The sequence below is a fragment of the Myxocyprinus asiaticus genome, chromosome 28 (genome assembly GCF_019703515.2).
Source record: "Myxocyprinus asiaticus isolate MX2 ecotype Aquarium Trade chromosome 28, UBuf_Myxa_2, whole genome shotgun sequence".
Classification (NCBI taxonomy): domain Eukaryota; kingdom Metazoa; phylum Chordata; class Actinopteri; order Cypriniformes; family Catostomidae; genus Myxocyprinus; species Myxocyprinus asiaticus.
This window is the reverse complement of record NC_059371.1, coordinates 27,503,386-28,036,656: the sequence shown is the minus strand read 5'-3', so window position 1 is coordinate 28,036,656 and position 533,271 is coordinate 27,503,386. Positions and strand designations below refer to the sequence as shown.

At 38.1% G+C, this 533,271-nt stretch overlaps 9 protein-coding genes, 1 long non-coding RNA gene and 1 pseudogene across 27 annotated transcripts; 9 read left to right on the top strand and 2 right to left on the bottom strand.

Moving 5' to 3' along the window:
• Window positions 1-2,973: 2,973 nt before the first annotated feature.
• Window positions 2,974-52,423, top strand: ctnnbip1 (catenin, beta interacting protein 1). Its single transcript, XM_051660969.1, has 4 exons — window positions 2,974-3,170; window positions 30,464-30,581; window positions 32,463-32,553; window positions 50,420-52,423. The coding sequence occupies exons 2-4, from the start codon at window positions 30,486-30,488 to the stop codon at window positions 50,476-50,478; spliced, it is 246 nt and encodes an 81-aa protein (XP_051516929.1). The 5' UTR covers window positions 2,974-3,170; window positions 30,464-30,485; the 3' UTR covers window positions 50,479-52,423.
• A 28,307-nt stretch (window positions 52,424-80,730) lies between these two features.
• On the top strand, window positions 80,731-141,268 carry LOC127419195 (calsyntenin-1-like). Of its 4 annotated transcripts, XM_051660393.1 has the most exons (19): window positions 80,731-81,023; window positions 106,342-106,464; window positions 111,292-111,321; window positions 114,282-114,477; window positions 115,428-115,636; window positions 117,485-117,634; window positions 118,029-118,214; window positions 118,673-118,921; window positions 121,186-121,307; window positions 123,703-123,865; window positions 125,186-125,230; window positions 127,312-127,469; window positions 128,016-128,164; window positions 130,905-131,143; window positions 131,674-131,844; window positions 132,356-132,501; window positions 132,793-132,928; window positions 133,382-133,566; window positions 136,214-141,268. In XM_051660393.1, exons 1-19 carry the CDS (start codon window positions 80,942-80,944, stop codon window positions 136,406-136,408), a joined length of 2,934 nt encoding a protein of 977 aa, XP_051516353.1. In that variant the 5' UTR covers window positions 80,731-80,941; the 3' UTR covers window positions 136,409-141,268. The 4 variants fall into 4 exon arrangements, with proteins under 4 accessions (XP_051516353.1, XP_051516354.1, XP_051516355.1 ...); XM_051660394.1 differs by lacking the exon at window positions 111,292-111,321; XM_051660395.1 differs by lacking the exon at window positions 125,186-125,230.
• A 9,143-nt stretch (window positions 141,269-150,411) lies between these two features.
• LOC127419320 (protein LZIC-like) lies at window positions 150,412-151,843 on the bottom strand. Its single transcript, XM_051660640.1, has 6 exons — window positions 151,743-151,843; window positions 151,240-151,375; window positions 151,023-151,121; window positions 150,808-150,903; window positions 150,556-150,641; window positions 150,412-150,469 (listed from the first exon to the last, which is right to left on the bottom strand). Exons 1-6 carry the CDS (start codon window positions 151,841-151,843, stop codon window positions 150,412-150,414), a joined length of 576 nt encoding a protein of 191 aa, XP_051516600.1.
• Window positions 151,844-153,728: 1,885 nt separating this feature from the next.
• Window positions 153,729-157,401, top strand: LOC127418514 (nicotinamide/nicotinic acid mononucleotide adenylyltransferase 1-like; annotated as a pseudogene).
• Window positions 157,402-160,068: 2,667 nt separating this feature from the next.
• LOC127419148 (retinoid-binding protein 7-like) lies at window positions 160,069-162,038 on the top strand. Its single transcript, XM_051660310.1, has 4 exons — window positions 160,069-160,224; window positions 160,459-160,637; window positions 161,284-161,385; window positions 161,498-162,038. The coding sequence occupies exons 1-4, from the start codon at window positions 160,152-160,154 to the stop codon at window positions 161,549-161,551; spliced, it is 408 nt and encodes a 135-aa protein (XP_051516270.1). The 5' UTR covers window positions 160,069-160,151; the 3' UTR covers window positions 161,552-162,038.
• A 508-nt stretch (window positions 162,039-162,546) lies between these two features.
• LOC127419134 (ubiquitin conjugation factor E4 B-like) lies at window positions 162,547-202,790 on the top strand. Of its 2 annotated transcripts, XM_051660287.1 has the most exons (29): window positions 162,547-162,821; window positions 164,418-164,625; window positions 173,471-173,606; window positions 177,339-177,426; window positions 177,728-177,872; window positions 177,973-178,198; window positions 178,856-179,257; window positions 179,887-179,991; window positions 183,234-183,375; window positions 183,666-183,766; window positions 184,472-184,586; window positions 185,878-185,961; window positions 186,117-186,173; window positions 186,271-186,387; window positions 186,500-186,598; window positions 187,934-188,047; window positions 188,885-189,083; window positions 190,210-190,348; window positions 191,553-191,652; window positions 191,858-191,985; window positions 192,071-192,169; window positions 195,910-196,145; window positions 196,265-196,391; window positions 196,543-196,687; window positions 199,195-199,329; window positions 200,693-200,884; window positions 201,039-201,213; window positions 202,256-202,402; window positions 202,540-202,790. In XM_051660287.1, the coding sequence occupies exons 1-29, from the start codon at window positions 162,798-162,800 to the stop codon at window positions 202,605-202,607; spliced, it is 4,053 nt and encodes a 1,350-aa protein (XP_051516247.1). In that variant the 5' UTR covers window positions 162,547-162,797; the 3' UTR covers window positions 202,608-202,790. The 2 variants fall into 2 exon arrangements, with proteins under 2 accessions (XP_051516247.1, XP_051516249.1); XM_051660289.1 differs by lacking the exons at window positions 178,856-179,257; window positions 179,887-179,991.
• Window positions 202,791-205,241: 2,451 nt separating this feature from the next.
• On the top strand, window positions 205,242-321,587 carry LOC127418722 (kinesin-like protein KIF1B). 5 transcript variants are annotated; one of them, XM_051659451.1, is made up of 48 exons: window positions 205,375-205,676; window positions 213,594-213,738; window positions 246,928-247,004; window positions 247,159-247,338; window positions 247,572-247,637; window positions 249,916-250,094; window positions 250,892-251,003; window positions 251,957-252,034; window positions 252,971-253,036; window positions 253,146-253,163; window positions 253,392-253,467; window positions 255,582-255,660; window positions 255,863-256,005; window positions 261,046-261,179; window positions 264,443-264,522; window positions 264,768-264,843; window positions 267,129-267,208; window positions 269,250-269,356; window positions 269,888-269,971; window positions 270,156-270,336; window positions 271,065-271,137; window positions 281,545-281,647; window positions 281,979-282,127; window positions 282,719-282,897; window positions 284,233-284,370; window positions 285,463-285,714; window positions 295,211-295,329; window positions 295,473-295,558; window positions 298,912-299,041; window positions 299,939-300,083; window positions 300,224-300,314; window positions 300,857-300,975; window positions 301,786-301,841; window positions 305,792-305,900; window positions 306,092-306,158; window positions 306,767-306,851; window positions 307,313-307,418; window positions 312,933-313,047; window positions 313,165-313,298; window positions 313,478-313,539; window positions 313,723-313,868; window positions 314,159-314,404; window positions 314,592-314,663; window positions 314,787-314,887; window positions 315,727-315,879; window positions 317,656-317,848; window positions 317,965-318,083; window positions 318,484-321,587. In XM_051659451.1, the coding sequence occupies exons 2-48, from the start codon at window positions 213,633-213,635 to the stop codon at window positions 318,524-318,526; spliced, it is 5,313 nt and encodes a 1,770-aa protein (XP_051515411.1). In that variant the 5' UTR covers window positions 205,375-205,676; window positions 213,594-213,632; the 3' UTR covers window positions 318,527-321,587. The 5 variants fall into 5 exon arrangements, with proteins under 5 accessions (XP_051515415.1, XP_051515411.1, XP_051515412.1 ...); XM_051659452.1 differs by lacking the exon at window positions 253,146-253,163; XM_051659453.1 differs by lacking the exon at window positions 285,463-285,714.
• A 4,345-nt stretch (window positions 321,588-325,932) lies between these two features.
• Window positions 325,933-337,132, top strand: LOC127419161 (6-phosphogluconate dehydrogenase, decarboxylating). The gene is made up of 13 exons (XM_051660335.1): window positions 325,933-326,078; window positions 326,486-326,561; window positions 326,675-326,854; window positions 326,936-327,001; window positions 327,102-327,220; window positions 327,375-327,444; window positions 328,070-328,204; window positions 328,431-328,620; window positions 331,854-331,984; window positions 333,854-333,987; window positions 334,309-334,408; window positions 336,007-336,129; window positions 336,666-337,132. Exons 1-13 carry the CDS (start codon window positions 325,984-325,986, stop codon window positions 336,783-336,785), a joined length of 1,539 nt encoding a protein of 512 aa, XP_051516295.1. The 5' UTR covers window positions 325,933-325,983; the 3' UTR covers window positions 336,786-337,132.
• Window positions 337,133-340,994: 3,862 nt separating this feature from the next.
• LOC127418513 (somatostatin-2-like) lies at window positions 340,995-342,233 on the top strand. The gene is made up of 2 exons (XM_051659103.1): window positions 340,995-341,147; window positions 342,030-342,233. The coding sequence occupies exons 1-2, from the start codon at window positions 340,995-340,997 to the stop codon at window positions 342,231-342,233; spliced, it is 357 nt and encodes a 118-aa protein (XP_051515063.1).
• A 3,527-nt stretch (window positions 342,234-345,760) lies between these two features.
• On the bottom strand, window positions 345,761-351,885 carry LOC127419168 (TAR DNA-binding protein 43-like). 10 transcript variants are annotated; one of them, XR_007893615.1, is made up of 7 exons: window positions 351,210-351,885; window positions 349,996-350,171; window positions 349,772-349,912; window positions 348,405-348,590; window positions 347,924-348,008; window positions 346,978-347,124; window positions 345,761-346,240 (listed from the first exon to the last, which is right to left on the bottom strand). XR_007893615.1 is itself a non-coding variant. In XM_051660347.1 (6 exons), the coding sequence occupies exons 1-5, from the start codon at window positions 351,448-351,450 to the stop codon at window positions 347,532-347,534; spliced, it is 1,221 nt and encodes a 406-aa protein (XP_051516307.1). In that variant the 5' UTR covers window positions 351,451-351,885; the 3' UTR covers window positions 346,312-347,124; window positions 347,485-347,531. The 10 variants fall into 10 exon arrangements, 6 of the variants coding, with proteins under 6 accessions (XP_051516307.1, XP_051516311.1, XP_051516306.1 ...); XR_007893617.1 differs by having other exon boundaries at window positions 348,405-348,575; XR_007893616.1 differs by having other exon boundaries at window positions 349,996-350,159.
• Window positions 351,886-353,786: 1,901 nt separating this feature from the next.
• On the top strand, window positions 353,787-358,443 carry LOC127419186 (uncharacterized). The gene is made up of 7 exons (XR_007893621.1): window positions 353,787-353,863; window positions 354,317-354,446; window positions 354,560-354,703; window positions 354,831-354,869; window positions 354,953-355,076; window positions 355,274-355,541; window positions 357,948-358,443. It is a non-coding gene; the product is annotated as an uncharacterized LOC127419186 (long non-coding RNA).
• Window positions 358,444-533,271: the final 174,828 nt, after the last annotated feature.

The window sequence follows — 533,271 nt, the reverse complement described above, 5'->3', positions numbered from 1 at the left end:
TCAAGTAATACAGTAATACCTTTTAACCCTAAGAAACATGAACTATCTGGCTTGCACTCTTGAATGGTTTATTCTAAAAGATGCCTATGTTAAATATATTTTATTACAGTTTCTGTGCACTGTGGACAAAAAGGGTTCAATAGTGCCTGATACGTTCACACTGCCTAAACGTTAAACAACAAGCTATTGAATAGTTGTACATTATTATTATGCCTTTTGCAAGGAGGTGATGCGTGTACGTTTTTTTTTTTTTTTTCAGTCAGGAATATATCATTAACTTTCAATGAGCCATTGAATGTCTCCTTTGCTATACTGTATATATAGAGAAAAAGATTCAATTGATAAGATCATGTAAATGAACAAGGCTGATGAATATGATCAAGAGAACTTAGAGGGATAGTTTACTCAAAAACTATAACTATTACTCCCCCACATGATGTTCCAAACACATTTGACTTTCTTTCTGCTGTGACACAAAATAGATTTTAGGCAGAATGTTTACCATAGTCACCATTCACTTTTATTGCACCTTTTTTTTATATATATACAAAGAAAGTGAATGGTGACTGAGGCTAACATTCGTCTTAATATCTCCTGTTACAAGGAGGAAAGAAATTCATACAGGTTTGAGTTCATACATGAGTGTGAGTAAATTATGACAGAATTTTTGGGTGAACTATCCCTTTAATACTGAAGACTTACTTTAAACTTTAATACTTTAAAACTCGCTAATTTTACTTCAACCTTGCAGACAACCCAGTTTCATATCCCTTGAAATGTGCACAAATGAGATGATCACAAAAATGCTGTTCTAATACAGACTTCTGCAGATGTCTCACCTTGGATAAAGTAATCATTATCATATTATGAAAAACAGTATGACCTGTTACGGTGGCTTATTTGGTTTTTGTATAGCCTAAGTGGTACCACTAAAATAGTACAGTTAGAGCTAGGACAAAAGCAATGTGGTGAGTATGAAAAAAATGCATATGTGGAACAGCCTGTTTACTATATTTTTAAATGAACAAGATCAGTATTAGATCAGTGTTCCAAAAATGCTTATAGACTAGTCAAAGGTCAGAAATCTGAAATATGACATTTTCAGTTATTTATTAATTTATTTGCACTTGTTGTTATTAATCTGTCAGCTACTGCTTAGCTACTGAATATTTCAGCAGTCTTTGTTTTTATTTTTATATGAAAATATGTTTTATATTTTATTATTTTGCTTCCTTTCTGAGTGTGTTGGGCACGTGGGTGTTTGGCCTGGGTTTCCCTCATTGATTCTCTCAGGATTTTTTTGGTTTTTTTGTTTGTACATCTAGTGCAAGAATTCTCCCCAACTTCAGATGTGACAGATGTTACTAAGTATTTCCATCAGTTTTAATTTAGATTTTTGTACATTTTGGTTAGGTCTCTCGAATGCACTGTTGGAATCCTGGCTCTGCCTCATGCTCTTCTGACATTATGAACAGATCTACAGTGTATCTGTTTTAGCCAACATGTCAGGGTCAGTGGCTTGAAACAGTGTGTGTTCAAGAGTCAACTATCTCTTAATCCATTCATACCAGTGCACTGTGGTAATTTACATCTGGTTTGCTTCTTTTCAGTCATCATAATTTTTGATCAGGTGTGTACTGAAAAGGATCACCTGGGCATATTTTTGGTTTCTCTCACAATCTGATGTCTGTTCTGCAAAGACCTACTTGGTCCAACTTTTCCAATCCATCAATGGCTGCATCTATGAATAACTTTGGGATTTTTGTGTGTGTGTGTGTGTGTGTGTGTGTGTGTGTGAATATTTATTTATTTATATTACTTCTGAATAATCTAATACATCAACCACCTTCTTTCCAACATCACCATATATAGAAATCCACAATCTTTATATATATATATATATCTACATTCAGCTCCTCTTCTTATTTTAATTGTATTATATTGTATTTTATTATATATCATATCATATTATATTATAAAATATAATACAATTAAGTTATGTTATATTAAGATAAAATCTTAAAATAAATGATGCACAGTGGTTTCTTATTTATTTTTATTTTTTTAATGCACCAAATATTATATTGATGGGAAAATGATCTAAAAGCCGAAACATATTTTGCTGGCTCTTAAAGGAATATTCCTGGTTCAATACAAGTTAAGCTCAATCGACAGCATTTGTGGCATAATATTGATTTCCATAAAAATGTATTTTGGCTCATCCCTCCATTTCTTAAAAAAAGCAAAAATCTGTTTTACAGTGAGGCACTTACAATGAAAGTGAATGTGGCCAATTTTTGGAGGGTTTAAACACAGAAATGTTAAAACATGTTAAAAATTGTCACTTTAACAGTCATTTTAAGGTTTGTTGACATTACATAATCATGGTAATGAAGTTGTTAAAATTGGCTACAACTTTACACAGAAAAGGTTTGTAAGTGATTTTATCACACTAAAATAATGTTTACATGCTAATCCTTTATGTCTTGTGGCTATACTTTTGAAACAGTGAATATTTTAACGTTTGCGGATTGGCCCCCATTCACTTCCATTTTAAGCGCCTCACTTTAAAACAGACTTTTGCGATGTTAAAAAAAATGGAGGGATGAGTCAAAATACATTTTTATGGTAAACAATATTATGCCACAAATGCTGTCGATTGATCTTAACTTGTATTGACCCCGGAACGTTCCTTTAACGTCTTGTGGCTATACTGAAACTGAGTATTTTTCATATTTACCAGTTGGCCCCATTCACTTTAATCGCAAGTGCCTCACTGTAACCCAGATTTTTGCTTCTTTTTTTTAAGAAAAGGAAGGACGAATCGAAATTTATTTGTGTGGTAATCCAAATTATGTCACAAATAAGGTCGATTAATCAACTTGTATTGAACCACGTATATTCCTTTCAGGAGATAGGACCTTGAACCTACTTGACACTGGCGCCCTCCCCTGTCGAAATAAACTCAGTGCCCTGTACGACAGTATCACAGCGCCCTCTGGCGGTGACAGTCATGTGACGCTGCGGCAGGAACTGAATCAGCAGAGTGTTTACGCTCTTGAGTCACTCCAGTGCTACCGACTGTCGGGATGTGACCCCGGAACAGGACGCCTTATACACAACACAGCTCTCAAATACAACAAAAACGACAGAATCCTGGACCAGGAGAGGTAAGACATGAAACGAAACGTGACTGAGGCAACATATGAAAATTACGCCCCAAAACGAGGCGAGAAATAAAGCGGTGTGTGTTTGTCTGTTGCTAGCTGAGCTAGTGTGTGTGTGTGTGTGTGTGTGTGTGTGTGTGTGTGTGTGTGTGAGAGAGAGAGAGAGAGAGAGAGAGAGAGAGAGAGAGAGAGAGAGAGAGAGAGAGAGAGAGAGAGAGTGAGTGAGTGAGTGTGAGAGTGTGAGAGTGTGAATGGGAATTGTGGGAACTTCATTCAGGTCTTTGTTACAGCCAGACTGTCCAGTTTGCCTATTAAAGCACCCCCTGTGTCTTACACGGACTAACTTTACACTCTTAAATTGCATATTCATGGATAAAGGGGCCTGTTTTACTGACAAGGTTGCATTTTCAAGAGATATGAGAGATATGTGTATGCTGGAAGAGAGAGGAGGACTGGAATGATATTAGTGTACTAACAGACTTCTGGAGTTCAGAGTTAAACAGATACTTTATTATCTTATTGATTACATTTTAATCTCTTTGCACATTGATTTTGTTGTTCATGATCTACAGACCCTTTACTGTTTACCTTTATTGTTTTTAGTCCTCTTTCAGTGCACAAATCTGCTTCAGTGAATGCACAGATATGTTTTCAAATGCTTTTAAACCTCATTATGGTTGCAGGTTAAGGTTTATTTCATTGATTTAAACTAGTAAGGGATAGTCATCGTTTACGGACCCTCATGTTGTTCCAAAACTTATGAGCAAACTATATGGAAGACAAAAGGTGAAATGTTATGGACACTCAGCCTTACTCACCATTCACTTACATAGCATATTTATTCCGTACAATGAAAGTGAATGGTGACCATGGCCGGGTCTTAGGGGGGCCCCTCCAGAAACATCTGATGCCCCGCTCTGACTAACAGCGAAATGATCAAGGTGCACTCTGCCCCTCGGACTGATTGCAAAATGATAAATATGCAAGTGCCCTGATAGTGATTGAGGCTGTCAGTCCCTAACATTCTGCCTAACATCTTCTTTTGTGTTCTATGAAAGAAAGTCATACAGATTTGAACAACATGAGAGTGTGTAAATACTGACTGAATATATTTTTTTTTTTTTGCTTACATCTATTTAATATGTACTTGTTTATATGATCATCTCAAACTTTCACAATATGTTCAGTCCAATATGAATCTGTCACTAGTGCACCATTATTATGCCTCAGTGCTGATGATCATCTATTCGTGTTCTATCCACAACTCATTGCGAATAAAGAATGCCTCTGCACTTACATCTGTCAGCTAACGGTGTAGCTCAAATTCTGCTATGAAGCTGGCAGTTTGCCTGCTGTGGGCACTTGAACTGTGCCAGGGTTTTGAGTGCTGACAGAGCAGGGTCAGCTACTTGTGAACTTGGAAATGAAGCAGTCTCCACATTCTATTGAGGGTTTCTGGCCCTTTGAATCAGAGATCGTTCCCTCCTCTATGGCGGGGGGGCAGGTGCGGCTCAAGGACTGCTCAACCTCTGCGTCCCAAAGGGAGATCATCAGCTGCCTTTGAGCTACAAGCCTAGGCATGGGCTGAGACCTCCTGCCAAGCAAATTTTTTGTTGGGAAGCCCAGCCCCCCTATGTCGCTTGGCATCCCCCCACCCCCTTCTGTTTTCTGTCTGTCAGACACTACACAGGCTGGGTTTATGCCTTAAAGGGCTGCTTCTGCATGATCAAGGCTGTGACGCATGCTTAAATCAGGCTCACTTGCCACATATGTGGTATCTTTCTGTGGCAATTAGTGAAATCCTCCTCTGTTGCTTAAATTTCCATTGGTCTCCATTAACTTTGAAGATGAGACCTTACATTGGATCTGACTTGTCAGTTTATTTTTTTATTTGTTTTATTAACATTTTTATTGATTCATAAATTAACTCACCAGGGCATGATCTGAGACTAAGATATTTCCAATTGAGCAATCAACAACAGATGAAATGAGGGATTTGGATATAAAAAAAAAATCTATTCTAGAATAAATCTTATGGACTGATGAAAAAAAATTTATAGTCCCTACCAGATGGGTTCAAAAGTCTCCAAATATCCGTAAGAACAAGATTTTTACAAATCCTGTGAAGCATCAATGTTGCTCTATGGGGTTTACACACTTTTGCTTCACTGAGATCAAGCACTGAGTCCATCAAAAGATTAAAGTCTCCTCCCAATATTATATCATGAGGGGTGCCAGCGGCTTGCAGAATCCCTTCAAGATCTATAAAAAAGCCCTGATCATCAGCGTTAGGTGCATAAATATTAGCCAAAATCAACCTTTGCCCTTGAATTTCAGCTAAAACAATAATGACTCTTCCTAATTGATCTTTAGTCTGTTTGAGACATTTGAATTGTAGATGTTTATTAATCAATATAATGACTCCCTTGCTCTTACTTGAGCCAGCACTAAAAAAAAACATGTCCACCCCATATCTTCCCAATTTTTTCAGCTTCCTGCGGGGAGAGATGTGTTTCTTGAAGAAAAATGATATTATATTTCTTACGTTTAAGAAAATAATAACCTTCCTTCTTTTTATGGGGTGCCCCAACCCATTTACATTCCATGTGGAGAGAGATAGTACACTCATATTAACATTTGACATTTTGATATAGTAGAAAAGTTGGTCTCCATATAAACATTGATTTCAGTCTTTAACATTTGTTGGAAATCAGGATTTTGCAAAAGGGATACATTAAGGTGCCTACTATATGATTTATTTTTCCCTGTATATGGCAACACCTCTAAACTCACCAGGGCATGATCCGAGACTAAGCTATTTCCAATTGAGCAATCAACAACAGATGAAATGTGGGATTTGGATATAAAAAAAAAAAATCTATTCTAGAATAAATCTTACGGACTGATGAAAAAAAAATTATAGTCCCTACCAGATGGGTTCAGAAGTCTCCAAATATCCATAAGACCAAGATTTTTACTAATCCTGTGAAGCGTCAGTGTTGCTCTAGGGGGTTTTCACACTTTTGCTTCACTGTGATCAAGGACTGAGTCCATCAAAAGATTAAAGTCTCCTCCCAATATTATATCATGAGGGGTGCCAGCGGCTTGCAGAATCCCTCCAAGATCTATAAAAAAGCCCTGGTCATCAGCGTTAGGTGCGTAAATATTAGCCAAAATCAACCTTTGCCCTTGAATTTCAGCTAAAACAATAATGACTCTTCCTAATTGATCTTTAGTCTGTTTTGTTACAGCCTTATTCCAAAATAGATTAAATTCATTATTTTCCTCAAAATTCTACAAATGATACCCCATAATGACAATGTGAAAGAAGTTTGTTTGAAATCTTTGCAAATTTATTAAAAATAAAAAACGAAAAAAATTACATGTACATAAGTATTCGCAGCCTTTGCCATGACACTCAAAATTGAGCTCAGGTGCATCCTGTTTCCACTGATTTACCTGTGGTAAATTCAGTTGATTGGACATGATTTGGAAAGGCACACACCTGTCTATATAAGGTCCCACAGTAAACAGTGCATGTCAGAGCACAAACCAAGCCATGAAGTCCAAGGAATTGTCTGTAGACCTCCAAGACAGGATTGTATCGAGGCACAGATCTGGGGAAGGGTACAGAAAAATTTCTGCAGCATTGGAGGTCCCAATGAGCACAGTGGCCTCCATCATCCATAAATGGAAAAAGTTTGGAACCACTAGGACTCTTCCTAGAGCTGGCTGCCTGGCCAAACTGAGCGATCGGGGGAGAAGGGCCTTAGTCAGGGAGGTGACAAAGAACCTGATGGTCACTCTGACAGAGCTCCAGCATTTCTCTGTGGAGAGAGGAGAACCTTCCAGAAGAACAACCATCTCTGCAGCACTCCACCAATCAGGGCTGTATGGTAGAGTGGCCTGATGGAAGCCACTCCTCAGTAAAAGGCACATGACAGCCCGCCTGGAGTTTGCCAAAAGGCACCTGAAGGACTCTCAGACCATGAGAAACAAAGATTGAACTCTTTGGCCTGAATGGCAAGCGTCATGTCTGGAGGAAACCAGGCACCGCTCATCACCTGGCCAATACCATCCCTACAGTGAAGCATGGTGGTGGCAGCATCATGCTGTGGGGATGTTTTTCATCGGTAGGAACTGGGAGACTAGTCAGGATCGAGGGAAAGATGAATGCAGCAATGTACAGAGACATCCTTGATGAAAACCTGCTCCAGAGCACTCTGGACCTCAGACTGGGGCAAAGGTTTATCTTCCAACAGGACAACGACCCTAAGCACACAGCCAAGATAGCAAAGGAGTGGCTACGGGACAACTCTGTGAATGTCCATGAGTGGCCCAGCCAGAGCCCAGACTTGAACCCGATTGAACATCTCTGGAGAGATCTGAAAATGGCTGTGCACCAACGCTCCCCATCCAACCTGATGGCACTTGAGAGGTCCTGCAAGGAATAATGGGAGAAACTGCCCAAAAATAGGTGTGCCAAGCTTGTAGCATCATACTCAAAAAGACTTGAGGCTGTAATTGGTGCCAAAGGTGCATCAACAAAGTATTAAGCAAAGGCTGTGAATACTTATGTACATGTGTTTTTTTATTTATTTTTTTATTTATTAATTTTTTTATAAATTTGCAAAGATTTCAAACAAACTTCTTTCACATTGTCATTATGGGGTATTGTTTGTAGAATTGAGGGAAATAATGAATTTAATCCATTTTGGAATAAGGCTGTAACATAAAATGTGGAGAAAGTGAAGCGCTGTGAATACTGTCTGGATACACTGTGTGTGTGTGTGTGTGTGTGTGTGTGTATAATAAATATATATATATATATATATAAGCAAAAAATCACAGTTGTTAAAAGTTAAAGCTTGTTATTTTTAACTTGCATAATTTACGAGTAATACATTATTCGTATTTTGAGTACCTAACTACAAAAATTACTCAAATGCCCATCCCTAGTTTATATGCACAATTATAATCAAGCTACAGCCTGTTAGTCCGACTTCGTAGAAATCGGAAAGGTAGGATTTTAGCCAAACTGAAGTTTTTACATGACATTTTGAGAAGAAGAAATATTTAGTGCAGCTGAAATCAAACTTTTAAAGTGTAATGTAAACGTACTGACTGAGAAAATGGTCTTATTATTGTATCTAGCTGTATGCAGTAGCAGTGACCCCAAAGGGACCTACCCACTGCAGTGGGTTTTGAATTGTGATTCATGACAAGCACTCTGTTGCATGACAGCCATCTTGAGAAACGCTTATTCAAGACTTAGTGCATTGTGCATTGACAAAATAACCTTCGAAATGTTTCAGGACTGACTTTGTTTGACTGCACACCTATTTATAAACTGGGTTGGAGTTAATTCCAATTGTGATTTGGCTTGTTTACATGATGAATTAAATTCAAGCGATTGGGGGCCTGGGTAGCTCAGTGGTAAAAGACACTGGCTACCACCCCTGGAGTTCACTAGTTCGAATCCCAGGGCGTGCTGAGTGACTCCAGCCAGGTCTCCTAAGCAACCAAATTGGCCCAGTTGCTAGGGAGGGTAGAGTCACATGGGGTAACCTCCTCGTGGTCTCTAAAATGTGGCTCTTTCTCAGTGGGGTGCGTGGTGAGTTGAGCGCGGATGCCGCGGTGGATGGCATGAAGCCTCCACACGTGCTATGTCTCTGTGGCAACGTGCTCAACAAGGTGATAAGATGCGCAGGTTGATGGTCTCAGATGCGGAGGCAGCTGGGATTCATCCTCCGCCACCCAGATTGAGGCGAATCACTACGTGACCACGAGGACTTAAAAGCGCACTGGGAATTGGACATTCCAAATTGGGTGAAAAAGGGGAAAACTCCAAAAAAAAAAACAAAATAAACATTCAAGCGATTGGTTTACTGTAGTAACCGGTAATGCATGCGTGGATGTTTTAGCTTAAATTCTGAAGCTTTACACTTATTAACTTTTGAGCATTTTAGAAAGCCAAATCCTGGCAAGACTCATTGATATTAATTCCTTGGAGACTTCTTTATGAAGTCTGTCTGCTTTAAGTGTAACCTATTTTCTGTATTGAAAACAGTGAATTTGCAATCGCACTGCTGGCTCATGCTTCATTCGTTGCTAGCATGTCATGACCTAGTTATCAGGCTCTGGCTGCTTCATTTCTATTGTTGTCAAATACAGTGACTATTGTTTCCACACTGTATATTTGAAAGGGTCGTTTACTGTAAAATCTACAGACAAACCTGGCGCAGAAACAACTAAAACAGGACTTGCGTTCTTGCTGATATAAGCACTTGGGCTAGGCTACATAGTGGCAAAACATTTTAATTAGTGCTGCTTGCTAAGTTAACATGTTGTAGTTCTGTCAGCTTCCTAAAACACAATTTGCGTGTTTATATCCATTCGAATTCCTCAGATCTTCCGCCAAAACCAGTGCTGAGATGTGAAAACACTCAACTGATTCCGTCTGGTGATCAGGCTTGCGTTTTTATTGTTGTTTTTTTTTCACCCAACAGATGATAAAACGGACTAAACAAATCTTTGAAACTAACATTAATGGAGGGACACTAGTGGATGTTATGAGCAGATGCACTACACACTGTGCCACGGATCCAACCTTGTAGTTATTATTTGCTAATGTCTGTCTGGCTAATACAAAGTTTCAGTAGAACAGTGCCCTCTGCTGCCCATCAATTCCCTTTAGATGAAAAGAGCCTCTTTTTATCCCTTTAGTGTCTGTAAATTCATTACTCATTCTGTCCAGCTGCTCAAGAAGGCATAATGCTGCTGGTGAGGTTGGCATGCTCACTGATAGATTTACACTGACTGACAGGGATGATTTGTTTTGGAGTTTGGTAGTTAGTCCCATCCTACAATTTTTCAGTGATTTATCTGCCCACACAAGACAGCATCCTTTATTTCCACTGGCAGGAAAAAGTTAAGGGACTTCTTGCCCTCCAAAGCAAAATCCACCGTTGTCTGTCTGGGTCTTCTCACCAATATGTCAACCATTGTGTTGCTTCAGTACATTTGCTTGTCTAATTGTTTAATCTAATTGAATCTGGAGAGGAGACACAAGATGATGCAGGTTTTTTCCCCATTCTGGAACCCATAAATTATAATCACTGAGTGAGAATCAAACTTCTGCCATATGAACACAGTGCTTGCACCCAGATTGCCCCTGTGGGACAAAATATTTAAAAGTGTTTGACTCACTGTAGTAAAAGACTGTGATGGTAACCAGGATAAAATAAGCTGTTTTGAGCTCAGATAGATGAGATTAGTTGTGGTCAAGAGTAGGATTTTGATTGCTTGTCAAAAATAAACCCAACAGTCAATACACTCTTGTATGTCTCATGCTAGGCAGCATTAAAGGGTTAGTTCATCCAAAAACAAAAATTCTCTCATTTACTGACCCTCATTCCATCCCAGATGTGCATGACTTTCTTTCTTCTGCTGAACACAATTGAATATTTTTACAAGAATTTCTCAGCTCTGTAGGTCCATACAATGTAAGTGAATGGGTGCCAACATTTTTAAGCTCCAAAATCCATATAAGGGCAAAATAAAAGTACTCCAGACGACTCTGGTGGTTAAATCCATATATTCTAGGAATGTGCTGAACGACTAATTTTACTGACGTTTAAATGGAAATTTTGAAGTCGACTAATCTAACCAACCTTCAGAAAATATGTTTATGCAACCCATTTAAAATACTTAATCTATTCCAAATTCGAAGCTAAAAAAAGGGGGGGGGGGGGGGATTTATCTGCGACGTGCTTGCAAAATTAACACGTCGACATGGTCCGGTTGAAGACGGGACTTGACTCACCTGAGGCTGCTATCCTGCACTTGAAAAAGCCTGCACAGTGAAAAAATAATGTACAAGTACGCACAGATGTAAAGAAGACTCAAATGTGAAAACATCCTTAGGGACTTTCAAACATTTGGAAATCCGATTCCCGCACCACCACTGAAGTGATTTCGTACCTACTTTGCTGAGTTTGCTTGTCTAGCGAGAGGACATTTTCCTGCGTGCACCGCGAGTGAGAAAGGGAAGCACACGCAGCCTGAGGTGAAGTGAAACTTTTTATCTGCTCCAGATATCCTTTTTTTTTTTTTTTTTTATAATATTTGTATTATTAATTATATTTAAAATATGTAACCTTAATATGACAGTAATTTAAGTGCAGCCTCTGTAAAAATATAAAGCCAAACTTAAATGTGTAAAAATTATGATCAGTTTAATGGGGGGAAATATTAACCGACTAGTAATTCCAGTGTAGACTAACAGCATCAGAACTGTTTAGTCAACTAGTCTCGCACATCCCTAGTGTTGTCACAGTAACAAAATTTCAGTAGTCGGTACCGATACCAGTGAAATTTCACGGTTCTCGATACCAATTTCGATACCACAGCATAAATATGCTAATATGACAATGTGCTGTTGAACACACCTGTTTAGCCTATTTAAAAAGTGACTTTTCAATGTAAATAATACATTTTAATTAAATCCATGTTTCCTTCAAGTGTTTCTCAATCAAGGATGCATTGCTTAAATGTTTTTAAGTAGCACCCTACTGAAATCTGTTTTATTTATTACCAAATCATGGTTTCCTTTTTGTTATTATTATTATTTTCCAGAACTCCATGTTTTAGTTTAATTTCATCATCAAAATGGTGTCTAATCAATTCATTCTTAAATCTTTTAAGAAGTATAAATAGAACTTTTCAACATGTCATCACTGCATTTTTTTTCAACTTTTGTTCAACAGCAGTCTTGCTTGTGATATATTGTTTTATTATTATTATTATTATTATCATTACAGTGAATATTAAATTTTACCATATATTTGTAATATATTTCTGTCACAATTTCTGCAATTTCAGGGCTCTATCTTATATTTGAAACATGCTTTTATTATAACGTGTATTTTTTGCCTGAATCTTCACTTTCCGGATAAACCGTTTGCGACACTTAAGTCACATCTGAAATCTCATCTCTTTACACTGGCCTTTGAGTCTGACAAATGAAATGTAGGACACAACTTTGGAGTGTTTGTATTTTGTATTTTAGATTACTGGTGTTTGTGTATGTGGTAATTTTTAAATGTTATGTTTTAAATTGTATTACTGTGAAGCACTTTGGTCAACTCTGTTGTTTTAATGCAATATAAATAAAGTTGAGCTAAGATTAAAGCGCAAATGCTGTGATTTAATTATATAAATATATAGTTTACATGTGCTGCGTGGTTCACAGTAGATTAGTGCTCTGCTCTGTCATCTGATTCAACGTGAATGACTCTCAATATGTATGAGCGGTCGGATTTATACATTCAAAGTACGCAGCTCTTCCACACGAAGATTGCAGCCTTTAGCGGATTAATAAATCACACCAGGACATGTCACGATTTTAATTTGATTAATTGTCCATTTCAGTGTAAAGAGTAACAGAGCACATGCTCAAAATGAGCATTTTAAAGCAGTCACGTGTCAGTCATATCACGAGCTGGTACCGGATTGAGTCGGTGCTCTGTACTACCAGTAATGAAGAAACACTGGTATAGTTACATCTTTTTTATTTTAGTATCGTCTTGGTACCAAAGTACCGCTACTTTTGACAACACTAATTCTGAAGCAATTTGATAGGTGTGGGTGAGAAGCAGATCAATATTTATGTCCTTTTTTTTACTATAAATTCTCCTCCCTGCTCAGTCAATTTCCACTTTACTTTCTCATTCTCCTCCTGTTTTTGGTGATTCACATCATTCATGCATGTCACCCCCTAATGGGCAGGGAGGAGAATTTATGACCAAAAATAACTTAAATATTGATCTGTTTCTCACCCACACCTATCATATCATGTCTGAACACATTGATTTAACCACTGGAGTCATATGGATTACTTTTATGCTTCCCTTATGTGGGTTTTGGAGTTTCAAAATTTTGGCACCCTTTCACTTGCATTATGACGACCTACAGAGCTGAAATATTCTTTCGAAAATCTTAATTTCTGTTCTGCAGTAAATGAAGAACTTTCATTTTTGGGTGAACTATCCCTTTAAAGTAATCCATAAGACTCCAGTTAATCAATGCCATCTGAAGCAATCCAATCGGATTTGGGTGAGAACAGACCAAACCTTTTTCACTATAAATCTTGACAGCAGTCTGACCATGGCGATCATGATTTCATGCTCGATTACACTTTCTATTGCACCATCTAGTGCTCTGTGCATGTGACAAGCACTAGGTGTTGTAATCAAGCTTGAAATCAAGATCGTGATCATGACCAGTTTTCTTATTGACTAGTCGGTGGGCTGTCTGAACAACTAGTTGACTAGTCGGTTTGAAGGAACCCATGTATAATTGGGCTCTGTCATGTTCACGTTACCCCGATCAGACACGTTTCAGAGCGTTATTGCCTACCTACACTAAGTGCAGCAGTTCAACATGGTAACTAAAAGATATTCAATAAATAAATACACTAAATAACTATAACCTCTTATCAAACAAAATTATAAAAGTAAGAAAAGTACGAAATAAGCAAGTCTCCAATACAGAGCAGTACAAAAGGTTGGTGGAATGTGAGTTGCGAGGCGCGGGGCGAGCGCGAGGTGATAGTCTGTGTTCCGCGACTGCTACTGGGTCCTACGGTAATAATGTATAACGTGCGAGTAATGGCAGTGGAGTTTCTCTCCCCCCAGGGTAATATGGTGCCCCCCTAGGGAGTTGGTGCCCTATGCAGACTGCGTAATATGCATATAGGGAGCGGCGGCACTGCATCCTACAGTGATTCTTCTTGAAATGTATTGTTGATATGCTGCTTTGCTGTAACAACAGTGCATAAGACTAAACCTAAAACATTAAAGAGACGAAACTTCTTGCAGCACAGTGAACTATAACAATTTGAGAATTGCACCACTAAAAATATTAATGTTAGTCAACCTTACGTTTGTTGAACGACTAGTCGATTAATCAACTACCCTGGCACATCCCTAGTTCGGGGCAGTTTCAGACACAATCCAATTATGATATTGTGATTTGTCGCGATGTATTGAATTGTGACAAAGGTATCGCAATAAGTATTTTGAAGTTGTTGCCGATGCCCAGCCCTAGTGAATGATGAGTCTGATGTTATATTGAACCTATGCGGAAGCTGATTTCTAAGCTCAAGATGTTGAATTTAGGATACATAATTTTTCTTTTTAAGTATTCAAACAATTGAGCAATCTGCATCTGCAGGTTGCTTATGAAGATCTGCATGACTTGATGAGTCTATAAATAGAAGCGCTGTATTTGTGTATCTCCTTCCAGGGCTCTTGCAGCTTCCCTACATGGATAGTGGCAGCAGTCACTTTCTTTGCTTGGCTCAATATTGTGACCTTGCACCAAAACACAGGTTCATTTCAGTGAAAACGCCCTGACTAAAACACTTTGGGTTTAGCCACTTTTAAAAAATGCACTTTACGGTGCACAGACCATTCAAATGAATCTTCAATTTAACCATGTACAATCAATAGAGGCTAACTTTAGCCCCACATTGCAGCCCATGTCATGACTGAAACAGAGGATAGGTGTTCTATATTTAGCTGTCTGCCCAAAGGACTGTACATAGTCATATGATTTGACATCTTCCACCATGGAATCGAACAAGTCTAACATGACATCTGATGGCATAAAACAGAGTAGACTCATGTTCTTGTTTATGATGTGTAATTTAGATCAGGCCACAACATTAGGTAAAACTGTAGCTTGTTCAAAAGTTATATTTAATTGTAAATTTGTATAGGTCTATTTATATTATGAATATACATATAAAACTACTTTTAACATTTCACTCATGGTGCGAGACAGTTAACACCTCCAAATGTAAAAAACAAACAAACAAATAAAAAAATTAAATGCTGACTTAACCAAAACACCTGCTCCTGAACTGGAGTAAGCTACAGATCGAAGCTTGTGAAAGCACTAAAAGATTATAGGGTATTTTTTTAATACTAATTAAGAAATGCATACCCTCAGCCTTGGATTGATGAAGAAATATAGCCAAGCGTTGTTGTGCATTGGCTTTTCTTGTGTGTGAGACTGTGGCGAGCTGTAGTGATTACGGTTGCAGTCTGGCCTGTCTCGTCTCCAGCACTGAGGACAGTCATGATCAAAAGCGAGAGAGAGATAGTGTCATCTTCCCGCTGAAGGTATGCCTGGTGTCACAGAGCTGCCGAGCTGCCACTCTAGTCCCTTTCTGTCTTTCATCTCTGTCCTGCCTCTCTAAGCGAGCGCTCCTCATCCCCCACGGCTACCAGTTAGATTCAACAGAATAAAGTGCATGCTTTATTGAATATGAAGCCTTTTTGATGCCATGGGCCTTTGGTAACTGATGAGTCCATGACTGTAAAAGAAATCTGGGTTAGATATTTTGCCATTGTCACCCGTTTCTAGGCTATGTCGTCTCCGTCTTAAAGGGATAATTCACACAAAAATTAACGTTCTTTCATGTTGTTTTTCCTAAACTGTATGACTTTGTTCTGTGGAACATCCTGGCCACTCTCTTCCATGTAATGAAGGTGAATGGGGACTAGGAATGTCAAGCTCTAAAATTACAAAAAAGCACTATAAAATTATCATTAAAGTGGTCCAAATTATTTGTGTGTGTAAGGGGGTTCAGTGGAAAAGCGAGAACCGGCTTGACAACTTAATAATTTAATGAACAACTTAAACAAAAACACACAACCATAAACACACACAGTACAGCTGCCTGTAATTCTCTCTCTCTCGAACTGTCGTCCCCGGCCGCCTTTATCCCTCTCGCGCCCCATCAGGCTGATTGGGGACCGGGTGTGCGTCATTCCAGCCCAGCCCCGCCCTCCTTGGCTCTACACTCCTCCCGGCGTTGCTTCAGGCCGGGGAGCCCTTGACCTGGGAGGAGACAGGAGGGGAAAAACAACAACAAAACAAAATAGGCGAGGGAAAGGCCAGCACGGAGCGACAGAGAGAGAGAGAGAGGAGAGAGAGAAAAAGAAACTCACTGGTTCTCTGATGCGCCGCCGCGTGGTCCTCGATCACTCCTCCACCCTCTCAGGCGGACGGCAGCCGCTCCTCCCCGGGCGGACCGGAGTCAGACCTCCGACCCCCAGTGGACAGAACGCCCCTCCGCGTTCCCGGCGTCCCATGGGGACGCTCCTCCGCCCCTGGCAGTGGCCCTACCACTCCAGGTGGTCATGGTGTCGCTTCCCTCCTCCCCCCGTGGACGGCGGTCTTCTCTCGACCCCTCCGCGTTCCCGGGGGACGGCAGGGCACTCCTCCACCCCCGGCAGCGGCTCCCTAGCTCCAGGCGGTCGGGGAGTCCCGTCCCCACTCGCCTCGCGGACGGCGGCCGTTCCCCGCTTCCGGGTGGTCGGGCTACTCCGTCCCCCGTCGGATGGCAGCGGCGCTCCCCTGGGTGGACGGCAGTGTCGAGGACTCTGCGACGGGAATCCCTCCTCCTTCCCGGGTTTCGGCACCAGTGTAAGGGGGTTCAGTGGAAAGGAGGAGGTGAGAACCAGCTTGACAACTTAAATAATAATTTAATGAACAACTTAATCAAAAACACACAACCATAAACACATACAGTACAGCTGCCTGTAATTCTCTCTCGAACTGTCGTCCCCGGCCGCCTTTATCCCTCGCGCGCCCCATCAGGCTGATTGGGGACCGGGCGTGCGTCATTCCAGCCCGGCCCCGCCCTCCTCGGCTCTACAGTATGCTGTATTCCAAGTCTTCTGAAGTACTACGATAGCTTTGTTTGAGGAACAGACTAAACATTTTTAATAATTGTTCACTGATAACTTTTCCCTTCAGTTGGCAGTTCACTATTTACACTTAGGCACATAAATGCATCTCCTGTGACCACTTGTGATCGGATTTGGAGGGGAGGGGACTCTGTTGTATGGCTGCAACTAACGATTATTTTGATAATCTATTAATCTAACGATTATTTTGATAATCTATTAATCTAACGATTATTAGAATGATTATTCGACTATTCTGCGATTATTGCAACGATTAATCATTAGCTCTTAACAGATTATTCAGCTTGTGCCCCGACTTAAAAGGTTGTATTAAAAGTGCTTACTAACAATAAAGAGGACAAAATCATCTTTTAAAAATACCTCTAAATGACATTCACTGAATTAAAGGGGGAAAAAAAACTTTTTATTAAGTTTAATTCAATAAAGAAATTAACTGGAAAAAATCCTATTGTTATCAAGTGTTTTTGTTTTGTTTTCCATTTAAAATTGTCTAAAAATCCTTAAAACAAGATACATTTACTTGAGAAGCAACAAAATATTTAGACTTGTTTTAAGAGAATGTATCTTAAATATAAGTGTTTTGTATATAAGTGTATTTTTTTCACTTGGTTATACTTCTGCGAGTGCAGTAAAGACAAAATATACTTATATTCAAGATCTATTCTCTAAAAGTAAGTCTGAATTTCTTATAGGCTGCTTCTCAGGTGAATCTCTTTTTTAAAGGATTTTTAGATATTTTAAAATATTTGTATTTTTAATATTATATTCAACATTCTTCTGCAGTATAGCTGCTAAAGAAAATGTACGTTGTTTTAAAGGAGTTTTAGATATTTATATTGGAAAACAAGCCAAAATAAAAACGAATCAAAAATGTATTGTTGCAGTGTGTAATGTGTCGAAGACTACACTCTCTCACCTTTTTTGTTCACTTCAATCCATTTTTTACTCTCTCTTATTAATAAAGCTGCATATTGCCAATTTTCTTCATGATAGGAAATGCACAGTGACATATATTATGATTCAATAAGTCACGAGCCATCACGTTATAATCTAGCTGCAATAAGCGTACGTGCTTGAGGGATGAGCGTCCCCGTGAAAGAGTGTGACTCAGCCGGGTGCAGTTTCAATCTCTCCCCCTTAGATCAGAACATTCGCGCAACTCATAGAAGAGGTGCTGACCGCACAGAGAAATGCCAGTTTCGGAGTTTGTAGTTATTTACATGATCTGCTTCCGTATTATTTGAACTTTAATAAAACTATAACGCATTAAATATAACTGCATTAAAGATGTAAGATGTCGGGGGTGTTTCCTTTAAAGAGCTCTGGCTTCGCTTATTTCACAACGAGAAATGTATTGCTTATTTGGTATTTTTGTATAATTCCCTCATACTTTGCGATCTACATCACCTGAAGCTGTTTGGAAAGTTTCGAGTGCATCTGGACTGTGAGCTGTGTAATTCTTCCTCTTCTCAGTCAGGCGCGAGCTGCAGTGCTGCTCTCGCGTATCATCGAGTTTAATGTGATCTCATGTTATGATAAATGACATCAAACGACTATTCGACAACTAAAATTTTTGTTGACAATTAATTATTGGCGACGTTTCAGTCCTACACGGTTTATGACGACATACATCAATCACTCTCTCAGTATGTTACTGCATGACATTAAAGCGCAACAAAGTCAGAAAAGTAAAAAAAGCTGCGCTATTTCTCCCAGATGCAGCTGAAATTTAATCACAAACGCAACATTTCAAGCAGAGTTTTCCATTATTTTAGTCGATTACCTGTGTTAACCTGAGCTGCAGATGTTCGTGCATGTTGATTTCAGACACACTGAAAAGATCTGTGAATTTCTCATGCTCGTGTATATATAATCTTTTTTAAATTTTCCGATCAGATAGTTTTTTCCTTTTAAAGCTGCTCATAACTGCCAAAGTTTAAACTCTTATTTTAGCATAGTGATTGATTGACAGGTGAGGGGTGGCACTTCACTGCTGCCCGTTTACACCTCAAATGTGATGCGTTCTAGACTTGCCACAATGTCATAATTTTCACACCAGTGCGGTGTTCACGTTCAAACCGACTAACACCGGTATTACCACTGGTTGGACACTAAGTGGTATTATAGGGTAATTTTCGTTTAGCAATAGTCTACACAATAATGCAAGGCAGCTTGATTTCAAACTTTGAACTTAATTTTTTATTTTAACAAAAAATTCAAATAAAACTGAAAAGAATTAAGTGCAATTAAAACGTGTTGTTTAACTTTTTGAAAGATGGCTTTTCAACAGTTGTGAAGGGCAACATCTCTTTGGCAGTGAACATATTTCATGCATTCATGGGCTACCGGTCGGGTATTTCGTTGTCTGGGCAAATACATCACTTATTGTGGGTTGTTGGGGGTTTAATGTTGGTGTTTTATTACCTTTCATCCCAGGACCCAGTTTAGCTGCTATGGAAGGGTAATGACTTTAAATGTGTGTGAATAAATTCATTTTGTTCCCTCCTGGGCTGGGCGATATGCAAGAAATATGTTCACGATATTTTTTATAAATAAAATAAATAAAACATAAAAAATCACAATATCCAATTACATCATATATATATATATACACACACATACACACACACACACACACACACACACACACACACACACACACACACACTACCGGTCAAAAGTTTTGAAACACTTGACTGAAATGTTTCTCATGATCTGAAGGCGTATGCTTAAATGTTTGAAATTAGTTTTGTAGACAAAAATATAATTGTGCCACCATATTAATTTATTTCATTATAAAACTAAAATTTAATAAAATAAAATAAAAGTTTTTGAAATTGATGACTTGGACCAAATAATAAAGGAAAGCAGCCAATAAGTGCCCAACATAGATGGGAACTCCTTCAATACTGTTTAAAAAGCATCCCAGGGTGATACCTCAAGAAGTTGGTTGAGAAAATGTCAAGAGTACATGTCTGCAAATTCTAGGCAAAGGGTGACTACTTTGAAGATGCTAAAATATAACACAGTTTTGATTTATTCTGGATTTTGTTTTGTCACAACATAATTCCCATATTTCCATTTGTTATTCCATAGTTTTGATGACTTTACTATTATTCTAAAATGTGAAGAAAAAAATTATAATAGAAAATGAGTAAGTGTTTCAAAACTTTTGACCGGTAGAGTCATCTGTTCTTAAAAATATATTAAAGTGTGTTTCTTCAAGCACACGTCTGTGTGTCTAACAGCATTTCTTGTGTCATTCCGAATCCGAGACGTCTTACAGTTACCCACCATGCACATTATATTCCCTACCTGCAATTAAACGTCTTCTGTCAGTGCGCGTACTTTGCTGCCTGTGTAATTTGTTAGTGGGTAAAGAGCATCTGGCTTTCAATGCGTTATTTAAGTTAATTTCTCATGGGTCATAAACTCTTCATTAGGCAACTGTTCTTTATTTAAGGCTATTCTATTCGTTAGTCTATTGTATTGATATTGGAAGTTCCGTAATGTTTCTCCCTTTTACCCGGTTTAAAATTTCACACCGGTGTTGTCCCTTGTAGAGAGTAAAACCATACACCGTGGCAACCCTAATGTATTCACATGCGTTTTTGACCATATTCGTTTGTGGTTTTTGTGATCCGTTCAAAAAACGTTTTAGACCCTGTTAAGACCTGTATTTTCTGCTGACCAAGTGTGATCGGATCACCAAAAATACATCTTAATACCAGGTGTAAACGGGGTCAGTGAGTTGAACTTGGGAACTGATTTGGTCCGATTTGTTAACAAATCATTAAGATATATATATATATATATTTTTTTTTTAATCTGGATAAACTTGATTCATTGAAAACATCTAACTCAAAAGAAAGATTCTTTCATGTTTTAGACATTACAATTTGTATCTTTCATAAATGACTAAAATCTTGGTCTGTTTCTCAGAATTGTTTTTTTTTTTTTTTTTTTGGTACTCAATAATAGCCCCAGTCCTCATTCAGTGTCATCATATGGAAAAGAGTGGCCTGGATGAGCTGTTGACTCCATGCACCCAAGTTCAGATCTGGTCTGGGTCATGTCCTGAATCCTGATCCTGTGCCCTACTATCCTATAAATTAAAAAAAGGCCCAAATTAAAAATAAAAAACACCTGTGTTCCATGGAAGAAATTCATTCATTCTTCCCAGCTTTAAAGAAAACTGCAGTGGCATTTCAAAGGGCAGGTTACATGAAGTGCCTGCTGAAATTTATGCTGTTAACACTCAAGATTGGCAATTGGTCGTGTGAGGTGCTGTCTTTCTTAAAATCAAGGCCAGACAAATATGTCTGAGCAGTCTATTGCTGGCTGTCTTGAAATGGAACGTTGAGCCAGCTTTTCAATTAAATATAACACCACATCAAAAAAGCTGTCAACATGTGTTAGAGGCTCTTTGTGCAGATAAGAGGGTGTGAAACATCACAGGATGGATGTCGCCTCTGACAGATTCACAAAACCACAGAATGTATTTGATGTCATTCATTTTCCTCCATTGTCCTTCTCTCTTCATTCTGTGGGTGATGTAGGATACTTTTTTTCCCCACTTGGCATTAATTGAGATACATTATTGCATTGATTTGGATTAGATGCAATTACTGCAGACTGCTTCTTTGTTTGCCTTGTTGTGATGCTGTTTTCTGGAAAATAAATTTTGCTGCACCAGATGGAGAGAATCATTTTGCAAATGTACTGTGTTGCATGGGAGCTCATCCCTTTTTCTGTGAATAAATTATTTTCCGCTACTCTCGGAGTACTTCAAAATGTCTCACCCTGAGTGCGAGTTTGAAAATAGGTCATTAGGAAGTGAGGAAGATGGGAAAGCAGGGAGCATGGTTAGATCTATCATTAAATATGCATGAGGGCCATGTATGGTGCTGTCAACCTGCGCCATGATCTGAAGTGTGTTCAGACTTCAGACATTAGGTGGGGTTCCATCCAACAATTTTTATGCACATTTTGAAATTGTGCATAAGAAATCCTGAATGGAAACGCTTGATATGCAAATAAACTTTCTAAATTCGCTAAAAATTGAATGCGCTGGGAGGAGGTGGATTTTCTATAATTTCACATTAGCTAAAATGTGCATTAAGGTGATGGAAACAGTTTATTCACAAAACGATGACGTGTTTTTTTTAATTGATTTATTTATTATTATTATTTTGAATTTTATCCCCTTTTCTTCCAATTGGGAATGCCCAATTCCAACTATTTAGTAGGTCCTCGTGGTGGCGCGGTTACTCACCTCAATCCGGGTGGTGGAGGACAAGTCTCAGTTGCCTCTGCTTCTGAGACAGTCAATCCGCGCATCTTATCACGTGGCTCTCTGTGCACGACATCGAAGAGACTCACAGCATGTGGAGGCTCATGCTATTCTCCGCGATCCACGCACAAATTACCATGCGCCCCTTTGAGAGCGAGAACCTCTAATCCAGACCACGAGGAGGTTACCCCATGTGACTCTACCCTCCCTAGCAACCGGGCCAATTTGGTTGCTCAGGAGACCTGGCTGGAGTCACTCAGCACACCCTGGATTCGAACTCGCTACTTCAGGGGTGGTAGTCAGTGTCAATACTCGCTGAGCTACCCAGGCTCCCACACGTTGACATGTTTTGACCATTCGTGCATGTGTTATGAGTGTGCGATAGCTTGATGTGACTAGCCCACTGAAAGGTCCGACCTTGGCACACAATTCTTTGAACACAGCGCTTGTCATTTGGAAGTGTTTAACCCACAGCTGGTAAATAAAATGGGTCCTCACAATCCGCCAGAACAGTTTTGAGAGTGGGCACTCGCAGGTATGCAGAGACTGGCGGTGTGTGGGCATCACAGCTATTTCAGCCCACATGATATCAGATCTTACACTTATTCTGTGGTGTCTTGTGGATTCATTTAATAAAATGAGATACTTGCTCCAATCTTGCAAATAAAACTGTCCCCAAATCAGGGAGAGGTCATTCAGCTGCTCCATCATGACGAGGCATCTCCCTCATGATTATGTGCTTCAGAAACACTCCAATCAGTGTAGTCAAAGCAGACTTGTAGTTTCAGCTATGCTTCATTAGTCCACCTCTTTACAGTCCTTACTACAGGCTTAGCTGATTTTAGTTTCTGCTTGTAGGTCGGGACAAGATGAACCAGACAGTGATCAGAGAGTCCTAAAGCTGCACGTAGGACAGAGTGATATGCATCCTTTACAGTGGTGTAGCAGTGGTCCAGTATATATTTTTCTCTGGTGGGGCATGTGATGTGTTGTTTGTATTTTGGCAGTTCACGGGTGAGGTTAGCTTTATTAAAATCTCCCAGAATAATGATAAGAGAGTCTGGGTGTTGTTGCTCCATGTCTGTGATGTGATCAGCCAGATGTTGCAACACTGAATTCACGCATGCTTGTGGCAGGATGTACACACTCACCAGAATAAACGAGGAAAACTCCTGCTTACAGTTGATGAAGAGCATTTCTAAATTAGGACAGCACTTCATCTTCGATGCTGTTACATCTGTACACCAACTTTCGTTGATGTAAAAGCATGTTCCAGAGCCTTTCGTTTTCCCCGATGATTCCGCAACGCCATACGCTCTGAACAGCCGTAAGCCCGGCAGATGTAGCGCTGTCTGGGATGGCTTCATTCAGCCAGGTTTCTGTGAAACACAGAGCAGCGGAGTTAGAAAAGTCCTTATTTATTTGAGCAGAAGCAGTTTGTCCATTTTGTTGGCGAGGGAGTGGACAATTGGCAGATAAATACTCGGCAGCGGAGTGCTAAAGCCGTGTTGACGAAGCTTCACAAGTGTGCCAGCGCGCTTCCCTTGCTTGCATCTCTTGGAGTACTTGTAGAACACTGCTGCACCTCCAACTAAGATGTCTAATAAAATGTCTGAATAATCAAACACCGTCAAAAAATTATTAGGTATGCTCTGCCGAATATTCAGCAGTTCATTCCTGGTGAAACTGATTGGGAAAGAGTGACAACAAACATTACAAACAAGCAAAAGTAACAAACACGCTAGAGAGCTCCACACCGAAGCAGCCATCAATGGCATCTTGTTATTACTGCAAAGGTTATGATGGGTTTGAGTTACACCCAAATATATTGTTTTTGGCATGTGTAAAGCTAGTTTGCTGTAATTTGTAATTTTATAATTTCCTTCTTTAATTTAAATAAACATAACCGGAGTCATGTAACGCCATGCGAGGTTCGGACGTGTGAATGGCGAGCTCTGCACACTTTGCTAGTTTTAACACTATTAATGACATAAACTGGTGAGATTTGATACACTCTGTTCCATAACTGTTCTAGGAGGACAATATGTCAAAGAATTCAAAATCCTCAGGCTCTGGAGACATTAAAAGACACTTACGTGCTCAAGCTGAAATTGAAATTCGGCGAGAGATGTGAACATGTTGGCAATGCTGACGAAGGTCATTGCTGACTTGGAGGATCTTGCTGTAATATGTCGATCAATCACTGCCATGGAGATGAAATTCTCTTAGGTGGTTACAAGAGTGTGGGATGTCGAGAAACGGATTGTTATCAGGAGTCATCAATTATCTGCTAATCCACTAGCAACTAAGGTGGATTTGGAGCGTGTCTGGGAGACTTTGGAGGACATGGAGAACTGTAGCCTGCGGAATAACGTCCGAATCATCGGAATTCCTGAGGCCAAAGAGGGTCAGGATGTGGTGAAATTCCTGGACAGCTCTTTCCGAATTTGCTTGACATAACAGGCCATAAGCTGAAACTGGAAATCGAGCGAGCTCACAGGGTTCCGGCTCAGCGATCCGCTGAGGGAGACAGGCTCCGATCAATTCTGGCCAAATTTTGGAGATTATCCGATAAAGATCTTGTGTTACATGAGGTGAGGAGTAAAGGAAGGCTTTTTTGGAAGAACCACTGCATTTTCTTGTTCCCAGACTTTGCGAATTCGACGAGAGAAACGTGATCAATTCAAGGAATGCAAGAAACTCTTTCATCAACGGAAGGTCGCTTTTGCACTGATGTTCCTGGCTAAACTGAGAATAGATGCTAAGGATGGCCGTAAAACATTCACGTGCCCACAGCAAGTGATGTCCTTCATAAATTCATTGGAGTAAGTTATTTTGTGGTACTCGCGTTACATCCGAGTGGACCGACTCACTGAACATTCACTTCTTTTTGTGCTGGTTCTGTCTAGCGGCTGGAGTTTGTTTTGTGGAGTAACACTCCTTTGGGACAATTTTGTGGATGAATCTGCACGTTCTTTGTGCTTATGCCTCCTATTGGCTGGAGTTTGTTTTGTGGAGTATGTCTTGCAAGACATTGGAGTGATTAGGTCATTTGTTGCACTCATGTAGCAGCCGAGTGGGCCGGCAAACTGAACATTCGTTTGACTGTTCGAGGAAACTGAGCGCCTTTTTTTTTGTTTTTTGTTTTTGGAGGAACACACCTTCAAGACAGTTTTGTGGATGAATCCTCATGTTCTTTGTGTTTATTCCACCTATTGGGCTCTCGTAGTCGTACATGGACTGTTTGAGTTTAGAGGGATGGATGCCAGTTGGCGCTGTCGTGCACAGGGTTAATGTGCACGTTTTTCTTTTTTCTGTTTTTTTTTTGGTTCTGGGGGAATTTCAGGGTTTGATTGTTGCAGTAATGTTGGAATGTGGTCTTTATAATTTTGTTTTTTCTCATATGTCAAAATGTCAAATGTTAATATGAGTGGATTGTCTCTCTCTACGTGGAGTGTGAATGGGTTGGGGCACCCCATAAATAGAAGAACGGTTATTTCTCTTAAACATTAGAAATATGATATAGTGTTTCTTCAAGAAACGCATCTTTCCCCGCAGGAAGATGAAAAATTTGGGAAGATATGGGGTGGACATGTTTTCTTTAGTGCTGGCTCAAGTAAGAGCAGGGGAGTCATTTCACTGGTAAGTACATATCTAAAATTCAAATGTCTCAAACATAGTAAAGATAAATTAGGAAGAGTCATTATTGTTTTAGCAGAAATTCAGGGGCATAGGTTGATTTTGGCTAATATTTACGCACCTAATGTTGATAATCGGGGCTTTTTTATAGATCTTGAAGGGATGTTGCAAGCCGCTGGCACCCCTCATGATATAATATTGGGAGGAGACTTTAATCTTTTGATGGACTCAGTCCTTGATCATGGTGAAGCAAACTCAACCTGCACTTAAGATCTGTGAAGATGATGTGAGCCGCGTCTGTTGGAAACAAAAGACGAGGAAGGCTTCAGGACCAGGTGGCGTCTCACCAGCGTGTCTTCAATCCTGTCGAGCAAACAGGTCTGTGGATGATGCAGTCAACATAGGATTGCATCATATCCTGCAACATCTGGACAGACCAGGGACATATGCGAGGATCCTTTTTGTGGACTTCAGTTCAGCTTTCAACACCATCATCCCAGCTATACTCCAGAATAAATTACACCAACTCTCTGTTCCCATGTCTATCTGTCAGTGGATTACCAGCTTTCTGACGGACAGGCAGCAGCTTGTGAGACAGGGGAAACTCACTTCTGGCACCTGTACAATCAGCACTGGTGCAACCCAGGGATGTGTGCTCTCCCCACTACTCTTCTCCCTCTACACCAATGCCTGCATCGCCAAGGACCCCTCTGTCAAGCACCTGAAGTTTGCAGACGACATCACTGTCATCAGCCTCATCCGAGATGACGATGAGTCTACATACAGAAGGGAGGTTGAACAGCTGGCTATCTGGTGTAGTCAAAACAACCTTGAGCTGAACACGTGGAGATCACTGTGGACTTTAGGAGAAACACCCCAACACTGACCCCCCTCACCTTTCTAAACAGCACTGTGGCACTACCATCTCACAGGACCTGAAGTGGGAGACACACATTGACTCCATTGTGAAAAAGGCCCAGCAGAGTTTGTACTTCCTTCGCCAGCTGAGGAAATTCAACCTGCCACAGACGCTGCTGATACAGTTTTACTCAGCAATCATTGAGTCTGTCCTCTGCACTTCAATAACTGTCTGGTTTGGTTCAGCTACGAAATCAGACATCAGAAGACTACAAAGGACAGTTCAGACTGCTGAGAGGATTATTGGTTGCCCCCTGCCCCACTTCAAGAACTATACACTTCCAGAGTGAGGAAAAAGGCCTCTTCTGCCATTTCATTCCTCTGGGGAAAAAAAAAAAAACATTTGCACTGTACCTAACAGATTTGTATTTGCACTGTACATAACAGATTGTATTAGATTTGCACTACCCATGTGTATGTGTGTATATATGTATGTGTGTGTCTGTACGTATGTGTATAATTAGTTTTATTTTTAATTTTTTACAATTATCTATGTCTTGCTGCTGTTTTTGTATTGTTTTTGTATTGTTGTACACTGGAAGCTCCTGTCACCAAGACAAATTCCTTGTATGTGTAAGCATACTTGGCAATAAAGCTGATTCTGATATGTAGAAAAGGAAATCATATAGTTGGCACTTTAATGTATCCCTTTTGCAAAATCCTGAATTCCAACAAATGTTAAAGGCTGAAATCAATGTTTATATGGAGACCAATTGGTCCTCAGTATCCTCTGTGGGTGTGGCTTGGGAGGCACTTAAGGCGGTTCTTAGGGGTCGGATCATACAGTATGCCTCATTCACCAAAAAATCCAAAGCACGAGAACTCGTGGAGTTGGAAGGGAATATTAAAAGAGCCGAGGCAGAGTTGAAGCGCCGAATGTTGTCTGATGGCCTCAGAGAATTGACCCGACTGAAATACAGATATAATACTATTTTATCGCGGAAGGTGGAGTTTTGGCTATTCAGGGCAAGACTTGGGGGACAAGGCAGGAAAACTTCTGGCTAGATATATAAAACAGAGAGAGTCTTTTTCTACCATTCCCTCAGTGAAATCTGCTGGTGGTGAAATATTTACCTCAGCCATTGATATTAATTAGACATTAGGCGTTTCATCAATATCACGTGGTCAGTGGCGAATGATCAGACTCTGGTCGCTGCCATCTCACTTGACGCTGAAAAGGCATTTTATATGGTAGAATGGGATTATCTTTTTAAGATTTTGGAAATGTATGGGTTCGGGAATACTTTTATTGGTTGGATTAAGTTACTTTATAGACACACGGTAGCGGCGGTACAAACAATGGATTAATTTCAGATTATTTTACTTTGGATAGGGGCACCCGGCAGGGTTGCCCTCTTTCCCCATTATTGTTCTGTCTTGCCCTGGAACCATTAGCAGCCGCGATAAGAAAGGAGGCTAATTTTCCAGGGGTGGTGGCGGGAGGTGTGGTGCATAAGCTTTTGCTTTACGTGGATGATATTTTATTATTCGTCTCTGACCTTACTAGATCTCTGCCTTGCCTCCACAGAATTATTAATTTATTTTCTAAATTCTTGGGATACATTTACATTTATTAATTTGGCAGGCGCTTTTATCCAAAGCGACTTACAAAAGAGGAACATATAAGCGAATCATCTTAAGGAGACAGTGCTATGAAAAGTGCCATATTACAAAGTTTCACTAGCATCAGAATAGCATTCAAAACAGATTATAGTGCAACAAAGAATTTTTTTTAAGGATACAGAGTCAATTGGTCTAAATCCGAAGCTTTGGTTCTGACAGCATACTGCCCGGTAATGGCTTTTCAGCCGGGTACCTTCCGGTGGCCCAAACGGCATTAAGTATTTGAGTATTTTATTCCCAGCAAATTTGTGTGATTTAGTTAGTTAATTTTGACAAGATTTAGTTTTATTATTATGCATTCGGTCTCAGACATTTGGCTCATTGGTCGCTTCCACCTGAGAGAGCCCCTCCCTGGTTTTGTATTGAACAGAAAGTTCTTGCCCCTACTTCGCCATTGCAAAGCCTTTCTAATCAAACTAATCGGAGAAGTTCAATTACACCCCGCATGTTATCTCGCATTTGCACTCGGTATGGAAAAAAGTGTCCAGAGTGTTTAATTCGGACATTTATTTAAATGTTGCCTCAAGCATATGGCTGAATCCAAAATTATGTATTAATAAGTCCCCTTGCTGCTGGTCAGAGTGGATTGTGAGGGAGGTTAATACACTCGGTGACCTATATGAGAGTGGAGTGTTGAGATCTTTTGAAAATTTGGTTCAACATTTTGAGATTCCCAGATCTCAGTTCTTTAGGTATTTACAGCTGCGCCACCTGATCTGTACTATTTTTGGGGTAGGATACACCCCCCTAAAGCAGCAGATACTCTGGGAGTGGTGATTACTGCTTTTGGAAAAGGTCATGAGGCATCAGTGTATTACTCCCTGTTAATTCATATTCTGGGGCATGGAACTTTAACCTCTATCAAGAGATTATGGGAGAAAGATTTAAACTTGGTATTGGAGGAGGGTGTGTGGGCTAGGATTCTAAAAAATGTCAAGTCTGCATCTAGAGATGCAAGGGTTCACCTTATGCAATTCAAGATTTTACATCAATTCTATTGGACCCCCTCTAGAGGTCTTAAAGACACACCCACCTGCTGGCGATGCCAATCAGAAGATGGAGACACAACCCATTTTTTTTGGTGGTGTGTTAAGATCCAAGAGTTTTGGTTGAAGGATCAGAATTTTATGTGTGACGTATTGGGCTCTCAAATTTCATTTTGCCCCAGACTCTGTATTTTAGGCGATGGGGAGGTCATCAATATAGGGGATAAACACATAAAAAATTGGGTCCTAACCAGTGTTATGATTGGCAGACAGATTGTTTTAAGGGGATGGAAGTCGGCTGAAGTGCCCTTATTTCAAGAGTGGTGCACGGAGATTGGGAGGGTGGTGGCTTTCGAGGAAGTGTCATTTAGAAGGCTGGAGAACTTGGATTTGTTTGATGGGAAATGGGGCAGCTATTTGGCATTCTTGGAGGGCTAGTGGAGAGAGAAGTGTAGTTTTAAATGTGTGTGATTATTATATATTTGTATTTATTTATTTATTTATTTATTTATTTATTTGTGTGTGTGTGTGTGTGTATACTCGTGTGTGACCACAGGGATGTTTGTTGAGGGTCAGGGTGGGGTTGGAGATTGGGAGGGGGAGGTGTAATAGTGGGGGTTAAATATTGATTCTGTGAATGTTTTGCTTTTCTTTGTTAACTGTATGAATCAATAAAAACTGTTAATCAGAAATAAATATAACCAAAATGTGTTAATATGCAGTTTAGTCAATTCACAGTTCAGCAGTCATCATACAAAATATCTAACCACAGAATGCTGAGATGGACCAATCAGAATCAAGTATTCCAGAGAGCTGTGTAATAAAATGTTTGTAATTGTCCACTTGCACTAATCAAGAGGACAATTCATAATTAAGTAACTTTTATTTAAATAAACTGAATGTAAATCTAAAGCTGTTAAACTTAGACTAGTCCTGACTCACATGTCTAGATCCTGATGCGTGATAGTTTTTGGAATGTATTCAACTAGAGTTCTAAAATTACATTTTGGGATATGAATAATTGAATAATCTCTTGCTGTGTATGTGGTTGTTCAGCAGTGCATCAGGAGCAGGGGGGATGAACCGTGAGGAAGCCCCTGGCAAGTCTCCTGAGGAGATGTACATCCAGCAGAAGGTGCGGGTGCTGCTCATGCTCAAGAAAATGGGATCAAATGTGAGTATCAGGCAATGGTAAGATGTTTTAATGAAATGGTTCACCCAAAAATGATAATACTTTTGTCACTTAATCACCTTTGTGCCATCTCAATCTGGTATGTCTTTCTTTCTTCTGCGGTACACAAATATATTTTCATAGATGTATGATGTGTTTATATCTATACCAAAATCAATGGGGTCTGGAATTTTCAAGCTCCAAAAAGGACATAAATATAAATTACACTTCCTTATGCTTGACACATGCACAGAGCTCTGCCTATGTGTCAAGCACGAGAAATGATGATTGATCAAGATTTATAGTGAAAAAGATGAAGATGAAAAGATGAAACCATGTCGTATGGACTTATGCTGTCTTTGTATGCTTTTTAGAGCTTGAAAGTTTTGGACCCTATTGACTTGCATTGTATGGAAATAAACGCATCATATATCCTTGAAAATATCTTTGTGTTCCGCAAAAGAAAAAATGTGATATGAGTTTAAAATGGCAGAAGGGTGAGGAAATGATGAGAGAATTGATCCTTTGCTAAGCCACACCTTAAGTGTTTCTGACCAATCCTGTTTTAGCAACAGTTGCTGTCCACCATTTCTCTCACAAGTGTTAGCTTTTTTCCAATGAGAGTCTATGGGAATAATCTGTGTTTGAGCAGTTTTAAGAAGATTATGAAAATTATCAAAAAAAAAATAAAAATAAAAATGTTGTTGCTGGGTCACTTGTAATGGTGACCCAAGGTACTCAGCGAGGATACACGCAGTGTTTTGTCTTTGTTTTTTGTTTTTTTATCTTTAAGGAAATCTCGAGAAGAGCATGCTATGGATTAAACTGGCTCAGCCCACATTCCTAAATGAACATTTATAATATCAACAATGACACCTACATTTGCTCCAAGGTAAATTAAAGCTAAAAACCTAACGTTAATACATTTATGTATAGATTCAGGTCTTTGTAAAGGCGATAGTAAATAAAGAGGTCACAGCATCAAAGTGGGTGTGTTATGAGACGTTATGAGAAGTTCTGTTCACCTACACTAATATATCAGGTATGTAATCGCCATCAAATTACGCTTTTCTTGCTTCAGGTGACTGTAATAATCATTTGCCTCAATTCTGATTCACAGTCTCCACAGTTTAAGCAAATTACTGTGTAATTTAACAATTTGTTTTACAAAAATGTTTGATAAATATGCCTCGCAGTGTCACTCTTCATTCCAGTCGACGTAAGAATATTTTACCAAAAAACACACTGTTCAAGGCAATCTCCCATTCATATCTATGGGAAGTTTGGCAAAGCTTGTCAGAGCATGCAGCGGTAAGTGAGGGGGTGGAGCTTAGCGAAGAGTCAATTGTCATTTTTTGGTTGAACTATTTCTTTAAGCTAAGAAGACAACATGAAACCTCATCTGCAATGCAGCCAACTTCTATATTTATACATATTTTTGCAAAACATTACAATATTCGGCAAGAAATAATGTAGAGCAGGACTTGATTGCATCCATCAGGATTTTAATGGTTTGTTACACTGTGATATTATCAATAAATACTGGTTATTGGTTAAAAATGTATTTTAAAAAAATCCCCAGCCACACTGCCTTGGATACATCAGCAGAAAAGTCATTTCAGCCTATAGCCCTAACCCTAACCCTAACCCTAACTAGCCCTAACTCCTGAAGAACCATGCACTGAAGAATCATGCACAATAAGACCAAGGGCACTTATACTGAACATAAATGGGTTCAATTTTGACATCATGATGACTTATATGATGCATTATAGAAACCAGATCTACCATCATATCATTCGTGACCATTTCCCTTCACTTTGGGATAGAGTGTTACTTGAACCTTGACACTGGCATGAATTGTGACCCCCACCCCCTTTGCAGCTGACGCCAAACGAAGAAGCATTTCTGCGAAATTATGCAGGCGTGGTGCACAGCCAGATGAGTCAGTTGCCACAGCACCCCATTGACCAGGGTAAGTCAACATTCACCACAGCCTGAACGCCACAGGCCAAAGCTATGACATCACACCTCCACCCTCTCACCACCGACACTCATATTTAAAGTTGTGCTGATTCAGTTCTTATCACACCAGCCAATAAAAAAGTAGAAGAATAATTTTCTTTTTGACATTCGCAATGTGCCATAGATGGTGTTGGTAAAGTGTCACGCATACTGGCGTGCGGGGATTCTACCCTTTGAGTTGTTACTATTTTATTATGTGAGAAAAAGAGAGCAGACAGTGATACAAGAGACATAGAATTAGCACAGTTATGTTGGAAGTTGGTTGGCTTTGACAATGGTTATAGTTTAGTGGCATTAAACAAAATTATTTGGCCACTGAAGGTTTTGAATGTCCAATCAAAATCAAGTATTCCATTTAATTGGCTTCTTGCAAAAATTACTAAATGAAATGAGCACAAGCTTAATAATTGGTTTACACAAGTGTGTACATCGTTATTAATATAGATTTATAACAAAATATTATCAATTTAAAAATTAGACTTCAGAAAACTTTTAGCCATATGTAATACAATGGATAGAATGTTGAACCAACAGAAGGGGGCGCTAGTACTCTATAAATATTTCTTGATGTCAGTCAGGTAGGCGTCTGAATACTCAATTTGTTGTAGGAAATATTTCTTCTGTATTGAACCAAAGTGATCAGTTGATCTAGAGTTTCAAAGTGAATTAACTTAATTGCATTATTGAGGATGAGACTAAATTGCTCAGTTTTACTGATGCATTACCATCTTCAAACAAAAGCTCTGTGAAATGTGTGTTTTTTTAACAAGAAAAAAAAGGTGTTGATGTTGAGAATAACACTAGGTGTATGGAAGAACAGAGCACACATTTTTTGCTCATTAAAAATGCATACCAGCCTAGTTGTTAAGCAAGCTTATCAATACGCTGTGCTCTTTTTGGAAGGATCTTTATAAATAATGCAGTAGCAGAAGAGAGTTGGATATAGATGTGTTTTGGACTTTTGGGAATTTTTCCTCTACAAAATGCTCTTGTCTTTGCATCACATCTGCTTTATGTTGTTGTTTCAACATTATGAAATCGTTGATTAGCCAATATTTTGATGTGTGAGACTTTAATAAGATGTAGAAATGTTTCTAGGATAAGAAATGAAATTGGCAGCTCTTAGATAAAAGCAATCTTTATCTATTAAATGCAGTAGAGGCTTGGCTGTGGTCTACTGCCGTCTAATGAGGCCAAGATGAAAGGGAGAATGAAAAGGAGAGTGCATTTAATGAACACAACAAGGGACAATAGTCTTCTGAAAACCTTCCACAGAGTGAGAATAAACTCTTTTATTTTGCCATTTCTGAGGTTAATAACCAGGGGTTAAATAAGATTCTTGCACTCATCCCTTTTTGTGGTATTATTTTCAACATATATTTGAAAGAAAATAATATATATATAAAAAACAATTAAAATGAGTGATCAGTAATAAATGCTCAGAGATACAGATATATGTATGCAGTTTTTTCACTAGTTCAGAATGTGGCAGTTCAGTGGCATGAGTACTGTTGCGAATGTGAGCAGTCCCAGGTTTGAACCTGTCCGTGCTTGCAACTTGTATGTATTATGTATACAGTTGTGCTCAAAAGTTTGCATACCCTGGCAGAAATTGTGAAATTTTGGCATTGATTTTGAAAATAGGACTGATCATGCAAAAAAACTGTCTTTTATTTAAGGGCAGTGATCATATGAAGCCATTTATTATCACATAGTTGTTTGGCTCCTTTTTAAATCATAAGGATAACAGAGATCACCCAAATGGCCCTGATTAAAAGTTTACATACCCTTGAATGTTTGGCCTTGTTACAGACACACAAGGTGACACACACAGGTTTAAATGGCAATTAAAGTTTAATTTTTTAAATTGCAATTAGTGTCTGTGTATAAATAGTCAATGAGTTTGTTAGCTCTCATGTGGATGCACTGAGCAGGCTAGATACTGAGCCATGGGGAGCAGAAAAGAACTGTCAAAAGACCTGTGTAACAAGGTAATGGAACTTTATAAAGATGGAAAAGGATATAAAAATATATCTAAAGCCTTGAAAATGCCAGTCAGTACTGTTCAATCACTTATTAAGAAGTGGAAAATTCTGGGATCTCTTGATACCAAGCCAAGGTCAGGTAGACCAAGAAAGATTTCAGCCACAACTGCCAGAAGAATTGTTCAGGATACTAAGAAAAACCCACAGATAACCTCAGGAGAAATACAGGCTGCTCTGGAAAAAGACGGTGTGGTTGTTTCAAGGAGCACAATACTTGTTTTGATTTAAAAAGGAGCCAAACAACTATGTGATAATAAATGGCTTCATGTGATCACTATCCTTAAATAAAACACATATTTCAAAATCAATGCCAAAATTTTACAATTTCTGCCAGGGTATGCAAACTTTTGAGCACAACTGTTTATTAAAATGGCAACTGTATGGCAGAGGGTGTATACCACGACTGGCGCATTTGGTTGCATTTTATAGTGGGATTGATAAACAAACTGGCAAAAAAATAAATAATTTAAAGATGGTGAAACATTGTTCCGGATCGTTCCAGACAAATTTTATTATTTGTTTGATGTGCAGAGAAGAGCCATGCCCATTAGGAATATGCTTAACTGGTGTTCTTGTCAAGGGAGCCACTCCAAGATTAGTCAGGGACCATTAAAAGCAACTGTGACTCACTCTCTGGCTTTTGATATGTTATCTGACTGTGTGCACCCTGAAATAAAGCCTGTACTAAAAATGTTATATGGCTACTGAGGTCAATAGGAATGTGTTTAGTAGAGACACTAATTTTAGGCAAATGAAATGCATGATGTAGGATCATAGCACAACTATCAGTAGATTTTACAGTAATGTAATATTGTCAGCATGATCATATGGGAACTCGAAATGTTGCTACCGAATGTTCCGTTTCACTGACATCGACCCCATTTTGCTGAGTTACTGAGAAGTGCCGTCTCCCATCAGACATTTCTCCATCAATTCAATTCAAAATGTAATTGACTGATAGCATGTTGCACAAGCAGCCTCAGTGTTACTTGTGTTCACCCACTTTCACATATTAAAACCCATTAAATTGCAGTAAAATTGTTGGATTGCCTTTACTGGTAAATATAGCACATCTGCTAGTCACACATGCAATGGCTTTTCCCCTTTTTTCCATTTTATTACCGTTCACACATCAGCACCAAAATTATGATAAACTGTTATTTTATCAGTCAATAAATTTCTTTATCTGCTTGGATGAAGAGAAGTGCTTTGAGGTTGGATTACACTACACAACATCTAAAATCAGTGCAGAATCTAAAAAAAAAAACTAGGAATCATACACTTACCAGCTATGTAAATGGCTATAGACAAAAACTGGGCATCACATACCATCCGGCTGTCAGGTCGATTCGATCACAAACTCACGTGGAAACTCACCCTCCCATTCTAGGGAATGCATGATGGATGTAAACAGGCATGGATGTATGGGATCTGGCGGCCAAGAAATAGGCCAAGCTCATTTGGGTGCTGTCTTTGCTGGAAAGACAGAGAAAGCAGTGCAAGTTTGCTTCACTTTAAGTGCTTGTTCGCCATCTCCATTTCCTTGGCCTTGTGCACTCGATTTCCATTGGCTGTTCACCATATGACTTCATATTTGAGTCGTGGAGCATCATACACTATGAGATTTCCTCTATAATCAGCCCTGAAATGTAAAACATTTTTCTACTCCTGAGTAATTGCATCATCTTTGTCAGAACTTTGTGAATGGCCCAAAGCAGTAAGCGTGTCCTGACCATGTTCTATACGTGCTCAAACCGTTAATCTAATGGCCAATAGTGTTCAAACATAGCATCAAAACCGAACATTTCAGGTAATGTTATAGCTTCTCATTCAGGAAAATTGCCACACATGATTTACCAGTATTTTCTAAAAACAAATCTAGCAACTATTGATGAGTGTAATTCGGAGGTTACATTTGCCCTCTAAAATTGCACTTTTACTCCACTGACGGTTATGTTTAGGGTTGTGGTTTGGGTTAGGGGTTAATTAAGGCATTAATTAAATATGCATTCCTGTTGACTGTATTACATTTCAAACTAAAAAAAAAACCTGGGGGCAGTAGTTCAAATTTTGTTAAGTACAGACTGATTTTAGCGGAAGACTTTTTGACCTACTGCCACCGAATTCACAGTAGGATCATTTTAAACTTGTTAAACCCTGCAGTTTTAACAAAACTTTGGCACATAACTCGTCTTGCACCGTTTGTGCTATGAACATGAATGATACCTCAAATCATGTTTCTTCAGAAAATTAAAAAATCTAATAAGATGCTCAATGCCTAGTACTTCTGCTGTTTAATACCTGCCACGTTGCCTGTTTACCAGTCTACGGATTAAACATATTTGCATTTGCGACCATCTAATTGGCTCATTATCATAGACTTGCATATTCTACATTTTGTAATGCATTTTTAATCTATTCAAAGGCCTTGAAGTTTTGGGGGATGAAACTGGATGGTGGTGTCAGGGGGGAGGACAGTGAGTGTTGGAAAACGTCATGCTCTGTAAAGCTTTAAGTTGACTGAACTTTTACAACAGACTTATTAACAGGCCTGAGAAAATAGCTGCAGCTAAAATGGAGTGATCAGCCAGTATTTTATTCACAATTAATAGACAGGACAATTGCTATGTGATTACTAAGGTGGACTGCTAGCTGGTTTCTGTTTATTCTACATATCAATTGAGCATATATATTTTCATTCATGTATTGGCCACAGTGACACTTCATTTCCCTTTGGTTTGACTTGACTTCTCTGGAAGCCTGATTAAATTGATCAGGGAGAATTCTAAGTGACAGGCTAAGCTCTGAGCCTCGCCATTGGTCATTAGCCCACAATGAGGCTAGGAGAAAACCTGCCGCCCCTTTGTGTCGGGAGCCTTGAAGACTGAGCCAGTACTGTACACAGTTTCCATGGCAACTGAATGGGTGGATAAGAACTCTGTGTTGGTGTTTGAATGAGAGAGAGGAACAGGCCTCATTAGTGGACCCTCAGGCAAGCCGGATTGTTAATTACAGACGGATGGTGTGAGAGCATCACACTTAGTCATTTGAGTCCTGTATGTGTGATACACAATGTTTGAAAGGATACTGCCCTTTTACATTGCCCTTACGACCTTTTATTGTCATTGAACTGCAAAAAACTGTATTGACTAGATGGCAACATTGTCTAAGTGGTTGGCCTGTAAAAAAGAGTTCAAGCTATGCAACATTTAAGTTGTGTATTGTTAATCTTTTAGACTTTTATGCAGCAGAATCAACACTATTTTGTCTTGTGTCTGCGTTTATAATCCTCAAACAGTGTAATCCCAGACAGCACTACATCAGTGCACTGATGAGACAGAGAGTGCTCTTAAGAGCCTTCATTACTAAGCCAATGAGTCAGTAATTTCCAAAAACACACAGAAAAATCAGTTTTCCCATAATGTGTACGCCAAGTGCACACTCCGTGACATTTATTACTTCTAAAAATGGTAGTGGATTCATTTTTAGAATCCATGATGGCTTGAATGAATTACTTCTGCCTTGGGCTAAAATAAAAGAGGGAAAAATAGCATATCATGGTTTACATGAAAAATTCCCTCTCAGGCTGTTCAACTTTAAGCCCAGCCTAAATATATACATTTTATTTTTTTGTTATTATTTTTTAAATAATGCATTAAATATTTGATGTTACCCAGCTCTGTCGCAGTCCTGCTGTTTCTATCATTATCCACTTCTAGCAGATTGTGACCTGTTTCTAAGTGGAGTAATAATGTTTAAAGTCTACTTCCCTTAAAAAGAAAATCTGAACATTAGAAGCCATTTTAGAGAGTTTTACATGTGGAAAGGGGAAATTAAGTGTCAGAGTATCATGAAGAAACTAAAGTTGTTTGCTATTGTTGTACAAATTCTTGAAATATTGTTTTCTTTTTAGTCTTTTTATATTTCATTTAATGCATGCAAGGCAGGAAAAAATAATCATTAACAAATACATTTGCAATCAGCCTGCAGAATTCCATCATGGGCTTTTACATTTACAGTGTGTTTTTCCATAGGTGACTTGTTGAGCTTTGATAATTAAATAAAAATTCGCCAAACAAAGACTGCAGATCACTTAACTTTTGTTCAAAGTACCATCTGGGTCCATTCTTGTTCATTTACTGATATACTTGAGCCTTGCTATGGGATTATTGTGTCATGAGTGTTAAACACAGACACCTGTGCTACTGCGCAGGACACAACAGAAAGAAGGAGTTGTAATGTCAAAAAAGGTAAATGCGTTAACTTAATGTGTAAATTAATACATCTAACGATGTATTTTATTTAATTAAAGCTAACGTGTTTACTTTAGCAGCCCTGATTAGGTATACATTCCATTCCATTAACCTATTTATGCAACACGAGCTGAACAAATTTCTGTGACCGATAGATAAAACCATTCTTGTCACATTCAATTTATGTAAGAATGGATTTATGAATGATTTAAACAAATTCATTCTGCTTGTGTATTACATAAATAATGCCCCGTGGATCTGTGATGAGCGTCATCATGGTTACTAAGGCTAATATGTCTAAGTAAAGATGCCCGTAATTTTATTTTATACGGATAAATCTCTGGCGCTGGAATGGAAATGAAACTTAGAGCAAGAGTCGGGAATTGTGAGTCATATATTGGCTGGCTTGACTCTTTGTTGATCTATAAGTGTCATGCGTGATCCACACAGAAGGGTGTGGGGGTGTATGTGTGGTCATGTGACAGTCCTACACACTCACTGCTCATGATCTATCATTGCTGTCCATGTTCCATCACACTTCCTGAAATCCCCCTTTTAATACCATCTCTACTATCTTTCAGCTTCTCAAACATTCTCAGACAGATCCACCCTGCCTTTATCACTCCATCAGAAATATGGGCCCTTTCTAGTGTTACTTTCATTGCATTAGCACTATTTAGGTATTGTAAGCCAGAGGATTCATAGGTGTGGTTTAAACAGACTTGCTATCTTTAAAATTGGAAAATTCGTAGAGATTCTTAGAGAAATTTGACTTCAAGGACATGCATTTAAAGCATTTTCATTAAGGTTTTCAATTTAACAAGTTCATTTAATGCAATTACATTTTTTTTTTTAAATACAGCGACAAATTTAATGCAGTTAATCATGCCAAACCACACCTAGGCTACTGAAAGCAGCAGGAACAGATTGCACAGGTCTTATTCTAGAGACACGCTATTTAAAGTTTAGCTACTTTTGACTTGGCACAAAGTTTGAAAAGTTTTGCGTTTATGGTGAGAGACAGTAAAAACAGTGACATGCAATGGCCAAAGACATCAGTCTGCATGTTTTCATAGATCAATAATTTCAAAATAGCGCAGAATGAAAACAAGAACACCTTCTGTGTGAATGTCCCTAAATCTACCTATGTTGATAACAAAATTATTTGTAATATGCAATTGATTGCATTTACTTTGATAATTAATCAACATATGTATTTAATTTGATTAAAGATATAACCGATTGATAACCCCAATTTTCATTAAAATAAGATGAGAAATGTGTTTTATAGGGAATCACTTAATCTAATGAAGACATAGATTTGTGTCACAGATTTGCCTACACTTTAGTGTCATAAACCACAAGTGCTTAGTGATATATTTATGGATTAGTGTGTGTATTCATACATGGCTGTGGTTTGAGTGTAAACAGGAAAGTGTGGGTAAGAGAGACACAGTGATACAGGGAGGCAGACAGCTGCTGTTTGTTCATAGGTGTTTGCAGCCTGCTGGATTGTGATGCAATCTGATTCCGAGCTGTTGCTAGGCAACGGCTCAGAAGGGCTCTGACGTCTGTAGTGTGTTGGCTGGTGCTCCTGTGACACAGCGTGCATCGAGGGAGCGTTATGGTATATTCACCCTTTGCTATATTGAAAGCACTACAGCTAAACATTATATGATATATTTTTCCTTGTTCCAATTTCCTTGTTTTTTATAAAGATGTACAGTAATTTCAAATCAGATGATTTGCAACACGCTCCAAAAAAGATGAAACGGGCAATTTAAGATTAAAAGCAATTTGACGAGTTGAAATAACAAGGCAATGTGAAACAGGAGATTTACATTTACATTTATTCATTTGGCAGACGCTTTTATCCAAAGCGACTTACAAAAGAGGAAAACAAAAGCGCATCATCTTAAGGAGACAGTGGTATGAAAAGTGCCATACTACAAAGTTTCACTAGCATCAGAATAGTATTCAAAACAAGTGCAACAAGAATTTGTATTTTATTTTTATTTTTTATTTTTTTTATTAATGACTGGTTAAGTGCTCATGGAAAAGATGTGTTTTTAGTCGTTTTTTGAAGACAGAGAGTGAGTCAGCTTCACGGATGGAGTTGGGAAGGCCATTCCACCATCTTGGTGTGATGAAGCTGAAAGTCCGGGAAAGTGTTTTGGTGCCTCTTTGTGTTGGTACAACAAGGTGATGTTCCTTGGCCGACCGCAGGCTTCTAGTGGGCGCATATCTCTGCATAAATGATTTTAGGTATGCTGGAGCAGACCCAGTGACTGTTCTATATGCCAGCATCAGAGCCTTGAATTTGATACGTGCATCAACTGGCAGCCAGTGGAGAGAGACAAGGAGTGGTGTAACATGCACTTTCTTTGGTTCATTAAAGACCAGACATGCTGCTGCATTCTGGATCATTTGCAGGGGTCTAATTGCACATGCAGGGAGGCCTGCAATGAGAGTGTTACAGTAGTCCAGTCTAGTTATGACAAGTGACTGGACAAGCAGTTATGTGGCATGTTCAGAGAGGAAGGGTCTTCTCCTGATATTGTAGAGTCTAAATCTACATGATCTTGTGGTCTTTGAGATGTGGTCTGAGAAATTTAGTCTGTTGTCGATGGTTAGATTTCTGACCATTTTGGAAGACGTTACTGTAGTTGCACCCAGCTGCACAGTGATGTTGTGTTCAACAGCAGGGTTGGCTGGAAAGACAAGGAGTTCAGTCTTGGCTGGGTTGAGTTGCAGGTGGTGTTCCTTCATCCAGGCCGAGATGTCTGCCAGGCAGGCTGAAATTCGATCAGTCACTGTGGTGTCGTTGGGCTGGAAAGACAAGTAGAGTTGCGTGTCATCAGCGTAGCAGTGGTAAGAGAAACCATGTGCCTGAATGATGAGTCCCAGTGATGTTGTGTATATATAGAAGAGAAGTGGCCCAAGCACTGATCCCTGAGGTACCCCAGTAATTAGCTGATGTGGCTTGGATACCTCACCTCTCCAGGCTACCTTGAAGGACCTACCTGAGAGATAGGAATTAAACCAGTCAAGCACAGTTCCTGTGATGCCCAGCGAGGAGAGGGTAGAGAGTAAGATCTGATGGTTGACTGTGTCAAAGGCTGCAGAAAGGTCCAGTAGAATCAGGACGAATGATCTCGATTCAGCTTTCGCCTGTCTCAGCGACTCAGTGACAGACAGCAGAGCAGTCTTGGTGGAGTGTCCACTTTTGAAGCCTGACTGATTGTCATCCAGCAGCTTGTTCTGTGAGAGATAAGCAGAGATTTGATTGAAAACTGCCCTTTCAAGTGTTTTTGCCATGAATGGGATGAGAGAGACTGGTCTGTAGTGTTCTGTTTGTGTGGGGTTAAGTGCGGGTTTCTTCAGCAGCGGGGTTACTCGAGCCTGCTTAAATGTAGTGGGAAAAGTGCCTGTAGATGTTAAACAGGTGAGGCAATCATGTCATAGTATATAGGGAGCCTCCAAAAACAGCCTAGTCCTTCAAGGATCATTTGAGACATGTCAATTTGCCAAAAGATGCTTTAGCAAATAGTCCAGCACTTTGAGAACAATGTTCCCCAAAGACAAATTGGAAGGATTTTGGCCATTTCACTGTCTTCAGCGCACAATATATTTAAAGGTTTCAAGGAATCTGGTCAAATCTCTGTGCGTAAAGGGCAAGACAAAAACCACTTCTGAATGGAGGTGATCTCTGATCCCTCAGACATCACTGTCTAAAAAAACATAATCTGTAATGGATATCATGAACATGGGTTTAGGATTATTTTAGTAAGCTTTGTTAGTCAACACCACTCGCTGCTGCATCCACAGATTACTATGCAAAGCAGAAGCCCTACATCAACACTGTCTCATCTTAGATGGAAAGTAGAACATCTTAGATGGAAAGTAGAACAGTGGAACTGTGTTTTTTTGGTCCGATGAGTCCACATTTCAAATAGTTTTTGAAAAACTCAGCCGTTGTGTTCTCTGCGCCAAAGAGGAAAAGGACCATCCACACTGTTATCAGCGTCAGGTCCAAAAGCCAGTGTCTGTATGGGCCAGGGGTGTGTCAATGCCCATAGCATGGGTAACTCGCACATCTGTGAGGGCACCATTAATGCTGACAGATACAGTACTGTACAAAAGTTTTAGGCACTTGTGAAAAACATTCAAAGTGAGGATTTCTTAAAAAATTATGACATAAATAGTTTTCATTAATCAGTTAACGTCATACAAAGTCCAGTAAACAGAAAAAATCTAAATCAGTATTTGGTGTGAACAGCACTAATTCTCCTACTTACGCCTGGACACAGTTTTTCTTGGTTGTTGGCAGATAGGATGTCCCAAGCTTCTTGGAGAATTCACCACATTTCTTCTATCTGTTTAGGCTGTCTCTATTACTTCTGTCTTTTCTTGTAATCTCAGACTGACCCGATGTTCAGTGGGGGGGCTCTGTGAGGGCCATGCCATCTGCTGCAGAGCACCCTGTTCTTCTATTCTATTCTATTTGCAAAAGGAATGTTTGGGAGTATGTATATTTCCTATTGACACTAAAGTAGCAGATATAAATAACCATCTTAAGACAAATGTTTTTGTGAAACATCTTATGTGCCTAAGATTTTGCACAGTAATGTATGTACAAATTTTGGAGTAACATATACTGCCACCCAGCACAGTCTTTTCCAGGGACGTCCCTGCATTTTCCTGCAGGACAACTTCAAACCACATACTGGCTGAATAAGCAGAGAGTGCAGGTGCTAGACTGACCTGCCTGGTAACCATGGATTTAATTTCAGATATTTTACTCTGGATAGGGCACCCGGCAGGGTTGCCCTCTTTCCCCATTATTGTTCTGTCTTGCCCTGGAATCATTAGCAGCCGCGATAAGGAAGGAGGATGATTTTCCAGGGGTGGTGGCGGGAGGTATGGCGCATAAGCTTTTGGTTTACACAGATGATATATTATTATTCATCTCTGACCCCACTAGATCTGTGCCTTGCCTCCACAGAATTATTCATTCCTTTTCTAAGTGCTCTGGGTACAGACTGGTCTAAATCTGAAGCTTTGGCTCTGACAGCGTACTGCCCAGCGATGGCTTTTCAGCCGGGCGTCTTCCAGTGGCCCAAACAGGGCATTAAGTACTTGGGCATTTTATTCCCAAAAAATGTGTGTGATTTAGTTAGAGTTAATTTTGACCCCTTAATAAAAAGGTTTTCAAGCAATGTGAGCAGGTGGGCTTCATTACATTTATCTATGATTGGGAAGGTTAATGTCATTAAAATGAGTTGTATTCCAAAATTCAACTACCTGCTACAATCTCTCCCTGTAGATGTCCCCCTCTCTTTTTTCAAGCAATTTGATAGCATAGCAAAGTCCTTCATTTAGAATGGTAAGTGTCCCAGATTACATTTCAAGAAGTTACATAGGCTGATTGACAAAGGTGGGCTAGGCCTACCCAAGATTTTGTTTTATTATTATGCATTCGGTCTCAGACATTTGGCTCATTGGTCGCTTCCACCTGAAAGAGCCCCTCCCTGGTTTTGTATTAAACAGGAAGTTCTTGCCCCTATTTCGCCATTGCAAATCCTTTCTATCAAACTAATCGGAGAAGTTAAATTATACCGTTATCTCGCATTTGCCCTCGGTATGGACAAAAGTGTCCAGAGTGTTTAATTCAGTCATTTATTTAAATGTTGCCTCGAGCATATGGCTGAACCCAAAATTATGTATTAATAAGTCCTCTTTCTGCTGGTCAGAGTGGATTGTGAGGGAGGTTAATACACTCGGTGACCTATATGAGAGTGGAGTGTTGCGATCCTTTGAAAATTCGGTTCAACATTTTGGGATTCCCAGATCTCAGTTCTTTAGGTATTTACAGCTGCGCCACCTGTTCTGTACTATTTTTGGGAGTAGCATACACCCCCCTAAAGTGGCAGATACTCTGGGAGTGGTGATAACTGCTTTTGGAAAAGGTCATGAGGCATCAGTGTATTACTCCCTGTTAATTCGTAGTCTGGGGGACGGAGCTTTAACTTCTATCAAGAGATTATGGGAGAAAGATTTAAACTTGGTATTGGAGGAGGGTGTGTGGGCTAGGATTCTAAAAAACATCAAGTCTGCATTTAGAGATGCAAGGGTTCACCTTATGCAATTCAAGATTTTACATCAATTCTATTGGACCCCCTCTAGATTGTATAGGCTTGGTCTTAAAGACACACCCACCTGCCGGCGATGCCAGTCAGAAGATGGAGACACAACCCATGTTTTTTGGTGGTGTGTTAAGATCCAAGAATTTTGGTTGAAGGTTCAGAGTTTTATGTGTGACGTATTGGGCACTCAAATTTCATTTTGCCCCAGACTCTATATTTTGGGCGATGGGGCGGTCATCAATATGGTGGATAAACACATAAAAAATTGGGTTCTGACCAGTGTTATGATCGGCAGACAGCTTATCTTAAGGGGATGGAATTCAGCTGGAGCACCCTCATTTTGGGAGTGGTGTGCGGAGATGGGGAGGGTGGCAGCTTTCGAGGAGGTGTCATGTAGAAGGCTGGGGATTTGGGATTTGTTTGAAAGGAAATGGGGCAGTTATTTAGCATTTTTTGGGGGACTCTCGGGGAGGGGATGTGGAGAGAGAGGTATAGTGTTGAATGTGTATGATTATAATAATTTTTAATTTTTTTGTGTATGTGTGTATTCTTATGTGTGACCACAGGGGTGTTCATTGAGGGTCAGGGTGGGGTTGGTGATTGGGGAGGGATAATAGTGGGGGTTAAATGTTGATTCAGTGTATATATGTTGTGTTTTTCTGTGTTATATCTACGAATCAATAAAAAATGTTAATCGGGAAAAAAGATACATTCTCTTAAAGCAAGTCTAAATATCTTATATGTTGCTTCTCAAGTAAATGTATTTTTAGACAATTTTAAATGGAAAACAAGACAAAAACACTTGATAGCAATCAGATTTTTTGGCTGTGATTTTTTTTTTTTTTATTGAATTAAACTTAATAAAAAGTATTTTTTTTTCCTTTAATTCAGTGAATGTCATTTAGAGGTATTTTTAAAAGATTATTTTGTCCTCTTTATTGTTAGTAAGCACGTTTAATACAACCTTTTAAGTCAGGGCACAAGCTGAATAGTTGATTAAGAGCTAATGATTAATCATTGCAATAATCACAGAATAGTCGAATAATCATTAGATTAGTCGTTTATCAAAATAATCGTTAGTTGCAGCCCTATTTATGTGTGTTAGATAGGGATGGGAATTGTATAAGGAATTTAACAATTCAGGTTCTGAATCCTCTTTACGATTCCAATTCCTTAGTGGTTCCATTAATGATACTTACTTTTGAGGAAGAAGTATTTGGAAAAAAGAAATGAGTTTTTTATTGCATTTACTGCCCTCAGCAATCAGTTGCCAAATTATGGGATCATTTCAGATTTAAACAGAGCAGATATATCAAATCAGAAATTAATTTAATACAATTCTTGGAAAAGACATGTTTACAGACCTTTTAATGACTTTTTAATAACTTTTTAGATGCACAGATGCAGTCCAATAATTGGTCCTACTCTAACTTTATAAGAAAAAAACTAATCTAAACAAAAAATAGTGCTAACATCTTTTTTATAAATGTGTATATATATATATATATATATATATATATATAAAATTCCACTGATTACGACAAAAACGTTTAGGTCTATATTTAACTACACATTGTCATATGAACAACCAGTCATTAACTGCACAGACTAACACAAGTCTTAAACACTGTAACACTGTAATCGTTCTTGTTTCATTTCAAGCTGGGCATGATGGAGGTCAGCCACACTAAAAAGAACTGGCTCAAAAGAGTAATTTGTTCTGGAATGGTATTATACTGGTCGTGCTGTGTTTCGTGCTGTAGATTTAGCAGAGGGGTAGCAATACTGCTCATTCGTGCTGCAAGGAACACTGTCAAGTATTTTAATCCTGTGCTCCCTCCACATTGACGGAAAAATGCATGTCCAAGAACAGTTAACTGAACAAATATTTATTGGTTCACTTATGTTTTTAAAAATGGAACTGGTTCAGAATATGATCCGGTTCATGGTTCCTACCCGTATTCTTAGATATCTAAAAAATATTCCCTACTAATATTGCAAACCAATATTAGAAACTTAATGTTAGGAGTTGAATCACCAAAATATACTGTCTATTAATGTGGTACAAATAGCAACTTTGATGTTAAATCTGTCTATTGTATTTTTAGTTTAGTTAGTTTTAGTTAGACAGTGTCATAAAGTCCTGGAGGAAAAAAATGGGTCATTTTATCTCAAGAGGAGGTGTCTGATTTTGTTGGGGTAGGGAACATGAAAGGCAGAGGAAATTAACATGAAAAGAACCTGCCCTCGTTCTACTTTCTGCTTATTAAGCTTTGGCAAGGTAAGTAAAAACACAGTGCACATGGTACTAATGAGGACTTCTGAAGTGTGGCATAAAAAACCCAAACCATAACTCAACGTGCCAGCCACTGTGCCATTTAAACCCCAAACCTAAACTAGAGAGGGAGACAGAAAAACACAAAAACACAGGAGGGTATTTGAGTTTTAAATATACACACTTTTATCTTTCCTCATAACTATATCCCTCAAACCAGAAGTTGTTATGGGCTGCTTCAAAATGGTTTTTAGCTCAAAGTATTTACTACTGATACAAGCTATTTCACATCAGATAAACAGCCTTTTGGAGATATTGCCCATGTCCTCTTGATAGAAAATGGCATTTTATCTTTCATACCACTTCAGTTATATAACCCATTCTAAAGTGTCAGTATGCCATAAAATCAAAACACAAGACTAAATACATTACATAAATAAGAAATACGAAATACAGTGTATTTAGAGAATTAGTCTCCTTGGCTTCTGTAAACAGTATGTGATTAGTTTGCAGTATTAGCACATTTTGTCGGCTCTTATGTGTATTGTTTGTGTGGCTAGAACAGTTGGACACCATTTCTAATAGAGAAAAATAAACAGAGATGGTTTAAGTCATTTTCGTATGATTCAGATTTGGTTTTGATCGCTTATTTAGCTTCTAACAAAGACAAATTTGCATTGCCAAACAGGCTTGATGTTGGGCATCATCACTGGGTAACAAGCCCCCTTTGACCTTCAGACATCGTCCTGCCCTAAAATAATCAGCTCAAAGCTCATATTTTTGCTATTTATTTACTGTTTACACATTTGTAGTATTGTTATTAATCCATGTTCATCTCAGTACAGCTGTCCCTACAAATCCTGTTTACCTGGTTTGCAGGGGTTTGTTTTCCCACCCTGGGCGGAATCGTTATGTCAGGATTGGAATTGATTAGTGCCTCCCCCCGCTGTAATCTAGTCTGAACCTGACTGAAATCACAAACGATCCCAATTCCTCCTTTAAACCACCCCTGCAGACTTCCTGCAATCCGCTGGTGACATTGTCATGTCTTTTAAAGGACATCTCTTGCGGTGTATGTTTTGCTTTTTTTTTCTTAGATATCTAAAAAATATTCCCTACTAATATTGCAAACCAATGTTAGAAACTTAATGTTAGGAGTTGAATCACCAAAATATACTGTCTATTAATGTGGTACAAATGTGGTGACATTGTCATGTCTTTTAAAGGACATCTCTTGCGGTGTATGTTTCGCTTTTCAGTCAGGTGGCTTTACTCCCAGTGTCCGTTTGTCAGATATGGATGGTAGTAGATATGGTTTATGGGGGCTTTTAGTTGCATCTCTTATCTGTGCGGTGCAGAACGTCCCATGGAGCAGATACTGTACTGCGGGTGACATATATCGTTTGGTGTGACTTAGTTTACCTGACTGCCATCTCATGCCATATGCTACAAATGTAGATGCTGATTTCAACCTTACGTTAAAGGGATAGTTCAGCCAAAAATTCTGTCATAATTTACTCAGCCTCCTGTTTTTCCGAACCCATATAACACAGATGATTTCAAGGAGAATGCCTCCGGTACCATTCACTTTCATGTACAAGTATAATCTAGATTGAATGTTGGAGATGAATGAATGAATGTTACATTATATAGTGCTTTTCTGACACTACAATCAAAGTGCTTTACATAGTGAATAGGGGACTCTCCTCAACCACCACCAGTGTGCAGCATCCACCTGGATGATGCGACGGCAGCCATAGTGCGCCAGTACGCTCACCAGGCACCAGCTATTGGTGGAGAGGAGAGAGTAGAGTGATAGAGCCAGTTCATGGATTGGGCTTATTAGGAGGCCATGACTGATAAGGGCCAATCGGGGGAATATGGCCAGGACACCAGGGTTACACCCCTACTCTTTTCGAGAAGTGTCCTGAGATTTTTAGAGTCAGGTTTAACGTCTTATCTGTAGGACGGTGCCTTTTTACAGTACAGTGTCCCCGTCACTATACTGGAGCATTAGGACCCACACAGACCGTAGACTCTTCCAGAGGTATTAGGGAGATGGATTTATTATCATGGGTTGTAAAAATCCATACTGGCCATCATCCAGGTCAAAGGTCAAAACAGCTGGAGTATGACTGTGAATTATTGATTGGAGGTCAGTGGGTTTAGTGCTCCTGAAGGCATATCATTACAGTAGTGTTCAGCATACCTGCCAACACTCTCTCGATTTTACCGGGTTTCTCCCGTTTTTCCACCCCTCCTCCCGCTGAACTCCTGATTTAAAATTTCTCCCGATAAACTCATGATTTTCTGCATCCACACTTTGCCCAACAGAATTTATTATTAGACCTCCAGGTAGGGTTGCCACCTATCCCGTAAAATACGCGATCGTCCCGTATTTAAAAATGAAACGATGCGTCCCGTATCGAATCAGTACGGGACGCGATTTGTCCCATAAGCTGGACAGATAATAATAATATAAACTGTTATAATATACTGTTTAAACAGTTAACAGTTTATTTCTGAGATGATATCTGGACACCACTGGCGGAATTAATCATGCACGTAATGAGGTCATGTGACAGCAATGTAACACACTACTGTTTGTTACTGTTTGTATACAACTAAAAATAGGCCTGCAAATCCATTTTTGTACCACTCAGTGGACATCTTACCTGCAACTAATGTGCCCAAACGTTCAACAACACTTACAGCTTTGACCACTTGGGGGGCAGTGATTTGAATTTCATTATGTTCAGACTGTTTCAGCAGCCAAACTTTTGACCTACTCTTGCCGAATTCACAGTGTGATCAGTCTGATTTTTCAGTGGCGGATGCCAATAACAATATCTAAAGAACACTGTGGCCCTTGGCCGATATAATGCTGAATCATAATATCTGTAATAATCATAATTTAATGACAACACATGAGATGTTCACAGAATTCCTTAAATTAACTCTTATACAATATTCACTCAAAAATCACAAAAATTTGAAAACGGAAATTGTTTATTATCCATTGAAGGAAACTGTTCTCTCAAATTGGCCAAATATTGGCAGATATTTATCTGTTTTGACAGTTTTGTCCTTTTTCCAGGAGCTGAGGATGTGGTGATGGCCTTCTCAAGATCAGAGACTGAGGACAGGAGACAGTGACCTCTCGCCATGCCAAGTCACTACAGCTGAATACCACACAACACTGTTGACTGATGGAGAGGGCGGAGCCCGAGATAGGAGAGGGGCGGGGCTTTGCTGCATGTCAATTGCCCCACTGCCCTTCTCTTCCCCATTTCCCTCCTCTTCCTCACACTAACTGTTACACTATCGAGGATGCGGCTTCACTACCTGATGAATTACAGCAAATGAGTCCCGAAAGAGTCTCCGCTGGGATATATTTGATTTTGTTTTATAGGATTTGTTTTGTTTTTGGTTCCCATGAGAGACTGAATGGACCAAGAGCTTCATTTGTCTGGTCAAACCAAGAAAGAATATAAAGAGCCTTATGGGTTATGTCATTAGAAACAACCTTGGTTTAATCTTGTTCCATTTTTTTTATTTTTATTTTTTTGTAGTTTCTTTTTTTTTTTTTTATTATTGTCCAATGGGTCATGGAGGTAGGCTTTTTTTATTTTTATTTTTTAAGGATTTTTGTTTGGTTATCAGTTGTTTAGCAGTTGTTTGCATGATAATGTCATTGAAATATTAATCTTGTTGCGGAGGCTTGGGAATTGCGTCAAAACGGATGAGGCCCGTATGCGAGCACACACTCGCAGAATGATTTACACAAATTACCTGATGTATCATTATCTCTTTTTTCAATGTTTGAATTAATGTGAAATTTCATAGCCTTTTTTTTTTTTTTTTTTTGTACAGAACATGAGAAAAAAGTAGAAAAGTGAACGAGCTGTGCCAATTGTGTTTTATGTAAAATATTTCTAAAGGTATCTAATGAATGTCTTAGGTCCTTATTTATTTTTCCAATGTCTTAAATTTAGTAATAAACATGATCCCACCCCCAATAAACTTTTTAAATTCTGATTTGTAACATCATGTTTTGATACAAATGACCTTACAAACCATAATATACAGAAATTCTTGAGCACATCAACGGAAATAGCCACAGCCTTAATAATAATTGTGATAACAGAATGTGCCATACTCAGACATGAGTTACCATATATTTGACTGTCTAATACAGTGATTTAGTGGTGCTAGTGAAAGACACATTTTCTAATTATTCTAATTAAAGTCAATGGGGAATACAAGCTTGTGGTAATTAAACAGCCCTCTTACTTGAAGGGATATTTCACCCAATCTAGGGATAGTTACTTACCCTAATGTTGTTCCAACATTCATTTTTTTACTTTTAACAGTTCAATTAAATAGATTTTTTGGCCTCTGACCTTTTTGGTAACATTATGTTCATTATTTAATGTGTATTCTTGTTTTGTTAACTTGCTTACATAATTATTGTATCTTTAGTGTTTTGAAATGACGCATGCCTGCTTTGTTGTTTATACGGTGTATGTTCAAGTAGCTCTGTAATGGTTATGAGAGCCTTGCTGCATTAAACATCAATGTACATCTCTTTTTAATCCATGCATTTAAGTCCTTTTGAAAGTTCTCGCTAATATCCTAATATTCCAGCAATAAGAATTTGATTGAATGTCTTCATTCACGGAGACTACATGGCCAGCAGCCACATTATCTCTCAACAATGACAGTAAAGGGCATCTGATTACTTTTAACTGTTGTTTTAAAATCATGTTTAAATCCTTAATTTGTCTATGCATTGTTTCTTAACATTCAGAAGCATATGAACGTGTCTTACTGCAATCATGTCAGGCTGAGTATGCGGCCTTTTAGCCTTTGAATCATGAATGTCATTGTTTTTGAATTCTTGTTTAATTCATTGACATCATGGCATGTTGTCCTTACTCCCTTGAGCTGTAAAACTATTTAATGTGAATTGCTTTTTTTTTTTATTGTTTTAAAATTCAATTGAATAGTTGTTTTATGCCATATGGCTGTTGACTACATCCCTTGACTTAAATGCATCCAAAATCTATACCAACTGAAACATTAAATGAGTTTAAAACTGCCTGTTGTGTTGGTTTCCAGTGGAATTTATTCTGAAATCATAAACTAGCAAGATTACAGTGTTCCAACCCTTCTATCTTTGTGATAAGAACTAAGCTGGAGAAAGATTGCATTGTGCCACGATCAAAATAAGGGCATATTTTGCCCATCTTTCTGGAATGCTCTTTAATTTACTCTAGGACCTGATAAGATGCCACTGCAAGAAAATAAAAGATAAAAATAAGTGTGTAAACATAAGAAAGGAAGAGAAAACTTCAAATAGGTTGTAGGTGAGCAAAAATGTTTTGAATGTAAACAGAATTTTTTACCATTTGTGATTTAAAAATTCATGCACCAAAGGGTTAATTGTTGATCCAACCCAATCTCATATCAAGTAAAAATAAATGAACCAACAAACAATGTTATGATTTTTCCGAAGTTGAAGCACTAAACCTAAACATAACCATAAAGTCTAAACCCTTACCCAAACCTTAAACCTAACCAGGATTAATAGGAAAATCCCTATTGTGTACCACGGGAGAAAGAGCAACATTGGGGTTTTGAACGAGCGTTATTAAGATTTTTTTTCCCAAACCTAACCTTAAAATCTAACCCCTTACCCAAACCCTAAACCTAAACCTAAACTGTTGGATTGGAGGCAAGATAAAATGTAATGCCTGTATTGTATTGGTTTGTTGATATGCTGGTCTCTGAGGTAATAAAAGACTATAGATCCTATAGTTGCATAGATCCCTCCATTATATTTTGTCTCTGCCTCTAGTCTTTTTAATCACACTATTATTCGCAATAACATCAACAAACCGTTAACTTTGTCCTTAAAAATATTAAATTCTTTAGTGTTTAATAGCCTACCCACCTAAAGCAACCATAGTTCAGTACAGTACAGGCTGCTGCTAACTGCAGATTACAGTCTGTTTCCCCATCCTGATTACATGAATTCCCAATATAATAGTCAACATCTGTTCACCGTTTCTCCCGCCATCTTACACAGATGGTCAAATCCTGTGGTTTAGAAGAGGCTGGCTGCGGGAATGAGACTCCAGCTGCTGCAGAATTTAAATGGGTATGAATCATCCTCAATTGGAACACCATTTTCAAATCATGACACTGAGAGACAACTCTGTCACCTGACTAAGCTAAATGTGCACCCATACCATATCAGTTGGACATAAAGTGGGTGAAAACTGAAAAAACAAACAAACAAAAAAACACTTTAATATTCTGAAGCCTCTTGCCTCAAGATGAAACTTAAATATTCATGTTGTCTGTTTAGAGAAGTTGCCTAATGGTTTGTTATGAGATGCATACTGTATAATTGGACTGGTTTCTAGCCTTTTGGCTGACTTGAAAAGCTGTCCCGAGACTGTCTGGGAAGTGCAAAATTAAGGCCATGTTCAGCCCGCAAGCCAAAGCGCCCAATTCTGATTTATTTTTAAGCGTGGCCCATACCAAACATTAGTTTAAACAGGCAACACTAATAAACTGACCCACGTTCGTAAAGCATGTTCATCAGAACATCAGTGACAAATGTTAGATCATTAAATGTGATATCTTCTATGCAATAGTATTAACATTTTAAAGGAATATTGTGGGTTCAATACAAGTTTAGCTCAATCGACAGCAATTGTGGCATAATGGTAATTACCACAAAAAGTGTTTTCGACTCATCCCTCCTTTCCTTTAAAAAGAAAAGCAAATATCAATGAATGTTACAATACTGGCCAGCTTTTAAAAGACCTTGAAAATCAACAGAGGAAACCAAGTTTTCTATTGGTGCTGCACAGTGATATACACAGAAGTTATGTGAACAGGTGTTTTCACGTCATGGTTGTTATCATGTATTTTACAGTAGTACAACTGGAATGCTGTACTGACCATACAGCATTCAGGCCTGGGACTATACATTTATAAATTCTACAATTCTCAAAGCACAAGAAAAGTACTTAAACCAGAGGTCTTTCAGTTTATTATTTGAAAAGCATGCTTCACACTGAAAACGTATATATCATTGCTAAATGTAATTTTAATGAGCAAGGTGAAACTCTTTATGGAGAGCACGACTCAGCAAATAAGCAGAGCTGTCACCCTCTGGCAATAATAACACCACTTAATTCAAAGACACTTTCAAAGGATTTCAAATATCTGAAAACACCAACATGCACAGACTTCTCCAACCCTCCGCTCCCCAGTTAACACTGATATCCTGCAATGATATTACATTATACACATCATAATGATTTAAAGAGTGTTACTCTGGGTCACACTGTGTTGACATTTTCTTTGTGGAATTAGCTGATATTAACACTTAAGTAGGTATAGTACATCAAACATTTTGAGATGAATGCATTTGAAATCGAAAATAATGCATTTAATTTAAACATGGAAATAAACAAACAAAAAAAAATTGTAATAAAGAAAATTATGATGAAATGAATAAGGATTTTTAAAGATTCAATTATGCAGATTTGTGACATTGATCATGTTAACTCCTTTCTTCCACTGAAGCACACAAGATGCTTTTTGGAACATTCTCAAATCATGCTGGGATAACATGGATCATAAGGTTTTGCACAAACTTTTGGAGTCTTGAGTACATGCTGTCATTAAAGCAAAATGAGCACATGCCAAATACTAAGAAATTCTCAAGTTCACAAAGTTTTCAGTTAAACTTTTTATGGCAGTTGTTACGCTGACAGTACAATTTCTTCTGAATTAGACCCCCTTTATGAATAAGTACAAATATAACATTCAAAACCCTCTGTAATTATTTTCATGATCAAATGACATCTACACAAAGAAAAAGGCTGATCTTCAAGTAGGACATTGATGATAAATAGAGGTAAATCAAATCCAAATTTTCTGTGATGAGTTCAACATTGACTTTCAATGTATCTTCTTCCTACATGCCTCTTCATTGTTTACAACTCTATACCTTTACAGAATTCATTGAACTGAATGACACAGATGTGGGTGGAGGGCCACTGTTTTTTCACTCTAGTCCTCAACTGCTCTCTGTTTAAATGAGAACTTAATCCACACTGATTAATCCTGGATACTTCATCTCACTAACCAGAGACATCTACTGTACATCCGTTTGTGCTGGATCATAAAGAGGACATTAGCCTGACCATCTGCTGCACAAGTTAATTCCTTGAAGAATAAAAAGATAACTTGACAGTTTTACATAATCATTGCATTTAGTTTCGTTTCAGGTTACCATGCAGTTTTCTCTTGTCATTCAAGTTTTTTTTATTTTTTTATTTACTAATCATTATGAAGGCTGAAATGGTAACATTTCATAAAATTAAAGTGGCGACATAGGGTCTGCTATTTCAGGAATCGCTGTTGTTGACGCAAGTCAGCATGTCTGTAGCAGGATCAAATAAATCCTGCTTTACTATCCAAAGGTGAATTTTAGTGTTTTGTGCATTTGAAAGAAAATAAGGTTTACTCTATATGTTTAAATTTACATTTACTATATTTTTCTGAAGAGTCAAGGCTTTTTTTAACATAGCTATCATAGTTGTTTACTGCACAGTTTAAAACAAAATTAAAATCATGTATCTTTATCATTACCAGGTTTTTTTTCACTGGCCCCTGGTCACCCTTCATTTTGTAAAAGTGGCCCCCAAGCAATGTCATTAGAGTATCCCTGGTGTACATGTTATAGATAGATGCTTTGAGAGAGTTTTCCCATTATTTTTTGAAAGTGGGCAATTCTGAAGCTGTCAAATTAGCGAGGCACACTTGAGCTGACAAGCCGATTCCAGTTCATTTTAACAACATCCCATTTATAAGTGTATTATAAGCAATTATATGTAGCATTCAGGGTTATAGGGCTGTCCATCATGCCTGGTGCTTTCATAATGAGTCCTGACCACCTATGGATTTGTCATACACTCTGTCTGTCTGCTGCTTTAGCCATCAGGATGTCCTCCCACCTCCAGTGGAGGTTTGACATGTGTGTGGAAAAATAAGGATTCCAGACAAAATAAGAAAAACAGGAGATAAGTTATTACGCATATAGGGAACATAAAGTAAAGCTTCCTTTGAAACCTTTTCTCTCATATGCACTGCAAAACCATTCTTAATCAGTATTTTTTCTAAACATCCTTGAAACAAATTACATTTTCTTTAGAAATTTTAAAACTTGTTTTCAGAAAATATATTTTGAATTCAGTTATTTTTCTTTCTCCATCTGCAATAATTTTGTTTTATTTTTTTGTAGCCAAGTGGAGACATTTCATGTAATTTAACTCATCATAAACTGGACGTGGCGCCTTCAAGACCGGAGTTTTGTGACACCTGCTTTCCGGCACTCTCTTGTGTTAGGCTGCATTCCACTTCACTTTTACATCCACTCGCTAACTCTCATAAGCACTTCCCCTCGTGGTAATCCCCGTCGCCATTTTGGAAGTCTGTTCCACTTCGTTAAGTGAGTGAGGGAAGTTTCTGTTGACAGACCCTCAACCCCTCGATTTTGACAGAGGGAGCGAGTCTACTCTGATGTACGCTTCAGACAGCTCAATATCCCACAATGCAACTCGATAGTGATGTGACAGCAGACTGCACTTCATAAAACCCACCCCCACACAGCTCTAATGTATGGTGGAAGTGAAGTTAGGTCAGTTAAGCAGTATAGAAAAGCTATATTGAGATTTAACAGCATAATACTTGTAACTACCTTAAACTGTTTATCACACAGTTATAGCCTATGTGCTCATTGTTATGTTAACATTTTCGTTTGTGTAAATCTTGTTTAATCCTTTCTAACAATTCATTCTAATGAAAAAAAAAAATTAAACATATGAGATTTATACATAAGCCTCTGAAATCAATTTCCGAAAACACTGTTTTCTCAGGTGCAAAAATCACTAAATAATTCCACAAATTGACATCAGCCTTCAACATGCTCCAAGTGATCAAGGGTTAAGGGTGTTCCAGTTAAACACACTGCACATCTTCCACCAGTAGTGGACACTCGTGCAACGTAAGCAGCGACGTACATCCGAGTCCATGAGACGGAGAGATGTTTGCGAGGGAAGGGGATACACATTTTAAATGGAACACAGCCTTAGACACGACAGAACATATGTTGTGCAAGAGAGCTCCCAGTTTTGTTCATCAGTTGAGAATTCAAATCAAATTTTACACAAAATACTGATAACTTGCATAAAATATGTGTTCACAAGAGTCATATGTTAAATTTGAGTGTTTGTTATGGATCATTTTTGAAGGATGCATATGGACTGCATGTGTGGAGTTTGACCACGTTTTACACCCTGAGATGAAGGGAACGAGACATTGCGTTCTGCTAACACAGATGGGGAGTGTCCTTCCACACGACCTAGTTGAAACCTTTCTACGATAACACCAATATTCTAATGTTGGATATGGTGTTTGAGCCCCGCCCTTTTAGGCGCGAAGCTGTCCGCTATAAAAGTAGGTGCGCAAACACCATTCCTCAGAAATTTCTGACCGAGGGACAAAGAGAGCATCACTCGCACCTCAAAGAACTCTGAGTCTAGTAGTGCAGCCAGCATTCACAATGTCTCGTTCCCTTCATCTCAGGGAACCGAGGTTACGTACGTAACCGAGATGTTCCCTTACAACACAGTACACTTGACATTGCATTCTGCTAATGCATATGGGGAACAGAGTCTCATCACGGCACACTACACTACATAACCTTCCCAGAGAGGAAACATGACGCCGCAGTCTCGCGGGATGGCGACCGACATGAGTACCGACATGGGCTTCCCTTTGGCGCGGGCTTGCGCTGAGACGTGTCATAGCTTGCATGGCTTTACCAGTTGCCGGCGCTAAGGCAGCAGGCGTCGGGTTTTTAGCCGGCCGCTGGCTCGAGACAGAACGGGAGCGATCCGGTTGTGCATAAAATGTCTCATAGCCTGTGAGTGTTGTTGAGTCGTGACGTAGCGCTCAGCAAATCTATCCACAGAGCCTCCAAAAAGGCCGGCTGGAGAAACCAGGGCATCAAATAGAGTGGCTTTTCTCATGTCACGCATTTCCATGAGGGTCAGCCAGATGTGACGATCCAAAACCACCAGATCCAAAACCACCAGGTTGCTCATTGACTTACCAATGGCCTGTGCTGTGATTTTCGTGGCTCGCAGCGCTAAGTCTGTAGCGGTGCGGAGCTCTTTGAACGTCTCTGGATCATAGCCTTGCTCGTCCATTTGTTTGAGGAGCTTAGCTTGGAAAACTTGGTGCACCGTCATCGCGTGGAGTGCTGAACCAGTTTGGCCCGCTGCTGAGTATGCTTTTCCAGCCAGTGCAGATGTTAGTCGACACGACTTAGAAAGATGAACGGGGCGTGATTTCCACGCCCTGCTACTCGCTGGGCAGAGATGTGCCGCTACCGCCTCTTTCAGGGGGGTAGTTGGGCATAACTTTGTCTTCCCCGTGGTCCAGTTTAGTGAGGAGAGTGGAATCGCTGTGCGAGCGAGCTGAATAGGGCGCACGCCAGGATTTTGTCAGTTCGTTATGATCTTCACTGAACAAACCATTCATCAAGGCAAGATTTTTCAAGTTTCTCTGAAAATTAATCAAGACCGCCCTTGAAAGGACGCGAAGCATCTCCTTTTCAGTGGCATGTGTACGCTTCTCGCCCTTGCTGGGGGAAGGGGTGGCAACGTCATCCACTCACCACTCGCCAGATGCAGCGAGAGACATAACAACATCCCCAGCGTCAGAACTGGCGAATGTGACGAGGCGGCACCCCTACATAGGGCTCGTCATGTACATACTGTATCAACATAGACGCAGTACATGGAGATTTAGGGGCTCGCGGGCGTGTGCCAGCACGAGGTCCACCTCAAATTCATCCTACTCGACCTCACGGCCCAGCCGTGCCTCCTCGTGTGATCCCTCGGGTGTCACAGAAGAGGCAGGTGGGAGGACGCGTGAGGCTGAATCGTCCCTCAGAATGAGAGCGATTCACGAGCAGTAATGGTAACTCCCCATATGCGTTAACAGAACACGATGTCAAGTGTACCGAGTCATAAGGGAACTGGGTATGTAAATTTTGAATTAATCATATCCTTTTTAATGATTTATAGCCCAGAGTGTTTTCCAGTTTAGAGAATAAATTTAATATGTGTTATATGTGAAAACATGTGTAATAAGAGTTCTAGTGTTTTGAACTGTTATACATGTCCTTAAAGCCTGGTTAGCAATGCATAAAATGCTGTGAATGTTATAAGCATGTTTTAAGATGATGTATGCTGAAGCATATGGGTAGGCTAATGCCCTGTTTGTGTTTTCTTTTGACATTAGCCTCTAATTTCCATATTTCATTTTTTTGTATTTCATTTTCACATTTCATTGTACCATTTTTTTCCTACTGAGTTTCATTGTGCTGAAATTCACGCTCTCATTTTGGGACATTTTTCTTTTTGAGTCACATTTGCAAATTGTCAGAAAACTCCTGGATTGTAATCCAATTTTTTATTAATCAAATAAGTACAAAATCACAGTTTATATATATATATATTTTATTCCCCTTTTTCAATATGCTGCCCTATCAGTCAATGACTCAACAGTAGGCGGATCGATCCTTAAGTATCGATACTTTCGATACTGATGTTGTATCAAAAATATCGATCCTCACACAAAAATATTGATTCTAACATTTTTTAAACCAGGGATATTATTATTTGGTTACCATGAACATGAAAAATAATCATAAGCTTCAAAGTGAAATAAAATGGATTAGGCTAGGAACTATTTCTTCTTCCACCCATCTTAACGTGCATGCTGAAAGACACAAGCAGACAAGAGCTCGTGCCGTCACAAGGCTCGTTCAAACAAGAGGGATCAGTGCCTTGTAGAAGTAATGATAGAAAATCAGAGAAACAGCTTCTGGGGTAAATTCACACTAAATAACAACATATTTAAAAGTGAAATTTCTTATAATGAGTTTGTGTGTAATTGTTGTTAATAAGTAATTTAAAAAAATTGTTAACCATGGTTTTACTAGTAATATTGTAGTAACCATGTTTGTTTGTTTTTTGTTTTGTTTTGTTTTGTTTTGTTTTTTGCCTGAAATCATGGTTTTACTATAGTAATAATAACCATGGTTAATTGTGTGGTAACTATGGTTTAACTAAATACCATGGTTAAACTATAGTTACTGTAGTGAAAACATGGTTAATTTTTGTAAGGGTAAACAAAACAGAAGTCTAATAATTTTCTGTTCAGGCTCACAAATGTAAAAAAGTATCAGTATTGGTATTGACGATATTGGACTTGAAATATATATATATATAAGTATCGGTATTGGTATTAACGATATTGGACTTAAATATATATATATATAATTATCGGTATTGGTATTGACGATATTGGACATATATATATAAGTATCGGTATTGGTATTGACGATATTGGAATGAAATATATATATATATATATATATATATATATATATATATATATATAAGTATTGGTATTGGTATTGACGATATTGGACTTGAAATATATATATATATATATATATATATATATATATATATATATATATATATATATATATATAAGTATCGGTATTGGTATTGACGATATTGGACTTGAAATTACTGGGATCGGATTGAAAAGAAAATAAGTGGTATCGCCCATCCCTACTCAACACACAGCGTTCCTGTACAAAGGTACCTCCAGAAACTGGTTTTGGACAGGCTACCTAGGCAGCATGCATCACATCGTTGCTAGGATACCAGCAACTGATTATCGCCATCTGGTGTCCACTAAAGGTAACGTGTCTGCTTTATTGTGGTCTAATAATCTAGAACAAAATCAGGAGAGTTTTGGCGATAACTAAGTGTATATTTAATAACTAAAATACTACTTTCTTGCTAGAAATGGAATCAAAAGTTTGAAAAAGTGAATAAAAGCATACATTTATACACAAATTGGCTATCAATTGCCTCTTCGACTGCCATTTTTTTCTTCAGCTCAACCACTGTGGATCCGTGCACACAGGATTGTGGGATTTCATAGGCAGCGAAGGATGCATCTAAGCTGCCTTCAAAAATTGATCAGATGGAGGTATCTCATTAGACAGAATGTGATATGAAAACTGGATTCGGACATGCCTTGGTCCCTTCCTACCTCCGTATACAGCCTCCGTAGGCAGCATTTTCCTGGTTTCGGACGCAGCCCACATTTAGCTTGTCTCTGTGGTTACCATAGATACAGCACACCGCATGCTAATTATGCACCAGGTCAGACTGCAACCAAAGATCTGACTGTTTCATTAACCCAGGAATTCCACAGAGGCACAGTTCTGGATGACCAGTTCTGACAATGCTTGCTGACAAAGCATAAGATGAGATCTCCTCATTAAAGGTGCAATATGTAACAATTTTCATGTAATATTCGTTTTTTTTTTTTTTTTTTTTTTTTTTTTTTGCCAATGTGTGAACGGCTTGTAACGCAACTTAAAAATGAGCCCTTTCCAGACTTCCTAGGTTGCCTATTAAAGCCTGTAGACTGATTTTCATGCAAAGGCAGCGGGTCGCTTTTGCCGGGAAAATCCAAAGGATGTGACGTTTATGCGCGCTCCCAAGAGCCTTGCCTCAGTAATAGCTTCTCTTCCGCTATTCAACAGCGTCAACAAACTGCAACAATAGATAACTGTTATCTTAGAGATGGAATCCAGCAAACATCCGGCTCCCAGCACAACACCGACTCCTACACAAACTCCGAGTAAGCCAAAAACATTTATCTACTGAATCCCATCTGGCTAAGCGGGAACATGATCGTGGTCAAGCAAAAACTAGAGTGAACATCGGCAGGGCATTTGATTCCTGGAGGGACCTTCATTCGGTTTTGGGGATCAAAACTGACCCTGAATTGGCATTCTTCTTATTGGACAGGTAAGCTTACATAACTGCAAAGCATGTGAAATATAGTGCCATAAGGATTGATCTGTGTAATTTTAGCTAACTTGATCTTGCCTGCTAACGCTGACGAATTGCAAGCTACCTTGCTCGTAACTTTCAAATAATTTCAACGATCTTCTCTTTATACTAAAAGTCAGGTATGCTGATTCACAGTAATTGACATAATGTTAATCTGTAATTATTCAGCAAGGTAAACTACAATAACACATTAAATGAATGCTAGACAATGTTCAAGATAATTCAAAAAGCTCCATTCATTAGTGGAACGTAACTTGGTTATACAGAGAATATATACATTCTATTATTATAAAACAATAGCGCATCGATATATCAGAATGACAGTTGTGATGGAATCACATCAATACTGAACTGTGTCAATATATTTATAATGTACAGTCTATTTTATAAACAGCTATTGTCATCATCCACCAAATTTAGCTAACAGCTATTGATAAAGCTAACTAGCTAGCTAATGCCGACATAGGCTATCGTATAAATGCAGTCAATGTATCATGCAAAGAAAAGTGATTACTTCAAACTACAGTCTCTCATAGTCAGACCTATATCCACGCTTTGTTTTAGCCCTCTTCCAGCTCTGGAGAGTCAAATATAATATGCAGTCTCAAAGTTTGTAGTAAAACAATCATAACAGTGTAATTTTAATTATGCTACCTCATCTGCCAGCGAATCAGGTTCAGTCTCTTTGTACGTTACGCCATTGTTTTTGTCGATGCTCGCTCGCTTGTGTCCCGATGGAGTGTGTGCACCAGCACAAGCAACAGGTAGCTGGCTACAGTTCACTTAACGGCCACAGGTGTCATTAATAACAAGGGTTTCTGAATCTTACATACTGCACCTTTAAAGTGAGCTGATAGGATAACAATTCACAAATATTTACTGCTATTCTAAGATGATATTCTAAGTGTGTGCATTACTAGGCAATCTTTATTTAACTTTGAACATTTTGATTCAGAGATGTTTCAATCAAGCTATAATAATAATAGCTTCAGACTGAAGAAGATTGTGTTATGCCATAAGTGTCTGTCAGAATGACTCACTGAAGCCTGAAATCTGTCATCTTGCAATAAGAATTAAAATTCCCAGACAAGTGCAAATGTATCAGGCATGATGACCATATGTGATGCCACTCCTGATAACATGCAAAAAATACAAAAGAAGTCCTGCACCAATTCATAAAGTCACAAATATTAAGTGGGTGTGTTGATTCAATTCAAACAGATCAAAGAAGGCAAAAAGGAATCCGCACACCAGGCCATAAAAGTTGCACACACACACACAAAAATATAATTAAAAAAAAGATGGAAAAATTTAGGTTCAAAGTCCAAGATCCATTGAGAAAAATTTTTACTGAAGATTTACCATGTATAATAATAAAAGTGTACAAAGCATGCACAACCAAAAAAGTTCAAAATAAAATAAAAATAAAAATAAAAAATAGAAAAGAAAATGTAGCAAACGTTTCAGTCCATTATGGACCATCTTCAGTGCTTAACATCTTCAATGTAGATAGCATATATATACACATACAAATAAAGTGCAACATTGATTGCAGACACTGATTGGAGACACTGGATAAAGATCAGGGATAACAAGAGACTAGTTAATCACTTAACCAAAAAAATGAATGATACACAAGTACCACCCACATAGGTGGAGTAATCCATTCTATACACAACAGCAAAAACAACAGGTGGATGGGAATAACACCTACAGAAAACAGGAAAGATTTAAGGTCTCATTAAGGACAAGAGGTTGTTCTGTTTTAACTAGAAAAATCCATCAACTTTCACACTGCAATAATCTTTGTTCCAGATTTGAGTACCTGCAGGACAAGGTAACTCTATCAATGCCACAAACAGAGAGAGTGTGGACAGGGTGATTGGCTTCCTTAAAATGTCTGGCAACCGGAGATTTTGGGTCACCTCTGTAGATGGAACTACAATGTTCATTAATGCAGGTGGGGAGTTGTCTATTGGTTTTGCCAATGTACTGCAAGCCACACGGACAAGTCAAAAGGTAAACAACGTTAGTAGAAATACAAGTAATAAACCGAGTAATTCTATATTTCTTTTTGGTAACAAAACTAACAAAAGTGTTAATCTTTTTGGAGTTGTGTGACAAGAATAACAAAGTCTGCAAGGAAAAAAACATTTGGACCTTCCAGAGTCTTATCTCATCCAACTGTTGTTGTTTTACAATCAGCATGAACCAATCTGTCCCTGATGGTTCATCCTCTAGACTGAACAAAAAGAGCCAAGTTAGTAAATAGATCCTTGCCTACGTTATCAACTGTTAACATATGCCAATATTTTTTAGTTATATCCTTAACTTTAGCACTAATAGGACTGTATGTTGTGGAATGAATAATGTGTGAAGAATGACTGTTCTTTGGTACCCTCTTAGCAGAAGGGTCAGCAGTACAAGCTCTCTCCAAGGCTGTATCTAACCACTTTCTTGGATATTGTCTTTGAATATATTGATTGTATAAAACTTTGCTTGGCACTCAAAATTCTCAAAATTGCTGCAAATTCTGCGCAGTAGAAAAAACTGGATATACGGTATACTGCGTTTCAAAGATCTTGTGTGGTTTTTGTCAGTAGGTTTTACATAGATTGAAGGGACAGATTGGTTGGACGCAGGGTTGGGAGGGTTACTTTTTAAATGTATTCCACTACAGATTACAGAATACATGCTGTAAAATGTAATTTGTAATGTATTCCATTAGATTACTCAAGGTCAGTAACATACTCTAAATACTTTGGATTACTTCTTCTGCACTGGTAGATTTTTTCACTTGTTTTGACTATAAAACTCTGCCAGTACAGTAAGACAAAATACACATGTTGAAAATACATTCTCTGAAAAACCTAAATATCTTATGCAGTGTTGTTTCTAAAACAAGATAAATCTAACTGATCTTGTTTTAAGGATTTTTAGATATTTTTACAGGAAAACAATACAAAAATTATTATCAAGAATATGATTTTTGCCCTAATATCAAAGGTCTTACTAGAAAAAAAGAAATTATGATCCAACGTGAATTTTCTTGATAAAAAATATGATCGTGCCTGGTAACGTGCATGTAAAATGGCTAGAAATAGCATTTTAGCTTAGCGTAAAGCTAACAATTTACACAAGGTTTATTTCTATTTCTTCTACTCCAAACTTACTTCAGACATACTTCTCTGTCTGCTCGTATGAATGTAACAGATCAGTGTTTCACCGCTGTTCAAATGCTCTTTGGATCGCATCATTTATATGTATAAATGTTTTCCATCTGAAAGGACTAAATATTAAATGAAACGAATGACAATAAAATGCAAAGTAATCTCTTCAGTAATCAAAATACTTTTTGAATGTAACTGTATTCTAAATACCAATGATTTAAATTGTAACCGTAGTGGAATACATTAACTTATATCTTATATTTTAAATACGTAATCCTGTTACATGTATTCCGTTACTCCCCAACCCTGGTTGGATGGGATATGACTGTGGAAGGTCCAAATGTTTATTTTCCTTGCAGACTTTGTCATTCTTGTCCCAACTCCAAAAAGATTTTTGTTAATTTTGTTACCAAAAAGCAATATAGAATTACTCGGTTTATTACTTGAAGTTCTACTAACATTGTGTAGCTTTTGCCTTGTCCGTGTGGCTTGCAGTACATTGGCAAAACCAATAGACAACTCCGCACCCGCATTTTTTGTGTGCAAATATTCACTTTTTTGGTTGTGCACGCTTTGCACACTTTTGTTATTATACATGGTAAATCTTCAGTAAAACATTTTTCTCAATGTACCTTGGACTTTGAATCTCATTTATTCCTTTTTTTTTTTTCTTGTGCAACTTTTATGGTCTGGTGTGCGGATTCCTTTTTGACTCCTGATAACATCACATTTCAGAAATATTTATTTATTTCAAAATATATTTGATTATATTGCTGATTTTACAGTTGAGTTTGGAGGCGGAATATGACATATAAGCAGATTAAACCTATATATGTTCTTTAAGAAATAATTTCTCTGCTGTCTGGCTCCTTGAGGGAAGAGTCTGGAAACTTTTTAAGAGAAACTACTGCCTGATAAAATTGCTTCCTTGGGATGCAAGAAAGGAAAATAAATTCCGAATAGGAAGTTTCCACACCAGTGTATCATAAAATTGACTGAAAGTCGAAAGACACATTTATTGCATCAATTTATTAGCTTTAGACAATTGCCAAATGCTAAAAAAAAAAAGAAAAGAAAAAAAAAACACACATGGCTCTTTGCTATCTGAATAAGACTGAATAGATTTAAGAACCTTTCTTGGTTGAAAATCAACTTTACAGAACACACAAGAAGAATTAATATTTTGGTTCATACTTGAGTGTCATTGACTTCTTTTTGGGAAGATGAAATGGGTTGAGGTCACAGTGGTAGATAAGACAACTTTGAAAAGACACCTTAACAAAAGCCACAAAGGACAATGCATCTACGCATATTTCCTCAGTTTATTTGGGATTACTTCAATGACTTTAACACTAAAACTTATAGTTAATAAAAAAAAAATCATTTTGTTTAACCATTGACCCAGACCAGTTACTTACTTTACTAATTATAACCACCAATAGTTCTAAACATAAATAACTAATATTGGCATTATATTAATTCATTTTCTGTTATAGCATAATTTCATGTACAGCTGCTTTAAAACAACGCCTGTTGTGAAAAGTGCTATACAAATAAATTTGACTTTATAAAATTGCTAGTTTAGGGTATAAAATCTGATTGGATGAGCCACGTCTGAAGCCGTTGAAAAGGAGTCGATATACGTAAACCTGTGACTGCACATCAGTTGAATTACATAATAACGTGCCAAGTTGCTATCCCATGTTGTCAAACAAACAGTTAACCATCATAAAATCATTGTAACACACAGCTTTGAATGACTTATTTCGTAAAAACAGCTGAACTAAGACCAGCATACTATATTTGCAATCCAGCACACATCGCTTTTGTTTCACAGGTAGAACTGACTTTACATCAGCTGTGGTTGTTACTTTAGAGCAGTGCTGGTGAGGGCAAAGAAGGCATACAGTGACTCAGCAGACTCAGCATAGGCTGGCACAGCATCCAGCTCTATTTGCTGGGGAACCTGCTGTTCTTTGACTCCTGGCTGATGATCTCTTGTTGGGCACAGCCACAGAGCTGCTGAATTAAATCTGACAGCTTCCTCTACTTAAATGCTGACTTGTTGCATTCTTGTGTCATAGATGTTTTTGGCATGGAATGTGCGCTGCCTCTTCAACAAGATCAAAAACATACAGTATAACCCCCCACGCAAACTCAACCCACATGGGAAAAATAGAACAGTTAGAATAAAACTACATCGTCAATGTCAAATATACCGCAAGGCTGCTGCTGGCAATGCAGGCACTGGAATACGATGAAATAAATGAGTATGCAAATAATAAGTACATGGAATATAAAAAATAAAAAAAACAGATACATATTACATTACAAAATGAAAAGATAAAAAATTTTAGTTTAAATATATGTTGTAATTTTAGTTAATTTAAAAAATAGGATGATATTTCTGTCACACTTAACCCAATTCATTCCAATAAAAGGTATATTATACTGTATGATATATGATATCTTATGAGGAGGTTTTCAACATCGAACAGCATTTTTCAAACTCTTGAAGGATACTCAGTGACATCACATTCAGGTTTTGGGTGGTACACTAAACTGTAAAGTTTTAATATGTAGTCTGCTCTTTTCTCTGGCATTGAGGTAAATAGGTACAACATCTCTCCAGGGGTTCTTTGTTTCCTTTTTTACCACAACTGTCCTTCCTGGTTCTAAAAATAAAGACCATGCTCTTGTTCTCTTTGTAGATGGCAACAACAACATAAAATACTTCTAATACTTTTTTATGGGGTACCAGCCCAAATGTATAAGGAATAGTTCCCCCCAAATATAACAATTCTGTCATCCTGTAGTAACCCCCATGGCATTTCAAAGCCATATGACTTTTTTTTCTTCGTTGAATACAAAAGGAGAAATTTTGAAGAATGCACTGGCCATTCTTTTCCATATAATAAAAGTACATTTCAAACAAAACTTCATTATGCCCTACTGGCACTGTTTTACTTATATTTGTCATTTCAATTAAATGAAATCTAATGATGTAAACAGCATCTGCATAGTTTTACAATACTTCCTATAGGTAAAACCCCTTCTAGGGATGCTACCGCATAACTTAAGGGATAATTTTGTACCTGGTATGTTATGCTTAGCTATCTATACCCCCACTGGCATGTGAATAGTTTTCATAGTACATAGATCCACAAATACAACACTTAAAATTAGACAACAGCTGTTCTCATATTATCTCATCTTACGACAGATTCCCAAAATACCGCTGTGCTTGGTAAAAGAGTGCAATGGAGACTTTGAGACAGGACTGTTCTGCACAGGTTTGTTTCCAGCAATGTGAGTGTCTGAGTGACTGTGGGTCTAAGGGAAAAGGAAATTATGACATTTTTAATGGAGCAGACTATTTATGGTGAACGGTCAGATTGGAAATTCTCTAATAGTTTCCTTTGGGTGTGGGAATGACATCAGAACTCAATACTGTCTACATTAGAACAGGTTAGGTTCTCAACTGGTGGACTGCAACCCAAAAATGGGTGACAGATCTCTTCTAATGGATTTGCGAGCAAATGCAAATGCAAAGAACAAAACTGGCAAGGTTAAAAAAGAAAATATGACCCAGACTAAATTAAATACAGATTCAATTGCATTGAAGATAAAAATGGTTTATGCTGACCACAATGTGCTTTGTGCGGTGAATTTGGGGCTGTTAACACCATTAAACCATTGAAATTCAATAAACATCAGTAGAAATCAATTAAAAAATTTATGCATTTACAAATTTGTCAATTTTCCTTTTGAGCCTATGTCATGTCAATTTTGCATATTGTTAGTCTTAAATGTGGAAATTTAATATATTTAATTGTTTTACTTCAAGGATTTTTTTTTTTTTTTTTTCCTTTTGGACCATAAACAGTTTTGGTACTGCGTTGGGCTGCCACTTGATGTCCAATGTAAAATCTGGGTCCTGATGCAAAACCAGTTGAAAACCTGGATCAGAAGGCTAAATACATCTGAATCTGCAGATGAGGTGATTCTAGTGATTATGGAGATTACTATATCATTTGTGCATAACAAAATAATTAGTGGCACAGGTTGACTAATGAATTGTCGGTAACACTTTACAATAAGGATCCATTCGTTAATGTAAGTGAATGCATTAGGTATCATGAACAAACTATGAAGATTATATTTTTTACAACATGTATTAATCTTTGTTAATGTAAGTAAATAAAAATACAGTTGTTCTTTGTAAGTTCAGTGCATTCACTAATGTTATCAAATACAACTTTTGATTTTAAAAATGTATTGAAATCAACATGAACTAAGATCAATTAATGCTGTAAAATATTTGTTCATTGCTAGTTCATTTTAACTAATGTTGTTAGCTAATGTTAACAAATGGAACCTTAATGTAAAGAGTTACTGAAATGTCTTTAAGGTATATAAAATGAGCAGGCAAAACATTTAAAGCTGTCTGGATGCGATTTAAAGACGACAATGATGTATGAGCCCATCTCTGCTGCTCTTCCATGTGAGCTCATGTTTCTCTTTGTTTCGGGTAGGGAGATATCCTCTCACCCCGCACTGTGCTGACAGCCTGAATATGAATCACCCTCGTTTATTCTGCTGACACTGCAGGTATACAAGAGCCAGGAATTTAATATGCAGCCAGTGGGAGAGAAAAGCTACGGGTGCTGGAGAGGATCAATAATTGAAAGGTCACAGAGAGTGGCTGAACTGCTGTTTGTGAGCTACTTGAGGAGCTCATAGTATGTGTTTGCGTCTGTGAAAGACTGGAATATTGGTGCAGAAGTGTAACAGATAAGATGTGATTGGTGGGTTGTGTAATGTAAATGCAGACACTTGGAACACAATTTTCTTTGTCTATAGTCTCTCCCGGAGGATACTTTTGTTTCAGAGGATGCTCTTTTTATAACTGTGGGCAATATTTCTCATTTGATGAGAAATGTTTGAGTTCATATTGAAATCTATGACTTTTGATTGCAAACTTTGGTATCTTGGCAAAGCTGTGCACACTCACAGTTTGTGACATTGTTGAGATCTCTTCTGAAACTATTGAGGAGACATTTGAGATTACTGGGGTCTTTTCTCAGTAGAAAAATCTTTCATTCAGGAGACTTCCAAAAAAGTCTCCATTTGATCAGCATTTAATCTGACTGCTGTCTAGTTAGAGCTTCTTACCTGACTATACAGTTGCCATCTTTAGTGATAAAATCATATTTAGTAAATAAATCATACTTCGGGCATATTATGATCTGGCCCCCTGTGCCTTCTACAGGAAACTAGTACAAATCCAACCCTCTTCCACATCTCAAACCCACCATAAGTTCACCCACGCTGTGGCTGCAAGATGATAGAAGTCATATCCACATTTTCCTGTGTCTGGGCAGCAGGTTTTCTCGTATATTTCCTATAAATATTATAACAGAGGAAATCTGGTCACTCTCCTACATTTTACGTTTCTCTATCCAATTAGACTACAGATGATAGAGCAATTTAATAGAGAGCTTTCTGTTTTATGTATCTGTGTGCAGTTCTGTGCATATGTCCTTATATGGCTTTAAAGGATGTTCTGGATTCAATACAAGTTAAGTTCTATCAACAGCATTTGTGGCATAATTTTGATTACCACAGAAAATTATTTCGCCTTACCTCGAAAACAAAAATTGTGGTTGTTACGTGGCAAGGCACTTATGGAAGTGAATGAGGCCAGTCCAAAATGTTAAAAAACACTTGTTTCAAAAGTATAGCCACAAGACATAAACAGTATGCATGATTTTAGTACTTACTACTTTACTACTTAATATTAGTGTGATAAAAACGCTTACAGGGTTTATGGCATTGTGTCGTCATGGCAGCGAAATGATTAGTAAGAGATTTTATCACACTTAAATCATGCTGACGTGTATAATGTTTACATCTTATGGCTAAACTTTTGAAACAATGTGTATTTTAAGAATAATGGACAGGCTACATTCACTACCATTATGTGCTTTACTGTAACCAAGGTTTTTTGTTTGTTTTGTTTTGTTTTTTTGTGGCCCGAAACATTCCTTTGACCACACTGTAAAATGTGTTTTGTAAAAATTTGGTTTGTGCGCAGGCCCAGACAAAATCTGAAGACTTTTTTTTCACATTTTCAGTGCAAATTTTGAGAGAAAATCTGTAGAATTATGCAGAAGGAATTTTAACTGTAAAATAAGTTAAATGGAGCTGAGAGAATTACATTCTTTTTGGTGGCTGATAGAATCATCAGAGAAATATTTTATCAGCAAAAATATATATTAAGAAATATGTATGGTTGTGTAGAGCTTTTGTAAATGACAGAAGTTGCTATTTTGTGAAATTCTGCAGAGTTTTCTGTTGAATTCTGTCGTGCAGCTTCTGTCTAGGCCTGTTCATGTGGTGACATCTACAATACATTAAATTGTTTCATTCAAGTCAAAATTAGTATTAAAATAGAAATAGCACCTCAAGGTAAAAACCCCATGAACCATTTTTTACACCATAGACATTAAGGGGAGCACATCCCCTCGTGTTATTAAAATGAGTGGTGGAGCGACATGCATTTTCAGTGTTTGATTATTAAATAATATCAATGGATCCCCCCAATCCTGCAATATGAGGTTACATCTGATACCCTTCATACGTGTTTCTGTTTTGTGCTGGTCTCACCCCAGAGTTGCAGTGAACCTTTCTTTAGTACTGCCCAAGTGCCCATATAGAGTTGAAATGAGCTGTAACCCGTAAAGTGCCTTTAAGGTCGTAAAGAGGGTCTCAGTATCAATGTCTCTTGGGACAGTTGTCTCCAGGTGAGTTATGGGGTCAGTGTGTGTGTATGTGAGTATGTACTGGCAGAGGCCTTGCCCCTGACTGTTCTGTGTTGTGAGGCAGAAAAGCATCAAGGGTGCTTTACTCCAAGGGGGTGATCTGGCATGTCAGCGGTGGGCTTTTGTGGGGGGTCATAGACTCTTTATAAGCACACAGCCCTCGTCAAAGGCATGCTTCCCATATATTCACTTTCACTTTCAGAATGTGAAAGAATGTGAAAGTGAAAGATTTATAGTTAAAAAGGACTTAAATATTGATCTGTTTCTCACCCACACCTATCATATTGCTTCTGAAGACATAGATTTAACCACTTGAGTCTTATGGATTACTTTTATGTAGCCTTTATATCCTTTTTGGTCCTTCTAAATTCTGGTCACCATTCACTTGCATTGTAAGGACCTACAGAGCTAGATTTCCTTCTACAAATCTTTGTTTATGTTCTGCAGAAGAAAGAAAGTCATACACATCTGGGATGGCTCGAGGGTGAGTAAATGATGAGAGAATTTTCATTTGTGGGTGAACTATCCCTTTAACAAAAAACAAGCTGCTTTTAAACCCTTCATAAGCACAATTCTGTAAACAGGATTTTCATTTGTATTACAAACTGAAAGAAGAGTCAAAATTATTTCCTGTAGTAATCAACAGCATGCCACAGATGGCATATCACCTATATAATGTAAATTTCAACCTAAATGTTGGGGCAAGTTGTCACATGTGTCTCATATTTTCTAATTTTATAAAATTTCTAAATTACAATTTCTGTCAGCCAAAACAGTGGTTTGATATTTTTGAATGTTACCTTTCATCATAGGAGCTATCAATAGAGCTTTAGTTATATTAAAATGGAAACATTTCTTTAAGGCAAACTACTAGCTGCTGATGTTGATATCTTTGGGTATTTCATTGGATAAATTTACTGTGAGTTTTCATCTGGAGTTGTGTTAACCATTTACTTTTTCTTGTCAGTCATTAATAAACAAGTCATGTTGCATTAAAAGATACTAGGGCAGGTCTAATGAAGGTCATATTCCAGTTAGTATTTTCTTCCAGATTTAAATAGCAGCATTTTTAAGCACCAGACACTAGTGTCTTCCTAATAAGACCTTGTGACTTATAGAGAATACAGCTCTTGTCTTCAGCTCTGTTTGACTCTGACGCACTCTATCTTGTCTCTGTGGACACCTCTGCCAGGCAACTGATGAAAATGTTCTCCACTGCAGAGCAGCAACACCTCACAAGAGAATAGCTCAATAATTGACAGGCCTCTGACAGCTTTGTCTCTCAAAGTTAGTGAGTCTGTGACATGTTTACACAGGATAATTTCTTCAGGTGCAACAAAACCTTTGAAATACGAAGCTAAATAATACTGTATAATTTGAACATGAGGATTTAAATCGACAAGTCATATTTATACAAGAGATCAATAATATTATTTGTTCTATCCAACAGATAGATACAGTAGATAGATATAATGGATGGATGGATGGATGGATGTCTCCTTTCTCAATGCCAGAGGTTAGTGCTGTCTCTTAAGGAGACAGAGGCTTAATAGGTAAATGACCTTGTGCGGTTATACAGAAAACTGATTTGAATTTGGTGTGAAGATTGGAATGCATGAATCACAATACTGATGCTTTAAACACTCTGTATTGAATATGCATGAAACAGACTGGAGGCAAAGCTAATGTTGGAAGATGATCCACCACAATTTATAAGATTAATTTCTAAGCACCCACAGCTTACCATGCACAAATTACTTTTGCATTTGGCTGTTACTGAAACTAACTATATAGAATAGAATAGAATAGAATAGAATCAACCTATTCATCCATGCAAAGGCAAAATGCAGTAACTACATTCCATACAGTCTTATGGGGCAAGAACAATGACTAAAGTATTTGAATCTGAATTTTGTTCATATGAATTCTAGACATGTGACAATTAAAAAAATATATGGATTTTTGAGGTGTATTTTATAAATATGTATTGTTAAACAGAAGATTTTCTGTTTTGATTCTTTTTAGAGGTGGAATTAGCTGTAAATATCCAGGTTCAAATCTTTATTTTAAGAAGAAATTCAGAACTCCAACTCCAAATCACTCTAATTCAGATTGTAAACTAACTAGGCCAAAGGTCAAGCTTTAGTGTAAGCAAAGTAGAGGTTATTAGAATAGTCGAATTTAGCATTTTGGCCAATCACAGAGCTACCAGAATTCTTTGTCGTGGTCTGAACATTTGAACCTGTAATTTTATAATCTGAGTATTTACAGCTAATTCCACCTCTAAAAAAAAATCATTTTAAAAATCATTTTAATCTGCTGTTTAAAGAAAAACATTTATATATTAAAAAAAAAAAAAAAAAAAAAAAAAAGAAAACTTTTTGTTAATTGTCACATGTAGAATTCAAATTAACAGCATTCTGATTCAAATAGTTTAGTCATTTTTCTAGTACCATAGTGTCTGTTTTTCTCATGTCCTATATGTAAACAACAAGGGGGAATAACTCTACATTTATACAGATGGAACTTTTTAATGATGACAAGTTATGTACCGGTGACAACTTGGTTGAAAACTAGAAAACTAGAAGTACACCTTGCTTTCAAAAGTCCAGCAATTACATCAGCCTTTAGTCTTTACATCGGTTTTATTAGCATTAATGAAGTAGAAGAGAGATCTATGCCGAATGAAAACCTTGAATGTAAGTTGCTGTGGATGTAAATGGCTTGTAGGTAACAGAAGTCAAGAACAAAAACAATTACATTCTGAATGCAGACAGCTATGAAATGCCAATGGAATGATAGAAAGATCTGATGAATGACAATTTCTGGGGAACAAGTCTGGCAATAGACAAGAAGGAGGTGCAAAAATGTAGTGGACAGATGGTAAAGTATGAACTAGGAGCTGGGTATAGAAGGTAGAAGAAAAGGCCAGATTTTCTTATATGGAGTCTGAAGTGGTAAGACAGGGAAGCTGCCACAATGAGATGACTGGAGGTCAGTTTGTGTTGTTGGACTGTCTCCAGGCCTTTCATGCACTGGGAGGCAGCGACTGCATGGCCTCTCATAAAGACTGAAAGAGACTGACTGTGTGAGGACTTGGCTGGAAGTACAAGGACTTAAATCCTGTCAAGGTTGAACTTGAGGTGATAAGTAGCCATTGCAGTTGAAATGTGGCAGACTTTAGATTTTCTCTGTGGTTAGAGAAGTGAGGCAGAAAGTCTGAATAAGTTTATTCAGCATAGCCATGTTGCATACCAGCATGGTCCTTCTGAGGAAGCTGGTTAAAAGAAGCCTTGCTGGCTCAGCTAGTTGAGAAGTCTCGCTGGGATACCAGCATACCTGCATCCCATGGGGACCAGCATCCAAAACACAATTGTGGTGACCAGCAATGCTGTGCAACAAGGTATAATTCAACTGTCATCCTGGTGTAAAGGTCAACTGCAAGCAACTCTTTTATTCAATGTTATTATCTCACAAGAGTACAACTGTACAAAATCCAAAGGTCACTTCAAATAAGACAACTGCTCTCTTTTTTTCTACTAGTCACTTAACATCCAGACTGCTCTTACTTTGCAAATTGATTGTGTTTACATAAAACTGCATATTCCTGCATTCCATCTATCTGACACACTACTTATAAATACCAAGCTTACATGCTTTTTTATACATGTTCCTCCATCACATACCAGCCCAGATTACAATAATTGCCTACTTGAAAAAGAAACTTGGTGTGAAAGAAGAGCACTTGAGCTTTAGCATAACATTTCATCGCTCTGTTGAAGTGATAACACTAAATCTCTAAATCCCATTGTCTATGAGAGAAATGATGAGATGGAGATGTCAAATGGTCATTTGCTTTGAATCTGGGATGCTGAATCAGGTTTGGAGAATTGAGTGATTTCAGTCTGACTACCATGTATTTGATGTTTTTTGATGTCTTGAAATATTGCCTGAGAAGTGCTGTTTTTCCAGAATTTTTTATTTATAAGACGACTGACTCACTGATGAAAAAACAGAGAAAGATGAAAAATGTAAGAAAAGAAGAGATCACCCTGTACACACAGAGCCACAGGTGGGCTCAGCAGGCAGACACAGTGAATATCTTGTTAATCTTAAAAAAAGGGTTCTTCAATGGTTCTATGGATTGGAAGGGTTCTTGATTGACTTTTATGGTTATTTGGAGATAAAAGTTCTTAATTCATTATAGGTTCTTCAGATCAGCGTATTAGTTTCTGGTGTCTTTAAAAATTTGGCACAAAGATGGTTTTCTAAAAAACAAAAACTAATACAAAGTTATTTGTGGAACTTAAAAAGGTTCTCCTATGTCCTCAAGCTATAAATCCTCTTTTGGTTCTAAGTGGCACCTTTTTTCTTCAAATAAAATGAATTTTCTGGTCTACTTATTGTAAAGTAGAGAGCTCAGAGATTTGTATTGGATTCTTATGGCTAAAAAGGCTTCTTTCCCCTCCTAATTTGCTTCATAGGCCTGTTATTTTGTGTGTATGTCTGTCTCTTTGTATTTCATGACTTCTTCCACTTTCTCTTTATGACTTCATTTTCAGTTTCATTGTCTTCATCAGAATGTGTGCCAGGAAGTCACTACAATAACTTTTCAAGTCCTGTGCCCTTTGTACCTTGTCTTATTGTGTATTGGTATATATGTGGAAATCATAAATTACCTTGCACATTTTATTCAACATGTTGATAATGCAGAAGTGTTAAATACAGAAACATTTTATATGACACATTGTTAAATGTTCTTCTAACCTTCATAAATGCATTGGGTTTGGACACTTCAACAACTGACAAAACTTCCCCAGGGGAGTTTGCGTACTCCCTTGCTCACAACACAATTTATTTTCTTTAAATATTTCAGATAAGGGATGGTTGGATTTATTTACCGAGAATATTATGTGTTCATTGTGGGGAAGATCTCTGCAGAATATGTGATGAAACTGGCATATAACATTTGCAAACGTTAACCTAAGGGTGGCGAGATTATTATTTTGCTGTACCATCTGTCCAGATACTGATCTGAAAGAGTGTATGAATTAAGAAAATCTTTTAATTTAAGAAAACAGTATCTTATGTGTTGAGGAAATTACTATCTAATTATTAGATTCGACTTTGTACAAATATGAAATAGGGGGATGGTAGTGTGTTCAAATGAAATGTTCTTAAATCAAGACATGAAAATATTAACTGAAGACTGATGTGCCACTGCTTTTTCAAAAACTGACCTAAATAATATCAGTAATAAGATTGGTTGTTATCAAATGTAAAATTCACTGAGTGTTCATTGTCAGACACAGATAAAACTAAATTACCACGCATAGCTTCTGAAAGCAACCATCAATTACTATAACTTATCCCTCAAAGATATCTGACTTTGACTCCCACCTCTCATTTGAGAAAATCCATCGCCATCCCCATCCATCCTCCATCCTCCTCCCTCTGCCATCCTTGTCCACTCTATAATTTTCTCTCTGTGCATAGACTATGTTGAAATGTCCTTCAACTCTAAAGAAATCAAAAAGCAAATCATAACTTCTAACCCTAAAAACAATTCTGTCAAATTAACGGCAAAATACTAGCAGCTGTGGTTGCCAAAAACTCTCTGTAAAAAATAATCCAGTGACCATGTTACAGGCATTACAGGATGTCATTTTTCTGCCTGTATATTTTACGGTTCACTACCATATTTATTATTAAATTATATAAACATAATATATTAACCTTCTGGGACTATTCAAATCTTCTTTTCACTTTAAAATGTATTGTTTAACACCAGTTACTACATAAGATCACATGATGACATACAGTTGATTAACTTGATCAAGAGTGGCTCTTCCAGGAGCAATGACCAATAAACATGTACCCTGCATTTCGAATGGGATAAATCACCTTCCGAAGGTCACTTTGAAGGGAGAACAATCATGACAGTCATGCTGTAAGATCACTTCAAACAGAATGTCCAGTAAAATTACTTAAAAATGAGTTCCGAATGACCCTAATTTTTGAGCGCCACACCTTTTAGCCCTCCAAAGCTCTCACAGTGGATTGTAAAATCTTTGAAGGGAATAGGGCATAGGGATGATGACCTCTGAATGGAATGCACACACAGCGTTACCCACACAAACACAAAACACCATCAGGGTAACACATATGACACTAACATAATGCAATAAACAATAACTAAACTACATAAAATATAATATTGAACACCCTGATGTACATAACTGATTTAAAAAATAAGAAGGAACATAACTAATTCCATAAAACATAATTAAATGTGATAGGTCACGCAAGGACTTCTTGGATTGCTCGATTATTGCTTATCACGATCATTTTAACAATAGCTTACCTTAAAGTACACGTATTCGGGGCCTGGGTAGCTCAGCGAGTATTGACGCCTACTACCACCCCTGGAGTCACGAGTTTGAATCCAGGGTGTGCTGAGTGACTCCAGCCAGGTCTCCTAAGCAACCAAATTGTCCTGGTTGCTAGGGAGGGTAGAGTCACATGGGGTAACCTCCTCGTGGTCATGATTAGTAGTTCTCGCTCTCAATGGGGCATGTGGTAAATTGTGCGTGTATCGCAGAGAGTAGCATGAGCCTCCTCATGCAGAGTCTCCGCGGTGTCATGCACAACGAGCCACGTGATAAGATGCACGGATTGACGGTCCTTATCCGTGAGTAATCATGCTAAATTGCTAATTTGGTACTAGAAAATCACTTGCCATTATATCAAACACTGCTGAAAGCTATTTGGTTCATTATATTAAGCTTAACATTGTCTTTGTGTTTGTTTTTGAGTTGCTACAGTATGCAATAGACTGGCAGGTCTTATATTAGGTCAATATCAGGTCAAAAATGGCAAAAAAGAAACGGATTTCTTTAGAAACTCGTCATTCACTCATTGTTTTGAGGAATGAAGGCTATAAAATGCTTGAAGTTGCCAAAAAATTTAAGATTTCATACAAAGGTGTACACTACAGTCTTCAAGACAAAGGACAACTGGCTCTAACAAGGACAGAAAGAGATGTGGAAGGCCAGATGTACAACTAAACAAGAGGATAAGTACATCAGAGTCTCTAGTTTGAGAAATAGATGCCTCACATGTCCTCAGCTGCCAGTTTCATTGAATTCTACCTGCTCAACACCAGTTCCATGTACAACAGTAAAGAGAAGACTCAGGGGTGCAGGCCTTATGGGAAGAATTGCAAAGAAAAAGCCACTTTTGAAACAGAAAAACAAAAAGAAAAGGTTAGAGTGGGCAAAAAATCACAGACATTGGACAACAGATAATTGGAGAAGAGTGTTATGGATCTTAACCCCATTGAGCTTTTGTGGGATCAGCTAGACTGTAAGGTGCGTGAGAAGTGCCCGACAAGACAGCCACATCTATGGCAAGTGCTACAGGAAGTGTGTGGTGAAATGTCACCTGAGTATCTGGATAAACTGACAGCTAGAATGACAAGGATCTGCAAAGCTGTCATTGCTGCACGTGGAGGATTTTTTGATGAGAACTCTTTGAAGTAGTTTAAGAAGTTCTGAAAATAATAATAATAATATTGTAATAGTAATTTTTCACGTTATTAATGTCCTGACTATACATTGTGATCAGTTGAATGCCACTTTGGTTAATAAAAGTACCAATTTCTTTCCATAAGAGCAAAATCTGTACATTATTCCAAACTTTTGGCCGCCAGTGTGTGTATATTTACCGTAAATGTTAAGGTACCAAGTTAATCATTTAAATATTTTTTTTTTTTTTTTTTTTTTTTTACTGTAAATTATGGAAATTTTTACTGTGTATGCTGTTGGCCTAAAAGGTTAGCAAAATGCAAAAAAACAAACAAAAAATAGATAAATAAATAAAAAATAAATGTACTACAGAAACTGTATTACAAAATAATAAAAAATTAAAACAAATAATAATACAGAAACTGTGAATGTTATCCAATCACAAAGAAAGCAGGCTACTTTGGCCTTTTGTATGTGTTTACAGTATGTGTGTAATACAGCAAAGTCAGCACAAACTGGATGAAAATTAACATTAGCTGTTGTAATTTGTAGTAACTACCTTCGTCTGACTGCTCAAATACCTTCTGCAAAACAACTAATTCAGCTAAATAATGTTGATTCTGACGATGCTGCTTCTCTAAAATTGCCATTATCCTCTCAAAATGCTGGATTAAGAAGTAAATGATTAAAGAACACTGTTGTACACATACAAACAGACCGCATCTCTTCCATCCACCACACCCTCTCTCTCTCGCACTGAGATTGACTGTGTGCAAAGGGCAAAGCGGGCGGCCCGCACTCCCACAATAACAGTCCTGACGTCAGCCAGTCACCGCTCCCGTTGGATGCAGCTTGCGGAACGGCGAGAGAGACTGAACGGTGATTGAAAGAGGCGAGCTGAACGGCGGTGGCGGCAGCCATCTTAGAACTACCGCACTAATCCGAGATATACATCTCCTGGATATTTTTAAATACCAAGCAAAAATTGATTTTTACCGGTCGAGAGGAGACAGAGTTACGTTGTTTAAACCGTTCGGTGTTTTTATAACGAAGACGAGATGCGGATCGGCGGGGTGAATCCTTTCGCTTCTGCAGTCGGTCTGCTTTTAGGACTATTATGCGTGGTGGAGGCATCTAAAGGTAAGATTTATGACTTCTATTAAATATGTTACGTTAAAAAAAATACATAAAACGTTATATAATTTTTTTTTTTTTTTTTTTACATTAAAGATTAAAAGGTTAAATTCTCCTCTCTAATAGCCTACCAAACGAAAAAAAAAAAAAAAAAAAAATCTGGAAATGTAAAATAATTGTAAATATAATAAAAAAGGTAATTAATGTTCCAGTAATGACGGCCGGTCTGTTTCTTGCTCAATCTCACGTATGGATGTTGCGTCCTGCGCTGTCGCGCGGTACATTACGCCTTATTAATATCAATTTCTGTTGTAATGTCCCGTCTCATACCGAAAAGATGTCATTAAATAAGAGCTTTGCCCTGTCAGCTGTAAAGTGTCCGCTTTTCCCTCACGGTTCCGCTTCACTTGACATCTATTTTTGAGTGTCAGTCCTTCACAGCAACTGTGCCAACACCCCGTGCGGCCAAGATTTGTACAAAAGAGCATATTGCTTTCAAATAAAACCTGTCTTTTGTATCTACTTTATTCCAGCTACTCCATTCCCACGGACTGGTTGTGTAATTTTATCCGATAACTAGTCTAACTTGTTTGTTTTTAATAGTCGTGATTTCTCTTAATAAATAGGCTATACTGATAAAGTGATGTCGAGTATAGAGATTAAAAGGGCCGTACGCATTGCAGATCCCGTGTGGAATAGTTTTAAAAATTAATCTCTATCACGGCAGACGCAGTCAAATATGAGTGAAGTACATCGCTGCAGGTGCACGCGCAGACATTACAGCAATGTCACACACACACACACACACACACACACACACACACACACACACACACACACACACACGCTGCCTTCTTGAAATATTTTACCTATTAGTTACCTTCTGACTGTGTCTTTAATTTGCAGTTTAATGTAGAGCTAATGAAGGAAATGTCACAATATGTTGGCTATAATAATCATATTGTTTGCTTGCGAATACAAATCAAATCCAATATAAAATCTTTCAGTAATGGGGGTGGTGGTAATTGTCATTCAAACTATAATTTCCATGTGAAGCAGCAGGGAATGCATGCAATTAATGGGAGGATAAAATGTAATTTACAGGCCTATGTGCATCTGTAGTAATTTATTGACTAACTAATAATATGTAGGTTTCCTTGTTTAGCAGTGGAGTATTTATGCTGGTGAGTTGTATTAAGTATGTTTTGCACTTCATATGTAGATATTTTGTATTAAACTTAAAGGTGCACAGTGCACTCAGTAATTTTGTGAATATGTCATATTGGATTGCACTGACACAACTAAGGGTGTGGATCCAGCATCATTCAAATGCAATAGTTTTTAGTTACTGGTGCCTTAGTAGAAATTCACTATTCTCAATTATTCAGGGTTAATTTAATCCCTGAGCGAACGTGTCCAGTAACAAGGAAGTTACTGCGATCAAGCCAGTAGTATTCGGCTGGTCATGTGATCTAACATGGCAGCCCCATGAGGGGACCCTCTCCATAAAACTGCTTTTATTAGGTTACTGATCTGACTGGAGTCTTCATCTCATATGAGCGCTCATGACTGTATACACATTTTTAAAAATGACAAAAAATTTCCTTCATTAACTTTTTAAATGAGGAAAAAAATTCTGAGTGCACCTTTAATAGAAGCAATGTAAGCTGAATACACATATGATTAATATGCTAAATGACTCGCTCTGAATGTGGCTGGGTTTTCAGCATTTGGAAAATTGATTGCAGACTTACACTTGTGAATTCTGGCAAGGCCCTCTATTTTTTTTTCTTCACAGAGTCTCTCTGTTCTGGTTTGGAGAATTACAAAGTGCATTCACCTTGGATAATTTTACTACCATTGATAGATTTGACAGGGTTTCTTTTGAGTTTCTCTAGCTTTCTTTAAACACACCTGCTAACTTCCCTGCTGTTATCAGATGATTTGATCGAAAATTGGCTTTGTTGTGCGTTTCTTTTCTATTTTCACATGGCTAGTATGTTCTAAGGTGATATTTTGATGTTTCTGTTCATATTTTAACAATTCAATGATAAAACTGCTGCTAGAGAAGGGTGCCATGTTTTATGTCCCTGAAGGATGCCTCAAGCTTGCTATAGAGCATCAATTCAAACTCTGCTTGCAGAGTGTGTGCCCAATCTTGCCCTGTGAAAAGCACATTTTAAAAGGATGTTGGGGAAATGCAAGTTTCCAAATGTTGAGCATTCAATAAAGGATGTTGCAGAAGATGTTATATTCAGGGTTTGTTGCCAGTGGAATTTTATCACAGTTTCGTTTCAGACTACAGTATCTTTCCAAAAATACAGCTCTTAAAGCTGTACATGCACCTGCCATAAGTTGGTATACATCTGTGTGGTTGAATGTGATTAGTAATGTTGAGGAACTATTGTTTTATTTCCTTAATGGAAAAATAAAGATTGACTAATCAGATGAGATATTTGGAAAGTTTAGAATACATTTGCAAAGGACTGTTTCTACAATATAACAAAGAAGCTCACTATGGCTGCAAGTGACAGATAATGTAGTTGTTAGATTGTTAGTTTTAATGGGCTAACTTTGAAAAAATCCAAACGTGCTTTTTTTCTTATAAAACCAAAAGCATCAGACATACTTACAGAAGTGCTAAGGTGGAACTCTGTCTGATTAGACTTGCTCGTAGCTACTTTTGTTTGGGCAAAAATCTTTAAGCCTGAGAAGATCTTTTCATAGCTACTTGTAGAGCCCTTAAGCAGTGCAGAACATTTCAAATTGGAAATTTCGTATATACAGCTGCTTGTTCAGCACCCTTGCCCCCTGGTCAAATGTTTTGCCTGCATCAGCAGATGGCTTGATGGATAATCCCAAAGGATTCTTCACATTGAAACTAGAACACTTTTGAAGTGTTGGTTTTGCAGATAGCTAGACATCCATTAGCAGTTCTCCCTTCAATGTAGCCTGTGGAGGGCCCATTAATTCTGGGAACAGTGGTAAGTGAATACACTGCATAGAGGTTGGATAAAATAAGATGAGAAGACTCTCTCTTAGGAGGAGGTACTGGAGTCATTGTTCCTCATGGTGAAGTATAGAAAATGCAGTAACTGGTGGTAATGCATGCTGTAACTTGATTACTATTATGGTTTAATGGTTTATTTAAAATGTTTTGAAAGCACAGAGCAGATTAATTTATCATAGAATACGTCTAATGGTGCATTTATGGATCATTTTGTGGATCCAAAATTGTCATATTTTGTGCTATTTGTTTGTGGAATTTGAACTCTGGAGAAAAAAAAGGTCTCTTGGCTGAGAGTTTAGAGCTGTGTGCCGCAGTGAGATTCTCACAATGTGCCCGCTGTTAGGAACAGCTCAGACATTCGAATTATGTAGCAAATCTTAAATTCCAAGGACTTTGCGTAACAAATACCAAAACATTTCTCATCTATTTTATTTTATTTATTTTCATTGCTTCAGTTTTTCAATTTTGGTGCAGATGGTGTGGCACAAATTCCTTTAGACAATCAGCTTAGTCATAGTGGCAGCTGGGCAGCCAGTTGTAATTTCAGTGGCCCCTTTGCAGGTTGTATTGAGTCAGTGATCTTTTAAGAATAGGTCACTCCAGATATTATGTCTGTCAATTTGACTCACATGCATAGTCAGTTGACTGCTTTTGTTGATCTTCCTAAAACAATAAGCTGCAATTGAACTAAAGCATGAAGCATACTTTTGTTTGTCTTGATTGTGTAAAGGGAGCTTTGCTTACTGTGATCTTCATGGGAACTTGCCCGAAAACAACTGTTATTTATGCTGAATATGACCAGAAGAATGCTTGATACAGACTTTCCTCTTTGTATCATGCAGCTTTCAATGTGGCTTTATCGATAAATTCCAGAGATATGGGGCTCACAGTGTGGCAATTTATTGAAACCTATTTGACTTGTGACCTTATTATAACTTTATTATAATTACCTGATTCCATTACAGGGTCAAGCTAGTTCACATGTTGAGGGCTGTGGAGAGCCCATCCATTCAGTGTCTGTCTGCATTTCTTACTCTTTGTTGGTTTGATAAATACATCCCTCTGCTATTCTGTGCATCATCGCCTCAGCACCATGGGCTCCATGGGAACAGGTAACCAGAGAGTAGGTATTACCTGTACATAGAGGTCTGTTCCACTGCCTCAAGAGATATGAAAAGCAGCTCTGTGTTTCAAGGCTACAGCTCACTTTCACTCTCACTGGGCCTTTGTGTGCCCCACACTGAGCTGTGATTGAGCACCATTCACACCACCCTGCCCCCACCCAGTCTGAAAACAGCATTGCCTTGTTGTTCTGTTGTGATTCCTCCAGTGGACAAACAGACACTTCCTTGAGTACACATTGACCCCTGCTTTGGTGTGGCTAGAGCCCCACTTGTGTGACAGTTTATCTACAGGGTCTTAAACCTCAGCAGACAGTCAGTTCACTGTGACTGATAAGGCCCACTTTTACAAGCAGCGACATTTTATAATTCCTGTGCAAACATTTAAGTGTGGCTGTCAAGTTGAACCGCTGACTAATTGAAGCTTGCTTGATAATCAGCATGCCAGTATTTATTACATTAAAATACTTTTTAATTGTCTGTTTGTCTTTGCAATAAAAACTTTGAGAGGTTCAGGCAATTAGGTGCCTTTTCTCTCCTCAGAAAATCACAGTTTTGATCTGTATGAATGTTTGCTGGCTGAATAATAATGATAGACAATCTGAATGGTTATGTCTGCACCATTTAGCAGATTATTTGCCTTTCAAAGTATACTCTTTTGACCACGTGAGTACAAGCACGTTCGACGCATGCACACTGCGACTTTGTGATTCTCTTTTAGTACAGTGAGTGGCAGGTGCATGCACGACGAAGCGCACAGGTGAGGCCTGTCCGCATGTCAAGAAAATTTGTGCCGCACGTGGATAGTCCGCTCAGACTGTCCTGATAACGAAATTTGTGTCACGCATACTCTGCAAGTTCCAATAAGCAACACAGACAACCAAAGTATTCTTTGGGCTTTCTGGGTTGACCTACAAATTGACATAATGACTGAACATCTCTATTACAAAAAGGGCGATAAGAAAAAATAAATGAAAACAGCAACATTCAGCACTCAAAACCAGACAACTTTCGCATTTCGCATTCTATCTTCATGAGATGTGTATTCATTTTGTATTTATGCTAAAAAGGCTTCTTGGTTTTGTTCTGGAGGTTGGATATCAATTGTTGGGTGATTTGTATACAAGGAGGCCATTGCCTTGCACTTATTCACATGGGAATGGTATCTACTCAGTGAAGACGTCAAACCATTACAGCGGATTTTTGATGATGCTTCAAAAAGAGGGTTGTTAAAAGTCCCTTTGACAATAAACTGCACATCCATGTAGTATGAAAGCCAATCCATTTCCAAGTCTGCTGAGGTTAAGATAAGAAGTTATCTTTTACTACCACTGATAGACCTTGAATTGTGAAGCAGCTGTATGCTCTGTGAGAAATCACAGCTCTCTTGCACCAGAAGTGACAACGGAGGCGTCAGTGGTGTTAATTGACAATGGCTGCAGTAGATCACACTCTGGGTGTGATTGCTGTTGTGAAAAGTGTTCTGGTCCATACTGACTGGAAATTGCCGCCCCTCCCCAAACCGTTTAAATGTGACTTATGCATATAAGTCACAGGAGAAAGCCCAGATTGTTTATTCCAAGTTTATTATGGATCGGTCACGATGGACTTGTTGTGGACTAACTGACTAGTTGATTAATGAAGTTGAATATCTAGATTTTTTTTATTTTTTTTGTTTCACAAACTGACATGAATGTTGCAGTTTAGAATGATATGTCAAGTTAGAAATCATCAAACTTTTAAAAACACGTCTTGAGACACTTTTGTTTTGTCCCATTCCATTAAAAAACGTTTTGCCCTCTTTAGAAACGTGTTTGATAAGGGAACCCAAAACCAGACTAATTATACAAGGCTTTTAGAAGATAGATTACTCGACTAGTCACTCAGGCAACCCACCGACTAGTTGATTTAGAAAAGATCTAGTTTCTTACATCCCTAGGCTGTATATTTGAAATGAAAAAAATATATATTTTAAACAAACTGTATAAAATGGCATTTTGAAAATTGCATGGCTACAAGCACATTGGGCTTTATCTCTGCTGATATGTGGTTTTGTTGCCCAGGACAACAGTACACATGAACATCCAAGCTGTTCTGTCTTTATGGTATTTCTTAAGGGATTCTAGCAGATGGACCAGGTCATGTGGTCTTATCTTACACTTTTTCAGTGAAGCCTTTATCTGGTCTTTATACTGTTTCTTCTGCCCACCTGCTGAGTGACAGCCATGCTGCAATTCACCGTAGAGCACTCTGTGAGGTTGTCAGTTTTGTGGCGTCCTGAATACATGACCAAGCCACCATAACTGATATTGGGTATACTTCTGCAGTTGGTCTTTGCAAGTATGTCAGTGTGAGGTACACAATCATGCCAGGTGAGGCCCAGAATATGCTGCAGGCATCCTATGTGGAACCGTTCAAGAGACTTCATATGGTGACTATAGGTGACCCAAGCTTCACAACTGTAGAGCAGGCTGGATATGCACACTGCTTGATATACAGCAACCTTTGTATGGAGGTAGAGGTTCTTGTTTTGGAAAACCCCATGCCTGAGTCTCCCAAAGGAGGCTGATGCAAGTTTAATCTGGTTACGTATTTCATGGTCAATTCTGCAATCCTCTGGGAGGATACTGCCCAGGTATTTGAAAGATGGAACTATTGCAAGCTGATCATTGTTGATTGTGAAGACCAGAAGTGTCTGCGGTGTTCCAGAGCTCCACTGGCAGACCACCTTTATTTTAGTGGTGTTAATAGGCAGTCCAAACTTGCTATAGGCCTTAACAACAATGGCAAGGACAGACTGAAGGTCTTGTGGAGCGTGAGCCACAAGAGCACAATCATCAGCATACTGAAGCTCTGGGACCTGTTCTCTAGGCATCTTGGTGACTTCCTGGAACCTCCAGATATTAAACAGGTTCCCATCCAGTCTGAAGTTCACTGCAACACCACTGCTGTCCTCCAGCTCTTTATGGAGAAGATGGGTGACGCATAAGAGAAAGATGTTGAAGAGGACAGGAGCCATCACACAACCCTGTTTCACACCTGTATGGACAGGGAATGGATCAGACTGTTGTCCTCCAATGGTCACACGAGCCATCATCCCATCGTGGAACGATGGAATGATGCTAACAAATTTGGTTGGACAACCAAATTTAACTAGTACATTCCAAAGGAGCTCCCTGTTCACAGTGTCAGATGATTTGGAGAGGTCAATGAAGGCCATAAAGAGGTCCTGATGTTGTTTGCGGCACTTTTCTTGAAGCTGCCGTGCGGTGAAGATCATGTCAACCGTACATCTGTTCCTTCGAAAACCACACTGTGACTCAGGGAGCACCGATTCAGTGATATTCTCAATCAGCCTTTGTAGCAGAACCTTGGATAGGATTTTTCCCGCAACAGCAAGAAGATATATATTCCCCTACTGTTGCTGCAGATGGCTTTATCACCCTTGTTCTTGTAGATGGTGATGATGTTGGCGTCCTTCCATTCCTGGGGAATGTCTTCACTTTCCCATGCCTATGTGATAAGTTGGTGGAGAGTTCTTGTACAAAGGTAGCCACCCTGCATCAGCAATTCAGCTGGGATGTTGTTAGCACAGCTGCCAGAACTTCAAAGAACTACTTGTGTTTCAGGCAGTCTTGGGAGGAGAGAGTTTTTGATTGCCAGCCCAACTCCATGGAGCTGTTGACCACTGGCAGGGTACCCCTTCCAGAAGAAGGTGTAACCCATTCCTTGATGCCTGGTCATACTCAGGGCAGCAATGTCAATATTGTACCGTTTCTGCTCGGCAGCAATCAGAGCTGTTCTTCGATGAGGTATATCAGATTTGCAATATGAGTCCAGGAGGGTTCTCACATTTTAGGTTGCTAGTTTTAGTTTTAGTTTTATTGTTTTCTTATTTCGACCGCAGGGAGGAATGTCCCGATTGGTGCGGTAACCTATCCAGGATTGGGTTGAGTGGGCAATTTTTAGACCAACTTTTCTAGAGTCATTTCCATTAGGGGTTGAGCAGTGCAGTTCCTTAATAGGGCTGCTCAGACACACAGGGGTCTGCCGGAAACAACCGTCACTTAGTCCCGGCTGTTAGCGACCAAATACCCTGTGCCGCTTGCGTGCAGGGGACTGAATAGAGGCTTCCCCCGTCACCAGACACCCCATTGGCCCCAGACTTTGCGGGTTGGCTCCAGGTGTTTCACCAGGTTAGAAGTGGATAGTTGCACAATGACAGTTTTTAAGTGCAACAGGGGGTGTGCAGTCCCCAGTAGCACCACTTGACAAGGAAAGGGTGGGCTTCAGTGGCAAGGGATTGGCCCAAGACAACTGGCATCCTCTCCTAGCTGCAGGAAGCTGCCGGTTCCTCAGTTATTCAAGGTCCACCTTCGTGTGCTGCCCCCACATTCCTTTTCTCTCAGGGTGTGCTCCTCAAGCCTTTTAACTTCCCAGTTTAACTTGTCAGGCAGTGGGGCAGCGGTTGGCTGATGCCAGGTCGTATCCATAATTGTTGGCCTGCACATCACCTCTGGGGACCACTGCAACTCTGAGATCCCCTGCCATGTTTGCCTGGGGCCACAAAGCACCCAGTTACCGTGTGTGGCCACGAGGAGGCCTGGCAGGAGCCTTGGTGATGGAGAGGTTGTATACTGGCAAGGGAAGGCTTACACACATGGCTGCTCCCCAGTTCACCACAGGGGCTAGCCAGCAGCAGTAAGCTATAAGCGAGAGGGTAGCAAACTAATGGGAAGTAACCATGCATCTTCCCTTTAATTACTGCTCTAGTGTACTAGACACATCACAACACCCTGTGGACTGGTCCACACACACGCACACGCACACGCACACGCACACGCACACACACACACACACACACTGTGTAAAGCTGTCCATTCATCAGAAAACCCCCAGTCCCCCTTGTCAAATAATGGTCAAAATTAGGTTGAACACAGTATGTAGCTTAATTGCTTTATGCTTGGCTGCAATACTTAGAATTTCTCATGGGTTACTGAGCCAAAAGCAAATTAACTGCTTTCGTTTACAATTACTAAAGACTGTTGTTAGCCCTATAGAGTAATTTATGCCCAAATGATTACACTAAAAAGTATTGTTCATTTCCTTCGTAGTACCACCATCCAACATGCAGTACTTTTAGGTCTGCTACAACTTCTAAAACAATTTAAGCATAGTTAAAACCAATTTTATAAAATAACAGTAACCACCTTTTAATAATTTTGGCCAAGTTTTTTTTTTCATCCAGAATATTTTTTGAAATTCTCTAGTGATATTCAAGTATAAAATGGCAATTATATTTAAAATTCTCAATATACATTTTTATAATATAAAATGGTATATTCCAAACATGTAATATTATCAAGTCTTGGTTGTAAGTTTAGTTAAATCCTATTTTAAGTAAAAAAATAAAAAATAAAAAAAAATAGGCTTTTAATATGTTTGATTAATTCATTTTTATGTTGTATGGATATTATATCAGGAAATATTCCACAAAATGCCTATATATATATATATATATATATATATATATATATATATATATATATATATATATATGTCTTAATACATTTTACAGGTTTTTCTTTTAATAGCTGTGTCTTGTTTCAAATGTTGTGTGTTAATGTTTCAAAACAAAACAAGCTAACTTCTATCCAAATTCTATTGTTACCTGAATTGTATCCATTTATCGTGAGAGTAACCCAGAACTTGTAGCCATTTTGCTGCAAAGTTATGACTCTTTTCAAACCATATGTTACACAAACATGCCACAACACTTTGTAAAGTCTCACAAGTCTGTGACCTTGTAAGTGAATGAAACAGGAGCATCTCATTATAGGATTAGGTGTCAGTGGGTTTACATGATGGCTAAAAGGATTGCATGCCATACAAAGCACAACACTCCATGACCCAGACCCCCCTTTCTGGGCTTGGCACATGCCATCTGCCCAAAGTCCCTACAATAATATTTTTTATCCATTATAAGCCAGTGATAGCTGCACATGGTTGGCATCCTTGCCGTTAGAGTGACAAGATCTGAATGGATGGGTTTGTTGAATAAAGCATGTGAAAGACTGTGACTAGGTGATTCTCTGCTTGCCAGCTCCAATATGTGGGTTGGAATGCTGAGATTAGCAGTCAGCGTTTAGATATATGGCTGCTGGCTTGTTCCGGACGCCTCCACTTTACTGTGACAGACAGGGCAACCCTACATACATACACAAAACTCAGACGAGAAGTTCTTTAGTCTTGGTCTTAGATCCCCTAATCATGAGTGCAACATAGCTGCATCATTAGCCACTTATTTTGGTCTGCATGCATTCAGTAGATTTGATTTGATTAGGGCTAAATGGCTTAATTTGTAGATATGAGCCAAATTACTGTAATTTAGAGAATGGATGGTGGTGAACCTGTTACGCTTTTTAAAATGAAAACATTGCTTTCTACAGTTGTGTAAAGTAGATATTCTTGCTCTAATGACCATGTTTTGTAAACTGTTAACTGACATGGCATTTTAAATCTCAGATGTCAAGCTTCCTTTCCATTGTAGACTATGACCTTCAGACTTCTCCTAATTTTGTAAATCCCATTAAAATTGTTAAGTCATAAAAATAAATTTATTTTTATGGGTTATTAAATTTTCTTTACATTGTGACCAGGGGCGGACTGGGAGCAAAATCGGCCATGGAGAAAAGTTGTTGATCGGCCCTGGATAGAAGTTTTTGAGTGGGTGGGACGTGATGGGGGGTAATGTTGTGGCAATGTGTGTTTCTGTTTCCTTCTGCATATTGCAGCCCCCTTCAGCTTATCGTTTCCCCCTTTGGCATATCGCTGCCCACTTTGGCATATCGAGGCCCCGTTTTGTGGCCGGCCCACTGGGAAAAGTCCCAGTTCTCCCAATGGCCGGTCCGCCTCTGATTGTGACTCCCAATTATCAGTGGGCTTCTGTGGAAAAAAATCACATTTTATGAAAAAAATACTCATTTTTATTAATGTAATGCAAAAAATAAATAAAATAAAAAATAAAAATAAAATTTTGATTAATGTGAAAAAATTATATAATTTGAATTTTAAAGAATTTGTAAAGTTCTGTTGTAAATAGACATCATTTGTTGCACTGAAGTGAATCATTGGGTCTGGGCAGAATGATTTTCATTACTATATTACAGTGATACACTGTATTATAGGGCTGCACGATTGTCCAATATCTCTTGATATTGAAGTTGCAACACAAACAAAACTGTTATTTTAATTTTGAATAAAGCGAGTAATAGACTTATGGAAGCTGGTTTCCACCACATAAAAAATATGATTCTTTAAGTCATAATAATGTGATACTAAGTCAATATTATGAGATTGTATCTCATAATATTGAGAAAATGTATCATAATAATGAGTTAGTATCTCATAATTATGAGTATCTCATAATAATGAGAAACCTTCTCATAATAAAGACTTATTATAGAATATAGACTTAGTATCTCATAATAATCTCAGGGTGTGCTCCTCAAGCCTTTTAAATTCCCCTTTCAGGGCGGTCGAAGAGCTCGATATCGAGTGGTCTCCTCCAGAGGAACTTACACAATCTCGCCTTGATGAATGGTTCCTGCAGTCCCGACGCCTTCAATCGATCTGGGACCTAACTTCGGTCCTAAATGCGCTTGTAGGGCCCCCCTTTGAGCCTTTGGACTCTGTTGATTTGCGCGTGCTCTCCATTAAGACCGCACTACTGCTGGCTCTGGCCTCAGTAAAATGGGTTGGTGACTTACATGCACTATCAATTGACAATTCATGTCTGGAGTTTGGCCCCAGTGTTTCAAAAATCACTGTCAAACCCAGAAATGGCTATGTGCCTAAGGTTCTAACCATGCCCTTCAGAGCACAGGTGGTTCACCTTCAAGCTTTCTTCCCTCCTCCTTTTATTTCAGATGAGGAACAATCCTTGCATTTGCAACTAGAGGCATGGCCTCCGCATGGGCATGGATGAATGGTGTGTCTTTAAAAAACATATGTTTTGCAGCAGGATGGTCTCCTCAGAACGCATTCGCAAGGTTTTACAACCTAGATGTAACGTTACTCTCTTCACAGGTCCTCTCTGTTTAGAGCGCTTGCTATTTCGTTTGCCAAACATATACTTATGTCCCTCCCCTTAAGTACAGGCTCCCCATCATTTTACACAACAGTCTGCATGTAATTTACCATAAAGTCACAAGTACTTTCATTATAAATAAACTCCCTTCCCTACTGGGTTCATGAAGTTAATTCATACTATATGACTATAGTTCATATATATATTCTGAGTGTTCCCCTCCTGGCCCAACATTAGGGTCACTCACTTGTGGCAAACTCATGTCGGTCGTCGTCCCGGCATCATGTTTCCTCTCTGGAAGGTTATGTTGTGTAGTGCGGCGTGATGGGATTCTGTTCCCCATATGCATTAGCACACAATGTCAAGTGAACTGAGTCATAAGGGATCGTCTCGGTTACGAATGTAACCTTGGTTCTCTGAGATGAAGGGAACGAGACATTGTGAATGCTGGCCGCACTACAAGACTCAGAGTTCTTCTGAGGTGCGAGCGAAGTGCTCCTTATCCCTCAATCAGAAAATTCTGAGGAATGGTGTTTGTGCACCTACTTTTATAGCAGAAAGCTTCACACCTAAAAGGGCAGGGCTCAAAAACCATAGCCAATATTAGAATATTGGCATTGTTGTAGAGAGGTTTCAACTAAGTCCTGTGGAAGGACAGCTCCCCATATGCGTTAACACACAATGTCTCGTTCCCTTCATCTCAGGGAACTGAGGTTACACATGTAACCGAGATGTTCTATGGTATGGACACTGCAGTTTAATATACAACATACCAAAAATTACCGTAATTAATTTTACAGTACAGCTAATATACTGCATTTTAATATACGTCATACAAACAACTAACGTAATTAATTTGACAGTACAGCACGTACTGTAAATCATTAAACATTCTACTGTAAACTACTGTAGATAGTTTAACAGTAATTTTACTGTGGTATGGAATACAGCAGCTTGCTGGCTAGTTTTTGCCAGTATGTTACTGTTGATTTTATGTCAGATTTTTACAGTGTAATAATTATGATTTAGTATCTCATAATAATGAGACATTTTCTTAAAATAATGATTTAGTATCTCATAATAATGAGAAAGTTTCTCATAATAATGACTTGGTGTATGATCATTATGAATTAGTATATCATAATAATAAGAACATTTCTCATAATTATGACTTAGTATCTCATAATAATAAGAACATTTCTAATGTATCTCATAATAATGAATTAAGTTCTAAGCATACTTTTAGCAGAAGCTTGTTCATCTAGTTCTGTCATATTAAGTATAATAAGTGGCTTCTTCCCTCACTTCTGTGACAATTCTTCCAGCATCCCTCCACCTCCCCATCTCCATCTTTATATTTCATAATGCCTGTATCAATTATTATTTTAATAATTATTTCGATTCCTTGCTTTAGTCAGATTGTCCAGAGGGGGGATCTTAGAGCTTAAGCCCAGTCCAGTGTTTGAGCCCCTTTGTTATGAACAACATGGCAAATATGTTTACCTTAATAAACTTCAGGACTATATAAACCAGTGAACTTATGGTATGCATGTGTAATACGCATATGTGACTTAAGGGGTTATTGACAGCTGTCAGAGAGTTGAAGGGTTGGCCTAAAGGCAAATAGAATCTTGTTCTTTCAACACTTTTTCTATAGTTTTCTGGAACAATCTACATTTAATTTGCTCAGAGACTGAAAATTACATGGCTTTATAGACAGATTTCTATTTAGATAACCCACATGATAGATTCCATGATTTTGTTAATCTCAGATCGAGTTCACAATCATAGTAAACTGACAGATCTAAAACACAACATCATGGGTCAGGCTAATAAAAGTGGTTCTTTTGAGAGTTGGACTATGCTTAGAACTTAATTCATTGTTATGAGATATATGAGACATTTTCTTATTATTATGAGATACTTAGTCATTATTATGTGAAACCTTCTGATAATTATGATACTAAATCATTATTATGAGACATTAAATAAGGGTGGATTAAGGATTAAATTAAGCAGAGTTTAGAGCCAAGTTTTATTTTTGTGTTGCACCACTTAATTTTAAATACTGTTTAACAAATCAGAGATTAAACTTTTAACCCGTGATTAAAACGGTCACCTGTGATTAATTTTGTCCACCATGATGGATTCTGAACTTAGCTGTAGATCGTTAGTACACAGGGCCAATCAAGGAGGTTAAGGAAATGTCGCAGCAGTGTGTATAATGTCACAAGCTTTAAAATATGGCATCATAATTTAAGAAAAAAGGACCACACGGGTCTCGGATCGACCACCTCCGTCAGGGCACTATTGTGGCCAGAAATGAACAGCCCAGTCTGCCGACTGAAACGAGTATAAGAGAGGAGGGGAGCAAAAATGTTCACCTGTTGCTTGTAACCGTTCTCGTTAAATGCTCTACTCTTGCTTCTCCTGGAGAGACCCGTCTTTGTCCGGTATCTCCGCATGTAAAGGATTGGGAAGCGGGTAAACGCGCCGTCAACGAGACGAGCCTCCACACTCGCACACAGAATTTAAAAGCACACATTGCGGCCAACGGGCCAACCATAATAAACATAAATAATGTCTCTCAGAGGGCTGACAGCACATCCACTGTTCGTTTACCTAGTCGTTCATATTTAATTGTAGGTCTGTTTTTTATTTAATCCACCTCAATTGTTGAACTTGCGACTCCAGGTATTGTAGTCAGCATCTTTACTTGTTGAGCTACCTAGGCCCCACTTCAGTCTTGTTTTTATATCAACATGACATTTAAGCTACAAGGAAGAGAATACACTCTCAACAACCAAATTTGTGCATCATTCAAAAAGGACTGAGATAGAAGAAACTTACATACATATTGAATAAAATTCAGAACAAAACATTTACACATGTTATATTTGTACATAACATTATTTTAGATGGAAGGGTCAAAATAATGTGGCCTGTATAACTTTATTTAACTTTAAATAAAAAAACGAGGCGTCGAACACCTTTATACTTAACTTTATAAAGTTAAATAAAGTTATACAGGCCACAACATTTTTTCACAAGACAAGGTCATTTGGTTACTTATAGTATTTCAAAACTTGTAAGTGCTTACTTCAGTACTAAACAGAATGGCCGTTATAACTAATTCTAGTATCTTTTTGAGAACATAAACTTTGTCTTTACAAAGCTACTTATTATAAATGTTTGAAAAAAGTATTCTAAACTGCTAAAAGATGTTTTGTGCCATTTTTGATGCTCACCTGGTTCAGTCCAAAAGAGACTGCTTTGCTTTTGCTCCTCTCAAGGCTGAAGTTACGAGGAGTCAAATTCAGGCTCAACATTCATAGGTTGCCAGGTGCATTCCCTTACAGTTCTTATTTTTATGCAATTGTATGAGTAAATCCAGTGCATAGAAGACTTCTCCAGGGTTTCGTCTTTTTGATAATAGATCACTGAATAATACCACGTATTTCCAGTCTAAATTGTGTATGTAGGTTTGAGATTGGCCCAGATCTCATGCAATTTAACAGTAAATTACTGTAATTATTTTTATTAAATTTTTTCAGAAAGAATACAGCTCAGTTTGACAGTAACATACTGTAAACAGTTTCTACAGTAAGGCACGGGGGAAATACAGCCATAATACTGTAAAAACAACAAAATTGACAGCAACATACTGTAAACAGTATCTACAGTAAGTTGCAGTTGGAAATACAGTAATAATACTGTCAAAACAACAATAATCATTTACAGTGTACATGCTAAGTCATTATTATGAGATACTAAGTCATTATTATAAGATACTAACTCATTATTATGAGATACTAATTTATTATTATGAGAAATATTCTCAATATTATGACATACCATCTCATAATAATGACTTAGTATCTCATTATTATGACTTACAGAATCACATTATTTATTTAACTGTGGTGGAAACCGGCTTCCATATATACTCGTAATAGACTCGTAATAGTAATAGTGATTGGTTACAATGCAGAACCACTGCAAAAAAACATGTCATAAATACAAATTTTTCATGCAACAAGAGTAAACTAAAATGGAATGCTGTAAATGACACTTTTTTTTTTTTTTTTTACGATAAGGTAATTTTGGCCGCTGTAATTGCAATCTTGATTATTTATTTGATTAATTGTGCAGCCCTATACCATTTTACATTTAAAAAAAAAAAATAATAATAATAATATATATATATATATATATATATATATATATATATATATATATATATATATATATTAATTATTATTATACTAATGAGAATTTGGGGTAGAAATAATGGGTTGAACTATTGAACTAGGGATTGAATGATCTTTGCATACATATTTACTCCACTGTGCAAAGGTTTTTAACATTGCTCTAATGCACCAGTTACATAACATTGATTTATGTCAATGTTCATGTATAAAATACTATGCTGTAATAACCTCTTCAGACATTGACAAAACTGAGTGTGTTTCTCTATAGTGATCTGTATTACTGCAGCATTTAGCCACTTGTCTCTTCTGTCTAATTTTGAATGGGTGTTGTCATTATGAGATTAATAGTGTGCCGTCATAATTTGCAGTCTGTTTATCGAATGAGTTTCAGTGCATCTCTGTGAGCCAGTATATGAGATTTGTCACCACAGTTGCATCGGTTTTTTCTCTGCAATTAGCTAAAGTGTCTCTATGTGAAATGGATGAAAAAAACAACCAGCTGGCTGCATGCCAGTCCAAATGTTTGCCATGTGCCGGAACTGTAGAGCACTCTAAATCAACCACATCAGAATTGCTTTGGTAATCTGATTTATACACACTAGCCTGGTAACCAGCCCTTCCTCTTTGATGCCCGACCATTCTGTTGATAATAATGCAAACCAGACATTATGTCAGGTTTTTCAAGCATTTACTGTTTTAATGGTTCATTAAGGGGTCTAAAGAAGTTTAGAGTAGAAAATAATTGCAGTTTGACTGGTAAATTTGTTTCTGGTAAGAGAGGGAGTTGTATATGTTGTATGAGTGTTCACACATGCCTCAGTGTGTGTATATGTTGTGTTGCCAGTGTTTAGCAGGTGTTTGGCTGGTATGTTTAGTGGTGTTCTCTAGCTGGGATCGCTGCCATTGTTGCATGCTCTCCAAGAGGTTACAAGGACCCTTTTTGAGATGTTCCAAAACATCACAAATAAAGACTCATTCACTAAATTGTCCATTTGTATATAGAGCATCTTTAGACATAATATTGTTCATGTTGAGGTGCTGAGATGGAGTGCCTGTCGGTTAACAGATTCTTAGTGATAAGTCTTTCTTTTTTGTGTTAATGTGATGAAAAACATTGTTATCAATGAGTGCGTTTACATGCACACCAATAGACCATATTCACATTTGTGCCATCTTTGATTTTAACGGGAATGAAAATGAGGCTGTGAGGGAAAGACTTACCATCTCTTCAGTGGCACGCAACGATATAAAGCTGTATAAAGCTCCTAGATCACATTTGATTTTCTTCAGCTCATGTTGTCTGGAGTTTTTTAGTCTACTGAAATTTCTTGGAAATATTTTTTTTCATTCTTTTGACTGTGGAACGATCCAAAAATACTTTAAACTGCAGCGCAGTCCATTGAAGAGACTGTATGTCTATCCCTCACAGCCTCATTGTAATTCCCATCAACAATCAGAGATTTTTGTGAATAAGGTCAATACGCTGATAACTTCCAAAAATCAGCTTATTCAAAAAATCCAACAAACCAAGAAAACCTTGTGTACATTATTAGGGCTGAAACGATTAGTCGACGTTATCAACGATAGTCGTTTGATCACATTTAACCTAACATGAGATCACATTAAACTGTATGATGACACGTGAGAGCAGCACTGCAGTTCGTGCCTGACTGAGGAGAGGAAGAATGACACAGCTCACAGTCCAAAAATACCAAATAAGTAAATACAGAAGCACTCTCGTTGTGGAAAAAGCAGAACCAGAGCTGCCGCTCCGCTGAAGCAAAACTTGCGTGTTGAACATTTTTAAAGGAAACACCCCGGTGTTACATCTTTAATGCAGTTATATTTAATGCGTTATAGCTTTATTAAAGTTCAAATAATAAGGAAGCTGGTGATGTAAATAACTACAAACTCTGAAACTGCCATTTCTCTGTGCGGTCAGCACCTCTTCTATGAGTTTCATGAATGTCCCGATCAAAGGGGGAGAGATTGAAACTGCACCCAGCTGAGTCACGAATTGTCGCGGGAACGCTCATCCCTCATGCACGCATGCTTAATGCAGCTAGATTATAACGTGATGGCTCGTGACTTATTGAATCATAATATGTGTCACTGTGAATTTCTTATCATGAAGAAAATTGGCAATACGCAGCTTTATTAATAAGAGAGAGTTTTTTTGTATGTGTGTGTGTGTGTGTGTGTGAGTTAAAAATGGATTGAAGTGAACAAAAAAGGTGAGAGAGGGTAGTCTTCGCCCCATTATACACTGCAACAAAATACGTTTTTGATTTGTTTTCCAATATAAATATCTAAAACTCCTTTAAAACAATGTACATTTTCTTTAGCAGCTATACTGCAGAAGAATGTTGAATATAATATTAAAAATACAAATATTTTAAAATATCTAAAAATCCTTTAAAAAATATGCATTCACCTGAGAAGCAGCATTTAAGATATTTAGACTTGCTTTTAGAGAATTGTTAGATTAATCGATTATCAAAATAATCATTAGTTGCAGCCCTAGTGTACATGTGATTATTCCAATAACAGTCATGCGCACAACACTGTCAGAATGCCGGTAAAGATGTTTACATGGAATGCTAAATCAAGGAAATGGGCAAAGAGTCGATTGTTTTTTCTTAAACTGTTTATGATCCCAATAAAAGAAAACTGTTTAAGGTGTTTCCATGACCACATGCGTTGTCAGATTATTAAGAATAATTGGTGCAAGATCGTGCATGTAAACGCACCCAGCATGTTTGTATTTTGGCAGAATATTTGTGTGTTTGGCTGAATGGCAAGGGGAAACAGTTAGTAAGAATAAGCATAGCTTAACCTCAAGTGTTTGACCACATAGCTGCAAGCCTCCCACGTTGTTGTGTTCATTTACTTTATATTACTCAAAGGAGGTGCTTGTTGTGGCATGCATCACTATTTCAATTGCTCATAATTGGGGTGAGTGGTTTTTCTAAACCCCTAAGCTTAAGCATTAAACTTCAGCACGTAACTTAAGCCCAAAGTATACTTTGGTCAGATGCGAATGCTCAGCAAAATCTTGTCATCAGCAGATTGCACTAGCACTAAACACACATACAGCCTGATTGTTTTTTAACCGTGCAACATCTACAACAGTAGATTTGCAGGTCAAGAGCATGTGTGTGAGGAGGTCAGGAGATACCTGCATTTGTATAACTCGAGTCTGAAGGACTATAAAGACATCTTTATGGGTATAAGCTCCTGAAGAGAAATTGTCTGGCATCTCATAGTGGTCATAGTGCACATACACCAAACGCCTGTGGATGCACACACCGTCAAATGGAGTATACTTTAGACAGGAATAACTTGGGGTTGGGCTAGTGTTGTAGTGATGTAGCGGTGAATTTTGCATAGGCAAGTACTACTCTCGTTTTATTCTGAAAATGTACACATTTATTTATTTAATTGTGAATCAACATTTTTTTATGAGCAGTATCCTTGCTTAAAAAATATTACAGTGTTCATATAAAGCAGGTTTCTAAGTAAACATGAAACAATTTATTTATACAATTAACAAAGTCCAATGAGGTAAACAACATACAGTATGTTATGTTCTTGGCCTATTCTGATTACAAGTAACTTTCTATCCCAACCTGCCCTTTGAGCATGTGACTGACTTTAGCTCAAAAGGTTTTATAAACCTGGTACTTTAAAGCAGATTATCAGAGTAGTCTGGTTTGACAATCTGTCCAGGGCACCCAGCATTCCTAATATCACGTGAGCCCACCTGCTAAGAAGATTTATGAGCCAGATCACAAATTTCACAGACAACACCAAGTCCTGGCTGTCCTCCTAACTTCCCAACTTTACTGAAAGCAGTGTTAAAGGGACAGTTCACCCAAAAATGAAAGTTCAGTCACCATTCACTTATACATTGTATGAAGAAAGACGTAATGAAAGTGAATGGTGACTGAGTCTATCATTCTACCTAACATATCCTTGTGATCCATGGAGGAAAGAAAATCCTATGGGTTTGGAACAACATGAGAGTGAGTAAATAATGACAGAATGTTCATTTTTGGGTGAACTAGAATTTACATTTTTGGGTGAACTATCTATTTAAAAGTCTGGCTTCATGTGTTTGTAGTGTTGATAGACAGGTACAATAGTTGGTTCAACATTTCACGGTTTTAAATCACATGTATTGCAGCTGAAAATTAACAGAGTAAGAAGCATGAAAATGAAACGATAGCTCTGTCATGCTCACTGTTCTCCTAAAGGTGTGAAATTGGATATGCCGTGTAATATGAATGGAGGTGAGCGTTATGGTGTTATTATTGCAGTGGAAGCTATATCCTTCAATTAGTGCCAGTGATCAGGCCTCTGCCTGAGTGTGTTGGGAGACATCGGTGGGGAGAAATCACAGTCAAGCCAATAAATTAATCTGAATCAGCTGCACGAGGTGCAGATATTTTCAGACAGCAATTTAGCGAGGAATATAAGAGATACTGGCCATTTGCACAGTGGATATTGAAAATTTGTCATTTGTCGTAAGCAAAAATGTATTTCAATGCAAAAATGCAATTAAAAATAAGATGTCATAAAAGCTAATAGAAGAGATTATTTCATTACATAAGAAAAGACAATAGCTAAAAGTACATTTCCAAGGCACTTCAATTTCCAACAGGCAAAGTTGGCAGCACCATTTATACATTTTTACAATATGGTACAACAGCAGCCTTCTTGGGTGTGGAAGAAAGCAAAACTTCACCATGGGAAATGTTGACTTGAATAATGAAGAAAGAATTTGGAAAGACCTGTGGAGTCCTGGAAGAAGGTTTTATAGACGTATGACACTAAACTGAAAATGAGTTTTAGACGCATGAGTCAGCAGATCATCTGGAGTAAGAAAGGCAAGGTGATGACCAGAACAACACCATCCCCACAGTCAAGCATGGAGGTGGGTCAGTTCTGTTATGTATTTTTTTTTTTTTTTTTTTGCCGCTGCAGGAAATGGCTATCCTGACTGTGATTGACGCCATGGATTCTTTCAGGTATCAGGCCATTTTGGCATGAAAAATGGCCTGATAATCTGGTTCAGGGAAAGGTCATGGAATGTCCTTAAATGGCCCTTTCAGTTCATCATTAAAATCCCATTGCAAACCTTTGTTGGGATTTCAAGGAAGCAGTGGCAGCACAGAAACCAAAGAATGTCAATGAACTGGAAGCTTTTGCTCATGAGAAATGTGTAAAAATTCTAATAAAGAGGTGTCCAAAGCCTGAGAACACTTACCTGAAACATTTATTTGCTGTTATTAAGGATAAAGGATGCTCCACAAATGATTGACTTTGGGGGTTGAATATTTTTGACATGACATTTGTGGAGAGAATTAGTTATTTTTTATTAAAAAATTTGAGTAAACTGAACTCTTTATTCTCAAAATCACTCAAATGTGTATTAAAAACTTACTGTGACTGTATACTGAGGTTTTAGTTGATGTGTTTTATTTTGATTGCAACTGTATATATAAATATGATTGTTTAAATGATGATATAAAAGGCTTTTTACAATGGATATTTTTATGACATTTACATTTTTACATTCGTTTAGCTGACACTTTTTCATAAAGTGATTTACAAAGTAAGGACAAACATTTTCATAACATTATTTTATTAAGTAAATTATTAAGTTTCACATCATCAATGTTTCTGTATTGTGTATTTTAGCAAAGTAACATTGCGTTGCTACAATGCGTAATACGGCAGTTCTAAAGTGAAATGTCCACTGTGTGGCGCTAAAAGCGAATTAAATGTTCTCCCAAACAGATGAGGTTTTTAAAGTTAATGCTTTGTAGAGATTTCAGTCAACAAAACCTACCTTCCTACACTAAATCTTAAACCTAAACCTAACCGATAGTGTCATAAAAAGCTAATGTGACATGAAAAGCACAATACATTTTGTGGTACTGTTATGATACTTTTAGCTTATGTGTCGACTTCTATGCTCTTTTGTACTCGTACCCCCTTTACTCCCATACTGCAAGTGCAACACTTTATCAGTTGATCAGCCAAGCAATTTGATCGCACCCAAACAAGCTTGTAAATGTAGTTGGTTATGTAATGCAAACTTTAAAATGTATCATCTTACAAGTTATGTGCTAAAGTACAAAATGTGAGAAACAAGGCAAAACGTAAGTTTTTATGAAGTGATTATCTGCCGTTTTACCTGTGATTTCTGTGAAAGTGAATGAAAGTCATTGTTGTTGTAGTGCCTCTAGTGTTCATTTCAACAGGAAACTGCTGCGATATGTACACCGAGCCACGTAAAAATAATTTTGCAAAATGAAGACAAAGTAACATGATACTATTAGTCCAGGTTGTTTAATACGGTTTCACTTGCAACGAAAATAAAAATTGTTTGTTCCAAACACTTGTGTGTTGTGTAGTGTTTTGAATTACTGGTTGCTGATAGAATAAAACTGTTGAAATTAAATTTGAATTGTAACTAAAAACATATTTTTCAATTGTTTATGCATTTACAAAGTTATCAATTTGCCACTATGTCATGTTAAGGATTTTGCTTATTGGGCCTGTGCAGTTCATCATAGTATCAATTTCAAAGATTAATTTAGGACATTCTTTATTTTTGTATGATGAACTAAATAAATTAATACTGTGTTAGGTCGCCACTTGTCCAATGTAATACCTGGTTCCTGAAGCAAAACCAGTTGAGAGCCACTCAACTAGGGGACACATTATGTTTCTTAAATTATTCAGTTTGCCTCAAGTTCTGATTCAGTTAGACTCTGGAGTGTGATGGACTCTGCTGATTACAACATCAGTCTACTGAGCTCATTCTGTTTCCCAGCGGTCTCCTACTTCTTGCCTCTGCCTCGCTGTCAGCTCCGCACACAATGAGATCAGCACTGCAGGAGTATCCCCTTTCCCCCAGCAACTGCTGATGTGCATTATGGGTGTAGGCACTGATAAGCTGTTGAGGAGAGCAATCTGCCCTTCTCTTCAACCTCTGAAGCCAGACAGATCTGCGGTAGTCTTTCTGCAGTCTAAAGCTAAAGCACACTGCATCTGTCCTCTCTGCTTTCAGCCCCAGCAAAGCTCAATGCCTTCAGTCAACACTAATGAGCGACTGAGGTTCTGCACACTCTCCGCCTGAACAAACAGAATCAGCAAATGCCACTGCTCACTACTGCTGCGTAATGTCACACACTGAAGGGCTGTTAGTGTGTAGTGTCAGGGGAAGCTACTTTAAAATATGAGTAGCTTAGCTCGGGAAGCTATGGCTCTGAAGTTGATGTGTGTAATTTTTTTGATGTTTAAATATTTTTTCCTATCCCAGCTTAATATGCAGACACAACTATTAGTAAATTATTCATAAGTTGAGTTCCCGAAATATGTAAACTTTTTAGCTTTGTGGTGCTATCAAAACATTGTTCTGTTTGTTTGATCAACCCGAACAGCCCAAGACAGCAACACTGGCTAAACCAATCAACCAATGGCGTGAGATTGGGGTGGGGGTGGGACTGTCTGTTTGACCAGTGAGAGATGGGGGAGTATTCAGGAACTGTTTGAAAATGATCATAATTTTTTAATTTCATTTGGTGATGCTAGCGAAACAGAAATTACACACTGGTGTAGAGGTCTGTATGGGCCTTAAACTGAAACCCGACCCGTACCCGAGACTGTATGGCCCGACTCTACCCAGCCCGAATGGTACCGTCAGATTTAAAGCCCAAACCTGAAATCATTACTTTCTTTATAATTTCTTCTCCTAGCAAGTATTTTTGCAACAGGCTATATTTAATGTTAAAGCGCCAAAAAATTGCTGGGTGCAGATCAGTTTGGAATAATTTGAAACAATGTAACAGTCACATTCTGTAAAGTCCTCTTTGCAGCCTGAACTTGTTCAGAACGTTAAGTCTTTGTGTCATTTGCATTAAAAACAAGCTAGAAGCAGCACAACGAAACATCCAGCACATGTTTACATAGGAAAACAATGGAAAAACCAACATAGTCTCTTGAGAATTGATCACAGTACTACAAGGTGATGAATTCGGGATCGAATCTGACGAAAACGTTTGACTTGTATGTCATACAATCACATATGCTTTCCGAACATGCATTCATAACCAGGAAGTATTGCTTGGAAAAACAGAGCAGACGCATGCAAAAATACGTTGAACGGCCCTTAACATGTCCATTTGTGGTTGTCTGTGAGAGTGTGTGCATGAAAAATTTTACAAACTCGACCCCGAACCCCGAAGTTATACTTGCAAAACTGACCTGATGTCGGGTTGCAGACCTCTACACTAGTGTCACGAGATGTAGGAGGCAGGACCCAAAAGCAATGTTTGAAAAATAAAAGGGAATTTGGGGCAAAATCACAAACCAAAACTCCCACAAGGGGGAAAAACAAACATAAACTACCCGAAGGGGAAAAAGGGTAATCCAGGCTGGTCCCATCTGTATCAAGTTCCATGCAAGCATACTGGGAACTACAAACTCCCTTCCTAAATCCCCTTGTCCCTGTTGCTGAACACACTTGATTGGTTCACATTCACCCCACATAATGTAATCTAGTAATCTAATCTACATTAATTGAAAGCAAAGAAAACAAGAAGAGAAACACAATTTTATTGTGTAGATCACAAATAATATGATTTAATAAATCAGACAACCTGCATTTTCCCTTTTTTTCCCAGTGAAGCATGACTACTTTTACTCCTTTTACTTGTTTACTTTTACCTGTTACTCCTCAAACTCAACTCCTCAAAGTGAATCCTCGCAGAAAAACCAAATAATTGCAGTCCTTCACATTTGCCAGTTACCTGCAGTTGGTTTTATTCAGCAAAAAAAAGAAAAAAAAAAGTTTTACTTTTGTCTTTTGTTTTTTCTACAGTAAATAAGCACAAGCCATGGATTGAGACCACATATCATGGTATCGTGACAGAAAACGATGACAAAGTTCTCCTGGATCCTCCTCTGATAGCTTTGGATAAAGATGCTCCATTGCGCTACGCAGGTAAGACCCTCCATTTTCTGGCCTTAAACTAAAATGACATTTTAGTAATTTAGACATTTTTAAAACAACATTTAGTCATGAGCTGATTTGCAATGATGACCATTCAGGATATGCAACTAATGTGTCTTCAGTTATCATTTAAAGCTTTACAATGAGACTGCATTATGCTCAGTTAAATTGATTATGAAGTCTGTAAGATTTTTGTAACTTTTGATTATCAGTTGGTTTTAATTCAGTCAGGAACCTGTAGTTAATGACCCCATGAAATGGCTTGGTGACCACAGTTTTCTTCCCTGTGTTGATGTATTTCTTATTGAAACAGGAAGTTGGGGTGGGGCATATCGAAGGGCTTGTCGCTTTTGTTTTGCAGTAGCCAAAAGCCTTTAGTTTACATTACAGCTATGATTTACTACTTGTTTTGCTAGTCAGAGGCAGGTGGTCTTACAGAGAGGGACATTCTCACTCTACACAGCATTTTATTGGACAATAATTTGGATATAACCCTGAGTGCAAGATGAGCCAACAATGTTTTGGGGTCCGTTGTAAACAAAGAGGATGCATATATCTGCTACACTGCAAAACATTATTTTCAAGTATTTTTGTCTTGTTTTCCAATTAGAATATCTAAACATCCTTAAAACAAGATGAATTTACTTGAGAAGCAAAACTGCATAAGATATTAACACACTTGTTTTCAGAAAATACACTATATTGCCAAAAGTATTCGCTCACCCATCCAGATAATTGAATTCAGGTGTTCCAATCACTTCCATGGTCACAGGTGTATAAAATGAAGCACCTAGGCATGCAGACTGCTTCTACAAACATTTGTGAAAGAATGGGCCGCTCTCAGGAGCTCAGTGAATTCCAGCGTGGTACTGTGATAGGATGCCACCTGTGCAACAAGTCCAGTCGTGAAATTTCCTCACTACTAAATATTCCACAGTCAACTGTCAGTGGTATTATAACAAAGTGGAAGCGATTGGGAATGACAGCAACTCAGCCACGAAGTGGTAGGCCACGTAAAATGAGAGAGCGGGGTCAGCGGATGCTGAGGCGCATAGTGCGCAGAGGTCGCCAACTTTCTGCAGAGTCAATCGCTACAGACCTCCAAAGTTCATGTGGCCTTCAGATTAGCTCAAGAACAGTGCGTAGAGAGCTTCATGGAATGGGTTTCCATGGCCGAGCAGCTGCATCCAAGCCATACATCACCAAGTGCAATGCAAAGCGTCAGATGCAGTGGTGTAAAGCATGCCGCCACTGGACTTTAGAGCAGTGGAGACGCGTTCTCTGGAGTGACGAATCACGCTTCTCCATCTGGCAATCTGATGGACGAGTCTGGGTTTGGCGGTTGCCAGGAGAACGGTACTTGTCTGACTGCATTGTGCCAACTGTGAAGTTTGGTGGAGGGGGGATTATGGTGTGGGGTTGTTTTTCAGGAGCTGGGCTTGGCCCCTTAGTTCCAGTGAAAGGAACTCTGAATGCTTCAGCATACCAAGAGATTTTGGACAATTCCATGCTCCCAACTTTGTGGGAAAGTTTGGGGATGGCCCCTTCCTGTTCCAACATGACTGCGCACCAGTGCACAAAGCAAGGTCCATAAAGACATGGATGAGCGAGTTTGGCGTGGAAGAACTTGACTGGCCTGCACAGAGTCCTGACCTCAACCCGATAGAGCACCTTTGGGATGAATTAGTGCGAAGACTGCGAGCCAGGCCTTCTCGTCCAACATCAGTGTCTGACCTCACAAATGCACTTCTGGAAGAATGGTCAAAAATTCCCATAAACACACTCCTAAACCTTGTGGAAATCCTTCCCAGAAGAGTTGAATCTGTTATAGCTGCAAAGGGTGGGCCGACGTCATATTAAACCCTATGGATTAAGAATGGGATGTCACCTAAGTTCATATGCGTCTAAAGGCAGATGAGTGAATACTTTTGGCAATATAGTGTATATCTTGAATTAAGCTTATACATGCTTGAAAAAAGAACAACTTGTTTGCCAATGGGGTAAGAAATGCTTACACCAATCTTGAATTGAGCATATTTTTCTTACCACATTGTCAAACAGTTTTTTTCTTGTTTCAAGTAAGATTACTTCAAGGTTATTATCATTTATATTATCAGATTGCCATTTAACCATTCTAATGTACTGGTGAATCCAGCTCTTGTTTGTTATTAGGTTTGTAGAAATTATTGTAGGCTCTTATGCCTTGGTTATTGGAACTATTTTTTCGGCATGTGCTGGTTTATGCTTCTTGGGTTAGTGGGGGTTCATATCTCTATATATTAACCCTTTCATATACCATCACATATATGTGATGGTTAATAACTGGGCCCCGCAGAGTAGCGTCACACATATGTGTTTCTGCAATAGCCAGTTACGTTACAAACTGCAAGATTCAAGTTGGCTTTCGCGCTGGTCAAGCGTCTGTTATTTATATTCGCTCAAACAGTTACTCATACAGTCTTTTAAACCAAAGAATACATTTATTTTATATACATACATCCAACTCGTCACCAAAGTACCATGATAAAAAGTTTACAGCTCTTATATGCACAGTCAATACATCAAACGCAATCTTCTTCTGATGCGTGCTGCCATTTGTTTACATTAGTAGTGGTTGTCATTCATCAAACAAACAGCTACGCACATTTATATTTCAAACTGCTTGATTTTTGAGACGTAGATCCAGCAGCAAGTGTGTAAATGCTCTGCACACTGATTATATTAACAAACTCTCCTAAATTCAGTTAAGCCGTAACGTGGCTGTGTGGGTAAATGCTACTTTCTTAGCATCTCTGCTATCTCTTGAAGGGTTGACAAAAGCCGTTCAGAATTGTTGCGTCATTTAGTTACATTCAAACTAGACCTCATGTTACAGTGTGTTAATGTACCTATGAAGGACTGTTGAGGTACAAACATCTGATAGCTTTTAATCAATGTTGGAAATTAACTTTTTTTATTAAGGACAGTATTTGAATACAGATTCCTGACAGCTGTAGGTCACTACAGAGTCTGCAGATGCACTACCCACTAGAGATTAAATTAAATATTATGGAATGTAATATGTTAGAGGAATTCATAGCAAAGGCATTTTGACAACATTTAAAATATCTGATGCATTTTTGTCTCTTTCAGTGTCATTTTTGCTGTAGGCCCTTGTTAATTTATATCCTAACTGAATTTTGCATTTTGTGTATTTGAAAACTTCCTTAGAAGGGTACCACTTCCTATTAGGGCCAGGCATGCACCATCACGACTGATATTCTGCTGGCTTTTTATAAACCCACTCCAAGCATTGATTTCCACTACAGACGTGATATACTTTATCTGGAGCTCTTCCAATCCTATCAGCGGAGGGCACTTTGGTACCAGCTAGCTGTCAATTTCAATATTTCTCCTGACTCATCGTGACAGATTCCTTAATAACCTTTTCAGGTCACTAAGACTTAAATCCTGTGAAAGTCATAAAGCAAATCAAATAATAATAATAAAAAAATCCCTCCACTAGGATGCTTTGTTTCTCACGTCTCAGCTGTTGTTACATCTTAATCAATTGCTGTATAGCAGTCTTAGGAAGGAATCAATACTCATTGTGTTTTACCTGATAGGAAATAGAGGACTATTGGAGTTGACACTTGGCATGAAGCACCAGCCTGGGTTTGGATGTACAGTCATTACAGCTTCAAAATGCACTGATGAGGCACAAAGCCTCCACCGCATGACTTGCTCTGAACAGCAGATACTAATGCAAAATCCATCTCTAATTGTAGAGGTGAAAACAGGGTGGACAGGTCCACCAGTAAAGGCCACATCAAGGGTCACAATGGTCAGCCAAACAGAACTAGCCCAAAGGAACAACACTTTAGAGACTATCTTGAGTCAATTTAGCTAATTTTATTGATGTAAGGATATTTTGGCTAAGCCTTGTTATGCCATATGGCTGCAACAATGTTTCAATGTTTTAACCCTAACAGGGACTCTGGAACTGCTATTTTCTCCATACTTTGTTCTGTATCAGTGATACAAATGTCAACTCATTAAACTCTATGCTGTATATTGTTATATTAAGGCTCAAAATAACCTCAGAATTAGCATGGTGCAGATTGTTACAAACTAGGGATGCATTGATCATTTGATATATGAAAATTTATACTGATAATTAATTAATTAACTGACTAACTTTCCAAATGTTGTCTTAAACATCAGTAGCAACTTAATAGAATGGTTGTATAAAAGCAATATCACACTCGCAATGGTGCTGTTGTACTGAAGTTCAGCATGTCTGTGTTTACCTGCTTATTACACAGATGCTGATTTAGAACAACAGCACTCTTCCTTGTGTGTTATTGCTTAAATGTTTTGTTTGTTTAAAAAAAAAAAACAGACAATGGAATATCCAATGTAGAATTTGTAATGCTTGAAGTAACATCGGATATTAAAAAAATGTCATTTACTACAGACAAAATTGTACTATGTACTACTTTCATTACCTGACATACAAAGTGTATATTGTTTACATTGGGAAAAATAAGCCCTTATACATTATCATCGGCTTCCAAAATCGGCCAATTCAGACAGATACAATTCTTAAAAAATATATATTCATCAATATACTGTATTGTGTATCCCTAGTTCAAATATAACTAAAACTATACTGGTCGATCTGTACTGGTGCTATCAGATCAATTGAGGTACAGTATTTTGAGCCCTCGACTCGTTCTGTAACATCTGTCTTTTCTTCTTTCTGTCTGTGTTTCTGTGATCTGTCAATCTCATTCTACTCTGACTGACCAGGGTTTATTTTTTTCTCCCTTCTTGTAGAGAGTTTTGAGGTGACCTTCACCAAAGAAGGTGATGACAGGCTCTTTCTACCGCCTTGTAACTTATATTATTAACCCACTAATGCAAATAAAAGAAATCGGCACTTCACATGGAAACATCCGTCATGCTCTTTAATCTCTTCCCAGTTCTTTTGTTTTTCTGTTTTTCTCTCACCTTTGAATTCTTTGGAAAAATATTTGCAACTGGATGACAAGTGTGATGTGGGGCTATAACAGAATCTAGAAATATCTATGCATGAGACATCCATTGAAGTTTGCAGATCCTAACAGTACTTCAGCTACAAAACAGAACAAATAAAGGGAAATAATGCATGGACTCTAGATTCTTACGGAGAATGCCAATCCTAACATCTTAAAAATATGTCAGATATTCTGGATTTTTCATTCAACCCTTAATGGAATGTTCCGGGTTCAGTAAAAGTTATGCTCAATCGACAACATTTGTGGCATATTGTTGATTACCACAAAAATACATTTTGACTTGTTCCTCCTTTTCTTTAAAAAAAAGCAAAAATGGAGGTTACAGTGAGGCACTTACAATGAAAGTGAATGTTGCCTATTTTTGGAGGGTTTAAAAGCAGAAATTTGAAGCTTATAATTTTATAAAAGCACTTACATTAATTCTTCTGTTAAAAATCATGTATTATTTGAGCTGTAAAGTTGTTTAAATTGTCACTTTTACAGTCGTTTTAGGGTTTGTTGACATTACATCATCATAGTAACGAAGTTGTAATTGGCTATAACTTTACACAGAAAAGGTTTGTAAGTGATTTTATCACACAAAAATAATGTTTACACGCTTATCCTTTATGTTTTGTGGCTATACTTTTGAAACAGTGAGTATTTTAAGGTTCAAGAATTGGCCCCCATTCATTATAAGTGCCTCACTGTAACCTAAATTTGTGCTTTTTTTAAGAAATGGAGGGACGAGTCGAAATTAATTTTTGTGGTAATCAACATTATGCCACAAATGCTGTCGATTGAGCTTAACTTGTATTGAACCCGGAACATTCATTTAAGGAAAAAGTTTTTTTTTTCTCTCTATATAAAGTCCCCTCCTCTATTTTGGAACCCAAATGAATAAACATTGTATTTATTACATGTTTAATTGCATAATTATGACTAATTTATTACATAGTTACTACATGTTAAATGACAGTTGTGACATAAATCAAGCTCTGATGCAAACAACTTTTAGAGAGTTCAGTTTTCACTCAATTTGTGAAGAAAATCGACGTTGCTGAGATTGTTAAATGATGCAAACTCTCTGCTCTACAGTGTGTGATGTGGTCTGATCTGTATTTTAAGCCTCTCTTCACCCTCTCCTCCACTAATCTGTGACACAGCATGGCAACTAGTGCTGTTTGATGTGGATGTCAAGCAAATGGATATTTCTAACTCCTGCTCTCATCCAGTATTTTAATTTCACTGCTTCTGTTCCTCTTATTTTTTTATTGTTTCATTCTTTAAGTTTTTCTTTAAAGGGTTTGAGAGAGACAACATTGCACAGGAAGACTTTCTTCACTCCAAAATGTAGTTTAAAGGGAAATTTAGGCTTCTGTTGAGGGTTTGTTCCTTGTTTGTTTGTATACCTCCTTTGATTTGTGTTTAAAAGTGGCATTGACTGAATTTCTGATAGGATGCTGGATCTTTGTCATAAGTTTCCTTATCTCCCCATGATTAACTGAACATTTTAACCTTGCTTTCTTTTTAACATGTTACTTTTAACCAAAATCAGCAAAGACATGTGTTTAAGACCTTTCTTTTAAACATGTAGCATTTCTAAGTAGGGCTGGGCGATAACCTAACAAGTTGTAGCTCAATAATTGTATGCCTTTCTCTATATTCATGTACTTGCCTATAGAAATGTCTAAAAAGGGCAATATTTCATCATTTAAACAGCTAACAAAGAAGCCATTGTTGCTAAGTAGATTCAAAATGTTTAATGTAGGAACTAAACCCCAGTAAAAATCTAGTTTAAAACAAATCATGACATTTGCATGACCAGCCACTTGCTTAATATCAGTAACCGTCCTGTTATTGGACACTTTCACACATGGATTAGTAATCATGGCTGTAACTGTGAATAGTGAAGTTTTACAATGGTGTCGTTAGCTGAAATCTTTTGCCTTTGTATGCTGCATCCATTCTTTTCGGGGTCAGTGTAAATCCAAAAATAAATATTAGAAAAATTACTAAGTGAACCTCCAAATACATATGGTTTTACTAAAACATTTTAATGCCACATGGAGACTTCCGTGAACATTTTTAAGTTAACCAAATCTCTAAAAGCATTTTGGCTAATGAAGTTTAAATCAGAGGCACTATTAACACTCTCATTCTTGCAAGTTGCAAGAAAAGGAATGTTCGCGAAACTAGTCTAATGACACAGTCTTTAGAAAACTTAACGGCCAAATAAAAATAGCATTAAATTCATAGATATTTACGATGTTTCTGAATTTTTTATAGCAAGCAAAATCATTGTGAATGTATTGAACATCCGATATATCACCCAGCCCTGATTCTAAGTGTACAGATAAAATCAAGATATTGGCACAGAACTGTTCAGTGGTCCATTTCATTTCCTTCCTGTCCTTGTACATTAAGTATTCCTGTGAAATGCCTGTCCACACATGGGTTTTTCACTGCATGAATGGATGCAATGTGATCAAATGGCTTGGACCAGGCACTCAGTACCCCCTCTATTAACTCTCGACCCCTCACTTCTCCCCACTTCCTCAATACTCACCCATCCCACAGTGCTTCTGGCTTCCTTCACAGACATCCCCACCCCAATCCCCTCAGTGTTCTAATCCCTTTGGCTGCCAAACCAACTTTGGCTGTTCTTATTTGAGTGTGGCGTGTTATTAGTTTGTTGTGGGTTTCTTTTATCTCACGAACAGCAGCTGGTGTTTGGGCTCTAGAGTGGGCTTGACTAAATGTGCATGTGCTGTTTCTTGCCATGTTCAGGGGAGATCTGCGGCTTCAGGATTCATGGGCAGAATGTGCCTTTTGAAGCGGTGGTGCTGGATAAGTCCACTGGAGAGGGGGTGATCCGAGCCAAGGACAAGCTGGACTGTGAGCTGCAGAAGGAGCACACCTTCACCATTCAGGCCTATGACTGCGGAGAGGGACCTGAAGAAGGCAACACGAAGAAATCTCACAAGTGCGTATCTTAGTTCAGGTCCATCTAGCCTGAATACATCCAAATTAATAAAAGGCCAGATGTGTTAAGTGTTTCTTTGGAGCTACGCTGCTTATTTTATGTTCATTGTGGCATTTAGTAGCAAGAGATTTTTAATGAAACATCACATCTTATGAAATGGTATCAGATATTAGATATTATAAAGCCCAAGAACAAAAGTCAAGAACATGTCCAACACATATGAACCATATTTCACCTGAAAAAAATAAAAAATAAAAAAATAAAAAAATTATTTTATTATTAAATGACAATTAAATGTCATTTTCATGACAATTACAGCAAATTAAGCACCCCACCCCATTACTCATGCTAAAACAAATAAAGATTCATTTAAACTGTAATTTATAAAATTTTTTATACATGATAGTTGCATTTCACTGCCTTTATGCTGATTTTTTAAAAAATATGAGGATACCAATTTGGAATAATTGGAATTAAAAATAAATAAATAAAGAACTCTTAAACATACAGACATGTTATGATAATTAGAATGTATGGGAAACATGTGGTTAATTGTCATGAAAATAGTGTCAAAACATTGTAAATAACATTTAAATAAAACATTAATTAACATTATTTAATGTTAATTAGACATTAACATTATTTAAACATAAATTATATGTTAATAAAAACTCAAAACATTTTAATGGTCCTAAAGTAGGCTTGATTTCCATCCTACAAAAATATAAGTTCTTAATTATTATTATTATTATTATTTTTTGTGTGACCTGAACATGTTAAGAGACATGCTAAGAGAACAAGTTTGAAGTACCTTTCAAGGCCCTGTGAATGATAGTGTATCAGCCGTTCATACCCAGATAAACCGACCATCTGCTAACAAACAAGTCCTGTGTCACTGGTGTGTCACTTGTTCCATTCTAGTTTTATAATTACTCTTTGATGTTCCCCAGGGCTACCATCCACATCCAAGTGAATGACGTGAACGAGTACTCGCCAGTGTTCAAAGAGAAGTCCTACAAAGCCACAGTGATTGAGGGCAAAAAGTACGACAGCATCCTGAAGGTGGAAGCCGTGGATGCTGACTGCTCTTTCCAGTTCAGTCAGATCTGCAGCTATGAGATTGTCACCCCTGATGTGCCCTTTGCTATTGACAAGGATGGTAAGTGAAGGGAGGTGTTAGAACACTGCCTCCAGTCCAAGGCTCCTGCCAAAAATCCAGCTTATGTACCTCATAGTCATATCGACTTATTGGTCATTATTATTCATAGAACTATAGATGTCCCTACAAAAATTGATTTGTGCAAGCAAGCAGCCATTTCAGAATTCTTTGCTCACCTATCTTGATGTTGGCCAGCTGTCACCTTGAGGTGTGGCCTGAATTTAAGCATGATCAACGATCTTTTCAGCTATGATCTTTTCATACATATACTCATGGAGATGGACCTAGGGGTAGACTTCCAGGATTTAAAGGGATAGTTCACCCAAATATGAAAATGTTCCAAACCCTTGTTTTTCTTCAGTAGAACACAAAAAAGATGCAGAATGTTATTAAAAAAATTTTTTGTTCCCATTCAAATAATGTCAATTGCTCATATGGTTTGAAACAGTGAGTAAATGATGACAGAATTTTCATCTTGGGAGAACTATTCCTTTGAGCCCTCAATGTTTTTAGTTAAGCCCTGAATTATTTTTATCACTTGTCTTTTATTGCTTGGTACATTTTGTCACAAATAACATCTTTTAGCACTGCAGTTCTGCTTTGTAAATTGGACGTACTATTGCAAGCCACATTTTTGCATAAAGTCTGGGGTTGCATATTGTTGTTTATTCTGCCACAACATGAAAGCTTTTTTCTTTAATTTATGGCACCTGAGTTCTGTTCTCCAGACAACCCTGAAGAAATCTGGAGAAGCCTGTGTTGACTATGGTCCTTTCGAATGTTATAAGTATTGAATATTTCAGAGGTAACTCTTAAAACAAAGAAAAATATACCGTTGCACTTGAGAAATTTGCAAAAAGATGTGAGCTACACTCTTTGATTGAGACACGATGCCATGAACTTTGCAAACTTTGGGAAATCCAGTTACTATTTTATGCTCATTTTAACAGTATGCTAACAACATGTCTGTATGTACAGTATCCACCTCTATACTGAATGCGGAAGTGTTTCACGATTCACAATGGAAGCCTCTTTTCGTTTTCCGGTTTCCAGTGTTGTGATGACCAAAATGTTTTTTCACAGTGCCTAACCCTTCAAAGTTTAAAGAGTCTTGGTTGATGAGAAGTTATAGACTATGGTTAGTTATGTTGACCTCTTAAACTACTTCGAGATGTTATGACAGTCAGCAACTGCACAAGTTAAGCCTGTTCTCATTTTACTCCAACTAACACTTAAAATGGTTGTTGTTCTCAGTCTTGAACACTCACATAGTTTTTACATAGTTTTTTTTTTAATGGAGTTTGGAAACAGAAAACAGTCAAGCTGCGATTGCAATCATCATGGCGGTGCCCAATGATTAGTCAGGAAAACTGTGAATATAATGTGGCATATGGAAAGCCAAAAGGGACAAAAACCCTTTTTTAAAACCATGTTTTAAAGTACATGCAGTGTTAAAAACATGCACTTTTGATCTGTGGGTGTGTCTGAGACTGATAGTAAGGCTATTGGGACCCTTTTCGTTTTAGTTCCAATAATAAATAATGATAAAGAATAAAAAAAAAAAGATTTACTTCATATAAATGTCATCTTGCAGATATCTAGCATTTCAAAATAAAAAAAGAATAAAAAAGTGTATTTTATTCCAATATTTCATCAAATGATCTCTCCTTATGCGCTCATCTGTGTTAAGCACTAAATATCCTCTGACCCTAGAACTGCTCTGATAAATACTGTTTACTTTCGCATGGATATGCTGGTTTACCAAGCTGCATGTTTGCTTATTTTTTGCTTTGTTCCAATAATTAAATGAGTGTGAGGCCATTGACTTTCACTTCTCCATATAAACAGGCAACATCAAGAACACGGAGAAGCTGAACTACAGCAAGGAACGCATGTACAAACTCACCGTGACCGCGTATGACTGCGGTAAAAACCGCGCCTCTGAGGACGTCCTGGTCAAAATCAACATCAAGCCCACCTGCAAACCAAGCTGGCAAGGTATCAAAGACTTCCGTATCTTTTGTCCTTCACAAGGGCAGCACAGCTGTATTATTATGTTGACTAAAGCTGGATTGCTCAACTGTGCAGGACAGTTGTGTGTAATTTCATACATCAACTTTTTGAAGGAGTTGCCAGCAGCACAACTGAGCAACTGTTTGTGCTTGAATAAGTTGGTTGACTACAAACTAAAGTTAACCTGCACAACCATATTGTGAAGTGTTATTGTGTAAATCTTTTTACTTTTAATGTTAAAAATGTTTTATTATATGTAGAAATTTACATTAAGATGACTAAATGTTGTAAAAAGTTAATTTTTCATTGTTCATTCTTTTTAACTAGTGTATTTACTCTCTATTGTGAGATGCATTTTCTCTCTTTCTGATGTTGATAGGATTCAATAAAAGGATTGAGTATGAGCCTGGCACAGGAAGTCTAGCCCTTTTTCCCAGCATGCACCTGGAGACCTGCGATGAGCCAATCACCTCCATTCAGGCCAGCATCTTGCTGGAGACCAATCACATCGGCAAAGGCTGCGATAGAGACACATACTCCGAAAAATCCCTGCACAAGTTATGTGGTGAGTCATGACAAGGTTATTAAAATAGAGTAGTAACCATTAACATCAATGATCTGCTGCCTTTTCACAAATTCGCCGCTGATTTTAGAGGTAATCTCTGGCATTCTGCAGAATGGATTTAAACAGTAAAATGTGTTGAAACAGCTGAGAGTACTACATTCCTATTGGTAGCTGAAAGCATAATCAATCTTGCAAAAATATTTAATAAAGAAACACACAAGAGGTGAGTTCTGTGTGTGCATATTACTTGTTGGCCTGACAAACATTAAAATGTATTTATTATTTTGTTTTCTTGTTATTTTCAGTTAAGCAGATCTAGTATTGCAGATATTTTTTAAGACTTTTTAAGAGTAATTTACATAATTGCAAGCATTGCAGAATGCTGTAGGCACATTCTAAACCATAATGCAAACAAAATGTGGATACTCATGGGAATAACTGTTTGTGTGCTCGTTCAGGTGCCAGCGCTGGCACTGTTGAGCTGCTGCCTGCTCCCAGCAATGCTGCCAACTGGACTGTCGGCTTGCCCACTGACAACGGGCATGACAGCGACCAGGTGTTTGAGTTCAATGGCACTCAGGCCATTAAGGTCCCTGAGGGTGTGGTGAGCACCAGCCTAAAGGATCCCTTCACCATCTCAGTGTGGATGAGACATGGACCTGGAAGCAGGGAGAAGGAAACCATCCTCTGCAACTCTGACAAGACCGGTAATGACATTCTGGCATTTTTTTTTATTTATTTGTATTTAATTTGACATTTAATAAAATTCTGTCCATTCTATGTAATACTGTTTCAATCACACACCCTCTCTCCAAAACTCTGCCATCCAAAGACATGTCAGCCTTTTTCAAGAGGAGTTTTGATAAATTGGTGTGTTTTACTTACTGTTTTTTTGGCTAACTTAGAGGTCCTCTGATAAATCAAATCCCATCTGGACTGGTATGTCTGTGATTTGTGGATTTTGAGCTTGCACAGCACTTCTCCTCACTTATTTTAAGCTTTGTTGAATACCGTAACTAACGCTATCTGTGTCATTGCACTGCCTGGTGCAGCTTCATTATGGATTTAAACATTTTTGCCAACATTCTGGGTATAATAACAGTTGTTTATTCAAGTACTACCTGCTGGCATCTCATCCGACATATAAAAGCTAATTAAATCAGTAAAGTTCATATAAAATTGCAATAGATTTTTTTATATATAAATCACAGAGAGTCCAATTACAGACTGCACAGAATGGCCACTAGCATCAGGTATGATCCTCAACTTAACAAAGGAAAATCTCTTTATTATATAAATAATGTTATAAATATATACAATTCATATATGTCTTGTTCTTAATAGGTTTGTGATGTACACATCCAGAGCCCATGAACTTCTGTAATGCCCACACATCCAGAAAATAAACTCTCTCTTCTAAGTAATAATTAAAGAGATTCCAATCCTGTAAAAATCAGTACATGAAATTACTGTCGACATGATTGTAACCCATACGTCATTTAGAATGCTAATCCTGTCCAAATAGTTCTAAAATTACAATACTGAGAGGGTGATGATGTCTTAAAGGTGCACTCAGTAATTATTTTTTTTTTAACTAAAAACAAAACAGTTTACTCCTAAAGGAATTAATTGTAATTTTGAAACATATGTATAAAATCATGACCACTCACATGAGATGAAGAATCATGTCATCATCAGTAACCTTATAAAGCTGTTAAATTCTACATGGAGAGGGTCCACTCATGGAGGCTGCCATGTTAGGATCACATGACTAGCAGAAAACTACTTACTTATGCTGCCTACATGTGCTATCTGAATTATCCTACTTCCCACTTCTGAAGTGGTAACTATGAGTACGTCGCATTCAAGTGTTTTGTTGTCAGAAAGAACAGGAAACATGGATGATGCCAGGTTCGTTCATACATATTTCTTGAGTAACTTTTATTTTGACACCATAATACATATTCTCAGTTAGCTTGCTGACGATAATGGAATTTTGGTCACATACAAGCTATTTTGCCTGTGTAAAAATGTACAGCATGCATAGAATGGTTGCTGATATACATAAATGAATATGACCAAAACAGCAAGTGCTAACAATTAGCTGTATTTAGAAAAAATTAACAAAATCTGACCTTTACTACAGAAACTGTACTCTCCTCTGCCATGTTGAAAGTTTAGGACTCCTCCCATCTCGGAAACTCAGGTATCAAAATTATCTTAGAGTTTCCCAGTCGTAATTACGGCTTATGGGGTTGTTCGTGTGCAATTTCCGAGTGGGAAACCATATTTATGATAATTCTGATTGCACATTAAAGCAGCACAAATCTCAGTAACAACCCTGTTATTGGAAACTTTCATTCAGGGATTAAATTAATCATGGCTGACTGTGAATATTGAATTTCTGCAATGTCATCTGTAACTGAAAACTATTGATTTTGAATGGTGCTGGATCCATGGCACTAGATGTCACTAAGTCCAAGATGACAGAGTCAAAAAGTTACTGAGTGCACCTTTAAATATTTGTGTTCACTTCATTATACATGTAACATGGCTAGTTTCTTGGAATTGGGTCGCTGGAAAAATATCACAGGGATAGTGTGTCTTATAGCAGGATTTTTGAGGGTTATGATAGGACTCCTTGTAGTTTTGTGAATTGGAATTGTCACCCTATGATCTCACACTCTGGCCATTAAAGCAAAATGCTCTGCCTTGCAAAAATCTCATCAGCTGGGCCTATGTAAGGACTCGTTATGTTATGTTTATGAGAAGTTGCTTAATTGTTTTCGAAGAGAGTGGGGCTGTAGCAATCCATGCAGACATGGACATGTGTTCTGTTGTGCTTACTACAGCAGTACATATTAAATTATTTTCACTTGACTGAAAAAACTCACATGTGGTAAACAAGTGTATTAATGTGAATTGCAATTGACAGAATTGTGATTTATCCCTGTGTTCGTGTCCTCTGCAGAGATGAACAGGCACCACTATTCCCTGTACGTACACAACTGTCGTCTTGTGCTACTGCTGCGTCAGGACCCCACAGAATCTGAGAACTACAAACCTGCTGAATTCCACTGGAAACTTGACCAAGTGAGTCAACTAGGGCCCCTTCAGAGCCACTTAAATTTGAAAGACACTCCTGTGTGTTAGACTTAAAATGCTTAGTTTAAGTCCGCTAGCAACGAATAGGTCACCTCTTGTGTTGAACAAGGCATTAAACATACTGAAATAAGACTATCTCAGGCAGGGTCAGAAAATAAATGGGGACAAAGGGCAAAAATGGTACCAAAAGTGACCAAAACAACCCAAAATTCAAAATAGGCAAAAAATGCCCTTATAATGAATTCCTTTTTTTTTTTTTTATGGTTACTGTTTATGGTTACATAGCATGGAAATGCCTTGTTGATGAGAGTGGTCAATAGAGAATGGCCAGACTAGTTCGAACTGACAAAGTCTACGATAACTAAGATAATCGCTCTGTACAATTGTGGTGAGAAGAATAGCATCTCAGAATGCTATTATGAGATGCGGGTTGGTGATGTTTTGGCGGCACGAGGGGGACCTACACAATATTAGGCAGGGTTTTAATGTTTTGGCTGATCAGTATACACTGGCGGCCAAAAGTTTGGAATAATGTACAGATTTTGCTGTTTTGGAAAGAATTTAATTCACCAAAGTGGCATTCAACTGATCACAAAGTATAGTCAGGACATTACTGACGTAAAAACAGCACCATCACTATTTAAAAAAAGTCATTTTTGATCAAATCTAGACAGACCCCATTTCCAGCAGCCATCATTCCTTATCCGTGAGTAATCATGCTAAATTGCTAATTTGGTACTAGAAAATCACTTGCCATTATATCAAACACTGCTGAAAGCTATTTGGTTCATTAAATGAAGCTTAACATTGTCTTTGTGTTTGTTTTGAGTTGCCACAGTATGCAATAGACTGGCATGTCTTAAGATCAATATTAGGTCAAAAATGGCAAAAAAGAAACAGCTTTCTCTAGAAACTCATTAGTCAATCATTGTTTTGTGGAATGAAGGCTATACAACACTTCAAATTGCCAAAAAAACTGAAGATTTCATATAAAGGTGTACATTACAGTCTTCAAAGACAAAGGATAACTGGCTCTAACAAGGACAGAAAGAGATGTGGAAGGCCAGATGTACAACTAAACAAGAGGATAAGTACATCAGAGTCTCTAGTTTGAGAAATAGATGCCTCACATGTCCTCAGCTGACAGCTTCATTGAATTCTACCCGCTCAACACCAGTTTCATGTACAACAGTAAACAGAAGACTCAAGGGTGCAGGCCTTATGGGAAGAATTGCAAAGAAAAAGCCACTTTTGAAACAGAAAAACAAAAAGAAATGGTTAGAGTGGGCAGAGAAACACAGACATTGGACAACAGATAATTGGAAAAGAGTGATATGGATCTTAACCCCATTGAGCTTTTGTGGGATCAGCTAGACTGTAAGGTGTGTGAGAAGTGCCCGACAAGACAGCCACATCTATGGCAAGTGCTACAGGAAGCGTGGGGTGAAATGTCACCTGAGTATCTGGACAAACTGACAGCTAGAATGTCAAGGATCTGCAAAGCTGTCAAATTGTAATAGTAATTTTTCACGTTATTAATGTCCTGACTATACATTGTGATCAGTTGAATGCCACTTTGGTGAATAAAAGTACCAATTTCTGGGGGCCTGGGTAGCTCAGTAAGTGAAGACGCTGACTACCACCCCTGGAGTCGCAAGTTTGAATCCATGGCGTGCTGAGTGACTCCAGCCAGGTCTCCTAAGCAACTAAATTGGCCCGTTTGCTAGGGAGGGTAGTGTCACATGGGGTAACCTCCTCGTGGTCACTATAATGTGGTTCTCGCTCTCGGTGGGGCGTGTGGTGAGTTGTGTGTGAATGCCGCAGAGAATAGCATGAAGCCTCCACGTGCGCTATGTCTCCACGGTAACGCGCTCAACAAGCTACATGATAAGATGCGCGGATTGACGGTCTCAGACACCTGGATTGAGGTGAGTCACTATGCCACCACCAGGACCTAGAGCTTATTGGGAATTGGGCATTCCAAATTGGGGAGAAAAGGGGAGAAAATCACAAAATAAAAAAAGTACCAATTCCTTTCCATAAGAGCAAAATCTGTACATAATTCCAAACTTTTGGCCGCCAATATATATATATATATATATATATATATATATATATATACATATATATGAATACAATAGTTGTGTACCATTAGCATAGTACCATGTCAAAAAACATGGTAATACCATGGTACTTTTTGTCCTTTTTTAGTTCAGATAACTATGAAATGTTTAAACCAAATCTGTTATTTGATCCTTTATGGAAAACACAAATTAAAGTTTAAATTCTGCAAAATGATTTTTTTATAAATAAGAAGGAATAACTTTGATGATGTGCAATTTGTCCTGGAAGCAAGGCACTGATCCAGTATGTCTCCTCCCAGGTGTGTGATAAAGAATGGCACCACTATGTGCTGAACATTGAGTTCCCAGCAGTGACTCTGTTTGTGGATGGTACCACCTTTGAGCCCTTCCTGGTCACGGAGGATTACCCTCTGCATGCCTCCAAGATCGAAACCCAGCTCACCATCGGTGCCTGCTGGCAAGGTACCCTCACTAATGATTCTTCCCCACACACAATGATGCAACCTCAGTTTTAGACTTGAAACCTCCTTATCACCAGCTGCAGTTAAAATTGAAGCATGCACTGTATTAGTAAGTAGTTTGTGTTGGCAATTTGTACAGTAGCCTATTTCAAAACCCCTGTCATAAATGTAGTTTCAGATTGCCAAGATCTTTTGACACATGTCATATATCAGATCTTCTGATCTGAAAGACCCCATGAAATCAAAATGTTTAGCTTTTAGGCCATGTCTGTCAGCTTTGAAGCCATCTATGTGCTAGTACTACTTGTAAAAGTCAATAAACAGAGGGGTGATTCTCGCGAAAGGTGTCAAGAAAATGCCCTGGTTATATTTAACCCCAAAACAATACAAAAAATGTATTATGTTTAGTGTAAAGAAAATGAAGCCTTCATTTAGGACCATTAAGATTTTTTTTATTTTGCATTGTGACATCTTCAGGACACTTACGCACATTTTACCCCCCAATTCTCGTTTCCGTAATGTGTCCGGATGTTTTAATTTTACTATTCCCATTGTTTTCAATGGTGATTCTCATTACTGTCACAGTCATTTTTTTACTGTATTACATTAAAAACAGATGCTGTGAATTTTTTTTTTTCTGCTAAAATTTGAAGCCTTTACTAAGGGAGTACTACTATGATTTATAAATACTTTATTTAAAAAAAAATAACAAAAAATCACATTGTGGTAATGAGAATTGGTAAAATGTGCATAACTATAATGAAAATAATGTCACAATGTAAAACAAACAAAAAAAGCCTTCATTTTCGATATGCGAAATATAACTTCTGATGTGTTTCTTTTGATTTTGGCATAAAATAGGACCTGGAGATTTTCTTTTTCTCAAGTTTCTTGAGCATCACCCAGATGAAGGCATTTAAAATTTGTGGAAAACAACCTTAAAAGGTTACTGACTCATTTTGTATGCAGAGGCATATCCAGATTTTTGTCCAATAAAATGCTCTCTAGAATGAGAATATATCCGTCCTCTAAATTATAAATGCCACCCGCCACCCACTAGCAAGTAAATCATAGTTTTGCCAGGCTGTGATGTAAACTAAAGCCTATTACCGATTTAAATAAAAAGGTCATTCAATACTCTATGTCCTGCCCCAACTTTGTGTCAATAGAAAAAAACGTCAACACAGGAAAGAAAATTGTGTCAGATCAAAAATCCTCATTTCATGATGTCTTTAAAGCCTGATAAAGTATCAGATGACTTTCTTTTCCTTGACTATATTGAGCCCTGGTCTTTCCCTGATCTTCTGTCTTACCTCCACAGACCTCTCAGGACATGACAATGATACTGAGACACTCTCAGAGCCAGGTTGCCCATGTCTTTCCTCATAATCCAATATGTCAATACGCACGTCTGTTAAAGCCCTGCACACGTACGTTTCTTCTGCAGTTGAAAGCAGCATAGCATATGGCTGCAGAAGGACTGTTCGTGCACGGAGCTTCAGTCTGCACCAGCATAACATTTGTAGCATGATGCAATTCAGACGAGAGACGCCATATCATAAACCCTGCCTGTTCCCTATTCCACATTCATTTTTGTTTGTTGTTTTAATTCATCAAACCAGCTCCATCTAATTTCAGTTTGCCTCCTAATCTGGAGATGTACACAGTAATGTGTGAAGGGGGGATTTTAACCACTATATATATTTAAAGGGATCCCCCCATTTTCATAATGGTTAAAAGTGGTTATAGTTTTGACACATTACACCAAAACAAGCCCAACTGACCTTAACTGACCTGAAGCATTTTCTTTGGTAAATCAGAGTGTTTGGCTGCAGTCCTTGCTGCGGTTTGCAGAATTATTTATGGCAGTGGTATCAGTGCAGTTGTGTCTGCAGCAGTTCTCTCATATCTCACTGAGTGACCTTGCTGCCGCAGGGAGCGGATATAAAGCATCACTCAGTGTCATATTACAACTTGAGGTCATTCAGACTGCTCCCGTGTCACTCTGTGTCCTTCAGATACAGTCACAGCATATAGGACATTAAATTCAGCTAGAATATCACTCGGCTTCCATTTCTCTTAATGTCGATAATAACAAGACATACAGTAGCCCTAAAAAGTATTTGGACACTTAAGCCCCACTTAAAGGGATAGTTCACCCAAAAATGAAAATTCTCTCATCATTTACTCACCCTCATGCCTTCTCAGATGTGTATGACTTTCTTTCTTCTGCTGAACACAAATTAAGATTTCTAGAAGAATATCTCAGCTCGAAAATGACATGGAGACATAAACGTAATCCATCCGTACCCGGTGGTTAATTCCATATCTTCTGAAGCAATATGATATGTGTGGGTAAGAAACGGATTAATATTTAAGTCCTTTTATACTATAAATCTCCACCTTTGTCCAGCCCCAACCAGTAGGTGGCTGAATGTGAAAGTGTAGATTTACAGTTAAAAAAGGACTTAAATATTTATTTGTTTCTCACCCATACCTATCATATTGCTTCAGAAGATATGGATTTAACCACTGGAGTCTTATGGATTACTTTTATACTGTCTTTATGTGTTTTTTTGGTCTGGTCACCATTCACTTGCATTGCAAGGACCAACAGAGCTGAAATATTCGTTTGTGTATTGAAGAAGAAAGAAAGTCGTACACATCTGGAATGGCATGAGGGTGAGTAAATGATGAGAGACTTTTCATTTTTGGGTGAACTATTCCTTTAAAAATGTATGAATGTCATTGCATTTTATTACAGTAGATCAAACCAAGTGGCATTTTATGTTAAAGAAAGATAGCACAAGCACGCTTTTCAAGCCTTACATTTCAGAATAAGAAATTTGGTTTAAAATGATAAAACAATAGATATATTGTTAAAAATTAGAATTTGGACACTTCTGGTTGTCAAAGTGGAACGTGTCCATAGTTCATGTGATGAACTACACGTGATTTTTCTACTTGGATATCTGTGGTTAGTTAGTTTAGTTAGTTTTGAGAAAAGTTCTAGCATCATTTGTTTGCAGATGCCACTTGCTTTGATATTTTGTTATCTAATTAAATTTACGTGAAGCTTAAGTGTCCCAATACATTTTGGAGCCACTGGAGTTTAAAAATACATTGTTGTTGTCTGTCGAACCATTCAGATATTTGTTAATTCATGCTGAATTATTCATTTAGCTTTAATTCATTTGTTTGCTTGCCTTGTGTTCATTTCCATTCATTTGCTATGACTTATGTTTTCCACCAAGAGCTGCATGAGGCCAGGGGCCTGTATTAGGTCATCCACTGTGCTGTGTGACTGCAAGGTCTCATATGCGTCGGACTAAGCCAGTACAGCAAAATTAACATGCATGAGCATCATTGCCACTGAGATACAGAGCATTCTTGAGGTCAACGCATGTTTGGCATCTGACGGTTTCAGTCTTCTCTGGGTTTGTCTAGGTGGCAGCACCCGCATGACTCAGTTCTTTAGAGGCAACCTGGCTGGACTCATGATCCGCTCCGGCAAACTGGAGAACAAGAAGGTTATTGATTGTCTGTACACCTGTAAGGAAGGTCTTGACGTGCAGCTTCCAGAGGAGGTGGCTTCTGCTGTGAAGGTGAGTGACCCTGGGTTTGAACTTCTAAAGACCCCATGAATTCAAATTTGGAGTTTTCTGCATTTTGGTACATGCCTGTCTGCTTTGAGGCCTTTTTTTTTTATAGTATATCCTAAAATTTCAAATGAACCTTTAGCAGATATATACCTGTTTAAAATGGACATGCTCTTTTCTTTGAGAAAATGGATCTAAAATCTTGATGACTCATCTTGCACTACACCAAATTTTGTCCAGTCAAATGCTCTCTAGAATGAGAATATCCCTCCACCTAATACCACATGCAGTTGAATAGCAAATAGCAAATCATGGTTAATGGGTGTGATGTAGCTAAGTGATTTTATGGGGTCTTCAATGCAATTCAAACAGTAGAAATAACCAGTTAAAAAGACCAGCTAAACTAAAAATTATTTGTTTGAAACTATTTAGAACCAAAATACCTGATTATAGAGAGTGAAACTGACATCAGCTCTCAGAAATGAGCAAAATCTATCCAATGAGTCCAGTGTGTCCCATGGTGTCATGCTAGGTGTTTGTGTCTCTGTACAGGTGGAGTTTAACCCCAACCAGTCTTCTCTGAGCGTGGAAGGAGATGACATTGAGAGCTTTGAGAAGGTCATGCAACACATCTCCTACCTGAACTCCCGGCAGTTCCCCACCCCAGGAATCCGCCACCTGCGAGTCACCACCACCGTCAAGTTAGTTTCCATAACAAAAATAATTCAGTTCAGCCAGGGACGTGCATGGGGGGTGGCTACAGTGGCCCAAGCCACTGTTCCTTTGCTCTCCTGGGCTGAGGTGCCCCTCTGGAGAAAGTAATTTAAAATGCATATATTCATTTTGCGGACGCTTTTTCTCGACAGTGTCAAAGCGATTCATATATATGATAAATAGTACAACACTGTCTGTGTTATTTAAAAAAATTTATTGCATTGTTGGTTTATGTAAACATGTACTAGATGGCTGTCTTCGGCAGTGTCTCGTTCCTCATTTATTAAAACAAAAAGTAAAAATCGCAGTTGCAGTAAGTCACTTTCAATGGAAGTGAGTGAGGCCAGTCCATAAACATTAAAATTCACACTGATTCGGGGGCCTGGGTAGCTCAGTGGTAAAAGACGCTGGCTACCACCCCTGGAGTTCGCTACAGCCAGGTCTCCTAAGCAACCAAATTGGCCCGGTTGCTAGGGAGGGTAGAGTCACATGGGGTAACCTCCTCGTGGTCGCTATAATGTGGTTAGTTCTCGGTGGGGCGCGCGGTGAGTTGAGCGTGGATGCCGTGGTGGATGGTGTGAAGCCTCTACACGCAAAATGTCTCCGTGGCAACGCGCTCAACAAGCTACGTGATAAGACGCGGAGGCAGCTGGGCTTCGTCCCTTGCCACCCGAATTGAGGCGAATCACTACGCAACAATGAGGACTTAAAAGCGCATTGGGAATTGGGCATTCCAAATTGGGTGAAAAAGGGGAAAAAATAAATAAAAATAAAATAAATTCACACTGATTCAAAATTATAGCCACACGACATTACCATTACACATGTTAACATGATTTTAGTTTAATAAATCTCTGTTCTACACTATTGTGATAAAATCGGTTGCATGGTTTGCGACATTGCGTCATCATGGCAACATAGCTATGATATTGCTTAATTGAAACAATTTTATCACACTAAAATCATGTTAACATGTGTAATGTTTATGTCTATACTTTTGAAACAATGTGTATTTTAACATTTATGGACTGGCCCCACTAGTAACCATGATATATATATATATATATATATATATATATATATATATATATATATATATATATATATATATATAATTATTATTATTATTATTTTTTTTATTTTTTTTGTGGCAATCAACATTATGCCACAAATGCTGTTGATTGATCTGTATTGAATCCAGAACATTCCTAAATCTTAGTCTAAAGCCACATTCACACATGCAGCAACTTCTAGCGACAAAGTGACATGATTTCATTCATTTTCAATGAGAGTTACCAACTTCCAGTGACACGAGCGACAGCGACCTCTGCCAACTAGATGTGGGCATGTCCAGCGACATCAGAAAGTTAAGAAAAATGTAACTTTATGCAAATGAGGAGCAACTTGTCATCTGTTTCCTGTGAGATAATGGCGTCGAGTGTGGACAAGACAGAGGCGAAGTTAAAGTTTCTGTGAGCTGTTTCACTGTTCTAAATTATTTGTCTGTGACCACAGACAAAGTATGCATGGAAAGGAAATTTACAGTAGTCTGAGTGAGTTTGATTTGTGTATTGATATATCATTCATCTTGTTAATGATATGATGCAATGAGCACTGCTGCAATTCATATAAAAACACTCTCCTCTGTAAAATGTTCCTTTTTAGGGACTCTGATTCCTTGTCAGATTAGAATGATATCTTATTTTTACCGGCAATCTGTCATCATATTTTCAAAAGACCTGTAGTCCACCAATAACGTTATAGCAACAACAGTTGCGACCTCAAGTGATAAGTTGCTGCAAGTGTGAACGGGGCTTTAGTTTTACACATTTCCTAACCAGACGCGACGTGATAAAACAACATATATTCTCTTCCATGTTAACCTGATTTTTTGTCCTGACCAGTTGTGACCTTGACAAGTAATGAATGACGCTAAATTTCTGTTTTTGTAGCATGCCTCTATATAGCCCTGCCTACATTGAAATCTCATTGGTTCTCTCTTGAATTTTTATTTTATTGTAGACAAACAAATTACTTGTTGCTGAGAAGTTGTCACGTCACGCCTAGTTAAGATGCAGTGTAAGGGCCCGTTCAGACCAAACCCGTTATTGCACTATAAAAAGCTAGATGCAGTGCAAAAAAAACAAAAAACAGAACGTATGTCTCGAGATGCGTTGAAGTTCTTTTTAACCTGAGACTGCATCTAAAAAATGCATCAAGACACTAAAAAAAGCAGCGGAACGTGGATCAGCAGACAAAGACTTCCATGTAACGCATGTTCACCTAGAAAAACAATTGAGAAACAGTGCAGATGGAGGCAAAAACACATTTGGTGTGAACACCCTGTCTACACCGGATGCGAGCGGTGCATCACATCACGTCAAAAGCAATAGAACCCCATTATAATTAATGATGCTGTCTACACTGGAAGCGTCCGTTGCGGCGCATCCGTCGTGACGACAATAAAGGGTGTCGCGTTCCATTTTACACTGCACGTGCTGGCGCTACTACACAAATTAAACGGTTTAGAATGTTTGTGTCCAGTGTAGACAGCCTCAAGCCGTTGCGTTGCGTCAAAGACAGGGTGTTAGTCTTAGTCTTTGTCTTAGCTTAGTATATACTAGGAGGCAGAAACAATGTTTATCTTTTCATACTCATCATATCATCTTTTCAAATGAAAATAATGAGTGGCTAATGATAACCCCTCATGTTACTGTGATTCTTTAGATGTTTCAATGAGGAGACATGCATCTCCGTGCCTGACTCTGAAGGCTATGTGATGGTTCTCCAGCCAGAGGAGCCAAAGATCAGCCTCAGTGGAATTGACCATTTTGCCCGTGGAGCGGCTGAATTTGAGAGTGCTGAGGGTGTGACGCTCTTCCCTGAGCTGCGCATCGTCAGCACCATCACCCGTGAGGTTGAGGTTGAAGCCGAGACAGAGGCTGAAGGAGAGGACGACCCCACAGGTATGCTGGGAATGTGAGATTCTCAGATTTTGCTGCGAAAGGAAAGGAGGAAAAGGATAATGAAAGAAATTGATAGCGTATGCCTCAAAAATCTGGCCAAATAGACCAAGAGTAAATGGTTTTTAGTAGTTTCCTTATTGACTGCATGAAGAACAACTCAAACTTTGTTGAAGATAAAGTAATATTTTAGAAGTTTATGCTTGAGCAGGCACTGCAAATGCTGATGTAATCATCCGTATAAGTCTATACTATAATGGATTCTGAGATGAAACATATAGCTATATGCATGAGGAAAGAGAAAGTCTTAAGAGGTTTCCTCTTGGCTCATGATTTTTTAGATGCATTATAAGAATTTCTCAAAGATTACTTTTCCCCTTTAAACCAGTATTTGCAATAAAATTGCTTTGTAGACTGTTTCTGAACCGTTTTTTTTTTTTTTTTTTTTTAGATTAAATTAAGTCTGAACAATCAGAATCAGATGGAGGGGTCTGATCTGACTTACTGACTTGATGAGTTTTGTGTTTGGGCAGTGCAAGAGACGGTTGTATCTGAGGAGATCATGCATAACTTGGACAGCTGTGAGGTGACAGTGGTGGGAGATGATCTGAATGGAGATCATGAGAGTCTGGAGGTAGATCTGGCCCAGATCCAGCAGAGAGGTCTGGAGATGAGCTCTTCTAACATGGGCATGGTCATTACAGGTATGCATCAGAGGTTGTCAACCTTTTCCAGCCCAGGGACACCCTCCCCCACATAGACTCTCAACCAACCCAGGGACCACCTAAAAAAAGTCTGGATTTTCACAGAAACTCTGTACAATATCTTGTATTAATAACATTATTACATCATGCTAAACTAGTGTTGACCAGTTTTCTCAATTAACTACCTTCACATCCTAAATTTTGAAATCTATTTTAATATTTTTAGATTTTGTATACTTTATATATCAGTCCACGAACCCCCAGTTGAAAACCCTGGATCAAAATCAACAAACAACTGCTACTAGATAGATACAGAATAGTTGGACCCATGTGCTGGATAATATTTGTGAGTTTTGTTCACAGTAGTTTATATGCAGCATCTGGCAAAGGTTGCCTTATCTACTGCTATTAAAAGCTTCAATCCTGTAATCCTGATTAGGACTAGAAAAGAGAACAACAATTGTCTGCTGCCTTTATAGTAAAGTAAATGTTTTCTTCTCTCTGTCCTCAGGTGTTAACACCATGGTGAACTATGAGCAGGTCCTGCATCTGATCCGCTACAGGAACTGGCACACAGAGGCTCTGTTTGACAGGAAATTAAAACTGGTCTGTTCTGAACTCAATGGCCGCTACATCAGCAATGAATTCAAAGTAGAGGTATGGATAGCATTAATTGTGTTATGATATCTTGTGCATTATTTACAGATACTTATGAATTTATGTTCAATTGGTTTTAGAGCTAATAGCCATAAATATATATATAGTTTTATAGTAGTAAGAATAATTGATATAATTTTAATAATTAATATGGTATTTTAGCAGAAACTGTGGTTAACATGTTACATTTTTGAAAGGGGACTGTGAACATGAAAAGGCTTATTGGTAGTATCTTTAGTTTCAAGATCAAGTTACATTTGCATGATGGTCTTTTATTTTTTACATAATTAGGTCAACGTGATCCATACAGCCAATCCAATGGATCATGCCAACAATGCCATGGTGCAACCTCAATTCATCAACCAAGTCCAGCACGCCTCAGTGGACCTGTCTGGACACAACTTGGTCAACACACATCAGGCCTCAGGTATCCTTTGTTTTGTTTTTTAATCCCTCCTGTTTGCTCTCCTCCTCTGACCCATCTGTTCAGTTTCTTTCGTATGGAAAAGACATTTCATTGGATGCTTCATTCCTCACACTATCTCTCCTAGATTATTACACTAATCTCTCATTAAATATAATCCAGACATTGTACTCAAACAAATAATCTGTCTAATGTTGAGTTAAAATTGAATTCAGTTTCTTTATCATTAGTTTTTTCCGCAGCTTAAAGTCAATTTATAAAAGTGGGGCAGTTATGGAGTGCCATGTACTTAGCCTGTTTTAATGGTGCAGTTTTAGGGATTATGTACCTACTACAATATCTGGATAGATCGCCAGGGACACCTCACACAACCTCTTTAAAACATTACTTCTTTTTTTCTACCCTAAATACTAAAAGCTAAAGTGTCTGAATGTCATATCCATCCTCTCTTCATAGTTGTTCCTAGTGCCGCCACCATTGTTATCGTGGTGTGTGTTAGCTTCCTGGTGTTTATGATCGTCCTGGGTGTATTCCGTATCCGTGCTGCTCACCAGAGTACCATGAGGGACCAGGAAAACGGCAAAGAGAATGAGATGGACTGGGATGATTCGGCCCTCACCATCACTGTCAACCCTATGGAGGTGCTTTCTTTAAACAGCTCACACACTCAAAGCTTTCAGAACATTCGCTTAATGCATACATAGTAAATGAGGGCTAAACCTGCAAACCTAAGATTACCAAACAAACAAAAATACAGTTGCAATCAAAATTATTCAACCCCCCTGACCAGCAATACATTCTGGTGATGTGAATTAAAACATACCAACTAAAACCTCAGTAAACAGTCAAAGTAAGTTTTTAATACACATTTGAGTGATTTTGAGAACAAAGAGTTCAGTTTACCCAAATTTTAAAATAAAAAATAACTAATTGTCTCCATAAATGTCATGTCAAAAATATTCAACCCCCAAAGTCAATCATTTGTGGAGCATCCTTTATCCTTAATAACAGAAAATAAATGTTTCAGGTAAGTGTTCTCAGGCTTTGGACACCTCTCTGTTAGAATTTTTAAACATTTCTCATGAGCAAAAGCTTCCAGTTCATTGACATTCTTTGGTTTCTGTGCTGCCACTGCTTCCTTGAAATCCCACCAAAGGTTTGCAATGGGATTTTAATGATGAACTGAAAGGGCCATTTAAGGACATTCCACGACCTATCCCTGAACCAGATTTTGGACAAATTGGATGTATCCTTCGTTTTATTGTCTTGCTGGAAAGTCCAGTGATCACCAAGATTCAATTTACACACTGAAGGCATCACATTTTTCATGCCAAAATGGCCTGATACCTGAAAGAATCCATGGTGTCAGTCACATAGTCAGGATAGCCGTTTCCTGCAGCCGCAAAACACCCCCATAACAGGACTGACCCACCTCCATGCTTGACTGTGGGGATGGTGTCGTCCTTGTCATCACCTTGTCATCTTACTCCAGATGTACTGCTGACCCATGGGTCTAAAACTCATTTTCAGTTTAGTGTCATACATCTATAAAACCTTCTTCCAGGACTCCACAGGTCTTTCCTAATTACTTCTTGAATATTCAGTCAAATGGAGTCAACATTTCCCTTGGTGAAGTTTTGCTTTCTTCCACACCCTAAGAAGGTTGCTGTTGTACCATATTTTAAAAATGTATGAATGGTGCTGCCAACTTTGTCTATTGGATATTGAAGTGCCTTGGAAATGTACTTTTAGCCATGACCTTTCTTGTGTAATGAAATAATCTCCTCTATTCGCTTTTGAGACAGCTTATTTTTAATTGCATTTTTTGCATAGAAATACATTTTTGCTTACGACACTAAACTTACATTTTAAAACTTAAATAAGTGCCATTGCAGATTGATGACTTAATTTTGTTTTAAAACAATTACTTGTGTAGCATTACATATTTAAGAAACAGCTACATGCAATAGGGGTTGAATAATTATGACATGGCTGTATTTTTAAAAAATCCTGTTATTTAGAAATATTAGGTTATATAGTCACACTGTGACTTTGAATGTGTCACTCAACTGATATAGATGTAAAGTTTAAAAATTCTGGGTCATCAGAAAAGCTTACTTTTGTAAATCCTTACTGTCTTGGGGGGGTTGAATAATTTTGATTGCAACTATACATAACCATTGATGTAAGGTGAATAAATTAGTTTGCACAATAAAATAGTACCTTGGAATGTACCTTGGAAGCATGGTTCCATGGTAATACCATGGTACCATGGAGTACCATGTAAATTCCATGCTACATGAATCATTTAGTACCATGGTGTTACCATTTGACCTAATCACTGTACCATGGTACTTTACTACTGCCACAGTACTGTAAGAGAGGAGGGATACTTGCAAGGGTGAACCAAACTCATGATTGGGCGGACCAGACATATTATTACCATATAATCATATGACCATATTTTCGTCTTAATTTGTTTTCCTGCATGGATTTTCTATGAAATGCACAGATTTGTATGGTTATATGGTTTATGGTTAGTTATAATCAGTGTTGGGTGTAATCTGTGTACAAAGTAATTAGTTACTGTAATAATTACTTTTAAAGAATGTAAAACTTTACAGTTCAAATTAGTGCAATCAGATTACCGTTCCTGGCTTTCAAACAAGTTCATTACTTTTAAGTATATTACTTGGGTTACACATTTCTGAAATAATATTTATGTAGAATACATTTAAAACATGAATTATGTTCATTCGTATGTCTGTTTGCTTTTAATGTGTCATTGTAAGGAGCAACAAAGAAATATGGATATCATTTTTAATTTGTTGACCGGAAAAACAATCTTTTTTGTATTAAAAAGTAAATCAGGGCCTGTACTAAGGTGCAGTCTTTGGGGGGCATTTTGATCTTTAGAGTGGATAAGTGGTTGTCTCTTCATTGGACTGGGAGTGGGGAGTCAGAAGTTTCTGGGAGGGAACAAGGAAAGACTAGAGGGGCAGTACCCCCCCAGCCCACCTTAGACCCAGCCATGAGTTACTCGAGTAACTTATCCAACACTGGTTATAATACAGGGACAACAAAACCAAAAAAATTATGACAGCTGCAGGTTAGAAGAAAAGCAGTGTGAAATGTTTTTTTTTTTTTTTTTGGCAAATTCTACTGCAGTCCCGTTGTTCCCAAGTTCCATAAGAACTGCAGAAAAGTCTTAAATAAATCCACAGAGCCAGACATCTTTATGCAGTATGCAGCCTATCTCCAGCTCTTTCTCTTACTTTCATATCTTAGACTTATGAGGACCAGCACAGCAGTGAGGAGGATGGAGAAGAGGAAGAGGAGGAGAGTGAGGATGGAGAGGAGGAAGATGACATAACCAGTGCGGAGTCAGAAAGCAGTGAGGATGAAGGCGGAGAACAGGAGGACCAACAGGGTTCGAGCAGACAGCAGCAGCTAGAGTGGGACGACTCCACCCTCACCTACTGATACCCCTGAGCACACAATACACATTAATAACACAGATATTCACACACAAATCCACCCACGCTCACACCCCTCTGCCAATGGGGACGCCCATGTTTCCCTTACAGTCCCTACCTAAGGAGCCATGTGTAAAAACAACGTACACGCGGAAAACTAAATAATTATACAATGTATGTACAATGTAGATGCGATATATCTGGTGTCTGTCGTGACAGGTGTTGCAGTCTGCTTAATTTCCATTGGCCGAGGCTTCCCTAATGACATCTTATTGTGGTTGTATTCAGTGTAGTATAGTTATCACAAGGTATCTCAATCCAAGTTTCTAATTTATTGAATCTTTTCCTGTCATATCCAAGGGAAACCTGGCCTACAGTCGCATTTCTTTTGAAGCTGCATAAGGACACATTCCTGCACTTTTACTTCTCACATTCAGCTCCGTCAAATCGAGAATGATTTAATGTATATTCCTTGCACATGAATTTTAGATTGATTTTGCTACAGAGTTTAGAAGAAAGGCTTTCAAAAAGGATAGTTCACCCAGAAATGTAAATTTGGTCATTTGCTTACCTTCATGTCGTTTCAAATTTCTATGACTTATTCTTCCATGGAACACAAAAGGAGATGTTTGGCAGAATGTCACCAAGTGCTTTCATTGCAATGGAAGTGAATGGTCACCAAGTGCTTTCATTGCAATGGAAGTGAATGGTAACTGAGACTAACATTCTGCCTAACCTCCATCTTTTGTGTTCCATGGAAAAAAAGTAAGTCCATATGGGGTTGGAACAACGTGAGGTTGAGTAAATGATGACAGGATTTTCATTTTTGGGTGTACCATCCCTTTAACTATTTGCTTTTTCCGGGTACTGATGTTGTGCTCTGTAAAGAGGAAGGAGATGATGATTTATTTTCACTATTTTTCCTCCTGTCTTTATATTGCATGGCAAGGTTTGCAATCATGTGTATGGAAGAATACAATTGCTTTTTGATATTTTGTAAATATGATGAAACCATGTAATTAGTCAGTGTGTTAGTAAAAACCTAACCAAACTGTTTCCGGTATCTGAAGGACACAGTACCTGCTGTAAAATATTTATGTCAAGAGATGCTCTTAGCATGTTTCAAAACATTCTGTGAAACTCTTCCATCATGCTTGTATGGGATGCCCGCTTCACAGAAAAAAACCCATGACAGAGGCAGAGGTTTCTGTGGAGGTGGGTGTGCATCTTTGTTGTTTGGTTTTAAATTTACTGTAGTAGTGTGGGTGGGCGTGGAATTCTGTGCTTTGGCATATATATGCATATGCTAATTCTAGCTAGCTTGCAATGGCACAAATGCTACACCAAGGCGTCAATGATGGCGTATTGTGGCACAGACGTTCGTTTTGGGGACTATTAATGACATTCAGGAGATGAATATACAGTACAGTTGTTTTTTACATGTTCCTGTATGTTGTACAGTTTAGGCACACTGCAGTTATTTAAGCCATTCTTAAGTGATAGTTTGTGTATTTTGTGTAATACATAGAGACCAGTTGAAATCACAATATGCACTCTTATATGCCAGTTTAGTTTAAGGCCAAAGTATTCTTCGGTTTTCCGCATGCTAGTGTGCATAACGCAAATTTCATTCAGTTTCCTAGACACGCGGACAGGATGGCAGGGGAAGAGTTATTAATATTCATGAGGAAAGCGATACCTGAGTGAACGATTGAGTAAATATCTGGAAAGCACTACCTGATTGGATGGAGAAATTATAAACTAACCCTACCCCTAAAGCAAACCCTAACCAATTGGGTAGAGCTTTCCTCATAAATATAAATGAGGCTGAGTTTGTAATCGCATACTACCATACTATCACTATTCCTGCCATATACAGATATGTGTGAGTTGTATTTGTAGTGCGCCAGTTCGAACTCAGCCTGAGCTCAAGACAGTCAGTTACATTCAACCAAACTGAATCGGAATTAATGAGGGGGGTTTTATTATTTTTTTTACTAATTTTGTGAGCTTTAGAATTTTTTTTTTTCTTGCAAATTTAGAATAACCCAATGTCATTCAGTTAATTGGAATTCTTGTCATTTCAAGGCCCCTAAAAACACTGCATTAACAAGGGCTAACCCTTTCCAGAAATTAATTTCAAGTTACTGGTTGAACAGTACTCTTAAAACAAAAAAAAATATTTTTGCAGGATGGCCGCTAGATTTTATTGTACATGGAACTGTACTGTAGAGTTGTGTAAAGATATTTGTTTACATTTGGTAAACTTTATTCCTTTTTGGTGATGGTATCAATATACTCCATATTTGCAGGTCATTTCTCCATGTAGTTGCTCAGAAACATTTCATATTTCATTTTTGTAACGGGGTTCACAAGATGGCTAAGGAGGATGTGGGAACTGGCAGAACAGTCAACATAACTTTAATGACATAAATGAACTTAAAGAACCATAAACACACACACAGAGGCTGCGTGTGTCTCTCTCTCTTGAACTGGCACTTCAGGCTTGTCTATATCCCCCTCCCGGCTGATTAGGACAATTCAGCGCCAGGCATACGTCCTCACAGTCTGGCCACGCCCTCCTCTTCATCACACTCCTCCACCGCCTGATTCAGGCTGGGGAAACCTCCGGCTTGATGTACTCCCCTCCCTTCCTGGAAGGGAGATGTTGCCCTTCCGACCGTCCTTCTGCCGGCAGGTCTTCCCCGCCTCTCTGGAGCCCTGGGAGAAACGAGGGGAGGGAGAGGGAAAGAGAGAGGGAGAGAGACAGAGAAAAACTCACTCGCTGGTCCCCGGACACACCGTTGCCTGGTCCTCAGCCACTCCTCTGCCCTCTGGTGGACAACAGCTGCTCCTCCCCTGGTGGACGGCAGCGAGTCCTCCGACCCCTGGCGGACGGTAACAGCTCCTCCCCTTCCTGGTGGACGGCAGCGGTTCCTCCGACTCCCGGTGGCCGGCAGCGACTCCTCCATCCCCTGGCGGACGGCAGCGGCAAGGACTCCACGACAACGCATCCCTCCTCCTTCTCGGGTTTCGGCACCAGTGTAACAGGGTTCACAGGACGGGCAAGGAGGCGGGAACCGGCAGAACAATCAACATACTTTTAATTACATAAATGAACTTAAAAAACATAAACACACAGACACACATGCAGCGGCCGTGTGTGTGTCTCTTTCTCTTGAACTGGCACCTCCGGCTCCTCTTGATCTTCCCCTTCCTGGCTGATTAGGACAATTCAGTGCCGGGCGTGCGTCCTCACGGCCCGGCCATGCCCTCCTCCTCATCACAATTTTCTTACTGTGATTGGGCATTTTGGGATGCACCCCCCAGAAAATGGCCAGATGGATATAGCCAGTTATTGGGAAAACTCTGAATTCTCAGTTCCCTATTGGCTTGAAAAGAATGTTAATTATTTAGGAGAAATATGATTGTTAAGTAAAGAGAGACGTGTAGCTTTAGGGTACTTCATTCAGAATACCATTTTTTGTTTACATGCATGAATATTCTCGGTTTGAGGCCTAAACTAAAATGCTTTGTTGTGATTGGTGATATGAATATAATTTTATGCTTGTCAGAAAAGGTGTAATGTGGGACGTTGTTGAGGAGGTCTATTTTTTGGACCCATGGAACGGCAATCGGAGATTTTTTTTTTAGAAATGCCATTTATTACTTTTTATTTTCCTCTACGTATTACTTTTTGTTATACATTTTGGTGAACAGGTCCCCCCTCAAAATTAATCGGACCTTAAACGGAGGTCCAAATTTCAGCTTGTGGAGTTGGGAGTGCCTTTACCTATCACAGCTCATTAACTCAACTAACTAAACACTCATCCATGCCATTATAGTTGTTGCAATTTTCTCATTTGTTAATTATTTAATATTAGATTTCTTACAGGTACGGGGACATGATTTTATTTTGTTTTATTTAATTTTATGTTATAACAGGGGTCAACAGCTATAGTTTTATCAAGAATGGACGTTTTAATTGTCCTGCATAGATGTCTTGTGTTCATGTTGATGTGTAGAGAATATAGGTACTAAATCATGTTTGAGGAAATTCACATCTAAAAAGATGTACATTTATTGAAATTCTTTAGGCAGCATATGTGGGTATAAGTTTTAACAATTTGTGTATAGTGTAAGGTGATTTTGAAGTGTATTTCCTGATAAAGGCATAGAGGGCAGCATGAAAATCACTTGAATCTGATACATAATTTGCTCCTGATGGGATCCTCACACAAATGTAATAGTATCACACTTTCCATACTGTATTTTTATTCTCAACTTGCAATCATTTTATTTAAAATATGTTTGATTGATGCAGACATTTCCATGAGATTGGTATATTCAATGTTTGTATTGAAAATCACACAATTGTTAAATCTTTGCTCCTTTTCCCCTCAAATGCATATATTTATCTGCAGGTGTAATGTATTTTAAATAATGCGTTTTTGTCATCTGGTTTGACAATTTTAAGATGCTGATGCAGAAACGTTCCAAAATAAACAATCTGTAGTCAGTCTGAACAGCTGTAGAAGGTGGATATTTAAAGGGGCATTGTCTTTGCATGTATAACACAGATATAAATATTTCCTGTAAATGGCACATGGAACAGTGGGTTTGGAATGTTTCAGATTGGTCAGGAGACTGATTATACTACTGAATCAAAGATTAGCTGTCACAGATTTGCAACAGTCATTTGCTCACTTTCTTTTTTTTTTTTTTTTAGAAATGAAAACTGGGGATGGTGTAGAACTGTTGAATGCTGCCCTCAAGCTCATTCACTTTTCTATTATTCAGAGGAAAATTATAGTGAAGTTGATGTTTGCTCATGAACAAAATAAAGGATTATGAGATGGAAATCAAATGTTTTTGAGTGGTTCTTTCATTATTTGGTATAGTGAATGGGTAGCTGACATAAAATTTCAAGCAGCAAGTGCAGTGTGACAAGTTAAAACTAAAACACTTCATATTAAACTATGTTAAAAATATTTTTCTCTGTTTTGTTTTTTTATTACGCAAAAAGGTTTTTTTTATAGCTATATGGAATACTGTACATTGAGTGACAATCAGTGACAAGAAAAAAATATTTTACACTTAATAGCACCATTAAAGAAGGATAATTAATCCTTCACAGTAGCTATATATATATATATATATTATTTATTTATTTATTTAAAGGAAAGTAAAATGTTTTGTTATGCACCAGTGAAGGGTTTTTAATCATTCATTCACTTTGATCTTTCATGAGGCCTCTTAAGATTGATAGTGGATTACATATCACAGCAAATGTTTCTATTACCAGAGCGCCACCTACTGCTTAAGAACTAAACATTCATATTTGCAATTTATCAACAATGAAGTCAAAGGCCATATTCATGCTAGCGCCATCTTTAATTTTTAATGGGAATGACAATGAGGTACAGACTTACCATCTCTTCAATGGCATGAACGGTATAAAGCTGTATAAAGATCCTCGATCACATCTGATTTTCCACAACTCATGTTGTCTGGAGTTCTTTGTATACTGAATGTTCTTGGACAGATATTTAATCAATGTTTTGTCCGTGGAACGATCCAAAAACACTTTAAACAGCAGTGCAGCCCATTGAAGAGACTGTGAGTCTTTCCCTCACAGCCTCGTTTTCATTCCCATAAAAAATTAAAGATGGGGCTAGCGTGCAAAATGTCTATTAGCAACATTTTAAATGCAGCTTATATATATCGAGACGAAACAATGATCAGCAATGCAGAGATTGGTTGGGGACAGGACATACCAATGTGATGACATCATAAACTTTAGTAAAAGTATGAACATGATATAAATCATTACATATGTGTATTTGTTTATATACACTTAATGGATTTGTAATTTGTGTACAGTATATGCATGTAACATTGGGAAATTCTTCATGAAAATAGGCCTATACAGTAGTTACATTTATCCTACTAGATATTTCTGTATAAATTAATTTATGGAGAGACGTCAACATTAATGTTAACTCTGGCTAAACAGAAAGTAATTTTTTTTAAAAGAGAACATAGCCAAATTAGCCAAAATAAAAAGAAAAGGTTGAAGAGTTCTGAATAAATGTAATGTGTAACTGTAATGTCTCGGTTACGTAGGTAACCTCGGTTCCCAGACACAAAAGAAATGAGACATTGTATTTATTAACATCATCCGAATTAAATGGAGGAGGGAAGAAGGCCTGAAGGTGAACCACCTACGCTCTGAAGGGTGTGGTTAGGACCTTAGGCACATAGCCTTTTCTGGGTTTGACAGTGGCTCTTGAAAGTCCGGGGCCAAACTCCAGACATGAATTGTCGATTGATAGTGCATGTAAGTCACCGAGCCGTTTTACTGAGGCCAAAGCCAGCAGTAGTGCGGTCTTAACAGAGAGCATGCGCAAATCAACAGAGCCCAAAGGCTCGAAGGGGGGGCCCTGCGAGAGCTTTTAGGACTAAAGTTAAGTCCCAAGTCGAGACTGTAGCCAGCCGAGGTGGGTTTAACCGTCTTGCTCCTTTAAGGAACTTTATGATTAAATCATGCTTGCCTATAGAGGTGCCGGCTTCATATAGCTGCCACATATACTTTGAGAGTTGATGGAGTGAGTCCTGCGTCTAATCGCTCTTGAAGAAATATGAGAATTTCATGTATGGGGCAGTCTACTGGGTCTTTGCCATGTGAGAGACACCAATCAGTGAACTCCTTCCATTTTAGCGTGTAGAGGCGTCTCGTGGACGGCACTCTGGCCTGTGAAATGGTGTTCATGACTGAACATGTCAGTTCTGGCACATTTAGCTCGTTCCGTTCAGGGGCCACACATGCAGGTTCCACAGCTGAGGCTGGGGATGCCAGATTGTGCCTTGCGCCTGAGAGAGGAAATCCCTCCTCAGCAGTATATCCCATGGTGAGCTGTACAGCATCTCTATCATTTACAGAAACCGTGGCTGGTTAGGCCATTAGGCCAACTAATAGAATCGTTTCCTTGTCCTCTCAGACTTTGCATATGACAGAGTGAATCAGGCATACCAGGGGAAACGCATATTTGCCTTTCACCGGCCATTTGTGTGCCATTGCATCAACTCCCAGCGGGGCTTGTGACTTCGAGTACCAGAGGAGACAGTGGGTATTCCCCACTGAGGCAAATAGATCGATTTCTGCTGTGCCGAATATTTCCCAAATCCTCAGTACAGTTTGAGGATGAAGTCTCCATCCCAGTATCACCCCTTTGCATGACAGTAGGTCCGCACCGTAATTCAGGCGGCCTGGGACATATGTCGCTCTCAGGGAGATGAGATGATGCTCGTTCTATAAGAGGAGGCAACGCTTCAGTCTCAACAGTGGCTGTGAATTAATTCTGCCTTGGCGGTTTATATATGCCACAACTCTCATGTTGTCTGAGCGAACCAGAACATGACAGTTCACTATTTCTGACTGAAAAGCCTTTAAGGCTAGAAATACAGCCGATAGCTCTAGGCAGCTGATGTGCCACGCTTTCTTTGCCCCGTCCAGGTGCCGAAAGTCGGGCGTTCATCGCACACTGCCCCCCAACCTGTGTTGGAAGCATCCGTAGTCACCACTTACCACCTGACAACTTTCCCCAGTGCAACACCTCGCTGGTAAAACGCAGGAGCTGTCCATAGTGCTAAAGCAGCTATACAGCAGTGGGATATAGTGATGTGCATGCGCCCTTGGCGCCAAGTGTAAAAAGAGGATAATTTTCTATCTGTTCCGGAGTGGAACTTCAATAAATTGCCCTTGAAGGTCTCTGCGTTGTTCTGTCTTTTCTGAGCGCTGAAGTAAAGCAATTATTGTTAATTCACACATTTGATTCCGTTATTCACTTTATCTGACTCCAATTTTATATTAATCTGACTCCAATTTTAAGCTGACCTCTAATGTATATTTAAGCTCTAATTAATTTCTGATCATTCTTTTAATTTAAAATTTTTAGGTTATTGATTACTCTAAATCCTCTTCTATTCATTGTCCTTTCGATATTTGGAGACTTACGCCGGCCTTTATTAAATTACGTAAACCTCCCGAAAATGGATAGCCAGTTCCAATATCGTCTGGTTTGGCTTGTCTCATAACCAGACGATATTGCCGCTTAGTCACGTACATACAACTTGCTAAGACGGGCAGTGAGCAGTGACTGAGAGTCTTTAAATGGCTTTCTCCTACCCGGTTGTCCTGAGTGGTTTCTCTTATATTAAAGCTCCAGTATGGTCTACTGTGGTCTAATGAAATTCAAATCCTACCCGACTGTCCTAGGTGGTTGTCCTACCTGGTTGTCCTGAGTGGTTTAAATTCAAACTGAGAGTCTTTAAATGGCTTCCTCCTATATTAAAACTCCAGTAATAATTTCAGAGGAATTCAGAATAAATCAAATAATAAAAATGTATTTGTCAGGTAGGATATAAAACATTGTTGCAGAAATTCAAATCAAAGCCAATTTCACATGATCAGAATAAACAAGCATTACTAAAAATAAAAGACAAGTCAAAGAAACATACCTGACAAAACTACATGCAGCAGTACAGCATGGGAGATCTGCTTACAGATCCCCAGAGCTTCCTGCCAACTTTCCTTAAATATCTAGACAGAATAAACATTGTGTACCAAATGGTATTATCCTTTGAACAATGAGAATTTGGGGGTGAATGGGTTCTTGACTTCCTGGGGTTTAACCTTGTTAACATATAGGAGATCATTTCAATTGTAGGTCAAGGAGGGGGATAGACCTCCAGAATTATGCAGTATTTGACAAAGACCTTATAACTTTGTTACCATTAGTTTTATCAACATGGGAAAGAGACCACTATACCAGTCGCACAGAGACCTCTTAAATGATATCAAACACATACAGTTGCATTCTTTGTTTTCATGGTATTTGTTATATTTTTACATATAAATCTTGTGTCTTTGTGTTGGTCCAGAGCTGCTGAAGGGGAGAAGAGGGAGAGAGAAGGGGGGGCAGCAAGGTGATTTGCAATTTATCACACTGTGGTGATATTCAGGTGTAGATTTCAGCTTTTGTGAGAGAGTTCTATGACGTTGATTCTCGCAGAGTTCTTTGACTTTTACCAGAAATGGCGCCTTTTGGTTGTAGACATTCTGGTGCCAGCCTTACACAAGCATGTCGTGGCACACGGCGCTTCAGCCAGCACTGAAGAGGTCTCATGTGTAAGAGACCTAATGGAATGGCGGATGCCGCTGCCGCCATAAATCCCAATGCTTTTTTGAAACAGCTTCATTGGAAGTGTTCTCCCCAGTTTGAACTGAGACAGACACTGTAGAATGGCCTGAACGTGCTCGCTCGTGAGGTGCACGTGCCCCCTCATGGAGTCGAGGTGGACTCCCAAAAAGGAGATTTGAGATTTGCTCTTCACCCAGTTCACATTGAGGCCCAAGCTGTTTAGATGCTGAAGCAGCATAACAGAGACTCTGATTGCACCATTAACAGCCAATTGTCGAGGTAGTTCAAGATGTGCACACCGCTCAGTCTCAGAGGGGCGAGAACCGAATCAGTGCACTCTGTGAATGTGCGAGGAGCCAGAGACATTCCGAAGGGCAGGACTTTGAATTGATCCGCTGTTCTCTCGAACGTGAATCTGAATTACATCCTGTGATTTCATACAATTTGGATATGAAAGTACACATCCTTCAGATCTATTGACGCAAATCAATCCTGTGGGTGTACATGCGATAAGATTCGTTTCTGAGTAATAATTTTGAACGGGCGCTTTGTGAGTGCGCAATTGAAATGTCTCAGATCCAGGATCGGCCGAAGTCCGCCGTCTTTCTTTGGGACAACAAAATAACGGCTGTAAAACCCTTTTTTGGCTTGACAATTTGGCAAAATCTCTATCGCGCTTTTCACGAGGAGATTGTGTATTTCGGCTCGTAACACTGGCACATCTTCGGACGAAACCGTGGAAGACAGAAGGCCGTTGAAACGGGGTGGTCGGCATGCAAATTGGATCATATAACCATGTTCGATCGTTTTTTGCACCCATTATGAAATACCCAATAGGGCTCGCCACGCGTCCATGTAACGGGACAGAGGGCAATTTGGTTTGTTTACCTTATGATATAATGTGTCACTCAGTATAGGGAAGCGGTTGCACATAATGTGTGTGCTTTGAAGAGGAAAAGGACTGTTTATTAAGAATGTGTGAGCATCTTGTGCATTTGCAACTAATGCTGTATTCATTTTTGCACTTATTGCGTTTTTTGTTGCATTTATTTGAGTGCAAGACACAGAAACAACATTTTGAACAATATTGAGAACAACAATATTCCTTTCCCGATAAACAGTAGTGGGGAGATGGGAAACAGTGTTTTGTGTCTCCAATCAAGCCTTTTTAGGAGCAGACCCGGAGGGAACCGTGGGCTCTGCTTTCGCTTTAAAGGGTTGTGCCCGTCAGGAGCGCGTTTGCTGCATGTGCTGATATGCAGGTGCCGGTGAGGCAGCAGGTATGGGGCTTTTAGTTGGGCATTGGCTCGAAACAGAGTGAAGGCGAACTGGCTATGATGTACTCCGTTTGGGCAAAAAGTGTCTCATAGACTTTGAATGCTGCTGAGTATACATAACGCTCAGCAAACTTATTCACATAGCCAAAGAGGCCGGCTGGAGACACTGGAGTGGCTTTTTCCTTATCACTAATTTCTGTGAGGGTCAGCCATATATGTCAATCCAGAACTGCCAGGTTGCCGATGGCCTGCGCAGTGACTTTCGTGGAATGCAGCACTAAGTCTGTAGCGGTGAGGAGCTCTCTGAATGTTTCTGGATCAAAGCCGTGCTCGTCCATTTGCTTGAGGAGCTTGGCTTGAAATACATGGAGCACCGCCATTGTGTGGAGTGCTGATCCAGCTTGTCCTGCTGCTGAGTAAGCTTTTCCCGCCAGTGCGGACGTTTGTCGACACGGTTAGTAAGGATGTATGGGGCTTGATTTCTACGGCCTATTCATCGAGGCGAGACTGTTCAGGTTCCTCTGGGGGAGACCACTCGAGGTAAAGCTCTTCGACTGCCCTTGTAAGGATGCAGAGCATCTCCCTGTCAGTAGCACATGCACGTTCCTCGCCCTTGCTGGGGGGAGGGGCGGCAGCATCATCCACTGACAACTTGCCTGATGCAGCGAGAGACATGACATCTTATTATTATTATCCCCAGCATCAGAACCGCTGAACGAGACGAGGCCGCCCACTCTTTCAGAAGGCCGATGCTCGTCTCGGACATAGCGTATCAGAAAACATGCGCTTCTTAGAGATTGAGGGGCTCGCGGGCCGTGTGCCGCCACGAGGACCACCTCAAAGTCATCTTACTCGAACTCGCGGCCCCGCCGTGCCTCCTCGTGTTAAGCCTCGGGTATTACAGAAGAGGCGGGTGGGAGGGCGCGTGAGGCTGAATCATCCCTCAGAACGAGAGTGATTCACGAGTGAAGCGTCTTGAGACTCATGCCCTCACAGTGAGGACAGTCTGACAGTCTGTCTCCATGTGAGCTGTCTCTGTGTGAGCGTGGCCCAGACAGTAAACGCAGCTCTCATGCTGATCTGATGGTGGGATGTTACTCTCGCACAAGGAACACTTATGGAATGACATCTTTAAAAAGACGTGAACGCTGTATTGACGCTGACTACCACCCCTGGAGTCGCGAGTTCGGTCTCCTAAGCAACCAAATTGGCCCGGTTGCTAGGGAGGGCAGAGTCACATGGGGTAACCTCCTCGTGGTCGCGATTAGTGGTTCTTGCTCTGAATGGGGCACGTGGTAAGTTGTGCGTGGATTGCGGAGAGTAGCATGAGCCTCCACATACGGGGTCTCTGCGGTGTCATTCACAGATTGACGGTCTCAGAAGCGGAAGCAACTGAGACTTGTTCTCTGCCACCCGGATTGAGGTGAGTAACAGCGCCACCACGAGGACCTACTAAGTAGTGGGAATTGGGCATTCCAAACTGGGAGAAAAAAAGAATAAAAAAGAATAAAAAAAAAAGTTAACAAAAAAAAAGTCACGAACACTTAAGTGACTCTTTTAGATATATAAATATATAAATAAATATATATTTATATTTATATCACACAATATACATACAATTGCTTTGTAAGGATACACAAACCCTAATGAAGCGCTGCAGGGAATCAAAATGCTGAGGCCCGTTCACCAGCAAAGCGCCAAGCGGCGAGGTGGTATGATGTTCGCCAGATCACTGCAGGGGAGCGGAAAGTCTTCCCACAAAGGTTCCGCCAGCTGACTCGTGTATATCGACGGCAAAGGTAGAGGGCTTCTAGACAAGGGGTGATCACGGTCTTGAAGGAAACAATTCTGAGGATATGGTGTTTGTGCACCTGCATTTATAGCAGACAGCTTCGTGCCAAAATGGTGGGGCTCAAACACTATAGCCAATATTAGAATATTGATGTTATTGTAGAGAGGTTTCAACTAGGTCATGTGGAAGGCACTCCCCATATGCATTAATAAAGGCAATGTCAAGTGTACTGAGCCGTAAGGGAACATTATTTTCCAGTTACACTTACTTTTGAGTTGCTAGTTTTTTACAATTATTATTTCAATGTCACAGATGTTAAATTATTTTTAATTGCATTATATCCTAACTTTATTTGCAACATTTTTCTTTTTAATTCAATGTATTTACCTACATGAACTTCTGTTGAGCTGTAGAGGGTGCTAATAACCAAGGTCAATGCAGACACATTACATTAAAATGAATGCATTAAAATTTGTGAAAAAAAAAAAACTTTGAAAAATGTATGAAGTAAATTACTCCCTTATGATTAAAGCAGTACCTCTAAATAAGCAAAATGGGCTTTTCCTATTATCTACAAAATAGTTTTTGTTGAATTTATTTGAAATTATTCATAAAATTAAAAGTATAAAAAAAAAATTGTCACTTCTGCTTCAAAAGTGTGCCCAAGTAAGAATAATGCAGTGCCTGGGACAGACTTCCAGTATCACATCTTATGAAGCATCAATCTAATCCTGTTAATGTGAAATAAGCCTTCTCCCTAGCAGGTTTGAGCTTAAAGACCTGTTGCTTTGACAGCAACTCCAGGATGAGCTTCGAAGGACCAAACAATCCTGGATCACATCAAATCATCAATAGTGAAATCCAGATAACTCGAGTAATCCATGTACGAAGAACGGGCCCCAGGTGTAGAGGCTTAATAGCTGTAGTTAAATGACTAGGTCGACAACCTACTTGTTTACGTTATAGTGAACTGGCACTGTGGTATTTCTTAAAATGTTATTTCCATATTTCCTGTTTTCCAAAGATCACAGTCATCTTAAATTGAGTTTGATCACAGATTCAGAGCCGTGCTTTTGAGGCTTTACCAACCAAATACAATCAATACCATTGTGTAAGACATTAAAATAAGAGTACACAGACAACTTTTCAGATGCAATCATCTGGATCATCAAATATATTCTAATACAAAATATTTACAAACATCACTGGTTAGAAAAACAAATGGAAAACAAAATTAAAATGCATAGTAATCACAGCCTGTTTAAACTATCAAATACTTGTACCAAAAGAGGTATTGGCAGCTGACAATTTGATAATAAGGTTAATAAATTACATTACAACCAGAGGGTTAAAAAATGAATCGAGACCACTTTAAATAAAGGCAAGATATCCTTTTTTACATAAACAAAATAAGAACTAAAATTCTAAAGCATTTTGAAAAATATTTCATGTGTAAATGTTCAAGATATTTCACCAAAAATTGTAAACATTACATTTTTCATTGTACCCAAATCAGAATGTATAATAAAGCATAAAACATATTGGATACGTACAGTACAAATAACTGTATGATTATTCCCAAAGTATACACTTTGGGATGAGTGTGTGTGTGTTTTAAATTGATGACCAGATGGATGGATGGCATCTGACAATGTGTTCAGAAAAAAACAAAAACCCTGTAAAACTCACAGACAGCATTTAGGCCACACTCACAACAAATGTCAATCAAATTAAACCTTTACGTCTGGGTATTCTCAACTCCAGAACTGGCCAATGCCATTATCTTATCTTCAGATCTTGGAAAGGTTAGATGAATTTGATTATCAAAGCAGGTAATTGCACAAGTTCATTCAATGGTAGTGCAGTAGTATTTATTCTCAGCTTACCCAGGCTTGCAGTCACCTTCTCAAACTGGCTCAGAGTTGCACTGGCATTTGTAGCAAGAAACGCTTCATCCTCTGTTGTAAGCTACACATAGACAGCAAGTTGTAGATATGAGGAACGGTTTAACATATGGGTCTACAATATAGATATGTCAGTTGAGTGATAATAGAAATATTTAAAGAACAAAACAAAAGGATGCACTGTAACATAGATCAAAATGAAAGGCTGCAGTCAATAATAACCTTCTCACCTTCTCGCCAAGTTTTCTCAGAGCTGTGAGGATCTCCACTTTCTGCTGAGTGTACAAGTCTTGAGGCAACTTTCCAACTATCACATCACGGTCCATCTGATGCATCACATTCATTCAGTGTGATGTGAATAATCAAAATGAACACAAATGTTTTTGTTCGTAGCCTGTGTAATAAATGTAGATGGACAAAATGTAAAAGGAAATTATTGAGTTACCTCAGCCAGTCTTGTCCGCAGTTGCCCTGGCTGCTTTTTAGCAAACAGACGAATAACTTCAGGTGTCTTAAAGGCCTGACTGATGGCAGCTTGTATTGCCTGATGGAGAAAAATTTGCACAGTTGTAAATTAGATCAGCATATGGCAGTTATGCTCTTTACAGCACTAAAAAAAATATTACAGAAAAACTTTAATGGAATAAAATCGAATTTCTTACCAGCTGCATTCCTCCAAGTTCATCAACTAGTGTCATGTTCCCTGACATTAACTTCTTCAGTGACTCATTGAACTCGCTCAACTGTTCTAGAGTCTCTTTTTTAGTTTCTTCGTATTCCTCATCTTCAAGCTCTTCTCTGAAATGGAAAATGAATTTGAAATTTATGAATTAAAGGGATAGTTCACAATAATAATAATAATAATAATAATAATAATAAAATACACATTTTGTAATTATTTACCCTTGTGTCATTTATTTTTCTATGGAACACAAAAGTGGACATTTCACATACTGTCCAAGCTGCTCTTTTTCATACAATATTAGTGAATGGTGACAATGGCATTCCCTGGTCCCACACCACTTTCATTGTATGGAAAAGTGCAGCTTGGACACTCTGCTAAACTTCTCCTTTAGTGTTGCACGGAAATAATTAAGTCATGAGTTGATAAATGATGACAGAATATTCATTTCTGGATGAACTATTCTCTTAGGGTTGTCATTACCTGCATTCCTCTAAATCCTGAAGCTGTTGCATTAACCGGTCCAGCTGTTCTTCCATGTTTTGTCTCAGTTTACTTGTTTCTGATTTACCCCGAGAAGCCATTCTGTATTTTTTTATTATAATATTTAATATTATTTCAATGAGAAGGCAGAAATCACATTTTCAGTACCACCTCTCCATACAGAACATGACATTTACTGTTCCAACATATGTTGCTGTCAATGTCACACCTCTTTGCTCAGACGTCAGACAAGTTATTTCTGGTCAGAATGAGTACACAGTGTTTAGCAATATCAAGATAATTATTGTTATATAGGCTTGGTTTACCATCTAAAACATGTATCTATGAAATATGATAACATCAATGAAATATATCGCATCATTTTGTCAATCGGCGCAGTTAGCTTAGCTGCACTTAACCTGCTAACAATAAACATGCCCGCCGTAGTCTGCAAGAATGCATGGTTTTACAGTAGTAAAGTTGTAATTCCTACCCATACTTGTTTATCCAATATAACTCTTCTTGTGAACAATAAAGTAAAATAGGTTTGTTTATGTCCAGTTGCTAAGGTGTGGTTTGCTAGCATTAGTTGTCTTCAATAGCCTATGTTTTCTGAGTAAATGTTGTGTATAGTAAACGCTCATGAAGACTCCATTCACATGAAAGCAAGAAATACGCAGATCTCCCACTCCCACTGAACATATATTCCCACAGTGCATTTACAGCTGTCATAACTAGGACAATATACAAATATTAACTGTACATTGTATGTCGTATTATCCCAGAGCCATATTTCACGGCGTCTATTGGTTAAGTCAGTGAGCTCCAATTAGAGGCAGCTTTACTGAACCACAACCACACCAACTATCCTAAACGGGGCACGAGACAAGTGTGTTGATTTAGTAAGGAGTAAACAAACATCTTGTCTTGTTGTCTTACAACAGTTATCTGGCAAATTAAAATTACACTAATATACGAACATATATTAAATTGTTTGCAAGGAAACGACAGTATATGATTCGAGTGTACTTAGGTGTCTTTCTGTAAATCACGTGTTTTAAAATTATTGATGTGTGTATGTGTGCATTACATCTAGTTTGATTACCTCTGTTATGCATAGGGTTTTATTGTATTATATATGATCCCTAAATCCTTTATACTGTCTTTATCACCTGAATTAGTACCTTTGGGTACTTATCAGGGGAAACACACTGTGTAATATATAGTATTGTGGACAGCCCCTCTTAATGTTTCCTTGTTCCCTGTTGCCCAAATGTTGTCATGGAAAAGTGCAGGAATGCTACATCTCCCTACCTACACATTTTGAGGTGGGAAAGGCCAGATTCTTACAGTGTGATTTGCCCTTAAGCAAAAATGTGTTGTTCTGTCATGCAATCTTGGATAGTTCACCCAAAAATTTAAATTCTCTTATCACTTACTCACCCTCATACCATCACAGGTGTATGACTTTCTTTCTTCTGCAGAACACAAATTAAGATTTTTAGAATAACATTTCAGGTCTGTCGGTTCATACAGTGCAAGTTAATGGTGACCAGTACTCCGAAGGTCCAAATATCACATAAAGGCATCATAAAAGTAATCCATTCTCACCCAAAACCAATTGGATTGCTTCAGAAGACATTGATTAAACCACTGGAGTCGGATGGATTACTTTTATGATGTCTGTATGTGATATTTAGACCTTCAGACTTCTGGACCCCATTCACTTGCATTGAATGGACCTACAGAGCTGAAATATTCTTCTAAAAATCTTTGTTTGTGTTCTGCAGAAGAAAGTCATACACCTCTGGGATGGCATGTAAGGTGAGTAAATAATGAGAGAATTTTCATTTTTGGGTGAACTATCCCTTTAACTGCACCCATTGACAAACCGTGTTCTATTTTTTATTAGAATTTTGGAATGTTTCATAATAGATTTCTACCTTGATTTATTTTTTCCCTCAGACAGCATCTTTTATTTGATCAATGACATCACAAGAGAAAATCAAAGTGGTGCTGCTGGCATGCGGCTCATTCAACCCCATCACAAACATGCACCTTTGCATGTTTGAACTGGCCCGGGATCACCTTGAAGACACGGGTACATACATGAAAATAAAATTACGTTTTTAAGATCTCTCCTTTATTAATGTGTTATTTAATTTTTGTGATTTATTGTCTACATATTAAAGGGACAGTTTACCCAAAAATGAAACTTTTCAAAGCAAACTTTTCAAAGCATCACTGTCTTGCCTGCACTGTGTTCCAACTGGGTCATATGTCAAGATTAATAGTGAATAAGGATTTTGATTTTGATCTGTTTCTCACTCAAAGTGATCATATCGCTTTAGAAGTCATGGATTAAACCGCTCAAGTCATATAGATTACTTTTATGCTGCCTTTATGTCCTTTTTGAAGCTTGAAAGTTTTAGACCCCATTAACTTACATTGTATTGACAAAACACATCATACAATTAATGAAAATATCTTTGTGTTCCACAGAAGAAAGTTAATCATATGAGTTTGGAACAACACGAATTCAACATTTTGGGTAAACTATCCCTTTAAATGTAATAATTTTAAATGTCATACTTTAATGTATATTTTTGTAATTCTTTATTGACACATGGCAGGAAGATACATAGTGGTGAAAGGCATAATCTCGCCAGTTGGCGATAGCTACAACAAGAAAGGTCTGATTGATGCCTATCATCGGTTGAAGATGGCTAGACTTGCCGCAGAGAACTCTGGTTGAATCACAGTGGATGACTGGGAGAGTCAGCAGCCTGAATGGGTGGAGACAGCCAAAGAAGTTCAGTGAGAACATCTTAAGATCATGTGCTTGTGGAGAAGAGGTGTGAATTCATTTTGGTTGAAGTAAAAGATAAATATCTGACACACCCCTTTTCCCTTTGCTGCTATTTTAGTGCTATCCATGACGAATTTTCCGTTGTAAACTAAAATGTCATATTGTTTGGGTGGACGTCAGTCTAGATTAGTCAGCATTTTTGCTCTTCAAGCTTTATTGATTCTATTGAACAGATCACCTGTCAGCTTGACATTTAGCTGGAATTAAAAGGATAGTTCACCCAACAATACAAACATTCTGTCATCCTTTACTCACCCTCATGTGTTTTCAAACCTGTTTGACTGACTTTCTTCTGTGGAGCACAAATAGAGATGTTAGGCAGAATGACAGCCTCAGTCACCATTCAATTTCACTGCATCTTTTTTTCCATATAATAAAAGTGAAAGGTGACTGAGGCTATCATTCTGCCTAACTTGTTTTGCGTTCCACGGAAAAAGTCATGCTTGAAACAACATGAGTGTGAGTAAACAGTTATGGATTTTTTTTTTTTTTTTTTAAAGGTATTAAAAATACCTTTAATGCATAAAGAACTAAAAATGAACAGTAGTATCAAATTAACATTTACTATGATTAATTAATACTATAAAAAATTATTATTCATTGTTAATTCATGACAACTTATGCATGTTTATGCTTATACAAATATATTGCAAAGTTTTAAGCAACATTCTACTTAATTTGTTTGATTTCTACAACATATCATTAGTTCTGATCTTTAAAAGGCACCATCATATAGAACTCTTTTCCACTGCGAATGACATTGATGATGTGGATGCTGTGAAGTGTGGGAAGAGAAGAAAGCAGGAGCAACGTGCAAGCAAATGTCAGAGCTGTATTAACACAAAAGCAGACATTGCAAATAATCATCTGCACTCCTTCTTGTGATAAATGTTCCTACAGCTCAGCATCTTTGAACAAACAGACGCTTAAGTGTGTTTACTCTGTTACTTTATGACAGGTAATAAAATGTAGGTGGGAGGGAATCAGGGTACAGCAGGTTATTTTAACGAGGGCTGAATTTATTCAACACATTCTGCATCTCTCAGCACTCTCTGACAGCATTCCTCTCAAATGGAAAATGTTTAACTCTGAACAAATGTAAAGGTTTTCAAGCGAGAGTTTAAGGCAACCAGTGAAAAGAAACAGAACAAATGCTTATTGAGAGCAGATATGTGTTTCCTACACAGTTGTTTTTTTTTTTTTTTTTTTTTCAGAATGCATCAACCCCTAAATCTATAACAAACTATATTCTAAACAAAAGTGTCCAACAAGAGTGTCCAACAAGAGTGTCCAACAATTTTAACAATTGTTAAAGATGACAAAGTAATGAATTACAGTTCATTTAGTGAATCAGATGTTAATTCAGCAACCCAACCGATTCAGTCATCACTCATGAATCCGAGACTGCTTCGGCCGATTCTTTATTAAGAACGCATTCATACAAGTCATTCATTTGCAAATCAAACTACACTGGTCACGCTGTTTGTTGTTGCATGCAACCAGCAAGGATAAAGCATAAGAAAGGTGCGTTGTTGAATTATTTACTTTGTATTATTTTGTAGCGCCAAGTCTTTCTCTCTTATAACATTTAATTCTAACTGCAAGCTCACAACTCTGTTAAATATAATTTATTTTGCTGTTGAACTTTAGATTCAGCAGCATTGCGGGAAACACCATAACAGACATTCTTTCACTATATTCTGTATAGTTTATACACATGTTTAACCAAATAAAAAATGTCTGTATTCCAGTTTGCTAAAGTCATCATTTTCAAGTATCATTTTCGAGCCTTTTCAAAACACTGTATTTGGTGGAGAAAAACTTCTTTCCAGTGTGGATTAGAGGCATAAACGTAGCTAAATCAATGTGTTTTTAACGGAAATGTATTACTGTGGATGTGGTCTTAGTTGCAGTAGAACAGTCTAACCAGACCTTAATTAAAATGTATTCCTGCTTGCCAGTATGGCTTTGGAGCACATTCTTCAAATAAATCATGGACTTTATAATGTGTTCCTGAGCTTGACTTGTAAGGCATGTTTCTAGAAACGCCAAGGTTATGGGTTTGATTCCCAGGGAACACACACGCTGACAAAAATGCACCTTAAAGGGATAAAAGTGCCTCTCAAAAGCATAAATGATAAAAGTTCAGTCATGCAACTCTATGTGGCCCAAGCTTTTTGGTTCTCTGACTTGTTGTCTGTTAGCCAGTTTGCTTAATCACACACGTGACATGTTAAGCCAGTCAACATCACTATTCAGGTAGCCAATCAACTTGCGTCTCTCTCGTTGTGTAACATTTAAATTGCTCAGTTTTTCAGATAAGCTGGTTTCACTGCAGCACGTTGTGTATGTATGTATGTATATATGTATGTATATATTTTAGATACCACCCATCTGAATCTGCTGTGTGGTGCTGATGTACTGGAGTCCTTTGGTGTCCCCAAACTTTGGAAACCAGAAGAAATTGAGGAAATTGTGGGGCGCTATGGTGTGGCGTGCATAACCAGATGTGGCAGCCACACTGAGAAGTTTATCAACCAGTCTGATGTGCTGTACAGACACCGTAAGAACATCCATGTGATTCGAGAATGGGTGACCAATGAGATTTCAGCCACCCATGTGCGCTGGGCCCTACGCAGAGGACAGAGTGTACGCTACCTGCTGCCTGACTCCGTGGTTCAGTATATTCAGGAGCACAGCCTGTACAGCACAGAGAGTGAGCAGAATAATGCTGGTTTCATCCTTGCTCCCTCCAGAGATACACTACAACTAATTAGGATGATAGTCTAATACTTTTGGACTAGCATCTAGTTCTGTTTAGAGTTTTTAATGGAGTGCTGGCCTGTTACACACAAATCGTGTTTGACATTTGATTCATAATCCATCCTTCACCCTCTAGTGATTTCTTTTAACATTTTATCATAAATGAATGAACAGTCATCCCAAAAACTGTTTGGACACTTTTGGACACCTTAGTCACAGTTAAAAATGTCTGAATGCTTATTGCGTTCGATACGAAATGTCAAAGCAAGAGCATCTGCAAAAAAAATTATAATAGATTTTTCTGAGAATTAACTTTACTTTTCTAAGCCTTTTTTCCCCCCACTTTTAACCAGCTGTTCTCAAGTTGATTTGTAGTGGATGTATGATGTCAGTTCACATAGGTGCCCTAGCAGAGAATCTGTAGGTGTAGTTCATCACATTAACTTTGTAATATTTAACAATATAACTTATTTTTAATGATTTTTTTTATTATTATTATTTGAAAGTGTCCTTTTTTTGTTGCTATATTTCTTTGAAATAAATGCTACGTAGTATATTTTGTTACCAAATTAAAATAGATCCATACATTTTTAAGTGTGATTTTAAGTGTCCAAATCCTTTTTTGGGGCTGCTGTATAATAAATACAGTATACAGTATAATTAATTTTGTGCCATATCATTAATGATTTGAAAGTTTAAAGACAGATTAATAAAATATTTTCAACAACAAAATATTTGTTTTACTGTTGTACTAAGATAAAAGAATATTTTTACTTAAATGTTGAATTGTGTGGGTTTTGTTGAAATATTTTTTAATTTTAAACCTAATGTGTACCTCAAGGGTATACAAAAAGTTGTTTCAGTATCTAGAAACAATACATGCTTAGCGATTTGTGTGCTAATAAATGGAAGACCTGTTCATAGTGTGTAAGAATTTTAGAAAAATGCTTGCATAACAGTTATGGTGGTTGACCAGAGCACGTTGCTCCAGAATTCAGTCTATGGTGAATTAGAGTTAAGGGCAAACCTCAGTTTATGCCACATTTGTTCACTGACATTTGTTTGACATGAGAACATTTGCTCTGAGCATTGAAGCATCAGATAATTTACTGTGAGTTCAGTACAACGTGTTCAAAACAGCCATCTTAACCGATTGGCTTTGTATTTAAAAGCTTTTACAAAGCACAAATATTACAAATATGACAATCATGCATAGCTATAAAAGTTCATGCCTGATCTTTGAGTTTTTAGAGTTCTGGAAATCCCAGAACTTCAGTGATTAATATTAATTAAAATAAATAAATAAATAAATAAATAAAAAATATCCAGTGCTGCTTTCTGTTGGATTGCTGCCACACATAGTGAAGTCGTTTATTTTCTGCAGAGGTCACACTTAAGACAAACTGTCTGTCATATCTCTACATCTTCTTCCAGGCATTGCCTGTGGCTAAATGAGGAATTGTGCATGTGACCTGGAAGGACGTTTCTTTTTCATTTGACCTGAAAGATGTAAACATTAAACAATGTCTCAGAAGCCCCTAACGTCCCTAGGTTTTAATTCCCCCCACTAAACCCATTAAAATGGAAAGAATTTTGTATTCATGTATTCATACAATAATGAATATGCCTTTCAATGCTTGTGTTTGTCACCTTGACTGATTGCATTTGCATATACTGAGGCCATCTTAGCAGGTGTAATAGTCATCTCCAAGTCACCTTTGACACCTTCATATAGTTTTTTTTGTGTGTGAGCAGATTTGTCATCGCTCATGTGATTTATAAAAGAGATCTTAAAGTGACTATATTGCATTCATTTCATTATAATAATAAAAAAATAAAACAATGGATTATAATAAAATACATTTATGTAGCCAATAAATAAAATTAATTAATATTAATTAATATTAGCTAATAAATAAATATTATGTTGCTAAAAAAATAAAATAAATAAAAATCATTTAAATATAAAATAGCTGCAATAAGAATTTGACCTTTTCAACGTTGCATGCCTGAGAAACTTACTTTCAGTCTCTTTATTTCTCATCTTCCTTGACGGAAATTCACAGCAATTTGATTTGCGTAATTAATGTTTTGACTTCTCTGGAAGAGGCATGTGCTCATGTGATGATGTTGTGATGATGCGGACTCATTTGACTGCAGTGGAAATATTTCTTTTTTTACTTTTGGTATGCCATTTTTAAACAAGATAGCATGAAGACACAAAAACGTTATGTAAAGAAAATAAACTAGCAAAGCCGACTGTGGATGTCTATAATAAATTCAACATTAAAAAATTTTCAATGATTGATTCCATTGTAATTGGCCAATACTGGCAAATTCGAGCATTTTTACATTCACAACAATAATTTAAATTATACAATCGTCTTTTTAACCATCGTTCATTATACATATGTTATACATATGTTATACATATGTTATACATGTGTTAAACATGCGAAATGCATCTTTACAATACTCGTTTTAAACATCTGCTAAGATAATTAACTCTAAAAGGTAGTGTTGTGCTCGTGGGTGTGTTTTGACAAACACTTTCCACACAAATACCTGCCAGACACGTTTTACTTTACGTAAGACATCAGATAAAGAGCCACGCTTTGCAGCACTGTTGACAGTTGAAAGGTAAAGGATGAAACTCCACCCACTTAACTCAATACACATATAAACTTTGGGAAACTTTCTGTCTTTCATACCTTGCACCTTGCTTTCTTCACATCACAACAGGATTTTAATTTTAATTTTTTCAGACAGTTTATAAAATGCCTGTCAGCCTCTGTGGTACATGGGATATGGTCAGCAATGTCAACTTTGAGGGATACATGATTGCTTTAGGTGAGATTGCATTTTTTACATTTTGGTCATAATTCTGTGTACTTATGCATTTTCTGTATTACTGCATGTTTTATTACTCATGCTTTTTCATCTCCCTCAAACTATATTGTTTTTATGGTATTTTTTTTATTTTATTTGTAAGCTTGACAGGACATAAAGTGTCCCTGGCTGTCCTACTGTGTTGTTTTCAGTGTGCACCCTAAAGTGGAAGTCCTAAACTCTGTTATCTCTTAGGGATCAGCCTGTACACCCGTAAAATCGCCCTGAAGTTAAAACATCGTAAAGTGATGGAACAGGTGGGAGATCGCTTTGTGATCAAGACACTCAGTACGGTCAGAAACTACACTCTTTCCTTTAGAGTGAATGAAGAGTTTCAAGAGTTCACCAAGGGACTGGATGACAGACACTGCAAGGTATTACTAAATACTCATTATTGTATTGTATTATCGTTGTAGTATTACATTACATTTCTTAGGTTCATGACATTTCATAGAATATATCAGGCGACTAAAGATAAATTATATTTATTTACACATTGTCCAATAACCGATATGCATAGCTGATGTTTTAATTATCATTTTATTCTGCTTTTTTAACACAATAATAAATATATAAATAATCATTAGATTACAACAATAACAAGCATTAGGATTATTGCTATTTATGCAAAGTTGTTTTGCATTAAAAGTTTAAGTAATTTGAGCAAAAATAGATTAGATAAGCAAGTTACATTACAGTCGAGGGCATGTCAGTTATCGGTTATCGGTTTGGTTATTGGTTCTTTAACACCCACTTTAAGATAAATGGTATACCCGATATTAAAGAACCAATAACCGTTTAATTAGAAAAATGTGAATATCGGTCAAGTCAATTATCAGTCTGTCTATACGTATTACACATTCTTATACAGCACCAGGACAGTGGCAGCTTTCCTTCAGTATTATATTTAGGCTATTTAAATACAAATATTTGCTCAATTCAATACATATTATGACAAATAATCAAGTCTGTATTGTAATGGTGTAGGACAAAATTATACAGAATTCTATTTGTCAACAGTCCCTGGTGAATTGGGAGGCGAACAGGATGGTGTGCGTTCAAAAGGGTGAGAAAAAGAACAGAGGATGGGCGCACTGGATTGAGGATGATAAACTTAATTTGGTAAGTTTGGACATTTTTTATAGCATTTTACGGCATAAACATCTGTATGGAACATTTATGAGTTTATTTCAGTAATCACGCCTTAATGATCATACCTTTCAACCTTTTACAGGAGTTGTACTGTGAAGATCAAGTCTGCAAGCAAGTTTTCAAACGGGTTGTCTGAGGCCCTGTGGTGGAGTTTACAACTTGAAAAGACACACTGATGTAAACAAAGTAGTTTACACTTCTAATTCAGAGGAACATGGGGCGAGAGGAAGGACCAAGTGTTCCAGCCTATGTCCCAAAACCCAGATTTAACAATTACAACCAGCGAGGCACAGATGCTTGCAGACGGAACCTGGATTGTTGAAAGTCTAGGACAGGAGTTAAGGTGCCACTAGAGGGCGACATAAGACCATTTACAAACAAACACTGTTCAGACTGGTCAACAGTTCGTTGGAAAACATTTTGTCAATAGTTGTGTTCCATTACCTGATCACAAGACAAGAGCCACATTCACAAAGATGGAGCAATGTGCCAAGTATAACCTAATGGCCCTTAGCCATAGGCCTACTGTTGTTACACTTTATTTCTGATGTAAATAAATCCACAGTTATTTTTTCACCAGAATATGACGCATTCCAAACAAATTTTATTTAGACTATTTTGTAAGGCTGTGTTTATATATATATATATATATATATATATATATATATATATATATATATATATATATATATATATATATAAATTTCTGCATGTTTAGTCACATCTAAACTTGGTTTGTTAATGTAGTCTTCAATTCAAACAATTAAAAGTGTATTGTGCAATACAGCAAAAACATGTTGTACATTGATTGCATTTCCCTGCAATAAAGACTGACAAAAGCAATCAACAAATTAAAGTAAAAAGGAACTCTACTGAAGAATAAAAAAAAAACTTTGTCATCAATTAAATCATTTGAAAGTCCTTTACTGTGCAATAAAACATTTTTGCTATCGTACAATGATTAATGACCATAAAGCTATATAATAGCTCTATAACGTATACGGTGTGCCATTCATTTAGCCTAAATAGACCTGGTCAAGAAGTAAACAAGTCTCGCGAGGTCGCATTGGCAGTGAAATCAGTTTCCTGAACTGCCGCAGCCTGGAATGTGTCGAGCTCACGTCACGTGACTCCAGATCCAAAATGGCCGCGTCGGCGTTTTGACGAATAATACTTTTGTGCTTCATAGAAATCGAAGATTTCGCGTCGCGATCGGCAGAAATCATCTTCGGGTGTTTGATGTTTTAATATAAAGACTTGACTTAGACAATCTCGACTCGTTGATATTTCTTTTATGGTTCAGACTATGCAATTTTGGTGTTCATAAGGTGGCTAGCTGACTGGCTAGCAATATAATTAAGCTGAAAATTAAAAGAAAAGCGATGGAGCAGCTCAGTCCTGAAGAGGTAAGACTATTGTCACACAGTTTTGTGTGTTAACCAGTCGAAACAGATCATTTAATGGTATGACTGTTGTGTTTCTGCGTTTTATGATAAGCTTTATGGCTTGTCATTGTCACCTTTTTCAATCGCAGTAATGATTGGATAAGCTAACATGACACAGGCTAAACAACAGCCCAATACATTCAGATTAAATTAATTTCACATAGAAATATAAGATTGTTTTTTTGACCATCAATGAGTCTATTTATTGTTGATATAGAAGCGAAATTAATGGCAAAACGGACGCTATTTCCAGTCAGCCCGTTAGCAAGTGATATATTTACCAACATGGATCTGACACAAGCCTCGACCATTTGTTTTTTTCCTCGTTTAATTTGAAAGTTCAAATATAATCTTAATCTATCGTTTTCAGACGGCTGGTTAATGTGTAAACAGTTTATAAATAAAAAAAATTGTGAAGCTTTTCTTCACTGGTAATCCAAAATGGCTGAAAGGCTGTCGTGTGAAGAACTAAAATCGTTTTTGGATGTGAAATGTAATAAATTAAACGTATGTTCTTGGTAAAATGTACAGTTATTGAGATTAAACATGGTAATCTGTGTGTTTTGTTGAGTTGTCTCTGGTTTACAAACTGAAATCATGCGCAACAAGCTTTTGTCAGGCGTCAAGTTATTTGCTCAAAATCTTTGGTTTTAACTTAAAAAAAACTTTTGGGTAATTTGCTGTTGTTTTAAGATAGTAATCATTTTTAACAGTTATTTAGTTCTGTTTGTTTTCAGTGTTAGGCAGTTTTTAATTTGACACTTATAGGTGTTTATTGTTATCACTGGTTGGTGTGTGTAGTAAGGGCTTTGTGTTTTTACTGTTGTAGGTTAAGAATAAACTCTGGCCTAAATTCATGAAAATAATAGCAAATAGGCTAATTCATTAAAATGTTTGATTTTAATTGTTGATTTTTATGTAATATACAATAACAGTCCCATAATCTTTCTGTCCGTGTTAAAAATAATCATAAAACCATTGTGAGTGCCAAATAATGTATTTAATCCACTTGACCTTGTCTTCTAAAATGATCTGGCAGGGATGCCATACACTTTCAAAATAAGTGGCCATTGTGATCATGTCCATTTTAAGGAATCATAGTTGCATTTGGGCCAGTGTACATATGCATATCATTCAGCTCACATAAATCTAAAAGCTGCCTATATACACAATGGGACTAGCATAGCAGACTAGACTCGATTGCTTAATAATCAGGCAGAAATGCATTTATGTCCATGGCATTTCACTGCCAGTATTTGCCGTAGAGACTGAAGCCCTCTGTCAATGTGCTTCAGCTAAAATGATTCACTGGGCTGTGTAGTGAATTTCCATCACAGCAGACAATAATAATGCTGCTTTATGACTTTGAAAGCATTCTACTGTTTGCATGAAATCATATGCATCCTGATTCCCTAATTTAAATTACAAGTGTTTTGGAGAATGGGATATACTGTAGCATACAGGAATTCCCTCGCTGCTTTTTAAGACATGTCCTTGTTTTTACTATTGCTCAGTATTGATCTGTAATTAATCATTAGATTAATCTGTCTTTTTCAGATCCGAAGAAGGCGACTGGCCCGGTTAGCTGGAGGGCAGACGTCCCAGCCCAGCACCCCTTTGACCTCCCCACAGAGAGAGACCCCACCAGGACCTTTGCCAGGTCCCTCTGGGGCCTCATCGCAGCCTGTCCCACCAGCTCCATCCCACACTCTGGGCCTTAATGCCCAAAATGTCACCCCTGCCACCTCTCCAATGGGAGCCTCCGGTAAGTTTTACTGCATCTGTCATACAGAAAGGGCCATGAATACAAGTCCATCTTTTCTAATACTCATTACTCATCTAATACTCAAAAGTATCAGCTTGAGAGGATTAAGTCTGTTTTTTTTTATATTGAGAGAAACTTGTTTACAACTGAAAGTGCTGATAAAATCAGGTTATAGATGGGGATTTCCTTTGTCTTTTTTGTTTTCGGTTTAAACGCTACAAAGCAGAATATTTACTTTAACACACTCCTTCTCAGTTTTGGGAAATTGTCATGGTATAAAACCTTATTATTATATTGTATAAAGACAGGATCAATTTAGATGTAATGCTATGCATATTTATGAGCTACAGCTCAACAATATTCATGAAAGGGTTATTCTCTACGAGCCTATTTTAGACGTATGTTTGGAGTCTGCAATATTTGTGATGATAGATGTAAGATATTTATGGATTCACAAAGCTTCTGAGCTGACAAATGTGAGTTGTACTGGTAGACTATTCTAGATTCATTGTAATTTAATTAGACTGTAATCCTTTCTCAGTGTAAAATTGTGTGACCAAGGATCTAAGTTACTTTAATCCTGTGTGAATGAAGCTAACCTCACTGTAAGGCATTAGCTGTTCGTATTCTAGTGATTTGAGCTGTTTTAATCAAAAGCCTTACTTTTGTATCAAGGTAAGTGGTTTCTGCCTGCTGTGCAGAAAAGTGCACAGTCACACTGGAGATAGCCTAGCTCAACCTTGGCCAGGGTTTAACCCAGGGCACATAGGCAGACAAGGCTGATCGTTTTACTTCAGTCTCTCAGATTTGCCACATGTTATAATCTCCTGAGTTTTATAGATAGCACTCTTTCTTTGTTGGATTTTTCTTTTGTTAGGTCAGTGTGCCATGTTAGCTATGGTTTAGTTACTTCTTAGTTGTATTTTTTTTTAATGTCTGAGGGCCTACGCTCTTGGCCTAGTATTTCCTGAATCGGCTATAGAACTCCTAGAAATAGAATTTCAGTGCAAATTGAGTTTTACCAGGTTTGGATGACGCTAGTTTGATTCTTGTTTTTCCCTAGATTCACTTTTTGTGTTATAAAGGTTTAGGTGTGGGCGATATACCGGTAGAAATTTGCCAACCGGTATACATTTTGGATTATCGTATCCATCGCGGTAATGCAAAATTGCCACACGAGAAATGTGTACTGCACATAACACGTACGCATTACACACTGTGTCGGATAAATGGAGGAAGGCGGAGCGACTGCTCATTTCTCATTCATTTGAATGAGAAGATGAGAGGAGATTATGAAGGAAAAAGTGCGGTGGTTCTTGGTTTGGCTTTAGAAAACGTGATACCGAGCAGAAAACAGGGATTTGCAAGGTTTGTACATTGCGTATGTCGATATATGTAAATATCAGTGTGCGCGTGTCTATTAGTGGTCAGGGCTTCTCATGAGACTGAGAGAAATTATGAAACACATGGTTTTTCATTGAGAGATTTGATTTTGATTTGATTGATTTGATTTTGATTTGACAGCTGCACTTGTATTAGATGAAAAGCATGTCTAGAACGCAAGAAAATGTCACTGAATCCGCTTCTGAGGCACGAAATTTCGCTTGAGCGACCGTCTAAGCAAATTCAATGAGATTCATCCTGCGCTCCAAACATGCCTTCCATCCAAACACGCGCAGCTGTGTTTTGTGCAAGTGTTGCACGGATGCACAATCTGAAACACGCAAGCGCGAGCGAGTGTTGAGGCATCACATTCCCTTCATTTGTGCTCCAGTGACAAAAAAAAAGCTCAGATCACACCCACTACTCATTCTGGTTTCTCTCACTGTCATGTGGGTTTTTAAAATGCACATCAAAACCCTTTCTAAATTCAGTTTGAATAATGTTTGATATCAGGAAACAAACCACCCATACCGTATTTTCCTTCAGATATTTTATATTTTCTTAATATAGATTACTAAAAACACTAAGAGCCTAATTAAGTGTTTATTTATGGATAATTGTTTTATTTATATGTTATTTTCTTTGTTGTATTGCTTTAAGAAGATGTTAAGTTAATGATGATGATGGTTAATAACAATAATAATAAAAAGAAGATTAGTGCACATCAACAGACTGAAATGTGCCATTTTTATTTTACTTTAACTATGTTTGTCAATTTGCAAATAAAGAGAAAATTATATAAGATGAAGTAGTTTTCATTTATAAAGTATTTAATTCACTGACTGGATTACTCAAAATTACACATTGTAACTATATCGTGATATATCGTTATCGTGATATAAGATTTTGGTCATATCGCCCACTTCTATAAAGCTTATTTGATCAAAACCTGTATTGCTTGTTTTCTGTACTGATCACTGTCCTAGTATTCAGATGAAGCATTTCTGTTTTCGTGTTTAAAATAATGTGGAACAGACTTGCTGAGCAGAATTACGGAAAGAGTAATTTGTCTGTGTTGTCATTGGAAACAACGGTGTCTTGTTGTGTCTATTTACCACACCTTATTCAGAGTTGCATAAAGAAAGAGCATTTCCAGCAAAAGTGTAAGCTCTCTTTTGTAGTTTCTTTCTGGAACTTGCAGCATTGGGATCTGATCCAATCATCAGACAGAAACCAGGTCCATTACATTCGTTCCTTTATTATGTTAGTACTTTCTTCAAACATTCTGACCCAAAAGTATTTAACTTCTGCGATGAATTCATCCTGTACAGACTCCATTCAAACTTTGTTTTGTATATGATTTCAGCCTAGGGCTGCTTGATTAAAGCACAAATCATAATTGTTGATTATTGCCCTTGATATTGTAATTGCGATTATTAATGTTGATTAAAATATTAAATTACCGTGACGTCACAAAGCAAGCAACTGTGCGGTTCTTCAGAGTAGCAGATTTTAATGGTGGATATGAGCTGCGCTCCAGTTTCTTTTAAGCATCTTTTAAGCTTTAAATATTGTAATAATGTTTGTTAATGTTAGGCCAAATAAAAATTATTTTAAATGGATATCTATGGTATAGAATAAATTACTGTACCACGTACAGTAAATAATGATATATTCAAACTTATTAACAGCCGATTTAAATTGACCAAGTTATTTACTGCGTTCAGTCATCCCTTTGGTGGCGAGACAGGGGACCATTCGTCCTGTTAGATCTTCAATTGTGATCTTGTTCATGTAAGATCATTTTTGGCCTCAGTGGTTGTCATTTGCGATCAGAGTTTGTGCGATTCGTGAAAATTTTAAATCTACTAATACCAGCTGCTTGGCAAATGGGTCTTATTAGAGCAGACGTGATAACAATGACGGTGATTCCTGAAATATGCTTGTGATGAGGAGGAGCCGTGGCCGGGCTGTGATGGAGCACGGTCGGCGCTGAATCAGCTGATCAGCGGGAGAGCAGATAAGGGGCAGCTGGAGACGCTGGTTCGAGAGAGAGAGAGAGAGCACACGCAGCCGCGTTGCATGTGTGTCTGTGTCCTTATGTTTTATGTTGTAAGTTCATTTAAATCATTAAAGTTTATGTTTACTGTTCAGCTGGTTCCTGCCTGCTCCTTGCCCGTCTGTATACTGTTACAATGCCGTATTCTTTATGTTGGCTACACCTCCAAAATACATTTAGAACAGTTAAGCTGAATTACTTTATTGCTATTTTGTACAAATCAAATTTACATTGGCCTACTTACATGACAAAACAATTTTTTTTTAGATAAATTGTACACAGAAATCGAGCAACGCGACAAACTCTCCCATTACGATGACTGCTGTCACTCACTGCAGGTTTACACTGTTTGAGACCTGCATTTCGACGCAAGCTCAATGACGCTCCGCACAAAGTTCTGCACTCTCGCAAATGCTCTCATTAAAAACAAAGCTGTCTAATCAGCATAATAAATCAATTATTTACACCGCGTCTGTGCCTTCATTAGAATGGGAGCGTTTTAGTTTTGTCCTGTTGCTCATTTGCATTCTATTTAACATCTACGTTCAAAGCGAGCTGTGCAATATGCAATGAATCCAAAATAATTCCAAAGTGCTTTTTGCTCTTGTTCTACAGTTTCTTTTAGAGTGTCAGGTGATGTTTCTTCAGTATTAATTTTCGTGTGCCATCGCGAACAGAGGTGGAACATACAGCAACTGGGCATTCAGACAGTTTAAAACTTGCGCATTAGGATCAGTTGTCATTGCTGATAGGACTAATTTAAGCGGCTCTGATTGGCCATTGCTGTTTCATTGCTCAACGGACATGTTAGTTATTGGTTAGAATACTCAACCGCTGCAAAAACACGTTGTAAATAGAAACAATTGACGCAACAGGAGCAGACTTAAATTGAACGCTGTAATCGTCCATTTTCACGATTACATAATAATCTAAAAAAATGCGATTTAAGAATAAGGTTTGTTAATCTCCCAGTGACTTGCATTCTTGCAAAGATTTACACTATTTGCATTCTTTATTGTGATTAATTTTAACATGTACAGTATTTGCATTCTGAATCGTGATTGAGGTGTCTTTCTTGCATCAGTTTACCTATTTATTAGGGGTCGACCAATAGTGAATTTTGCCGGAAATGGCTGATAAACTAACAAATAAATGCAATATAGTTTTAGAAATCAATTTATATTATGATAAAAAAAGTCTTTCCTTACTTTGATGGACACAGACACAAAGGCTACAAGAGTCCAAAATGCATAAAATTCCAGATGCAGTTTATTTTTCAACCAGAATCCCAATAATAACAAGAATAAAATGAAGATTTGGTGAATAATGTGGGACTTTTAACTTGAAACAAATCCAAAACAAACCGGGGACTCTTAATTTGAAATGAGGGAGACTTGGCTTAGTTACAGTACTCTATATTTAAGTATTTACCAAATTAAGCTTTTTATAGCATAAAAAACAGTTTTGTTTATAAATATATTTCATAGGGGTGTAATGATTTTCTGAATTCACGATTCGGTTCAGTTCACGATACTTTAAACAAAGCCTGAATCAGAAATGTTAAGATTGAAATTTTTTTTTAATTATTTTTTTTTTTAATTACTTTTAAGACATTTGCAAAACAGTTTCTTCCTTCACTAGTAAAATGTAACTAAAAGAACTGTTCATTCAAGTGTTGAATGATCCATCAGAGATGTACTGTGACTAAAACCAGCACAGGGCAATGGTGACATAAAATGAACATATTAACAATTCTGCTCATCTGAAAATGCAGAATTATGTTAGATATACCATATGCTTTCACATGATTACATGCATATTCATTTTGAATATTTTATATTTTATTTTTCTAAATTTGTGTTGTCACTGATTACATACAAAATATATAGGCAAGGGCTGCTCGATTATGGTAAAAATCATAATCACAATTATTTTGGTCAATATTGAGATTACGATTATTTAACATGATTACTCATTTACTTTGGAAACATCATGCATTTACTGAACTTTAAAAAAAAGTTTTTTTTTTTCTTTTTAACAGTGGATTTCCTTGAACTTGAAATGTAAACTGCACTGGGTAGGGGAGGAGGCTATTATCATATGAAAATTATTTTATGTTACATATGGTGGTCAAATAAAGGAAAGCCTCCGTCGCCATCATGTACAGCAGGGGTGCTCACACTTCTATGGAATGAGATCTACTTTTTCATCATGTTATTGCAACAAGATCTACCATGTACAATAAAGGTTATACATTATCACAATACCAAAATTTCAGTAGTCGGTAGTGAAATCTGACGATTCTCAATACCAGCTTTAATACCACAACAAATAATAACACAAACTAATATGTTAATTATGGAAGAATGTTTTCAAGTTCTTAATTATTCAAGACTAGTAAACAGTCAGTAATAAAATAACAATAAAAACAGCAATAAATAGAAATAGATTAAAAATAATAGAACAAAAAATTAAAATAAAGAAAATTCAGTGCTTTTTTTAACAGCTTTAAAAGTTTTTAACAGCAGTTTCAAGTATTCAATTAAACATTCAGAATTAAATGCAACATAAAACTACTACTGGTTTTCACTGTATGGTTAGAAGACATTAATACTTTTTAAAGCTACTAAAGTTCCCCAGTCAAGAGCAGTGAATGTTTTCTCGTTTTCTTGTTATGGTTGGTTGATTATTATAATGACACACTAGATGGCAGCAGGTCTATTAGATTATTTTTATACTTAGATGTCTGACATTTTAATACAAATCCACTTTTTTTCTCCACTGTTTACATTCACTTTAGACATCGCTCTCTGTGTTTACATGAATACCTCACAAAGACATTTTGGTGGAATTTTGAAATGTATTTGACCGTTCAGGTGCGCATTAGCATGAGCATTTTCGGAACACAAGCACGTTCAACACACATACGCCACATGTCAATCTAACAGGGCGCGGCTGTTACTAGATCACTAACAAATTATAAAATTACGTGCTCTGGATTACTTTCAGCAGCAGAATAAGAATATGAACTTTCTAATAAGTGACACAGGCCTAGGCTATCACAAATATAGCCGGTTATTTTTTTTCGTTATTGACGTTTTAATCGGTCTACTTGTCCGGTTGGGTAAGTCAAATTCTCTTTCACTTGCCCCTTCAAAAATCCATTTGTCCTGGACAAGCAGACAAGCATTAATGTCGAGCCCTGATTAAATATTGTATTCAACATTCTCCAATAACAATTTTCCTCTGCTGCATTATAGCTCCTGATGTAAATGTACGTTGTTTTAAAGAAGTTTTAGATATTGTTTTGGAAAAAAATCCAAAAAAGACTAATCAAAAGCGTATTTTGTTCAGTGTATAATGGGCTAAGTGTCGACTACACTCTCTCACCTTTATGTTCACTTCGATCCATCTTTAACTCACAAAAAACAAACTTTCTTAGTAGAGCTGTGTATCGCTGATTTTCTTCATGATAAGATACACACAGTGAACATGACACATATATTATGATCACTACATCATGAGCCATCACGTTATAATCTAGCTGCAGCAAACGCGCACGAGTGACAAGTGTCCCCGCGCTAGAGTATGCATCAGCCGGGAGAAAATTCAATCTCTTCCCCGGTCACTTCATGCAACTCATAGACACGGCGCTGACCACACAGAGAAATGCCAGTTTCTGAGTTTATTTTCATAACCCGCTTCCTTATTATTTGAACTTTAATAAAGGATACTTTAAAGATATAACGCTATGGTGTTTCATTGTGAAACGGAATGCGGCATAATAATTGTTTTATCTCGATTGTCTTGGTTTCATAATCATTGGAAGCCAGAATCGTAATTGAAAATAAAATTTGATAAATGTAAAATTTCAGCCCTAATGTAGGCTCAATAAATTCAGACATCACATTTGACATTAGGATTATATTCCCCCACAGCATTATTATACATTATATTAAAAATTATACATAGGAGGTTAATATAGCACTTTAATTAGACCTCTGTAAACTGTAATTTTCTCTTGCAGTGCATATTCACTCTCGTGCTTAAAATGGACATTCGATCCCTTGTGTTAAACCGCATAATTATAGTGTGCTATAATAAATGTAAATCATATAGGTGTTAATTGAAGAAGCGTGAACATCCGTCGCACGTTTATTTTGAGAATTCAGATCGCTGACTGTTAAGTGCTTCTGAAGTGCATGTTAGCCAGAGAAGTGGATAATATGAGATGATGATCAATGTTTATTACCACTCGTTCTCCACATTCGTTTCAGCTGAACTCATCAACACCTGCAGCTAGTGTGCAATGAAGCGATTTCCATTTGCATGCCCCTGTGAAGTAGGCATAGGATGTTGCGCGTATTGGATAGGACAGACGTGAAAATAAGTAAAAGTCCAATCGCCACGCTGCACATCGTCACATTTTTTAACCGTGATATATTGTCCCACAATAAACCGTTAAATCCTAATATTTCACCAGATGAGGTTCACTGAAGAAGAATTTGTATTATTATTCACAAGATATGAAGTTGATGACACGATGTATGTGCTAACTTGGCACGTTTCCATAGTCACATTTCTTTGCATACCCTCTCTTCAATTTACAACACTTGATTATCTACTCAAAATAACAATTTATGCATTAAATGAGCATATGGATTGTCAATGATGAAGGATGTAGATATAGCAAAAAAAAAAATTTCACCTCTAGAGGCCGCTTTTATACTTTAGCACCAATCCGTTCAGTAGAATCCTCTAGCACCGCAGGAATAAAAAAAGAAAAATTATCGGCATACATTTTTGACGATAAGTGATCTAAAGCAACTATCGGCACTGATTAATCAGTAAAACCTATAAATCGGCCTTGCATTAAACGGAGACAGAGCGTGAATGAATTTAACAGAAAGCAGATTGGTCTATTGTTTTCAAACTGACATTAATCGGCTTCGCTGCACTGCATTGTCCTTCAGGAAATCGTAATCTAGTTGTTGTATGTGACTGTGTGCCTTGCTGCTGGGTATACGAAGAGGTCCAGAATTCCTGTTTTGTATTACTGTTTTGTATATTAAATATTTTTCATATTTTTAATTTTATGATTTAGTGAGTCACTTCTGGTTTTGAAGAGGGCTGTGGGTAGAGTTGTGATTTAAGGAAACTCGACCATTTTTGTTGCATAAGATCAAGTGTTTCTTTGCTCAGAATTCATGTGCTTTGACCAAACTTCTAATACGTGGTTTGTTTACCTTACATGAAACATTAAGAAGGTTTTTTTCTTAAGTTTGATTGCAGCTTACCTATTTTTTTTTATTTTTTTTTTTACATGATACAAAAAAAATCAGAAGGTTGATACTGATCACGTGGTGCTTATTTGTTCCCTTTTGTATTTTTCTATTACCGTAGGGGTTACTTACCGCAGCCAGAGCAGCGAAGGGGTCAGCTCTCTCTCCAGCTCTCCATCTAACAGCCTGGAGACACAATCCCAGTCCCTGTCCCGCTCCCAGAGCATGGACATTGACACAGCATCCTGCGAGAAGAGGTGAGACACAGTGAACCTTTGTCCTCTCTGAACTCCTACTCAAAGATAAAGAGCATGACGTGAGGGCTTGTGACACATGACATGGTACTGGAGATGAAGTATTTTGTCTCACTCACTGAATACCAGATATTTCTTTATAAATAGTCTCTTAAAACTGCTCTCTCTGGCACCATTTTTCTACTGCTCTGGTGCTCTTTTCACCACATAAGCCCTAAAGTAAGCATAAAGAGAAATGTTCAGCAGAACTCTAGTCGCTGAATTGTCTAAACAATTAATTGCTCCTGTTTAAAGGCTAGTTTTGCAAAAATGAAAATGGTGTCATCTACTCACTCTCATGTTGCTCGAATATTCAAACTGCTCTTTTTCCATACAATGGACTACAGCAATCCTGCTCCAAAAAGGCCAAAATATTACCATATGTATATGGCTTGTTTGCTATATTCCATATTATCTGAAGCTATATGATAGGAACAGACAGAAATTTAAATCATAATTCCTAAACTTCCGGCCTAGCTCTCAAATCTGTTTCATGCTTATTCAAATTTCAAATCTGGTGTTTATTATGCTTGCAAGAAATGTATTTACATACACAGGGCCCCAGACTGCAATTTCTCCAGCCGGTGCGACAAAATGTAGTTGTAGGTCGTGCTGGTGTGACTACAGAAATGGCCAAATATCTCTCTTCTATTATGCACCACCGTTTTCTGTTCAGCAACATCAAACGACAAACACATCAAAAGCAGAACAAAACAGCACTTTTTGCTACATGGACCAATTATCAGCATGCTTCTATGGACAGAGCAGCCCCCCTTCAATTTGCTGTTGTAACACTAACTGCATTAACTATAGTATTTTAGGCAGAAATATATTCATGATAAGTATTATATTACAACTATAGCTGTTATTATATTTATACTAGGCAACATTAGTGGAGTGAGGGAATATCAGTCATTTTTGTTACAACTATGGCAGTTACTAAATGTTTATAGTTTTTATCCATCATTTTTAAAAGGAAACTGTTTTTCATGACAAAAATGCCATAGGTTGTTTTATAGAAATCATGTAAGGCCTACATCTAGCCATTGTAGTGAAGATCCATTTATTATATTACAATAGTAATATATTGTAATAACCATGTGTAACAGGTAAAGGACAGGCAAGGAGGAGACAGGAACCAGCTGAACAGTAAATATAATGTTTAATGATAAAACTCTGCATAAAACAAACATAAACACACACACATGCAGCGTGGCAGTGTGCGTCTCTCTCTCTCCCGAACTGGCGTCTCCGGCTGCCCTTTATCTTGCTCTCCCGCTGATCAACTGATTCAGCGCCGGCCGTGCTTCATCACGGCCCGGCCATGCCCTCCTCCTCATCACACTCTTCCCTCACCCAATTCAGGCCGGGACACCACCGGTCTGATTAGAGGGAAAGGGCGAGCGGAGACTCACAGTGAGAGAGAGAGAGGAGAGAAACTTGCTCGCTGTCGCCCGGTCCTCAACCGCTCCTCTGCCCTCTGGCGGATGCCAACTCGCTCTTCCCCTGGCAGACAGCAGCGAATCCTTTGGCCCCTGGCGGACGGAACCGCTCCTCCCCCTCTCGGCAGCGACCCCTCCGTCCCCAGGCAAACGGCCGCGGCTGCACCCCTGGCTGATGCCGTGACAGCACATTTCTCCTCCCTCCCGGGTTTCAGCACCACTGTAACAGGTAAAGGTTGGGCAAGGAGGAGGCGGGAACCGGCTGAACAGTAAACATAACGTTAATAAGTTAATAAAACTCAACATAAAACAAACATGAACAAACACAGACACACATGCAGCGCGGCCGCGTGCATCTCTCTCTCTCTCTCTCTCTCTCTCCTGAACCGGCATCTCTGGCTGCCCTTTATCTCGCTGTCCCGCTGATCAGCTGATTCAGCGCCAGTTGTGCTCCATCATGGCCCAGCCACGGCCGCTTCCTCGTCACACCATAACTGCAGTCACCATGCTTTCTTAGCAGAAATCATGTTTTGATACAAATAGCTAGGGATTTATGCAGTAATACTGTAGTAACCATATAGGAACCATGGTTTTACTATAGTAATATTGTAGTAGCAATGACTGAATTTACAGTCACTGCTGTCACCATGGTTTTCTTGGTGGAAATCATGGTTTAATACAATTTACCATGGTTTTAGAACAGTAATACTGTAGTATCCATATAGTAACCATGATTTTACTATAGTAATATTGTAGTAACCATGTTAATTTTGTGTTTACTGTGATTTTACTACAGATACCATGGTCAAACCTGTTGAAGTGTTTGAAGTGTTACCAAATAGAGTATTTTTTACTTGGGATTTGGCAATAATATATATTTTTTCCTGAACATAGCAAATTCCATTGTGAACCTAAAACCGTTATACAAACCGAACCCATGAGAAATTTGAACCGTTACACCCCTAGTACATTTTCAAAAGGGCAAATGCAAAATAAAATGAATGGCTTTTAAGCCTGGACCTTTGTGGACAAAGCTAGTTTTCCTTCTGTGGAAAATTAGTTCTCTTCTAATGCTCTCTAAATGTAGAAAAATAAAACTGACATCTGACGATCGCAGAACTCTGTGTAGGGCATCAATTTGGCCAGCGTGTTAAAGAGTGCCAACTCAGTCGCATTTACAGAATAATATAGCCCTATATAAATAAGGTGTTAAGATAACCTTAATTTTGTTATGTAAGGTAATGTAGGCAGCCAATTGTTATCCCACAATAAACCCTGAGAGGGTGATCAAGACCCTGACGCAAAGCGGAGAGGTCTTGTATACACCTAAAGAGGTTTATTTTGCTATTACAACCGGCTGACTGTACATTCTCCCACTTATTACATGGCTACTAACCAAATAAATAAATACATGGACATAAAATATTGATTTGCATTGAAATTATGTAATTTGAGAAGAAAGAAATCATTGAACAGCTGAAATCAACCTCTTGTTTGCATCAGAGTTCTGTTGGTGTTTACTTTGTAAAATGGACCGTCTGACTCCTCATTATTTAGCCTATTAAAAGACTACTTACCAAATAAATAAATGCACATGAAACATTGATTTGAGTTTAAATTATTTTATTAGCTTACTTGTAGAGATCGCACAGTGACCCGAGAAGCAGGAGAGACGGCTTGCAGAACTTGGATGAGTGGTCTGATACATCTTAATCCCCGGATGTGCAGTTGTCACAGAGCAATATCTTACCGCTGGATGGTGCCATTGACCAATCAGAATTGAGTATTCCAGAGAGCTGTGTAATAATACCAGTTAATTTACATCTGAAAATCACTGCCTTATTGTTGAGTGAGACAAAATATGCACTATTATTGGTAATTGCACTTATATTTGTAATATAATTATAATATCACTTTTATTATTAGTTTCTGTTTTTACACTTTATTGGCCCCATACTGCCACCCCCCACCAGTGCTCCCAAATGAGGTGCTGGTGCCACCAACTGAAGAACTTGATTGCACCTGTGCCACTGCTCTCAAATGTTAGTCAGGAGCCCTGATGCAGTTAGATGTATTGTTTACCATTTGTTTACCCATTGTGATAATTATATTTGTATCATTAGCTGGACAGAGCTTTCACAAAACAAAAACCTTTTTTTTTTTTTTTACCATTTTAACACGCAGTGCTAAAATTGCATAACAGTTAAAGATTTAAACTGCTACTTGAACTAGATCTCATCTTTGTGGTTTTCAGCATGTCCCAAGTAGACGTTGACTCAGGAATTGAGAATATGGAGGTGGAAGACAGTGACCGCAGAGAGAAAAGGAACCTGTCTGAAAAGGTAACCAGTTCTCCCACTCTACTGAACCAGGAAAATCTAGTGATACACCAAAGGAACTATCTGTCCATTGATAAAGATAAAAATATATTGGGCTACACGCAGTGCCACAGACACTTCAAAATGAAATGATAATAATGCCATAAAAGGAGTTGATAAAAATACCTCTAACACCTCCTTACATTTTCATCACAATAATTAGAAAATGTGTGTGAATAATAATGCTGTGATCTTGGCATTAAAGTGCACAGATCTAAAGTCTTTGTAAATTACATTTTGTGCTGATTCATATGTTGATTTGCAGGACTCCTCATCTAATCCTGATGTCTCTGAAGAGCAGGCTTTGCAGCTCATCTGTAAGATCTTGCGTGTTTCTTGGAAGGAGCAGGACCGTGATGTCATCTTCCTCCCTTCACTTGCAGTGGAGTTCCAGAAGAACCCTCAGGATGGTATGGACATAAAGTGACAGAGGGACGAAGGGGGAAATAGTAGAGAATTCCTCTTTCTGCTGTCAGCCCTGTAATTGATCTGCATTTTGCTGTCTTTTAGTTTACTCTGACTTCAAAGACCTGATTGGCCAGATTTTAATGGAGGCTCTTATGATATCCACACATTCTCGTGACTGTAACCCATTCGCAAGCTTGACTGCCACATCTCAGCCAATTTCTGCTGCCAGATCACCTGACCGCCACCTGACTCTCGTCCCACCCACCAACCAGAGCGGCAGTCCCATGATGCCCTGCGCTGGTTCATTTGGTGCCAGCTCTCTGTCCAGGCAAGTGCAATTTCTGGCATACTTACTAGAGATTTACCGATATTGTTGATATAGATTATTTTTATGTGTAAATGTCTGATAATAACTGATATAGATTATGATGAATTTAAAGTATTTTATTTCTGCTTTTTTGGCACATTATTAAGTGAACCATTTCACAAATATCTGAAGGTTAGTGAGGCTAATAATTGCACATAGTCTGTATGGAAATGCTTGTTTTACAAGAAAAGGCCTATTTTATAGACAACATACACTTGTCCAAGGATTTTTACTTGATCTAACTTAAAATTTTAAGTCTTTTGGAATTTAAGACTTTGTGCAATATGTCCTTCACTATATAAGTTCTTCTTTTTTTGGATACATGTCAAATATCTATCTGTGAACCTGATAAAAGAACCAATAATCTATTAACTGGAAAAGTATAAATATTGATCAAACCAATTATCCATATATCATTAATATTTAGATTAAGATCTCCTTTAAAGTAATTGTGTACAGGATGCACTGTGGGACCACTTACACCCCTGGGACATACATCCTTGAATTCATTTCTGTTTAAATTTCCTACTGTTTTATTTGTTTCAATGTTTCCACTATCATTCTCCGTGTCTCTTTTTTTCTGTGTCTTATATTGTGTGTAATCTATTATTTTTTTAGTCTGTATGGTTGTAGCCCAAACCCGCTAGCTCTCAGCTCTGCCAGAATGAGCGCTCCATCTGTCCCACCACCCTCTGCTGCCCCCTCTGCAGCCACCCTTCAAGTTCCCCCCAGTCCTCCAGTTTCTCGCCCTCCCACCAGCATCCCGTCTCTCTCTCCATCTGCCCCTCTGCCCATCTCCCAGAGATACAGGCCCTATTCCCTCAGCTCCTCCATCCCCATCAGCTCAAGCCCCAGATCTGCCCCATCTGCTACACTTACACCCCCTACAACCTCAGGTATGCCCTCCAGCCCCTCCCCTAGACAGCGTACCACCCATTCCTCCATGCCAATCCCCTTCTTACCCGGCTCCCCCAGCACTATTGCGAGACGGACTGCGCTAGCTGCACGGATGCCCTCTAGGTAAATTTTCCAGCTGTTAGATGTGAAGTTGTATTGACTAACACAAGCCATCTTTATGTGCTTGTTAAAGAAAGATCAAGTCAGTCTAGGAATTACATTGAACTTGCATGCCTCATGTTACACAATTTAAAGCTATTGCATGTGAGTGAAAATTGAATATGGTGTCATTTAGAAACCATTTTTTGTTTTTTTTTGTAATTCCCATTAATCTCATTAGTCACATTACTGTAATACAAATCATATTTTTATTCAAATCAGAATAAAGGTTAATTAAAAATAAGGTTGTGAAAATAATGTGACTGCAAAAAATATTTTTGAGCTTAAAATAAACTTCATTTACTAATTTAGGAAAATATATTATCTAATTCATATACATTTGAGTGAAATATGACAGACCTGTTTTTGACAAGTTTTGTAAGATTTACCCACTCACTACATGTCATTCAACGGGAACTAAATATCAATTAAATGTTAATAAAGCTAAATTTAATTAGTTTAATTTGAAATGTTCTCGTTGTTTCCTCTTTACTGTGTGTCCTCATTTCCTTCTAGTCTTCATGTTACCTCCCCATCTTTATCTGCTTTCATTCACACACTCCCTTCCTTTCATTACACTGCAACCACACCAGCCCGTTCTCCCTCCTCTTCTTCGGCCTGTCCAACATGTCTCAGGACAGCAGTGATGAAGAACTAGAGGAAGAGGAGGATTTTTCTGGGGTTCAGTTTGGGTCCAGGTACCAGTGCCAACATATGTTGCATGCTTCAGCGTGCTTCAGTGCTCTGCCTGGCCACTAACAGCAGCCTGCCGTGCCCAGTATTGGCACACAACGGGCATTGAATAAGACCACTGTATTTGATGGGTGGAGTTTGATGATCATTTGAACGATGTTTATGTATTGACATCAGTGACTGCGTTTACATGCACAGGAATTAGTCTGATTGCCATAACCAGATTAAGCCAGTATTCTGATTTCTAGATATCTCTGAACAAGACTGCTTTCATATACCTTTTTCATCAGAATTTTGGGTCATGCAAACACCTATTCAGAATATTCCCGTTCTTACGATTAAATGTTCAACAAATAGAACAGAATGCAGGTGTCTCAAAATGCGTTTTTAAAAGTTCTTTGTAAAATTTTAAGTGTCTAAAAATTCGGTGCTGCTGGGAAAGATGCAGAAAAAACAGCGAGACATGGTGCAACGTTCAAAGACGTCCAAAGAGCATGTTTGTAAAAAAAAAAAACTTAAAACAAAAATGGATGAACACAAAAATATGTTCAGTGTTTTTTCAGAATATTCTGATTATTTTTGTATTGGAATATTCCATGCTTTGGAGCATGTGAACATCATTTCCAGAATAAAGGCTTAACCAGTATATGGGTGATTATCAGAAAATGATGTGCATTTTATCATAGTCGTTGAATCAAGAGGGAGACTAAATCTGTGTTTCTCTTCCTTTTCTTGCGACAGAGTTTTGCTGTCAGCTCAAATCTCGTCATTTTCATCAGGATTTTTTGAGACTCATTCAGCTTGCAGCAAAAATGCTTTGTTTGAATACTGTGTGTCAAGCGTTTAGATAATGCTGGTATTGAAGGTTTGCTAGCTGATTGTATAACTGAACTAATGAGAGAGCCAGAGGCCTGCTGTGGAGTGTTTGCTCACCCTAGAGTCCACTAATGCACGCTGTGTCTCATGACCAAAGACCTAAGGGGGAAAAAGGTATTAAATCTGTGATATGTTTTGTAGTGACTTTGTGGTTCCTGTTGACCTCAAAGAGAGGGTTTACGTCAGTTTGGTTTGAGAGATATCGAAAACTTCTGCTTTTTTTTTTAGATATGATAACATGGCAAAAATACAACTGGTCAGTTTGTTAGATCAAGCAGCAGTGTTTCAGGCACTTCACTGCTTTAAAATATACTCAACGAGCACTTTATTAGGAACACTATGGTCCTAATACATTGCCCAATGTGTTCTACTGTTGTAGCCCATCCGCCTCAAATTTCGACGTGTTGTGCATTCTGAGATGCTATTCTGCTCACTACAATTGTACAGTTATTATCTAAGTTACCATAGCCTTTCTATCAGTTCGAACCAGTCTGTGCTGCATTTCCCAAAAGCATCGCAAGCTTAAGTTGATCGTAGAGACCACTGGTGCCAAAGGCTTCTACGATCAACTTGGCTTACGAAGCTTTTGGGAAATACAGCCCTGGCCATTCTCTGTTGAACTCTCTCATCAACAAGGTGTTTTGGTCCACAGAACTGCCACTCAATGGATGTGTTTTTGTTTTTGGCACCATTCTGAGTAATCTCTAGAGACTGTTGTGCGTGAAAATCCCAGGAGATCAGCAGTTACAGAAATACTCAAACCAGCCCGTCTGGCACCAACAATCATGCCATGGTCGAAATCATTGAGATCACATTTTTTTCCCATTCTGATGGTTGATGTGAACATTAACTGAAGCTCCTGACCTGTGTGAATCTGTGTGATTTTATGCATTGCACTGCTGCCACATGATTGACTGATGAGATAAATGCATGAATAAGTAGGTGTACAGGTGTTCCTAATAAAGTGCTCAGTGAGTGTATTTAATTGACTGGAAATTGCTTTTTGTGGGTACAAGCTCTATAAATTGCTGTTTAAAAATCCTTTTTCAGAAATTCTAAAAGATTGGAATATTTTGGAAAAGTCGTGGAATTCTATTAAACAAAAGGTGCAAAATAATAAAAAAATGTTTGTCTATTGCTTTGTCTTCGCCGGCTGCACGCAGCAATGAACATGCAGTGCTTAAAGGGATAGTTCACCCAAAAATGAAAATTCTCTCATCATTTATTCACCCTTATGCCATCCCAGATGTGTATGACTTTCATCTGCTGAACTCAAGCAAAGATTTTTTCAAAGAATTTCTCAGCTCTTTTGATCCATACAATGTAAATGGGTGCCAAAATTTTGACTCAGCATAAAAGTAAGCCATAAGACTGCAGTTGTTAAATCAGTGTCTTCAGATGTGATATGATGGGTGTGGGTGAGAAACAGATCAATATTTAATAAATTCTCCACCCTGCTCAGTCAATCTCCACTTTAACTTTCACTTTCACATTCTTACTTTGTTCTTGGTGATTCATATGTTTCGTGTATATGTACTGGGCAGGGAGAAGAATTTCTAGCAAAAAAGGACTTAAATATTGATTTGTTTCTCACCCACACCTGTCATATCGCTTATCAAGTGCATCGTCAGTTCAGGCAGGTCATGTGAGTCACGCTTGCAATCAGCTGATGCTCAGCTGATTATGATGTCTACCAATACATTTCAGATGCTGCACTCCCTGCTCTGTGGGTGGAGAGTTTGCCCAGAACAGAACCATAACATTTAATCCATGATGGCATGGATTAAAACACTGGAGTCGTATGGATTATTTTTATGATCCTTTGTGGTTTTTGGAGCGTCAAAATTTTGGCACCCATTCAATTGCATTTTGAGGACCTACAGAGCTGAGATATTTTTCTAAAAATCATAATTGGTGTTCTGCAGAAGAAAGTCATACACATCTGAGATGGCTTGAAGGTGAGTAAATGATGAGAGAATTTTCATTTTTGGGTGAACTATTCTTTTAACAGCGTTTCTTACACAATTCTGTTTTTTCACTGTTTGTTTTAATGGGACAAGCATGTTCCAACAGCTCAATCAACAAATCTGAATATCAGTATGTATTCTGCATTGTCACAGCCCCAATTCTGATTGCCTAAATGCTCCTAAAGTGTGTTTGATGAATGCATAGTGGCTAAAGAAGAAGGGAAACATTTAATAGTGAAACTGGTTGGGTAAAGCCACAAGGATTTTTTTTTTTGTTTTGTTCTTTAGAAGCGTGATCCAAGTCACTTATTAAAGGGGGTGTTTATTTGATGCACTCACTCACACTCTCTCTCTCTATCTCTCTCTCTGTCTCTCTCTTTCTCTCTCTGTCTGCGTATCTATAGCCTAGGAGCATCTGGAGGGGGTATGGCTGGTGACTCGGGTAGTGACCGCTTTACCATAGAGTCATGTAAAGAGACTGAGATGCTCAACTACCTCATCGAGCGCTTTGACAGTGTGGGCATGGAGGAGAGGAAGGCCCCAAAGGTAGCTGCTGATAGCCCTGCATTTTGCACTTATTTCTTATCTCCAATTTGAATCCCAAAGTTTCATGTACAACAGCATTTTCTGTAAAGCACTTACAATCATATTCCTGCATAACCAGAATTACAAGGACTTAATGCATTCTAAAAGAGTTTACACGGACACGATTTTCAGTAGGTCAGCGAAGGGTGTGGGTATCGAACCTGTGAAAATGAAAGAAAAAAATCTCATCAAGCCTAGGGGGCTTCCCTCTTCAGCATGGCTTTCTTCTAAATCTCTCCGTACTGTTTCAGATGTGCAGCCAACCAGTTGTCAGTCACCTGCTCAGCAACATGCGTTCCCAGTGTATTTCCCATGCTGCACTAGTGCTCCAAGGGGCCCTCACACAGCCCAGGTCAGTAACAGCAGTATGTAACAGTAACTTCAATGCAGTCTTTAGGGCATTTTCACACTAGAGCTCTTGGTGTGGATCTGAATTCATTTGAGTTTGATTTAATTTGCTTGGTGTGAAAGCTCGGAAAACCCCCCCACACCCGAGTCCATTTGAAAAAAGGGAGGTCATGTGGACTGGTTTACATGGTTTGCAATTGGTGTAAAAGCAATCTGACCGAATTTGTGGAAGTGAACTGCAATTGATGATGTTTAATTTGGCTCACAAAGTATAATCCATTTCTCATTGCTATTTGTCTTCACAGGAGTCGCCTTTAGCAAGCAGATTGCACTCTTTGTATCTCGTGCATCTGCAGCAGATGCGAGCACTGTTTAGTTTTATTAGTAAAAAGGAGACAAAAACATGAAGTAAAAAGTGAAGTGAAAATTGCTTTGCATTGTGGTGCCTTTTCCTGAGTCATTACCTAGCTACAGTGCTGAACAGTTGCTGGTAGTACTCTGCCGATAGTACTGCGTTGATCATGGAAACATACCATGGTTTTCAGCCAAATAATAATACAGGCGAGGGGAGTGGGGAGTGTAATCGAGCTTGGGTTCAGATCAAGCAATCAAACCAAGTGTGAAAAAAGCAAGTCTTATGATTCTAAATGCACTAGCATTCAACATTTAAATGAGATTTCCGCCCCCTTCTCTCTTTGGCCTAAAAAAGGGCCCCTCTGCAGCCTTCCCTGCTTGTTCCCTACATGCTGTGCCGGAACCTACCGTATGGCTTCATCCAGGAGCTGGTGCGCATGACTCACCAGGAGGATGAGGTGTTCAAACAGGTGGGAGTTGCAGCAGATTATGGAGACAGGCAGCATGCTGCAACACTTTATATTGGAACTCAAGAGGGCTCTATTATTGATGCATGTCACACTCGCAGTGATATTGTATTTTTGAATGTTTAATGTTTTGTTGTTGGTAAAGACAGCTCTGTTTTTAAAAAGAAATCTTTATTTAACCCACATCAGGTATAGTGACTCCAGAAAGTGGATTTAGATACTACCATTCTTTAAAATGTAAGAAAGTCATTGCATTAGAGAACAGTAAAAAGATAGCACAAGCACTTTTAAAACAAAACCTTTCACAATAAGAAGTTTGGTTTTAAATACTTAATATGTTTTTTTCATTTTAAAATGAAGTATTTGGACACTCCCTGGTTATCAAAGTGGAACATGTCCATAACTCTGCTAGGACACCAGTGTGAACTTGAGGGGAACTGACTTCCACTACAAATCACCTTGGGACAAGTTGGTTAAATTTATTCACAAAAATGGCTAAGAAAAGTCAGAAAGTTAGTTCTGAGAAAAGTGAAGTTGGTTCTGCCTGATTATACTGGGAATTAGCTAGATTTAGACCTGGTAAAGGGGTCATGACATGAGAAATCAAATCTTGATCTTTTAACAAATAAGAGGTCATTGCACCATAAAAACATACTGTAAGTTTCAGAGCTCAAAATTTCCTCACTACAAAAATAGCATTTGTTGAAACCAAGCTGCCAAAATGACTCGTTCTCCACTTCCTCCACATTGTGATGTCACACTGTAGTAGAAATTTGAATCTGACCACCTCCACAACAACACACCAATGCCTACTTAACCTTATTACTTCTGTAGTCCCGCCCAGTAGTGGTGAGAGTGGGTGTTTATTATCAGGTCTTAAAGGAGAAGCAGCACCAAAACAGAGTGTTTCTGACATAAGGGTTAGAATGAGGGTGGAAATGATTGTTTTACAAATTTATGACTGTTTTTACAATATATATTTTTTTCTTCAGTCACATTTTTTATAAAACTACAGAATGAAGACTTTAAGACATAACAGACATTATAGCTTCATTTTCTGTTAAAGCATAATTTTCTGTAAAGCTGCTTTTAAATGATGTGTTGTGAAAAGTGCTATACAACTGAAAAATGACGACTTTTTTGTGCAAACAACTTGACTAATATTATAAGGTGACCTCAAAGAACATATTAAAATGATTAAAAAAAGGCATGTCATGACCCCTTTATGGAATTGTCTGGTTTGTTAGATGCACAGTGACGGGTCCCACTATAATCAGTATTGTTGTTGTTTCAGATCTTCATACCCATTCTTCAAGGGCTCACTTTAGCTGTAAAAGAATGTTCCTTTGAAAGCGATAACTTCAAGTTCCCCCTAATGGTAAGAGACTTCATGCTCTTCTATTAAAAGTCTTAGCAGGCATTTTAGGACAAAACACAGGCCCTTAATTTATGTCTAAATGCTTTTAGGCATCTTTGACTTGCCAGGGAACGTCTGATCTTCTTGTCTATGACCAATTTTTCATTGTTTTCCAGGCTTTAGCTGAACTTTGTGAAATTAAGTTTGGGAAGACTCACCCTGTTTGTAGTTTGGTAGGTTTTTTTCCCCTTTTCTTTAGAAAGTCAGTTCACATTTTATATTCTTTAATTACACTTCCATTCATCTGTGCCTGTCTGCATGTATTTTTAGATCACCTCTCTGCCATTGTGGTGTCCTGACCCTCTTAGTCCCGGGACAGGAAGAGAAATTCAAAGACTCTCCTTCCTTGGAGCCTTCTTCAGTCTGTCTGTGTTTGCAGAGGATGACGTACGTCATTTCACTCTGTGTATAGAATAAATAAGACAGACTAACACAAGGTATGTCCTTAATGAACAATGACGGGAAGAAAATGATTTATGTTTGTACTGCTGTTCTATAGACTAAAGTGGGTGACAAGCACTTCTCAGGCCCTGCCATTACTACGGAGAACACTCGTGTGGTCAGCCAGTCACTGCAGCACTATCTGGAGTCTGCGAGGGTAAGGCCTCCATCATGTCACATGATCATAGATTTTTAATGAACTGCTGAAATTAGTTGGGGAAAATTACTTTTTTTGATCAGAAGTGGAGATTCTTTGATATTTTAGTGGTAATTGCTAAGGCAAGAATCAGGGTTAGGTTTTTGTTGAAATCCCTAAACTTAATGTAATAAACTTTGCCCGTAACCCCTCCTGCACAGTTGCTTAGGATGTAGACCTTATTCACTCTAGCGTCATCTTTGATTTTTAATGGGAATGAAAACGAGGGTGTAAGGTATAGATGTACAGTCTCTTCAATGAGCTGTACTGCAGTTTAAAGTGTTTTTGGACCGTTCCACGGACAAAATATTGATAAAATATCTGTCCCAAGAACATTCAGTATACAAAGAACTCCAGACAACATGAGTTGTGGAAAATCAGATGTGATCGAGGATCTTTATACAGCTTTATACTGTTTGTGCCATTTAAGAGACAGGAAGTCTGTACCTCACAGCCTCATTGTCGTTTCCATTAAAATTCAAAGATGGGGGGCTTGGGTAGCTCAGTGGTAAAAGACGCTGGCTACCACCCCTGGAGTTCGCTAGTTTGAATCCCAGGGTGTGCTGAGTGACTCCAGCCAGGTCTCCTAAGCAACCAAATTGGCCCGGTTGCTAGGGAGGGTAGAGTCACATGGGGTAACCTCCTCGTGGTTGCTATAATGTGGTTCGTTCTCGGTGGGGCGCGTGGTGAGTTGAGCGCAGATGCAACCAGAAGGCGTGAAGCCTCCACATGCGCTGTCTCCGTGGCAACGCGCTCAACAAGCCATGTGATAAGATGCGCGGGTTGATGGTCTCAGACGCGGAGGCAACTGGGATTTGTCCTCCGCCACCTGCACTGAGGCGAATCACTACGTGACCACGAGGACTTAAAAAGCGCACTGGGAATTGGGCATTCCAAATTGGGTGAAAAAGGAAAAAAATAAAAATATTTCAAAGATGGCGCTAGCGTGAAAAAGGTCAATGACATGAATGCTACCTCAAATTGTATGGCTTTTTAAGGAGAGGTGTGCTATTATTTTTCTAAGCAATCTGGTCCCTAGCCATATCTAGGGACCAGAATATCATATAGACAAGGGGGTGGGCTCGTTTGACTTTGACCAGTAAGCAACCACTTCACAGTGCCCTAGCAACTGCGGAGCAACGTGCTTAAAAACCCTTAGAGCTCATTAGCAATAACACATAAAAAAATGCATGCTCATTTAATTGTGCTCCCAGTCATTTAATATCTAAACTGTTCAAATACTGTATATGATGTAATTTGTAATGCTTGCTTTGTGAATTGTTGTTTGTTTGTCAGGGAGATTTATTTAAAATCCTGCACAACATCTTGCTAAATGGAGAGACAAGGGAATCGGCTCTGAGCTACATGGCTGCTCTGGTGAATCGTAATGTGAAGAAGGCTCAGATGCAGGTAAGTCTGGGCTATAGTGTTTATTAAAGAGTGCTTAACTGCAAAGTGCAGTTGAAAAAACAGCTGATATTTAGTCGAATAAAAAAGGGTTGCAAACTCTCCAGCAGGTGTTCTTTAAGGGACAGTTCACCCTAAAATAAAAATTCTCTCAGAACACAAAGATTTTTAGAACAATATCTCAGCTCTATTGGTCTGGACAGTGCAACTGAATGGTGATCAGACCTTTGTAGCTTCAAAAAATCACATAAAGGAAATATAGAAGTAATCCAGAAGAAGCGATATAATAGGTGTGGGTGAGAAAAAGATCAAAATTTAAGTCCTGTTTTTACTCTAAATTTAAACTTTTACTTTCACTTTTACATCTAAATGTCACATGTGGAGCCTGTTTCACTTTCACACCTGTCATATGGATTACTTTCATGTCTCCTTTATGTGTTTTTTGGAGCTACGAAGGTCTGATCACCATTCATTTGAATTGTATGGACCTGCAGAACTTATAAAAATCTTTGTGTTCTGCTGAAGACAGAAAATCATACACATCTGAGATGGCATGGGGGTGAGTAAATGATGAGAGAATTTTAATTTTTGGGTGAACTATCCCTTTAAAGGATCTGCTGTTGTTTTTTTTTATGTGATTATGGAGTACAATTTCCTTCTGTTTTGTATTATTTTGGGTAAGTGTCAGCATAACATAGTGTGCTGATGTTCTTTTAATTGCAAAAAGCTTCTTTTTGTGATAAAAAGGCATAAACACTTGTCAGTTACTGTTAGAGATTTTTCTGTTTGTTGGACATAACGATAATTGTTCTTTTTTTCTTCTTTCTCTTCTGGCTGTAGACTGATGATAAGCTGGTGTCCACAGATGGCTTCATGATGAATTTCCTGTGGGTGCTGCAGCAGCTGAGTATGAAGATCAAGCTGGAAACTGTGGATCCTCTCTACATCTTCCACCCCAAATGTCGACTGAATGTCAGCCCGGAAGAGACCCGACTCAATGCCACGATGGAGGAGCTGAAGAGCTGGCTCGCAGAGCTGCGTGAGTGTGGGCTCAATTTAGGAACAGATGAATCATGCTGGAATTTGGGAAGCAGTGTAGCGTAGCGTAATGTTTAAATGTGATGTGTGTAATTTCAGTGTCACCAAATGGAATTGCGAAAATAATAACTTTTCAGACGGCTTACCCAATCACCTCCCCCATCTTTCATTGGTTGGACAAATGGGTAGTTCAGCCCCAAACTCAGCCATTGGTTGAGCCATTGTTGCTGTGTTTTTTGGTCGAGATGCAAACAGAGCAACAGAGCTTACCGGCTGCTAAACACCTTCTTACTGCCATTTGTCCACATCATTGGTAGGTGTGATCAGGAGCTTAGTCAACATCAACACACCGGCGTGCAGAGTTATTAGTGAGCCGGTGCAAATTTACCTACCTCTGTACAATTGTTCATGTAGAGACATTTTACTCATGTGCCATCTGCAACCGAAAGCCATTCACACATCTGCCCAAAGTAAGATATGCCCATGATCATTCTATTGTCTGTATTCTGCCCATCAACACTCTTATACACCCATCTCTGCAGTAGCATCAGTGTCATCATAAATTACAATAACTGCTCATATTATGGCTGCATATAGCACATTAGCACCATGATTGCAAAAGGTAAACATGACAAATTACACATCTGCTGCATGTATATTACTTTAAATCATCATCAAGTAGTAAATACAGCTTCTTTACTGATCTCATGTAAATTCTACTCAGAATGAGGCATGAAGTCATTGATAACACATTTCAATGTCCTATTAGTTGATATTTTACATGTAGTCTTGATCTTACTCGTATTTAAATGTACGTCTAAATGCCTCCAACAGCAACGTGGCAGATGTCTGAAGGTTAGCAAACAGTATGTCATTGCTCAGCTGTTTCAAACTACATTTGGCTCTGAGCCAAGAACGAAGAAGCACTTCGTCATGAGTGTGCTGGGTCATTTAACCCCAGGTTGCTCCAGTTTTTTTTTTGTAGTAAGCGCAGTGTAATTCACCTTTCCCAGGCAATCGGTTTGTTTGAAACAGACAACTATCCGGGTCCACCTTTGCGCTTGTTCTTGAAAAAAACCCCCCCAAAAAAAACCGCTCAATCTAACATTCTTTCCCTTCCTCTGCAGAGGAAGAGCCATCCAGGTTCTCAGAGCCCAAGTTTCCTACAGAGTGCTTCTTCCTGACGCTTCATGCACATCACCTGTCCATCCTCCCATGCTGTCGACGCTACATACGCAGACTGAGGGCGATCCGGGATCTTAACAGGTGTGTCACAGCGATCCACAGTTTCAACTTGTTACCATTATTGATAATGTTGAATATTGTAATGTAATTGTAGATTGTTTAAACTTTCTGCAAAATTCAGACTAAAAACGACATACTTAAAGTTGACTGCACATTTAAGTTGGCATAGGAGAAAGTATAAATACGTAGAAAAAATATTCACTTCACCCTATATGAATACACAACACACTGTATGAATGTTATAAAAGGAGAGGTGATTCCACAAAGAAACTGGATTACATCTTGCATTCCTTACCATTGATGTCAGCTAGCCTATGATAGATATGTCACACTTTCTGAAAAAGCCCTTAATCTCTGTCTGATGAGGCTTGTTAATCCTGTCCTGTCCTAGTGCCTCTTGTACAAGGTGTTTCTAGGTTGCGGCCCCAAGTCATGTCTTTGTTTGGCTTAATGTCTCACCGCTTATACACTCACCGAGCATTTTATTAGGAACGTTATGGTCGTAATGAAGTGCCCAACGTGGCCTTCTGCTGTTGTAGCCGATCCCCTTCAAGGTTCGATATGCTGTGCATTCTGAGATGCTGTTCTGCTCACTACAATTGTACAGAGTGGTTATCTGAGTTACCGTAGCCTTTCTGTCAGTCTGGCTATTCTCCGTTGAACTCTCTCATCAACAAGGCATTTTGGTCCACAGAACTGCCACTCACTGGATGTTATTTGTTTTTGGCACCATTCTGAGTAATCTCTAGAGACTGTTGTGTGTGAAAATCCCAGGAGATCAGCAGTTACAGAAATACTCAAACTAGCCCGTCTGGCACCAACAATCATGCCACGGTCCAAATCACTGAGATCACATTTTCTTTCCCCATTCTGATGGTTGATGTGAACATTAACTGAAGCTCCTGACCCTTATCTGCATGATTTTATGCATTGCACTGCAACCACATGATTGGCTGATTAGATAATCACATGAATAAGTAGTTGTACAGTGTTCCTAATAAAGTGCTCAGTGACTATGTTAGTGATAGTGCTGAAACATTGGCAGGAATTCAAGTCTCTGGAGAAGACTGCTCACATTTGTTTACTGGTTTCATGAAGCCTGGATGATACACATCATTAGTGAATCCTGCTGTCAGCAGGATTTAAAACACCTAGATGGGCCAAAAATATTATCTGTGGAGTATTTTTTAAGGTGTTAGAAGAGGTGAATGTGTGTGTTTTACAGAACTGTTGAAGAGCTGAAGAACAGTGAAAACCAGTGGAAGGACTCCCCTTTGGCTAGTCGTCATCGGGAGATGCTGAAGAGATGTAAAACCCAGCTGAAGGTGATTTCTCTCATTTGCCTGTCTTTACAGAGAAGTTGTGATAGTTTTAATAAACAACTGTTATGTTGAGAAATGCTGTTGACTGTGTTAGCAAAAATGCTATATATAAGAAATGCTTTTGCCCATCATATTACGAAGTAATAAAAATACATTGTTTTGAGTGTTGGTAAATGCTTGAATTCATTGTATGCTGTTGTGTTGACAGAAACTGGTGCGCTCTAAAGCCTGCGCTGATGCAGGGTTGCTGGACGAGAACCTGCTGCGCAGATGTCTACAGTTCTTCAGTATGGTCATCCAGCTCATCTTGTGCATGGTGGTGCCCACTTTCCCACAGTCAGTCCATTTCACTTCTCCTCCTCAGATACTCTAGTTCTAGACAAGAGGATGTCCTGTTCTGATTGTCTGTGTCTCCTTACAGTGTAACCCTGCCTCTGAACCCAGAGATCCCCAAAAGCTTTGCAGCACTGCCTGAGTTTTACATTGAAGATGTGGCCGAGTTCCTACTTTTTATTGTGCAGTAAGTTTATGAGTACATAATGAAGTAATTCTTCCCTACAAAGCCAAAACGCAGTAACTACGCAAACACTGAAACAAACAAAAATGTCTTCAGAGCTTTTTGATTTTCCTGCAAATGTGGATTATAAAATGGCTCACTTTGTTTTCTGAATCTGGGCAGAGTTGGGCCAAAACCATATGTCACAGGACAGATCATTGTCTGAGACAGTGTTTCCCACTGTCAAAACCTTTTTTCTGCCACGGCACACTTTTTACGATTAAATAATCCCATGGCACACCACTATCCCACATAACCATCGTCGATAGTTTTCCTTTTCAAGAACTTGTCCATGTTTTCTGACTGTCTTCGTAGCATGTTTACTCATAATGTTTGAAATTCGGCTTTGCAAAAAACACAATTAACACACAGTAGGTATGCTGTATAATGAGGTCACATGTGAGTGAAGTGACAAGAGCACTAATTGGGTAATGAAAAACCAACAAATTTGCGTCTTTTCCAATTTGTAGATTTGTTCTTGCAAATTAATTCTTGCAACGCCACAGCAAATAAATGTTTTATTTTTTATTTATGTATTTATTTACCATATTTTCCGGAAATAAAGTTTCACCTGAAGTTGCACCTGGTCAAAATCACGTTGTTGAGAGAAAAACAAAACAAAACTCACATGTAAGTTGCATCGACAGAGGTTGGATACTGCAGGCATTAGGACCCGGGAGCAGCCGCCAGTCTTCCCTTGAGCGGTTCAGATGTCAAACACATTCCGTGAAGATTACAGTCCCTCAGAATCTACACATCGTATCACAGTTTTTTGGGCTTTTTTAAAATGGGAGAATTTTCTTTTGGTAATCGTGTGTAACAGTTTCTCATATTCTGTTTATGTTTCATGAGAGAAACATGACAAGCCACATCTGTTCATTTCATCTGTAACTCTATGCTGTGCACAAGTAAACAACTTTTAGTCTGTGAGTAAAACAATACACCTGTTGTTTTCTATTCGTTCATTAACACTAGTGTGCCGCGACACTGTGGTTGAGAAATACTGGTCTAAGAGACACGATTTCAGTCATAACTCTGTTGTTAGTTACTGCATTTTGCCTTTGCAAGGTAGAATTAAGTGTTACTGAGCAGGTGTGTAATATTTACTGTATAAACTACTGTATATTTGTGACACATGCTGCAAACTGCAAGATGTCATTTATGTGTAAATATATAAACTCACTTTCAACTGCTTTTATTTTCAGCAAACTTAACATGTGTAAATATTTGTATGAACATAAAAAGATTCAACAACTAAGACATAAACTGAACAAGTTTGACAGACATGTGACTAACAGAAATGGAATAATTTGTCCCTGAACAAAGAGGGGGTCAAAATCAAAAGTAACAGTCAGTATCTGGTGTGGCCACCAGCTGCATTAAGTACTGCAGTGCATCTCCTCCTCATGGTCTGCACCAGATTTGCCAGTTCTTGCTGTGAGATGTTACCCCACTCTTCCACCAAGGCACTTGCAAGTTCCTGGACATTTCTGGGGGGAATGGCCCTAGCCCTCACCCTCCGATCCAACAGGTCCCAAATATGCTCAATGGGATTGAGATCCGGGCTCTTCGCTGGCCATGGCAGAACACTGACATTCCTGTCTTGCAGGAAATCATGCACAGAATGAGCAGTATGGCTGGTGACATTGTCATGCTGGAGGGTCATGTCAGGAAGAGCCTGCAGGAAGGGTACCACATGAGGGAGGAGGATGTCTTCCCTGTAACGCACAGCGTTGAGATTGCCAGCAATGACAACAAGCTCAGTCTGATGATGCTGTGACACACTGCCCCAGACCATGACGAACCCTCCACCTCCAAATCGATCCCGCTCCAGAGTACAGGCCTCGGTGTAACGCTCATTCCTACGACAATAAACGCGAGTCCGACCATCACCCCTGGTGAGACAAAACCACGACTCGTCAGTGAAGAGCACTTTTTGCCAGTCCTGTCTGGTCCAGTGAAGGTGGGTTTGTGCCCATAGGCGACGTTGTTGCCGGTGATCAGCCTATTGCGGACGGTTTGAGCACTGATAGAGGGATTGTGTGTTCCTGGTGTAACTCGGGCAGTTGTTGTTGCCATCCTGTACCTGTCCCGCAGGTGTGATATTCGGATGTACCGATCCTGTGCAGGTGTTGTTACACGTGGTCTGCCACTGCGAGGATGATCAGCTGTCCTTCCTGTCTCCCTGTAGCGCTGTCTTAGGCGTCTCACAGTATGAACATTGCAATTTATTGTCCTGGCCACATCTGCAGTCCTCATGCCTCCATGCAGCATGCCTAAGGCATGTTCAAGCAGATGAGCAGGGACCCTGGGCATCTTTCATTTGGTGTTTGTCAGAGTCAGTAGAAAGGTCTCTTTAGTGTCCTTTGTTTTTATAACTGTGACCTGAATTGCCTACTGTCTGTAAGCTGTTAGTGTCTTAACGACCGTTCCACAGGTGCATGTTCATTAATTGTTTATGGTTCATTGAACAAGCATGGAAAACATTGTTTAAACCTTTACAGTAAAGATCTGTAAAGTTATTTGTTTTTTTTTTTACAAAATTATCTTTAAAAAACAGTGTCCTGAAAAAGGGATGTTTTTTTTTTGTTTTTTTTTGCTGAGTTTAGTATGTTTACTAAGAAAGGCCCCCAAATAAAGTCAATTTATTAAGTAATAATGATAATTGGGGCCTGGGTAGCTCAGTGGTAAAATACGCTGGCTACCACCCTTGGAGTTCGCTAGTTCGAATCCCAGGGCGTGCTGAGTGACTCCAGCCAGGTCTCCTAAGCAACCAAATTGGCCCGGTTGCTAGGGAGGGTAGAGTCACATGGGGTAACCTCCTCGTGGTCGCTATAATGTGGTTTGTTCTCGGTGGGGCGCATGGTGAATTGAGCGTGGATGGCGTGAAGCCTCCACACGCGCTATGTCTCCGTGGCAAAGCGCTCAACAAGCCATGTGATAAGATGCGCGGGTTGACTGTCTCAGACACGGAGGCAACTGGGATTCATCCTGCGCCACCCGGACTGAGGCGAATCACTATGCGACCACGAGGACTTACAGCGCATTGGGAATTGGGCATTCCAAATTGGGAGAAAAAGGGGAAAAATCCCCCAAACAAAAACAAAAATTAATAATGATAATTTTAATATTATAATTCAGATAATTTCAATACATTACTTAATTTACATTTAGACAAGGCAAGGCAAGTTTATTTATATAGCACATTTTATACAATGTGGTAATTCAAAGTGCTTTACATGTAAATGATAAAGAAAATAAAAGATACATAAAAGTTCATCTTAAAATCACTTAATGATACAGTGCAATCAGTGAGTGCACAGCTAAACCAAATTATTGTGGCAGATTATTGTGGCAGATTCTACTTTACAAAAAGTGTCTTAAAAGTCTAAATATTTTTTATTTCCATATCATTGCACATAACCCTATTAATTTCCTACTTTAATCTGAGCTATTTTCAGTTGTTGGTGTATGTACTCGTGGGTCATACAGATGCTTTTAGAGTATCTCATTTTGGATACGTTATGTTTAACTAGTTTTCAGCGCTGTGTTTTTAGGGTGCTAAATCAACAAAATATTGACAGGCCTATTTAAAATAATATTTAGTCCTTAAAAGGTAAATTATCATTATCTGATATTGAGAGGGAAGTGTTTGATACTGCATACTCACAGATTTTTCACTTTTTTGCTCTTTCTTTGCTTAGGTACTCTCCACAGGTTCTTTATGAGCCGTGCACTGGGGACATTGTGACCTTCCTGGTGGTCTTCATTTGCAGTCAGAACTACATAAAGAACCCATACCTGATCGCCAAGCTGGTGGAGGTGCTGTTCGTCACCAACCCCGCAGTACAGCCACGCACTCAGCGTTTCTTTGAGATGATGGAGAACCACCCACAGGCTGTCAATCAGCTTGTGCCCGCCCTCATGAAGTTCTATACAGGTGAAAAGGGGTGGTTTCTGTTACCCATCAGTGGGAGGGACATTATAATGCCTTAAATAAATGACATCATTCTGCATTGTATTGTATGTACATGCTAATTGCTTTAACTTCTTCCCTAGATGTGGAGCACACTGGAGCCACAAGTGAGTTCTATGACAAGTTCACCATTCGCTACCACATCAGCACCATATTTAAAAGTCTGTGGCAAAATGTCAGCCACCAAGGCACCTTCCTTGAGGAGTTCAAGTGAGTTCAGTACTAGTTTAATTTTTGAAAACATTTTGAAATATTTAAGTGTATGTAGTGTTAAACCATCATTTGTACAGCGGATACTTTGTAAATGTCATTGGTAACTCAAATCAAAATAGATCTTTCTTCTCTCTCTTTCATTCTGTAGCTCTGGAAAGCAGTTTGTACGCTACATCAACATGCTCATTAACGATACAACTTTTCTGCTGGATGAGAGTTTGGAGTCTCTGAAACGCATCCATGAGATCCAGGAGGAGATGAAGAACAAAGAGCAATGGGATCAGCTGCCCAGGGTCAGCAGATATCACAACTTGACCAATAATTCATTTGCCACCCCTAAATGCATTAGAGGTCAACCGATTTATTGGTTTTACCGAATAATCAGGGCCGATAGTTGCTTTTTGGAACTATTGGTTATCGGCAAAAATCTATGCCGATAGTTGTTGGTAGATTATTTATTTATTTATTTATTTATTTATTTATTTATTTATTTTTAAAAAATTTTTATCAATAAACCTCATCTGGTGATATACACAGGCTATTAAAAAACTTAATTTGGCAAATATTTGCATATAGTGCATTGTAACAGAGCCAAATCTCTGTCATTTTAAAATAAGAGTCCCCATGTGTTTCAGGCTTGTTTATGGTTAAAAGTCCCACATTATGTGCCAGATCTTAATTTTTCTGGTTATTATTGGGATTTTGGTTGCACAATAAACTGCTTTTGGGATTTTATTCATTTTGGAGTCTTGTAGCCTCAATGTCTGTGCACTTCATGGTAATTATAGACTAAGAACTTTTTTATTATTATATAACTACATTTTAAAATCTATCGGCCGATTAATCGGTTATCGGCCTTGTCCAACACCTTAGTTATCATATCGGCAAAATCCACTATTGGTCAACCTCTAAAATGCGTACTCTGTAATGTAAGAAGTGACTGTATTGTGTCTATGTTTTTCTTTTTTTATTGAATAGGAGTCAGTATTAAAGTGGGTGTCCTAAAGCATCTACACTATATTGCCAAAAGTATTCGCTCACCCATCCAAATAATTGAATTCAGGTGTTCCAATCACTTCCATGGCCACAGGTGTATAAAATGAAGCACCTAGGCATGCAGACTGCTTCTACAAACATTTATGAAAGAATGGGCCGCTCTCAGGAGCTCAGTGAATTCCAGCGTGGTACTGTGATAGGATGCCACCTGTGCAACAAGTCCAGTCGTGAAATTTCCTCGCTACTAAATATTCCACAGTCAACTGTCAGTGGTATTATAACAAAGTGGAAGCGATTGGGAATGACAGCAACTCAGCCACGAAGTGGTAGGCCACGTAAAATGACAGAGCGGGGTCAGCGGATGCTGAGGCACATAGTGCGCAGAGGTCGCCAACTTTCTGCAGAGTCAATCGCTACAGACCTCCAAAGTTCATGTGGCCTTCAGATTAGCTCAAGAACAGTGCATAGAGAGCTTCATGGAATGGGTTTCCATGGCCGAGCAGCTGCATCCAAGCCATACATCACCAAGTGCAATGCAAAGCGTCGGATACAGTGGTGTAAAGCACGCCGCCACTGGATTCTAGAGCAGTGGAGACGCGTTCTCTGGAGTGACGAATCACGCTTCTCCATCTGGCAATCTGATGGACGAGTCTGGGTTTGGCAGTTGCCAGGAGAACAGTACTTGTCTGACTGCATTGTGCCAACTGTGAAGTTTGGTGGAGGGGGGATTATGGTGTGGGGTTGTTTTTCAGGAGCTGGGCTTGGCCCCTTAGTTCCAGTGAAAGGAAATCTGAATGCTTCAGCATACCAAGAGATTTTGGACAATTCCATGCTCCCAACTTTGTGGGAACAGTTTGGGGATGGCCCCTTCCTGTTCCAACATGACTGCGCACCAGTCCATAAAGACATGGATGAGCGAGTTTGGTGTGGAAGAACTTGACTGACCTGCACAGAGTCCTGACCTCAACCCGATAGAGCACCTTTGGGATGAATTAGAGCGAAGACTGCGAGCCAGGCCTTCTCGTCCAACATCAGTGTCTGACCTCACAAATGCGCTTCTGGAAGAATGGTCAAAAATTCCCATAAACACACTCCTAAACCTTGTGGAAAGCCTTTCCAGAAGAGTTGAAGCTGTTATAGCTGCAAAGGGTGGGCCGACTTCATATTAAACCCTATGGATTAAGAATGGGATGTCACTTAAGTTCATATGCGTCTAAAGGCAGATGAGCGAATACTTTTGGCAATATAGTGTATCATTATAGATTATGCTTGAAACATAGTTCTTTTTTTCTTTTTTTTTTGCTTGTGTCTTGAGCAGTGTCAGAAATGAACTTTTCCATGAAGGAGCAATCACTGCCCACTGGATTTAATTTTCAGAGGCATTTTTACATTTATAAGGGCATTTTTCATTCTTTCACTCAAATACTTCAAATTAATCAGTTCATTTTATTCACACGTAAGTTCCCAATCTTAATAGTTAGATTATATATATATAAAATATGTATTACCTCCTACCCATAAAATTAGGCTAAATCAACATCACATCATGTTTTATGTGATAATGTGTATACCTTGGCTTAGAATAGAATATTAAGAATTATTTGATATGTTACATGTATAAATAAATAAAAAACACTGGGGCAATTTCTGCCCCCACATTTTGAATTTATGGGGCGTTTTTGCCACAAGCGCCCCTTAAACTTTGACCCTGGTCTTTTGGCTGTTCTTTCCTTCACTTGTCTTTTTTCTGTTGAACTGTCCTTGAGATGAGTTCTGATTTGATTTTAAACATTCTGATCCTCAGGACCAGCAACAGAGCCGTCAGTCCCAGCTGACTCAGGATGAGAGAGTGTCACGCTCGTACCTGGCTTTAGCTACAGAGACAGTGGACATGTTCCATATCCTTACCAAACAGGTCCAAAAGCCCTTCCTTAGGCCCGTAAGTACAGAAATGTATCTCATTTTGACCACTTTTAAAAAACAAACACACTTGTGCCAGTTTCTATTGGCATTCTGAGAGCTGTGGATCAAAGCCCTGTACACAAATGCAGCGATTTCCAGTGACAAAGCAACACAATCACATTCATTTTCAATAAGAACTGGGACTTCAAGCGACACGAGCGACCTCTGGCAACTAGATGTGGGCATGGTGAGCGTCACGACAAAGTTGAGAAAAGTTTAACTTTATGCAAATGAGGAGCGACAACCAATAGGAGCGAAGGTGGTGATCACTAGAGCTCACGTCACCCATCTCCTTTAAGATAATGGAGTCGAGTGCAGGCAAGACAGGAGAAGTTTCTATGAGGGATTTCACGGTTCTATATGATTTGTCTGTAACCACACATGGATATAATAAAAAAATGATGCATGGAAAGGAAATTGTCAGCAGTCTGAGTGAGTCTGATTCGTACATTGATAGTTCGTTCATCTTTTTAATGATATGATGTAATAAGCTGTTGAGCACTACTACAGTTCATATTAAAACACTCTTCTCTGCAGAATGTTAATTTGTTAGGGACAAGAAAATGTATTATTTGTTAAAATAGAATAAAGTTGTAATAATTGTTGGCAGTCTGTGTGAGTTTGATTTGTAGATTTAGTACATTGATAGATTGTTAATCTGGTTAATGATTAAATGCGTTGAGCACTGCTGTAGTATATAACAACACTCTTCACAGCAGAATGTAAAATTTTAACGGCAAGAAAAGGAATACCAAATTCAATTAAAATGATATGTTAGTTTTACCGGCAATATATCTAATCTGTGATCACATTTTTTAAAGATATGACCAGTGGTGCAGTCCACCAATAATGTTAGAGTAACAGCAGTAGGAACACCCAAGAGTGACTTCACAGTACAGAGACTAGCAACATCAAGTGATAAAGTCGCTGCATGTGTGTATGGGGTTTAAGAGATCTAAGCAATGGCAGGACAGCAGTATAAGCTTGTCGGTTGAAGCATGTTCTCACCAAACAAACAACAGTTGAATGGCATTAAGAAGGACATTTCTTATTTTAATTATTACCTATGAAATAGGTAAAGTACTAAATAGGTAGTCTGATGAATCTAGGTTTGGTTAAAACGTGAGAATCTGCCACTGGCTGGAAATGAATCTCCTGCACTCTGTCCTATGCAGGTAATTATAGTCTTCAGGGAAAGTTGAGCTGCTTATTCAGAGAGGTGTAAGAAAGGACAGTTCTACTGATAAGCAAAACTCTGTATATGTAGTTTCAGGATAAAATAAACATAAGTGATTAATTTTTTGTACGGTGGCTGACGTGTATACTGTTTTATTGAACAGGAACTGGGGCCTCGTCTGGCTGCCATGTTGAACTATAACCTTCAGCAGCTGTGTGGGCCTAAATGTCGAGACCTGAAGGTGGAAAACCCTGAAAAATATGGTTTTGAGCCAAAGAAGCTCCTGGATCAGTTAACTGATATCTACCTGCAGCTGGACTGTGCCCGATTTGCTAAAGCCATTGCAGATGACCAGGTCTGCATCTGCTCAGCAACATCTCACAGTAGTAGTAAGAAGTCTTCCCCTACTTCTACTACTGTGTGGTGCTGAATTGTATTGGAAACAACTTACATAATGTCTCTCTTCTGATTTCACATGCTTGTCTCATTTTGTTTTTGCTCACATTCAGCGATCATACAGCAGGGAGCTCTTTGAGGAGGTCATTTCTAAAATGAGAAAGGCTGGCATAAAATCCACCATCGCTATTGAAAAATTCAAACTTCTGGCTGAGAAGGTAGAGGAGATAGTAGCCCGCAATTCTCAATCTGAGATGGATTACAGTGATGCCCCAGATGAGTTCAAAGGTGGGTTCTAAACATACAGTATAATTTAGAAGTCCACATTAAATTATACATAATTCCACATTAGAGTTCCTATAGCTCAACTTGGACAGTGTGACATTCACAATACCAAGGTCATGGGCTCGATTCCCAGGAAACGTGCATACTGATAAAATGTATGCCTTGAATGCACTGCAAATCACTTTGGATTAAATCATTCCCATAAATGTACACTCAACGAGCACTTAATTAGGAACACTAAGGTCCTAATAAAATGCCCACATGGTCTTCTGCTGTTGTAGCCCATCCCATCCATGATGTGTTGTGCATTCTGAGATACTGTTCTGCTCACTACAGTTGTACAGAGTGGTTGTCTGAGTAACCGTAGCCTTACTGTCAGCCCGGTTTGGCCATTCTCCGTTGACCTCTCATCAACAAGGCGTTTCTGTCCTCAGAACTGCCGCTCACTGGATGTTTTTTGTTTTTGACACCATTCTGAATAAACTCTAGAGACTGTTGTGCATGAAAATCCCAGGAGATCAGCTGTTACAGAAATATGCAAACCAGCCCATCTGGCACCAACAATCATGCCAGTGTCAAAACCACTGAAATAAAAAAATTTCCCAATTCTGATGGTTGATATGAATATTAACTGAAGCTCCTGACCCGTATCTGCATGATTGTATGCATTGCACTGCTGCCACACGATTGGCTGATTAGATAATCGTATGAATGTGTAGTTGTATGGGTGTTCCTAATAAAGTGCTCAGTGAGTGTAAATCATCAGATGTGTTCAGTCTCAAATGTTCTTATGGAGTGTTACATTAAAAATGTTTGGATGTGTCACTATCCCTGTAGTTTAAACCAACTCAGGCTGAACCACGTTCTGTTTTTAAACTTGCCACAAATAGACCCTGTCATGGCTGCCTTTACATCCATTTCTGCTGGTTCACAAAGTCAACAAATTGATGTCGTTTAAAGAGTTAAACATATGTCAAGTTAGTGTACAGCTGATCATAACAGTTATCAGTAGTTAGTAAATAACAGTGCCGTCCTACCTGAACAGACCCGCTGATGGACACTCTTATGTCTGACCCTGTGCAACTGCCCTCTGGAAACATCATGGACCGAGCCATCATCCTGCGACACCTCCTGAACTCTCCCACTGACCCCTTTAACAGACAGCCCCTCACTGAGAACATGCTGGAACCAGGTACCAGACACACACTGTAGAGCTGCTTTTTACATTTAAGCTTATCAAAGACAGCTGGAGTGGCATTGCTGCCACCTTTTTAATAGGTAATCTGTGTAGCGTTTATATATATATATATTTTTTTTTCTTCCCTGCAGTCCCAGAGCTGAAGGAGCGAATCCAGGCCTGGATGAGAGAGAAACAGACTGGCCGTTTTTCTCAGTGAGCCCAGCTTTCCCTCAGTTTCAATGTTTTCACCACGGTGGAAATGAACTGAATTTGAACAGGAAAAAAGATCAAATTACCTGAATTGATTTGCCCCCTCCCCTTTATCCTCTCTTATGAGCCACTGTCTGAAAGGCTCATGGTTCTAAATTGAAATATAATAAAGTTTAGGCTTTTAAAAATTTTTGATTTTGAATTTGTATATATCTACATACATACCGAGGCGCAACAGTCTCACCCCACAATAGTCACAATTGGATGTATTCAAAAGTTGCTACTTGTTTTGTTTTCATTTGCCTTGTGGGTGCATTTTAATGGTTTCGATGGTAAGCAAAGAGGAAAGGGATCCATTTCATGTTTGTGTGCTGTTTGGAAATATATTGTTAATCAATACCAGCATTTGCATTTGGACAGTCAATACTACAAAAAACAATTAGCTATAGACACAGTTTCCCATTTGGGCCCAAACCTACTGTACCTTTAACACAGAACACTTAGAATAGGAAAGAATCATCTCATTAACCAACTCTACATTGTTTTGTAGAACAAACAAAAAAGGTGTTGGTTTAAATTTAGGGAAATATGCTAGTGGAGCATCAGATGGTGATTGGCTGTTTTGGAAATGTTTTTGTTTTTTTCTTTTTACTTGGAAAAAATCACTTGTGCACTGCCTTTGACATAAGAATCCTCATGCACCTTGTTGAATATTTTTTATTTTCAAATTAGGAGTTGAAATACAGGATTAAATGAGAGAATGTGAAGCTGTGTTGTAGCATGATCGTCATTAACAATGCCAGTATACCATGTTTTTTTTTCTGTTCATCCACATTTTTTTGGACTGAAAAGGTCCATCAGCTTTTGTTATTAATATTAACCCCAAATGTTGAACTTCTGCATAAATTAAGTTGCCCCCCCCCCCACCATGTGACATTTAAAAGGGTTTAACTGTACAGGAATTTGCTTCCTTTGCTATAAACATTTTTCAGACCCAGGTCTTTGAGCTGTAATAAATGGCAATGCACACACAATTATAGCTGTTGCACTTCCTTTCAAACTTACTGGCTATTGCTTAAAGGGATAGTACACTCAAAAATGAAAATTCTCATGATTTACTCACCCTCCTAGCATCACAGATGTGTATGGGTTTCTTTCATCTGCTGAACACAAATTAAGATTTTTACAGGACTGTCTCAGCTCTGTAGGTCCATACAATGCAAGTGAATGGGTGCCAAAATTTTGAAGCTCAAATCCACATAAAGGGAGCATAAAAGCAATCAATATGACTCCAGATGTCAAATACATGTGTTCAGACACGATATGATAGGTGTGGGTGAGAAACAGATCAAAATTTAAGTAATTTTTATCATAAATTCTCCTCCCTGCCCAGTAGGGGGGCGTTATGCACGAAGAAAGTGAATCACCTAAAACAGAAGGAGAAAGTGAAAGTGAGGGAAAAAGGACTAACATTTTTAACTGTTTCTCACCTACACCTACCATATCGCTTCAGAAGATATGGATTTAACCACCAGAGTCATCTGGAGTACTTTTATGTTGACCGTATGTGGACTTTGGAGCTTCAAAATTTTGGCACCCATTCACTTGCATTGTATGGACCTACAGAGCTAAGATATTCTTGTAAAAAATCTTAATTTGTGTTCAACAGTTGAAAGAAATTCATACACATCTGGGATTGCATGATGCTGAATAAATAAGAGAATTTACATTTTTGGGTGAACTGTCCCATTAAGGGATAGGACATTAAAAAAATGAAAATTCTGTCATTGTTTACTCACCCCCCATGTTGTTCTGAACTCATTTGACTTTCTTCCCTGTAGCATACAAGGCAACATTTTCAGTCTCAGTCACCATTCGCTTTCATTATGCCAAACATCATCTTTTTTGTTCCATGCAAGAAAGTCATACACGTTTGAAACGGCATGAGGGTGAGTAAATGAGAGAATTTTCCTTTTTTTGTGAATTATCCCTTTAAATTCGTCATCATGTTTTGCAATATTTACAGTCAAATAAGTGCTAGTATTAATTCAATATAAGTTGCTCCTATAGATGAAACAAGTTTAATTCAACTGTCTGATCACATTATAAACTAAAATGATGCTAGTTTATATATAGCTCTGGAAAAAATTAAGAGAGCACTGCAAAATTATCTGGATTTACTATTTATAGGTACGTGTTTGAGTAAAATGAACATTTTTTGTTTTATTCTACAAAGTACTGACAACATTTCTCCCAAATTCCAAATAAAAATATTGTCATTTAGAGCATTTATTTGCAGAAAATGACAACTGGTCAAAATAATAAAAAAGATGCTTTGTTTTATGGCTTGTGGATATCCATCATCCTCTTGATCACATTCCTAATTTTTGAGAACGTCTTGGAAAAGTGTCTCATGAGAATTTCAGAAATTTACAGTATGTTAATAGAAGAACACTACCACCAGAACGTTAACTATATGAGAGCAATTCAGGATTTAAAATTAATCTTTCAATGAATTAAGGTAGGTAGAGCTTAATAATACCTCTTTTGAACATGTTCCTGCTAGGCGGCGCCCTCTACTTTTATGTAGCACGATGCCACGCCACAATGGTGCGTAAGCCACCCTGCAGTATTGCGTCACAGCTGTCCAGCCAACGCTTGCTTTTCCAGCATTTCCATTGGCCGAACGACGCATCGCTCATACAGTACTGCAATTTTATTGGTCAGACCGACTGCCATTCAAGATGGGGCAGTTGACGTACTCATTTCAGTAAATCCAGGCATTCATAACCTAAAAAAAGCCTGTGCGAGAGGGTCCAACAACACCAGCATCAGCTGAATAAAAATAAATCAAGACCTGCGAGCATCTTCAGCAGCGGGAGACGTGTGGCTGAAAATGAAACGCAGCTATAATGGCAGTATATAACAAAAAAGGAACTATTAAGAGCTTAGCCGTCAGTATTTTTTGATTTTCGCTGCTGCTGCTGCTGCTGCTGCTAGTAGACGTCATCGGAGATTTCGTATCTTGCAGGACTTCTGTGGTGCTCCAGTCGTCTCCGCGTGCGGATAAATAGCGGTAAGTGTCGTCTTTTTAACCTAAATCTGCTTATTATGTCTAAGATTGTCGCAGTAATTCTGTATTCGCGCGGGTCGCCTTTGGGAATGGAAAAGGATGTTTACTGGAATGTTTAGAATGTATTTGCAGTTCATTCCTTCAGCGTCCTCCAAACATAATTATGATATTAACAACTTTATATTTATTATTTCAAAGTGAAAATAAATGATACAACCATACAAAGAAGAGGAGGCGACATCATAAGGTCACTATGTAACAGCTGACTGAAGTGCTTTAAAATACATAAACATTGTGATTTGTTTAATCTCTGAAGAGGTTCGTTATGAAATAGTGCAGCTATGGCAACGCTGGGTACATTGTTGTCAGTGCATCAATAGCATAACCCCAGTCATTAATCACTTGAAACGAATACGAAGTCGGCGCATTCTTAAACGAGAAACGCTTTGGTTGTGCTTTACTGTTTTTGTAACATTTAAATAATAGTAATAAAAAAGAAACAATTTCTCCTCTCTTTGCAGTGGCGGTAGTGTACCAGATTGAATTTCATGGGCGTATGCTTTTAATGTCACGAATGACTACAAGGGCAAGGCTGAAAACATCCTCTTTCGGTGTCATGTGTTTGAATAGCGGTCTGTTTGCATGTAGCTTTCACTTGATTTCAGGTTAAAAATGTTTGTTGCTAAATCAAATTTCTTTTAATCCACAGCCGGCCAATTAGTCTCATGACTAACTGCACGCTCAAAATAGACTTACTGCATAGAAAAGTGTCTATAGAAAACAGTCTGATGTTTTCATAGGTCAGTCCATGTATTTTGGGATGCATCATGGTTAGGTGTCAGTTAGAGAAATGTGTTTTTAGTGGACCGAGCTACTGAGCCTGTGATATAGGCCCAGCCCTGCTGCAGGCGAGCGGCAGCCATGTTTATGAGTCTGAAGAAACATCTAACGGCACACAGATGTTCCAGATAATTCACATCTGTACTGTGTTTACCTTTTGTTTTCATCACCTGGCATTTAGTGGGCTATATGGATAGTTGACATTTAACATAGCCATTAACACTTTTTTTTCAACATCAAGATTTTAGGTTAATATATATATGTGTGTGTGTGTGTGTGTATTTATGCTGTGCGGTGCATAAAATCATGCAGATATGGGTCAGGAGCTTCAGTTAATGTTCACATCAACCATCAGAATGGGGAAAAAATGTGATCTCAGTGATTTCGACCGTGGCATGAATTCTGGTGCCAAGGTTCGATGTGTTGTGCATTCTGAGATGCTATTCTGCTCACTGCAGTTGTACAGAGCGGTTATTTGAGTTACCGTAGCCTTTCTGTCAGCTCAAACCAGTCTGGTCATTCTCCGTTAACCTCTCTCATCAACAAGGCGTTTCCATCTGCAGAACTGCCGCTCACTGGATGTTTTTTGTTTTTTGCCAACATTCTGAGTAGTGTTGTCACTGTACCAAAATTTCAGTAGTTGGTACCGATACCAGTGAAATTTCACAGTTTTCGATTCCACAGCAAAAATATGCTAATATTATAATATGCTATTGAACACACCAGTTTAGTTATTTTTAATTATTTAATCATTCTTTTTATAATTATCGTTTAATAATTATTATTATTTTCCAGAACTTTCCATAACATTTTTTAAAAGTTTAATTTAATTTCATCATCAAAATGGTGTCTAATCAATAAATTCTTACAACTTTTAACAACTGAAAATAGAACTTTTCAACATGTCATGTCATTTTTTTTTTTTATAATTTTTTTTTTGTTGCCAAACTTTTATTCATCGGCTGTCTTTCTTGTGATATTTGAATTAAATATTATTATTATTATTACAGTGGATATTACATTTTAATATACAGTTGATATATTTGTATATAATTTCTTCAATTTCAGGGGCCGGTTGCACCAGCAACTTAGCCTAGTTGTGGCGTAAATGGAAACTAATTCACAATTTACTCACTACTAAATATTTTAGCGTTGCACCATTAAACTTAGAACGTAACCCTACGTATAAACTAAATATTTACGGAAGCCTCCGACCAGGTGTAACTGATGGAATAAAAAAGCAGACTGATATTTTATGACATAAATGAGCTCATGTTTTGCATGACAGGCTTCAATCCTTCAACATATATGATGATGTTGACATTTACACTCGTTTACATTTACGAGTGAGAGAAAATAAAACGTTCTTTTAAGCGGCTCTTCAGCATGAAACCGATCTAACGGTGCAGTTTTCAGGGTGTGTTGCTCGGTGTAAAATTTCAACACATTCAATATAGATATGATATGAAAATGAATAAATGTCTATTTTTCCAGCTTGTATTAGTATTTATCACCCCTTATTTATCCTATATTCCTATATATTGTTATTTACACAGGGCAAATAAACTATTTATCAAGTCTACTTTTATTACGTATCGCATTTTAATGGAGATATAATTTATTACAGCTGACAGTTATGTGAGCAAACAAGGTTTGAACATCAACCGTAACAAGATCAAATTTAAATTCACCGCTTTTTATCAGTTCTGTGCACAAATTTGAAGGCTGATTATTGGATCAATACAGGTAAACGTCATATTATGTTAAGTCTTGTCTTAAGAACAGGTGGTGCAACCAAATTAAGCACTGACTTAGTTACAAACTAACTAGTAGTTACTAAGCCCTTTGTGTGAACATTGTCCCAACTTACATGAGACCTTACGCACAGCTGGTGCAACCCTACCCAGGCATCTACATTTTATTTTGAAACGTGCTTTTATTATGACGTGTGTTTTTTGCCGGATGCTTCACTTTTCCAGATAAACAGTTCGCGTCACGGCCCAGTGTGATCATTGAAGTCACGTCTGAAATCTCATCTCTTTACACTGGCCTTTGAGTCTGACAAATGAAATGTAGGACACAACTTTGGAGTGTTTGTATTTTGTATTTTAGATTACTGGTGTTTGTGTATGTGGTAATTTTTAAATGTTATGTTTTAAATTGTATTACTGTGAAGCACTTTGGTCAACTCTGTTGTTTTAAATGCAATATAAATAAAGTTGAGCTGAGATTAAAGAGCAAATGCTGTGATTTTAATTATATAAATATATATTTTACATGTGCTGCATGGTTCATAATGGATAAGTACTCTGCTCTGTCATCTGATACAATGTGAATGATTCTCAGTGTCTGTGGAGTTTCTAGTGGATGAGCAGTCTGATTTATTTAAAGTACGCAGCACTTCCACAGTAAGATTGCAGCATATTGCAGTTTAATAAATCACACTAGGACATGTCATGATTTGAATTTGATTAATTGAACATTTCAGTGTACAAGGAGTAACCGAGTAGGTGTTCAAAATAAGCCTGCGATCATTTTAAAGCAGTCATGTGTCAGTCATACGGCACTCTAGTACCGGATAGAGTCGGTGCTCGGTATTGCAGAAACACTGGTATCATTACATCTTTTTTTATTTTAGTATCGACTTGGTACCAAAGTACCGGTACTTTTGACAACACTAATTCTGAGTAAACTCTAGAGACTGTTGCATATGAAAATCCCAGGAGATCAACAGTTACAGAAATACTCAACCAGCCCATCTGGCGCCAACATTCATGCCATGGTCGAAATCACTGAGATCAAATTTTTCCTCATTCTGATGGTTGATGTGGACATTAACTGAAGCTCCTGACCCGTATCCGCATTATTTTATGCATTGCAATGCTGCCAAATGATTGGCTGATTAGATAATTGCATGAATAAGTAGGTGTACAGGTGGTCCTAATAAAGTGCTAGCTGAGTGTGTATGTATATATATATATATATATATATATATATATATATATAGCTCTGGAAAAATTAAGAGACCACTGCAAAATTCAGTTTCTCTGGATTTACTATTTATAGGTATGTGTTTGAGTAAAATGAACATTTTTGTTTTATTCTATAAAGTACTGACAAAATTCCTCCCAAATTCCAAATAAAAATATTGTCATTTAGAGCATTTATTTGCAGAAAATGACAACTGGTCAGAATAACAAAAAAGCAGTGTTTTTGGGGCCTGGGTAGCTCAGTGGTAAAAGACGATGGCTACCACCCCTGGAGTTCGCAAGTTCGAATCCCAGGTTGTGCTGAGTGACTCCAGCCAGGTCTCCTAAGCAACCAAATTGGCCTGGTTTCTAGGGAGGGTAGAGTCACACGGGGTAACCTCCTCATGGTCGCTATAATGTGGTTCGTTCTCGGTGGGGTGAGTTGAGCGCGGATACCGCGGTGGATGGCGCGAAGCCTCCAAACGCGCTATGTCTCTGTGGCGACACGCTCAACAAGCCACGTGATAAGATGCACGGGTTGATGGTCTCAGAAGCGGAGGCAACTAAGATTCGTCCTCCGCCATCCGGATTGAGGCGAATCACAATGCGACCACATGGACTTAAAAAGCGCTCTGGGAACTGGGCATTCCAAATTAGGTGAAAAAAAAAAAAAAAGACCTTGTTTTTAGACCTCGAATAATGCAAAGAAAACAAGTACATATTCATTTTTAAACAACACAATACTAATGTTTTAACTTAGGAAGAGTTCAGAAATCAATATTTGGTGGAATAACCCTGATTTCCAATCACAGCGTTCATGCGTCTTGGCATATTCTCTACCAGTCTTTCACATTGCTGTTGGGTGACTTTATGCCACTCCTGGCGCAAAAATTCAAGCAGCTCTGCTTTGTTTGATGGCTTGTGGCCATCCATTTTCCTCTTGATCGCATTCCAGAGGTTTTCAATGGGGTTCAGGTCTGGAGATTGGGCTGGCCATGACAGGGTCTTGATCCGATGGTCCTCCATCCACACTTTGATTGACCTGGCTGTGTGTCATGAAGCATTGTCCCACTGGAAAAACCAATCCTCAGAGTTGGAGAACATTGTCAGAGCAGAAGGAAGCAAGTTTTCTTCCAGTATAACCTTGAACTTGGCTTGATTCATGCGTCCTTCACAAAGATGAATCTGCCCGATTCCAGCCTTCCCGAAGCACCTCCAGATTTTCACGATCCTCCACCAAATTTCACAGTGTGTGCGAGACACTGTAGCTTGAAGGCCTCTCCAGGTCTCCGTCTAACTATTAGACAACCAGGTGGAGGATCGGTGATGATCTAGGGGTGCTTCAGCAAGGCTGGAATCGGGCAGATTTGTCTTTTTGAAGGACGCATGAATCAAGCCACGTACAAGAGTATCTTGGAAGAAAACTTGCTTCCTTGCTAACTTATATGTTTAAAGCATTGTTAATAATTTTTATTTAATATTAATTTATCTGAGGCCCTTTTTTTTAAAAATTTATTTTAAGTATAACTACAGGTTGGTGCTCCAGGTTGATTACATTATATATCTGCTTCTGTGAGAGTGCAGATGTCAGCTTCTACTTTCCTCACCACAGGTGATAAAGCGGCACAAATAGCGGGATTATTATTTAAAAATCTCGTATGCGCTGTTCCATCTGTTTGCTCTGCGAGTAGAAATCTCACCTGCTTAACATTTATCTAATGAGGCATCAGGTGTGCACACTCTTTCCGACGAGCGAGAGACTGGCAATGAGCAACAGCAAATGAAAAAGCGCAAGAGGAGTGAAAGACATTGGGAAGCAGCAGACAAAAATAATTAGAAAATAAAAATATCACCCACATCTCTTGAACCGCTGTCTCATCATTATTTTCAGGTGTTTTTTTTTCCCTTGTAGTGCAAATTAGTGCAATAATGGGCGCAAGCCATGTCTTTGTTAAACATGTAATCACGAAATCAACTCTCCCGTTGCCATGTGCACAAGTTTGTGAATTAATTTCGGGATCGTAGTTTCATTAGGAGACGAATGGGGTGTGGTTGATACATCCAGTCTGCGATCAGTTTTGTAGGATGTGCTTGGCTTTAGGATATGTGTGTGTTTCTAACATCTGTCTCTGCGTGTGCATAAGCGACACTGCGCTGCCACGTTCTCAGAATCGATTAATCTGAGAATCTATTTTTTCTCCCACCCCAACTTCAATCGGGTCACTCGCACCAGTGCACCTAATTATTTTTTCACAGTCGGACAAAGTTTCAGTCACAAATGCGACGGAAATGGTCACACTGTAGAGCCCTGTTAATGCCCTATAAGCATAGGTGAATTACGGACCAGGCCAACAGGGCCAGTGCCCAGGGGCCCTTGACTTCCAGGGGCCCGGTGGGCCCTGGGCTGCAAGGTCTCGTGGCCCATCAACTTTTAAAAAACAAATGTTTATATATACGGTTAAATATGTGGGCCTCAAAGCCTAGACAAGGCCCCTTCAATAGGGCATTGTGACTGTGAGGGCCCCCAGCCATCTTATAGGGCTGCTTTGCCTCCCCGTTTCGAATTAAATTATTTTGAACCACTCGTTAACGGCACTCGTATAATATTTGATACATGAATTTCTTGAGCCTCTACATCACCAACATAATCAAAACTTGGCTGAAAACCCAGTTGTATGCAATGCACTAGATGTCTGCTGCTTCCTGGTGAAAGTTTCCATGCTCTTCTGGAAATAGAAAAACTTTTAATTTCATTTCCAAAATTTCTGCCTTCGTATTGTGATGCAATTTTTATGTGAAATCTTTTCTGATTTTGATAGAGTAAAAGTAACAATAACGTTTATATTGCTACTGATATTTCAAATTGAGTATTTACTGAATCGAAGCAACGTGTGCTAAATTGTTTTGTACATTATTTAATCGAAAAAGCATGTTGAAAATGTGTGTTTAAAGTGTATATCTCTTAATCATCATTACTTCACATCCATGCCCACCACAATAAAAAAACGAGCTTTGAAAATACTGACATACAATTTTGTAAGAGGCCTATATTTAAAGTGTGAACAGCTAGTTATTTTACATATGCAGCTTGCTCTGTCTACACACAAAAGTGTGTAGAAAAGTATTGAATAAAATAGATATGTAAAGTTTGTCGAGACAAACTATAATCTATAATTGGTAGATAAACCTTGTCTGAAAGTTTAAAATAGTTTTAAATGCTTGAAATTAGAAATTTTTACAGGACTTACAGTCAGAAAAAAGCATAAGCATTCCAAAACTCAGCTCATTTGAACATTCTGTCAATGTAATGTATTCTTGGGGATTTGTGGCCACTTTGAAAGCAAAAATTATGTCTTCGCAGGGCACTTGGTTGGAAGTAATAATAATGGTAGCCAAGCTGTAGGGTCGTTCCAAACAGGATTTCCAATGAAATAAAATTACCACAATTTTTGAGCCCCACAATTTTCAGCCCTCCAAAGCTCTCGCAGTGGAGGGTGAAGTCTTTGAAGGGTATAGGGATGATCACTTCTGAAAAGAAAATAGGCCCCAGGGCCCTCAATATTCATAATCCACCCCTGCCTATAAGGGTTAATAAATGCCACTAAAAATCAGACCCCAGGGGCAAATATTGCCCCATATTTATACAATTATACATACAGTTACATAATTTTTAATCACCTTCTTCTTTTACTAGTTCTTTAACTAGTTCGTTTAAAACTCATGTTGTGTAACGAATGCATTTTAAAAGTACAAATCTTCTTTGTTGTATCTCAAGTAATATGTCATAAAACCACATTCACAATAATTATCTATACAAGAATGTTTTTGAATAGAATTATAGCATGTCACTCTACAAGACACTGCTGAAACTGCTTGAAAATTCATAACATGTATTTTCCCCAAATATATTTACCTGTGCTAAACTGGTAATCATACCCCTCTAGTGTTATTGCTAAATGAAGATGTTACATTCTGATCTCTTTGTGGTCATAATTAGTTTACTCTAGAATATGATGAGATGTGTCTGGATAATGTGTAAATGACTATAATTGTAGCCTAATATTTGTGTCACTGGAAGGAAACACTGAAGACATTTTGTTTTTCTTTGTAGGAGAATATTCTGTGGGATTGAAACACAACAGCTTCAACCATGTCTGGCGCCTCAGTGAAAGTCGCTGTCCGAGTGCGCCCCTTCAACTCTAGGGAGATCGGCAAAGAATCAAAATGCATTATACAAATGCAAGGGAACTCCACCAGTAAGTGTATACTTGTGTACATGCCTCTAAAACTGCCATTGGCATCATTTTCTGAATTGTTACTATGCTGTTACATGCCTCCAGACAAGGTGTTCCTGGTATATGCTGACTTTTTGCTTTAGGGTGTTCAAAAAACTCTTGAGACATTCTCACAATTTAAATATTTTTGTTGCAAATCTGCAACCTGAGATACTGGAAAGGAAGAACAGAAATGGATGTGATATTCTGTTTGAAATGGGAAGAAAAGAAAAGCCTTTCTGTGTGAAATCCCCTTCCTTTGAAAAAGTGAGAGGACTTAAAGAATTCCGGCCTGAGGGACTGTAGTGTGCTAATGTGCTGATCTGGTCTATTGTGAGGATGGTGAACCTCTGCATGCCTTGAACTAGGGATGGGTCACAAATGGACAACTGTTCACTGATTAGTTATTTAGTGAGTGAGTAATTTGACTTGATTGTTTAGTTCTTATTAGCACGCTAATGGCATGATGTGCTTTCACTGTTTCTGCAGTTTGCATGGTAAAAACTTAAAGGAAAAGTTGTGTCTTTAAATTCATCCCTTACTACATACACATGTAGACAGACCTCTTTGCCCATTGCATGCTGTTTTTGAAGTGTCCCATCATGAGCATTGCATTTTTAAGACGCTGTGTCAAGTTAAAAATCACTTTTAAAAACTGAATTCGGTTCCATACCGTAGCGCTCTGTCCAGCTGTTTTTGAATGCAAGAACGTGCCTTATGTTAACACTCCCAAAGAAGTGCATTAGATCAGGGTCAGGTGACCCAAAACCTGTATAATTATTAGGGCTTCCTTAATACCAATCATTCAACTAGTTGTTCAGGCAACCCACCAACTATTCAGTTTAAAAAAAACATGTCATTTTCCACTTCCCAAGATTGAGCCTGTGGCTCAGGCCTCGTATTCATTACTACTGCATTGGTTTCATAGTAGAGGAAGTGAGCTAGTGGGCTGCTTAGCTTATCATACAGTAGAGTGCAACAATCCAGTGAAAGGAAATTAGTTGATGTTATCACTCATGTTGTGGGTGTTATCGATATCAAAGCCTAATGAAAGAGAACGTGTGACCACAGGTGTCTTTGAAATCATGGAACCTCACATAAAGAATTGTTTTTTTAATTCAAATTGCAGATCAATATGATGGATGCCAAAGAATTCATCATGAAACAGTCACTCATATTTGTAGGTGATAACCGTGAACAAGAACAGCCATATTAATCTACACCGACTGAAGAATTTTTTTAAATTCGGTCCACATGCATTTTGAGTATAATTCAATGTTCCTTGGGTATATCAGAGGTTATTTTTTTGGGCAGCACATGGATTCCTAATGTGATGGTGATTAGCAAGCGGAGAGTCATTGTGCCCACTCAGATGTGATTCATCAAGCTGTTTTGATCAAGGTAACATTAGCCATGTTGACCACAAAAATACTGGTGTATTCTTAAGATGTATTAAGAAAGAAAAGGTATGGAACCTTTCCTAAATCTAACAAAAGACATCTAAATGTTAAAGTTTGAGCTTGCAGTTTGAACCGGCATCAGTTTTAACTTCATGAAGCTACAGATCCCATGAAGGATGATGAATCATACTGTGTGTTCAAAGTCTTTTTCAGGCCTGTGGAAGAAGCTTTTGTCAACATCATGCATGTCCTTCCTACAGCAAAAACAAATTTTCCTCATTTACATACTCATTATTTACTTGGGGTGTAACAATTCACTCGTTTTCTCAATGCATCGATTAGTAATCCTGTCGATTCATATGCATCGTTCTTGAAATATGATTTTGGAATTGAGAATCGTTAGTGTTGGTCAATTATCTACTTAGACTGTTAAAAATCGAATGGATCGCGATTCAGCAAATCAGTATACCACATTTTAAAATATATAAATTCAAATTAGTAACGTGTAATTTAAATAAGACATGCGCTCTCTAGCGCATTTTCGGAGCGCGCGCTCTCACAGCTTTCCCCACACAGATGCACGCTGTACTCTTTCATCGCCCTCCACGGGATCGCCCCTGCTCTCTGTTCCATCCGTAGCTCTCACTGAAACTTTCTGAGCAGCTTTCCGAGTCTTTCAAGCACCTTATGTCTGATATCTCCTCCGGATGGCCACTATCTCATGAGCAAATGACAGCTCGAAATAGCGCTCTTGTCGCGAGTCAGACGCGCTCAAACCTTTTGATACAACGCCTACTCGCTGCGTGTTCACTACAGGGTCTGAAATTAAGGGGAGCTTGAAGCAAAAATACCATTAAAAATCATAAAAATGCTCCCAAAATTCAAAATATGGGGGCAAAAAATGCCCTCGTAATGAATTCTTCTGTTTTTTATTTGTAACCTTTGATATAGTTGATGTTGATGTAATTTTTAGGGTAAGATGTAATACACATTCTCAGACTTAAGAATTTGTATTTATGAATTGATTAAATTGACATTTTGACATAAACGGATAAGACAGTTTATGTTTTAAATTGTTAGAAAGTAAAACATGCCCCTGAAAATTAAATACAAGGGGGATATATTGACCATAAATGTAAAAGTTAGTTTCTGACACTGGGTCACTATTGAAATAAAGTGATTTAATTGTGAGGAAACTTAAAGATGTTATTTTCTATAAGATAAAATCATGCCATTTTACTGGTATCATTGTTTAGTTGGGGACTTGGTGTGCAGAAAACATTTTAATTGAAGTCATCAATATGATTGCATTTCTCTTTTCTTTGAAACTGACTGTAGTCAGATGATGTTACTTTAATGTTGTAATATTTGGATTAATTTACTGATTCAGGGTCCCCACGGTCATAGAAAACCTGGAAATATCAGGGAATTTTAAAATTGTGATTTAAAGGCTTGAAAAAGTAATGCAAATGAACAAAAATACTTTTTATAGTGAAATGTGGAGTAGTTTTCTAGCTGTGTTCAGCTCTGAAATATTTTATTGGCACATTGTACTCTTGTACTATTATTGTATTCCAAGTATCCTGTATGTGCATGTATTTAATGTGTTTTCTTTCAAGTTACTTTTGGTGGAATAAACAATGTTAAGTAGTTTGCCTTTCTTTTTCTTGCTTAAGACATATTAGGGGAAGTATTTAAAGAATATTATAAATGCATTTTTAAAAAAAATATGCGGAATTGAATCGTTAATCGTATCTAATTTCATTGTGAATCGAATTGAATAGTTTTGAATTTGCAAAAATCGTTTTTGAATTTAACCTTTGAATCGAATCAATTCGCTTTCAACCCAAAGATTCACACCCCTATTATTTACTGATAACAGGCCTAAACCCTGTGATAAACAAAGCAGTCCGTAGGGGAACACAAGGTCACCTGAGAGAGAGCCAAAGCAGTGGTGGCGTATAGTGAGTTTGAAAGGAAGGAGAGCACAGAGACTGCAGTCAAACAGCACTCTTGCATACATGCGCAGACTGTAACCGGAGCATGAGTGGCATTTTGCCCGCCCCCTTGATTAGGATGCTGCAGCAGATGGTATGCTGGGAATGTTGTCTTATTACAGTGCTGAGCCATCAGGGATGCTCGTGACAAATACACTCAGCAAAATGTTAAACTAAATGTTGAAAAGTAGAATTACCTATGTTTGGTTTCAGAAGTGCTTTGTTTGCTCTGGGATGTGGTAAGCAAGGTGACACAGGATTACCACAAAAATAATTGTAACTTTTTCCTCATTTTCTTTTTTAAAAAAGGCAATAAAATGGGCTATAGTGAGGCAATTAAGATGGAAGTGAATTTGACCAATCCGTAAACATTAATTACTTGGGGGCAAATTCACTAAACAGTTGAGCCACTTTTGCTGTGGTATATCAGCACAAAAACCTACATCTTACTCACTAACCACCTGCAGTCTAGTTTAAGCAGGCACAATCAGCACTGAAAATTGCACTGCGTCTTGAGTATTTAAATTAAGTCATTGTCATTCCTTTCTGCACAAACAGGCCTCTTTTTTTGTGTGTGTGTGTGTAAATTAGGCTTATTACATTTTGTGCTCCATTCACAAAAATGCCAGGCACAATTTACATCTTGTCATTACCGCCAGATGAAAGCAGGCCGTGAAATTCATTTTATTACGTTTTAAAATAATTTTCTATTGATCATATCTATTGACACAGATGCACGGTGTAGTTAAGTGTACTTTCGCTGTGTTTAAGAGATGATTTGTGTCTGGATCACAGTGGTGCAGAACAGTCCTGACAGGGTGTGACAGGTCACGGTGGTCTGTTGCATCATCCGCAGTATAGTGCTCAGAATTGGCCCGCAAGATCAGAATTGCACGAGCATATTGCGTTCAGCAGCAATTTTGTGGGTGCCTTTGCCTGATCTGCATAATTCCTTTAAATCGGATGCTAAACCAGCGCATGCAACAAAAAAAAATGCTTTTACCGGGCACAATTCGTTCTTAGTGAATTACCCCTCACTGTTTGAAAAATATTGCCGCAAGACGTAAACAATATGGATGTTAACGTGATGTTAGTGTGATAAAATCACTTACTAAACTTTTCTTCGAAAGTTATATCCAATTTTACAACTTGGTTGCCATGATGATATAATGCAACCCAAAAATGACGTTTAGACAGAAGAATTTAAGTGCGTTTAAAAAAATTATTAACTTCACATTTCTGCCTGAAAACCCTCTGATAAACCTTGTTTTTGCTGCTTTTTTTTCTTCTTTTTTTTTTTTTTTAAGAAAAGGACGGATGAGTCGAAATTATTTTCTGTGGTAATCAACATTATAACACAATGATGTTGATTGAGCTCAACTTCCATTGAACCCAGAATCTTTCATTAAGCTGTCCTTTTAGTTTTCAAAGCACTATACCTAAGTAAACAGGAAATTGTAAATGACCCTGTTTACTTAATACACAATCCGTGTGTGATATTGAATGATTCATCAGTGCATCCAGAAAAAAAAAAAAAAAAATCTCTTTGTGATCTTTCAAAATTTAACTTGCTCTGCCTCTAAAACAACATTTCTTTGTGGCCGATGTAACCAAGACCTCTTATTTTTCAACCCATGCCATAGACCACTTTCAATGATGATTTTAATAGAGAATTAATTAAAATAATTAAGAGGATGGTAACACTAGTGTTTGTTGGTTTAGTGTTAAATGTGACCTATAGGATGTAATTGATATATGAACACTGGCTTTATAGAAATGTACAGGTAGGCTTTTCTCAGTATCAGTTTTTAAACCGTCTGTTTCTGGGTGTTTTTACTGAATATTAGTGGAAGATAAATATGAGGTTTTGAAGTTGAACACTGTCTTCTTTCATTTGTGCTGCATGCATAATTTGAGAAGAGAGATATGAAGCATTGGTTTGCATAGAGATTACCGGTAATACCCTTTCACTGTCATCTCTCCTGAGAGATCTTGCAGAGTTTTTGACTCTTACCTCATCAACAATGTATTTAATCTTTTGTTATTGTAACCTTTTGCTTTATGAAGGAAAAGTGTTGAGGGAATGGAAACTCCATCTGTAGCTATAGTGTTGTGAATTAATATGAGCCTGGATTGTTGAGTGGGGAGATTTTGAAAGCTCTCTGGCTGTTACAATGACAGGATGCAGAAGATCATTGTGAACAAACAGAGCAGATACTGAGAGCAATTCACAAAATGTTTCATGGAAATTTACCACTGCTTTTAGTTTTTTAGTGGTGCTTGCTACCAAACATTACTGTTACTATTTCGGTTTGGGGTGCCCTAGTATTAAACTTTAGTATGTAACTGGTCTCGTATGTTTGTGCTACGGACACGGTAACTCAAATCTTGTGGCTTGTTGAGGAAAGGTATGCTGATACATTTCTAAGCAATCTCATTTTTGACTGTGTGCATTTAAAATGGGTGAAAAAGCCATATCTAGTGACCAGAGTATCACAGAGTATGTTCACATATGGTGTTATAATAGAGATACAGCAGGTTTTTTCACGTAGTCGAGCAACAGTCTTCATCTGTCTGTTCAAGTATATGACAAAATGCGTATTTAAATTTTTGAAGGAAGGATGTCAGCCAAGGAAGTACCGGTAATGCACAACCACCCAAAGCACTCTAGTATCATATTGGCAAGTTTTGCACATTTTAGCACTGTTTAGGAAAATGTAAATCTAGTTTTATGTATTTTTTATACATATGAAGTTAACTGCATATGTAATTGCTGACTCCAACCTCTTATTTTAGACTGCTTTAGCTCTGCTGTGCTAGTAGATGGAGTGATTCTGACAGCGGGCCCTTGGGAACAGCCAGTGCAGACAGAGGAGGGGAAGAGTGTCTGTGAAAGCTTTGCACACTGAAACTGAGACAGAAGAGCTTTATTGAGATATATATATATATATATATATATATATATATATACACACACACACACACACACACACACACACATATATATATAGAGAGAGAGAGAGAGAGGTGATAGAAATTCATAGATTGATATGATTCTAACACTGGGAAGGTTATCTTGCCATTGGATTTAAGTGCAGACAGAAACGATTGACCTGATTAGAAATGTAATCCTGAGCTTGCCAGAGGTCGCCAGGCTACTGTGCTAATCCAAGTGACCCTTGCAGTTGCACGATTGTCAACACAAAATGTCACTTTTCACCATGCAGATTTTAGGTACACCTGTTACTCTGCTCTGTAGTTGGGTTTTCTCTGTTGGTAGAGATGTATTCCTGTGCTTTTGATGTTTAAAAAAAAAAAAAACTGATACAGAATTAGGGATCATTGGCTGTTTTTGCAATGTACGTTCTTTTTGCGTTCTTGTGGACTTGTTTGACATCACTTACTTCCAAAAAATAAATAAATAAATGGCTTAGAGGTTGTTGAATTTTCATATGGCAGCACATCTCAAAACTCGCAAAGATGTGTTTTATGTCCTCATGTCTTCTGAGTTTGTACTCTCAAGGTAGTTAAGCAAGACTGCTTTTCATGAGAATGTGTTCTTATCATTGAAGAACACCCTTTATTTATTGTGGTGATTTTCATTGGAATTGTAAACTTCTATTTTTTGCCTTATGTATGGATGTACCTATTAGGATTTAAAGCATTTAGGCCTAGGTCTGCTGATGACTGTCTAGGTTTAGCAACCACTCGATGATCTGGGTCTTGCTGTACAAATGATTGAATAGCTGGGTCCGAGAATGTGGCTTCAGGTTTTCTCCTCTGGAAGAATTTAGCAGAGTTCAGTCTCAGTTTTTGCCTATTCTGTAATGCCTCATATTTCCCCTTCTTGTCAGCTGTTCAAGTTTCCCCATTTAGCTTCCTTTTTTGGTGATGCTTGCAAAAAAAAAAAAAAACTTAGAAGTAGACCAGCTGTAAACCATCACTAGTGCACCTCAGTCTTTTACCAACTGTCACGTAGTTGGCTGAAATCTTACTGTGTTTATCTTCCTCCAGGGCTCCTTTATTACTCAACATTTCTAAATCTTAAATGGCTTTCTCAAAACTTAGTGAGCTGGCTCACTGTCTGCTTCCTACATGGGCAGCTGTGTGTATGTATGTATGTATGTATGTATGTGTATGTATATATATATATATATATATATATATATATATATATATATATATATATACATACATACATACATACATACAGCAATCTTATCAGAAAGGAAATTCATAAGAAAACAATTTGAGATGCATTCATAAAAAGAGTGGAGAAAAGTGGTGCTCCACTCAAGAGAATCAACTAATGGTGTCTTATACTGGCTCCAAATGTTAGCGTGTAGCTGGGCTGATGAGTTGATACAAAAATGTAGCACAGGGTAAAATAATGCATTTTTAAGTAGGATCTATTTCCTATCAATATTTTGAAGTAATGAAAAAAAAATTCACATGCCTCGTCAAACCAATGATCAATCGATTAAAAATTTTAGTTGAACTCTATTATACTTTTGTGTATTGAAACTATTGTAATAATAATGTTTTTAAAGTGTTTAGGCTACTATTGTAATCATGAATACTATAATTTATTTTTAGAAAGACTAGCTACATTGACCTAACCACAGAAATAGGGAGCCATTATGGCTTTGCATTGTACATAGATATTAGGAAATAAACTGGCCTTGTTTTGTAAATTGGCACTTTTATATTAATTTAATAATGCTAATTTTTTGTATTATCGTACAGTTATCATAGTTTTGAATCGCAATACACCAAAAATAAAGAATTGCAATAATATTGTATCGTGGCCTAAATATCGATATTATATCATATCGCCAGTAGGCAAAAATAAATAAATATATATATATATATATTAAGAAGAAATTATTTCCCTTGCTTTCATCATCTTTGTTTTAATGTCAACAGTATTGTTTGTGATGATGGTACATCAAATGTAGGCTAAAATGGTTAGATATATTAGAATGTAGCATAATTAAGCATCTACAAATTGAGAGTGCCTTTTGTGCTGAAAGCATTCCTATGGCCTTTAAAAGCCAGCTGAGCTAGGTTGGCAGCTCATTTGGTTTTGAGACACTGTTACTGTATTGCACACACTAGTGCTACAGACAAACAAATTAGGTTTGAAACACTTGAAGTATATTGTAATTATACCTTTCATAAATGTAAATGTATACGTTGCAAAAATATGTAAATGCCTATTACAAATACCTGTGAAAGAAAATACCGGAAAGAAAGCTACCACTCATTCTTTCCTATCAATTTTTGCCAGCAGTTATGATTTATGGGAGTTCACGCATACTTGACTATACCATGTGGAAAATATATATTTCAAACTGCAGAAAGACATGTTATGCAACACTAATTGTGTATCACCTTCAGGGCTGTAGCTAGTGGGGTGAAAGGTGGTAACAATTCTAGGGGCCCAAAGGTCAAATACTGTATTATTTTAATAGGAAAGGGGCCCAGAGCAATATATAGTCAGGGGGTCCAAAATGTCCTGCTACGGCCCTGATTTAAAAAAAATAAAAACAATTTTTTATCCCTTGCTCTCCAGCTGTGTATTCTTGGGAAATTCTAATTGCACTTGCTTTGCATCCTGCCTAGCAACCAGATGTAGTGCATTTGATGGTCGGTAATTCTTTGAAAGCTGCTGGTGGCCATTAGAGCAGCTCTTGTTATTCAATCCTACCTTTGCTAGTACTTTAGATGCAACAACAGTCCTAATTTCAGTATTGTTGGGCAATTATATCGAATATTCACAATATAATCGCAATGATTTTTCTGACGATATAAAATCAAGCAATATCCTGAATATTGCGATTACTTTAATGTGCTTTTTATTTGACCATTAATTAATTCATTTCATAACGAGCGCATCAGTAGATTAATTTCACAATCCTTCAGGATTGCACAATTAATCAAAATAACATCAAAATGGCAAGTTTGTAATTTGTGAATATGAAACCACAAAAGGCTGCAATTTAAAGATAAATAAACATGTCTGTGTGTGCTTCAGAATAAACAGGTGATGCGCTGTTGGGCAAGCGCAGGGCTTGTGGGCTGGTGCTTTGTATTATAAACTATATTACAAACTTTGTATACTTTGTATCATAGTATGTAAATTATAAATAACAAAAGTGCATATGAATTAAAATGATTAAATCTCATTCTCCCTTGTGTTAATTTAGTGAAAAACAGTGTGGAAACATGCCTTCATTATTTAAAAAAAACAGATATTTATTCAATTCCTTAAAAATATTGAATCTACTTGGCTACAATGGCTCTTTGGATAAAATGATGGTTCCTCTGATTAAAAATAAATCACATTTGAGCCATTTCAGAGCAAATACATAATTATTAGATATTACAGTTTCATTTTTGTTTTTGTTAATGCATGATTTCCTGTAAAGCTGCTTTGAAACTGTGTGTTGTGAAAAGCACTATACAAATAAAAATTACTTATCGTGAAAAAATCTAAGGGCTCGTCCCTTTTTAAGTATAGCCATAGGCTTTAGTTACATCACAACCATGAACCATGATTTGCTACTTGCTGGTTGGTTACTGATACTATTAGGGGGAGGGTTATTTTCATTCTAGAGAACATTTTATTAGACAAACAAATTGTGTAGTGCAGGATGAGCCATCAATATTTTTGACCAGCTTTACCAGAAGATAAACACTGTAAATTTTAAATGTGTATCAATGTTTAGGAGTATGCTAGCATATACAGTTGAAGTCAGAAGTTTACATACACCTTAGCCAAATACATTTAAACTCAGTTTTTCACAATTCCTGACATTTAATCGTAGAAAATATTCCCTGTCTTAGGTCAGTTAGGATCACTACTTTATTTTAAGAATGTGAAATGTCAGAGTAATAGTAGAGAGAATAATTTATTTCAGCTTTTATTTCTTTCATCACACTCCTTGTGGGTCAGATGTTTACATAAACTTTGTTAGTATTTGGTAGCATTGCCTTTAAATTGTTTAAATTTGGTCAAACGTATTGGGTAGCCTTTCACAAGCTTCTCACAATAAGTTGCTGGAATTTTGGCCCATTCCTCCAGACAGAACTGGTGTAATGGAGTCAGGTTTGTGGGCCTTCTTGCTCACATATGCTTTTTCAGTTCTGCCCACAAATTTTATATTGGATTGAGGTCAGGGCTTTGTGATGGCCACTCCAATCCCTTGACTTTGTTGTCCTTAAGCCATTTTGCCACAACTTTGGAGGTATGCTTGTGGTCATTGTCCATTTGGAAGACCCATTTGTGACCGAGCTTTAACTTCCTGGCTGATGTCTTGAGATGTTGCTTCAATATATCCACATAATCTATTTTGTGAAGTGCACCAGTCCCTCCTGCAGCAAAGCACCCCCACAACATGATGCTGCCACCCCCATGTTTCACGGCTTGCAAGCCTCACCCTTTTTCCTCCAAACATAACAATGGTCATTATGGCCAAACAGTTCAAATTTTGTTTCATCAGACCACAGGACATTTCTCCAAAAAGTAAGATCTTTGTCCCCATGTGCACTTGCAAACTGTAATCTGGCTTTTTTATGGTGGTTTTGGAGCAGTGGCTTCTTCCTTGCTGAGCAGCCTTTCAGGTTATGTTGATATAGGATTCGTTTTACTGTGGATATAGATACTTGTCTACCTGTTTCCTCCAGCATCTTCAAAAGGTCCTTTGCTGTTGTTCTGGGATTGAATTTCACTTTTCGCACCAAACTGCGTTCATCTCTAGGAGACAGAATTCGTCTCCTTCCTGAGCGGTATGATGGCTGTGTGGTCCCATGGTGTTAATACTTGCGTACTATTGTTTGTACAGATGAACATGGTGCCTTCAGGTGTTTGGAAATTGCTCCCAAGGATGAACCAGACAATATTTTTGCTGATTTCTTTTAATTTTCCCATGATGTCAAGCAAAGAGGCACTGAGTTTGAAGGTAGGCCTTAAAATACATCCACACGTACACCTCCAATTCAGTACACCTCCTATCAGAAGCTAATTGCCTAAAGACATCATTTTCTGGAATTTTCCAAGCTGCTTAAAGGCACAGTTAACTTAGTGTATGTAAACGTCTGACCCACTGGAATTGTGATATAGTCAATTAAAATTGAAACAATCTGTCTGTAAACAGTTGTTGGAAAAATTACTTGTGTCATGCACAAAGTAGATATCCTAAACGACTTGCCAAAACTATATGCTAATATTAAATCTGTGGAGTGGTTAAAAATGAGTTTTAATGACTTCAACCTAAGTGTATGTAAACTTCTGACTTCAACTGTAAATGACCTCTAAACTAGCACACATGGACAAAAAGCCACAAAAAATAATAGAATTAGAGCTTAGACCCCTAACAATAACTTTAAATACACATGCCTTCAAATTGCTTACAGTTTCTCCCACAGCAATGCGTTTTATACAACTTATGGTGAATTACCCTCATGTTACTTTGCCACAGATGTACTCTGACTGATTTAGAGATAGTTGTCTCAGGTCATAAACCATACCAGGCTCATAAAGGCTTAAAGACAAGCATAAAAGGATGGCAAGCAAAAGTCTCCTATCACAGATTTGTTGTTTTGAAGTTCATGAGAGCTTGTATTTATGAAGTACATTGACTTGTACTGGTTGTAGTCTGTTGCTTTGTACAGGATGGAAATTACTTTTACACAAATGTACCATGGTTTATTACACTGCTTTACTGTGGCAATATGTGGATGCACATTTGTATGATGACCGCTTAACTATAATTTCTTCAATCATAATAAATAATTTAATTTAAAATCAAAGCAATATTTTCATTGTCTCTCACATAGTTTCTGCCAAAATACCACAGTTACTACAGTTAATGTTATGACAATAAATTTGAATACAATTTAAATTGCAATAAATTTAAGAAACAGTGACAAAGACTCGAAGAACTAGCTATGGTATTTTGACTGAAACTATGGTGACTATGATACATTTTAGGGTGCATTCAGCAAGAATCTTACACTGTCCCTTTCTTTTCTGCACCCCAATTCTCTTTCAAGAATATTTCAATTACTTTAGTATTTTTTACTTTTACTGTGGTTTATGGTGTTTTTTTGTTTTTTTTTAATATCCTTTTTGGAGCTTGTGAGATTTGAGTCACTCTTCACTTTCATTGTATGGCAAATAAACCCTTTGAAGACTTATGTTTGGTGTTCCAGGGAAGAAAGAAATGTATATGGTTTTAGAGTAACATGGGGTTGAGTAAATAATGACAGAATTTTTTATTTTTGGATGAACTGTTTCTTCAAATTTTTACTCAAGTGTAGAATAGATATCTTGTCATACAGAGATAATCTATTTACATTGAGGATATTTTCTTGTGTACTGAAAAGCCGGTTCTGCCTTGTTTACCGTGCCAGTCTGTAATTACCCGTATAGCAGCTGTGTGTTGATCTCGGAGCTGCATGAGTGGAGGATGTGTGAGATGACCCAAGGGGCTGATGCAGTGGTGAAGCTGAGTACATCCTCTGTCACGTGCACTAGAGCGTGAGAGATCATCACTGGCTTGTACTTGGAACTAAGGGATTTTACTCTCATTTTAGTAAAAAGGGGAAGGAATTAGGGCACAAAAACAGCTGTACATCCACTTCACATGACTGAAAGTGATTATGTTTTACCTCCTTTCTTTGGTAGAAATGGACAGTGCTTAGGAGTGGCCTTTTATGGACATCACCTCACACTCAGGAGTAATCTAGCCATCAAAAATGAGCTGAGATTCCTGGTCTGCTTGCATTGAGGTGGAAAGCAATAAATAAATTGTTTGCCATTCTGCTCTAGTGAATCTTAATATTCCCACAGTAAAAGGTACAAGTGTAGCTTCCCTAAAACTGAAGTGTGTAATTTCTGCATCAATTGTGGCACCAGGTGGAATTGCCAAAATAATGAATGTTTTCAAACAGGTTTCCTAAACACTTCCAGTCTTCCATTGCTCTGACTAATTGGTAGTACCTCCCCAATCTCGCGGCATTAGTGCAGCCAGTGTTGCTGTGTCAACAGAGTAATGTTTTGATAGTGCCACAGAGCCATGGTGTTATGACTTTTCAGGGAAATGGACTTAAATAACTTTCTTATAGTTGTCTATCCACATTAGGATGATAAATTATTTTTTTTTTATTGAATAAATTGCACATCACCTTTAATGAGACAAAGGCAACAGACAAAATAATGAATCTAGAATTAGGGGAACAGCTAAGCAGGTATATGTCATTTAATATCCTGAATTGATAACCCTCTAATATGTGCACCAAAACAACTTAATATCTGTTGAACAAAACAAGAACCAAAAAGAACATTTAATTAAGAATGTACAAATCATAGCAGATGAATAAGAGTTTCACTGCATTAAATGGATGTTTTCATGTTGGCTGAACTTGATTGAATCATGGACAGTGGTTCCACATTTTTCCGGATTCTGTTTTAAATGAGTTCTCTTAAATTAAAATGACCATGTAATTTCAATTTTAATACTTCAAGTAGAGGGAACCTAGCTGAATCAAGTAAACCTGAGAAAATTTAACATTTCAAAATAACTCAAATGGAACTCTCTTAGTGATATGTTAGTTAGTGACAGGAAATGTTAGCATGCTAAATACATGCTGGTGGGAAGAACTACTTAGTGCAACTTGGTTGCAAAGCTATAGCTAGCACAGCAATTGCTCAGTGGATAAAGCAATATGTAAATTACTCAATGTCTTGGTCCTCAAGCTCCACTCGTCACCATGATGGTAACCCATAAAACTGCAACATAATAGAAATTCTTCTAAATCTTACCAAAACAAAACATTAAACACTAACAAGTCTCACCCTTTATTTTCATCTTGCCCAAAGACACATAAAGTAACACTTAACATTTACTCTCCTTATCGAGTCCCATGTAAAGCATACTGGGAACTAGAAATCCTCTTCCCAGTTTCAGGTAACCAAACAAAGAATATTCATGTTGTCCCAATGCAAATGGATTAAGTAAAGCTGTCAATACCCCTGTTTTTAGTTGAATCAACTAAATTAATTTTAGTTCCCTAGGTTACATACATTTGAGGAATATGAACATGGGAGGATTGAGTAAACTGAAGATAGTGAAATTTCATTTTTTTGTTTTGTTTTTTGTTTACATAAATATATGTCTTCTTATTATTGGCTTCAGATAGATTAAGAATCATGTTTTAGGATGGTTAAAAGTTGTTGGGTTTGAACATTCTGCTTTATTTTCCTCCTATCTTCTCTGTCCTTTAATACTTTTGTTTCTTTGTCTCTCTTTTGCTTTACCCCATTTCCTCTCTGTAGTCTAGGCACGGCTAGTCATGGCCACTACTTTTATTCATTCTTTATCATTCATGGGAATGAAAAGCAGAATTTAGACAGAAAAACATTCTGTCTGTCCTGGCCGGCAGTCATTTGGCAGGGTGTACCTGTGGTCTGGATTCTGTCTGGAGTTGGAGGCCTGAACCTTACCCACATCGAAAACATGCCGTTTAGCTGTGCTAATGTAGCTAACCGCCACTTTTTGCAAACACACCTCAGGGTTCCCACGTTCATGTATAACTGGAAATGTAATATTATATAATATTATATATAAAATAAAATGTTTTCAAGGCCTGGAAATTTCTATAGTGAATATGCATTTTGTAGTTACACTGTAAAAAATTCTAGACCTCTCCAACTCAAAACTTTTAGTGACTTATTGCATCTAAATTTTTCAGTTGGCTCAATAACAGTTCTGTGAATTGAATATTCTCTATTGCTGCAACCGTCTTTTAACATTGGATAAATCAGAAATATATCTGTTGAGCCAATGGAAAAACTTTATCAAAACATCTTGTTTTGGTCCAGTGACATATTTTGAGTTGAAGCTGCCATATTTTTTTGCCTCACCTAATCATAAAATGTATATTATTTATATCAAATTGTTTATTTCTCACTGTACCAATGAAAAAATAACAGTCCATGAAAAACTAAATCTTTATTAATATCACCTGCAAAACAGAATAAAGTTTGGAGACAATAATTCACCTTAGATTATCAAAAGAGGAAAAAACACTTCTTTTTTTTTTTTGTACAAAATTTGTACATTTATTGCAAATATGTTGTATATATTCAAGATGGCTCATAGGAGCAGTTTATGAGAGGTAGGTCCATCAAATCTCAAAACACATTGGACAAATATTTGCAGAACTGCTGGCAGTTAATAATTAACTAATTTATTATGCCAAATAAATTACAGCATAATCATGAAACTGAAATAACTGCGACCAAAAAAAAAAAGTGTGTGTATGTGTATATATATATATATATATATATATATATATATATATATATATATATATATATATATATATATATAATCTTACCAAAGAAGATAATGAACGCATTGGTAAAGTCTCCCAAATGATCCATAACCGCCTGCTATTCCAGGACAACTGACCACATTGGAGAATGATCTTAATGTTGATGGAAATGTTGTTGTTCACCACTTCAAGTATTGCCATTTTCGTGCTGCTTTTGGTTCTCCTATGACCCAGTACTCTGTAGTATGCATAAAAAGCAGTGTTAATACTGAGTCTATACAATGAATAAAGCCAGAGTGGCCAGTCTTTAGTAATACAGTACAAACATATATACAGTTGAAGTCAGAAGTTTACATACAACTTAGCCAAATATATTTAAACTCAGTTTTTCACAATTCCTGACATTTAATCATAGAAAACATTCCCTGTCTTAGGTCAGTTAGGATCACTACTTTATTTTAAGAATGTGAAATGTCAAAATAATAGTAGAGAGAATAATTTATTTCAGCTTTTATTTCTTTCATCACATTCCCAGTGGGTCAGAAGTTTACATGCACTTTGTAAGTATTTGGTAGCATTGCCTTTAAATTGTTTAACTTGGGTCAGCCTTCCACAAGCTTCTTACAATAGGTTGCTGGAATTGTGGCCCATTTCTCCAGACAGAACAGAGTGAGGTTTGTAGGCCTCCTTGCTCTCACCTGCTTTTTCAGTTCTGCCCACAAATTTCTATGGGATTGAGGTCAGGGCTTTGTGATGGCCACTCCAATACTTTGACTTTGTTGTCCTTAAGCCATTTTGCCACAACTTTGTAGGTATGCTTGTAGTCATTGTCTATTTGGAAGACCCATTTGCGACCGAGCTTTAACATCCTGGCTGATGTCTTGAGATGTTGCTTCAATATATACGCATAATTTTCCTTCCTCATGATGCCATCCATTTTGTGAAGTGCAAAGCACCCCCACAACATGATGCTGCCACCCCCATGCTTCACGGTTGGGATGGTGTTCTTCGGCTTGCAAGCCTCACCCTTTTTCCTACAAACATAATGATGGTCATTATGGCCAAACGGTTCAATTTTTGTTTCATCCGACCAGAGGACATTTCTCCAAAAAGTAAGATCTTCATCCCCATGTGCACTTGCGAACTGTAGTCTGGCTTTTTTATGGCAGTTTTGGAGCAGTGGCTTCTCACTTGCTGAGCAGCCTTTCAGGTTATGTCGATATAGGACTCGTTTTACTGTGGATATAGATACTTGTCTACCTGTTTCCTCCAGCATCTTCACAAGGTCCTTTTCTGTTGTTTGTGTGTGTGTGTGAGCAAGGAGGCCTACAAGCCTGACTCAGTTACACCAGTTCTGTCTGGAGGAATGGGCCAAAATTCCAGCAACGTATTGTGAGAAGCTTGTGGAAGGCTACCCAAAACGTTTGACCCAAGGCAATGCTACCAAATACTAACAAATTGTATGTAAACTTCTGACCCACTGGGAATGTGATGAAAGAAATAAAAGCTGAAAAAAATAATTCTCTCTACTATTATTCTGATAATTTGTTGTTCTCTGTCAAGGCAGCACCATCCAATACTGGTCACACATCTCATTCTTCTTCTTCTTCTGGTTTTATGGCGGTTACACATCTCATTAAAAAGATACATCCGAACTTGAACTCATCGTAATTGGTCACGAGACACGCGAGAGCCAATGGCGTTTGACGTTGCGCTGATGCCTTGTGGCTGTGATTTTTGAATTTGTTACTAGAACGAGTGGAGAGCTGAATTTGTACGGTGGATGCCGGGGGACCGCGAAATAAAAACATACATTTGGGTCTGTTCTTCCCACAAAGAGATCGGAATGCATGGAATACACCTGGAACTGAACAGGTCACTTCAGTAGAGCAGAATGTGTATATAAAATAACAGATTAAACATTAATCACTGTAAAATAATACATGTTGCTGATTAAACAATACCATTGTGAATAAACGTGGCTATTTCAAACATAATGAAAATCATACCCCAACAAATGTCAGAATGACAAAATTCTACCCCAACATATAATTTGACAATGATAAAAATCTGATTCCCTTTGTGTCAGTTTTTGACGCCGAACGTTTGTCATTGAAAGCAATGCGCTTGCTGGATGCGTTGGAAGCTGATGCCAAAGGGTGCTTTTTGCATCCACCTGTTGACGCGCTGGGCTCTTGCACAAGCGGCAGTATTTCATGCTTTGGGAGTGAGAACAGGTTGGCCATTTCGGATCATCTGCTGTAAGTAACGATATGCCATTTCCCATATTCCGTTTATGTCTATGAGGCAATAAATGAAAACGTGACAAAAACATATGTATGTTACTTTGGGGCAGTCATTTTCACTTATTCATGAAACATAAACGGAATGTGGGAAATTGCACATTGTTACTTGCAGCACAGCCTTGCGATTAAAACTAGCCCCAAAACAACCTAACATGGTTCACAGAAAAATGTTGTGACTCAAGATGGCTGAAAACACAAGTTTGTGAGTGAAACGAGTCTGCTTGTCGAGACTTTTCTAACATCATGACTCATGACTATTTGATCTGTATGATGTTACCTATTCCCATTATGTTAGTTGTTCACATTTCATAAGTTATACAGTGGAACTGTTACAGATGAGCTCTGTAACAAGCATCTGTGAATGAGACACGCATAAGCGCATGCAAACACACACATAATCACACAAACCACCGGTACACTCGCAGTCTTGCTGCTATCATAAATATTACACCATGTACAGTGGTGGCCAAATATATTGGCACCATTGCTAAATATGAGCAAAGAAGTCTGTGAAAAATACATCTTTATTGTTTATCTTTTTGATCTTTCATTGAAAATATTCACAAAAATATATCCTCTAATGGATATCAAACAATTGCAAACACAACACAAGTTTTATCAAAAAACTAATATTTTTGTCAAATATATGTGTGGCACTATTATTGGCACCCCTAGAAATTCTTATGAGTAAAATATATCTGAAGTATACTCCCATTCATATTTAAAAAATTTTAGTACACCTGGGTTACTAGGAACATGAAATTGTTCAGCCATGACTTCCTGTTCCAGAGGGGTATAAATAGATGACTTTGGGGAATTTGGGGAAATTCCCCAAAGTCATCTATCACAATGGTTAAGACCAAAGAATAAAGTTATGATGTGCGGCAAAAGGTTGTTGAGCTTCACAAAATGAAAAATGGCTATAAGAAAATAGCTAAATCATTGAAAATACCAATTTCCACCATCAGGGCAATAATTAAGAAGTTCAAATCAACTGGAGATGTAAAGAATTGACCTGGAAGAGGACAGATGTCTATATTGTCTCCAAGCACAGTGAGGAGGATGGTTCGAGTGGCCAAAAATTCTCCAAGGATCACAGCTGGAGAATTGCAAAAATGTGTTGTCTTGGGTTCAGAAAGTCTCCAAAACTACAGTCAGACGTCACCTACATCACAAGTTGTTTGGGAGGGTTTCAAGAAAAAAGCCTCTGCTCTCATCCAACAACAAATTCAAGTGTCTTCAGTTTGCCAGACACTACTGGAACTTCAAATGGGACCAGGTTCTATGGTCAGATAAAACAAAAATAGAGCTTTTTAGCAGCAAACACCAGAGAAGGGTTTGGCGCACACAGAGAGGTAGCCATATGGAAAAGTACCTTATGGCCACAGTTAAATATGGTGGTGGATCTTTAACATTGTGGGGCTGTTTTTATGCCAAAGGTCCTGGACATCTTGTTTGGATACATGGCATCATGGAGTCTATCAAATACCAACAGATAAAAAAATCAAAACCTGACTGCCTCAGCCAGAAAGCTCAAAATGGGCCTGGTTGGATCTTCCAGCAAGACGAAGCACACATCAAAATCAACACAAAAATGGTTCACTGACCACAAAATCAAGATTCTGCCATGGCCATCCCAGTCTCCTGACCTGAACCCCATAGAAAACCTGTGGGGTGAACTGAAGAGGAGAGTCCACCATGTGGACTTCAGAATTTGAAGGATCTGGAGAGATTCTGTTTGGAGGAATGGTCTCAGATCCCTTGCCATGTGTTCTCCAACCTCATTATACATTATAGGAGAAGACTCAGAGCTGTTATCTTGGCAAAGGGAGGTTGCACAAAGTATTGAATAAAAGGGTATCAATAATTGTGCCACATATATTTGACATAAATATTAGTTTTTTTTTTTTATAAAATTTGTGTTGTGTTTGCAATTGTTTGATATCCATTAGAGAATATATTTTTGTGAATATTTTGAATGAAAGATCAAAAGGATAAACAATAAAGACATATTTTTCACAGCACTCTTTGCACCTATTTACCAAGGGTGCCAATATTTTTGGCCACCACTGTATACAGAGATTAGGGTTTGTATTGTGTGTTTTGTTTAATTTTCATTACGTGCTGTTTTTTTCAGATGAGAAGCTTTTAATGAATTCGCTAGCAGTTCCAGTTTAAATTATAAAAAATGAAAACTTTATATCGGTTATCTGTATCTGTATCGGCCACAATGAGCTGTGATTTATCGGTTATCGACCCAGAAATTCCATTTAATTTATCATGTTTAGTTGGTGAAATTTGTTCAGATCCTGGACTTTCCCCTTTCCTGATGTGTGTGTGTTTGTGTATGCATCCATACATGCACATTACTGTCATACACGCTTAGCAAACAGCTCAAATCCAGGTGGTGTCATTCATGTTTGATCTTCCTTCAAAGTGTGAGCCCGCAAGTAGGGCTGCTCGATTATGGCAAAAATCATAATCACGATTATTTTGGTCAATATTGAGATCACGATTATTTAACACGATTACTCATTGACATGAAACATCATGCATTTATTGAAATTTTTAAATACTTTAAATTTTAATTTTTCTTTTTAACAGTGGATTTCCTTGAACTTGAAATGTAAACTGCACTGGGTAGGGGAGGAGGCTATTGTCATATGAAAATTATTTTATGTTATGTATGGTGGTCAAATAAAGGAAAGCCTCCGTCGCCATCATGTACAGCAGGGGTGCTCATATTTATATGGAATGAGATCTACTTTTTCATCATGTTATTGCAACAAGATCACACACACATTATAATATAATAAATATATAATATAATAAAACTATAGCAAAACTGTGTAATTTATTGTTGTCCTAGGCAACTTTCCTACAGAGTTGTGCTACTTTTACGTCTCTCTGCAGCCTCTTATCTTTTTTTTTTTTTTTTTGTCCATAAAATAATTTCAACTCAAATCAACATTGCATATAGTTATCTGGTCATTATAGCAAAATAAACCCTTTAAGAGTGATACAAAACCCCTCTTGGTTATCCTGTCTGGTATATTTGGCAATGATTACTGGCTGACTGTATATTATCCCTTACATATACACACATGTATAAGTGTTCATGAATACATGGCATATGTCCCATGTGGTTTTGCTGAGTGCGGTGTGTCAGAGAGGTCTGAGTGCAGAAATCTGTCCATTCCTTCCTGTCACTGAAGAGCTGTCAGTATGTGAGGCCGCATTCACCATCTGCTGCTACAGAAATAGACAGAGCACTCATGACATCTTCATGGCAGCTGGGCAGAGCTTCACTTTTCTAGTGATTTTGCCCAACCTTTTATCTCCAACACTGGATAATAATAATCTCTTACAATGCTCACATGATGTCCTTATTTAACCACTACTTTTTGATCAAACATGATGAAACATATTTGAAACGTATATTGATCATAATGTAAACACAATCAAACATCACAAAACAATAGTACACTCATAAAAACCATACTTGTTTTTACCACGGCCAATAACAATTATTTTAACCCTATGACTTTTTATTGTTTAATTCCTTGTTCATACATTACCAGTCAAAGTTTGGGCACACCTACTTATTCTTTATTTATTACTATTTTCCACATTTTAGAATAATAGTAAAGTCATCAAAACTATTAAATAACACTCACAGGAGTATGGAAATGTTCAATCAAAACTATCTTAGGACATTCTTTAAATAAGCCGTACTTAGTTTAGATTATAGCTCTGCACTTTCTGGGCATTTTCTCAACCAACATCATGAGGTGCCATCTGAGATGCTTTTTCAACAGAATTGAAAGCGTTCCCAAAAATGCTGAGCACTTTTTGGCTCCTTCACTCCAAATCCTAATAAGTTGACTTTACTCAATTGATTGAGTAAACTCATTTGCTCAATTTAATTAAGTCATCTCCAAAACGTGTGTAATTAAGTTCACTTACCATGGTGTTCATAAAATAACTAGATCCAAGTAGACTTAACTCAGATTTATTTACAGAAAATGTTGCCATTTACCATTCTGAGTAAATTATGTTTAGAATCTGTTTAGAAAGACTGTTGTGTGTAAAAATCCCAGAAGATCAGCAGTTACAGAAATACTCAAACCAGCCTATCTTGTACCAATAATCATGCCACGGTCCAAATTACTGATCACATTTTTTCCCCATTCTGATGGTTGATGTGAACATTTAACTGAAGCTCTTGACCTGTATCTGCATGATTTTATGCACTGCACTGCTGCCACACGATTGGCTGATTAGATAATCACATGGATGATTGTCGGTGCCATGAGGGGGACCTACACAATATTAGGCAGGTGGTTTTAATGTTGTGGCTGATCGCCTTGTTCACCGCTTGTAGATGATGTCTCCATTTTTCGAATGAGCGTGCGCTCTCCACACTATCAGTTCTGTGCTAGGGTGTGCAGTCGAATCGAGCGTGTACCTCCTAATGTGCTAGGGTTTGCAGTCGAGTTGGGCGAGTACCTCCTAAAACTAATATATATATATATATATATATATATATATATATATATATATATATGTATATATATGTATATATGTATATATGTATATATATGTATATATATATGTATATGCCAATTTTAGCTATTGAAAGTGGGGAGAAACATTAGTGAAGTTTCACCCATTGTACAAAGGTGCCTGGGTTTATTCATGGCAGGCAGCAGATGCCTTAACCCCGCCCCCACACTTATCAGAGCCTGTAAGGCTGAGTAGCCTTCCAGGAACAACTTGGGACACCTTTCTCCTATTGCATGAAGTTTCAGAAAGTAAACAAAAAAAAAACTACACTGCATTAATTGTTAATCTTTTGAATGTGTTAAAAAACATTAATTGCAGAAATTGCAGCCCTAAAATAAAAAAGGTTTTTGTAAAGAAATGAATATGTTGTCTACAAAACTAATTTCAAGCATTATAAACCTTTAAATCATAAGGTTTTTTAAATCATTAGAAACATAAGTTCAGTTAAGTGTGTCCAAACGATTAACTGTTAGTTTATGTAAGTACACAGTTTTTTTTAGTTTTTTTTAATAAGTGTTCTTATCACCTTCTCTAATTAAACACAATAGAAAACGTCTATTTTAAGAGTTTCATTGTGGTAGGTCTGGGAAAGTTATTTTACTCTCATCATAACAGATGACTTAATGTGTTGTACAGGCCCAACTGTGCTTCTAGAACTCAGCATTGTTCTTCAGCCTTCCTGTTTTCATTCTCTTTCACCAGGCAACATGAAAACTGCGTGGATGGGTTGCTGAGACTCGACTAAGAATCTAGATTAAGGATTATTCCAACACAGTAACTGAGCTTTTTTCAGAAGACGGTTCAGAAACCATCCTCCAGTGGCTGTTCATCTTAATGCACATTACATACACACTCTGTCTGTATCCTCGAATTCCCCTCCTGAAAGCTATTATCAGATGGCACAGTGTGATGGATGGCAGATATTATTATGATATCACACATCTGGATGGCCCCCTGATGAGTCTTAGGCAAGAAAAAGAAAGACAAAATAGTTGCATTTATTGCACCAAAAATCAGCTTGAAATAAAACATGTTAAATACATGTACATACATACAGGCTTCTTGGAATACAACAGAGTGCAATGTGCCGATAAAATATTTTAGAGCTAAGCATAGCTACAGAAGAATTTCATATTTTACTATAAAAAAATGATAGTATTATTATGTTATTATTTTATTTTATTTATTTGCATGATTTTTTTCAGGCCTGGAAAATACTATTTTAAAATTCCTTGATATTTTCACGTTTTCCATAACCATGGGATCCCAGAATCAGTGAAACAATCCAAATATTATAGCATTAAAGTAACATCATATGACTACATTCAGTTTCCTCAAGGCCTCATAGAAAACATGGAAAAGAGAAAAGCAATATCAACTAGATGACGTTAACTTAAATGTTTTCTGTACACCAAGTCCCCAACTAAACAATTATACTGGTAAAATGGCACTATTTGTATTATTGAAAAGAAAAAAAACTACTTTCCCTGCAATGAAAGAATTTTATTTCAGTAGTAGCCATGAGTTTGCAGCTGTACACTGCTTTGAATGTGTTTCACTTGAGACTAGAGCACAAGCTGTCAATTGCTCATGTGATAGTCAGTGGCCATCATGGGGAGAGATCAGACACAAGGTGATCGAAAGCTGTTCAGAAAAAGTTTAAATGAGAGTTACGGATGGAACGGAGAGCGGGAGCTCTCCCACTGCACAGAAGAGAACGATGCCCCACATGTCTCCATTAAATCACACATGTAACACATTAAATATTTTAAAATATCGTACACTGTTTTGTTGAATCACGATTTGTTAGATTTTAAGCATTTTAAATCAATAACTGACCAACACTAATGATTTATAAATCCTAATTTAAGTTTGATGCATATAAATTGGCAGGATTAGTAACCGATGCATCGAGAAAACGAGGAATCGTTACACCCCTACCCAATTCTCTTACTAAACTAGTATGCACTAGGTCTGGGTATCAATACAAATTTCGCAATTTAATTTGATTCTAATTTACAAGCTCTCGATTTGACTCGATTCAGATATGTTTTGATATGTTTCTGATTCATTTGGGTTTATTTTATTTATAATGTCCATTTTGCTTACATATGAAATAAATTCTCTTTCAGCTAATGCTTTAAATTATACAGGGAACCTTCTAACTTGGTACATTACAGAAAAATTAATTGAATATTTTTTAAACAGGGCCAAAACTATGCAGTTCGGTTGTTGTTTATTTAACCGATATAATAATCAACACAACCGAAACTGAAGTAAACTTTACAAAGTATTTTTTCATTATTTATAAAAAGCGTGCAATGATGCGCACTTCAAAAATCCACTGGAAATACTATTCCATCTGGGTATTTTGGCATACTTTTTCAGTGTACTATGATTTGGGACCACTAATTCTAATTTCACGTACTATTTTGGATGTAATAGTATGCGAATCAGGATGCATAGGACTTGTGTTTTGGATTCAGTGAAACAAGCTGCTGTACACTTAGCATTTGCTGGCTTCAGCCTTGATGATTTGTGGTTTCTTGTGATCTTCAGCACCTGTGAGGGGAATGTGGAGCATGTGTTTGCTCTCTGCTGCCTCTATTGGCAGACAATTGTAAATACAGCATGTAGATCATTCCAGATGGGAACACACTCTACTCTCCTTAAGCTTTCCTCTTTAAGATCCAGCAGGCCAGATCAGTAAGAGCAAAGTCCCGTGGGGTCCTTTGCAGAGACACATATTCCACTGCATTAGGCCAGGCATGCCTGCTATTCTCAGGTGATCTCACACTATCTGAAATAAGTTCTGGTTTATCATCACAGTCTGGAACTTGATATAGATATTTGGGTTTATCTGTCTTCCTTTAAGCTTTTTCTGTACAATTGCAGGTCAGCTGGTGTACTGTGCTAACTCATTTAAAGTCCCTCCTGCCAGAATATCCTGCAGTGATGAGAGTCATTATGCTTGTGCATCTGAACTTTACCCAGACCCCCCTAGTACAGCAGGGCTGAGCGATTATATTGAATATTCACAATATTTTCACAATGATTTTGCAACATTGCGAATAACTAAGTTGACCTAAATATGTTTCACGGATATTCCTTGATGCTTTATGGTTTAACTTGAACAAAAATGGTATTAGTCAATGGCATTAAGTTCAATTCAAGAACTCATTACTGCAGATCAGATCAAGCTGTCCATCTCAATCGATTCAGCTCTCATTCAATTATCATAATTATCATAAAATGCTAAAAAAAAAACTCACTGTGGCATTTTTTCCATAATTTCTTATAATTTTTAATTTTTTGGTAAAAATACATGTGGAAAAAATACCTTGATTATTTTTCACTACAATTTTACTGTGTTTTACTTCTTGCATTAAATATTTTGAATATAACCTACTTGGCTACAATGGTGGTTTGGTTGTAGTGAAGTTTCCTAAAAAAACAAAAACAAAAAAAAAACACCCTTTTTAGTCATTTCTAAGTAAGTATATACTGTACAGTAATTGAGATTGAGATAAGGAATATAGTCAAAAGACTGAAAAATATTAAGTAATTTTTTTTAAGCTATATTGCCTTGCTCTATGAGGTTTGAGGAGTCAGGACATCGTTTGGTAGATGTGAATAGCACATTTTAATTTACTATTTGCATAGTGACAGGCTCAGGCATTGGCTGATAGGTTGTGGGCTTCTTTATCTGTTTTGTCTGAACATAATTGGGTAGATGGAGAGGTTGTGTTCAGAGGTTATTCACAGATTTAAACCACCTCTAAAACATTTAGCCTAATTATAGCACTGAACCGTCATTCACAGCTTTGAAGAGATATTAACAGTAAATGAACAGTATATATGAATATGAACAGTATACTGCATACTGAATTACTCTCTGATGCATTGCAGTATGCTTTATTACATTTGAAGTCTCACCTACACTTTCAGTTCAGTTCTCATTTGAACTGAATCTCCTCATGCCTTCCTAGCCTAAAATGTGTAGCTTTATGTCTAAGTTACATATCCTAATACTTTAATTTTCAGCCAAATTTAAGGGATTTTCTAGCATAATTGTGAATTTTAAACACTCTAATGCCATTACAATTGTCAGGTAATTTGGTTTATGTTATGTGCTCTAAAATGAAAACAAAGCAGAAGTCTTGTAGGTGGAAGCACAAAATTAAATTGTAGACCGCAAATGACTGTTCTTATTTCTGAATACCACTGTGCGATGTGGTAGATGACATGGTAACAGGCCTTATTTTCTATGGCTTGGGAGAGTACAGCGTTGGCCTAGGCTACATTAATAGAGCAGTGAGTTTGTGTCAAAAGATTCCTAAAATAATTTGATCTCGACTTCATCTTTTAAAGTGAATGGTTATGCTCCCTCACAAAGTCTTGTGTATAGCTCGTTTTAGTAACTTTGTATTTTCATATTAAACACCCTTCACATTAGTTTCACCTGTTTCAAAATTGTCACATTTGGCCTGTGATGTGTTTGAAGGTTAGATAGCTTGTACACCTCAAGGGCTGTTTGTTGGGTCCAATTTTGGTTTTGACACCTTTTAACAGGAACAGGAAGTGTATACATGGGCTTTGAATGCTGCATGCAACACAGTACCCCCTCAAAGCACATTGCATTCTCCACTCATGGTACACAACATACTTAAACTAGATGGGGAAAAAAGATGGGAGAGAGTGAAGGATTGCTAGTATGTGTGAAAAATGTGAAGGAAATAAAAGCACCATAAAAGTAGTTGATTCTGCTTGTGCGCTAAAGTCTTTTGCCATACGATAGCTTTATGTGATGAACAGACCAAAATACAAGTCATACTCTGATAATCGTTTGCATCCTAAATAAAAAAAAAAAATGCTGTTTCAACGTCATTGACACCAGAACCAAAAGCGGAAGATGATCAGTGAATAACAACTTAAATTTTCATGTTTTCCACACACACAATTATCGTAAGTCTTTAGAAGACTTGAAATATAGCGCATAAATCATGTGAACTACTTTCATGATGTTTTTTTTTTTTTTTTTTTTTTATAGTTTTTGGAGCTTGACACATGGTCGCTATGAACTTTCGTTGTTTGAAAAATCTGTGTAAAGATTCTATAAAATTAGACTTTTGTGTTCCTCAGAAAAAGGACATATATGGGTTTGGAATGACATGGGGAGTAAATAATGACTGATGAATGACTTCAGATTTTGGTTTGACCTATTCCACTCAATATGATATAAAATACCAAAATGAAACTGGCTTCTGAAAAGAGACAGTCATCATGAGTAAAGGCTCTAGAATGATATAGGCACTGGTGTGAGTGAGTGAAACATGTTTGCGTGCGTATGCGAGGAAGGCCAGGCTAACAGATGTCCACCTTGTTTCCACACCCTGTGCTGCTCTTCCCATCTCATCAGCGTTCTAATATGACTGATGAACACAGTGCATGATGGTAGAGGCATTTATAGTCCCTCTGTGCATTTTGTTCTGGAAAGAGGGGGCCAGAAGTACTAAAGTAATGTAAATCCCCTTGAGTTTTCCCCACTGCTCCAGTTTCAAGTTGGCCTTAAAGTCAGAAGTGTAATCGCTCTTTATTTAGCCCCTGTTTCTCCTGAATGACCCAGCCCTGTCCTCCGTCACATGGACCATGTGAAGACGCAGGACACGAGAGAAGGACCTGCTTTCACCAACCTGAGGTGGTATCGGTTGCCTTTCCAAACAGGTGTTAGAAAGATGCCCTATCCATGAATACACTTTAGATAGGTTATCTGTTTTTGTACGTCTCTGTGATGGGTAATATAGCTTAAAGAATATCTCAATTTTTATGTTTTCTGTTCTGAAATGGTTTATATAAAATATATAATATATAATTAGAAGAACAATTATTCTGGCTAAACAGCCATTTTAACTAAATAGATTCAAAATTTATTGCAAATATACAGTAAACAAGAAAAATAATGTTCACTAAATGAACAAGGAAAAATATTTAATCGTTTTTATTTATATACACCAATTTAACAGTTTGTGATGATAAACCACAATATCTAACTTCATATGTTTTTACTAAAACATATTTTTGTAATTGTTTTTTTTCAACAGTTTCTGTATTGAGTGATGATGCAAACAAATGGTTTAATCAGAGATTTTAACTGATTTTACTTTTGAACTGATTGACATTTTGGACTGAATCATGAAAATGAATACCAACTCTAATGCCATTTTTGCTACTGAAGTTAAAATCTCAGATGTTATTAAACATCTCACTTTTAGCATTCTCTTACTTGCAAGTCACCAAAAAAGGAGTAAATACAAAACTAGGCTTATGACACAGCCTTTAGGAAACTTAATGGCCATATAAACAATACAGCAAATCATTGCGAATATATTGCCCACCCCTATACTCAAGTTAGTAACTGACTTTTGTAACTTGCAAAGAGAAGTGGGCAACCCAATGACCATCCATCTCCTCCCATCTCCAATGAATTATAGATGAATACTGTGAGATTAGCCCGTGCCCCAGATGTGCTACTGAGGGATTTACTTACTGCATCAAGCATCCTCAACTGCAGAGAGAGCCTCATGCTTAATTAGACCATTGACTTTTTATGTGTAATCCATGCCTCTTTCCCTTTCTGTCTTCCTCTACACATCTACTAGGGATGGGCACTTGAAAGTGACAGAAATTATCAGTCATGAAAACACAATAATTGCATGACTTGATTTCTTTTTTTTTTTTTTCTTCCCTACTTCAGCATTTAATTTTTAATATAGTGATTGGTTATGGTTGCATATTTTTGGTGGTAACCTTTGGGGTCCGAGTCGGGGCAGCAATTGTACACAGGCAGGGTCCAAAATTAACTTTTTAGCCCACCAGCCAGGGTGGCTGGTAATGAAAAAAAATTACCAGTCAGTCAGATTTCTTACCGGCCATTTTTTTTTATTTTATTTTTTTATTGCATTTTACAAGTGGATTTTACAGACATATGAGACAAATAAACAATACTGTATGCATGTTTAAAAGTGAACCGCATTTTTAAAGAATTGTATTGTTTTATTATTTATGAAATATTTAATTGCCATTTAGAATAATTTTTTTAGACTATTTAGTATTCACTTATTACAACAAAACTAAATTTGTATTTTAAAGTACATGTAGTTAGTAGCCTAACTCTCATGAGCCTAAAGTACACACAACACAGTAGCAATTCTTGGTTTACTTGGAGTGAGTCAATAAATTCAGTCAGTTCCAACGGATTCGTAAGTCTTTTTGATTCACTAAAAAGTGCCGGCTCATAGAGTCAGGCATTTGGGAATCGGCTAACAGTTGTCAATTTACGGAAAAAAAAAAAACGGCTCAAAACAGTCATTTGCTGTTGCTGTCACTTGTTATGTCTCATGCTGTAGATGCAAAAGAACCGGCTCAAGAGAGTAATTTCTTTGGGAATTGGTCTACTGGTAGTACTTTGTCTCATCTCACGCTGTAGATTCAGTAGCAATGTTGCTGTGGCGCTTACAAGTAATACAGGACACTGAGTATTTTAGTCTGGTTTTCTGTCCGCATCACCGGAATAAAGCACGTTCAAGAAAGAACCGTTAACGAAACCGAACGTCATGAAAATCATTCACTTTTTATTATAATGCAATCATTACCAGAGAATTTGTATGTGTGGTTGTGGGTAATTAAAACTAACTCGCACATCCATTGTAAATTCAAGAGTGGTCTTCCCTTCATCCTGATGGCATGAACGCTCGTGTACATTACTTTCATCTTGCATCGAGATATAGCCTACTGCTAACGGTACGTGTCCACTGGTGTGAAAGAAATCCCCTCAGTCCCACTCAGCATGCCAGAGCTGCCACTTCAGGGTGAGTTTGTATAAACAAAGCCAGTATGTATTTTCTGCTATTAGCTTTCAGTACTTGAACAATGATGTCACCTTAAATATGCGTGATTACAGTTGGGAAAATGTCAACTTAATTTTCAGATGCCCAAAGTTTACAAACAGTGTTGATCTATTAAACGTTTTCTTACCCAGCTACAGAACTGCCACAAAGAATGCGTGCAATCATCATTTTAAGTCTGAGTTAAAAGCACTGAATCCACCTTCGCTCATCACGCACCAGTGGACACAGCGTTTGAGACTATTGATGAGCAGCGGGACTACGAGCTAATAAGAGCCATTCTATGTAAACACCTATGCTATTGACTGTGCTGTAGGCCTGCAGACCCCCCTTGAGGACAAAACTAGAACATGTTTACATTTATTTAACAAGCTGACATAAAGTGATAGAAACCAAAAACCACCCGCCAGAGTGGCCTGTGATGCTGCGAAATTCACCAGCCAAACTGAAAATTTACCTGCATTTGCCGATTGGTGGGTGTTAATTTCGGACCCTGTACACAGGCAGTGTAAATGGTTACTTTCTGTCTGGGGTAGCAACAGTATTCAGCACTCAGTCTGGAGAGTATTAGGCCCCGGGGTGTTTACACATAGGAGCAGTACCGCCGCTCCCTATATGTAGTGTATATTGCACAGTCTGCATAGGGCACCAACTCCCTAGGGTGCACCATCTTAGGCTTAGAGTGCACCAGAAACTCCACCGGCTTCCCTTTCTCACACGCTATACATTATTCAAGGACCCGATAACAGTCGCGGAACACAGACAATCGCCTCGCAGCTCGCACCACCTCAGATTATCTCCTCGCTCCTTTTCCCTCGTTTATTTAAAAAAAGAAGCAAAAATTGCGGTTATAGTAGGGCACTTACAATGGAAGTAAATGCACCCAGTCCATAAACTAAACTTCCCTTGCAACAATGGTATATTTGCAACAAATTCGCAATTAATATATGGTAAATTTGCTGCAAACAAAACAATTTGCTGCAATTTATTGCCAGATGTTTGCAGTGATATACCTATGGTGGTTAGCCTGCAAAAGACAATTTCCTGCAACTGGCAAACACTTCTATTGCACACCTGTGGCAACAGTAAAGAGATTGGTGCAAAGCTCATTAGCATATGAAAGTACTGAGTGGAAAGTTTGCAGCATATTTAACAGAATTTTTTTTTTTTTTTTTTTTTTTTTTTTTTTTTTTTTAAGGGCCGCTCCATTGCCCAACACCCCACTGCTACTAAGTACTCCAGTAATAGGTAAATTTTTATCTGTGGATCGAGTATTCGAGCAGGTAAATTACCATAATCTACATCAATAACTTCAAAAAAACTTCCTGGGCTAGTCAGTCACTTTTGTTGCAATGGGTCCAGGCAAGGCTGAAACCTCTTGTTGTTATGTTTTTGTTTGGATTGTTGCTAGGAAAGCAGCATGTACATCCCATTTGTCAGCCACCAATCTATTTTTTATTTTTTTTCCGCCCACTTGGCCAGCTGACCTCACAACCCTGGGCTCTGCCAGTGGAATGCGTTTGTCTGGATCGAATCAAGGCCTGAACACACTCTGAGGGGCTCTGCCGGCCAACTCTGAGTCAGGCAAGGGCACTGCAGCAACAGCTGCCTTTCTGATACCTATAAATATCCTACAGTAGATTCCTGTGGTCCCGCAGCCTTATGGGCCAATTTTTCTGAGGCTTAGTGTTCTCATGGTGTGGAGCTATTGAGATGAGGGCCGGGCTGAATGTTTGGGACATGCCAAATGCCAGACAAGCCTTTAGATTCCTGTTTATTAAGACTGCAGGGATATGCAGCAACCTGCCGAGAGAGGGATGGACAGGATGTTGGATATCTGTCAGAAAATGTTTTTGTGTCAATCCATTATATTTATGACATAGACCTAATACTTCTTTTTCAAAGTGCACAAGCAAGTATGGAGCAAGCATACACTTATTGCAGTCTTTTATTGGTCATTTCACAGGCATTATACAGTATTCAATCAGAGAGCTAGAAATGCCTGACTTTAAGTCACTGTTTACCTAAAATGGTGATTATGGCTTTGTTTTTTGTAGTCTTCATTACAGTGTTGATAGAACACTTGAAGGCTGACTCAACCTCAACCCCTTGATCATATGATATCTGGTAATAGCTTGGAGCCATTAATAATGATTTTGTGCAAACATTACGAACAGGTCAGCCATTCACTTTCCATAAAGCATGGTCACACTCAGTGAGAATGCAGGGTTCAATCTCTCAGGTATTAATGAGATCCAGGTGTACGAGTGCTGGACTCTGTTGTATAAAATAGTTAATATATAATATAATAGTTCTCTTTGTTTGAGTTTGTCACGTTTTGGCCCAAAACATACTCTACGCAAGTACATCAATCCAAACGAAACTAGATACACTAGCTCGAGTTCATGTGTTTTTGTGTTCCGAAGTGTGTCAGAACATAATTCCTAACTCAAGGGCTGTTTTTGTATACTTTTTTGGTATCGACACCTTTTCACAGAAATAAGATGGGCATATTTGGGCTTTGAATTCTACATGCACTGTAGTGCCCTTCAAAAGCTGTAGTTGTGTCTTCTAAAAGAGGCCTTTTTTGTGGAAATCTTAATCAGTGTTTGTTTCATCTATACTGATGTTTTCTACACTTTTACTTTTTTTGCAGCTATTTTGAATCCTAAAAACCCAAAGGAATCACCCAAATCCTTCAGCTTTGACTATTCCTACTGGTCTCACACCTCGGTAAGTCGTCTCATTTTCTCTCGCTTTTATCTCTTGTTCCCTGTACTGCTGAGCTGGCGCTGTGGACAATAAAATGTGCATGTGGTCAGATTTACAGCAGTAATGAATTTATTCTCTAAAGTAACATTTTCCTCTTTTCTAATGTTTCTGCTAGCCGGATGACCCCTGCTTTGCATCACAGAACCTTGTGTACAATGACATCGGTAAGGAGATGTTGCAGCATGCATTTGAGGGCTATAACGTTTGCATTTTCGCCTACGGCCAGACAGGAGCTGGCAAGTCCTACACCATGATGGGAAAGCAAGAAGAAGGACAGGAAGGCATCATCCCTCAGGTACATACTTGATGCCATATCACAACACTATATGCATCACCTTAATGGATCCCAAGTAAAAGACGTGCTTAAGAGTTCAGATAAGATATTTATAATCTCAAAGCAGACATTGCCAAAAGACATTAAGGCATTAGCGCTCTGTCTCGCACGACCAGCAGGGGTAGAGTCATTTGTGCTCTGTATCGATCGCTCTCTCTCTCCTCCCTAATGTGCTCTTTTTGTCCCCCTCCCAGCTCTGTGAAGAACTCTTTGAGAAAATCAATGAAAATAACAATGAGGAGATCTCGTACTCTGTGGAGGTGAGCTGCGGACACATCATGACTGCTCAGTCCATTCCTGTGACTCACTTCACACGCTCTCCATGATCTATTGAAATGTTGTTTTTACTGTGTTACCAAAGCATTAAGCTCAGCAGGAGGGCGATGGGTTTCTATAGAGCCAACTCTGTGCAACAACTCCAAGTGTTCAATAACTCTGAGAGCCACTGAGAGCAAAATTGCAGTGTTATTAAATAAAGCATTAAAGGGATAGTTCAACCAAAAATGAAAATTCTCTCATTATTTACTCACCCTCATGATATCCCAGGAGTGTATGACTTTCTTTCTACAGTAGAATGCATTTGAAGAAAAATAGAAAAATATCTTAGCTCAGTAGTTCTTTAAAATGCAAGTGGATGGTGATCCGAATTTTGAAGCTCCAAAAATCACTCCAGCTGTTAAATTAATATCTTCTAAAACGATTTGATCGCTTTTTTAGTGCGAAAAAAGATCTTCTCACTTTCTCCTTTCGGTTGAGACTAGGGATGTGCACAGATAGTTGACATTTATTTAAGTGTTCAACACGCCACTATTCTAGTATCAAAATCACTAATGGGTTATTCTACACATGCAGTAGAGGTATTCAACCAGACCCGAGCTTGATGAGTTCCGACAAACCATCAGGTTTTCCGGCCAGGTTTGGGTCAGTTTTTCAAGTGTAGGGCGAGTTAGGGGCTGTTCAAATATGCTTTTGTGTGCATCTGTGCTGTTTTTCTATTATAGACCAGTGATACTGACTGTCACGCATAGGATGAATATCTTTGACTGTTGCGCTGGCTAAATCTCACTTTTTCCTTTCAGCGCCTTATGCAGAATCGCCACATTTTTAGACACCGAATAAAGTTAAAAAGACTTTCATTTTTATAAATGCATCTCGAACACCTGTGTTGTTTCATTTATTATGCTGTTGCATTCGGAAGAAGAGTTGCTTACTTTGTGTCTTACACCATTAAACATGATTCCAATTTGTTTTTCACCAAGCAACGTTTCAGTGCTTGATAAACGGTAAAACAGTGTTTTTTCCCTTTTGTCTGGTGTACATATTTACTACAATAATTAGACAAGTTCATTGTAATTTGATTTTAAACCATTTAAAAATCAAAGCATCCCGAAGAGGCTATTTAACTGCAGCTGTGTGATTCCACGCACATGATAATATTTGCGTTCGCTCCCTCATGGAAATGAGAAGCTGCCCAGGCAGAGCGCATATACAAGCAGTGACTGTTTGATCATATTTTTTTACTTTAATGCAAGATTTTGTCATTTGAAGATGTATGTATTGTGCTTTTTTGACTCATAGCTCACTGTGCACTTTATGTGCTGCTGTTTTGTGTAGTGTTTAAGGAAATTCCATTGCAATAAACATCCTTTATTCCTGTGTCCCACTTCCTGACAAAAAAAAACAAAAAACGATTAACCGTTCATGAAACCTCGTGGTTAACCGAATGTTAAAAATGGTAACCGTGGACATTCCTAGTTGAGACATCCAGGATAAGCACACAAACGCACCATTGTGAGTAAAGAAACGGATACAAATACAGACCTAAACCAAAACCAACAAAACTTCTGTACAGCATTCCTCCTAATCTCTTGTAAACAGCACTGATCTTCCCTGTGTGTTGTACGTGCGTTAGTTCTCGCGTGTTTCACCTGCCAACGCGATTACGTCACATGCATACAGCTGCTGACCGGAAGTGGTGATTTAGAATGAAAAAGTATTTAAATATTGATCTTTTTCACACCAAAAGCGACTGTGTCACTTTAGAAGACATTAATTTAACAGCTGGAGTCATATGGATGATGTCTCTGCTGACTATCGGTTCTTTTTGGAGCTTCAAAAATTGGTTCACCATCCACTTGCATTTTAAGGACCTACTGAGTGAAGATATTTTCATATTTTCCTTCAAATGTGTTCTGCTGAAGAAATAAAGTCATTCACACCTGGGTTATCATGAGGGTGAGTAAATAATTAGAGACTTTTCATTTTTGGGTGAACCAACTCTTTAAGCCACAAGAGTATGTGAATTACAGTGATTTTACCACAACGGTAATTCTATGGAAGACATTAGAGGGACAGTTGAATGTGTCCATGCCAGTACTGTAGATTGAGGATCTGGATTTCACAGATTTTTAAACTGAATATCGATCAGAAAATTGTATATTTGGATAAGAATTAAACATTATACATTGTTTTTTTTAATAGTATTTACAATTGATCATTAAGTTCCATAATCCATAAATTTGTATGGTCATTATTTAGGTGGCTTTCATGGAAATATACTGCGAGCGTGTTAGGGATCTTCTAAACCCTAAAAACAAAGGGAACCTGCGTGTTAGGGAACATCCTCTACTTGGGCCCTATGTAGAAGACCTTTCAAAACTGGCTGTCACCTCCTATACAGACATTGCTGACCTCATGGATGCTGGTAACAAAGCCAGGTGAGCGTAAATAAAAAGATCTCATAAGTTTTGTTTTGTAGTGTTTTGTGGTGGTGTTTTGTTTTGAGTTGTTTGGTTTTGTGTTTTGGTTGTTATTTTTTTTATTTTTTTGAGGACAATAATTTTAACTCCATTAAGCCACTTTCATAGTGTTAGGCTGCATTTTGTTGGTGACTGCAGCAGTGTTCACTCCAGTTCACATATTTGGGCTTCAATAGATAGCAATAGCAGTGTGGAGGTTGGGCTTTTTGTCAAGGGGGAAGTAGAATTGTAGTTTTAGCTTTACATATTTCCTTTGGTGATACTCTGATTGACACTCATGTGTAAATGTGACTCTTGGAAGGGAGTAACACATTTCTAATTCTCCCATGCTGATTCTCAGGGTTTATTTGTGGAGTATGTGATGTGTAAAGCTTGCTTGGCACATGAGCTGTGTTTATGCCTTTTTCCTGCACTTACTAGTAGCTTCCAGGGTTATTCTGCCCCTTACACTCTGCCAATAAGCATCCTAGACCTGTTGTTGAACTTCTGAAGCAATGTAGAAAAACAAGACTAGACTGCACTATAGATCAACTCAAATCCCCAAAATGCATCACTGAGGCTGTTTTCACTCTTTTGATTCAATTGCTTATTTCAAACCCAAATTGGCACCCTAAATGCCACTTATGTTAGGAAAAATACCTGAAAAGACTTACATTTCTACATACATTTCTGAGATTTCAAGTATTTCCACCATCTGTTTGTTTAAATCAAATATATTTAAATATACACTTTGACACTCATTTGCAACTCCTCAGAACTGTTGCCGCCACCAACATGAATGAGACAAGCAGCCGCTCCCACGCCGTCTTCACCATCGTTTTCACCCAGAGAAGGCACGACAGTGAGACAGACCTGTCCACAGAGAAGGTTAGATCTCCTACACTCACTCACAGCTATTATGACATTTAACAGAGTTAACAGAGCTCAGATTAGTCCTGTTACACCAAGTCAGCAAATGTACCAGGCAAAAGGGAAAACTGCAAAAGAAAGAGAACCATCCCACTCATCCTGTGATTGTATGGGGCTCATTGTCCAATCGCTGCAGACACAAACACAGCTCTATGAGATCCTCGGACACAACGGCTATTGTACAGAGCTACTACATTAGATTTCACTACACAGGTCTAACTACACAGGTCTCGACTCAGCCCTCTCTCTAATATTACTCATCCAGTTTGGCAGCAGAACCACTTGCTCAAGAGCACAAGAAGGGCTTGAAAAGACCCTTTAGCACAGTTTTACAAACATGAACCAATCGTTTTACAGTACACTAAAAAAGAAAAAACTGATTTGATGATGGATCAAATTAATATTGATGATCAATACCATTCAAATCATTTTAGCAAATCAAATCAGTTGGATGTTTTGTTTCAAACAGATTAAAAATAATTCACTGATTTGTTTGAGTTTGTTTTGAATCACTCAGTATTGAGTGAAATAAAGTATTCCCAGATGTCCCTTTGCAGCATTTTACATGTAATTTCTGAAAATAATAATAATAATTTGAGCTAAATACTGCTGTTTATCATTATGTTTAAATTAGGTAATTTAGATTTTGTTAAATGTGGTGGTGTTCTCTCAAACAAAGTTCTCCCATGCAGTCGAGTGATTTACAGATGCGTTTCGAAAAAGATCAATTTCGGAAGAACGATTTATTTGTGGATCAGTCATTACTAGACAAAAGTATTTTGATGATTCTGAGACTATCAAACATGAAAAAAAAGGCTGCCACATTCATTTGTATGCAAGGCAGAGATTTCTTTTGTCTCTTATTTTAGTGTGTTGATCAGTCTAAATGTGTCTGTGCTGTCTGGTTTCAGGTCAGCAAAATCAGCCTGGTGGATCTGGCAGGAAGTGAGCGTGCTGACTCAACAGGGGCTAAAGGAACCAGACTAAAGGTACAGACTAATTTTACTGCCTCTCTAGAGCTCCAACACCACCTGCCATATGTAGAAGAAACTGCGCACTCTCCTCCACACTCCACAAATATTCTGGCAATGTGACATGCATCTCTAAACATAAAATACCCATGTAGCATTGCAGACATTTTTATTATTATCATCAACAAAGACTGAGGACACTTTGTGTGTGTTTGTGCGCAAACCATTAAAAATGGTAAATGTTAAATGGTCTGCACATATATAGCGCATTTGTAACCTTAGCGGTTCCAAAGCGCTTTACACTGTGACTCATTCACTCATTCACATGCACACTCACACCAATGATAGCTAGCCTGCCATTGGGAGCAACTTGGGTTTGAGTGTCTTGCCCAAGGACACTTCGGCATGTGGAGTCATGTGGGCCAGGAATCGAACCGCCAACCCTGCGATTAGTGGCCAACCCGCTCTACCACCAGAGCCACAGCCGCCCCAGCCTAAAAAGAGATTACTAATGCATTCATTAAAGACCACATGAAGTCAAAATTAGACTTGTTGGCTTTTAGTCCTGGTCTATTAGCTTGGAAGACATACAGTATATATGCTAGTATATTCCTAAAAGTTGACCAAATTAATTTATAGCAGATGTACCCTTGTAAAATGTACAGTTTTTATCTTCTGTAAAGATTGACTAAAAATAGTTATAACTCATCTTGCACTATACCGATTTTTCTCTAATCAAATGCTGTCTAGAATGAGAATGTCCTTCACCCCAGTTTCAATGGGTACTTCAGTATGACAACAGAAAAGAAAACTGCTTGTCAAGCCATTTCATGGGCTCTTTAAACTTGAAATTGTTTGTGCTGTTTATTTTTTATTTTTTTTATTGGGAATTTAATCAAGGATACTTAATACAAGGAACTGAACATGCTGCTTCTGCTTGTTTTTGCATCTTAGGAGGGAGCAAACATCAATAAATCTCTAACCACTCTTGGAAAGGTTATTTCAGCCCTGGCCGAGGTGGTGAGTATTATTCATTTTCTCACTCTCCTGCCTGTTTGCCTGCATGTCTTCAGTGCTATAACTCAGTGTGCTGTCTGTCTCTCTCTCCTGACAATGCTTTCATACCCAGGATAACTTTCCCAGCAAGGTAATCTATCTATCCCCTGTGTCTGGTCACTAACCAGTCTCCTCAATCTAAGCCAGTTTGTTTGATTTCCATCTTACATTTGTCTTAATTGGTCTTTACACTCATTTCTGTCTTGATGTCTTATGCATCAAGAGTTTTCCTCAACCCCTTCATCTTTACATCAGTAGTACTCGTTATCACATTTTAAGTGCTGTATTCCAACATGTTTTACTAACTGTTTTGAAACAGAGCAAGAAGAAAAAGAAGACAGACTTCATTCCTTACCGAGATTCAGTGCTGACATGGCTGCTCAGAGAGAATCTAGGTATGAGAGTTGATCCACAATGTTTATAAATTATCATATCTGAGTGCCAGTGCCACTGATGAGTATGTAAGAATAATGATGCATGAATATTGTGAACCAGGAGTAAGATTACATAAGATTTCAAAATGGAACTGACTGTATTTAGAAATAATTCAACCACTTCTACAGTGTGTAATATAATTGGGCTCTTAAATATTACTATCGTTGAACTGATTATACTAAGGTTTTCTGCTGGGGTGAAAACCAAATAGCTATCAAATTAAATACTTGTCAGCACATGGAGTGAAGCTGTTGGTGTTTTATGCTTGTCCTAAAATTATTCCAAAGATTTTAACTTGCAATGGAGGTTCTTTCCATAAGAATGCGTTGTTATTTATAAGTACAGGTGCATCTCAATAAATTAGAATGTCGTGGAAAAGTTCATTTATTTCAGTAATTCAACTCAAATTGTGAAACTCGTGTATTAAATAAATTCAGTGCACACAGACTGAAGTAGTTTAAGTCTTTGATTCTTTTAATTGTGATGATTTTGGCTCACATTTAACAAAAACCCACCAATTCACCATCTCAAAAAATTAGAATACATCATAAGACCAATAAAAAAAACATTTTTAGTGAATTGTTGGCCTTCTGGAAAGTATGTTCATTTACTGTATATGTACTTAATACTTGGTAGGGGCTCCTTTTGCTTTAATTACTGCCTCAATTCGGCATGGCATGGAGGTGATCAGTTTGTGGCACTGCTGAGGTGGTATGGAAGCCCAGGTTTCTTTGACAGTGGCCTTCAGCTCATCTGCATTTTTTGGTCTCTTGTTTCTCATTTTCCTCTTGACAATACCCCATAGATTCTCTATGGGGTTCAGGTCTGGTGAGTTTGCTGGCCAGTCAAGCACACCAACACCATGGTCATGTAACCAACTTTTGGTGCTTTTGGCAGTGTGGGCAGGTGCCAAATCCTGCTGGAAAATGAAATCAGCATCTTTAAAAAGCTGGTCAGCAGAAGGAAGCATGAAGTGCTCCAAAATTTCTTGGTAAACGGGTGCAGTGACTTTGGTTTTCAAAAAACACAATGGACCAACACCAGCAGATGACATTGCACCCCAAATCATCACAGACTGTGGAAACTTAACACTGGACTTCAAGCAACTTGGGCTATGAGCTTCTCCACCCTTCCTCCAGACTCTAGGACCTTGGTTTCCAAATGAAATACAAAACTTGCTCTCATCTGAAAAGAGGACTTTGGACCACTGGGCAACAGTCCAGTTCTTCTTCTCCTTAGCCCAGGTAAGACGCCTCTGACGTTGTCTGTGGTTCAGGAGTGGCTTAACAAGAGGAATACGACAACTGTAGCCAAATTCCTTGATGTCTGTGTGTGGTGGCTCTTGATGCCTTGACCCCAGCCTCAGTCCATTCCTTGTGAAGTTCACCCAAATTCTTGAATCGATTTTGCTTGACAATCATAAGGCTGCGGTTCTCTCGGTTGGTTGTGCATCTTTTTCTTCCACACTTTTTCCTTCCACTCAACTTTCCATTAACATGCTAGGATACAGCACTCTGTGAACAGCCAGCTTATTTGGCAATGAATGTTTGTGGCTTACCCTCCTTGTGAAGGGTGTCACTGATTGTCTTCTGGACAGTCATGGCAGTCTTCTCCATGATTGTGTAGCCTAGTGAACCAAACTGAGAGACCATTTTGAAGGCTCAGGAAACTTCTGCAGGTGTTTTGAGTTGATTAGCTGATTGGCATGTCACCATATTCTAATTTTTTGAGATAGTGAATTGGTGGGTTTTTGTTAAATGTGAACCAAAATCATCACAATTAAAAGAACAAAAGACTTAAACTACTTCAGTCTGTGTGCATTGAATTTATTTAATACACGAGTTTCACAATTTGAGTTGAATTACTGAAATAAATGAACTTTTCCACGACATTCTAATTTATTGAGATGCACCTGTATTTAGGACTAATTGGAATAATTTAAAAGAAAGAAAACACTCTATTTTCCTATGTGCTTTAAACCATCTCAGTGGCCCATCTCAGATCAATACACCAATCAAAAGAAATTGTGTTACTTGGTTTTTCTAATTTTTTTGTGTATCTGTGTGTTTACCAGGAGGGAACTCAAGGACAGCTATGGTGGCCGCTCTGAGTCCTGCTGACATCAACTATGATGAAACTCTGAGCACACTCCGGTAAGAATTCCCTTTCAGTGCCCTACTAAACAGTATGACTTCCAGCCTTAGATGGTATTACCCACCAGCTTGTTTGGTATGTGCTGCGATACGTCTCCACCGAGGGAAGACTCTCTAGTTTTAGATTAAAACACTTCTTTGATATCAGCGGCTATTTTCAAAGGCTGCATGGTTGATTCTGTTTGCTTGCTCATTCACACAGATATGCGGACAGGGCCAAGCAGATCAAGTGTAATGCTGTCATCAATGAAGACCCCAATGCCAAGCTGGTACGAGAGCTGAAGGACGAGGTGTTGCGTCTGAAAGAACTGCTCCATGCCCAGGGACTCGGGGACATCCTGGACAGTAAGTTTGTTTGTTTTTTTGAGTGCAGTCTCTATAAAATTATTTATATAAGTCCTTATCTAGTAACCATGAATTACTAAAAAAGTCATGGCAATTCATTGGCAAATAGAAGATCATTCACTGCGCTCACAAGTGGCAAATTCTTCAGCTCTGATGTAATGGCTTACTCTTGTTCAGCCTGCATTGTCTGAAGAGTGTTTAACTCGTTCATTTAACCATGTCATCAACCTGCAATGGAGAGTAGCATTAACTGTACAGAGATGACACATTGTTGAGTTTCAAATAACATTCAGTTCACCTTAGACAAGACTACATCTATGGTCATGTCCACACTAATCTTTTTTTGTTTGAAAACTCTGTTTTCTGTTTCCTAACGGCATTGTTTTCCAATGTGTGCAGTGCTAGAAAGCTTTTTTGAAAGTCTCCATTTTCTGTGTTGGAAAACACCATTATACTGTGGATGAGAAGCTGAGATTAGCATGGACTTGGCCTCTTACCTATGTCACTTACCAACAAGTAGAGAATACTGTTTTACAAGATGCTTTTAAGAATTGACTTAATACCACAATATATCAACTTTAACAGCACATCTGCATGTCAGTTGTGTAAAAGTCAAGTGTTTCCATCTCATGTTTGTTTTCACTATATCTTGTCTAATCTAACTGCCTCCCTCAGTCATTCCTCTACTAGTCCTCTCAACTCTCAACTTTATCCTGTTCTTCCTGTTTCCCTTCAGTCGATCCATTGGGGGATGATTGCCTTGGAAGTGGAAGTAAATGTGTGTATATGCGTAACAGGGCCGCATCCTCACATTCTTCCCCTTTCGCTACCAGTAGTATATTCATTGCTTTTGGCCCCTTCTGGAATACAAACCTTTCGGCTTTGCATGCCTCAGTTTTTCTTATTGCCAAAAAGCTTGAGTTACAAGGAATCCCAGACAATTGAGGGATACAAATGGCAAAGGGGTGGGTGGGGTTGGTTAGCATGCCGCTAGCAGGCTTTGTGCTTGCTCTTGCTCTGATTTGATAGACAGAATCAGATGGTGCTGTCTTAATGTCAGGCTTTTCTCCAGAATCACCCAACCCCTCCCCCACAGCACGATAGGTCTGATAGACTGCATCTGGAAGCACATGATGTCACCCATTTAATCCGATTATGTTTTGCCCTATAAATTTCATTGTCTCTTACAGAGTTCAACAGTTACCGACCATTCTTTCAGCGCTCGTTCATTTCTCTATAGGGATTTCAAAGAATCCTTCAATAAGGAGCTTTAAACTTGTTTTAATAACAGGATCAAATGGGCAGATTCAATTCATATCGAACTTTATTGGCAAGAGAAACTTAAGTGTACATTGCCAGTGCTTTATTGGACACTATACGTACAGATATAAAACATATTGAATGCTGAAGTTTAATATCTCAAAACTATTATTTTCTCTGGCTGACGTTAAGTCTCTAGAAGTATCGCTGGCTGCAGCTTGCTGAACGGCCTCATCCTTCTCAGTCTATATCACGCACACGCTGGGTCTTGTTCAGGCGGTTTCGCTTTTGAAACTGGTTCAGATGAAAGTGAGTGAGCATTTTCAGGTGATGCAAAGAGATACAGCAGCTTGCCCGTATCTTGCACAGCTGGAGTGAAGTGTCAGTTCTCCATTTAGTAAATCCGCTCCCGTGTTATATATGTAAGTTAATATATCAGTGTTTATTGTGCGATTTCCAAAACATTGACTTCTCTGATAGGTGTATATCTCTTTAGGTTGTGGGTAGTGTAGTTCTTTACTGGCAATTTGAACTAAACTGCACATTTAATTGTTTTACAAAAATTTGGTTAAAATCATACTTAATCGATCCTAGAAAAGCATACATCATCCCTAAACAACCTTAAAGCTCACCAAAGGTCTTTTATTTAAAGGTTTATTCATAAATAAAATTTTCTGTGGAGAAAATCAATGTGATTTTTACTTCCAGAACCAGACTTTTGTGCTCTACTGTAACGCCTCTAGCTCTCTGCCATAGCTCTTTCTTTGTTTCCTTACCAATGAAGGCTTTGTTATGTCATTTAACTATTCATTGCAGGTCACAATTTTCAAGATGTTAGAGCACTGCTATGTTCACAAACTGAAGCATTGAGCTATCGGAGAAAAGGTGCATGTTTTCATCATCTTATGATTGCAGAATAGCAGTTTACAGTGGGTAGTGTAAAAATACCATAGCGTCCTGTAGCACCAGTATTTCCATATGGCTTTAGACTCTCTCTGCCCTTCCGAGTGCATCTGTACCCTCTTCCCTCCCTGTCCTCTGTATCCACTTACGCACACACACTGTTCCTTCTTTAAAGCTGCATAACCAAAAACCATCACTGAATCGAAGCTCATCTGGCTGTTTGATTTTATATGTCTGGGAGTTCTTGATACACACAGAGAGACGGACACACACTATGCTCACTGCTACAACCACCTGGCACTGGAAAAATACATTTTTAACTCGACTGAAATAGGGCTGGGTGATATATCGAATATTAACAATATAATCAAGATAATTTTGCTGACGATGTAAAATTGACCAATATCGTGAATATCGCAATGATTTTAATGTGCTTTAATTTAGCCATTAAGTTTCATAAAGAGCACATCAGTAGACTAATTTCACGATCCTTTAGGGCATAAAAACATAAAAATAGCGAGTTGGTCATATGTGATTATTAATCCACAAAAGGCTGTGATTTAATGACAGATCAACACGTTCTGTGTGTGATTCAGAACAAACCACACGCTGATCTGTGTGCATGCGCATGGTGGCGCTATCAGATCAGTTCACGTGCATTCTGAAATCAAAGTAATGCAGGTTCAAGCATTCACGCAATTCCAAATATTAGAAACCGCTACAAGATATTATACAAATCTACAAACGTGGCACCGTATAACAGAAAAGGAGATTACAGCGTTTCAGGAAATGCAGAACATAGTAAACTGTCAAAAACACATTGTCTTGTTTGAGTCGAAACAAAAGCTCCTTGTGAAGTTGAAGTAAATACGACAGCACTTTCGGTGTCAAAATAAAAGCCCCCAGGTGAAGATGAAGTAAACAGGACAGAAATATATTACTTTTGTATAACGCAAATCTAAAAATCAGAATAATAATGATAACTAAGCATTATATTATAATAATAAACCTGAAGTGTCCCACAGTAATAATTTAGTATTATGAAATGTTCAACTGGGGTTTCAAAAATAAGTCAGTGAAGTAGCTTTGCACACCATACATTCACAAAATTGTATTAGTAAAAACATTTGAAGGTAAATAATGCTTTTAATTAAGCTACTATTTATCATTGTATATGCAAAATAAATAAAAAGTGCATATCAATGAAAATAATTGAATTTCATTCTCCCTTGTGTTTATATAATGAAAAACAAATTTTTTATGTCTTTAAAATGTTGAATCTACTTGGCTGCAGTGGCTGTTTGGGTGAAATGATGGTTCCTCTGATAAAAAAAAAAACAAACACTTTTGAGCCATTTTAGAGCAAATACATAATTATCGAGATATATATCGAATATCGTCAATTTGCTGTAAAATATTGAGAATTTTTTTAAGATATATCGCCCAGCCCTAGACTGAAATGATTGCCATGGTCTGTGTGCTAGCAGCCTCAATCACATCATCTGAACACATGAAGTCAACAGTAATGCTGCTAGGCCTCCATATTGGCCTAGTTGCTTCAAGTGAGTTTTTTAGATAAATGAAGTGGAAAGAAATCCAGAAGAGTGAATATACGGTAAAAAGCTTGACTGAAATGCGATAAACTCCCTGGGAGAGGTTTCGTAAGCTCACTCCCAGTCACCATATCTGTTCTGAAGTATATTTTTAGGAGCTATGTGACAGTGCTGCCAAAAGAGCATCTTGAATTTAAGAATGATGTGCTTGGTGGAGAAGACAGATTATGGCTCATATCTGCAGCATGTTTTCATACAGCTCTTCCACACCCCCAATTCCCCCCAGTTCGTGATCTCTTTGCAATCCCCCTTACATCTGAGAAGGGATGTAAGTTTTCACCCAGGTTAAATTCAAGTAAAACTTGTATTTTAAAATACCTGAACCCAGTGAATAATTACTGCATATTATTAAAAAAATTAAGTTACGTATTGCAAGACTAATGCTTAGAATTAGTAACTTTGTCTTGTTTAAGTGAGAAGTAAAAATTGAAAAGATATTAAGTTTAAATATATGTGTTTTTAGAGAACATACTGTATGTAAATATGTATGTACATATTTTGTCTTGTTCAATTTTTCTCACTTGTTTTAAGCTAAATGTAGTGAGATCTGTGCTTAAGCAAAACAATGGAACAAAATAAAATGGGTAATTGACAAATAATATTTCCTTAATTTGTATTCAGTTTAAAAATTATAAATGTATTTACAAGAGAAATTGTATATTTTAGGTGCTGTGATTTGTCAATCCTTTTAAAGTTTTTCACCATTTTTAATCACATTTATTTATTTTTTTTATAGTCCTGATGCGATAGATTAATTGTTAAAAGTCAAATACTCCATGCAGGAGTATCTTAAAAACTGCATGTATAATTATTTTACAAGAATTAGAGTAGTTTTAGATTTCAGTATAGCTGGTCACACAAATACACAAGTTAAAGAGACTTTTTTTTTTTTTTACTGAAAAATTAGACAAAAATATTGATTAGGAATTATTATTATTTTTCATATTATAAATATGCTCTTAATTACCTGAGGTGAAAACTCCCGCTCTGTGTATCTAAATGTCTGACTGGTGTGTTTGTTGTAATCCTTCAATGTGAACTGTGTGTCTTACATTGGTCTTTCCTCCTCTTTGTCCATTTCTTTCTCTCTCTCTCTTTCTCCTTTACTCTCTCTTTTACATTTCTGTCTCCACCATTTTCGCTTCTCCTTCCTCTTTTCGTCGTCTGTCTCTCCTGTGTGGCTCAGACCTGAAAGATATAACCAACAATAAGCATAGATACTTGATTGCCTCAGAGAACCAACGGCCTGGCCATTTCTCCACAGCTCCTATGGGCTGCCTGACAGCCTCTCCATCTTCAGGCTCTCTGTGCAGCCAGGCAGGGCTGCAGTCTGTGTCCAGCATCCAAGAGCGCATCATGTCCACGCCGGGCGGAGAAGAGGCCATCGAAAGGCTGAAGGTACATCAACAAGCATTTTCAAAACAAAAAGGAGTCAAGGGCTTAAATGAATAACTATTTCCTAGCATGAAAGAGGTTTCCTCTTGAATTAATCAAGACGAGTGATTAATAATAAGGAGTAATTGGTGCTTCAGGCACCTGGTGACCTTTTGTAGTATCTTGATTTACATATGTATGTTCTACTCTGGATCGCCATGGTAACCTGAGAGGTATTTTAAGGACTGCGTTATGCTTTCGTTCCGACAGTCTTCATGAATGGTATCTGATTCACCAGCTATCTTTTAAAGCACACCATAGAACCAATAACGGTGAAATTACACCGTTCAGTACCAATTTCAATACCAAAACTAATATGCTAATGAATACACTCTCTTCAAACAAATATATATAGAGAGAGAGAGAGAGAGAGAGAGCTAATACAACATGTTCCATAAATGGTGACCTAAAATTCCTTCCTTGATGAGAGAATGAAAGATTGTCTTGTCATACTTTCCAACCCACCAATCACTTGATGTCATCCACTCGGACTCTCTCTCTTCAAATGTTTGAGATGGTAAGGAAGCAATAGAGGGAAATACTTGATGTCATCTACTCGGCCTCTCTCTCTTCAAATGTTTGAGATGGTAAGGGAGCAATAGAGGGAAAATATACGTGGCTAAAGCTTCCAGCTATTAGTTTCCATGGTTACTGAAGTGGCTCGCACCGGTGACGTCAAATTCCCACGCAGTTCGGCAGGAGGACAGAGATAGTCCTTTTCTATGTGTATTAGCCAAAAATATGTACATATAATAAGAAATGAGCACATCATCAACTAAATCAGTAATATAATAAGAAGTCTGTTTGTCCTCTGTGATTCACATTGAAACCAGTCACTTCAAGATGTTTATCTGATTGCTCTGCATGCAAACCATTTCCTCCTTGGGGAAATGTGTTTCATCCATACACATTGCATATAAAGGGTAAGCATTATTAAGTAGCTTTACACAATATGATATTATGTCAACATTTACACATACAGTATAATGTGATGATTATCCAGTATCCAGTACCTTTACATGCACAATCTTAAACAGATTATGCTTAATAATCTGACAGCGTGCAAGGTTTTAAACAGGGTCAAAGGACATAAAGGGATAGTAAACTATGACTTTCTTCCATGGAATGCAAAAGGATATGTTAGGCAGAATGTAAGCCTTGGTCAACATCAGTCACCATATGCTTTGATTGCATGTTTTTTTTTTTTTTCATACAATGAAAATGACTGACGGTAATATTCTGCCTAACATCTCCTTATGTCATGAGTGATCTCTTCAACATTTTGTTTTTTTTTTACTACCCTAATTGCTGTTTGCATGAAAACATCTTTACCAGCGTTCTGGCGACTTATTTAATGTGCTCATTTCTGTTTACATTTGGACATCAAAATGGGAGAAAAACTCTGTTTTTTTTGCCTTGTCAGGATTTTGATAGTTGTCAGTATTTTGTTCTACATCTAAACGCACTCAATGTCAGCCTCAGTGTTTTATAGTGATTTTTGTGTTCATCTGAGAAATCAACAGTTGAAAAAATCTACTAGTGTTGCTTTCTAGAAGAGCAGATGGCTGGGGTGGTAAACCTTAAGGAAGGATTTGGAGGGAACTTCCTGTATTTTCCTATACCTCAGGCCAGATGGTTATTTTCCTCCCAGTCAAGGATGATAAGGGCCAGACACAATAGAGGAAAGAAATATTGAGCTTCCCGCATTGAACTGTGTTTACGAGACATTAGTCTATAGTCCCAGGTTAATGATCTGGCCGAATTTAGGTACATTTGCTCTACGACCCTGAATTTATGGCTTTCCCACTATTTGCTATTTGTTTAACATGTAGCAAGATGAGCTGAGAGCAAAATAAGCCTCTTAGTAATACAAACAGGTCATACAGGTCACAATGGCAGGTGTGGGGAAATGCCAGTCTGTTGCCTAGGAGTTACACTGAAAGTTAGTGGAGCCTGCTAAGATAAGCTAAGACAAGCTCCATATTGCTATTGCTCATAATTAGGGCCAAAACCCCTAAGTATTAACCTTCGGCGCATACCAAATCCCAGACCGTTTGTGCTATGAATGTAAATGAGACCTTAAAATTGTGTTGCTTGGGTGAAAGAAACTCATAGACTTAAGCTGAAAGGGACCCAAGCCTAGAGTTATATTCTAGGGACTAGAATGTCATTGATATTTGGGGATGGGCTCTTTTGACCTAGGTCTGTAAGCAGCCACCCGAACACCTTAGAAACCGCATAGAAAAGTCCTGACACTCACATTCGAAGTTTTGTATGGGCAGTCACCTCTCACATTTTCTGAAGAAAATGTAAAAATGTAGACAAATATTGAAAAAAATGATGTAGCGTAGAAAGGATGATGAATTTATCAGCTTTGCTTAAGTTATGTTAGCAAATAGACAACTAAACTAAATACTAGTGCGTCTCAATCAGCTCCCTAGCTTCCTATGTTGTGAATCTGTAAATCATGAATACTAATTCAGGCACTGGCATGGGTGTTCATCCACTGAATATTGGGAAACTTATGACTCAGCAATGAGCTCGCGCATTCAAGCGCAGCTGTTATTAATCAACTAAATCTCTGTATAAATGACACCATCATTCATTTTCGTTGAAGATATTCAAACGTACAGTGCTTATGCAAGATAAATTACATTAAATAAAGGAATGAAAATATAATGGAGTGTTTTTTAAACCTTATTTTAAAAACTCTAATATTTAAAAGATTGTTTCCTTTTCACATTAATTATGAAAGGAAGACACTACAAACAACATCTCTTTTAAAGAGAAAATAAGGTTTTGACTTCAAAGTTTTACACTTGTGCTTGTCTTTTTACACCTTGAGATACTTGAGCAACAATGTACCCTAGTTTTTCCTGTGCATTGTGGGATTTTTTTAGGGAGCGAACACTTCAGTGCATTGGAACTATTTTGCGATTGAGACAGCCCTAAAAATGGCTGACTCCCTGATTAGTGCCCTGATCTGATTGAGACGCACCCCTAGTTTTTTAGGTCCACATAACTAACGTTACAACTGATTGTATCTTTAAATTCCATTTTTGAAAATAAGCTGTCAAAAATATTCCTTTGTTTTCTGTTCACCTTTGCCATCTACAATATTCCAAGAAGTCATGCCAGGACTATTTAGCTATTTGATACAGTGTCTTATAATTAACATTTTAATTCAATTTAAAATATGCTGACACTCTTCTTCTGTTTTCCTGCAGGAATCGGAGAAGATCATTGCCGAGCTGAATGAGACCTGGGAGGAGAAACTGAGGAAGACTGAGGCCATCCGTATGGAGAGGTCAGTGAGGTGCCATCTGGCTCCCTTTCTAATGTCCCTGTGCTCGTACCCATCATGCCCGTGAGGACTGTCTGCTGTGTGCATGCTCAACTGGTGCCAGTCTGTACAAGACTCAAGCAGCTATCAAATATCACACAGCACAATAACCGCTCCTCATTAACACACACATTCATATCACAAGAATAACATTCACAGATTTCCTTGTGTGCTTTCAATAGTCTGATATTTGCCTTCTCTTCCCTCAGAGAGGCACTGCTGGCAGAAATGGGTGTGGCCATAAGGGAGGATGGTGGAACGCTGGGTGTCTTCTCTCCTAAAAAGGTAAAATGCTTGTAAACTCATTATTAATCACCATTACTGTCCACATCAGTCACCTTATCATGTCCCCATGTCTGGGCCTTTCTTTCACCTCATTTCATCATTCATCACTCTTCCTCCTTTTTCCTTTGATCTTTTTTTGAATTCCTCTTGCAATGGAATCCTGTTTAGTTTGGTCCTGATAGACCTACGTCATTGTCAATTGAGGACTTTAGTGTTTATTCTTCTAATCAGGTTTGTGGAATTTCAAGGTTTTTGTGATCTCTTATATTTGTAACTCTCCCGCCAAAAACAATTAGATTCAGTTCCTGTAGCAAAGCCCTTGTTCTAGAATACCGAATGATTTGCATTTTCCCTCGCCACATAACTTTTTTCTCCTAGTGCCCTAGTACATGGGTAGTTGACACATTATTATCTAGATTTTAGGTTAAAATTTATGTGAATTTGTTAGAGAAAGTGTATATTTTAAGTGCTGGTTACCATTTCAAGTTTTTTCACCATTTACTGACCTTTATGCCTTAAAGGGATAGTTCACCCCAAAAATGAAAATTCTTTCATCATTTACTCACCCTCATGCCATCCCAGATGTGTATGACTTTTTTTCTTCTGCTGAACGCAAACAAAGATTTTTAGAAGAATATCTCAGCTCTGTAGGTCAATACAATGTAAGTGAATGTTGACCAGAACTTTGAAGCCCCAAAAGCACATAAAGACAGCATAAAAGTAATCCATATGACTCCAGTGGTTAAATCCATGTCTTCAGAAGTGATATGATAGGTGTGGGTGAGAAACAGATCATTAATTAAGTCCTTTTTTACTAACAATTTCCACTTTCACTTTCACATTCTTATTTTATTTTTGGCAATTCACATTCTTCATGCATATTGCCACCTACTGGGCAGGAAAGATAATTTATAGTAAAAAAAGTACTTAAATATTGATTTGTTTCTCACCCACATCTATCGTATCGCTTCTAAAGATATGGATTTAACCACTGGAGTCATATGGATTACTTTTATGCTGCCTTTATGTGCTTTTCTGAGCTTCAAAATTTTGGCACCCATTCACTCGCATTGTGAGGACCTACATAGCTGAAATATTCTTCTAAAAATATTTGTGTTTAGCAGAAGAATGAAAGTCATACATCTGGGATGGCATGAGGGTGAGTAAATGATTAGAGAATTTAAATTTTTGGGTGAACTATCCCTTTAACATAATTTAAATGGCCCTGTGGTGTGACCATATGAATAAATATTTAAAGTTGTTTTAAAGAACAAATATTCTTTGAAGTCTCTCAATTAACATGAGTGCATAAAAGCCACCTGCTCAATAATTATAGAAGACTTAGTAGCATGTCACACCAAGGACATGTCAGCTTCCCAAAAGTATGTCATGTCAACCTCCTACATACTGTAGGAATGAATATTATGACAAATGAGAAACAACTTTATGTAGCCATAAATAATTTGTCTTTTTTAGTGTTGTCAATGAAATAGCTCTCCACTTCAGATGCAGTTAGGGCTAGAATCAATATCACCATCAAGGTACAGATATACTCTTTCATATCATGCTGCATTTCAAGTTCAGTGTGTCCATTCAAATCTTCAGGCAGATGGAAAAGATGAAAGAAAGTGACCGAGACAGTGATAGACTGATATTTTCACATGATAAAAGAGCTATTCGGTGAGAGTGAGTGGCCACACTGTGACATAGCTGTAATCTTCAGGGACTGATGCTTTCGCCTGCAAAACAAGGCCCTTGTGCGTCATCCACTCAGACTGTGATTAGTGCAAATTGCAAGCACCGTTAACAATAATCACATTATGTATTTTCTGTGTTCCACCCCAAAACACATCAACTCTAGAACAGCCTCACATGAGCTCTCTGTCATTTCTTTGTTTAATTCATTAATGTTTTCATTCAATTTCTCTCCTTTTTTATTTCTCCATGGCATCTCTGTTTTGTTTTTGCTGCTTGTCACATAGCTTTTCGTTGAAAGGCCCTGTGAAGTCTATTCTGACTTTAATGGGGTATTTTCCCCAAAAAAGGTTGGTGATATAGTGGTAGATTTTGACGTAAAGTTGTTTCAAAACTGTGTCCTGAAATTGTTCAGTTAATATTTGCTCTTCATAATGCCTGATGTAATTCATTATCAGTTTTCTATGAGGCTGTGTATTAGAAATCACATTTTAGAGCATTCTGTGAGCCATTATAAAATCATTAAGATTGAACCTAATTATTTCCAAGTTAAATTAGTCTGTTCTCATTGACCCTCTGTTCCCCTACAGACCCCTCACCTGGTGAACCTGAACGAAGATCCTTTGATGTCAGAATGTCTGCTCTATTATATTAAAGATGGAATAACAAGGTATGAAAGAACTTCCTGAACTTTCAGAAGTTTTACACTCAGGCATCTTATGATTGACTCATCTCCAATCAGTCCAGGGTTAAACAAAGGACACAGTGATGTTTAGTGCTTTGATCTTAGTATTTTCTTTCATGGTTGTCTATTATTTTTCCCTCTCCTGTCTTTTTAATACACCCCTTCAGAAATCCCAGGGTTTGTACTGTTGGTATGTAGGATACATATAGCGGTGTTCAAAAATCCACTTGTGAAAATGCTTCTGTTTTGCATTTCTCTAATTTAATACAGTTTTTTTTTTTTTTTTTATTCATTGCAAATTATATTATCACATTTTTTTTTTATTAAATTGATATACAGTTGAAGTCAGAAGTTTACATACATTTAGGTTGAAGTCATTGAAACTAATTTTTTAACCACTATATATATTTATTTTAATTAATTTAGTAATTTTTCCAACAATTGTTTACAGACAGATTGTTTAACTTTTAATTGACTATATCACAATTCCAGTGGGTCAAAAGTTTACATACACTAAGTTAACTGTGCCTTTAAGCAGCTTGGAAAATTCCAGAAAATGATGTCAAGCCTTTAGGCAATTAGCTTCTGATAGGCCTACCTTCAAACTCTGTGCCTCTTTGCTTGACATCATGGGAAAATCAAAAGAAATCAGCCAAGAACTCAGGAAAAAAAAAATTGTGGGCCTCCACAAGTCTGGTTCATCCCTGGGAGCAATTTCCAAATGCCTGAAGGTACCTCGTTCATCTGTACAAACAAGAGTACACAAGTATAAACACCATGGGACTATGCAACCATCATACCTCTGAGGAAGGAGATGCATTCTGTCTCCTAGAGATGAACGTAGTTTGGGGTGAAAAATGCAAATCAATCCCAGAACAACAGCAAAGGACCTTATGAAGATGCTGGAGGAAACAGGTAGAGTATCTATATCTATGTATCTATATCCACAGTAAAACAAATCCTATATCGACATAACCTGAAAGGCTGCTCAGCAAGGAAGAAGCCACTGCTCCAAAACCGCCATAAAAATCCAGACAGTTTGCAAGTGCACATGGGGACAAAGATCTTACTTTTTGGAGAAGTGTCCTCTTGTCTGATGAAACAAAAATTGAACTGTTTGGCCATAATGACCATCGTTATGTTGAGGAAAAAGGGTGATGTTTGGAAGCCGAAGAACACCATCCCAGCCGTGAAGCATGGGGGTGGTAACATCATGTTTGGGGGTGCTTTGCTGCAGGAGGGACTTGTGCACTTCACAAAATAGATGGCATCATGAGGAAGGAAAATTGTGTATATATTGAAGCAACATCTTAAGACATCAGCCAGGAAGTTAAAGCTCGGTCACAAATGGGTCTTCCAAATGGACAATTACTCCAAGCATACCTCCAAAGTTGTGGCAAAATGGCTTAAGGACAACAAAGTCAAGGGATTTGAGTGGCCATCACAAAGCCCTGGCCTAAATCCGATAGCACATTTGTGGGCAGAACTGAAAAGGTGTGTGCAAGCAAGGAGGCCTACAAACCTGACTCAGTTACACCAGTTCTGTCTGGAGGAATGTGCAAAAATTCCTGCAACTTATTGTGAGAAGCTTGTGAAAGGCTACCCAAAATGTTTGACCCAAGTTAAACCAATTAAAGGCAATGCTACCAAATACTAACAAAGTGTATGTAAACTTCTGACCCACTGGGAATGTGATGAAAGAAATATAAGTTGAAATAAATCATTCTCTCTACTATTATTCTGACATTTCACATTCTTAAAATTAAGTAGTGATCCTAACTGACCTAAGACAAGGAATGTTTTCTACGTTTAAATGTCAGGAATTGTATTTAAATGTATTTGGCTAAGGTGTATGTAAACTTCTGACTTAAACTGTATGTATTAAAACATTTAAAAAAAAAAAAGTAAACTAGAGTGAGGAAAAGCCTATATGCCTGTCAGGCATTACTTAAAGTGAGTGAGTCTGTTTTGTGGATATTGGAGTAATCTCTGTGGTAATTAAAATGGATGTTTTTGATTTTCATAGGGTGGGCCAGGCAGATGCAGAGAGAAGACAGGACATTGTTCTGAGCGGAGCACACATCAAAGAGGAACACTGTATCTTCCGCAGTGAGAGGAATGCCAACGGACATGGTTAGAACAGTTATTACATAACCAGATCCATTCAACTGTGTAGTCCAATTCACATGTCAACTGTTAAACACTTTGAAATCACACATGCTCAGCTTAGTGCAAATTAATGAACTTTTTTTACTGAATGAACAGCAAAGGCGAAGTGCATAATTTCTGTGCCACTAGCATCACCTAACGGAAATCCAAAAATTACTGTTTTCAGAAAGGTTTTCTGAACATTCCCCCCGTTTTTCATTGGCTAGACAAACAGGCAGCCCCAAACTCACACCTTTAAATGAGCCAATTTTGCTGTGTCAGGCTGGTCTGAATAATCTGATTTTTGGAGCCATAGAGCCACAGTGTTTACACTTCTTTGGGAAATTGACCTACAAATGGCTTACTTGTAGTTGTCTCTGCATATAAATGTTTCATATAAAAAATTGTACACTTCGCCTTTTATGTAATGACTTGCATAGCCCATTCAGATGTTGGTTCATTCAGAAATATTACACCTTGCTGCTGGAAGTAATGGGTGCTTTGCTGTTCTCACAGTGATTGTCACATTGGAGCCATGTGAGGGATCTGAAACATATGTGAACGGAAAGTGTGTGACTTCTGCAGTCCAGCTGCGCTCAGGTGAGTCACTGGCAGCTTACTGCATTCCAGTTAAACAGATATACAGCAGTTTTAGCTATATAATAAAAACTGATTTGAATTTATCATCTGGGAATCATCATGTACTAATGTGTGATCTTGGGTGCAAAATATACTTGTATATTAAGCTGTTGTTTGAATGTGTTCAAACACGCTCATTCCTCAGGTAACCGTATTATCATGGGAAAGAACCACGTTTTCCGGTTTAATCACCCTGAGCAGGCACGCGCAGAGCGCAAGAAGACCCCCTCAGCTGAGACTCCTGTGGAGCCGGTGGACTGGACCTTTGCCCAAAGAGAACTGCTGGAGAAACAGGGTATCGACATGAAGCAAGAGATGGAGAAGAGGTACCAAAACCCTAATACAGTCCTGTAGTTTTATTTTAGGAATCTTGTACCTCATGCTCAGTGGTTCTCAACTGGTGGATCACAGGTTGGTTCAAAGAGGGTCATGGACAGAGAGGTAAAAAACAATATTAAATACAGATAATTTAATTAATATTTTAAACGTGTAACCATGCATAGTTAGGATAGCAAAATAAATAAGCTTAATAACGTTAAAAGGACATTTTTCCTGTCTTCTGTTGTTGACATCAAAGGCTGTGCATCCCAAACTCTACAGTGTTTTGGCAAATATGAATCTGTCACTTGGTAGATGCTTGGCAAATTACTGTAGGCAAATGTTAACAAAGACTGGTTGTGTGACATATCCTCATCCTCAGAAACTAAAATATTAATACATTTTAATGTTTGACCAAGGACATTTTTGTTGTCGTTGTATGATATATAAAATCTCGGTCCTGAACCGAAATCAGTTGAAAGCCACTGCTCTAGCTAATTCTAGTTTAGGGTTGGATAGCCAACCAAAGCTGTGCCCACTGTATTTATACAAGTAAGAAACCACCCACCAGCTACAAAAGACTTGCCAAGTTTAAGCTCTTTTCAACGCATGGTACGTGAGCACATACAGTATGAATTGGATTATTTTAAGAAGGATTTTTTTAGGATCATCTTGCATAAAGGAAATACACTGAGCAGTTCATTGATGCAGTGGTCTCTCACTGTATTATATTCAGGCTTACAGAGATGGAGGTCCTGTACAAAAAAGAGAAAGAAGAAGCCGACCAGCTGCTCGAACAACAGCGACTGGTAAGGCTGATTTTGTTTCCTATAAACCTTGTTGGAATATTCTAGTTTCTTTTGTTGTTTATTGAGAGCCTGTTTTGTCGTCCAAATTTTGTCAGCAACTTTCATTAGACTGAGGGGAGAGATGTGCCATTTCCAGTAAAATGGGCCTTTAGTTTTCCACTTGCTCTGCTGAAGTCCAACCAGCACTAATTCTGCGCTCTTAGCTCTGACACCTTGAGACTTTTGTGTGTGTCTGTGTGTGTGAGAGAGAGAAACACTTCTCCCAGTGCATGGCTGAACCTCTTTGCATGGAATCTGAATCCACTCTGTCTGGATTGAGAAAGCCAATGGCCCTCTATTGCTGGCATGGACTGATTTACATATTCAGTTTGATACAGCAAGATTTTCTTATTACAATTTTCACTTCTCTCAAAGATTTGAGAATTTAACTTTGCAAAACAGCATCTGCACAAGAATATCAATTTGGCTTTTCATTTGCTATCTGTATTTTTAGGAAATCGTAACCATTGTTGTGTAACCCTACATGTCCACTGGGGCGGAAGAAATCGGCTCAATGCTGTTCAAAACACCAGAGATCTGTCAAATATACAGTGGTGTAGTTGTCTTTTGTATGGTCTGTAATTGTTTTCAGTACACGTTCAATAAAGTCATCATGCAAGAGTCCAGTTCAGAAAAAATCCATACTTTCTCCACATGCCCAAAGTATACATACGCTCTCAATTTAGTACATTTTTGTTAAGCCAGCCACAGCCTAGCCACAATGAAAGCATGCAGTCTGCATTTGAAATCTAAGTTAAATATACAAATAAGTTTCAATGTCATTTAAGCACTAAGGCAACCAAAACTCAAGCATTATCAGCAGATTTTTAAACACTTGTGAATGGCAGACATAAGTGCATTCACGTGAGTGATTGGCTGGTGCTCAGCATTTTTTGTCTTCAAATCAATCAAAGCAAATCAAATCACTTTATTGTCACACAGCCATATACACAAGTGCAATGGTGTGTGAAATTCTTGGGTGCGGTTCCGATCAACATAGCAGTCGTGACAGTGATGAGACATATACCAATTTACAATAACATCATATAGTATAGTTAAGCATTTCTACAACTTTGTGACGATCTCAACTCTTGCTTCGGTCCTCTTTCGATTCCACAATTCCCATGCACAAGCCAGCCGCTCAGCTTTGTTAGGGAATAAATTGAAAATGCCTGCTCAATCCCGCTCACTCCGTGCCAGTGGACACGTATGGAAAGGCATTGGTTTGCCATGTAGGAGTTAAGTTAAACTGGGGTAAAAATGGCCTTTTCTTTGGTTATATTCATTTGCTGCTTTTGCATGGTTTGTTTTTTGTAGCATGTTTAACAGATTAATTTACAGGTTACTTAGTACCTTTTGTATTTGTTGCTGAGCAGTGTTGTTAAACTGGTCAAGCTTGAGTCAATGTTTGATTTAAGTAGATTTTGTTTTGTCTGAATGTGTTGGTTTTCAATGCAATTGCTGATATTTCCAATGCATTGTTACCATAACCCAAGATTTCTGCTGTAGTTGATGAAAGCTAGTGACAATGTGGTTTCTCATTGATTTTTTTTAATTTTAATTTTAAAAAAAATGTTTTTTGCACACATCTTGTATCTGGCCGGACACAGCGGGCATGCTATAACACAGCTATCCATGCTGGGGGTCTTAATCAATGATGACAAGCTCTCCAATGCTCCGATGGTCTCATCCATATAATCTCATACACAAAACAACACTGATATCGCACACTGCATTGATTACACAATCATGATTACATGGTCGCAAGCTGTCTCCTGTGTTATTTGACTGTGATTTTTTTTATTTTTTATTTTATTTATTTTATTTATTTTTTGTACTGTCCTTTGTTTACTTGACCTGGAAAATGAGAAACTGCATTTTCTCTCAACTAACCTCGTAGTGGATGCTTTTAACCTCCTTCGAGCCTGTCTTTTCTCTTTTTCTTCTCTTTTTACTGACCTGTAATAAACATGCAAGAGTCTAACCCACTGCAAGAGCTAGAAAACTCTAAAACCAAACCTTCTCTATCAAGGACTTCATATGAGGGAATGAAGCAAAACACTCCAGGCTTTGTTGCATGCCACTGAAGCATGTTTGGGATGCAACTTCAAAATTGAAGAGGATGTCATGAATTTAACATTTACAAAAACAAAAGAGACCACGGCAACAACCAAAACAGCAAATCAGAGCAACATCTGTCCCCTTTTTGTTGGTATTTTTCTCATAATCATTAGTCATGCCTTGCATTTACTTTTTATATACTGATATGCAACTTGGGAATTATGGTGACTTTGTATCTGCACATGGACTGTAGTGAACCTATAAATGGCACGGGTTGATGAACACAATATACATAAAAAATAATGATGACACTCCAGGTCTGAAAAGTTTGGGTATTATCAAAGCACCCATTATGTTATCTACATTATTTAGGCTATATCTGTAGACAGCTTGCAGTTAACAAATGTGCATTTGCTTGCTGTATAATTACTTCATTAGTTTACTTCTAATCAAGTAGGTTAAGTGCACAGAGATTAAATACATTTTTCATAATGCATAAATTTTGCTGCACTTTAATAGGTTTTTTTTTTTAAGATTTAAAGTCACATTCACATATGTAGTAAGAAAGTCACATACATAGTCATATTTAAATGTCAGTTACGTCAGAAATATACTGTACATGTATATACTGTACATGATTATCGCAAGGCATCATCTCATATATTGAGTTTCCCATTTTGCATATCACAACACTGTCCATTCTTTGCAGAAAACATTCCTTTTGATTTGGATTTCCCATTTTAATTTTCCCATTTTGTTTTCGCACTCTTTGGTTTGTTTCCTGTTTTGTTCTCTTAAGGACGGAGACTCTGATAGTGGCGATGACTCTGATAAGAGGTCGTGCGAGGAGAGCTGGAGACTCATCACCTCGCTGCGGGAGAAACTTCCTCCCAGCAAGCTCCAAACCATTGTCAAAAAGTGTGGCCTACCCAGCAGTGGTAAAAGACGAGAGCCGATAAAAATGTACCAGATCCCTCAGCGTCGTCGTCTCACAAAGGACTCCAAATGGGTGACCATCTCTGATTTGAAGATCCAGGCAGTCAAAGAAATTTGCTATGAAGTAGCACTGAATGATTTTCAACACACCCGTCAAGAGATCGAAGCTTTGGCCATAGTGAAAATGAAGGAGCTGTGTGCCACCTACAGCAAGAAAGACCCAAACGAACGAGACTCCTGGAGAGCAGTGGCCCGAGACGTTTGGGACACTGTAGGGGTTGGGGATGAGCGAATTGAAGATGTCATAACCAATGGGCGAGGTGTGACTGACATGGATGACCTTAAGGTCCACATAGACAAGCTGGAGGACATTTTGCAAGAAGTGAAGAAGCAGAACAACATGAAGGATGAAGAGATCCGAGCTCTCAGAAACAAGATGTTGAAGATGGAGCAGGTTCTCCCACTGATCTCCAATGAGGCCCAGGAGAAACCCACTCGTGCTGGACCCATGAGGGCCCACAGTTCCAGCGAAGGTAAACCTCCTGTGGACAAGTCTGATGGAGAACAGGCAGACAAGGAGGTGTCTAAGGTTATGGACGATGATTCTTCGTTCCGACGCGGGAGTATGCAGTGGATGAGGCAAGAGCAGATACGCCTTAAGAACCTCCAGCAGCAAGAGATTTCTAAGCAGTTCCGCAGGCAAAACGGCCCCCACCGATTTATCCCGCCTGAAGACCGGAAGCTACGCTTCCCCTTCAAGAGCAACCCCAAGCATCGCAACTCCTGGACCCCTGGCACTCATATCATTATCACAGACAAACAGGTCATCGAGCTGAAAGTTCCCAAAGAAGCAGTCCAGGAAGAGGAGGGTACAGGCGAAGCAGTAGAACCCAGAGAACATATGGTGCCCACCATTCAGGCATACCCAACTCTTCCTATTCCAATGAGTCAACGTAGAAGCAAAGATCTAGAGCAGGGCTTGAGTCAGAGACGTAATCAAGGCCACAAACTCCCCGAACGAGGCCGTAGTAACTCCTTCAACAGCAGCCAGCGAGCCACAGACTCTACTGAGTACCTGCACTCTGGGAACAGAAAGCAGCCTCACCCTCAACAGCCCTTTTACCAGCCACACTACAACCAAAACCAGCATGCTTATTATCACCAACAACAGCACCCACAGTCCTATCATTACAATACTGATGCCAGCAATACCTATCAACAGTACCCACCCAATCATCAGCCGAGCCACCACAACAATTTTTGCACCCCACCCCGAATGCGTAGGCAAATGTCTGCCCCCAATTTGAAGGGCAGTCGAGAAACTACAGTGTGACATTGGAAGCAGGGTGTAGAGTTGTGTACAAAACTAGGTGACACTACAGTTCACACATCACAGACTCACAGAGAATCATCATAGCATTGGACAGCTTGTCCCCATCAAGCCAATATGTTTTATGGCTCTTGTTTTACAATGTTTGCAATGATCTGTCTTGAATATATACCACATTTCATGAGCACCTTGCATTAGCAATTTGATCCCCCATCTTTGTTAACTATGCATATGGGTTGTAAGTCTAGCAATAAGTGGGTTAAAGGTGTCCAAGCCACGACAAGATCTCAGAACAGTGCTCTTGAGCTTTGATCAATGAAATGAATTATGCAATTATCAAAGTATTTGGAACGCTAAGTATTGGGAGAGATGCACATAATTTTTTTGGCTGTAGTATTAACTTTATTCAACCTTAAACTTTTGTATTGTGCTGTTTTTTTTTTTTTTTTTGAATAATTTGGACATGTCCTCATTGATTTTAGCTATACCCCACTTTAAAGGAATAGTTCTCCTAAAATGAAAATTCTGTTGTCATTTACTCTACCTCATTTTGTTCCAAACCCATATGACTTTCTTCCATAAAACACAAAAGGAGATGTTAAGCCCGAATGACAGCCTCCATCCACTTTCATTTTATGGAAAAAAGATGCAGTGAAAGAGAATGCTGAATGAGACTAACATAATGTTTAACATCTCCTTTTGTGTTCCATGAATGAAAAGAGAGGTCATATGGTTTGCAGCAAAATGATTGAATGATGAATGGACTTTCTTTGAACTATCCCTTTAACACATCGATTTGCCTCTGTTTACTTTGTTTTGCTGCTGGTCCTGACAGTCAGAATACTGTACATCAATGCATAGGAACACATAATAACCACTACACTGCAACATTTCAAGAAAACTGTCCGATTAGAATTCTTAACATTGAATCATTACTTGAATTTTGAGTCGAAGTAGCACTATATTTACAATCCAATCATGTTTATGCATTGAAGGTGCATAGATAACATGTTTAGTAAATGCTGGAGTTGCAAGGTTAGTAGCCAACATTTTATCCTCTTGAATGTGTCTAATCGTGCTTAAGAGATGCAAATTATATTTTTACGTTTGCATTTTATGCAAACCATTTTATTTCATTAAGTTTTGGGTCCTTGGGTTGATACTTCACATTTAACATTTGAATTGATTATGAAAGCTGAACAGCAAAGGCCTTTCTCTAACTTCCTTATGTAAATATGGGTTTGGTATTATTAAGGAGTGCCTTATTGACTCACTAATGTGTCATTTACAGTTTGCATTTATCTGTCAATATGAAAATCAAAGATCTGTTTTGCTATCTCCTTGTACTTGCTGTCTAAAAGTAACAGGGTTCCCATGGTCGTGTAAAATATCAGGGAATTAAAAAGTCATTTCCAGACCTGGAAAAGTCACGACAATTTCTTTGGTTACTATCATTTATTGTTGTTACTATATGCTTGGCTCAAAAGTATATAATTGGCTAGAAATTGCTCTTTGTGAAATTATTTTCTCTATAAAATTATTTTTTTTTAATTCTTATCTTGTAATTATGAACAACTGAAAAAGTCATGGAGAGGTCAAGGAAAAGATATTTGAAATTCACTGTTTAAAAGTTGTTTGCACTCTGAAGCAAACTATGACCACATTTACATGCACTTAAGAAAATGGTTTATTCCAGGGTTTTTTCAGAAAGTGTTCTGAAACGTCATGTAAACAACAATGCCGATTTCCTTTTACCATTTAAGGGATTAAGAGAAATCGGTTTAACACACCTGGGTTTCTCCCAGAGAACACTGCTTAATGTGGTCATGTAAACGCATTAGCGGCATTCTTACAGGTTTTTGAGGAGTGTGCATGCGCATAAACAGACCGGATAACAAACGTCATAGTATGGAGCCTAACAACAGGGTCAGCACAGCTGAAAGAATTCAACATTTGTAGGTGTACAGTGGGAAAAGCACATACACTGTAGACTATACCAATTTATACACACCAATGTAAAATATTGACTGTCGCTCACATTCGCGTTTATGCGCACGTACATTAGGGAAACCCCACTATTGCAGCACAATTCTGCTGCAGGTCACAAACACAGCAACAATTCTGGAATATCTGGAATATAAAGCGAAACAACAGAAAATGAAATATTGAAGTCTTCCTCGGATGCTATGTTTGTTATTTACACAAACGTCACAGGGAAATTAGGTTGTTGTGAAGAAAGTTGCTTATTGAATAAGCCCCATGTATACGGGGGTAAAGAGAAAGCTGCTAACACAGCTCATCTAAACGTATACATCAGTTTCAAGCCTTTAGCAGCTTTCTAGCAATAAGCGGCCTTCTGGTGTCTGTGTAAACAATATATGAAATAAAAACTGGGAAGAGGGTACATTGATTTTGACTAAATTTGAATCACTTGTTTAATATTGATGTTAAATGCTGCCTTATTCCAAGAAGAATTTCCCACTAATTGGACAAATAAAGGATAATCTAATCTAATTTTATACATTAAATTTGGCAAGAATAGATTCCTTTTAATCAAAAATGACTGCCACCCTTTTTGATTACATTTGGCTCTGCTGTATTTTGACTGTAAACCAATCTACAAAAAAAAAAAAAAAAAAAAACGTCCAAAAATGCCGTTTAAGCAATGTTTTTGAGAAACGCAGCAACAAAACGCTTCAAAGCTTTCTTTGAATCTATTGTTCCTCTAAACTGTCTGCTACACTCTGATCCTCAATAGGGAGCTGCAGTCTGTTCCCACGGAATGGAGTCAGTGTTCAAGAACACTCGGCAAGCTCACAGAAAACACAAGAGAGCCCGTGGAAGGACCTCTAACAGGGCTGTTTCCAAGGTTTCCAGGGCTCATAGTTGAGACTATGCATGTTTTAGGGAAAGAAAACCCTTATTACCCTTAAAGGGACATTTCAGAAGTTTTCTGTCATTTACTCCATGTTGTCCAAAATACAAAAAGAGATGTTAGATAGAATGTTAGCCTCAGTCACCATTTGCTTCCATTGTATGGAAAAAAGATACAATGCAAGTGATTGGCGACTGAGGCTAACATTCTATCTCCTTTTGTGTTAAACGGAAGAAAGTGATGCGGCTTTGGAAAAAAACATAAGGGTAAGTAAATGATGAAAGAATTAAAAAATTGTAAGTGAACTATTTGCAGGACAAGTTTGATGCAAAAAGTTTTGACACCTTAATCATTAGATGTTTGTTTGTTTTTTTTTAACCTCCCTTTAATTCACATCTTATATACAGTATATGAAATGCCATTTTGATTAAACATACCACTGACTTTTCTTCTTTGCTAACAATCTTTTGACTCAAATTAATTACAGCCTTATAGGGTTAATGTAATTGCACGTTCTTAAACTTATGCCACTGTGATTTCCCTGCTTAGCCTTGACATAATTATGCAATTGTGTGCCCAATACCAGCTGTGTATTACCAAAGCACATATCCTGAAATCCTCTTCATGTCATCTGCTCTGGTAAAGTGTTAGCCAAGTAGGTCAGAAGTCCATGCATCAACATTGCTTCATATGAATGCACAACTTCAATGTTTCTGTTGTCAGAAATACTGCCTTATTTCTATTTTAAACCATGGGTTTTGGTATACTGAAGCATATAAATATGAAACATTTTAAACTTTTATTTTGTCCAACTCTGCCTTAAAAGAGTATTTAAGGATAAATAAAAGTTAAGCTACAGAAAATAATTTTGACTTAGCACCTCAGTTTGGAAAAAAGTGTGGAAGCGCACAACGGTGTTCCCGTAGTCTTCTAGTGTAAATGAAGAAATGTTAACAGTTTTTTGGTTAACATTTTCTGTGGTAATCGACTGCAGGCTGCAGCTGTCAATAGAGCTTTACTTTTTTATCTAGAAAATTCCAGGCAAAGAGCAAAGAAATTGAAGTACAAGTCACTCCAAGCATCAAAACATTTTAGTTTGAATCAAATTGATTTGAATCTAGGTGTGATCACCTTTTCCCAATACAGAATGTTACAGTAACTGTAATATATGGTGCTGCCAGCAACTTTTTAACTACCACAAGAGCAGCTAAGGAAACGTGTAAAGTACAACAGACAATGTATACCTTTTAAACGTATGTCACACTCTGTCCAGTGTTTTCCTACATACAATGGTGAAATCACATGCCGCCAAATGGTTGTGTATTATAATGTGTTGTTATGGGGGCATGTTTGTCCAACATACAGTATGATCTTCAGTGCTCAAAGATCTATTGATGGTTTACTAATATTGCTATTACCTTGTGATCTTGTGCTGAATATCAGATTTCAAACCATGACTGAAATAAACCAGACAAGTTTGAAATACAATGACTGTGTTTTAATCTACACAAACATTACAGCATGTTTTATAGCAGTGATTTTATTCAAACATACGTTAGATGATTTTAGTATATTTATCATATTCATTTTATTATCCATTACAGCTCTTTGAAGACATAGCAGCAGCCCGCCAGCAGTTGGTGTTATGATAGGGTGATTTCAGGTAAATTGGACACATTTTGACAATGTGACAATGGCAAAAAGTTGCCCGATTTACCTGAATTTACCCTATGTTTTGAAGACTTGTGGTTCACCCAAAAATAACAATTCTGTTATAATATTTATGCTCATCATTCTGCTCACCCTCAAGTTGTTCCAATCCTGTATGATTTTTTTTCAGTAGATGTTATATAGGCAGAAAGTTAGCCTCAGTCACCATTCACATTCATTGTTTCTTTTTTCTTTTTTTCCCATACAATGAAAGTGAATGGTGGTTCAGGCTAACATTCTACTAAAGAAAAAATACATACAGGTTTGGAACAACATGAGGGAGAGTAAATAATAACAGAATTTAGATTTCTGCGTGAACTATCCCTTTAAGGGAATAGTCCCCCACACAGAATTATTTCCAGTTTGAGTCATTTAGAATGCATAAGAATAATTTCGTCCACCTGGAGTAAGCAGATTTACAGCTGTTGTACATTACAGTACATTCCTAGGTGTTAGAAAACTGTGGGATGACTAGATTCTTTTGAACTATTAGGAAAATGTTATGTATAGTAACCGCATTTTTTGGTGAAATGCCATACAAAATACTTTGCTGTCATTGTCCTTTTACAAATCGGTGCTACCTAAAGCCTTGCTCTTATTTTTAATACTATTTAAATGTAGTAAAAAGGAAGGCCAGTAGCATTTAGGTATCAAGGAGTCTAGACATTTGTGGTGCCAGTAAAATTGTTCATAGAGCTTTGCTGCAGTAGTTAACAGTTTGTGTGTGTGTGTGTGTGTGAGAGAATTTGTTTATTGGTTGAGCAGTGCAGAAAGACTTTATGTGTTTAATATTATCTACATAACCACTGTTTAATGGTGGTTGCTAAGGCAAGCATCAGTATTACAATTGCTCAGGGTGTGGTTTGTTCAAATCCCAAAACTCACGTATTAAACTTTAACATGTAACTCATCTTGTACTGTTTGCCCTGTAAAATGGGTGAAAAAAAATTCTGTAGACTTGTTATATTGCATGTGCTTGAGTCACATCTAGGGACTAAAAACTTGGGGGTGGGCTCTTTTGCCAATAAAAAAACCTCCCGGAACACATTCGCAACTGCATATCAAAGCACAAAAAAAAAAGTAGCAACATAGCAACACCATGGCAACCACCCGGAACACTCTTCTATCATGGCGGGGACTTTTGGAAGAGGAATCAATTGCAAAAATCTAGTTTGTTTATTATGTTTATGAATAAGAGTGAATGGGTGTATTTTAATTGTCTTTATCAGTGTGCAAAATTAGTGCTGTTGGTGCACAGTACTTTAACTTCAGTGGAAGTCTTACTGTAGTCACATTTCTGACTCCTCAGTTTTTATAAAGAATCCATTTTCATAAACAAGCTAAATGGCACACAATTGTTTAAGCTACAGTGTAACAGTTCTCTTGAAGCTGTACTGTATCTTCATGAGGTTCATTGACTGTAAGGTTCCTCTTTTTTCATCACACCATCTCGAAGGTTTATGAGAGTAAACTGCAAGAGCTGCAGAAACAGGTGGAGACTCGCTCACTGGCTGCAGAGACTCCTGATGAAGAGGAGGAAGAAGAGGAGGAGGATGAAGGTAGCTAATTTTGAGTGACAAAATCCTACCTAATCATTAAACGTTACTATTTGTTTCATACTAATCATGTAGGATTTACTTGTGAATCTTCATCGAGCAGTTGAGATGTACACATAAACTGTACACTTAAATTAAATGAAATTTTTTTTGTTACACAATATTTACTCAGTTCACTATGAATATTTTAGAAATGTGCATTATCCATTAACTAGGCTGTTGGTCAAGGCTATTGGTTTTATAACTGTTATGTTAATTTTTCTATTCTATTTTATTTGTATACTATTACTACTACTGTCGACTATTAAACTTGAAGTCACTATCTCACCTGCAGTGCCCTGGACCCAGCATGAGTATGAGTTGGCTCAGTGGGCTTTCAGGAAGTGGAGGTCCCACCAGTTCACCTCTCTCAGAGACCAGCTGTGGGGCAACGCTGTATACCTCAAAGAAGCCAACGCCATCAGTGTGGAGCTCAAGAAAAAGGTATAGTCATATACAGTACAGTATACTGTCATTTCAAGATGTCCTATAACAGTTTGTTTAATTCGCTCATGTTGTTAAATTGGGATACATTTTAGGTTGTGGTGGCATTCTGGTATATTTGCACTCTGATGCTCTACTGTCAGATTACCTGTGTTTCAGTTCAAAGCATTTGCCTCAAATGTCAAAAAGAGTTTGTTTTTCTGTTACTTGCTCCACTTTTGCTTGTTCATGCCTCTTTCATTCAGCTGCTCTTGTGTAAGACCCCTGCTGTGGAGCCTTGAGATGTTTTTGATTTATCATGCACTCTTGCTTTTTTCTAGGATTTATAGCTTTAGTGGGTGCAGGGCAATTTTTGATTCTTTTTTTTCTCTAGTATGTGGAAAGATGGCAAATCTGATACTCTTTTTGATCTGTATTCAATTTTATTACATTTTTTTTTTTATTTATTTTTTTTTTATTTTTTTCATTTAGTAGATTTTTATCCAGAGCAACTTGCATTATATTTTTTCTTCAGGGACAGTAACCCTTGAGTGACCCCCATTTCTCTCCCGTCCTGCCCTTATGTTTCTCATTTTCCTGCTCTGTCTGTAGGTCCAGTTCCAGTTCGTCTTGCTCACGGACACACTGTACTCTCCGCTGCCCCCGGAATTGCTACATCCAGAGCCTGAGAAAGAGCGTGATGCCAGGCCTTTCCCTCGTACTGTTGTGGCTGTGGAGGTCCAGGACCTGAAGAATGGAGCCACTCATTACTGGTCCCTGGAAAAGCTCAAGTAAGCCTCAGGCTGCCAACCAGCCAAAGCGATCCACAGAGTGATCTAACAGAAGTCTTCTTGTGCAATTATTATTTGGAGCCAAAACATTTAGTTAGTTTCAAATCTTTTAATGTTTTAAAATTTGGAGGTAATTGTTTCTTAGGGATAATTTTGTAAAAGAACATGATAAAACTCAGGCATTTGGATGGCAGTTATTTTACTGGGGACAAACCAGTTCTGTCATCCCATCAGAAGTTTGTCTCCCACGTAGTCGGGGGCTCGGTGGAAAAATGCCACCAAAAGTGATAAACATGCCAGAGAAATTCAAAATTTGGGGCAGAAAGTGCCACTGTGATAAATAATGTTTTTTCATTGTAATATCTGATAAAGTTCTTAGTGTTCTATTCCAGGCATAGTTACCAGTTATCACATAAATGTATGTTGATTTAATTTTATGGGTAAGATAAAATAAAAAATATTAGACATTATTATTATTATATTATTAGTTATTATGTATTAAAATTATAAGATTATTATATTTAATGTTTATAATATTAATATTTGATATAATGTAATATTAAGATTTATATGTAAATGAGTTGATTAAAATGAAGTATTTGACATAAACAATGACATACTGTATCTATATTATACATTTAAAAAATGTCCTCACAAAAGACACTTTCAGTTACATTACCATTTTCCATTGTATTGTTGATAGTGTCCAACAATATATATATATATATATATATATATATACAGTAGGGCACCTGTTTCTGCTATTATAATGGCCCATTTTAAGAGTTTAAATGGTTGGACTGTTGATTTTCTTTGTCTTTGTGATTTTGAGCTTAAAATCACTGTGGTGTGGTGGCAATGTAATTTTTATTTTTGTTGTTTCAAATATTTGAACAAACACTGAAAAAACCCTCAAATTGTACCAAATACCTGAATTCTCATTACCGTGCCAAGTGTCAAACGGGAGCCTTACACCGCTTGTAATTTTACACCTTCTCCTACAGATGTTGATTTTGATGGTAACTACGTTACCACACGGCTTTGATGTGTATGTCAAAAACAGCACATAATGGCCCGGAACTTTCTCTTGGGTGGTGGGAGAAAAACATTAACATTTTGATTCGTATGAAAATAAACTAACAGGCTAGTGCTCCTATTGCTTAAATTACCTTATGTCGCTGTGCAAAACAACTAATGGCCGAAAAGGCCTGTAAATGTAGAGACTGCAAATTTAACATTGTTTTGAAATGCATCATTTTAATCTTTTAAGAAATGAAGTGACTTTCCTCAATGCATGTTGATTTCTGACTCAACCATGATTTGTTGCTCTTGCAGGCAAAGGCTGGAGCAGATGCGAGAGATGTATGATCGTGCGGGTGAATTGGCCTCCAATCAGGGAGATGATGGGGAAGGTGCCCTGACTGGCAGTGACCCATTCTATGACCGCTTCCATTGGTTCAAACTGGTTGGGAGGTATGCTAGTCACTTACCCTTGATCCAGTGACTTTGAGATGCTCCACAATGTGGTTCATATTAACAGAGGCCAAACCATTGCTGAGTATTATGTTATGTCTTACAAACCTGCTTAGAGAAGGTTTCAAATGCAGTGAATTTCTGTTTATCCTTTGTCAACTGCATTTCTCTGAGTGTGAAGAGTTGCTTGCTCTAGAGATGTGTTTAATTTAAGGGGGAGCCCATAAATCATTCATGACATGTTTTTTATTCTTTGTCATTTTCATACACTGTGTTGTTTTCCCTGTTCATATTTAAATCATGCTACTTTTTTTAAAAGTTATGTCTGTTTTACATTGTTTTCCCAATCATTATGCACTTATGCCCTTAATGTGCTTGTGTTCCATTGTGTGCTTGTGTAGTCTTTTTTTCTTCTTCTTTTTTTATGTTGTCATCCATTATCATTATTTTAAATATTAATCTATTTATTTCAAGTGAAAATTCCTCTGTGTTATGGGTAAAAATGAGACTTTTCAACCTGTCAACCATTCATTGTAGAATTTGTTTTGAACTCATTTTGTGATTTTATGATTTTTTGTTTGTTTCTGGTTGCTTCATTTTGACTATTTCCATACATTTTTGGGTTGTTGCACTTTGACAATTTCCATATTTTTTTCTCAGCGAAGCACATTATCAGCATAAGATTTTTAGTGAAAAGTTTAAATGAAAGTGTTCATGGCAAGTTTGTGCAAAACCGATGATCCATGTTATGCATCATGGTTTGAGAATGTTCCAAAGAACATCTTGTATGCTGTAATAGAAGTAAGGAAATAAATAGAGTTAACAGGATCTATGTCACAAATTTGTTATATTCAAATTTAAAATTTTGTTTTTAAAATATCAAGGATCTTAAAACTTTTCATTTCCATGTTTAAAAAAGGGGGGAGACATATTTTCGACATGGTCTCAGACTTTAATTAATGATTCATGTGACTGCAATGTTCATTGTTTTCTATTTAAATGTCTAAAGTCTTGCCTCTTAAATGTGGGCACCTGAAATAACCCTGTAAACTCTTGCTTGTACCTGCATCCTACCCACGCATCTTTTTATAGCTCACCTATTTTTCACGGCTGTGTGAACGAGCATCTGGCTGACCGCACGCCCTCCCCCACCTTCTCCACCACTGATTCTGAGATCACCGAGCTGGCCGATGAACGGCAGAGTGAGATGGAGGACTTCATGGATGATGAGGCCTTCGTGGATGACACCAGCTCAGACAATGGGACCGAGGAGGGCTCTGACATCTTCAGCGATGGCCAGGACCCCTTCTATGACCGTTTCCCCTGGTTCATCCTGGTGGGCAGGTTGGTGGTGGCCACTGCTCAACGCAGAGATGGAAAGAGAATGAGTGATAGAGTTGGAGAGAGGTGGTTGGGTTCAGTGCGCAGCTGTTAGTTGGGCACCAGCATCTTAGAAGGCTTATTTGTATTTTTGATTTCTCTTGTGACTGCAAATGCTGACAATCCCTCCATTATTTCAGTAGCATCATGAAAATCAACAAACATTTTTTGCAGGCTTGAAAATTAAAATGTGTAATTTCTGCGCCACCAAGCAGAATTTCAAAAATATTGATAACATTCAAACAGGTTTCCAAAACTCTTCCAGTCTTTAATTGTCAGCCAGACTTTGGAATAACGTGCACCAATGAATCACTGCCAGCTACTTCCTCCAGCCCTCCACAGTCATTCCTACATATCATCAGAGCTCAGCCCACTGTACATTAACCTCCATCTGTCTGGTTTGGATTAATACTCATGCATTTGTGTTTGGTTTTATTCATTGTATTTATTTATTTTTATATTAATTAGTACTACTATTATTGTTGTAACTATATGTCAGCAGCCATATCACCCTGTAGCTCTAGACCGGTAGCCCACTGAAGCTAAGCATGGTTGAACCTGGTAAGTACCTGGTTGGGAGACCTCCTGGGGAAAACTAAGGTTGCTGCTGGAAGAGGTATTAGGGAGGCCAGCAGGGGGTGCTCACCCTTTGGTCTGTGTGGGTCCTAACACTCCAGTATAGTGATGGGAACACTATACTGTAAAAAGGCACCATCCTTCGGATGAGACATTAAACCAAGGTCCTACCTCTCTCTCTGGTCATTAAAAATCCCAGGACACTTCTTGTAAAAAGGGAGGGTGTAACCCTGGTGTCCTGGCCAAATTCCCCCCATTAGCCCTTATCAATCATGGCCTCCTAATAATCCATTTATTGGCTCTATCACTCTACTGTCTCCTCTCCACCAATAGCTGGTGTGTGGTGAGCATACTGGTGCACTATGGCTGCCGTTGCATCATCATGTATGCTGCACACTGGTGGTGGTTGATGAGAACCCCCTGTTCACTATGTAAAGCGCTTTGAGTGTAGTGTCAGAAAAGCGCTATATAAGTGTAACACTCTTTCATTAATTCATGTAGAACTATTAATTAAATTATTATTCATTGTGTTTATTTTTATTTCTTTATGACCTATTTGTATTTTTATTAATTTATTTATTTATTTTATCATTTAATTCAGTGTACTTAATCATTTGAGTTAGAGCAGTTGTTTATCAGTCAGTAGAGCGAGAGAGGAAGATAAAGGATGAGAGAGGCAGCATAGTCTGGATCGATGCAGAGGCGTAATTGGACCTGCGTCGTTGTGACATCGCTGATGTGTTACAGTGATAGCTCTCCTCCATCTTGGCCTTGAGGCTGCCCATGGGGGAGAGGAGCTCTCTGACTGCAAACAGTCTGTAAAAGTGTACGTGTGCCCCCTAGCCCTAAAAAACATACAATGTTTCGATACAATCTTAAAACACATATTTTTTGTTTTATTTATCCATATAACCAAGGTTGTTATATACAGTACCATATTATTTATAAATTATATATATATATACTGTGTATAAATCTGTGTGTGTGTGTGTGTGTGTGTGTGTGTGTATGTGTATATATATATATATATATATATATATATATATATATATATATATATATATATATATATATATATATACAGGTGCATCTCAATAAATTAGAATGTCGTGGAAAAGTTCATTTATTTCAGTAATTCAACTCAAATTGTGAAACTCGTGTATTAAATAAATTCAATGCACACAGACTGAAGTAGTTTAAGTCTTTGGTTCTTTTAATTGTGATGATTTTGCTCACATTTAACAAAAACCCACCAATTCACTATCTCAAAAAATTAGAATACATCATAAGACCAATAAAAAAAAACATTTTTAGTGAATTGTTGGCCTTCTGGAAAGTATGTTCATTTACTGTATATGTACTCAATACTTGGTAGGGGCTCCTTTTGCTTTAATTACTGCCTCAATTCGGCGTGGCATGGAGGTGATCAGTTTGTGGCACTGCTGAGGTGGTATGGAAGCCCAGGTTTCTTTGACAGTGGCCTTCAGCTCATCTGCATTTTTTGGTCTCTTGTTTCTCATTTTCCTCTTGACAATACCCCATAGATTCTCTATGGGGTTCAGGTCTGGTGAGATTGCTGGCCAGTCAAGCACACCAACACCATGGTCATTTAACCAACTTTTGGTGCTTTTGGCAGTGTGGGCAGGTGCCAAATCCTGCTGGAAAATGAAATCAGCATCTTTAAAAAGCTGGTCAGCAGAAGGAAGCATGAAGTGCTCCAAAATATCTTGGTAAACGGGTGCAGTGACTTTGGTTTTCAAAAAAACGCAATGGACCAACACCAGCAGATGACATTGCACCCCAAATCATCACAGACTGTGGAAACTTAACACTGGACTTCAAGCAACTTGGGTTATGAGCTTCTCCACCCTTCCTCCAGACTCTAGGACCTTGGTTTCCAAATGAAATACAAAACTTGCTCTCATCTGAAAAGAGGACTTTGGACCACTGGGCAACAGTCCAGTTCTTCTTCTCCTTAGCCCAGGTAAGACGCCTCTGACGTTGTCTGTGGTTCAGGAGTGGCTTAACAAGAGGAATACGACAACTGTAGCCAAATTCCTTGACACGTCTGTGTGTGGTGGCTCTTGATGCCTTGACCCCAGTCTCAGTCCATTCCTTGTGAAGTTCACCCAAATTTTTGAATCGATTTTGCTTGACAATCCTCATAAGGGTGCGGTTCTCTCGTTGGTTGTGCATCTTTTTCTTCCACACTTTTTCCTTCCACTCAACTTTCTGTTAACATGCTTGGATACAGCACTCTGTGAACAGCCAGCTTCTTTGGCAATGAATGTTTGTGGCTTACCCTCCTTGTGAAGGGTGTCAGTGATTGTCTTCTGGACAACTGTCAGATCAGCAGTCTTCCCCATGATTGTGTAGCCTAGTGAACCAAACTGAGAGACCATTTTGAAGGCTCAGGAAACCTTTGCAGGTGTTTTGATTTGATTAGCTGATTGGCATGTCACCATATTCTAATTTTTTGAAATAGTGAATTGGTGGGTTTTTGTTAAATGTGAGCCAAAATCATCACAATTAAAAGAACCAAAGACTTAAACTACTTCAGTCTGTGTGCATTGAATTTATTTAATACACGAGTTTCACAATTTGAGTTGAATTACTGAAATAAATGAACTTTTCCATGACATTCTAATTTATTGAGATGCACCTGTGTGTATATATATATATATATATATATATATATATATATATATATATATATATATATATATATATATATACTGTATATGTTGACCTCTCTCATCAACAAGGCGTTTCCATTCATAGAACTGCCACTCTCTGGATGTTTTTGGTTTTTGGCACAATTCTGAGTAAACTCTATAGACTGTTGTGCATGAAAATCCCAGAAGATCAGCAGTTACAGAAATACTCAAACCAGCCTGTCTGGCACCAACAATCATGCCATGGTCCAAATCACTGAGATCACGTTTTCCCATTCTGATGGTTGATGTGAATATTAACTGAAGCTCCTGACCCGAATGTGTTGATTTTATGCATTGCACTGCTGCCACACAGTTGGCTGATTGACTGAAGTTAATACAATTTTCTTTAGTGAGCCATTTCAAAGTTTGTTTATTAATATCATCATCATCATCATGTTTCTGAAATTGCCCAATATGTGGTTAATTCATACTAAAAAATAAAATGTATTATTTAAAACAACAATTACATTAGTTAAATGAATTTATTTTAATTTAATTCCATTTGAATTCTTTTTTCTCAAATTCAAAGTATAATTTTACTGTTTGTTGCCTCATTTCGAATTCAGTTCTGAATTGCACACAGCCCTGTATACAACCCAATATGTGCATTATTTTGTTGCCCTACTTTATCTTTGACATTTCAATTTTAAGGTTGACAGCTCATACATTTTATTTTATTTGATGTTTTATTTGATTTCTTTTTTTATTCTTTTTTTTTTTTTTTTTTTTTTTTTTGAGTGAGCTTGTGGTTAAGCATCTGACACATCATATCCATCATTTTCTGATAGTGTTAATCATTGTAATGGAAATTAACTTGTGGCCCTGCTGTGAAAGGGGTTTGAGTCACTGTGAGTAACACTGCTTGGCTGGCTCTTATTTTTTATCACCTGTTGTACCCTCATTACTTATGCATTCAGTTCTGTTACATTCCTCCTGACCGCCAGAGACGGTGTTACAGTAATGGATTATCGCAGCGCCAGCCAGATAGGCCAAAAAAGTATACCAATGAAGTCACATAGTGATATAAGCTGAGCTGTGAGTATATAAGCCACTGCAGCTCGGCACCCAGCATTTTTTGCTTTTTTGCCTTCAGATTAGGTCATATAGTGTTCATCGCATCGGCTAGTACAGCTTTTTTTCTCGGAGCAGCGAAGACTCCAAAGCTGTGATGATACGGTTTCGATTTTAATTGGTTTGTTCTCAACAGACTTCGATAGGTGAGTTTTTTTTTTTTTTTTCTTTTTTTTCTTTTTTTTTTTTATTCAGACGGAGCTCATTTTATATTGTCGGAGCCACTGTGCCTCTCGGTTCTACCCGGGGGGTGGGGGGGGGGGGTTGTCATCCACGCTTTGGGCTTGGTTCCCCTTTAGCCTGTATCTTTGTTAGTGTATTACTCTGAATTAACGAGCTATTGGATTTGAGCTGCCGTTCGTGTTGATCACGCTTTTTCTTTGCTATTTTGTGTGTTTATTTTTCTTTCTCTTTACGCCTGTCGGTCCTATTCGTGGGTGTGATTGAGCCAATTACACGGTACTATCGCTCTGGTATCCTTCCTCCACAAATCCTTGTGGTTCATCCGGAGGTTCTGACGAATTTGCATATAGCAATCACTCCTTGCATTTCTATCCGAAGGGCTGCTTGACAGTCGAAATGGCTTACAGCTCTATTTCTCCTGCCTATCCCCTGAATTGTAGACTCTGTCCTAATGAGCTCCTTCCTGATGATTGGCATGATCGCTGCCCATCATGCCTGGGACTTCAGCACCTGCATAAAACACTTACAGATCCTTGCCAACACTGTAGCTTGCTGCCTTTGTCTGAGAGACAGTTGCGTTTGGCTGATGTGGACAGCAACCGAGAAGCGAATCTTGTACAACCAGAACCGGGTTCACAGCAGAGACCTCAAAAGCGCCATGCCTTTGCAGCTGCTGGCACACCTTCGGCTAAGAAAAGATCCACTTCTAAAGGCAGTTGTTTGGCAGAGCATCTGTTGTCAAAAAAGATATGGCGGTGATAAAGCGACTACTGCAGTCCCTTCAACCAGCAGGCTTGGTCTCTACAGCTACTACAGGTTCCGCTGAGGATGTTCAATCACGTTTATCAATCGTGGAGGTTACCGCCTCTCCTTATCTTTATCATAGCTCCCACCTTGACACTATGTACATGTGTGCTTCTGATACACAATTTCAGCAGCACCTTGGCTCTGAAACTGCTGGGTTTGAGCCGCAGGACATGCCAGCTGAATCCGACTTGGGTGGCTCACGCTATTCTTCAGGGACTGTTGCACCTCCAGTGGATGACACATTGACAGTGCTTAAGATGGCAGTGGCTTGTCTTGGACTTGATGAGCGCCATGCCCATCCGGTTCAGTCCAATGTGTTCTTTTGCAAGTCTCTTCCGACAGATACTTTTACTATGCCTGCATGTACAGACTTTGTGGCAGAATTTTCTAGTGCCCTGAAAGGATCAGGGACGGCCAAGAGGTGATCCAAAACTGCACGTACCTTAGCTTCGATGGCTGAGGCGGAGTCCATTTGGGTGCGAAATGTGCCAGAAGTTGAACTGGATGAAGCATTGCGAGGGAACGTCCATTGCCCAGTGCGGCCACTAGCTCTTTAGAGTCTGTTGAAGTGGACCCCTCTGTTCCACAGTTCTTGCAGACAGCCTTGCTGGCCATGGGTCACGTGACACGTGAACTGGGCTCTCTCACTGTGATGCTTCTAACAGCTCTCCGGCAGGTATTGCTCGCACAGGCCAGATTACTAGAGGACTACAAAAGGACCTTGAGGAACCTACCCATCGTTCTTGGACATCTTTTTGGTCAGAACGTCTCTGAAGTTTTGGAAAAGCATGTGAAGCTGTCTGCAACCACCCAGCAAATAACGCAGGTGCAACGTGCCCCAAATTTCAGGGTGCCAGCTACGCCTGCTCATTAGTGTTACAAGCCAACATAACCACACTCCCAACAAATTCCCACCAACCGGCCTCACACCCAGCAGAGATTTTGTGGCTCTAATGATGTCCAAGCGCATCATACCCAGGGTTGCCCCGTTTCCTGCCATACTCCAGGGGGACCATGTCAGCGCACCCCACAACTTTCAAGGTCTGAGGTGTTCGGGCTGGTAGTCGGACCCTTCTCAGCTCATTTTCTGAGTTACTGGAGAGACACAGTATCAGACCCTTAGGTCTTGGCGATTCTAACAAAAGGTTATTCTTTTCAATTCTGACGCTGGCCCCCAAAGTTTTCAGGACTCATTCCAACTGTGGTGGTAGACTCAGTCTGTTCAGCAGCTCTCTCTCAGGAAATTGTTTACTTGTTAGAGAAGAGTGCAATAGAGAAAGTTCACCCCCTAGTTTAAAGGGATGGTTTTTACTCAACCTACTTCATTGTTCCAAAGTGAGACAGAGGTTTCCGTCCGATCCTAGATTTAAGGAGACTGCACACGACTGACATTCTTTGGTTGGTGAAAGAGGAAGATTGGTTTACGAGCATCGACCTGACAGATGCATACTCTCACGTTCTGATTGCCATGCATCACAGAAAGTTCCTACGCTTCAGTTTCAAGAACCAAGCATATCAGTTCAAAGTTCAGCCTTTCTCTGGCCCCTCGAGTGTTTACAAGATGTGAGAAAGCTGCCCTATCACCCCTGTGGTCCGAAGGGTGGTGGATTTTACCCTACCTGGACGACTGGCTCTTATGTGCTCGGACAAGAGTTCAAGCTGTGCACAACACTCAGTGGTTGCTGGATCATGTTGCCAGGTTGGGTCTCTCAGTGAACAGAACAAAGAGTGCTCTTTCTCTGGCACAGTCCATCACGTTCATCGTTATGGCAATCAATTCCGTCACAATGCGTGCCTCTCTCAGTCCCGGACAGCGAACATACTGAAGCTCCTAGTTCTATTTTTTCTGGGCGTGACCCTTCAGTATGGGGTATTGCTGAGGCTGATCGTGATGTTGACGGCAGCCACTTCCCCTGGGGCTGCTTCACCTACACCCCCTGCAGATGTGGAACAACAGCCTTTGGCTGGATCATCCCATCATCGTCATTGACTGATTGTGGTGTCTCACCGTTGCACATATGCCCTTTGGCAGTGGACTTCCCTGGACTTTTTGGTAGTGGGAGTTCCATTAGGCGTTGTTCCCTCCCATCGGGAGGTGGTAACAACCGATGCATCCCTCACAGTATGGGGTGCAGCTTGGAGCCACAGAGGCATCAGCGGCCAGTGGTCGGAAGCCCAGTCTATGGACCAAATCAACCTTCTGGAAATGCGTGCAGTTTTTCTGGCCTTGAAGTACTTCTCTCCAGTGCTGGGGGGCTGGCATGTGCTTGTACGTTCAGACAATACTTCAACTGTTTTAAATCTGAACCATCATGGGGGCAAGAAGTCGAGGTATTCTCACCTGGTCGCTTCCCTGTTCCGCATCATTGAGGGCTGTCCATTTGCTAGGGGTAGCCAATCAGGCTGCAGATTGCTTCGGAGGGCACAACCTACTGCCCACTGTGGTTTTCCCAGATGGAGATGTCCAGTCCGTTGGGACAAGACTCCTCTATTGTAGGAGACATTACATAGAATTGCTCAAGGAAGACACAGGGTGCTTCTGGTAGCAGACCGAGACGACCCCCGCCCCCCTCAGGAAGGAGCTGTTATCCCAGCTGGGCGGCCATAATTGGCACCCAGAACCGGGCAATCTGCAGTTATGGGTTTTGCCTCTTGGGCCGACTCCCTTCTAACAGACTGTGAGCCCTCAGTTGTTCACACTGTTCTCAATGCGAGGGCTACTTCTACACAACCGCTTTATGCCCATCGCTGGAAGCTTTTCTGTTCATGGTGTGAGAGTCGTGATCTTGACCCCGTGCATTGCACAGTTACAGCAGTTTTGAATTTCCTACAAGGTCCTTTGGAATGTGGTAGGGTGTCTTCCACCCTGAAGGTCTATGTGGCAGCCATTTCTGTGCACCACTCACCCGTTGGGGCTCATCTCTGGGTTCCCACAGTTTGATTTGCAGGTTCCTTAAGGGGGCAAGACGTCCTAATCCTGCTCACACTCCCCATTCCCCAGTGTGGGACTTAACTTTGGTGTTGGAATCTCTTTGTCTACCTCCCTTTGAACCGTTGGAGAATGCAGACCTTAAGTGGAAGTCTTTGAAAACGGCCTTCCTTCTGGCCGTTGCTTCCACTAAGAGGGTTAGCGAGCTTCATGCTTTGTCCTTGAGTCAGTCCTGCATGAGATGGAAACCAGAAGGTGCTGGCTTTACCCTCTGACTCAACCCGACTTTCCTTCCAAAGGTGCTCCTGCACTACTTCATTAGTCAGTTTATTGAGCTGTGTTCTTTCCAACCAACAGCGCTTGAGTCCAGTGATGATAGACATTTTCTTGCCTTGTGCCTCGTGCGGTAATTGAGATGTTATGTAGAGGCTACTGCTCAGTGGAGACAATCTGATCAGTCATTTGTCTTTTTTTGGGGGCACTAAAAAGGGTGCCCCTTTATCCACGGTGGGTTGTGAAGATCATCACCATGGCATACAAGTAGGCTCAGTGACCCTTGCCTGACACAGTCACTTGCCATTCCATCAGGGCGGTCTCCTCTTCATGGGCTGTCCTCAGGGGTGTTTCCCTCATTGACATTTGTGCTGCGGCCACCTGGTCCTCTCCATGCACTTTCGTAAGATTCTACAATGTAAGTGTTGCCTCATCCCATGATGTGAGCTTGGCTGTTCTCTGGTGAGTCAATTCCTCGTGACTTTGTTGGTATTGGTCATCCATTACTGTAACCATTTCTGGCAGTCAGGAGGAATGAAACAGAATGCTGGTTACATATGTAACCGTAGTTTTATAAATTCCAGATGACCGCCAGAGTTCCTGGTCACTCGGAATGTGCGACAATGCTCCGACGCTTGGTGCCGAGCTGCAGTGGCTTGTATTCCCTCAGCTCGGCTTACGTCACTATGTGACTTCGTTGGTATACTTTTTCGACCTATCTGGCTGGTGCTGCGATCATCCATTACTGTAACACCGTCTTTGGCGGTCATCCGGAATTTACAGAACCACGGTTACATACGTAACCAGCATTCTTTGACATGTTCTGAACCTCCGTGTGTGCGTGATAGAGTCAGACAGCAAGAGATTTTGTAGCAGTATTATAATTGCCATTCCCCCCTTCCAGAGCCTTCGTGTATCTGAGTAACCTGCTGTATCCTGTGCCCCTGGTGCATCGTGTCGCTATAGTAACAGAGAAGGGAGAAGTGCGAGGATTCCTGCGAGTGGGGGTTCAGGCCATCGCTGGTGAGCACTGCTCTATATTATTGAATTAAGACTGGTCTGAGAATTAATCAAGCACAGTCCCTCACACCAACCTGTATGTGCTTTACAAACATCAATTCCCATAAGTTGTTTTTGAACTTGCTGTTTTTGTTGTTTTGTTGTAGCGGATGAAGAGGCCCCTGATTATGGGTCTGGTGTGCGTCAGTCGGGCACTGCTAAGATTTCCTTCGATGATGAGTATTTCAAAAAGGTAAGACTCCAACACATTTGGCCATGGTGCCCATATATATATATATATATATATATATATTATATATATATATATATAAGATGGATAACTGCGCTATGATATTTCTCATTCTGTGTTAAGGACTTTGTATAGATCCATTGATTCATTTTTGGAACTTGTCTCACATGTTCTTCTTGATAAATGTTTGGAACTGGTTCAAATAGTCCTTCAGGTTTGACATTAGTACTAGTCTGTACAAAGTAATGGTAGACCGATATATCGGTTTAACCAATTAATGGGTGCCAATAGTTGCTTTTTGAAACGATCGTTTTTTTGGCAAAAAACCAATGCAGATAGTTGCCAATCGTTTTTTTTCCTATATTTCTATCTAATTTCTCTGTGTTCTTGATTCTACATTTGTAACGGCTTGGTACACTACACTATAACAGCGGCCTCTAGAGAGGAAAATTAAAAATGTGACTATATAGAAACGTATGCTGTCAGCACATACATCTTGTCTCCAACTTTATATATTTTGAATAAAAATAAAAAACCTCATCTGGTGAAATATATACATATACACACTAAATCCTTTTTTATTTTTATTTTTTATTTGGTGAAGCTGTAAAAAGCTTAATTTGGTAAATACTTAAGCTTTATAAAGAAGCCAAGTCTCTGTCATTTCAAAATTAGAGTCCCCTGTGTGTTTCGGGCTTGCTTATAGTTAAAAGTCCTGCATTATGCTCCAAGTCTTCATTGTTTTTCTAGTTGTTGGGATTTTGGGTGAACAATAAACTGCATTTATATTTTATTAATTTTATACTCTGTAGCCTCATTGTCCATGCCGTCATAGTGTCATAGTTAATTTTTTATTATTCTATAAATCAATTTTTAAAAATATTGGCTGAATAATCGATTATTGGCCTTTTCCACCACCTTAGTTATCAGTATTGCAAAATCCATTGTCGGTTGACCTCCTAGTACAAGTCTGAATCATTAACTATGTTTCCATCCAAGACTTTTTTTGCGACAAAAGGTGTAGCGCATCAAAAAGTTTACAGATATAGCTGATGTGGTCAAATACGCTGGCTACCACCCCTGGCGTTCGCTAGCTCGCTAGTTCAAATCCCAGGGCATGCTGAGTGACTCCAGCCAGGTCTCCTAAGCAACCAAATTGGCCCGGTTGCTAGGGAGGGTAGAGTCACATAGGGTAAAACTCCTGGCTATAATGTGGTTCGTTCTCAGTGGGGCGCATGGTGAGTTGAGCGTGGTTGCCGCGGTGGATGGCGTGAAGCCTCCACACCCGCTATGTCTCCGTGGCAACGCGCTCAACAAGCCACGTGATAAGATGCGCGGGTTGACGGTCTCAAAACGTGGAGGCAACTGGGATTCGTCCTCCGCCACCCGGACTGAGGCGAATCACTACATGACCACGAGGACTTAAAAGCACATTGGGAATTGGGCATTCCAAATTGGAAAAAAAACAAACAATACGGATATAGCTGATGGAAACGCAAATTATCGCTAAAATTTCACAAGTGTCGACATATTTTTCTTTTTAACTCTAGCGCATAAACTCAATGTTGATACTTCAGATGCCATGGAAAAACTGGTTTGGAAACACTTTTTGTTGAGAAAATTGGCATAAGCGCATAAATATATATAACAGAATTTACCCCAATTATTAGCTTGTGTTAATCATGACGACAAGGTATACATCCTTGAAAGCTAATTTATAGTTCATGAAGCATTACTCGCACTGTTATGGATTGGTCTTAATGGCATACCTGCACAGATCCGATGCTGCAAATACATCTGAGTCATTATAATTCCAGGAGTGCCAACACAAATATCTCGATTATGCACATTGACAAGTGCATGGAGAACAAATGAATGGTCACTCTTTGCGATTAATTTAATCGCAGTAGCCATCCGTTTATTTATTAAAGTTGCTTTTCCACACCATTCAAATTAATAGATGGCAGATATGGAATTAGCCCACAATACAAAAAACATATATAATTTCTATGCACAAAGATGTTTTAAATTAAAAATAAATACATAATACTAGGAGAAAAGCTTCTGTGTGCTTTTTTGAAACACTAACATACAGCCCAATTCTATAAAATTATTGATTAGCTTACTTTTGACAAAATGCCATCAAAATTCCCTGTATTAAATTACCAAACGAAAAAAGCATTGAATTAAAAAAATAAATTACAAAATGAAAAAAATAATATTGTTAGGCCTACATGATTGCCTTTTCTTTACACAAACTTAAATTAGCCTTACATTGTTCTGTAGATGAAAAAAGTCAGCTGAATGACAGTCTCAGAATGTTCTACACTTTTTTCAAGACTATAAACTATCGGAACTATTTGTCCAATGAGTTCACTTTCAGAAAACGAGCTTTTGAACGTTTTAAAACTTTTAAATATTTTAAATCTAACCCTCTTCAGATCGTATTTGCTGAACTTCTTCAGAAAATGTAAATTGCATTATGATGCTAAAATTAATTTTAAAGATCAGTTGGTCATTAAAAGTTGCTGGACAAATATGCAGGACGTAATGCAGTTGTGATGGCGATCCTTAAGAATAGATGATAGTTCAAAATAGCCTATTAAATATCAGGAATGTATCATATATGTAAGCTTTATATTACACAGCATCAGTTTTTCTTTAATAGCTGTGCACACAGCATATACACATCCATGGATGGTCCTTATACTAAGACCGAAAGTTTCCTCATTATTTGGTGCAGGTTGCCAGTTTGAACAGGGCCATGATGATTCGCTTTTGGGTCAGGACCGGTGGCAACCTGTGATAGGTGCAACATCAGGACCAATATTACAGTCCTACCAGAAGGGCAACTGTTCCCTTTTGATTTGCAATTCCTCCTCTTCTGATTGCATTTATTTGTGAAATTAAAATGACAGTAAGCTGGCTAATTTCAATTAATTGTCTCAATACTCTCCCCATTTTACAAAGACTTTGGGGTGGGGGGGGAATTAGGGACATCTGAGAGGCGAAAGGTACACAATTAGCGATATACACACATTTCTGTATGGAAATGTCTTAAGGGCAGATTTATTTTGCGATAAACCAAAACTTATGCGACAAAGTGTGTTTTAAGTAAGACGTCATCACGAACACTTTTTTTACTGATAAAAGGCCATTTGAATGGAAATAAGCAGAAAATGGCAAATTTCGCAAACATTTTTATGCATTTTCACTTTGTTGATAACAAAACAGCCTGAAAAGTGGATGGAAACTAGTTTACTGGTGGTTTATTGAGTAACATTTTATTGATCGCTGCCCTCAATTCTCTCTCCCATCTTCACTTAAGTCTCTTTTTTTCTTCTCACCCGATCCAGAGTGATTTCTCCTCCGTGACCATGACACGCTCTGGCTTTTCTTTAGAAGAGCTGCGTATTGTGGAAGGTCAAGGTCAGAGTTCAGAGGTCATCACCCCCTCTGAGGAGATGAACAGAATAAATGAAATGGGTGAGTGTGGATGCACAGGTCAGCTGGCAAACCCTGAGCTCTGCACAAAGCTGTTCAGTCTGAGTAAAAAAAAAAGCTTACACATCCAAACAGATGCTGTTGTCTTTTGATACGTTGCATTTGATTTACACTCGAGCTTCGGTGACTGGAATGTTTTGGAGCCAAAAGCATTTTTCTAGTGGCTTTAACACGTCAATAAAAGACCACAAAGATACAAAGAGCACAGAAAAAGATTTACAGACAAGCGACGCTCTTTATTCAAACGTTGATGTATTCTGCATTTTTTTTTTTTTTTAATTGTTTACATGAAGAGGAATATGGTAAAACAATTATGGAATTGTATTTTATTTTATTTTTTTATAATTTTCCAAATGTTCAAACATATACAATATGTCAATTAAAATCCAACAGATTAACTTTAACTTCGCCTTAAAGGGGTAGTTCACCCCAAAAAAATTATTCTGCAGTTATTTACTCACCCTCGTGTTGCTCCAAACCTATATAACTTTCTTTATTATGCAGAGAAAAAAAAAATTATATTTTGAAGAATCTTAACCCTGGTCTTTTCCATACAACAACACAAGTTCATAATGGCCATAAATGTTAAGCTCCAAAAATGAAAAATAAATAAATTAATAAAATTCACCATAGAAGCATCCCATACGACTTATGCACTATATTCTGAGTCTTCTAAAACCACACATGATAATCTTTTGTGTTTCATGTCAAAAATAACAACATACAGGTTCGGACATGAGGGTGAGTAAACAATAACAGAATTTAAATTTGTGGGTGAATTATTTCTTTAATTTTTTTCCATCCAAAACATTTAAATCAGATCAAATAGATTTTCATATATCTGGTACGTTTATAAATATTTTGTGTTTGTGTCTTTAGACCTGAAGCTGGGGAACATAGACACAAAGCTGACTGATGGTTTGGCAGAGCATCTGGAGGTGGGCAGCATTTTCACCTTCCGCGTCACCGTTCTGCAGGCAAATGGCATCCCGCCAGAGTACGCAGACATCTTCTGCCAGTTCAAGTGAGTCAGCCTGTCTGCACAGCACCCATTCTCTGTCGAATCATTGGCCTTTATTCAGACACAGCGCACACACCGACACACAAATCACGCATACGCTCAGTCACGCTTCTCTTGATAATCCTGTCTTGCACTGCCAACAGTTTCCACCATCGTCACGATGAGGCATTCAGCACAGAGCCCCTGAAGAACACAGGCAAAGGAGCCCCGCTGGGCTTTTACCACGTACAGAATGTAAGTGTTAAAAGCAATGTGAGAGACAAGCTTTTAAGGAGAACAAAAAAAGATAAACGATGGTTGCATCACCACTTGAGTTAATAAGAGTGTTCTCATTAAAGCTGAAGTGTGTGATTTCATCACAACTAACATCACCAAGAGGAATTGTAAAAATAATGATTGTTTTCAAACTGGTTTCCCGTACGTTCCAGTGTCTTCCAGTGTCATTGGTCAACAAAAACAGATAGTCTGCCCCAAATTTGTGCCATTGATATGAGTTAATGTTGCTGTGTCAGGCAGGCCAGGATGCCCAAACAAACAGAGCAATGCTGTTTATTGTTTACATTTTTCGAGGAAAGCAACCTACGGATGGCTTACTTAAAGTTGTCTGCATTTTAAGCTTGGATTGGAGAAAGTGTTGTAACAATGAAAAATTACTTCCTTCAGCTTTATAGCATTTTATCAGGCTTGATCATTATAATAATAATAATGCCATACTATTGCACATAGTTATGCAAATATGAATGTGATTTCAGTTTTCTTCTGGTTTTCATGTCTAGATCTCAGTGGAGGTGACAGAGTCTTTTATCGAGTACATAAAGACCAAGCCAATTGTGTTTGAAGTGTTCGGCCATTACCAACAGCACCCACTCCATCTTCATGGACAGGAATTGGTCAGGTAATGCCTTGTTGTTCAGTATTAATTTAAGTGTAATCATTTGCTGGGTAAAGTTTTATTATCATATCACTGACATTAAAGGGATAGTTCATCCAAAAATAAAAATTCTCTCATCATTTACACACCCTCATGCCATCCCAGATGTGTATGACTTTCTTCTTTCTGCTGAATACAAACAAAGATTTTTAGAAGATTATTTCAGCTCTGTTGGTCCATTCAATGCAAGTGAATGGTGGCCAGAACTTTAAAGATCCAAAAAACACATAAAGGCAGCTAAAATTAATCCTCAAGAATCCAGTGGTTAAATCCATGTCTTCAGAGGTGATGTTATAGGTGTGGATGAGAAACAGATCAATGCTTAAGTCCTTTTGTTTTTTTTTACTATAAATGTTCACTTCCAATTCCACATTCTTTTTCTTTTGTTTTTGGCGATTCGCGTTCTACGTGCATAACGCCACCTACTGGGCAGGGAGGAGAAATTATAGTAAAAAAGGACTTAAACATTTATCTGTTTCTCACCCACACCTATCATATCCCTTCTTGAAGATATGGATTTAACCACTGGAGTTGTTTTGATTACTTTTATGCTGCCTTTATGTGCTTTTTGGATCTTTAAAGTTCTGGCCACCATTCACTTGCATTGAATGGACCAAAAGAGCTGAAATATTCTTCTAAAAATCTTCATTTCTGTTCAGCAGAAGAAAGAAAGCCATTCACATCTGGGCTGGCATAAGGGTGATTACATGTTGAGAGAACAACATATTTTTTTTATTTTTTTTTTACGTCTAATTGAATTTTCTTCTCTCTTAGCCCTTCTCAGCCTTCCAGAAAGTATTACCCCCCACCGATGCCTCTGTCTAAACCAGGTACAGTATGATGGCAGCTGCTGTGCAACTCAAAAACTGCAACTTAATTTCTCTCCATAAAGAATGCTACATGTACAAGAAGACAGCTTGAAAGGTCTTAAATTTGCATAAGTAACAATACAGCAGATTTCTTGAATAATCCTTGCCCAGAGCATTAATCCCGCTCTATCTCCTCACTAATTATTATTGTAATTCATTACATGACTCAAACACAGAACTACCTCCCAGTTCTAAATTATGCTGTAATATCTGGCTCTCTTATTTGACACAGTTATCTCCTTCAGAGGACTTCAGATCCCATATATCCAACAAGACCTTTTAAAAGATGCTGGTGTCAGCCGTGCCTTTCCAGTCTGTTGATTTTTTATTTTTTTTATTTTATTCTTTGATTGGGAACAAATTTGCAACCAAAATAAAACTAAGGCCGCAGCCTTGAAGTGTCATCTGTCTTGACTGGGTATTGATCTTTCCCTTAAGCTGTCAGTCTTTTATATAGTCTGAGATATCACTATATGAATCTGGAGATGTTACAGCCAGACTGAAGATAATTGGAAAAGCTGTAGAGCACTATGTGATTTATAGATTGTAGATGCAGTCTGTTTGAGACTCCTTTCAACACCTGTCATATAAAGTCTCTCTTAAGAAACTGCATTAGGATTTTTTGACTCTTCAAGGCTTTGCTCAAACAGATTTTTTTGTGTGTATCAGACTCAAATCAGTTTTTTGTTTGTTTGTTTTTTTGTATACTGAACAGCAAAAAAAAACAAAAAAAAAAACATTCCTGGAATCTTTTGATCCAGATCCAAACGACATCCATTTGTGGTTTAAAATCTGTTTATAATCAATTTTTTTGGAATGTGTCTCAGTCTGATCTGGTCTGATAAACATGAGTAAAGGCAAAATGTCCTGTTTTGCATCCAGCTACTTGCAGTTGTTATATGAGAAAGACTCTTAATACAGTATCATGCTGATGCTTAAATCATCACTTTTGCAACTGATGCTGATACACTGGATACTACAAAATGAGACTATGGATAATCAGTCCTAAAAATTGGATTTGTAAACCATATTGGATTTGTGTGCTGTGTGAACAAAGCCCTAAGTGTCATTCATCAAGCTATTCATCTCTCCAAATATTTCAATAGTTTTTTTTTTCTCATTAGAAAATGAGACTTTAATGTATTCTTCATCCTTTTCCATTTTCATGCACATTTAATATCATCTCTCTTTTTCATTTCAACCCACATTACCTCCAATTTCACCTGGCTCTCTTACCTGGTGTCTTCCTGTCAGATCATGCACGTAAGATCGAGTTGATCAGGTATCTAATGAGTGGGTACGTGCATGGCCAGGTGTTGGACACGCTCTCGGAGCACGCCAACGCTCTGGCCTCAACGGCCATCGCCAATCTGGAGGATGGGGCAGATCAGCTCTCCCACTTCCCTTTTCTCCCTGTACCCAACAGCCCGGTGCTCAGAGTGCCAAAACACCACGGTTGGTACAGAGCCTCACAGGCAGCATAAAGGAGCAGAGTAGTTTAGATTAATAGTGATTGGCTCTGTGCTGTGCTTTATGTATTGTGACTGTAGTGACGCATTTAAATCCCACCCAATGAGTCCCTCCTTTGTCTTTTACATCTTATGAAAAATCCTAATGAAGTGGAAGTGTGACATATCTTAAAATGTAGGCAATCCCGATCCCTACAGGATTAGATATAAAGGCCTGCCGTCAAAAGTGAGCAGTTATACCTGAGTGACTCCAGTCAGGCTTCCTAAGCAAACAATTGGCCCGGTTGCTAGGATGGGTAGAGTCACGTTGGGTTAACCTCCTCGTGGTCGTCATTATGTGGTTCTCGCTCTCGGTGGGGTGCTTGGTGAATTGTGCGTGGATGCCGCGGGGAATAGCGTGAAGCCTCCACACGTGCTAGGTCTCCGCGGTAATGCGCTCAACAAGCCATGTGATAAGATGCGCAGATTGACAGTCTCAGATGCAACTGAGAGTCGTCCTCCACCACCCGGATTGAGGTGAGTCACTACGCAACCACGAGGACTTAGAGCACATTGGGAATTGAGCATTCCAAATTGGGAGGAAAAAAAAGTGAGCAGTTATGACGGCTTTTTTTTTTTAGCTGTTGTTTTTTTTTTTTTTTTTTTTTAAGAAATAGTCCCCCCCCCCCCCCCATCATTATCATTAACTCACCCTCATGTTATTCCAAACCCTCATGTTTTTCTGCTATGGAATAAAAAAGGAGATATTTTGAAGAATGTACTGGTTGCTCTTTTCCACGCAATGGGGACTGGTGCATTCCAGCTTCAAAAGGATGTAGAAGCACCATAAAAGTATAATAAAAGTGCCATCCCAGATGTGTATCACTTTCTTTCATCTGCTGAACTCAAATTAAGATTTTTAGAAGAATTGCTCAGCTCTTTTGGTCTATACAATGTAAGTGAATGGGTGCTAAAATCTTGAAACTCCAAAAATCACATAAATCAGCATAAAAGTAATCCATAAGACTCCAGTGGCAAAATCAATGTCTTCAGAAGCGATATGATGGGTATGGGTGAGAAACAAATCAATATTTAAGTTATTTTTACAATAAATTCTCCTCCCTGCTCAGTCAGTTTCCACTTTAACTTTCACATTCTTCTTGTGTTTTTGGTGATTCACATTCTTCATGCATATTGCCCCCTACTGGGCAGAGAGAAGAATGTTTAGCCAAAAAGGACTTAAATATTGATCTGTTTCCCACCCACACATATCATATCACTTCTGAAGATATGGATTAAAACACTGGAGTCATATGGATTACTTTCATGATTGCACCCAGTCACTTGAATTGTATGGACCTACAGAGCTGAAGTATTCTTCTAAAAATCATAATTTGTGTTCTGCAGAAGAAGGAAAGTCATACACATCTGGGATGGCATGAGGGTGAGTAAATGATGAGAGAATTTTCATTTTTGAGTGAACTATCCCTTTAATGAGAGAAGTAGGGATGTCCGATTTGTGAACTAATTTAAATCAGACCGGTTTTAAAGGAGGTGATGGTGAGTAAATGAAGAATTTTCATATTTGGATGATTTAAGTCATTCACCCTCGCTTTCCCTACAAGGTTGGTAGATCTAGACTGTAATGACGGCTGCTTTCGTGTTTTCCTTATATCACAGTGTTACTTTGAAGCTGTAGTGCTAATTGAATCAGGTTAGGTATTTTCCCTTTGTTCTTTCTACCATTTGGAATATCACTCAAGAAAAAAAAAGTAATCTTTTATTTATTTTATTTTTTATCACAAACAGCTCACAAGTGAGAAGTGTTTTTCTTGTGTCTGTGATTTCCTGCAGCTTTTCCTCAGTGTCATCCTTTATAACCTCACAGCCATCATACTGTAGAGCTACAGCAGACTGCAACAGGAAATGGAGTGCCGCCCCTCTTTTAGGAACACGTCAGGCTGTATTGATCTCCCTGATGTAGTGTTGAGTTTCTTGCGGCTGTTTTTCCAAGTCTACATAATGACCCTCCTTAAGCTGATGCTTTGTTTTCTCACATTACATGACTCATGCTCACTATTTATCTGTCACGCTCAAAGGTTGTTGTGGACATTAAAAGCATAGTTCACCAAAAACGAAAAGTCTGCTTTCATCTACTCACCCTAATTTTGTTCCAAAGCCGACATTTGTTTCATCGTGGAACACAAAGGGACATGCTGTTCAGAATGTTAGGGACTGACAGCCTCAGTTTCATGGTAGAAAGTAATTCATACAGGTTTAGAAAGACAGGGGGTGAATAAATAATGACAGAATGTTCATTTTTGAGTGAACGGTTCCTTTAATTGAACCTGGCCGTTTCAGTACAGAAAGAGGTCTGTTTTAAAACATGTGAAGTGCATCAGCCAGATGGTGCACCATATCCTGGTGTCTTCCTGCCCTATTAATATTCCACTTTCCATGCAGTGCCAGCCACCAAACTGAACACCATCACTAAATCCAACCTGGGTCAGTGTGTAAGCAAGTATGACCTGCTGGCCTGGTTCGAGATCAGTGAACTGGAGCCCACCGGAGAGTAAGTGAACCATATTTCGTTGATGTATGAGCCAAATGTCTTTGATGAAAGGTGTTGTGCAGTACGTTTGGGTCATTAAACAACATAATTTGTATGTTTCATACTAAAAGAAAATAATGCTAAGATATGGTTATAAATTCATGTGTGCATCGCTATAAAAGTTGTTTGCTGATGTATGTTGTTTATTGTAGGTATATCCCTGCAGTAGTGGATCACACATCTGGTCTTCCCTGTCATGGAACCTACCTCTTGCACCAGGTATTTCACTAATACAGATTATTGTTCTCTATTAGGAGTGTATATTATGTAGATTCTATATTAGGGGTATAAATGTGGGGTGTAAGTTTAATTATGTTTAGCTTTTTATACTTGTGTTCTTTTTTGTCAAGGCTTTCTAGGTACCCGAGATGCAAATTTGCTTGTGCTACAAACTCTTGTGTATTCTTTCAGCTAAAATGATTTTTTTGTACTCTCCCTTTACAAATAAAGTCATAAAATAAACAAATAAATAAATACTCTCAATTAATATGAGGCCATAAAATATTGACAAAAACAATACGCCAGGAAAATTTTAAGTACTTACGGAAGAATTTCATTAAAAACATAAAATTACAATTACAATAAAAACATACAATTCTGTATCCAATGCATTGAATTTTCATAAATCAATTTACTGCAATGCGTTCCCTAGACTATAAGCACCATGTCTCTCTTCTCTACTAAAATTAAATTCTCTGTGCAGTTGCAGTCAGTAAATGTGTAGTTTAACCTTAGGATTGTGTTTACGGTCCTTAGCCAAGGACGTATAAATAATTAAAATTATCACTTCTGTTCTTTGTGGTAACCTGGTTTGCTTCTGTTTTCAGGGCATCCAGCGTAGAATCACAGTCACTCTTATCCATGAGAAAGGGAGTGAACTCCATTGGAAGGATGTCAGAGAGCTGGTGGTCGGTGAGTTATTTCACACATTTCAGCGTGTAAACTTACATAGAACTTTGTATTCAAATAAATAAGCAGAAAGTCATATTTTTGCTTAATTGTAAATGCTTTATATATCACAATTATACAGTTGTATGCCTCAAGTTTTTGTTTTTATAAAATGGTTACTACATAAAAAATGCAATATTAAGGACACCAATTTTCATTCAAACATTGTTTTATTAATCAAATTCATTAAGTGTCATTCTTGTGCTAGAGTCATATTGTAACTTCTAGCAAAAGATATTGTTCCAGACATGTAAACTTTCTATGGGTGCTGCGCAGTGACCTACACAGTAGCTAGGTGAACAGGTGTTTCATGCCATAGCTGTTACTATTTCTTATATTTTAGTTTGGCTGGTATGCTGTATTAACCAAACAGAATTGAGGAGTGGAAATTTCAGTGGTCTAACATTGATTATTGTCTCTTGTAGGTCGAATCAGGAATAAGCCAGAAGTGGATGATTCAGCTGCAGACACAGTCCTCTCTCTCAACATCATTTCAGCTAAAAACTTGAAATCCTCCCACAACTCCTGCAGGTATGTTGCGTTAACTCTCCACATTACTATTTGAAAACCAGAGAGTCCTATCCCATACATGCAAAAATACACCTTAGGGTTCACACAGTCATGGAAAACCAGGACATTCAAGGGAATTGTAAAACTGTCGTACATTTCTATACTGAATATAATTTTTCTAATTATGCTCAGCTCTGAAATACAGTCGAAGTCAGAAGTTGACATACACCTTAGCCAAATACATTTAAACTCAGTTTTTCACAATTCCTGACATTTAATCATAGAAAACATTACCTGTCTTAGGTCAGTTAGGATCACTATTTTATTTTAAGAATGTGAAATGTCAGAGTAATAGTAGAGAGAATGATTTATTTCAGCTTTTATTTCTTTCATCACATTCCCAGTGGGTCAGAAGTTTACATACACTTTGTTAGTATTTGGTAGCATTGCCTTTAAATTGTTTAACTTGGGTCAATTGTTTTGGGTAGCCTTCCACAAGCTTCTCACAATAAGTTGCTGGAATTTTTGCACATTCCTCCTGACAGAACTGGTGTAACTGAGTCAGGTTTGTAGGCCTCCTTGCTCGCACACGCTTTTTCAGTTCTGCCCACAAATTTTCTATTGGATTGAGGTCAGGGCTTTGTGATGGCCACTCCGATACCTTGACTTTGTTGTCCTTAAGCCATTTTGCCACAACTTTGGAGGTATGCTTGGGGTCATTGTCCATTTGGAAGAGCCATTTTTGACCGAGCTTTAACTTCCTGGCTGAAGCCTTGAGATGTTGCTTCAATATATCTACATAATCTTCCTTCCTCATGATGCCATCTATTTTGTGAAGTGCCCCAGTCCCTCCTGCAGCAAATCACCCCACAACATGATGTTGCACAACCTCCCACCCCCCCTTCACAATTAGGATGGTGTTCATCGGCTTGCAAGCCTCACCCTTTTTCCTCCAAACATAACAATGGTCCTTCTGGCCGATCAGTTCAAATTGTTTCATTAGACCAGAGGACATTTCTCCAAAAAGTAAGATCTTTGTCCCCATGTGCACTTGCAAACTGTAGTCTGGCTTTTTTATGGCGGTCTTGGAGCAGTGGCTTCTTCCTTGCTGAGCAGCATTTCAGGTTATATCGATATAGGACTCGTTTTACTGTGGATATAGATACTTGTCTACTTGTTTCCTTCAGCATCTTCACAAGGTCCTTTGCTGTTGTTCTGGGATTGATTTGCACTTTTCGCACCAAACTACATTCATCTCTAGGAGACAGAATGCATCTACTTCCTGAGTGGTATGATGGCTCCGTGGTCCCATGGTGTTTATACTTGCGTACTATTGTTTGAACAGTTGAACGTGGTACCTTCAGGCGTTTGTAAATTGCTCCCAAGGATGAACCAGACTTGTGGAGGTCCACAATGTTTTTTCTGAGTTCTTGACTGATTTCTTTTGATTTTCCCATGATGTCAAGCTAAGAGGCACTGAGTTTGAAGGTAGGTCTTAAAATACATCCACAGGTACACCTCCTATCAGAAGCTAATTGTCTAAAGGCATGACATCATTTTCTGGAATTTTCTAAGCTGCTTAAAGGCACAGTTAACTTAGTGTATGTAAACTTCTGACCCACTGGAATTGTGATATAATCAATTAAAAGTGAAACAATCTGTCTGTAAACAATTGTTTTGAAAAATTACTTATCATGCCTAAAGTAGATCCCCTAAACAACTTGCCAAAATTATAGTTTGCTAATATGAAATCTGTGGAGTGTTTAAAAAATGAGTTTTAATGACTTCAACCTAAGTGTATGTAAACTTCTGACTTCAGCTGTATTTCCTTGGCAAGACATTGCTCTTTGTGGGGACAATTTCTATAATGACTTATTTGACATATACAAAATTCTTATCCAGTAAATACAAAGAAATGGAAAAAATTATGGAAATTAATTGATCAAAAGGTGTGGAACCATGACACCTTCAGTTAATTTAGTAAATCTGTTTTATCACGGTTTATCACGTCTGCAATCGATACCAAGAATTGTGTTTCTAAACCATGCTTTGATTTGAATGTCTGCATAGGTTCAACCAACCTAATGCAACTACCTAACTGCTTAGAATTCAGGAGAGTGTGGTGAACATGAGTCACGTTGTATGAGGGGAAAAAATCCATTAGAGCAGAAAACCCTGCTTGGAACGAGAGACATCTAGTGAACAAACAGAGAAACAAAAGTTTATACAACATGCAAAGTGCCCTGTACATTAATATTTATTTTGAAAACATGCATGTTGTGATCTTATTAATGCTAATTTGCTTTATTCTTGTTTGCTTGTTTGCCTGTTTAATCTGAATGGTGTCGTTTGTCTTTTGATTTGTAAATATTTCTGTTGCCTGATGGTTTCTGCTTGTTTTGTCTCTTTCTTTTTCTGTTCTTGTCCTTTTCCTGCTGCGGGCGGACTCTTGGTTTTGCTCAGCCTTTGTATTGATAGCGATATTGCTAGGTATCACAACCACCTGCTCATAAAGCGTTTTCATAACAAAACTGCTTTATGAGACTTTGAGTAATTCGTAGAATGTGTTACAGCAGTATGCCTGTGTACCTGTGTCATTGTTTTACCTTTCCCTCTCTTAATTCATTGTACATTATAGTATTAATTAAAGGAGGTATTACAGGTGAATAGGCTATATTTTATTATAATTTTAGTTATTCTTGTTGTTCTTGTGTGTGTGTGTGTGTGTGTGTGTGTATATATATATATATAAATAAATTAAACTTGGCTATATTAATAATGTCTAAGTAATAAGTAATCAATATATTTTGTATCTTAACTATTAAACCATGGAAATTAAGCATCCACCTATTAAATATGAACAAATTTGCATATTAAATGATATAGAACATTTATTTTTGTTTTAATGTGATCAAAAGTGATTGGTAATTGCCATACCCTTTTGTCAAAAGATAACATTTTGTGCATGTAAATAAACATGCTTTCTTTAAGGATAAAATGGCCCATAGAATAATAATAAAAAAATAATAATAATAAAAATTAAAAAGAAATATCAAAAACCTCTAGATTACATGTCTCATGATACATGAGTAAATTTTTTTTATACAAGCAAAATGTCATTTTAAGAAAATTGACTAAGAAAAGATGCTTTCCAGTGCTGAAGTAATAGGTGATATAAAATAAAAAATTATAATGTTAAAAAAAATTCAATTGCCTATTGTTATGTATTTAAGATCCAAATAAAATCCAACAAACCTCAGTACCTGTATGTGTATATATATATATATATATATATATATATATATATATATATATATATCACACACACACACACACACACACACACACACACCTGTAGTATCTCCCCTTAAACCATTAATAGAGGAGCTTTTGCAACTAAGTTTCTTAAAAATAGACATTTTATTAATCAGTTAGGATAAATGTACATTTTTATCATGGACATTCACTGTATAAATAATATTTGTCATGTTAGCAGTTGAAAGCTGAAACGCTACATGACCAGTTTAGATAAAGATGCAGACAAGCCAGTGTGCATCTGTCTGAGAGAGAGACATTTGATGATGAATCACCTGCACCAATCTCTCTCTCTCTCTATTCAGATATTGTGCATTTTTGCTTGAAGCCAGCACAGCGCAGCTGCCCCCAGTCACACACACACACACACACACACAGACACACAGACACAGCTTCCTCCCAGTCTGCTTCAAGCTCACACCATATCACTAATAATGTAACACCTGTTGGCACTCATGCTGCTGTGTTGATCTCAATGTGACATGAACATGTTAACAAACTATTTAAACACAGAGATCCTCTAGCACTACGTGATACAGCTGCCATTACACCTCATATTATTCACAATGTTAGAGGAGATTGTCTTGCCATTAGCACCATCTGTTTGGTTAAAGTTTACACCTGAGACACATTGACAGTCCATTTCGGTTGGCAGATGTCTTTTATCATCCTAGCGTTCAGGGCTTGTGAAAAACAGCCCTTGTGTCCTCATTTGGTAGATATTGAAAGTCCTCTTAAAAATTATTTGCAGGCAGCATTGCAAATGTATTGATTTGGCCTCAAATTATGGTAGACCAGAGTATACTAATATTTGCGGTCTAATTGTGTACAGTTTGAAGACAGCATGAAATCAAAATTGACCCGTTTTACTTTCTAAAAACACATTGCTGGTCTTTCGTGAACAATTACACCAGGGGTCAGCAACCTATGGCACGCGTGCCAGCATTGGCACTGGAGGGATAATCACTGGCACACCAGCAACGGCGAGAGGAGTAGACTGTTTTATTCATATGAAATTCCACACATGCATTCCAGTCTACATCTTCATGTAATCCTTCCTCATGATCACGCAGCATGTTCATGAGCTGAATGGGAGGCTAAACAAAAAGTTAAAATGTGACAAGACTGCAGTATACCCAACAGACTCGTGCAGCGCGTGCAAGCCACTCGTGCATCACGAGCCAGCAGTGCTTCATGTTCGGTTAATCACATGAGTAAACGCGCCCGCTTTGCTTCGGTCAGTCTGCACTGGTGACAGCCTACATTCCTTGTTTCTTTTTGCTTTCAAAACAACATGAGATGTAATAAGGAAAACACCACTATTAATCCTTGAGATTTCCAACCCAGCATACAGGTCCTTAAACCATACTAAAAATTACATTAAACGATTAAAAAAGAAAGCATAAACCCACATTGTGGGTTTCAAAATCTTTTCAAGTCTATTCAAAATATAAATTAAACCTGGAAATAAAATTTTGCAGGTGCGATTCACTGAAAAGGGCTAAATAGTTGATCGGCTTGTGATGCGCAGCACGAGTCTTGTCACATTTTAACAGTGTTAAGTCTCCCATTCAGCTGATGAAAATATGCTGCGTGATCATGAGGGAGTATTACATCAAGATGTAGATTGGAATGCAGGTGCGAAAAACGTAATATAAATAAAATATCCTCTCTCACTGTTGTTTGCGTTGCGTTGCTGAGCCGCCTCAACCATTGACCGGGAAAATAAAAAATGGCACTCCATGTTCAAAATGGTTGCTGACCCCTGAATTACACTGTATTCCAAAAAGAATGAAAAATGTTTGCCATTGAAATCTTATATCAAAAAGTAATAATTTGCTCTGCCTCTTGACTTTTCCCATTTCACTGACACCATCAAGCCCTCTTATTTTTCAACCTGTCCACTCCTATCACCTGCCATAGAGACCACTTTTCAGGATACAATCAATTTGCGATTGATTTTTTTCTTATTGATGGTCCTGCTTACTCTATAATCTTAAGGTCTCATGACATATGAGAAAATAGTTTTGAATACTATTTCATATTGTCTTTAAGCAGATCCCCTCACTCATACACAAACACACAATAAAAATAAATAGTATGTGGCACAATGAATCACTTAAGCACCACTTGTAGATAATCAGTGTATCCTTCCATAGCAAAGCTGATGGCTTCATGTTGTTGATAAAGCTTAAAAAGGAATGTTTTTACCTTGTTCAGGACGTTCTACCGGTTCGAGGCGGTCTGGGACAGTTCCCTCCACAACTCTCTCCTGCTGAACCGTATCACTCCCTACGGAGAGAAGATTTACATGACCCTGTCTGCATATTTGGAGGTCGGCCTTCACGCTGTTTATTTGCATGTTTTTATTAACCCATTAAGCATTATGACTTATTCTTTAGAAGTATGTATTATTCACATGCATTTGTGCACTGTAACCTCTTCCTCGCAGCTTGACCACTGCATCCAACCTGCAATTATAACCAAGGACATCTGCATGGTCTTCTACTCCAGAGATGCAAAGATCTCTCCTCCACGCTCACTGAGAAACCTGTTTGGAAGTGGTTACTCAAAGACCCCTGACTGGTAATAAATGAGCTTAATTTTGTCACATTTATTACTGTAAAATAAAAAAATGTTGCGTGAGTGTTGGATCCGTGTAATTTCCTTGAAGTTTCTACAAAAGAGAATCCTCTATTGTGTACTGAATTTAATTTACACGTTTCAAATGCGCCAAAACTGGTTTCTGGTGTTCTCTATTACAGTAATAAAGTAACTGGCATCTATGAGCTAAGCCTGTGCAAGATATCAGACACAGGAAGCCCAGGTAAGCTTTTTCTGCAAAAAAAAACAAACAAAAAAAACAGCGAAACATGCTCCTAGAGAATGCAATTACTTTGGATTCCAATGCCATAGACCTTGCATGGTAATCATAATACAGTTTAAACACGTCATAGACATGTTTTAGGATTTTACATAGTCTCGTTATTTTTGTACGTTACATTTGCAGGTATGCAGCGGCGGAGACGGAAGGTTCTGGATACATCAGTGGCCTATGTGCGTGGAGAGGAGAACCTGGCGGGCTGGAGACCCAGAGGAGACAGTCTGATCCTGGAGCACCAATGGGAGCTTGAAAAACTTGAGCAGTTGCATGAGGTGAAGGTTGACTACTGTCACACATTGGGCTGTCTCACAGAGAACTAGAGATATAAGTGGCCATTATCACTGAATGCTGTTTTTCAATTGTATTTCAATGTAAACATGCTCTAGACAGATGTCTTTGACCATTGCGCCACATCTGGCATGATGTTTAAGAAACTTTCTGTCTTTTCGTTGCGCTGCATCTAGCTTTTTTGCACGAGCGTATTTGTCTAAACAGTCCCAAAGACATTCAGGCATGGCAGCCATGATTTCCAGACCCTGATATCCATCTCTGTGCTTTTTAGGTGGAGAAGACCCGTCACCTGTTGTTGCTTCGTGAGAAGCTTGGTGAGACAGCTCCTCCAAAATCCCTGAGTGATTATTTGTTGCCCAGCCTAAACAGCAGCGGTACTGTCAGCACCTCCACCAGCATCTCCTCCCAGATCTCCTCCACCACCTTTGAGAGCGCCATCACACCCAGTGAGAGCAGCGGGTATGACTCCACAGACATTGAGAGCTTGGTAGACCGCGAGAAGGAGCTGGCCACCAAGGTAGGGATCCTGGAGTTGTTAATAATAGTTGTCAACAAATGAATGTTGGTTAAGTCCTTTCCAGTCATTTGTAAGTGTAGCTAGAGTTTTCAGTGCGATGCAAAATATAGATCTGTAGGTAATAAACCAATCAGGTTTATTAGAAGGGACATGTACGTACCATTCAGTATCTGTAAATTCTTTGCAGTGCCTCCGTCTCCTGACGCACACTTTCAACAGTGAATATAACCAGATGTGCAACAGCATCAGTGACTGCAAGGTAACACCTGGCCTTCAACAATATCAAACAGCAAGTTTTACACCAACTTCTTGTGTTTTGGGACACATGCACCTCAAATGAGCATCAAAAAACAGTTTTTTTTTTCTTCTTTTTGTCTCTCAGTTGTCGGATATATCTCCTATGGGCCGTGATCCATCAGTCACCAGTTTCAGCAGTGCCACTCTCACCCCCTCCTCCACCTGCCCCTCTCTGTCTGACTCTCGGTACAGTTCTGTTTATTACAAGTTTCTACCCTTTTTAAACGGTAAGTTATATAGGTCGACCGATTGTGGATTTTGTCTACCGATAAGGTAGACAAAGGTGGAAAAAACCGATAACCGATTAATCGGCCAACAGTTCTTAAAATCGATTCATTGAATGTTAAAAAAAATGTCTTAGTCCTTCCTTACTGTGATGGGCACAAACATAGAGGCTGCAAGAGTCCAACATGAATAAAATCCCAGATGGGTGTTTGTTGTGCAACCAGAATCTCAATATTAACCAGAAAAAAAATGAAGATTTAACTTGGACTTTTAATTATAAACAAGCACAAAATACACCAGGGACTCTTATTTTGAAATATCTGTGCTTCCAGCCCACACAAACACAAGGGAAACAAAACATGCACTCTTATACTCACCTACAATGTATTAAAATATAAACACTGTTAAAGTAAACATTGTCATATGGGCTAATAAATACTGAATGGGCAGTAATTCATCAACAGTGGATCATCATTCATCAGTTGTCATCAGCGATTGCTTTTCAATTTTCATGTCTATTTTTTATAACATTACACATCAATAATCGTGAATTAGTCCATAAACAGTGATGCTGACAGAGTCTTGGCTCAGTTGCAATGCTCTATATGTAAATTTTCACAAAATTACGCTTTTTGTAGCCTATATATTCACCAGATGAAGGGATTTGGCCACAGAGGAATAACAAAAAAAACGTATTGGCACTGATTAATCAGTAAAACCAATATATCTGTTGACCACTAGTAAGTTCAGTGTACAGATTTCTAAAGGTTAAACTTCCTAAAAACATGTGAATTTTCCAGGACCCCTGAAGCCAACTCTCGTGCCACCAGCCCCTCGTGCTCTGATTATGAGAATTTCCCCATGGTGCCCTTCCTGGAGACATCCTACCTGGCACGTGCTGGCAAACACGAGTTCCTCAACCTTCTGCCTGATATTGAGGAGATGAGACCTGGGTAAGAGATTTGATAAAAACAAATAAGTGGAATGGGCCTCATTCATGAAACATTTATAAATCCTTTTCATAAAGTGTTGCATTGAATTGAATGACAATTTACATAAGACTTGTTTTACAAATAATTTACACACAAATTCAACATGTTTTTAATGAATGAGGCCTAATGTATCACCTAATGTGTCAGAAGGTTGCTGGTTTTATTCTCGCAAAGAGCAAGGCATGACAAAGGTACAGAAGTTCACCTTTTACTATACTCTGTGGCAGCAGTCAGCAACCTATACTTGCACGCCGAGGGGTAATCACTGGGACACGAGCAACAGCTAGAGAGGAGTAGGCTATTTTATTTATATAAAGACCCTCGCATCTGCATGCCAATCTACCTCTGGATTTAATGAGACTTGTGTCTCTGCAGAACAAAAATGGGCGTTTTCCAATCATTGGCTGTTTTCAAACCGGGATGGGCATTTTTCATCCACTTTACACAATTTGCCTATTACATTGAGATTCCCTAATTTCATTGGATAGTTCAGAAATGCCCAATCTGATTTGCGACACCCACTGATTACTACATTGAGATTCCCTACTTTCATTAGATAGTTGAAAAACATCCATCCCGGTTTGAAAGCGCCTACAGATTGGGTAAAGGACATTATTGTTCCACAGAGACCTATACTTCGATTTAATCCTTCCTCGTGATCACGCAGCATGTTTTCATGAGCTGAATGGGAAGCTAAACACTATTTAAGTGTGACGAGACTGTAGTCAGCAGTCGAGCACAGTGCGTGCAAGCCATTTGGGCATCACATGCCGTCAGCACAGATAAATTCAGGCAGGGCTTCACTTTTGTTGAACCACTTGAGTAAATTCTGATGACTGCCTACATTTTTGTGTTTTATCTGTTGCTTTTTGCTTTCAGACCAACGCATGATGTAAATAAGAAGACCCCACTAGATTTTCAACCCAGCATGTACGCTCCTTATACCATAGTGACAGTGACTCTCAGAACAAAAATTAAAGATGAAAAAAGTATAATTAAACACAGATTGTGGGGTTCAAAATTCTGAGTCTGATTTAAAATAGAAATTAAACCTACAAATAAAGTTTCAGGATTTGGACAAATTTAATTTATTTATTTTTACATTTATTTTAAAAAATATTTAAAATTCCACACTATTTCTTGGTGACTAATCAGATTGTTTCATTAATTCCTAATCAATTTGTGACATTAACTGTGTTAACTTATTTTGTACAAATGGTCAGGTTTTCTTGCTTCCAATTCCCAGTGTGCTTTTAAGTCCTCATGGTTGCGTAGTGATTCGCCTCAATCCGGGTGGCGGAGGACGAATCCCAGTTGCCTCCGCGTCTGAGATAGTCAACCCACGCATCTTATCACGTGGCTTGTTGAGCGCGTTGCCACGGAGACATAGGGCGTGTGGAGGCTTCACGCCATCCACCGCGGCAACCACGCTCAACTCACCACGTGCCCCACTAAGAACGAACCACATTATAGCGATCACGAGGAGAATACCCCATGTGACTCTACCCTCCCTAGCAACCGGGCCAATTTAGTTGCTTAGGAGACCTGGCTGGAGTCACTCAGCATGCCCTGGGATGCGAACTAGCGAACTCCAGGGGTGGTAGCCAGCGTCTTTACCACTGAGCTACCCAGGCCAGTTCGTGTTAACATTTTCTTGAATGAGGCAGCAGAGGGAGGATATGGCCTTTGTATGGAAATATGCTGGTCTGACCTGCCCTGTAATGTCTCTTCACACAGATCTGTGGTGTCAAAGAAGGGATTTCTCAGTTTCATGGAGCCCCGCTCTAACTCCTGGGTAAAGCACTTTGTGGTGGTACGTCGGCCATATGTGTTCATCTACAACAATGATAAGGATGCAGTAGAGAGGGGTGTACTGAATTTATCCACTGCTCAGGTGGAATACAGTGAAGACCAGCAGGATATGCTTAAGGTAAAACCTTATTCATTTTGTGGAAATCAGCTGTAAGGTTATGTTAACATGCCATGTGATAAATCTCACCGCTTTGTTTCTAATGTAGCTGATTGTTGCTGTTTATTGTCTTCCAGACACCCAATACATTTGTTGTGTGCACCAAGCACAGAGGAATTCTCCTCCAGGCCAACAACGACAAAGACATGAACGACTGGCTGTATGCCTTTAACCCACTACTTGCAGGAACAATAAGGTACACATCCTAACTTTTGCACCCCCAATGATTTTGGGCCTCTTCAGGGTTCCCATGGTCATGGGAATCTGGAAATTTAATCTGGAATTTTTTAATTGTGATTTCCAAGTCTAAAAAAGTCATGGAAATTTAGAAAATCACAGAAATTGGTTTTTGTGTGCAATCTCTATAAAATGTTTTTAAAAATCCTTACTGGACTTAACTTACTAATAATTACTGGAAAAGTCATGTAACTTCATTGGCCAATTGTTTGGGAACCCTGCTTTTTACAGTCACCTATGGTTCATTGTGTAGTCTGGAACAAGTGTTTTTTCCCCCCTGAAATGGGTGCTCTATTGTCAAACCTTTAACTTGTAAACATACTGCAGTGGTTTATCAAACACTTTTTCTTCTCCTACAGGTCCAAGTTGGCAAGGAGACGGTCCGGTCTGATGAAGAACTGAATGAGAGCACATATGTGCAGAGATAGTGCTCAAATTTCTATCTACCTTTACAATGTACCAAGTGTGTTAACACTTCTAAATCTTTATGATTCTTGACGGTTTCTCTTGTATGTAGACCTGTGGCTCTGTTCTCTTCTCCAGCAAAAGAACTTTAAGTTCCTGCACACCAACTCTCCCCTTCCTCACCCTCTCTATTTGTCTCCTGACCCTTTGTGTTATTGATTGGATTTATTCAGTCTTAATTTTGTTCTTGGTCACAACTGAACCTCTGTCAAGTAGCATGTTGTAATAGTCTATTTGTGTGTGCACGAATCTTCAGAGCAGGTTCTTCTTTCTCTTGAGTTGCTATTGTCTGTAAAGATCATCCTCACCAGTGTTGTCCACCAGGAACATCTTGCCCATATGGCCAACAACAGCCATAACCCTCTGGAGAAAGTTGGTTTGCTAAAAAAAATCCTCTAAAAATACATGGTAAAGTAAAAATAAATAATAATATTATTAAAAACACAAAATCAACTTTCTCTGATAAAAGACATACAACATATTAACAAATAGCTATTTTGCTCCAGATACTGCTAAAATAAAAAAAAAACATGTTGGTGTCTCAACAAGGTTTAAATAAAAAAAAAGAAAAATTGAATTTTAGATGGACCAAAGCACTGAAGATGCTTAATTTTGATGAAAGACAAATGTTACCCTTAAATGAATGTTATGCAGTATTGGCTTTATGAATTTGTTGAATCAGCCCAAGCCATTATGGTTAAGACACAGATCATGTACATATGCCAGTTTACCTATAGGCCCAGAACGGTACCATGCCACAGTGTATTTGCTTGGCAAAAATTCCGTATATCAAGGACATAAAATATACCATTAGCAAACTATGTAACAATAAAAGATGGTAATGATATCTCACATATCACTTTTTCCATAGTATTCAGCTCAAATGATTCCTTCAGTAAATTAGGGGAAAAAATGGTACAAAAAATTAGACACAGACCACCTAACTGAATGGAAATCCATTTTGTGCATAACTTGCGGGATTACTGTGCTTTATGCAACTCATGAAGAGACGTGACATGACTGTATTACTAAAGTTAGCCGTTTACAGCAAGTTTTAGCAAGGAAGATCAGATGGCCAAAGGTTATGCCTCATTGGAAGGCCATATATTTGAGTGAGATTTAATTGGTTAAATTATTGATTGAATTATATTTTTGGCTCTTGCCAGATAAATCTCTCCATTCTGTTTTATACCTCAGCCAGCATTTTTCCCTAGAGAATGAGCAGGATTTAAGCATCTGTTAGTGAATTTTAATATTATTGAACATTTATCATGTACCACTTTACTGTACTGATTATCTTAACTTATTTTAACAACATATGATCAGTGTTTTACATTATCTGAAGAGCAAATGCAACATACACAATGGAAGTTTGTGAGAGAAGGGCCTTTCCTCCTTTTTCCTCCTATTCTTCTCTACTTATTTGAACAGACCATGTTTGACCTCTAAAACAGATTTTTGTTTCATTACTGTCAGTGGAAAATGGTTTTGGAAAGAATTAGCATTGGACAGGCCATATATGCAGGTCACTGCAGTGAGGGGAAAAGGGATGCTATGTGTTCAGCTTTTTTATTGCTGTTAGGAAAATCTTTGCTCTGTTTAAAACATGCAGTCAAGATACAAGTGCTGAAATACCAGTGTTTCAGTCTGCTAGGGAAGTTGAATTGATATTTACAGAGAGCGATTTTGGTAGGGCATGTAATAGGACTCTGGCCAAACAACCATGAAGAAGTACTGTCCACCAGATTCTCGCAGGAAGTGGTATAGTTTCACTGTGCTTTGCAGACTGATCACTGTAATTTCTTATGAAGTCAGTATTCTTGCTGCTTTTAGATCGATCAAAGAGCATTTTCACAGGGGACACATGAAAATGGTTCAGAATATCCTGCTCTTCGGTCAGGAAGCCTGTAGAGGTCCTCTGAGCTGTTGGATTGTTACAGCATCTGTGAAAATGTCCAAATTGAAAACATTTTCAGATACGGCACATAAAGTGCATGAGAAACATTTACTAACCTTCACTGACGATTACTGGAGGTTAGCATTTATCAAAGTGAATTTATGGCAAATATGAGCTTAATATTGTGAATTTTTGCCAGGGCAAAGATTTTCTGCATTTTTTACCATCTTTGAGAGTGGCTTGGTTACTAATGTAAAGTCGTAGATATTCATAATGAATTTAATTAACTGTATTTATTGTTTTGCAATGTATATATTAGTTTGCAGCTCTTTGCACATAATGTGTTTATACAACTAACAGAACAAATAAAGCTTGAACTAATGTTTTTGTTGTTTTCTCAAATGCAAACCAAATGGGTTTAGGTTTTGGTGTTTTACTCATTGAAGTGGACTTTGAATGTACTTGAATTCAAAATGCATGAATTATCAGACAAAAGATATTTCTTGAAATAGGAATTTAATTTGACCATGTTACAAGGGCACTTTCTCACATTTAATCTTAAAAATATTATAGATATTGAGTGCGGAGTTATGTTGAGGCATGTTCTATTTAATTTCTAACATCAGGGAATATATTTTGTAGAGGTATTTCAAAATGATATATTGCATATTTTCTGACTGATGGTTACCTCCTTGTTTTTGTGTTGAGTCATTATGCATTTACCCATGCTGCGTTTGAAACAAACCTGGCAGTACTATATCACCCCCCATTTCATCCGAGGCCTAATGTTTCCAAATGAACATCCCCATTCGTTATAGTAAAACAACAGAAATATCTAAACCGAGGCATTAACACTGTACATTATTTGTCAGATTGGCTTAATTTTCATAATTATTTTGTAAATATTACATGTTGTATGGAACTTGGATTAAAATGTAAATATGTCTCCTGTATTTGTAATAATTATAATCCATTTGCTGTATAGCCTAGACATGTAATGCATATATCTTAATTCTGTGTATGGTAATCTTGCACCATTGACCTGTTCACTGAATGAGGTAAAAATAAAATTACAGCCATTGCATTAGACGAAGAAAGGAACATTTGTCTTCAAGTGAATCATTAAAATACAGGGATGTAAAAAGTACAAATGAATGATACTTTGTCCTAACTATTGTTACTCTCAAATTTTTACTTGAGTAAATGAGAGCTTCTAGCTAAAATAGACTCAAATAAAAGTAAAAGCTTTTCTCATTGAAATAACATGGTTGCACAAACTTTGTAAACCAACCTGTTTTGTTGATTTTCACAATGTTAAATTATTTAATTTACTCAAAAAGACACCTGAATAAAACATAATTTGTCCTGGTACACACTGGATGTTTAATTAACCAATATCCTGAAATCTGTTTCCTTAAATTGTTTAAATTTAATTAATCAGCAACTGATTTTATACAGTAGTAGTTTAATGCTGTGTTAGAAGGTGAATTACATAAAAACACTATTATAAATTCCTTATACTGTGCATACATACTGTGCCCTAAAGTCTCAGAGTTTTGACCAATGACAGCATCGTTTCTTCTAATGTGGCAAGCGTTTTTAACATTTATTTCTTAACTTATTCCTAAAATTATTTTTATTTTTTTAAATTGTTACTAGAACTTAGTTTATTAGTTGGTAAGTATTCAGATAGTTGCTAGTATCTTTTTTCCATTTTTACCAGGAACTATTCATTAACTTCCTGAGTTGTTGACCTGTTGTTTTGTCACATGACTTGGTGTGCTGAAAGTTTAACCCTTTAATGACAGCCTAGAGTCTCCTGAACTGAAATCAGTTTTTTTTTTTTTTTAAATTAAGCATAGCCTATAGTGAAGCCAAAACGTAATGTCCATGCATGTGGATGTGGGGTCTCATGAGGTTGAAGACCCGTTAAGTGCCTTGACAATGAAGTTTTCTTTGGTCTGTTGACATATTCCCTACTGAAACATGAAGTTGGAGGCGGGACAAGTCGAACTGTCATGCCTCTTAAAAACTGGCAATAGGCTTTAGTTTATAAAGACACACACACTTTCCAGACTGCTTTTCCACTGATTTAAGAACCGAATGATGAAATAACTGACCACGTTATTACATAACCAGCCAACCAACAAACAAAGGCATTGCTGTTTTTGCTTACAACAAGGTTGGAGCTGTTGTGCAAGTCAAATACAGATGAATTAAAAACAAGTGAGTGTCAAGTAAAATGTCACAATATGTCTGTTTTGAATCATAACACACTTAAACATAAAGAATAAAGAACTCTTACTCACACTTACATCCCAAGAAACCTCAGAAAAACATTAAACATGAATAAACTCCATCCACTCTCCTCGCATCTAGCTCCCCCGCTGGCACGTTCAATTTGGAAGAGATCACCTCTATGCCCTATTCCGTTCAAAGACAATTACCCTCTACTCTGAGAGGGCTGAAAGGTGATCACGGTCATTCAGAACTCACTTTTTAAGTGATTCTAATTGGAAATTCAGTTTGAAACGATCCTACAGCATCAATTTTGCTCCCTATGAAGTGCCCTGCGAAGGCATCATCAGCCCAGGTGAGAACACAGACATATGCACTGAACAGTAGGGGGATGTGGAGCGTTTTTGTTCTAGATAGTATTTGATAGGTCAAAGTTTCTCAGGCTCTATGGCCACATATACGCTGCACCTAAATACAGTTGTAAGTTCACCTTTGAGTGTTTAATCCTCTTCTGTACACACACAGTTTGGTCATTTACGTGAGTGATAACCGCATTCTACAACTGTATTAACACCTGAAAAATTCAGGTAATGACAACCGCATTTTCAAAAATTCCACGCAGAGTAACAACTAGTTGTTAATTACGTGATCAGTAGCATGTGTGAGATAGTCTTCTCCTGGTGTATCTCACATACTGGTGTGTCTTCAATCATATATTCCAGTCTCTCTCTCCACTGTAGTTTCTCTCAGCCCTGCGGTCTCGGGGTGAACCTGCACACTGTTTAACAAATAACAACAGCCGTTTAGACGAGTATGATACCATATGATAATACATCTCTGGTGGATAATCTCCTTGCTTAAAAATAGTGAACACAAAACAGTGCAAACTTGTGGCATTAACATATACATTTACATTTATTCATTTGGCAGACGCTTTTATCCAAAGCGACTTACAAAAGAGGAATAATACGTCATAAGTGATTCATCTTAAGGATACAGTGGTACGAAAAGTGCTGCATTACAAAGTTTCACTAGCATCAGAATAGTATTATTATAGGCTGATTAGAGTGCAACAGGAGTATATATAATTTTTTATTTTATTAGATTTTTTATGAGTGAATGGTTAAGTGCTCATTTATGTTCCTTGTTCACAGCTGCAAGCAGGGGCGGGTTTACGATTTCTGAGGCCCCAAGCAACCGACCAAACCGGGGCCCCGTTTCGAAAATGTTACTTAAAAAAATTACATAAAATTGATTTTAAATCATAATTTTAAATTCATCCTATCAGCCGTTGTAGCCAAGTACATTCAAAATGTTTAATGAAATAAAATTCTAGTTCAAGATAATTAATGCATTTTTTCCAGTTTTTTCGACAATACAGTGATAAAAAAGCTATATTTACCTACATATACGCTACCGTTCAAAAGTTTGGGGTCACTTGCCTGAAAAGTTTCTCATGATCTTAAAAACTTTTTGATCTGAAGATGTATGCTTAAATGTTTGAAAATAGTTTTCTAGACAAAAATATAATTGTGTCACCATATTAATTTATTTCATTATAAAAATAAAATAAAATGTAATTTAAAAAAAAAAAGGTTTTGAAATGGATGACTTTGAATAATTAAGAAAAGCAGCCAATAAGTGCCCAACATAGATGGGAACTCCTTCAGTACTGTTTAAAAAGCATCCCAGGGTGATACCTCAAGAAGTTGTTTGAGAAAATGTCAAGAGTACATTTCTGCAAATTTTAGGCAAAGAGTGACTACTTTGAAGATGCTAAAATATAACACAGTTTTGATTTATTTTGGATTTTTAGTCACAACATAATTCCCATAGTTCCATTTTTATTATACCATAGTTTTAATGACTTTACTATTATTCTAAAATGTGAAAAAAAAAAAAAAAAAAAGAATGAGTAAGTGACCCTAAACTTTTGAACGGTAGTGTATATTTTTACAAAACACCTTTTTTTATGAACAGGATGTGCAAAACCTACTACTTCACTCACTAACATTTTGGAATTCAGTTGTTATTTATTATTATTATTGCAACCTAAAAATTATTAATAGTTGTCCAGTTTTTCATTCTAATACAGAATGATACAGTATTATTATTATTACTTTGATGATTTGTTGTATACAATAGTAATATATTTCTGTCTTATTTACTTTACTTTCACCTGGATCTTATATTCTGATACTGCAGTGTATTGGTTATCATGTTGCAAAAGGCTGTATTTTATGTAAGCATTGTAGGCAACATTCATAACAGTAACCAGCCACAGTAAACATACAAGTCACGGCAGCCCCTCAGCACACTAGAGCAGAAGAAAAAAAACATTGCCATTTATCAAGCGCTGAAACTTTGCTTGGTGCAGAATAATCTGTAATAATGTTAAACATTGTAACAGTCACCTCTTTGCAGCCTGAACTTGTTCAAAATGTTAAATCTTTGTGACACCTGCGCTAAAAACAGTCTAGACACTGTGCAGCGAATGAAACAGAATGCAGGTGTCTCGACGTGTGTTTTTGAGACCTAAGTTATTTTTAACATGACACAGTGTCTAAAAATGTGCCGGTCCTGCGTGAGACACTAAAGAAACAGCAAGACGCGATGCAGCAGTCAAGGACGTTCGTCCCACGCAATTGCGTGGTTTGCGTAGTGGTTAAAACCGCTACTGGCTGCAAGATGCTGCAGCGTTGCTATGGTAATCACTTGTCAGTTATCACAATTGCTGGAGTCAATCCTGTATTCTATACACATATGGAATGAAAATGTAGGGGATTTACTCCCACATTTAAATGCAGTTGTCACTCCCGAAACTTTGTAGTGTGTACGTGGCCTATGCGATGTTATGATTTTGCCCAGATCTGTTCAGCCGGAAGAGAGAGAGAGAGACTGTAGATTTTAAATACTCATATCTTCTGAAAACGAATTTTGTCAACGTTTAGAAATACACTAGAATAGATAACCTTAAAGCTAGTAGATATGGACCGAAACTAGCAAAACTTTAACTTTGATTTCTTTAAGTCTTTAAAGACTAGTCCAAAGTTTAAAACGAATACATGTTAAAACGGCTTGCCATACACCTGACACAGTGGGCGTGGAACAGCCGGGGAGAGGGACGGAATCAGATAACCAATGAAAAGCCTCCAATCTCTGCTCAGGGAGTCTCCGCCAATCACAGAGTGAGGCAAGATTGATGTAACGGCTACTGTCATCTGTCAGGCGTGTTCACTGGGAGTTGATTAGGTCGTGAATGAGGAAGTTCAGCAGAAACGGTGCAGTAGGAGTAGCTAAAACCCTTATCGAAACTGTCATTTTAAGACGGAATCAGCCTTCAAACATGGCTCAGTAAGTATGAGTTTTGCGTTTAACATGCTTGATAGTGACATATTTCTGGAGTACCTTCGACTGTGTATATTATTATTATTATTAAAACTCTAATGTGATCACTTTAAGTTTATTTTACATTAACAGCACCATTTCTATAAAGACTATTTTCTATGTAATATCAAGCCTGTTTTATTGGGCACTTTCTGTTCATACTGAGGTACACGTGATAGGGTGTGTTGAAATCATGTCTAGGTCATGTAGCCAGACTGACTTGTCTCATACACAGATTTCAGTAAGGTCAACAGCATGTTCCTTTTATACATATGTGTGTGTGTGTGTGTGTGTGTGTGTGTGTGTGTGTGTGTGTGTGTGTGTGTGTGTGTGTGTGTGTGTGTGTGTGTGTGTGTCCTTTCTTGACTTAATAGAGCGGATATTGCTCTGATTGGTTTGGCTGTGATGGGCCAGAATCTGATCTTGAACATGAATGACCATGGATTTGTGGTAAATCACCTGTGCAGATTAATATCTCCATTTTCAAGATCCTTATTTTCTGCATAACCTATTCTGATGTTGCTCTTCATGTTTAAAATGTTATCAATGTTGTCATTCCTCAGGTCTGTGCGTACAACAGGACTGTGTCCAAGGTGCATGACTTTTTACAGAATGAAGCTAAAGGCACTAATGTTATCGGGGCCGAGTCCCTCGAAGATATGGTGTCTAAACTCAAGAAACCTCGCCGCATCATCCTCCTCGTCAAAGCAGGACAGGCTGTCGATGACTTCATCAACAAACTGGTTGGTTAATGCCACCAGTCACCATGTTTCAACAGATCAAAGTGATCAAATAATTAACTTTTTCCCCTCATAATATTGTAGGTTCCTCTTCTTGAGCCTGGTGACATCATCATTGATGGTGGAAATTCAGAGTACAGAGATACAACAGTGAGTCCAGCAACCTAAACCCATACATGTAAGAGCTTGTGATCAGATGAGGTGCTTTAATATTTGATCTAAATATTCATTATGTGCTCATCGCATGCAGAGACGTTGTAAGAGCCTGAAGGAGAAAAATCTGCTGTTTGTGGGGAGTGGAGTGAGTGGAGGAGAGGAAGGGGCTCGATATGGACCCTCATTAATGCCAGGTGGACAAAAGGAGGCCTGGTGAGGACTAACTTGCATTAATGAGCTATACAGTGACTTGTATAGTTTGTATATATAGGCCACACACACACACACATCAGTCAATTATGTTTAAATATATGTTTCACACACTGGCTGTCACTTATGGCATCTAATTTTTATCTTATTCCCAAAGGCCACACATTAAAGAGATTTTTCAGAGTATTGCTGCCAAAGTTGGCACAGGGGAGCCCTGCTGTGACTGGGTGAGTGTTAGTTATCATTAAATATTTATTCATTTCTATTGCTAGTTAACATGTTCTGCAGTGTGACATGCTGTTCTACATATAAAACTATTTTAACACTTTTTTTTTATTATGATGCATTTAACTTTATGACCTCATAATAATTGAGAAACTAAATGGAATTGTTAAATATTTATTTATTTGTCACCGCAGGACCATTTAAAATAAAAAAAAATTGAATGGTGAAAACAGATGGTGACCTAAAATATACACTTTTCTTTGTACATTCATCTAAATTTTAAGTTAAAATCTTAATAAAAATAGAATAATACATTTTTGGACACATCGGGTCGGGCCATTCTCACCGAATGCGTCTTAAAAAGCTAGAAGGAGTGTAACAAATGAAACAGAACGCAGGCGTTTCGAGAGAGATTTTAAAAGATGACTTTTAACATGACACATCTTAAAAACGTGGCACTTCTACGCGAGATGCTGTACAATGATCAAATATGTCCATCAAGCTTATGTTAAACAATTGAAAAACAGTGCAAATGCATGTTTGATATGGATGGCTCCTATGCATCAGCTACCAATATACACTGTAAATGCACTTTTCCAAACCCTGTGTCTTCTGATATTCTTGTAGGTCGGAGATGAAGGAGCAGGACACTTTGTTAAGATGGTTCATAACGGTATTGAGTATGGTGACATGCAGCTGATCTGTGAGGCTTATCATCTGATGAAGGATGTGCTGTGTATGGACCATGATGAAATGGCACAGGTTAGACACCAACTTCCTACATTATTTAGTCTTACTATAATGTATGACACCCTTTGGGTCCCTAATGTTGTAATTCTTTAATTCCCCTCTGTGTTGTCTTGCAGCATCTAATTTCCTTCTTCCTTGTTTCTTTTGTATTATGAAATCCACCTCACCCTGTCGCTTCTAAAGGATTGTTATAGTCTGCTTCCCCTTAAGACTAAATTTCTGTCTGGTTTTTCTTCAGGCCTTCGATCAGTGGAATAAGACAGAGCTGGACTCTTTTCTCATTGAGATCACTGCAAATATCCTGAAGTTCAAGGACACAGACGGCTCTCACCTGCTGCCTAAAATCAGAGACAGTGCGGGGCAGAAAGGCACAGGGAAATGGACGGCCATATCCGCTTTGGAATACGGCACACCTGTCACATTGATCGGTAAGACAGAGGCTTGTGTAATTACTCCGGTATGGGTGTGTTTGACTTGTTTCAGTTTACACAGATAGCGGGAGAGCGTGACTGGTTTTGAATGAAGTGTCTTCATAAGCAGCTTGACGGCTTTGCTTGTTCAACTCTTAGTCTGATGTGACATAAGTGGGATTTTTTGTTCTCTCCTGTGCTGTGGCTTTTGACAGCTTGTGGTTTATAAACTTAGCCACTGTCAATGTTACCTTAGGACAGTAGTGTTGTGCTATCAACACATCTTTCAAAAGAAGAATAGAACCTATTGATTTTCAAAAAACGTCAGGCCACCTTTTAACAGTGTTGGAATTTCAGTATAGTAGTATATAGTGCTAGTCCAGTGGTTCTTAAACTTCTTCAAGTGGCAGAGTAATTTAACATTAAAACAAATTGTGGATGTGGACCACCATACACCCCAAATTCAATGTCCTTTTCACCAATTTTGTTTTGAGCCACTGATCCATAATTTTGCTAGAGTGCTGTTTTCTACTTATTTTATTTAAATTAAATTAGACTGCTACTTTTAGTTAATGAACCTAAATGAGCCTTATGTACAAGTACAGTAAGTTATGTTATTGAAGCAAGACAACAGACATTCATTAATGTTAGCAATGTTAACTTGGTCAATAAGTTCAATGTTGGTGCTCTTTGTCAACTATTTAATTAATTTTTTTCCATCAGCCAATAAACGTTAGAGAACCGCTATCAGTATGTTTACATGCACAGTTTTAATCAAGCTACAGCAGGTTTTTGCATAATCGAGCTATAGTCTTCATCTGTCTGTCCAAGTATTCGTGATTCAATGCGCAATCGAATATTTTAAGGTAGGATGTCAGCTAAAAAAGTGCCTGTAATGCATGTTGTGCATCATATCTGTCTTTCAAAGCATTAGCAGAATGCAGAGGCCAGTTGCTAATTAACGTGTATACATGCTGGACAAAGTTGAGCTACAATCACATTATCTAGGTCTGTTAGTCCTACTTAAAAATCAGAATGGTGCGAAACTGCAAATTCAGTCCGACTAAAGCATTTACATGATATTTGTGCGTGTGAACTTACTGTATGATAAATGATTTATTACACAGCTCTCTGGAATACTCTATTCTGATTGGTCAATTGCGCCATCTAGCGGTCTGATATCTCTTGAGTAACAACCGCACATCCGAGGATTAAGACTTATCAGACCACTCATCCAGGTATTGTGAATTTGCGAATCCTATTTCTTGCTTTTCGGATCACTCTGCAATCTCTACAAGTAAGCTAATACAATAATTTAAATTTAAATAAATGTAAACCAGAGGTGGAATTTAGCTGTTCAGGGATTTTTTTTCTCTCTCTCACATAATTATATAATTTCAATGCAAATCAATATTAAATGTCCATGTATTTATTTGGTTAGTAGTCTTGTAATAGGCTGGATAATGAGGAGTCAGGCAGTCATTTGCACAGAATAAACACAAACAGAACTCTGACGCAAACTGGAGGTGGATTTCAGCTGTTCATCGATTTTCTTTCTTTTCACACAATTGCATAATTTCAGTGCAAATCAATATTGTATGTTCATGAATTTTATTTACTTGGTTAGTAGCCATGTAATAAGCGGGATAATGTACAGTCAGCCGGTTGTTAATGCAAAAAAAAAAAAAAAAACACTTCAAGGTGATACAAGTCCTGATCACCCTGTCAGGCTTTATTTTGCCATAACAACCAGCTGACTGTATATTATCCCTTAAATATCAGCCAGGCCAATATTTGTCCATTTTGAGATTATTGATATCAGCCGATAACCATTCGTAGTTGGTGGATTAACAGAAGTGTTACCTAATTCCAGCTTTTAAAGTGCATGTAAACGTACTGTAAGATAGACCGATATATCGGCCAGGCTGATAAATTTGCTGATATTTGTCCATTTTGAGAATAATGACATCGGCCGATAAACATTCCTAATTGGTGGATTAACAAAAGTATTAATTCCCTTTTGTGTCAGATACCGACTGCCATGTCAATGGATAAAAACAATTTCTGTTTTTAAATGTTCTTGTGTATTTTGAGTAAATATTGTGTAACAGAGATGCTCATTTAATTTAACCAATTTTTATGTACGTCTCTTGGCACCATTACGTTGAATTATTTATAATATATCTGTATTATATCGGCCATCTGCCACCCTGCACTCGCTTATTCAGCTATTGGAAAAACCTGTATCTATTCACCACTAGTAGACTAATAGGCTTGTATATTAAGTGTCAAACTGTGAATTCTCCCCTCAGTCAGGCCTAAGTGAGTGTGTGCACCCAACAAAAGGCTGTTTGTGATGTGTTGAACCATGAGAGAGAGATTGAGCAGATATGATTTGTATGGTTAAAGAGAGATGATTCTTTCTCTCAATAGGCTGCATTCCATCATAGGCCTAGTGCTAAGTTCACCATGACTGGCTGTTTTCTACTCCTTTCTTTTTTTCCTACTTCCACTGCACTCTTCACAGAACTGTTGGCCTTGAGTTGAGTGATAATATATTACAAAGTCATGCTGAGCTGAGGTTTTTCCTTTGCCTTTTCAGTGTGTATATGTGGTAAGCTATGCTTATTAATATTAAGTGCACGTTTGTGTGAGAAGTTTGCTCTCTAAACAATCTTGGGTGAATCTCACCAATAAATATCCAGGTTATGTTTTTGTTTTGTTTTTTTAAAGAAAAAATAAAGTATTATTTACATAAAGAACAATGTGACATTTTGTGGCAATGAAGAACATTTAAATGAGCTTAAGTTAAATTATTGTATTGATTTAAATGAAAAGATCAGTATTTTTTATGGTATTATTATTTGCATTACAGTACTGAGAATGGGGGGAGGGTTGTTTAACTGCCATGGAACATGCAACAATGCAAAAATACTGAAAATGTTTCATTTTCTTTATGTAAAGTAATATACATAAAAATGGATTATTTTTATTATTACAATAATTTCTTTGTATTTTGGTGTGAAATATGACCCAGACCTCTTCTTTATTGTAGTATTTTTTATCTAATTTGTGAATAGGATCAGGATGTTCTGTGTAGTGTGTAGGGCTTGTCATTCTTAAACAATTTGATGTTTATATGTTTCCTCATTGGCTATCTGACATGGTCACACATTGATTCTAATCTCATTATCAGACCAGAGATGCAGAGTCTAATTGGAGATCATTGTTTTTGTGTGTGACACTCTTAGGGGAGGCTGTCTTTGCCAGATGTCTCTCATCTCTGAAGGATGAGAGGGTTCAGGCCAGTAAGAGCCTCACCGGCCCCCAGGGTGCCAAGTTCACTGGAAACAAAGCACAGTTCCTTGAAGATATTAGAAAGGTGTGACAAACTCTGTTAAATATAAATACTATGTATCTACACTATGTATAGGTTTTATGTTCATTATCGTCATTGCAGTACTTGCTTTTAACTAAACTCACGTTAAAAAGCCTATAATTGTTTTTCTCACACAGTAAAATTCTTTATTTTATATTTTAGGAAGGGGGACATATCTGGGGGGTCCTTGGCAGTACTGTTTTACAGTACAAAATATACACTCAGTGACCACTTTATTTGGTACACTGTACACCTACTAATTCATGTGATTTATCTAATCAGCCAATCATGTCTCAACATTGCAATGCATAAAATCATGCAGATACGGGTCAGGAGTTTCAGTTAATAATCACATCAACATCAGAATTGGAGGAAAAAATTATCTCAGTGATTTTGACCACAGCAAGATTGTTGGTGCCAGACCGACTGGTTTGAGTATTTCTGTAACTGCTGATCTCCTGGGATTTTCAAGCAGAACAGTCTCTAGAATTTACTCTGAATGGTGCCAAAAACAAAAAACATCCAGTGAGTGGCAGTTCTGTGGACAGAAATGCCTTGTTGATGAGAGAGGTCAACAGTAGAATGGCCAGACTGGTTTGAGCTGACAGAGAGGCTACGGTAACTCAGATAACCACTCTGTACAATTGTAGTGAGCAGAATAGCATCTCAGAATGCACAACATGCCAAACCTTGAGGTGAACTCTGTCAGCCAAGAACAGAAAACTGGGGGGCCTGGGTATCTCAGTGAGTAAGGACGCTGACTACCACCCCTGGAATTCGCGAGTTCGAATCCCAGGGGTGGCTGAGTGACTCCAGGCAGGTCTCATAAGCAACCAAATTGACCCGGTTGCTAGGGAGGGTAGAGTCACATGGGTTAACCTCTTCGTGGTCGCTATAATGTGGTTCGCTCTCGGTGGGGCACATGGTGATTTGTGCGTGGATGCCGCAGTGGATGGCGTGAAGCCTCCACTCGCACTATGTCTCTGCGGGAACACGCTCAACAAGCCACGTGATAAGATGCGCGGGTTGACGGACTCAGACACGGAGGCAACTGAGAGTCGTCCTCCGCCACTTCGTGGGCTTAGAGTGCATTGGGAATTGGGCTTTCCAAATTGGGGAGTAAAAGGGGAGGAAAAAAAAAAAGAACAGAAAACTGAGGCTGCAGTGGGCCTACCATCTGTGTGCCTCAGCAGAAATCGAGATTCATCAGACAAGGTTATGTTTTTCCAGTCTTTAACTGTCCGGTTTTGGTGAGACTGTGCATGTGCGCATGAATAAGTAAGTGTACAGGTGCACCTAATAAAGTGGTCACTGAGTGTGACAAAATGTTTTGAACTTTTTTGTAAGGTTCCAGGTTCAATACAAGTTACAATCGACACCATTTGTGGCACAATTTCAACTCGTAACTTGTTTATTAAAAAAAAAAAAAAAAAAAAAAGACATTTACAGGAAGGCACTTGCAATGGAAGTGAATGGGGCCAGTCTATAAATGCTAAAATAAACACTGTATCAAAAGTATAGCCACAAGATGTAAACATTTTATATGTTAACATGATTTTAGTGTGAAAAAAATTGCTTCCTAATCTTATTTGTGTAACGTTATATACAATACTGCAACTTTGTTTTTATGATGCTGTAACGCAGGTAAATCCAAAATCCCTGAACGTTTATGGACTGACCTGGAATATTCCTTAAATTGTATTACACATTCATATTTGAATGTACATTCACTTATGATCTGCTTAGCATTGTATAATGTTAGTTAATAATAAGTTATTTAAAAAGTGTATTATTATGATAGTGTTGTTTTAACTTGATGTGAACTCAGACCAGATCTTTCAGTTTCTCTATTTTAATTGTTTTCTTTTTCAGGCTTTGTACGCCTCAAAAATAATTTCATATGCTCAAGGCTTCATGCTGCTTCGGCAAGCTGCTAAAGAGTTCGGCTGGTTTCTGAACTATGGTGCTATTGCCCTGATGTGGAGAGGAGGCTGCATCATTCGCAGGTGAGCAATCTGTGCTCAGACTGATTTAAACGATTGCATAAGAATCATGTATGCTTTATTCAAGATAACCCTTATTGCTTATCAGGATAGACTGTGTTTGCTGTATTACAATGAAGTTATATGAGACTTCACAATTTCTCCACCCAGTGAATGTTGCAACCTTGTAAACACTAGGAAGTGGTGAAAATGTTTCATGTAAAAATCCCAGATTCACAGAAATGAGGAAACAGTTTGGGTTTGACCATTGCAGATTGTGTTGCCTCATAACTGTAGGTTCGTTTCAATATCTGTGAATAATGGGCATGACTCTTTCCTTCACAGTGTTTTCTTGGGGAAGATCAAGGAAGCATTTGACCGGGATTCAGAGCTGCAGAGTTTGCTGCTGGATAACTTTTTCAGTAACGCTGTACAGGAGTGTCAGGTACAGGAAGTGAGCCAAGAGTGACAACTCTGTGAATTGAAGAGCACTAATGGCATCAGTGTGTGTGAGGGAGTGAGTGAGTGAGTGAGTGAGTGAGTGAGTGAGGGAGTGAGTGAGTGAGTGAGTGAGTGAGTGAGTGAGTGAGTGAGTGAGTGAGTGAGTGAGTGAGTGAGTGTGTGAGTGTGAGTGTGAGTGTGAGTGAGTGTGAGTGAGTGAGTGTATGTGAGTGAGTGAGTGTGAGTGAGTGTGAGTGGAGTGAGTGAGTGAGTGTGAGTGAGTGTGAGTGTGAGTGTGAGTGTGAGTGTGAGTGTAGTGAGTGTGAGTGAGGGAGGGAGTGAGTGAGTGAGGGAGGGAGTGTGCGTGAGTGTGCGTGAGTGAGCGTGAGTGTGTGTGAGTGTTCATATTGAATAAATACAGGGTTACTACGATCATGAAAACCTGAAAATATCAGGGAATTTTAAAATAGTGTTTTTTTATGCCTTGAAATGTCAGGGTTAAGTGTGTATGTACAGTATATATATATATATATATATATATATATATATATATATATATATATATATATATATTATTACACACACAGTACAGTGCAAACGTTTTAGGCACGTGTGAAAAATGTTGCATGTTGAGGATAATGCCATAAATAATTTTAATTGTATTAATTAACGTCATACAAAGACCAGCAAACATAAAAAAAATAAATTAAAAAAAAAAGCTAAATAAATATTTGGTGTTTAAACAGCACCAATTCTCCTAGGTACACCTGGACACAGTTTTCCTTGGTTGTTGGCAGATAGGATGTTCCAAGAATCTTGGAGAATTCACCACAGTTCTTCTATATGTTTAGGCTGTCTCAATTGCTTCTGTCTCTTCATGTACTTCCAGACTGACTCAATTATGTTGAGATCCGGGCTCTGTGGGGCCATACCATCTGTTGAAGGGCTCTTTGTTCTTCTGTTCAACTGTATTTGCAAAGAGAATATTGAAATTTAAAATGTTTATTTCCTACTGATACACTAAAAGTAGAATATATAAAATTACTGTTTTAAGACAAATGTTTTTGTGAAAAATATAATGTGCTTGAGACTTTTGCACTGTATTGTACAGTATATACTGTATATAATGTGTATACTTGCAGTATATATGTGAATACAGCCACACAATTTCTTTAGACAAACATTTTAAGACTCCCATTGAATCACAACTTCTTATCGTTCTATGGGCCATTCGTATTCATGTCGGAAAAAGCAGATTGCGTTACTTTTATTTGCTAAAATATGTGATATTCATTTTTGTAGATTATTTGTGCATAAATAGAAACCTTGTCATTGCTGCATTTTTTTATGTAATTTTAGGGGAAGCTGGGCTTCCAGTGTAATCTTAAAACAATCGCCACTGCACCATTCATTCATTTAGTGTATTGGGTATAATCATACAGTATATGCATTACTGCATACAATAACAAGGGCAAACTCGTATATAAATGAAACTTTCTCAAGCACAAACTAATCTAAAGATTTGTTAGTAAAGCCACTGTGAACAGTGTGTTTAGAATTAGTTTTGAATGGTATCATGTAAGTAACTTTTGTGTTTTGTAGGACTCCTGGCGTAGGGTAGTAAGTACAGGTGTACAGCAGGGAATCCCAATGCCATCTTTCACCACCGCACTGTCATTCTATGACGGCTACAGACATGAGATGCTCCCAGCCAACCTGCTGCAGGTAAGCCTCTCTATACAACTTAACACAAATAAACCTCTCTCTCTATAAAACTCAACAGCTCTGCTGGCCATATGGCATATACAGGGATTACTCTGGGTCATCTATGGTTATAGACGGGACTATAGCAGTCAGGGGAGGACCTTAAGGACTTTGGTTGTGTGTTAGTTTGCACAATGTTGCAAGGTAAAAGTGACATTTTGAGCAAGGTTTCAACTCTTCATTTTGTTTGAAACTTGTCCTTTTCTGGTGTGATAAATTTTGGTATTTTGGGAGGAATGGTATGGCAACTTTGTTGGGGGTGGGGACTGTATTGTTTTTATATTGGATGTGCATGTTGCATACATATTTTTTGACAATTATTTACTTTCAATTTTCAGAAATGATGCATCATAAAACTTGATCCATACATTTGTGTCAATGTTTATATTTATGTTCAAGGATTGTTTCCCACCCAGTAATTTTCTCTACAGACTAAGCTGTTTCGTCTTTAGTTATGATAAGCTAATATCTCTTCTAATATTGTATTACTTGTTCAGGCACAGAGGGACTACTTTGGTGCCCACACTTATGAGCTTCTATCAAACCCTGGCCATTTCATCCACACTAACTGGACAGGCCATGGAGGAAAAGTGTCATCATCATCCTATAATGCCTAAAACAAGAGTCCTGTTAGACTAAACAGCAGAGAAAACCATCTCCACAAGATATAGGTCCAGAGCAGCTGAACACATTCCTTCTGAAGTCATAGAGTTATTTACTAAAGAGTGTTACATTTATATTTAAAATAATCATAGTGTGTACTCTGTTTGTAAGTTGTTTCTTGTAGTTTTAAGGTCCTCTGTCGCAATACAAAATTTTTGAGTGAGTGTTGTTTCTGAGATTATTCCTGCTGTTGGCTTGGCTCTCCAGTCATGTTTTGCCCCAGAGTTCACGGCATTAACCCTGGATTATGGTTAACCATTGCACTGCATCTGGCTAAATAAAGATTTCAATCCCTTTTTAATTAGCTTTTGTCCTCTTCATTCACCTCCTATCTACAGCAAACAGGATTTACTTTTGCTATTTTTTGCACTGGAATTTTTAATGGTAAACACTTGATGTGTTACCTGTTTATTCATTTTTCACCAGTTGAGGGCAGAAAGCTTGTTTACATTAGTAATGGGCTCAAATCTTTTGAGAACTATACAATACCAGACAACATACATTTTACGAGACCTACAATGTCTTGGGCCACGTCCACACTAATTTGTTTGAAAGCTCATTGATTTAGCTATATTTAAGCTTCTCATCCTCCCTAGAATGGTGTTTTCCTCTACCGAAAACGCTCTCCATTACTGCATAAATTGGAGAACAAAGACGTGAGGAAATTGAAAACTGAGTTTTGAAATTAAAATGGATTAGTGTGAATGTGGCTTTAGTTTCACAAGTATACAAATCTAATCTTACATAACATGTAATCAGCATCTAATTTATGATGTCTTCTGTATTATGTACACTGGCGGCCAAAAGTTTGGAATAATGTGCAGATTTTGCTCCTATGGAAAGAAATTGGTACTTTTATTCACCAAAGTGGCATTCAACTGATCACAATGTATAGTCAGGACATTAATAACGTGAAAAATTACTTTTACAATTTGAAAAAAATCCTCCACGTGCAGCAATGACAGCTTTGCAGATCCTTGGCATTCTAGCTGTCAGTTTGTCCAGATACTCAGGTGACATTTCACCCCACGCTTCCTGTAGCACTTGCCATAGATGTGGCTGTCTTGTCGGGCACTTCTCACGCACCTTACAGTCTAGCTGATCCCACAAAAGCTCAATGGGGTTAAGATCCATAACACTCTTTTCCAATTATCTGTTGTCCAGTGTCTGTGTTTCTTTGCCCACTCTAACCATTTCTTTTTGTTTTTCTGTTTCAAAAGTGGCTTTTTCTTTGCAATTCTTCCCATAAGGCCTGCACCCCTGAGTCTTCTCTTTACTGTTGTACATGAAACTGGTGTTGAGCGGGTAGAATTCAATGAAGCTGTCAGCTGAGGACATGTGAGGCGTCTATTTCTCAAACTAGAGACTCTGATGTACTTATCCTCTTGTTTAGTTGTACATCTGGCCTTCTACATCTCTTTCTGTCCTTGTTAGAGCCAGTTGTCCTTTGTCTTTGAAGACTGTAGTGTACACCTTTGTGTGAAATCTTCAGTTTTATGCCAATTTCAAGCACTGCATAACCTTCATTCCTCAAAACAATGATTGACTGACAAGTTTCTTGAGAAAGCGGTTTCTTTTTTGACCTAATATTGACCTTAAGACATGCCAGTCTATTGCATACTGTGTCAACTCAAAAACAAACACAAACACAATGTTAATCTTCATTTAATGAACCAATTAGCTTTCAACTGTGTTTGATATAATGGCAAGTGATTTTATAGTACCAAATTAGCAATTTAGCATGATTACTCAAGGATAAAGTGTTGGAGTGATGGCTGCTGGAAATGGGGTCTGTCTAGATTTGATCAAAAATGACTTTTTTCAAATAGTGATGGTGCTGTTTTTTACATCAGTAATGTCCTGACTATACTTTGTGATCAGTTGAATGCCACTTTGGTGAATTGAAGTACAAATATCCTTCCGAAACAGCAAAATCTGTACATTATTTCAAACTTTTGGCCACCAGTGTAAATATTCCAAAAAGGCAATTTATAACATTAAATCAAAGAACTTTGAGTAATATGGTCTATTAAATAAACAGTACAGTACATTGTAAATAGCCTTGACTGTACAGGTTTATATTACAGCATATTATGGTAAATGAAAATCTGTATTTTTCACTTGAAATATGCAGTTATGTAGCACAAGTATAGAAAACACTTTTTTGAATTTAAACAACAATCTTGATCATTTCTGTGTTTGATGCATTTGGAACAGAACTTTGTTTTTGAACCATACCTGATATAAGTGTAATGTTATTAAAATATATATATATATATATATTCCTATAGGAGTGACATCTGGTTGGTTAGTCACACTGTACCTGCATCTGTATCTAATTCAATCCTAACTCTTGCAAAGATAAAAGAGGTGAACAGAGAAGGGGGTATTATCACATATGAAGTCACATATTCACTCTGTGAAGTCTTCCGACTGGAGCAGCCATTGACAAAGTTATTTACACAGTTATACAGTATACCACTGTTAGTTTCAGGGTAATGTGTAACCTGTAAATTGTAATATCTTTTGTTTTAATGGAATGTTTGTAGTTCAATGCAAGTTAAGCTTAATTGACAGCACTTGTGGCATAATATTGATTACCTAAAAAAAAAAAAAAAATCAACTTGTCCCTCGTTTATTAAAAAATTACAGTTACTGTGAGGCACTTACAATGGAAGTGAATGGGTCCAGTCCATAAACATTAAAATACACAGTTTCAAAAGTATAGCCAAAAGACATAAACATTATACGTGTTAACATCTCTGTTCTACATGATCTTAGTGTGACAAAATTTTGTTGCGCCATCATGCCAACAAAGTTTTAATATTGGATATAACTTAACACTGGTAAGATTAGTAAGCAGTTTTATCACAGTAAAATTATGGTAACATATAAAATGTTTACATCTTGAGGCTATACTTTTGAAACAATTTTAATGTATATGGACTGGCCCCATTCACTTCTGCTGTAAGTGCCTTACTGTAACCGCAATTTTTAAATAAAATTGTTTTGTGGTAATCAGTATTATGCCATAAATGCTGTCGATTGAGCTTAACTTGTATTGAACCTGGAATATTCATTTAAATGGTAGAATTCAGTGTAATTCCTTGCCTTGTTCTATTAAATAATGTCACAGAAAAAGTATGTCTGATCATAACTAGACTAGAGAATAAATAACTACTACAACATCCAAGCTGTCGACATTTCCGTAATGTCAGTTTGTAAATGTGAAAAACATCTTGACATTTATAAATCATTCAGAATTCCAAGGATCAATGCATTAACAAATCACATGACCTATTCAGCCAATTTATCAGTATCTTGTTGCTGCTATTGTTAATGAGGTGGGTGTAAATATGCCCACGGCCTGATTACTCCACAGAAAAAGAACATCTCAGTCATTACAAACCACTTCAGAGAGAACACAGCATGTTCTTAATGATTTCTAATGCAGTATGGAGGATGCACTAGACTAGGAAGCGTATAATAGCACAATGATAGAGATGCGGGTGAATGATGCTGAGTCATAATGGTGAACAGGGCGATTCAGCACATAGTCAGGACAGGAAGTGGACACCCTCTTTTGAATTATGCATAGGCTGCACTCTGGGGAAGGAGGGGTGGTCAGGCTACTGATGAAGTCTGTCCCATACTGAGTTGCTGCAATTTGCACTGATAAATACCAAAGATCGCAACTTGTGTATATGTATATCCTCAAGCATGTTTCATCTTTATGTATGTCTCAGTGCTGATTTTCTTTTTTAATTGTTCAGCTTTTAAAGTATTGCTTTAGCAAATATTTTTGTGGGGGTTTGGAGGTGGTTATTGTTGGAATACTACAAACTCCATACAGGAATTATAATGAATTAATGTAATTTTGTTTCAGTGGGTTACATGCAAAGACACGTATGTATAATTTTAGTGACTTTATTTAATATATATATATATATATATATATATATATATATATATATATATATATATACACACAGTTTATAAGAACACAATCAAACAATCACATGAAAGCATGTCACGTTGTTCCATAGAATTATAATTCGCCTACTTGAAAGAAACTTGCTAAATTGTCCTCTTAATTAACAATAACCTTAATTAAGATAGCCTTCCTCGTCTCTTCTGCATTGTGACCTCCATAAAACAAGACAATGGGAGTTGGATGGGATAATTGTGTAGTGGTAGAGAGAAGTATGTTCATCATGCGGGTGCTGCTGAGCCTGTTTCCTCTGCTCCTCATTGTGTGGAACAGTGATAGCACTGAGGCTTTACCTGTACGGGACAAGCTATCACACACCAATGAGGTGAGTCTACATTACAAATGACTTTGATTGTAGAAATGGGGGCAGTTTTTCCTACTTTTTGATCAGGGTAGATAAATACATTTTTATAATTGGATAGGGTTTATGTGACTGTAGTTGCTCAGTGGGAGATCAAATTAAAGGGATAGTTCACCCAAAAATTTTAATTCTCTCATGATTTACTCACCCTCATGCCATCCCAGATGTGTATGACTTTCTTTCTTCTGCAAAACACAAACGTGAATGGTGGCCAGAACTTTGAAGGTCCAAAAAGCACACAAAGGCACCATAAAAGTAATGACTCCAGTAATTAAATCCATGTCTTCTGAAGTGATATGATTGGTGTGGGTGTAAAACAGATCAATATTTAAGTCATTTTTTTACTACCTTTTTTCTCCACATTTTCCATTCTTCTGTTGTGTTTGGCAATTTGCATTCTTTGTGCATATTGCCACCCACTGGTCAAGGAGACCAGTATTTTATAATAAAAAAAGACTCATATTGATCTGTTTCTCACCCATACCTACAATATTGCTTAAGACAACATGGATTAAACCACTGGAGTTGTATGGATTACTTTTATGATGCCTTTATGTGCTTTTTGGAGCTTCAAAGCTCTGTACGCCATTCACTTACAGTGAAAGGACCATCAGAGCTGAGAATCATTTTCTAAAAATCTTTGTGTTCAGCAGAAGACAAAAAGTCATACACATCTGCGATGGCACGAGGGTGTTTAAATGATGAGAGAATTTAAAATTTTGGGTGAACTATCCCTTTAACTAGCTATAAATAATTATACAGCAGTGTTGTAATGCTATACAAAACCAATAACCATGATCTAATACTCAAGCCCACAGAACTTACAAAATGTCTTTTATCATCTAGATATTGACCAAAGACCAGAAGGACTTGTTGAAGATGATGATGACAGATATGGAAGAGTTGAATCTCACTAGTAAAGAACTAGCAGATCTTGACCCTGATCTGCTGAATGGCAAACTGGGAGAGAGGTCTGTTTTTGGACAGCCTGTCCCTAAAGACAAATCTCCTTGCAAACTCTTCTTCTGGAAGACCTTCTCCTCAAGTTAACATTGGAAAACATACAGAACCCCGATGAGTCTGTTAAATATACACGCCTTTACAGTTAACCAATTTTTAACCATACATTGCAAAAAATGTATAAGCATCCCCTTGCTTCAGCAGTTCTCGTATTGTAATTATGTCTGATTACTTTAGAATGAATAATTAACTATAACAAATGTATGTATTGTACAGTCTGTCACAGGTTATTGTTTAAGATGAATCCCTAAAATCATGACCTTTTTGTGTGTCCACTTTGAACTGTTTGACAAAATAAGGTGTAATAACAGTTCTCCAAATCTCTTATAGGATTGACATGCAATAATTTTATACAAATTTCAAAGCTTTCAATATTGTAAATAACACTGTAATGCCATGTCATTGTGGCCTGTAACAAACAAACCGCAGTAAGACGTGTAAGAACTATGACGTGTAGTTTTTGCGCCACCTAAAGGTTTAAAAAGAAAAAGCAATGAAACTGCTTGGGAGGAAACGCGCTCTGGAAACCCAGTCAGTGTTGGCGTCCATTTACAATTTGACGACTGAACTATCTCTGCGTCGATAGGGGGCAGCAGAGCACAGTGATCGACTAAGCAAAGATTGCGGTTTGCCCTTCTGTACGACAACTATGCAATCTTTTCGTGTCATTCACCCATCGTGTTATTGTTAAGGTGAGTAGAGTTTTTGAGCATTAAACCGGGACGGGGAGAGGGGTTGACACTCTATTCATACACACACACACGATGTGAAACGGTATGTTTTATTTTATATTACGTTTACAACTATTTTAATCCCATTTAAGCCTCTAAAAATGTAGGGTGAAAAATTAATTTTAAAAAGTACAATTGTCATTTTCTTTAATGTTATGAACTTGCATGTGTAATAATACGAGTTGTCGCTGTTGGAAATTTCATATCAACTACACATTTTAACACAAATTATTAAGTTGAAATCTAAAAATTAAGCAGAATTACACGTACAACAATTAAAGGCTTATATTATGAAAAATGCAGTGTTTCATAGCTGGCTGAATGTGATTTCAAATCTCAAATATGCTTCCACATACAAGGAATTTGTCTTGGTGACAGAAGCTTCCAGTGCACAAACAATACAAAAAGACAGATAATAATAATAATAATAATAATAAATCTCATTCAGAAGTTACAAGTTACTGTGATTTAGTCACAGAATTAAAAACCACTGTGATGATCCCATCTGTATGAATGTAAGAGCTTCTTTTAACTCGAAGAAGGTTTTTGCAGCACAGAACAATGAAGGTTTAAGGAATATTGGTCACAAACATGGCAGCGTGGTCATACAGTGACGTCACATGAAACAGGCCAACACAAATTAATGGAGAAAGCCGTGAACTGACAAAAGCGGTTTCCTCACAGCTGTTTTCTCAGCGTTGTGAAGCATCTCCTCCATAGACATCCATTCAAAAAGAACAGCCTCTTGTCTCCTCGCCAGTGTAGCGCCATAGAATATCTATGGAACGGCTGCTTTACGCTAATCTATGCTAACCTTGTAGGCTTCCCTATCATAAGGGCTTTGAAATGGCTCAACGACCAATAACTTCACAAATAAATAAATAAATAAATCAGCAAACACTTGTCACTCATTAAAGGAATATTCCAGGTCCAATACAAGTTAATCTCAATTGACAGCATTTAGGGCATAATATTGATTACCACAAAAATTAACTTCGACTTGTCCTCCTTTTCTTAAAAAAATCTGTATCAGTAGGCACTTACAATGGAAGTGAATAGGGGCCAATTTAGTTTTTTTTACAGTAGGCTTGCAAACATGATTTTAGTGTGATAAAATCACACCTTTTATGTGTAAAATTATAGCCAATTTTACAACTTCGTTGCCATGACGATGTAATGACAGCAAACCCTAAAACGGTTGTAAAAATGACGATTGAAACAACTTTACACCTCCAATAATGCATGAGTGTTAACAGAAGAACTGATGTAAGTGCTTTAATAAAATTACAAGCTTCACATTTCTGCCTTTAAATCCTCCAAAAATTGGCCACATTATCTTCCAATGTAAGCGCCTCACTGTAACCTCCATTTTTTTTTTTTAAAGAAACAGAGGGATGAGTGGAATTTAATTTTTGTGGTAATCAACATTATGCAACAAATGCTGTCTACTGAATGAATGAATGTTACATTTATAAAGCGCTTTTCTGACACTACACTCAAAGTGCTTTACACAGGGAACAGGGGACTCTCCTCAACCACCACCAGTGTGCAGCAAACTGAGTTTAACTTGTATTGAACCAGGAATATTCCTTTAAGAAGCTGAGAATTCCGCCCCCATGCTGATCTCAGCTTTATGGTCATTTGAAGAGGTAGGCCATGCCTCCACATTAGGGATGGCCGATACCACGTACTATCAAGGCCAATATCACTGATTCCAATACCAATACTGATAAATTTGTTAGATTTTTTTTTTTTTTTTAATTCTTGAGACAAAATAGGTTAACTAATATTTTTTTTTTTAAAGATATAATTATACTGTACATTTATAGCCTTAAACTGAATATTATTAAACTTGTTTTATCATTTATTAACAAAAATGGCAGAAAATATTAAATGCTTTAACAACCTTAAATTTAAAATCGACTTGTGACAAACATCACTCAAACCCATTAAAATAAATGTCACATTTAGATTTGTTCTTATTTAGTGTAAATTAAATCCAGATGCAATTAGAAGCTTACAATATGCATTTTTTTTCTCCCCATGGAAACTATAATAAAATCACATCACTTTTTTTTTTTTTAAATTGAGATTCAATATTTTTAGGTGATATCTGAAGTATTGATACTTTAGGATCGATCCATCCATTCCTGCTCCACAGATATCCACACCACTTGAGTGAGATCTATTTAATGGCCCAGAAACATCTGCGAACAATATTGACATTGACTGGGCCATGTCAACCAATAATTTCATGATTTACTCACGCTTGTTGTTCAAAACCTGATATAAATAGCCTACCATCTCAATATTTTCCACACGTCAGTTCACAGTGACCAAGTCTGCCAAGATCCAAAAGGATAAATAAGCACTATAAAAGCACCATCAAAGTAGTCCATATAACTCGTGCACTGTATTCCAAGTCTTCAAAAGCCACACGATAGCTGTGTGAGAATGAGACCAAAGTCATCATCCACATCATTCCCTCCAGCGAGTTTAACTTGAGAACTAGTTGACAAGTCTGATTCGTGAATTAATCATGTCAAATTTGTCAATCGGATCAAATGGTTCATTTAGGAAAAGGAAAAAAAAGATCACCAGTGACTTCAATGTTGGTCAGTTAGGTAGCTTCCAAACACTTGGAATTTTACTGTATGTTCCACAGACAAACTACACGTATTTATGCTTGTACTAATACCAGTATTTCAGATTCAAATACTTTTCAGTATGTTAAATTCAATGCTTTACATTTTACACATTTAAAGACTTGCATGAAATAATTTACAATTACTAAAACTTTAATGTAAAATAAAATAAAAACAGAGATACAATTTCTATGTTTTTATTAAGTGTTTTGAAAAATGGAAATCCCGCCAGTGATTCGAGTCATTCATAAACCTTTTTACACCCCATCTCATTCACAAAATCCTGTATGAAAAATAGGCTTTTTGGTGTTCAGTAAACCATATTACAATGAAACCAACCATGGGTCAGATAATGTAAAATCAACCAAACAAAATACCTACTCAAAAGATCAATGACTGCACTGATGTCTTGTGTAAAAACAGAGCTGGAAATACACAAGCACATTGTAAATTTCTGGTTTTACTTCTTTTTAAACTGTCTAGAGGAATTGTCCATTCAGATGAGGAATTTCTGGGTTGTTACATGGAAATGATGAAGTCCCTTTTCAGGTTTAAGGCATACAGCAGCATCTCCACAGATGGGGGCTAACATCAACTTCAGTCTTCAGTTCTCCCATTATTCACTCAGGAGGTAAACCTGGGCCCGCTGAGTCCAACGTCCCTATACATGCGAATTAAATAAGTGTTTGCAATTCAATTAATGTCTTGAAGCAAAATAAGCCACTATCAAAGAACTAGTCAAATTATTTTTTATTCGAGTTCCCTTTGATTCACAAAACATATAAAAAGCATTCAAAACATGTAACAAAAGCAACCTCTTCTATAGGCATTCTTCGCTTTCATCATCAATACATCACCCCAGTTAAACCACTCAGAGCTCACGCTTGCCCTCATTCACCACCCACTCCCCACAAAGCCCTGCCCACAGACAGCACTACATCACGTTCACACGTACAATTCCAGGAACATGGAGAAAGAACACATACCATACACAGCATTCACATCAAATTATATAGCAAGAACACAAATACTTAGATCACTTAAACATTCCACTACATATCTTTTTTTTTTTTCTTGAGCTCTTTAAATAGGATTGCAATATAAGATAGGGAGGAAGGTAGACAGAACAAGAGGGACAGAAGAATGAATGTCCTTCTGATGGTCCTACAGAACACACTCGCTCACACAGGTTCTTCTCACAGCCATCTTGCAGCCATCATGTTGCGTTTGTCATTGCACAATCAGTTCTTTGCACACTTGCGTTCTCTCTCTCTTTCAGTCTGTTTGCTCATTCAGTCTCTCACTCTTGGCCCACCAACAATCCATCACCATATCACTCAGCTCTCAAAAAGCGGACAGATTTCATCCATGAAAAGGGGAGAAAAAGACAACACCCACCGTCTAACACAGTATATGCAGAGTGAAGCTGTGCTCTTTGATGGCAAAGCATTTACACATGGGAAGAAGGAAACTGATACTGAGATCGCTCGAGCATTGCGGCCAACGAAGGGCTTCTTCCCGGGAAATTGGAAAAGAGGTGATGAACTGTAGAAGAGATTTATGAAGGCTTGACCATAAAAAATGTTGAGGAAAAAAATGCAAAATACAACTCAAATCAACTTTCCATATGGAGCATCTTTAAATGTACATAGAGGGCAATGAAAAAGTATGTTTCAGATATGTGGGCATACTGGAATAAATAAATTATATCCATAAGATATGAAAAAAGATCCAATTTTCTTAGTGTTCATATCACTCCTAACAATTTCAACCACTCTAAATTAATCTTAAAGAGCAATCATAACACGTATACGAACATTCAGAATTTTACAAAATCAAAGGCAAATATTTTCACAATACAAGGGATATAATATCTCTCTAAACTTTCTTCTCTCAAATACTTACCATATAATCTAGATATTAGGAGACTTCAAGACCCAACTCATATCTCTCTACATTCCCCAGCTTGACTTTGTCTCCATACTAGATCCAAAACCGGAGTTGAACCCACTGCTTGAGCCCGAATTGGTGCCCGCCCCCCACCCTAGACTAGCTGTGCTGTTGGTGTTATAGTTATTGCTGCTTGGGTTGTAACTCTGGCTCTGATCTCTACTACCACTGGTTGCTCCGCTAGGGGTGGTGCCAGAGGCGGCTGTCTGATTCTGCTGATTGGCCAGCATTCCCATCATGCCCCAGCTACTCTGGAGGGCTGCCTGAGCAGCTGCCATCATGGCTGGATTCAGGCTAAGGGCCCCAAAATTCACATTGCTGTTGGGACTGCGACTACTACCGAAGCCCTGCCCCCCAAACCCCCCGAAACGCCCACGATCCATCATTTGCCTACTATTATTGTGCTTAGGCTCAGCGTTGGAGATGTGCACGCTGGTTCCTTTAATGATCAGGTCCTCACCACAAAGGGACTGGGCAACCTGGAGGACAAATAACAATCCATTACTACATTACATGCAGACCAGAAAGAGATTTCCAATAAGCCAGATAACAAGAAACAGGGTTCCTACACTTTTTGACCAATCAGTTTAATCATGGAAAACAGAATGAGGATCCTAGTCTGGATAACGATTTTTAAAATCATTCTAATTCAGACAGATTCGCAAAGGAATCCGTCAGAACAATTTTATAATAGAATTATAGAAGAGAATCGACTCACTCACAATAGCATGACAAACAAGCAACTTTTTCTACACAAGAGCAACATCTAGCCACAAACAGACTTTCTCAGGCCTATTTTAAAATTCCCTGATTTTTCCATGAATGTGGGATCCCTGACAAGAGTAAAATCTTAGCTGCAAATACAGGAGACCAACCTGATCATCTGCAAAGGTGACGAAGGCGAAAGCTCGGAAAGGTTTGGGGATGAATACGTCTGTGACTTCACCATACTGCATAAAAAACTGTCTAAGCTCATCTGCAGTCATGTCCTCAGTGCACCGGCCCACAAACACTTTCCGGCTTCTCATAGGCTCATCTGGGCCAGCCTGTTCCAGGAAATACTAGATCATTTAATAGAAAACAGAGTCCACTCATGCAATGTTCACAATGACAAGGGCATCACAACACAAAATTTTTTATATGAAAAGTGTGTGTCTGCTTTTGTTACATAATTGACCCTTTGCAAAGCTCCGCCCCCCTTGGTTACATTTCCTCGCTCTGACAAGCTCTGCAGAACTCCCCATTGGAATGAATGGGAGATTGCTGTGGATGGAGCGGGTTTGCCAAAATATTCTCATAAACAGAATGGATAACATTTTTACATGGGATGGTATGAAGAGTGACATTGTAATACATATTTATCTTAAGTTTTTTGTCAAATAAATTGTTAAATTACACAGTAATTTGATTAAAAACTGTGGAAACTGTGAATCAGAATCAAGGCAAACGATTATTACAGTCACTCAAAAAGAGAAAATCTTCATTTAATAGTGATTACACATCTAATAACATTAGCATAAGTGAACAGAGCTGTTTATAACGTCTCATAACACACTCATTTTGGTGCTGTGAACTCTTTATTTACTATCGCTTTTGCTATGACTTGAATCAATGCATAAATAAATTAACGTTCAGTTATTAGCTTTAATTTACCTTGGAACAAATGTAGGTGTCATTGCAGATGCAATATGTTCATTTGGAAATGATGGCTGACAAAGTTTAATCCATAACATGCTATTCTCCAGATTTATTTAACAATTATTTTAAAGAAGGAAAGAAAACACTGCGGGTATCCTCTCTGGGTAACTCGTGTCACTATTACAAATTACTCTGGAACAACGCATTTTAAATTTTTTTATTTTTTATTATTTTGATAAAATCCCACTTAAATGTGCTCAAACACACATAACTTCCATAGGCTCTCATTAGAAAATAGCAAACGTGTGTCTGAGTAATGGCGGCGGGGCAACAGTTGCTAAGACAGCACTGGTCAGAAGAGTTTTTTTTAAGGCGGGGCTTAGCGATGGATCAATTCTAAATCAAAACTATGAGAAACCACAGGTATAGTTTAAAGGGAAGGTTCGCACAAAAATGGAGATTCTGTCACCATTTAGCCATTCTCAATTCGTTTCTAGGCCTTCCAGTTCAAAAGTTATGGCCCAAAATGTGTGATTGATCCCCTTAAAATGTAATGTATTTACTATGTGTCTATCACATGTGGCATTAGTTTTGCCTGACATACCTTTGAATTGGGGAGTTTACAGTCACACCATCTTCCATCAATCATATGCCGCTGGGACATGACTTTAACTTGTGTTTCGTAGTCTGTAAATCTTACAAAGCCAAATCCTTTGGAATTTCCAGTTTTTGCATCTCTCTTAACCTGCGGAAACAGGTACCTTTCAGAACCACAGCTAACAATGAAGAATGCATAAAGAAGACTACAGTCAGTTTGATCACACTAACCTGTACCATGATGACCTCTCCAAAAGTGCTGAAGTAATCTTTAAGGTCTTGCTCCGTCGTTTTCCACGGCAACCCAAGAACAATCAGGTCTGATGTCTTCTGCACACCTCTCTTGATCTTCACAGCAGAAGCGGCATCCATTTCATCCATCTTCCTTTTGTTATCTGCAAAATGAACTTAACGTTCAGCAACTGAAATGAATTAATATGCACGAGACAGAAGACTTTAAAATAAGAATGCATTAGAACTCTAAATAACTAAAAAAAAAAAAAAAAAACATGATCATGGTTCCCACACCTTTGACCAATCAATTTCCATAACTTTTCCCATGATAACTGTGTGCAATCTCTGTAAAGTTCACCAAAAATTCTCTCATCATTTACTCACCCCGTGCCATCCCAGATGTGCATGACTTTCTTCTGCAGAACACAAAAGATATTTAGAAGAATATTTCAGCTCTGTAGGTCCATATAATGCATGTGAAGGGTGACCAAAACTTTTAAGCTCCAAACAAAGCACATAAAGGCAGCATAAAAGTAATCCAGACAGCTCCAGTGGTTTAATCCATGTCTTCTGTAGTGACATCAGCGATCTCCTTGGTGATAATGATTTCAAACTCGATTACACTGCATAAGAAGTCATGGATTAAACTACTGGAGTCGTATGGATTACTTTTATGCTGCCTTTAAATTTTTTTTGGAGCTTCAAAGTTCTGGCAACCATTCATTTGTATTGTATGGACCTACAGAGCGGAAATATTTTTCTAAAAATCTTTGTTTGTATTCTGCAGAAGAAAGAAAGTCATACACATCTCGGATGACATAAGAGTGAGTAAATGATGATACAATTTTCATTTTTGGGTGAACTGTACCTTTAATAACTTTACAGAGATTGCACTCACAAAGAGCAATTTGTAGCTGATGAGATATACTGAACGATGTATATCTATATCTACATATAGAAATATTTACTATAGAAATTTCCTTAACAGTTTATTAGTCTACAATACATGACTTTTTCTAGGCCTTGTAATTACCGATATTTTCGGGTTTGTCATGACCGTGGGAACCCCATGATACAATAGTCAATTTTATAATTTTTTAATAAATTCCAGATATGTTATTAACCATTTATAAGAATGCGTGACATATATACCATATTCACCCGGTTGTATTTCAAAAGCAAATACATATTATCATCAAATCACACCTTACCTTTGGGATAATTGACCACGTACACCAGGTTGCCCCAGTCTGCCTCGGGTGCATGCAGAACCCCCTCGACTAACCGGACCCCTCTCATGCACTGAGACACGGGGCTCCGGTAGCGCAGGCCGCAGGCACCGGGGAACTGAGCGGAGACGGTGGAGAGCAGCACAGTGCCATCCTCCTCGGACGGGATCTCCATGGGCTCTTCATTCTCATCCTCCGTCACGCGAATGTAGCACTCCGTCATGATTACACCGAAAACACGCGCTGTACAAACAGCAGATAATCAAGTCAGGTACGAGACGCCTAACAAGCCTCCAACCGAAGCGATCACACCTGATCTGTGTACTAATTTATCTAGAAACACGAGTTGGTCCTGACCACAATTTAGTGTTTATATGTAATGTTTACGTGTGACTATGGTCAAATGCGGGGTGCCATTAGCTAACCTAAGCTATTTGCTAATCGCGCGCACGCTTGAAAAAATGAATGGCCGGTTGCGTCGCAACGCTGTTCCCGCCAAATGCAATTTTATCCAAATGACCGGTCATCGACTATACCTGAGGATCTACTAACCGCTATTAAAATAACAATGTAAAGTAATAAAATAACGAAAACACATTAACTATTGCATCAACTGTTTTTCCAACCCCCCAAACTTCTGATAAAATGGCCACTCAGATGCGTCACTGAAGGAATGACATCATCAGGCTGGAATCTCTCATTAAAGCATGTGGAGGGGGTGTGAACGTGTACTTTGTTATTTTATTAAACGAATAACATATTTGGGGGTGTGCTATAACAAATCCTATAATGTGTACTTTATAATCATGACAGGTCTGAGCAGTTGTCTCATTACATTTAATTACATCAGATCTAAAACAAAAGCCCTTTAAGAATTTAAAGGGATATTCCACCCAAACATGACAAATCTCTCATCATTTACTCACCCTCATGCCATCCCAGATGTGTATGACTTTATTTGTTCTGCAGAACACAAATAAATATTTTTAGAAGAATATTTCAGCTCTGTAGGTCCATAGAGTGCAAGCGAATGGTGGCCAAAACTTTGAAGCTCCAAAAAGCAGATAAGGGTAGCATAAAAATATTCCATACGACTCCAGTGGTTTTATCCATGTTTTCTGAAGCGATCTAATCAATTTTGGGTGAGAACAAACCAAATTTTAACTAATTTCTCACTGTACATCTTGGAGTTGCAGTCTCTAGGCACGATCATGATTTCAAGCTCAATTACAGTACACTTACTAGCGGTTGACACATGTACAGAGAGCTAGATGGCTCTAGAAAGTGTAATCACAGTTTAAATTATGATCGCCAAGGAGACTACTGATGTCAGGTATATAGGGAAAAATGATTAGTATTTTGGTCTGTTCTCATCCAAAACCAATTGGATCGCTTAAAAAGGCATGGATTTAACCACTGGAGTTGTCTGGATTACTTTTATGCTGCCTTTCAAAGTTTTGGTCACCATTCACTTGCATTGTATGGACCTACAGAGCTGATAGATCATACACATCTGAGATTTTCTTTTTTGGGTGAACTATTCCTTTAAAGACAAAGGTCTCTCATTTTATCAGAGTTAGTGAGTCAAACATTTATGGATGGACTAAATAGCACAGGAACATCACATAAAATGAAATGTAGTTTTAATGTAATTAAATAATTAGTTATTTTGTTATTATTCTACATAACAATAGTCATACTTGATATACAGGTATTGCCTGTTACCATGTGTCAGAAAAAGAAAGTCATACACATCTGGGATGGCATGAGGGTGAGTAAATGATGAGAGCATTTTCATTTTTGGGTTTACTATTCCTTTAACTGTGTATAGGTGCAGGTGTAGCTTTCCCTCCTGGTAATTATTGCTGTTTTCCACACCTGTATGTGTCGTATAATTTTATGGTGAAGTGCCTCAAGACAGCCTTGCTTTCACACTCACTTGTAATCTAAGAAAGCAAACACAGCTGACTTGTTGCGAATATAAAAGCACTTGTATCAGTCCTCTGTCTCCATGAACCAACTTTCAATAAGCCATGGACATGATGCTCACAAGGATTCTACTTTTGTCAATGTAAGTAACGATATTTGTCCTCGAGCAGATAAACTGAAAGAATGGCTCATGTTTTCAGGATTTTCTCTTCTAATATTGGTAAAGATATTATTATTGTCATTTTGCATCACATAGACTCTTCATTTTGCCCATATGGGCAATGTTTTGCAACTTGGGGGCAGTGGTGGCTCAACGGTTAAGGCTCTGGGTTACTGATCAGAAGGTCAGGGATTCAAGCCCCAGCACTGCCAAGATGCCACTGTTGGGCCCTTGGGCAAGGCCCTTGATCCTATCTGCTCCAGGGGTGCCATATCATGGCTGACCCTGCACTCTGACCCCAGCTTAGCTGGGATATGTGGAAAAAAAAAGAATTTCACTGTATATGTGCAAATGTATAATGTGTGATAAATAAATACAATTATAAAATTAATTATAAATTATAAAAAGAACTGAGAAGAACTAACAGATTTTATTTTTCTAGAGGGTGATGTAGAATGTTTTTTTTCTGAGTATATGGAACTTTGGATCCACAGAATGAGAATCGAAGAGTTGGGACTTTGGCTTTCAGGAATATTAAGAATTCAAGGTGAGATATGTGTATTGAGATATGGAATTTAACCCAAGAGGAGAAAACAAACTGATCTAATAGATAACCTTTAACTAATTTTCATCCAGGCTACAATTGATCTGGTTACACTTTCCATTGCAATGTCCTTGTTAAACGTATTACACATTAGTATAATTAATTATCATAGCAGAAACTATCACAACATGTCCCATAAGCTGTACCACAAAATAATAACATAATAAAGTTGTGTAATAATTACTTATAGAACCTGTGAAACATATGAAAATAAGCTGTTTATAAGTATTTACAGTAAATGTCATGATACACAGTAACAAAGACACTGCAGTGCATAGTGAAATACAACAACATAAACACCATTTCCTGTGATAATATCTGTAGCATTTCTGACAGTACTGATATTGCATAATAAGTTCAGTGTACTACTTTTTAAATGTCTCCTGCTCTTTTCAGTGTGTCTGATGTCACTGGAGAATCTAAACCATCAGCTCTCTTCATGTGGCTTTGACTTGCACAGAGATCTGGGCAAGAACTATATCTTCAGTCATATACAGTGGATGTTTTGTGCAGTCAGAGATTAATAGTAAACAAGCATTTGTCATTTTAGCATATTCATAACTTACATAACATAACTGCTTGCCTCTTTTAATTGCACCAGTGTGACATTGAAAAAACATTTGCAAAAATGTTTTTCAGCATAGTCATTATGTGATTGTGCTGAACTTGCTGAAGAGAGTAAGTCGTTTCGGAGGCAGGACTCAAAAGTTTATGATGAAGTGTCCTGCTGTGCCAGCACCTCCTAATAGAGAGTACATTCAGTGTGATTCAGACTTCATTCAGGTAAGACCGTTACTGTGACCACATCATAATACATGTATAGGTCATTTTTCTGTCTGTCTGTTTTTTTTATTTTTTATTTATTATTATTTTGTTTTTTATTCTCCATCGTTGCCTTTGTGTTTTTAAGGTTACCAGAGACATCCCTGTAGATAACTGGAATAATGAGGTAACCTCTAATGTTGATGTGTGAGGTCATGAAGGGATAAATCCATCTAATGTGGAATATTTCTGATGTGTTTTTCCACTCAGCTTGACTGGTCTCTGGCTTTGAGAGGGAGTCTGGTGGTGGCTTTGGATGATTCTAGTCTTATTTAAGTAAATGTGGAGGAAGGACGTTCAAGGGAGGAAGGACACAGTGTTAAGTCCTGTGCAGGTGAGAGGATTACTACTTTGCTGGAAAGAAAGCAGAAACCTTTCATTATCTTCATATAATGTGGATGCAAATATTTAGTTTATTTTTTATTACTTTGTTTACTTACTTATTTAAAGGGGCATTCAGTAGTTCTCTAGCTAGCGTTAGCATTGCTCTTTTTCATGTACCTTAAGTACTGATGTGACAGTGGTGTTCAGGGGCGGACTGGCCATGGGGAGAACCGGGACTTTTCCCGGGGGGCCATACAGGCGGCGATAAGCTGAAACGGGCTGCCACGTTTGGCCACGACTGGCTCAAGAGGGCCGCAAAACGGCACCGCGATATGCAGAAAAGGACAGCGACAACCGCTCAACAACTTTCTCTTCCCAGTCCACCCATGTTGGTGTTAGAAGCTGTACTGTCATCTATCGATGTTGATGAGCATGATCGTCTATTATTTGCATCTGGAAAATGTTGGAGTTTGAGGTAATTTCTAAAGTTATTTATTACTACCATAATATAATTGCTTTGCCTAAAAACTAACATCAGAATTAATGCGAACAGACTTCTACAGTTAAGAACAGATTATTATTGTCCCTCATATCAATAATCTTTGGAGACTGTCTACGTTTCACGTAATTTCTAAAGACAGTTTTTTCCTTTATTAGAGAACTGCATGGAAAAAACTTCAGTTATCTAGTGATACAGAATGTTATGGTAAAGAAGAGATGTTTTTGATGATCAAATTTAGCATGTCCGTGAATACTGTATTTGAGGAATTCGTTTTGATTCCAAGCAAACCAACGTCATGGTTTACTCAAAATCGCAGTACCAAGCTACTAAACGAATGGAGACGTATGCCATTTCATAGAGGTGGAGGTAGATGGGCCCCCTTACTATAGCTGTGATAACAAAGAAAATAAAATTACATGTTGCTTTCCAGTTGCATTTGTAAACACTGCTGAAAACTGCCCATTACTAACATACGTTGACTACACACGTAATTTTAAAATGTTCGAGGGAAACTTGTATGAGTTTTCTGTAAATTCCACTGACACTATTTTAGAGAGTGGTCTAAACAATTAATAATGTCTTACCTGTTCAACAAACAAGAAGCAACATCGGCATCATTACTCATGTTTATCTCTGTCATCAAATCTTAGCACCTTGTGTATGCCGTACCAGTGTTTACTTCAGTTTTTTGCCTTTGCCGGTCTTTCTGTCTTCTTACATCGGACCTTTTTCACTTCATCGGCAATATAGCTACTGGATCTCCTGTTGTCTCTGCTTCTAAAGCACAATCATATGTATGTTCCATTGTATTCTGTTTGCTCTTCGCATCACCAAACAACACTGCGCTAAGCATAGGCAAGCGTATCTACAAAGGTGGCAGCCAATGAGCGCAAGGATTTTCTTCTTCAACGTTTAGTGTAACACAGCGGACCATGCCATTTCAACTTGGCGAAACACATTTAAGGGGTGACCCCCACCATGTATAATAAAAACACTTTTTATAGAAAACTAGTATGAGTACAGTCTTCATCTCACGTGAGTGTACACCATTCGGATCACTCTTCACAAAAACACAATTCATTTGTTAATGTGTAAAACGTTTTAAATTAGCCCCAGATTACTGAGTGCACCTTTAATATCAAGTTTTTATTTTCAGAGTTTCAGTTACAATTTGTGTGAGAATACATAGTCATTTATAATAAAGTAAATTCGGAGTGACTATTTGCACTAGGTGTAAATAGCACCTGCCACACAGCGTTGCTATTTGCACTCTAATAGTTTGGTGAAAACACAGAAATTCAAGACAAACTGCGCCCCCTAGTGCCACTTTAGTGGTTTAGAGTGTAACAACGGTTTGGACAACTTTCTAGACAACCCGGGTTCATTTATTCCTTTTGTTCCACTTTTTCCTGTCCTGTTTCCTGTCTCCACTCTTAATATTTCCTTTAATACTACTTATAATAATACATGGAAATGAATAAAGGTTGATTTCCTCACAGTGATTTGGTCACCATGAAGGTTAGGGAGTTTAGAGAAAGGTTTGATCCTGGTAAAATTAACCATGGTTTCACTGTAGTTTTATTGTAGTAACCATGTCTTTGGCAGAAGCCATAGTTTTAATGCAATTAAGCATGGTATTACCACAGAAATATGGTGTTAATATAGTAACCATGTTGTGGTTACTATGATTTTACTACAAAATACCATGGTGATACAGTGGTAATGTAGTAAAACTATGGTTAGTTTTTGTAAGGTAAGGTTAGGATTAGGTTTAGGGGTAGGGGTAGGTGTAGAGTTTCTGTGGAACTCTAAATAAACACAATAAACATGCTGCAGTGATGCTCCTACACTGTATGTTAGTATTTTATTAGGTGTATAAATAGTATCTGCCACTATTTGCACCGGGGTGCAAATAGCATCTTACACTATTTGCAGTAGTGCAAAGAAGATGCTTTTGGTTGTTATTTACACTTAATGCAAATAGCCTCTGCCAAGTAAATTTTTGAACACTAAAACAGTTTGTAAAACTGCTGAATTATGCCACCTGATGGTCTGTTACATTATTGCATTTCCCCCCTTGGATTTTAAGCACATTAGATTTGAATTAAATGTAACAATATGTTTATTTAGCATACTTGGTTTCAAACATTGAAATTGCAGTTTTCTTTGCACTGAAAGTCTACACTATTTTAGGTTTGTGAATCTGAGGGACAAATTTTGCCTCTCAAACTGGTCAGTGGCCATTAAGCCTACAGCATGGAGGCAACGTGCCCAAACGGTTTGTTAAGATGCTTATATTATAGCACGTATCTTCTATATTTTGCCATTTTTTTTATCACTTCCATATCAAAACCGTACCCTTTCACATGTTTCTTACAGTGAACTGCTCCTCATCTGCAGACACAGTGTTGCATATCTATAAGCGGTGCATAGGTTTGACTAAAAAAGGTGGCTATCAAAATGAAACCCTCACTGTCAGTAGTGTGTTTGTGGAACAGACTGACAATTTCACCTGGTCAGAGACTATTGACTTTGTGCAGCTTATCATTTCCACATCCCTCATTCAACAGACAAAGGTTAGTGTATAACATTATGCTTATTGTTTTAAACCAAGATCCATATCTATTTATGTACATGTGTGTGGGTATATAAAGGTATTCAGATACTTGACCTTGTATAATTCCCACATTGAAATGTGTCAGTCTGTGATGTATTTATTTCAGAGCACTGGTACTTAAATTTTTTATTTTTGTTGTTGATATTTTATAGTTTTCTTGTATTCACATTCTCTCACTGGTTCTGTTTCAGTATTTCACTTTATTTTGCACCATCCACTTGTAATTGAGAAAAATGAGACAATTAGTTAATACTTCTGGAATATACACTGATCAGCCACAACATTAAATCTACCTGGCTAATATTGTGTAGGTCCCCCTCGTGCCGCCAAAACAGCGCCAACCCAATAGCATTCTGAGATGCTGTTCTTCTCACCACAATTGTACAGAGTGGTTTTCTGAGTTACCGTAGACTTTGTCATTTCTAACCAGTCTGGCCATTCTCTGTTGACCTCTCTCATCAACAAGGCATTTCCATCCGCAGAACTGCCACTCACTGGATGTTTTTTGTTTTTGGCACCATTCGGAGTAAATTCTAGAGACTGTTGTGTGTGAAAATCCCAGAAGATCAGCAGTTACAGAAATACTCAAACCAGCCCATCTGGCACCAACAATCATCCATGTGATTATCTAATCAGCCAATCAGCAGTACATAAAATCATGCAGATATGGGTCAGGAGCTTCAGTTAATGTTCACATCAACCATCAGAATGGGTAAAAAAAATGTATCTCAGTGATTTGCTCCATGGCATGATTGTCGGTGCCAGATGGGCGGGTTTGAGTATTTACATTAGTACATGAGTATTTCTGTAACTGATGATCTCCTGGGATTTTCACACACAACAGTCTCTAGAATTTACTCAGAATGGTGCCAAAAACAAAAACATCCAGTGAGCGGCAGTTCTGTGGACAGAAATGCCTTGTTGATGAGACGGGTCAACAGAGAATGGCCAGACTGGTTCGAACTGACAAAGTCTACGTTAACTCAGATAAGGTTAGTGTTAGGGCTCTGTACAATTGTGGTGAGAAGAATATAATCTCAGATTGCTATTCTGAGATGCGGGTTGGCGCTGTTTTGGCGGCACGATGGGGACCTACACAACATTAGGTAGGTGGTTTTAATGTTGTGGCTGATCGGTGTATAATGTATGTGTATATATTTTCTGATTCCTTTTTTTAAGAATGCATTGGTCTAGAGGGTGAGAAACATTAGCAAAATGTCTACAAGATAGGTGCTATTCTCACCTTTAAAGAGACAAACCACAAAATGCACTGGACCTTGGATAACACATCACTGTGTTTAGGTTTGTGTCTTTTGGATAAAATAAATCAATGGTAATAATCTCCTGTCAATCAGTTATTCAGAAGCAAAACTATTCCATTAAATACTTCACTGGTCACAAAATCTCCCCTGCAAAATGCAACACATCCACGTGCAGGGATTACAAGCAGACTGCAAGCTTCTGTTGATACCAGACGACATCTACAACATCACAGACTACAGATGGAGAAGCTAGCATAACCTCAGTACCTACCAAACTCCTCCCAAAAACTGAGGCTCTCAGTACATTACCTCTTATTTCATGATAAATTTACACCTAAAAGCACAAAAGAGGTTGTTTTCGAAAAGTAAATGGAGGTGGTGCGGCATCACTGAATGGGAGGGCCCTGAATGCAGGTATTGAGTGCCCATGTCAGTGATATTCCATTGAATCTTTCCATAGTATATGCACTGTAACAGGGTCAGAAATTAACCAGGGCTTCACAGACAAAAGTATTTTGTCTTGTTTTCCAGGAAAAAATATCTAATCATTCTTAAAACAAGATAAATTTACTTGAAAAGAAAAAAAAAAGATGTTTGGTCTTATTTTCAGAAAAATCTAACAATATTTATTATGCTTAGAAAAAAATATTTGCCGATAAGGTAAGAAAAAAGAAGAAGCCTGATTTAAAGTTAAAACAAGTTTATTTTTATTTTACCCCATTGGCAAATAATTGTATCTTGTTTAAAGCAAAACCCCCACTAAAAGTGGTTAGAGTTCTCTGAAAACAATTTGAAATTTTCAGTTATCTAACATCTGATAGGCCTTATATTTCATTGTATCTAGTCTAGGTCTATCTTGTTATGGGTTTAGACATATTTATTGATTCAATTGTATTGTAAGTATTTGGCATAAATGGACAACACTCTGTATGTCATATGTTAGAAAAATACCCCTGAAAATCAATGCCAGGGGGCAAATTTAACCCCTAAAGTAAACCCCTACACTGGCAGCCAAAAGTCTGGAATAATGTACAGATTTAGCTGTTTCAGAAGAAAATTTGTACTTTAATTCACCAAAGTAGCATTCAACTGATCACAAAGTATAATCAGGACATTACTGATGTAAAAAACAGCATCATCACTAATTGAAAAAAGTCATTTTTGATCAAATCTAGACCAGCAGCCATCACTCCAACACCTTATCCTTGAGTAATCATGCTAAATTGCTAATTTGGTACTATAAAATCATTTGCCATTATATCAAACACAGTTGAAAGATATTTGGTTCATTAAATGAAGCTTAACATTGTCTTTGTGTTTGTTTTTGAGTTGCCACAGTATGCAATAGACTGGCATGTCTTAAGGTCAATATTAGGTCAAAAATGGGAAATGTAAACGTAATGTAAATGGCTCATTGTTTTGAGGAATGAAGGCTATACAATTCTCGAAATTGCCAAAAAAAACCTGAAGATTTCATACAAAGGTGTACACTACAGTCTTCAAAGACAAAGGACAACTGGCTCTAACAAGGACAGAAAGAGAAGTAAAGGCCAGATGTACAACTAAACAAGAGGATAAGTACATCAGAGTCTCTAGTTTGAGAAATAGATGCCTCACATGTCCTCAGCTGACAGCTTCATTGAATTCTACCCGCTCAACACCAGTTTCATGTACAACAGTAAAGAGAAGACTCAGGGGTGCAGGCCTTATGGGAAGAATTGCAAAGAAAAAGCCACTTTTGAAACAGAAAAACCAAAAGAAAAGGTTAGAGTGGGCAAAGAAACACAGACATTGGACAACAGATAATTGGAAAAGAGTGTTATGGATCATTGAGCTTTTGAGGGATCAGCTAGCCTATAAGGTGTGTGAAAAGTGCCCGACAAGACTAGTGCTACAGGAAGCGTGGGGTGAAATGTCACCTGAGTATCTGGACAAACTGACAGATAGAATGCCAAGGATCTGCAAAGCTGTCATTGCTGCACGTGGAGGATTTTCTGATGAGAACTGTTTGAAGTAGTTTAAGTAATTTTTCACGTTATTAATGTCCTGACTATACATTGTGATCAGATGAATGCCACTTTGGTGAATAAAAGTACCAATTTCTTTCCATAAGAGCAAAATCTGTACATTATTCCAAACTTTTGGCTGCCAGTGTACATGTTAAAGTCTAAAAGAATATATATATATATATATATATATATATATATATATATATATATATATATATATATATGTGTGTGTTTATAGAATACCTCTACATAGAGTATATACATGTATAGATTTATAGGTGTATATACTGTAGAATACCATGTTTGTTTGTTTTTTGTAAAATAAAACAATTGATACACAATCTTATGATTGATAAGTGATTTCTGGGTTAATATGTGCTGTGTGTATTATGTAAAACCAATGAAAAGTATGTGGCCAGAATAATCAGAAAGAGGTTTAAGCTGTTTGTGACTACAGGCAGATGTGTTGTCTTCATGCCACTGGAAACCCGGCTTTCACTCACTGCTGTAAGGAGAGCATCATATACTGTATACCAACGTGTAAAAGCATGCAGTATAATGTGATATATATGCAAAAAAATTTAACTTTATTGTCTTTGAATGTACAACTTAGTGCCTATACTATATCTTGCATGTTGGCCAACTGCTCTGTGCAATATGAGGAATAGCCAGAAGGGTTCGCTGTTGTTCAACATTTGGCTTTTTATTTTTCACAACAATCTTTCGGCGTCTCAAGGCAATGCATGAAATCTGTCAAACTACGCAGACATTTGAGGTTAGTGAGGTTTTAGTGTTTTAAAGCACATGTTTTTATATGCATTTGCATTTTATAATTTATTTTACTCATAAGACATATATACTGGACACTGAATCACATATCCAGATTCTGTGTGAAAACAACCTCATCTGCGAGGTTAGCTCATTTGCCTTTACTACGCAATTTCCCACGCTTGAATGAATTCAATTAGACTTTTGAAAAGGGCAGGCCATTTAATGTAACCCAGTCAAGATATTCTTCTAAATTCTGAGCATCTGGCGGAAAAAAAAAAAAGAAAGACCACTGACACTCGTAAAATTCATTGTGATTACAGTCTCGATATTTGACTAAACCAAAGAACATTCTTTCTCATGCTAATTGTGTTTGTGTCTGAATTTATGTTCTGTATTAAATGCCAAAACAAGAGCACATTTGTATGCGTTTGATATTGTGTCCTCTAGAGCTTTGCACTCCAGTACAGTGTAAATCTCATTCAGGGGGTCAGAAGGGGGTCACGCCACCAGGGTTTGCTTTGGCATCTGTTGCATGAACTTGTGAACAGGAAACGCAATAACTCCACAAGTACGCCAACATCTCAAGGCTTTCGTGTGGCTGTTTTGAGCCATTATATTGTTAGTGTAGGCTTGAAAATGCCTTTCATGTTCCGCCGTTTCTTTTTCATATGGATTGCACATCTGTGAGATGTTTGAAACTGTGTGATGGTGAAATTCATTGCTTTTCTGAGATGTTTTTAATTGTTGCAGTTGATAACGATACGAGCTAAACATTTGCACATTACTAAAACTTTGTGCTTTTAATATTGATTTATTTATTGGAAAGATTTATGAAGAAAAATATAAAAAATCAAATTTTTTGATCTCTCTTTTTAAATTCATTCAAAATCTATTTACCTGTACCCTAAAAAAATAATGTTAAGATTTATGCATTTTAATTTCATAACATTTTTTAATTAATTTAATTTAGTTAAAAATTCACAATTCAATTTGATATATATATATATATATATATATATATATATATATATATATATAATTATTATTATTATTATTATATTAATAATAATAATAATAATAATTATTATTATTATTATTTTTATATAGTAGCTCCCAAAATATTTTGATACTTTTTTTTAACATAATATAAAATAAGGGACATGACAAAGTTTTATTAGTTTAATTTAACAAATGATGGATTTTTGTTATGAAATTGAAATGTGCAAATCCTAAAAATGGGCTCAAATTTTTTTTGTGTATAAGAAATCATTAGTTATTATTTATCATTTATATGAATAATAATAATTATTATATATAGAATATATTGTTATTATTGATGATAATAATAATAATATATACAGTTAATATTGTTATTCTTAATAGTAATATTATTATTATATAGTAGCCCCAAATATATTTGAATACTTATTTGACATAATATCAAATAAGTGTCATGACAAATAAGTTATATGACATAATATTAAACCAAGTGGCATTTGTTGTAAAGAAAGATAGTACTAGCATACTTTTAAAGAAAATTAAAAGTAAGGTATAGTTGTTTTTGTTTTTTTAAAGTAAAACTAAGTTTTTTTTTAGGTAATACAATTATAGATATACTGTTTAAAATTAAGACAAAAGTGTTTGCCCACTTTTTGATTGTCAAAATTAATGCAACATGTCCATAGTTTCACAATGTTTCGATGAACTACACCTGTGGTTACTCTTCTAGGGCACCTTCAGTGAACTAAAGGACAACTGACTTCATACATCCACTAAAAATCAACTTCCGACCAGTTGGGTGAAAATAATTGCAAAAATGACTAGGAAAGCAAAGTTAGTTCTGAGAAAAGTTCTAGCAAGCATAGTTTGTTTGCAGATACCAATTGGTGATATATTTTGTTTTCTAATGCAATAAAATGTTACATTTTAAATGTGATTTAAGGGACCAAATTCTTTTAAGACAACTGTATATTCAGTAAAATCATTAGTTAGTGTTAGTATTTCTCTAGACAAAGCATGTACTGCCCAGGTTTATTAAAGCAGGCTCACTGTTATGGCTCAATTTGTTGAACCACTTTAGCTTTCCATAACAGGACAAGAGCTGGCAGAGGAAAGGAGCTCTTGGAAGGGAAAGGAAGGCTTTGGTGGTTACGCTCTGACTCTTCATCGTACTTGCTGGGCAATTACAGAATCACGGATCAACCATGCATGTAACCGCAGCTTTGTTGCACAGTAGCAGATGTACTGATGGCATTAGCTGGTAGGAGCGTGAAGGTAAACATAAACAGATGCAGCTGGTTGCTAGGGACTCTCGCCAACTCGTGTGCCCTAATGATTCCCATGTGTGGTGCGTATCTGAAGCAGTGGGCAGACGGCATGCATACACTGTGATCCAGCAGTGCCGTGGAATTTTTGTGAATGAGATTAGCGTCAGTGGTTTTTGGAGGGTGTTCTGTGTTGGCATTGTGCCCCTGCTAGGAAGTAAAAGGCTGATGAAGCAGCTTTCTTCATGTCTTTAATTTCCCATGGATTATAATGTATTGAAAATTACATAAATGTTGTATTAATTTGGTATGAAAAGATCGTTCTTTATTGTCTATTTGCCTTTACAAATTTCCTTTTATTGCAGTCATTGTATGAAGAACATTCATGAAGGACAACTACTGTATATGCTGTCGTTCAATAGGTCTAATCTACAACTTCCAGTATCTGTATCATTAAAAGCAATGCACATATCATGGATTATTTTTGAAGTTTACTTTTATTAAAACAAATTTTACAACATAAATGTAATATAAACCAAATATAATAAAAAAAAAAAGACTTTAATATCTTACAAATGTACTATATCTTTGTTTAGAGTTATTATAATTTTGTTTTTAAATATATTTTGGACACAAGGTGAATTTTCCTAGTGTAGGTATACCAAGCACAGGGTAAGTGTAAAAGATAAAGTCAAATATTATAATAATATATGTAATATTATAATGATAAAGGCAGACATTATAATATATCAAAAGTTAGGTCTAAAGTCAAAGGTCATATTTACTCAGCGCAGTTTTGCCACATAATTCAATGATGATAAAGATTCACATATGCTAATATTTACTCAGAATACACTTTGCAACTTGTCCTTCACCCATTATTGCACATGATCATTAATGCCAAGTCCTACAGACTCATTAGACCACAGCATTTAATGTAAAAAAGATTGGATAGTGAAAATCAAGATCTCAAAATTAAAAATGTCTTGTTTTCTAATTCCGAATGCTGTGCTCAGATTTTGTGTAATTTGGTTTTGACATTTGAACTGTGTTGTCCTGTTCTTATAAGCTGAAGTCCAATTAGCAGCTGATCTTTGCATGAGGTAGGTAGAGCAGCTTGCAAAACTGAGGCCTTATCCTGAGCCTGGTGCTGATGATTGTCAGGTTGAACTCTTGTTTTGTATGTGCCATTGCACAGTGTCTGGGAGGTCCTTTTTTGAACTGGGTCCAGGACTGTAGCCCAGATGAGATACCAAGGAAGGGGCTCAGATTCTGTGATGTCCTGTGTGTGTTCATCATCTGATTGCACAGTGGGCCCAATACCTCTGATTCAGTAAGTGTGTGTGTGTGTGTGTGTGTGTGTGTGTGTGTGTGTTTATGTTTGTAGCTATACTTTGGAGTCAAAATTCTCCCCAAAAGTAAGCTAAATCTGACAAAACCTCCTTCTGGGACAATCAGGGACATTTCTCATTTGAAAATGTATTCACAGTTAAAGCAAATACTGTTTTTTTATTTATTTTTTATTTTATTTATTTTTTTGTATAATTTATTCAAAGAATGCAAATTGTTTTCTTTTAGGATTAGGGTGTGGGTTAGGGTTAGTGTATAATAATTATAATTAGTTTTATATTCAAACTTTTGTATGTCCTCATTTAGATTGTAGTTAAGTGTGTTTGTCAATACTTATCTATAGTTTGTGGACAAATTTGTCCACAAAAGTGAGCTAAATCTGATAAAACTGTAATTTGGCGGTGTCCATAATTAGAATTTTTTTTTTAATTTTTTTTTTTGCTTTAGCTTTATAGTGACTAAAAACAATAAATGTCAATGGTATGTTCTCATTTAGACAGCTAAGTAGCAAAGTGTGTGTACATTCTTAGTTATAGTTTTAGCAGCAAATCGTCCCTAAAAGTGAGCCAAAACAAAACCTCCCTTTCGGGACTTTCGGGGCCATGTTTGATTTGAACATTCATTCATAAATAAAGTAAATACTGTTTTTATTAATATATATATATATATATATATATATATATATATATATATATATATATATATATATATATTATAATATTTAAAATGCAAAACATTTTCTTTTAGGGCCAGGTTTGGGATGTGGTTTAGGCTTACAGTAGGCTTTATATAAAAATAATAGGTAACACGACTTTACAATAAGGTTCCATTTGTTAACATTAGTTAATGCATTAGGTATCATGAACAAACAATTAACAATCTATTTATCTACAGCATTTACCAATCTTTGTTAATGTTAGTTAATACAATTGTTAGTCATTATCAGTTCATATTAGTTCATAGTGCGTCAACAAATACAACTTTGAATATGTGTATGTATCAATTATATGTAGAAATTTACATAAACCAAGATTAATAAATAGTATATTTATTTGAAATTGTTCATTGTTAGTTCATGTTAACTAAAAAAAATAAAAAAATAAAAAAAAAATGCATGTCCTCATTTAGTAAACATGTATGTGTGTGCTTGTGTTTTTTTTCTTTTTTTTCCTGACTGATATTTTGATTAGAAAATGCTTCATCTTACATTCACTGGTTCTTTGGAGTTGGAATGAGCTGCTTCAGATCTTAGTGTCAAAGTCCCCCTCACTCCCACCCTCCCAGCATCCTCTTTGCTGTGAAGCCCTCTGCCAACAGCATGCGCCTTTCCTCTCTCTCTCATTAACCACAACTGTCAGATCCTCCAGATGATGAGCAATTAAACCAGATAATAAATACTTGCCATCAATTCCTGTTTGTTTGTTGTTGTTGTTGTTGTCTCATGCCACCTTAGTGCTAACTAGTACTTCTGTAATGCACCACCGGTAGCAGAATAGCTCTCGCAGTCTTTTGCCAACACTAACAAAGCTCTAACTGCTCATTGTAAGGCACCAGATTGATAAGACACACGGAATGTTAACAATTAGATCATAATCAGAGCCAGGCCGCCAAGGCTGCTCTTTTATCCCTTGCTCGAGAGAATGGCAAACAAAGCTCTGCAAACTGCTAAGATAAAATATTACCTCAGAATAATCATGTCTCACAGCTACCAAAAGCCACGTAAGCTGTACAGTGTCGCACATACGACATGCAGTAAAGACTCCGCTGTTTGCTCAAGTATTAGCGCAGTCAGTCTTGCCACATTTTACTGGCCATCTCTTCCTGGAAAACAAGAGATTAATGTTAAAGGATAGTTCGCCCGTAAATGAAAATTCTGTCATTATGTACTCACCTGTAGGACTTGCTCTCTTCTGTGGAACACAAAAAGAGAAGTTTAGCAGAGTGTCGGAGTTGCTCTTTTACAGAAATCACTATAAAAGCATAATAAAAGTAGTGCATATGACTTGTGTGCAATATTCCAAGTCTTCTGAAGCCACACGATAACTTTTTGTGAGGAAAAAAATGAAATTTAAGTTGTTGCTTTAAATCCATGGTCACCATTTACTTTAATTGTATGGTAAAAAAGCAGCTTGGACATTCTTCTATAAATGACTCATTTTGTATTCCAAGGAACAAAGAAAGTCAGATTGGTTTTGAAAGACATGGGGGTGAATAATAATGACAGAATTTTCAGTTTTGGGTGAACTTTTCCTTTAGGACTGGGATGACAATTTCAACATGGTGGTTCACCCTTGTCCAATAGATCACAATCAAAATGCTCTTAATAGCTCTTTTGTTTTGACTGTGTGCCAAATGATAGTTTGAAATGTCTTGAACTTTGAAACTTCCTCACTACAGAGCCATAAAAACAGGTGGAAGGTGGAAGTTTATGACAGAATAACAAAGCAGTGTCCATATATATCTGTCACAACATAGGGGTACGCTTACCAGGAAAAATACACAGGCTGGTCAATTAAAACAAAAGGAAGCACAGAAAACTCTTAAAACATCTGATTTCCCCTTCTCTGTGGAAAAATGAATGCACCTCTTTGTTTTGAAATTGAATTTCCCTCGAAAACACTTTGAAAACTAAACAAAATTGACCATCGTTAGATTTATTGTCTTTTCGTCCTTTGTTTCGGCAGGCTTGTTTATGACTTTGCTATGGAAACGTAGGGATTATTTAGTCTTGTGTTGGTTTACGATAACCGTCCTTTTCCTGACCAAACAACAAAGGAAATATCGAGTCAGGCGTCTCCATACTTACTTTATCTGGGGGATTCTGTCTCACTTTCAGTGTGTATACACAAACCACAATAATGATGCATTTGAGGGGCTATTTTTGAGCTCAAGTTGATGATACTCTTGAACCTGTCCGAATGGCCATCCTGTTTTGCCCGCCTTGTAGAATTTAGTGGAAATGGCTGTGAATTTTGATTTTACAGAAGCACCTTTTATCTAAAAGTACTCTCAGCATCCTAGACATGACACACATCTGCATAAGGGAGTCTCTCAGTGATTGGGATGAGTTGTTATAATTTTGAATGTTTTATTTCCTTTTTATTTATATTTTATTTTCACTTTGTACTTTCAGTTTAGTTTAGATTCCATTAGTTTTCACTATATGATGACTATTAGTGTCAGTGTAGTTCAGTGTTATTTCAGTTTTTATTTTATTTTTAAAATGTATGGGCTGCCAAAGTCATGCATTATTAAATAATATATACTGTATATAATTTAATTTAAATTATTAAGTTTCTTTAACTTTGGGCAATTTCATGTCCCAGGCGTTGATTTTTATTAAAACTAACATATTTCACATTAAAACTGACTTTTCATTTATTTTTGGTACTTTTTAAATGTTTTATATGTATAGGTTTGACTGTTTCAGCCTTGTCCCCAGGGCCGCCACTCCCTATATGCAGATTATGCAGTCTGCATAGGGAGCAAACCCCCTTGTGGGGCACCATCTTACCCCTACCCTAGGAGGGCACCAAAAAACAAAGACTGCCTTTCCGCACATGTTAAATGATGTAGTGGCTTTTTCATGTTTAATAAAGGTGTGTTGCGAAGACTTCAAACTTTATAATCAAGTTCAATTTAAGCTGTATTGTCATTCCGCTGTATGTAGAGACATATCTATCTATCTATCTATCTATCTATCTATCTATCTATCTATATATATATATATATATATATATATATATATATATATATATATATATATATATATATAGCCTATATTAAAGAGTAATTTAACATATACTTTCAAAAGTACATGTAACTACACAGTGCAACAATACAGACAGAGCAAAAAGGGCAAACAGTGCAAAGGACATCATTGTATATCTAAAATTAAGATTAATTCATGGTCACTTTTGTTTTAGTTTTGGAGTCATGAAAGTGTATTTTAGTTTAGTTTCAGTTTTTCCAATTATGTTTTTTGTTATATTTCAGTTGTGATAATGACAATGTTTTCATTTAGTTTTCACTATTATATGTTATTACACTGATTGGGACTTCGAATTTTCCGTGGGGATTTGGGAAGAGGTTGTTAATCTTGAGTGACAAAAGACCAATTTCCGCTCCAGTCTTGTGTAAGATGGACTGATTTAAATAGATGTGGCATGGTGACCATGAGGCAGGCTGGTTGTTTGTGGGGTTACGGGGGATGGGCATAATGTTCCAGGGGACTAATGTACTGTATGTGCTGATAAATTCTAATGGCTGGAGATGCCCCTCTCTCTGACATGAGATGAGTCTCTGTGATGCTGTGTGGACATGCTGTCTGACAGTTTCCCAACGGACCTTGTGGCCTCAGGAGCAGAGATTCAGTGCAAACAGAAAAATGTTTTGTTTCTTTAGACCAGAGGTGCCCAAACTTTTTCCTATGAAGGGCCAAAAATCAAACTTGATTGAGGGCAGTGGGACAAAAGTAAACATTTGCATATATCAAACAATATTATTTAACATTTTTATATTAATACTGTAAAACACACAGAACTCTAAAATTAAAATAATCAAGTGTCCTATATTTGCACAATGCACATAATTGATTTCAATATAATATTTATGGATGTTATGTCTCTCTCATTTGTGAGTCACTTTAGATAACATGTCTGCTAATCAATGTAAGCGTCTCTTAAAACATGGTTACTGTCTCTTTAAGAACAGCGCATCTCCTCACATTTAACACACAGTAGTTCTGTGTAGTTTTGCTGAGTTTTGGAGAGATGAAGATACAATGGCATGACGTGATACTATCAAGTAGGAAATTGTTTTGTGACAAAGAAGATATTAAAAATATTTCTTATCATAGACCTAGGCTACACATTGTCCTGGATTTCACACAGTATTACCATTTATTGGGACTGCCAAATGTAATAGGATTATTTCATTAAACAATGCTGTAAAATGTTTTTGCGTATTTAATGCATTTAGCCTATTTACATTTATTTGACATTAAAACTGTTTTCCTGTTGTGATATCAAAAACCTGAATAGTACTTTTGCTTCTTTTCTTAATAGGCGATGGATTAAGGCTTAATGCATTACATTATGAAAGAAAATAAAAGCTACGAAGTAAATTTCTGCAAATTAAAAATTTGACAGGCCTATTGATTTTGTTGACTCCGAAATATGATTATGATTAAGAATCTGCCGAAAGGGGGCCTGGGTAACTCAGCGAGTATTGACGCTGACTACCACCCCTGGAGTCGTGAGTTCAAATCGAGGGCGTGCTGAGTGACTCCAGCCAGGTCTCCTAAGCGTCCAAATTGGCCCGGTTGCTTGGGAGGGTAAGACTCATGGGGTAACCTCCTCGTGGTCGCTATAATATGTGGTTCTCGCTCTCGGTGGGGCACGTGGTGAGTTGTGCATGGATGCCGCGGAGAATAGCGTGGGCCTCCACATGCGCTATGTCTCCACGGTAACGCGCTCAACGTGCCACGTGATAAGATGCGCGGATTGACGGTCTCAGACACGAAAGGAAACTGAGATTCGTCCTCTGCCACCCAGATTGAAGCGAGTCACTACGCTACCATGAAGACTTGGAGTGCATTTGAAATTGGGCATTACAAATTGGGGAGGAAATGGTGAGGAAAAAAAAAAAGAAACTGTTGAAATATGGCATTGTATCTTATGGTTATTAAAAAACTTTCAGCTATCTGTTTTTAGGCAGATAGTTGCAAGTAAATGAGATATCCTCACGTTTGACAATCTAATTACAGTATGATGCACACAGATGTTATACACAACCCAAAACGGGTTTTAGTAAGAATAAGAAGATGAAATATGAAGAATTAATTTACTTCATTACTGTTTTTGTTTAGCTGGCAGGGCAGAAAAGGGATTTTTGAGAGTACAGGTCTGTTCACTTATAGTGCTTATTGTAATGTTGTGCAGTGTTTGGAGGGAATGGAGCCATTGTTTATATTGAAATGCTCCCTCACCTGACTTTATCAAGACCGCTTCATGGGTGCGCTTCAGTGGTCGCGTGCACGCGGATATGAAATGCAGCACAATGTATAGTGCGCGTTCAGGCCATATTTCATTTTGGATGACTGTACGCACTGTTCTGTGAGTTCACCTAATTACCTGTCATTTCTTGACATTGCTTCAGTTCCCGCTCCATTTTAAACCAACTAGGTTCTGTCTGGCGGTATTGAATACCCACCTCTGACTTTGGAGCTGGCCAATCATAGTAAAAATTTTGGGGTGGCACCTGGGATGGCCAATGGAGCGAACTTTCAGACAGCACATATTTAAAGGTAATTGAAGTACGCATATGCATTATTTTTATTTTCTCCCCTTTTCTCCCCAATTTGGCATGCCCAATTCCCAATGCACTCTAGGTCCTCATGGTGGCATAGTGACATAGGCGCCACGATATGCAGAAAAGGACACCCCACACCCCCATCAACAACTTTTGGGCCAGTTTCTATGTAAAATCCAGGGCCGATTTCTCTTCCCAGTCCGCCCCTGATCACGGGCAGTGTCTAAAGAAGAGTTTGAGCGCACCAATGTACGCACATGGTGAAACATGAAAAAGGGATATCTTGTAAACATTGGGCGGTCCATTGTCTGGATCTCAGTGAGGTCTGGAAAAGTATATTTCACAGGCAGGTTTGTGTCAAATACTATGTGTGCATAAAGTAATGAAGTAAGTATAGGCAATAAATATGTCAGGGATTTTGTTTTTATAAATGTTCATTTATGAATTTGGCAGACACTTTTCTTTAAAGTGACATACAATGCATTCAAGATTTAGTACACATTTGATTAATACTATGCTTTCCATGGGATTCGAACCTGTGTCCTTGGCGTTGCTAGAACCATGCTACCAGTTGAGCTACAGAAACAATAGAAGTGTGAAATATTTATTTTTAAAAGCAGAAATGTACTTTTATGCATTTGGGAGATGCTTTTATTCTAAGACACTTTTAGTGCATTGAAAACATTTTATTAATACATAATGTACATTCCCTGGGAATCAAACCCATGTTCTTTAACTTGCCAGTGCCATGCTGTATCAGTTGAGCTATAGGAAAAGTTGAAGTGGGTAAGTGTTCTTAATACACAAGATAATATTTTGGCCATCGAAAATTATAATATGGTCACGAGCGAAAATTATAATGACACGGACAAGATAAAAGCAGAAAGAGCATGTCATGAATTTACTTAATGGGCGAATGTCACCCGATAGATCACATTCAATTTACATCAAGAGTTACTACAGTAAAGACTTTTTAACACGTACACTGAAATTCAATTAGAGTGTTGAAAGCATAACACTCGATGTTATGCTGTGAAAAATGAACTCATGGGGGGTCCTTCCTCTGTTTTGCCCTAAGGCAAAAGAGCCCATTAATTTAATACATTCCATGATTATTCACATATGCATTTCAATGTTACTGCACATTTCTGTACTAATGCACTTAATACAGAAACACTGTCAGAGCATGACAAAGATGAGTTTAAACAAGATAGCGGAAAAGGAAAGGGAGAGAAACTAGAATAGTAAAATACACAGCTTTTTCTATGAAGGCACTCTTAATACAGAGGTTTATAAATGTAAAATTGCTTTGCTTTAGATGCAAAAATTTTAAATGGCTCATCTTAATTAAGATATCAGCTTCTTATTTTCAATCTTGCTTCAGTGGATACGAAGCACTTATTTGTCTCCAGAACAAAACAAAGCGTGAGGTCTGAGATCCTAATCTTGTAAGAGAGAAGCTAATCAAAGCTTTAGTCATTAACAGCTGCAAAGTAAATATAAGTTTACTTGGAGGTCATTCCATTGCATGTTTTGAATTATGTAGCAATTACAGTGGATGAAACGTTGTTTGTAGGTTACAGTGTGCCCGGTAATGACAAGAGCAGGGATGCTGTGCCAAAAAAGAAGACCTCCATTCCTGATTCATATTTGGTGAGCTAATCATTTGAAGTATACTTTTTATGCCACTTAAATCATTCCACATACAAACGTATTAATCTAACCTCTGATTTTAATAATGCATGCTATAAAACTTTGTTCACTGCAAAAATCGTCACCAGTAACTGTATTTTTATCTTGTTTTCTGGTAAAATATCTAAACATTCCTACAACAAGATAAATTTACTTGAGAAGCAAAATTGCATTATTGCATTAAATTAATCTAAAATTAAGCTTATTTTTCTTACCCCACTGGCAAATGCTTTTTTAATTCCTTTCTATAAAAAGGAAGAGGAATCTCTAAGTGCCTGTTTTATTTATTCATCCTAAAACAGAAGGATTCTCCAAGCTTAATGCAGATTTTGCCATTCGGAGATGGAATAATGGATGGTGGCCTCATGTATTTTTAATGGCTGCATGTTGTGTGGCAGATAAACATGGTGTTTGTGATGTTTTCTCTCTGCTGAGCGGTGTATTCCCAAGATGTGGCTGTACTCTATATGAAGAGAAACACAGCCACAAAAAGACCATTTATACAACCAGGGAAAAAAGGCAATGCTCGCTTTTCAGTGAGTATGAATGAGTCACACCTATGATACGGTTTGCTTGGAAAAAAAGGGTAAATGTATCAGTTCATAACAGACAAAAAGTCGAAAACTGAAAATTCTGTCAACATTTACTCACCTGTTTGACTTTCTCTCTTTTTTAGAACTGTTTAAAAGTGTTTCACGAATTGGACTGAAGCCGCACATTAGGCTTTGAGCGTGCTTTAAACATTCAAAATTATTTCGGACACTGCACGACAGGATATGATGTCACGCTTGAGGGCTTCTGGTTTTAACAAATAATAAGTCACATATAATAATATTATTTTCAAAATGTTATAATATACCTGTGATAAGTCATTTGTTCAGGTTGTCAGGATGCAGAGAATGATGAGGCTCAGGACCCAAACGCAGAGTTAAAAATAAAGAGATTTATTAACACAAAAACAAACACAAACTCCCACAAGGGGCAAAAACAATAAACATAAACTACCCTGTAGGGAAAAAGTAAATCCAGGTTATAGGGCTGAGGTAACAAGGGAACCAGGACTGACCGGACCGAACAGGGGGAATCAAAAACAGGACCAACGTGAACCGACCAACAAGATCGAATAGAAACACACAAGACGAACTGGCACTGGACAGCACACATGAGACTGAAATAGGGAGAGAAATCAACAGGTTAACAATCAGGGCAGGTGTGACTAATAAAGTAAAAATGGGCAAACAAGGAGGCGGGGTATGACGCAAGACAGAGAGACACGTGGCGATACAGAAACAAAACAAAGCCACGTGCTCTCACAAGACAACAAAACACCCGAATGGCGTGAGCGCACATCACCAAGACAATAAGCCAATATACGCTCATGCCAACCGACAGACAAGACGAGAGAATGTGTAGCAATGCCAAACAAAGCGATGCCACGCATTCCCAGACGAAACAAAGCCTGAGCATACATCGCGAGGCAAACGCCACATGTGCGCTCATACAAAGACAGACAGAACGTGGAGCATAAGTGTCCGGATCCCGACACAGACTGAAACCGAACCAGACAGGAAGTCAGGATCCATTCACCATGCTCCGGACATGAAACAAGACCGACTGAAGAGAGCACATTGGGAAATCACAATCGGACCTGTGCACGCTCACAAAGACAGCACACGAAACACAAGAAAGACATGGGACGATGATGTCACGGTCCTGTCAGAAAAAACCCAGACCTACCCAAAAGGAGGACAATGACACAAATTCAAGGGCATACCCCCACAAGGACTTGTCTTCCTGCCATATCCCGTAAAGCTGCTTTACTTGCGCTGCGTCCTGGCGAGCAGTAGAACCAGTTGAAAAAAAAGAATCTCTGCTGGGTCATCTTGGCCAGTTTGTAATGTCAGGAAGCAGAGAATGAGGAGGCTCAGGACCCAAATGCAGAGTAAAAATAAAGGGATTTATTAATACAAAAACAAACACAAACTCCCACAAGGAGTAAAAACAATAAATATAAACTACCACACACAAACCTGAAACCTCAGACCGAAGTGACCGAATCTCAGCACAACATGAAGACAGCTCGCGACCCAGGCGCGCAATGCAAAGCAAGCGCAACGCACGTCCGCGTCGCGAGAGACAGACACAGATTATTGACGCAAGTGCATCCTGCCAAGGTGACAAGCCAGTACAAGACAAGACCTGAAACATGGGTGTCCAGATCCTGACACCAAAACCGAACCAGACAGAAGGGTCAGGATCCAGACACCATGCTCACAAAGACAGAACACAAAACACAAGACAGACATGGGATGATGATGTCACGGTCCTGTCAGACAAAAACCCAGACTGACAGAGTGACTGGACCGTGACACAGGTAGGAAGGAGGAAGCGGGAGCCGGATAAACAATCCACATTTCTTTATTTACTTTTCAGAATAACACACACGGTTTGCTTTTCAGCAGGACACACACACAGGTCAGTCTCTCTCTCTCCTCCGGTGGTCTGGACTGCCCTTTTAACCCCCTCCAGATTTCCCACAGGTGTCAATCCTTACCACTCTTCCTCTCCCGACCTCGCTCTCCACAGGTCGCTCGGCCACACCCACATCACCAGAATAACATCTACACAGCTTTGAAATATTAATGATTTCTATTGAGCCAAGAGGACAGTGTATGACGTTTCTATTGGTCACATGCCTTCTGGTGATGAGAATTTGCAGGTTAGAGTTCGACAAACTTGAACTTTGGTATGCAGAATAATGCTAAATTTCTTTGTATAAGCTTGCCTTTTTGGTCTCCAGTGTTCAGATGCATTTGGAAGCAAATAGTGTAGTGTGAGTCAGAGTATGTGAGTGAGTGGAGCGGCAACAATTTCCCCTCCACGCTCAAAGCATTCTTTAATCACTCCGCTCCAGCTCCATTCCGGGTTGTCCATTTCCTGCTCCTCGTTCGCTCTGCGTTCCTGGATTAGAGAAACCCCACTCTGTGTTCGCTCCATGGCTAAATTAGCACCTAACTACCTCTCCATTGTAAAGTTATTTCAGTATGCTTTTTAATATCACAACCTTCCATGCAGAAGGTGTATTAAATGAAAAATAAATACACAATACTAGAAGAAAAGCTACAATGTGCTTTATTAGAACACTAACATTAGCCCAAGACTAAATTAAATAATTTTTATAGCCTAGTTTTGAAACATATCGGCAGCATTCTCTGAGTTTGATAAATTAAATAAATTGCTAGATGCAAAAAATAAAATAAAAATAAACATTAAATTAAATCAAATTAATAAATTACCAAAAAAAAAAAAAAAAAAAAAACATTATTAGGCCTATGTATTATTGCCTAATTATTGCCTATTATTTTCTATTATTGCACTTCTTTTAATTAACCTTGCCCTATAATTCTGTGAACAAAAAAAAAATAAAAAAAATAAAATACATTCTCAGAATGTTCTACACTTTTTTTTAATCAAAACTAGATAAGACTGTCAAAACTATATGTCTAATGCTGAGTTCACTTTTAGAAATACTAGCATTTGAATTTTTTAAGATTTTAAATCTTCCTCTATTCGCATTTGCTGAGCTTCTTCATCTGCAAATGTATAACGCATAAATTAGCCAACGGCACTAAAATACATTTAGATGGCAATCGATTAAAGTCAAGCTACGCAATATTAACCTGTTGATCAGTTCAGTTGGAGTTTTACGTAGTTAAAAGTGCAATTCTATTTAATGCGGGACATAATAGCCTACAGTTAAGATTGAGATGCATTAGATTAGAATGTTGATATGATTATTCAAAATATTTAATAGGGGATATATGTATTACTGACCTTTTAGATTTTCTCTCCACATGTGAACGGATTATCATCGTGTTTTTTGGACATGTCTTTTAGGATTTCACAACAAACCTTTGGTCGTGGCAATCACCTCCCCACTCGTGTTCTCCTTCGCCATCCTGTCATTAATTTTCACTATATGCCAGTTGACGTAAGAATAAAGAGACTAGCATGTATAGTCAAGCTTTACCGCAAGTTTAACTCAATAATAGGGAGCGTGAAAACAGAAAGCGAAAGTAACCTTCGCGCTGGAGGTCGAACATTACCAAGTGCTGCTAGATTTTAAATTAGTATTAGTATTTTTTTTTTAATCACATTCTTTCTGGTTATATCAGAAATTCCATCTTTCTTTCATGCCAATAGTGTTTAACACCACTTAACACGTGGTGTTAACGGGTGTTTTGCCCGTGATGGAGCATTAGTGGAGCGCTCTTAGAGCGAGAGAAAACAAAGACGCTCTGATTTTTTAAAAACCCACTCCTCGTTCCAGGCAAAATCATGCTGCTCCATACTCTGGTGTGAGTGCAGCTTGATCCAGCCAACTCACTGATTCAATTATCTGGTTGCAACTGGAGGTTAAGATTACAGTGAATTACAATTTAAACTCCGTTACACAAAGCTATCATATGGCTTCAGAAGACTAAATAAAATATTATTCAGGCGCATGGACCATTTTTATGGTGCTTTTGCATCCTTTTTGAAGCTTCAGTCCCCCCATTGTAATCACATGGAAAAGAGTGACCAGTACAGTCTACAGAAATTCTGAATTCATGAGAATGCAAGAATTCTGTTCCATGGAAGAAAGTAAGTCACATGGGTTTGGAATGACATGAGAGTGAGTAAATGATGACAGATTATTCATTTTTGGGTGAACTATTCCTTTAAGTTGCCCCTATTAATCTAGCCACTTTGCCTTGTTCTTACAGGGCGTATGTCAAGTTGACACTTTGACAAATGAATGCTTTTACCTCCCTGCACTGTCCTTAGTCTCTCAGGGGTTTACCTGTTGTCATGGGCTTCCAGTGAGGTTTTGTCTATTCTGCTTGTCTTAAAATAGAGGCAGTTTTAATTAATGAAATAATTTTGGCAACTGAGACTAACTACAGTCTTAGCCATAATGTGTTTGAGCTCGTTTTTAATAAGTCATCATAATTACATGGAGAATTTGATTGGGCATCTGTGCCCAGGAAAATGAAATATGTTGTGTGGGCATGACGGTAAAGGATATTGCTTGCTGTTCATACATAATTGAGAGATCTTGAATGTCATACCAGCGGGAGCAAATGCTGGAAAAAGCATTGGAGTTCACCAACATCAGACACACGGCAACCTCTGCATGCTGAATATCTGTAATGGAGGGAAATATGTCACAGATTAACAGAATTCACACACCTAGAATTTGGTATTATGGAGCTGTATTTCAAATAAGAAAGGATGTTTATTTATTATAACCTTATACTATACATATTGTATCCCTTGTTGATATCTGGTTCGCGATACACAAAAGCAGGAATAGAGTCCCTAGGAAAGGTTGGGAGGAACATATTCCTGCCAATCGCAACACTATCTGTACACAGACAGCTGACAGTTTCTCTGACATAACTTCTTCAACCTAACTGACCTCAGTTTCCCAGTAGTTTATGTCCAGAATAGCGGTCAATCATGTATCAGTTCAAGCCACTCCTTTGCGGTCAGCAAGCCACATCTGTCTACCTTACCCACTTTCCTCTTTTGCATAATATATGACCATGTGAAAAGTGAAATCATAAAAAAAGGCAGAGACTGTCACTCTTTTATTTGCCTGATAGGGGAGACTGGGGCGGGCCATGCCGTCACACTGTAGGTCTTATTTTACTCCAAAATTAAAAGAAACAAATAAAAAAGTTATGTTTTGCATATAGAACATAAAGCCTATTTTTAGGGCCATTCATTTTATTTTTGCATTGTAACATTATTTTCATGACAGTTACACACATTTTACCCACAAATCTCATTACCGCAAAGCAAAAAGATTGTCAATACGATGTTTTCATTACCGCAGGGTGGGGAAAAAATATATTTTTATTGCTGTAAATTATTTATACATCCAAAATGATCACACAGGAAGTTGCCATGTTATTTCCGAAAGTTCCAGTTCCCTAGGATTGGCCACATGTTGCCAACACACTGACAAGCGCCATCTCCTATTGGACATTTTTGAATTGTCTCAAATTTGTTTACCTTCCCTTGTGATGTGATGAAAACCGTGTTGCGTCTGCCACATGGGAGTCCCAGGTTTGCATCCCGTGCTGAAACCAGGAGGTAATCGTGTTCACATAATCAGTGACCAGCGTGATTCGGAGGTTCGATTTTTCTCCCTAACATATAATTTTGACTCCACTGATGGTTAGGGTTAGGTTTGAGGTTTGAGTTGGGGGGTACAGTTTATAAGATATGTATCACTATTCACTGTTTTACAGTGTTTCTTGTAAAGCTGAAAACAACTTGCTTTTGGCACCCTCTATGGTAATTTCAACAGGAAAATGGAGCTCACTCATGGCCAATTGCCCAAGAACAATGACCGTCTTGGCCACTGTGGGCAGTGTTTCAAATTAAGCACACACTTTTAGCTAAAGAAAGCCCAACCTACTCTTTCTTATTTTACTGTACTCCCTTGGTACTGCTGTTAATTTTTTTAGTGATTTTAATTTAGAAAAAAAAATCATTGTACAACAGTATCTTTTTAGTAAAAACATGAATGTGTTATGGTAATGAGATTCATAATTGAAAACAATAAAAACAGTAAAAGTAAAATGTCTAGATGTGTTACGGTAATTTGAATTGGGGGGTTACATTTGTTAAAAAGAGTTAAAATATGTCCTAACATTTTTGCATAAGGACATGTTTTTGTGAGAATCATTAACACTGGGTAAGTTGTCACTGTAAAACTTTACAATAAGTTTTAATTTCTTGCAACATTAGTTAACATGAACTAGCAATGAACAATACTTTTACAGCATTTATTAATTTTGGTCAATGTTAATTAAAAAAAAATGGTTAAATTCAAAATTTGTATATGTTTACATTAGTTAATGCACTATAAACTAATATTAACTAATAAACAATTGTATTTTTGTAAACTAATATTAACAAAGATTAATAAATGCTGTAAAATATATGGTTCATTGTTACAGTAGTTCATGACACCTAATGCATTATCTAACATTAATGAATGAAACCTTATTGTAAAGTATTACCGTTGTCACAATAGGACCTACCAATATTTAAACAGTAAAACAATTAATGAAATAGTAAAAATTTAAAAGGAAATGTACAAAATTTTAATAAATAATATACATTTATAAATTTAAAACTTTATAAAAATTAAGTCTGTGTCTTTCATATGCTGATGTCATTATTTTAGGTCATCTACAGGCAACATGGACCTGACTCGGTTTGTTTTTGTTGTGCTGTCTTGCTCTGCCCCTTGGATCTTGGGTGTCTATGACTTGTCTCTATCTTTGTTGAGTTTGAGCTGGCAAGGTTGTTCACATCACAGTGACCTCAGCATTACTATACATAAGAGGACAGAAGCAGGCACAGTGAAAGCCATGCTCTGATGATCTTGACAGTCTGTCAGAAATGGCAATCTGTAACCAGTTTGAAGTAAATGTGCAGTAAGTATTTTACAATTATTTACATAGGATTGCTGTACACATAGCATATTAATTTCACTGTGTCAGTGCTTTGTAAATGCCAAATGTTATGTGAAGATTATATGAGTAAAGCTGTATTTAAGTTTTGTGTTTTTTTAGTCTGCCTGTTATCTTTAAGGCTGTTTATATGCTAGTTTGACTTTATATCGTAAATTTGACAAAATTAGGTTTTAGCAAGATTGCTTAAAATTTGCAGTGTTTCTCTTCCAGAAACCCCCCCACAAATATTGATGACTAGTCTTAGGTGATATTCATGAAACGTGTCAAGAAAATGACCTGGTCCTATTTAACTTTAAAATCAAAATAAATAAATAAATGTAAAAAAAATAAAAAAAATAAAAATGTCATATAGAAAATGAAGCCTATTTTTGGGGCCATTTAGATTATTTACATTGTGACATTATTTTCATGACACTTTTTACCTCTTAATTCTCATTACCGCAATGCAAAAAAAAAAGATAATCTGACGATATTCTCATTACCAATCTCATAAATTCTCATAAAAATTATATATTTTAATTGATAGATGATATTATTTTTAGTTAATTGTATTTATATATCATAGTAGTACTCCCTTGGCATTGTCATTTTAATTAAAAATTAGTCAAGTCATTTTTATTTGTATAGCGCTTTTCACAACACACATTGTTTTAAAGCAGCTTTACAGAAGATCATGCATTAACAGAAAATTAAACTGTAATATCTATGAAGTCTTAGAGTTATCATTGTGTAATTGTAAATTGTGTATAAAAATAAATAAATAAATAGTTAAATAAGAACTGTATTTAGAAACCCAGTGAGCAAGCCAAAGGCAAATATGGCAAGGAACACAAAACTCCATAAGATGTTGGTTAATGGAGAAAAATAACCTTTGGAGAAACCAGGCTCACTGTGGGAGCCAGTTCCCCTCTGGCTAAACAACATGAATATAATGCCAATATTAGTATTTATGTGCAGTGCAGGTCATGGTTTAAGATTAGTAAACTTAAGTAAGTATTAAGGTCCAGTGTTTAAAAAAAAAAAAAAAGACTAATGAGTCAAGATTAATGACTGATGTCTTTGAAGTCCATCCTGGATTAACTGCAGAAGTTCACATAGATGCATTGTCCTTTGTTAGTTGGCTGATGAAGGCTTTTGTTGGCAATTAATTGAGTCTATGTATTCCATTTCAAGAGTATAGTCCATCAATAAACAAAATAATCATTATACCACAGAATGTTTTGTAATGTTTTTTTTTTACTGTTACTCAGTGAATAAATTACTGTGTTATGGTAATAAGAATCATCTTGGGAATAGTAAAAGTAAAACGTCCTGAAGCATAAAAGTAATGACAATTTAGAAGTGTGCTTAAGAGTCCTGAAAATATTGTCAATGCAAAAAATCCTAAATGTAGGCTTTATTTTCTTTATGTAGGGGCATTTTCAAATTTTTGTCTAATAAAATGCTCTTTAGAATAAAGAATGCTCCCTAATACCTCCTACCTCCCACTGGCAACAGCAAAAAGCAATTCATAGTTCATGGCTGTAACATAAACTAAAGCCTTTTCGCAATTTTAAAAAAACTGGGATAAGCCCTTAGATATGTCCTGCACCAACTTCCTGTTTCAATGGGAAATATGTTAATACCGTAAAAAAAAAAAAAAAAAAGAAAAAAAAATGCTTGTCAAGCCATTTCATGGTGATTTTAAACTCTCAAAGATCCGCTGCTTGGGTCTTTTTTTTATCACACACATAGTTCTGTCTGTTTTAAAACCTTTGAACGGGGTTATTTTTCTCTTTTACTCCTTGTGTTTGCAATGCATGGAGATTTTATAAGAGGTGCTTATAGACAGCCTCAAACAGAATCAAGCTCTTTGAATCCACTGAGATGATTTTTGAAAGGAGTGGGGCGGCTATGACTCTGAGATTTATGGCATTGCTCTCTTTCTCTGGATTGATGCTGAGTTTTTTCCAGCCCTTTCTGCTTTTACAGCATCATCTTGTATCCAGACACATGGCTTCAGCCCAATAAAGGGCCATTTAATGTTCAATGTTCAATGTTAAGGTTAAAAAAAATCTAATGTAAATGACATTTGTTGCCATCCATATGTCATTTTATGCAAAAGTTGACATGTAATTTGTTCTCCCAGAATTTATGCTGTTATAGGCACTCCCTGCTGAAAACACCTCAGACCGGAGCTGGAGCTGGTCAAGCTGTGTCTAGCTGGTGAAATTGGTCATCCAGCATGGCTTTTCTCGAGAAGTATACAGGATGTAAAAGCAGTTCTGCAGTTTGCTTTTATGAGCATTCCTCCCCCTCGTCTCTCTGGGTTAATTTTAATTCATGGAATTTATGTAAATGAGAATGCTGGCTGAGAGCACAGCAAGGTGAGTTATAAGGACAGGTGAAGTAATGGAGGGGCATTTATTTTAATCAGATGATATACCGCATGGCATTAAGGCTCTAATACAATCGGGCTTAACGTGAGCTTATCATTTGGACAAACAAGACAACTGTATCTTTCGTTCAGTTTCACATCGAGCGAGGCAACGGCGTGTGATACAGGGCTGTAAAATGAGTGATGTTTGTAAAAAGGGACAGTTCTGCTCAGTAAGCACTTTTATGTGGATGCGCTGGAGTTTTTATGTGCCAGTTCATGAGGCTGGCTGCCTAATGCACCCTGACACTCTGTTTTGATATCATTACTACATTATACTGGCAATTTTTGAGTGAAAAAATACAGTACTTAGAAAGTCGAAATTCATAAATAAATTTATGTCAAACTGCACTTAATATTGATTTTGTTAGTGTTCAGATTCAGTAATAAGGTAAAGGGTGCATGAATATTTAAATATGATCTTCATTTCTGCATCTCCTAATGGCCCGAGCTCCTCCACACTCAATTTAAACACAATTTAGAAACTATAATGTATTGAAAAATACAGGGATTTGGCAATAAATCATGGAGAGAATATCTTAGGCCTATTACAAGGTAGTTCAATATTGGCCCCCAGGGGGCCCCACACAATTAGATTCCTGTTTTAAACTGTTCAGTTATCCTCCTGCTCTCATTTCATGGGACTTCTATACCTTTTAAAACATTTAGCTTATAGAAACAACATAAGGGGGACAAGGGAATTGGAGGGGGGGTTTATGGGGGTATAGGGAATGGTCAGTTGTCCGTGTGCATTGCTGGAGAGAAAATGTCCTTTTCCATACGCTTTCAAATGTTGAGGTTACAGGCTTTATAATAATATTTTCAATTGTCCTCAAGCTGCCTCGTAGTGAAAATATGCCCATTTGCTACTTAATGAGAATCTCTCCCTTGCAGTCTTTAAAACGGCTTGTAATATTGCTGGGTTTGGTGTCTTGAGACATGTTGTGGTGTCTGCATCCATTGGATATGATTGGGGATGGGGCGAAACTAATGAGAACCTTATTAGTCAGAATCTGTGAAAAAACACACAGCAATATGGGCGACAATTGACTTAAAGAACCCATGAAATCTCTTGACGTTTGCAGTTTATGTCCTGGTTTAATGTATGTCCTATTAAAACCAGAAGTTTGAGAGGGACCTTTCATCCCCTTTTTAAATCGCCAGTAGGCTTCATTTAGGCCACAGCCATGAACCTACTTTCTAGTCAGTTGCAGGCGGTATTAGGAGGATGGTCATTTTTGATTGGACAAAAATCTGTGTGGTGCAGGATAAGTCAACAATATTTTTGGTTAGTTTTCCCGAAAGAGAAAGCCTGTACATTTTAAATGCATGTGTCAGAAAAAGTCTATTTTGTCAACCTTTATTAGGAGTATGCCAGCATATAGACAGCTCCAAAGCTAACCGACATGGACCAAAAGGGCCACACAACTCCAATTTTGATTGCAACAATGAGAATTTACTTTGTTATTTGGAATCTAAAAAGAAACCCTTGAAAGGTCATCATAATCAAAACATCCACATTTGTCCATATGTGTCTAATGTCATCACATGACAATGTATATAACAGATCCAAGATTATTTTTGCCATCTTGCAGTCTTCACCCCATATGTCTGTGCATCCTATAAGCACATGCAGCCTCAGAATTGGCACCCTTTATATGAGCCAAATGCTCTTTAGTGCACGCAAACAGTAAACAGTTCTTTGTGTGCGATCCTGCTACTGACTCTATCCAGACCTCAACAGATCCATGTTTCACGCCATGTCAATTGAAACAGCTGATTCTACTTCAGTTTTGGAGAAAAGCCTTTGTATACATTTATAACCCATATGGTTTCTATTCACAAAATTACACATTGTCATTCTCACTTGATGTCCAATAAGAGAAAAGACTGCCTTAGCACTGTGCAAAGACAATTGCCAACATATTTACATTATCTGTCTTTATCTATATAAAATAAGGATATCAAACAAGGGTGAATAGCAGTTGTCATACTTTGAACATGAGGCTTAGGCTGATACATTTAATGTAATGATCTGAACTTGTGCATTTCTGCCACTTTTAATATATCCTGCTATACAATTGCAGTAAAAAAGTATGTGAGTTTGAATTTACCTGGATTTCTGCTCAAATTAGTCTTGAAGTGTGATCTGATCTTCAAATAAGGTGAAGTCCACACTGATTCGTTTTCGTTTGAAAATACAGTTTTTTTTCTGTTACACTTATCATTAATAATTGGTACAGCGTTTCCCTCCACCGAAAACAGAGACTTTCAAAAACACTCTCTGTTTTTGCATACTTTTTTCCTTTTTTTTCCCCTTTTTTGGGGGGATTTTTTCCCTTTTTCTCCCCAATTTGACATGCCCAATTCCCAATGTGCTCTAGGTCCTCGTGGTGGTGTAGTGACTTGCCTCAATCCAGGTGGTGGAGGACGAATATCAGTTGCCTTTGCGTCTGAGACAGTCAATCCATGCATCTTATCACGTGGCTTGTTGAGCCCTAGCCCTACTGTGGAGACCTAGCGTGTGTGGAGACTCACGCTATTCTCCGCGGCATCCACGCACAACTCACTATGCACCCCACCGAGAGCCACATTATAGCGACCACGAGGAGGTTAACCCAACGTGACTCTACCCACCCTAGCAACCAGGCCAATTGGTTGCTTAGGAAGCCTGACTGGAGTCACTCAGCACACCCTGGATTCAAACTTGTGACTCCAGGTGTGGTAGTCAGCGTCTTTACTTGCTGAGCTACCCAGGCCCCTATTACCGCATACTTTGATTAATGTTAGGAAACTGGAAACAGAGTTTTCAAATGAAAACGGATTAGTGTCGACGTGGCCTGCGATGATGTTAGAAAACTGAAAACTGTGTTTTCAAACAAAAAATAATTATTGTGGACATGGCCTGTGATGATGTTAGGAAACTTAAAATGGAGTTTAAAAAAGAAAAAGATTTATTGTGGATATGGCCTATGTTATGAAACTGAAAAAAGGGATTAATGTTACAACAATAGACAAACACGTTATACTTTAATTAAACAATGATATAAGTGCCTTTATTGAACACACCATACAAACATTACATTTGCAGCATGGAATAAGTATGTAAATCCCAAGTCTAATGCTACTTGAAGTCACAAGTCAGCTAACCTGGAGTCCAGTCAATGAGATGATATTGGAACTGTTGGTCAGGGCAAATTAACTTATTCTGAGCAGATTGTGTTTATTTATTGTTGGGTCTTATTTGAAGATCATATCACATTTTATGACCAACCTATGCAGAAAGCCATGTTATTCTAAGGGTTGAAACATACTTTTTCTAGTTATGCTATATTTCATGAACAGAAAATGTCAGTATAGTACTTCTGGGACTTCTTATCCTGAATTCCTAACAGTTTTTACATACAGGGTCAAAGACATTATGGCTTTATTTAAATGAGCGTGATGTACCACGATTATCCCAAAATATATGTTCTGGAGGGTACGTGATATATTAGCTGTGTGACTGAGGTGGCCAGTGGTTAGTATAGAGTGTATTATGTAAAGGTGGCCTAGCTCTGGTGGCTAATGGCCTGTCTGTCTACATAAGTTATGGATGTACCCTTTTGAGCAGAGGGGTCGCACATAAAGGACCACCTTTTTAATTCAGAGTCACCCATGGTGATGCTAAATGGCTGATACTGGAATTGAAATCCTAGTTTATACCCATACACACACCTTTTGTTCCAAATATAGCCATTAACTTTGATGAGTAAAGAGAGGCATGTTTTCCCCCTCTCCGTTTTCACAAGGTTAAACATTTCGTATGTTGGCTTTAAGTCTATGCCTTATGAATGTAACTGTTGTGTAAGCCTTGTACAGTGTACATTATTAGTATACTATGGTAAAGTTGTCATTTTCTGCCACTGCAAACTTTATTTCAGAAACAGTCAAAAGGACACTGTAATACTAATACTAGTTAGTAGCCTATTTGAGTTCTTGAATGATTTGTATTTCAAAATGTATATTTTCAAACATATTCTTGTCAACCTTTGTTATGCACATATGGAAATATGAAATTCTGTTTCTCTGCTGGTGCTTTTATGCAGTCAGTAACACTTTTTATTCTTACTCTGACACATGAACACACTTAGCTCGGGAACCTTTCATTTTAATTGTGTCTGTGTTCCAGCAAAGACCCTTAAAACACAGACGCCTAGTCCCCATCTGCCACATAACACTGATTGCGAATGTAGCAAAATCCTGATTACTGAATTTCTGAGCAGCTCCTTTGTGTACAGCACTTCATTTTTCCTCTCTTGAGTAGATTATTAAAAATTGATAATTCTTTGTTATGGCCTCATTTCTGTCAGTTTTCATATTTTAATCTGGTTTTAAGGAAAACAAGATACATTAATCAAATATGACAGAACACTCTCTTAATGTAATCATGCAGGGGAATATGAATTGCAAATGCACGGCCCACCGCCCCACCTACCCATGTTCTTCCATTAATGTTACAAAATAAAATAATCATGACCATTTTACATAGAGATCGATGACATGTGATGCAATGGAATATAAAATGTGGTTTGTTGGAAATGGCTGAAAGTCAAGGCTTTGTATCAAAGGCTGGTTGGACAGGCTCTTTTTTTAAATGTGTGGACTGAAATGAGTTCAGATCAAATAGGAAATGACACCTGCATCGCTTAGACTGTATTCTTGCCTGTAGAGAGGAAATGTTTTCAGCGTTAAAACAAAAGATCTTCCTTTGCTTGACTTAAGTTACATCACTTTCTACTTGAGTTATCTGGGCTTTAGTAGTTAACTTGAGACTGAACACAAACCTTACTTATGCTACACTCTGAGTACAGCAGTTTTACAATCACTGACAATGTGCTTAAAGAGATAGTTAACCCAAAAATGAAAATTCTCTCATTATTTACTCATCCTCATGCCATCTCAGATGTGAATGACTTTCTTTCTTCTGCTGAACACAAATAAATATTTTTAGAAGAATATTTCAACTCTGTAGGTCCATACAATGCAAGTGAATGGTGGCCAGAACTTTAAAGCTCCAAAAAGCACATAAAGACAGCATAAAAGTAATCTATAAGACTCCATTGGTTAAATCCATGTCTTCAGAAGTGATATGATAGATGTGGGTGAGAAACAGATCAATATACAAGTCACTTTTACAATAAATTCCTCTCCCTGCCCAGTAGGTGCCGATATACACGAAGAATGTAAATACTTTGGCTTTGTGGCATTATCAAAACATTTCTCTGTTTGTTTGAGCATTCCAACCAGCCTCACACTGGGCGGGACTATCTGTTTGACCAGTCAATGGAAAATGATGTAAGTGTTCGAGAAATCAGTTTGCAAACAATCAATATTAATTCCATTTGGTGACACTAATGGCACAGAAATTAAAACACTTCAGCTTTAATAAAATTGTATTCGCTGTTTAATATTTGTCAAATATTGTTCAAATACAGCCAGCTACCTGTTAATCGTGCTCGCGCTCGTGCACACACTCCATAGGGACGTGAGCGAGCGAGCATCGGCCAAAACAATGGCGTAACGTACAAAGAGACTGAACCTGATTCACTGGCATCATGCTGACAGATGAGGTAGCATAATTAAAATTACACAGTTATGATTGTTTTACTACAAACTTTGAGACTTAAACTAAAACTACTTATCAGCTGACATAGCATACTGATACACACATACAGCTACATACTACCGAACTATACCACGGTTTACTGTTGCACTGCACTGTTATGTTGCACTGTTGTATGTTTTGTATGTCATATGTTGTACTACGAGTAAGAAACCAGCATATTTGCTTAAATTTATCCTGTATACCTGACTTTTAGTATAAAGAGAAGATCATTTAAATTATTTGAAAATTACGAAGCAAGGTAGCTTGCAATTTGTCAGCGTTAGCAGGCAAGATCAAGTTAGCTAAAATTACACAGATCATTCCTTATGGCACTATATTTCACATGCTTTGCAGTTATGTAAGCTTACTTGTCCAATAAGAACACCAATTCAGGGTCGATTTTGTTCCCCCAAAATGAACGAAGGTCCCTCCAGGAATCAAATGCCCTGCCGATGTTCACTCTAGTTTTCGCTCAACCATGATCGTGTTCATGCTTAGCCAGACGGGATTCAGTAGAAGGCTCTCGGGAGCACACATAAACATCACATCCTTTGGATTTTCCCGGCAAAAGCGACCCGCTCCCTTCACATGAAAATCAGTCTACAGGCTTTTATAAGCAACCTGGGAAGTCCGGGAAGGGCTCGTTTTTTAAGTTGCATTACAAGCTGTTCACACATTGGCAAAAAAAAAGGTGAATATTACATGAAAATTGTTACATACTGCACCTTTAAAGATCACAAGGATTTGAAATCCAGGTCATTTTCCTCAGCTAGAGGAGCACCTTTAACCAGAAGTCAATATCTCACACTGAGAATGGAAAGCCATAATTAGATTCATTTGCAACTCGGATCAATGTTTTCCTGAGGATGACGGTTATAAAGTAGAAGAGAGCATTAAAAAGTCATAACTAAATAAATATGTGTTTGGGGAAAAAAGCAAGCAAGCGCCCAATAGTGCTCATAAACAGAAATCAGCATGCGAAAACAGAATGAATATTTAAAGACTGCGAAAGGAAAATGGCACTAATGAAGAAAGGGAGTTCTAAAAGCTGACCTAGGCCTCTGGAGTGAGGGAATTCTCGGAGGGTACCTTGGCCATACTTAGAGAAAAGCATATAATTCGTTAATGTCACGCACTTGTTGGAAATGGCAGATAAATGGATTCCAGCCATTATTTGTCTGCGTAGGTGAAGTGAAGGAGGAAGTGTGGCAACGAGGACAAACCCTGTTATGAGTGATAAGTGTGTAAAAGCTAATGAAGGCTGCATAGGCCAAGGTCAATGGCTGCCGGTGAGGTGTCTGTGAGGCTCTGCTGTCCCGGTGCTTAAATATAGTGGAATATACATTGAGCTTTTAACACCTTGAAACATAGGCGAATCTGCAATATGAAATATGGGCATGTAATGGCATTTTAATGACCCTCTCCCCACCCCCTTCCTGGCCTAAGATTGGAAATCAGAGGTGAACCTTGATATCACTGCACTAAGTGCTTGTAATGTGCTGTAACTTTTTCCTTAGTGTGGACTAAGGCTATTTTGCATGAGTGGCAAATGTATTTTCCACTTCTTCTTGCCAATGGGAAGCACTGTGCTGAATGCACTGTAGTATCAAAACAGTAACACATAGCAAAATACTTTTCATGTTGCATATTGAAACAATAGTTAATCTAAAAATTAATTAATTTATTAATTAATTGATATATTGTTCCAAACCTGTTTTAATGTCCTTCTAATATGGAACTCAAAAAGAGATGTCTAGCAGAATGTTCAAGCTGCTCTTTTCCATACAGTGAATGGTGACCAGTGGCTTTTAAGCTTCAAAAATAAGAAAAGGCACATGAAAGTTAAATAAAAGTAGTCCATATGGTTTGTGCACTATATTCCAAGTCTTCTGAAGCCATACAATAGCATTGTTTGAGGAACAGACCAAACTTTTAATTGTTAAAAATCTTCTCCCTCTTTTGCAGCTCTCAAAGCTCATTCACATTTGCGTATATTCAAAAATGGTGTGTCAGTTACCATGAATGATGGCAAAAATCTCATAGATCATCACAAACCAAATTTGAAAATGTGCATACTGTATGTGCTGAAGGGAAGATTTTCAGTGAATAATTACTTAAATTTTTAAGTTATCACAAGTTATTGTATGGTTTCAGAAGACTTGGATTATATAGGTAACCTTCTCCACAATTTTGAGTCACTTTGACCTAGAAATCCATTTAAAATGTTATGCCCATGAGGGTGAGTAAATAATTACAGAAATGTTGATCAAATAAAGTTTCTCAAGCTATATTGCAGTGTGCGGGATTTTAATTTTAATTTTATTTTTGTACCACATTTAGTGCGTTCTATGTACATGGCCATGACCACACAGGTGTGCAAAAGGTATCATTTTTATAATTGAAGTTTTAAATGATTATATGTTAGTTTGGATTAGAAATAAGAATCATAATTTTAGAAAGCAGTTAGGTTTCTGGGTCAAAGTGAATCAAAATGAAGGAGCAGGTCAAATATTTATGTTTTATCTGTAATTTTGAATCAGTGAATCAGTGTCTTGGTGGGGTATTCATATATCCTCATAATAAAAAAATGTCAGATTGATAGAAAGGATTTAAAGTCTTCACACCTAAGGAGCCTTTCGGTTTCCTCCTTTTGAGTGCTTAATGTCCTCTAAAGACCTATATTACACCCCAATTAGATGCGACTCTTGTTTCCTTACATCAAGGGCTTGACTCTACTGGCTTGTCACCTCCCTGTGCCCAATCAATTTTATTACTCCAGTTACAGCCCAGCTTGGGGAAAGCTATGCCCTTAAACTTCAGCTTCTGTCCAGATCGATCAATAACCCACATTCCTGCCAAGGTTCCATTTAAAGTTCATTTATTTCAAGCCATCATATAAAACAAGACAGAGCATCAATGTGGCCCCACTTTGTTTTATTTGTCTGAGGATTTCCAGTATGGCACATTACCCTAAGTGCTGGGAGCAGAGTGGTTAGATTAGACGAGGTGCCTTCCTTAGCACAGAGCTGTCTGACAGCTTATCTAGATAGTAGTTTTTTTTTTTTTTTCTGTGCTGTATTTAACACAGTGCTTGCCAAAAATAACATCTTCATGGCTTCACATTCTGAATGATACTTCAAGGGATAGTTCACCCAAAAATGAAACTTCTGTCATTATTTGCTCACCCTCATGTTGTTCAAAATCTAAAGGACTTTATTTCTTCCTCTGAGATGTTAGGCAGAATGTAAGCCTCAAAAGATGAAAGTGAATGGTGACTCTGTTTGAGACCCATAAGTATGTCTAATGATTTGTATGCTTATACATTTGAAGAGGTATCAATAAAGGTAATGTTATGAATTTACAATATATGTGCTTTAAGACATTGGGTAATGGTGAAGTTAATATTTACACCATAAAATAATCCTCTAGAAATAGTTTAACTGGACCAGTTAACATATCTGGTTCATGCAGACCATTGTCATTTCCTCAACATCTCATTGTTACTGTCCCATAAACTACACCTTGACAGCTTAATGAGTTTGACAATGAGCTAGAACTTTATATAAACTAGGTCATATCAATATTATTGGGTTTTAATTCCACAATTATAATTATTATTACATTTATGTGTAAGCTTTGCATTATGGTAGTTTATTGACACAGTGTTGTCTGCAATCAATATTATGGTCTTAAAAGGAGATTCTGCTTTTAAGGTTGTGCGAGGCATATATCTGTGTGTGTCTTTCAGCACACAAAGCGTCTGTCTGTCTGTTTGTACGTCTGTGTGTCTATCTATCTGTCCGTCCGTCCGTCCGTCATAACAATGTTAACTTCCATTCTCCATGGATATTGTAAGATAAGTATGTGATGGATTCTTTATTCCCCATTATGTTAATATTTATGTCTTGGGAAGTCCTAGGTCTAGGAGATACTTCTGTGGTTTTGTGGGCTGTTGCATGCATGAAAGCCTCATTAAGGTGTCTAGGTAGTTTCAGGTGAAATAATTTTATTGTAGATAAAATAAACACTTTTTTACAATGTTCTTGCTAACTTGAGCTGGCAGAGGTTGGACAGTCAATCTTTTTAGAATCTTTGATTCTTCTGTGTACTTAATGGATGAACCAAGCTTTTGCTCCAAATGACAACACATTTCTGACCTTTCAAAGAACATTACAAGTTCTTTCGTGCATGGTACAAAAATACCACACTGATGTGGCTCTTAACATGGATTGTTATGTCCAATTTTCTCCCAACTTTTAGCTTTTAAATGTATTATTATTAATACCCCCATTATTATTTATAACATTAGCCAATGTTTGTTCAAGTTTTAAATGTCACCTCAACCTACAGCAATATAGTCACAAAACACCCACCTCCTTAACTGTATTTCAATGAAGCAGTGCTAGGCTTTTATCTTGATATTGAATATCACAATCAGGCAGTGACTGTGTGTTTGCGAGTGTAGTGAACTGAATGAAAAGCCAGAACCCTGTTGAGTTTTAATGTGCGGTACACTCACTGTAGCGCCTCACACTTCTCTTAGTAGTCGACTTGGCATCGTGCACCAGATCTCTGTGAGTGATTCCTTGCTAAGCTTGCCCAAATGAAACCATCTTGTTTAAATCAGGGATTCTGGCTGGAGTACTAGCAGGCGAGAGCTGTGAAGCCTTGGCAGTGAGTAGACTGCCGTGCTGTGGCACCCGTACAAAATACAAAAATATTTCCTCTGTAATTACTTGTCAAGTTGAACAAGCAATTGAGACAGGGGTTGTACGGGTCGGGGAGAGGAAGGGCATGCTGCAGTTGGACAACCAGGACTAAGGGAGACCCCCAGACTAAATGAGTACTTCAGATTTTGATAGGGTTTGAATCGGCTTCCAGCAATGTAATGGACCACATTGTAATTGAGACTTCTCAATGGATTGAGTTACATCATGTGGTCTAATGAAGTGGAGAAGCCCTCCACAAGATACACTTCAAAGCTTGGGTGAATGGCCAAGAGACTAAATAACTGTGAAATCATTGACTCTTTTTTGTGGTTCGTCAATTTAAATGACAATTTTGGTGAACAAGGAATGGCATCAGAACTGAAATATGATAAGCGCAATATCCTTTTTAAAAAATGTTAAATGCAGTACTTTCTTTTTTTTTCTCCCCAATTTGGAATGCCCAATTCCCAATTTGCTCTAAGTCCTCGTGGTGGTGTAGTGACTCGCCTCAATCCGGGTGGTGGAGGATGATCTCAGTTGCCTCTGTGTCTGAGACCGTCAATCCGTGCATCACATGGCTTGTTGAGCGCGTTACCGCGGGGGCATAGCGTGTTTGGAGGCTTCACGCTATTCTCCACGGCATCCACGCACAACTCACCACACGCCCCACCAAGAGTGAACCACATTATAGCGACCATGAGGAGGTTACCCCATGTGACTCTACCCTCCCTAGCAACTGGGCCAATTTGGTTGCTTAGGAGACCTGGCTGGAGTCACTCAGCACGCCCTGGATTTGAACTCGTGACTCCAGGGGTGGTAGTTAGCATCTTTACTCGCTGAGCTACCCAGGCCCCCCGTAATGCAGTACTTTCTAAATTTTTGAGGTAGCCTTCGGCTTCAGTAATAATATAAAGTTATGATTCTGGAATAGTTTAAAGAGGAAGCAAGTATATTCTGCATTGTTGTACTTTACACTACAGCAATCTAAAGTTTGGACACACTTACTTGATATAAAGGCTTATGATTAAATGCACAAATAAATTATTTCTAGATTTCTTTAGAAATATATATTAGGGCTGTTGATTTAACGCATTAATTCAGTGCGATTCATTTAATAAAAAATAACGCGTTAAAAAAATTAACGCAATTAATCGTGTCCCTGGACCGTAATAAGGAAGATTCTTGAGAAATTCAAGCTTGAAGTACCACCTGTTTTCTCCAGGGGGCTGTAAGCGAAACTTCAGCTGTATAGACAACGCGCAGCTTATACAGAGAACAAACCATCTCTTCAGCAGACAGCATAATACGAGGGTGCGTTATTGCGTTCAAACACAGCTTTATGGAGCGCAAATCCGAACTAAGGGATCTCAAGACGTGTTTTTCTAAGTATTAAACTACGTTTAACTTGACATAGCGACCTAAAAATGGGATGTTTATGATGCGACGCAACCAAAGTGAGACGCTCCAAAATCATCTGTCTGACGCAGGTGTACATTGACGTGTCCTTAGACAAGCCCTCATAATAAATCTCTGACTGATTGACAAATTCACTTGCAAAATGGAACTGTGAACTGTAGGCTAATGATTGGCTTATGTTCAATAATATGCAAATAAACAATACATTGGATCCTAAAGCCGCTTTTTTTATTGTCTTATCAATGCTTAACACCTCTGCCACAATAATGTAATGCATTTTAATTATTCTTAGTATATATATATATATATATATACACTGGCGGCCAAAAGTTTGGAATAATGTACAGATTTTGCTCTTATGGAAAGAAATTGGTACTTTTATTCATCAAAGTGGCATTTAACTGATCACAATGTATAGTTAGAACATTAATAACGTGAAAAATTACTATTACAATATGAAACAAAATGTTCAGAACTTCTTAAAATACTAAAAGAGTTCTCATAAAAAAATCCTCCACGTGTAGCAATGAAAGCTTTGCAGATCCTTGTCATTCTAGCTGTCAGTTTGTCCAGATACTCAGGTGACATTTCACCCCACGCTTCCTGTAGCACTTGCCATAGATGTGGCTGTCTTGTCGGGCACTTCTCACACACCTTACAGTCTAGCTGATCCCACAAAAGCTCAATGGGGTTAAGATCCATAACACTCTTTTCCAATTATCTGTTGTCCAATGTCTGTGTTTCTTTGCCCACTCTAACCTTTTCTTTTTGTTTTTCTGTTTCAAAAGTGGCTTTTTCTTTGCAATTCTTCCCATAAGGCCTGCACCCCTGAGTCTTCTGTTTACTGTTGTACATGAAACTGGTGTTGAGCGGGTAGAATTCAATGAAGCTGTCAGCTGAGGACATGTGAGGCGTCTATTTCTCAAACTAGAGACTCTGATGTACTTATCCTCTTGTTTAGTTGTACATCTGGCCTTCCACATCTCTTTCTGTCCTTGTTAGAGCCAGTTGTCCTTTGTCTTTGAAGACTGTAGTGTACACCTTTGTATGAAATCTTCAGTACAATTTCAAGCATTGTATAGCCTTCATTCCTCAAAACAATGATTGACTGATGAGTTTCTAGAGAAAGCCGTTTCTTTTTTGCCATCTTTTACCTAATATTGACCTTAAGACATGCCAATCTATTGCATACTGTGGCAACTCAAAACAAACACAAAGACAATGTTCAGCTTCATTTAATGAACCAAATATCTTTCAACTGTGTTTGATATAATGGCAAGTGATTTTCTAGTACCAATTAGCAATTTAGCATGATTACTCAAGGATAAGGTGTTGGAGTGATGGCTGCTGGAAATGGGGTCTGTCTAGATTTGATCAAAAATGACTTTTTTCAAATAGTGATGGTGCTGTTTTTTACATCAGTAATGTCCTGACTATACTTTGTGATCAGTTGAATGCCACTTTGGTGAATTAAAGTACCAATTTCCTTCCGAAACTCTGTAAAAAATCTGTACATTATTCCAAACTTTTGGCCGCCAGTGTATATATATATATATATATATATATATATATATATATATATATATGTATATTATGGACAAGTAAGACCGGAGAGCTAAATAAAGCAAGCAACAAGTGCCCCACATTCAATGGAACTCCTACAAAAAAGAATGAAATGAAGCTGAAATATTAGATTGTTTTTATTTGCTTAACAGCTTTTAGCACTAAATAATTGTCATACTTTTAACATAACATTTGTGTTATTTCAGTTTTAATGACTTTACTATTATTCTAAAATGTGGATAAAAAATAGTTGTAATAAGAGTGATTAGGTATGTCTAAAGTAAATTTTGACAGGTATAAGACTTTAGAGGAGTGCCATTAAATTAATTACACTGAGAGGAATGTGTTCTTTAAATACATTATTTAAAAATATGTTGTAAGTTATGTAATAAATGTTAAGAGGCCAGTACTAAATGCCACTAAAACATCATGGCAGAAAAGAGAAAACTACATCATTGCCAGCCTTTTGAGACCCCTAACTGTATTTGCTTTGGATCTTTTTGTGTGAATGTGTGTGCACATGTGTGTAACACTTTGATGAAACTTTTTTTTTATGTAATTGTGTGTTAGCCTAAAGTATACTGTTATGACAGGCAGGTCTGCCCAGCCTCTTAAGATTGCATGCAAAGATCACAATCCAAGTGTTTATCACAGATGCTGACGGAAGAATTAGGGCTCTAATATTTTCCTTTCATTTATTGTATATCATTTTATAAATAAATATTATATCGGATATATTCTGAAAAAAAATATGTTCATCACAAACCCCTGTTCCCCTGCACAATTTCACTGGATGTGGATATAATTTACATTTCTTTGAAAATATATATATATATATATTTTTTTTTTTAATCATTATTTTGGCTAGATTAGTTTAATTTCTCATGCCAGAAAACAAAATCACAAAAAAAACACCAAAAAAAAAAAACAGATATTTAATCTTAGAATTATAATTATGTTGTATATATATATATATATATATATATATATATATATATATATATATAAAAAACATCTCAATAAAATGTCCAGAGCAGGTTCATTGAGGTTATCACAAAGCTGCATGTCCTGACTGCAATTTACCTGCCAGTAGGTGGCGCTTTAGCTATACATAATTCACATCAAAGTCAATGGAGAGGAATGTCCTCTAACGAAACTTGTACCAAACGGATCTTGTCCGAGTCATCACAATATTTTGGCAAGTCTACTATGCGAAACTGGATAGGGAAGAGAGTGTTTAACCTTTTCGCGACAAACTCCTTACATGACAAAAAGAAGAGTTTCTTGAGAACATAGACATGACATTTCATAAAGGTATACATTTTCATTTAATATAGAGAAGAAAGCACGTTTAACTACACATCGTTTATAAAAGCAATGAATGAAGGACGACGAAAGTTCAGCCTATTTCCATCAAATTATATTAGAGGTAATGGTGTCTACTGAAAACGATTTGAACTTAATAATTAATGTTTTATTAATAATTCATATTATAATTTATTAGAAAATATAATTATGTAATTACAAATATTTACTAATTAAATTATATATATATATATATATATATATATATATATATATATATATATAAAATTCGTATTTTATTCACATTTCGTATGAGACAAACATTCTCTTGATGTGTTTTCATCATTTTTTATTATATATATATATATATATATATATATATATATATATATATATATATATATATATATATATATATAATATTTATCTTGTCTTTTCTGCTGTTCAAAATGTTCTTTATGTTTCATAATAGTTCAGGTGTGGCTCAAGTTGTGACTCAAATTTCGTTTCATTTGCGCGAGGACAGAGCGACGCCCTTCCCTAATGATAGTCAATATTGTTAATGACTTTTAGGACATAGACGTACTCAAACTCGTCTGTCTCTGCTTAAACTAGCCAGAAGGAGACAGGCTTTATTTTCAACAACAGTCTGCTGATATGCAACTCAAGTGCTCTGTCAATACAAGGAAAAGGTGAGGTTTCAAGGGCTCGGACCTTTTACCTGTATCATCATCTCGAGGAGTGCAATTGCTTTTCCAAAGAAGATGAAAATGCTTCTTAGTTTCTAATCTGTAGCCTATCATGTACTATGCAGAAAATAAGCCTTTCAGAAATAGATGCATAACTGCGGGAGGTGCGTCTCCTCTGTATTAAGCCATTCACATTAAACCAATGTCGAGGTGATATATTTAAATCCGTGTCCTATTATTTTTATTGTTATTTTGCATTTTCTCATTCCCTGCCTCGCATCTTGGGCTGCCAGATGTGTCCCACGCGGAAGAATTATTCCTCATCCCTTGAGTCAAATAAATGCAATCAATATGAGCATTGCTCTCAGGCCTTGAAATATTACATTAATGTTCCATGTGGTGACATTTTAGCTGGAATTTTCAAATACATCATGAAGGCTTAAATTAATATTTATCAGTGAGAGCCTTTTTTTATAATTTGCAAAACAGTATTAGCGGTGAACTCGAATTACCGTGTCCTCTAAACACGTTGTGAGATCACAGTTATTGTAGAAGATGAAAGATGTTTATTGAGAATATTTTTAACCTGTATCCCCAAGACCAGATATGAATGCACACTACTGGAGAATATGTTACATTGTCTTTTATGATATGCACTTTTACTCACGCAGAATAGGCTACAGTTATCTGCCAAATTTTCAAATTTGTCAACTGAGCATGGATTTATTGCATTCTCAGATTGTATAGTTATGTATGATGCATAAATCAAATAAACTAAATTGTAGCTAATGTTAAACATGTTGAGTGTAGCCTATATGATATCATTTCGGTTGTTTAACTTTTATTTACATATTAATTTTTTGCACTTTTGCTGTCATTTTACGAATATTGTTTCGTCCATTATACAAACTTGGTTTCTAAAGCTTTATAAACAATAGCATCAATTCAATAATATGCATGCAGCACTTCTGGGAATTGCGTCTTATCATTTATAGATCTGTTTTAAATTATTCTTGTCATTGAATCCAAATTTATGCCGCCATTGATCTCGAAGGGAAAACATTAAACGATTTGGGGTCTGTGTTTGGTGACCCGTAGGTCAAGGAGAATTTAACATTGGTGTTATTGAGCGTCGCGCGCTCTCACCTGCTGCAGCTCTCGAGCTCCCTTTTGTTTCCCGCTCATTTGCATTTTGTGTGCGTGCTTCACGAACAGATTACCGGAATGCAATCTGAGACTCCAAGTAATCACTTTGACGTTTATTCATGTTTCTTCTTCTAACTTGCCCCTCTCAAATGTGAAGCGGCACAACGACCAATTTATTCGCTCAATTCATTCTGTTTACAAGTTCTGAGAAGTCGAAGAAACTGATTAAAGTAATACGAATTTCATTTGAAAACATGTTGTGGAACAACCTTAAAATTAAGATTTTATGTTTAAACCCACAATCTTTGAAACAGCCAGTCAACAAAGAATCCTTTTATGGTTACATTCAACATACTACTGCATTGCCCACAAGTGAACTTACTATTTTTGGAAATTAAAGCTTACTGTCCAACAGCCCCCCTAAATGTCAGCCACCTACTCAGATCTCAAATGAATACTGTTCAGAAACAAGTTTTAATGTCTGACACTTATCGTGTGATCATGTACAACCAGTACATATGCTGTTATGAAAATTAGGACAGTAGATCTGTTAGGCTGCCAGGAAAGCTTCTCTGACATTGCCCTACTAGTCCACTGATATTGTTCTGTTTAAATGAGCTGTATTCCTGTTATTCGCTGCATTGCTGTACTTGTGTTCGGTCAGGTTGCGGAGGTTCTCGCAGAAGCAGGTGTTGCTGCTCGGTGCAGTTCTCCCCCGTGGCCCCTGTGATGGAGAACATCTGGAGAGCCTCTGTTCCGCCCCTTCTTTCCTGTTCCCAGTAAGACCAGGCAATGTAGTGAGTAGTATGGTGCATGTCGACACATGGCTCCCAAGTCCCCCCACAGGGTTTAGAGTGCCTCCACATCCAAACTCACTTGAACTGCCCTATGCTGACAACGTACACAAGTTGTATCAGTTGTGTAAGGCTTTGTAGGGGGTGTTAATTCAACCAAAGACAAAATAGAGAACTCTTCAAACATTCTTAGGTCTGTATTGAACTCTAAATAAAATGGATATGGGTCATGTTTTAAATCATGACCGGATATATGAATGATGAATTTGTTTGTTTTGATTAGCCAGACTTTACACTTAAGGTTAACAGCAAAAGTATCCATCAGGCTAATTACATTTTTTTTATTAACATTTATACAATTCTTTCATCAATTACTCACCCTCGTGTCACTCCAAAACCAAATACTTTTCTTTCTTCGGAAGAACACAACACTGCTCTTTATATATCATGCAATCAAAGTGAATGGGGACTGAGGCTGTAAGGCCCTAACATACTCATTTTGTTTTCTGTGGAAGCAAGAAAGTAATACTGTACATGTTGGGAACAATATGAGGGTGAGTAAATGATGACAGAATTTTCATTTTTAGGTGAACTAACCCTTTCAAATCTGCAAAAAATCTGGAGTTGAAAAAGAGATACAGGTTGATTAAAGTGTAATCAAGTAAAAAGATAGCACTTCTGTCAAAGGTCAAAATGAGCTGTTTTCTACACATGCAATGTGTACCATTCAGTGTTCGAATTGAGGGGGGTGGGGGGGATCCGGGACTCCCCATAAGGCATTAGGGACCCCCCTTAAGAAGTAAAATATAGACTTAGGGGTGTCCCCAAGATACTTATATTTTAGTAAAAATAATAATGACAAATCTGATTAAATTCATGCAGTGGATACGGTAAATTTCGTGAATTAATTATTTACAATAATTTATATTAAGTTTATTTATAGGCTAGTTGTCATGTCTCTTTAAAATGTAAACGCCCCACCCCACATCTTAAGACCGATAAGCGCATGACATCGTTGACATGACTGCTTGCTTGGCGCCACTCCGGTGAAGCTAACTTTAGCTAAAAAATGGAGAATAAAAACCTACACTCCATGTCGGGGCTTGTGTATTCCCTGCATAAATTGGAAACATTTAGGCTTACTCATTTTTCATTATCAATAGGCCTGGTTCTACGGGGGTGCTAGAGATCGCGATGAAGATGAGTGACAGCTTTTGAGTGATTATAAAGGGAGCGCTCATTGTGTGCTTTCTGTGCTATATATAATCCATTCAGAATTTGTATAAAACTTGTTTTTCATGCTGCTAAGAGGAGGACCAACGGCCACGTACACGCTGCAAAGTTTCGGGAATTACATCCACATATAAATGCGGGATTCACACTTGAAATAGCAGTGACTGACATATTGATAACCATAGCATTGTTTGTTCCTGAATAACGCAGCCTTTTTGACTGAAATGGTTGAATAGTCTGCTGACTGACTCACTCATAACAGTCCCTTGCCGCCACCTACTGACGTAACATGTAACTGCACTGAAATCGTTGAAAAATCCCCACCAACACTAACACACAGACTGACATAAATCTTGTCGCAATTTATATTTTTAATATCTAATAAACTAGTTTCATGAATTTAAATAAGTCTTTTGGAACAAACATTATTATCACAAAGTGTCACATCAGTCATCCAGTTGTTTTTAGGGTAGTAAATACTACATTGGTAAATAATGCTAGAATTATTCTGTTGGATGTACACTACTGTTCAAAAGTTCAAAAGTCTCTTCTGCTCACCAAGCCTGCATTGATTTGATGCAAAATACAGTAAAATCAGTAATATTGTGAAATCTTAGTGAGTCTGGAAACCATTTGATTATTTTCTACTGTTTTTGAGACATTTCAATGTATTTTGAAGTCACATGCTTTTACGGGTCTTCAGGTGCCTTATATGTAGTCCCCTGGTATATTTTCCATAGTTGCCCTTTTGGGTCTGCTGCTTTGTCACCCTCTAAATCCAGTATTACTTGGAGTAAGCCAATTAAAAGAAGAATAATAGCTTATCTCTCTTTGTTATATAACATTGGACTGAAAATGTATATATATTTTTTTATTCTTAATCAAAACAAAAGCCTGTTCTTTTATGGAAGCCTGTTTTTAATAAATAGTATAAATTCATGCATATTATGATCAAATAAATATATTGTATATTTTGTATAAATTGTACATTGCGAGACTAACCCCCCCCCCCCCCCCCCACACACACACACACACACACACACACCACCAACAAAAAAAAAGTCTTATGTTGGGGACCCTCCATAAGACTTGATTCAGTTCGAGCACTGGTACCATTACACACTCATCATCATCATCTAATGACATCACAGCATCATCATTTTAGTGGTCCTGGGCATTGTGAGTGCACATTGACTGGAATGAAACATTAGGATCTTGTGAGAAATAATTTTGAATCGTATTGCAACCTCTGGCCAAGTCACCGAGATTCAAAGTAGTCATAACTGCTGTTTATTTGCGTTACAGCTCACCCAAATGGCAAGAGTTTTCTTCCCAGAAGCCCCTGTAGAAATAAAATACCATACACAGGAAGGTTTGGATTTTCCTTCCACTCTCTATTCAAATAATATATGAAATTAACCCCCAAATTAATTTGCAGCAAGGCTCTAAAGTAACAATGTGATCTCACTGTTAGAGCACAGTTGCAAATGGATTTCTGTCTCTTGTAATTTCATAAGATGAATTCTGTGGGGGTCACCTTAAAAGGTGTCACCGTTTTTTAAAACCAGAACAATCCTGCATATGCTGTCAGCAGATAATTCTTTGCAATGCAATCTGTTTTGTGCCATCAATTTGCATAGTATCACGTCCTGTCGTGTGGCATATCTTTTTTATTGAGTGGTATTGACACAGGTGACTAATGTTATACCCAGATGTGCATAATAAAGTTGGTGTATCTGCTTACTTTTGCGCTGCATAGTGCCTAGAAATTCCAGAGTTGTGTGATGGAACATTGCTTATGTTAAAAGAACAACTTTATCAAGGAAGGAAAGGAACAAAATAGAGAAGATCTAATGTGCTCTGTTTTTGAAGCCAAAGATCTCGCCTTTCCTCTTGTGTTTCGTGCTAAATAACTAATGTGGAGCTATTAAACATGTCTCATTAAACTTTGGCACAAAAAAAAAAAAATAAAAAAAAAAATGCACTTCTCAATCATTTAAACCTTCAGAGTGTCAAAAGTGTTGCATATGTTCCACATGAATTCACCAATTCTGCTCTTTCCTGTGAATGTGATAACATATTGTAAGTCAATTAGACACTAATCCGATCAAGCATGTAAAAAATGGGCTGCACAGGTGCAATCAGATCAGCTCCGACCGAGCTTGATTACGCAGTTGGATGTATCAATGCCAGACATCTATGTCTCTTTTTCTATCTTATATGGGAAGGAAAAAGAGAAAACTTTGTGACGCCATGTCTGGAAGTATTTCCAGCTGGCTTTCTTTGTTTTAACATGGTTAGAGTAACAGATCATGGCAAAGGAAGCCAATTTAAGGATTTTCACTCATTATCGGATCTCACCCATAACAAACATGTTACTTAAGTTTTAAAAAAGTCAGCAACTTTCCACATTTCTAAATGAGAGGTTCATTTGACACTGTGTTGCCTTCTCTAACACCTGTCAGGCTATCTATCATCTTTACTACCATAATATTACCCCATATACTGCAAATCCACTTTGCATTTGCAGAACTTTTCATACGTCAAATGATCCCATCCAAATGCCCCATAGGACATATCTCAGAGCCTAAATTTAGGCAATATATTAAGAGAACCTTTTAACTGGCCCCAACTGGTTTTGCTTTTTGTTTGCGGTGGACATTTAACACAGACCGATATATCCAAATATCCAAATTAAATACTTGACTAAAAAAGTTTGATGGTTTGAAGTTCTCCTTTATATTCACATTGATCTGTGTAAAATAATCAGCGATGTTAGTGGAAATCACAAAGTACCAATTATTACACCACACTGAAATTTGTTTGAAAGTTCTGACATTTACTTATTAACTTGTTCGACTGACAGTTATAAGGCATCCCTTTTAGAACTCAACAGGGCATTTTAAAAAGGTTAATAGTAATCCAGTGTCTTAACTAAATTTAAATGGGGAGTAAATTTCTCTATTTTCACAGTAATTCTTCTTTCAATACAAGAGAGGCAGACAAGGTCCTTATATGAGACGCAAAAGCCACGCTTTCCCCCACCGTTTTTGGAGAAACCTGATCAGATTGCTTGTTAATTTCATAATTTCTACATTTTATGGATTTTCCAGTTGTTGCACTTTTCACAAACATGTTTTCAGCTGGCCCCCCCTCTGGCTCCCTTGTGGATGTCAGCGTTTTCTCTGAAGGAAGAATCTGGAGGGCTGAAAGTTTATAAATAAGCCTTCTATCAAGTTCCACAACAGGTGTGACCTCCCTGTGTCCTAAAACTGAACACTTTCAGTGGCTGATATCTGAAAAGAGGGGGTAGGGAGCAGAAGAGGGGGATTTACTGCTATCTAAAATAGAGACCTTCATCAACCACCGACTATTACCTTCCATAGCAGTGCATGACTCCTGGCCTTAGTTTGTTTTACACAAAACAGTGTTGCCCTTGCTTCTTCTTACTCACATATGCATGACTTAGGCGCCCCATTAAAGTTAAGCTCGGTAGTAAGTGTGAATGTCACACCAGTGCAGCAACTGTAGTTATGATTGATAAACAGAATTAGCAGATTCTGCAAGAGAAAATCTCTGGTTCTCTCTTATAGCAATGGAGAACTTCAGATTGGGCTCTCACAGAGATACACTTATGGGAATGTATGTTCCATGATGACATCCAAATCACCCTCCCCATACACCAACACTCACATGCCCCCTTCAGATATTCAGATACATTAAAGTTTATTTTTTTTTATTTTATTTATTTTTTTATAAATATGAGAATAATTCAATTGTGAGTTTTTCATAATTAAACTGCACGATTGTTGAAGTTAAAAAGTGTTTGTCTAAAATGCTGTGGAAGAAATCACACACCTCAGATACTGCGACTCAGTTGAACAGACCAAACTTATATGTGAGTTTGGTCTGATCAATTGAGTCGCACCATCTACATATCATTCACTTTCAAATAAATATTGTCATCATCTATCCACATTCGTGCCACTCGAAATTTGTTTGACTTTTTCCCGTGGAACATGAAAAGAGTTATCAGAACGTCAAAGCTGCTCTTCCGATTAAATAAAAATGCATGGTGATCACTGGCTGTAAATTTTAGATGCACACTAAAGAAAAACTGCACCACTAATAACAAGTCATACACAAACTTAAAGAACTATTAAGTTATAAAATAGGGTACCTTCTTTTTCCTGATTATGAGGCAGGGCATCAAGGACGCCTTTGTACAATTATGCCCCTTCCCATCCATAGATTAGACTTATTTTATTCCCATTCCTCTTTAGACTTTCGCAATGTGCAATATAAGTCTAATGCCCAAGCCAGATGGACAGTAAGTGCTATGACCAGCTCCTATAAAGCTCACCACTGACCACATTACAAAGTTTGCATAATTTGCAGAACAGCAAATACTGTATGCTTTTATGTGGTGTCTGCTCATTCTCAGTATTCTGATGAGAGAACATTGTCTCATTGTACTCAGCAAGAAAATGTTCAATATTTCCACAAGAACATGTTTGCCATGAGAACATGTTTGAAATGGAACTGGGTTGCTTTTCTGCTGTTTAAAAACTATTCAACAGAGTCTGTCATGGTATTAAAAGGATAGTTCACTCCAAATATTCTGTCATCATTTACTCACCCTCATGTTGTTCCAAACGGCTTGAGGCTGTCTACGCTGGACACATCGACATAAACGTTCTACACCGTTTAATTTGTGTAGTAGTATCAGCGCGTGTAGCGCAAAATGGAATGCGACACCAGTTTATTGTCGCCGCAACGGATGTGCCACAACGGACGCACCACAACGGACACTTCCAGTGTAGACAGCATAATTGATTATAATGGGGTTCTATTGTTTTTGATACGATGTGCCGATCGCGTCCAGTGTAGACATGGTGTAAGGCTAACGGTCTGCATCTCTTCATCTCTATCATCTTCTTCCCACCATTGCACAGAAGAGAGAAAGTCATATGGGTTTGGAATAACATGTGTTTGATAAATGATGACAGAATTTTCATCACTTTAACAAAGTGGCAAAGGCTGAATTGGAGCCCCTGCAGATGCCACTGAGGTGTCGAAGGGCTGGTCCCAAGTACAGTGAGGAGTGATGACTCCAGCTTAAACCTGAAAGGCACCTTCTTTACCACTCACACCCAATATGCTGTCAGCTCAGTGCAGTCTGAGGAAAGCAAACTAGTGAGAAGAGAAGGGAAGGTTTGTTGGATTATTTTACATTATTTTGATTAATTATTCACGTGCCTCCTATTCTGCCCCCGATGACTTGCGAGCATGGTATGCAACTGTGTGAACCGCTGAGCTATCATAACTTACCCTGAATGACTGGTATGATCTTTAGCACACTCCGTATGATGTTTGTAATGACATGTTTACACAAATGCTCTGCAAGCAATTCCAGCACACTCAGTCATATGGATATAGCTTGTGAACCAATCAATGAGAACCTTGATGATTTGTTAGTCTCCCTCCTTGGAGAGATGGATCAGAGCCATGATTGTGTAATCTTGGTACTTTATACAATAATATTAGGAATTAGAAATGGAAAGTGACTCAAGACAAACTTTAATGGCCCTGCTTTAAAGTTGATAGATGGATGGATGAATTCATGGATTGATGGATGGATGGATGGATGCTCTAGGAGTTGCTTGGGTGTTGCCAGATGGTTGCTTGGGTGTTCTGAGTGGTTGCTAGGGAGTTCTATTGTGTTGTGGGTGTTTGTTAGGTGCTAGGGCATTGATAGGCAGTTTATTTTGTGTTGTGGGTGGTTGCTAGGGTGTTGCTGGATGGTTGCTAGGGTGTTCTGGGTGGTTGTTGGCCACTAGGGCATTTAAAGGCATTTTCTAGGGTGTTGTGGGTGGTTGCTAGCATGTAGCTAAGGTGCTTTGAGGAGCTGCTAGGACCTTGATAGGCAGTTACTAGGGTGGTATGGATGTTTGCTAGGGCATATATGGACAGTCTAGGATATTTGGGTGGTTGCTAGGGCATAGCTACGGTGTTGTGTGTGTTTGCTAGAACTTTTATAGGCAGTATATAGGGTGTTGTGGGTAGTTGCTGGATGGTGTCTAGGTTGTTCTGGGTGGTTGCTAGAGCATCAGTAGTGAGTTTCTGGGACATTGCTGGATGTTTGCTAGGGTGCACTGGGTGGTTTCTAGGGTGTTGTGGGTGGTTGCTATGGAGTAACTATGGTTCTGTGGGGGGTTACTAGGGCATTGATGTATGGATGGATGCTCTGGGAGTTGCTAGGGTGTTGCCAGGTAGTTGCTTGGGTGTTCTGAGTAGTTGCTAGCGAGTTCTCTTGTGTTAGGGCATTGATAGGCAGTTTCTATTGTGTTGTGGGTGGTTGCTTGGGTGTTGCTGGATGGTTGCTAGGGTGTTCTAGGTGGCTGTTAAGGCATTGATAGGTAGTTTCTAGGGTGTTGTGGGTGGTTGCTAGGGCATTGATAGGCAATTTCAAGGGTTTTTGCATGGTTGCTAGGGTGTTTTGGGTGGTTGTTAGGACATTTATATACAGTTTCTACGGTGTTGTGGATGATTGCTAGGTGGTAGGTAGGGTGTTCTGGGTGGTTGCAAGGTTGTTATGGGTGGTTTCAATGGTATTGATAGGCAGTTCCTAGGGTTTTGTGGGTGGTAGCTAGAGTATTGGTGAATGGTTGCTAGGGTGTTCAGGAAGGTTACTAAGGCATTGATATGCACTTTCTAAGGTGTTGTGGGTGGTTGCTAGGCATTGGTAGGTGTTTAAGGTGTTTGTATTTATTTAATACAAGGATGCATAATGTTATTTGATTGAATTGTTTAATGAATTATTACACTGGGAGCTCAGTGGGAGTTTGATTGGACAAAACTAATAAATCCGTAAATAGATAAACAGCTGAAATAGCTCCATATCAGATGAGCAATTAATATACAAGCTCAAATGCAAGGGGCACAGAACACACTTGGTCTCACCCCCTATCGGAGAGTGTCAAAAGCATATAAATATTTCAGAATGAGGTGTGCACATGGGCACAACTCCCCCACCAGGCATCTGGTCTCTGGGCTCTCAGAGGGAGACAGGTGCGCATGCATGAAAGAGGATTTCATTTGTAAAATAGGATTTAACATTTTCCTCCTTCTGGAGATCCCTGTCTGTGAGAAATTCTTGTGTAATCATATACCACGCTCTCGGAAAACTTTCGAAGTTGATCCTCAGAGACATATGGTGGCTTATCCAAAAGAGAAGATGGCAAAAGGGGGTGAATAAGGGATTTATACATTCAGACAAAGAAGAAAAGGACATTCAAACTGCATAGAAAATGTTCTAAAGAAGTTGAATCTTGAATAAAGCCTACATGGAAAACAGACATCATAGTTTATACAGTGTGGTCCAAAGTCAATTTAGTGCAAATGCTTGTATTTTGTATTCGTTTCTAATTTAATACAGTTGTTTTTATTACAACCTATTATCAGCATACCAGTTTGAATGAAAGGTTTAAGTGAAAATTTTACATGAAATTGAGAATTTCTTAGTATTTGGGATGTTTTGCTTTAATGACAGCATGCACTCAAGCTGGCATGGACTCCACAAGTTTGTACAAAACCTGATTCATGTTGTCCCAGAATGATTTGCGAATGTTCCAAAGACCATCTTGTTTACTTCAAGGTACTTTAGATCCAAGGAAATCTGACCTTTTGTTTAGAGTAATTCACATGATCAGTGTCCCAAATTTGCTTACAATTGATTAGTGACCTAGAAATAGTGAAGCTTAAATAAGTTTTTTTTTTTTTTTTAAATCCCCCCAAAAATTATTTTTTATTTCTAGGTTTAAAATAAAACATAGCACATTTTCAATGTGTTTTCAGACTTTTGGACTCCAATGTTTCTTGAAGAACTTGTTGTTTTCAAATGGTGGTTTGTTTAGATCCTGTCATATATTTTCTTTCTTGCCTGTCAACATAAAGTTCTGCTCAGTGGCTTGTCTCCTTAGCTTAACTAGCTTAGTGCAACTTGGTTCAAAGATTTAATTGTGTTTTGCAAAGGATGTGCTAGACAAAATGGCAAAGTAACAAGGTCTCTTCCGCTGCACCATGAAGCACCATGAAGAAAAGCGCTCTGATATTAAGACTAATATCTTTGACATTGTCTTGTGATGCTTGTGTTAAAAGGCCTGTTTATTTTCATCATTAGAGGAATGTGTTGTCTCCTGAACAAGCGGGTCGAGCTTGCACTCCCAGTGAGCCTCTGTGTCTTGTTTTTTGTTTCTCTCTCTCTGTCTTTTTTTTTTAGTTTTTCCATTCCAGTCATCAAATGCCGCTTGCAACATAATGAGAGATGTGGCAATTAATTTTCTTTTAATCAACGTCGAAATGGAGTAAATAGGTACAGCTCTGCAAGCCCTCATTTTCTATTTTTGCAGTGATGCAAAACAAATACGATAAAATTATGGCCCTCCTCACCTTCAGTAATTAGAAAGCGTGAACGATCAGAGAAGATGATATGTGATATACAGCGCCCGCAACTCTTGCTCTCCCCCAGAGATCGTATTCCGTCTCTTTTGAAACAGATGACCATGTTTTCCTCCCCGTGCGCACCATTCTCCTCTTCCTTTTTTTCTGCACTTGAGTTACAGACAGAGAGAGCAGCTCAACGTGACACTGACTGCTGTGTTGTTGTAATGCCTCTCAAATCTTATTAAAGACCACGACTGCAAAAGACCTCGCTGACTCCACACATTTCCATTAACTATGTTGTTTCAGTATCCTACAAGCTGATTAAGAATTTATTAAAATTAGATTTTAACTCTGCACACAGATATCTTATCAGCACCATATGGCTGCATGACGAGCATCATTGGTAGACAGCATTAATAAACACGGAGCACTGGCCTACCTTCACTGAGCTCTGTCAATGTGTCTTTTTGATATGATGCCACTGTCAGTGATTCTGCTGGTTTTGTTTCAAGACAGATTTTTCATTGGACATTGAGTGGCAAACCAACACAGTACCATCACAGTATGTTTATTGTACAAAAGTAAACTAAATGTTTTTCAAATTAAACATTTAAATTTAGAAAAAACAACCGCATAGGCCTACCAATATGCAATATTTTTATGTCAAATAGGCCAGTAATTCACTGTACTAAACATGTTTATCTTCGCCTATCCACTTATTTTTGAGGATAACGGGATGTCATTCAGCTTATCTATGTTTGCATCTGGGTCAATGACGTGACGCTCATTTTTTACCGGGGAGTTTGATTGGATGTACTGGCTTTGATGTCAACAACAATAGATAATTGAAGCTTCCTTTTAAGCGTTTATAAGCCCATTTTGCCATCCTAACTATTCATCATTATAGTACTTGGTCAGTTCCATTTTATAATTTGCATTTAGCATTGTTTTTTCATTCTCTGCTGTTTGCAGTCCTATCAAAACAGACCCACCAGTTGAGAATCACTGATTTACGTTATTATTGAATAACTGCATTTTCTCTTTTGAATGAAAAATAAGTCTACTGAGATTTTGATTTGAGTTGCACACTTACAATAAAATGCATATGTTTAGTAGTAAAATAATTATCTCCTGCACACATGCCTGTGTTTTTGTTTTGATTTGATACTGTAAAATGTGCAGACAAGGCTCCACACTTTCATTTCCTGAGTAAGTGATTAAGGAAGTGACCACCTACCTGTTATTGTGTGCAAGCGGGACAAATAAATGAACAGGGAGAACACATTGTTGCACAGATGGGTTCCCAAACAGGCTTAAATTATCCTAGAATGTTCTTACAAGCTTGGCCGCTTCTTGAAGACCTGGTAAAGGTCCTGTGTTCTTAATTCTACAGGTACATTTGGAAGGTATTCTGCAGACAAGTGATATTAATAAAATAACCCAAAGGCTGAGGACAGAATTAACTCAAGTCAGCAAAAATGGGATAGAATTTTAACAGCTGCCTACTCGGTTAAACTTTTCTGTCCCCACCCTGTTCTCTCCCTCCCCTGATTCACCCATCAGCTCACAAAGCTGCTTTTTATTTACTGAGCATAGGCAGCTGCCAGCCCTCCTAACTTCCGGTTGGAAGACAGACGCCTATTTCTAGAGGACATTGCTTGTACATACCTTTATCTAATTAAGGTGAATGCCAGTTGCTTGCCCTTTCACGCTATGCCAGTGAGTTGTACAGTCAACCTTAATTATTCACTACCAGGGGATCTGTCTGAGGACAGGTATCTTAAAGTCAACGTGAAAATCAAAACGGACCTCATTTAATTTATTAAAGCTATAGTTCACCCAAAAATATTTAATTTGTCATCGTTTACTCACCCTCATGTTGTTCCAAACTTATATGACTTTCTTCTGTGGAAAAGGAGATGGAAGGTGATTAAAGTTGAGAGAGGAAAGTTTAGTACCGCATGAGGCTGAATTGTAATTTGTGGGTGAACTAACTCTTTAATTCAAGTTCTTGGTATTATTGTGAATGATTAATTGGTGCAATATTTGCTTGAGACTGTCATATCTGCCTCTTCTTCTAAAGTCACAATAAACACCTAATATTTTAAGCTAATTTTCATCTTTTGGTGTAATATTCATGAAATTCGATTGAGAGGAGACAACGTGTTAAAGCTTATTATGTCAGAGGTAATTTACACAGTGAATCCAGTGTCAGGGCTTTCTGCTTGCGTAGGGCAAAGGTGTTCTCACATTAAAAATGCTTACACGTCAGCAGGGCCATATGGACAGTGCTTCATCACTTTGTCAATACAGACGTTAGAAGTGATATTCATCAGTTTGTCAATTTCTATTGTTCTCTCCAGTTTGTGCAATTGTTTGCATGGTTGGGTTAACATGAATGTATGAAAACCATTCTCTTTGTTCAAATTGTCTGTACACCCATCCTATTCCGGTTAGACAGCAACAGACACCTAAGAGAAACACATTTTACCTGCAATTTTTTGATGACAAAATATTCTTGTTTATGTCACACTATATGTTGTGTCTAGAAATTCCCTGTTTATACCAGGTCCCAGTGTTGTTCTGCATTAGATGCTACATTTTATGTCTCATCTTTTAATAACGATGACCAGTGACTTAAAAATGAAAATGCAACCAAATATGTGGACAGAAGAAAACGAATTGCTTTAAGTGGTTACTCTTAGCAGTATGGCTCTACTAACCTTGTCCTACATTGCGATTAGCTTTTAATGTTTCATAATTAGTGATGGCACTGGAGAAGAAGTCAGAAGGCTAAGGGTTTGTTGGGTCTGCCCTTGAGAGCCGCTATAATGAATCAATGGATGGCAATAATTGTACTAGTCATTACGGAATCAAGTGATCTGCAGAATAATGTATTGATTTTTGGTCTTTCTTACTACGTAATTATTCTGTATCACAGTATTGCACCATCAGGGGAATCGACTGAAGGGTTGGAGTTTTACACGTCTCATTCGCTTATAAAATAGAGAATTTAAAGGGATAGTTCACCCAAAAATGAAAATTCGGTTAGCGTCCACTCACTTATATTGCTCCAAACCCATATGACTTTCTTTCTGCCATAGAACACAAAAGAAGACATTAAGCGGAATGTTAGCCTTAGCCACCATTCACTTTTATTGTATGACGAAAAGATGCAATAAAAGTGAATGGTGACTGAGACTGAACATTCTGCCTAACATCTTCTTTTGTCTCCCCCCATCCCCCCCGTCCCACCTTCTACAAAGATGATATTGTTTTCATTTTTGAAAATAAAGTTAGTGAAATTGGAATTGTAGAATTTTCAAAAAGTGTTTCAAAAACGTAAAATAAAAATAAACATATTTAATGTACTGTATACTGTACACAGAAGAAAAGGTTCTATAACCCTATGGGGTTCTATCTCTTGCTTTATTTGAATCCTAAAAAGGTTCTATATAGAACCCCAAAATAATCTTTTTGTCTAGGAGTGTAAAAATTCAGCAGCTGACAACTCTTTTTTTTTTTTTTCTTCTTCTTCTGTGTGTCCTATCAGAATCAGCTTTATTGCCAAGTATGCTTACACATACAAGGAATCTGTCTTGGTCACAGGAGCTTCCAGTGTACAACAATACAAAAACAACACAAAAACAGCAGCAAGACATAGATAATAATAAAAAATAAAAAATAAAACTAATTATACAAATACGTACAGACACACACATGCATACATACGAACATACACATGGGTAGTGCAAATCTAATACAATCTGTTACCTGTTATGTACAGTGCAAATACAAATCTGTTATGTACAGTGCAAATGTTTTTTTTTTTTTTTTTTTCTCAGAGGAATGAAATGGCAGAAGATGTTGGATGTGTTGGATAAATATAAGAAAGACTAAACTGTTTATTGCACATAGTTATTGCTCAATGGGGCAATTTAACTGTTCAAGAGATGGATAGCCTGAGGGAAAAAACTGTTCCTGTGCCTGACGGTTCTGGTGCTCAGAGCTCTGAAGCGTCGGCCAGAAGGCAACAGTTCAAAAAGGTAATGGGCAGGGTGAGTGGGGTCCGTGATTTTTCCAGCCTTTTTCCTCACTCTGGAAGTGTATCGTTCTTGAAGAGGGGGCAGGGGGCAACAAATAATCCTCTCAGCAGTCCGAACTGTCCTTTGTAGTCTTCTGATGTCTGATTTCATAGCTGAACCAAACCAGACAGTTATTGAAGTGCAGAGGACAGACTCAATGACTGCTGAGTAAAACTGTATCAGCAGCGCCTGGGGCAGGTTGAATTTCCTCAGCTGGCGAAGGAAGTACAACCTCTGCTGGGCCTTTTTCACAATGGAGTCAATGTGGGACTCCCACTTCAGGTCCTGTGAGATGGTAGTGCCCAGGAACCTGAATGACTCCACTGCTGCCACAGTGCTGTAGAATGGTGAGGGGGGTCAGTGTTGGGGTGTTTCTCCACAAAGTCCACAATGATCTCCACCGTTTTGAGCATGTTCAGCTCAAGGTTGTTTTGACTGCACCAGACAGCCAGCTGTTCAACCTCCCATTTGTATGCAGACTCATCATCATCTTGGATGAGGCCGATGACAGTGGTGTCGTCTGCAAACTTCAGGAGCTTGACAGAGGGGTCCTTGGCAATGCAGTCATTGGTGTAGAGGGAGAAGAGTAGTGGGGACAGCACAAATCCCTGGGGGGCACCAGTGCTGATTGTACAGGTGCTAGAAGTGAGTTTCCCCTGTCTCACAAGCTGCTGCCTGTCCGTCAGAAAGCTGGTAATCCACTGACAGATAGACATAGGAACAGAGAGTTGGTGTAATTTATTCTGGAGTATAGCTGGGATGATGGTGTTGAAAGCTGAACTGAAGTCCACAAAAAGGATCCTTGCATATGTCCCTGGTCTGTCCAGATGTTGCAGGATATGATGCTATCCTATGTTGACTGCATCATCCACAGACCTGTTTGCTCGATAAGCAAATTGAAGGGGATCTAGAAAGGGTCCAGTGATGTTCTTTAGGTGGGCCAACACCAGTCTCTCAAATGATTTCATGACCACAGACGTCAGGGCGACAGGTCTGTAGTCATTAAGTCCTGTGATTTTTGGTTTCTTTGGGACAGGAATAATGATTGAGCGTTTGAAGCAGTATGGGACTTCACACTGCTCCAGTGATCTATTGAAGATCTGTGTGAAGATGGGGGCCAGCAGGTTAGCACAGGATCGAAGACACGCTGGTGAGATGCCATCTGGGCCTGAAGCCTTCCTTGTCTTTTGTTTCTGAAAGACGCGGCTCACATCATCTTCACAGATCTTAAGTGCAGGTTGAGTAGCAGGAGGGGGGAGGAGGGGGGATGCAGGATGTGTTGGTGTTTGTGTGAAGTGAAGGTCAGAGTAGGTGTGGGGTGTGAGATTGGGCCTTTCAAATCTGCAGTAGAACAAATTCAGGTCGTCAGCCAGTTGTTGGTTCCCTTCAGGGTTGTTTCATGCCACTCCACACTGATGCAGGGTCGTTAGCTGAAAACTTGTTTTTCAGCTTCTCAGAGTATCTTCTTTTAGCCACTCTGATTTCCCTGTTCAGTGTGTTCCTGGCCTGATTGTACAAGACTTTATCCCCACCCCTGTAAGCATCCTCTTTGGCCTGACGAAGCTGCCTGAGCTCTGCTGTAAACCACGATTTGTCATTGTTGAACTTTAAATAAGTCCTAGTAGGAAGCACATATCCTTACAGAAACTGATATATGATGTAACAGTATCTGTGAGCTCGTCCAGGTCTGTGGCTACAGCCTCAAAAACACTCCAATCCATGCAATCGAAGCAGGCTTGTAGTTCCTGCTCTGCTTCATTGGTCCATCTCTTTACAGTCCTACTGGCTTGGTTGATTTAAATTTCTGCCTGTAGGTTGGAAGAAGATGAACCAGACAGTGATCAGAGAGTCCCAAAGCTGCTCTAGGGACAGAGCGATATGCATCCTTTATTGTTGTGTAGCAATGATCCAGTATGTTCCTGTCTCTGGTGGGGCATGTGATGTGCTGTTTGTATTTGGGCAGTTCACGTGTGAGATTTGCTTTGTAAAATCCCCAAGAATAATAATAACTGAGTACGGGTATTGTTGTTCCGTGTCTGTGATTTGATCAGCCAGCTGTTGCAGCACCGCATTCAAACACGCGTTTGGCGCGATATACACACTCACCAGAATAAACGAGGAAAACTCCCGCGGTGAGTAGAAAGGCTTACAGTTAATAAAGAGGGCTTCCAAATTAGGATAGCACATCCTCTTTAAGGTTGTTACATCTGTACACCAACTTTCATTTATATAAAAGCATGTTCCACCGCCTCTTGTTTTCCCCGTTAACTCCGTGATGGGATCCGCTCTGAACAGCTGAAAGCCCGGCAGATTTAATGCCGGAATGGCTTCATTCAGTCAGGTTTCTGTGAAGCAAAAGGCAGCAGAGGTTGAAAAGTCCTTGTTTTTGCGGGTGAGGAGATGTAGTTCGTCCGTTTTGTTAGGAAGAGAGTGGAGATTTGCAAGATGAATGCTCAGCAGCGCTGTTCAAAATCTGTGCCGACGGATTTTGACCAGCGCACCAGATCGTCTCCCTCGCCTGCGTCTCCTGAACAACAAAGCCATGCCTCCAACTAAAATGTCTAACAAAACGTCTGACTATTCGAAAACTGGGAAAAGATTGTCTGGTACATGCTGTCGAATGTTCAGCAGTTCGTCTCTGTTAAAACTGACTGGAAAAAGATTACTAAACACAGGACAAACAAACAAAAACAACAAAAGAACTGAGGAGCTCCACACCGAGGCAGCCATCCGCGGAGCCATCATGATGATTTTCAGAGTTCTTGCGTTACCTGTTTCTAAGTTCTTTTGTGTAACACAATGTTCAAACCAATAATTTAAATGTGATGAACCCAGCAGTCTGACCGCAAAACATGAGCTTTACCTTTGAACATTGTGAGCTTGTGGGGCTATATCATCATTAAATATGTACCGTTTGTAACAGTATCCCACTGGCAATAATTGGATGGGGATTTGAACTATGAACACGTCCTTCAATATTTATCAACCCGCAGATATGAAATATAATTTTATCTGGCTTTAAAGGCTAAAAATGTGAAATGTTGTCATTTAAAAATTTATTTAAAAGTGAGCCACCTCAAATTACAATGGACATTGCTGGTGAAATAATGGGTGTTACTGTTATTTAATTCTAAAAGGAATAGTTTAACCAAAATAACAATTATATTATGATTTCTCACCATTATGTACTGTATTTTCCAAACCTATATAACTTTCTTTTTTTTATTTTTCCATTAAACACAATAGCAGATGTTAAGCAGAATGTAGACCTGAGTCACCATTCAGTTCCATTGCATCTTTTTTTTCTGTACAATGAAAGTGAATGGTGACTTGCCTGACATCTCCTTTTGTGTTCCACTGAAAAGAATATCCTGTGCATTTGGAACAACACGAGAGTGAGCAAAAGGTCACAGAATTTTCTAGGGATGCACCAATATGGAAATTATGTCGATACGATAACCGATAATTCAGTTTATTTGGAGGCCGATAACTGATGTATTCTTAATCTGGATTTAAATCTACATTTTGTGTGTCTGATTAAAAAAACAAAAGGCACACCTTATAAAGCCACATCCAGAGCACTTCTAATGAAATCAGTCATGTAATGTGGATTATTGTTTTTGTTTTAAAACTTAAAATGCAGAAAACAAAGAACCTGCAAGAAACATCTAAAACTTTCAAATCATTTACCAAATGTAGCCTACTTTGAACAAGTTAAATAAAGAAATTTTATATTCCTGTGGCCAACTTCCTTTTATTTACACTGATCAACCACAACATTAAAACCACATGCCTAATATTGTGTAGGTCCCCCTAAACAGCGCCAACCTGCATCTCAGAATAACATTCTGAGATGCTATTCTTCTCACCACAATTGTACAGAGCGGTTATCTGAGTTACCATAGACTTTGTCAGTTCTAGCCAGTCTGGCCATTCTCTGTTGACCTCTCTCATCAACAAGGCATTTCCATCCACAGAACTGCCGCTCACTGGATGTTTTTTTGTTTTTGGCACCATTCTGAGTAAATTCTAGAGACCGTTGTGTGTGACAATCCCAGGAGATCAGCAGTTACAGAAATACTCAAACCAGCCCGTCTGGCACCAACAATCATGCCACGTTCCAAATCACTGAGACCAAATTTTTTCCCCATTCTGATGGTTGATGTGAACATTAACTGAAGCTCCTGACCCATAGCTGCATGATTTTATGCACTGCACTGCTGCCACATGATTGGCTGATTAGATAATCGCATGGATGTTTGTTGGAGAGACATGACCCACATGGCGAGTAGCATGTGCCTGAAAAAGCCATAATTTATCGGCTTTTATATATTGGCTAAATTTTCTGATCGGGCCGATAACTTTAAAATTCACATTTATCGGCCGATACCGATATGGCCGCTGATATATTGTGCATCCCTAGAATTTTCTTTTTTGGGTGAACTATCTATTTAAAATAACAATCATTTGAAGGATAGAATGTAATGGTATACAATGAAATACACATTTCTTTACATTTTCCGTTTAATCAGGTTTTCACCACATTCTGTTGCCTTGCACAGTATGGGCAAAAGTTGGCTTTGCAAGATCATAGCATTACCTTGTTAGCTGACTATACTATTGATTACCCCTTTTCATGTAGAGCAGAACACATCACAAAACTGCTAATTAGCAATAATCTGTTTGTCAATATTTCACAAGAGTGCAGAATTTAGATAAGGAGAAGTTCAGGTTTGAAATACATGATTACAGCTCTTTTTGTCCCTTGTGTGTTTTTCCTTATAACCTTCAATACAATTCTGTTTTATGCAAGAAATATGCAACTTTAGTGAAACCCACAGAAGAGTGGGGGTAAAAATTGTGTTAAAAGATCTTTCAGTTTTGCTGCTTATTCAATGTTTAAATTTTTGTTTTGTTTTTTAATGTTAGGAACCACACTGCTCATTAATTCTGAGTCTGACTTGCATGCTTTTAAAGGACAGATGATATGCAATAACTACTGAAATCTTTCACTTCTCTTTCAATTGTTAATTCAAAAGTAAAAGTTATATTGTGCACACCGAAACTACAGTGTCTTTCAAAATTTCTTGTAATGGTAAAAAGGGGAAATATAAGAGAGAAGGAACTTAAATATTTTTCTGATAGAAAACAGATTTTATTTCAACTAGTCTCGTTACAATTGTGAATACACCCCAACAATGTCAAATAAATAAACTGAATAAAATTCCCAACACTGTACAGCAGCTCTAATCAATACCACAGTGCAATTTAAGGGATAGTTAACCTAAAAATAAAAATTCTGTCATCATTTATTCACCCTCATATTGTTGAAATCCCATATGACTGACTTTCTTCCTCGGAGCTACTACAACAGGAGATGTTAGGCAAAATGACAGTTTCAGTCTTCATTCACTTTCATTGTATGGAAAAAAGATGCAATGAAAGTGATCGGTGACTGAGACTAACATTCTGCATAACATCTCCTTTTGTGTTCCATGGTAGGAAGAGTTGATAGAATTTTCATTTTTGGGTGAACTATCCCTTTAACCTGACAGGGACGGAGATACGGAATCCATTCCATATTTTCAACCTCACTCGACATACTAACTGAGATATTCAATTAAGCATTCCTCATCCCAGTCTGAAGCGGGTCTCCAGGGCAGATCTTCCGAGCGACCCGCCTTATGTTAGAAATAGGAAAATCCAATAATAAAAACACAAGAAGAAAAAAAAAAAAAAAAAAAAAGAGGCAACTTTGATCACGCATGCTCTCTTGCCATCCACCTTATCCACAACATTTCTTCTAAGTTGAAAAGTCACGGAAAAGCAAGGAAGTAACCTTACAGGTAAGACTTTTGATTTTGGATGAGCTACCGATGACAATTCCCAAATAGACCACCAGTCAAACGTTACTATTTGTTTATGACTCCACTGAGTTTAACATGATCAGGTGTCTGATAGAACGGAACGCTTCTGTTTAGAATGTAGCGCTAATGTTTAGAATAGTACGCGTCACTTGCAGAACAATGCGAACAGAAACTCTGTGCACCAACAATCATATACAGTACATGCGGGACAGATAGGGACCGGTTCAGAGAAAAAGTGCATGGTTTCCCTGAACCGGTCCCTGTCTGTCCCACCTCTGCGTGATTTCAAAGTTTAGTAATTGATTCCTGAAGTTATCTACACTGACTTGGCTTTGCACAGTAGTCATGCACTGCCATGCCAACATGATCAACAAAATTACGCGCTGGTCTAAAGTAATTCACAACTTTTTGATCGCTTCTGATTCTCATAACGTGATCCGATCTACAACATTTACAATAATCAGTGCTCCAAAACACTGAAAATGTATCTGTAATTTTCTCTCATGCCATGATCAGTACGGTTCATTACAGATCGTAGCGCAATTTATGGTGCTTTTTTAGTCTAATGTAACCCTTTGTAACCCTGGGCATCAATTGCATGGCTTATATCTACTGGACTAAGCGAAATAAAGTTCGGAGCTTTTATGAAAGCTTGATCGGACACTTAACAGGTGACACGCCGAGACAGTGCAAAGCGAAAGTGAATGGAACGAAACTACTGTAAAGTATACAACGCCGATCTCTGTAGTTTATACTGAATATATATCCGAATTGCATCATGTCATGTGGAAAATAAGGCTGGTTTGGAAGCTGTTTGCATGTAAAGCACGCTGATGCAGAAGTTCATCTTTTAAACAGCGCGTATATCTGTTCTGCAATATTATTACTTTGATCAGTAGGCTACACCTTCATGAACTCATATGGAGATTCATCTAGTTTAGACTTTACGTTTTATTCCCCACCAATGCGAGATTGGGGCTAATCTGATACAGTCTAGTGAAACATACTATATTTATGTGCATGATTCTAATTGTGCCGCGCAATCAATCATAACGTGATGCTTTGTTTATTTTATTTTTATTCTCAGCAGTATGTCCCTTAGCATCTTATGAAGTGAATGGCTCGTTAGAAGACAGCACTATGGAAGTGTGTAGTCTGCACTCTGCACTCAGTTACTTTCTGTTTCCACTGGAGTTTTAGTCTTTCTCATTCTGCATTGGGTGAAGTGATACTATAGTAACTCTTTACATTACAGTGTCTATGTTACATGTTATTATTATGAATGACTATAGTAATAATTAAAATATGTAAATGAAAGCATCTCCACAAAAATAATTACACATTAAGTGCATGCAATGAATTAGTATTACTCAGTAAATACACAAATATAAAAATTTACACATATATAAGCAGCATGAATACTGTAATGTAAAGCGTGGCCTTCTTTTTTTGTGATTTATTCTATACATTCAGCTATGCATAATTTTGAACTGACCTCACAGCATTTTCTTTTTTGCCTTACAGTGTCTCTCTTTCCTTTATTCATTGTTTTATAATAGAATGAAAGTAATAAGAATTTACTACATTTATGTTGATCTAACTTATATATATATAAAATCCAACTGGTATTGCTTTTTGAAGTGCGTTTGCATTGTTTGTTGGTTCTCAAATTGTTGTGTTGTGTCTGAGAGCATAGAGTGTAAAAAGACCACTGCCACTTTAAACCCCAGAGTTTGCATATTCTCACTGGATCTTTCTGCTTTGCTAATTATTGTGTTGTTTTCTGAGCAAATATGTCATATCCATGGCGACCAGGCAGGTTTATTGTCTTTCTCATGCAATGGTTCACATAAGTAATTCATTACTCGCTTTTCTTTCTCTCTCCCTGTCTTGAATAAGCCAATCAGTAGCGGGGAAGCATCTCATGTTTAAAATGCCTGTGACACTAAAGAGAAGGTAAACAGAAACCTCTATGTTTACAATGTAAGTGTTTTTGTGCCCTGAGTGTTTTGCATGTGATGTGTGTCTACAGTATTATGGGTTTATGTATAATGTGTATGTGTGTGATACCTTTTACTTTCTAAATTACTTTGGATTATGTTTTTAATAATTTTTAAATATTATCTATGTTTGATAAGTGTGTGTGAGGATGACACTTTTTTCTATGTACATTTACATTTATGCATGTGGCAGTTGCTTTTATTCAAAGCAACTTACAATGCATTTAGTGTATATATTTGATCAGTTTCTGGGAATTGAACCCTTGACCTTAGTGTTGCTAGCACCATGCTTTATCAGTTGTGTTACAGGAACCCTGTATGTCTCTGTGTGTTTGTGTAACTCAAATGACAAACATCTTTGATCTAGACGGTTTAGACACTATTATAAAAACTGATACCCTGCCTAAAATGTAAAATGATTAAAGCTCCTTGAAAAGCATTTAATACAGTCTAAACCTTCACAGGTTGCTTGTAATTGGTTATCAAAGTGAAAATTGTCAGGGACAGATTTTGCTTTAGGATGATCCCCATTTTCTGAATCACAGTGTTGGTGTACAGTGTGTCTGTGGAATGTAGTGGCATGTGGCTGGTGTCTGGAGACGTGCTTCCATCTAGACAGCCGGTCAGCTCACACTGTCAGAGCAGTTTTACAGGTGTTCATCAGCTTCAGGGTTGATGTGTTGCATCCGTCATGAATGTTCTCTTCCTCACCTTGATGTCTTTTCCTCCTCCACCTAAACATTCCCTGTTCTTTATACTGCAACTTTTACCCATTGATACAAGTTGGATTCAAGTTCTTCTGGTGGAAGTAGTCTGTTGTAGTAGTTGTAGTCCATAATCTTAAATATATATTTCAACACACACAATGCATGCAAGTAAAAATTAGGTGAGTCCTTTTTTTGCTCAGTTTTATGATGTTATTAAAGCTGAAAAGTGTAATTTCACTTCGAGCATCACCAAATGGAATTGCAAATGACTAAGAGTTTTCCTGAACACTCCCTCCTTTTTTTTAATTGGTTGGGAAACAGATAGTCCCACCCTAAACTGGTTAAGCACATGCTATATCAGGCTGGTTGAGATATTCAAACAAACATAATGTTTTGATAATGCCACAGAATCACAGTGTTAACAATTTTCAGAGAAATCAACCTACTGTATTGTTTGCAGGAAAGAGGCGAGAGAAGTAAGATCTATGTGCAGGATTTTTAATTTAAACTCATAGAAATAAACAGAAAAAAAACTCAAAACACGACAACAGAACAAACCGTTACATCCATGAAAGGTCCCTAGGTGCCGCTAGGGAGAATGTCCCAAGTGTTACAGAGCCCCCCATCTAAAAAGCAGATCCTGACGCTCCATAACATACAGTATATATACAGGTGCATCTCAATAAATTAGAATGTCGTGGAAAAGTTCATTTATTTCAGTAATTCAACTCAAATTGTGAAACTCGTGTATTAAATAAATTCAGTGCACACAGACTGAAGTAGTTTAAGTCTTTGGTTCTTTTAATTGTGATGATTTTGGCTCACATTTAACAAAAACCCACCAATTCACTATCTCAAAAAATTAGAATACATCATAAGACCAATAAAAAAAACATTTTTAGTGAATTGTTGGCCTTCTGGAAAGTATGTTCATTTACTGTATATGTACTCAATACTTGGTAGGGGCTCCTTTTGCTTTAATTACTGCCTCAATTCAGCGTGGCATGGAGGTGATCAGTTTGTGGCACTGCTGAGGTGGTATGGAAGCCCAGGTTTCTTTGACAGTGGCCTTCAGCTCATCTGCATTTCTTGGTCTCTTGTTTCTCATTTTCCTCTTGACAATACCCCATAGATTCTCTATGGGGTTCAGGTCTGGTGAGTTTGCTGGCCAGTCAATCACACCAACACCATAGTCATTTAACCAACTTTTGGTGCTTTTGGCAGTGTGGGCAGGTGCCAAATCCTGCTGGAAAATGAAATCAGCATCTTTAAAAAGCTGGTCAGCAGAAGGAAGCATGAAGTGCTCCAAAATTTCTTGGTAAACGAGTGCAGTGACTTGGTTTTCAAAAAACACAATGGACCAACACCAGCAGATGACATTGCACCCCAAATCATCACAGACTGTGGAAACTTAACACTGGACTTCAAGCAACTTGGGCTATGAGCTTCTCCACCCTTCCTCCAGACTCTAGGACCTTGGTTTCCAAATGAAATACAAAACTTGCTCTCATCTGAAAAGAGGACTTTGGAACACTGGGCAACAGTCCAGTTCTTCTTCTCCTTAGCCCAGGTAAGACGCCTCTGACGTTGTCTGTGGTTCAGGAGTGGCTTAACAAGAGGAATACGACAACTGTAGCCAAATTCCTTGACATGTCTGTGTGTGGTGGCTCTTGATGCTTTGACCCCAGCCTCAGTCCATTCCTTGTGAAGTTCACCCAAATTCTTGAATCGATTTTGCTTGACAATCGTAAGGCTGCGGTTCACTCGGTTGGTTGTGCATCTTTTTCTTCCACACTTTTTCCTTCCACTCAACTTTCTGTTAACATGCTTGGATACAGCACTCTGTGAACAGCCAGCTTCTTTGGCAATGAATGTTTGTGGCTTACCCTCCTTGTGAAGGGTGTCAATGATTGTCTTCTGGACAACTGTCAGATCAGCAGTCTTCCCCATGATTGTGTAGCCTAGTGAACCAAACTGAGAGACCATTTTGAAGGCTCAGGAAACCTTTGCAGGTGTTTTGAGTTGATTAGCTGATTGGCATGTCACCATATTCTAATTTTTTGAGATAGTGAATTGGTGGGTTTTTGTTAAATGTGAGCCAAAATCATCACAATTAAATGAACCAAAGACTTAAACTACTTCAGTCTGTGTGCATTGAATTTATTTAATACACGAGTTTCTTTCATTATTTAATTCACAATTTGAGTTGAATTACTGAAATAAATGAACTTTTCCATGACATTCTAATTTATTGAGATGCACCTGTATATATATATATATATACTATATCTATATCTATATCTATATCTATATATATATATATATATATATATATATATATAAGTTCATAGGAAGTGGAGACTCAGGGGGCAGAGCTGCAGGAGATGGAGCCACAGGAAGTAAGGGCTCAGGGGTCGGAGTTGCGGGAGGCGGAGGCTCCGGAGATGGAGCCACAGGAGGCAAGTGATCAGGGGGCAGAGCCGTGGGAGGTGGAGGCTCCAGAGATGGAGCTCCAGGAGGCAAGGGTTCAGGGGGTGGAGCCGCGGAGGCGGCGGTGGCGGCGGCGGCTCCAGAGATGGAGCCACAGGAGGCAAGGGTTCAGGTGGAGGAGCTGCAGGAGGCGGAGACTCAGCCGTTGGACAGGAGTCATACTGGAAGTTGGTGGCCGCTGGACACTGAACAGACTGGTAACTTGTTTCTGACAGGTGCTGACCACTGGATTGAGCAACAGACTGGTCGACAGCTACTGGAGACTGGACAGGATCGTCGATGGTCACAGGGGACCGAACAGGCTCGAAAGTCACCGGGTGCGGGCCGGACTTGTCGACAGCCTCAGGGAACTGGACAGGCTCGTGGACAGCTTCGGGGAACCGGACAGGCTCGTGGACAGCCTCGAGGAACCGGACAGCCTTGGGGAACTGGACAGGCTCGTCGTCAGCCTCGGGGAACCGGACAGCCTTGGGGAACCGGAGAGGCTCGTCGACAGCCTCGGGTAACCGGACAGGCTCGTCGACAGACTCCGTGGTCGGGAGCGCTGGCAGCGACTAGGAAACGGCCTCCGTGGCCAGGAGAGCTGGCAGCGACTGGGGAATGGCCTCCGTGGCCGGGAGCGCTGGCAGCGACTGGGGAACTGCCTCCGTGGCCATGAGTGCAGGCTGCAACAGGGGAACAGCCTCATGGCAGTGAGTGCAGGCTGTGACTGGAGAGCACGGGCCCTTTTCCTCCTCCTCCTCTTCCGGACGGCCGGGAGCACTGCTGTGGACAGGCTCATTAAGTCCAAACCGATAGCAGCCCTTGAGACAAATATCTCCCCAATTGAAATCCTGGGCGAGACTGCAGAACTGCTCTGTATATTGCTTGATGGTATCACCTCCTTGTCTGAGAGACAACAAATGCCAAGCCGCTAGATCCATAGTCTGGTCAGTTGTTTTGTAACGAAAGATGCGAGAGAAGGAGGAACTATGTGCAGGCTTTTTAATTAAAATAAATAAACATAAAAGAACCCAAAACACCACAACAGAACAAACCGTTACATCCATGAAAGGTTAACAACTAACAAAGACAGAGAGAAATAAGGGCAGTATATACACAAGAACTAACAAGGTTAACAAGACACAGCTGGGATCAATCAAGGTAGGGTGACCATATTCTGGTTTTCCAAAAAGAGGACACCTTTTTTTTCCGTGGTGGGGACATTGGGGTGGGGTGGAATAATAGGGTTCAAAACAGTGTTACTATGAATGCAAACTTTAATACAGTGAAAAAGTCACTCTATTAGCATAACATAAATATATATAAATAAATAAAAAATCTCCAGCATTCTTTTGAATGTCCATGTACTAAAATAAAATATTTGATGCCATGAGTGTACCTTCATTTACTATTACTATTATTTTGAATGGCCATGGAAAATGAAGCAATGTGATAACAATTTTACCTGGTCGCAAATAGCAGTCCATTAAGTTACCTGATGAACTTTCACCTTTTGCTGACCCTTTATCCTTCGCAGAGCTAATGTGTGCTTCTAAATCACTTGCACCTTTATTAGCAACTGACACATAAGTGCCAGCTTTACATGTCATACATTCTGCTTCCCACGGATCTCGACCTGGACGAAAGCATGTAAATTTGCACTTTCGTTTGGGCATTGTTTCCACTCAGTTGTCATTTGCTGCTACAGTCAAGCAACTGTTTGATGCCGAAAACAACAGTGCTTTGCGCGTTCGCAGAGAGATTGACAGGCAGGAATTTGGCCAATAGTTGCTGCAAGCCTCTTATAATCGACCAATTGGTGTGCGAGAATGCGGCACTTACAAAGGGGGGTTAAAGCAATGCAAATATGCGTGCACACACAATGAGGTATTAGACCAGATGCACATCATAATGCGACTAAAGCCTAATCCCAGACATTTTCGCAAATTTTTAAATCCCGGCCGAATGCTTTTTTAAGGTCCGAAAAAGAGGACATGTCTGGCAAAAAGAGGACGTATGGTCACCCTAAATCAAGGGGAACACAGAGAACAGAGACACAACAAAATCCAATACCAATCTTCAAACTAAAAGTCTTTATCCTTCTAGCGACGTCTAGTGGCCGCTAGGGAGTGTTACACCTACGAATGGCTTTTTTATATTTGTCTCTGCATGTTGGTATATGAGAAAGTATTTTAACATAAAAAAAATTACAGCTAAAATTGCAGCTAAAATAGCATTTTCAGCAAGACATACTGCATATTCAGCTGGAAAATAAAAACACTATACAGGCTGTTTGCTCATAAATTTGAGACATTTTTGAGGTTTCACTGATTTACTGCAAGTGTCAAGGAGCTATTGTTATTAAGGTATGTTTTCTTTTTCAGTCTGACCTTGGCTTTGAACCTGTAACCCTTGTGTTAAAATGTACATTCACGATTCCACACTATGCTTGACAGCCCTTACGATGTAATGCAATTGCTTTTTTACACCAGCACTTTGTAAATTGCTCATTGTAATGATTTGGTGTCTATATTCACACTATTGAGATCCTTGTAAAATCTTCAACTCTCAATATGCAGGCATGCATAGTCCGCATGCTTGTTCAAATATCATTATTATTTTTATTTTAGTGAAATGGAAATGTCCTCTTTGCATGCTTGATCAACCAGTGGAAAAATGTAATATAATTGAGGTTCAAGGTGAATTGAATCCTTAGTATTTCCCCTTGACAGAAAGAGCATGCATATACTTGAGCAAAAATAAACAAATCACACTGACAACAGTAATTTAGGCTTGATTTTGAAGGCATGGAATAAGTATCGATTTAAGCCTTCACTTCATAGATGAAAATGGCCTTTTTGGTAATTTGTCCTGGGTCCTTTCAATGCAGGAGGAGGAGAGTAAGGGAAAGGGATAGCAAAGTGAGAGAGAGGGAGAGAGAAATAGAGAGAGAGTTAACAAGACAGAGAAAGGGACATACTGCCCCTTTCCGAGCTCATTACCATTCTTAATAAGTCTTAAGGAAAGGAGCAGTGAGTGTAAATGCAAGGTAATCCTAACACTGGCCAAGGTTACTGGGGACAAAGGCACATGCACACCCCTCCTTGCTGGTTGCACTGGAACACAGGATGAGCCTTTTCCCCAGCACTAAGTGCAGTGACTTTATCAACTGATACTTTTTACACTGTAAAATAATGTATCGTTAGGTAACCTTAAAGTGTCTAAATTAACTGGTTTCATTAAATTACAAAATATTATTTAACATGACTGAATTAACACGACTGCATTAAATATCACTAATAGTGATTGAAGTAAGTCCTAAGGGTCAGATAAGGTTGAAATAGATCTTTAATGTAACAATTGCATGCTAGAAAGTTGAATAAAATTCAAATCCAACATATCTGGGTTATTCTGGGTTATATTTGAGTCATTCCAAATCATAAATAACCACCTATAATTACCTGAGTACAGTAAATATTATTCAAATCAATCAGTTGCTTTTATTTCCACTGAAAATGTATTACTTATTTAGTACAAATTTGTTACTACACTTCTTATTAAACAAGCACTCATGTTTGCATTGCATACTCGTTTGCTATCAGGTATTTATTACAGTTCTGAGAGGATTAAACGATTGCATGGACAAAGCTGTGTTTAGCTTGCTAGTGAGTTTAGTGCATTATCTGGCTGTCTAATTTTGAATGCTGCAGGTTTGGAGGTCTTCGAGAACTGTTTATAAGCCAATTTCATGCCACTTAAATATTATAAGTTTTATGCCTTACGTAAATATTCTAATTAAGCTAAATGTAAACTTAAATTTTTTGCAACACTATGATTTAAAAAATTGCTTTTTAAATGGCTAGTTCTGTTCTTGGATGCTCAATGGTCAATACAGCAATTCATTCATTCCAAAATACACAATATAGTAACAGCTATGATGTGAAACACCTGTTCACATACTGTAGCTACTGTGTACTGTATGTCACCGCATAGTAGCCATTGAATAACGTTCTGTTATTGTTTACATATCAGGAACTAGATCTTCTATTGGAAAGATGGCACTTTAATTAAATGAATTGTTTAATAAAGTAATGGCTTTATTATAAATTTGTCATTTAATATTTATATGCAGTTTTATAAAAGCAATAAGGCAACCAAGGCAAAATGTTTTATCAGGTAACCTAAAAAATAGTGCATCTAAATTAACTGGTTTTATTCAAGTCAAAAATATTAACTAACATCACTGAATACATTAGGTTACATCAACAGAATTCATTTTTAGGGGATAGATAAAGTAGAAATACTGTAGATCATTAAACGGATAGTTCACCCAAAAATGAAAATTCTCTCATTATTTACTCACCCTCATGCCATCCCAGATGTGTATGGCTTTCTTCTGCAGGACACAAACAAAGATTTTAAGAAGAATATTTCAGCTCTGTAGGTCCTCACAATGCTAATGAATGGTGGAAAGAACTCTGAAGGTCCAAATATCACATAAAGGCAACATAAAAGTAATCAATACGACTCCAGTGGTTTAATCAATGTATTGTGAAGCGATCCAATTGGTTTTGGGTAAGAACTGACCAAAATGTAATTCCTTTTTCACTATAAATCTTGACAGCGGCCTCCATGCACCATCTAGTGCTCTGTGCATGCGTGAAGCACTAGGAAGTGTAATCGAGCTTGAAATCACGATCATGCCCAGAGACTGTGATGGCAAGATGTCCAGTGAAAAAGGAGTTATATTTTAGTTTGTTCTCACCCAAACCGATTGGATCGCTTCAGAAGACATTGATAAAACCACTGGAGTTGTATTGATTACTTTTTATGATGCCTTAATGTGATATTTGGATCTTCAGATTTCTGGCCACCATTTTACATATCTAAAAATCTTAATTTGTGTTTTGCAGAAGAAAGTCATACACATCTGGGATGGCATGAGGGTGAGAAAATGTTGAGAGAATTTTCTTTTTTGGGTGAATTATCCCTTTAAAGTAACAAATGCATGTTACCATGCTTTTAAAGTGTAGTCAGGGCTAAAGCAGATGCAGGCACTCCGCTGTTACTATATTTAAAATATAGCACCTCTTATACCTTATTGCTTAAATATCTTTACTGTGAGAAAATAATTTTTATATAATTTTTGCAGTTTCTGTTAGGGTATTGCAATGTTGTATGTGACTGAAGTGCTCAGACTCAGCTTGAATATGCAGCAGCTTGCTGCAGCAACTAAATGAACAAACACAACACGGTCAGATCTGTTAAATGGAGCTGTTGGCCTTTGTCTGCCTCTCAGTCATATTATCTCACTCTCTCTATGTCACGTAAAGATGATTTACCCTCAAACAGATGTTCCAAGTATCACCATTTGTTCTCTTCTCTGCCCTTTCAAAGGTTATGAATGAAATGCAAAGCTTCCCTCAACAGTGTTGGCCTTGGCCTGTAATTGCCCATGTTTGTGCCACTGTTATTTTCTGGCTCAGAGATGGAAAATGTTGAGAAAGCATTGTGCTGAACCTCTGGGACCGGTTTGGCTTTGTCTTGGTTGGTTATATAGCATGGGTCCAGTCCTGTAGGAGCTTCTTTCCTGTTTCCACAGCTCCCTGTAGTGTCAGCCCCTCCCCATTCCTGGTTGGGGTTTGAATGGCAACCTGCTCCCATTGCCGCTTGGGGCAGCTTGGGAGGCAGAGAGCCATCGCCATGGTGATCAGAGTACAGAACCTCTGCAAAGCAGTCCATTGTGACTGGCGTGCGTTGAGGTGAGAGGAACAAAATGTCACAGCAACAGTTTTTTTCCCCTTTTAGTTGTTTTTGCTGTTAATGCCCATAGGGGTTTGTTTAGCCTTTGATTCATCTGTGCTGCCGTCTGCTAAACGAGTTGTTTGTGATATCTGTTAATTGCCTCTTTTAAGTCATCCATTTTGGTGCTTTGTAAAAGAGAACAGGAGGGAGAGAAAACAAATGAAAACTGAGTTCACATTCAACAATCTTATCATAACAAGATGGTTATCACTCCCTTATGTAATAAAATAATCATTTTTAAAAATACTTTATGGTAACACTTACAAAAAGGTTGCATTTGTTAACATTAGTTAATGCAGTAGTTAACATGAACAAACAATGAACAATATTTTACAATAAGCATTTTTAAATGTTGGTTACTGTTAATTTCTGCATATAATGCTTATTCATTTTTAACATTAAAAGTTGTAACTGTTAACATTACTTAATGCATTATGAACTAACAGAAACTATCAATGAAAAATAGTAGGCCTATATTTATAAGTTAACCTTAACAAAGGTGAATACCTGCTGAAAACAATTGTTCATTCATAATGCATCAGCTAATGTAGAACATCTGTAAAGTGTTACCAACTTGTATTTTTCAATGTGAAAATTTGTCTTAATTGATTTTATTTTATTTTTTCCTGTAGTGAGTCAATAATAATCTCCTCAAATGTTCAGGGGTATTAGTCAAGTATGATTCTTAGATCATAAGTGAATTATCAAAGCTCACAAACTGAAGAATTTAATTCTAGCAAAACTACAGGATGATTAATTTTATTTTAAAGTCTGATAACTCCCAACTTTTATCTTCTGAATACATTTTGAAAAGGTTACTTTTTGCACTGAGGATATGAGAGGAGGTGTCGTCCACTAGGGTCAGTAAGAACAAATTCAATCCTGCTGTAGACTGATGCTGAGAGTCCCCTCCCAGGACACGAAGCCAGCAAACTCTTTCAATTACAGAGAAGAAAAAAGTAAAGAAAAAAATCGGAAACTTTTTTTTATTTTTTATAAAACCTTATGTACTACTGAGATTTGAGACTTATGCACAATCAGACAAGCTAACGTTTTTATTTAATGCTGAATTGTGTAATTTCCATGCCAACTGCAAAAGTAATGACTGTTTTCCAACAGGTTTCTCATACACTCCCCTGTCTTCAATTGGTCGCCGACCAAACAGATAGTCCTGCCCAATCTCATTCCAATTATTTGAGCCAGTGTTACTGTGTCAGGCTGATTGGGATGCTCAAACAAACAGAGCAATGTTCTGATTGCATCACAGAGCCACATTGTTTACACATTTGTGGAAATCAACCTGCAAATGACTTACTTATAGATGTCTCTATGTATTAAAGGAAATTTATGTCATTTACTTACCCTCATGTTGTTCCAAACTAGTATGACCTTTTTTCTTCATACATTCACTTTCATTGTATGTAAAAAAGATGCAATGTAAGTGAATGGTGACTGAGGCCATCATTCAGCCTAACATCTCCTTTTGTGTTCTACAGTAGAAAGTAGGTTTGCCACGATACCATAATCATATCTTACCATACTATACCAGCAAATGTATCATGATACCAAGTAGTATCACGATACTATCGTGTTAATTCTTAGCATAGTTTGTTATAGTGGTTCTTAGAAATTAGCCATTCCACTTGTTGCTCCGGAAGTGGTGAAAATAACTGATGGATGAACAGGGAGAAGGCTCAAATTGACTAACTTGTTACATAATACATTCTTAGTGTGATGTAAAAAAAACAACAACCTTCAAATGGCAACGGCTTTAAACTTTTATTCCATTATTTTTGTGATTATTTGAATGTTGGTATCATTAAAATAGAGATATTGTAACGTTGAAAAGACTTCTGAGCAACTGCTTCATTATTACAAACACTTCAGCCCCTCTCTCCTGGTAAACAGCAGCACGAATGCAGATTACACACACTGGTTTTATCAAACCGATTTGGGCTGCGTTTCCCAAAAGCATCGCAAGGATAAGTTGATCGAAGAGACCATTGGTGCCAATGGTTTTTATTATCTACTTAGGCTTACGATGCTTTTGGGAAATGCAGCCCTGATCATAAGTGCGAAGTTACCGCCACCATGCATTTGTTATTGGGAAAAAATAAACGAGTGCAACATTAGAGAAATGGTAAATCTGTAAATGTTAAGATAAAGCATTTAGGTTAAATGAAGTGGCACTCGCCCATGTGTATTCTGCAGAAGCAGTGGGATGTGTCCGAAGGTGTTAATGAGGTTGCTGGTGTTTTCCCCTTTGGCTTGATGGGTTTCCTGAAAACCCCAAATAATTCCACATCTGGTTACGTGAATTGTTTTTTTTAAAAGCTTCTCACTCTCCAAATTTTTATTTAAATCATATTATCCATTAGGAGATACAACCGCCAAATTAACACGCTGGGATTCAGATGTGTGTGTTTGAAGCATGGGAAAACCACACGTTGAAAATTAAACAATACCATATAACGGCCAAATTCTAAACAGCATTTTGCGCTCTTAAAGAGCACTGTGTAAAGGGGACGCCACTCGAAAAGACTACATTTTAAATGTTATTATAGACATAGGCCTGATTCAAGTGAAGGTTTTAGCAAAAATAATATTTACTACCACACATACAACACAACTTACGGTATAACCGTATTAAGGGTACTACCGTTTAAAAAACTTTGGCACTGCCAGTATTTTGAAGCTTTAGTATCGTGATACTACTGTAGCACCGGTATACCGTGCAACCCTAGTAGAAAGAAAGTCATATTGTTTTAAAACAACATTAGGGTGAGTAAATAATGACAGAATTTTTGGGTGAACTATATCTTTAATATGGGATAGGAGAAGGTATTTTCTTATTACTTTGAAAAAAGTTACACACTTCAGCTGTAATAGGCTACCCTTTCTTGTTAAATAAGATATTCATCTTTCTAGCTGTTGTTGTTTATGATGTGCTGTGCTGTATGAGCTTTAAGTTTATGTTAATTGATGCACGTGTAGTAGCAGACATACGGTGCGCTGTGACAGGCGGGGCGGGAAGGCCGTGGCCGTGGGACAGGTCAGGGAAAGGGGCTGCAATCAGCGCGTCTGACTGGGAGGAAGGCGCCTGTTTCTCCTCCTGTAACCTCAAGGAGGAAGTGGGTTACAGTCTGTGACAGGTTCAGTGTTGAGTTTGGCCTCTGGGGTTGGAAGGGACAGCTACTCTTTGCAGGATGCAGAGGTGGAGGAGTGGCTCAAACACACTGCACAATGTCTGCTGCCCTGTTGACCTGTGGTGCACTAAGGCATAGACTTAGTCTCACTCCTTTTCTTCTCCTGTGGTGTTCGCTGTCATTTATTGTCAGATTCGTCAACATTTTTTATTCTTCCTCTTCCCTTTTCCTTCTTTAACTGTCAAAATAATTTGCTTAATTTTACAATGTGCTTCATTTGTTAATATCTGTACTGGTTTTAAGTCAAAATGTTTAATTTACATGACTGACTCAACTTCACTACTTTAGGTTGCACCAACATAAGTATCGTTAAAGGTCAGATCAGATTGAAATACCTCCTTAAAGGGAATAGTTCACCCAAAAATGATAATTCTGTCAGCATTTAATCACCCTCATGTTGTTTCGAACATGTACGACTTTATTTCTTCTGTGGAGCACAAAAGGAGACATTTTGAAGAATGTTCTAGATGCTCTTTTCCATGCAGTTACAATGAATGGGGACTGGAGCTTTCAACCTTCAAAAAGGATGCAAAAGCACAGTTTACACCGAAATCACCATCATAAATGTAGTCCATACGGCTTGTGTGTTCTACTCCAAGTCTTCTGAAGTCATATGATAGGTTTGTGTGAGGAACAGGAAGAATTTTAAAGAAATAGTTCACCCACAAAGGAACATTCTCTCATAATTTACTCACCCACATGCCATCCCAGATGTGTGACTTACTTTTTTCTGCTGAACACAAAGATTTTTAAAAGAATATTTCAGCTCTGTAGGTCGATACAATACAAGTGAATTGTGACCAAATCTTTTAAGCTCCAAAAAGCACATAAAGGCAGCATAAATGTAATCCATACGATTCCAGTGGTTTAATCCATGTCTTCTGAAGCGATCCAATCGATTTTAGGTGAGAACATACCACAATATAACTCCTATTTCACTATAAATCTTGACATCTGTGATCTCCTTGGCGATCATGATTTCAAGCTTGATTACACTTCCTAGCGCCATCACCTAAAACCAATTGGATTGCTTCAGAAGACATGGATTAAACCATTTGCATGGATTACTTTTATGCTGCCTATATGTGCTTTTTGGAGCATCAAAGTTGTGATCAACATTCACTTGCATTCCATCTTCAAATCTTACATAGCTGTTTCTCTTATGAACTCTCATGAACTCATCAAGGAGAGCGCAGGTGGATGTCAAGATTTTCAGTGAATAATGACTTCAATTTTGGTCAGTTTGTGGTCTTACCCAAATCTATTGTGTGTGTCCTCAGAAGAGGAAAGCATATAAGGACTACATTCATGTTACTTTTATGGTGCTTGTACGTCCTTTTTGGAGATTGAAAGCTCCTGTCCCCATTCATTGCAACTGAATGGAAAAGAGCGATCAGAACATTGTTCAGAATGTCTCCTTTTGTGCTCCACAGAAGAAGAAAAAAGTGATATGGGTTTGGAATGACATGAGGGTAAGTAAATGGTGACAGAATTAAAATTTTTAAGTGAACTAATACTATTACAAGTAGCATTTCTAACAGTTGCGCACTGTTTCACTTTCACATTTTACAATGTGTTTTTGTTTTAAAGATACAATGATTTTTAAGCTTTGTCTCTCTCACACATAGGATAAAGTAGATTGTCAGCACTGACGTCTCTGTTTTTACTCTCACCTTCAGCGATAGGATACTTGGGCTCTTATGTTACGCGACAACCTTATTGACCGCCTATTTGTCTGCTCCCTTTTCTTCCTTGACAAAGACCTCTGTGGCTGATATCTCAATTCGCCGGCCGTTATAATTTCACTTTAGAATACCACTTGGCTGTCTGAAAATTTATTTTTCAGCATTTATTGGTATACAGCATCGCCTGAAAGAAATTCCTCCCTTCTCCTATATATCCACTCCATTAATTAGCAAACTGATTAGGAGAACTTCAGCACACCTCTTCAGTTCTTATCTTCTCGTTCTAGGACAGTATAGCTGTGCCATGGGACGGTGTAAATATTTTAAAGGGAAACCCTCAGCGAATCTCATTAATGGCTGTGGGGCTCTGCAGATGTCTCCTGTTGAAGATCCCAGCCAATTTTCTAAACTGTGGATAAAGAAAAGTTTTGTATCATTTAAACATGCCGAGTTCTGTGGGTTTGCAGCACCACAGAGGTCCTCCCTGTGTTTTTGTGTTCTCTCCTGTGCTCCCTTTAGATCGATTCGTTTTGAATCACTGGAGCAAAATAACTTTAAATGTATTGGTCATTCTGGGATGCATTTTTACAAAATGTGACAAAGACCTCTCTTTTTATGTAAAAATCCTAATTAAATTTTTACCCCATCTCCATGCTGCAGAGGCAAAGACTTGGTAGCAGTTTGGCAGCTAATCACGTTGAATGGCACTGTTTAAAGATGGCTTTAGACTGCTCTCTGGATGGCACACTAGTGCAAATTAAGTCAGAATAGCATGCTGTTTGGAGAGTGGAACAATAAAGCAAAATCCACATCACAACTGTCTTATGCACTTACGTCAACAAACATCTTACAGTATTTGCTTTTCTGTTTTAATTAGTTGAAAGGCACACAGGTAAACAATCGGCTCGTAAATGGAGACTGGAAAACCACTTGTCTTTTAATTATGCTTCTTATGTTACGTTATTTCGTCTTGTCCTTAAGATTTATGTAATTGAGGGAAAATGCACAATCTAGCAAACAGTACGCCGCTTGATTGGTAAAAGGATTTGGCACCCTAGATGCGATTCATCACTTCTAATTTGAGAGTAAAGCTTTTGTGAAATGGCAAACTCTTCATGAAAAGCCTGTTAACAAATATGTTTGTTTATAAAAAAAAAAAAAAATCAGAAAAAGCTGTCCTCACACATTTAGTATACATCATTAAGTTCCTTGTAGCCAATCATATTGCCCATTCACCCGACATTCCAGAACATATTAGTGACATCTCGTTAGCAGAAAACAGATAACTTAGGGAAAAATGACTGAGCAGGCTTCAGTTGTTTTTTTTCCAAGCGGAATGACTAGAAAGACCAATTCTCATGAAATGGGATTTTTATTTTTTGTGTGTGTGCCGACTCGATTACATTATCTGTTTCTGCCTGGTTGTCTTCAACAGCTTTTTTCTTAATAAAATGTGTGCCATTTTGCTGGCCTTATTTAAACTATTTCTTTATTACAAAATCATTTTGTAAGTAGTTACAACAGTCCTGAATGGAATGCAAAGAACAAACAATGACATTTGTACCTACAAAATACCACTTTATATCTTTTTAGGTTTAGAGGAATTTTTTTATACTTTAAATTTAATGACAGGCAGAAACCAAACCTACATGTCCATGAACAGCTCTTTATATTGGCTCTTTACATTGTAAGTGGATGTATTCTACTCATCATGACACATACCCAAACAATGTCTAAAATAGTTTATATATATATATATATATATATATATATATATATATATATATATATATATATATATATATACCTTACATAAAGTACCTTACATTTCATAAGTCTTTTATAGAGATTATTTTTTCCTGTTATGACATCCTTGCAGATAATGTGTTTGCATTAACTTGCGTAATGGTACATGATTCTATTTTTGAACAAGTGGAATACGTTCAAGTGTAAAAATTTCAAATTGTGCATCAGCATTAAGCTGGGTACCTATGATACACCTATATAAAAGAGACCGTCATGGTTACTTTTGTAACCTCCATTCCCTGATGGAGGGAACGAGACATTGTGTCGATGTAGTGACACTAGGGGTCACTCTTGGGAGCCCGAGACACCTCTGGTCTTGATAAAAGGCCAATGAAAATTGGCGAGTGGTATTTGCATGCCGCTCCCCCGGACATATGGGTATAAAAGGAGCTGGTATGCAATCACTCATTCAGGTTTTATGCTGAGGAGCCGAGACAAGGTCCGGCCATTTCAGCGGGTAGTTCAGCGTTGTGGCAGGAGGGACACAACGTCTCGTTCCCTCCATCAGGGAATGGAGGTTACACAAGTAACCATGACGTTCCCTATCTGTCACTCACTCGACGTTGTGTCAATGTAGTGACACTAGGGGTCCCTGTACGAAACGCCACAACTGGCTGAACTGTGTTATGTGAACTGGTGGTGTGTGACGGGCAGACAACTGTGTGCCTCATAGCCAGCACACCAGGTCGACACGTAACCTCCCTCAACATAGTTATGAGTGTCGAACGGCCCTTTGGGGACAAGTCGACTACCCAAAAGATAGAGACAGGCTAACCCAGTCGTGGCCTCTTTTCCCCTTCTTTTTTTCCACTCCCTAAAAAAGAAGGGGGATTATCCGACTGGGCTGCCAGGTCTAGTCGGGGGGTGTCCCTCCCAAGGGGAGGACACCGCGGAGACCACACCTCGCCCAAAGAGAGGGGGGGATATTTAAGTGGAAAAATACGTCACATGGTCTTGCCAACCATGTGGAGATTCTTCAAGGTAGATCCTACCCAATGGGGGAGGAGTTACTACAAACATGGAGACTGGGGCGGAGGGGCTCTGCCCAAGGAAGACGCAGTTTGCCAACAGGGAAACAAATTAGCAGAAGATATACATTGCATGGGGTTTGCCTTACAGAGAACCGCCACATGCGGAGCACCTACCCCAGAACAGGACTCTTAGCACGTGTACTGGGCCGGCAGCGAGTCTCTCCAAAAACTCAACTGCCACAGGGTTCGGAGGAAGTCAACCAGGAAACATAGTTTGTGAACACTACTGACAATGAAAAGCGCACGTCTTCAGCTCAAAAGAGGTGGAAGGCGCTATGTGCAAGCGATACACCCGGCCAGCTATCCCGGGCTTATCCGCTTGTATTGCGTGCCACTACCTGGGACGAAACCGGTTCCACCCGGAGGTTGTAGAACCTTGCAAAGGTGTTGGGTGTTTCCCAGCCTGCTGCTCTGCAAATATCTGTTGGAGAGGCACCCCTGGCCAGGGCCCAGGAGGCTGCTACACCCCTGGTAGAAAGGGCTCGTAGCCCTACCGGGGACGGCATGTCCTGGGCGTGATATGCCATGGCTATGGTGTCAATGAGCCAGTGGGCGATCCTCTGCTTGGAGACAGCACTTCCTTTCCGCTGTGCACCAAAGCAGACAAAGAGCTGCTTAGAGATCCTAAAGCTCTGCATGCGATCCAAATAGATGCGTAAAGCGTGCATCAGACACAGCAACGACAGGGCTGGGTCTGCCTCCTCCTGGGGCAGCACTTGCAGGTTCACCACCTGGTCCCTAAAAGGGGTCGTGGGAACCTTGGGCACATAGCCCGGTCGGGGGCTCAGGATCATGTGAGAGTAGCCTGGACCGAACTCCAGGCACGTTTCACTGACAGAGAACGCTTGCAGATCTCCTACCCTCTTGATGGAAGTAAGCGCAGTCAGGAGGGCAGTCTTCAAGGAGAGTGCCTTAAGCTCAGCTGACTGCAAAGGCTCAAAGGGGGCTCTTTGTAGACCCTGAAGAACTACAGAGAGGTCCCATGAGGGAACGAGGCGCGGTCTGGAGGGATTCAGCCTCCTGGCGCCTCTCAGGAACCTGATGATCAGGTCGTGCTTCCCTAAGGACTTACCGTCGACTGCGTCGTGGTGTGCTGCTATGGCGGCAACTTACACCTTCAAGGTGGAAGGGGACAGCCTCCCTTCCAACCTCTCCTGCAGGAAGGAAAGCACTGATCCGACTGTGCATCTCTGGGGGTCTTCCTGTCGGGAAGAACACCACTTAGCAAACAGACAGCACTTAAAGGCATACAGGCGCCTCGTAGAGGGGGCCCTAGCCTGAGTGATCATGTCTACCACTGTGGGTGGTAGACCGCTTAGGTCTTCCGCGTCCCATCCAGGGGCCAGACATGGAGATTCCAGAGGTCTGGTCGCGGGTGCCAGATGGTGCCCCGTCCCTGAGAAAGAAGGTCCTTCCTTAGGGGAATTCGCCAAGGGTTGGCTTTCGCGAGGAGCGTGCGGTCCGAGAACCACGTCTGGGTGGGCCAGTAGGGTGCTACCAGGACGACCTGCTCCTCATCCTCCCTGACCTTGCACAGGGTCTGTGCAAGTAGGCTCACTGGGGGAAACACATATTTGCGCAGGCCAGGGGGCCAGCTGTGTGCAAGCACGTCTATGCCAAGGTGGGCCTCGGTTAGGGCATACCAGAGCGGGCAGTGGGAAGATTCTTGGGAGGTGAACAGGTGCACTTGTGCCTGTCCGAATCGACTCCAAATCACCTGGACCACCTGAGGGTGGAGTCTCCACTCTCCCCTGAGGGTAAAGTGCTGTAACAGCGCATCCGCTGTAGTGTTGAGGTTGCCTGGGATGTGAGTGGCTCGCAGCGACTTGAAGTGCTGCTGACTCCAGAGGAGGAGACGGCGGGCGAGTTGTGACATACAACGAGAGCGCAGACCACCTTGGCGGTTGACATATGCTACCGTTGCCGTGTTGTCTGTCCGAACTAACACATGCTTGCCCTGGATCAACGGCCGAAACCTCCGCAGGGTGAGCAGAATTGCCAACAACTCGAGGCAGTTGATGTGCCAATGCACACGCTTGCCCATTGCAAACAGCGCCCCAGCCCGTTTTGGAGGCATCTGTCGTGACCACAACATGCCTGGAGACCAGTTCTAGGGGAACACCTGCCCGTAGAAATGAGAGGTCGGTCCAAGGGCTGAAAAGACGGTGACAGACCAACGTGATGACCACGCGATGCGTCCTGCGGCGCCATGCCATCTCGGGACTCGAGTCTGAAGCCAGTGCTGAAGCGGTCTCATATGCATCAACCCGAGCGGGGTGGCTACCGCTGAGGATGCCATATGCCCCAGGAGCCTCTGAAAAGTTTCAGTGGAACCGCTGTTTTCTGTTTGAACGCCTTCAAACAGGCCAGCACCGACAGGGTGCGCTCGTTCATGAGGCGTGCTGTCAAAGAGACTGAGTATAACTCCAAACCAAGGAAAGAGATGCTCTGAACTGGGAGGAGCTTGCTCTTTTCCCAGTTGACCCGAAGCCCTAGTCAGCTGAGGTGTGAGAGCACCAAGTCCCTGTGTGCGCACAACATGTCCCGAGAGTGAGCTAGGATTAGCCAGTCGTCGAGATAGTTGAGAATGTGAATGCCCACTTCCCTTAATGGGGCAAGGGCTGCCTCTGCGACCTTCATGATGATGCGAGGAGACAGGGACAGGCCGAAAGGGAGGAGTACTGTTAGGCCTGACCCTCGAATGCAAACCGCAGGAAGGGTCTATGTTGAGGAAGGATCGAGACGTGGAAGTAAACGTCCTTCAGGTCTACCACCGTGAACAAATCTTGATGCTCGCCAGAATGCCTTTTTGCATCAGCATCTTGAACAGGAGTCTGTGGAAGGCCCGGTTCAGTACTCGCAGGTACAAGATTGGCCACAACCCACCGCCTTTTTTCGGTACGATGAAGTAGGGGCTGTAAAACCCCTTCTTCATCTCGGCCGGAGGGACAGGTTCTATCGCGCCCTTCCGTAGGAGGGTAGTGATCTCTGTGCGCAAGGTAGCAGCGTTTTCGTCCTTCACCAAGGTGAAGTGGATGCCGCTGAACCTGGGCGGGCGCCTGGTGAACTGAATCGCGTAGCCGAGTCGGACGGTCTGGACCAGCCATCGTGATGGATTGGAAAGCGCAAGCCACGCATCCAAGTACCGTGCAAGGGGGACCAAGGGGACAATGTCATCGGACGTGCCAGCAGGTGGGGCCTCACGGCGGGGCGGAGCTCGAGGTGCCACACCACGATGTGGCCGTGCTGAGTCTAGGGACATCGAAGCACTTACCTGGCTCCTTGTGACCACCCCCGGAACAGCCTGGGACGGGGGAGGAAGAGGCCTGTCCTCGTAACCCGTGGAGACTGCCACATCGGGGGCGGCTGTGTGCCACAGCTGGGCACTCAGGGGCGGGAAGACCACCGCTGGAGCGCCAATCCTGCAAGGAAAAAACCCGTGGACGGTAGTCGTGATGACTACCATGCACACTGGGTATGTGACCCAGGGAAGGAGGAAACCGCTCTTTTGCTGAACTGTTGGGTACCGCAGCCACTTGGGCATGTGGCGAAATCAAACAAAAAGGCAACAAAAGATTCTCCACCCGGTCCTCCACCGGGGGATGGAGTGGTCTTCTTACCAGCTCCAGGTGAGTGGGTTTCTTCAACCCTGGGTCGCCCGTCTCAGGGGCGCTTTGACGACCTCCGTGGGTTCTTAGCGGCCGACTGTGAGACGGGTGGCATCTGCTTCCTGCGGTGGGCTCCATGCCGGGACCGGGCCGAAGGGGCAGTCACCGCAGGGGACGCCCTTGGCGACGAGCAGACGGGGTGCGGGATCTTGAGCTGCACCGGGGCAGGATATGCTGGATAGCCTCCGTCTGCTGCTTCACCGCCGAGAACTGCTGGGCAAAGTCCTCGACGGTGTCGCCGAATAGGCCAGCCTGGGAAATGGGGGCAGCAAGGAACCGTGTCTTGTCGGCCTCACCCATCTCGACCAGGTTGAGCCAAAGGTGGTGCTCCTGGACCACTAATGTGGCCATCGTCTGCCCGAGAGACCGCGCCATGACCTTCGTCGCTCGGAGAGCGAGGTCGGTCGCCGAGCGCAGTTCCTGCATCAGATCTGGGGCGGAACTACCTTCGTGCAGTTCTTTTAGTGCCTTGGCTTGGTGGACCTGCAGGAGAGCCATGGTGTGCAGGGCAGAGGCGGCTTGTCCAGCAGCGCTGTAGGCTTTAGCCGTCAGGGACGACGTGAACCTACAGGGCTTGGACGGGAGCTTAGGGCGTCCGCACCAGGTGGCGGCGCTCTGCAGGCATATGTGCACAGCGAGCACCTTATCCACCGGTGGAATCGCCGTATAGCCCCTGGCCGCCCCGCCATCGAGGGTAGTGAGGGCGGGGGAACTGAGGAATCGGGGCCATGCAGTAAAAGGTGCCCCCTGCGATTTCGTCAACTCCTCGTGCACTTCCGGGTAGAAGGGCACTGGAGCGGGGCGTGGCTGCTTTGAGCGGCGCCGTGAGCCCATGAACCAATCATCGAGCCGCGAAGGTTCAGGGGAGAGCGGAGGCTCTAACCCGACGCTCGCGGCCGCCCGGGAAAGCACGTCCGTCATCTCTGCATCAGCCTGTGACTGGGCAATCGTCCCCGAGAGGGGGAGCTCAGCTGAGGCTTCTGCGTCCGACAAGCCTGCTCTCCGATGCTGCGCTCGAGAGCTCATCATCTTCGCGGGCTCCGAACAAGAGGCCAGACTCGCCATGAGACGAGCCGGCGGACTCATCCGGAAGCCCTTCGGGGGCCGACGAGCGTGCTGGGGAATGGGAGGTCCGCGGGGGGATACCCGGCGGAGGCGATCCCATTAGGGTCCCCAAATCGCCCCCAGTGCTAGCCGCGCTGGCCTCAAATCCGTATGTAGAAGGACCGAGGCGGGGAGCCTTACGAAAGCAAGCCGCGACCGCAACGTTGCCATGGTCGTGTTCTCGCAGTGAGAACATGAACCATCCATGAACGCTGCCTCCATGTGGGTCGCGCCCAGACACGAAAGACAGCGATCATGACCATCCGAAGTTGAGAGATAACGACCGCAACCAGAAATAACACACAATCGGAAAGGCATCTTTAAAAAGACGTGTCTTTAAAAAGACGTTTCGTGTGTGCCGCTCTTTTAGAGAAATATACTCTTTTTTTTCTGCCAAAGTGCCTAGAGGTGTTCTCTGCAGTGCACCAGTGCAGAGGACGGAGAAGCCACTGAAATGCGCCGTTAGATCCAGCATAGGTGAATGAACAGTTGTAATTCAGCTCAGTGAGCATGACCGTTCGGCTCCGAAGAGAAAATCTGAATGAGTGGTTGCATACCGGCTCCTTTTATACCCGTATGTCCGGGGGAGTGGCATGCAAATACCACTCGCCAATTTTCATTGGCCTTTTATCAAAGACCAGATGTGTCTCAGGCTCCCAAGAGTGACCCCTAGTGTCAGTACATCGACACAACGTCGAGTGAGTGACAGATAGGGAACAGAAACCATGGCCTAGCACTGCAGTTTAAAATTTCTCATAGTATCAGTAAGACAGTAGCAGCTACTGTTTAAATCTACTTTGTGATCATTATGACAAAAAAAAAAGAAAAAAAAAAGAATGATGTACAAACACATTTTTGATGTTTATTTTTGCAACCACACCTCAGCATTATACACTATTTAACTTGGGTGGATAAGAATATGGGTGGGGAAGTCAATTTTGTTAACATAAAAACCTCTTCAACTAATATAGATAATGGAAGATACAAGGTAAAAAAAAAAAGAAAGTAATTGTGACAGTTGTAGGAACAGGCTTTCCAAGAATGTGTCTTAAGGCAACTAAAGCATGTGCAATTGAAGTTTGTTTGTTGACTTTGTTTTTAGAATGCCACATTACCTTCATGTTCCAGAAGAAGAGTGATTCGTTTTATTGGGGTTTAGAAGTCAGAAGCAGCCTCTACTGTCAGTCTCCTCTAAATCCACATTCCAAACACTCCATGGGTTATCTTGCTCTTTAGCTGGTCTATTTTGGTCTTGTGATAGTGCTATACTGTATGTATGGACACAGGAAAAACACGTGTTTGGCTGCGCTTGAAAATGTGAAGTTAATTTTCAGCTGCACCTCCCATATTCCCTGAGAAATCATTGGCTGCATATTAGACTCTTACAGTCAGTGACTGCATTTATATGCTCAATAATATTCAGATATTAATCAGAATTAATTAATTCATATTCTGAATATAAGCATCATGTAAATGCTTTTAGAATGATTTGCCATAACCAGATTTAGCCAGTTTTTCAATTTCTTGAAATGTTTGTATTAATTACGTTTTGGCATTATGTAAACATCTTATTTGGAATATCTATCATAACGGAACATATAAAGCTACGAACTGTCTATTTACACTAAGTGTAAATAGCCCATCTTGTTGGCAGAGGCCATTTACACTAACTCTGCCCACCACTGCTCAGACCAAACTCAAGACAGCCATGACAGATTTATTTGGGGTCAACTGCTGATCAAATGAGGGCGGGCATATTTGAATTATTCACGATGGGGCAGAGACATTAAACTGGTTAACAGGTTAGACATTTAGTGGATTAAGAGATTGGATAACTAAGTGACTATTTGCGCTCCAATAGTCTGGTGGAAACACAGGATTTTACGACAGTCTGCACCCCCATGTGCAGCTATAGTAGCTCTGGGTGTTACGACGGTATGTGTATGTGTTGTCATGCTGGAGATCTGGGTTCGAATCCCACCCCTTGACATACTTTCCTATAATACTACTTATAGTAATAAATAAAAGAGATTCCTCGCAGTGATTTGGTCACAGTGAAGGTCGGGGAGTTGAGAGAAGGATTTGATCCGGATAAAATTAACCATTGTTTTACTGTAGTACTGTTTTAGTAACCATGTGTTTTGGAGGAAACTATATAGTTCTGATGTACTAACATGTTATTAATAGTAGATAATAGTAAAAACTTTAAATTTTGTGGTTACTATGATTTTACTAGAAAAATACCATGGTGATACTAAGGTTACTGTAGTAAAACCATGGTTAATTTTTGTAAGGTAGGGTTAGGGGTAGGGGTTGGTGTAGGGTGTCAGTGGGACTCCAAATAAACACAATAAAAATGCTGCAGTGATGCCACTATACTGTATGTTATTATTTAAACAGGGGTGTAAGAGTATCTGCCACTATTTGCACTAGAGTGCATCTGTTGCCACTGCCATAAATCTATAAATCTATCGATCTGTGCATGTCCAGTTAAAGTAATTTTGGGGTAAAACTGGAGTGAGATGGACAATTCTGAAAATTTAGAAATTCTGAAAAACGTTTATTTTACAAAATGTGTTTTGAAACTTTTTTTCTAGCATTTTATGTCATGGCTTACATTTGTATGGGTCTCACCACCTACAATTTTTGCAATTTGTCACACTCTTGTTTGGTATTGTAGACGTAAATTTGAATTATTTAGTTGATTAAATTACTGATTGAAATTAATAAAATGCATCGTAATAAGTGGCTGGAGTGAGCATCTCCATTATTTCCAGAAGGAAATTTGCTGATTCCGAAGATGCTGATTACATGTGCAGTATACAGGAACATTGCAATAGCTGTGGAGCATGTAAACATCTTTTATAAAATAAAGGCTTAACTGGAATATGGACTTTAATTGGAAAATTATGTGCATGTATGTGGTTACTATCAGTCACATAGCTCACATTTATTTATAGTCTGGCTTGATACCCCACAGTTGTAAATGAGCACAGTTTTGTTTTATTAATGTTGAAAAGTGGATAATCGTTGATGTCCTGAGCAGCAGTATCAACAGCTTGAAACATGTGACATTATTTTGTAAATATTGTTCCAAGGCTAATAATACAATGTAAATGAATGATCAAACTGATCAAATGGATGACTGATTGTAACAGAGAGATAATGCAAAGACACACCCCACATTAAACATTCTGTCAACCAGAGCTTCACAGACATGCTCAGCTCTACACAACATGTAGTTTGTTCTTATCACAACAGTGTTAACTGGCAGTGTTGGGCAAGCTACTCAAAAAATTTAGCAAGCTAAGCTACCAATTACTCAACAGAAAAATTTGTTAAGCTAAGCTAAAAGCTACACTTCAGAAAAAGTAGCAAGTTAAACTATAAGCTACATGCCAAAAGTAGCTTGCTACATTTAACTTTGCTACTTTATTTTTTTTCAACCGCAGATGCATAGCTGCACAGAGCATACTTTCATAGACAAAGCATCTAAAATACTTATTCACATGACGTTTATTAAAGCCATGGTCCAGTATATTACAGTTTAGTGCAATACAGTATACCAGTATACAGTAGGTGCAATACGTATGTGCACGTAAAAAAATACTATATTTAGACTTGCTACTTATACAAACCCATGTGTTCACCATGTAAAATCACTATTTTAACATTTTATTTTTCATATTTACACTACTACCTCTACAAACACATGTTCAATATGAAAAATCACTATTTTTACATTTTATTTTGTATATTTATACTACTACCTCTACAAATCCATACCCATTTAAACGTAATTTAATTTGCACATTTCTGTATAAAAACTCTGTGTACATACAGTATACTATTCATACATTCTGTGTCTAGCTGTTGTATTTCTGTATGTACTGGAAGCTTTAGATAAGAGGCCAAATTCGTGTGTGTGTGTGTGTGTGTGTGTGCGTGTGTGTGGGTGTGTGGGTGTGTGTGGGTAGAGTGGTGGTGGTGTAGTGGACTAAAGCACTGAACTGATAAGCAGAAGGTTGTTGGTTCAATCCCCACAGCCACCACCATTGTGTCCTTGAGCAAGGCACTTAACTCCAGGTTGCTCCAGGGGGATTGTCCCTGTAATCAGGGCACTGTAAGTTGCTTTGGATAAAAGCATCAATGCATAAATGTAAGTGTGTGTGTGAGAGAGAGCACATCTGGGCAATAACAATAGTAATTTGATATATGATTACCGTATTCATATACTATTGTATTTACATGATGCTTCAAGGTAATTAAAAAAAAATAACATGGTACTTTGCTATATTACCACATTCATATACCATTGTATTAACATGGTGCTCCCAGGTAATGGTACATGTACAAAAAACATGGTAATGTCATGGTACTTTTTTAAGTGTTTTCATGTAGGCTAATAAGTGTTTTGATAATCTTTTGGTTGGAAAATGTATTTACCTGCAGAAGTTGTACATGTATTGAACTTAATAAAGACTTTCTTCATCAATGGCAAATGATAGGATGTATTTGCAGGTTTGGTTTCTATTGATTGATTGTAGATCCACTTCAACCAGCTTTATCTTTATTTGCTGTGTTATAAAATATTCCATGAGCTTGACAAGTGAGAGCGCACGTAAATAATTCAACAATGCGAGCGCAAGCTTTCTGAGTCATTCAGATTGAATCGCAAACCGATTCAGACTGCTTTCCTATCACGTGTGACCAATTCATTGTAAAGAACGGCACAAATGAGCGATTCATTTGTGATCGGACATCTTTAGTTCTGATTCAAAACTGGCATTAGTAAACGCCGGGTACTAGGCATGATGTAGCGGTGTAGCATTTGTCAACGCTACACCGCTACCTTGTCACAATTATAGCTTTGCTGCTGAAAAGCTACTTGATATAAAAACTAGTGAAGCTACCGTCTCGCTAATCAGAAATGTAGTTAAGCTAATAGCTTAATAGCGAAGCTACTGCCCATCACGGTTAACTGGTCACTGTCACTATGCTTGTAGATGGTTACTGCAAATATTGTTAAACACTAGATGGCTCAATAATTAGGATTTTTTTTGCTTGTCTGGTCAGTCTGCTGCCAAAATGTTTTCTAGCCCCACCACAAAAAATGATACATTGTATGTTTATCAAAGTATTTTTTATGTGCCAGAGTAAATACTAATATTTTTAATTAAAGTTCACCCAAAATTTTTTGAAGCTCCAAAAATCACAGACAGTCAGCATAAACGTCATCGATTTGACTTCAGCTGTTAAATTAATGTCTTCTAAAATAATACGATCGCTTTTGGTGCGAAAAAAGATCAATCATAATGTTCATATTTACGAGATTAGCACAAATAAGCAGAAACACAAAGTTGTAAATCCAGCGAGATTTTCTTTTAAGGTCGACTTCCTGAGATGGGGGCATGTCAATTTAAGAAGCATGGCAAGAATCAAGCAAATTGGTGACTGCACAGTTTAGATTGATGCATTTTTGTGCAATTGATAAAGAATAAAGCTTGCCAGAAAATAAAATTTATTTAGCTAGTTTATATGGGTTGGCAGGCTTGTGCAACAAAATAGCATTGCCCACCAGTATATGTGGCCACACAAGAATGATAAAAATATGAAACACCTAATGTACATGTCGCATTGGTGAAAGTGAAAAAGAAAACAAATGGTAAAACAGGCCCATGCTGTCCAACTAAAATCAGGTGAACGCTCATTACGTTGCAATTATGGCTTCTGATCTTGTAAGTACGAACTTTCCAGAAAGACTTGAACACAGTTCAGCCTGTGTGTGTGGGGGGGGGGTTGTATGGTGCCTTGGGCGAAACCCACATGATGTTGTTCCTCCCCACAGAGAACTCGGTCCACTGTCTGTGGTAGTGCACCTTGGTGTTCCTGCTGTCCCAAAGGCAAAGATAGCAGGGAAACTTGGTAAAACCGCCTTAGAGACCCATCAGGAATGCCACCATTTTGAAGTCTCCTATGACCTCCCAGCCGTACTCATCATACTTCAAGGAGTCTGGCAAGGTCTCGATGCTGTTGTAATCCTCTTTGAGTTGCACCGATTGAGCCAGGGGAAGAAACGGGTACTTGTTACCATTATGGACCAGCACGGCTTTGAATATTACTTTAGTATAAATACATGTTAATTTGGATTCATATGTTGTTTTTTTCTGACTTTATGTGAATGAAAAGACACAAATTCGTCCGTTTTCTCATTGGAAATAGGTAAATTTCAAAATATCACTGTCCTGGTCACAAAAGCAAAGTTTGTGGGGAATAATGGCCATTTTCTATACTTTTGATGCATAAGCAAATAGGAAATCACACTTACTACCCAGGAACAAAAATTGTGTTACACTGTGTAATCTAACCAAAAAATTAAAAATTAATTTGTTACACAGTGTTATTTATCCACATCGTCTACCTTGTTTAAATGTAAAAGGTAGCCTAAACACATTTGTTTGACTTGCATATGCTTCATCATTATTTCACAGCTTTCATATTGGTTAAGCCTAAACATATCAAATTAATTAATCAAAAAATGGATTTAAACTTACATGAGCAGTTTCTGGTCTTCCCAGTGGAGACGACGGAACACACGTTGTCTGGCGCATGCTTCGCTTGTGATTTTGATTCAGATTCATGATTCGTGAAACAAATCAGTCGGACTGCTTTTGATTCTTTCACGAATCAGACATCACTATCAGTGATCCGCATTGGATTTAGACGTACAGCTGTTATTTTTTGCAGTGTTCCGTCGCAAAAGTAACGGAAGGGTCTGGAGAAATTTACTGGAGTAAAAGTATTAATTTTCTCTGCAAAATGTAGTGAAGTAAAAGTCCAAAGTAATATTTATACTCAAGTAAGGTACAAATATAAAAACACTGTACTTATATTATAGTAATGAAGTATTTGTACTTCATTACTATAAATCTCTGGAAACCCCCTTAATTCAGCAGCAATCGTTCACACCTTAGATTGAAATAAAGACTCATAGATTGGCCATAAAATATGTAAAAATGTGGGAGGTTACGAGGGTGGGAAGGTAGGGGTGGACTGGAGGGGGTCGAGAGCTACTTCCAAAACTCCCAACAGAGATGGCTGAACATCACATTATGAGTGGAGACGAAAACAAAAGAGTTTTGGGGCACTTTGCTTTAAATCAGTCAGGGGAAAAACAGGGAAAAAATGTTTTATTTCAACTTTTGAGAATGAAGTGAGAACAGCACTCAGAGCTTTATTTGTGTAATAATTGTTATTTCCACAGTGAGACTAACGTTACTGATAAAAAATGTCCTCATCTAAAAGTTTTACAACATCTCAGTCTGTAGAACACAAATGATGGTATTTCAAATAAAACTTCTTTTCCATCATAGAAATGGATTTTCACCCTCTAAAACAATAGAAAGGAATTGTTTAAAGGGCAATAGACTTTATCGTTTTTAATAAAAAACCCTGACTTGGTGAAAGTTTAATTAATAAGGGGCTTAAATCTGTGGGAAGAGGAGGGAATAGGGTCTTTAAGGAGTACTTATTTTTCCATCTGGGCTATCCTCCAAAAAAAACTAGTCAATTAGTCTCTTAAGCTGCAGAGACAAAAACGTTATTAGTTCTAGCAAAAAGAATAATGGGTTTAGAAGGTTTTGCTTGAGAGGCAGGCAAAATCCCAAGCTGAATCCTGGGTATTCAGAGTTTTTCTTTTTCACATAATCGTGAAATACCAAGCAGATTATTATGCATGCGAGTGTTTTTTTTTTCTCTGTAATAAAAGGCAGTCAGGAAGAAGGCCTGTCATGGTTTACAGACAAAAATAAAGGTACCATAATGGGTGCTCAAGTAATCATTCAGTTGGATACCTTTGCAATATGCCAGCTTTGAAATTTGTGGACTTTTGCATTGAGGAACACAAAGCAACACCTAAGTATCTCCTTAACTGCCATGGTGGATTGAGCAACGTCTGACCATTCTCTGTCAATGTTTGTACAATCTTTTGTTTACTTCATTGGTTAGCTGCCAGTCTGTTTAAGGTTTTGGAATCCTTTTGAGATGGGATATCATGAAGTGTAACTCCAAAATAATTGTCTTCTCGGCACGGTAGCTACATAAATCAGCCACACCCTTAGTTGTACTTATATTTGCTTTCTTGCATCAACTGCCCCTAATACCAGACATCCGATAATCCTGTTGGCACAGTTCCTCACCCACAAAGTCAACTCCTCTTTTTAATTTGAAAAGGGACAAAATACTTTTTATATTCTTCACAAGACTTAAGGTCTTTACTATAACATATTTTAATGGAATAATTCATCCAAAAATGAAAATTCTGTCTATAGGCACCTTTCCACCATTGTGACTGAAGGTTCTGAGTAAGATTACAAACATTCCTGGCCCGGATTTCTCAACACAGTTAGCTAACTGAACTCAGGACAGAGAAAAGTGCTGGTGGAATGGTTTTAGTGACATGGTGACTCATGATTGGTCACTTGTCCAGTCAATCCATTCTAATCCTGATTTTGCAGCACCACAAAGGAAAAAAAACCTGTTACCAGGCCAACAAGCTCAGATCGGTACAGAATGACATGATTCAGCGATGGTAACCATTCGGAAAAGCAGCTGTCATTTACTTACCCTTATGTCGTTCCAAACCCATATGCTGTTATTTCTTCAGTGGAACAATATATATATATATATATATATATATATATATATATATATATATATATATATATATATTTTGAATATTTACTCAATCTCTCAATTATCAAGCACCAAAAAGGACAAAAAAAAAAAACACCATAAATGCACCATAAATGTATTCCATATGACTTGTGCACTATTTTCCAATTCTTCTGAAGACATACTATAGCTTTGTGTGAGAATTATTATTATTTTTTTTTAAATATCATTTGTTGATAATGTTTCCAAGTTCCCAAGGACAAATTGTACATCCTTTAAAATTTCTCCTTTTATGTTTGACAGGAAAAAATAACTGCATATGGGTTTTCAACGACATGACGGTGAGTAAATAATTACATTTTCGTTTTTCTTTGGTCAACAGATTAGTTTTCTTTTTTTGCAAACAATCCCTCACAGCCTCAGCCTAGGGCCTCACTTGGAATTAAATACGTTTAACCTTCAGCTTGGTTGTTGGTGCCTTAATGATAAAAAGGTAACTGGAGATCAGTGTTTGGAGATGGTAGCCACCTTGCCTAAGAGCCGCTTGAGTGATATTTCTCTTGCCTGAGGTGAGTATAGATTAGACAAGGATTGCATAAGAGTGTCAGCACAAGGCAAGTCTTTGGTGCCCAAAATATGACCAACTTCCTCACTGAATGCAATGAGATGCAGTTTTTTCTCTCTCTGGTGCATACAGAGAGGTGACTGGCTACATAAGGCCATCAAACAAATTAATTATTTCCCCTCCATGGTAAGAAGGTGCTGCTCTCCCAAATCGAGTGCCTGCACTTGGTTATTACACTTTAATAGCTTGCTCACCAAACTAACCATATATTACTGCGTGTGCAGACTCAGATCAGAGAAGATGAATAGGCTATTAATTAGAGTTGTGCAGAGAGGGCACAGGGGAGAGACTACTCATAGCCCTGCAATCAGTGTCAACGGGGCCCTTCTCTCTACATGCTAGCCAGGCCATTGCCAGGTCAATAGACTTGATATCAGACTCTCAAGAGCACAAGCCAACAAAGGCCAGACAGTTAGGTGGGCAGAGCATAGCAGATCGCTGGTATGTAGAATCAGCATGCAAGGTGGTTTGAAAAAGGATAATAGAGTGCTCATTGCTTAATGCAGGGGCTTTCAGCCTTTTCAGAGCCAGGGACCCCACAGCCAGACTCTCAGCAAACCCATGGACCACCAGTGTGCAAAAGCTAGGTTTTCTGTGCCTCACTAATAAAACTTTCATTAAAGACCTCATTAAATCACTTGATAAGCAGCATAATTTTCTTTCCTGTGTTGATCTCTGTCCTACTGAAACAGGATGTTTGGGCGGCGTCCCTTTTTGTTTAACACCCAATAGGCTTTTGGCCCTGTTTATACCTGGTATTAAAGCTGAGTTGTGTTACTTTTTGGATGTTAAAAAACTTTCAATGCTAGTTTAATATGCAGAGACAACAATAAGTAAGCCATTTGTAGGTTGATTTGCTTGAAAACTGTAAACACTGTCTTTGGCACTATAACAATTGCTCTGTTTGTTTTGAGCATCCCATCCAGCCCTACACAGCCACACTGTCCCAACCAATGGCATGAGTTTGGGGCGGGACTATCTGTTTGATCAACAAGGATGGGGGGAGTGTCCAACAAAACTGAATTTCTTTTTATTTTTGCAATTCTGTGAAGAAATGACAGCTCTCAGCTTAAAAATGTTTTTGGCGATCCGATCACAAGTGAGGATTTTGAGGCGAGGGTGGCAGATTTCATGGCGACAAACATCAATAACCAAGTCAGCATATTTCTGCATGTAAGTAAAGCGCAAAAAAGAAAAAGAAGAATCGCGGAAAAAACTGCGCAATGTTTCTCCCAATTAAAAGTGTTTAAAATACTTGTTTTATTGCAGAGTTTGATTTACAGTCAGGTAAGTAGGCAGTGCTTTGCTGCTGTTCAAACCAGGGGGTCAATAATTAACTGGTTAGCAGGTCCCCATGAGCCTCTGCTGGTAGTTGCTGCAACTACACCCTATGATGGAAAAAAGCTTGTTTCCCCATTGATAGCCATTTAAATTTTTTTTATTTTTTTTTTTGCCTAGAAACATTTCAATCAAAATTATTACATTATACTACATGTTTTCCATTGTTTTTGAAGGGCTCTTAAAAGAGTGAATTGGACTTTTATTTTTCCCTATCTGTTCCTATTGATGAGTGGTCACATGACACCAGTTAACATAACTGAGATCCTATGAGCAGAGATGGCAGTCTTCATTTTGCGTACAACCAGGGAACCCTGCACTAGCTGGGCACTGCCATGCCAGAGATGAATGGAGATGCTAAAGGTTAACTCTCTCTAAGTATTTTAGAGCTCCTTGGTTCAAACGCATTATAATAGATAAGCGTTTACACTACAAGCCACACGGTGGTGTGGTCACATGCGTTTTCTACCACATTCAACCATCTCCCAATGTGGCTGAAGTGGATTAAACTTAAAACGTTTTGTGCCCAGTTTACACCTGTCCTTAGCATCGTCCCTTTTCAAACAGGTCGTTGAAAATACCAGGTGTAAACAGGGCCTTAGTTACATCACAGCCATGAAATGCTACTTGCTAGTGGGTTGCAGGTGGTATTAGGGGGAGGGGCAAATCCATTGTAGAGAGCATTTGATTGGAAAAAAATCTGTGTAGTGCAACATAAGTCATCAGTATTTTTGGTCCATTTCCTGGAAGAGAAAGATTGTAAATTTTAAATGTGTGTATATCTGCTAAAATTGAGTTTTATCAGCTGTTAGGAGTACACTAGCATATAGATGGCTTTAAAACAATTTTTTTTAACAAATCATCAGTTAATGCTTAAACAAATAGTCAGTAGTGGTTTTAACCACCATGCAAACCACGCATTTGCGTGGGGCCCCGGAAGTCAGGGGGGCCTCCGCCATGGTAGGAAAGTTCCGCTAAAACTGCTTGAGGGGTGACATTTTGTTCTGGGTACATGCGCGCGGTTTACGTTAGAAGTATATCTGTAGGAAAAATATATAGGCCATCCGAACTTGTTTTGCCCACACACTCTCACTCACAGATACGCACGAACGGATGAGTAAGGGGCCGTTCACATCGAACGTGTTCTTGCGTGTGTCTGCTCTGATTTTCCATTGTTTTTCTATGTAAACGCGCTGGATGAATGTCCTTGACTGCTGCACCACGTCTCGCTGTTTCTTCAGTGTCTCATGCAGGACTGGCACATTTTAAGAAACTGTGTCAAGTTAAATAGAACTTCAGGTTTCAAAAATGCATGTCGCGACACCTGCATTCTGTTTCAGTCGTTGCGCTGCGTCTAGATTGTTTTTAGCGCAGGTGTCATAAAGATTTAACATTTTGAACAAGTTCAGGTTGCAAAGAGGTGACTTACAATGTTTAACATTATTTCAGATTTTTCTGCAACCAGCAAAGTTTCAGCGCTTGATAAATGGCAATGTTTTTTTTCTTCTGCTTTATGTGCTGAGGGGCCGCCGTGTCTTGTACTGTATGTTGACTGTTATAATTCTGTTACGAATGTTGCCTATGATGCTAACATAAAATACAGCCTTAGTGTCAGAATCCAGGTGAAAGTAAAATAAAATAAATAAGACAGGAATACTATTACTATTGTATACAAAAAATCCTCAAAGTAATAATAATAATACTGTATCTTATTATAATGACAAACTGGACAACAATAAATAATTGTTGGGATATAATATTAATAAATAACAACTGAATTCCAAAATGGTACTGTTTGAAGTAGTAGGTTTTGCACACCCTGTTCACACAAAAAAAAGTGTTTTGTAAAAAATATATGTAGGTAAATATTGCTTTTTTTTATCACTGTATTGTGGAAAACATGCATTAATTCTTTTTATTGAAAAAAATGTTTTGAATATACTTGGCTACAACGGTTGATAGGATGAATTTAAAAGTATTATTTAAAATACATTTTATGCAAAAAATTTCGAAACGGGGCCCTGGGTTGTTTGGTTGCTTGGGGCCTTAGAAACCGTAAAATAATTTAAGAAGGTTGATCTTTTTTTTTTGTTTTCATTTTGTCTTTCCCCAGGGGCCTGTGAACTCTTGGTTGAATGTCCTGGGCTTAATGTAATAGTATGTAGGCGAGCTTAGTCAACAGCTTTCTCCTGGACCCCTGACTTTAAATGAGAAAATTATGGATAAAATATTTGACATCCACAGAAGATTTGTGGCAAAAATGATTGTTTGGCTTGCTCGTCGAGCTGAGCCTCAGAATTTGCTTTTTATAGCAATTAATTAAAACACTCCATAGGAGTCGCTCCATCTTGCACTCATAGTCACTGGATAAATAACTCACAGAGGACGATATATGTCCCTTTATTAGCTGACATGATCATGCCAGCATCTGTAGCGTTAGACTGTCTGTTAGCGAGCGACTTTGCGGAGAAGTTGTGCACCATCACTCAATCTGAGTGTTGTCTTTATGGCTTGTTTTGTTAAAAACCTGTTCTTTTTTTTTATTCAAGGTATTAGAGTTATGGCCTGTCTATGCAAATGAGGCAGTTTTGACAGTTTGTTATTCATATCATTGCCTTTTTAAACACTTAAGCGACATAAATTTGCAGCTGACAGGCTGCTATGAAATTGCCACTAAATATTATTAAATATTTTAACAAGTTCCTTGTAAATATGTCTTAAATGTTTGAACGATGGGCAGCAAGAAAAATGGCCTTGCATCAACTTATTATAGGCAATAAACTGGACAGGATTTACAGCGATAGCGGAGCAACTTAGGACACCCTTCTTTTTTTCTTTTCACTTATCCTGTTTTCCTTGTTCGTCCTGATGCGCCCAGTAAACTGCTAAGCATTGTTTAAATCCCATTGATTTTTAGAAGTCATGAGACATTGGGGTGGGAGATGAGAGAGGCAGCCCATCACTTAGACAAACACTCTGATGGCATACTGTACATCACCGAATACACTTTTAACATCTTTTCAAGTGCCCTTTTATCTTTTACTGTGAAATGCTTTCAATTTTGTGGTGCTGTCCTACGTGATAAATGGGAGATATTGAAGACGCCATTGTGTTTACGTGTTTGTGATGACTATGCGTGTTCTGTTATGATTACCAGTATGAAATCACTTTAATAAAATGGAGCACTGCCTGAAATTAGACAGAAGTGTTTGAGTTATATGTCCTCTGTAACAAAACTTTAAGTCTTGCCATGGAATTTTCATGGCTTTCTCATCAACATGTCTGTTGTTGAACTGGGTGATTTTGGGACAAGATTAGTTACTGTAGTAGTTAATGTTTATTGTGCAAAGCAAAGGTTCTCTTCAAGTGTCTGTCAGAACTGAATCAGAGATAGTTCATTCACACTGAGAAAAAACAAGACTGGCATTACATATCTGTTAAGAAAATGTGAACTAACAAATATAAATGACATTTCTTTTTATTGCATTATTAATTTCAAAGTTTGATACCCATACCAAAAAATACTGTGTCGGTACCATGATATCACATGGTAATACCATGGTACTTTGATATACCATGGTATTTACATGGTACTCCAAGTACTAGATTTTTTTTTTCCTTCAAAGAAGGACAAGGGTTACATTTCAGCAAAATCCATTGTAAAATCATGGTATGTTTCGATGCATTTTTGTTAGTGTGTATGCATATTTCAATGGCATGTGTGTTAATTTTTTTTTATTTTAAGATACTTATTGATAAAATTACCTAAAGTAAAAATACTCCTATTCCAGTTTAATGTGCAGAGACGACTATAAGTAAGCCATTTGCTGGTTGATTGCAACGGAAGTTGTAATAACTGTGGCTCTGTGAAACTCTCAAAAATTTCTTTAATGGTTTGAGCAGCTGACATTTCAACTTGTGACCCAACCAATGGTGTAAGTTGGGGTGGGACTTTCTGTTTGGTTTACCAGTGGCAGACAGATGGATAGTTTGGGAAACCTGTTTGAGTGGCCCGTCCAGCCCAACACATCAACATTGTCTCAACCAATGGCATGAGTTTGGAGCGGGACTATCTGTTTGTTTGATCTACGGCAGAGAGGGGAGTGTCCAACAAAGCTGTTTGAAAACAATGTTTATTATTTCTAATTTACTCACTTCACCTTAAAGGAAATGTAATTTATTGTTTAATAATGATCACCAGCTTTTACTAGTGTTGTAATGGAAAAGAAAGTATCATACATCCTCTTGAAGTGCATGCAGCTGTGAAGAGAGTTACTAGTTCTTCTTTGAAAGGGAACTGGCTGGTCTCTTCCACATGTTCGTTTGGGGCCTCCTCACTGCTGCAACCTTGGGGCCTTTAGTCAATCGTCAAATCATGCCACTAATTTGTTTTATTAAAAAGTCTAATGAGCTTCCAGTTTCTAAAAATTGTCGAGATGATGACACAATAATGGAAACGGGTACATGGTTTGTGGTCATTACCAAATATTACAAGCTGGAAACTGGGAATAGGATGAATTCACTGAAACACATGTCTGCTACAGCGCTTAAGTGGCCGTATGTTGCATAGTCACAGATTTGGTCCACAGTGTTTTGTGGGAGAATGGTTTCAATTTTCCTCCTCTTTGAGTTGAATCAGGCACGAAAACGACATGCATTGCTTCAGAATCAGGACTTAAAATTATTTACTTAAAATAACACGGTTTTACATTTGGCTAATTGAACATAGTGTGTGATAATTTATTTGAGAAATGCAGTGGGGTCTAGGATTTATTTTTTTCATTAAACCTGGAAATATACAAAAGTTTTAGGATTTTTTGAAAACATTTTCTCTAAGAAACATTATGAAGCATTGTGAAAAAGAATATTCTGCACTATTTCTAGGTATCAAATCAAATACAGTATATACAGTATGTAGAAATATATAGACATTTTTTCACAAAAGGTCAGATTTCCTTGCTTCTGTTGAAGCACACAAGATGTTAACTGAAACATTCTCAAATCATGCTGGATAACATGGATCATCAGGTTATGTTCAAACTTGTGAAGTCCATGTCAGCGCGAGTGCATGCTGTCATTAAAGGAAATTCTGAAACTCATGTACATTTTTTAACTAAACTTTTCACTCAATTTGCTATGCTAGTAATACAGTTTGTAATAAAAATGTAGTAGTATATTAGAAAATTCAATATAAAAGCTCCACTTGTGGTCTTCTTGTGATCTATTTTTTTTTTTTTTTTTTTTACTTTTGGGCCACACTGTATCTCAGCAATGTCTATTACAAAACATGACTGACCCTCTCCAGCAAAGACCATTTGTTTTGCCAATATGTGCCCATGTGACATTGATCTAAACCGGATTACGTGGCGTTAATACAGTGTGGTTGACTGACAGGTTGGCCCCATAGGGTAGTGGCTGTTTTTTTCTGATCTGGCCCCCTCGATGGTTTGTGGCTCTCCATTCCTGTCCATGTGCATCAGTCTTTACAGCTGCAATAAGGTGACGGCTGCCTTGTCAGCAATGCGTATCTCCTCTCTCCAAACCCTCTTCAAGTATTTCGCCGGCTTGGCAGAATACGAGTGTGTTACTGGCTGTAACCTTGCCACCAGCTCATGTGTGTTTTTTCCCCGGTCAAAAGACTAGTGATGACTCAGGTCACACCTAGTGCACCTCCAGGGTAGAAAGTAAGAAATGGGGGAGGAGGGAGGATGGATTTAGTGAGCGCATACATGATCTTACACTGATTATGCTTAATAACCCAACAATGTGTAAGGTCATGTAAATGCCTTAAACTGTGTTCTTTTATTGGGAAAAGGTCATAAACAGTTTAAGTAAAACCCGATTGGGAAACCAAGGCTTTGCTCACATTGCACACAAATTCTATTTAATTTTCAAATCCGATCTTTAGGAGTGTCGAATTAGATCTGTTTGTTCAGTGTAGTGTAGTCAATATCCATAGTATCTACAATAGTTGGTATAGTCATTATGTAAGCGTCAACACAATACCACTTTCTCATACATAAACTGAAAGAAACTCAGTATGGAAAGAGAGGACGAAAAACGTTTTGCCTCTGATCATGACTATCATGACATCTTGCCGCTCACAAGGCGCATTATCATACACAATATTTCACACATTCATATATTGTCCATAACAGCTCACTCGTTCACTCATTCGCTGTTAAGCACATACTACATTTCACATAGATCGCAATATGAGCAAAGAGGGAGAGAAAATGTGTGTATTTGGACCCATCTCTAGACGGCATTGTATTAACGGTTGCCAGAGTATTAGACTTTACGTCCCGTGGTTTTGACAAAATGAAGACGGCCTGTACCAGGAGCCGTGAAATGCAAGATGGGAACCCCTTCCCTGGAAAGACAGTGAAATGCCCCATATTGAAGGTGTCGTGACCTGTATTGAGGCAGCAAAATTCTCAAGGGGAACCTCCACCCCCAGTTGGACTCTGGCCCAAACCAACCAGCCCCATCTGATGTGAAAATTCATTTGCTCATGTGCCCAGTATTAGCGTGGCATAAATTTGGTAACCCTAATTGTGCACTTTGAAATACGTTACATATTGCGTCATGAATGATGAAAAAACGATTTGCAATGTGGTCTGCCAGTTCAGACTGAAGCACATTCCAAAAAAATAAACTGATTTTAATCTGATTTCAAACCTCATATGTACAGTATGTGGTTTCGATCTGGTTTGTAAAAATCCAGTGGCAAATTCTCAGGGCCAAAGGCCAGCAGCCTTCTCTGCTATATAAATAAATATTTTTTCATCCTTTCATTCTCATTTACCTTTTTGCCTATGTATTTTCAATCACTTTCCACTCCTAATTCATCTATAAACGAATAGCAAAAAACGAAACGTTTATCCAGTTAGAATTTATTTCTTGATGCTTACAAGCGAAGCGTGACGGCTGTTTCACAAATCGCATACCCGAAGCCGAGCTCGTTAGCCGAAGCGGCACGTGAGTCTGAGCTCCACCCCGTTAGGCCTTCAGAATTTACACTTAATCCCTCAACAATGCAAATGAATAGGCATTTAAGTCAGATTGTCAGATTCATCAGCCAATCAGATTGATTTATTTGTTCTTGGTGGGTGTGGTCTTTAGGATATATCCCAGTTGAGGCCTTCTAGCTGGCCTTGAGTGATGCAATCATGCTTTAAGTGATGTACTATTTTGAAAGCGAAGAGAGCATGAGATCCAGCTGACGTCGGCTGTCATCACTGCCGCTATCGCCATTGAAAAAGAGATCCTTATGGATTTAAATACCCGAGATGTAAACAGGAAAGGAGGGCTGATTTTCACTTCAAGCTAATTGGTAAGTGCTTTTTTCATTGTTATAGCAACATCAGGAGTTCTCTAAGTGTAAATTAGGCTGGCTGGAATGTCGGTTAATGTTTTGAAAAGTTACCAGGTACCATTACGAAACAAAAATTATTGCAAGCAACATTTAAATTGCAAATATTATTAGATAGCTTTTTCCTGTTATTAAACCTCCTTGGTTTTGCTTTCGTGTGTGGACGTGTTTTTAAAATGTCAATTGGTATTATTAGTTGACTGAGACGTAATGTATGATGTCCAGAGGCATAGGGTATCTTATTAATTGTGAAACTGTGTTTTCTTAATGGCATGAATTGCACTGAAGGCCCAGACTTAAAATACACGTGTCACCACTGTAAAAATCTGATTTAATGTTTTCATTAAAAAAAACAATTTTTTTTGGCTGTTCACACTACAAAAGCTAAATAGATTTTTTTTTTTTTACTGCTTGTCTGAACAAAGAGCTTGATATTTGCTGTCTCCTGATTTTGCTTTCCAAGTTAATATGTGTACTGGCATTCTAGTGGCTTATTCAGAGTGTGCATTTTTTTTGTGCATGTCTGTTTGAGTTTTGATGTCAAAACTGGAGTAAACCTGATGGTTTTAAAATCTCATGTAAACACAGTTTTCATGCATTGTTGCATTTTTATTGTGAGCTGATTTTTGATTAGGTATCAGCGTTTTGTTGTACATGTAAGCACACTCAGTGTTGGATGGATGTGAATTAGAGGTCTGCATGGGCCTTAAAATGAAACCCGACCCTTACCAGAGACCGTATGGCGGGCCTTACCCTACCCGGCCCAAACGATACTGTCAGATTTTAAGCCCGAACCCGAAATGGCTTACTATGTAATTTCTTCTCTTAGCATGTACTGTTGCAATAGGCTGTATTTTATGTAAGCATATAGGCAACATTCGTAACAGTACTGAAACAGTAATCATACACAGTTTTAACAAGGCACGGCAGCCCCTTAGTATACTAGAGCAGAAAGGAAAAAAGCATTGCCTTACTGTTTATTTGCTGAAACTTCACCTGGTGCAGAACAATCTGTAATAATATGAAACAATGCAACAGTCCCCTCTATGCAGCCTGAACTTGTTTAGAATGTTGAATCTTTGTGACAACTGCGCTAAAAACAATCTAGACGCAGCACAAAGAATGAAACAGAGTGCAGGTGTCTCAACATTTATCAAACAAAAATTGAAGTTCTTTTTAACTTGACATCGTATTTAAAATGTGCCGGTCCTGCACGAGACACTGAAGAAAATGCGAGATGCGGTGCAAATGTCAAAGACATTTGTCCAGCATGTGTTTAAACAATGGGAAAACAGAACAGGTGCACTGATAAACACATTCGGTGTGAACAGCCCCTAACTCGTCCGTTCATGCGTGTCTGTGATTGAGAGCACGTGCGTGAAACAAGATTGGTAAGCCTGTTTATTTTTTCATTAATTACAAACCCGGAGTCCTACTTGAAAAACTGACCCGAACCCAGGTTCTCAGGTCCCGTCGGGCCCGGGTCGGGTTGCAGACCTCTAATGTGAATGGGTTGGTTGGGGAGCTTCAGGACGCAGGACTAAAAGCTCGGGCAGCTCTCGTCTGTGCTCATTTGATTAGCCTGTCTCATGCACAGGAAGTGCTGAAAGGCACTGTTGATTGTATCGCTATGAGAAGCACTGTCTGTAGATCAGAAGACAGTTGCCAGTCCTTCCCTCCAAATGCCAGAGTGGTCTTCAATTCAGTTAGAGCAGGACTGCCGTATCTCTGTCTCCCTCTCTCTCGCTCTCTCTCTCTCTCTCTCTCTCTCTCTCTCTCCACAAACTCTCCCCCTGAGGTCCTGATTAGCAGGGTTAAGCATGAGGGGCCTTGTGTTGGTATTTCTGTGATCGCTCGTGTGCACTGCACATGAATTTTTTAAACCATTTATTTTCCCGACACTACCATATGGTGCAGCAACTTGTCCGTGTCTTCAGTTGCAGTTGCATTGGAAATGTGGTGCCTTGATCATGTTATGACTTCACTGTAGCTTTGCAATAAGCACTTTTTGGGTTTTGACAATGTTTTGATTATTCCTAAAAACATATGTCCACAAATGTGGACAGCAGGACTAAGTTGTTAAATTGTAAGTAATACCAAGCTATAGAAAGTCATTTTTTTTTTCATCAAATAGTTTATTTTGTGTCCAGGAGTGTTGGTTATTCATGTTTTTCAGACATTATAGACATTACAACTGATTTTCTATAAAGCTGAACTAATAATTCTTATTAAAAGTAATGGTCAGCATCACCAAATCACTGCTAATCATGTTAAACATGATGTGCACACAGAAGAAAAGATAGTTTAACCCATTAAGCAGTCGGCACCTCTTTGAAAATAGCCTTCTTAATCAGCAGATTAAAAAAATGGCATTCCTAGCCTAAAACAGTCATTTTCTAGGCTACTTACTCAAAAGCATACATTTTTTGTTTTGTCAAAATTAACACGTCGACATGGTCTGGTGAAAGACGGAACTTGACTCACCTTAGGCTGCTATCCTGCGCTTGAGAAAGCCCGATTGGCAGGGAATTAACTTATAAGCACTCGCAGATTTAAAGAAGATTCAAATGTTAAAACATCCGACTTTCAAGCCATTCGCTTCCTGCACCACCACCGAAGTGATTTCATACCTACCTTGCTGAGTTTGCTTGTCTAGCGATAGGACATTTTCCTGCACGCACCGCGAGTGAGAGAGAGAGAGGGAAGAAGCACACGTAGCCTGAGGTGAAATGCAACTTTGTATCTGCTTCAGAATCCTCTTTTTTCAATAATATTTGTATTATTAATTCTATTTAAAATGTGTAACCTTAATATGACAGTAATTTAAGTGCAGCCTCTAAAAAATATAAAGCCAAACATAAATGTGTAAAAATGTTGAACAGTTTAATAGGGATAAATATTAACCGACTAGTAATTCCAGTGTCGACTAACAGCATCTGAACCGTTTAGTCAACTAGCCTCGCACATCCCTAGTTGAGTGGTCTAAACATCATCTGCAGCCTGAAACTGAACTTTTGGTTGGATTTTAGGAGTGAATTCACTTAGCTGCTTAGAAAGCTATAGGATGCACCCTTGCTCCCTATTTAGTGAATGATTTAACCTCCAGTGTGCTGTCTGTCTGCACTGGTTTCAGAACAGTTAGAAATGTAACCTTATTTTCATCCTAACACCATATAAAGCCGATAAAGCAACATTTTCAGCTTTTACATGAATACATTTATTCTCAATGTGAAAATGCATAGTAAATATACAGGAATGCATTTACTAATGTTAATGAATATAGCCGAATTGTACAGTGATAACAAAATGTATATTAAAATGAAGCGAATTGACCCACAGATGTGTTAATGTTGACACTTTATTTTTATCGGCGCACTGATGTGGGAAAAATTAATGGATTTTTTAAAAGCGGCATATCAAACAAAACTAGAGACACTACTCTTTACAACCAAACAGGTTTAAAAAAACTTACCAGAGGCACTTTATTTGACACTACGCCAGTAGCAGCACTTACTGGAAATCAACGTCATGCTGTTGTGTCACGTGATGCGGTGCCCCTGAAGTTTAATCCTTAAATGACAGTGTAGTGTCCAGTCGATTTTAATTAATTAAATTATGTGTTGCGTAAAGTGAAGCCAAAATACAACGGCCACACATGTGGATGCAGGGTCGCACGAGGTTAACCTTGGTAAAATCAATGTAATGCATGGCCTCAAGTTGCTTATTCCTTTTTTTATTTATTTATTTTTATTTGGCATGCCCAATTCCCAATATGCTGTAGGTCGTCGTGGTGGCGTAGTGACTCACATGAATCCGGGTGGCAGAGGACGAATCTCAGTCGTCTGAGACCGTCAATCCACGTATCTTGTCACGTGGCTTGTTGAGCGCGTTACCGCGGAGACCTAGTGCGTGTGGAGGCTTCACGCTATTCTCCGTGACATCCACGTACAACTCACCACACGCCCCACCGAGACCGAGAACCACATTATAGCGACCACAAGGAGGTTACCCCATGTGACTCTACCCTCCCTAACAACCGGGCCAATTTGGTTGCTTAGGAGACCTGGCTGGAGTCAGTTTATTCCTTTTATAAAATGGTGGCAACAGCAATATGATAAAATACAATAATGTAAAATAATTACATTTATTAACAAAAATAAAAATAATAATTAAAACAATAAAATCTCAATAAATGATTCTACCTCCAAGTAATATAATCCATTAGCCTAATGTGCTGTCATGACTCACAAGTTTGCCTATAATGGCTTCTAAAGTGGCTCATTCATGTATTATCCATTGTAAGAGTCTGTTGCTTTTAAAATCAATGGTAACAGCAAAATGATAAAAGAAGCCAATGGCAGCAAATAGTTAAATTTATTAATAATAATTAATAATGGTAATAAACAGCTTCCGCCAAGTCCTTTAGTTTGTTAGTCTAACTGCAGGTGGTTTATTGTTGCCAAGCAATAAAGGTGTGTGATTATCTGCCATTTTACAGCTTTTCTGAATGTGACTCAACCAAGTTAGAACTGGCCATTTTAAAATTATTTATTCACATATGGTCATTATTGTCAAATACAAAGCACAAAAAAAAAAAAAAAAAAAAAAAAACTAAACAAAACAACCATATACATATTTACAAAGAGCTACATCAATTTTGTACCAGTGTTTGTTCCTTTGAGTGGACAAAGAAGATCTCTCTCAGTGTGAGTCAGGTAGGAGGGGGACGAAGCTTGGGAAGGCCCTGGAAAAATGGGGTCCTGATCTTCTCAGAAATGCCACAATAAATCGCAGCGCCTCCCTATGCATGGATGATTAAATGTGCTCCTAAACTGCCCTGATTTGTGGGGGCACCTTGCAGATTGTATTTGCCACTGTTAACATTTTCATTCCTGCATTATGCATGCCACTCTGGGACCAGGAAGTGCTACAAACAAATGGCCTGAGGGCTGAGCATAAACAGCGGCTGCCTCCAGAGCAAAAACTGTGTGAGAGATGCAGAAACAGAGAAAACAAAATGTAATTCTTTTTGTGCTCTCAAATCATACGCTACTTTACAGACCACTGGCTGAGCGCCTCCAGGATAGGTCTGTTGTGTAAAAGGGCACAATACTGTGATATTGTCCTGCTGAAATATGAACTTCCCCCAAGCTTTATTTTTTTATTTTTTTTATTTTATTTATTTATTTTTTTTTTGCAGACTGAAACATGTTCCCTTGAATTTTGCAACATTAATTGTTCTCAGTCTTCCAAGTCTCTGAAAAAAACCTAATGCTGGGGTACTTTTCAACATCAATGTAGGTGCAGCGTTAGATTTATGTCAAAAACGTCACTTTGACATTTGGCTAAAAAAAAAAAAAAAGCCTCATCCTGGGCTAGTCTGACCAGAAATTATACGGCTTCTGGTTCATGCAAAGTTTTGAGAGGCAAACTGTTTTAAACAGTGTCTGATTTGATATAGCTTCTACTTTCTGATAATTGATGGAATAGTGTCCACTGGGACATCCAAACACAGTCTGTTTTGTAGACTTTTCCTAAATTATTCATTTGTTTTATTTTTGTTCTGACTTTTTTTGGAATGCACTTTATTTTTCATGCAATATCTCTTATATTCACAATAATAATAAATCCTGATAATACAGAAGTTGTAATTTTAATGATATACAATGTAGAGACCAATTATATGGCATTTGTTTTTATCTCTGTTCATTTTGATCATCTGTAACACAGACACTGAATATTTACATACAACATAAAAATAACATTAAAAATTATTTTGATTCAATGTTTAATTGAAAACTAAATGTTTGATTTTTAAGTAAAATGAGAGAATTGGTTAAGTCTCTGGACACTTCTGCAAGGCAATGAGATGTTAATATTTCAATTACGAAGTATGTGTATTGTGCTTCTTTGAGTTGTGCAAAATGGCCCAAACAATAAAGAAGAAAAGCTACAAGGAGATTATGCCTGTTTTGTAATAATTTTTTTTTTCTTATGATTTTATAGGCACAGTCCCCTTATAAATTTAGCTGATGATTAACTAATCATTTTCACAAGCACTGAAATCTTATTCTCTCTTTCACAATCCGACCAGACATCAGTTTACTCGCATTAAAAATTTGTAATGCCACTTCTCTCACTGGCTGATGAGTCCTCCACTCGCTCTGAGGCAGCACTGTGTGTGTGTGTGTGTTTGTTTGGGATGGGATTGACGTTTAGGAGAGCATGTCAGCTCTTTTAGCATCACAGAGCAGTCAGTGGCTTGTCAGCTCTCCCCTCCCTCACTGCATCCTGACAATGCAAATCTATGCAAATGACTTCTCACTGTTGGACAGTTCTCCACAGGCCCGCACTGCATGAATGAGTAACTGATTTGAAAGAAAACTACTTCTAAACTGTACCGATGATTTAAACGAAGCAAATGCATAAAGTACAGTATTAGCTGATTGCCGTATTAATCTCACATACTGTAAAACTGTTTATAATTTGAATGGGAAAATAATGTAAAAATGCTACTAAAAAAAGCATTTTAAGTTGCAATATCAGATATGCTGAAAATTGGGCTACAGTTTATTAGATGAATCATTAGATGAATCTAATGAATAATAAGTTTCATTGAAAAATATGTATTATGTTTAACAAGCAAGACATGTACTTTTACAGTAAAATATTATTAAAACAATGTTTAATGTAAATAAAATGTATATAACACCCTAGTATTTATGATGAAAAACAGTAAAATGACATTTCTAAAAGTCCCTATATCATGCATTTGATAATATTTTTAAAGAAATGTTTGTGTTATATTTTTTATTTTATGTTGTATATTTGTACTTTTAATTTCTGGCAGCCAAAGCTGCCTTTTGTCTTTTACCATAAATATAACAGGATTTTTTAAAAATTGTTATATTGTTTTTTTTTTCGTTTTTTTTTTCATCTCCGGTACCATTTTCGAGCATATAAGTTTGCTAAATTTGCTGTTTGAAAATTAAAGTGAGAACTCATAGTTACACATATGGACAAGTGAATGCACACAGTTACACAGAGGTACTCATACTGCATGCTGATATGATGTTAAAGTACTCTGGCACACCTTCCACAATTAGTTTATCTCTTCATGTTGGGAGAGCTCTCTTTTGGTTAACATAATGTGACTCATGCACAGAGCTTTAAGACAGTCCTGATATTGTTTTTTTATGACTTGAACTTTGAGTTATTAGTTTTCCCTTTGAGGAATAATTGTTGTCTCAGTCCCAACGAATGAGCTGATTGCACATTTTTGTGTGTGGTTGCCATTTTCTGATGCTGTCTGGGCCTTAGTGTGAGGGATCAACAATATACTACTTTATTTAGCTTCACAAGAGGTGGGAGACAGTATAATGTAACAGTTATGGTTTCATTGAGAGGAAAATTGTGAGAAGGTAAGAAATGGTTTGTTGGGTGTAGGGTTGTCACAAAACCAAGACTTCAGCTGTCAATCCCAGTACCAGTAAAATTTTTGTTTTAATAGCACAATCAGTTTTGATACCACAGCAAATACTAATATGCTATTAAACACACTCTTACATTTTCAAAGTTAGATATTATTATATAAATATTGACAATTTAAATTAAAACGGCAATCATCAAGTATTTCTCAAATAAGTAAACATTGCTTCATGTTTTTCAAGCAATTATTAAAGTAAAAATTTAGCAATTGAAGGAATATTTCGGGTTCAATACAAGTAAAGCTCAATTGACAGCATAATGCTGATTACCACAAAAAATAATTTAGATTCTTCCCTCTTTTTCTCTAAAAAAAAAAAAAAAAAAGTAGAAAAAAAAAGAAGAAAAAATTGAAGTTACTGTGAGGTTATTAACCTTTTCATGAGTAGAGTCTAAATTCCTCTGCAGTGCCCCCTGGAGTGAGTTATTTTTGCACATGAAACTGCACAGCCGGTAGAGGGGGGCAGAGTGTAGACGAGTATTATTTTTACATTATTTTATTTTAATTTTTGATTTCTTATCATACATTTTTTTAATATAATATAGTAAGCATGTGAACAAAAGGGTTATGTCCGCTGTACTGTTTTTGTATCATTTATTTCGTTTTTATAACTGTATAAAACAAATGAACAAATACTATCAGCAGTCCGGTTTGCCTATGCACTGTTTGACATCTCAGACATTGTATATGTGTGTGTGTGTGTGTGTGTGTGTGTGTGTGTGACAAGCGCTAATGTAAACAGACTTGGCTGCGCATGGATAATCGCGCTCAATCAGCATCTGTGAGTATAAAAGTTTTAAACTGTTATCGTGGTGCTTTTGTATTAGTTTGGCTGTCTCTTTCAGAAAACAAACATATTATATGCCTAAAAAGACTGTTTGAGTTGCTGTTTGTGTAAATGAACTGCATCTGCACCTAATAAGTAGACATGACTGTGTGCATGGGAAGATCGCGTTTAGATATGATGGCTGTGCATATACAAGCTGATGACAACTGCTACTAATGTAAAAAAATGGGAGCATGCATCGGAAGAAGATTGTGTTTGATGTATTGACTGTGTATATAAGAGCTGTAATTTTTTTATCAAGGTATAATGGTGACGAGTTGGATGTACACTACCGTTCAAAAGTTTGGGGTCACTTGCCTGAAAAGTTTCTCATGATCTTAAAAATCTTTTGATATGAAGGTGTATGCTTAAATGTTTGAAATTAGTTTTGTAGACAAAAATATAATTGTGCCAACATATTAATTTATTTCATTACAAAACTAAAGTTAAAAAAAAAAAAAAAAAAAAAACAAAGTTTTTGAAATTGATGACTTGGACCAAATAATAATAAAAATAAAAGCAGCCAATAAGTGCCCAACATAGATGGGAACTCTTTCAATATTGCTTAAAAAGCATCCCAGGGTGATACCTCAAGAAGTTGGTTGAGAAAATGTCAAGAGTACATGTCTGCAAATTCTATGCAAAGGGTGACTACTTTGAAGATGCTAAAATATAACACAGTTTTGATTTATTCTGGATTTTGTTTAGTCACAACATAATTCCCATAGTTCCATTTTTATTATTCCATAGTTTTAGATAATGAATATTATTCTAAAATGTGAAAAAAATAAAAAAAATATAAAAATAAAGAATGAGTAAGTGACCCTAAACTTTTGAACGGTAGTGTATGTATATAAAATAAATTTATTCTGTGGTTTAAAAGACTGTATGAGTAACTGTTTGAATTAATATAAATAACAGATGCTTGACCAGTGCAGCCTGTGTCGGCGCGAAAGCCGATCTGAATCTTGTAACATAACTGGCTGTTGCAGAAACACAGATGTGTGACACTACTCTGCGGGTCCCAGTTATTAACCGTTATTAACCGTTATTAATATGTGTGGTGGTACGTTTGAAAGGGTTACAATGAAATTGAATGGGGACAATTTTTGGAGGGTGAATGTGAAGCTTATGATTTTATAAAAACCCTCATATGAATTATTTTGTTAAAACTTATGCCTTATTTGAGCTGTCAAGTTGTTAATATGATTTTTGCTGTCATTTTTGGGTTTATGCTGTTATGTCGTTATAGCAACGAATTTGTGAAAATTTTTCACAGAAAAGGTTAGTAAGTAATTTTATCACTAAAATCATGTTAACATGTGTATTATTAACGTCTTGTGGCTATACTTTTGAAATAGTGAGAATTTTAACATTTACGGATTGGCCCCATTCACTTCCATTGTAAGTGCCTCACTGTAACACAGGTTTTTGCTTTTTTTTTTTAAAGGAAAAGAGGGACGAGTCCAAATGAATTTTTTTGTGATTAACAACATTATGTCACAAATGGCGTCAAATGAGCTTAACTTGTATTGAACCCGAAATATTCCTTTAAAATAAAAAACAAATAAAAAAAATAATTAGGAACAGGGAGTGATTTTCTCTCTCTCTCTCTCTTTTGTTGTAAATATTGTTGTTTGATTAATACTATTGAATTAAAGAGCAGCACATCTGATATATATATTAAAAAAAATGTTTTGTCTGTTTGCATTCACGTAAGACATAAATGACCATGTTAACATTAAGATATTTTGAAAAGGAATTGCATTTGATCGCTCACATATAAAGCCACATTCACAAGGCGCAAATACGCAAGTGAGCAAAATCAGTCAAACAGTGTATGGGTACTGAATTGAGTCAGTACTTGTTACTAATGATACTGCAGAAAGGTTAATATTGTTATCTTTTTTATAGTTGGCATGGTTCTTGTAATTTTGACACGTCTTGAGTTCTTAATTTCATGTTGAATTATCAATAATTTTTAGAAGCATAATTTTGAGGGGCCTGGGTAGTTCAGCGAGTATTGACGCTGACTACCGCCCCTGGAGTCACGAGTTCAAATCCAGGGTGTGCTGAGTGACTTCAGCCAGGTCTCCTAAGCAACCAGATTGGCCTGGTTGCTAGGGAGGGTAGAGACACATGGGGTAACCTCCTCGTGGTCACGATTAGGGGTTCTCGCTCTCAATGGGGCGCATGGTAAGTTGTGCGTGGATCGCGGAGAGTAGCATGAGCCTCCACTTGCTGTGAGTCTCCGCGGTGCCACACACAGCGAGCCACGTGATAAGATGCATGTCTCAGAAGCGGAGGCAACTGAGACTTGTCCTCCGCCACCTGGATTGAGGTGAGTAACCACTCAACCACGAGGACCTACTAAGTAGTGGGAATTGGGCATTCCACATTGTGGAGAAAATGGGGATAAAAAAAAAACATAATTTTGAAATATTGGCATACATATGGGAAGCTGTAGACAATTAGCATAGAATTGTACCATTCCCATATGTCAATAATTGTTGTTGTCTGGCACATTTGAATTTGTTCTGCTGATTGGTTGTATATTGATTTGAGCAAATGCACAATATGTCTTATAATTTGTGATAATTACAAGTGTAATTTTGTTTATTTTCATATACAGTACAATAGAAATCATAAGCATATGGGAGCTTGGCTGTGAATATACTTTTCTGCGAAATGTGAGATACAATGCTGTGAGCTCAGAAGATATATTAGGTGTGAGAGATATTGGCATTTATGCTGATTTTGGATGAAACAAAAGGGTTTGTGGGATCGCTGCATTATCAATGTAGGTGGAATATTTTAAGCCATAACCTTTCACTTTATTCCTTCCTCTCATATATTAAGTCACTGACTGTGGCATTGCCTGAGCTGAAATTATGAAATATAGATTCACTGTTGTGGGTGTTTTTCTAATGGTGCTCTCTGCATAGAAATTCTCGCTCCTTCTGTTTGCCGTGTTGATAAAGCATTTCTCGGTGAAGGCAGCAAATATTTAAGGTATCTGCGAGTGTGATGCACATCTGTCTAACAGCCCTGAGGCCAGACCCCGCACACAACAAGGCAACAAATGCTGATCATGGCCTTCTCTGCGGCAAAATAAAATATGGCTCAAGTTTTCATTAAGGTGCTATTGATTAGCTTTTCCTTGCAATGAGTTATGGGCGACATTAAATAAAAAGGAAAATATTTTTATGACTTTTCAGAGACCATTCCAGAACCAGCATGCTTCTCACTCGCCAGCCCGGCAGGCGTTTTGTTTTCTATCAAATTGTTGTGGCAAAGAAAGCTCTTTGTATGTGTGTGTGAGAGAGAGCGAGTAAAAATGGAGTGTTAAAGGGATAGTGCATGCAAAAAAGAAAACTGGATTTATGAAATTGGATTTAATCTATACAAATTAGATGTTAGGCAGGATGCTCACACTTCTCTTTTGCACACAATGGAAGTGAATGGTGACCAGGGACAGTCAAGCTGAACAAAGAAAAATAAAAAAAACATAAAAGTACCATGTACTGTAAGTCTGTATGACTCTATGTTATCAAGTCATATGATAATTTTGTGTAAGGAACAGTCCAAAATGTTATTAATCACTGAAAATCTTCCCCTCCACCATAGCTCTCAAATCTCGTTTGTGTCATTTGAATATACACATATTGTATATTCAAATATACACATATTAAAATTTGGTGAATCGCAACCAGTTATGAGGTATATTGGTTCACACAAGAACCAATGACTTTTAGCATTATTGACGCCAAAATTGGCGTGACACTATATGGTCAAAATTTTCATTTTTGGGTGAACTTTTCTTTTAAAAGAAGATAAAAGAATCACAAAAGTAGACGTCTCTGTGTGGACTGATGTTCAAGCCACTTTCAGAACATATCTTAGAGTCTGCTGGTTTTATACTGTCATCAGAGAGGCTTGATATTTCTTTCCTTTTAAAGTTTAGCCTGGAGTTCACTTTTCTCTATTTTTATTTCCTTCTGTAGGTGTATCAGATTCCATGCAGTGCAGTTTGGACATATAAGGGGATGTTTAAAGAATAAAAGCCTAGGTGCGGCAGTGCCGGAATATCTGAAAAGATGAAAGGCATGCGGTTATCAAGGATCTTTATCCTTCCTGCAGCTTGAAATGAGCCTGACAAACAACTGTATTCTAAAATTACATTGTGATAAATGACTGTAGATAGATATCCTATGGATTTCAAAAATCTTTGGTCAAATGAGTCTGAATTGAAACATTTTAAAGTGAATTCCTTACAGTGTACATTTTTTATTACCAAAACCACCATCTGCCTTTTCTTTGCATATCTGTCAGCCAGCGAGAAAATATCCCACTTTTATCCCATTTATAAACATTTCAACAAAGCAAATTCTTGGAGATTACGAGATCAGGTGTAGAATTAAAAGTGTGTGTCATTTTTTTCATGTTCAAATCTCATTTTGATATGCAGAGACAACTATAAGTAAGTCATTTGAAAAATGATACACTGCATTCAGTCATTTTTTATGTTGCACTTACTGATATGGCACCTTGCAGTCATTTTTGCAGTCATTTGATATGTCTTCATCGCATTTTAAACTAAATGATTTTAAACATATTTTTAAAAAGTATACTATTTAAATCTTTAGGGATGATTAAACAACAACAACAAATAACAATGATATTCTATTCTATTTCTTAAGCAGATTGTGAGTGTATCAAGAAGCAAAATGGTGTGAAAATGTGTATGTGTGATTGAGGAGATGTGGCAACAGTAAAATAAAACTGGCATGCTAACTTTGCTGTGTACCCAGAGAACATATCACTGTTTGTCTCAGGCACATTTTATTAGAATAATTATATCTTTCATGTCAGACATTCTGTTTACTTTTGTTGGGGAAAAAAACTCCTCCTCCTCAGTGGATTACATGGTCCTTTTCTGGCGTGACCTGAAATTAGTTCATTTATTTAATTCTCTCATCTAGATTGATTGGCCTCAGTGCACACAAACAAGTGATGAGGATTCAACTGGACATTTGTGAAATTCTGGGACAGAAAGCGTTTCTTGCGTGTCCGTGTGCTTGGCAAGGGGAGATGGGCCCTGCAGGCTTTGAAACATGAGGCTTCACAGATAACATTTCACATCCAATAGTGCTGCCTAACCATGCAGCCCACATGAAATAAACTTTTGGTCTTGATTGTGGCTTTCATTTTCATCATTTCATGTGAGCAGTCTCTTGAAAATGGACTGGAAAATGTATCAAAATCTAAAATGTATCTGTATCTGCACATTCCTGCACTTTTCAGTTCTTTCAGCACATTACCCTTTTATGGGATGCACCTAGTCCTGCAATGTCAACATTATAGAGAGCATAAACACATATTCCATAACACTGTGTTGATCATACTATGATGTGTTTCAGTAATTTAATAAACAAACTGAATTATGAACATAACACATGGAATTTTTCCTGCAGGACTAGTTTTTCAAGTTAAATTGGAACACAAAAAGCAAAAGACGTAGTTGGAACAGTTGCGTAAGTTCAACCAGATATCTCATATAATATAAGCGATTTAAAGCAATAAGCCATGAGAGGCAGCTGCATTGCAATGATTTTACAACAGGTAAGGGGTGTTCTGAGGCAAGACACAAAACATGGTAAAATCACAGTAAAACGCTGGCAACAGTAACATGATAAAAGACACCAGTGTTCAACAAACAGTTGCATTTATTATTATTAATAATCAGAGTAAACAGTTCTTCCGCCAAGTAATATAGTTCATTAGTCTAACTGTTGGCTGTTTACAGTTGCCAAGCACCATAGCAACTTGGTATATTAAAATAGACTTTGCGGTCACAGATATGCATTTTTAGTAATTTTACAATCAGAATAGTCAGAGCTGTCCGTTTTATAAAAAAGTTTTGAACTATTTCCAGCAATACCATGAGACATACTTGGCTAACATGGGCATGCTTAGCTATTGGAGCCAGGAAGCTTGATGCACATCTGTATTTGTTATTTTGTTATTTTGTTGGTATTTAAGAGAAAATCTCCTTTTGCACCAATTAATTTAAGATTTTGCAATGAATTGTATTTTGTAATCAATTTGCTGTTCATAAAATGTTATTTGGCGTTGCGCCAACAGGAAACGATTGGCCCATTCTGTTTTGTGCACACATGCTGGCGCTACTCCTGCCAAAAAGACAAATAAACAGTTTAGAACGTTTGTTTTGACGTGTCCAGTGTAGACCGCCTCAAGGCGTTGCGACGTGACACAACATCGCTCGTTTCCGATGTAGACAGGTTGTTTCAGTGTTTTTGTGGAAAATTCACTTTTGCAGATTTGCACAGTTTTATTAGCAATATTTTATTATCTTAACCCCTGGGTATGACCAGGTGTTGTTGAGATTTGTTTTTCCACAGATCAAATGGAAAAATACCATTCTCCTTCTGTAGAAACCTATTAATAAATCTCATTTTTTTTTTTTATTTTTTTTTTTTTTTTGCCAGATCAAGCCTTAAAACATGGTTTTATTGCAGAATCTTGTTATTGTGAGACATAGCATCCAGTTTACGTTTCAGTTAATAACAGTGCTGCGCACACAGCTGTGACACAAATTAGCACTTTGGGCGAAAGATCAGTTGGTTTCCGTCAGCTCCAGTGTATTGCTGAGACATGAGAGGCAGATACACACACGTGTACAGTTTTAAGGCTGGGCGTGCATGTTTATGAATGCATATTGGGAGACAGATTTCTTGTTCTTAGTGGTATGGGTCACACAGAGAATAATTGGCAGAAGGTGTTAGGTGTTGTTACACTACGCTGTTCACAGTGAGCTCATTTCCTGCAAAGGGCAACAGACAGAGAGCGAGAGAGTGAGCAAGAAGAGATCGGCACTCATCCGGGTCATCGCCATCATTCCCATGAGGGCCACACATAAGATATCAATTAGCCAATCATGCGTGTGCCAGGAGCATTTTGCTTGCAGATTTGTTGGGAGAGTGAAATGGATGTTGAGGTTCAGACCTGGAGAACAATAGTTCATCCAGTTCCCATTCATTACATGTGGAATTTCCTCCACACTGATTGAAGTTTCAGCATATTGTCACCACATTCTTTCATACAGAAGTGCTGAGCATTTTTATGTAGTTTAAAGGATTAGTTCAGACAAAAATTACAATTATTTTATTATTTACTCACCCTCATATCATTCCAAACCTGTATTATGTTCATTCTTCCATGGATCACAAAAGAAGACATTTTGAAGAATGTACTAATTGCCCTTTTCCATGCAACAACAATGAATGGGGACTTTTCAAGCTTCAAAAAGGATGCAAAAATACCATAAATGGATCATTAAGTAGTTCATACAACTCAAGCACTGTATTCCAAGTCTTCTAAAGCACTAGGTTTGTCTAATCTTAACATAAGCCCTACTGTTGGTCTCCATGGCGTGTTCATGAGAGAAATAACGATGTCTGGTTTGTGAATGAATTTTCTTTAAACATCTTGAATTTCTACATTTGTGTTCCACGGAAGTGAGAACTTAATATGGGTTTGAATCAACATTAACTATTTCTTTTCATAATGGTATAAAAGAGATAGTATGACAGTAAATGTGCTTTACACTAGTCAAGCTATGACCAGAACTTCAAAGTCCCTTGATTTACTGGAAGTTCCCCAGGAAGGACCATTTCTGTCATTATTTAACCCCAGGATTGTTTCAGAAGTGACTTCCAGAAATTAAAAGATTTATGTGGTGACCTCAATTACCAGCAGTTGCATGAATTGGCAGATGAGTTTTGACATGTTTTTGAAGTCAGATCTGAGCATCTTGAATTCATTGAAGAAAAATGTGATATTGACATTCTATTTTTTTTAATCCAAAAGTGCAGAAAGGAAAGCAGCTATAATCAAACTGCTGCCATTTAGCTTCTCTCTGCTAACTTAATGGAATCTTCCTAATGTTTACAGGGAAGCATCAATCATGCAAAAATCTATTGTAGCATTAGCCTTGAAAGAACAGTTATAATAAAAACGTTATAATGGCCTCAGCTTCCTTACTATAAATCATGCGGGTGTGTTTGTGTGTGCAAGAGAGTTTATATGTGTGTGAATTGGGTGTTAGGGTCTTAACTTCATAAAATATGCCATTTCAGTCTTTCTAGTCCATTGAGGTCTCACACAGTATTGATATAATATTGACCAATGCTCATTGTTTGTGGCTCATGTTTCTTTTTAACCTTTTGTGTCAGCTGAGCGGAGTGCATGACAGCGTGCCTTTCTGTTCGACTGCATCGGTTGCGGCACGTTCGGCCATGACTTACGACGGGTTACTGCTCGATTGCCACTCAACATTGTGCTGTAAATCAACAGCAAATGCATAAAAACCGTGTCAAGAAGGAGATTTACTGTAACACTGAAAATCCTTTTAAACAAATATTAAAATAAGGCAAAAAGCTGTCTGAAAGTCATTTAAGAGGTCATTGCACCTCAGTTTAGAGGCTTGAAGCGAGAGCTGACAATGCACGTGGATTTACATTGGCATTAGCATTTGATTGATGACACATTGCATGCATGCAGTGGGGGTGTGTGTGTCCACAACATACAGAACCAATGTAAGTCATTCTTGCAGTGTGACAAGCTGGGAGACTTAAATATTGCCATAGAACAAGAGATTTCTTCAGGGCAATGGCCTAAGTTAGCACAAAATACTTCGTACTGACATGTTGAGCCATGGTGCTCATGTGGATAATGCAGGTTGGAGTCTAGCCTGCAACATGTCCCAATTCCATTTCCCCTGTCCTAATATTTTTACTCTTTGTTATTGTCCTATAGGTCTGGGTAAAAATATTGATTTACCGATTAATCTCGATCTTCATTTGAGCGATCCTTATAACGATTTTTAATATCATGAGATCTATCTTTTATCTATGTGCAAACCTCTACAATGCGATGCCACTAAACATGTCTGTGATTAGCCACTGGCTAGTACATTTTCTGGTTTCACTCGCCAATGATTGAGTAGTGTAGTGGCGAAGAAGTTCAGCACTGAGATCGTTTTATTGCGTGTTGAGAGTTGAGAGTAAAAGTTTGGTTTGATTTGTTCCGTGAGGTGTTCTAAGAAGAGATCCACACAATCCATTTGTCAATGAATAATATCTCTTTTAATGCCCTTTCTGTTCTTTACAGTAAGTTGTTGATCAAAAGCAAAAAAACAAACCAAAACCATTTAATCTCATATGATCACACATAGCACAGACCATTCAACCAAAACACTTCTATGTGACGCCGCTGAATTGCCATTATTCTGAAAAAATGTCATTTTAGCACTTGTTCTACTTATTACTTATCACATACACATATTTACATACATATACTGTATATTTGCAATGTAGTAAATGCATTAATAAATAAATGCAACAAATGTAAATATAATAAATGCAAATACATTTTGGAGTACCTTTCTACATTTATAAAAAGCTAAAATGTGATCAAATAAATTTTTTCCTTTTTTTTTATCACATGTAGCAAGTTAGAAGATCCCCCGTATAACTAACAGCAATAACCTAAAGATAATTTCTTTCATATGTAAGTAAAATAGGCATATAGTATACCCAAATGAAATGGAATCGAATCATATAAAATCAAAATCAAAGAATCAAAATCGAGAGCTTGTGAATTGGAATCGAAAGTAATTAGGAAATGTATTTCAATACCAGCTTATATTGGTATACATTTCATAAAGACTACATTTCTATATTTTTAAAATACATTTTGAAAGTGTTATATATCTTGAAAGTGTTTCATTGGTTAGATATTTCTCTTTCAATCAATCTCTATAAAACATATTTCACAAAATTCTTATCCTGTTAACATGAACAGCTGTAAAAGTCATGTAAAGGTATGGGAAATTCTTTGGTCAACAGGTGTGGGATCCCTAAATAAATCAAAAAAGAGTAAAAATAATAATAAAAGATATTGACAGTACAGAGAATAGCAGCACATATCCTATAGAAAGTATAAGTGCTACATTTATGAGCAACACATATAGAAGAATTAATCACATGCACACACACTATTTTTAGCTTTTTTAAATAAATAATAATGCATTTTTATATATGCGCACACACAAGTCTTAAAGAGGTTAAGAACAAGGGTCTTAGAGTGAGAAGCGTGCTGACCCATCAGAGGGGCGTCTGTTGTCTTCAGGGACTCTTAGAGCGCCTTGTATCCACTTCACAGCAGAGAGAAGCCTGAGAAAGAGCCTCTCCATTACACTGCTACCAGCTAATGCTAAATGCTGCTCTCGCACTGTGGGAGGAGAAGATAATTCTCTAAAAGTCAGGGGAGAAAAAACGGTGAAATTAATAAAGCTTTTTAGTCAGCATAATAAGTCATTTTTAAATCAACTGAAGAGAGCAACAAAACAAATATTTTTTTGGGGAAAGAATACATGTGTTTTAATGCCTTCAAGCAAAACTAATTAAAGACGACACCTCATTTACATAAATAAGCATTATAATTTGCATGTAGGCACCAGGGAATATGCGCCGAAAAGAAAGCAATATTTTGCAGTCTGCTAATTTCATTTTATTTAGGATTTAAGCTTAATAAAGATTCATTTTGGAGAGGAAGAGAATAATCGGGGGGGGGGGGGGGGGGGCGGGCGGGCGGGCGGGAGAGAATGTTAACTATCTCCAAAGATGCAGCAGCTCCTATTCAAAGGGGCCTTTCAGAGTCACTAGAAGACTCCTAATCAGGAGTGGCACTTCCTGGCCCGACTCCAGCACCAACTCCTTGAAAGGTACAACATTTTAGAGCCCAATTTATTAGTATGCAGTTCCAGCATCGCTGGCTGAATTAATGGTGCTGACTGATAATGACTGTAATTGTGGCACAAATGGGGTGTTGAAATAGCAAACAACGGCCACAAGGCATGTAATGGGGCTTTTATTAATTACTCAAGCCCGGGCTCCAGCTAGCTCTAGAATTTACAGTGGCAGTGCCAGTCGGTGGGCAAAGGTGGGCCAGGTATAATCCTGCAACAACGGAGTCAGAGTCAGTTTTGGTGTGTGGGGTGAGGACAGGTTCTTGCACTTACTCACACTCCCTTTTAAAGTGTTTTATTATGCAGGGCAGATTCCGCTGGATGAAAGAAGTACAGCTCCATTGATAGACTATTTAAAGACGCAGTCATGCGCACATCTCTGGAAGAATTAGCAAGTGATTGAGTGAATATGTAAATATATGTGTGTGTGTAAATATATGTATACATATATTTATTTGCATTTTTCTTATAAATTCCTGTAGTGTGACAAATTAATTTTATAATTAAAGTAAATATATTCAATGCAGTTTCCATGTAATTATTGTGAGGTTATAAAAACTGCAAAATAAACTTTATAATTATAAAACAATTAGAAAAATGGTGTTTATAAAAGTTTTTTATGGAATGAAAAGTTAAAACCAAAAAAAGCTGTAAAGTTATTACAATTTTTAAATACATAACATATAATATATTATGCATGTATACACTGATCAACCACAACATTAAAACCACCTGCCTAATATTGTGTAGGTTCCCCCCTTCTGAGATGCTGTTCTTCTCACCACAATTGTACAGAGTGGTTATCTGAGTTATCATAGACTTTGTCAGATCGAACCAGTCTGGCCATTCTCTGTTGACCTCTCTCATCAACAAGGCGTTGTGTACAAATTTTAGAGCTGACCTGTTCAGTAGAGCTGTATGTTTTGAAAGTAATGGCCTACCTTGACCACCACAGAGTGTAGAAAATGGCCAAGTGTTGTAGAATCCCAGTCACTTTTGAGATGTCCTAATCTTTTTAGTCCTCATTGTTCTCAGCAGTAAAATCAGTGGGTGAGACTTTCAAACATCAACCCATCAGCAAGAGAGGGTTGATTAAAAGTGCTCTTTATTACCCACTGATTCCTTAATGGAGGATAGACTTTAAAAATGGAAGAAACAATTAGAGTTTTACTGCTTTGTGGGCACTACTGATTTCTATAAATCACACCAAGGGTGTAAATTTCCCAATAAAAGACAGCAGCACTCCTCGCATGCGTAATCAACAAGTCCACAAGCCCATTCACTGAGTATTTATCTGTCTCTCTGCAAGCTGTGTAACATTTGAAACATCTACAGCACACAGCAAAATCTAAAGGGTGTTTACAGTGTTGTTTTATAGCTAGCTTGTCCGATCAGAAAAAAGACCAAGTGTAAATGCCTTCTAAGATGTATTTGAGATGGATAGCAACCCATTCACTTGAAGAGGTAGTTTGAGATGTTCAGTATACAGACTGATCGTACTGTGAATTTGGCAACAGGAGGTCGAAGGTTCTGCTGCTGAATTTGGTCTGTGCTAACCAAAATTTAAATCACTGCCCCCAGTGGCCGAAGTTGTGGTCAAATTGTTGTTGAAAGTGTGGGCAAGAGTGAGTTCCAGTTTCTAGGTGAAAGTTCCACTGAGTGGCGCCAAAAGTGAGTTGTGTTTTTAGTTGTAAATGATGTAATACAGTCAACAAGAATGAACACTTTGTTAATCCTATTGCCAAACCCCAACCCTAAACCTAACCATCAGAGAAGCAAAAATAAAATTTTTGGGCAAAAATGCAATCTCCGAATCACGCTTACCATTGATTATGTGAACATGATTGCTTCTTTGTTTCAGATGTAAATTTATATATGCATAGTATTGATATACACTGTATATAGAGTATATACAGTGTATGTATACTGTATATATATTTGTCATATTTGCAGTGTTAAAGTGTGGGAATAGTAGTAGTTTTGCAGAGACACATTTATGTTGCCAAGTGTAAATGGAATGTGCATACCCAATCAGATAGTAATCAGAATGATCAAGACGCATGTGGTTAGAAAGAATGTAAGCCTCAGTCACAATTCACTTTCATTGCATTTTTTCCCCATACAGTCAAAGTGAACGATGATTGAGGCTAACATTTTATTTTTGTTTTCTACAGAAGTAAGTCATACAGGTTTAAAACAACATGACTGTGAGTAAATGATGACATCATTTTTATTCTTGGTTGAATTTTCCCTTTAAGATCTTGATTGGGAATACACACTTGTAACCTTAAAAATAGCTTGTAGAAATGATCTAATTTTTTATATGTTGTGGAGCATTTCGACTGTGTAAAACATGAATATGGACATTTTTGTTAAAAACGGTCATATACATCCCTTTTTGTGTGTGTAACCCAGCCAACCCCCCCACCCGTCCCAACCCCCCTCCATGCAACACCAGAAGCCCATACACCCACACAGACTCACTACAAAGAGAGCAGCTGGGTTTTCTTCCACAGAATAAAAGCAATAATGGTTGGAAGCCTTTGAAATCATTAATAGATAAAAAGAACGAATGATCACGTTACATCTGGAGTGAGAATAAAGCTTGATCACGTCTTCTCTCAGATCCACCATTCAGACAAGATTTAGTTGAAACCAACTTGTTTGTTGCAGATGTGTGATGGGCATAAATGACTCGATCAGCTTAAAGAAACACACAGAAATTTTCTCAACACTTGTCACATGTGCATCCTTATGCGTGTCATTTATTGTAAATCAGGGAGGTACCCGCTAGGTATAAATAGTGTGGTTTGGGGGAAAATCCAGCTCTTCTAGTTCAGACTGTTTCTTGTATGTTTGTGACCTAGGCCTGAGTTTAAACTGTTTTAGGCGGGTGGTTGTACAGAAAGAAAAGGAGCTCTTAAAGTGATAGTACTGAAATTCTGTCATCATTTACTCACCCTTTTTCCAAACATGTATTCTGTAAAAAAAAAATAATAAAAAAAAATAAATATCTGGAACACGAATGAAGAATTCTGAATAATCTTCACACAGCTTTTTTCCCCCACGCAATGACGTGTGTTAAGTTGAACTGGATTAGCCCAATTTGTATACAAATCATTCTTTTGAGCCGATTCTTTCTTTTTAACCATTTGTTCATGACTCACTGACTCAGTGATACCATCCCAGCATTTCTCAAGTTTACTACTCACCGTAGGGGAAGAGAATCAGTGTACGTAGTCACTATAAACTTAATGGAAAAAAATGTGTTCCACTGAAAAAAGTAACTGCTTACAGGTTTAGAATGACACGGGGGTGAGGAAATACTGACATATTTATCATTTTGGGTGGATTACTCTTTTAAATGAAAGTGGTGAACTAGTGAACTAGCTGGAATTTATGTAACAGTTCAACTATCAGATTTTTTTTTCAGTCTATTTATCAAAAATCTCATGTCACCACTCCTGTACCAATCTGTTTAAACCTGTATTTCTTTCTTTCTTCAATGTGCTGAAAATGGCACAGGTGGAGACAGGTCATGTATTGTTAGGAAAATTATTAATTTGGATTTAATAATGAGAAGTTGGCATGTTACATATTCCCTCCCTGTATTGTTGTGATCAAGCCATGCAATTGTAGTTACAGGTTGCTATTTGCATATACAGATCAGTAGATATTCAAAAAAAAAAATGCATTCTTTCATTTTGAGAGATAAACATACTCCGTCATTACCTCAATTCACCTTTTTCCTGACACATTGTCTTATCTGTATTCTCAGAAGGCATGCTATGTTTTGTAACCTTTTCCTTATTGAACTAAAATGGCACTTTTGGATTTTTTTTTTTTTTGTTGTTGACAAAATGAACATTGTTTTATTGCTTTATTGAACAATCATCAAAAATGTAGATAAGACTTTCTGGTATAACAAGTGGAAAACGGATTCAAACACAGTGGTTACCTGGCATTACACCCTAAACATACACTTTTTAACTCTTAGAAATGCCATGGCCTTGATATGCCTCTTAAATTCTAATCCCAATACACACTTGATCCCCCATCTCTACATAAATATCCAGATCAATACAATAATATAATTTATTCTAAAATAATCTTTATGAATCATGCTCAGTAGACGTATTTGTAATCGTAAATGAATCATCTTTCATTTTTTTGTATTGAGACATCAGTCAGAATTAATTGTTAGTCTTGTACCTTCTGGGTGTGTTCTTTTTTCTTTTCTTTTTGTTTTTTTTTGTTTTTTTTTGTTTGTGAGATCATGCTTAAAAAATTTACAGAAAAACAGTTTGTGTCTTGACAGATCATCCCTTCCTTGAACATAATGAAGTGAATATATTTATGTCAAACATTGCTGCTCTTGCTGCTTCTTTTGCTTATTTATTTATAAATAAATAAATAAAATCATACTAACCATAACTTATTTGTTTATTAAAGATTTGACTCTAGCAACTCTTTTTTTTTTTTTTTTTTTTTTTTTTTTTATGAATCAGATGTTCAAATACTGTATGTCATTAGTGCAATATGTTTTTTATTTCTTTTATTTTAATTTTTATTTGTTTTTGTTTTTCATTCAGAAGGGGAGAGAGACAAATATATCAATATTGTTATATCATACTGGTTGTACTGTATATGTACATGCAGTAGTAGGCACTCACTATGTGAGTAGAGTATGAGTTGTATACAGTATGTCTCTGCAAAACAGATATAGTTTCAGAAATGCACCATACCTGAAAGGAATTGCTAATATGTACATTTGACTAATCTACCTATTCAATATATAAGTCCAAAGGTCTTTAGAATGATGTTATTCTATGGCAGTTACATGGACAGTGGAAATATTTTGTCAATAGGACATTTGAATGTTAATATGCAATCAAAATAGACACAAATAATATCATCAGTAGTGGTCTTATCATTGAGGCTGCAGTCCTTTTTGACTTTGTTCCTGTGTGATCCGAGGCATAGTTAAGGCCCATTCACAATATACATCACAATAAGCTAATTAGAAATATAATTAGCATTGTAATTACCCACTGTAATAAGTACTTTTATTTATTATGTTTTTAGAGTATTTATCTGGTCTAAAAAGAAATTGTCTGGTTATTAGTCTATGGTTTAATTTGGAATTTAGGAAGTCTTTAATTCTGCCGTTTTTGACCCATATCTGGCAAAGGAAGTGGTTATTAAAGTACATAAATATTGTAGCAAGGAGAAAAATAGTTATTTGTATATTTTATATCTGTTTTTATATTGATATGTTTATGAAAAAGAGTGACTGTACCTGGATAAAAAAGGTTAGAACAATAAAATCAAAGCTATTTAATTTATGAGATGCCTTAATAAATCAAGTTCTTTCCTTTATATAATTTGCTCTCATAAAGTGTGTTTTTCATATACTGAAAGTTCCCCCCTTGTGTTTTTCCCAGAAGCCCCTGTTTCTCTTGAAAGGATAGCGTGCATAAATACACAATCTAATAAGAGCACAAGATGGATGATAATGCCTTTTTATTAACTTACGGAGTGGTTTGCTTGGGCAAATTGAAAGTCGTATTTTTCTCTCTAAATATCTAATTGGAATTTTGACAGGTTTTACAATGAAATGAAAGTAGTTATTGTGCTGCGGAAACAGTGGTGTTTATAAAATTCTGTGTACGATACAAGCTGTTGACAGCACTGGTATAAAAAGATGCATTAAAAAGCACCACACGTACTGTACTGAATGTTGATTTTTCGAATGGGATGGTGTTCCTGTTATGATTTGTAAAAATTCAATTGAGAATATTTGTTTGCGTTTCTAGTTTATGGTTTGATGGTAAAATATGTACTCATAACTCCTCTCTGTGTCCTCACAGGCCTCAGTAGACAGCTATGTAAGAGTCCTGTGTGAACGTGCAAGTTGAGTATTGGCAAGGAGAGCGTGACCCACAGAACCGAGTCGAACTGTAACATTCAATATACCTTGAAGGTCAGTGTCGCCATTTATGACTGTTTTAGTGGTCGATTGCCTGAAGGACTGTGATATCAGTCAAAATGCTAAATATACTGTATGACTGTATGTATATACTGTATATGCACGTGTGTGTCTATGTACAAATACAATATTACTGCAGCATGTAGAGCAGATATACTGTACACACATTTGTACACAGAGATAGATATTGTTTACACAGATATTACCTTTATCAAGATCACACAATGAAATTGCATTTAAATCTTAAATGGAACAGTTCACCCAAAAATGAAAATCCTGTCATCATTCACTTACCCTCATGTAGTTCCAAAACGGAATGACTTAATGTCTTCCATGAAAGGAGATGTTAGGCAGAATGTTCAGTCTCAGTCACCATTCAGTGAAAGTAAATGGTGACTGAGGCTAACATTCTGCCTAACATCTCCTTTTGTGCTCCACATAAGAAAGATATTGATACAGGTTAGGAACAACATGAGGGTAAGTCAATTATATAAGAATTTTCATTTTTGGGTGAATTATCCCTTTAAACTTTGAAAAAACATAATCTGCTGAATGTTGTTCTTACATCTGTAAGGGAACTTGTGCTATCAGGGCTGGCATTGTTGCATTCTCTCCACCATGCCACTGTCAGGTGTGAATAGACTCAAACCAATAGATAAGCGGTAATGCAGACTTTGCTTTATCAATGAAGCTGGTGAAGACATGCACAAGACATGCACCTAGACATGTACATTTGGAATTGCCTCAGTTTGCCCAAGGTGCTAATGCAAACCGCTGCTCGTATGATAGCAGTGACTCTAAGCAATATTGAAGTTACACCTTTGGTTCACAAAACAACTTAATTGAGTCACACATACGGAGAAGCCCAGCCATGCCATAATACCCAGAGGCCTTGATTAATTAAGCCCTCAAAGCCCAGGAGCACTCAACGTACACCAGGTGCCTGTTCAACTGCCACTAGAGCTGCTGCTCGCCCCATAAACACAACCTTAAATGCAACTTATCATAGATCTATTATGAAAACTTTACTTTCAAATTAGCGTGATTCATCGGAGCTTAACGTTTCTACATAAAGTTTCTTTCTGCATGGGCAACATTTTATGTGAATTGCACTGTGGTTTGTTGACCAGAATAATTAGCATATGAGGACATCATTTTTGTAGTGTTGTGGAAGCTGTAGTTTTCTAAGCTACAAGATACTAATAATATGAAATAGTTAAACTACAGTAAAGCAACTCTTTTTTAAAACAAGTAGTTAGCTAAACTACAAGCTACTAACAAAATGAACCAGAAAATCTTTATATGAACCATCTGAACAAACCAATTTACCAAAATGCTCATGACCAAAAGTAGCTTGTTACTGTAAATGCTACACTATTTTCAAGGCAGCTGAGCTACTGTTACTCGTATAATTTCAGAAGACCTGCATTAAACCACTCGAGTCATATGGATAATTTTATTCTGCCTTTATGTACTTTTTGGATCTTGAAAGTTTTGGACTCCATTGACATGCATTGTATGGATATATTAAGCAGAATAAAGAAATTCAGATGAGTTTGAGATGGCATACGGGTGAGTAAATGATGAAATATCATTTTTGGGTGAACTATTCCTTTAATTTCTCCCCAAAATTGAAAATTTGATACAATTTATTTCAGTCACTGCTGTATTAATATTAGTGATAGAGCGATATATCAGTCAGGCTGATTAATCGGCTGATATTTCTGTCATTTTGAGATTATCAGTCGATAAGTGTGTCTGCTGTACCAATTGGACAGACTTGTCAATATTATTAAAAATGTAACTATGTTTTCAATTTTTGTCATTGTGTTTTGAGTAAATATTATACACTTTTAGTTCCTTAAAATGTTCTTATAATTTTAGCAATTTTGTGTATATCTCATTTTCTATAATTAAATTGTATTATATATATTTCTGCATTATTTCGACCAACCACCCTGTTCTCTAGATATCAGTATTGGCATTGATAATTTTAAAACCCATGTCGTTCGGCCACTAATTCATATATCATTCTTCTTTGGGCATCTCCTTATCTCACTGGATCCACAGGTGTTTTACTCATTAACTAGCCATTGAGGAGCCATCACTTAAACCAGTGCTTACAGACTCCCAATTCCCTTTAATCCAAATCAAGCTGATTTAGCCAGCTTTCTAGACCGTTCTCCACAAAACAAACACATTGGCCCCCTGCAGACTCCACCAGTGCCTTCCTCCCATTGCACCCCCACTGCTCGGAGCTCTGTTAGCCAGACTAAGTGAATAGGGAGAGGCAGGTCTCCATGGGTAACGGCTGCCATGGAGGCACCTGGCAGGAGAGCGGGAAGGATGCTGTGTGAGCCAGCAGGCGTGTGCAGATGAGCAGTGAGATTTGGGGTCATGGTCTGCCGTCTTCCCGCTCCCCTGCCGTGTAGGGGGTGGTCACCCCCGCCAGAGGGTGCGTCTGCCAAGAGCTGAAGAACGTTAGCCCCGCAGCCCTGTGAGCGGGAATGAGCAGAAAATTTAAGTTAACAAGCATGGCAGATTGCTAAGTGGTAACGAGAGTCCCCAAGCTTTCGGTAAGGGCCCTGGTCCAGCTCCCATTCTCCTCGCAAAGTGGCTGCCAGCTTTCACTGGCACTGACTGCAGGCTGGAGGTGACCAACTTTCTGCGTCTGTATGCAAATTAAGACATCACTATGACATGATTGCTAGTCTACAAGACTCTTGTGATACAGATGCAAAAGATGCTTTTGTGTCTGCTGTGTAGTAGCTTTGTGTCTTGCATTTGGTTTTGCTTTAGGACACAGATTTTCAATTAGACATCAAGCACCACTTTGGTACCAAATTATACTTTCTTTTACCATGCGTATTGGCCAGTTTTTTTCAGGTTTTCAGGATAATGGCATGTTATGCAACCTGTGTATGTTGGCATCTGGCTAATGTGGCTGGCTTTTAGCAAGTGACAGATGAATTTGCATCATAATACAGTAGCATTTGATTGGACGCATGACCTAAGATGGTTAAAAAAAAAATTGGTTTTATCCTCCTTATTAAGAGCTAATAAGCCTATTGATTTTACTGTTTTTACTGGGTTATTCTTCAACATTCGGCTGTTTCATGTCCCTGGGTTTATTTTTATAAAAAAAAAAAAAATTGATATTAAGGTTATTGAAACTGACTTGGAATTTTTTTCCAGACCGTTATCATTTATTTTTGGTACTTTTTAAATGCCTTTTATGTGTAGAATTTTTTGTTTTCTGGTATTTGTGCCATACCCAGACTTTCAGTATTAAACTGTTTAAATTAAATATAAATAAAATAATAATAATAAAAAAAAAAAAAAAATAATTTAAATCCAAAAAAATAAATTAAAAAAACCTGTGAAATAAACAAACCATTTCAATATTAATTGTGGGATTTTTTCTGTTTCAAAGTTGTGTCGTCATTTTTACCACACCAAATAATTTTGCACTGAATATTTATTTTTTTGTTGCAAAAGTTAGTGTACTTGTTAACCAAGTTGAAAAAAGTATATGCAAAGAGCGTGCTTGAGATAAAATATGAAACATATGAAATATGAAATATGTAAGATATGCTTGAAGAAAATTCAAGATAAATATCTTATCAATACTTAATAAATATCAACATTTTTATTGGACATCATTTCCAATGCTTGTGCTGTTGCACATTGTTAGTACACGATTTAAATAAACTAGAGTGTGAAAAATGTTTTAGTTGAGCAAACACCCAACTATGCATGATTAAATGCATATTATTATTATTTGCATTTAGCATTTTCCCCCTGTTGTCCACAATCATATCAGAACAGACCTGCAACTCTTTTATGGGTCATGACCCACCAGAGATTAACTAGCTTGTCTGGTGCACACAAGAGAAGATTGCTTGACTTTGACAATAAATAAGATTTGTATTTATTTTGAGAGGGGACCAATTATGTAATTTTGAAAACTTTCTGCCTTTGTTCCAAGCCCTGTACTTTTGTGTACAATTACCTTGCTCTTGCACAATGGGCTAAAATCATGTTCATCGGCCGGGAACATCATGCACAACCACCGTTGTTGCGGTCAGTCACATACGCTGCATGCTATGCACTCATCCTTCTTTAGCATGAAGCCCCACCTCCTTGCATTTTTGCTGCAGTGCACAGCTCAAGGGAGCGCCGTGCTCTATGTGTTATAATAAGGCTAGCTGATATAATGAAGGTCATTGTAATCAGAGCTAATGTGTCAGGGAGTTGAGACACTGCGGCTTTATTTGAGGGTTAGGCCCTGCACCGCTGGCCAGGGGTAAGGAGGCTGATAGTGTTATCAGAGCTAACCTCTAATAACGGCACGCTCCTCTGTTCGTGTCAGCATCGGCCTGAACTTTCACTACTGATATCTACAGTGTGGAAGAGGGGGAATTGAATTGAGCTACGAAACGCTTCACATCTTACTTAAATCCCCTCCCAAGGTGTTTGAATGTTCGGTGTGTTTGTTTATTTTGAAACAGCAGAAAGAGCGTGCACAGTCGGAGCTGGATGTGCTTGATGTGCACTTAAGCGAATGCTTGATGAGGGCAGTTTTCGTTGCTGTGTGGACATATTTCCTTTTGAAACAGGAAGCTGGAAACTTGGCAAATATATTTTTGTCAACTTTTAGGGGTACACTGTATGAACTCAAAGCTAAAAGACCTGGACTTAAAGACACAAAACACCGATTTTGATTTCATGGGCTCTTTGGATGTGTATTAAGGCTCTTTTTTTTCCGCCATTGATTTGAATGGTACCAAGTTTTTGATGTTTATTATAAATCTTTTTGAAATTCATAGATTTCATTGAGCACATTTTACTGTCTTGTTGTCCTTTATTCCTACTTGAATGTCAAAATGTACATTCGCCATGAACTCATACGTCTTCAAAAAACAAAAAAACAAAAAAAAAAACTGGGGATTTCCTGCTGATAAGCCTCATAAAAAAGGATGAAAAAGAGATTGGCAGAGGTCCTAGTATTCCACTTTTCATATTTCCCTTTTAAAAAGTGACGCACTGGTAGTTTGAGAGACATCAAAGAGCTGAGGAAGTGCCAGGGAGCCTCTATTCACTTTTCCACCTCCATAAAAGCTTCCCATATGTAACCCCTAGTGACTGGCTGGCCCTATCATTCAAACGTCCCAGTGCTCTTTGTGGCTTCCCCAGGACCACAGTGAAATGATCTCTTTTGTTGCGCATCATTAGTTCCATCTGTTGTAAGAGCCTGGCTGTCTGTTCCGGGGGCAGGCCGACGTGATGGTGGCCGGGGGCGACGCGGAAAGGCCGCATCCCCGTGACTCATGTCCTAACCTCCTCCTGTTACACTGATGCTCCCTCTCTCTCTTCTCACAAATGACACTTTAGGTCTGTCACTGCTTATTTTATATATTAACATAAAGTGTGATTAAAACTTGAATATTAATAAGCATACTATATAAACATGGTGCAATATTGGCATCTAGCCTTTTTTTCCTATTATTACAATGATACGGCCCGTGACACCTCATTTCTTTTTGCACCTGGCCCCCAATAGAAAAAGACCCCTGGTCTAAATGATTCATTAGTGAATCTGTCTAAATTTCGATTATTTCCTTACCCAGTAATCACAAACATCTGTAAAGGTCATGGAAAAGACATGGAAATTAATTGGTCAAAAAAGTGTCAGAACTCTCATTATTACCTGGTATTTCATGCTGTGTATGAGGAGATATTAGAAGAGAGGCGCCTAAAGTTATAAAAAAGGAAAAACTTTCATTCTTTGATGCCAATGGGCGGATGTGCAGTAAAAAGACATACAAATATTTTTTTGTTTTCACAACACTGTATTAAAGTGTCTTTGCCTTGTGAATATTCATGAGCATAATGAAATATCAACATAAAGCTGCATAGCACAATTATACTCCAAAGTCAAGAGGCAAACGTCTCAATTATTTGGTCCATAACTAAAGGCTTATGAATATGTGCAGTAAAAACAAAATTAAAGCAGCTTTATTCATATTAACGAATGTAACATCTGTGGAGAAAAAAGCAAACATTCTAGTTTCATGAACTCTGTGTCCATTTGTGTTCATACTGTATAGGTGGTCACCAAAGATTTCCAGCTCTGATTTTCTCTTGCATCACGGTGTCTGTGATGCACCAAACAGATGTAACATTTTCTCTTGGCAAGGAAATATTTTATTCATGATTTATATGAATGATAAATCTTGTGAAAGTCTTGGTGCTGATGGGCATACGCAATTTAACATCTGTCTTCCTCAGAATAATTAATAGAGCAGCAGAACACTGGGGACCCAGGACTCTTCCTATCGTTCACTTTCTGTAATTATTGTCAAAAACAAAGCAGGTGTAAATTTGCATCTTGCAGTTGACTTGCTGTTCTCTTGCCAAAAGAATAAAAATAAAAATAAATAAATAAAACAAAGTTTAAAGAAGTCAATTCCAGTTCCACTGTATGTGGAAATTTTGTATGAATAAATCAGAGTTCTTGAGTTTGTAAGATGACCTGGAAAAAAAAAAACTTAATATTTTCCTATTGTGTTTCATTTAAATCTAAATGTCTACATTCACTTTAGAATTAATATTGTGGAAGATATTAAGACTTGATTTATGAGAATAGGGCGAATACAGGTAAAGTGGGTCACTTTCTGATAATTTATCATTGCCGTTGTTTTCAAGACATTTACAAATGGCTACATCAGTGTCATCCCATACTAATTTAGCATGAACCTAATTTATAGTAATGAAAGAATATACAAATACTGTTATAATAGATGATTAAGTGTTTCACTTTACCATTTGTCCCACTTCACCTGTATTCACCCGGAATCTAGAGTTTTTAAGTTAATTTTTTCTCAACCCATTAGCAAACTGTAAAAAAAGTTTTGTTTTTTTTTGTTTTTTTTTTCTCCCCTTTTCCTCCCAATTTGGAATGCCCAATATGCTCTAAGTACTCGTGGTGGTGTAGTGACTCTGGGTGGCGAGGATGAATCTCAGTTCCCTCCACGTCTGAGACTGTCAATCCGCACATCTTATCACATGGCTTGTTGAGCGCGTTACCGCGGAGACATAGTGCGTGTGGAGGCTTCACGCTATTCTCAGTGGCATCCACGCACAACTCACCACGCACCCCACCAAGAGCGAGAACCACATTATAGTGACCACAAGGAGGTTAACACAACGTGACTCTACCCACCCTAGCAAACGGGCCAATTTGGTTGCTTAGGAGACCTAGCTGGAGTCACTCAGCATGCCCTGGATTCAAACTTGCAACTCCAGGGGGGGTGCTCAGCATCTTTACTTGTTGAGCTACCCAACCCCCCCCCCCCACACACACACACACACACTTTGCCTTTGGTAATTATTTCAAAATATGTTCTCTGAAAACAAGTCTTCATATGTTATGCAATTTTAAGGAAGTTTATCTTGTTTAAGGATGTTAAAATATTTTTACTGGAAAACAAGCCAAAAAAAGTTTTGCAGTGTAAAGAAACCCACTCTATATCAGTATTCTTATAACAGTTGAGCAAATGGTTTTAACTGTTTTAAGTAATGCGGTTTGTTGAGACTGCTCCCACACCCATTCTCTCTGAACACGGTCCCTGGTGTTTGAACGGGATTGGCTGATGTCCATCTGGCTCTGGGTAAAGCTCTCTCAATGCTGCTCATGATGATGAGCCTGAGCCCGGCTTCTCTCTGAAGTTAGCTGTCTGTTAGTCTTGTGTAAATCTCCTGTAGCCAGATCTTTGACTAAACGGCATAAGATCTGGTCCACATTGCAGATTACTCTGGACAAAAACAGCCCACTTAGACAGGAAAGGACAGTCTTACTGACATGTAAAGCAACCAACCACAGTTCCTTTTGTTTTTATGTTCTATTTAGGTTCAGGTTAATTTGAAATAGACTGGTATGAAATAAATGAATAAAATAAAATGTGTATAAACTCTGTGATTAAAATTTCTGTCCATCCAGTGATAAGTAATAAGTATTACGTTTTTTCACAGACTTTACTCAAAAAACGAAGCGGAATATACAGTTATGCTTGTGGATACCTAGTTGCCTAAAAAACCCCTCCAGATTTTAGTCCAGATGGACTGATAAAAAAGACAATCTGATTAGAGCTTGCCAAATCAAAAAACTCCTAGTTTTGTGTTCATGCATCAGATGCCGTCTGAGGCTGACACTAGCTGTGTTTTAGATAGACTGGTTATTGTCATTTTCAGCATAAGCAGCAAGCCTTAGAGGTCATCTGATATGACCTGACCTCATATGTAACTCTTTGGTCTAAAAGTGAGCTAATCCTTACCTGTGGGATCAATGTAGCGTCTAGTACAGAAAGAGAGGGTGTGGGAGTAATACACAGCCTATACACTGGCTTCAGAACTCAAGTCTATTGGATAAATGACTCTGTTGCTATCGCCCTGAGTGACACCTCGTTGCCCGAGAGCCAAAGTGCTGTATTTGTTGGAGCCATTATGAAATAAAAACCTAGAGAAAAGGGTCACTATTTAGTTTGAATTGATTGCCTGAAAACTCCTGCAGTGAATATGCTTTCATTTTGATGGTATTACCACCGACAAAATGTGTTGTGTCAGTTCCACCTCTCCATTACTTTGTCCATTAGGGTGAAACTGTCTGATTTTATTTCTCACACTCTATTTTCTGTGATAAAATGGAAATTCAAAAGCTTATTAAGTTCTGAGTGACATCTATATCTGAGAGCCAACGGGGAAGTAAGTTGACTATATCTAGTTTCAGTTCATTTTTGCTCAATTTCCCTCTCGTGATCAAATATTTCACTTTTCAGGAGGGTCCTAATGGGAGTGTCAGGTTTTAGTGAGCTCTCCTGCCTCTTTCCCTCCCATTACCAGCAATCTATGGCTGTTTCAAATTTCTACCTGTCAACAGCCAAAGAGCTGGTCTCAATTTTTTTTTTCTGCCACAAGAAGTTTAACACTGAGTGAAAATATTTCAAGCACAAAAGGGGGTTTAAATGCCCGCGTCGATTTAATCTGGAAAGCTAGAATTTATACTTAGACAGACGCTCTCTGCCTGTTTCGGACTATTCTTATTTCTGTTTCTGAGTCTTTTGCATGTCTAAATGTACAGTATAGTGTCAAATATTTTGTCTCACTCCCTGGACTCTTTAAGTAAGTGAGCACTACATAAAGACACAGACTGGCCAGCTTATGCAACAAAAATGGAAAACAATATCAGTGCAAATATCAGTATAAAGACAACATGAAATCACAAGGGGTTCTCAATAAATTTTTCTATAAATTTTGGATTTTTTTTTGTTGCATTTGACAGATACTTTAAAGCAACATACAGTGCATTTAAGATATACTGTACATTTTATCAATTTGTGTGTTCCCTAGCAATTAAACCTTTGATCTTGCATTGCAACCACTGCTCTGCCAGTTGAACTACAGGAACACACAATAATACTATTAATAATAATCATCCCTGGTATTATTGTCTGCAATTAATAATTGAATATTATAACCTTCAATTTATAATCCAGTCAAATCCTGATGATTCAAGTCCCATCCAACGTTATTTCCAATTGAATATTCTGTTTCATTCAGAAATACTACATATTTTGAAGTTCAGTGCATTGCACTCAAAATAATTCTATTAAGATTTACGCATTTCAATTTCATAACAAAATTCCATCAAATTGGGTTGAGGAATATTTAATAATATAAAGTTTATTAATTTAATTTAGTTAAACATTACACAATTTCTTTTATGGAATATTGTTATGAAATTGAAATGCGTAAATCTTAGTAATAGGCCAAAATATTTTTGTTTCATGTTGTCTTTAAAGTGAATAACAACTCGTGCATCATTCTGTTGCAGTACATTTACTCACTCTCTCTTAAGTGCTGCATTTTTGAAGAAGAATAAACATGCACTTTGATGCTGCAGCTCAGCTGTTAAACCTACAGGAACTATCATGCATTGCAGGCCATCCCCCAAAACTATGCCCGCTCCTGTTTCTCCTGTTCCCTTTTGGTTGCCCCATTGGAGTCTGTATTATCCTGGGTTTTTAATTTAAACTTGTTGGTAAAGACTGGACTTTTTATAGAGTGAGGCCTTTTGCAGGCAAAATTAAAGGGTATATTTATTTAAACATCAAACATCTGCTTAATATAATCTGCATGGCAAGTCATGCCATTATGCAGTTTTGGCCCAATGGCATGATAAGAGATAGCCCAAGAGGCATGTTAAGATTTCAGCTTTAGGGTCTTTAAACAAGTGAAGTAATCGTTCAAGAACTGATACACTGAGATCCGTGTAAAAAAATACTTTTTTACATTTTGGAATGTTCAGTTGACTGGGCGAATATGCTGGGAACATGTTTGGCAAACATTTGCAGATGAAGTAAGGTATATACTTTACAAACAGGCCTTTGGGTCGCCTGTTCTACCTTCTGCAGTGACTATCACTTATCTCTCTTGTCAAGTTTGTCAAGTTCATTTAAAGGGGTAGTTCCCCTAAAAAGGAACATTCGGTCATCAGTTCCATAATTTATGCAGAATGTTAGCCTCAGTCCTAAGTCACTTATATTGTATGGAAAAAAATTGAATTTTTGTGTTCCAAAGAAAACAGAAAGTCATACACGTTTGGAATGAGGGTGAGTAAATGATGACAAGACTTTTATTTTTGGCGAACTATCCCTTTAAGGCCAAGAACATGTTTGCAAGTATGATATTGCTTTGTATTCAACAGTTCTGTAAACAAGAAGTTAGTATTGAGGAACTTACATTTTAGACACAATATGCCTAGTTGTTTTTTATTTTATTTCTATTTTTGCTCCATTATTGAAAATAGTTCTAAACAAAACCGAAGCAGCATCAACTGGTGTAACGCAGAATGATGTAAACAGTGAAGTGTGCCAGTGCTATTATACTAAATATCAGCACTTTTGGAACACCACTTGTCCAATCAGATTAGAGGACCGGAACTACAGTAACTGTTAGAAACATAGAAACGTCTCTTTTATAGAGACAGTATGAAGAGCTCCTTAGAAGCTGCATTTGGAAGTCTCTATATATGATTTACTATGCATGCTTTCCATTTTGCACTAAAGATGTTGAATATTTGCTTTATGCTTCAATCAACTGCAGTTTGTTTGTGTAAAGGGAAATAACAGTTTTTTTTCTTCATTTATATGATTTATTTTCTCATAAACGGCCAAATGTTTGTGCACACTGACATTTCACTGAACCCATTTTTCTTTCAAAGCCTCCATTTAAAAAATTTTTTTTTTTTTCCATCATATGAAGATAATTGTACTTGGTCCAAGAGCGTATTGGACCATTAAACCACTGCCTCTCCCAGTAAAGCTATTCTCTTTTGTGTAAATGCATTGGAATTACTTTCAGGGGGCGTTGCAGAGAGAAGATGTGAAAGGCTACTTATCCTTACTCCTAATGATTCTTTGTCCTTTTAAAAGTCATCAGGCACATTTATAAGTGGATATGTACAAGGGAGGAGTTGCCCCTGGAGACTGAGGTCATCTTTACCTCCTTGTCCAAGGCCAGGAAGTAAGTTTGTTTGAATGGACCTCTGCCAGCCGAGGTTGGTCATATTGGTAATGTACTGTAGGCTGTCCATCTGTACACTGGGCCTTAATGACTGAGGTGAGAAGGAGAGAGCGTCATGGTTGCATATACAATAGAGATGGAGAGCCTTGTGCAGTGTTGTGCATGCGTATTTTGATGGAAATGTTTCATAATGCAGTGTGGCAAAATGATTTCATGGGAGTGTCCCACAGAATCATAATCCTGCTTAGGTCATTTGCAAAAGTGCTGTATTACAGCCTGCTTTCTTTGGCTTTTCAAAAGACTTTAGAAGTGTTTCCTCAGAAAACGACTAAGAAAATGTGACTTGGATGCGTACAGTAGCACATGTACAAATAAAACTTAATAAACAATTTCAGTAATTATTTCAATATTTTATTACATTCATAATCTAAATTCCTTCAGTCTCATAGGCTGAAGACTGTGGAATGTAACTTTTCATTGTGCTATGTTATTTTTTCTTCTTTGCTTGACATGCCATATTTAGTTTGGATTTAGAACCTTCAGAATTACTCAAACTACCCTAAAACATTCAAAATAAAAAATGTCTAAAAAGAGTCATCTCAGTCAACTTTGAGAGAAGCAGCAAAAAAAAAAAAATATTTTTGGTAGACACTCATTTACTATAAGAAGATGCATGTCAGAATCCAAGTTTGTTTTGCTTTGGTTTTTTAAATGCATGCCATTATGTTTTTGTGGTTACAGTAAACACTGTAACCACACTTATAATTTGGTGCTGTTTGGAATTATCAGTTGTACAAACAACAGAAAGGCATCAGAAGACATAAAATATTTTCAAGGACTGATAAAGAGACCGGTGGAGGTCATTAAATGTTGCTGAAATTTTAGTGGCTAAATGGCAGATAGTTACTGTCTCTGGGGGCTGCAGGCTTTTTCATATTCTTCCCCCAATGTCACTCCCTCAGCTCGCTGCAACAGAAAGAAAGAAGGAAAGAAAGAAAGAACTGTTTAAGATAATAGTGTTCATATACACTAAACATGTTGACTTTTCCTCCCAGCTATGTTTGACACAGTCGTGTGTTGTTTTTGTGGTTTGTGCGACAGCGGACACAACAGGACAGCAATGAAAATTGTAGGTGAATAGGTCTATTTGAGTTGAAAATTCAAGGAGAAAAGAATCCATCTGGACAATGAATAATTTAGATGGCTCAAGTTGGTTCCTGTTGCTGTTGTGTTTGTGCTGTGCTCTCTCTCTCTCTTTCTCCCCCCGAGACGATATCACTCTGGAGGCTTGTTCTTCATGCTCTGAGGTTACACATGCCACTGTATGTGTTGAATTTAACGAATAGGCTAAACAAACTGAAGCCAAAGCCGAGCAAAATGAGGTTGTAATCAGACAAGGTTTTTAAGGTGAATTTTAGATGGAGGTTTTAATAAGTGAAATGTACCTCCCTAACCTAAAACTTTACCCTAAACCTAACCAATAATGTCTGAAAAGATAAATGAGAATTTAACAAAACAGACATCCTTACCCTTAACCAACACCTAACCCTAGACAGTGTTTTAAAATGCAAATTCGAAATAAAATAAAAAAGAAAACACACATTAACTGAAGCAACCACGTAATTTTGTGTCACTTCTATGCCACTTTCACTTTCGTTCATCTTTGGCTGGAATCAAACCACAGCCGTCAAGCCCAAAGTCCAACACTCGTGCGATCATGTGAGCTACCAAGCAAGCTAATGACATAGCAATAAGTGTGTATGTGTAGGTAGGTCTGTAACACAAGTGTTAAACTGCATTGTTTTTCAAATCATGCGTTAAAGTAAAAATGTTTTGATATAACAAAGTGGGGGATGAATAATAGAGTGAAAAATATATTTTTATAAGATCAAAATCAGCAATTGTACTCGTGATTTGTGTGACAGTGATTAAACCACACAGTTGCTGTAGTGCCTCTAGTGTTCATTTCACCAGGAAACTGCATCAAAACGTAGAAAGCGGCACGTACAATCTGTTTGCAAAAATGTACACTGGCGGCCAAAAGTTTGGAATAATGTACAGATTTTGCTGTTTCGTAAGGAAATTTGTACTTTAATTCACCAAAGTGGCATTCAGCTGATCACAGCCATCACTCCAACACCTTATCCTTGAGTAATAATGCTAAATTGCTAATTTGGTACTAGAAAATCACTTGCCATTATATCAAACACAGTTGAAAGCTATTTGGTTCCTTAATTTAAGCTTAACATTGTCTTTGTGTTTGTTTTTGAGTTGCCACAGTATGCAATAGACTGGCATGTCTTAAGGTCAATATCAGGTTAAAAATGGCAAAAAAAGAAACAGATTTCTCTAGAAACTCATCAGTCAATCATTGTTTTGAGGAATGAAGGCTATACAATGCTTGAAATTGCCAAAATACTGAAGATTTCATACAAAGGTTTACACAACAGTCTTCAAAGACAAAGGACAACTGGCTCTATCGAGGACAGAAAGAGATGTGGAAGGCCAGATGTACAACTAAACAAGAGGATAAGTACATCAGAGTCTCTAGTTTCAGAAATAGTCGCCTCACATGTCCTCAGCTGACAGCTTCATTGAATTCTACCCGCTCAACACCAGTTTCATGTACAACAGTAAACAGAAGACTCAGGGGTGCAGGCCTTATGGGAAGAATTGCAAAGAAAAAGCCACTTTTGAAACAGAAAAACAAAAAGAAATGGTTAGAGTGGGCAAAGAAACACAGACATTGGACAACAGATAATTGGAAAAGAGTGTTATGGATCTTAACCCCATTGAGCTTTTGTGGGATCAGCTAGACTGTAAGGTGTGTGAGAAGTGCCCGACAAGACAGCCACATCTGTGGCAAGTGCTACAGGAAGTGTGGGGTGAAATGTCACCTGAGTATCTGGACAAACTGACAGCTAGAATGCCAATGATCTGCAAAGTTGTCATTGCTGCACGTGGAGGATTTTTTGATGAGAACTATTTGAAGTAGTTTAAGAAGTTCTGAAAAAAATGTTCAAATTGTAATAGTAATTTTTTACATTATTAATGTCCTGACTATACATTGTGATCAGTTGAATGCCACTTTGATGAATTAAAGTACCAATTTCTTTCCATAAGAGCAAAATCTGTACATTATTCCAAACTTTTGGCCGCCAGTGTATATAGAGTAACGTTTATTCTATGAGACCAGGTTGTTTTTAACTAAATCTAACAAAATGTAGTTTGTTTATGCTTAAAGCAAGAAAATCTCTTTGTAATGGTACTAAAAATTGTACTTTTCAAAATTTTAAAAATGTTTATTTCACTTTTTTCTCAGATTGTTATGTTGATAACATAATTTGTAATGAAATATTTTGTGTGCAAAATGCAAAAATAGAAGCGTTTTCACTGGTGGCCTCAGATTTTTGGATCCCATGTAGAACAAGCTAAAGCACAAGTATTATTGTTTGTTTTCTTTATGTAAGACTGCAACAGAAACCAAAAAAGCATATTATAATGTTTTTACACCGTACATTAACATCCATTAACCTAGTTCAGAAGAGGGGGAAAAAAACCCCAAACATCTTTGTGCGTTTCCAGGAGTCAAAGAAATCATAGAGAAGTTCATCAACCTGAAAAGATCAGAATGCTAATTGGAAAACACACACACACACACACACACACACACATGCAAACATCACTGTGTGTTTCTGCTGCAGCAGTAGCAGGCGTGTAAAGGAGCTTACGGCATTTCTGTTTTAAGAGGGGCTGAATAAGATGGGGGTGTTGGGAGGGTTGATGTGACAGGTCTGTGGAATCCCAACCTTTCTCTCCTGGTGCCTTGCACTAATCAACCCCTGTAATGTATGCAAAAAATATGATTTATATTTAATTTCACTACACTTGCATTGTTAATTTGAAATGTAATTAACACGTCGCCACGGCAACTAATTTCTCAATGCCGTAAATTATCGCTGCCTTTTCATCAAAATTCTGTTACTTTGGCTCCTGTGTGCAAAGTACTGGTGCAATTAAGTTACCAGGGCAACCTAAAAGTGTTCATTTTCTTTTGTGTAATTGCAGTGAGGCAGAAGTTTTTATAACCGAGAGTCATGTTCACGTTTTTGGCGAACAAAGAGCGCGTACACATTATAGCACTGTGACAAAAGAGCTGTGGTACAACAGAAATGCCCTCTGGCATTTTTTTAAATTCTTTTTCTCTCTCCCTTTCCCTCTCTCACACACAAAACACTGCATAATCCAATGCTTTTACTTTACGTCTACAGTTGTGCTCAAAAGTTTGCATACCCTGGCAGAAATTGTGAAATTTTGGCATTGATTTTGAAAATATGACTGATCATGCAAAAGATCATGTCTTTTATTTAAGGATAGTGATCATATGAAGCCATTTATCATCACATAGTTGTTTGGCTCCTTTTTAAATCATAATGATAACTGAAATCACCCAAATGGTCCTGATCAAAAGTGTACATACCCTTGAATGTTTGGCCTTGTTACAGACACACAAGGTGACACACACAGGTTTAAATGGCAATTAAAGGTTAATTTCCCAATAATTGTGCTCCTTGAAACAACCACACCGTCTTTTTCCAGAGCAGCCTGTATTTCTCCTGAGGTTACTTGTGGGTTTTTCTTTGTATCCCGAACAATTCTTCCGGCAGTTGTGGCTGAAATCTTTCTTGGTCTGCCTGACCTTGGCTTGATATCAAGAGATCCCAGAATTTTCCACTTCTTAATAAGTGATTGAACAGTACTGACTGGCATTTTCAAGGCTTTGGATATATTGTTATATCCTTTTCCATCTTTATACAGTTCCATTACCTTGTTACGCAGGTCTTTTGACAGTCCTTTTCTGCTCCCCATGGCTCAGTATCTAGCCTGCTCAGTGCATCCACATGAGAGCTAACAAACTCACTGACTAATTATACACAGACACTAATTGCAATTTAAAAAATGAAACTTTAATTGCCATTTAGACCTGTGTGTGTCACCTTGTATGTCTGTAACAAGGCCAAACATTCAAGGGTATGTAAACTTTTGATCAGGGCCATTTGGGTGATTTCTGTTATCCTTATGATTTAAGAAGGAGCCATACAACAATGTGATAATAGATGGCTTCATATGATCACTATCCTTAAATAAAAGACAGTTTTTTTGCATGATCTGTCATATTTTCAAAATCAATGCCAAAATTTCACAATTTCTGCAAAAGGGTATGCAAACCTTTGAGCACAACTGTATATCTGATTAATTTTCCCCTCTGAGCTGCATCCTTTTTTGTCCAAGTGAGGCAATCTGTTTGTCAGATGTACACAGATCCTGCCTGGTCTGTATGTATATCAAGCACATATCTCTAGCACATCTCCTCCACCCCTCATCCTTTTGTTCCTTCCTACGCTGGCTGGAATATTTTAATGAAGTGGATCTAATTTGCTCTCAAGACTGAGGCCACCAGTGCGGCTCGCACAGAGCATGACCGGTGGTGAGGAATAAATGGGCATGAGTCTCGTGCCAGTCTGGCCCATCTCCTATGTCCACTCATGCCTGCAGCCCGTAACCCTCCCTCTCTGTTTGATAGAGAGGAAATAGCAAGTCATTGACTCCTAAGCTCTGGTTAACAGAAAAGGTAATTCAATTTGTAAGTAGGTTTTTTATTTTATTTTTTATTTTTAATCTTTTATATTTTTAGCTTCTGTAGTTGTACAGGCAGAGATTACACAGCAAAAAAAATCTGTACTTTTTTCCCATTTTCCAGTAAAAATATCTTAAAAGAATTGTTCCCCCAAAATTAATAATTCTCTCATCATTTACTTAAACTTATGCTGTCTCAAACTCATATGACTTTCTTTCCTCTGCGGAACCCTAACGAAGATATTTTAATGGAGATATGATGTGAAAATATCCATACACTGCAAGTCAATGGGGTCCAAAACTTCCAAAAAGGACATAAAGGCAACATAAAGGTAGAATGCAACTCGTTTTTCACTAACAATTTTGACACTTGCAGCCTACTTGGTGCAATCATGGTTTTAAGCTCATTTTCACTTCCTCAAGCTTGACACATGCGCAGAGCACTGCACACGCACTCTGCACTTGCGTCAAGCATGGAGAAGAGTAATGCATTTACTAATGTTAAAGGGATAGTTCACCCAAAAATAAACATTCTCTCATGATTTACTTACCCTCATGCCATCCCAGATATGTATGACTTTCTTTCTTCTGCAAAAACAAATTACGATTTTTAGCAGAATATCTCTGTAGGTCCGTACAATGCAAGTGAATGGGTGCCAACATTTTTATGCTCCAAAAAGCACATAAAGACATCATAAAAGTAATCCATACGACTCCAGTAGTTTAATCCATATCTTCAGAAGTGATATGATAGATGTGGGTGAGAAACAGATCAATATTTTAAGTCCTTTTTGCTAGAAATAATTCTCCCTGCCCAGTAGGGGGTGATATGCATGAAGAAGGTGAATCATCAAAAACACAAGAAGAAGAATGTAAAAGTGATCCGTTTCTCACCCACACCTATCATATCACTTCTGATGAAATTGATTTAACCACTGGAGTCTTATGAATTACTTTTATGCTGATTTATGTGATTTTTTTTGAGCTTCAAAATTGTGGCACCCATTCACTTATATTGTATCAAAAGAGCTGAGAAATCTTCATTTGATTTCAGCAGATGAAAGAAAGTCATACACATCTGGGATGGCATAAGAGTAAGTAATTGATGAGAGCATTTTCATCTTTGGGTGAATTATTCCTTTAACAAATACTGTAGAACCTTATTGTTAAGTGTTCCAAAATAAACTAATTAAAGGAATAGTTCACCCAAAAATGAAAATTTGCTGATAATTTACTCACCCTCAGGCCATCCAAGATGTATCTGAGTTTCTTTCTTCATCAAAACAGAATTTAAGATTTTTAGGATTTCATTTCAGGCCTCCTCCTTTAAACAATGCAAATGAATGTACTCCATTTTTTGACGGTCCAAAATGCACATTTAGGGTGCAAGAAAATAATCCACTCCAGTCGACAAATAAAGTTCTTCTGAACCTAAACGATTGATTCTTTTTAGAAACAAAACAATACTTATTTACTTTTTTACCACAAATGTTCACTTCCGTACATCTCTGTGACATGCGCACATGAGAGAGATGATGTAAACTCGTTGGTAAGGTCACGTTTCACGTGGAGGAGGAGGCAGGAAGTGCGTCATTGTTAACAAGAGGAGCAGCGCTGTACAAAAGTTGAATTGTCTTTGTTGTAAATTTGTATTTGTATAAGTGTATTGTTCAAAATGGTCATTTGGCGTGTGTATCCTGGATGCTTCAACCTTCAGAAACCCCAAAGGAAATGCCCGCTGGGAAAAATATGAACTTTTCACCAATTGCCTATACATGATCATGAATGATTGAAGCTCTGGCTTATCGCGCTGAACCTGGATATCAGAACACCCCTACATTCTCTCAAATATTGGAGGGTGTGCAGTGAACATTTTACCCCTGAGGATTTCAGACCATCGAAAGAAACAAAGGGTCGATATCTGAATTCATCGGCTGTGCCCGTGCTGTTTTTCCAGCGAACTCAGGTATGTGTGAAAACGTTATCATTGTCACACCTCCCTCGGGCTCTGCACCTCCCTCAGCACTCCGCTTCTCATCACCCGATTTCTAATTCACCACACCTGCACTCAACAAGCTTCTCTTCTGTGTGATATCACCTGTACAACTGATCTCCTGTGAATCTCAGTAAACGCACTCACACTTGGTTTCACTAACTACAACTTGTGTGGCTTGAATTCCTGACAGTCATATAGCCTATATATTTCTGCTAAAGAAAAAGCACAAGTAAATAACGCAACGGCATTGCTCTGAAATAAAGGATGGTTATTTACTGCAGTCATGTTTTCTTTATTATTATTTGGAAATTATTTTTTATTTTAGATTGTTTTGAAATTGTTTTGGATTGTTTTGGTTTGTGAACAGCGCTTGGTCTGTGGTCTGTGCAAGTATCTCTTGTAAACAATGACTCATTTCCTGCCTCCTCCTTCACGTGATGCGTGGTCTTACCAACGAGCTTACGTCATCCCTTTCATGAGCGTGTCACAGTGATGTACAAAAGTGAACATTTGTAGATAAAAAGTATATAAGTATTGTTTTGTTTCTAAAAATAATAAATCATTTGGGTTCAGAAGAACTTTATTTGTCGACTGGAGTCATGTGGACTATTTTGATGCACCCTAAATATGCGTTTTGGACCGTCAAAAAATGGAGTACATTCACTTGCATCGTTTAGAGGAGGAGGCCTAAAAATCTTAAATTCTGTTCTCATGAAGAAAGAAACTCAGATACATCTTAGATAGCCTAAGGGTGAGTAAATTATCAGCAAATTTTCATTTTTGGGTGAAATATTCCTTTAAATTTGTGGTAAGAATAATAAACTTAATTCAGTACATGGTTTCTCAAAACATGTCTTAATAGCTTATGCAATTCTGCTTCTCAAATATGTGTGCTGTTTGAAAGGATGTTTAGATATTTTTACTGGAAAATGCCACAAATACTAAATAAGCAAATGATTATGTGCAGTTTACAAGCACCTTCATACACAGCTGTAGTTTGACTCTGAGTTTCTGCTCGTACAGGCCAAGAACCGACAGCCAGACCAACTCTATTTTTCCTAGCCTCATAATTAGCTTTGGTTTTCTGCTCTTTACATCCTCATTCAGCAAAGTCAATGTTTTGTTTATCCAGCTAAACCAAAGTTGACATTGTTTTAGTAAAGGATAAATATGGTATTGAAATTAGCATATTTCCCCATTAAACCCTTGTGTGTACATATACTCTAGCTGGGTTTTAACCTGATCACAAGAACATATTCTCTTTACAAGATCTTTGTTTTCCTTTCGCTGAATCTCCCAGAGCATCGAGCACAGCTGTCAAGTGTAACCCTGGAATTTACTTAACACCCATATTTCTGTTCTGTTTGATTTCATGTGATTTTACCAAGGGATTGACTTGCCGTATCCATGTCTCAAAGTAAGTGGGGATTGTGGAGGGGGTTAAAGACATCATCTCTTGCTCTATTGTTCCCGCTGACAGCAAACAAGCGATTACCATCATTCACAGAGACAGCATAGTGCACGAGGAAAGAGGCGCTAGCCTCACAGGACCCCCCTTGAAAAAATCGGCCCCTTTAAAAGCATGTTCCTCACCACACCGGTGACACATTAGATTTCCACCATCCTAGGTTTCATCCTGTATCTTTACCATTGAAGCCCAGTACTGAGAAACTCAAAAACAGACTACTCTTGTTTAAATGACGTGGCTACAGCATAATTACTACTGCTACATTTTGGTCTTTGATCAAGTGCTGTTGTTCTTTATGCCTGGCATTCTCTCCATATGTGTCAAACGATGAGAAAGCCTCTCGTTGCACATTACTCTTGAGATTTTTTGGTGGGGGTTTACTTCAGTTTGGATTAATACAAAAGTTTTTTGGGGCAGTTTAATGATAGATGTACTGAACTTTTAACCAGTCAGTGCTATTGAATAAGGACATGGTTATATATATATTTGAGAGAGAGATCTTAAGTAAAATCCTCACTTTTACATAATTATTTTCAGTATTAGTTCTCATGAAATGTTTGGATTGTCTGGTAATAATCTAGTTATATTAAATAATTAAATAGTTCAAGATGCTACAAAATACTTTAGGCAAATTGTAGGCTAATGATAAAAAGTTAAAGGGATATTTCACCCCAAAATGAAAAATGGGTCATCATCTTTTTACCATAATTTTCTTCCAAGCCCATTTTACTTTTTTGATTTTATGGAACACTAAATTAGATATTCAGCAGAATGTCCAAACTGTTGTCTTCAGTGAAAGTGAACTAGGGGCTTTATAGCTCCAAAAAGTCAGTCCATGCATGATTTTTGTGCTATTTTCCAAATCTTCAAAGGTCAAACAATAGCACTGTGTGCGGAAAAGACTGAAATTTAAGTCATTATTGACAGCCATGGTCAACATTCACTTTCATTGTATGGAAAAGAGCAGCTTGGGCATTTTTCTATAAATATCTTTTGTGTTTCACAGAATTGGCTTTTAAAGACATAAGGCTGAGAAAATCTATACAGAACTTTCACTTTTGGTGAACTATCCCTTTAAGAGGTAAATAGTGAGACTAAAGTGCATTAGAAGAATGTTAGGTTTTGCGAAAGATGTAATGGAAACACACCTACTAAAACTGGATTATATTTGTTTACTTACTAGAGTCTGAAGCAGTATTTGCTTTTGTCACATTTATTCCCATTTTACCAGCGCAAGGGCCCAGGAAGACGAGTTACCAAGGAACACAAAATTTTAATTAGTGTATTTTAATCATTCAGGCTTTTCAAGCTAATCCACAGACCCCAGAGAATTCCCAAGATGCAGCTCTGTGCTGCTTTACCATTTATTGTTGAGTCTATTATAATTACTGTTAGCAGGTGGGGGCTGGGAGGCCTTTATTATGTTTTTCTATCTTTATTATAATTACTTAAAAAAAATAAAGGATGCTGTTTCATTAAGTTTAGAGAGGACGCCATTTCAACCCTTTCTTTTCTGCCTCTCATTCCTCTTCCTGCCTTTGCATTCTCTCTAATTCTCTGATATTTATATATGTTGCACAGCTTTATATGAAACATATAAAAAAGGATAAACCGTAGGAAGAAAGATGGACTTAATGAAATGCTTTCCTATGAGTGCTTTGTAAAATCCATCTAATGCTCTGAAAACTCGGCATGTGTGCAACCTCTAAAATCCAATTGTTTCTGCTCATAATTGGAGCTAGATAATAATACACAGGCAAAGTATATTACTTGAATATATTTTCTTAATTTTCCCACTCAACAGTGAATAAAGATAAGAAGTCACAAGTGAGTTTTAAGCCACTAGCTTTTAGTATTCTGTAGGGATATTTGGATCTTCTAGAATTGTGCTTTTTGTGTGACTGTCTTTGCAGTTATCAGCAGCATTATTTGATGGGTCTCTACGAAGCCAGTTGGACTCGGAACAGATATTCGAAGAGTTTCTTTTTTCTTTTTTTTGGGGGGGGGGCACTCTGTTAAGTGCTGTCCTCATTTGTTTCATGGCAAATTATGTGAACAAACAGCTCTCATGTGTGAAGTGTCCCTCTTCACTCTATTCTCTCTCTCAGCTCTGCCCTCTTCCCTCATTCCCATTGCACAGACTCAATCCTAACACACTGTACACACACACATATGTATAAACTCCCCAACACAACATGCCAAAAGTCAATCAAATGGCACAATGTTTTACCATTGTATTCCTCTTACAGACTGGGTTTCTAGATTGTGGTTTTCTACTAGATTTGTGTTTTCTGAAAGAAATATCAGTGCTTGCAAGGCAGACATAAATGGTGTTAAAGTGGCTATTTGGTTAGATTGATGCATGACAGAAAAGACCAATCACAATTCAGTATGGAAAAAGAAAGAAGATCAGAGAATTCAGAATAGTTGTCATTTATATTTTGAGTGTCAAACATTCTATCAATGCAAATAAAGCAGATTTTTGGGAGAATGTTAATATTTGCTGGCAAAACAACAACAACAACAACAAAAAATTACAGCACACCTAAGGCTGAAATTGTTTATTGAATGGAGTGTGTGTGTATGCTATAAGCTGTCTTAGCTGTAGGAGTGAAGAATAAAGCATACCAAAATATTTGAGAAATATAAATACAGTGCTGCCTTGTTGTTCCCCCAAAAATCTCTCTTGTTTCATATACAGTATAGTGTTTCTTCAACTTCATGCACTTTCATGTCCCAGGGGTTGATTTTTTATTATTATTAAAACAAACACATTTTTAGCTTTTTGTTATACAGGTGCATCTCAATAAATTAGAATGTCGTGGAAAAGTTCATTTATTTCAGTAATTCAACTCAAATTGTGAAACTCATGTATTAAATAAATTCAATGCACACAGACTGAAGTAGTTTAAGTCTTTGGTTCTTTTAATTGTGATGATTTTGCTCACATTTAACAAAAACCCACCAATTCACTATCTCAAAATATTAGAATACATCATAAGACCAATAAAAAAAAAACATTTTTAGTGAATTGTTGGCCTTCTGGAAAGTATGTTCATTTACTGTATATGTACTCAACACTTGGTAGGGGCTCCTTTTGCTTTAATTACTGCCTCAATTCGGCGTGGCATGGAGGTGATCAGTTTGTGGCACTGCTGAGGTGGTATGGAAGCCCAGGTTTCTTTGACAGTGGCCTTCAGCTCATCTGCATTTTTTGGTCTCTTGTTTCTCATTTTCCTCTTGACAATACCCCATAGATTCTCTATGGGGTTCAGGTCTGGTGAGTTTGCTGGCCAGTCAAGCACACCAACACCATGGTCATTTAACCAACTTTTGGTGCTTTTGGCAGTGTGGGCAGGTGCCAAATCCTGCTGGAAAATGAAATCAGCATCTTTAAAAAGCTGGTCAGCAGAAGGAAGCCTGAAGTGCTCCAAAATTTCTTGGTAAACGGGTGCAGTGACTTTGGTTTTCAAAAAACACAATGGACCAACACCAGCAGATGACATTGCACTCCAAATCATCACAGACTGTGGAAACTTAACACTGGACTTCAAGCAACTTGGGCTATGAGCTTCTCCACCCTTCCTCCAGACTCTAGGACCTTGGTTTCCAAATGAAATACAAAACTTGCTCTCATCTGAAAAGAGGACTTTGGACCACTGGGCAACAGTCCAGTTCTTCTTCTCCTTAGCCCAGGTAAGACGCCTCTGACGTTGTCTGTGGTTCAGGAGTGGATACGACAACTGTAGCCAAATTCCTTGACACGTCTGTGTGTGGTGGCTCTTGATGCCTTGACCCCAGCCTCAGTCCATTCCTTGTGAAGTTCACCCAAATTCTTGAATCGATTTTGCTGGACAATCATAAGGCTGCGGTTCTCTCGGTCGGTTGTGCATCTTTTTCTCCCACACTTTTCCCTTCCACTCAACTTTCTGTTAACATGCTTGGATACAGCACTCTGTGAACAGCCAGCTTCTTTGGCAATGAATGTTTGTGGCTTACCCTCCTTGTGAAGGGTGTCAATGATTGTCTTCTGGACAACTGTCAGATCAGCAGTCTTCCCCATGATTGTGTAGCCTAGTGAACCAAACTGAGACACCATTTTGAAGGCTCAGGAAACCTTTGCAGGTGTTTTGAGTTGATTAGCTGATTGGCATGTCACCATATTCTAATTTTTTGAGATAGTGAATTGGTGGGTTTTTGTTAAATGTGAGCCAAAATCATCACAATTAAAAGAACCAAAGACATAAACTACTTCAGTCTGTGTGCATTGAATTTATTTAATACACGAGTTTCACAATTTGAGTTGAAATACTGAAATAAATGAACTTTTCCACGACATTCTAATTTATTGAGATGCACCTGTATGAAGGTCACATTAAAACTGACAATGTCTATTATGTATAGATTTTACTGTCTTAGCCTTGTCCCAGACTTTCAATATCAAACTATGAAAATCCATTATAAATATACTGCTGTATGATAATCTAAACAAAGAGTGCACTTAAATTAAAAAACTTCTATATTTATTTTGTGAAAATGATTTCTATCAGCCCCACAGTTGTGTGGTCTTCTCCACCAAACAAAACAATTTTGCTCATAATAATAATAATTTTTTTTTTTTTTTGTCAAAATTTGGTGTACTGTATGATGAATAATGTATGAAAAATAAAATATGACACAAGTGATGTTTGAAGAAAACAAAAAAAAAAAAATCACTTGTGAGCAGAATGTTTGTTTTGGGCGTCATTTCCAATCAAGCTGTAATTTTGCCAAATTATGCAAAAAAGTGTGAAAATGTTATTTGTGTGTATTTACGGTTCATAAAATGTAATCTGAAATAAGCCTTAGCAAAAGGAGTTGGCCATTTTATTATTTCACTATCATTTCCACCACAGAAATCTAAACAATACAGAACTAAAGATGTGGTGGGAGTTTTCATGATTTTTGAAAAAAATAAAAATAAAATAAAATCATATGTATACAGTTGTGCTCAAAAGTTTGCATACCCTGGCAGAAATTGTGAAATTTTGGCATTGATTTTGAAAATAGGACTGATCATGCAAAAAAAACAAAAAACTGTCTTTTATTTAAGGATAATGATCATATGAAGCCATTTATCATCACATAGTTGTTTGGCTCCTTTTAAAATCATAATGATAACAGAAATCACCCAAATGGCCCTGATCAAAAGTGTACATACAGACACACAAAGTGACACACACAGGTTTAAATGGCAGTTAAAGGTTAATTTCCCACACCTGTGGCTATTTAAATTGCAGTTAGTGTCTATGTATAAATAGTCAATGAGTTTGTTAGCTCTCACGTGGATGCACTGAGCAGGCTAGATACTGAGCCATGGGGAGCAGAAAAGAACTGTCAAAAGACCTGTGTAACAAGGTAATGGAACTTTATAAAGATGGAAAAGGATATAAAAAGATATCCAAAGCCTTGAAAATTCCAGTCAGTACTGTTCAATCACTTATTAAAAAGTGGAAAATTCTGGGATCTCTTGGTACAAAGCCAAGGTCAGGTAGACCAAGAGAGATTTCAGCCACAACTGCCAGAAGAATTGTTCAGGATACAAAGAAAAACCCACAGGTAACCTCAGGAGAAATACAGGCTGCTCTGGAAAAAGACGGTGTGGTTGTTTCAAGGAGCACAATACGACGATACTTGAACAAAAATAAGCTGCATGGTCGAGTTGCCAGAAAGAAGCCTTTACTGCACCAATGCCACAAAAAAGCCCAGTTACAATATGCCCAACAACACCTTGACACGCCTCACAGCTTCTGGCACACTGCAATTTGGAGTGACGAGACCAAAATAGAGCTTTAGGGTCACAACCATAAGCGCTTTGATTGGAGAGGGGTCAACAAGGCCTATAGTGAAAAGAATACCATCCCCACTGTGAAGCATGGTGGTGGCTCACTGATGTTTTGGGGGTGTGTGAGCTCTAAAGGCACGGGGAATCTTGTGAAAATTGATGGCAAGAAGAATGCAGCATGTTATCAGAAAATACTGGCAGACAATTTGCATTCTTCTGCACGAAAGCTGCGCATGGGACGCTCTTGGACTTTCCAGCACAACAATGACCCTTAGCACAAGGCCAAGTTGACCCTCCAGTGGTTACAGCAGAAAAAGGTGAAGGTTCTGGAGTGGCCATCACAGTCTCCTGACCTTAATATCATCGAGCCACTCTGGGGAGATCTCAAACGTGCGGTTCATACAGGACGACCAAAGACTTTGCATGACCTGGAGGCATTTTGCCAAGACGAATGGGCAGCTATACCACCTGCAAGAATTTGGGGCCTCACAGACAACTATTACAAAAGACTGCACGCTGTCATTGATGCTAAAGGGGGCAATACACGGTATTAAGAACTAAGGGTATGCAGACTTTTGAACAGGGGTCATTTTGTTGCCATGTTTTGTTTTATGATTGTGCCATTCTGTTATAACCTACAGTTGAAAATGAATCCCATAAGAAATAAAAGAAATGTTTTTTGCCTGCTCACTCATGTTTTCTTTTAAAATGGTACATATATTACCAATTCTCCAAGGGTATGCAAACTTTTGAGCACAACTGTGTGTATATATATATATATATATATATATATATATATATAAAATCAAATGATTTAAGGACAACATTAGTTGATTATTGTGAGCTGTCATTGAATCTGAGCCATGACACGTGATTGGAAATTCCTCTTTCAGAGAACTCACTCCACACAACATCGATTGCCTCATGACTCGAATTTTTGCATGTCCAGTGTGTATTTAGCACCAAATCATGGGGCTATTTTGGACCCGTCTGAAATCCAGCAAAAAAAAAAAAAGGACTAGCAGCACTTCACTGCTAAGACTGGCAGTTTTTTTTTTTTTTTCTCTTCTTTTTTTTTTTTCATGGAAAATTCCACATCTCCCTATGAGCTTCAGAAGCAGAAACGCATTTCAGGACAGATCCCCAGAAACATTCATTAATGGACCTTTGGAGTGAGCGAAAGGCCAGCACAAGGCAATTATAGTGTCTTTGTAAAGTGTCAATATTTTGGAATTATAAAATCACACTGGATTGGCAGCAGTAATTATGCTGGGAAAGAAGAGCTCACACCATTACTGATATTTAACAATTTGCAGCTCAATCTGTAGACCTCAGCTTTCCCTCTCACCCTAAAGCCAGTAATGATTTTGTTAGGGTTTAGCATGCCTCAATCGATTCAGTCTTTGGATCTTTTGTGTTAAACTATGAATCTAATGTCATACTTGCTTAGCATTCATTTACACATTAATCCAATCTTTCTCTTGAGTGAGTTATATCAAGACTCACATCGTTCTTAAATTCATATGACTGCATTAACAGTCCACATAACAAAAAAACCACAATAAAGCTCTGTTTTAACAGAGACACTATAGAAATGAGTGTCATCTCTATTAAAAAAGTCCACCTGTCTTATGTGGTGTTTTTAGTAGCCCAGTAATGTTCAGATGGTGTAATCAGGGCCTGTTTTGGGTGGGGTTGTTCAGAGAGCAGTCTGTTTGTGTTTGATGCAAGCTTCATTACATGAACTGTACAGTGGATTTATCTCTTGTTTTCATAGATTAGAACCAAAGGAAGGTTTAAATACTGCAGTCTTCACAGAGAATCTTGTTAACAGCAGTTACTCCAAAGCTGAGCTGGTTAAAAAATCAAAAAAAAGAGTTAATCACAGACTAAACTGCAGTCATGTTTTATTGTACTCTTCAGTGTTACAGTATATTTTATGAATGATTAAGAATGTTGAGTGTAGCCATGAAACACTTTGGACTCATTTAAATGAGGATATGGAATATTAATTTCAGAAATTATGTTCTGTTTCAACATTTTTAAATCTGTGGTCATTGGTTAAAATCCACAAGTATGTAGTGATTTGTACATTTTCAATGTTAAAATATTTAATTCTATCCCAGCTTAATGGAGTGTTCTGGGTTCAATACAAGTTAAGCTCAATCAACAGTATTTGTGGCATAATGTTTATTACCACAAACAATAATTTAAACTCTTCCCAAAAAAATCAAAAGTTGCAGTTACAGTGAGACACTTACAATGGAAGGGAATGGGGCAAATAAACTTTAAATGCACTCTTTCAAAAGTATAGAGATTATTTACAGTAGCACCATCTTCGTTTTTTGACATGAATGAAAACGAGGCTGTGAGGGATAGGCTCACTGTCTTTTCAGTGGTGTTCACTATATAACCTTGTGAAACCCCACGTCCTTCTGCGTGGACATCGTGTTTTGTCTTCGCTATACGCTATGCATAATTTCATTTCATTTAAACCGACTGATCTCAATTCAGAAAACTCTGGGCTGTCAGTAAAGGGTTAAACTTTTGACGTGTGATACACCTTTGAGTCGTGACAAAAAAACAAAACATAGTGCCGATCACAGCGGAGTTTGCCTTCGGGAGAAACGCTAACAAAACTACATCTGGTAAGAAACCTAATTAAAGGGATAGTTCACCCAAAAATGAAAATTCTCTCATCATTTACTCACCCTCATGCCTTCTCAGATGTGTATGCAGAACACAAACAAATTTTTTTAGAAGAATATCTCAGCTCTGTAGGTCCATACAATGCAAGTGAATGGTGATCAGACTTTTGTGGCTCCAAAAATCACATAAAGTAAACATAGAAGTAATCCATAAGACTCCAGCAGTTAAATCTATATCTTCAGAAGTTATATAATAGGTGTGGGTGAGAAACAGATAAAAGTCCTTTTTTACTCTTAATTTCCACATTTACTTTCACTTTTACATCTGAAAGTGAAAGTTACAGTGGAGATTTACTGTAAAAAAGGATTTTAATATTGTTCTGTTTCTCACACACACCTATTATATCACTTCTGAAGATATGGATTTAAACTGGAGTCTTATGGATTACTTCTATGTTTCCTTAATCAGATTTTTGGAGCTACAAAGGTCTGATCACCATTCACTTGCACTGTATGGACCAACAGAGCTGAGATATTCTTCTAAAAGCCTTCATTTGTATTGTGCAGATGAAAGAAAGTCATACACATCTGGGATGGCATGAGGGTGAGTAAATGATGAGAATTTTCATTTTTGGGTGAACTATCCCATTAAGTTTGTAAATTGAAACTTGTTTGATTCAAAAGAATAGTCTTTAGTTTAATCCTATTTAGTGTCATTCACACAATGAACAGTATAGTGGACAATAGCGCTAGTTTTTCATTAGAAATCCTTTATGTGCAATTTCACATTTCATTTTTTTATTTATTTTTTTTGCTTTTAGAGGTTTTATATGGAGTTAGGATGAAAATAAGTTGCATTTCGAACTGTTCTGATACCAGTGCAGACAGATAGCACACTGGAGGTTAAAGGAATATTCTGGGTTCAATACAAGTCTCAATCGACAGCATTTGTGGCATAATATTGATTACCACAAAATGTATTTTGATTTGTCCCTCCTTTTCTTTAAAAACAGAAAAAATCTTGGTTCCAGTGAGGCACTTACAATGAAAGTGAAAGGGGGCCAATTTTTGAGTGTTAAAATACTCACTGTTTCAAAAGTATAGCCAAAAGGCATAAAGGATATGCATATAAACATTATTTTAGTGTGATAATATTGCTTACTAAACTTTTATGTGTAAATTTAGCCAATTTTACAACTTTGTTGCCATGACGATATAATGTCAACAAACCCTAAAACGACAGTAAAAATTACAATTGAAACAACTTTACAGCTAAAAAGAAACATACGTTTTAACAGAAGAGTTAATGTAAGTGCTTTTATAAACCCTCCAAACATTGTCCCCGTTCACTTCCATTGTAAATGCCACACTGTAACCTCCATTTGTTCCCCCTTTTTTTTTTTTTTTTTTTAAAGTAAAGGAGGGACGCATCAACATTATTAATATATTTTTGTGGTAATCAACATTATGCCACAAAGGCTGTCAACTGAGCTTAACTTATTATTTTGAACCCAGAACATTCCTTTAAGTCATGCACTAAATAAGGAGCAAGGGCTACGCATCCAAGTGCATTCGCTTCTAACATCTGACCAAAAGTTCAGTTTCAGACTGCAGATGATTTTTGGACCACTCAGCATGTGTGGCAGACATGGGACAATGGTAATCAGTACGTGGATTCTGAATTTATAATGGTTAATTTTATTTTAAAATGGTTGGCAGTGATTAGATGATGCAGGCCATTACTTTGAATAATAATTATTTATGCTAATTTCTAATTGGTAAAATGCTTCAGCACTGGCTATCACTTTTTTGTTTGACAGTGCAAAGAGAGAACATTGAGATTTTGTTGCCAAAGTAGAAAAAAACATTAAAATAAGAGTAAATTTTTTTTTTTATTTGTGTAGTTTTTTTATTTGTGCTTTCCCCAATACATATTGTTCCAAAGAAACTTTACAGAAAATCATCTGTAATGTCTAGAATGTCTCAAAAACATGAATAACCAACACTCATGGAAACATAATAAACAATTTGCTTACAAAAATCTGACTTTCTAAAGCTTGAGATTTATTTAAAATTTCACAACATAGTCCTGCTGTCCCTGTATGTGGACATACATTTTTAGGAAAATTTTTATTTATTTATTTATTTTTTGCATGTTTATAAGGTGCTACTAGTTACAAATCAAAAAGGGAAATGGAAAATGCACACAGCAGTCACGCTCAGGTCTCAGCAGGATAAAGCTTAATAAAGCTTCTAGATTACATCTAATTTTCTGCATCTCATGTTGTCTGGAGGTTTTTTTCTACTGAAATTTCTAGGAAAGTTACTTTTTCAGTGTTTTGTCAATGGAACTATCCAAGAACACTTTAAACAACAATACAACCCATTGAAGAGATTGTAAGTCTATCCTCACAACCTCATTGTCATTCCCATCAAAAATCAAAGACGCTGCTGTGAATAAGGTCTATAGCCACAAGAGGTAAATATTTTACTGTATGTGTTAACATGATTTTAGTGTGATAAAATCAAAGATTTTTCCAGCATTACAGGGTTTACTGGCGTTACATTGTTACATTCCCCTGAACTGTGTAAACAGTGGTGTGCCATGTTCCTTTTAGCATCCCAACTAGCCCAACATAGCAATATTGGCTTAACCAGTGGTGTGAGTTTGGGGTGGGTCTATCTTATTGTTCAACCAATGGCAGATGGAGGGAATATTTTGGAAACCCGTTTGAAAACAGTCATTGCTAGTGGTGCAGAAATTACACGATTCAGCTTTAAATTGTAGTTGAGCAACTTATTTTTAAAAATCAAATTATATTAATGAATTTGAATTCTGCTCATTGGCAATAAAGGTGGATCAACAATATGCACAAGATGTAATACAATGTCAGTTAAAGAGGCACAAATGTTCCTGACCTCAAACTGTGTTCTATTGATTAATTGATTCTCCACTTCCAAAAAGAAACCCTGAAGTAATCTTAAATTAGACTTAGATCACAAGCTGGTTTTCAAGACTAAAAGAGCCATTTTACCATTTATAACAGAGGAAGTCATCCCACTCAATCAGGAGAGGAAAATACTGAGTCTATTTTTTTAGTCTTGCTCATTGTGTTGAGCGTTTGGCATTTCCATAATGTACTGTTCCATAAGTAAAGAATACGGTATATCAATTAGTACATTAATGCCAAGTCTCTTACAGTACGGTGTAATTTGTGATGTTGATGTTTTTCTCTGGCACCTCAGGGAAGTGCAGAAAAACATGCAATTAGCATCAGTCTCAGCACAGGAGGGGCTGTGCAACACGGAAATGCAGAGAGTTGCATATCTTAAACAGGGACCGAAATCTGTCAAAGGAAGATGTTTGTCAGCACAGGGGTCTCTCCGGGGACCTCTGCCACGGCAGACCCAGGTGTGACATGCAATGGGGACGTTTTAATGTGAACAAGTCCATCAACGTTGCTCATTAAAGGAATAGTTCAACCAAAAATGAAAATTCTCTTATCATTTACTTGCCATCATGCCATCCCAGATGTGTATGACTTTCTTTCTTCTGCTGAACACAAACAAAGCTACTATATAATTGGTTTTGGGTAAGAATAGACCAAAATATTTCCTTTTTCACTATAAATCTTGACACCAGCAGTCTCCTTGGCGATCATGATTTCGAGCTCGATTACACTTCCTAGTGCCATCTAGCGCTCTGCGCATGTGTCAAGTGTAATCGAGCTTGAAATCATGATTGTGCCCAAAGTCTATAATGGCAAGATGTACAGTGAAAAACAAGTTATATTTTGGTCTGTTCTCACCCAAAACCAATTAGATCGCTTCAGAAGACATGGATTAAAACACTGGAGTCTTATGGATTACGTTTATGCTGCCTTTATGTGCTTTTTTGAACTTCAAAGCTCTGGCCACCATTTGCTTGTATTGTATGGACCAACAGTGCTGAAATATTCTTCTAAAAATCTTCATGTTCTGTAGAAGAAAGAAAGTCATACACATCTGGGATGGCATGAAGATGAACAAAGAATGGGGGAGTTTTCATTTTTGGGTGAACTTTTCCTTTGAGCTTGCAAAAGATGCTAAAATTTAGTCTTTTAAAATCAACATGATTTTTTTTTTTTTTTTTTTTTTTTAACCCTATTTACTTTTTAGTACACATTTCTGGTTCTGTTGTGCATGATTAATCAGTGAACATTATTCCAAAGAAAGCAAATGTTTGTGTAATCTTTCATCAAAATGTAATAACTTGCTCTGTCTCTGAAACAGCTTTCCTTTTCGGCTGACATCAGTAAGACTGTTTAAGCTGAAGTGTGTAATTTCTGCACCTCTAGCATCACCAAGCAGAATTGCAAAAATATTGATTATTTTTAAACTGGTTTCCTGAACACTACCCCCATCAGTCATTGGTCAGTCAAACAGATAATACTAACCCCAAACTCATGCCATTGGTTAAGTCAGTGTTGCTGTGTTGGGCTGGTCAGGATTCTTAAACAAAGAGAGCAAGTGCCACAGTATTTACAGTACACTTTTCAGGGTAATCAAACTACAAATGGCTTACTTATAGTTGTCTCTGCATTTTAAGCTGTAATACATTATGTCACATTACAAAGGTAAATTGGGTTGTGAATGCTGTTTCATGTTGACTTTAGGTCCTTGCAGTTTTTTCTTTTGATTATTTATTTATTTTGGTCTAACAATTTTTCGGTTCATAACAAATATCACTTTTTAGCATCTGCTGAGTGTGAACGTTTTCCAGAGCTTACAGTACCTGCCACGACAGTTGTAACAAGGAAAACAGAAAATCCTCCGTGAATGACCTGTTTTTAGATCAGAATTGACCCCCGGCTAAGTTACGCTCTGAACTCTGCTTCAAAGGTTAATGTTCAAATCTGGAGCGAATTAACTTAAAATTACTTACAATGATCTTAAAATCCTAATTTATTTTTGTTGTGGCTGTAAATTAATTTCAACAAAGATGTTTGAAGTCCTTCAAGAGACAGGGCCAAAAACTAACAGAGAAAATGAATGAGTGCAACAGTGGGCCGCATAATGCTTGTGGCTAAGCCAATCCATGTCTTAAATGAAGAGAAAAAGAAATTAGGTTTAACTGAAAACATATGGTATTGCACTGGAGAAGAGGCCTGCTTAAGAGGATCATGGTAGAGTAATAAAGAGAGACAGGAAAAGGGCACGTGTGGCGGTTTGGGTGCAGGATGGTGTTTTTCAGGGCAATGATAGAGACTGACTCTTTTAAAGGGCCAGCACTGAAATAGTGAACTGTCTTTAAGGGATAGTTCACTCAAAATTAAAAGTCTGTAATCATTTATTCACCTTCATGTTGTACCAAACCTAAGTTACTTTTTTCTTCAGTGGAGCACAAAAGGAAATGGCTGGATGTTATTCTCAGTCAACATTCACTTTAATGGAGTGGAAGAAAAAAGTTACAATGAAAATGAATGGTGATCGTGTTATAAAATATTATGTTCCATTTTTTTGGGTGAACTGTCCCCTATACTTCGAGATGTGTTAGTCACATGGCAAAGTTTTTGTTTAACATGCAAGGGGACCTGTGTTCTAATGCTGATCTATTTTTAATTTATTTTTGTATGGAAAAGAGCAGCTTTGACATTTTAACTATAACTCCTTTTGTGTTTCACAAGAAAAAAGTCACACGTTTAAAGCAACATGAATTTGAACATTGAATGAATGAATGAATGAATGAACGAACGTTACATTTATATAGTGCTTTTCTGACACCACACTCAAAGCGCTTTACACAATGAACAGGGGACTCTCCTTAACCACCACCAGTGTGCAGCATCCACCTGGATGATGCAACGGCAGCCATAGTGTGCCAGTACGCTCACCATACACCAGCTATTGGTGGAGAGGAGAGAGTAGTATTATAGAGCCAGTTAGTGGATGGGGATTATTAGGAAGCCATGATTGAGAAGGGCCAATGGGGGGAATTTAGCCAGGACACCGGGGTTACACCCCTACTCTTTATGAGAAGTGCTCTAGGATTTTTAATGACCACAGAGAGTCAGGACCTCGGTTTAACATGTCATCCGAAGGACGGTGCCTTTTTACAGTCTAGTGTTCCCGTCACTATACTGGGGATTAGGACCCACACAGAGCACATGGTGAGCACCCCCTGCTGGCCTTCCATTGAGTTTAAAGCATATGATCAGCGAGATGCAGGTGCGACTTGGACTCACCAAATTTAGACACGTGAAGAAATTATTTCTGCCACAAAAATGCTTTTGTCCTCTGTTTAATAATCATGGAACTTAATTACTAAAGATTTTTTCAAAGTTACTTACAAAATCCACTGGGGTTGAAAATATTTGAATGGGTATCATGCATCTGCCAGCAATGCAAGAGTGAACTGTTTTAATCACAGCACTCATCAGTGGAACATCCAGCCACACACATGCACACATACGCAATTGGACCTTAAAGTGGCATAAGCCTCAAAACCCACACAATGCCATATTTCCTATTACAATTTGATGTCTCTAATTATTACTATTAAACTAGGCACCCTTGTTGCACCCTATGTAATTTTGTAATTATAATTAGGAATTCTTGATCTTGTCTTGTTCCTTGTTCTCCCTGATATGACTGCTGAATTGAAATGCGTGTCTAAGTTTAATAATGACGCCCCTCTGGATAAAGATTCATACAGTGCCAATTATTCTCTTTTTCTCAACAGATACATTTTGTGCGGCTTCATGATGTTGTCAACTTTTCTGCGTTGAGTGTAGAATTTAGAAGAGATTTTTCTTTTAATTTTTAATGTCATTTAGTCAAATTGAAACAGTGACCGTCTTTATGCACACTGTCATTTGTATTTGAATAATCCTTGAATCAGACTAAAATGCAGTCAAGGCCAATATTGTTACATTTAAAGTAACCTGTCTGACTTTCGTTCTTCCATGGAACACAAAAGGAGATGTGAGGCCTAAAAAAAGATACAATGAAAGTGAATGGTGACTGAGGCCAACACTCTATCTAATGTTAGCCTCTGTCCTTTTAAGCTTTCCTAAACATGTGGAACCATTTTTCTGAACACTTAGTGGATGCTGCAAGTCACTCTCCTTATTGTCTTGATTCTTTAATCTACAGTATTCAATGATACAATTGTTGAGACTGTGGTGTCACATCCTTTTTAGTGTGAATCTTCCCTACATTAAACGTAAGCTCTTATAAGACCCAGAGGGGCTCAGCAGTCTATTTTTCAATGATGTTGTTAGACATGTCGCTAGTTCCCCAGGAGAGAGGCAGAGTAATCAGCCTTTTCATCTCCAGAGGAGAAGAGCCAGTTTCAGTGTGACGCTGTCACTTGCTCTGGCCCAGCTAAGGCACATGCACTCCCCAGCCCTACCCCTAAACCTCTGGCTCCAGAAGCCAGCATTTAAACAAAATCAAGTCTTGGTGTGATGTTTGTTTTCTGGGATGCTCCTTTATGACATGTGGAACAATTTAAAAGGAGCATATTTCAGATCTGCACCACATTAAGGGATTGTTTGTTTTTATTAATATGAACAGAGCCATGATCGTTTCAGGCTGAATATGCCACGTTTCGAATAATGCTCTATCCTTAAAGGGATAGTTCATTCAAATATGGACATTCTGTCATTATTTACTGACCCTCATGTTGGTCAAAACACATATGGCTTTCTTTCTTTCTTGCATGGAACACAAAACATTTTAATTTACATTGTGTAGAATCAAAGCGAGAAACTTGTCTGCTCATTGTTCATAGTGCAGAAGCGAACACTAACAATAAAATCAAAGTCATTTAACAATGGCTAAAAACACATCTTTTCCATGAGCACTTAACCAGTCACTAAAAATAAAAAAAAATGTCCTTGTTGCACTTAAATCTGTTTTGAATGCTATTCTGATGCTAGTGAAACTTTGTGATATGGCACTTTTCGTACCACTGTCTCCTTATGATGATTCGCTTATGTGTTCCTCTTCTGTAAGTCACTTTGGATAAAAGCGTCTGCCAAATGATTAAATGTAAATGTAAACAACTTAAATTTGCAATTGTCATATATCATAATATCTTGAAAATAAAGTAAAAATTACGAGAATAAAGTCGAAGCATTATGAGATTAAAGTCGTCATATTTTTAGCATAAATCGAAAGGAAAGTGATGTGGTGGACAACAGCAAAGTGGAGTGTCTGGGTCTTTAAATACAACATCACTAACCAGGGAGATAACTTGGCTATACAACCGAGCTGAATTTATGGGAAGTTTTTGTGAGCTTTCTGTTAATGAATCAGCTGTGTGTGCATTAGTACTTGAGTTTTCAAACTGTGGGTGCCTTTCAAGGGTGGCGCGAGATATAGGCTCAAATTCAACTGAAGCGAAATATAATTGGAACTGCTGTGAATTGTATAGGTCCATTTCAAGACATTGTATGTGGTAATATCCCCTCAATTACAATATTGTTTAGAGAGGAAAACCCAACAAAAAAGCAGACCAAGCATCACCACGCCAAGCGGGACTATGCAAATGTCTGTCTGGTTCTGGTCCTAAATAACCGCTGCAGTGTCCGGAAACTAATAACTCTATGCTGATGTGCCAAAAGACCAAGGATTCCTTTATTGCTAAATCCTAAACTAAAGTATGATTTAACTACGTCCTCCACATCCATCTCTTGCTTTAACGAAGCTGCTGGCTCGGCATCCATTTTATCATTGTGATAATAATGCTCTGTTTAGCCTAATAGAGATTTTTTTTTCTACTTTATTCATACAATATACTACTTTATTCTCACAATGCTACAACTTTATTCTCGTCATTTTTACTTTATTCTCAAAATATAATGACTATAATCTCAAAGTGCTATGTATGACTTTATTCTAATAATTTTGACTTTATTCTCATAGGAATTTAATCTTATAATGCTACAACCTAATCCTCATAATTTGTACTTTATTCACAAAATCTTAATTTTTACTTTGATTTAACGTGGCAATAAAATGCCATCGTAGGATCACAGAGTATAGTTAGAAATAAATTAAATTTTTATAAATGCATCTCAAAACACCTACGTTGGGTTTCATGACTGTTACACCATTAAACATGATTCCAGGTTGTTTTTAACCAAAGCAGTTTCAGTGCTTGATAAACAGTAAGACAGTGTTTTTCCCTTTTGCTCTGGTGTGTAGACTTAAGTAGCCTACAATAATTAGACAAGTTCAATGCCATTTGATTTTAAACCATTTAATAATCAAGGCACCCCAAAGAGGCTATTTAACTCCATGCACATGCCATGGAAATGTGAACCTGCCCGGGCAGAGCGCATATACAGGCAGTGACAGTTTAATCCTTTTTTTTTTTTCTTTTTTTTCTTTTTTTTTTTTTTACTTTAATGTGAGATTTTATCATTTTAAGACCTATGTATTGTGCTATTTAGGCTCATAGCTCACTGTGCTGCTATTTTGAGTAGCATTTGAGAAAATTCCATTGCAATAAACATTCTTTATTTCCATGCACCGACTCCCGGCGAAAACCCGAATAACTGTTCGAGAAACCTTGCGTTTAACTGAATGGTAAAAATGGTAACCATGCACATCTCTACTACAAATTATCAACGGATAATTATAAATCCAGATATTTGGTCAGCTCACATGCAGCTTAACCAGTTAGCAACTAGTCATTAACATGGCTACTTACTGGCATAACAATCGTAGGCCTACATCATAAAAATCTTATCCTTGTTAAAGTTTTGTTGTAGACTATTGAAGGTATTGTTACTGACATACCTTCTTCATTCTGATCGACTAATGCTAAATAAAGTCTGGCTGGTTCGCCGTTCAGTGAACTTGCTGCTAATTTGATTATGGATGGTAATTCTTAAACGCGCTAGCTGATTTTAAGAGTCAATCTTAGGGAGCAAGTAGGGGTGCTCCGAACAAGTTGACTGGTGCATGCATTAAAATCTAGTAAAATTTAAAGTGTGTGAATTGTTAAAAAACAAATGAAGATTAGAAATTAGGCATATAGATTATATATTTAGAAATAAGGCTTGCATAATAAAACCTCCGTGCCTCTGATGCAGTAAAGCTGCATCCGTGTGAGAGAAAATAGAAAGCGTTCGTAACGTGTCAGATGAATTTAAGCACGAACAGCAGGCAAAATTCAAAGTGTGAACTGTCAATTAATGCTCGTTGGGCTCACTGATCGAAATTAATTTATATCTGAAGCCAGAATTGCAGCCTACCTTTTTACTTTTGTACCCTAATGTAATTAACACTAAGCCTTACTTTTTCTTCTTTTTTTTATCATCACAAAAAAAAACATTTGGGGCTATTAACAAAAGATCCTGGGCTTCAGCCTTATCAGCCAGGGTCTAGCTACGCCACTGTCTCAGCCACCATTCACTTTTATTGTATGGAAAAAAAGATGCAATGAAGGATTAAAAAGTGTCCTGCTTGATTTTAAGGGAAAACACCTGAAACATACCACATTTGTTTCTCTTTATTGTTCTTAGAAGCAGTTTGAAAGCAAATTGCATAATGAGAACATGGCACCTTGGTTTATAAATGCCTGTGGCTCGGGCTTAATACCTAGCCAAATGCCAGTTTAGTAGAAGATCAAAACCAAGACTTGTTTTATCAAAGAGCAAATTGCTTTTATGGCTTTAAATCACTTTTTCTTTTCAAAAGGTACATTCACAATCCCTTTCTTTGTGTAGGTGTTGAAACAATTGTTCTGTTCTGTGCACCTCCCTAAAATAGCAGACGTACCGGGCTTGTAAGAAAATTAGTGAATTTAATTTCCTTGAGTAATGGAAATGTCATGCACCATTTAATAAAAGTCCATGAAAAAAAGCAACATTCTACGCAGTGCAGATAACTGAGCCTGGTGGATTTGAAAGTTACACTGTTGCCACTTTTGATGTTTTCTCACAGTTTTGTTTCTTTTTTTCTCGATTTGATTTCAAATGAATCTGTACAGCTTCGATGTACATATGAAAATTAAAGTTGTTTGGTGTCCCCTGAAACTCACAGCATAGCGACTTGAGCCGCCAGATAACTCTTGCCTTTTAAACTGTGAATTATTGAACCTTTATGAGTTTGTCTTTATGAGTTTATGACTTTGTCTCATCTTCAAGGTCAGAAATGTCATTTTTGCTCTTTCAAAGGGTTATAACCTTAAAAAGGAGCCTACATCCCAGGTGATTAATAAAAGACTCCTGCATTTGATGTTTCAACGCTGACATTTTAAACTTTAAATAATTTATATGCACACCTAGGAGAAAAAAAAAAAAATGAATCAACGCATTCATGTGGAATAAACGATATTGTGGAGAAGAAAGGCCTGGCCGGGTATCATTTTAATAGAACAGTTAGAGTGCAATGGTTTTTCTTGGTGATTTTTATTTGAGGTTTTTATGTGTGCCCAAGCTGATTTAAAGGCACACTAAATCATCGGGGATGGGGAGTAGTGGATTATGCATTTAATCAAGTAGCAGGCCTTGGAAAAGTGGCTGGCCAAGTAACCAGGGCATCAGCTTTAGGCCTCAGAATGCTTTGCCTGTCCTTTGAGTCTGCTTTAAAAAACATATACCAAAGCCATTTCCACCTCCATCTGTGGAGGAATCAAATCTGGCCAAGAATTTAAAGATGATAGGAGGAGCTTAGTACCCTCTAATATACTGAATTGCTTCTACTTTACATATACTGTAGGATTTTCAGCATTTTCATGATGAGCACATATCTGTTAGTTACCAAAGAATGGAATTGGGCCGATCTACTTGTTAATAAAATTTCTCGCCCTGCCACATTTGTTTCAAAAAAGCTCTTATAGGTCTCAGAGGATGCACGGGCCTATGCCCATCATCACATCTAATGCACTTTTTATATGTGGCATAATAAAAGCCCAGAAAATGAAAACCTGCAACCTGGTATAAGAGTACAGCAGTTAGCCATAAAAGCCATAGCAATCCCCCTTTCAACTAATGCCTAAATCTCAGATAGGCTGTCCACACCATCATTCAAATAACCCAATGAAAACAAATTCATGGGACTGTCTCACAGGGTCAGAGCCAGATACAACATGTAAGGGCTTGCAGTTTGACTTGCAGCTCTATGACATGCCCTGTCTCAAATGCTGCATCAAGACATGCTTGCATTTGATATCAGCTGATATCAACCGCATCTAGAACAGGGGTTCTGAGAGACATTAAGTAAGAAATAAAAAAACAAATCATTAAACTATATCCACTGGTGTCCAAAAGTTTGGAATAATGTACAGATTTCACTCTTATGGAAAGAAATTGGTACTTTTATTCACCAAAGTGGTATTCAACTGATCACAAAGTATAGTCAGGACATTAATAATGTGAAAAATTACTATTACAATTTGAAAAAAATAAATGTTTCAGAACTTCTTAAACTACTTCAGAGAGTTCTCATTTAAAAATCCTCCACGTGCAGCAATGATAGCTTTGCAGATCCTTGGCATTCTAGCTGTCAGTTTGTCCAGATACTCAGGTGACATTTCACCCCACACTTCCTGTAGCACTTGCCATGGATGTGGCCTGTCTTGTCAGGCACTTCTCACGCACCTTACAGTCTAGCTGATCCCACAAAAGCTCAATGGGGTTAAGATCCATAACACTCTTTTCCAACTATCTGTTGTCCAATGTCTGTGTTTCTTTGCCCACGTTAACCTTTTCTTTTTGTTTTTCTGTTTCAAAAGTGGCTTTTTCTTTGCAATTTTTCCCATAAGGCCTGCATCAATAAGTGCCCAACATAGATGGGAACACCTTCAATACTGTTTAAAAAGCATCCCAGGGTGATACGTCAAGAAGCTGTTTGAGAAAATGTCAAGAGTACATGTCTGCAAATTCTAGGCAAAGGGTGACTACTTTGAAGATGCTAAAATATAACACAGTTTTGATTTATTTTGGATTTTGTTTAGTCACAACGTAATTTCCATAGTTCCATTTGTTATTCCATAGTTTTGATGACTTTTCTATTATTCTAAATGTGAAGAAAAAAAGATATAATAAAGAATGAGTAAGTGTTTCAAAACTTTTGACCGGTAGTGTATATATACTGTATATGTACAGTACTGTTTGTATAAATTATTTAATTCATTATTTAAAATATGTATGACTAATTATTTATAACTGTATATTGGAAATAGAAGATATAGGGATAGATATAGAATACATACAGGGATATACACTCACCTAGCACTTTATTAGGTACACTATGGCCCTGATAAAAAGTGCCCAACGTGGTCTTCTGCTGTTGTAGCCCATCTGCCTCAAGGTTCAACATGTTGTGCAGTCTGAGATGCTATTCTGCTCACTACAATTATACAGAGGAGTTATCTGAGTTACCGTAGCCTTTTTGTCAGCTCAAACCAGTCTAGCCATTCTCCCTTGAGAAGAATTTATTACATTATTAATTGTTTGGCCCACAATACTATGTACTGTATGTTTTTTGTCATAAGCTTGTTCACTGGTTTCAATTGCTTTGAATAATTTATAAACAGTATTTATATTTATATACATTTGAATTCAATTGAAAATGTGTTATGCTATTAACATAATACAAAGTCACTATTTTCCAGATTATATTAACATTTGTTATGATTTCTTTTATTTTGCTGTAGTACAATGACAAAACAAAAGCCAATTAATGTATATATGGTTCTGTATATTTATATGGCTTTATATTCTTGGACTGGGGTCTCCTTGCAAGGGTATCATCATGTTTGAGGGTCCTTGGCATGAAAAGGTTTGAAATAAACTACTATAGAACTCAGAATCTACAAGATGAGCATGTGCAGGGCTTAGGGAGCGTGGCATAGAGCAGCACCTTGTTTGATGTGGGCCGGATGACGGACAAGACTTTTCTGTTCATAATACATTCCCATTATTGCTGGTACATTGAAAATTAATATGCGCTTAATGCTTGATAACAACAAAGCTTTTAGCTCATTGGTTAATTTATACATGACAGTGCTTAGTCTGACACTGCTGTAAAAATGCATGAGACCTTCATTACAGTCAGTGGTCGCAAATTAGCGGGAAGCAAGGAAAAGCCAAAGAAAGTTCTGATGCATAATGCTTTCAAGCTAGAACAATGTTCATTTTTCCCTTTTGGTTAGATAGATTACCAATCACAATGACTGACGACTCTCAAATCATGTTTGCAGCAAAATGACTGACTTTTGTCAGCCCTTGTCAGAGAGAGAATGGCATTATCAGGAGCACTTTGTTTGGAGATGCACAAAACTGCTAAACCCGCAATTCATGGGAGATCTGTTTACAATCTGCACCGGCCACTGACAGCTAAGCAGTGTGCAGTGAAGCATTATGGGCCGCTTCAAGGAGAGGAGCAGAGTGATTACATCCTCAAATAGAGCCCTTGTCAGCTCTAGTATCTTTAGTGGAGAGAGAACATACAGAGGCCGATTATATTGCTTTCACAGCACACATGTACACACACATGCACTTCACTAAATGGGGACATAAAATAGATTTATATGAATTATAATGACTGTAGTTTAACCATAACACATAACCTAACCCTAAATCTAACAGAAAACTTTTTATACACTAAGGGCAAACAAAGCGATGCCATGCATTCTCAAACTAAATGGAACCTGAGCATACATCGTGAGGCAAACGCCTAACGCAACAGGCGACAAAAACAAGACAGGACACCTGTGCGAGAGTTCGGCCACACACAAACCCAAAATCTCAGACAGAAGTGACTGAACCTCAGCACAACGTGAAGACAGCTCGCAACCCGGGCATGCAGCACAATGTGAGCACGACGCAAGGTGCACCCGTGTTCATGAGAGACAGACAAAAACTACTGATGCGAGTGCATGCTGCCAAGATGACATAAGCGGGATACACCCATGTCAGTAACAGACAGATATGGAGCATGAGTGTCCGGATCCCGGTGTCCCAATACGGGAACATCAAATGACCTCTGTGGCCATGAATGCTGGCAGAGACTGGGGAATGGTGTCCTTGGTCGTGAGCACTGGCAGGGACAGGAGAACAGTCTCAGTGGCTGTGAGCACAGGCAGTGAAAGGGGAATGTCCTCCGTGGTCGTGGGCACAGGCAGTGACAGGGGAATGGCCTCCGTGGCTGGGAGCACTGGCAGTGACTGGGGAGCGGCCTCTGTGGCCAGGAGCGCTTGCAGCAACTGTGGAGCCAGCGACTGGGGAGTGGCCTCCATGGCTGGGAGCACTGGCAGCGACTGGGGAGCAGCCACCATGGCCGGGAGCACTGGTAGTGATTGGAGACTGGCCTCTGTGGCCAGGAGCATTGGCAGCGACTGGGGAGCGGCCTCTGTGGCCAGGAGCATTGGCAGCGACTGGGGAGCGGCCTCCGTGGCCGGGAGCACTGGCAGCAACTGGGGAGTCAGCAACTGGGGAGTGGCCTCTGTGGCCGGGAGCACTTTCAGTGACTGGGGAGCAGCCACCATGGCCGAAAGAGCTGGCAGCGACTGGGGAATGACCTCCGTTGCCGAGAGCACTGGCAGTAGCAGGGGAACGGCCTCCGTGGCCGTGGGCACTGACAGCAGCAGGGGAACAACCTCCATGGCTGTAGATGCTGGCAGCAGTAGGGAAACAGCCTCCGTGGCAGGCGTGGGTGCTGGCTCGTTGGCCATGGCAGGCATGGGCACTGGCTCGTTGGCCGTGGAAGGCTTGGGCACTGGCTTATTGGCCGTGGCAGGCATGTGCGCTGGCTCATTGGCCGTGGCAGGCATGGGCACTGGTAACAGCAGGGGAATGTCCTCTGTGGTCGTGGGCACAGACAGCAGCAGAGGAATGGCCTAAGTGGCCATTGGGCTGGCAGCAGAAGGGGAACGGCCTCCATGGTCGTGGATGCTGGCAGCGGTTGGGAAATGGCCTCCATGGCCAAGTATGCTGGCAGTGGAAGGGAAACAGCCTCCATGGCCAAGGACGCTGGCAGCGGCAGAGGAGTAGGTGCCCTCCTCCTCCTCCTCTTCCGGGCGGAGGGAAGTACTGCTGCTGTTGCAGCCTCTGTCTCCTGGCGGTCAGCAGCAGTGGGCTCGGCCGAGGCATCCACCTTCGTGTGGGGAGTGCCCTCATCCTCAGGTTGGGATGAGGATGAGAAGTCTCCCGAGTACTCATCCTCATCCCATTCTGGGACACAGGATTAATAGGTTCACTCAGACCTGCCCAAAAAAGATCAATTAGGCAGGTCTGATTGTATCCCAGACCCGAGGACAGTGACAAAAATTCTAGGTCTTATCCACACATGGACTTGTCCTCCTGCCTTACCCCATGCAGCCTCTTGGCGTGCTCTGCATGCTGGTGAGCAGGAGAACCAGTCAAAAAAAAAATCTGCTGGGTCCATCTGGGCCAGTTCATACTGTCACAGATAAGAGGCAGGACCAAAAAGCAGAGTTAAAAAACAGGGAATTTATTAAATACAAAAAATAAAGGGAAAATACTCCCACAAGGGGGAAAAACAATAAAAATAAACTACCCCAAAGAGGATAAAACAAAGGAAATATAATCCAGGGCTGATGCAGAGGGTAATGGGGAATCAGGACCAACCGGACCGAACAGGACTGGGACTGGAAGCAAGACCGACTGGAAATACAAGACACACAAGACTGGAAACAAGAAGAACTGCCACTGGACAGCAAACACAAGGAGACTACAATAGGGAGAGAAATCAAACAGGTTAACAAGACAGGGCAAGTGTGATTAATAAACTAATAATGGGCAAACAAGGAGGCGTATGACGTAAGACAAAGA

Excerpts from the sequence above, each read along its gene's own strand:
- ctnnbip1 (XM_051660969.1), top strand. The coding sequence starts at position 30,486 with ATGAACCGTGAGGAAGCCCCTGGCAAGTCTCCTGAGGAGATGTACATC. Across the intron at positions 30,582-32,462 it reads TCAAGAAAATGGGATCAAAT|CTGACGCCAAACGAAGAAGC; the intron begins GTGAGTATCAGG and ends CCCCCTTTGCAG. Across the intron at positions 32,554-50,419 it reads ACAGCACCCCATTGACCAGG|GAGCTGAGGATGTGGTGATG; the intron begins GTAAGTCAACAT and ends TCCTTTTTCCAG.
- LOC127419195 (XM_051660393.1), top strand. The coding sequence starts at position 80,942 with ATGCGGATCGGCGGGGTGAATCCTTTCGCTTCTGCAGTCGGTCTGCTT. Across the intron at positions 123,866-125,185 it reads CATCGGTGCCTGCTGGCAAG|ACCTCTCAGGACATGACAAT; the intron begins GTACCCTCACTA and ends TTACCTCCACAG. Across the intron at positions 131,144-131,673 it reads AGGAGAGGACGACCCCACAG|TGCAAGAGACGGTTGTATCT; the intron begins GTATGCTGGGAA and ends GTGTTTGGGCAG.
- LOC127419320 (XM_051660640.1), bottom strand. The coding sequence starts at position 151,843 with ATGGCTTCTCGGGGTAAATCAGAAACAAGTAAACTGAGACAAAACATG. Across the intron at positions 151,122-151,239 it reads AACTTGGAGGAATGCAGCTG|GCAATACAAGCTGCCATCAG; the intron begins GTAAGAAATTCG and ends TTTCTCCATCAG. Across the intron at positions 150,904-151,022 it reads TGCGGACAAGACTGGCTGAG|ATGGACCGTGATGTGATAGT; the intron begins GTAACTCAATAA and ends GTGATGCATCAG.
- LOC127419148 (XM_051660310.1), top strand. The coding sequence starts at position 160,152 with ATGCCTGTCAGCCTCTGTGGTACATGGGATATGGTCAGCAATGTCAAC. Across the intron at positions 160,225-160,458 it reads GGGATACATGATTGCTTTAG|GGATCAGCCTGTACACCCGT; the intron begins GTGAGATTGCAT and ends GTTATCTCTTAG. Across the intron at positions 161,386-161,497 it reads AGGATGATAAACTTAATTTG|GAGTTGTACTGTGAAGATCA; the intron begins GTAAGTTTGGAC and ends AACCTTTTACAG.
- LOC127419134 (XM_051660287.1), top strand. The coding sequence starts at position 162,798 with ATGGAGCAGCTCAGTCCTGAAGAG. Across the intron at positions 183,376-183,665 it reads AGGAGAGGAAGGCCCCAAAG|ATGTGCAGCCAACCAGTTGT; the intron begins GTAGCTGCTGAT and ends GTACTGTTTCAG. Across the intron at positions 190,349-191,552 it reads GCGATCCGGGATCTTAACAG|AACTGTTGAAGAGCTGAAGA; the intron begins GTGTGTCACAGC and ends TGTGTTTTACAG.
- LOC127418722 (XM_051659451.1), top strand. The coding sequence starts at position 213,633 with ATGTCTGGCGCCTCAGTGAAAGTCGCTGTCCGAGTGCGCCCCTTCAAC. Across the intron at positions 256,006-261,045 it reads ACTCGGGGACATCCTGGACA|CTCCTATGGGCTGCCTGACA; the intron begins GTAAGTTTGTTT and ends ATTTCTCCACAG. Across the intron at positions 317,849-317,964 it reads ACCAGCAGGATATGCTTAAG|ACACCCAATACATTTGTTGT; the intron begins GTAAAACCTTAT and ends ATTGTCTTCCAG.
- LOC127419161 (XM_051660335.1), top strand. The coding sequence starts at position 325,984 with ATGAGGAAGTTCAGCAGAAACGGTGCAGTAGGAGTAGCTAAAACCCTT. Across the intron at positions 327,002-327,101 it reads CAGAGTACAGAGATACAACA|AGACGTTGTAAGAGCCTGAA; the intron begins GTGAGTCCAGCA and ends CATCGCATGCAG. Across the intron at positions 327,445-328,069 it reads GGGAGCCCTGCTGTGACTGG|GTCGGAGATGAAGGAGCAGG; the intron begins GTGAGTGTTAGT and ends ATATTCTTGTAG.
- LOC127418513 (XM_051659103.1), top strand. The coding sequence starts at position 340,995 with ATGGGAGTTGGATGGGATAATTGTGTAGTGGTAGAGAGAAGTATGTTC. Across the intron at positions 341,148-342,029 it reads AGCTATCACACACCAATGAG|ATATTGACCAAAGACCAGAA; the intron begins GTGAGTCTACAT and ends TTTATCATCTAG.
- LOC127419168 (XM_051660346.1), bottom strand. The coding sequence starts at position 351,450 with ATGACGGAGTGCTACATTCGCGTGACGGAGGATGAGAATGAAGAGCCC. Across the intron at positions 350,172-351,209 it reads CGTGGTCAATTATCCCAAAG|TTCATTTTGCAGATAACAAA; the intron begins GTAAGGTGTGAT and ends CTGAACGTTAAG. Across the intron at positions 349,913-349,995 it reads GAGAGGTCATCATGGTACAG|GTTAAGAGAGATGCAAAAAC; the intron begins GTTAGTGTGATC and ends CTGTTTCCGCAG.